We start from the raw sequence: 576,716 nt of genomic DNA, 5'->3' as shown, positions 1-576,716 counted from the left end.
ACTTAAATAGGGGAAAAGACACGGTTAATAGCGATTTGGAAGAGGTAGGAATGTTCCTGGCTGAGGAGGACTTTTCTAATTCCTTCTTTTCTAGTCAACAAGTTTGGTTTCAACAGATAGAGTGGGAATTCAAACAAACTACCTTGTACAGCAATGCCATCCTGAAGTTAGTAAAAGATATTGCAGAGTTATATTCACTTTCCGCTCATGACTTGGACTTTATTCACTTTCCATTTGAACGTTGCACAAATATTGTGGAAATAGGCGTGCAATCGCGTTTAGGGGTGAATGCCTTTTTAGTGGCTTGAGACAATCTTCTGGCTAAAGGTTACAAGGTGGCTACAAAAAAACAATGTTTAGACGCGCTGAAATTGTTAAAAGTGGGGACAGCGTGAAGAAATATAGTAACATGGCAATCCCCACGGACAATGGGCCTCATTATAGATGTTCTAGATGTGCATTTTGTGAGCTCTTTAACCCTGAGTGTCGTTGTCTGTCCTACTGCGCAACTTGATTGCTGCTCGCTATCTTGTTTGCCTACTCTCGCCAGTGTCTCCCCCTCTCCTTCCACCCCCTCCTCTTCCACCTACTCTATGGTGCTCTCTGTCTCTCCTATCTTTTCTAACTGCTTCTCCATTGACTATCCTGCTCTCCTCACTAAATCTGGTAGGAAAAAGTTTAGAAAGGACATCCTGGTCTCCAACCCAGGCCTCCCTATCGCTGACACCTATGCCAGTGCCTCCTCCAAGGAAACTCTCACTACCATCCTCTTTGTCGTGCCTTCACCTGACTTATGGACCCTTCATATGGTCTCTGTGCTCTCTCCTTTCTCCTCTTCTCCCATTAATGGTGGCACCCTTTGGGACACCCTCCTGGCCTCCTTCCATTCCTCTAAGGTCATCATTAATGTTTACTCTAATGGGACCGTCTTGCTCCAAGGCCCTCAGGCCAACCTTCATCTCTTTGATAGACGCTTCTCGCGCCTCATCAACTTCCTTTCCATCAACCTTGCCTTCCCCCTCCCTCTCTGCCCCCTCTCGCGCTCCTTCTACACCTCCGCAGAGCGTACATCGGATCTGTACCCCTCCCCGGAAGTCCTTCAAGGATGGCAACCTTCTCCACATTGCCACTCTTAACTCTTGCTCTGCTGTCAAACATTCCTCTGATATCTGCCGCCTTCTTGAAGAACTTGACCTCGATGTCCTCGGTCTCTGTGAGACATGGTTCATGGCCAGCTCTGTCACCAGCTTTGACACGCTCCTACCTGACGGCTACAAGATCCTCTCCGCGCCCAGGTCCAACCGCTCTGGTGGGGGTGTAGCCCTTATATTCCCTGAGTGGATTGCTGCCTCTGTCACTCCTACGCAGACCTACTCCTCTTTTGAATGCCTTGTCTGCAGGCTCTCTCTCTCCCCTAGCCATTCCCTTACTGTGGCTACTATCTATCGACCACCTGGTCAGATTTCTTCCTTTCTCTTTAAGTGGGCGGACCTCTCCTCCTCACTCCTGGCCTCAATCACTCAACTCCTCCTTCTTGGACACTTCAACATCCACCTGGATGCCTCCTGTCCCCCCTCTGGACTCTTTCGCGACCTCTGCGACTCTCTCTCACTCACCATTCTCCCCTCTGGCCCAACTCATTCTGCAGGGCACGCTCTCGATGTTCTGATCTCCTCAGACCTTTCCCTCTCTGTCCCTCTCTTCACTCCTCTCTCCTGGAGTGATCAGTTTCTCCTATCCTCCCACCTCACCCTCCCTACCCCTCAGGCCAAGCCACTCACTGCCATCCACCTTCTCGGTCATCTGACCCATGAAGCGCGTGTCAGTTGAGGCTTTTGCCGCCACCTTCTCACCTCCTCCTCCCCCTTTGGCTGACTCTCACCCTTACACAGCCCTCTCCAGGCTCCACTTTTCTATAACTGATAATCTTGATATCCATGCCCCTATCATGCGAATCCGCCTGAAGCCCAAAGCCAAGTGTAACTCCTGGTATGACTCAGACCTCGTCACCCTAAAACGCAAGTGCAGGGTGGCCGAGAGGAAATGGCGTGCTTCATGTTCATCCTCTGACAAACTGGCCTGCCGCCTGCTGAAAAGGCAATACCGGCTCTCCGTCCTCACCAAGAAGAGAACTCATATCCAAGCCTGCATCTCTGCGGCATCTAACAACTCCACTGAACTCTTTAAAATCTGCAAGGAACTGGCCAATCCTGCCGCAGTCTCTACCTCTCCTGTCCCTTCCCAGGCCCTCTGCACAGCAATGGCTTCTCACTTCATTTAAAAAACTCAGGACATCCTGTCCTCACTCTCCTCCTATCGCCTCCCTCCCACTATTCCCTGCTTTTCCTCTGGCCCTTCTGCAGCCAACCCCTCCCTCCTTCTCTGCCTTTCCCCTTTTCTCTGCAGACAAGGTTTCTAGACAAGTCTGATCTTTGAAAGACTCATTGAAACAGGTTCACCCCTGTTCCTCCAAAACTATCAAGGACCACATCGACTCCCTGGCTCCTGCCCTGCCGGATTTCTACAATCACTCCTCTGCCACTGGAGTCTTCCCATCCCCCCTGAAGCACTCCCTTGTGCACCCTCTTCTTAATAAACCCTCTGCTGACCCCTCCTGCCCAGCTAACTATCGCCCAATCTCCATCACTCCCTTCCTGGGCAAGCTCCTGGAGAAACTGGCCATCTCCCAGTTTAATCTCCACACTGAATCTGTTGGCTGTCTTCAAGACCATCAGTCTGGCTTTAGAGCTGCCGGAAGCACGAAAACAGCTCTTCTGAACATCCGTGAAGACCTCCTCTCTAACCTTGACTCGAACACCCCTTGCGTCCTCATCTTGCTTGATCTCTCTTCTGCCTTTGACACTGTCAACCATGCCATCCTGCTGAACTGTCCCCGTGATAACTTGGGTATCACTGGTCAGGCTCTGGCTTGGCTGTCTTCTTTCCTCTCTGACCGACCCTCCCAGGTCCAACTTGGGTCCTTCCTCTCCGCTATCTTTTTCTCTACCTGTGTTGTCCTCCAGGGGTCTAACCTCTCGCCCTGGCTGTTCAACCAATACCTGGCACTCCTTGCCCATCTCATCGCCGCTCTCTGCCCCAACTTTCAGTGCTATGAGGATGACACCCAGCTAATTTTCAGGCTACCCTCGGCCTCCTCCTCTCCCTCCCTTATCTCTGACTGTCTGCTATCCAGGAGTGGTGTGTCGCCAATTACCTCTGCCTCAATGCCAGTAAGACTGAGATTCTCCTCATCAGCACACCCGCTCACTCCTTACCTGTTGCTCTCTGGCAGGCCTTTCTTGGCCCTCTTCCTGCTCCCACCTGCAAGGCTCAAAACCTCAAGGTAATCTTCAACTCTACTCTCTCCTTCTCCCCTCACATGTCTGACGTCTCTAAGAAGTCACACTACCAGCTGCACCTCCTGAGAGGTATTCTTCCTTTCCTCTCCTTCCCCCAGAAGCTCATTGTCTCCAGAGCTCTGGTTCTCTCTAGGCTGGACTATTGCAACAGCCTCTTTCTAAATTTGCCTGCTTCTACTCTCCGCCCTCTGCAACTTATCCGGAACAGGACTGCGAGACTTGTCCTTGGCCTTAAACCCAGGGATCGTATCTCTCCAGGACTGAAATCTCTGCACTGGCTCCCAGTGGCTGCAAGGATTAAGTTCAAAACCCTCTGCATCGTCCACAAGGCCTCCTGGGGCTTGGGACCTCAATACCTTCAGCTCTCTCTTCCTAAATACCTTCCTTCTCGAGCTCTTCACTCATCCGCCTCCAACTCCCTCAGGGTCAGTTGTTTCTCCAAGCAACGAGTTGCTGTTAGATCTCTTGCCTCCTTGCCTCAGCTGGTGCCTCCCTCTGGAACAGCCTCCCTTAAACTTGAGGAGAACCATCTCCGGTTCCGGAAGCACCTCAAAACCTTTCTCTTTGCTTCTGCTTTCACTCCTCCTCTCCTCTGCTGATCCCCTAACTGGAACTAGAACTGCACTTGCTACCTTGACACCATCTTATCTCAGCACCACCTGCACTGCCCACCTGGCAACCCCTGAACTTGTGGACTGTTTCTGTATCCCTACAGTCCCCCTCTCAGCCCGTGACACCTGTTGTCTGCACATATCCATGCACTTGCCTCATTCTGGCTGCTACTTACTTATTGTTCTTATCTTTGCCATGTACTGCACTGTGCCTGCCCCTCTTCCCACGCACTTGTGCTATCTGAATGACACCTGACCTAGTAGGATTGTTGTCCGTCCTCCCTTTGTTCCCCTTCCTTGCCTCGTCGCGCCTTGAAACACTTGTGTATAGGCGCGTTATAAATGCCATATCATATCATATCATATCATATCATATCATATCATATCATATCATATCATATCATTACAAGCATGCCAGTCCTGAAACAACAGTGCCAGTAAGCTTACTGGCACCATTGATTCTGGACTAGCATACTACAGGTCTGCCTGCCGGAGCCGGCGCTGCCGTGCCCGGCAGGTCTGACCCTGCCAGACACAGAGGCCACGGGAGGCAGACCGTCATTGAAGCACCAGCACCGTCAATAACAGTGTCAGTCCTTCCGTGTTCCCCATTCCAATAGAGTCCTGGGGAATTATTATTTACTGGCGCGCGACTTTCTGGACCGCCGGGTTATAATATCCCAGTGCTACTTGCAAGTTAGGTGCCAGTAAATATTTACAGGTCCGGCGGCAACCCACCAGTAATACCGGCACGGTTACCACCGGACCCGTAATGAGGCCCTACGTCTTAGAAAGGCAGGTTAAAACTCAGACAAAAATGTTAACAATGTATGGTCAATACTTCCGGAAATCTTAACTTAAGTTTTTCAGAAGATAGAGGCAAAAAATCAAATCTGTTACTTTAGCAAATGATAACATAAATGTTCTTAGTTGGACACCAAAGGCTTCAGAAGCTTTACCAATGGGGCCACCACGAAAGACATCTCAGATAACTTTGACATAATATTATTACAGGAGACATGGCTGCTAGATAAACTGAGCCTAGATGGGTATAATATACTTGAACAATTGGCAACCGGCAATGACTTGGGCTGGCCCTCTGGAAGCCTTATCATTGGCACCAAAAATGCAAAAATGTAAAAAATAAGTAGCCTAAATAGCAATCAGTGTGGCATCCTAGCGGCCAAATTACATTCTCGCTCGGAAGGTGCTCTGAGATGTCTGGTGGTAGTAAAGTTATATTATAATTTGGCACAGTGTGTGCTGGGCATGTTTCTGAGCCAGATTTCCAAAATCCTTGTAGAAGGCCTGGTAAATGTAGAAATGTCACATATATTAATAGCCAGAGATTTAAATTCCAATGTGTTACCTACATTGAGGTCTCATAATAAAAACTCCCTCATATCTGAGAATGGGAAAAAATTGCTCCAATTTCTGTTAGATTGGGACCTTCTTTTTTGCAATGGAAGTGTAGAGGGAGATTTAACTCCGGCGGTCACATGGAGGAATGGGAATCTGAGTTCCACACTTGATAACAGAATAGTCTCTAGAGACATCTTTGAGAAATGTGACAAAATGATTGTAAAAGCAACGAACAAAGGAGACCATGGGATGCTTACACTTGGTTTTATGTTCTCAGATGAGGCACCAAAGCCCAAATATCCCTGTAGCTTAGAAGTGAATCAAGGTGGGAACAGATTGGTGAGGTTTAAATGGAGTGGTCCCAAACAGAATGGTAATCTAAGAGGAAAAGTGCGGACCCTAACTGAAGAACAGTTAGCTCGAGAATGCAAGCCAGACCACTTTAAATCTTTCATATGGGAACTGGACAAGCCCCTGACTGGGACAGTTCCCCGCTCCAAAACTCACAAATATGACATCAACCATGAAATAATGGCCTGTAAAGAGCTCTTCGAAATAATTTCAGACTAATTAAAAAATCCCATCTATTGAGTAATGAAATAATTAAGGAAATAAAAGAATGATGCAGGAATTTAAAAACTGCAATAGAGCCAACAGATGTAGAAAATTGCAAAGGTAGGAAAAAGCTATGTTGAATAGACTGATAACAAAAAGTTCCTGTAATTTCTGGGCACTGGTAAATAAGAAGAAAAATCCCCAGTTACAGACCCAAAGTATTAATATCTCAGGGGAGGTCTGTATAGAGCTTTTTGGCTCCCTGTTCAGAAAAACTGGAATGAAATTACAGCAAATCTCGAAGAAATTCCATGGCCATTTAAGATACCAACAGAAACTGTGGGGCTTCTGATAAAAAAGTCCTCCTCTTCGTGATCTCCGGGCCCAAATGGTTTATCAAATCAAATATTGAAGTCAGATGTGGGTATTTGGACTGATGTCTTACATGCACTTTTTGAAAACATCATAACCATGAGGAAAAGTCCCAATAGCTGGAAGACCACCGTTATTGTACCTATACATAAGAAGGGCAATCAGACTGATCTGACCAACTATTGTCCTATTGCCCTTCTAGACGCAGATAGTAAGATCTTTGTGGGGACAGTGCTCTTAGAATTGGAGAGCTGTGCCAAGAACAATGACATCTTGGATAGACGCCAGATAGAATTCAGGAAAGGCATGTCCACCCGTGTTAATGGCTTTATTGTCAATATGCTTAGAGAGAACGCATAGGAAGTGGGAAAGCGCCCGCTGTAAATGGTGATGGTGGATCTCTCAAAAGCTTTTGGCAGCATAAATAGGTCTCGCTTATGGACAAAACTAAGATCTTGGGGCATCCCTTCGGGGCTCCTAGCAGCGATAATTCTCCTGAATGAGAATACATCTATCCAGGTTAAGCTGGATGCTGAGGGCCACCTATCCACCATGAGTAGTACAGAAAGGGGTGTAAAACAGGGCTGCATCCTACCACCCTTTCTTTTCAACCTTTAGCTGGCAGACCTGAACAGGTTCCTGAAGAAATATGCCTTAGCAAGTCCTAAAATTGGTGGGTAAATAAATCTCCTGCTTGGTATATGCCGACGACATCATCTTGCTGGATTTAACTCCTAGAGGAATACAGCTACTGTTGTCGGCCATATGCTCCTATGCAGAGGGTAATGAGCTACTGATCCACCCTGGGAAAACCCTGATAATTACATTTTCTAATCAAACCAAAAAAAAGGGTAATCGCAGTTGTTCAGTGCAAACACAAAATATAGCATTGAGTAAGGATTGCACCTACGTATTTCGGCCAGCACAAAGAAGAAAATGGTGAAAGAAGGTCTAAAAGCTAAATCCGATCAACGTTATCGCAAATGAAAATGATCAAGAGTTCTTATTGTAAATTCTCGATCTTGCCACTGATTAAGTACTATAAAGGCAAAGTGATACCATTATTGTTATACGACATGGACATTTAGCTACAGATCTGGGGATTGAACTGGGAATGGATAGAGGGTAGAATGTGGAAAAAGGTGTTAAACCTTATGCCGTCACTCCCGATTGCGGCTCTGCGATATGAACTGTGCTTGACTTCATTAAAGGCCCACATGCATTGGAGATTATTGCAGATATATCGGAGTATTAAATACCCACTGAAAAGTACACTGTTTGAAGAGATATCTAAGGACGAACTAAACCATTCAAACAACTATTTGAAGACTTTGTCAAAGATTATTAAGGGCATATTGGCAGGGACCTCCAAAACAATGACATACCTAATGGAGGATCCTGTCAAAATGAAGAGTGATGAAGTCTGTGGGTTGAAGCTCCACAGAAGTCACGCTTTCCTAGTAAACCTAAAGGAATCATCCCGGCCTACTTAGTGAAGTTCCCTGACGTTAGTGGATGAGATACACTACTAAGATTCTGTTTGAATCTACTGTTGATGGGAGAAAAAATAACCAGCAGATTTAAGCAAAAAGATCCAAATGACATGTGGAATGTTTGGGGTTAGAGACTTGATGATGTGCTCTTTTGCTCGTTTTGTAAACAGTAAAAAGTAGCTGGATACAGAAGAATTCTGGCAGAGACTTTCCTAGGCAACGAGACTGCCTTGTCAATAGAAGCCCTGAGAGTGCTAAGAATGCTGAGACATGCTACTTAATGGGAGCATGGGCAATAATGGGGGCAATAATGTAAACCCGAGGATTGGTGGGAAAGACATTTAATGCAAAGCATGTTTAAATTTTAGATAAGATGAAATGTATTTATGCTGTTTGTAAAATGTTGATTTGGTCACGTGAAAAGTCAATTTTGGCTGTAACACATTAAATAAAAAAATAAATAAAAAATAATTGCAACTTTCATGATTAGTGTAACGCACATTTGAAACCATGCACTATGCACACTATGTCCATCCACTGTTAAGGCACCTAAACTCCAAAAATCCAATTATCACTAATGAAATCACACAATCTGCATATTTATGAGCACAATATGTAGGTTCAAAATTCAGCAAGCTAATAGCATTCCCACAGCAAATCTGGCCAGCAAACACTGATATGCACTGCCACAGCAGTTATCTGGTGAGTAGGCGTTGGTCTAGGTGAAGTGCCAGGGTAGTTTGCAAAGGACGTTCTATGATCTCCCCTCCGAAACCCCTTCGCTCTGCTCTTTCAACCCTATTTCGAGCACGGAATTCGTCAGTTTTAGGTGATTTTTCCGCTTTTTGAAGGCCACATATAAAAAAGACTGACTTTCATTGGTTAATTTTGTGCGGCCCTCAAAATGCTGTTTTAATTCAAAGGGCTTTAACCCCCAATCTCCCTTATCCTCTTAGCTACGTGCTCCCCTAACCCTACCCCCCCCCCCACACACACACACACCCACCACTCACCTGACACTCCCGCGACTCCTCCCCTGGGCCTCGCTGTGCCTGTCAGCCCCTGCACACACTCATGTGCGGTCACAGAGCGGTCTTACTAAATCGATCCTTTTTTTCGGGTAAAAATAAAACTATTATTTCACTTAATAGCGCGGGATCACGAGTTGGGCGCACTTTGAAGTCCCCATTCCCCATTGAGCCCATTCGGGAATGCCCCATTCCCCATTGGGCTCAATGGGGAAATTTCGCACTCATACCGCCGGCGGATTTCCCGCTGGCGGTATGAGCGCGAATTCTCGGCGGATTTCACACCAGCTCAGAGCTGGGTTGAAATCCGCCGAGGCCCTGATTCGGCGGACCCTTAAATCCGGCGGTAATAGTGCTACCGCCGGATTTAAGGGTTACCGCCAAGGTCGTGATGAGGCCCAATGTGTTAATTCACAATAATTTTGATTTATATAATTATGGAATTGCTTACCCTATATGAAGTGATCAATTTGAATCAATTGGTGAAAACAAGCATTTCTGTCAATTATTCGGATAACATATACTGAACAGTTTTGTAAATAGTTCACTATTTTATTCATATATATTACAATCACAATATCACTAAAGCTTTGTTCAATTAGACAGTCTTTTGTAATAGTCCATAATTTTTGCAATATTCTATTCATATTGTAATATGCAGATATTTTTCTCTGTATATGATTATGTTGACTATTCAGATGATAACTGAACGCGTTTCGGGAAACACTTTCCCTTCTTCAGGAGTAGATACGTGACTTTTCATAATTTACATCAGTTGCATATATTCTAAAATTCCTCATGGGCATCCATGGAAAATAACATAGAACATATCAAGAATCAATATTTTTCAAAAATATTGTAGGGAAGTCAGTATTACAAATTGTTTTTCTCCACCAGTTCCACAATGCCATACTTTGCATCAGTGCCCCGAGGTTAGGATATGTCAGCTTCCATTTGCAATCCCCATTCGTTCTCATGTCAACTTGCGCAGCAGCCCTGGGCATCATGGCCCTTATTACAGAAGGCTTAGAGATTGCAGTTACATGATATACAGCATTTGGTTAGCATTTCCGGAATACAGACGGGGTGCAGGTTCCTTGGTTACAACCTCAATCTGTCACTCAATGACCTCAAAGACAGTTCAGCAAAAGTGCTTACGCAAGCTCTTACTGAGCTCAGATTCCACCCAAAAAGTCTTACACCGACACACTGCAAAAGGCGCACCCTTGATTGGGTTGTAGACCACAACTGCGACGTAGATATCAGCTCTGATACCCCCATTCCATTATCCGACCATCATCTCATCCACTTCTTCATCCCCTCCTGCTCTGCCACATCTGAAAATCCTCACCCCATCCCCCCTGCACTAGCCAGAAGTGCACGGAACCTCACAAAGGAAAAGATCCTCCCATATCTAGAAATACCTACACTTCACCTCCCCACCTCCTCAGACCCATCAGTACTTGCTGAAACCTTCAATTCCATAATGGTAACTGCTATAGATGCCATAGCACCACTACAAAACAAAAAAGCTAAAAAAACTAAACACAACAACTCCTGGTTCACTGCTGAAATTAAGGAACTCCGTACATTAAAGCCAAAGGCACTGAGTAAATGGCAAGGCTCCCCAGGTCAAGCCACACTCTCTGCATACAAATCCTCAGCTGCCAGCTACAAAAAAGCTATAGTTAAAGCCAAATCCTCTTCCTACAATAACAGAATCACTAACGCTACGTCTGCATCCAAAGAACTCTTTGCCAGCTTCAGGGAACTATCTACCCCAGCCACCAAACCACAAGAAATCATTAAAGATAAAGATTGGTGCACCAGTGTGCAAGCAGCCTTAATAAATAAAATTGATCGCCTACAAGAAAAGATTAGCAAACATCACAAAAACCTCTCCAAACACATCAACCCAGCCTCTCTCTCACTCTGACACTAAGACCAGTACACCCAAAATAAAACCATTCTCCCTTAGAGAAGTCACTATACCTGAAGTAATAGATATAGTCAAAAAAATCAAACCCTCTAACTGCAAATGGGACACATGTCCGGCCAAACTAGTCAAAGACTGCGCCGAAACCCTAGCCCCATTTCTCAAAACCTTTATCAATGCCTTCTTTAACTCCAACATTGTCCCTGACAGCTTAAAAGAAGCATGGGTACGCCCACTTTTGAAGAAACCTTCACTAGATCAAGAATCAGCCAATAAATACAGACCTATTACTACTGTACCATTCTTGTTCAAAATTCTGGACAAGGTGGCCTATACCCAAATCCAGCAATTTTTAGAAGATAATAACATTCTTGGGAAAAGGCAATCCGGTTTCCGTCCTGGTCATGGGACAGAATCGTCTCTCCTTGACCTACAAATACAATCAGGGATATTATGGACAAAGGCAAACCGTCACTCCTCCTCCTGCTTGACTTATCTGCTGGATTCGATCTCGTTAACCATGACATTCTCGGCATGCAACTAAAAAACGCATCACACTTCTCTCCACAAGCAGCAGCCTCAGCGGAAGACTCATGGGAGTATTTTCTGAAACGGCATGTGCCCCACCAACCACCATACATTGTGGAGTTCCTAAAGGCTCCTGCACTGCTCTCACCCTTTACAACATTTTCACCCTCCCACTGTTCAATGATCTCGATCGTCATGACGTAGCCTACACCAACTATGACGACGACCCGCAAGTCTTAATCCCTCTCACTGACAACTATGATCAGGATGCTGCAGCCCTTAACAACATATACGCTGCCATCCAAACCTGGATGGCAGCCAATGGACCCGGCCTCAATGGGGATAAGACAGAGATCCTGGTGGTTGGAACGAAAGAAACACTCAACAAACTCTCACCACAATACACCACCTTTACCGTAGACAACACCATCATCAAAGTATCCTCAGCAGTAAAAACAATAGGGGTGTACATCGACTCCACCCTCTCCATGACCCGCCAGGCCAGTGCCATAGCCTCCTCCGCAGCACTCACTACTAAAATCATTAATGCAGTCAAACCATTCTTATCTACACAAAACTGCCTTTCCATTGCCAGAGCTACAGTCGGCACTAAACTTGACTATTGCAACGCACTATTCCTCGGCACATCTGCAAAATACATCCACAAGCTACAAATAACTCAAAATAATGCCCTGAGAGCTGCCTTGAGCATTCCCAAAAGGGAACACATATCCCAAGCCAGAAAAGAAGCCCACTGGCTACCTGTCAAAGAGCGTATTCTCCTTAAAACATTGGCAATCACACACAAGTGCCTCTCTCTCAATGCCCCACCATACCTCTCTGAAAGAATCACCCCATGTACATCAGCTAGAAGCAAGAGAATCCATCGCACTAACCAGATCTTCATTCCCACTTTCAAAAGAGCTACAGCAGGAGGCGCCAGCTTCCAACACCTTGCACCCAAGAACTGGAACGCCCTCCCCATTGCGCTCAAAAATGAAAAATCATAAACGGTATGCCGCAAAATGTTGAAAACAAAACTGTTCAACTAAGTTTACCGCACGGCTACTGCCAGAGTCATAATGAGGCCCCATGTCTTTTCCATGACATGTTTATGCTGGTAGGGGAACATTTTCCTATTGTCTTACTTTAAACTACAAACACACATGCAAAGATGTTTTGGTGTCAGTGTTTAAAAATCCTGTTTTTCGTGTGAAAGGGACCTTTGAATTTCCCCTGCCTTTGTGAATTAAAATGCTGCTTTTACTTTGGTAATGACAGGTATGCCTTTTTCACAACGCCTTTCAGGTCCGTTAGTTTGGGGCCTTTGATTACACCTTAACTCCTATCCAATGGATTCAACGTTTTGCCACTAGACCTACACCCAACCAACCTTGCTCTACCAATTTAAGGAACTACAGGCTTGGATCCAGACTGAACAAAATTTACCCTAATGACAAACTCAATCTAAAAATAAATCTTTCTAAGAAGAGCTTTAAACCTAAGACTAACCAAGCTAACAATACATTTACTGGGCAGAAAACTTCATCTCTTGTCCCAAACTATCTAGACAACAAATCTCCACAGATCAAAGGTGCTCTTATCAATGTGAGATCTATGGTAGCCCATGCATTAGACATAGCAGACCTGATCATCGCTAAACAACTTGACTTTTTTGCAATAACAAAGACGCTGCTCCCTACAACTGTAGGACCTTCCCCCTCCCTTGCTATTCCAGACAACTACACTATTCTGAGGCTAGACAGAGAAACTTCCAGGGGTGGTGGCATTGCCTTCATTGCCAAATCCAATTTGAGACTAAGAGTCCTAACACATCCTCCTCTCACTTCATGTGAACTCTTGACAATTAAACTGCCTCTTTCAAAGTCACGCACCGTAACCATGCACTTTTTATACAGGCCACCTGGCCCCATTGGATCATTCCAGGAAGACATTACAGCATTACTCACAACCAACACTAAACCCATATCTCAGAATTTTAGTACTCAGAGACTTTAATCTGGGTCTCAATGACCCGAATGATCAACATGCCTTGACACTTGCTAATACAATAGCGGAACTAGGCTTTATTCAAAGGGTCAACATGCCTACTCACTCTAAAGGTAGAACCTTAGACTGGGTGGCTGACCCCAATTGTGAGACCTCGATAATTTCCATTGAACCTTACGCCTGGACAGACCACCACTTACTAGCCTTCATGATCCAAGACAGCCCACTACCTATCAGGACAAACCTGTTGGCGCCTCCACTTCTTACCAGAAGAAAACGTAATATAACAGTGGATAATGTACTGCCATTCATCCACCCTATTATGAATCCTATGCTTACCAGCTCAGACCCGGCAGTTCTAGTAGACTCATACAACTCTACAATCACCCAAGCCAAAGAAAATATTGCACCTCTAAAAATGTGCAAAAGCAAACCTAGAGCTCACCTCAACTTTTGGTTTACCCCTAATCTCAAAACCTTACGGACTGAAAAAAGGAAAGTTAAATCCCTCTGGAAAAATCACCCGACACTCTTAAACAAAGATAATCTCCTGAAAATTACAGCTAAATACAAATCGGAGATACTCCAAACTAAATGTGATACATACAATGATAGGATTAACAAAGCTAGCTCATGTACAAGAGAACTCTTTAGTATCGTAAGAGAATTGGAATCCCCTATTCCGCCAATTGATATGTGTATCAAGGATAAGACCTGGTGAACAAATATTCAAAATGCATTTTCCAACAAAATATCTCTTCTACAAGATAAAATAGAAGCGAAAAAACAAATCCTTCCTTATCCCTGTACTCTACAGAGATCCCAATCAGACTTTACTAAACCCTCTAAGCGATTCAAATTTTCCCAAATTTCTATCCAGGAAGTGGAGGACATTATAGCCTCGCTTAAACCTTCCAAATGTCCGGGAGATATCTGCCCTGCATCAATAATCAAAGAAGCAGTAAGTAACCTAGCCCATTTCATCAACACACTAATCAATTCTTCATCTAAAACATGCATTGTCCCTACCAACCTCAAGGATGTCTGGGTCCTCCCGCTTTTAAAGAAACCATCACTTGACCCAAACATCCCGACTAATTACAGACCATTAACAACGGTCCCTTTCCTGTTCAAAATCATTGACGAGGCAGCTTACCTCCAGATACAGACCTACCTAGATATCAACAATCTTGAGGGGCTCCGGCAGTCTGGCTTCAGACCTTGGCATGGAACGGAAACCGCCTTGATTAATCTGAAAAACCAAATAGATGAGTTAAAGGACAAAGGGAAACTAGCTCTCCTCCTATTACTAGATCTCTCGCCTTTGATTTGGTGGACCATAAAGTGCTTTGTAAACACTTGTCTACAGCCGCTCACTTCTCCACGGAAGCGACGGCCTGGATTCAATCCTTTCTGGAGAATCGGTCTATGAGAGTCTTCTCACCCTCTGCTTCAGCGCAACCTGCTCCTATTACATGTGGAGTACCACAAGGCTCGTGCGTATCACCCACATTGTACAATATTTTTACGAAGCCTCTCTTCGATGACCTAGATAATCTGGGTGTCACCTACACTAACTATGCAGATGACACCCAGATTCTCATGCCTATGTCGGGCGATTATGACACTGACTTAGCCTTGGTGAATAAAATCTATCTCATTATTCAGGCCTGGATGGCCTCTTGCGGCCTCTGTCTCAATGATGAAAAGACAGAGCTCCTGCTCTTGGGAGCACCCGCCAGACAGAACAACCTAAGTAACCAGTTTCAATATTTCAACATTGATTGTATTGATATTAAAGTGGCTAAGGAGGTAAAAATGCTGGGCTTCTACCTAGACTCAGCCTTGAATCTGCACAGGCAAGTCAATGCCACAGCCTCAGTGCCAGCATATACCTACAAGTTAATCCACGCCTGCAAACCATTCTTATTGACAGCCAGCTGCATTACCCTAGCGAGAGTGCTAATTCTCTCGAAACTAGACTACTGTAATGCCCTCTATCTTGGCCCAAGTAAACATAATGTTAATGAACTTCAAATCCTACAGAATAATGCTCTGAGGACTGCACTAAGTATTCCAAGAAGACATCACATTTCGGAGGCCAGATGCAACAGTAATTGTCTCTCAGTTGAGGATAGAATACAGTTTAAAGCGGTATCTCTTACCCACAAATGCCTAACCAACTGGGTCCCGAAATACCTAATGGACACATTTACTAAAAATACATCGACACGCCCTACCAGGACCTTGCACTAATTTTTCCTAAAAGTCCCTACATAGAAGCTCAAGAAAGCAGGGGGAAGTAGCTTTCCTGTAATGGCAGCTCAGTTGTGGAATTTCCTGCCCACATCCCAAAGAGCTGACCCGTCGTTCTTCAGCTTTAGAAAAAAACGAAAAGCTGGCTCCTTGCTCGAGATCTATGACTGGCACCAGACTGTCACTAATGCTCTTATTCAGATCACTAGCTGTATGTATATCTTTGTAAATTTATTTTGTATATGTGTGATGCATAACAATGCTAATTTCACTATATAAACTTGCTTATATATCTCTGAGTTATAACAATGTTAAAATCAATATGTAAATAATGCAAAGACTGTCCTGTAACCGTAACTGTTCCATCATGTATTTGTTCATATATGACTTGCAACATTTGATTTCTAAGTAACCTGTAACGCGCCCAGATACCCCCGGATGTGGAGCGCTATATAAATAAATAAACAAACAAACAAACCCGACATAGCCTAGCTGCTCCCATGCACCAATAATTTGACGGCGCCACCCCAGACCACGCTACAATCTTAATGCCCGAGACATAATAACACTTATGCTCCTACGCTATGACTGGGCTCACTCATTGTCCTCTACCAGCCATGCACCACACTCTAAGACCAGGGGATGTTTATCTCTATCTGGCTGGAAACTTAACACCCTTGACTCCAAACGTGATTCCTAAAAGTACTTATGTTCTTCGCCACAACTGAGCTTAATCATTTTCTTCCTCCAAATATGCATTGCGTTATCAGTCCAGGAGATGTCAACCTCTGTTTATCTTACCTATTTGTGAATTAATGCGTAGAACTGCAAACCCGGAGTCCAATAGCATAGATGTTTCAACCTTTAAGACTGGGCCAGATTTTGTTATCCACCTAGTACACAAGGTGGTCTCTGATAAATTCATGCTACCCTCATCTGCCTGGGAATTGATGCCATGGACTCCTTCTCTGGGGAGCAGTATCAATTATGCTTTGGTTGGACTTGCTCTTTTGTCTCTCGCAGACATGCACCAAGTTTTCAAATCAGATGAGCTCTCTAGCACTCTTAGCTCTTGCATGGGACAATGATGCGGTATCATTTCACAATTCAAACCATAAACTACGTCAGGAATACTCATGCACTTGCTATCAACAATTACCCGGCACATGGAAAATGGACCCACTAGCACTTACAATCCAGCTTCAGAAATGGACTGACTAGCACTTACAATCCAGCTTCAGAAATGGACTGACTCTGTTCCACCTCAAGGGAATACACCCTGAATCAGCCAAGGAATCTGGCATGGAAAGCTCCTGCAAGTGACATCGAGGTGCTGCTGCATGTCATCAATACTGTAACTGCACACCAGATCAGGAACACTCTGAGCCCCACTGCATGCAACAATGCTAGTAAGACACACCACTATTATCACGGCCTAATCTGTTGCTGGACCTCGTACCAGTCTTCATATCTAGGATGCACTCGTATGTCCGATAGAACAGAACAGAAGTAAATGCAGACTGGGAAGGTGTCATCCTATAAGCAACTGCAGTCTCAATGAGACACAGGGATAACCATAGTCGCTGATGCTGGACCGTGGGTCCACTGAACACCAGTCATCGGATCAAGTTAGTACTCGTGAGTCTGCTTGAACTGAACTGGATGCAACTGCACAACGAGAAGGTATCATCCAATAAACAATGACAGACTCAACGAGACACAGGGATGATCATATACCTGCAATTCACTTCGCCCAATAATGATTAAGAATAGGGCAACTCAACACCGATGACACTGTCAAGCAGGGAAAGACAACCTCAAGCCTAGTAATTATAACAAACTCTACACTAGACAGATAATTTCTTTCGGAGAATTAATGTTCCAAACCTCTAGAATAGATAGGGTCAGCTCAGCAGGCACTGGAAGGTAATCAGGAATAGGGATCTCCCACCAATCCGCACGGACATTCACACATACCGATATACTCACTCTCTCCTCTACACCAACAAACACTAGAATGCAGCTATACCCCTCAATCAATTTCGGCCTAGCTGCACACATACCTATATACCGCTATGAACACCTCAACAGTTTTTAGAATGCAGCTATACCCCACGAAAAAATCAGTCTAGTTGCGCACATAGGGCTCGATTCATGGAAAAGTGCACATTCATCCCGCAAAGGCCGCTAGCTGAGAACAACACCGTGCAAGCCTGCGTGCAGAATAAATTCTGTGCAATATGCTTATTCATGCCATTGTTTGCGCAAAGTAACCGTATACGCAAGTCGCGGTCGAATGCCCTCCACATGCGCCCACACAAAGCAAAAACAGCCAGAACAGCTACCTTTGCATGCTCCCCCGGGCACAAATACATACACCCTTCAAACAGTGCGTGGGGTCCCCAGCAAGCAGGCCTGCATCTCTGGGACCCTCTGCGGGGTCCCCTGTAACTGTTAGCGGCACCCTGATAAAATGCATACAATTTATCGTAACTCAGGTAAAAGTCAGAAAATCTGTATGCAAACCCCCGTAAACTCTTCCTGTACCCCGCTACACTGCGTATGCACACCCCTAAGTCAGATCGGATCCACGGCTGCGTACACACACCCCTAAATCTGACCCCAGTCTTACACCTCTGCTGTGAATCCTATGCCAAGTGTCTGTACGCCTGCCTTCGGGTGGCGGATAGTATGAGGGCTTTGTGTGGCCATTTCCATGATGAGAGGTTGCGCACTCGGGTCCATGAATACGTATCGTTCCACGCAATAGTGGGAGTGCGATGGACTGCCGGCGGGCCATCCCACGTAACGCCCACTTTTTCCCTTGTTCTTCCTCATTTTCCATGTTGCGCCCCCTACCCTGCCCTCTGTGCAAAACACGCCCATGCTCTGCGTGGTGTCTCGCGCAAGGCACTCTGCCTCTCGCAGTCACATGCAGAACCTGCACGAAGTTCTCGCAAAGTACAAAAAAGTGCTGTGCAGTTGATTCCACGAATCGACAAACAGGATTTCTCATGCAGTTTGGAACGCAAAGTCCCGATTTTCCACGCAGATAATTCCATGAATCGGGCCCATAATCTCTAACACAAGCTCCACCACCCCCAGAATGCAGACTCCAAGGTCAACAGTCTTGCTGCACACATTCTGCTGACCTCACACAAGCACTGCACCGCGCCTAGCATTAGAATGTAGCTACACACCACGTACACCGCACTGGCTTCACACATACTGAGTGCACCCAAGCACTATTCACTGCCCTACTCTCTCCACTGACCTGGACTACGGTCCCTGAGGGCGTTCAACCCACAGCGGTTTGAGATCATACCAATGGTATATAGGCGCAATACAAATGCACAATAACATAACATATTGCAACCCCCCCTTAGGGCACGAGCTTCCCTACTAAATCACTCTCCCATCTTATGGGCACCTGCGTTTCATTAACTCCATCCACTCTCAGGGCACCCGCATTCCTGCTGAACCAGCCTCCTGTAAGGCCCCAAGTTTCCTGCTGATTCAACCCTACCAGCAATCAATGCTGCATACAAGCTCATGCTTCTGTGAGGGTTCACATGCAGCTCTCAGCACATACCAAATAGCTATATCTGTTGACTGTGTGGGTGGCAATGTATGTTGGAAGGGTACTTGTGTGCAAGATCATGACATCATGAAATGAACCTGCAAAACGTGCACAGCAGTGTGTGATGATCTAGTCAGTATCACAGGTCCTCTGCAAAGTGAGGGTGTGATTGAGTTACTTTCTTTTCTTTCGTTTCAACACTGTCTCTTTAAGTCTTTGCTATTTCTCTTTTCTCTTCTCGGTTTTCTGTTTCTTTACAACACTTTTCTTTTACTCAGCCACCTTCTTTCTTTTCCTTCCAATTGATGACTGGACACTGAGTTTCTAACGGTTGCGTGTGATTTCACAGTGTCACTTGGTATTGGCAGTACAGTTTCCCCTCATAAACATAGCTTTTTTTAAACCTCTGTTTATCTGCATAGTTTTTAAAAGAAACTCCGTTCCTCTTCCAGTTAGCCTCTTTCTGCTGGTTGTAGCCAAATAGGGGACTCTCTTTCACTTTATCAGTATGGCCACTCATACCTTACTAGTGACGCCTCCGGTCACCTAGCCTGCTTCGGTGCTCCGTAAACACTCGGAGCGCTCTCTTCCTTTCCTTCGTAACAGCAGCTTTCCTTGAGTCAGTGTATCGCTGACACTGCCTATTTACGTCCCTCCTCCTCACCTCGTATGCGATCCGCCTTGGGAAGGCTCCAGCTGGAAGCCAGCTGATCGCGACGAAAATCTCCTCCCTGAGTCGGAGGAAAGCGAGACATGCCTCCATCTCCGAATGCCTCCTTAGCGGGGCCCATACTCCTTTAGCCGCGGGGCTCTTTAATTAAAACATTTTATGCCGGCAAACGGTCGCCCTTTCAACACGAATCAGAGCTTTCCACAGCGCAACAGCGTCTTCCTCTCAGGAACACGAACGAAAGTTTTCACAGCGCAACGGCGCAACCAGATCATGAACATATAACATTAAAACTCTCACTCTCGTAACTTATCTTTTCAGTATGCCCAGATGTAACTGTCACTCTCCGTCTTGCTCTGTCCCTCGCTGGTCACCTGGCAACCAAAATAAAGCAGCTGTCATAATAGAAAAAAAGCACCTTCTGAAGTGCTTCTCATATTGTAAATATAAGCATAACATGGAATTAAAGCATTTGTTTCCACATTTATGATTATTTAAGAGTTATTAACCAAGACTTTATCACATACCCCCTCTACTGTGCCCTTACGTTCGGAAAGGGTTTCAGCCCTGGATAAATAATCAGCCTGAGTTAGTAAACGGCCTGGTTAATGGATGGTTTTCAAAGAGAAGGGCTGGAGAGAAAGAAACCACCTTAGGACCCTTTGATTTGTGTCTTTGTTTCGGGCAAGCCAAACTAGGGGAGCATGATCTGTTATTAAAGTAAACTCTCACCCAAGCAGGTAATATCTCAAAGCTTCAATTGCCCACTTAACCGCTAGACATTCTATAGTGGGATATTGTAACTCGTGTGGAAGTAGTTTTCTGCACATAAATATAATTAGTCTTTCCTTCTCCCCCTGGCTTTGGAACAAGACAGCACCAAGGCCTGTGCCAGAAGCGTCTGTATGTAGGGAAAATTGAGCCTCATAGTCTGGGCAATGTAAAATGGCCTTATCTGTTAGAGCTTCTTTTAGAGAGTTGAATGCCTTTTCCATCTCCTCTGTTCGCCAATCCCTTTTAGAAGGAGAAGTCTTCTTCAGCAAATCTGTTAATGGTGTAGCCAACGTAGAGAAATGCGGAATAAACCTCCAGTAGTAACCTACAAACCCCAAAAATGCTCTTACTTGTCTGGCATTTTCTGGGAATTTCAATTGCTTAATTGCTTTTAATTTCTCCTCTTGCGGTTTGACGATTCCTTGACCCACATAATATCCCAAATATTTGGTATGGAAGTTCGCAATATGTGTTTTTTGGGATTCACATGTAGCCCGGCTTGCTTAAGTGTTTTAAGTATAGCCTCTAAGTGAGACAGGTGTTCCGGCCAGGACTAACTGAAAACTATGATGTCGTCCAGGTATGCGCCAACATACTCTTCGTGGCCTTGAATAATATAGTTCATCAACCTTTGGAAAGTAGCTGGGGCTCCATGCAGTCCGAATGGTAACACTCTAAACTGATAACGTCCTGTCGGAGTGGCAAATGCAGTTTTTTCCTTATCGGGAGGAAACAAGGGTATTTGCCAGTACCCTTTTGTCAGGTCTATTGTTGTCAGAACCTCGCTTTTCCTAGATTATTTAGAAGATCCTCAATTCTCGGCATTGGATACACATCAAATTTAGATATCTCGTTCAACTTGCGGAAATCCATGCAGAATCTGACACTACCATCTGGTGTTGGTACCAAAACCACAGGTGAACACCAATCTCTATGTGATGGTTCAATTACGCCTAGGTCCAACATCTCCTGAACCTCTTGATTAATGGCTTTGATTTTCATTTCTGGGATTCTGTATGGCCTTAGCCTTACCGTGGATCCAGGTTTCGTGGTAATATAGTGACAAGTCAGGTTATTTTTTGCGGGTAAGGAGGAAAACCCTTCAGCAAACGTACCCAACAGCGATGAAAGATCTGCTTTCTGAGATGGAGACAGATCCTGATAAATGTTCAGACTTTCTATCCCCAACTTCTCCTCTGTTTGGGGAAAAGGTTCTTCCTTCAACTCTTCATGACTTATCATAGCGACTGTCTGAACCGGAGGTACCCATTTTTTAAGGAGATTTACATGGTATGTCTGAAGAGAAACTCTGCTTTCAGGTTGTCTCACTTTATATATCAGAGGACCCAATACTTCCTCGATTTTGTATGGTCCCCTCCATGCTGCCAACATTTTATTTTCAGACGTTGGTAATAATACCAAGACTTTGTCCCCCACTTTAAAACTTCTGAGACAAGCGTTTTGATTATAGTATTTCTCTTGTTTCTCCTTTGCTTGAAGCAGGTTATCCCTAGAGATGGCCTGCAGCTTCTCTATCCTTTCTTGTAACTGGGAGGCATACTCAGTAAGTGATAACTCCCTTGACAGCTGTTCTTCCCAGTTTTCCTTTAAAATATCTAACAGAGACCGTACCGGCCTTCCAAAAAGAAGCTCAAAAGGTGAAAAACCTGTCGATGATTGAGGGGTGTTCCGTAAGGTCATAAGTATACAATGGAGTACTCTGTCCCAGTCTCTATTCTCAGGTGTGGTAGTCTTCCTCAGCATTTGTTTAATGGTCTGGTTATACCTTTCCACTAAACCATCTGTTTGAGGGTGGTACACAGCCGTTATAAGATGGTCAATTTTTAGAGTTTTGCATACTTGTTTAAGGACATTGGACATGAAGATTGATCCACGGTCTGTTAGGATTTCCATAGGTATCCCGACTCAACCCATGAAAAGAATCAGGGCATCACAAATTTGTTGTGTGTTGGTTGCTTTTAAAGGAAAAGCTTCAGGATAACGTGTTGCATAATCTACGATTACAAGAATATATTTGTGTCCTCTTCTAGATGGTTCTAAGGGTCCTACAATATCAATGCCTATCCTAATAAAAGGTTCCAACACCAACAGCATAGTCTGTAAAGGAGCTTTCTTCACATTAGCTCTGTTCTTTTTTTGACACTCTTCACAGGATTGACAAAACTTAACTATCTGACTATAGACTCCTGGCCAACAGAACCGTGACAACATTTTCTGAGATGTTTTTTCGGTTCCTAAGTGACCCTCCCCAACTTCTAAATGAGCGACTTCCAATACTGTTTTGGAATATTTACTCGGAAGCAACAATTGTTTCAGTTCCTCATTATCTCGTGACTTGGTCAGGTGATAATAGAGTCCATTTGTTTGATGAAACGAGGACCTTGTCCAGTTGGGGTTTCCAAGGCTCGTTCCCTGGCATATTGCAGCAGAGGATCCAATTCCTGGGCTGAACGAAAACTGTCTCCTTCCTCTTCTAACCTCGAATCCACAGCTACAGGGAGAACATTCTTCGCTTTCCACTCTCGTTTAAGGAATCTCCTAAGCTTTTTACTCTTTCGGCAGTTTCATAGAGGGACTGATGATTTCTTGGTCATGAAACGGGGCCGTTTCTAACCAGCTCTTCTCTATTTCGTTGACTAATTTTGAAAAAATAGGTACGTCTGATCTCACCAGTAAAGGTTTGGGTAACTTGGGTAATATAGCCACTCTTACTCCCATGGTCTTCCCAGCCAACTTAATCTGTATATTTTTCGAAGGGTATGATTTTATGTCCCCTTGTACACATCTAATTGGTATTTTCCCTGAAGAATTATAACCTTCACCTACCAGGTCTGAGGTTTCAGCTGTTTGTAGACTCCCTGAGTCTATTAAGGCCTGGATTGGTTTCCCATCTACTTCTGCATCACAAGTATATATATATACTGCGGTTGATTTCCTCCAGGTTGTTCTGGGTGTTCACTGTCCTTCAGTGACTCAAAAACTCCTACATCCATCGGTTCAGACTTCACTTCCTTTGGACAGAATCTGGCTAGGTGTCCCCATTCGCCGCAGTCGAAGCATTGAGGACCTCTGGTTGCAGTTGGGGCTTGTCTGTAGTTGATAGGGCCTTCACTACTAGGTCTGGATCGTATATTTTCGGATTCTGATTTTCTTAACATGGAACCTTGTCTGAGGCAAAGGTTTGTTCAAGCTGACATTGGGTCTATGGGGATTCATATAGGTTAGCATCTTGCCCTGACTGGCTTTCTGATAAGCTGAGGCGATGTCAACAGCCTCAGCTAACGAGGGTCGGTGATGTTGTTTGACCCATCATTGCACGGGTCCGGGAAACGCTTCAACAAATTGTTCCAAAACTATTTTCTCTGTTATTTCTTGAGGAGAGGAGGTGGCAGATTGCAACCATTTTTCGGCAAGCTCCTTCACCTATAGAAAAGTTGTCTTGGAGTTTCTTCACCGGTCAGCTTCAGCTCTCGGAACTTGATTCTATAAGTCTCTTCATCGTGCCCTACTCTTTCTAAAACAACCTTCTTCATATCACCGTAGTTTGTGTCACCAGTTGGGTTTGCTGCTTGATAAGCGCATTGCATTTCCCCGGTCATTAATGGGCCGATATAGTGGCACCACCTTTCTGTTGGCCATTGGGCATTCCTGGCCACTCGCTCAAAATTCACGAAGAAACGTGCAGGATCTTACCCGGCTGTATACTTTTGTAATATTGAGGTTGGTACTTGGGAATGATTTCTTAGACTCGTGACTTCCAGCAGTTGAGCTTGTTGTACCTGTAGGGCTTGTTGAAAAGCCAGTCTATCTGCTTGAGCCTGTTGGCTCTGGGGTTGTAGAGCTTGCTGCAGGAGTGGTGAACCCTCACTTAGTGTTTTCATAAGTTCTTCCATGGCATACTTTGTATTCCACCTCTGACATCAAAATTGTAGCAGAGTTGCTTCTCTGATAGAGTAAGGACACAGAGCCAGAGAGTAGTTTTCATGTGATTTTTTCTACCCAACAGTTTTCTTTATTAACAGTAATTTTTCTTTCTTTCTTTTAGGGAAAAAGGATACGTCTTTGCTGCAGATCCTTCAGAAAGCTTCTCTACCAGACTTCTTTTGCAGAGAGGCTGTACAGGTAAGAGGTCTTGAAGCATCTCACTGTCTCTTTCCTCATTCTTTACACTTTCTGTATCTGTCTGTTTTAACAGGATTCATTGAGTTACTTTATTTTCTTTCATTTCAACACTGTCTCTTTAAGTCTATGCTATTTCTCTTATCTTTTCTCGGTTTTCTGTTTCTTTACAACACTTTTCTTTTACTCAGCCACCTTCTTTCTTTTCCTTCCAATTGATGACTGACACTGCCTCTTTACGTCCCTGCTCCCCACCTCGTATGCGATCCGCCTTGGGAAGGCTCCATCTGGAAGCCAGCTGATCACGAAGAAAATCTCCTCCCTGAGTCGGAGGAAAGGGAGACACAGCTCTGTCTCCGAACGCCTCCTTACCGGGGCCCATACTCATTCAGCCGCAGGGCTCTTTAATTAAAACATTTCATGCCGGCGAACGGTCGCCCTTTCAACATGAATCAGAGATTTCCACAGAGTAATGGCGCCTTCCTCTCAGGAACACGAACAAAAGTTTTCACAGCGCAATGGTGCAACCAGATCATGGACATATAACATTAAAACTCTCTGGCCCTCATTACGACCCTGGCGGAGAGGGTTTACGCCAGCGTAAATCATGGCGTACCCTTCCGCCTTACTACGAGATTCCGTAGCGCCATGGAGCCTTTTTCGCCAGCTTTTTCCGGGCGGAAAAATCCATGGCGCTACTGGACCTTGTTGTTAATTACGCCACCGTAATTTACGGTGGTGTAATTAACGCCTTCCCCACTCCCATTATACCCTATGGGGCAAAAATGGGAATGGGGAAGGGCAAAATGGGGATTGGGGATTTACCGCCCCGCCAAGGTCGGAATGGGGCGGTAAATCCGCCAACCCCCATGGCGGTGCTGGCAGCTTTGCGCCATGGTCCATGGTGCAAATTGCACCATGGATCTCTGCCAGGGTCGTAATGAGGGCCTCTCTCTGTAACTTATCTTTTCAGTATGCCCAGACATAACTGTCACTCTCCGTCTCCCTCTGTCCCTCGCTGGTCACCTGGCAACCAAAATAAAGCAGCTGTCATATTAGAAAAAAGCACCTCCTGTAGTGCTTCTCATATTGTAAATATAAGCAAAACATGGAATTAAAGCATTCGTTTCCACATTTATGATTATTTAAGAGTTATTAACCAAGACTTTATCACAGGTGGTACTGTACATCTGAATCAGCCAGTATGTGCCAGATGTGTTGCATATAATTCCGAGGGAAGTCCGGCACTATCTTCCAAATACCGGATTTAATCCATTCACTTGTTCATCTCTGGTATTGTTCAAATCTGAATTTGTGGGGCACAAAAACATGCATTATTATTCTGAAATACTGCATGTTTTACTGTGACCGAATAACTCTCAATAAGGCCTTACTTATTGCATTGGGCTAGTAAAAGATTTGACCGATGCTTCTTTGACAATGCTTTTCAAAATGCACCATTCGCCAAAAGGTTCCCGAAACTGCACCCTTGTGTATCTTCTCAATCAATTTGTTTCAAAAAGTAGAAAACTACAATTCGTGATTTGGAGCCCTCTTTTTGTATCCCAGAGTAGTTTTCGTCCCAGTCCTCACCATACAAAACTATTATAGGGTGGCAATAGCTGGCCTATAGTTAAGGTGAGTCGGATACCCATAGGAACCCCATAAAATTCTATTGTTAATAACTTCGAGTAATGTATTTGACAGAAATTTCGAAAGTAATTAGGGACTCACGGGCCTCCCCGGACTGCAAAATTTTGTAAAGATACATTAAAAAATAGGAAAGTTTTTAAGATGACTAAAATAAATGTTTTTCCAAAGTTGCAGCCTACTTCTCATTAATTCTCCAATAGATAAAGAAGGTCAATATTTGTCAAAGAGTTCCGCCCAAACCACTGGATGGATTTGGACCAGGTCCAAAACAACTTGGGAACAAAGCGTTAACTCGCGATCCATGCTTGGTTTGGGGTTATTCCGTGCAGTAGTTATTTAAATATTTGACGGAGAAGGGGGTGCCCCCTTCTCACAAATAGCTATATCTCAAGGATTTATCCAAAAATTGGTGTTTTTAGAAATTAAACATCCGCCATCTTGTTTTTCTATTGATGTAAGAGATATTTAAGGTTACAGCTGAGGATATGGGATAATGAAATACAGGAAAAACGCCATTGGCAGGTCAAGAAAACATGCAAATGCCATCAGGCAAGAGGTGGGCGGGGGGGTGGCTAGAGGTCACCAAGTGAAATTTGGGAGTTGGAGGGGGTCTAGGCATGGAGTTTGCAACACAAACCTTTCTGTAGCCTCGGCAATAGCCACAAATAGCCAACATCTCAAAGCAAACTGCATCACAAAAACAGTATGTGTTGTGGGGGGAATGGGAGAGGGGCAGGAGAGGTGAGGAGGCCATCTGGGGAGTAGAGGGGGCTCACTTGTTGAGGGCCAGAAAGCATTTTCTTTGCTGTTTTTCTGATATTGGCTGCTATATCCGAGGCTATAAAGGACTACGGATAGCCGAGGGTATGTGTAGTTCAGTACCCGCGGTTACATTTTTTTTGTTTTTTCTTTATAAAGATATTTTCAAAGCTATAGTGACATTGGGGGTGAAAAATCACTGGATTGCCATTCAGGTCTCTGATCTTTGCAGTAACCAGGACAGACCCTGCTTAGCTACACCTGCGTATCTTCAAAGTTAGGAAGGGGCCATGTTCCTCAGGCCATGTTGCCTGATAAATGAGCCAAAGTTACAAGACCACTTAGAGAAATGGGCCAGCCCTTTTCTTGCTTTGAAGCTCAGCAAGGTCAGTCCAGGTTACTGCATGAATGAGTGACCGAAGGGGCTTCCGAATTATTCTTTTTTTAAAACCGTGCAACTGTCAGTCCTTGAAAGTTTTGCACTCAGAGACCATTTTTTGCCTTTTGCTGAATTGCATTCTGGTATTTGTAGATGCCCAATCGATAAGTTAAAAAAATAGATATTTTTACAACAACAGTGGGTTTCCCATCTCTGCAGTAACTGGGGATTAACCTTTCTTAGTTTCAAATCGAGGAAGGGGTACCAGCCCCCTAAGGCCATGTTGCCTAATAAATTAGCCCACCTGACTAGAGAAACATGGCCTAAAGGGGCAGAATACTTCCTACCATTTATTTGCATTTTGCTGAATTGTATTTTGGTATTTGTAGTCTAACATTCAAGATGTGTGGAATAATGACACAATTGTACACTTTTTGCCTAACATAGTTCTATAAGGATTTATATATTTGAGTGACACTATGGGATGTGTAATTTTCAAGTTAGCTTTATAAAGCACAGTATTGTTGAAAGCCAGACATTGGGGGTGAGGAGGGGAAATGTGAGAGGGAAAGTAAGTCATGAGTATTTGCCCACAATGTTGCAACAGAGTTTCCAATCCTGGACACTGGTGCAGTTATTTTTCCCTGATTGTGTCTGCTTTTCAGCGCACCAGTAAAGGACACATGTGGTGGACAGCGTAAATTTTTTCAGAGGGCGGAGGCAACTCCTTGGGTTTTTTGAGGTTGGCAAGCCTGCTCAGGTATTTGGATAACAGGATTTTACTCAGGTTGTCATGTTCCCAGTGCAGACGCTTACCCACAAGACCACAAGCCATTGATTCATATTGGGATTTTATTTGCCATGGAATATTTCACTACAGATTGCTGGGTTTAAAGGGTGAGCAACATTTATGCTTTGCCAGAATATTTATTGGAAAATGTCCTCTCTCAGGATTTTTTTAGCAGTCCAATGCTATTTTGTCTTGTGCACTTTCGTCTGAGTAGTAAGTCTATTGAACTACATTTGCATATTTCAATTTAAGATATATGTTCACTTACTGTGTATATATTCATGGGTACCAGTTTTTGATTTTCACTAGGGGGCAAAAGTACCTGCGCATATGTTATTCATGCAGCTGGTCATTTCTTTCCCTTTTACGTGCTGCTTAAATGCGGTTAGTTGGGGTTGTGCGATGTATCACCACAGTCACCAAGAGACCGGCCATAACACAAGGGGCTTGTAGCACACTGCTTAACCACAGTGTGTGATCCTCTGCAAATAATTTAATCACCCAGGACATTAACTAAAAACATTGGGAGTTCCCAAAGCCTGCGATATTTTATACATAATTTAAAAAAAAATGATATTTTTACAGCTACAGTGACATCAGTGGTGAAAAATCACTGGTGACCCGGGTCTTCCATTCATGCAGTAAACAGGACCGACCCTGCTTAGCTTCAAAGTGGGGAAAATGCCAGCCCCCTCAGACCATGTTGCCTAATAAGTGAAGCAAAGCTACATACCACTTAGAGCAACATGGCCTGAAGGGGCTGTCCCCTTTCTCACTTTGATGTTAAGCAGGGTTGGTCCTGGTTATTACATGGATGGGAGACAGTCCACAGGCTGGGGGCCTGTGTTTTCTTTGTTTTAAATATCTCATAACACACTAAGAAATCACATGGCATCTGCTTTTTTTTTAAAAAAAAAACGTGCTACTGCCAGTCCTTGGAAGTATTGCACTCAGAGACAATTTTAGTGCCTTTTGCTGAATTGCAGTCTGGTATTTGTAGTCTGCCAGTCAAGAGGGAGGGGGAATAATGGCACAATTGTACATGTTTTGCCTAACATAGTTCAATAAGGATGTATTTATTTGAGTGACACTATGGAATGTGTACTTTCAAGTTATCTTTATAAAGCAGAGAATTGTTGAAAGCCATACATGAGGGTATGGAGGGTAAATGATGAGAGGACAAGTAAGTCATTATTATTTGTCCATGATGTGGCAAGAGAGTTTGTAATCCTGGACACTGGTGCAGTTAGTCTCCCCTGATTGGGCTGCTTTTCATGGCACAACTAAAAGACACATGTGGGTGAAGAGTATTTGGCTACCAGGATTGTACTATGGTTGTCATATTCCCAGTGGAGACGCTTACCCACAAGACCACACGCACTTGTTTCGTATTGGGATTTTGTTTACCAGGGAGTAATTTATGACAGATTGCTTGGTTTAAAAGGTCAGCATATTTATTGGAACATTTCCTCTCTCAGGTTATTTTTCTGGTGTTCATTATTTTTTTTTAAAGTCCAATGGTATTTTGTCTCGCTTACTTTCTTCTAAGGGGAAGGTCAAATGAACTACATTTGTATATTTCACTTTAAGATATATGTTCACTTACTGTATGTATATTAATGGGGGCCAGCTTTTGATTTTCGCTATGGGTGCAGAATGTACCTGAGCACATGTTATTCTTGCATCCAGTCATTTTTTTCCTGTTTCCGTGCTGCTTAAATGTGGTTAGTTGGGGTTGTGCCATGTATCACAACAGTCACCAATAGACTGGCCATAAAACAAGGGGCTTGGAGCACGCTGCTTAACCAAAGTGTGTGGTCCATGGAAAATAATGTAATCTCACTGCACTTTGCCTAAAAACATTGTGAGTTCTCAAAGCCGGCAATCTTTTATACATAACAATGCCACTGTCCAAACAGGACAAAATCAGTTTGTGATTGATGAACGTCTTTGAGCGATAGGTTGCGTGTGTTTTAAAATACAGAGTGGCCATGCTGTTAGTGTTTTAAAATGGACAGTGCCATGCCTACTGACCATGGACGAAGACCATGCTAGTGGTCTTGAAGCGTTCTAAAAATCTATGGAGTAACAAAACCCTTGAAATTCACAGAAAAACCTTAGTTGCAGGGACGTTAAGGTGAGCAATACATTGTAACAAAATCTTTGAAATTCAAGGAAAAATCTTTAGTTACAGGGATGTTAAGGTGAGAACTTAATGCAACAAAACCCCCAAAATTCATCTGAAGACACTAACTTTGCACCCCCTGTTGCGCAGCCTATGACCACAATGATGACATCGCAGATCACATCACTGATGACATCACTAATGACATGTTGTTTGAGAACACTGATGACATTACACATCACATCACTGAGGCCGTCACTGGTGACAACACTAATTATATTATATATAACTGATCATCAATAATGGAATTAGACATAACATCATTTATAAGTTAGCTCATGAAAACTTTGATTACCTTAATTAGAGTTTAGGCTGTGGAATTGGCCATGACAAAGGCTGGGGTCACTGGCCAGCACCAAAGGCCATAGCTAGTTGTTGGTTTGTGTTAAAAAATACCAATGTGCATGGTTAAAACCATGCCTAGTAGCCCAACACCGTTTTAAAATATGCAGTGGGCAATGTTGAAAGCTGTATTTAGTGGCCATGGCCAAAGGCCATACCTAGTGCCCAATAATATGTTAGAATATTCAGTTTGCACAGCCAAATGCTGTGCCACTGGCTAGAATTGTGTTGAAGACCATGCCTAGTGGCTGGTTAGTGTATATAATATACAGTGGGCACGGCCGAAAGCCATAGCTAGTGGCTGGTTAGTGTTGTATAACACACAGTCGGCACGGACAAAGGCCATCACTAATTGCATTTTATTATTTTAAAATATTGAGTGGAAATGGCCAAAGATGGACAAACTGCTCAAGGTCAAAGGCCATGGCTAGTGGCTCATTTATATGTTAGAATATATAGTGGGCACAGCCAAAGATTGTGGCCACTGGCCAGTATTGTGCTAAAGTCCATGGCTAGTGACTGACCAGTGTGTATAATATACAGTGGACACGGTTGATAGCTGTAGCCACTGTTAAAGGCCAAAATCTATGGTTGATAGCATGTGTTTTAAAATATTATGTGCCAATGAGTGAAGGTTGTGACCACTGTCCATAGCTGAAGGCCATGACTAGTACCCATTCATATGTTAAAATATATTCGGCATGCACTCTGACCATGGGTGAAGGCCATGCTTAATGCCAGTTACTGTTGTAATGTAATTAGTGATGCCATCGTTGTGGTCATAGGCTGCGCAACAGGGGGTGCGAAGTCAAGGTGGCTTTAGCTGAATTTTATGGGTTTTGTTGTTCTCACCTTAACGTCCCTGCAACTGAAGTTTTTTCCTTGAATATAAATATACATATGCAAGAAACAGTACATGTTATGTACGTAGCACGTACCACACCGAGTGCGCATGCGCGGCCTCACAAGCCGGCGCATGCGCGGTTGAAAATAAAGGCGGCGCCCGGCAGTTGGAGCCGGAGCGCCGGAGCAATCAGACGTCTCCGGGTCTGTTCCTGCGCGGCGTTGCAGCGCGCAGGGCCCATACGCCGGAGGGGCCCGCCTGACATCTGCGGCCCCCCCGCCATCACCACACTGGCGACGAGGTGGAGCCACGGCCCACTCCCGTGCCCGGCTGCAACGCGGTGAGAAAGTCCGCTGCGTCACAGACTGACGACGCACCGGCGGCCATTTTTTTTTTTTTTTTTCTCTTCCTCTTCGACCCGCGATCGTGGTTGCGGCCCAACAGGGTGCTCGTGCGCCACTCGCCGACGGCGTCGGCAGAGGGAATAAAAAAAAAAAAAGGAAAAAACACAGTGAATTTTTGGAACGCCCACAGTCTTGCTGGTGCAAGGCTGTGGCACATAAGAAGAAAGAAGTGGATTTTGCTCCCACCACTACCACAAGGCCGCATCTACCACCTGTGAGTACCCAGCAGTAGAAATGGGTGACGGCGCAGACGATGAGGGCGCAGCAGCCCCGATTCCCCGCAGAGCCCGCAGCTCCCTGGCCCCCATGCCTGAGTTTGATGCCACTGGACCCCCTTCCAAGCTAGGACCGAAGTGGCTGTTGTGGGTCAAAAGACTGGACATGTTCTTTAGGGCAGCTGGAGTCAACGACGATGATGAAAAGATTGCGACCATGATCTATTCTGCAGGCGCTGAAGTCCACAAGATCTACGACTCCCTGACCATCCCCGTAATCACTTACGACGCTGTCAAGCAGGCACTCAAGGACCACTTCTTACCCATGGCCAATGTGGACTTTGACAGATTCGTCATGGGCGCTGAAAAACAGTTAGATGATGAGTCCCTAGACAAATTCTGCGCCCGCCTGAGACACCTGGCGACCTCGTGCAGATGGGCCGACGAAGAGGAGATGGTCCGCAACCAACTACTGCAGGGGTGCAGCTCCAGTAAACTTCGGAGGCAAGTGTTGAGGGAGCCTGGCCTAACCCTCCAGCAAATTCTGGACCTGGGCAGAGCCCATGAACTGGCAGAGGCCAGAGGCGCGAAAATGGACGCTGCCTCGCGACCAGGACAAAACGAAGACGCTTTTGCAGTAGGACGGTCGGCTGCGAATAGGTCGAGATGGGCGCCGAGAAAACCCGACACTGCGTCCACGCCAAGCACCGCCACATCGTGCTCGAACTGTGGGTACGACCTCCCCCACAGCGGTGACTGCCCAGCCAAGTCAAGAACATGCGCCCGGTGCGGCATACCGGGTCACTTTGCCAGAACGTGCCGTGCGGCTACCCCTGTCACAACGGCGAGAGGACCGGAGAGAGTGGGGCGAAGCAGTTCCCGCAGAGTGAGGGGCATCTCCTCCATTGATCAAGGCCTGCAGGACCTAGACCTCGCAGAAGAAGAAGAGGAGGAGGAGGAAGAAGTCTTCTTCATCTCCAGCATCGCGAGATGCTCCAGCACGAGACGCCAACCCAAGTGCACCGTCGACATCAAGGGCACTCCCACCCCCATCCTCATCGATACCGGAGCTTCAGTCTGCGTGCTGGCCACCAAACACTACGTAGCCCTGCCAGGCCCACCAGAACTGTCGACATCAACAGCGAGGATATATGCGTTTGGTGGCGACACCCCCTTACCCATCCAAGGTGCATTTGTCGCCCCAGTATCTCATGGACAGAACTCCATCAAGGCAAGATTCTTCGTCACCGACGTCAGCCCCCACTCGCTGCTGAGCTGTGCTGCGTCAGAAGCGCTTGACATCGTGCATTTCACATTTGGGGTATACCATGCAGATCTAAAGAGCCTGCTACACAAGTTCGCGAGTCTCTTCGAGGGCATCGGCAAACTGAATGCAGACCCCATTCGCCTGCACATCGACAAATCCGTAAGGCCGACTGCCCTCAAACACCGCAGAATTCCATTCCACCTGAGGGCACAAGTAGAAGCAGAACTGCAACAGCTAATGGACCGAGGTATCATTGAACGGGTAGAAGGGCCCACCCCGTGGGTTTCGCCCATCGTAGTGGCCCCGAAGCCGAAGCAACCAGGGGCTGTGCGCATCTGCGTAGACATGAGGCTACCTAATGCTGCCATTAAAAGAGAGCGCCACCTCACGCCCACCCTGGACGATATCGTCGGCGAACTCCAAGGCGCCAAGGTCTTCTCCAAACTAGACCTCAGATCCGGCTATCATCAACTAGAACTGCACCCCGAGTCGAGGTACATTACTACGTTCACGACGCACGAAGGCTTGTACCAATACAAGAGACTCAACTTCGGGATCTCATCCGCGGCTGAGGTCTTCCAGAACGCCATAAGAGGAGCGCTGTCCGGCCTGAGGGGTGTCATTAACATGTCCGATGACATTCTGGTCTTCGCCAAGTCAGAGAGCGAACACCTTAAAAGGCTAGAACGCACGTTTGAGAGACTCCAGGCGGTAGGTCTTACACTACACCAAGAAAAATGCGAATTCCTGAAAGATCGGCTGGAATTCTTTGGGTTCACCTTCCATGCGAACGGCATCTCACCCGATCCCGGCAAGGTAAAAGACATAAGAGATGCGCCTCCGCCCACATCTCCTGCAGAAGTTCGGAGCTTCCTGGGGATGGTCAATTACTGCGGCAGATTCATCAAAGACCTAGCCTCCCTATCGGAACCATTGAGGGCACTCACCAGAAATGACGTACCATGGCAATGGACAGCGGCAGAACAAAGATCATTCAACGCCATCAAAGAGGCCCTGTCGGAGCAGGAGACGATGGCCTACTTCCACCCCAGCCGAGAATCAGAGATCGTAGTTGACGCCAGCCCCGTTGGACTAGGGGCAGTCCTCTTGCAGGCCGATGAACTGGGAGCGATGAGACCCATTGCCTACGCTAGCAAGGCCCTCACCGACACGGAAAGGCGCTACTCGCAAATCGAGAGAGAGGCCCTTGCCATCCTGTGGGGATGCAAACACTTCAGGATATATATCCTCGGCAAACCCGTCGTCGTGGTCACTGACCATAAACCCCTGATTCCAATACTGTCCGGCACTTCCTCAAAGCCGCCTCCCCGGATTGAAAGATGGATGCTATCACTCATCGAATACAGCGTCAAGCTGGTGTACCGCCCAGGCACCCACAACCCCGCAGATTACCTGTCTCGCCACCCCGGCACGAGGGACGCCCAGAATCCGGTAGAATTATCCGACGCGGGGGACGCTGTGCACCTCGTCGTGGAATCAGCCCTGCCAGTGGCCCTGTCGAGGGAGAACATCGCAGATGACTCAAACTCTGACGAGGCATTCTTGCGAGTAAAAAGAGCGGTTGCCACAGGAGAATGGCGAGACGTCCTCCTGAACAACGCCAGAAGAAACCCAGAGACGCAGAGAGACCTGCAACTGTTGTGGAAGGCTCGACACGAGCTCTCGGTGTCCACGGACGGCCTGCTACTGCGGGGAAATCAGATCGTGATCCCCAGGTCCCTGGTCACGAGGGTTCTCCAACTAGCCCACACAGGACACCAAGGCATGGCTAAAATGAAAGCGCGCCTGAGGCTGAAAGTCTGGTTCCCCGACCTGGAACACCGGGTGACTGAGTTCGTAAAGGCCTGCATCCCGTGCCAAGCCGCGAGTCCGGCAGAAAAGGGCCCGCCCATCCAAGCCATGCTACGGAGCGACGTGCCGTGGGGTACCGTCCACGCAGACTTCGGCTCGACCGGCAGAGGCCTACACTTCGTAGTGGTTACGGACCAGTGGTCAAGGTATCCGGAGGTGGAACTAGTAGAATCCACCGCCAGCGATCACACCATCCTGGCCATGGACAAAATTTTCGCCACCCACGGCTTCCCGCTCGAGATCTGTTCGGACAACGGCGCTCCGTTCCAAGGGCAGCGTTTTGCCAGATACTGCGCAGAACGAGGCATCAAGCACCGTAAAGTGACCCCATTGTGGCCAAGAGCCAATGGAGAGGTTGAACGTTTCATGCGGACACTCAACAAAATCTTTCGCATCTCCGTCAATGGAGGGGAAGACCTGCGCCATAATCTGATCGAATTCCTCCGTGAGTACAGGTCCACCCCACATCAGTCCACCGGGATCGCACCCGCCGAAGCACTATTCAAGCGCATACCCAGAGGGTTGATACCAGAAGCGGGAGAGCAACGCCCAGGGGTGATTGATGACACACAAGTGGCGGCGGACAGGGCCGCGAGGAACGAGAAGGAGACAATGAGGCGGAGGCTGCCGGAAAAAGAGATAGCGGTAGGAGACACCGTCCTAGTCCGGAACAGGAAACCAGAGGGGAAACTCTCAATGACATATGAAACACACCCGATGGGAGTTACCCACGTCAAGGGGTCCATGGTCACGGCGGCGAACGCGCGCGGGACAGTGACCAGAAACGTGTCTTTCTTCAAACGCATAGGACCTGCAACCTCTGAAGAAGAACCGGATCCTGGCCAAAGGCAGGCGGCGGAAGAACCACCGGAGAACGTCGACACGCCCAGAGGCCCTGCGGAGCCAGAGAATGTCGAAAGAGGACCGCCCAGGTACCCCCGCAGAGAGGGGCGACGCCCTCCACAAAGGTTCCAAGACTTTATTATGGACTCAGCGACCTGAGCAACGAAAGTCTGTTAAGTATATAATGTTTGAGCCACGTTGGCCCCATGTTTAATGTTTTGTTGTTTAAGGGGAAAAAGGAGGGATGTTATGTACGTAGCACGTACCACACCGAGTGCGCATGCGCGGCCTCACAAGCCGGCGCATGCGCGGTTGAAAATAAAGGCGGCGCCCGGCAGTTGGAGCCGGAGCGCCGGAGCAATCAGACGTCTCCGGGTCTGTTCCTGCGCGGCGTTGCAGCGCGCAGGGCCCATACGCCGGAGGGGCCCGCCTGACATCTGCGGCCCCCCCCCCATCACCACAGTACATATATGCAAGGTTTGCAGCTTTCAAAGGTGCTTCGTTTCTTAAGTAACGTCTCCTTCCCCGCAAAACCTGTTACATTTTAGCTAGTGATCAGTTAATCTTTACTCACAGGTGTTGGTGACCAGAGTCCAGAGCTGTTAACGTGTCAAATATCAAAAACAGCCTTCTCAGCAGGCACGTGGCTGTTAATTAACTATCACAATCTATCAATGAACATTTAGGGCCTGAGTCACAACACATTTTTTACATGGTAAAGTCCCATTGAAAATTGTTTTGTAAATCAGCTTCTTAATCTCTTAATTAACACGTAATCTAATAATCAGTTATTTGCGCGCCCGGGTCATTTGTGAACTACTAAACTCCTCTGGACTACACTGCCACATTTTGTGGAAGCTTTCCTGATTTTGTTGAGCTTTTTCTAAATTGTTGGATTTGCCACTTTTTCTGTGATTATACACCAACTGTTTCCTACAAACCTCTGCGGACTGTGAGAGCCTTGTCTAGAAGTATAACCTTTGTCTGAGGTTGCAATAACGTTATATCCGCCCCCAGCACGAACCGCCGTCAGTGTCATCACGTGAGCGCCTTCTAGAAATGCCATTCCCTAACTTCCTCATAGACGGTGGCCAAATGAACCGCTCTTAAGTACAGATTTCACGCTTAGTATCTTGGCTTGACGATTCCTATACTTAACGGGGGGGGGGTGCTTCTGCCGAGGTTTTGTTGGGCAGAGTCAGAGGCTGGATTGGTAATTAGCAGGGGCAGGTATTTTGCTCTTTGCCCACAAAACATAGAAAAAACGACCCGAAAAGGTGAATTTGATGAGTTAGGTATATGGAGGGTGGGTGGAGGTAAAGGTAATATTCAAAGGGCAATGGGGCAGTCAACAAAAAAGCAAAGAGGTGTTGCTTTAAACAGATCAATTTCCGTTAGAAGTTTTGAGCCAGCATGTATTTGTGGATAACACACATAGGTGTGAGTTAATGACTTCTGTACGCAGAACAAATGGGAGTAGTGGGTAAAGCGCCTCAGCTCTCAAATTGCTCCAAAACAAGAGGGATCCCCATCATAAAGGTGAAACAGGCACAGTTAAGAGTTATAACTCCTTCGCCTTTTGTGGTAATGCGGGCTGAGGGAAGTCTCTACTCTCAAGAAGATGTGTATGCGATCCACTAGCACTCCAAACAGCAATAGTATAACAGTCCAAACTAAAAGGAATGCCCAATCAAGGTTCTATAAAAAATATACAAATATTATTCAAACACACGATCTGTAATAATGACTAAGCAGAACAACACTTCCCAAAACCCACCACTGAGGAAAGAACACAGATTATACAAAGATAGCGAGATGCAGCACTCTGGGTAACGAATTACGGGTGAGAGGTAACTAAAAACCTTAACATTCTTTAAAAGGATATATTATTGTGCAGAAATGGTGCAAAGGTATGGGTCAATAGTACGGCGGTTTTACAGGTTCGAACCAGGCTTACAGCTGTTGTGCCAACCGCTCGGACCACTTTTTGGTGCAGCGAGTCGTGCTGGTCCAAACGCAAGCTTGCCTTGAGCCAGTTCCAATGCAGTGGCACTGAGTGGTTCTAAGGTGGCGTTTGAGCGAGATAGGTTAGATTATTCACCAGTATCAGTTAGAAGGTGAGCTGGCTCGAGGGTTAGGGTCACAGTATGACTCTCCAGCGGTTCTAGTTGAGGTCCAGCGATGACTCAGAGCTGTGATTCTGATGTTCGGGTGTGTGGTTTGATAAAGCAGCGATTCGATGTTGAGCCAGTTTGAGTCGTTCAGTAACTGCTGGTTTGTCTCGATGAGTGACACTCTAGAGATTCAAGTCAATCTTTGGTGATTAGCAGTTCATTTGAGCTGCGCAGGTGATCGGTTCTGCAAGGTTCAATTCGGCATCAAGCTGGTTCAAAGTTGCAAGCACGCTGGTTCAAAGGGGTTCGTCAAGTGCCAAAGGCAGCACAGATGGGTCCTGTGTTTTGAATGCTGGAAACCCAGTTCAAAGGCAGATCAAGCAGTCTGAGGTGGTGAAAAACATCGACCCTGGATGTCTTGGCTTTCAGGATGATGTAAGACCCAATCGAGAGGTTCAGAGTCAAGATAAGTCCTTACTCTCATGCTCCCAATACAGCGGAGGCTGCCATACACCTGCAGGGATCCTTCCATGCAGAGCAGTCCTAAATACCAGTGTAACTGGCAGAGAGGCAGGTCTTGCTCCAGCAGATCATCACCCCAAATCTGCTCTGAGGATGGTTAGGGAGAAGATTTTACCTCTGCCGTCGACTGTCAGTCTTCACCTCTGGCAGATGGCTTTGGAAAGTCAACTATCCCAACAGATGTCCAATTAATTAGTCCTCAAGTATTTGTTCAAGTGTGAATCAAAGAAGCTGAGACCACTTCTTTTAAAGGAAAACGTGCATAGGTGATTGGATAAAAGCAAGCCTGCTTTAAGGGCCCAGTCCCTGTTCTTGAGACAAGTGGTCTTTGCCTTCTGACATTAAACCCAAAGTGCTCTGTGTTAAAGAAAGTGGAGGGGGCAGGAAGGAAGAGAGATAAGGAGAAAAACAAGATGGTGGAATCTTCCTCCAGCTGGTATGAGCTCCCCCTGTCTATACTAACTCCATCGTGAATCTGAAAGGTCAAATCTAGAACAATAAATCAACATTTCATTTATAAAAAGTACAAAAATAGATTCATTTTATTTTTTCATTAATAGCCATCAATAATGCATCATCAAAGCAAACAAGAACTACTAAAACAATACATCAAGAAAAAGAAGGCAAGCAGTCCGATCTGATTACAATTATCTACATGAAACTATCTAGTAGCACCAAAATCTATATAAACACAATTAGAGAGAGCTGTGCAAATTATTTTAGCACAGAAAGTGAACACAAATTTGATAATGAATTTAGCCTGGTTGAACCACTAACGTAACCAATTGGAGACTGTAAAGGACCGGAGGGGGGTGTCTGTAATTCTGATCTCTATATGGTAGAGGAGAGGCACAGAGGACCCCAGCCAAGATTTTCTATTATTGGTACGTGGTCAAGCAATCAAGGCTTAGCTTCTCAAGAGGTGATGCAGGCTGGTTCTTAAGTACAGTGTAGTCCCCAAGCCCCCGCAAAGGAATGTCCACACACTGTATTAGTTAAAACAAAGTCTTTATATAATTAATATTCAAGGTTATGTACAATATCACGATAACTCACTTTGTACTCGGTTATCTATAAGGGCAAATATACAGTTCTACGTGGTACCACAATTACTATTAGATCTCTTTGTGTGCATCAACTGTACAGTTAAATGGCACACAAATCAGTTTGTAACGGAAACCAATAATAGATATAAGAGGAAAGCAGTTGGTTATAACAAGTGGCAGAATACTGGCCCAATACCTAGACACAGTTCTGTGTGGAGATCCCCCCACCTGGGCAACCTGTAGAATAAAGATGTATCACAAGCCCAGTCGATATATTGTTCACAAGAGACTTTCCAATAGTTCTGCAACCCCAACGTACCTGGCATTGTAGTGTTCCTCGTCAGGGAATTGATGGCCCTTCTTGAGTGCCCTCCCTTTAAGGCAGTAGTCACGGGTCGTCGAACGTCTGACGGAGAACAGGGTGAACTACGACGGGGAAGTGGCAGCTTCTTTCCTAGCGGTGCTCCTCGACGGGGAAGCGTAAACGTCCTGCAAGGAAGAGGCGTGCGGGACACCTCAGTGTCGATAGTTCAGGACCACAAAGAGTTTAAAGAACTGTGGCCCAGCAAGGGCGTTGAGTCATCGGCGTCTCTGTGGTCTTTGGGTGGCGGGAAACCCACCGACGGATGCTCCTCGGCGCGTCGATGGCCTGGCCTTCTCGGGCGGGATAAGGCGAGAGGCGGTGCGGACAAGCGCGTCTGTGAATTGAAAGTTCTTAGGCAACGGGAGCACGGCGGCTCCTGTCGGCAACAGCGGTCGTCGACAGTGGCGGAAAACAGTCCGGGCACTTCTCTTTGTGATTCTGCGGCAGTCCCCGTCTCCAGTCAGCAGCCTGTCGTAGGTCTGTCTACCAGGGAGCTTTGGCAAAGATCAGCTGGTGCACGATGGTCCCTCGTAGCTCGGGAAGAGGGCGCGTTACCAGGTCGTCTCTGGGTCAGTCCTTGGAGACACAGCAGCTTTCAGATTGATGAAGAAGGGCAACAGCAATTCTTCTCTTTCAGCAGGGCTTCAAGGTCAAGCTTCAGTTTCACTCCAGTTACTCTTCATAGTTTGGTCTTCAGCTTCTGAACACAATTCCTAGCAGTGAGAGGTCCCTAGATATACTGTTGATCTCCCATTCATTCTGCTGGGTCACAATCAAGCATCCAATCATTGCGAAGGGCATTCATGCAGGCAGGCAGCCAATCAGGTGCATAGTGCATTCAGGCCATTCACTTCTCTCCAGACATTCACAACAAGTTATGTGTATTGGGACAAGTACCCAGCCATTCAACACTCCACACTGCATTCATACCAGTTTTGGGCAGGGCTGTCTCAGTCATTGTGCCAAACACCAGATACTAGACATCCACAACACAGAATGCGTATTTGTCACACACTTCATTCACCCAGGTCCCACCCACAGGGCGTACCCAAAACATACAGTCATTGGGAAGGCTTCAGCCAGTCTGGTCAGCACTTCCCCACACTACCATATATGGAACTTCCACCCAACAGCCAGTCAGGGTGAAGGGACAGAGTCAGGGCTTCCCAGGACTTCAGGAAGATCAAGGTAACAGGCGATGGAGGGCAGGAGGCCACGGGGGGCATCTTGTCTCCACCAGGAATCTACCGATTCCAATGACAGGGTCTGGGCATCCCAAAATGGAGGCCGCTCAGGGCACCAGTCAATTCAGCATGGAGCTGCCACCAGCCCGTACCCTGCTCTGTGGGCCACACACAGTTGCCCAAAAACATACACTAGGGGCAGAGGGTTGTGCCCCCACCCATGGGTGCCATAAGGGTATACCATGGGTCTTTTCAGCAAAAACCAAAAGAGAGAGCTGCACCGCCAAGAGTCCCACATGAACTCCTGCATGGAAAACATGACAGAACACACGATAAAAGGCAGTAAAGGACAAGGATACAGAGTCCCTGTCCCTCCGATGCATTTCCAGCATCACAGAGACAAAACTATTTTTTTCAATGGGTTGTTACTGTCTTCCGGCTACTTCAAAATGCACCGACAGGTTTCAATGTTTATCATATTAGTTGTAACGTCTTCATCAGGGAAAATAAAGAATATTTTTTGCAACGAAAGAAACCTAAAAAATCATATATACAAAATATCAGAAGTCCATATTTGGCAAATGATGCACCAGAGGTATTCTGCTGAACATACATAATACTTACAAACCATGCACCACATTTAACTTTCAGGGATGGTAATTAGAGAGTGAGGAACCAATCGCGGATTATGGGTTCCTGCTGCAAGAACATTATTTTAGAAAATGGGGGGCCATTAGGTGGGACTACACTAGAGGCAAGAGCACCTTTAACGCACCCTGTGAAAAAGAATAAAAAGAGTGACACCCTCAATAAATAAATGTGCCCTAATACCATAAATACACTACATGCTGTCTAACCGTGGCAACGCGTGACACTGTACCATGACCAAAGTAACAACCTTGCTCCACTGTGGCATGCATTAAGGCTACAAACCCTAAATTAGGTGGATACAGGGGCATGGGGGGTGTTTTGGGGAGCTAACAAATGACCTCTTCCGTGTAACATGTGCCGATAGGCAACCGGTCGGGGTCTACCAAGGGTTACACACCGATGAGCCAAAGACTCACTGCACCCAGGAGAAAGACATCAACAGCTTGAAGAAACATCTTCAAGGAAAGAACAAATAAATAAAAACAAAAAGTGGTGGACTGTTCGAGTCAAAACAGCAGGTCTGTAACTGTCACCAGATGGAGAAGTGACTGTAAACTAGTGTATGGGCGCCATAGCCAGTATGTGCTCACAAGGAAAGCACAACCAATGTGCTAGATGAAGTGGTGGGTGGGTGAGAAGTTTGCTGCACCTACTTGTAGTGGACCCAATGGCCCCACCTTCAAATGACCAATCCTCCTTGGGCTGAGCAGTCCGCTAAATGGATTGAGAAGGGCCAACATTATACTGGAGCTGGTGGTCACGTAGTGATCATGAAAGAAGTGCAAAAATGCACGGCAGATCTAAGCAAGTTACACCTTGTTAGGGAATACCTCCGTCCCCTTCCTTTGTCAGTAGCATCGAAGGCCCTACTGTTATGCAGCGCCCTAGTGTGAGGCTAGTCCTTTTGGGATGGGTGTGCTCTTTGATTGCTGTTTTCCTCTCCAGCTCCTGCTGGGAGGCTGGCTCACTGGAGAGAGGTGTTACCAAACTTCACAAAGGATAAAAGGAGAGGCATAGCCATCCAGTCTCCTGCCTGGTCACTTGGCGTACCTAGGCTGTCTGACTAAAATACACATAATCCTTCCACATCCAGGATGAGCTCACAGGGCTGACACATGACACATGTGTGACATACATTTGATGTGGCTTGGATAATTATGAGAGATACTAGCCACCATACCTTGACATCAGAAATGGCTTACATTTAAAGTTTACAACTTCCAACAAGATAGCAACTCTCATGGTTATGTGATTTTAGGAACAGGTGTGCATAGGGTAAATGCAGCCATGTGCTGTTATGACTTGGAAGTCACTGCAGCTGTCAGATGGGCACCTGTGCCGCTTGAACCTGATCTGCGCCCCTGGAGAGCAGGCATTGAAGATCAGACTACTGATTAATCGGGGCACATGTGTGCACTATTTTGGCCTAGAGTTTATGCAAGGGCGATCTGAATAGCAGATTTCCCTCCCTGAGATGGAGTTAACATTTTGATTTTATTAATTTAATGAAAATGTAATAAAAAGCCAGGGCTTCTACACTATCACCAGTTGGTAATCCACCACAAGGTCACATTATTTCAATTTCAAATGTGTGAACTAACAATTGTACTGACCCAATATTAAAGACACTTCACAGTACTACAGTACTGTGAGCAGGCAGACCCCAGTGGCCTGCCTTAGTCCTCATTAGATGTAGAGTTGCCACCTGGTTTCCATTTTTGGTACGGCTGTCAACAGTGTACAAATTGACCAACCCTTGTAAATTGTAATTGTAAATTGTAATTGTAAATTGTGATTGTTTATTTGTAAAGCGCTTATACACAGGTGAAGTGCTTCAAAGAGCTTCAAGGTGGGAAGGGAACAAGGGAATACAGTAGTCATTCTAAGGCCTTGAAGTTTCCGAATGATCTGACATAAATAACTAGCATACTAGGCCTGAGGCATTTCTACTAGTGCAAGTGTGTGACAGGAGGGGAGGAGAGAAGGCAGGAGGAGGAGGAAGGGGCATACAACCAAAAACTGCCATACTAGGCCTAACGACTTGTCAGAAAGTCTATGTGCATGACAAGATTGGGTAGAGATGGATGGAGGAGGAGGGGGAAGGGACATGCAGAACAAAGAACTATCATATTAGGCCTGGCGACAATCAGATTTAATTGATGATTTGTCAAACTCTAATGCACCTATGCACAAGTGTTTCAGGCGCAACCAGGCTAAGTGGGGAGAACAAGGGGAGGACAGGACAAACAATCTTGCAAGGCTGAGTGCCTTCAAGGTCCTGCAAGTACGCAGACAGGAAGTATGAGGGAGGGGGGAAGGGGAACAGCTGTGCCCAGTCCATCAGGAGCATGGATTAAGTGCAGAGAGGTTGCCCCTCTCATGGAACGTATTCCAAGTGCAGAAGCGCCAGGCAATGTGCAGAGGCCCGGAGGCAAGTGTAGGACTGGCGGGGGAACCTGGGACCTGTGAGGCTCTGGAGGTGCACCAGGCGACCAGTCAGCGACTGAGCAGAGTTGGGGAGGATAAAGGAGGAGGGAGACAGGAGAGAAGAGAATGGAGGTAAGCAGGGGAGAGCGAGAGAGAAAGAGGAGGAGAAGAGGAAGGTCTTGAGGAGTTTCCAGAACTTGAGGCGATACGGCTCAAGACAGAGAGAGAGGCAGGGAGGCTGTTCCAGGGGGAGGCACCTGCAGAGGATAAGGATCTACCCCCAAATCTCTGTTTGGAGAAAAGCTTCACCCGCAGAGAGTTGGAGGAGGCTGAGCGGAGGGCTCTAGAAGGAGAGTATTTAGGAAGAGAGCATTGTAGATAGTGCAGCCCCGGTCCCAGAAGGCCTTGTGGACTATGCAGAGGGACATGAACTTGATCCTTGCAGCCACTGGGAGCCAGTGGAGGAATTTCCGAGCCAGAGAGATGCCGTCCCTGGGTTTGAGGCCAAGGACAATTTCCGCGGTTCTGTTCTGGATAAGTTGAAGCGGTCGGAGAGTAGAAGTGGGAAGATTGAGAAAGAGACTGTTGCAGTAGTCCAGTCTAGAGAGAACCACTGCCCTGGAGACGTTGAGCCTCTGGGGGAAAGTGAGAAAAGGAAGAATACCTTTGAGGAGGTGCAGTTGGTACTAGGTCTTTCTAGAGATGTCTCAGATGTGAGAAGAGAAGGACAGAGTGGAGTCAAAGATGACGCCTAGATTTTTTGCCTCACTCGTGGGTAAGGGCGCAGGACCCAGGGAAGCCGACCAGAGTGAAAGTGGGAAAGCTGGAGCAGGGGTTCCAATGAGGACGAGCTCTGTCTTACTGGCCTTAAGGCAGAGATCATTTGCAGCACACCAGGACTGAATTGCGGATAGTCAGGGATGAGTGAGGAAGAGGCCAAGGGTAGCCTGAAAGAGAGCTGTGTGTCATTCGAAATAAATAAATTAAAAAAAAAAAATAATAAGTTGGAGGTGAAGGCAGAGATCCTGTGGGCCAAAGGGGCCATATAGACATTGAAGAACCAGGAGGATAGATTAGTTCCGTGTGGAACACCACAAGTAGAGAGAATGATAGCAGAGAGAAAGGACCCAAGTTCCACCTGGGAGGGACGATCAGAGAGAAAGGACGCTAGCCACACCAGGGCCTGCTTTGTGATGCCCAGGGTATCACACAGGCGGGAGATCAGTATATTGTGGTTTACAGTATCGAAAGCAGAAGAGAGGTCAAGAAGGATGAGTTAGTGTCAGGATTTGAGACCATGATACCAAAGCTCTGCTCCTTGCATATGGTAAAATAACCAGGATAGATCCTCTGCGAAGATGTTTAGGGCAAAATCTGCAGGCAAAATCTCTGTTCCAGTCCTGAACTAAGAGGTTTTCCTTTTCATATGTCTTTCAGTGTAGGGATATATACAACAGTGACCTAGCAAGAAGCTGATACACCACTGATCATTTTCAAGATATTGATGACTTGAGAGCAATAACAGCAAATCCACTAGCTCGACCAAATAGTAGTGCTGAAGTACCCTAACACTGATGAGTACCAAATGCTATCAGGTTCTTGCTGTGGCTCCTACAGAAATAATACTTCAAACTGTTCAACAACTTCATCAGAAATCTGAAATCCTCTTGGATTTTGCTTTGCACTCTGAAGTATGATGCCATTGACCTTTTCATGCCAAAATCTAGGCTAGACCTCTCTCACTCAACAAGTTAACACTGCTACTCTAAAATGAATTGCTGTAACCATTTTAAATGATACGTTCAAGTAGACCTGCATTTACTACTACTGCTTCTGTGTCATCTTTAATACATTTCAGGTGAGCATTTACTTACAGCATCCCACACTAACTACGCAGCTATGCCTTTAGAAGACCTTACAGGGTTGACAGTGGGCACAACATGTGCTAAATAGTTCCAGGCCAATGAAGGCCCTTCACACATTACATTATACAGAGTGTTCATGTTGTTGCTTCACTAACCTAGAACACATTTTTGCCCCAGGAATGGGGTCAGAGGCTGGTAGATTAGGGAATCACCAGATGACCACGAATAGAATGTGGCAACCTTAGAACATTGCCACTTTCACACATCATGATTAGGGACCCATAGACCAACACTTCTGCAGTAGTCAGATGGCACTCAGATATGTCTAGATGTCTCAACCTACAAACCTTCTTGAAGCACAAACCATCATGGTTTGGGTACATACATTAGGCACTAACAACGAGAAAAATAACCAGAAATCAGCTTGAGCCTCACATATTCAAGTCAACACAGGCAGGCAAAAGTGCAAATTTGTTATTTCTCCATCACCCAAAAAGGGTGGACCGTAATAACTTAGAGGCCATAAAGAGAGGGAATTCTGGATTAGCCATGCAAGCATCTTGGGGCCGGGAGAAGCTGAAGGCAGGCCTATCTTCACAAAGAAAATGGGTGGGGCAAGGGAATAGCCCGCAGATACATTCGAGGAGTCAGTTATTGTGCCAGAGGTAAGGACCAGTAGGAACATAGGGCCTCATTACGAATAAGGTGAACATTTTGAGGTAAATCCTCCAGAAAATAGCCCTGAGGAATTACTGTTACCGCCACTTGGTAAGGTGAAATCTCTGCCTGATTACAAGTGGCGGTGTAATTCCCCATTTATTTTGGGTCCATTGGACCCAATGGGGCTTTTTTTGACAAATTACCGTGGCAGAATTACTGCTCTGGTAATTCTGCCAATTTTGCTGATTTTTTTCGGCTTTGAGTGAGAAGAGTTACCTCCAGAGTTTTGCTGGAGGTAAATCCACTCAAAACCAAAACTCCTAATTTGGCGTAGTGATAAAATTGGTACCGCCAATTTTATCACTAAGCCAAATTATGAGTTTTACCACTTACCGTCTAACTCGTACTGAGGCTCATAGTCTTAAACAGCAGAAAGAGAAGGGAGAACCAGAAATGCATAAACTTAAGGGAGGAATGGACATGGAGAATTTAAAATGAAAAAAATGGGAAATTGTGATGGGTGAGGAAGGGAAGATCAAACAGTTCAGAGGGGAAAGAGAAGGTTGGAAAGAAAGAAGAAATATGATATGGGACTTTGCTGCTCTTGATGCAAGAGAGTTCATGAAGGATGAGACAAGGAAAGGGAAAAGAGGATACAACATTCAGGAAGGGGTAGGGTAATTGATAATTAGACAGGTGGGAAGGCAGGGATATCTTGTGCTCTTAAAGACAATCATTAGACAACCATCTACACTTTGGGATTCTTGAATTTGGTGAAGTTGCTATTCAAGCAAGTCTGCATATAGGATATTGTGGTGATCCAGCTTTACACTACTTCCAGTTGCATTCAATTTGGAAGATATAGGCATCATTACAAGTACGGTGGTAATGGTAAAATGTGTCAGTAACAGAATTACCACCACTTTTACCATTCGGCCCCAGCCCCCCCCCAATTTTGAGTGGAACAATTTTAGAGGCAATTCCTCTAACACTTATTCCTCTAGAAGAAATACCCAGAGAGGAATTACCTCCAATTGGTACCCGGCGAGGGTCAATGAGCTTGTTACAAGCAAGCTCATTGGCCCTCACCTGGGTCTTACCTCACTGAGAAGGCTCTGAAGCCTCTGCTTCACCATCACGGCTCCGGGGTTCCTCTCCTTGGGAAATATTGCCTAAATAATGATGGTAATTCAACTAGAGGAATTATCGCCGAAGGGACTACCTCCAAAATAGTAGATGTCAAATCCACCTAATAACATGTAAAAAAACGGGTAGAAAATCCTCAGAAAGATGGGTGACTTAACCTCCACCTTGGAGGTGGAGATGAATGCATCCAAGTAAACAAAATGAACCCACTGGTGCACCCACTCACCTCCAGAACGGTATGTAGGATCCAGATTCCCCCAACACACTTTCAAGGAACATGCAACGTCTGGCAGTTGCAAACATTGACATTCAAAATCTCTTTCTGTTCATCGACCTGCAGAGGTTTTCATAGCAGAAGCGTAAAAGGCCCCCACCAGGGCAAAGGCAGGGGAGACATGTGGTGAGGAGGCTACCCATTCCCCGAGTCTGGCAAGCTCCCTCTGCACTGATAGATAGTAAATTACACTAGGACCTCAAACGGGAGACCATAACAGAACTCCTAACCCTGATCCAGCTAGACACCCAGAGAGGGATAAATATAACATCTATATCACCACTGCTCAAGCAGGTAGCTGCTCCACACTGGTGTGCCATGGACACATTTCAGTACACTGTTGGCATGCAGCATGGCATATTGCAGCCAACATTTTCAAAAGTCCTGGGACAGGTGGTTGATGCACCTTTGAAGCTTTCACACAATCACATCTTCCTGCCCACCAACCCGGCTGACATGTATGGCACAGGGGCACGCTTCTATGCCACAGCCCACTCCCCAATAGCCTCCTTTAAAATGTAATAGCCGCTTCAGAGTGCACACATGTGGCTTTGGTGCTTTACCCAGGCATTGACCAGGTTTACTACTACAAGAAATAGTACTATTCAAATTATTTACAGATGACATTAAACACAGCCCTGGCTATGGGCCACTGCTCTGCCCGTTTCTCAAGTCCAGCTCATGATGGTATTGTGTCACCAAACAGTACCCTGCCAGGTTACATGGACAACTGCAAAGGACAGTGTGACTTTATGTTGGGTACATACCCAAACTGGCAATGAAGCAATCATGGTGAGGTAAAACTTGGAAGGGAAGGTGAACAGAGAGGAGGGGGAGGTCAGCATTGCAACATATATGTCATGCATGCACACCCACAACTTAGTCCTGTGCATGATTCACATGGCCACAAGACCATCCCACTTAACACCCCAGACACTCCCATCCTTCCAAGCTTGACCATTGCTGCAATGACTTCTATTCCCAGTTACACATTGTGCGTGAATGAACTACAGGTTCCAGTATGAACGTGACAATAGACTATGTACACCCCCCTAGTTCATAGTATGGGATTTGTGAATGTCATGGTGCACATGTATGCAGAGAACTATTCACCCCATTCCTAACATTTAACAAGTCCTATGTGCCATTTATAAAGGTAGTAAAACCCTCCATCATTCCTGGCTCAACAACAATGTAAGCACAGCATACTCAGCTGGGGCAGGCAAGCAAAAGGGCATGTGCTACATGGGATTGTAAGTGATTTTAACCCAGCACTCCACCTAAGTCAATGCCTAGCGTGTGATGTACAGCGGGAACCTTAATTATTTATTTATGTCTATAAGTTCTTTTATTTCTGAATGATATACCCTTATATCACGACCCTCTCTTTGAACCCCCCCCGTCACACTGAACCAGAAAGCAGGCTGTTTTGCAAAGTTAAAATTATTTATTTTAGGTATTTGCACAATATATATAATCACACTACTTTAATGGTTCTACAATGATCACCAATGGGGTGATGTCACAATACATCTCTTTAATCACACAGATTAATGATACGAAAAATAATGCAGCATAGAAATAATACTTTTGTGTGGGTTCAATCAAAATGCAAGTGATCACTCTTTCCCCCTGCACACTACTCAATCCCCCCCAATATGCAGTATAAAGAGATGGAAGGTGAGAAAACAGGTTTCAGGAATACACACTCAACAAATACAGTATCAATCCCAATTTCCCCAGCAAACACAGAGAAAAACAGGAATGATTGCAACTTGTCAAAATGGTTTTGAATGTGGCTTTAAATGAATGGGAAAAACTCTGCAAATTGATTTAATTCACTAAAATTGATTCAATACTAGTTGGAGCCACTTTGTATAGTTTCAGATAAACACTATCAATGATTATTGAGTAACTAGAAGGTTGAAAACTTAATTCTGAGGTCGGATGCAATGTACAGCTGTTTCACACGTGATAGATTTGAGCCAAACGAAAAATTTGTGGCAAACTTTTCTGTGCGCGTTAAGCACGATTGCGGAAGAACTATAAAGAGTCGGAATGTGGTTTTAGGTTCTTTGGAAATCTGAGTATGTTAGCTTCAAGTGGACACTTACATCTCATTTCTAGCATAAACGGTGAAGAAGTTATGAAGGTTTTTGTGGAGGTCAGTTCTTTCAGAAAGAGTCAAATTTGTAAAACAAGGTTACGCTTTTTTCAATAATTACAAACAAGGTTTCTTACGCTAGGGAGACTATGAAGCCACAAACTACACGACAGCACAGCCACCAGTCCAGCGACGCCTCTGGCTGGTTTTTGCCCACCGAGACGCTTGTCTTTCTTCAGCAAATATATTAGCGCAAAGATGATTTTAACACTACTATTACCAAATGACTATAGGGGGGAGAGAAAGATTCAGGTAAAACCAAAAATGTTCTACAATGCAGTTCTGGATATAAGAGAGTGGGTTTGGATAGGATTACTTATGGATAATACATATGCTAGAGACAATCCTATGCTATGGATACTCACTACCACTGTTTGGATTGGACCCATCAGGGATCTGGTCAAAGATTTCTGGACTGGAATTCTGCTAGCACAACGGACTGGACTCAAGGCGCTCTGGTTCTGCACTCATCACGGCACTCTGGACACTGCACGGCGAAATTGGACTGGATCTGACGGGTTGGTTCTGGTTTACAGCTATCTGGTCACAGCTCTGCTCTACTGGGTCGGATCCCTGGATTCTGGCAAGAATTCTTAGCAGGAAAGCAGCACAGCTCAGCCAGGCTGTTCTTTTTGTTGTTCCCCTTGGAGGTCTGGGGTAAAATCTGGTTTCAGGATTTTAAAAGGCCAAGCTGAGAAGGGTTCAGCTTTGGAAATGGGCCTTTCTGCTTTCAAAGTTCTGGAGTCTGAAGATGGATTTCTCTTGCAAAGTGCTTCGCCGGCAATCAAATGGTGGGTGAATGTGTCCCTCTAGGTCCTAAGCTACCTCTATTTATGTATTTTCTAAAAGGGTGGGTATGCTGACTTCTACTAGGCACATCCCTAGGGATTTTATGGGTTAGGGTCTTTCCTCTCCCCTGATTTGAGAAGAAAACTGGTGTCATGATGACATTGTATTTTACGATCCAGGGAGAACCTCCCCTTTGTTTCTGCACATGAAATCTATTTTTCATACAAGACATATTTACAATTTTACAAACTTGCTAGCAACAGCATATTGATATCACAGATTTGGTGGAGCAAGTATTCATCCCAGCCCCGTCTCGGTGAGAGCTTGGGTCTAGATTTGGCAGTTTTTTGCACTTTTGGTCCAGTACCCAATGTCAGATTTGTCCACATTTTTATACATATGTGCGCATGACATCTGGGCATAATCATGTGAAGTTTCATGTTTCTGGCATCACCACAATTGCTACAAAACCACAAATTTTGTAGTCATGTCCCTGAACATTGCACAGAGTTCTGAGTAGTTAAGTTTTAAACTATGACCATAATTTTCGTATTAACAATACTGTCATTTTACACATTTTGACAATTTTGCACAGTCCTCTGTCAGTCCTTTTCAAAAATATACTTTCTTGTGCTTTAAGAATACACATAACTGTCTGTCCCGCCTCCAAAGTATTGGTGGGTCAAGAGCAATCCCTGCCTCTTTCCCCTTTGGCAGGAGTTTCTGTTGACAGTTGCATCTGCATATCTTTTCGATCAAGGGAGTCTTTTGTCTCTCCCCAGAGCAGCAGAGCAAAATCCCCTCCCCTCTTCATCAACACCTGACTGGAAGTTCCTGGCCTTTGATAAGCGCGATTGCGGAAGAACTATAAGGAGTTGGAATGCGGTTTTAGGTTCGTTGGAGAAGGGTGGTGTGTTTCCCAGTGGGGGAAGCTTCTTTGAAGTTTTGCTGAATCAGGTTACTTTAAAGTAAATTGTTACATTGTTCTTTGTTGAAATTAAAGTTACAATTTTTAAAACAGCCAAACATATCTCCAATTCTAGTCTTTTTAAACATAGAAATTAAATAGTGGCAACCTATATTGCTTTTGATAGCAAGTCACTTCATTTCAACCATTTGATTTTACTGTACAAGTTTAAGCTTCCAGTGTAATTAAATGACAGCTTTCATACAGGCGGCCAGCGGTACTGCGCCCATATCTGACAGATTTTCCCAGGCAAGCACCTTTTTTAATGTGGATATTCTTGTGATGAAATCTGCTTCTCCTGACATGGTGTGCGTATTGTGGTTTCTTTAAATAAATTGATGGGTAACACCCAGCAAGGATGTTGGATCTTTTCTGATGCTTGGAATCATTATTTTGTAATTTCAGCAACCAAGGAAAAACAGATTTCAGAGCACCTCTGGGTTTCCTTGCAAGGAAGCACTGCCTTTCATGTGGTTTCCCTTTTCACTCTGTGGGCAGCCCAATGACAGATTTCAGTAGTGTGGTCTCTTGTTCCACTAATGACACAGGCAAAGTAGATTGGCAGCCAACTTTCTGGTTTCACAGCGCAATTTTCATAGGTTTAGCGCGCATAGGGCTTCTCGCGGCCCTTTTGCTGTTTCTGGTGCCACCAGCACACAGTGATGTCGCAGGGTAGGCTAGTGTGTCAATGCATCCCACAAGCATGTTGTAGCAGGGGAAATGATGCCTAATGCAGGGTTCTTTATATCAAAGTAAAGAATTTAGACAACTAATTAGCTTGAAAGGAATGGACAAATCAGGTTTCATTTATTGGACTTACAAGCCAAAAACAGGCAGTATCCCATCATAGCCCAATTACCCAAGCCAACCTAGCCTCCTTCAGAACAATAGGCTCATATATAATCAATCTATGTCCGCCCTTTATTTCCAGTCTCTCATGTGTGCTCATGTGTTGTGCTCCTTGTGGATCAATTAACTCCATCTGAAAACTTCCGGCCTCCACCTTCTCAGGTGATGGGCGTTGGCCCAATGTCCTCTGAAATAGTTCCACTAGGGAAGAATACTTCCTTTTAGTAACGGGCATAATAAAGCCAGGTCCAAAGATGGCAGCTCAATTGCCTTCACCCAAGTGTCTCAGACAGTCCTGATCTTACCACTCAGTACATCACGTGCATCATTTTAGGACTCTCTGGAGGAATCATTGTCTTCAGCCAGATGAGGGGATACCCTAACAAATGTCCACTGCAAGTTGAAGGAAAATAACAAAACCTATGGCTCATATAAGTACTAGACATAGTGCATGTATCAAATACCTCGGCCATCGATACATATTAGATATTTTCATTATCCCACATCTTCATTTACTCACACTTACAAGCGGCTTAGACCATGTGATGTCACATACGTACAATCCCATCATTGGCAGGGGGGTTGCCACTGCCACCATACCCCCATTGTGCACTTATTGTACAACTAAATGTACCCTTTCTTTCACTGCCCCTTTCTTCTTTCCCATTTCACCTGTTTTTCCTTTGCACAGGGAATTGTCCTCACTATTCCTCACTCTTGGGTTCATCAGCTCTTCCTTTGCGCCAGCTAACCATCTACCACTCATCAAGCTAGCATTTATTAGTACATTATTTAATACAATATGAACAGAATTCAACAGCATCTTTATAGTGCCTAAATGACTCCCAATTCTTGCTATAGCACCTGTGTTTCCTGCTGAACTTCGAGCTGTGCAAATGAGGCACATGTATCAGGGGTCAGACAAAGGGGAAGTGAGTTGGAAGGTCGAGTTTTTATCACTACACATTCTTTTCAGGGACAGCACCACCTGCATCACAATACTACCCCTGCCAGAATGAGAACGTATGCATTAAGGCACACAGTGGTGGTAATGTAAGGGTGTTCAGACTCTTCTTGATTTACTACACATTAGACATCTCCTCGAGTACAAATGGTAGCAATGCGATGTGCAACTTCAAAGGCATGCTTCCCTCATTATTTATTTATTGATTAACCTTTATAAAGCACACAACAGCACAAGGGCATTGTGGCGCTGTTACAAGACAACATGTTTAGTTAGAAAATACATTCTTAGTTACAAACATAATGCAAGCTATGGGAGGGAGGCAGTGGAGAGAATTACTTACATGATTTACAGTCTCCAAGACATGCAAGATCTTAGTAATATATGTCATTTCCCTAATCACTTTGTCTACCTTTTCAAGTCTCTCAAACCTGTGTAGAACTAGTTTAGGCCAACCCTTCAAAAATTTAAAACTGTTGAAATGTTTCACCTCCCAGATGTCATGAGGAGTCACTGATTCTCAGTTGAACCGTGTCCATGGACCAGACAGTATTCATCTCGCCAGCGCCCACAATCCTTTGATCGGATCTTGTGCAGTGAAAGAGCACTCTTTTCACTCACAGTACTAGTCCATATGCTTCCAAATGTTCCTCCAGGCCCATAGATACTCTGATATTCTCAAATCACTTTTCAGCAGTTTTGGTCGGCTGTCATATAAGATGTCTTCTCGGATGGTGAGCAGTTGCAAATTCAGGTAATCTTGCATGTCTTCACGTGCCAAGCCCCACTCAGGATTCTTGCCTGCTTCAATCACTCCGTTCATATAGCATTACAGGGCATCTTGTGTTAGTTGGCTGAGGGTGCCGATGATGTGCATCTCTCTGACATGTGCCCTACTGCTTGAGAGCTGTGCCCCAGATATTGGCCAGTGGCCTGTTCTAGTAGGTTACTAGGCCATCCAAATGTTACCCTTTGTAGATACCCAACATGCCCCTGGACCTTCACCACTGAGTTGGAAGTAAGAAGAACCAGGAATGGCCCCTTCCATGTGGCATGCTGGAGGAAGGAGTCGGACAAAGGGATGGCATGTTATGAACGCTTCTTTATTAAACAATAAACAAAAAGGCCTAACTCTCCGTATTCTAAAGGTTATTATCTACCTAACTAAGGAAAGCTCAGGTACTCGTCTTCACAGTGGTTGTCCAAATGAAAGCGGCCTGTCCTCTGTCCAAAACTACCTAAATCTAGCCCTACAATTATATACATAAACAACACCAGGAGAATAACTCCTTTCTCCAGGTTCACTCGTGCCCACCTGATTGTGTTGACAAAGTCTTAACTAAGAGATCATGTTCCACAAAGATATAGAATAACAGGAGGTGACTCCCTCCTCCTGGTCCAATAGAAAAAGTGTCTTGACAATATCTTTGGCAACCAATGCCTTCGTGTCTGAATCAACACAACTGTTTTGGGAACCCAGAAGAATGACTCCTTGTTCCTGGTACACTTGGCCTTTGATGACAATATTTCTTAACAGTTTTTATTAGGCCTTGTACTTATCTTAAGGCTTTCTCCAGAGTTAATTAGGTGTTCCTGCTTCACTTTGTTTACTGTTACAATAAGTATTGTTGTGAGGGAGTCTACTCCAGAGTTCTTGGTTATCATTTTCAGAATCACTGAGACAAGGGAGATTAATCCTGAGGGTTTGGTAGACTTTGTACCAACTACTGAGGCAAGTGAGATCACTCCTGAGGCGTTGGTCAGCTTGCAACTATTAATTAGGCAAGGGAGACCACTCCTGATGCTTATTCCATTTTGCTTCCTCTTATGATAAGTTCTGCAACAAGGGAGATCATTACCAATGTTTTGGTCAGCTTTTCAACAATTACTGATACACGGGAGATCACTCCTGATGCTTTAGCCAACTTTACATTCTGATTCTGAAAGTGTACGATGTACAATCAAAGGCAGTGATTAATTATGGTGCCTCGTTATAGGGTTATGCGAATATGTCTCAGCTGTAGATAATGGAGAAAATATTCTTCAAAACGGTATTGGGCCTCCAGAGATCGGCTCCTATTTTCCACTCCATGTGGAAGAGGGTATCGGATTTTTGCAAGATGAATGGCATCTGGCTCCATGAGTCACTGATTCCCAGTTGCACTCTGTCCATATACCAGGTAGTATTCATCTCGCCAGTGCCCACAATCCTTTGATTCGATCTTGTGCAGTGAAAGAGCACTCTTTTGACTCACAGTAATAGTCCATATGCTTCCAAAAGCTCCTCCAGGCCCATAGATACTCTGGTATTCTCGAATCACTTTTCAGCAGTTTTGGTCGGCTGTCATGTAGGACATCTTTCCGGATGGTGAGCAGTTCGAATTCAGGTAATCTTGCATTTCTTCACATGCCAAGCCCCACTCAGGATTCTTGCCTGCTTCAATCACTCGGTTCATATAGCATTACAAGGCATCTTGTGTTAGTTGGCTGAGGGTGCCAATGATGTGCATTTCTCTGCCATGTGCCCTACTGCTTGAGAGCTGTGCCCCAGATATTGGCCAGTGGCATGTTCTAGTCGGTTACTAGGCCATCCAAATGTTACCCTTTGTAGATACCTAACATGCCCCTGGACCTTCACCAGTGAGTTGGAAGTAAGACGAACCAGGAATGGCCCCTTCCATGTGGCTTGCTGGAAGAAGGAGTCGGACAAAGGGATGGCAGGCTATGCACGCTTCTTTATTAAACTATTAACAAAAAGGCATAACTATCCCTATTCTAAAGGGTATTCCCTACCTAACTAAGGAAAACTCGGGTACTCGTCTTCACAGTGGTTGTCCAAATCAAACCGTCCTGTCCCCTGTCAAAACGACCTAACTCTAGCCCTAACAATATATACACAAACAACACCAGGAGAATAACTCCATTCTCCTGGTTCACTGGTGTCCAGTGCAGTGGATGTGTTTTTCATCTGGCTTATTATAGCTTCGTGGCACTTCATTTTAGCGTGGGCCTCTGAGCTCTGAGTTAGGCCCTCTGGATTTTCCCAGAAAGTAGCCATATCCAGAGCCTCCAGGCCTAAATGGATAAATTGAAACCATGCCAGAGAGCCGGATCCTTTTTTGTGGGCAAACAAGTAATTTATTCTCTGGATTTAGTAAGCTCTGGAGTACTCCACAGCCTGATCCAGTACACTTTTTAATTCCATTAGCAGTACATGCTATCGGCATGCGCCAAGATATGAAAGGCCCTACTGGCCACTCTCGCATAGTCTGCATTACAGTTCGCAAGGGCCTTATACAACCAGTTAATATAGAAAGTAAAGAGGACCCCATAACGCATGCAAGCATGGGTGTCCCTGTGCACAGCCTGAAGCAGAGCCAAAATCTCCACAGGACAATCCATGGACCGAGCACCATCCAGAACTTCTTGCTGTTTACCTTATCAAAGGCAGTGCTCGTGTCCATAAATGCCAGGAAAATAGGTACACCCCTGATCTACAATAATTACACCACAAGCAAGTAGAGATTAAGGGCTTGTTTCCCAGTGCCCATGTCAGGTCTAAAACCAAACTGGATATCTGAGAGTATGGCGTTCATGGAATCCATTCTTCCAAGTGACCCAACAATACTCTTCCAAAGATCTTACACATGCTATCCAGTAGGGGTATTAGTATACATGTGAGTGGGCTTGCTGGATCTCCCTCTTTAAAAATGGGGAATATAGTAGCCAGTTTCCATGAAAGCGGTATCTCACCAGACTCTAATATGGCATTGAAACTGATTGTTAGCATTGGGCCCCATATATCCGGTAGCTCTTGAAAAACATCTGCAGGGACTGCATCCGCCCCCGGTGCACGATTATGTGCTTGATTAGAAACAGCTGCAACAACCTCCTCCATGGAGAATTTCAGGGGCGAAACAGAACCTTTTAAAGCTGAGGACTTCATGGGTCCCTGGTATGAATTAGCAAAGTGGTCAACCCACGCCTTTGCTCTCACATACCTCTCCGTGCATTTCCGTTTATGGATTGGTCAGTTAGCCACAAACTCCCAAAATGTCTTGAAATCAATGGAGGATGCTGCCTCCACAAGCTCTACCCAGGCCTGTTTTTCGAGGTACTTTTTGCGTTTCTCTACTGCTGCCCGATAGGCATCTCTAGCCTGGATAATGTCCTGTTTGATCTAGCAGGGGTTCTTAAAACTTTGATAAGTATCCTCTTAGACACTCTACACTGCGTTAAATGAGCCTCTTACTTGCGGCTTTATTTCTCGAAAATCTTGCTGAAAATTATCCGACATTGACCCCATTAATTCAGCAAATCTTTTAGCCTTAGACGTGGCGGTCATGGTTTAATCGAGAATAGACAACAAATCCTGATGGAGTTTGGAGGGGTCAAACTTCACCCATTTAATTCTTCTTTTACAATGCGGATTAACATCTGCAAAGTCTAGATGATTTATAACAATTGGGACTAGCAAATTACGCTGCCACAGGAAACTAAGACAAATGGCGTGATGATTCCCTACCACCTTAAATTCATGAATCATATGCCATTGTCTAATTGGCACACACAAATAATTGATGGTTGATGAGTCTTTATGATTCACGAAGGTCAGAAGGCCAGGTACATCTGGCGATACTCGTCTATTCAATGATCGGTTTCCATGTGATAATGTCGCCTCGAAAGTGTCGGCATCTAGGCGTCTTTTTTTTCCCGACCCCTAAAATACTTTCCCCAAATATTGTAGAAGGAGTATAATTTTATATTATAAACTTCAATCCTAGAATATTTGGGGAAAGTGTTTGACTTTAATTAGGGTGTATCCCAGGTGACTTTATCACTGAACACCAATGATCACAATCCCCACTCTATGAGCCAAGAACAAATTTGCAACTTTTAGCACAATACGTGTGTCCCGCATCTCTGGGTTCGGAATCCGTAATGCAAGATCTTCTGAATCACTGTTAAGACCCTCAGGAACCCATTACCCAACTTTGCATTAAAGTCTCCCCCAACAAAAGCATGGTATTGGAATTGAGCTGATGTAACACTTTTCCGTCGCAAAAAATCTTTAAATACATAGAGTGTGTTTTGTTCTGAATTATGGGGGCTGTTATAAAAATGTAGGTTATCACCCATGCTCAAATAAAGTCTGATCAGTTGAGGATCATTTCAGAGAGTATTAATAGCCTTAATCTTACAATCCAAAGACGTCTTAATCATGGTTAATATGCCCCCAAAAGAACGCCCTCTCATATTCTTAGAGGCTGGTATTGAATAGGATAAAAAGCCATCCAAAAAAGATCTTCTATTGCCCATGTTTCCTATAACAGGATCACATCATGTTGTTTGAAAAAATGCACTATGTCTCAGACCATACATTTCGACTCAACCTCCACACTATTTCAAGAAAGGAAGCTTGTGATTTCTACATTATGTGACGTGTCCTGTTTTCCACCGAAACCTATCCCAACGCTGAAAGGAACCGTAAATTCAGAGCTGGTCCAGGGGGCAAAGATTTCTCCAATCTGGCTCTTCTATGGTCGATAAAACCACGAACAGAATAGTTATTTATTGTTATTTTTGCATTTGTAAGGCGCTTATACAACAAGTAACCTGTGTTTCAAAGCACCCACAGGACAACAGGAAGGGGACTTGGGAATGAAGAACAAATACAACAATGAAAGTTAGAGGCAGACCTACTTGGCCTTTTGAGCATTCAGAACGTGCATGTGCAGAGAGAGAGAGAGAGAAGGAATGAGGGAGTGGGGGGAAGTGCTATGGAGTGAGCAGCTGTAAGTGCTTAGGTGGTGGGTCAGCCGCCAATAAATACGTGCAGGCCTGCGGTGCCATAGGCCAGTGGGTGCCAAGGCAAAGTTCTGGGAGGGAGGGAAGGCTGTAGGTGATTGGGTGTGGAAGCCAGGACATGGGCGGACCCATAAGGGCTCTGGTGACCAATCTCAGCAACTGTGGAATTAACAGAGGAAGGAGGAAGGGAAGTAGTAGTTGAAAAGGAAAGTCTTGAGGAGCGTCTTGAATTTGAGGAGATCTGGCTGAAGTCAAAGAGGAAGGGAGAGGCTATTCCATAGGAGGGAGTCTACTGAGGAAAGTGATCGGCTACCGGCTCACTGTGTAGAGAGTTGGTGCTGGAGGAACGTAAAGATCTGGAGGGAGAGTATTTAGTGAGAGCAAGCCTTGTGGATGATGCAGAGGGATTTCAATTTGATCCTTGCAGCAGCCGGGAGCCAGTGGAGAGTTTGCAGGGCTGGAGAGATGCAGTCCCTGGGCTTGAGGCCAAGGATAAGTCTTGCACCCCTATTCTGGATTACCTGAAGGGATCGTAGAGAAGAAGAGTGTAGATTAAGGAAAAGGCTATTTCAGTAGTCTAGCCTACAGAGAACCAAAGCTCTAGAGACATTGAGCTTCTGGGGAAAAGTGAGGAAACGAAGAATTCCTTTGAGGAGATGGAGTTGAAAGTGGGACTTCTTGGCAAGGTCCTGAATGTGAGGGATGACGGAAAGAGAGGAGTCAAATATGACTCCAAGGTTTCTGGCTTCAGATGAAGGAGAAGGGGGAGAGCCCATAGAAAATGGCTAGAGTGAGGGACAGAAAGAAGGAGCAGGAGTCCCAATAGGAAGGATCTCAGTCCTGCTGGCATTGAGGCAGAGATAATTGGAGGTAAACCAGGACTGGATGGCAGATAGGCAGCCAGGAATGATGCAGGAAGTAAGAAAAGGATCAGTGGGAAGTTTGAAAAAGAGTTGTGAGTCATCTGCATAACATTGGAAGTTTGAGGAGAAGGTCAAAATGAGGTGTGCAAGCAGAGCAAGGTAGTTGTTAAACATCTAGGGAGAGGGGTTGGAGCCCTGGGGTATGCAGTAGGTGGAGATAGAGGTGTGGGAGGTGAAAGAGCCCAGTATAACCTGGGACGGATGGTCACTGAGGAAGGGGGTCAGCCAGTCCAATGCCCGCTGCGAGATACCTAGGGTATTGTGGAGTTGTTTCATGAGGATGAAATGGTTGACTGTACCAAATGCAGAGGAGAGATCAAGTAGAATGAGAACAGCAGGACAGTTGTAATTGAGAGATGCAAGCGGTTCCTCAGAGGTGTTCACAGGAGCAGTTTCTGTGCCTCTGGATGCTCGGAATCCAGATTGATGGTCGTGGAGGCAACCAACTAGTTCAGTGTGCTGGATCATTTGTGGGAAGACCAGCTTATCTGGCAGTTTTGCAACAAAGAGGGTGATAGATATGGGGTGGTAGTTGGCTGCGCAAGATGGTCTGCAGAAGGTTTGGTCTGAAGGCGGCACACAAGGGAGTGCTTGAGGGAGGAGGGGAAAGATCCAGTAGCAAAAGAGTGGTTGCAGAAATCAGCGAGTGCATGGGCAAGGGAGCCAATGTTGTCCTTGATGGTTCTGGAGGAGCCGGGGGAAACCTGTTTGGAGGAGACCTTCATGGAGCTGACATCTCTGGTAACCTCATCAGGTGTGATAGGAGACAAGAAGGAGAGAAAGGCAAAGGGGGGACGGTAGGCCGTAGGAGGCAAAGGGGTTGGTGAAGGGGAGTGGTTGAGGGACGCAAGGGTGCTCAGGATGTCCTCAGTATTTGCAGTGAAGTGTGTGGCCAATTCGTTGCAACATCCCTCGGAGGGAAGAGGTGAGGAAAAGACTGCGGAGGGGTTGGCTAGTTCCCTGCAGTTCAGCAGTGTTGTTGGATGCACTAGAGATGCGGATCTGGATGTGGGCCCTTTTCTTGGTGCAGATGGAGAGTCTATATTGCCTTTGGAGCAGGAAACAGGCCAGTTTGTCAGAGGTGAGCCTGAGGTCTGCCACTTCCGTTCTACAGCTCTGCACTTGCGTTTCAGGGTTGTAAATTCGGAGTCGTACCAGATGTTATGCTTAGAGGCATGTATAAGGCAGATCCTTATGACAGGGGCAAGAATTTCAAGAATTTCAAGAGTATTGGTAATGGCAAGATGGCGGTTGCTGAGAGCAGAGTTTGAGGTAGAGTCTGTTGAAGGGAGAGAGGGGGGATGAAGGTAGATGTGAAGGCAGCATCTGACACTTATTTCATCAGACGATGTTCGTGAACGATGTTGGTGTTGCTGGGGGAGGTGTGGTCAGATGGCCGCGAGGACACAGGTGAGAGGAGAGCAGAGAGTGGTCTGACCAGGAAAGTGGGGTGGTCAGTGGGGAGGAGAGTGAAATATTGGTGTGGATGAAGGCATCAAGTGTGTGGCCAGCCGAGTGGGTAGGATCAGAAGGGAGAATAGAGAGGGAGGGTGAGGTGCAGAGGTCATGGAAGAGAGTGGATTCCGTGATTGAGGAGTCAAGGTGGAGGTTAAAATCGCCCATGAGAAGGAGTTTAGTGGTGGTAGTGAGGAGAGAGGAGGAGCAATCAGACCTTTCAGAGAGGAACAGGGAGGTAGATGGCAGCAATGGTCAGTGAGGAGGTGAGTGAGATGACTAACTTGCAAACCAGGCTCTCAAAGGAAGAGTAAAACTAGTTAGGTATGAGGGAAGAAGGGACCCACTCAGGGAAGATAAGAGCAACCCCACTGCCAGGACACGGTTAGGGCGAGGCTTGGAGATGATCTTATAGCCATCAGGAAGAAGGGAGTCAAAGGCAGTGACTGAGCTGGCCTTGAACCACGTCTCAGTAAGAGCAAGAATATCGGGGCCAAGGTCTTCAAGAAGGAGGCAGATGTCGGCAGAGTGTTTTATGGCAGAACAAGCATTAAGTGTGGCTAGATGCAGGAGATCTATGCCTTTGAAGGGGGGACAGAGACAGGAAGAAGGAGTAGCAGCAGTGGGGAGTAAGTTGATGAGGGATGGCAGGCGCTGGTCAAAGAGGAGGAGGTTGGGATGAGGACCCTGAACCAAGATAGTGCCAGTGTGATAGACATTAATGATATACTTGGATAATGCAAAGCCCACCAAGAGGGCTTTCCATTTAGTACCACCATTAATGGGTAAGGATGTGAAAGGAGAACGAGTAGAGGTAAGATGAGGAATCCATATATCTGGAGAGGGGACAGAGAAGAAGAGATCAGTAAAGATCTGTCTGGAAGTTACGCTGACATAGGTGTCTGTCATAGGTAGGCCAGGGTTAACGGTCAGGATATCTTTTTAAAGCTTTTTTCTTCCAAACTTTGAGAGAGAGGGAGGATAGGTGATAGTATAGCAGTTAGAGATAGGGGAGATGGTGAGTGCCATAGTGATGGAGGAAGGAGGACGAGAGAGGAGGTGCTGCGCAGCACAGTACCAGCACAGACTCACCAGGCGGCCTACTAGCCAAGGGAAGCACAAAACAGATGCATTGGAATAGCAATCAAAGCACACAAAACATATGTAGGACACCTACATTCGATTTCTGATGTAAGGCACCCGTAACACATAAAACAAAAACGGCAGCACAGATGTACGGGCACCTAAATTCGATTTCGATGCAAGGAACTCTAAACACACAAAAACGAAAATGGCAGCACAGATGTAAAACCACCTAAATTCGATTTTGATTCCAGGCACTCTAAACACACAAAACGAGAATGGCAGCCCAGATGTAAGGGCACCTAAATTCTATTTTGATGTAAGCCACTCTAAACACACAGAACGAAAATGGCTGGATAGGTGGAGGGTGCATTTGATTAAACGTTTTGGCTAGGCAAGGTATTCAGAGGCATGTGATACAGGTGTTGATGACTGGTGCTAAGTGGGAGCAGGAGGGAGAGGTTCATGAAGGAACATGCCAAGAAGTGAGAGTGGTGTAGGCACACCTTGGATCAACAGTTGTTATGGATTAGTGGGGAGGCAGTTCCAATGCTCATCCATCATTCACTGGTATTTGCAGGGTGCGTTGAGTTGTGGGGCCCCAAGTTTGTATGGTAAAATCTGTCCACCTGGGGTTGCTCTGTGCTTTGTGGGGGAAAAAAGGAGAGGGCCCTCCAAACCTGCCTAGGCCCAGACAGGGGCCTTAGTTTTGGGCTTTGGTTGGGGGCCGGCGTTTGCCTCTGGCTCCCAAGATTGGTGGTTTTGCGGTAACAGGCAGCCAATCACAGCTGCAAGATGGGATGTGTGCAAACTGAATCGCTCTGTGCACACAAGGCCACCATTGATGAGAGAACGAAAGACCCATGCAGAGTCGCCGGCGAAGATGTAAAGCAGGGGCCTGGGCTGCTCTTAGTTGAAGCACATACAAAAAAGTACCACAAACATGTAAAAAATTGGTCCTTGTATGATCCGCTTGATGTCAGAAACAAAAACAGGTAGACAAAACCCAGGCAGCCGTACCTGGCCGGAGGAGTGAGGTGATTTGGTTCTGGTCAGGAGCCATTACTCCCCACATCCCCCATGTAGAGGGAGGAAAATTGATTTGACACCCTGCTCATGCCCCCATTAGGAGGATAAAAGAAAGTAAGAGGGACAAACCTACTGTTGTATGGTTGACCATTACAAACAAATCCTCTAGTCAAATTAGAATTAGATAGCTACCTCAGCAGAGATGGGTTTACACAAGTGAATACCACACAATCTCCCTTGACAGTTTTAGGAGTATGGTACATCCAGCCCACTTTCCTGACTGTTAAAATAGCTTGGGGTCTTTCTTAAGGCAAATCAAATGTGGGTCCACGCAATGACTTACTTTGTTTATCAGAGAGACATAAGACTCCCTCCTCTTACTTGGCAGTACAGGGATATCAATTATTACCCCAAATAGTGGGGCCAAGAAGGAGGGGGCGATCAAATGCCTTAATCTCTTCTATCATGGTTGGAACTTTGCTCAGGCCTTTTCATATAGTTAACCTATGAGGACAACTATTCACCTTAACACAAAGTGATTGCTTATCAGCAGCTTTCCTTGTGTCATCGGAGATGGGTATGCTATGGACACGCTCTAATTAGTTACAGTTGCTCTAGGATACCCTAAGGATTGCACATTTAACTCTAAAAGCCCTTTCTTTATTTCTCGAAGAGTCATCCATAATCGTTAGAGTGAATTCATGATCGATTGCTTAAAAGAGTGTATAAAATCTCTTATGGGGTGTTGCATCTTATCCAATACCTCCTCTAAATATTTTACATCACTTCCCAACAATGTTATACTATCCCCAGATAGTGATTCACGGGTCAGTAACGCTTGCTCCTTCTCCTGTTGCTCCCGTTGCTGTGTCAAAATGTTGATCTTAACTTTATTAGCCAAATTGTCCATAATAGCTGAATTCACAAGAGATGTTGCGTGTGAGGCCTGCAGTGCAGATAATGCAAAAGACTCAGAAGGAACCGCATTCTCCATTCCATGAGTAGCAGCAACAACAGATCTCTTGGTAACCAATGTACGCACTTCGATTTTACCAGCCATCTGTTGCAGATAAGAACTGAGCAGGGATTGTGAACTGCCCTTCTTTTTCCCCAACAGCATTTTTAGACTTTTTTGCATGTCTGTTATCAGATTGGAAAGTATAATTAGGGATGCCTGATTAAGTCTTGATCCTGCGGGCTCTCATAACATTTCATACAAAAATTGATCAAGACTAGTTTATACAGACCAGAACATTGAGAATAAACAATACATTGATTTATTAATTGCAATTTAATTCATATATTAACATTTTACAACACGGTATAACAATATATTGATGAAGAACATACATGTAATGAAACGATTATTATGTTTCCCTCCTTTAATTTATATCTTACATTCATACACATTCATTGCAACTAACTTGAATCTCATATCATATCGACTTTTTTCATGCTATTCTTAGCTTCAATTAATTACTGTTGACCAACTGTGGATCTTTCTGTCGACACGTGTTTCAAGCGCAGTTCGTAGGCAGAATATTCTTGCCAAATCCTGCCTCTGCCATCTTCAGGACAAGGTGGACTCTAAATGAATGTCCTTAAAAAAACGGTGCTGGAAAAAGCCTTTTAGTTGCTTGCATCCACAATTTTATTTTATTCTGGCCAATATTGGCTAGCACTGGGGGTGAGTTTTCTCCAAATATTTTTTGTGTACAATTTCCAGGGCTGCCCCGAGTAAAACTGTTCATACTTCAAGTGAATTTTATCTTATTAGGAGCTGGCAAAAGTAAACTGTTTCTTTTTGGTAGACCTTAGTTGAGGTCTAATGCATCTATTGAAGAGCTGGGGAATGCCCAATATTTGTTCCGATTGCCCAGTATTCACAGAATATGTAACGTGATGGCCGCTCTGTGTGCATGGCGTGCTGGCGTGCTGGCTTCCGCACGTATGCCTCCATTCAGATTGGTCTTCCTTTGCCTTTCGCTTTGCCATATTATTTTCCTTTTCAAAATATACCAGTCAAGGCAACATAAATTAAACTTCAAGAATGCACAGATTTAAAAACAATATAGATACTGTACTAAGCAAAATGAGAGTCAGTTAGAGCAAGCCTTGTTAAAACCGAAAATCACATTTCCAAATAGCCCTTGACACCCCAAATCCCAGAAATGTGTAAAATATGCAAATATATATAAAATCAATAAAAAGTAAATCCAATCCAATATAATCAGTCTTGTCCTGCACCCCAGTACACAGCAGTACACAGCTGGCAGCCCACACAGGTAACTGTTAGGCTCTCACGCATACGTACGCATTCATACGCTATTACGAGACGGAGCCTTGTCTGCTGTGAACTTTCTTTATCCACTGCCCTTCTTCCCCTTGGCCCCTCCCTTTCCGCCCTCTTCCCGCTTCCACATGAGTGTTCTCTTAAAGGGGCTGTGTCCCTCGTAGTCATGTACAACACCTCCCCATTCTTAACATGGAAGTCCAGTTACATCTGTTCGATGAGTCTCACTGGTCTTTTTATTGTTCTGAGGGGCCTCCCTGGAGACTCCCTGCTCTCACCAGTAGTTTCCACTAGTGGTTCTATTTCGTCTTCTGCACTTAGACCTCCAGCTACCATCTCTTGTGTCTCTGGCTCTTCTAGATATAACCTCTTGAAGAATGAGGAGTTCCGGGTAATGTCCCCTGGCTCTCCGGTCGCCGTGGCCATGGGTCCTTTGATGGCTGTGATGACTCGAGGCTCTGGGCTGTAGCGCGTGTCTGTCTTTTTGCATTGAGTTTGTCGTACTAGGCTGGTTTGCCCTACCTCTAGTTGGTGTTCCTTTGCTCTCCTCTTTGTGTCGGCCCACTGTTTGGCTTTTCTATTCTTTTCGGCGTCCCGTTCTCTGATGGTCGTGTCCTCTTCTGGTGTGTAATCTTCCCACCGGGGTATGCGTGTTCGAGGTTGGTATCTTACCATGTGTTCGGCCGGTGGCTTTCCTGTCACGTCATGCTGAGTGTTTTGGTAGCTTCTGAGCATGCTGCAGATGGCTTGCTCGTGGGGTGTCTGTTCTGCCGTAGCTTTCTGTCTGGTCAATTTAATGGTGGCCATGAACCGTTCCAACATCCCGTTGGCTTGGGGCCAGAGTGGTGTAATATTCTGGTGGTGGAATCCTAAGTGGTCCGCAAGCCTTGCAAATTCTCGTCCTTGAAACGGAGATTCGGTATCTGTCTTGACAATGTTTGGGATTTTGGGATGCCGCACTCACTGAATAGTTCATCTACAATGGGTACTGTTTCCGTGAAGGACGTTGTGGGTATTTGCTTGATGAATGGCAATCTTGAGTATTCATCTATTATGACTAGTAGGTATCCCCCTTCTTCCAGGGATCCGTAGAAATCCATCGCAACTCTTTGCCAGGGCCCTGTTGGAAGTGTGGTTAGTTGGAGGGGGTTCGGGGTTGGCCCATTTGCTGCAAGTTGGCAGGGTCTGCCGTGCATCAGCATGTCTTCAACTATCACGTCCATGTAAGGAAACCAGACGTAGTTTCTGAGAATTCGTTTTGTGTTGTCAATCCCCTTGTGGCCCTCATGGGCTAGTGTTACCAGGGTCTTCCTTAGATCTCTCTGGGCCACTAATCTGTTTCCGCACAGTAATATCCCTTGGTCTGTGGCTATTAGTTCTTCGTGCACCTTGGCTAGCCGATCGAGCTCCTTCTTGTCTGCTCCCTCCCCTCCGTTACCTCGTACTTGGCGGTCTCTCCATTTGTTGGAGCGGGTGAGGGAGATGGCAGCTTTGATCGTTGGGTCGACCTTTCTTCTTTCCTCAAATGTTGCAGTTGAGATCATCGGTGGCATGGCATTTGAGGACAGGTAGGAGATGTAGTCAGCAGCCTCATGGGCTAGGGTGTCGTCCTTGTTCATGATGGGGTGCCTGGACAGGTAGTCTGCTGGGTTGGCTTCTCCCCCGGGTTTGTGGATAATGACATAGCCATACTCTTGTAGTCTTATTCCCCAGCGCTCTATTCGGGGTGGCATTTTGGTTTTGGGGTTGCCAAATATTGAGAGCAGTGCTTGATGGTCTGTCACAAGGGTAAACTTTCGGCCAATGATAAAGTGGTGATATTTCTCGCAGTCCCAAACTGCGGCTAAGCTTTCTCTCTCCGCTTGCGAGTAGGCCCTCTCAGTGTGTGATAGAGCGCGCCTGGCGTATGCCACCACTGCATGCCGGGCATTGTCTTTGGCGTCGGTCTGGGCCAGGATGGCACCGAGTCCCACTGGACTGGCATCTACCATAATGATGGTATGCCACTCTGGATGAAAATACGCCAGCTGACGGTTGTTGGTGAGGCTTTCTTTAATGGTTGTGAATGCTGTTTTGCATGGTGCATCCCAGACAAAAGGTTGGTCCTTCTTCAGGAGGGTGCGGAGCGGGTCGCTGATTGTGGCATAGTTTGGGAGGTAGCGTGTGCAAAATCCGGCCATTCCTAAAAAGGAGCGCAGTTTCGCCGCTGTCGTGGGGGCTTGGAGGTCGGTGATAGCCTTTATCTTGTCCGGGTTGGCATTTATTCCATTTTTGGAGAAGATGTGCCCGAAGAATTTGAGGCTGGTCTTATTGATGTCACATTTGAGTTCATTTAGAGTCAATCCTGCTTCTTGGAGGGTCTTGCAGACAGTTATTAGGGCATTGTCATGCTATTCTTGATCCTTTCCAAAGATCAGAATGTCGTCACTATAGTTTAAGGCATTCATTCAGATGCTATCAGGCCTCTTATTGTCTCCTGAAAAATCTCTGCAGCAGATGATATGCCACAGTTTAGTCTCTTATACCTAAATAGTCCGTCATGGGTTGCGAAGGTGGTTATAGGTCTCGACTCTGGATCCAGGACAAGCTGATGGTAGCCCTGATTGAGATCTAGTTTTGAGAAGTACCTCGCTTGATTTAACCTGATCAGCATGTCTTCCAGGCTTGGGCCTGGGTGCCTCTTCTTCTGGATAGCGGTGTTTGGGATGCGCATATCGACACATATGCGTAGGCGCCCATTGTCTTTGGGCACTATCACTATTGGGGATACCCATGGCGTTGGCCCTTCAACCTTCTCTATAATGTCATTGAGGAGGAGGAGCTGAATCTCCTTTGATACTTGTTCCTGAAGGTGGAAACCCACTTTGCAGGGGTGTTGTGGTACCGGCGTGATGTTGTGGTTGATGTGTAGTTCTATGGGTGAGTTCTTGAGCATTCCCACTCCCTCAAATAGTTTAGGGAACTGATGTTTGAGGTCTTCTTTTGCGAGAGGTCGGCCGGTTATTGCCATGATGCTTTCTTGTGTTAAGGGGTGTCCCTTTATTATTTCTGATCGGTCATAATGTATGTCAATCAGTGTCAGGGCACTGGCTGTATGATAGCTGAGGAGACAGCAACCTATGGATGGGCTCTTGATGACGTGTATCATGGATGTCACTGTGCGGTTGCGGTGTGTGAGGTCACATTGAAATTGTCCTCTTGATGTCATGGGTATAGCTGCTCCCCATTGGAAAATGGGTGTTCTGGATTCTCGAAGGGGGTACGGAGGGGCGAAGTCACGGTATAGGTCTTCATTCATGACGTTTACTATTGCACCCGTGTCAACCACAAAGTTGTTCTTGGTTTTCCCCATCTGAATCATCACTTTGGGAGCTGAGGCGTCTTCAACGTCGACGCTGAGGAGCCGGACGTATTCCCTATCGTAGCCGTCTTGCAAGCAATAAGCTTGTTCGTCTTCCCCTAGTTGGTGTCTTGGTGGGAGTTGGTGTATGGGTCCTAGTCTTGTTCATGCGATGGCAAGGGGTCTCTCCTGTATGTTGCTCTGTGTTCTGGTACTTGTACTAGCTCTCGTTGGCGAATGTCATATAGTTCATGATCTCTCCTGTCTGGTTCAATCTGGAGACCTTCTAGTGCCCTCACAGTGTTCGGGCGTTGATAGGAGTTCATGGGGTATGTTGCATTTCTTTCAGCGGGGCGTTGTTGTTGGTCCATGTGGGTCTCTGCTGCGCGGTTGGCAGTTTGTTGGCGAGTCGAGCTTCCCTCAGGGAGTTGTTCGTTGCACGTCACTTGGAAGTGGTTTTCCACTCCGCATCTTAGGCAGCGCTGGCCGATGGCAGGGCACGGTCCTCTGTGTGGGTATTCGAACCCACAGCGGTAGCATTGGCGGTCATCCTGGGACCGTTGAGCAGAATGTTTGGGAGTCATTCTGTTTTGCGAAGTCGGATATCGGGTTTAGGGGCTCACTGCTGCGATGGTGTCTCCTCTTTTGGGGTTTTCAAGAGCAGCGGCTTGGACATCCACTCTTTCGTACACCCTGGCCAAATCCAAAACCTCTTTTAGGGATAGAGGCTTTTTTACGAGGTGCTTCCTAAACATGGAAGATATGCATCCTTCTATTATGCGTAACCTTATTGCTTCGTCATCATTAAAGTTGGCAAAGTCGCACTTAGTTATCTTTCTTTGCAGTCAAATGACAAATTCCCCTATGGACTCATGAGGTAGTTGGCCACATTGATTGAACGTGTATCGCTCATAGTCATGGTTGGGTGAAATGACAAGTTTCTCGTTGATGGCCTCTAGGAGTTTTGCATACGTGGTACGATCCTGTGGGGGAATCATGCATTTGATGTTTTTAATTTCTGTTCCTGCCACATTGGCGAAAATGCTTGAGTATGTTGGGTGGTTCTTGTGTGCCGATGGCACCTACGAAGTACTCAAATTCTTCCACCCACTCTTCCCATCGCTGACCCTGATCGTGGTGTGGGTTCAGTGTGAATGGCGCAGGTCTCCTCATTAAGCTAGCATGAGAGGAGGGTGCTCCTGGTAATGGTGGCTGGGCATTGGGGTCTGCTGCGTCCGGAGCTGACATGATGGCGCCGCTGGGTGTACTTTAGTGGCTTAGGTGGCAGGTGGGCGCCGGTCCTAGCTGTGTCTTGAGGCACTGTGGTCACTTGTTTAGTGTGCCAGAATGTGACCTTTCCTTCTGGGAAGCTTCAACCATCTGGTTTAGTAGGGTGGGTCAGCCGTGCAGTTTGTCTTGGCCTTTGTTGTGCTCATGTGGGGCTGTTGGGCCTTGGGGTTTGGCTTTTATTGGTAGTGTTCTGCCAATGTTTATTGTGCACCTCTTTTTTTTTTGTGGTCACAGGGCGGGAGACGCAGGGTTAATCTTGCTAGGCCAATTTTTCTGTTTCCTTTGGAATGTCACAATGTGGGAGACACAGGGTTTCCCTTGGTCGCGGCTCCTTTCACTCCCTGCCCCCATCAGAGCTCCTTGCTTGAAGCGTTGCGACCGCAGCGGTCGGTCAATTTCCTTCATCCTCTGCGGGTGGGCGGGATGGAGCGGCACTTCAGGTCGCTGCTCTGTCATAGGGCACACGGGCCTCAACACACTTGCAGGGCACGAAGGCCCCTCCTGGAGTGCTAGGCGCCCGGGCCCTCGGGCAGGGCACACTGGCCTCTGCTGAATATCGGGGCCACCTGAACTGCTGGGCACACGGGCCCTCCGGCAGGGCACATGGGCCTTTGCTCAATATCAGGGCACACAGGCCCACCTGAACTGCAGCAGGGCACACAGGCCCCTCCTGAATATCAGGGCGCACAGGCCCTCCTGAACTGCTGGACTCACGGCCCTCCGCTGCCGCTGCTACACAAAGGTTCGTTTCGGCCTTGTCGCCAGTGTTAGGCTCTCAAGCATACGTACGCATTCATATGCAATTACGAGACAGAGGGCCTCATTACGACCCCAGCGTTAAGGGTTTAACGGCGCCGTAAAAGGTGTCGATGATGTTAAGCCCTTAACGCCTGATTACGAGGTCCCTTTGCGGGACCCGACCTTAACGGCTGGTTTTACCAGTCGTTAAAGTAGGGTGCCGCAAAGGGACCTTGGTGCTAAGTACAGTGCCGCAATTTGCGGCACCGTACTTAGCGCCTTCCCCATTCCCATTGAGCCCTATGGGGCAAAAATGGGAATGGGGAAGGGCCCATGGTGAATGGGGAATTACCGCCCGCCAACCTTGGAATGGGGCGGTAATTCCGCCATTCACCATGGCGGACCTCGGCATGGACCATGGTGCTAATAGCACCATGGTTTAGCACCGGGGTCGTAATGAGGCCCAGAGCCTTGTCTGCTGTGAACTTTCTTTATTCACTCCTACACAGTAACTGCCCTTCTTCCCCTTGGCCCCTCCCTTTCCGCCCTCTTCCCGCTTCCACGTGAGTGTTCTCTTAAAAGGGCTGTGTCCCTCGTAGTCACGTACAACAGTAAATCCAAGGTTAGAAAAATGACCACAAAAGTTACAGGTATAACATGGTCAAATCCAGGAGCCGGAGTTAGGGCTTGAGGGATACCTTAGTCTGACTCCCCTCCGCCTTTCAGCACTGCCTCCTCCTACTCCTCGGCAATGTTACCGTGACCCACCGATATCTAGTGCACCACAGAACCCACAAGCATTGAGGCCGAAGTATTATGCACAGATCACTACAATAAGGATAAGGAAATAGACAGTGAAGCCAGATAAAAGGTCACATTTTCGGGGGTCAATTTCTGGTGAGCTCCTAGTGTGCCAGGTCCATCTATGGCTCAATAAGACACCTTTGCAGCAGTATTTTCCAAAACTAATTGGAGCTTCAATCCCCCACGCACATATACTTGCACAGTCAGATTCATGAGCGCCACCTGGTAAACCACAAGGGGGACTCAAAAACAACACTGAAGAGGCACGGGAGGGGGCTAGGGATGTGAATGCTGTGAGCTGAATTCCTGTCCCGGCCACTGCACTCATTTGGAAGGGGCCAGTGGTCCTGTCTCTACCTAAAGTACCGCTTAGTGAACCAGGCCGCTCCACTCCAAGAAATGAATGTTGCAGAGTCCAATCCCGTCCAAGTCTCCCCATCTGCAAACTCAGCCAAGGAAGCCGTGGCCACAACACCACAGCCCAGCAGTTCCAGACTGCTCAGACTGATTTTCCCCACTCTTTGCCACAGCTGCGTTCCAGGCAGGGGGTTCTTATGATGCAGACCAGGTGAAACAGCCAGCAAATGGCAAAGCCACTCCTCCTCTGGAAAAACGGCAGTCTTTCCTGCTCAGGCTGCTCTTACCCTGCGAATAACTGACACAATGGAGATCACTTCCGATGTACTTCTCATCAACAATGTCACTCTTGCCACCAACCACTGTGATGAGGGGGATTACTCCAGATTATTTGATCATCTTTACAATAATTACTGAGACAAGGGAGATCACTGTGGTTCTTGTTACCCCTTTCTCCGAGGACCACGTTGCTGGTTCTGCCTGGGAAATTGGGGCCACTTTTCTGCATTTGTTGTTCATTGCAGCTCTTTCCTTGCTTCACTCGACCCCTCTTTGGTTCTGCAGGGTCTCCGGTTCATCGGTATTTGCATTGTTAAGGGACCTACCGGTCCACCTCGCTGAGGTTACGCTATGGTTAAATGGATTATTACTTATGCATTGCTCGGGCCCCCTTCTAGCTCCCAAGGCTTCCTCCAGCCTTTCAGCCACATCCTATCGACCAAGGAGGACCTGCTTCTCTGTCTGGCATCTTGGAAGCCAGGTTTGAATTTACAGGGCAGGTGCTTCTTCACACTGACTTCTCTCTGGTTTCCCTGGTTCCCTTTCGGGCAGTCCTTTGTTTTTATGGTCGGTAGATGGGACCTCCCCATCGCAATGCCATAGTCCCTTGTCTGTATTGATGATGCACTCTTCAGGCTTCCTTGGCACAGTTCTTTATATAAATAGGCTCACGTTATGTACACAATCACAATAACACACGTTGTGCTCAAGTTAATCTTAAATTGTAAATATATACAGTTTCTATGTGATACCACAATTACTTCTTAGATTCCATTAAAATGCATCAACTGTACTCAGTTCCAATGACATACAAATAAGTTAATAATGTGAACCAACAATAGACATAGGAGGAAAGCAGGTTGGTTAAACAATAGGCAGAATACTGGGCCCCTACCACTAGGCAGAGTTCTGTATGAGGATCCCCCACCTGGGCAACCTATAAATAAAGATATGAAACAAGCCCAGTCCATATAGTGTCTATAAGAGTCTTATTTCCTTGTATAACCGTTCTATCACCCCAATGTACCTGGTTTAGCAGAGTTCAACATCGGGTTGTAGACAGATCCTTCTTGAGTGACTCCCTTTAAGGCAGGAGCCACGGATCGTTGAGATCCCTCGGAGAAAGGTGAACAAAGGCGTCGAGGCAGCAGCTTTGGTCCTGGCGGTGCTAGTCGACGATGGTTCGTGGATGTCCTGCGAAGATGAGGCATGCGGTGCACCTCTACGACGATAGTTAGTTGCCGCAAAGAGTTACTGAAGAACTTTGGCCCAGCAAGGGTGTCGGTTCATTGGCATCTTTGTGGGCTTTGTGTGGTGGGAAACCCACCAGCAGATTCTCCTCAGTTCGTCAGCGGCCTTGACCTTCTCCGGCAGGACAAATCGGTCATCGGTGATGAGCGAGGGAATCCTTGTTTCAAAGTGTTCTTAGGCAATGGAGCATTGCGGCTCCGGTCGTCTGCAGCACAGCTTCAAGCTGTCCGTGCTTCTAGGCAACACGGCTTCGATGGGTCTCCAGTGGTTACGGTAGTCCGCCGAACCCTGAGTGACGACGGTGGACGGATGTCAGGGCGCTTCTCTTCGGATATCTCAGCGGTCCCCGTCTCCGGTCGACAGTCTTTCAAAGGCTGGCTTCCAGGGCACTTTGGGGAAGGTTAGCGATCTGCACGATGTTCTCTCGTAGCTCGGGAAGAGGTCTAGCCAGGTCCTCTCTGGGATCAGTCCGCAGCAAACTCGACAGCTTTCGGATAGGTTCGAACCAAATTCTGCAGCAAGACTTTTTCAAGCTGGGCTTCAAGGATAAGCACTGTTAAGAAAGATTTCTATTTCATGTGTAATTTTCCCTCCAGTTGTGTACCCCCCAACTTTTTGCTGATGTTTAACACCATACTCTGACTTTACCAGAGGAGGCGAGCCTTCTGCTGCACTCCTCAGGGATTTTCACTCACTTTTTATGGGGAAACTGACATTCCCATAAAACAGTCAGTACTGGGAGACTTTGTTTCCCTTAGTCCTTTCCAATATTGCAACTTTTCTGCCACATGTAACAAGTGTACAATGTACATTCCAATACAGTGCACTTGGGTCTATTAGTCATTTCCAAAGGCCCTAGATACTCTCGAAGGATTTTTTAGTCAAAGTGCAGATGTGCCTTGGGCAGAGCTGGTGGCAGCTTATCATTTTGTATATTTTTAACCCTTTCCTGCCAGGTAAACCCTGATTACTGCATTTGGCACGAATAGGTAGCCTGGCTCCAAAATGGCTATGCAACAATGTTCTTTGTCCTGTCCTTTGGCCATCTTGACCCCTTCACCTTCCCCAGGTCGAGCCAACCCGGGTCAGTCCTTATTTGGGCATGCATTTTCCAGCAAAGCGCCAAGCTTTCGCGGGCTTCTGCATGCCTTGTGTGTATGCCTCCAGGATGTGGGCTGGGATGTCTGTTCCCAATACACATCCTAGGTGCCAGAGAGTCTGGAGTGTTGTGAATGCCTGGGACCACTACGGTCCGTGATTGGTCCATGTATGGTATGCCTGTATGTGAGCAGATCTCCCTTTGGGTCCTCTTCGTTTTGGCGCGAAGGAGATTCTGGATAAGAGAAGGCCCCAAACACCCATACCATGTCGATCTCTGGAGTTCTCACTGAACGAAGGATAGGATCCAAGTATCCTGAAACTAAGAAGCTGAGTCAAGGAACCGCTGGTGACTCGCTGGAAGGTTTGGCACCCTGAGCCTGCTGTCATCCCGTGTGACCCCTCTGCATCTGGTCATCCTAGAAGCTCTGCGAAGACGCTTTGACCCATTGGAATAGTGGGACCAACTATTCTCGGCACCTTCATCAAACCCTGCAAGTAAGCTCTCTTGGAAGTGTCCCTGGGCCAACCAGTAGGCTGACCAGTTTACGCAGACTCTTTGCCCTGATACCCCCTCTGTTTTGAGGAGGCCCTCAAAACTTGGTTCGTTGCTAGCTCTGTGTTCACGGCACTCTCACACCGAATTTCACACACTTCGCGTTCCCAGGTCTGGAGTAAAGTGAGTGCGCCCAAACTGGAGTATACGCAGTTACCGTGTCGCTTAGCCGTGGTGATGAACTTTGCAGTTGCACTGCATTTGTGCTCCTTTTGCCCATAAAGCCTGCTGCAGTGAAACTGGCCTGATCCATCCACCAGGAGCGGAGAAATCGCCACTGTCCCGCCACTGTTGGGAATCATCGCTGTATCTTTGTTGCGGAAAGCCGCAGAGGCGCCAAATTGCTGCACTTGAGCCAGCAACCGAAGTGGACTCTGCCGAAGTTTGGTCTGGAGTGCACTGGGGGTTGGTGAGTAATCACAACCCTAACCGGTGGCCCCTAGTGCCTCCATCCATTTTTACACACAACTGGCCCCTGGGGGCCCCTCTCCTTTCCACTGCTAGTGCGAACTAGCAAACTATTCCGAACTCTTGGAATTGACTCTCCCCTCAAGTGGCGACCATCCTTGAATAGCGGGAACCTATTCTTCATCGCCTCACCCACCTTCCTGAGCTGCTAAAGACCCATGAAGAGACCCCATTTTGCCCATTTGAACTACCATGTGCGCTAGCATTGCATATACATTTGAGCAATAGACTCCGCTCTTCTTAGGGATTGGACCGCCTCTTAATTAGGAGTGTGTTGGATGCAGAAGGGACTAAAGACTATTTGCACTGCTTGTTTCCTTCCCCTTTTAGGTTGGGGACCCATTTTTTACATTAACCCTTTAGACCCCATTGGTCTTGAATATATGTATTTAGATAGGATTGCGTTGGCTTAATAGTATTACCGTGATTTGATTTGTGTGTTGAAACTCAAAGGGCTTGAAATAAATGTATTTGTATTTTTAATACATCTTCACCTAACTGGGAGTGATTTGTAAGTGTCCTTTACTCTGTGTGCTCATTGAGCTCTTTCAGTCACCCTCACCCCTCCTGAGACCTAGCCTTGACCGCCGCCAAGCTACTTTGATTGCTCTGGCTTGTCCAGAAGGTTACCCTGTTCCAAGAAACTAGGCTGGCCTCCTGAACCTCTGCCCACCAGGTCAGAGTTCAGAAATCCATCTTAACAAGCATCAAGTATCAACTTCAGCTTCTGAACAATTTCCATCAGTCAGAGGTCCCCAGATATACTGTTTGGCCTCTCATTCACTTTGCTGGGTCACACACAGGCAACCAATCATTCAGAAGGGCATTCAGGCAGGCAGCCAGCCAGCCAATCAGGCTCAGAGTGCATTCAGGCCATTCACTTTCCTCCAGACACTCATAACAAGGAATGTGTATTGGGACAAGTACCCAGCCATTCAGCACTCCACACTGCATTCATACCAGTTTCGGGCAGGGCTGTCTCAGTCTTTGTGTCACATACCAGAAACCAGACACCCATAACAAGAAGTGCATATTGGTCACACACTCCATTCACCCAGGTCCCACCCCAAGGGTGTACCCACAACATACAGTCACTGGGAATGTGAAAACATAAAAATTGATATGAGGCTGGGAATCCCAAAGGAAACACACCAACACAGGTTACAAAGGACATACAGGTGCTTTATTTAAAAGCTACAACAGTTACCAAAAAGTCAATTGACAAACGGATAGCTATTCGGCTCTCAGAGTAAGGTAACGAACTTCAACGAGGGTTCGATGCATTAGTAGAGAGACCGTACATTGGAATACTTGGGCTTTTATATCCTTTATCCAGCCCTTGGCCAACCCCCTCGCGGGTTAACCATTCTTGGGACCAGGCCTAGGGTTCCTTGCCAGGTCAATCCTATAATGAATGCATTTTGATCAGTTCCGCTGATACAGTTGTTCATTTACACATAGGTCAGTGATAGGACAAGGTCTTAGTTCGCGACCCCGACAAGTGGCCTGCAGGCATATTAATTATTCGTGTGTGCGGATGTCACACCGCCCAGAATCTCACTCAGAATGTCATTCGGCCTCCATTTTGATGTTCAGGGTGACTTCCACTTTACAAGAGAACCTAAAATGGCGGCAAAATCCAAGATGGCGACTTACAAAACTTTTCGTTAAGGTCAAGACCTTGCCGCAGAGTCTATTTACATGATATTTTAGACAACTTGGCGTAGGCCAATACACATTCAAATAATGCGATAGGAGGCATAATATCATTTCAATTCCAACAGACCCTCCTTTTGGCCTATGCCAAGTGCTAATATCATTTCTAATACTTTTGCAAATAACTCCATGTGCTGTCATCCATACATCCCAAATCATTGTCTGTAATATCTATAGCCATTAGGTCGTTCATCAGAACCTCTTGTAACACAAACTCTTTGGATGCTGTATCTGGGGCATATATTCTATGCCCTATTGTGCTCACTGCTCGGGCACAACATCCCCCTAGCATTCCACATATACTTGGAAGACATTGAAAACAGCAACAAAGAAATAGCAGGATCCCTAAAATAACCAGAATAACAGAAAGCACCTTCCAACCCCAAGATCGTAAAGAATCCCAGAACCAGGTGCTAAGATTCCAATCTCCTACAGGGATATGTACTTCAGAACTAAGAATATGCAAGTTCTGTATTGCTTTAAAAATTGTCGGCGAGGAATCTGGTACGAAAACACAGCAAGCAGACCCCACCAATTTGCATACTCCACCTCGTTCTGCCAAAATGACATCTAATGCCATCCGATTTTGGAGTGCTACCAATCTTATTGCTTTTTGTTCTAGTGGCATATTGTAGAGTATGTCCGTGGTCCGATTGATCGTTCTCTCCAGTACCCTTGCTAATCCCCTAATGTTCTCAGAGTTTGTTATTTGTCCTCAAAAGGGCACAACTGATTTTGCTATATCTCCCAATACTTGCCCAGGGGTATCTCCGTTCTTGTCCCGCCGTGGGCGAGCCTTAGAAACCTCCAATGTACTAGCTACAAATACCCCGGGTAACAGGATTCCTAAATAACAGATTCCCTGCCAATCCTTAGGCAACCAGGAAAATGCTAAACTACCAGAAACAAAATAAACAGGCCCCCCTACATACAGAGGCCTGTTTTCTCCAGTCAGATTTACAATGTTCATACAACCTTCAAAATCTCCCATTGGCCGAGTGCCGTTTCTTTGTACACAAAAGGGGACCGAGTCAGGGCTATGATTTATAGAGTAAGAAGGAGGCACGGCGTCCTTATTGCCTATCAGAGCCATTTTAAAGAAATTAAAGTTTGAAAAGGAAGAGACAGTTTATCAGACGGCCTAATAGAAGCGACATTAGTTTTACTTCTATTTGCAAAAAGCGAGCATCCCAGGGGAGTTAATTCACGTTTCTCAAAATCATTCAAATTAGTTCCATCAAAGTTCCCTGAGATGCTATCATTCCAACGGCCAAAGAATAGTGCTCTAAGAGAGGCATAGCAAGCAGTCGTTAAAGGTAAAGGGTGAATATACCATCCTAGTCCCTTGTTCCCATGTTGCGGTAAATTAGTGCAAATCCAACAATTACTCTTATTAAAAATGGCATGCGTTGCATTCATTACTATCATTAGAGTGTTATTATGATACTTTTGTCTACGTTGGGAGTCTCTGGGGGACAGAGTATGAAGGTGTACAGAGGGAGTCAAAGCAGTTGGTACAATCTCGGTCGGTAGTAAAGGTTTTAGAGGATAGATTTCTTCAAAGTACCGAAGTCCTACAGCAGTAACTGAAAAAATAACAATTATCATTATCAAAACACAGCAGTACGTTTTCGGGGCCCAGGCACATTGTTCATTTTCCAAGTTGGTCACCCCCTTATTCACAAGTCCAGTGCGGGGAGCAGCAGTGGAGGTGGCAGGCATTGTAGTTCCTCAATCGACGACCCCAATGTTCGTTGCTGGCGACGCTACGGTCGCGCGATTTCTTAGTCCTTCTCAACCCTAGCCAGCAGAATCCCTTTTTTGTTCAACAGAAACTTTCTTATACAAGAGAAAACTTCCAATCACTTCCCTTTCCCAAATGCACGGAAAACCTGTGCCGCAGTTCAATTTTCTTCGTCGAAGGTTGTACCTGGTGGTACCCAAGATTGTTTGATCCAAAAATAAGGTGTCGTCACTTCCTGGGGGAAGCGACGTGTCGGAGGCGACGGAAGTCGCAGAGCTTGAAACAGTGTTTTCTGGAAGTGATTTTTTAAGAGAGTGCGGAGACGAAATGGACTGTTCCTCAAGGTCCACGGGCTCAGAGAAATTCTCCGACGCACTCACAGCGCTGTTTGCTACTCCAAGATCAGAGACTGTAGCATCAGCGAGGGGTTCTGCTTCTTCTGTAAAGTGTGGCGTCGGGTGAGGAAGTTTCTTGACATGCGTCGCGTGGATCCAGTGTTTCTTCCCAGCCACCCGCACTGCTGTCTGGGTGACCAACAGCACCTGGTAGGGTCCCTTCCAACGAGGAGCGAGACAGGAAGACCTTTCGTAGACCTTCACTAGGACCGAACTTGCAGGCTGTATATCGTGTCCTGGGCCCGTGAACCGTACAGGTAAAGCCGAATACACCTGGTGATAAATGAAATACAGGTTTTTAGTTAACTGGTTACAGTAGTCTACAAGCAATACATTTTCCACCTCTCTCAGGGCTTTAGGTTTTGGGAGACCCCAAATGTTAGCAGGTCTCCCCATCACTACCTCAAATGGAGAAAGCCCAGTCTTAGTTTGAGGTGTGGTACGCATAGCCAATAATACAATAGGTAAGGCATCTGGCCATTTCAGTTTGGTATCGGCACATGTTTTTGCAAGCTTATTCTTTAAGATACCATTGTGTCTTTCTACCAACCCAGCACTCTGAGGATGTCTAGCTGAGTGAAATCGTTTCTCAATATGTAAAGCTGTGCATATCTGCAAAATTACTGCTGCAACAAAATGAGGACCATTGTCCGACCAAATTACCCTTGGGAGCCCAAATCGAGGAAAGAATTCTTTTACCATAATCTTTGCAGTGGTTATGGCGGTAGCATCTTTAACGGGGAAAGCCTCAACCCATTTACTGAAGGCACAAATAATTACAAGAACATATTTCAGATTGTTACACCGTTCCATCTCAATAAAATCAAAGTGAATGATCTCGAAGGGAACAGAAGGGGGCCCAAAGCTTCCCCTTGGAGTTACTGTCCCCTTACCCACATTGTGCTGTAAGCAGATCATGCAATTTCGAACATGGTGTTTTGCAGTCTCCGGAATCTTATCATTCACCCAAACTTGTTCTAACATTTTCCTGATCTGCTGAGCACACACATGTGTAGGACCGTGTGCCATCGTAACCATTGCCAGTACATATGAATCAGGGAGCAACCATTTTCCTTCAGATGTATCCACCCAACACCCATCATCATCTAGTTTCCCCATTCCTTCGGCCCACCTTTTAGATTCTTGTACTGCGTGGGAAAAAAAAAAAAAAAGATTCTTGTACTGTGGCATCAGTTTGAATATCTCGCACAGACCCAATACCTTCATATATAAGCATCTTTCATTTCCCTCAAAGCATAAATGTCCGTGCTAAGGTCTGTGGCCGTTTGCCTGGCTATCAGGTCTGCAAAAGTGTTCCCTTTTCCACATCATCTATGACCTTACGATGTGCTGCACATTTCATGATCGCTAACTACCTAGGGAGTGAGAGTGCCGAGAGCAATTGCACTATCAAGGGGCCATGCTGAATCTTGGTCCCATGTGAGGTCAGGAACCCTCTTTCCGACCAGAGCCTCCCAAAGTTGTGAGCCACCCCAAAGGCGTACTGGCTATCAGTATATATATTTACTATATGCCCTTCGGAGAGTTCACAAGCTCGGGTCAATGTTATAATCTCTGCGGCCTGCGAGGAGTAATGCGAAATTCTCTTAGTTTCAACAACTTTAGTCAATGTAGTAACTGCGTAAGCAGCTGTAGATGTACCATCTGAGAGTTTGAAGCAGGAGCCATCACAAAACAGATCCCCTTCTGCATTGTCCAAAGGAGTATCTATAAGATCTATCCTGCCCTTCGTTTCTTGTTCAGTGGTATACAGGCAGTCGTGTAATTCTTCGTCACCGCAAACAGTATTTTGCGGGAAAGGTAAAAGTTCAGCCGGATTAAGAACACAACACCTCTTAATTTGATTGTGCGGGGCAAACAGAATTAATTCATACCTTGTTAACCGTGCAGAGGTGAGGTGTTGCGTTTGGGTTTTGTTCAATAGGATATCTACAGAGTGAGGTACCATCAAAATCAAATCATGGCCTAGGACCATTCCCTCACTCTGTTTTACAGACGCGGCAGCAGCAGCGACAGCTCACAAACATCTTGGCAAAGCGCATGCGACAGGATCAAGGGCGGAGGAGTAGTAGCCGCACGGCCTATTCTTCCCTCCGTGTTCCTGTGTTAACACAGCCAAAGCACATCCATCACATTCATGCACAAACAACACAAAGGCCTTGTCATAATTTGGAGTACCCAGAACCGGTGCAGAGCATAACGCGGTTTTGAGAAGCTCAAATGATCGTTGATGTTCCGATTTCCATAGCAGTGGCAGAGAAATGCCCTTCTTCGTCAAAGCCAACATCGGTTTTATCACTAGCGAAAAGTTCGGGATCCACAACCTACAGTAAGAAGCCATACCTATTAAGGCTCTGACATCCTTCTGTGTATTTGGAACAGACATGCCAGAAATGTGTTTTATTCTTTCAGGTGTCAATCTTCTCCCCTCCTTTGACAGGAGGTAGCCTAAATAGGTGACCTCCTGACAACAATATTGAAATTCTATTAGCGAAGCTTTATGACCATTTTTAGCTAGATGAACAAGCAACAGTACAGTGCCTTCTTTACAAGCACTTTCAGAGTCTGCAGCCAAAAGCAAATCATCGACATATTGAAGCAGTGTACAAGTAGGTGGCAATTCAAGGGTGTCGAGCTGCTCTTTCAAAGCTCTACTATAAATGCTTGGACTTTCAGTATACCCTTGAGGTGCCCTAGTAAATGTAAATGAGCGTCCCCCCAAGGTGAACGCAAACAAATATCTACTTTCCTTATGTATAGGGATGCTAAAGAAAGCATTTTTTAAATCCACAATGCTGAAGTGCGTAGCCGTAGCAGGGATCATTGTCAATATCGTCGTCACATCAGGCACGGTTGGAAATTGTGGGGTGACAACTCTGTTAATAGCACGAAGATCAATTATGAACCGGTATGGGATTGCATTGTTGCCTTTCTTATATACAGGCAAGATCGGACTGTTACACAAACTACCTGTAATCTCCTCTATCACCCCACGATGCACAAAATCGGAGACAATGCATTTCAAAGCACGCTCGCCCTCAACTGATATTTTATACTGCGGAATGCGTGGTTGTTTCACTCCATGTTTCAAAACTATTTTAACAGGCTCAATCTGTAGTACCCCGACATCATTGTCGTCAACCGCCCATAAACATTCCGGGACAATGCTAAACTCGGGAGGTAAAGGTCGAATCAGAAACTGAGAATTAGGAAGTTGCTGTGGTGAAACCGTCAGCCGTACTCCATCAGAGGAACAATGAATTACTGCATTCAATTTCTTTAACAAATTCAACCCCAGCAAATTCTCTCCACAGTTCGAAGTCAGAAGAAAAGGGCAATGGTCCGTAAAGGGACCCAAAGAAACAGACACCAGTGAAGAAACCGGACAAACAATTGGTATACCAGAAAACCCTACGGAAACATTGGTTTGCCCTGACAGTGGAATGTTTGGAACCCGAGAATGATCAATAGAGCACTTCTGTGCTCCAGTGTCTATCAAAAACTGGTGTTTCCTATTCCCTACTAATAATTCAACGTAGGGGCCTTTCTGATTAACGGGAATAGGTGAAGGTTCCAAACCCTGCTTCGAGCAGACTTAATGAAATAGAGTATCGTCAGAAGGAAGCTCTTCAGAAAGGTAGGCAGCAGAAGGGTGATCAAATATGTTCCTCGAGTCCACACTCGAGGTCTGATTTTCCCGTGAAAAAAGTTGCTGAGGATCTTGCAAAAACTGACCTCTATCAGGGCCCCCTGCTCCAGGGCGGCCCCTAGGTCGTCTACCCATACTCCCAAACGCACTGTTTGACCTTTGTTGAAGGACGGGGCACTGTGCTCGCCAATGACCTTCCTGGCGGCAATAAGCACATTGATTAATATTCACAGAACCCAAAGGAGCATTTCCTTTTGGGAGATACTGACCTCTAGTCTGTGTCGTGCCTCCTCTGGGGTTTCTAACAATTTGTTGTAATAATACTTTGGTTTTCAAATCTCCTTTCCTCTTTTCTATTTTGTCCTTCTCATTATTAACACGGTTCTCATAATACTGAGCCATGTGCAAAACCTCAGATTGAGATTTTGCCTGCCAAGCGCTCTCAGAGGACATAATCTGTGACTGGATGTCGGGCAACAATCCATGTACAAATTTGTCCACAAACAACCTTTTCCCAGACTCTGTACCCAAATCCTGCCCACTGAAGTCAGAAAATACCTGCTCGAATCTGTTAAAGAACTCGGTGGCGCCTTCAGTTTTCCCTTGGACACAGGCCGTAAGCTTGTCCCAAATAATTCTTTTCTCTGGAAATATAGTTTTTAATTTTGCGACAATTCTATCAGTCAAAGTAAGTATTACCTGTGGTGGTTTCTCACCTGCTGGTCTTTCCCCATCAATCCTAATCATATTAGCCCACGTATCTCCCAACCCTGGCACATCGTCTATTGTCCGAACCTGCTTCCATACATCTACGGGTAGGAGTACAGGGAATAGCAAGTCAATATCACTTAAAGTGAACACAGAGGACTGCAAGACGGACTCTATTTCTTTGTAAAACCCCGTCTGGTTTTTTCTGATATCGGGAACTGATTGTCTAATAGTGTTCACTTCCTGTCGTGAAAACGGGACGTGAACGAATTGCGATACATAATGTGCTGGGATATCCACAGCGGGGGCACCAGTCCCAGCGTTGGCGGGAATCTCAACTTTTGGGACAAAGGTCTGAGGAACCTCTCTCATAGGCAACTGAGATATAGGTACCTTCGGCCGCTTACTAAGCAACAGAGCCAGGTCGAGCGCTAAGGCAGCCGAAGAAGTGTCGGGCGAAAAAGCCCTTCTACAAATCCCCAACAATTCTATGGGGCAACTAACTTTCTTTCTTACACATTCTTCTTGCAGGTACTGTACCATTACCTGAATTACCTTTCTTTGCATTTCTACTGTATACTGACTATACGTGTCATACACTTCATCTGGCGGAATCGATGAATCCGAGATCCATCGAATCGCATCTTTGGTACAAATTCGTACTTCCTCAGGTGCCGATCTACGACACGGAAGGAACCGTTTCTGTACATACATACTATCGTCTTCGTCATCCTCATCTTGTGACTTTTCAAAGTCCTTCCTGTACTCAAACAATTTTTCAACATTACCATATACTTTCTGCTCTGTGTCCCTCGAAAGTGCCAAAGCATTTAGATCTCTCACCCCTTGTGGAAGATCCGAATTTTGTAATCTACCCCACATCACACATAAATGAGTCCCCAAACCTTCGATAAAAACATTTTTCTCGGGAAAACTGTTCAAATTAGATAATGTGGAAAAAACATTAACTTGATCACCTTTCTCCATACAGTGCTTAGCCCATGCAAACAATTCCTGTTTCTTATCTGCAGAAACAGTATTACGAGTGACGATCTTTGATCCTGCACCTTGATCAACTTTTGTCAATACGGGACCACTCGGGAGTGGAGGTGCAGGTAAATTTAATAAAGGTGCAACTATCGGCGCAGAAGGAAGGGGCGGTGCGATAGGTGGAGGAACAACGACTAGAGGAATAGGAACAATAGGTTGTACAGGGGGAGCAGGAATAACAGCAGGAACAACAGCAGGAATGGGCAGAGCGCCCAAGAAAGGATTCTACGGAGGTGGTGCAGAGGCACCAGGCCTGCGTTCGTTTAACAATTTTTCAATAAATTCTTCGGAAACATGGAAATCTTTAGAGGGGTAAATTTTCTGGATTCCAAGTGAAAAAGCCCTATCCATATTTTTAACTGATTCTGAATGTTTTTCTTTATCATATAACAACGCTTTTTTCGGCATTTGTTTTATGACGGCGTGCATGTTTATCCCTACTTTTAAGCTGCTGTAACGCTTCTTTTTTCCAATTCTGTAAAATATCAAAGGCTGCAGGTCTAGCCTTCTTTTTCAGCAAGACCGATTCTAGGTATTCAGTACGGGAGATCTCAAAACTGCCATCGATTGGCCACTGAAATTCGGAGGCATGTCTGGTCTGTCTGTGCCAAATATCATTATATACTATACTACCAATGCCATACTTACAGTACATAGTACATGCCGGCGACCCCTCCTGTGGTGCCGGGCGGCTAAATTCCAAAGATTGTCGATCGCTGCGGAACAGAGCCCTAAAGCAGCTAGACAATTTCCCAGGCATTTCACAAAAAATTGGTGTTACCTGGTCAATAATTGTGTCTGCAGATACAATACGCCAAATTCAAATTGTCAGGGTTAAATTAAGAGCCGGGTCACGACTGCTCCTGACCAAACCTAAGGAGGACCGTACGGTTTATCAAAGAACTTACCTAACGAATTTTACCTTGTGTTTGGTGGTTTCGACAAATCTGCCCGCCTCAAAAATGGACCCTCGTCAAGATGCCGTGTCAGACCACTCGACTATCGTCCAGGGATCGGATCGTGCAGCGCTGCCGAGGTATCGCGTCTCGTTCGGTCGGACCCGCAGAATCACACCGTCCGATCCCGGTTCGATAGTCTGCGTCAACCTTCAATGATCCGGCATCAATCTTGAGGGTCCCTATTCGGGTGCCAACTGTGAAAACATAAAAATTGATATGAGGCTGGGAAGCCCAAAGGAAACACACCAACACAGGTTACAAAGGACATACAGGTGCTTTATTTAAAAGCTACAACAGTTACCAAAAAGTCAATTGACAAACGGATAGCTATTCGGCTCTCAGAGTAAGGTAATGAACTTCAACGAGGGTTCGATGCATTAGTAGAGAGACCCTACATTGGAATACTTGGGCTTTTATATCCTTTATCCAGCCCTTGGCCAACCCCCTCGCGGGTTAACCATTCTTGGGACCAGGCCTAGGGTTCCTTGCCAGGTCAATCCTATAATGTATGCATTTTGATCAGTTCCGCTGATACAGTTGTTCATTTACACATAAGTCAGTGATAGGACAAGGTCTTAGTTTGCGACCCCGACAAGTGGCCCGCAGGCATATTAATTATTCGTGTGAGCGGAGGTCACAACGGCCAGAATCTCACTCAGAATGTCATTGGGCCTCCATTTTGATGTTCAGGGTGACTTCCACTTTACAAGAGAACCTAAAATGGCGGCTAAATCCAAGATGGCGACTTACATAACTTTTCGTTAAGGTCAAGACCTTGCCGCGGAGTCTATTTACATGATATTTTAGACAACTTGGCGTAGGCCAATACACATTCAAATACTGCGATAGGAGGCATAATATCATTTCTCCAGCCAGTCTGGCCTGGACATCCCCACAATAACATACATGGAACTTCTAGCCAACAGCCAGTCAGGGGGAAGGGACAGAGTCAGGACTTCCCAGGGCTTTGTGAAAACAAGGTAACAGGCAATGGGAAGCAAGCTGCCACAGGGGCCATCTTGTCTCCTATCAGGAATCAACAGATTCCAATGGCAGGGCCTGGGTATCCCAAAATGTAGGATACTCAGAGTGCCTGTCAAATTCAGAATGGAGCTGCCACCAGCCCATACCCTGCTATGTGGGCCACACACAGGTGCCCAATAAAATACACTAGGAGTACAGGGTTGTACCCCCACCCATGGGTGCCATAAGGGTATCCAAAGGGTCTGGACACCAAACCAAAAGGAGGAAGAGCTGCACTGCCAGGAGTCCCACATGGACTCCTGTGCAGAAAATAACACAGAACAAACATGGAAAAAGGACTACAGAACAAGGGCAGGGCTGCCCTGTCCCTCCAATGCATTTCGAGCATCACAGTCACCAACCCTAGACTCCAGGTTAGGGCGGTCTAATCTCCCACGAGATTGACACCCTCATCCAGACGGTCAACATACTTTCTGGAAAGGCCATCTGCATTATCGTGACTCTTCCCCGGTCTATGCTCAATGGTGAAGTCTAGCCCTTGCAGGCTAATGGACCACCTGAGCAGTTTCGGGTTTTCACCCTTCATCTGCATAAGCCACTTCAAGGGCTTATGGTCTGTTTGGACCTTGAAGGTAGACCCTATAAACTAGGGCCTAAAATGCCTAAGGCTCCAAACTATACTGAAACATTCCTTTTCAACAGTAGCCCGCCTAAGACATCTACCCTAGAGTTGTCTACTGATGAATATGATTGGATGTTCCCTCCCTTTGTCATCTAACTGGGACAAGACAGCTCCAATTCCGGTGTTGCAGGCATCAGCTTGAACAATAAAGGGTTTGCTTTAATCAGGTGCACACAACACAGGTGCCCTACACAGACTTTCCTTCGAGCCAACAAAGGCCTTATGACAGTCTTCTGTCCAATCAACCTTCCTTGGTTGTTTGGGCAAAGTCAGAGCTGTCAAATGGGCAGCTATGGTCCAATAGTCCGCCATGAAGTTGCAATAATACAGAGTGAGGCCCAAAAAGGCTCTCACCTGGGTTTGAGTAGTGGGAGTCTCCCAGTCATGCACATCCTGTACCTTACTGGGAAGAGGTAGGATTTGACCCCCTCCTACCTCATGACCAAGATAAGTGACTTTCCCCTGAGCTATCTGGCACTTGGTGGGTTTGATATTGAGGTTAGCCCTTTTCCAGGCCTGCAACACCTTATCTAAATTAGTCAAATGATCTTCCCAGGTGGAACTGTAGACAGCAGTATCGTCTAAGTAGGCCACACAAAAGGCCTCCAGCCCACTGAGTGAATGGTTGACTAATCTTTGGAAGGTGGCAGGTGCGTTTTTCAAGCCAAAAGGCATTACTCTAAACTGATAGAGACCCTCAAGTGTCGAGAACGCAGTCTTTTCATTGGCATGGTCTGTCAGAGCCATTTGCCAATAGCCTGAGGTAAGGTCAAAGGTTCTCACAAATTTGGCAGCGCCTATGATGTGAACGAGCTCATCAGCCCTGGGCAATGGGTGCGCATTAGTTTTGGTAATGGCATTGACCCCTCTGTAGTCCACACAGAATCGCCAATCCTTGGTACCTGCCTGGGAACTTGCCTTGGGGAAAAGGACCACTGTACTGGACCAGGGACTGGTTGAGGGTTCAATCACACCCAGATCCAACATCTTGGTGACCTCAGCCTGGATGTGGTTCTTAACAGTGTCTGACATCCTGTAGCATCTGCTTTTGACAGGTACGCTGCCACCCGTGTCAATTTCGTGCCTGCACCATGGGGTGAGGCCTGGTGTCAGCGAGAGCAGAGGCGCATACTGCTGGAGCAAAGCCCTGCAGGCCTTCTGCTGCTCTCGAGTCAGATCTGGAGATAGATGCACGCCCTCCACTGAGTCATCCTGAGGGTTGCTATCCAGCAAATCAGCAAGGGGCTCACTCTGATCCTTGTCTTACTCTGACGCTAGCAAGAGGCATGAGACTTCTGCTTGCCTATGGAAAGGCTTAAGCCTGTTGACGTGGAATGCCTGAAGGGCTACCTCAGGGACTCCCATGTCAACCAGATAATTGACTTTGCCCATCTTGGAGATGATCCTGAAGGGTCCAGTCCACTTATCTGCCAAAGCTCTAGACTTGGTATGCTCCAGCACAAGGATCTCCTGTCCTGGAGTCCAATCAACTTTTGATGCTTTAAGGTCATGCCTGTATTTGTTCAATTCCTGGCTGGCCTTAAGATTCGCTGTCGCTTGGCCCATCATCTGTGTCATCCTGGGTCTGAGGCCTAACACATAGTCCCCCACTTGCTTGCCAGGATCTGGAGGGATGGCTTCCAAACTTTCTCTGATCAAGGCAAGGGGCTCCCTCACGGGATGTCCAAAGCGTAACTCAAAGGGGCTGAAAACAACACCCTCTTGAGGTACCTCTCTGTAAGCAAACAGCAGGAATGGCAGGAGGAGATCCCATTTCCTCCTTAGGGGCTTTTCCAAAGCACCCAGCATGCCCTTGAACGTTTTGTTAAATCTCTCAACCAGACCATTGGTCTGGGGTGGTAAGAGGTGGAGAACTTGTAGGTTCGACATGAAATTGGATCCTCTGTCAGAGACAACCTCCTTGGGGAATCCAACTCTGGTGAAAATGCCCAGGAGAGCCCTGGCAACCATCTTGGCAGTAACAGTCCGAAGGCGTATAGTCTCTGGTGGCGTGATCAACCAAAGACCAGGGTGAACCGATGTCCACCTGAAGTGGCGAAGTCAAGGGCACCGACAATGTCGATGCCCACCCTCTCAAACGGTGTGACAACCACTGGCAATGGCTGCAGTGGGGCAACCACAGCACAGAAACGGCACTCCTCGACTTAAAAATCCAGATGGATACCATCAGAGACTCAGGAAAACTCTGCATCCTCCTCCTACTCGATCTCTCCGCAGCGTTTGATTTAGTAGACCATAATAAACTGTGCGCCACACTAGCGAAAGACTTCAACTTCTCCACCGAAGGTACTACCTGGATCAAATCTTTTCTTGCTGACCGCACCTCCAGGGTCGCCATAGGTAAAGAAGCCGCCAACCCCATCATAGTACCCATTGGTGTCCCCCAAGGTTCCTGTCTCGCACCAACATTATACAATGCATACACTAAACTCCTCTTCTCAGCGCTAGACGACATGGCTGTCATCTACACCAACTTTGCAGACGACACCCAGATCCTCATCCCTTTATCGGGAGACTACACTCAAGACACCGACACTATCAACAAAATATATGCCATAATCCAAAATTGGATGGCACTAAATAGCCTCTGCCTCAATGATGAGAAGACTGAGGTTCTCATTGTGGGCTCCCAATCCAAAATAGAAGCATTACATGCTGATTACTCATCCATCAACATCGATGGTACAAACATATCAGTACTCAAACAAGTAAAAACACTAGGTGTCTACCTAGATGCCAATCTCACCATGACCAAGCACATCAACGCCCTCTCTTCCTCTACCTCCTACACCTCAAAACTTATTGCTCTCAGTCGCCAATTCTTGACACCCACCAACTGTATCATGCTGGCAAGAGCTTTAATCTTATCCAGGCTCGATTACTGCAACGTACTCTACCTGGGTACCTCTAAAGCCAATCTAAACAAACTACAGCTTATTCAAAATAAAGCCCTTCGAGCGGCCCTTGGATTAAGGAAGTCAGATCACATCTCAAATATTAGAAGAAACCATCACTGGCTCCCCATCAAAGCCAGGGTCACATTTAAAGCCCTGTGCGTCACATTCAAATGCATCCACTCTTGTGTCCCCATATACCTCAACCACGCCATCACCAAAAAAGTATCAAAGAGGCCCCTCAGATCTAACAGTCAACTACTCCTAGCCATCCCCCGTTACAAGACAACCAAGGCAGGAGGCAGTAGTTTCCAATACCTCGCACCCACATATTGGAACACTCTTCCCCACCCCATCAAAAATGAGCAAACGTTCTCAGGCTTCAAGAAATCCCTGAAGACATGGCTATTTAACCAAGACTAATATCCCCTTCCATGCTTCAGGAAATATCACTGTACTGAAGCCCTGCATTAAATGTCTTTGTGTATGATTATCTTGTATTCACATGCACTGCGCCCGATTGGCAATCTCTAAGAAATGTTTTAACCAAGCTGTCTGTAACATCGCCGTGGTACCCAAGGGTTTGGGCGAGTAATAAATGCAATAAATAAATAAATAAATAAATAATTGACAATGCCTTCAGTCTTGCCAGACAACTGACAAGTTGGGCAGGTCCTGCAGTGGGACTCCACTTCTAATCCCATCCGGGCCAGTTGAAATGGGCAGAGACCATCTGCTTAGTCTTCTTGGTACCAAGATGACCAGCTAAGGGCACCTCATGCACCAGCTGCAGTAGGAAGGGCCTGTAAACCTGGGGTACCACCAACTTCTTGAGGGCACCAGGTTCAGGCTTAGTGGGCTCACTACAAGGGAACTCACCCTCCCAGTAAATTCGGAAAGACCTAGGCACTTCTCCTTGTGCCTGGGCCAGGGCCTGTTTCTTCAGCCCTCGAGAGAGTGACACTCTCTCTGTCCCCTACAGAAGTTGCCCCTAGAGCGCCCCCCTTCAGCCAGCAGTCATTGAAGGTCAGGGTGATCCTCTGGGTTGAGCACCTCTCCCGCAGGAGGGTATTCTGCCTCTTCTCCCTCAGGAGTTGAGTTTGGGTTCACCACTGGACCCAGCCGGTCTGGAGCATGAATCCCATTGGGTGCTGCAGAAGAAGCAGGAAGAGAAGGGGTCCTCTTTGCATATGTGGCCTTCTTACTCTTCCGTCTTCTTGACCTGGGTTTCCCCGTCGGCTTGGGTACCAGACTTTCAGCCGGACCTGGTGCGACCTGTGATCGGGTGACTGCCACAACAGTCATGGGTGGACCATCCACGATCATCCCCAATTCAACCAAATCATTGCCTAACAAAATGTTAGCAGCTACCTTGTCCTGAGCCAGGACAGGAAGCTTTGCTGTCTTGTCTCCAATCGTAATGTTGACTAAGGCTACAGGCGATAATTTGGGAGGCCCACCAGTTAACCTGGTGGTTCTCAGAGGAGCACCTACATAGTTGTCATGGTTCAGTGTTGCCCCAAGGCAACAGTAGGAACTATGGCACGGTATGGGGGACGGGACCAGGTCACCAACTATCTCAAGCATGGAAAAGGGCCCACCTGGACCCAGTCCTGGCGCCTTTCGCGCCAGGCTCATGAGAAATGCTCAGGTGCTTAGTGTAGTTCTTCCTAGATGATTCAACATGGCTGGAAAAAGCCAGGACCAAAACCTCTGCTTGCGGCCCAGTGTTTAGGGTGTGGTTGTATCCTTGGGCGGGGCTTGATATCAAGGGTTGTATCCTTGATACTGGCTGATATTAGATCTCAGATTGAGAATTCGATAAAGAACTATCTTGAGCTGCAACAATCAATGAAAAGCACATTACAGCCAAAAAACAATCGGCTGACTGTGCCAATACCTGCTATAAGCTCTATTAATGTGAACTCTCAATCTTTACAACAAGATCAAGCCACTCAAGAATTCCAACAAGTCCGAGCAACTCAACAGTCTCAACTCGCCTTGTATCACCAAGCAGTGCAGCAGTTGTTACCAAGCTCTATCCAAAATTCCAATTTAAAGCTTGACACACCTGATGAGGGAAGAAACCATCTTCATTTGCAAGAGTTCATTACTCAACAGGAGATGACTGCCAAGTCTAACAGTCATCATCTCCAAGGTAATTGTGAAAGACAACATCTTGACATATGCAAGAAACAGCATTCAAAAGCAGCTAATATTGACATGCAAATAGCGAAAGCAATTGAAAATTACTTTAGTTTGAATATGAAGCAACCATCACTGCCTAATAAATCAGCAATAGAAGTGGACCGAGATTTTGCAATAACTAAACAGCAAGAATCTGGAAAAAGACAGGAACCGGCTATTCAGAAAAAGAATAGTGTCATGAGTGGGATAGGAACTAAGGTAATAAATAAACAAAAATGGAATAATCATCATAGACTGATCCTCAAATGTCGACCTGCTCCATATCCGGACTATGTACTCAATCGAACGAGTATTCTAGCAATCTGTGAAGATATCGATGCCCTTCATGACATCACCTCAATTGATATCTCTCAAGTCGAATTTCTCAAAGATCATGATCACTCTATGGTGAGACTTTGGCTTCCTTCAAACCTGACAAGAAATGCATTATGGCAAGCCCGAATGGAACTATTTGCCTTGGGATTTGTGTTAGCCAGAGATCCCATGTGTTTAGACGCAAAAGGGAACATAACCCTAGAATCAAATAATAACTATATGGAACAACATGACCAGGAAAACTTTATCAATTCTACAGACAACACTAACATAAATTCAGCCAGAATCTCTCAAGCTTCGACCTATGAGGAAGAAGCAAAATCATAACAAAGAAATGAATCAAGTACAGTATCCTTAATCAGCTAGAATACATGTGGCCACAGCCATCTACTAGGCCACAGTGCAGATGTCTTACTACCTCATGACATTATATTGCTGCAAGAAACATGGCTAACCAAAAAACCTACGTGGGAGGAGCATACTGTTGTATTAAATCCAGCCATCTTAAGGAAGTCCGGAAGACCATCTTCAGGGCTAATGATAATCATTAAGAACGATAAGAACTGGAGTCTATGTGACTGGGACTCCCCAAATCCCTATCTGCAATTGGTCAGATTGAATATGGGAGGTAGTGTTATTGCATTACTCAACATCTATCGGAATCCGAAAGGCATTGGGGATGATGATTTCTTTTTGGAGCTGGAACTCCTTTTGAACTTAATCTCAGACGCATCCAATATCACCTCAATTATCGTAGCCTGAGATTTAAATTTGCAGCTTCTACCTAATCACAACTTGAAATACAACCTCACTTGTGTAAGATTGAAGACCCTAATGAAAACCCGGAAACTGGTCATGTGCAATGGTTCAATATCTGGCGACACAGTCCCCAATATTACCTGGAGTAGAGGAACAGCGTCCTCTATAATTAATTATGTTTTTTTGGACTCACTTACCTTCTATAAGGCGGTTACTTTTCAAATTCTGCCGCAAACAAGCAGTGATCATAATGTCCTTAACTTAAAATGGAATGTCAAAATGGATGTGCAAAATGTCAACCAAAAATTTGATCATATAGTGTCAACCAACAATGCCCGTTCAAGGCTGGTTTGGAATGGGAAGAACTTGGCTGAATACTGTACAACAATTGAAGCGAACATACATAGTGATTACACAGCACATCTTCATCTGTTTGAAGTTGTTTACAAGAATCGCAAACTTGACTTTGTAAAACATAAGCACCAAAGCGACCTGATAGTACAACAACAAAAAAACAACTTTAAGGAAAAATAGAAAGGCAATTCTACTTTCTAACTGTGTTGATAAATACCAGAAGGTAAAGTCACTCAATTGCCAGTATACTAATTGGCTGAAAGGGCATCGCAGTGTCATGTACCAAAAAGATGGGGAATCTATGTTGCATAACAGTATGAATAAAAACACTGGTCAAATGTGGGCTCTGCTCAATGACGCCTTGAATTCCACACAAAAGGCAGCTCAAATAAATGGAGTGAGTGAAAATCAATGGATCAATCACTTCACTAACATGTATCAGAAAGAACTGTGTCAACCAAGTAATGTCGTTAGACAGAACTCCAACTATGTTGGGCTTAAAATTGAAGAAGAGGATGTACTCTTCTACATAAAAAAGCTCTCAAATTCACGTGCACCTGGGCCGGATGGTATGAGCAACTTTATGTTCAAACAAGCTCCGACACAATGGGCCAAGGTCTTGACGTTAATCTTCAATCAAATCATCAATAATGTCACCATTCCAGCTTCATGGAAAACGGCCATTATCATACCAATCTTCAAAAAAGGAGACCGCTCACTACCAAAGAACTATAGGCCCATCTCACTACTAAATGCCTCGGGCAAGTGATTTTCAAAATTAATCTTAAGAGACTTTAACAAATGGACACTTGCGGCAGATGTTAGAGATCCCTTTCAAACCGGATTTGTAGCCGGTATGGGAACTTCCATTAACCTGCTCACGTTAACAGCCATCATTGAGCACCACAAAGTAATCAAACGACCACTATATTTCATCTATATAGATCTACGAGCCGCGTTTGATTCTGTGTCACGTGAGTTACTAGTTCAAAAGCTAACTCAATTAGGAAGTCCAAGTTACATTATACATCTTATAGAAGATTTGCACACAAATAACTCAAATCCCCACACATGAGGGAAAATTATCTCAACCTATTAAAACATTGCGAGGAGTGAGACAAGGGTGCACCCTAGCATCAGATCTTTTCAATTTTTTTATTTCTGATGTGGGTGAGTCCTTTAAAAATATTCTCATTGATCCACCAAAATTAAACAACAAGGCCATCCCCTTCCTGATGTATGCGGATGATTTGGTGATTATGTCTAAAACACCGAAGGGACTCCAAAAGTCGCTGGATGCAATTATCAATTACACTAATGCTAACCATCTAAGCATTAATCGTGAGAAAACAAAGGTGATGATTTTCAATGCCAATCGCAAATATCTAGAGCAACGATCAATTGGAACATCGAGGGAGAAAATCTCCAAATAGTAAGCCATTACACCTATTTGGGTGCCCAAATATTCTCAAAAGATCAAGCCATGATATACAAACAACAACAACAAGACAAGGTGACCACTTTTATTCAGCAATCCAAAATAATTCTAAGGAAATACGGAAAGTTCACACTGGCCCCGGCTTTATCGTTCTATAATCAAAAAGTTTCACCAATTTTGTTATATTCATCAGAATCGAGACCGGTCATGACTGACAAATTTTGGAACTCCTTGAAATCAAAGTATTGGCGCAGTGTTCTCCAGCTGCGATCATCAACGCCACTAGTCATCATTAGACATGAATTGGGCCTCATTTCCTTACACTCCAGATATATATGGCTAATAATAGCGTTGTTCCGGAAATGCTTATTGGCGTGGAAAGCTACAACAGTCTTGGGAATACTGTCTAATTACATCTTTGGCTCTAAAGACAGCTTTATAAAAAAATGGCGAAACTTAGTTATTGATACGTTGGCTTTGATTGATGTTTCTCTCTCTAGCTTACTTCAAAACCCAGATCACATCAAAACAAGACTATTTGGAATGGATTGGAATAACATCAGGGTCAAATGCACAAAGTATTGTGATCATGATCCTACAACCTTCACATTCAAGAAGCACTCGTTTCCAGAATGCTATCTGATAAAATCTCCATCTATCAAATATCGTAATGAGCTATTACGGCTAAGACTCAATCTATGGCCGACGAGACAGGTGTTGGCCCGTCGCAATCTTATCAACAAAGAGCAAGCGTTCTGTAGATTTTGTCAACACCAAGACACCAGTGAAACATTGAGACATGTACTTACCGAATGTGAACTCCTTGTACATTCTCGTGTCAAATACTTTAAACACCTAACTGAACCATTTGGGGTTATAACATCTGACGCACTATGGAGAACTATATATTCTGGGATTTCAACAGCTGTGTCAATTGGGGCATTAGCTTTTCTAAAGGAACTGAAGCTTGAACAAATCCAAGCAGAATAACAGTATGATTATCATAGCACTGAACAAAAAAAGTGTTTCCAGAATAATGTTTGACCCCTCATCAAAAGATATATATAATTTTGTTCTCTCCAGCACCCCGTGCGACACATTGATCTGCTTCCTAGCAGCAGCACGCGCTCACCGCATTCTGAATCCAAGACTCATCTACATAACTCCAGGCCAGCTCACGCTTACCTGCAACGCCTGCTCTGCCACCGCTTACCTGGACCAGCTCAACCTTATCTGCAATGCCTGCTCCGTCTCTGCTTACCTGGACCAGCTCATGCATACCTGCAGTGCCTGCTCCATCACCGCTTACCTGGACCAGCTCACACTTACCTTCAAGGAAGGTCCCCGACCGCCACTCGCAGCGGGAGTCATACCAGCGTCGCATTGTTCCATAACGTGCGGTTCGGCTCAGTACAGTGGCTACGCACCCGGCATCTGAAAAAAGGACAGAAAAATAAGGTCTGTTAACATAAGAGCAGCCCCACCTTAATTTACCAGAAAACGCTTGTGCAAGGAAAAAATTACGTACTTACCTAACATTGAAGCCCCGACCTCCATCGGTGCACTTCACACGTGTTGTTGTCAGATCTGCACACAGCCCAGCAACTAAACAAACTATCGAGGGAAAGAAGAAGTTTAAAAGACATTAGTAATATAAAGACAACGAAGGACTTCAAGAGAAAGACTTGCAAGTTAACAACACTTGGAAAGGAACGTACGAGCGTCCAAGGGAAAGGGAAAGGCAACACAGGAAAGACAATGAAGGATGTAAAGAGAAAAGCTTTACAAGAAGAAGACAGACACACGCGAGGAGTCACAGCAGGTCTGGGCACCTCATATTGTACAGAGGACCACTGAAGTAACTGGACATTTAGCACCTCTGCTGAAGCAAGCAGGATGGACAGTTCGCCAACATTATAAAGAAGGCACACCTTCATCTGCCATGCTTCCATAAGCAGCACAAGTGAATTCCCGAACAAACCAGAAGAAGCCCGCCCTCCTGAAAGAATCAGTGCCCCCGCGGAGACAAGGTGAGAAGGGTGCCGTGCACCACAATCATGCATGCCCCAGTGTCTCTCTAACCAGTAGAAGGCTGGCCATTCAAGAGGACCATTTTCAAAAACCTATGGGTGTTCTGTGGGGTTGTAGCCAGTACTTCTGCGTACTGGTCCCAGGCCCCAAGGGATACTAGGGAAATCTCTTCAGGAGCACCGAATGAGATCCCTGTAGAGGAGGGGAGGACCGTGGCCTCCACCTCAGGCATGGGGTAAGGGTCGGTCAGGCTGACAGCCTCGACTCCAAGTGCCTTACCTTTACACCTGGGGTCATCCTTCTTGGTATCCAGAGCCCCACAGTCCCAACAAGTGCCAGGAATGAGGGGTGCGGCACTGGAACCACTGGGAGCCTACTTTGCAGTAGGTGGACAGCTATTCTTACTCCCACCCTCTAGGACATATCCCCACTAGATTTTTGGGTCTTAGGAGAGGAGGGTTTTGTTTTACTTGACTGTGAATGCTTCTGGGACTCCTCAGCCTTCTGAGAGGTCCCCTTTTCTTTGTCCTTGTCCTTCCCACTGGAGTCCTTAGGGGACACCCAGTGGGAGACCCACTTGTCAACCAGCCTGGCCAGCGTAAAGGTATGTAAAATGTTCTGGTCAGCAACATACTGACACAGCTCTGGTGAACAGGCTTCAGAAAAATGCTCAAAAAACAATTCAGCAAAGGTTTTCACCTTGTAACCATCAATCCACCCATCATGTTCATATGTGCAGCACTCGGCCAGTCAACCCAAGACACATTCTCTCTTTTCTTAAACTGAACCTTTTAGGGTATTGGGTAGGTGTCTTGCCAAACTTGGCAATCAAAGCAGATTTCATGCACTCATAGTGACCTCTTTCTTCCACACTCAGCTTCAGAATACAGTCATAACCTGTCTGAGGCACTCTGCTTAACAAATACTTGGCCCAAACTTTGTCAACATCATGGATTCCACGAGCCATCTCAGGCGCTTTAATCCATTGGAGGATATCAGAACCCTCCACATACACACCGACCAAATCTTTCATAAACTTGGTGGCAGGGGACCTGACATTCCAACTGGTTTCGCTGAAATCTCCACTGTAGCTTTCTCTAGCTGGATTTTCTGACATTCAGTGTCCTTGTTGTTTTTGTTTTACTTTTATTTATAGGCAGATATTTACAGCATACACAGTCAGTGATACTTTATCATACAGTTAGATAGACACAGTTCTCATTTCACAGTGGCAGATAATATCTTTAAATACTTTTAAAGTACATTGTACATGGCACAGAGGTACATGATTCCCTAGCATTTCAGGTTACCCCTATGGATCCCCTGGTGAGAGTGGTCCTGAGTCACTTTCGGATTGCCTGATGAGGTAGCTACAGAATACAGTCCATATGTTTTTGGGGCAAGAATGTGTAGGGAGGGAGTTGATGTACTCCTCTTCACAGATCTGAGTCCAGGAAAGTGGGAGGGGAAGAGCGTTTTCAACACTGTAGCACACATTTCATAGCCACCATACAGCTTACATTCAGAAACTTAACATTGTCTTGGCACTGTCACTGCTCCACACACACTCCACAGAAACAGCATTCAAAAGCAGCTAATATTGACATGCAAATAGCGAAAGTAATTGAAAATTACTTTAGTTTGAATATGAAGCAACCATCACTGCCTAATAAATCAGCAATAGAAGTGGACCGAGATCTTGCAATAACTAAACAGCAAGAATCTGGAAAAAGACAGGAACCGGCTATTCAGAAAAAGAATAGTGTCATGAGTGGGATAGGAACTAAGGTAATAAATAAACAAAAATGGAATAATCATCATAGACTGATCCTCAAATGTCGACCTGCTCCATATCCGGACTATGTACTCAATCGAACGAGTAGTCTAGCAATCTGTGAAGATATCGATGCCCTTCATGACATCACCTCAATTGATATCTCTCAAGTCGAATTTCTCAAAGATCATGATCACTCTATGGTGAGACTTTGGCTTCCTTCAAACCTGACAAGAAATGCGTTATGGCAAGCCCAAATGGAACTATTTGCCTTGGGATTTGTGTTAGCCAGAGATCCCATGTGTTTAGATGCAAAAGGGAACATACCCCAAGAATAAAAAAATAACTATATGGAACAACATGACCAGGAAAACTTTATCCATTCTACAGACAACACTAACATAAATTCAGCCAGAATCTCTCAAGCTTCGACCTATGAGGAAGAAGCAAAATCATAACAAAGAAATGAATCAAGTACAGTATCCTTAATCAGCTGGAATACATGTGGCCACAGCCATCTACTAGGCCACAGTGCAGATGTCTTACTACCTCATGACATTATATTGCTGCAAGAAACATGGCTAACCAAAAAACCTACGTGGGAGGAGCATACTGTTGTATTAAATCCAGCCATCTTAAGGAAGTCCGGAAGACCATCTTCAGGGCTAATGATAATCATTAAGAACCATAAGAACTGGAGTCTATGTGACTGGGCCTCCCCAAATCCCTATCTGCAATTGGTCAGATTGAATATGGGAGGTAGTGTTATTGCATTACTCAACATCTATCGGAATCCGAAAGGCATTGGGGATGATGATTTCTTTTTGGAGCTGGAACTCCTTTTGAACTTAATCTCAGACACATCCAATATCACCTCAATTATCGTAGCCTGAGATTTAAATTTGCAGCTTCTACCTAATCACAACTTGAAATACAACCTCACTTGTGTAAGATTGAAGACCCTAATGAAAACTCGGAAACTGGTCATGTGCAATGGTTCAATATCTGGCGACACAGTCCCCAATATTACCTGGAGTAGAGGAACAGCGTCCTCTATAATTGATTATGTTTTTTTGGACTCACTTACCTTCTATAAGGCGGTTACTTTTCAAATTCTGCCGCAAACAAGCAGTGATCATAATGTCCTTAACTTAAAATGGAATGTCAAAATGGATGTGCAAAATGTCAACCAAAAATTTGATCATATAGTGTCAACCAACAATGCCCGTTCAAGGCTGGTTTGGAATGGGAAGAACTTGGCTGAATACTGTACAACAATTGAAGCGAACATACATAGTGATTACACAGCACATCTTCATCTGTTTGAAGTTGTTTACAAGAATCGCAAACTTGACTTTGTAAAACATAAGCACCAAAGCGACCTGATAGTACAACAACAAAAAAACAACTTTAAGGAAAAATAGAAAGGCAATTCTACTTTCTAACTGTGTTGATAAATACCAGAAGGTAAAGTCACTCAATTGCCAGTATACTAATTGGCTGAAAGGGCATCGCAGTGTCATGTGCCAAAAAGATGGGGAATCCATGTTGCATAACAGTATGAATAAAAACACTGGTCAAATGTGGGCTCTGCTCAATGACGCCTTGAATTCCACACAAAAGGCAGCTCAAATAAATGGAGTGAGCGAAAATCAATGGATCAATCACTTCACTAACATGTATCAGAAAGAACTGTGTCAACCAAGTAATGTCGTTAGACAGAACTCCAACTATGTTGGGCTTAAAATTGAAGAAGAGGATATACTCTTCTACATAAAAAAGCTCTCGAATTCACGTGCACATGGGCCGGATGGTATGAGCAACTTTATGTTCAAACAAGCTCCGACACAATGGGCCAAGGTCTTGACGTTAATCTTCAATCAAATCATCAATAATGTCACCATTCCAGCTTCATGAAAAACGGCCATTATCATACCAATCTTCAAAAAAGGAGACCGCTCACTACCAAAGAACTATAGGCCCATCTCACTACTAGATGCCTCGGGCAAGTTATTTTCAAAATTAATCTTAAGAGACTTTAACAAATGGACACTTGCGGCAGATGTTAGAGATCCCTTTCAAACCGGATTTGTAGCCGGTATGGGAACTTCCATTAACCTGCTCACGTTAACAGCCATCATTGAGCACCACAAAGTAATCAAACGACCACTATATTTCATCTATATAGATCTACGAGCCGCGTTTGATTCTGTGTCACGTGAGTTACTAGTTCAAAAGCTAACTCAATTAGGATGTCCAAGTTACATTATACATCTTATAGAAGATTTGCACACAAATAACTCAAATCCCCACACATGAGGGAAAATTATCTCAACCTATTAAAACATTGCGAGGAGTGAGACAAGGGTGCACCCTAGCATCAGATCTTTTCATTTTTTTTTATTTCTGATGTGGGTGAGTCCTTTAAAAATATTCTCATTGATCCACCAAAATTAAACAACAAGGCCATCCCCTTCCTGATGTATGCGGATGATTTGGTGATTATGTCTAAAACACCGAAGGGCCTCCAAAAGTCGCTGGATGCAATTATCGATTACACTAATGCTAACCATCTAAGCATTAATAGTGAGAAAACAAAGGTGATGATTTTCAATGCCAATCGCAAATATCTAGAGCAACGATCAATTGGAACATCGAGGGAGAAAATCTCCAAATAGTAAGCCATTACACCTATTTGGGTGCCCAAATATTCTCAAAAGATCAAGCCATGATATACAAACAACAACAACAAGACAAGGTGACCACTTTTATTCAGCAATCCAAAATAATTCTAAGGAAATACGGAAAGTTCACACTGGCCCCGGCTTTATCGTTCTATAATCAAAAAGTTTCACCAATTTTGTTATATTCATCAGAATCGGGACCGGTCATGACTGACAAATTTTGGAACTCCTTGGAATCAAAGTATTGGCGCAGTGTTCTCCAGCTGCGATCATCAACGCCACTAGTCATCATTAGACATGAATTGGGCCTCATTTCCTTACACTCCAGATATATATGGCTAATAATAGCGTTGTTCCGGAAATGCTTATTGGCGTGGAAAGCTACAACGTTCTTGGGAATACTGTCTAATTACATCTTTGGCTCTAAAGACAGCTTTATAAAAAAATGGCGAAACTTAGTTATTGATACGTTGGCTTTGATTGATGTTTCTCTCTCTAGCTTACTTCAAAACCCAGATCACATCAAAACAAGACTATTTGGAATGGATTGGAATAACATCAGGGTCAAATGCACAAAGTATTGTGATCATGATCCTACAACCTTCACATTCAAGAAGCACTCGTTTCCAGAATGCTATCTGATAAAATCTCCATCTATCAAATATCGTAATGAGCTATTACGGCTAAGACTCAATCTATGGCCGACGAGACAGGTGTTGGCCCGTCGCAATCTTATCAACAAAGAGCAAGCGTTCTGTAGATTTTGTCAACACCAAGACACCAGTGAAACATTGAGACATGTACTTACCGAATGTGAACTCCTTGTACATTCTCGTGTCAAATACTTTAAACACCTAACTGAACCATTTGGGGTTATAACATCTGACGCACTATGGAGAACTATATATTCTGGGATTTCAACAGCTGTGTCAATTGGGGCATTAGCTTTTCTAAAGGAACTGAAGCTTGAACAAATCCAAGCAGAATAACAGTATGATTATCATAGCACTGAACAAAAAAAGTGTTTCCAGAATAATGGTTGACCCCTCATCAAAAAGATATATATAATTTTGTTCTCTCCAGCACCCCGTGCGACACATTGATCTGCTTCCTAGCAGCAGCACGCGCTCACCGCATTCTGAATCCAAGACTCATCTACATAACTCCAGGCCAGCTCACGCTTACCTGCAACGCCTGCTCTGCCACCGCTTACCTGGACCAGCTCAACCTTATCTGCAATGCCTGCTCCGTCTCCGCTTACCTGGACCAGCTCATGCATACCTGCAGTGCCTGCTCCATCACCGCTTACCTGGACCAGCTCACACTTACCTTCAAGGAAGGTCCCCGACCGCCACTCGCAGCGGGAGTCATACCAGCGTTGCATTGTTCCATAACGTGCGGTTCGGCTCAGTACAGTGGCTACGCACCCGGCATCTGAAAAAAGGACAGAAAAATAAGGTCTGTTAACATAAGAGCAGCCCCACCTTAATTTACCTGAAAACGCTTGTGCAAGGAAAAAATTACGTACTTACCTAACATTGAAGCCCCGACCTCCATCGGTGCACTTCACACGTGTTGTTGTCAGATCTGCACACAGCCCAGCAACTAAACAAACTATCGAGGGAAAGAAGAAGTTTAAAAGACATTAGTAATATAAAGACAACGAAGGACTTCAAGAGAAAGACTTGCAAGTTAACAACACTTGGAAAGGAACGTACGAGCGTCCAAGGGAAAGGGAAAGGCAACACAGGAAAGACAATGAAGGATGTAAAGAGAAAAGCTTTACAAGAAGAAGACAGACACACGCGAGGAGTCACAGCAGGTCTGGGCACCTCATATTGTACAGAGGACCACTGAAGTAACTCGACATTTAGCACCTCTGCTGAAGCAAGCAGGATGGACAGTTCGCCAACATTATAAAGAAGGCACACCTTCATCTGCCATGCTTCCATAAGCAGCACAAGTGAATTCCCGAACAAACCAGAAGAAGCCCGCCCTCCTGAAAGAATCAGTGCCCCCGCGGAGACAAGGTGAGAAGGGTGCCGTGCACCACAATCATGCATGCCCCAGTGTCTCTCTAACCAGTAGAAGGCTGGCCATTCAAGAGGACCATTTTCAAAAACCTATGGGTGTTCTGTGGGATTGTAGCCAGTACTTCTGCGTACTGGTCCCAGGCCCCAAGGGATACTAGGGAAATCTCTTCAGGAGCACCGAATGTGATCCCTGTAGAGGAGGGGAGGACCGTGGCCTCCACCTCAGGCATGGGGTAAGGGTCGGTCAGGCTGACAGCCTCGACTCCAAGTGCCTTACCTTTACACCTGGGGTCATCCTTCTTGGTATCCAGAGCCCCACAGTCCCAACAAGTGCCAGGAATGAGGGGTACGGCACTGGAACCACTGGGAGCCTACTTTGCAGTAGGTGGACAGCTATTCTTACTCCCACCCTCTAGGACATATCCCCACTAGATTTTTGGGTCTTAGGAGAGGAGGGTTTTGTTTTACTTGACCCTGAATGCTTCTGGGACTCCTCAGCCTTCTGAGAGGTCCCCTTTTCTTTGTCCTTGTCCTTCCCACTGGAGTCCTTAGGGGACACCCAGTGGGAGACCCACTTGTCAACCAGCCTGGCCAGCGTAAAGGTATGTAAAATGTTCTGGTCAGCAACATACTGACACAGCTCTGGTGAACAGGCTTCAGAAAAATGCTCAAAAAACAATTCAGCAAAGGTTTTCACCTTGTAACCATCAATCCACCCATCATGTTCATATGTGCAGCACTCGGCCAGTCAACCCAAGACACATTCTCTCTTTTCTTAAACTGAACCTTTTAGGGTATTGGGTAGGTGTCTTGCCAAACTTGGCAATCAAAGCAGATTTCATGCACTCATAGTGACCTCTTTCTTCCACACTCAGCTTCAGAATACAGTCATAACCTGTCTGAGGCACTCTGCTTAACAAACACTTGGCCCAAACTCTTTTGTCAACATCATGGATTCCACGAGCCATCTCAGGCGCTTTAATCCATTGGAGGATATCAGAACCCTCCACATACACACCGACCAAATCTTTCATAAACTTGGTGGCAGGGGACCTGACATTCCAACTGGTTTCGCTGAAATCTCCACTGTAGCTTTCTCTAGCTGGATTTTCTGACATTCAGTGTCCTTGTTGTTTTTGTTTTACTTTTATTTATAGGCAGACATTTACAGCATACACAGTCAGTGATACTTTATCATACAGTTAGATAGACACAGTTCTCATTTCACAGTGGCAGATAATATCTTTAAATACTTTTAAAGTACATTGTACATGGCACAGAGGTACATGATTCCCTAGCATTTCAGGTTACCCCTATGTATCCCCTGGTGAGAGTGGTCCTGAGTCACTTTCGGATTGCCTGATGAGGTAGCTACAGAATACAGTCCATATGTTTTTGGGGCAAGAATGTGTAGGGAGGGAGTTGATGTACTCCTCTTCACAGATCTGAGTCCAGGAAAGTGGGAGGGGAAGAGCGTTTTCAACACTGTAGCACACATTTCATAGCCACCATACAGCTTACATTCAGAAACTTAACATTGTCTTGGCACTGTCACTGCTCCACACTCCAAACAACACACCGATCAGGTCTTGGTTCACCTTGGTGCCCACGATTTCAGAAAGAGCCCGCAGGACCTCATCTCAGAATACATTGAGTTCGGCACATGTCCAAAACATGTGCATGTGGTCAGCACCCTCAGTGTGACACCTTGCACAGGCGTGTACCCGGTTTCGGGTGAACTTAGTAATTTTATGTGGGGTATAGTATAATCTATTCAGTAGTTTGTATTGCATGCCGCGAAACCTAAAGTTGAGGGAACGTCTACGTGTGCGGGAGCACAGTTTCTTCCATGTGTCATCTGAGATCTCGATGGCAAGTTCATCAGCCCATTCATTGTACTTTAGAAGGCTGGTCTGGGGACTTCGCTATCAGTATTGTATATAGAGAGGAGACCACCCCACAGGCACCGGTCGAATTAGCTATATAGCATATTTCAAGTGTTTCAGGGGGTTCGTCCGGGTAGGATGGCCACATGGCACGGACAGCAGCCCGGAGTCAATAGTATTGCAACATCCCCAATGCCGATCCAGACTGGCCAGGTCGCCATGTTTGTGGAGTAATGAACTTCCCCTCGGGGAATAGATCAGTCAATGCTCGATATCCCAGTGTTAGCCAGAGCTGAGACAGGAGCTTGTTGTGTGTGGGTTCGAGCCCGGGAAATCCCCAGATGGGAAGCCATTTGTAGTAGGGGCGCTGTTCCGAAACCAGGCGTAGTAGCTGACTCCATGCCAGCAATGTGGTTGTGAACGGGTCAGAAGGAGAGTCAGCCTCGCAGTTGCGATGGAGAATTAGTGACATAATGTTTACTTAGGCCGCTGCAAGCCTTTCTAGTTTAACATGAGGAGGAGCAGTTAGACTCGGGTAGCAGTATGCTGCGTATTGGGCTTGTGCCGCTATCCAATATAGTGTCCGGTTGGGGGCAGTAAAGCCCCCTCTCTCATATGGTAGAGTCATGTGTATCCACTTTTTTACAGACCGCACCGGCATGCCACAGGAATTGTGTGCACAATTTGTGTAATCTGTCGAAGTATTGTTTCCCTGGCCAGACCGGTACATTCGCAAAAATATAGAGAAGTTTAGGGACTAGGAACATCTTAACCAATGAAAGTTTCCCCGCCAGCGAAAGCGGGAGGGAGCGCCATCTCATTATTTTGGATTCAGTATATTGTGCAGTAGCAGTGTCATTTTCAGTTAGCAAGGCCAATTTGGATAAGGACACCTGGACCCCTAAGTACCTGATTCTTCCCGGGGACCAGCGGAGAGGGTACTTGCCTTGGGCTATTGGGTCATGGTCGTGAGCGGGAATATCTCATATTTGGAGTAGTTAATTGTGAAGCCGGAGAAGGTGCATATTCGCATTACATCCCGCAAAAATGGGGTCCAGATGAGTAGCAGGCCTCCTGACGTACAGCAGTACACCGTCTGCATAGAATGATATTCTCTCAGGGGTATCTTTTAGGCGTATTCCCTTACGGGCATGTTGCGCTCAAATATAGTCCGCCATTGGTTCAATGACCAACGCAAAAAGGATCGGGGAAAACGGACAGCCCTGTCGGGTACCCCTGAGTAGTGCGAAAGGTGTAGATGTTAGGGAGTTGACCAAGACCCTAGCTGTGGGGCATGTGTACAGTAATTAGATGTACCCGATCATATTGGGGCCCACCTCCATTCTCTCCAGGACTTCCCACATATACCGCCTTGAGACCATGTTGAAGGCCTTCAGAGCATCCAGTGTGACCACCACGGCCTCTATATTTTGATCAATCCTAGACATAAAATTAAAGAGCCGTCTGATATTGAGCGCTGTTGACCGCTTGGCGAATATCTTTGTGTTTATATTCATAAGCGACAGAGGCCTGTAGGATCCACATTCGTCGCTAGGCTTGCAAGGCTTAAGAAGAATAGTTATAATCGCTTCCCGTAGTGAAGGGGGAGAGTGGATTCCCAAAGTGATTCGGACCTGACCTCCAGCAATTTAGGCGCAAGGAGTGCTATATGTTCCTGAAAAAATTCCATCTGGGGGGCCTTACCCTTCGGCAAATCTGTAATGGTCCTGACAATTTCGTCTAGTGTGACCACGGTATCAAGCTGATCTTTGGTTGATTGGGAGATGCACATCATAGGGACCTGGTCAAGAAACTCACATGTTTCCTGTATGTCGTGTTCCTGGTGTGGTCTGTACAGGTCAGCATAGAACTGTGTGAAAACATCTAGTATTTGCTGGTCCGTGCTTTGTTGGACACCCTGTGCATCCTTGATACTTTCAATCTGGGACTGGCCCCCTTTTGCACAGACCAATCTAGCCAGTGTTCACCCCGGCCTTTCGCCTTCCCCATATTTCATATCTGCCCGAGGGCGAGTAAAGTAGCGTATCTCTCGCAAGGTGTCATGACCCTTGCCCCTGGCCCTCACTGGCAAGTCATCCTTCCAGTTAGGGCCAGGTCAAAGGCCTTAAAACCTCATCCAAGACTCTCTTTGGTGCCAGGCTCATAACCATCATGAAGACCAACATTAGAATGGGACTATTTCCTTGGGACTATTTAACTTGAGGGGGTTCAGCCAACATGGAGGCACAGACATAGCTCAGTTACAAGGAACTGAGCTATGCGGTCTAGTCTTTTGGGTGTGGAAGGCCTGGGACTATTTTACCTGGACTACTTTACCTGAGACTATTTAAACCACACCCAAACAGCAGAACATGCTTTGCATTATTCTGCTGTGAGCAGCGTAACGCTCACCGTGTCCAGTTCTTTGATGCCAGTTTATCTGAAACCAAGGAACTGCAGAGAGAGAAAGAACACTACGAAACTTACCTGGAACAGTATCCTGTCTTCAATCCATCGCTGACTTCAGTTCCACTCACCTGAAGGTACGAACTCCATCATCCGGCACCACATGCATCCTGGAATACCATAACCTGGAAAGAGGAGAAAGGAAGACAGCACTAGCAAGCGTTTACTCACGTTTCCTCCCGAATGAAGATAGCCACACAATTCCTACCTGGGTAGTCATCTCCTGGTCAGTATTATTGCTGGAACATTATGGCGCTCGGCGAGGAACTTCGCAACCTGCAAGGAGAGAAAAGACACAGGTTAGCAATATAAAAGGCGAAACAGCACCACGCATCGTGCATTACTCACCGGACAGCATCACGCACACCGTGCTTTCGCCTACCGGCCCATGCTAATCTTCATACTGCATGACAACACCAAAATACCTTTCCATACCTAAAAGGAAAGAAGCAAGACATTATTATTCTAACTAAGAGGAACATAATAACTGCATATAAAGACAGTAAAGCAGTAAACCTACGGAGTCGCAGCAGGCCTGGATTCCCACAGGGGGGCTTGCACCAGTGAAAGAACTTGGTCGCTACTCGCCCCCACATCTACGCGCCCCTGCCACGAGGAGCAGGACGGAGAATCCACCTTTTACAATATTAAGACCCATCTTTAACCAGAGGCATTACCAAGGGACCCGGAGAGGGTTCGATACCAGGTGAGCGTAACACAAGGCGTGTGATTAAAAAACCTCCAGTTCCTCCCTTATCTGCGCTAGCTCGGCAGGAGTTGCTGCCGTTGCGCATTCCCGTTCCAAATCTTAAAGTTTGGTCTCAGATCGGTGCAGTTCATTCCTTATTGCTTTTAGCATTCCTGCCTCCCTGGAGATGGACATGCCCCTTATATACACCTTGAAGGCCTCCCAGCGCACACCCATTGTCGTGTCCTGTTGTGTGTTGTATTTAATGAAGGTCTCTATATCTGAGAGGATCTCAGCTCTGAACACTATATCCAACAGGGCCCCCGACTTGAAGCGCCAGGCAGTACGGGAAGGTGGAGATGATCCCAATACTGCGGGCAATGTAACTAGGGCATGGTCCGACAATGTGCGGATGAGTATCTGAGCGTCTTCGACTTTGCCAATTAATTTGCCCGATGTTAAGAATAGGTAAATTCTGGATGAGCTATCATGCACCGATAAGTAATATGTGTATTCTCGCTCATGGGGGTTAAGGGGCTTCAGGTGTCACGCATGCCAAGTGCTACCATGTGTATTTGTAGCCTCTGAGATGCACGTGAGAGGGTCCTGGGCGCAGCTCCAGTTCTATCGTGGCCAGTGTCTAATATCAGATTCATGTCACCCCCCCAAATTATCTGTACCCCAACGTATCCCATGAGGATGGAGGCAATGGTATTGAAAAACTCGGAGGTGTCCACATTAGACCCATACGTGTTCACAACCAAGTATTCTCTGTTTGCTATTGTACAGTGTAGGATAACATATCTCCCCTCAGGGTCTATATAGCTCTTTTTCAGTAGAAATTTGACCGTCGTGTGGATTAATGTCAAGACTCCTCTTGCCTGCGTGGAGTAGGTTGTATAGAATCTGTTCGATCACCAGGATGGTGCAAGGGCCAAAGCAAGGCGACCTCGGGCGTGGACTTCCTGCAACATAAGTATCTTTACCCCATGCCTCTGGGCGTATGCAGTGATTTTATGGGCCTTTGTGAAATTGCCTATCCCATGGACATTCCATTACATTTATCGTATAGCTATGTCATCACTTCAGGGGACATCCCAGCAATCGCGCCTCTGTGTATCCAGCACTGTGCCAACAACGCTACCATATTGCTCACCTGATAAGTGCTATGCCGCGCCACCTCTGCCGTTTTTAACATAACATTCCCCAACATGTCCACCCCCCTCCCTCACTGCCCACTCCCAACAAGCAGTGTAACTACCCCCCCCCTAATCCAGGTACCTGTGGACCGCCCCCAACTTAGCCCACTTGTATCAAGGGCACAACAGGGGCACGCGTGCCACAGAACCTCCAGGGCAACCATTGCAGCCATAGTGGGGTGCGCTAATGCTGCGCGGCCATCTCTACAGGATGTATGTGACACTGGAACCACCACCCAGTGTCACATACATTGGACAGTAACATTTTCAGATTACTCTATTAACTCATGAGAAGAAGAATAGTAGAGCTCAGAGGTGGAACCATTAAGCAGATCACGCTCCCATTCAGTCATCACAAACATTGCAATATATGATGGGCAACAATGGCAACGTGTGCCTCCGACCACACATGGCCAGGAGCATTATAGAAACCACTAACAAGACATTACAGTGTGGGTGTTGACCTTCTCCCAGTCCCTTAATGCGCCATACAGTAGATGGACAATGATTGCTTATGCCGCTATCTACACATGAGCTGCAGGATAAAGGGGCTCAAGAGTAGGGCACATTGGAGAGGACGTCCCTTCCATTCAGTCATTGTCCATCAAATCATCTGCAGGGTTGTTCAGTGGGACGTGCGCTTCAATGAATTTCACTGCTTCATCCGGAACCGTGAAGAAGTAGAGCTATTCTCTAAAAGTGAACTTGAGGAGTGCGGGAAATAGTATTGCATAGGGGATGTTCTGTTCCCTGAGCATTTTCTTTACTCCAGTAAATTGGCGTCTCTCCTGTTGCACTGCCACAGAAAAATCAGGGAAGATTCTAATGGTTTGCGAGCGCAACCTGAGTTCCCCCTTCTCCCTCGCGAGGCGGAGTACTTGATCTCTGTCCCTGTAGCTTAAGATTTTTGCAATTATGGGTCTTGGGAAATCTCCAGGTTTAGGGCACAGATGTAGATCGTGGTGAGCTTGCTCGACAGTGAAGAAGGGAGACAGTCCAGTATTGTCTAGCAGCTCTTTAAGCAAATTTTCCATTGTTACCTCCATTCTTACTTTAAGTGCGTTCTCAGGCACACCAATTATTCGAATGTTGTTTCTACGCGACCTAGACTCCAAATCATTGCATTTTGCTTTGACAAATTTCAAGTCCCTGGTGAGGGAGGCCACCGTATCCTGAAGCGTGTGTATTCCATCTTCATTTGCACCAATTCTGGTTTCGGCTTCCAACATTCTGTTGCCTGCGTGGTCTAATTGCGATTTGAGGGATGCCACATTTGCATTGATGTCGTCTAACTTTTCGTGGAAGGATGCAAAGTTTTTTGCCATAGATTCCATCATAGTGGTTAGGTCTGGGCCAGGTACGTCTGGGGGCAATGACACGTCCTCTTGGCTGGTCGAGGATTGCCCCTGATCGTGCCTACGTGGCGCTTTGGCAAATTTGTCCATGGCGCTGACCTTGTAAGCGCCGCGGGATCTATTTGACATTGTTTAGGCAGGCAGGCGTTTCTCCAAGCTGGACATGTAGTATCTGAGCTAGGTTGGCTCCCGCTGCTACGGTGGTCGGTCACTGTTGTAGGCCAAGGGAAGCACAGGGTGTAACGGTGGGAGTGGGCCCCCCGGCACAGCCCAGGTAACCCAGACGCAGCCCCTGGGCCACAGACACCCTGAGATGGTCAAACTCTGGGGGCACTGCACAGGGCCCACACCGGATGTTCAAGTTTGGGCTGAGAGCTGGTCTGGTGAGTGGTCAGGAGCGCAGAGTTAGGTAAGTGGTATTAGGTCAGATGCCAGCCTCACAACAGCAATATTTCGCCCCCGTCCGGGCCCATATGATCGGTAACTGTGAGGACGTTCAAGTGGCGGGTCGACCAAGCATTAGCACACTTACAGCAGGGATCGGGTCTCTGGAGGCCGAAGAGGAAATGAGGCCAGCACCATACATGTGCCAAAGGGGTGCACTCAGTGGGGCAGCGTGTGAAGTTCAGAGCCGAGAAGTGGGATCTTAATTGCTGAGGTGGTGAGGCGCCTAGTGTCGGCCTTCCCCACATTGCACGGTTTGTACCGCCACTGTAGGCTCCGGGGAGGAGGTGAAGTCACAGGAGTGAATCCGGCGTGGAGCAGTGCCACAAGCTAGCTCTGGCAGTATCCAGGCTCCCACCAGCTAAAGTTGTGCCCTCTCAAGTATCAGTGGTGCGGTTGCAGAATGAGGGTGGACCCGGAGGCCAGGCAGCAGGCAGCAGGAAGGGTGGCAGTATTTAGCCCCGGAGTCCAAGGTGACATTGTCCATGAGAGCTTTAGCGTAAACCAGCAGCCCGGTCTCCTGCCCCTTGTGTTTGCTGGGGGGCAGTTCAGATGAGGTGATTAGGGCAACAAGCAGGCACTAGAGGGGCTGGCATATACATGGACTATCTCAGTGCGGTGCTATTTCAGGGCAGAGGGGGACGCCCATGCCAACAGTAGAAGACACTGGGAGCACACAATTGGGCCCCTGCGGTGCAGGGCAATCCCCATCCCAAAGTCAGGCCCAGGAGGGTCAGTGGGGCAGCCCCCCCTGGCACACCTACTTGATGTTGATGAGTTTCACCGGTGATGGATCCCAGCAAGGGCGGCGACTGCCACCGCCAGCTCCACTGGGGATCCGCGCCTCACCCGGCAATGCCGCAGCCCGGCCGGTGCCCGCTAGTGTGGTGAGGGCCGCTGGGGAAAGGATCAGCCCCTGGGGGGACTGAAGGCACACGCAGTGGCGCACATGTAAAGCAGGTCCAGCCGTGCTGATCCACCAATCAAGCAATCAAGACTTAAGCTCTTAGGAGGTGATGAAGGCTGGCTCTTAAGTACAGTGTAGTCCCCAATCACCCACAAAGGAATGTCCATACACTATGTTACTTAACACACAGTTATTTATACAAAATAGGCTCAAGTTATGTACACAATCACAAAAACACACTTTGTGCTCAAGTTAATCTAAAATGGTAAATATATACAGTTTCTATGTGGTACCACAATTACTTTTTAGATTCCATTAAAATGCATCAACTGTACTCAGTTCCAATGACATACAAGTCAGTTAATAATGTGAACCAACAATAGACAATGGAGGAAAGCAGGTTTATTAAACAATAGGCAGACTACTGGCCCCTACCACTAGGCACAGTTCTGTATGAGGATCCCCCCACCTGGGCAACCTGTAAATAAAGATATAAAACAAGCCCAGTCCATATGTTGTCTATAAGAGTCTTATTTCCTTCTATAACTGTTCTACCACCCCAATGTACCTGGTTTAGTAGGTATCCTTCTTGAGTGACTCCCTTTAAGGCAGGAGCCATGGATCGTCGAGATCCCTCGAAGAAAAGATGAACGAAGGTGTCGATGCATCAGTTTCGGTCCTGGCGGTGCTCGTCGACGATGGATCATGGATGTCCTGCAAAGATGAGGCGTGCAGTGCACCTCGACGATGATAGTTCATTGCCACCAAGAGTTACTGAAGAACTGTCATGACCGCAGCCTCCAAGGAGTCAGGTTTAGCCCAACTGCCTCGGAAGCTGGGTCGCAACTTCATTTCCAGGCACCCATCGGCTCCCATAGGGGCCTTATGGACCTTGTCCTGGCGCCAGTGGCGCCAGGCTCATAAGGGGACCCAGTCCCGGCACAGGACGTGCCGGGCTCATGATGTAAGGAATGGTGCTTGGGTGGACCTACCTGCTGCAGACCATGCTGCTCACTCACCTGCAGGATGAAAGCCGCATCCATCCATGGCTGGAACTACTTTACCTTCTGGGTGTGGCCAGCACCACTCTCTGGGACTGGATACTGGAACTATTCTGGAAGCTGGGACTTCTTACCTGGGCGAGGCTGCTGTGGAAGGAGACACCTAAGCACTCCAGTAAGCTATTTAAACCACGCCCGATCAGAGCAACGTGCTTCGCGTTATTCTGCAATAGCAGCACAACGCTCACCGTGTCAGCTCCAGAGAATCTTCAACTTCTGCATCTGGGGAGGAGAAATCCGCAATCTTACCTTCTGAAATACCATCTTCGTCTTCAGCAGCATCTGAAAAGGGAAAAGAACACCAGGTTAGCACGAGATAAATACCAGCGCAGCACTTACCCAGTCCATCGGTGCATCTCAAGCCACGGGCTGCAGCTTTCCATTTTTTCCGGCACCCTGTGGAAGCAAAGACACTGGTTAGTAAACCTCCGTGAAACTTTCCTTACCTGCGCTGCAATCTTCTCGCCTCCGCCGACGCTGCTACTCGCATCTGCAAAACAAAAGGACATCATTAAGAAATACAAAACTCCATCTATACGCACGTGTTTTGGGCAGCGCTCATCTTTCTCACTCCTCGGCGCATTCCTCGACATCCATTTTTCTACCCAGCTGCTTCTGCGACCTGAAAAAGGAAAAGAGACATTAAGAAGTGCTTTTAACTTCGAATTGACATTTTCTACTTACTTGCCTGCAATACCTTCGCCATTCCATCGCTCTCCGAACCTCCATATTCAAGCAACCGCCGTTCGTGCTGCTAACAACGGCCTAGCTCCAAATCTTCATCCTCTGCAACCAAGAGGCTGGACAGTTAACCAGTGAAGTAACTGGCTTCGGCGCCCCTGCACAGACGCAGGATGGAGAGCTCTGCTTTCACCTACATAAGGTGAGCACATTTAGCCTACAAACTACTTGGGAGTACCAGGAAGGGGAGGCAGCTTACCCAGTCAGGCTTATATATCCATATTAACCCCTTGCTCTCATAATTGCAGACACCTCACCCTTCAGATCAAGATCTCAGTGAGGAAAGGGCCTTTCCAGGGTGGCATTCGAGGCCTGCGCGTGACCCTAGAAGACTCCGAGAACCCCCAGCCCAGACCTGCGCCTCCGAGGGATTCAGGTGAGCATTACAGAACGCGAAGCCTACCGCAATTTTCCCACCCAGGCGCAATGGAAACCTCGGACACAGATCAACTGGCTCAATTGCTTGGGGAACTAAGGGCAGAAGTACACGCATCTCGCCAAGAAACAAACGCTTTACGAAGGGAGCTGATCATTGCCAAGGAACGGACGGATGATCTGGCCAGACAGTTGCTACAGGCTCAAGCGGGACAGACGTCACTGCCTCCCTATGGAGGGGGCGGCACTCCTACAACCTCAAGTTATCCGGTGCAAATTAATCTGCCAGGGAATGTGCCTTTGGCCTCGCCCGAACGTTTTTCCGGTGATCCAAAGCGATATGCAGTATTCATCAATCAATGCCGCTTGCACTTTCTGTGTAGACCCGCCGCATTCCCAACGGACCAAGCCAAGGTAGCGTTTGTACTTTCCTATCTTAGCGGTAGTGCTGCAGATTGGTCCATTCCTCTCGTGACACAGGATGACCCGCTCCTCTATAACTTTCAAGACTTTCAGACCAGTATGGAAAAGTTGTTCGCAAGACATTCACAGGGGCAGGCCTTGGACAATGAACTCCTGTCACTCAGACAAGGTAATCAGGATCTCCTGGCTTACATAGCGTCCTTTAATAGACTGGTGGTTGAGACCAGGTGGCCTGAAGATAAGAGAATCACGCTCTTCTACAGAGGTCTACGTGGGGAACTTAAAGACGTTTTAGCACAGGTGGTTAATCCGCCGCAAGACTGTTCAGATTATATCGACCTAGTAGTCCAATTAGATCATCGGCTACAGAACAGGAAGACCAATCGATCCAGATTTGAAACCCGGGTACTTTCAAGACCTCAGAGCTCCGCTAAAGGGAATTACTCCGTGGAACCAATGCAAATAGGAGTAGTAAAAGGACCATTAACTCAGAAAGAACGGGAAAGAAGAAGGCAATTACAGCTGTGCCTATACTGTGGGAATTCTGGACATTTCCTTCGTGATTGCTCAGTGAAACCGGTCAAGAAGACCGTAGGAGTTTCTGATAAAAATGCTGAGAAACTGGAATCGGGAAACGACCTTGCCCGACAAGCGTAGAGGTCCGCTTGCCGAGCGTTAAAACCAGTTCCTTGACCTCGCATTTGGTAATGCCTATGGTCCTCATAAATCCCAATAGACCAGATCGCATGCATGCTATCAAAGTATACATTGATAGCGGAGCAATCGGTAATTATGTGGACCAAGACTTGGCTACCAGGATGGATCTTCCCCTACGTCCCAAGATGGTAAAGGACGTAATCACTACAGTGGATGGTACTGAAATAGCTTCCGGACCAGTTTCTCATACCACCATGGAGGTAACGTTGTTATGTCAAGACGGACATCGGGAGAAGATCGTTTTTAATGTAATCAAGGCCCCGCAGTTTCAGGTGATTCTGGGAATGCCTTGGTTGGAAAAGCACAATCCTCAGATAGACTGGCGAGCCAAGGTAATTCGGTTTCCAGAATGCGCTTCAACCTGTTATCCTCAGCCCGAAATCAAGCTAGCAGCCATCACTTCCGAGGACCCCCGATTACCTCTGGAATACCAAGAGTTCAGCGACGTCTTTCAGAAAGATCAAGCCAACACCCTGCCTCCGCATCGGTCATACGACTGCCAGATAGACCTAATACCTGGGTCCACCCCTCCGTGCAGTAGAATATATGCCCTCACTGAACCAGAAAACCTTCATCTCAGGCAATACTTGGACCAGTACTTGGCTAACGGATTCATCCGCCCCTCGAAATCCCCGGCTTCCTCAGCTTTGTTCTTCGTCCCGAAAAAGGAAGGTGACCTAAGAACTTGTATCGATTATCGCGCCCTGAACCAGATTGCAGTCAAAAACCGATACCCGTTGCCCTTGATTCCTGAATTATTGGACCAGGTAAAAGGCGCCTGCATATACACAAAGTTAGACCTCAGAGGAGCTTACCATTTGGTACGCATTAAGGAGGGCGACGAATGGAAGACGGCCTTTCGCACTAAATATGGATTATTTGAGTATCAAGTAATGCCCTTCGGACTATGTAACGCACCGGCCGCTTTCCAGTTTTTCATGAATGATGTCCTCAGAGAACTTATTGATGTGTGCGTAGTCGTTTATATTGACGACATCCTGGTATACTCAGCCTCAGAAACTGATCATCGTAGACACGTCACAGCGGTTTTACAGAGACTTCGCCAACACTGCTTGTTTGCTAAACTGGAGAAGTGCACCTTTCACGCAAAGGAAGTGGAATTTTTAGGGTTCATCTTATCACCCAACGGAGTTCACATGGACTCAAGAAAAGTGGATGCTATCACCAAATGGCCTTCCCCAACTTCCGTGAAAGGTGTACAGAGCATGCTGGGCTTTGCTAATTTTTACCGAAGGTTCATTCCTGAATTCTCTCGGGTAGTCCAACCTATCACGGCTCTTCTAAAAAAGAATAAAAAATTCGAGTGGACTCCAGAAGCCGAACAAGCCTTCCAAGAATTAAAAGCCAAATTTATCTCTGCTCCAGTCTTAAGGCATCCCCGTCCAGAACTTCCCTACATCGTCGAGACAGACGCTTCCAGTCTTGCAATGGGGGCGGTGCTGTCACAAAGAGACCCCGAAACGCACCAGTTACACCCTGTAGCCTTTTGGTCTCGCAAATTTTCGGCTCCTGAGATCAACTACACAATTACTGACAAAGAACTCTTGGCAATTAAGTCCGCCTTTAAGGCCTGGCGGCATTATCTTTTGGGAGCCCGGCACACAGTAACTGTAATCACGGATCACCGTAACCTCCAGTACCTGAAGTCAGCTAAAGCTCAATCTTCGAGGCAGCTACGCTGGGCTTTATTCTTCGCAGAATTGGATTTTGTAATCACATATCGACCAGGCGTTAGGAACGGAAAAGCAGACGCCCTTTCCCGGATAGGGGTAGACGAACTTACAGCTAATCCGGAGCCGGTGCCAATAATTCCTGAACAAAAGATACTAGGAGCAATCAACACACTATCCCTCGAAGAGATTAAAGCAAGGGTCAATCAACTCATAACTCCCGAAGATTCATCGAATTGGCAATTGAAAGGAAAGGATTTTACAATAGATCAGAACCTATTGTATTTCCAAGGAAGACTATTCTTACCCTGCGCTGACTTACAAAAACAGGTCATCGCCTGCTACCATGATTCTCTAATGGAAGGACATCCTGGAGTTGCCAAAACCTCAGAGAAAATTAAAAGGCATTTTTGGTGGCCATCTTGGAGGAAAGATGTTAAAGAGTTTGTGGCTTCTTGTGGTATCTGCGCACAAAACAAGAGTCAGAAGGAAAAACCAGCAGGATTACTACGTCCAATAGACATTCCACCAGGCCCTTGGCACACGCTCTCGATGGATTTTATCACGGATTTACCCCATTGCTCCGGATACAACACAATTCTAGTGATCATGGCTCATTTTATCCCACTGAAGGGTTTACCTACAGCTTCCATTCTAGCCCGAGAATTTCTTGAAAACATTGTCCGGTTGCACGGTTTCCCTTCAGTACTAATCTCTGACCGAGGGAGCCAATTTATTTCCCATTTTTGGCGGAGTTGTTGTCGTTTAGCACAAATTGATGTACGACTTTCCACCAGCCATCACCCTCAAACCGACGGGCAGACTGAGAGAACTAACCAAACTTTAGAACAATATCTGCGCTGCATGTTGCATCAATCCGAGGGTACTTGGAAGGATGTCCTTTGGATTGCTGAATACGCTTACAATAATTCAATCCATTCTGGGACGGGAAAAACCCCTTTTTTCCTGCTGTATGGAAGTCATCCTCGAACCTCAAATCTGGACCCAGCTCAAGCTCTCGGAACACCTGCTGTTGACCATCTGCATTCGACGATAACTCAAGCATTTAAAGAAGCCACAGCTCATCTTCAACGAGCTAAAGAATCATACAAAAAAGGAGCAGACCAACATCGAAAAGAGGCTCCTCAATATCAAAAAGGAGATCAAGTCTGGCTGTCCACTAAACATTTATCTTTAAAAGGGCCACGCACCTTCAACCCAAGATATTTAGGACCCTACTCGATCACGGCCGTGATTAACCCAGTGGCTGTCAAACTAGAATTACCTACTCGAATGAAGATACATCCTGTCTTCCATGTTTCTCTCCTGAAACCTGTGCAACCCGGAACCCGTTTGACTAAACCTCCTGAGCCAATCCAAGTTGACGGAGAATCCGAATTTGAAATTCGAGACATCTTGGACTCCAAAATTTCCAAATCAAAACTATACTACCTGATTGATTGGAAGGGATATGGACCCCAGGAGAGATCTTGGGAGCCCTCAGAATATGTACATGCACCTCGTCTAGTCTGAAAATTTCATCGGGCTTTTCCCAACAAGCCAAAACCTCCGGAAAAGACAAGCTTGGGAGGGGCCTTGAGGGGGAGTGCTGTCATGACCCCAGCCTCCAAGGAGTCAGGTTTAGCCCAGCTGCCTCGGAAGCTGGGTCACAACTTCATTTCCAGGCACCCATCGGCTCCCATAGGGGCCTTATGGACCTTGTCCTGGCGCCAGTGGCGCCAGGCTCATAAGGGGACCCAGTCCCGGCACAGGACGTGCCGGGCTCATGATGTAAGGAATGGTGCTTGGGTGGACCTACCTGCTGCAGACCATGCTGCTCACTCACCTGCAGGATGAAAGCCGCATCCATCCATGGCTGGAACTACTTTACCTTCTGGGTGTGGCCAGCACCACTCTCTGGGACTGGATACTGGAGCTATTCTGGAAGCTGGGACTTCTTACCTGGGCGAGGCTGCTGTGGAAGGAGACACCTAAGCACTCCAGTAAGCTATTTAAACCACGCCCGATCAGAGCAACCTGCTTTGCGTTATTCTGCAATAGCAGCACGACGCTCACCGTGTCAGCTCCAGAGAATCTTCAACTTCTGCATCTGGGGAAGAGAAATCCGCAATCTTACCTTCTGAAATACCATCTTCGTCTTCAGCAGCATCTGAAAAGGGAAAAGAACACCAGGTTAGCACGAGATAAATACCAGCGCAGCACTTACCCAGTCCATCGGTGCATCTCAAGCCACGGGCTGCAGCTTTCCATTTTTTCCGCCACCCTGTGGAAGCAAAGACATTGGTTAGTAAACCTCCGTGAAACTTTCCTTACCTGCGCTGCATTCTTCTCGCCTCCGCCGACGCTGCTACTCGCATCTGCAAAACAAAAGGACATCATTAAGAAATACAAAACTCCATCTATACGCACGTGTTTTGGGCAGCGCTCATCTTTCTCACTCCTCTGCGCATTCCTCGACATCCATTTTTCTACCCAGCTGCTTCTGCGACCTGAAAAAGGAAAAGAGACATTAAGAAGTGCTTTTAACTTCGAATTGACATTTTCTACTTACTTGCCTGCAATACCTTCGCCATTCCATCGCTCTCCGAACCTCCATATTCAAGCAACCGCCGTTCGTGCTGCTAACAACGGCCTAGCTCCAAATCTTCATCCTCTGCAACCAAGAGGCTGGACAATTAACCAGTGAAGTAACTGGCTTCGGCGCCCCTGCACAGACGCAGGATGGAGAGCTCCGCTTTCACCTACATAAGGTGACCACATTTAGCCTACGAACTACTTGGGAGTACCAGGAAGGGGAGGCAGCTTACCCAGTCAGGCTTATATATCCATATTAACCCCTTGCTCTCATAATTGCAGACACCTCACCCTTCAGATCAAGATCTCAGTGAGGAAAGGGCCTTTCCAGGGTGGCATTCGAGGCCTGCGCGTGACCCTAGAAGACTCCGAGAACCCCCAGCCCAGACCTGCGCCTCCGAGGGATTCAGGTGAGCGTTACAAGAACTTTGGGCCAGCAAGGGCGTCGGGTTGTCGGCGTCTTTGTGGTCTTCGGGTGGTCGGGAAACCCACCGGCGGATTCTCCTCGGTTCCTCAGCGGTCTTGACTTTCTCCGGCGGGACAAAGCGGTCATCGATGATGAGCGAGGAAGTCCTTGTTTTAAAGTGTTCTTAGGCAATGGAGCATTGAAGCTCCGGTCGTCTGCGGCACGGCATCAAGCTGTCCCCGCTTCTGGGCAACATGGCTTTGATGGGCCTCCAGCGGTTACCGCAGTCCTCCGAACCCTGGGTGACAATGGTGGACAGATGTCCGGGCGCTTCTCTTCGGATTCTTCGGCAGTCCCCGTTTCAGGCCAACAGTCTTTCGAAGACTGGCTTCCAGGGCGCTTCAGCGAAGGTTAGCGGTCTGCACAATGTTCTCTCATAGCTTGGGAAGAGGTCTCCCAGCCAGGTCCTCTCTTGGGTCAGTCCTCGACAAACTCGACAGCTTTCGGATCGGGTCAAAGCAAATGCAGCAGCAAGTCTTCTCTTTCCAGCTGGGCTTCAAGGATAAGCAACAAGTATGATCTTCAGCTTCTGAACAATTTCCATCAGTGAGAGGTCCCCCGATGTACTGTTTGGTCTCTCATTCACTCTGCTGCATCACACTCAGGCAACCAATCATTCAGAAGGGCATTCAGTCAGACAATCAGGCTCACAGTGCATTCAGACCATTCACTTCCCTCCAGACACTCACAACAAGAAATGTGTATTGGGACACATACCCAGCCATTCAGCACTCCACACTGCATTCATACCAGTTTCGGGCAGGGCTGTCAGTCTTTGTGTCACATACCAGAAACCAGATACCCATAACAAGAAGTGCATATTGGTCACACACTCCATTCATCCAGGTCCCACCCCAAGGGTGTACCCACAACATAGAGTCAATGGGAAGGCTCCAGCCAGTCTGGCCAGGACTTCCCCACAACAGCATATATGGAACTTCCACCCAACAGCCAGTCAGGGGGGAGGGATAGGGTCAGGGCTTCCTAGGACTTTGGGAAATCAAGGTAACAGGCAATAGAAAGCAAGAGGCCACAGGAGCCATCTTGTCTCCTATCAGGAATCAACTGATTCCAATGGCAGGGCCTGGGTATCCCAAAATGGAGGATACTCAGAGCACCTGTCAAATTTATCATGTAGCCGCCACCAGCCCATACCCTGCTCTGTGGGCCACACACAGGTGCCCAAAAACATACACTAGCGGTACATGGTTTTACCCCCACCCATGGGTGCCATAAGGGTATCCCAAGGGTCTGGACACCAAACTAAAAAGAGGAAAGACTGCACTGCTAGCAGTCCCACATGGACTCCTGTGCAGAAAATAACACAGAACACACATGAAAAAGGACTAGAGAACAAGGACAGGGAGGCCCTGTCCCTCCAATGCATTCCAGCATCACAGTCGCCCCCTCCTCCCAGACTGAGGTTAGGGTGGTCCAATCTCCCACGAGATTGACACCCTCATCCAGGCAGTCAACATACCTTCTGGAAAGGCCATCTGAATTATCGTGACTCTTCCCTGGTCTATGCTCAATGGTGAAGTGTAGCCCTTGTAGGCTAATGGACCACCTGAGCAGTTTCGGGTTTTCACCCTTCATCTGCATAAGCCACTTCAAGGGCTTATGGTCTGTTTGGACCTTGAAGGTAACACCATAAGGTAGGGCCTAAAATGCCCAAGGCTCCAAACTTTACTGAAACATTCCTTTTCAACAGTAGCCCACCGAAGTTATCTACCCTAGAGTTGTCTACTGATGAATATGGTCAGATGTACCCTCCCTTTGTCATCTAACTGGGACAAGACAGCTCCAATGCCGGTGTTGCAGCCTTGAAACACTTGTGTATAGGCGCGTTACAAATGCCATATCATATCAGTTTGAACGATAAAGGGTTTGCTGTAATCAGGCACACCCAACACAGGTGCCCTACACAGACTTTCCTTCAAGCCAACAAAGGCTTTCTGACAGTCATCCATCCAATTAACCTTCCTTGGTTGTTTGGGCAAAGTCAGAGCTGTCAGAGGGGCATGGACTGTACACCAAACCAAAAAGAGGAAGAGCTGCACTGCCAGGAATCATGTGCAGAAAATAACACAGAACACACATGAAAAAGGACTACAGAATATGGACAGGGAGGTTTTCCAATGCACTTCCAGCATCACAGGCCCCCATCTTCATCTAAAGGAAACCTGGACAGGCAATCTATGTTCACTTGTTCCGACCATTTCATATGCTCAATGGAAAAACAATATGGTTGGAGATCTAAAAACCAAGGCATATTGTAGGAATTTGTGTCTTTTCGCAATCCGATAAATTATGAGTCAAACTTTCTGACCAGTAAGGTAATATTTCAAATCAGAAACAGCCCACTTAATGGCTACGGCCTCCAACTCAATAGTAGCATAGTTGGTCTCCCCAAGGAAAAGTTCCTGCTGATATACAGGACGGGGTGCTCTATTCCTTCATGTTTTTGTGACAAAACCACCCCAAGACCTACTTGGACGCATCAGTCTACGGAATAAACTCCTTTTTAAAATCAGGAACTTTAAGGGCAGGCTCACTGCAAAGTATATGTTTCAGCATAATTAAACTATCCTGATCTTTTTTTCCCCATTTTAATTCCTGCAGTTCAGCATTTTTAAGTTTATCAGTGAGATTGGCAGTGATGGTAGAATATTTTGTGATAAACAGGCAGCACTATCCAACAAGCCAGAGAAATGCTCTAAGTTCCCTTTTTGTTTTTGGAGGAGATGTTTGCTGAATGGCTCTAGCCATTTCCAATTGAGGCTGTACCAAGCTGTTCCCTACAAAGAACCCCAGGCACTTAATAGTGGCTTCTGCAAGAATGCATTTCCTGTGATTTGCCATCAGTCCTGCCTTCCTTGGGGCCCTTACTAAGTTTGACTGTGGATTACGATATCATCTAAATACGTGCCGCAAAAATGAGAAAAGGGTTGCAATACTTTATCCATCAGTTTTTGAAAAGTCGTTCCTTAAATTGGCACAATCCTCGAGGAGTAGAGAAGGCTGTCTTTTCCTTGTCCAAGTCTTACAAAGGGAACTGCCAATAGCCCTTGGTTAGATCGATTGTGGAGATGTATTTAGTTAGTCCCAGTTTGTTAATTAGATCGTCAATCCTAGGCATAGGATAATTGTCAAACATGGAGATGGCTTTCAGCTTATGAAAGTCAATACAAAACCTCCCAATCTTGGGGATGCAGAAGGGTCTTAAATGTACAACCTTTCTGGGTGGAGTTTGAATATGGTGAAAAAAAACCTTTAACAAAATCTTACTGTCTGCCCACTGTTGTGATGTTAAATCAGACGAGACTGAAGTTGACTCTGAGCATTTGTCTACAAGTAGTGTGGCCATAGTTATGGAAGTGTTTTCTATCAGATCTACTCTCCTCACCTTTAGGAGATTTATGTGGTAGATTTGTGTTTTTAATTTCTGTTCAGGCTGTGAGATGAGATAATTACATTGCCCTTTTCTTTCCAATACATCATATGGCCTGAACCATTTTGAAGGAATTTTCTGCTGGAAAGTTGGTGATAAAACTAGGACTTTCTGTCCCACAGAAAAGGATCAGTGGACATCCTTCTGATCATGATGGGTTTTTGGTTTTTCTTGCACCTGTCCTAGAAGTTTCATAACTATTTCACGGGTGATAGTCATATGTTCCTTGAGACGCTAAGCTGTCTGTGGCATAGGGAGAACTGCCCCTTCTCTGTCCCCCCAAGTCTCATGGAGCAAATCTAAAATGCCCCTTGGCTCTTATCTATAGAACATTTCAAAAGGGGGGAACCCTAAAGAGCCCTGGGGGACTTTCTTATGGAAAACAACACCCAAGGGATCATAATGTCCCAGTTATGTTTATCTGCCTCAACCAGCATTTTAAGAATAGGGTTGGGGGTTTGGTTCACCCTTTTTACCAGGCCGTCCATATACAGATGGAAGTATGCAAGGTCTAAATTTGCAAAACTTATTTTATTTCAGCCATTAGTTTTGACCTGAAGGTACTACCTGGATCCGTTAGAATTTCCAGGGGAAACCTAATTCTAGACAAAAAATGATCAGATGTTTTATGATCAGTTGTGTGGTGTTATTCCTGAGGGGAAAAGTTTCCGGATATCGAGTCACATAATCGAGTATAACAAGGACATATTTGTTCCCTAACTTCGATGGCTCAAGGGGACCTATTATGCCAGTCCCGATTCTTGAAAAAGGCACCTCAATAACAGGTAATGGTGGTAAAGGGGCAGGAGGGACCATAGTGGGACTAGTCTTCTGGCAAAGGGCACATGTGGCTACAAAATACTTCACACCAGCATGGAGTCCTGGTTAGTAACATTTTGGGATAACCTGCCCCTGAGTCTCCGCAACCCCTTGATGTCCTGCATTAAGGTGGGAGTGGGCTATTGCCAAAATTACTCTCCCACGGCTGTGGGGAATTACCAACTGGGTCCTGGTTATTCCCTCAGGGGTCAAATCTCCTCTGTACAGGAGCCCACACTTTGAAAAAAAGAAGGGACCTCTTTGTGCTCTACCTTCAACCTCTGGGCGACTTTCAGCAAAGCTTCTGCCAAGACTGGGCCATTATGTTGGGCAAATATAAGGTCTGGCATAAGCTCCATCACTTCAGAGGGAGGTTTTAATTTTTCTGTGCTCATTAGGTCTGCTTTCCTGAAAACCTTCATCACCTCTGGTTATAAGATCATGCTCTTGGACCTCTACTGTAAGGGAAAGACTGCAGTCTCTAGAACCCCCTGAGCAATCTTCTCCCCAACCTTAAAGTGATAGACATGCTTCCCATGGTTATGCAATAGAACCTTGATGTCACCCTGGTAGTCTGGGTCTGCTATTCCATGACATCTAGGCCATATTTCCATGCTAGTCTAGTCTTGGAAAAGAGGTGGATATAGATTCCTTCTGGAGGTGACACTATCAGGTGAGTAGGAACAAGTTCTCGCTTAACCAACGGCAAACATGATCTTCCTACCGCTACAAGGGTCGAATCGAATAGACTCTCGTGTGCAACTGTAGGATCTGAGGCATTAGCATTAAGTTTACTAAATTCAAAGGTCAGCCGATTTGTATCAGTCGGCCCTGATCCCACTTCTTACACCATATGTGGCGTGCTGGAGGAAGGAGTCAGACAAAGGGGTGGCATGGTATGTACGCTTTTTTATTAAACAATAAACAAAAAGGCCTAACTCTCCCTATCCTAAAAGATATTTCCTACCTAACTAAGGAGAACCCGGTTGCTCGTCGTCAGGGTGGTTGTCCAAATGAAAACGCGCTGTCCTCTGTGCAAAACTATCTAACTCTAGCCCTACAACTATATACCTCCTCCTCGTAATAGTTCCTTATTCAATTCGCTTGGATCCCCAATCATCATCAAACAAGTCCATCATTAACCTTGCAACCTTCATCCTCGACACAGTCCTTCTTTACCCTTGCAGCCATCATCCTTGTCACCGTCCCTCATTAAAACAGCATCTCTCATCCTAGTCACATCCCCTCATTAATCTTGCAGCCATCTTCCTCTCCACAGTCCCTCAATACCCACCAAACACCCATCCTCGTCTTAGGCCCTCATTTGCCCCGCAACTCTCATCTTCATAACAGTCTCTCATCACCCTGTATCCCACATCCTTGTAACCGTCCCAGATTACCCCTGCATCCCTCAGCTTTGTCAAAGTCACTGATTACCATTTTGGCATGCATCCTTATCCTGGTTCCTAAATATCATAACAGAGCAAATATTCACCCAGTGTCTTGTTACCATTACTGCTCATTACCTCGTCCCCATCCATCATTACCACTAACAGGTGCATCCTGTTCCCAGTCCCCCATTTCCACATGCATCCTCATACCAACCCCTCATTACTATGCAAGTTCTTGTCACAGTCTGTCACGACTAGACCCATCCTCTTATGGTCTCTTATGACCACACCTATCCTCACCTCTGACCCTCATTATCATTACCATGTGCATCCTTATGCCAGTCCCTCATTACTGCACAAATTATCACCCCGGTCCCTTGTTACTACTGCATACTCATCCTGGTCTCTCATTACCAAGAACATCCAGATCGCAATCCCTCATTACCATTACTGTGTGCATCAACATCATGCTCCCTCATTACCATTACCACATGGATCCTTGTTTAGGTTGTCCCTCATTGTTATTACTGCTTGCATTCCCATTATTCCAATTCCTCATTACTATTACTGGGCTCATCCTCGTCCCTCATTACCTGTACCACACACATCCTCATTCTGTTCCCTCCTTACCCTACACATCCCCATCCCTCATTACCATGGGACCATCATTCTCATCAGTCCCTCATTACTCCTGCGCCCCTCATTATCATCACAGTCATTCATTATCACTTCACCTCCCATCCTTTTCACAGTCCATCATTACTACTTCTTCATCCTTGGTCACTGTCCCTCATTATGATTGCATCCCTCATTATCATCACAATGCCTAATTATCACTGCACACCTCATCCTAGTAACAGTCCCTCAATAGGTAGCATCCATCATTCTCTTCAGTCTCATATTACCACTGTATCCCTAATCTTCACCACAGTCCAACTTTACCAGCACAACACCAAGATCATCAAATTCCCTCATTACTCACTCATCACAGTCTCTCATTACCCCTGCCCCCCCTCCTCTTCACAGTCCATACATATCCTTACACCAACATCCCTCCACCTCATCACATTTAGCTGAACACATACCAGGTATGGCAATGCAGGAACATGGAACACATTATACTACTCAGAGGCTATATGTTTTTATTAATTTATTTATTGGCTATTTATAAGGCGTTTATACAGCAAGACAGTGTTTCAAAGTGCCACATGGCAAAATGTAAGGGAACAAGGGAGCACACAAACAATGAAATTGTTAATGAATTAACAGAAACAAAAGCGGTCCGACTAGGCCGTGTGACATTCAGAATGTGCAAGTGCAGTGAAAAGAAAAAGGAAAAAATGGCATACAATAAAGTAACAGAGGTGTTTGTTGGGTAGGCAAAAGGTAAGTGCATGGGCAGAGATGTCCCAGTTGAAGAAGAAGGGCTAGCACCCAACAGGTAACTGCAGGGTGGAGGCAAACTGCCCAAAAGGTGGGTGTGGGCACAGAGGGCAGAGCGGAGGGCGGGGGGGTTCTGGTGCCAATTGGGCAGAAGGACAGGACCCTATTGGACTCTTGAGGGAGCAGGCCGCCATTCTCAGTGACAGAGGGGATGGCTAGCATGGGAGGGGGAGACAGAAAGAGAAGGAGAAAATAAAGGTCTTGAGTTGTTTGTAGTAGGAGGGAGCCAGCCGAGGTAAGAGATCTGCCCCCAGCCGTCTGCTTAGGAAATGGTGGAGCAGGATGATCAAAAGGATCTGGAAGCAGAGTATTTAGTGAGAGAGAGAACTGCAGGTAGCGTGGTCCCAAGCCCCAGATAGCCTTGTGGATGATGCATAGGGTCTTGAATTTGATCCTTGCAGCAACCGGAAGCCAGTGGAGAGATTTTAGGCCAAGGATAAGTCTTGCAGCCCTATTCTGGATTAGTTGAAGAGGACGGAGTGAAGAAAGAGGCAGGTTGAGGAAGAGGCAGTTAAAGTAATCGAGCCTGGAGAGGACCAGAGCTCTAGAGACATTGAGGTTCTGGGGCAAGGTGAGTAAAGGGAGAATGCCTCTAAGTAAGTGAAGTTGAAAGTGGGCTTCTTGGCAAGGTCCAAGATGCGAGACGTAAAGGAGAGATAGGATTTAAAGATGACCCCAAGGTTTCTGGCCTCAGTTGAAGGAGAGGAGGGCAAGCCCACAGAGGGCCTATAGAGGGCAGCCAGAGTGCAGGATGGAAAACGGGGAGCAGGTGTCCTGATAGGAAGAATCTCTGTCTTACTGGCATTAGACAGAGATCCTTGGAGGTGCACCAAGACTGACTAGCAGACAGGCAGTCAGGGATGATAGAGGAGGAAGGATAAGGGGAAGAGGGGTGCTTGAAGAAGAGTTGTGTGTCACCTGCGTAAAATTGGAAATGAGGAGAGCAGGCAGCGATCAGTTGAGCAAGAGGTGCAAGGTAGATGTTGAAAATCCAACACGAGAGGTTAGAACCCTGGGGGACACCACATTTAGAGAGAGTGGTGGTGGTGGAGAAGAAGGAGCCCAGGAGCACTTGGGAAGGGCAGTCAGTGAGGAAGGAGGTCAACCAATCCAGTGCCCGGTCTGAGATACCAAGAGTATCTTGGAGCCACTTTATGAGGATAGAATGGTTGACCGAGTCAAAGGCAGAAGAGAGGTCAAGGAGAATGAGAAAAGCAGGAGAGTTAGGGTTAAGATTTGCGAGCTATTCTTTAATGGGTGTTCTGGACAGCAGTTTCTGTGCCTATGGATGTTCAGAATCCAGAATGATGGTCATGCAAACAATCAATTAGCTCAGTGCATTGGGTCAGTTGGGGGAAGACCAACTTCTTCAGGAGTTTCCCAAGGAAGGCTGTAGCAGCACTAGGGCGGTAGTAGGCTGGACATGAGGGGGTCGCCTGAAGTTTTTCTTTAGGAGGGGCACAAAGGAGTGCTTGAGAGAAGAAGGGAAAGAACCAGATGTTAAGGAGTGGTTGCAGAAGTCAGCAAGAGCCGGAGCAAGGGAAGATGTTGTCCTTAATGGCTCTGGAAGAACAGGGAGAACCCTGTTTGGATGAATGAAACCTTCATAGAGCGGACTACTCTAGAAATCAAAGGAGGAGAGAGTGGATGGGTTAGAAGAGAGGCTAGGGGAGACAGGAGGAGTGGAGGAATGGGAAGAAGAGAGAGAGGTCAGAATGTCCTGAGTTTTAGAGGTAAAATGGGTGGCCAGTGCAGTAAAGAGGGCATGAGAAGGAAGAGGCAAGGTGGAGATACAGGCCTGAAAGTGAGTTCTCTTTTTGGAATGGATAGAGAGACGATATTGTCTTTGGAGTAGGCGGCAGGCCAGTTTGTCAGAGGATGAGCCTGAGGTCTGCCACTTCAATTCAGCACCTCTGCACTTGCGTTTCAGAGTGGCTAGATCATAGTCATACCTGCTGTTACGCTTAGAGGCAGGTTTCATGACAGGGGCAATAATGCCAAGAGTGTTAATGATAGCAAGATGAAGATTGGCAAGGACAGAGTCAGAGGGAGAGTCAAGAGGAGGGGAAGGCGGAGGGATGAAGGTTTAGGCATGCGCAGCAGACTGCAAAGTAGGCTGGCAGTGCTGGTGGTGGCTCAGTCAGTGGGCTGAGAGGTCCCAGATGAGAAGAAAGGAGAATTTGGTCAGAACAGGAGGGAGGGGTAGTGAGAGGGTTGGAGAGCGGGTGATCAGCAGGGATGAAGGCATCAAGAGTGTGTCCGGCAGAGTGTGAAGAGCTGGAAGGGAGAATAGTGCGGGAGAGAGAGGTACAGCGATGACAAAAGAGTGAAGAGGCTGTGACAGTGGAGTCAAGGTGGATGTTGAAGTCTTCAAGGAGGAGGAGTTTAGAGGTCGAAGTCAGAATAGAGGAGGTAATGTCAGCCCATTCTGAAAGGAAGGCAGCCACAGTGCCATGGGGCCTGTAGATGGTGGCTAGGGTGAGAGAGAGTCAAGAGTCACCAAGCTTGCAGACACCCACTCACGGAAGTTCAGGTCTACTCCACTACCAGGATGGTTGGGCCGAGGCTTGGAGAGGATCTTGTAGCCATCAGGGAGGAAGGAGTCAAAAGCAGTGGCAGAGCTGGCATTGAACCACGTCTCGGTGAGAGCGAGGACGTTGAGATCAAAGTCTTCAAGGAGGTGGCAGATGCCAGAGGAATGTTTGACAGCAGATTGAGCGTTTAAAGTGGCTAAGTGTAGCCGATAACAACCTTTGAAGGTTTTATGAGGAGGGGTACTGGGGGATGCTTCACCCATCGGAGGTAGTGAAGGAGGTGTAGAGAGAGAGGAAGAGGGAGCAGCAGGAGAAGGTATGAAGTTGATGAGGGCCGGCAGGCACTGATCAAAGAGAAAAAGATTGGGTTGAGGACCCTGGGCCATGATAGTGCCCTTCTGATAGATGTTAATGATGCACCTAGAGTACTTCCCATTTAGTGTTGCCATTAATGCGGGAAGAGGAAAAAGGGGAGAGGGGAGAGATCAGATGGGAGGTCCATAGGTCTGGAGAGGGGACATAGAAGAGGATATCAGCGATAGTCTGTCTGGAAGTAGCACTGACATAAGTGTCAGCAATAGGTAGGCCAGCATTAGAGGCCAAGAGATCTTTAAAAAACTTTTTTCTTCCAGACTTCGTGAGAGAGGAGGGATAGATGATAGAGTAACCATTAGAATAGATGGGAGGGTTAGAGAGTGCCATTGAGGTGGAGGAAAAGAAGGAAAGTTGGACAGGCTGCACAATGCACAGGCAAACTCACCAGGCAGCCTACCAGCCAAGGGAGGCAGAAGGATGCTCAAATGTAAGGCACACCTTAGAGACATAGCATGCAGCAGATCAGCAAGGCAATGCAAGAGAAGGCATCTACATTTGAGCAACACGCCCACATGTGAGAGGCAGCATTTGGCTGGACATGCAAGGTGGCTCATAGACAGCAGATAGAAAAAGCATGTAAAGGCAGTTTCAGTAGTAAATTACAGAGCAGGAGAGTTAGAAGAGAGCATGGCTTTGGTGTTTTTTTTTCTGATGAGGGATAGCATGGCTCAGGCGGTCGCCAGAGAGGGGTAGGGAAGCAGTCAATCAAGTCCTGCAAGGATGGGTGCCATGTGGTGGAGGGCTGCAACGGAGGCACACATTTGTGAAGAGAAACGCTGCATGCAAGTAAAGTCAGGGGTGCAGGCAAAAGTACACGGCTAGTGGGCTTTTTCTGGCAGGGCCAGGTGACCCCATATAGGTGCTGATGAATAGCAGGCAGCCAGAGCAGTAATGAGGAGTTCTTTAAGTTAATCAGCAATGCTGTGCTAAAAGAGATCAGGGAGACAAAGATGTCAAAATATTTTTCCATTTGTCCTCATTTTGATCAGTGTGCTTTCATTTTGAGATATGCCAAAGAAGATGGGTAGCATGTTGGACACTTTCTGCAATTCATCCTAAATCCCTGCCACAAATCAGAACAACTGGAGGAAGCAGTCTTGACCACTCTTAAATTGTATGATCTGGATCTTAATAACTGTCATGGCCAGCAATATGTCATTGCAAACAGCATGTCTGGTCCTTACAGTAGATTGCAAGCAAGAATTAGGGACGTAAACCATCGTCCATCCTCAGCACATTCACTGGACTTGGTTGGAAGGTATGCCACTGATTTCTGAAGCTGGACTACTTCTTTCATCACTCTCCTACTGTATCTGTATGTGTTTTCCTCTGCATTCAATCACAGATGGGAGATTTTGCAAACCCTCTTATCTTTGTTTTTCCGCATTCAGTTGCATTAAAGAGACTTTCTGACATACGCTGGTCTGTCTCTGAAGATGCCTGCCAGAATTCACACAACACTTAGAAGCAAATAATCCAAGCTCTGACATCAATTAAGCAACGTTCTACTACTGAAGCATCAATTGCATGCAAGGAAGCTGCAAGTCTTCAGCACAAACGTGGACACTAGGAGACTGCAACCATGGGCACTGTGTGGGGATGCATCATGGTAATATGTAATGTTATTAAAAAAACTCGAAGTCATTGACATTGATTGTGATACTGTGGGAGAACTGTATGGATCACTGATCTAGTTTGTGAAGCATGTTAGAGAGCTGTTTCCAAACCATGAGTATAAAGCTTTTAAATTTGTGAAGGATTACAAACTGAAGTTTAAGAGGAAAAGCAAGGATGTATGTAATGTAACAAGTTACTAAATGCCAGTAAGTCCCAAGAATATTGCAGCAGAGAAGATTCTGCTAAGAAAAATGATCCTAATGGAAATTCCCATGCACCTAGGATATTGATCTGTGACAGTCTGATTTGTGAAATGGGGAGAAGAAAAGCTGTATATCTTTCCTTCGATCTAAAAATGTAAGTTCCTTGTCACTTTAACAACGTTTGGGCCATACATATTTGCAGAATATGCTGAGAACCTGTAGAAGTGCTACTGCAATGATGTGGAGAAAGTTTTGTGTTGTTGTTGAAGAATGCCTCCATTTTCAAGCAGACCTAAGCTCTGCTGCAGAAAATAACGTACACAATATTTAAAACAATGTGGGCCTTGTCATTAGGACATTCTTGAGCACACCATTAACTAATTGATGAGCTCGGTAATATTTTGTGACCTTAAAAAGTGTAAACAATAACTAGAAATCAAGAAAGGAAGAAGAGCGACTGAATGCACTGGCAGTCTTAGCTATTGAATCAGATCTGAGTGAACGGAGGATAGCACAGGGGTAACGCGCTGTTATTGGAAGCAAGACCACACAGAGCAATAGAGGTTCGAATACCGGATCTGTGCTTAGAAAGCGGACTTAGCTACAGTATTAGGTGCATTATAAAAAACAATTAAATAAATAAATAAAACTTCCAATATCTTTGGATTGTGATGTTCATGATGACCTTTTCAACCATTTTGTCACGCAGAAAGCACATTGAAAACCACTTATTTAAAAACATGCTTAAAACCGGTTCATAACATACATGATGTAATCTTTGTTTATAATGTTTTACTATTGATTTCATTCCAGCAACTGCAGCGACTATGGAGCCGTTACTGCAGCATTCTGGGGGCCTGAATCTCAAGTGGGTGGTAAGTGCCGAAAACGTTGTTAAAAGTGTTAACAACCTTTTCGGTACTTATGACCTATTCTGGAGGTGGCGCATGCTTCCGAAATCGGTATGAATGCGCCACTTTCGGATGGGTGGGAAACCAATCTGGCAACCGCAACATTCGTTACCTGCCACTTAAGACAGGTATTCTTGTGGCACTCCTCCACTTTTAAATGTGCACTAAAGTGGCGCACATATATGGTACCATTTTGGAGCTGGTATTGTGGAGGAGTGCCACAGGAAGCCGGTCGCAGTGTAGGTGGGTGGGCACACCAGTAAAGTAAGCAGCTTCAACGTTGTATCCTGTGTCAGGGCAGATTACAAGGTTGAAGCTGCTCTTAGGGTGAGCATAGTTGTTTAATTATTCCACTAGCTTCTTTAAATAGCATAGTGGGAAGTGGAATGAGCTTGGGCCGTATGGATTCTTCACTTGCTTATAGATTATGTACACACTGGAACATTACTTTCTGTGAGGTGGTGGAGTATTCACCGGCAAGAACAGGACTGGTGCAGGAGATGATACAACCGTGTTCTCGGCAGCGCTTTCGTAAAATAACAATTATGTCGTTATTTTACAAAAGTGCTGCCGAGATTTCTGCCTTGCGCCTGTTGTGCCCTAAAACAGGCGCACTGACCACGGTGCACAGTCGTGCACTACAAGGACCCCCAGGCACCCTTGAGAATAGTGGTGGAGCCTGGACATCCTGATTTGGCGCAGTGATGATTTGGCACAGTGATGATTTGGCGCAGTGATTCATTCTCTTTAGCACGCTCACTGCGCCAACCTGATAATCGGGCCCCGTGTTGGAAAGGAGAAATTAAAGCTGCGCGAATGCCTTTAAGTTAAAAAATAGGTAGTGTGATGCCACCTTGGCTCGGCCCATGTTAGATTGCATTTAACAGGGGACAAGCTACGTTAGTTTACTTATTTATAATATTTGAAATTTGATAGTTTGCTCCCAACAACTTCCATGAAAAGCATTGAGTTTCATGATGTAAGTATGGATCAACTGGTTAATAATTCTACATGTGAAAGGACATATGAACATTGAAGCCGTGGCGCTACTGATGGGGGTTACCTATTTTCTCATTCAACTAAATTGTATGTCTACAATTCTAGTGTGTTTGACTGACCTCCAAAGTGGTTTCCCCTCAAAATCTGGGTTATTACACATTTTACAGGGAACTGAAGGAATTCAACAATACAAAAGATAACATTTACAAAGTTCAGTGGTGCGAAATGCCCAAAAAGCAAAGGGAATAAAGGTTATTTTCCACCCCAACTTAATATTTCTATTTCTATATCTGTAAGAATAGCCGGGGTTAGGTGGTGGAGTTTGGCGAAGGGGGCAGAATCTGGAAAAAGGGTTGGATTAAAGTGCGGCTGAGTGGATCTAGGGCAATAGAAAGCCTAATAACACCACTGAGCACACGCATACGCACGTGGACACTGCAATGAATCAAATACAGGGCATTAGTTCAGTATTGCGCACTATAAAAAGCCAGTGCAATAAATAGAAGGAAAAAACATGTTTTTAAAAGGAATGTACATTTACTAAAGTGAGGTAACATCTAAGGAAATGTAAAGAAAAGAAAAGTCATAAATGTACCAATATACACAATATAACAAAATATTTACAATAATCTCAAACGTGGTTATTTTAGGAATAACATTGCAGGGAGTGATGTATTGGGTATATCATGTTGTAACATAAGGGGAAAGGGTGTTTGCCCCCCCCCCCCCAAGCCCCATTTGGATTGCCTCCAGCTGCTCCCAGGACCCGCAATGCAGTAGTGGGTGGAAGCCACGCCCCTCCCTTTACAACTGGCCCAGACCTTCCCCGCAGGGGGAAGCCCGCGGGCAAAGGGCACGGGTGTTTGGCTCGGGCAGAGTGTTCGGCGAGCGAGGGGGAGGCGGTCGCATGGAATGCACAAGTTGCAGGAGCACAAGATGCCAAAGAGGGGCAGCTGAAGAGTGGCAGTGCAGTGAAAAGTAGTGAGGCACAAGGTGCACTGTGTCTGTGGAGTACTAAACAAACTTCTCCCTCCTAGTTATATTTACACCAACATGCAAGAAACAGAGACACCAAGATGGACCACCCTTGCTAGGCGCAGGCACAGATGCTGTCAAGAAGCACGGGGGAGGCGTACATCCTGATTAAGGAGATGCATCGATTCCTTGGTACTAGTGAGGATATCTAGGTGGCCAATGTTCTGGAAACCAAGTATGGGAAACACCAGTACACGGGTAGAAGCAGAGGGCTGCACACTAGCAACAACGAGCATCAGGACAATTGGGAGGGAACAAATCCGGTGAACATTGCCATAGCAGACACTAAAAAGATTGAGGGTCTGCCCCAGGGTCTGACTAATGCCTCAATATGCCACTACCTGGTGCAAAGGGTTTGGAGGGTGGGAAGGGAGCAACTCCAGCTTTTTCAAACATGAATGCTATGGCTACCGCTAAGCAGCAAGCAACAAACATCACCATCCTGGAAAGTCCTGCAATTGGGACTGGCATGGGCACCATGCAATTAATGCCCGATTTCAAGGGAGAGCTGGCAGGCCAAAAATGTAGTACCAATGAACTATTAAATTGGTGACTGGGGAATGGGGGTGCTGGCCAGGACGAGCTCTAAAAGAGACATCGAGGACGGGGAGACTTCTATTCCACAGACTCACAACATGACTTTAAAATGCTGGCACCACTCCCAGGCCAAAATAGCTCTGTAGCATCCATGGGACCAATGAAAGTTAAGACTGCTGAAACCAACGAATGCGCTCCCTCGATCATCAGCTCTATCCAGATGCCCACTCCCATGACCCCAGCCACAAACGAAGATGAGAGTAACCTGGGTAAGTGCGATGGGACTGGCCCATCATTGAGCCCTTTGCTGAGCCCTAATCCCGCTGTTGTGCCCACCCAGATAGCTTTGACAGACCTCCCATTTAATGACACCACCGACCCTGCTGCTAACAGGGCACCCATCACCACCGAATGTAAATGTAAATGCTGCCTTATTATGTCCAAATTAGCGGACTTGAAGAGGCTGGAGAGGGGGAGGCATGGGGGGGCCACCATCTGAACTGATAAACCTCAAGGGGCCCTCAATCAAAGGAGATAGACCATCGCAACCCCGTTTTCATCACAAACACGAGGAGTCACCCCAACATAGCTCTGGCAAATCTATTCTGAGCCCCCTGCCTTTGACCCAGGAGCAGGGTCCTGTTATAATGTTGGTACAGAGGAGCAGCCGAATCCACTGATAATAAGAAGCTGTTAAAGCTGCCGTTTGACAAAACGGAAATTAAAGGGAAAAGGGGCGAAGAAGGAAAGAGGATCGGAGAGCGAGTGCGCTGAAAGGGAGCAAGGGGTGAAGAAGGGGATGAGCTACAGCAAGCGCCAGAGCAGGTGTGCAGAAGGCAAACCCAGGAACAAAGAGAAGAAGAGAATAGAGCAAGTGCTCAGAGGGCAAACCCAGAAATAGGGGAGGGCAACCAATGTGAGATGGCGATGTCCAGTGGGTGTGAACTATCCATGTTCATGGCAAACCCAGGACCAGTCAGGATCAAGTGGGCACAGTGGAAAAAGGGTTTTTTACACTACCTCAAAGCGGCAGGTGGAAATTCATTTTCTAATGACAGGAAAGTTGCCCTATTGATGCACCACTTAGGGTATGAGGGGCAGAGAATATTTGAGACACTGCCGCAGGTTTCGAATGATGGTGATGGGGATGTCATGAATGAGCTTGAGAGCGCATTTGCTAGGTTAGACTTGCACTTTAACCCTAAAACTAGCACAATATTGGAGCATTTTAATTTTTGCATGAGAGTGCAAGAGCCTGATTGATTGATTGTTTATTTGTATAGCGTCTATACACAATGTGTTTCAAAGCACTTCAAGGAGGGAGGGAACATGGGAGAATACAAGTACATTCTTACAATTCCTTGAAACAGTACAGAATGTGAAAAATAATGATCAAATCATAACAGTTAGTACAAGTGCAAGGAACAAAAAGGGAGAGGGAGGAAGGAGGGAGACAAAACTAGCAGTAACATTACTATGCCGGAGAGGAGAGAAGGGGTGAGGAGAGGAACAAACAAGTGACTATCAATTGAAGGTCTACGACTGTTCAAGATAATGCTGGGGCGGGAGGGGGAGGAGAGAACAGAAGGGAACAAGGGGGGACAGACAAGATGTTATCAGTAGTCAAGGGACCGATGATAAGAGTAAGTGCTTAGAAACGGTTTTGAGGTGTAGGGGGGCAGGGAGGGGAGGGAAAGACGGCTGCAAAGACAGGCAGCTACGAATTACTATGCCTGACGGCAATTGGGGTAGTGCCGGAAAATGGCAGACAGAGGTATGGAGGGGAGAGAAGGGTGGTGGAGATGGAAGAGAGAAAGGAGGGGGGGTGTGGCATGGGGCGTAGAAGCAGGAAGGGGAGAGGAGGATGGAAGAGAGACAATGCCAGGGGGCAGAGGGAAAGTAAGAGGGGGCAGAAGAGGGGGGTGGGATTGGTAAAAGGAGGGAAGGGGGGACATGAAGACAATGGCGGGGGCAGGGGAGACATGGGGACATTGGCGGGGTAGGGGAGACATGGGGACACTGGCGGGAGCAGGGGAGACATGAGGACACTGGCGGGGGCAGGGGAGACATGAGGACACTGGCGGGGGCAGGGGAGATATGGGGACACAGCCTGGAGAATCAGTAGAGGAGTATGTCACGGCTCTTTGACAATTGGCGCTGTTGTGCACATTTCAAGATTCTTATGATGAAACACCTTTATGTGCCCCTGAAGTCTTGATCTATAACCCCGGCTAACACATCAATTCCAAATCTCCATGCCAACCCCGATGTGGGATCTAAACTGATCTATGTATGTGAGGGGGGAATCAAGACCAGATCAGTAGGTGTTTGTCTTCTTTCACCTGGGGGAATGATTTCTTCCCTACTGCCACAGATATCAAACCCGATAGAGCCTTCTGTGGCTACTGAGGGGTCTGAGCTTTGGGACTTAACTTCCCAAACTTGTATCAGTTGAATACATGGGCGCACCCGTGTAAGCCCCGTTAAGTCCTGCTTTGCCGTGGACTCTGCTTCCAGGGCTCCTCCTGTGGATCCTTGGATTTCTTTGCTGTTTTAACTTCAAGCCCCAGCAGGCTCTACTGCATTAAGGGCTGGGTGGAGCTATATAAGCTCAGGGGCGCGCGCACTGCGCGCGTGCACCCGTGTAAGCCCCGTTAAGTCCCGCTTTGCCGTGGACTCTGCTTCCAGCGCTCCTCCTGTGGATCCTTGGATTTCTTTGCTGTTTTAACTTCAAGCCCCAGCAGGTGAAAACAAAGGGAGAACTATTGACTGTGTGAAGGAATAATAGCTACGAAACTACGAAACAGATTTTAATATATTTTTCCTTTGTTTAGGCTCTACTGCATTAAGGGCTGGGCGGAGCTATATAAGCTCAGGGGCGCGCGCACCGCGCGTGCACCCGTGTAAGTCCCGTTAAGTCCCGCTTTGCTGCTTCGCCGCGGTGACGCGGTTATCGTGGGAGAGCTAGGTTTTAAGCACTTTGTGATTAAATATCAACATGGTATTTTAAAGTTTAATGTACTATAAATATTGTGGAGTCCAAAGAGAGGCACTATAGTGAAGCAAGAAAGTGCCAACTATGTTCACACTTAGATATGGCATGCCATGTGTGGAACGAGTGCGTACCTTATTGGAGTCCACTTCAAGAGACAGCCCAGCACTTACCCCAAAAACGATGCGTCCTTTTGTTAAAAGTGCGCCTTTGGATAGGCGAATAAAGAAGAAAAGATTACGACTTGATTTTGTCGTAGGTGACCTGAGAGACTATGGGTTTGACGTTGGATGCTCTCCACGTTCTGTGGCTCGAATTACTGAACTTAATAATCTAAGAATATAAAATGTAGAGGCGCAGCCCTTCCATAACGAACAAGAGGGTTCTCCTGTCCAGCAAACTGTTTTGAGCCCACGGTTGGCTCAGGTCACAAATTGTGGTAATGAGGTGGCAGAGCAGCCTTGTAACATTTCTCTGTCGGACTCAATGATGTTGCTGAATGCACGTTCAGGGGTTGTTAGTTTAGCACCCCTGTCTTAGCGGAAGCAAGATGTTGATGTTGTTGAAGATAACGCAATTATAGAGCTGGACTCTTGTTTTGTGGCCAAAGAAGACGAATCCGATCTCTCCAAGTCCCCAGTTTTATTTAAAACTGGAGATATTTCCGAATCGGAAAGCTCCATCTCATTTATTCCGCCGACCCCGAGGAGACCAAATAGAGACAGCTCAGCTGTAAGCCCGGCTCTTGTGACAAAAAAAGTAGCTCCTGTAACATTAGAAGCAATGAATATGGCTTTGATGTCCCTTGCCAAATTATTTGAAGTTTTAGACTCAAAGATTAACTCAATACAAAACAATGTTGAAATTATCTCGAGATCACAGAAGGCTTTTGGTTTATCTTTGGCCCAGAAACAAGAGTATGATGTCGATCAGGTAGAACTCTTTTCTAAACAATTAGGTGAGCTGTTGTCATCATGTAATAACATTGATGACCAATTGGACAGGAAGCTGAGTTCAATTATAGTCGAGAAAAATATGCAAAAGTCTAAGATTGCGGTGCCTTTTGTTGAGGGTATTATAAGAGAAATAACAGCAGAGGAGGTGGGGAAGGTACCTGTGGTGTCACAGCCAAGCCCTTGTGTGAGAACAGCCAAAGCGGTTGTTGAGGATGTGAGGGGTGAAGGTTCTGTGAAGATGACTAAATTGGCACCTGTATCTGACCAGTTAGTGTTGAGCGAAGAGGAACCTGAGGTCCCTAGTGCTGATGGCTCAAAAATAAGAGACGAGCAGCAGTTAAAAGGGGCATACACAATATTTGCTAAAAATTCTAAAGGTTTGTGCCACCAATTGAAGGAAAGTGTGAAGAAATCAAAAAATCAGAAATCTAGGACAATACCTTCGAGTGGGAAAACAAAACAATTTTTTAAATCCTTGTCTAAATCAGATAGGTGCTCATTGATAGCTTCTAATGCAATCTCAAAAAAATATCAGAACTTATCACAAGAGCGACAAAGATTGAAGAGTGGGGGTGCGGACCCCCACTATGTGGTTCCCCCTCATGCTCCTCTAGACGAGTTGGTGCAAATTGCGGAGGATCTTGAGAGCAAATCTATAAATGTGACGGCTCAGAATTCAGTTTCAACGGCCTCGAAGAATAAGCAAGTGAAGGTTGATGGAGTATCTAACTCAATAATTAACACCCAGGATCTTAGAAAGGCAGTGGATGAGTATATGACCCAATTTCATTCTAAGCCATCTCTGACTTATCCACTGACCCGGGTCGTTATCCTAGCAGTGAAAAAGCCTGAATTAGAGGCTGATGGGAATATAAACACTGGGAGGGCCTCTGATAATCAACTAATAATACCCTCCCGAAATGATTTACCAGTAACAGATCCAACATCTGATGTCCAAGACAGTCTACAAAGTAATATTTTAATTACAATTAAAGACTGTCTAGTTGCTCTGACTTCAGAACAAAAAACTCTTAAATCATCTCTGAAAGCAATGAGCAGTAGTCAATCTGATCTGGTAAAATCTTTCGATGGAAGAAACACTCCTAAGAATGTTTCGTTTAAATCTCCAGTTGAATAGGCCAAACGCTGTCTGCATATAGAAACATCTAGTAATCAGAGTCGCCCTGGATCCAAGGTAATATCTAAGAGCAAAATGCCCCCCCAGTTATTTGCTTTGTTTCTTAGCTGTCGTGGGGGCTCCTTCCCAAAGTACACCATGAATAGACGAAGCATAATGCAAATATTCTCGGATGTTCCGAGTTTAGAGGACATCTCTTCTGGGGATGTAGTACAAGTAGAGTTTCCTGATGACAATGATCCAACGGTGTCCTGTTTGTGGATAGGATCTCGCATCATTTATAACATCATTTGGTCTGCTAGATCTGACCTTTTTGATCTGGGCTTTAATTTGATTCCAACCACAAAAGAGCCCCTGGTTGCTGAGATTGCTTTCAAATCTACTAGTCAGGTGACTAGTGATGATGGCAATTCAGTTAGGGGATGTAGTTGTGGGAAAGCATAACTAAGAACAGATGAATTTGTTGCGCGAACCCAGAAATTTGTAGTCACGAGCTGGAACACCAGGGGACATAAACACCTGCTAAATAATGTAGGTGGTTGCTTGGAAGAGTGCGATTTAGTTCTTATGCAGGAAACTTGGCTAACTGTCCCACTATCGTGGGACAACGATTATGTCCATTTGGTCCCAGCTATCAAGGGACAAAAAGGTAGACCTATGTCAGGGTTGACAATTATCTCTAAAATGACCACGATAAGTACAATTTCAGATGGGCCTAACCCAAATCCTTATTTGCAATGTTCAATAATAATGTTCCATAAACTGAAATTCTTAGTTATAAATGTATATTGGAACCCAATTGCAATTCTAACTTCCACTTTTTTTAATGATTTGAATGCACTGATGGAAGATACTATAACCACTACAGAGATTGCGCATGTAATATTAGCTGGGGACCTGAATTTACATTTGTTGGCACCAACTAAGAAAAGAAATATGGATCGGGTCTCCCAATGGATGGTGTTTATTGACACCTGGGATTTAATAATGTTAAATGGAGCAGTCGACACTGACAATCCGCCATCTTATACTTGGACTTGTGGGGCCCAAAATGCTACAATTGATTATATGTATGTTGATAGAAGGTTATTTGAGAAAATATCCGAGTTTAAGGTAATTCCAACCACAGCAAGTGATCATTGGATGCTGAGGGCTGAGTTTTTAATCCAGGTTAAGATTGAACCTCGATACTGTCAGTATCAACTGAATGGTCTGGTTATAAATCCCCAACGGAACAGGCTACAATGGTCAAGTGATGCACTACACGCTTTTGCGTCCAGTGTAACAAATGACCATCACTGCCTGCTGAGAGGCATGGACTCACCCAATTATCATGATAAAATGCATCTTTATGCCTCTGTTTCGTCTCCAGGTATTAAAAAGGGTAATAGGTGTCATACTCATGTATTTGATCAGGGCATCAGAGAGAGAAAAGTGCATTACCGAAAACAGAAAAGGCAGATAGCCCTTTTACCGGTACATTATCGAGAGTCTGCGTTACGCAAATTGAAGACTAACTATAGGAATTGGGTCCGGGGCAATAAGGCAGCTATGTTTCAACATGATGGTGAAAAGTGGTTACAGGTGGCTAAAACTAAAAATACATCGCAAATTTGGAAGTTGTTAAATAATGGAGTAGTTGGTACTCAATTAATAGTTCAACTTAACGGTGTGTCGGAGAAGAAGTGGGTGACTTATTTCTCTGACATATACGATCTTCCAAATAAAAAAATCTCACAACCAAATTTGGAATTAATTAATCCATCTTTTCAGATTAATTTCGATCGAGAAGATGTGTTATTTTATATAAACAAAGCGAGCTCATCAAGAGCCTCAGGGCCAGATGGTCTGTCAAATTTTGTATTAAAACAGAATCCGGATTTATGGGCATCTATTTTGTATGATGTCTTTCAAGCCGTGCAAATTAAACAAGCAGTTCCTCCATCATGGTGTAAGGCCATTACGGTACCAGTCTATAAGAAGGGAGATCGAGCGAACCCTGTGAGTTACCGTCCGATTTCTCTTCTTGACGCCCCGGGTAAGATCTTTAGTAGAATTATTTTGAGAGATCTCAACAACTGGGTGTCAGAAGAGAATCGGCGAGATCCATTTCAAACTGGATTTGTGGCAGGTCTTGGCACCAGTATTAACATAACGACTCTTAATGCAATCAAAGAGCTGTATGCAACAAGAAATCAACCAATTTATTTAGCTTATGTTGATTTTCGAGTAGCGTTTGACTCCTATTTGAGAAATTGTTAAAATTTGGGTGTCCACCTTCGCTTGTATATTTAATATATTTACTCCACTCTAATACCTCAATGAAGGTTAAATTGAACCTAGAAGGGCTACTATCTGAAGAGATTTTAACCCATCGAGGCCTGAAACAAGGATGTATTCTTGCCGCCACACTGTTTAATTTGTTTATACTTGATTTAGGCAATGAATTCAGTAATGTAGTGAACGATGCTCCTAAACTTGGGAACCAGATTATTGCATGGCTTTTGTATGCGGACGATTTAGTTCTCGTCTCGCAAACGCCGAGTGGCCTACAAAACATGCTTGATAAATTGGATCAGTATGTCACCAGGAATAATCTTATTTTAAACCTGGAGAAAACACAAGTGATGGAATTGGGGAGATATAAGTCAAGACTAAGGAAACAGTATTGTTGGTTTCTGAATAAACAAAAGTTGAACGTAGTGAATGAATATAAATACCTGGGTGTTCTATTCAGTAATTCTCCCACAAACATGCCTCAAAGAGACAGTCTAAAGGGTAAACTGTCCACATTAATATCTCAAGCGAGAATTTTGCAACATAAGTATGGTTAGTTTTCATGTAAGCATATTCTTATCTTTTACCAGCAAAAGGTACTTCCCATTATTACTTATGGGTGTGAGGCTTGGTTGCCTTTGGAGGCTTGTTATTGGAATAAACTCGAGGCAAAATTCTGGAAGAAAGTTTTGAATCTTCCAAACTCTAGTCCAACAGCACTGCTCCGCTTTGAGTTGGGAATTCTATCAGTAAACATACATGCATCGTGGAAGAGATGCTGTTTATTTAGGAAATGTGTGTTGGGCCTGGCGAGTAATGGTATACTTAAGATTCTGGCAGATTATCTACTACGCTCCGTACATTTATTTCCATCCAGTTGGAGAGCGGCTGTCATGTCTGATTTGACGGAAGCAAACATCTCATTAGATATTTTATTAACCAATCCTATTAAAGCCAAAACTAAAATATACCAACTTGATTGGCATATAACCCAACAGGATTGTTTAAAATTAAAAGATTTTGATAGAGCTCTGTTTGGGCATAAAAAATTCCGCCAAACCGCTGATTATTTACTAAAATGTCCCTCTCATAAACTCAGAAATCAAATACTGAGGTTCCGCCTGAATTTATGGCCGACCAAACAAATTTTGGTAAGGAGGGGCATCATTAAGCTAGATGCTTCATTTTGTCGATTCTGTAATGATGGACTAGCTAAAGAAAGTTTGAAACATTTATTAATAGAATGCGTGGCTTTAAAAATGCAGAGGAAAGACATTATTGATAAATTAACAAGGCACCACTGCATAAGACGTTCAAATGATGAACTATGGAATTAGCTATTTGCGACCCCAAAGATCACAGTAAGAATAGCCACTATTGAATTCCTAAATAAGCTTCTATGTCCAATATGTCCAAGTAAGCAACTGGTTTGATAAATGGAAGAATTGGTACAGAACAGGGTATTCTTAATACATTGATAATGCGTTCATATCTGTGTCTATTGTGGTGCTTTTTAACTTTCAATTTTTAATTTTTGATTTGTAAGATCAATTATGTTAATTACATGTGATACTGTATGATGTTTTATTTGTTTATTTGATATATTCTATTTTTATTGTATGTGTCCTTGTATAAAATTAATTTTGTTTGAAAGGTTAATTTAATTAGCCAACCAAAATAAATAAAAAAAAAAAGTATCAGTTGAATCACATCCCACCACTGACACCATTTGTGAAGGCATCATGAAGTAGACACAGACAACTGAAGTCAAACTTTGGGATATAAACTTTTATTACATAAAATGAGGAGGGAAAAGGCCTATCTTGCCCTATGCTAAATTAGGATTTCTCTATCTGAATGAAACTAATGACAGTCTGTGTCAGGAAGTCCAAAGCAAATGTCTATCTGTGTCTAAAGCCTATACTTGCCCTTACATCTAATTGTACGCAATGGGTAGGGATGTCAGCATCAAATGGAAAGTGTCCACAATAACAGTTCAGAGCTTCTTCCAGTTCTAAGGTGGAAAATGGATTTCCTTCCCCATGTTTCAAATAGATCACTTTGCAAAAGGGGGTTCCCTTCTCCAAGCTTTCAATTCTTCCAATGTCTCAAAGTAACACAATTCCTTGATATACTCAATGTTCCAAAATAACACATCTAGAGATTCAATGTTCCAAAATAACACAGTCCTTGGGGCCCACCCCAGTTCCTTGAGTTTGGTTCCTTGTCAGCAATTTATAAAGTTCAGCTCATCAATCTCAGTTCACAGAAGCTTACTTTTTTCAATCAGAACGTGGATTTTACTTAGGTGGGTGTATTCGGTCTGAGCGCAGTTGTCGGACCACACAGTCCACCTATTACAGGTCATGCAACCGACATACCATACTTGGATCTATTTCATGGATATCTTGCCACAGTTTCAGCTTTACCACAGGGCTTCACTCAGTGTCCTTTCAGGTGCCATTGAAGCTTTATTATCACTGGCTTTGTCAACATTCATTCGGTTAGTGGCTTTCATTTACAACACCAACCTGTGCTTCCCAGTACACTCTCCTGCTAGGAAACACAGTTTCTTTTATAGATGCTTTGGCCCGAGCTTCCCAGTTCACTCTCCTGCTAAGAAATGCATTATTTGTTTTCGCTTTCTTGATCAAAGCATCTGGCTCCCCTTTGCCAGGTTTCTCTTGCCTACAGCTCTAGCTACTATTATGTTGTTCCCTTGTCTATCTATTCTTGGGTCTCAGCAATGCTTGTTTAATTGGCTCTTGGCAATGCTTCCTTAATTGACTCTTGACATCATGTTCATTCTTGGTCTCCTTATATTCAGTTCACATATTCAAAATCAAATGTCTCGGGAGCCTTAACCGTCCATCCACTGTGTTCAGGCCCTCTTTTCACCAAAGCGGACTGGTTTTCTCACAGTCCTGTTTCCAGTTTTTGTGTATTTCTGGAGCCCAGTCTCTGCTCACGGTATGCTCACGCTAGTTCCTTCTGGCATGCAGCCTCCCCTGCGGCTTCCCCGCTTCCCTACTGCTTACTTCAGAGCTCTGGTAGTCTACAGTGAGTGTCTGAGCATTCGGGAGCCTCTCCACTGCTTTCGGCATCTTTACTCCGTGCTGCACGGCTTCCTCAGCTCCACCTCAGACTACCAACAAGCCCCTCTCACTCACTGCACTGGATCACCTCCTGATACCTCCCAGGGTCTCGGGAAGGTGCTGTCCTGCTGCCACAACTCTTGCATTGGAGCTCACCTTCGCACTCCCTGTGTCTCGCCTCAAACCTCTCAGTTGACTTTCGTTTAAAGTTCCCGGGTACATGATAATGAGTCCAACAACTACACCGCTCACTCATGTTTCTTCTTCCAGTCTGTCTTCTGTGTTAATGGTGGCCTCCTCGTCTCAGTACTTAAGTGGTGTGTGTTGGAAGAGGGTTTTATGGAAATATAGGAAATGGATTGGTAGTATCCAACAACGGCCTGGGGGATATTTGCCTCCTCACTCAAGGGAAATTGGGGATACCGTGTCTCACTCAAGGGTGCTTCACCCCGCCTCCCCAAGTATCCACCACCCAGGTGATCCTCCCTCAAATATCCTCTCCCAGGGTCAGGATCCAAGAGCAATGGCCTTTCCCTGGCCACTTGGGAGGAGGACAAGTTGGGGAAAGAAGTGAGGATGCCCTCAGATTCCTCACAGGCCCTGGCGTCTTCGCTCCCATTTGCTTTTGGATTCTGCCGCCAAGCATAGAATACCAAACTACTCCACTTGCTACTACTGCTGTCTCCTTCTCCTTCACTTATGGCCTGCATCTGAGGGGGCTTTTTATGCCTTCCAGTCCTCCTCAGGTGTGGCTCATTCCTCCTGCTTGACTGCAACCTGCAGTCTTGTGCCTCTGCAGTCCTCTTCCTTGTCCCAGTACTCTGGGAATTATGGGACTTGAATTCCCTAACATCAAATTGGGTTTTGGTTACAGTTTCCACTTTACAATTGTCCATCAAAAGGTTAGGGTCTTGGGGAAAATTGAATAAGAGGGTGTCCCACTCCTCCAGACCTGGTTCCCCCATGTGATCCTCCCGCATAACACCACACCGAGGATCAGGATCAGAAAGCGTCTGTCTTTCCCTGGCCACATCTCTGATTCATCACATTAGCTGTTAGGACCCCTCAGACATTACTGGCAACAGACATTTGGACACCAGACTACTTTTCCAAGATTTCAGCCCCTCCACACATGAGATGGTTGCCTGAAATCGGTGAAACATCAATGTGCTCATAGAAGGACCAGATTAAGCTCCTTTTAAGCATCTCAACGGGAGGAACAAAACTCAAAGGCAAAACCCATGTTTCAAGGTCCTAGGACACACCGTTTCTGATATGTTTGCACAGTGACATGCTGCAATGCACTGGACCACTCTGATACATTTGAATTTTTGTGCAATTTCCATTTTTATTTCTTTCCAGATGCTTCCCAAAAGCAAAAATCTTTAGGACAAATGAATCCAAAATCAAAGAAAGTGGGACTATCAAGGGCCTATCTACAGAACTTGTGCAAAGTACAGATACTGTCTGCTAGTCATTTATATTAGTGAAGACCATGTCAGCTGGTCATTAAGTCCTGTCTCATGAGCGTTGAAAAAAAGGATCAATTTCTGCTCTATCCTGCTCAATATATTTTCTACTTCATGGGTGTAGTTCCAACACTTAACAACATCTATTACCATCCAAGTAAATATGTCTGATTTCTTCTGTTGGATTTTCTTGCAATTTATGATAATGAGATTAATTATCTAGCAGGTGTTTGACAATATTTTAATATTGTTCAGTAGAAAGAATCACTTTTTAACATACAAAACAGACGTTGCTTTTTAAACACGCAAATTTGAAAATCACCCTGAATTTTTTGCAAATTTGAAAAACTAAGAATGTAGTTTATGCTGAAGTGTTCATGTAACAAAATCTACATTGGGAAAGCAAGCAGGGTCTTCAAGTTAGGTTCAATGAACACAGGTCTAAAGGGAGGCTGAAGACTCTCAAAGATAACCAATAGTACACCACGAAATGGAAAAATGTAATCCTGCAGACCTGATTACCTGGACGATAATAGAAGTTGTTAAGAGTTTGGTCTTCACTAATATAGCCATTTCTAAGATTTCACACCGCTGGTTCATTATGTGTCACATAAAGTCCATATATACAAACACACTATACATACAAGATGTTTATAGGTTGTCGATTGATTGTATCTCCTTTCTGTTCTAATTGTCTTTTTAACATTATTGATGCCTGTGTAAAGATGGCTGTACATTTTCTGCATTTTTTCCACAAAAATGGGATTCCATGTCTGTTTACATCACATGACAGAATCAATGTATATGTTGTACTTTAATAAGTAATCCCCATATAAAGAAATTGCACTACTAGATTACAATTTATGACACAAAATTGAAAATGTATATGTATCATGCAAATGTATATATAACTACATTATGAATATATAGACATGTATGTTATGTGACTGACCACATCAAGTGACCGTCTGTGGCAGTAAACCTAGTTTGCATCCTTAGTTGAATTCATTATGAAATATACAGAGCCGTCAGTGTTACACTAGCACACAATATATAGAACATTAAGAGTAGAATATAAAGGCAACATGTATACATTTGATTGATTTATAACATGATCAATCCGAAATGGCCGACGCTTTTTAGATCATGTGAGAAGGGTAAAAGCATGTAATAATGGCTTTGTGTGGTCTAATGTAAAATGGACAACTCGTTTCTAGACCATGTGACAAGAACAAAAGTCTTGCAGTAATGCCTTTGCCCCATTTACCAAGCAGAAGCCAAGATCTAGACACTTAAGAAGACGTTTCCATGAGTACATTTTGCATTGTCTTTAATATCATTAGCCATATGTAACAGCTCCTTTGACTACTTTCTAATAAGTAGTGCATATTACCTTTTAGGTATATGCTGTGAACATGTAAGAGCACTTTGACCACTTTCTAATATTCAGTGCGCATTATCCTTTAGGTATAGGCTATGAACATGGTCAGCACAGCAGTTCTTTTTGGAGACATCTATGGAGGAATATTAGAACGGATACTTCCTGAACAAATGATATGGTAGATTTATATTTTTTCTTTTAATTGCTTCAAACTTTATTTAATTTGGTGCGTAATATACCCCCTCTTTTAAATAATTCCCAGTAACCCATGAAATGTTCATATTTGTTTTAGGTTTTGGACGAAGTAAACTGAAAGCAAATAAAACTAGCCTTTGAACAAAGAAAATAGAACACTTGTAAAAATAGGTATTTTTCACCCCAAAGCCCTGATCTATTTACTATTCAATTTATTTGCTATTCAAATATTTTCCACCTATTTTTAACTTCTCTTTTCTCCAAATAGTGATACAATGGTACGGACCAAGTACTATAGTCCCCGAAGAAGACCACATTCAAGCAAATTAATTTGCATATCAAGGTCAAAACATGCATTGTCATGTCAGACAGAACACTAATTGAAGGACAGAACAATTGATAAACCTCTTGAAGGTCCCAATTAAATTTTGAAGTGAAATTACCCTCCTGAATACAACATTAGTTGCTTAACAAATTCTCATAAATTTATGACTCAGCTCTTAGTTGTTTTTTCCAAAATGTTATTAATGTTTGTAAATGTTGTCTGTTGTATATAATTTATGATTTACTTTTATGTCCTTCTTATTTTAATTATGGCAAACGTATTGTCTATGTACTAGCTCTTTCTGTGTTAAATAATTTCACTGATGGTTTATTTTACATGGATTTGGTTTCACAAATATATCACTGCAACGGTGTGCAATTTATGTGTGCTTTTTTTTGCTATATATTATGAATGATTAGAGAAAGATACTAGGAACCCAGTTTTGTGACAGATATAGGCCCTCACTATAGGTTTGCCAGAATTCTGCCAATAATTCAGACAGGATACTGGAAAACCTGCTTTACCGTCTCTGCCGCCTGATATCCTGGTATTACCGGGATATTGCAGGCGGCGGAGTACCAGTAACTTCCTATTCCCATGGAGTCCCATAGGGCTCCGCAGTATGGCATAGCTGGAATAACCGGCACTAGTTGTACCGGTGCCAGTGATTTCGGCAATTATTTGCTGTTAGGGGCCTGATCTACTGGCAGCTCAAGCCTGCTGGGAGATCTGTGACATCCACCTGCAAACTTTAAGTGTGCCGGTCTGGAAAAAATGCCAGAACCGGAACTACTGCCCTTTATTCTGGGATTTTTTCCGAAACACCTCTCTTGTAATGAGGAGCAGAGAATCAGATGGGGGCTGGTCTCCCTGGCTTATCCTTTCAGGATGTCATCCAGTGGCACCAAGGGCACTCATGTTGTCGATTACCACAATGAATATTACAAGAGCAGATTTCACTGCACCTAGCTTGCTGAGGCAGTATGAGTATCCAAAGACATGCCCCTTCAAAAGAATCCAGCTCCATGTCTCCTGCAAAGTGAATGTCGGCAGTCCCAAAGAGGTTGCTAAGCTTCTTGTTCTTTTTTAGGTGGCCTCCTCTTTCTTAGTGTAGAAAAGGTTTGGAAAGCCAGGAGGCACTGCTTCCAAGCCAGCACCTCCACTCATTAGCACAAACTCCGAAAGACTCCTTGGTGGGGCTGTGCCCTGAATGAATGCTATCTCCTCAGCATTCTATGTTCAGTATACATTCAGGAGGATACACAAGGATCGGTCACCCCCTCCCGGATCATCCCAGTTAGGTATGGTCTCATCAATCCCTGATGGAGCTCTGTCACTGCCGTCCCACAATCTGGCAGCATGCAAAGCCAGAGTCACCATTGCTTATATATTTCCTTAGCTCCACAGTGGCTCAGTTCCCTCACCAGATTTTGGAGGCATCACAAGTCCTCCAGTTTTCAGATGGGCCATATAAAGGAGCAATGTACTCTCACTTACCTAGCTGTCTAACTGGCACCTACTTCTTCCCCACGAATGACGCTCACAATCTTGAGAACCACAAGGCAGTGTAGGGGATTATTCCATGGTCTCAAATGATGAAAGTAGGACAGAATAGCTGCCATAATCAGCACTGGATGGGAGAGAAGAGGTTGCCAAAGAGTGGCATCATCAAGAGCATTGTTCAGCTCAGCACTCAGAAGCTTTTTCCAGAATCAAACGTGGCTAGGCAAAGAGCTCACAGGACTTGTGTCCTCACCATTCAGCTTCCAGCCTGTTCTTCACATTATTAATGATGTTTCCCACCTGAGTCTTATCACCCAGACTCAGGGAATGTTGGGGGCACTTAAAGGACCATTGTCCCTGAATTATGATAACTCCAGAACTTCATTATGGACGTGGATTGACCTGATCCCAAGATGACATGTCCTGTGATATTTCTGCTACATTTCCAAGAAGTATGTTGTTGTTTGAGGAAAACAGTCTATATGCTGCCCAGCCTCTGACAAAACACCCACATCAGTGCTGCCATGTTGAGGTCCAAGAGAGGGGGACTGTTGTATTGTACTGGCTTTGGGTGCAGCTGCTGGGTTACGCCGGAACCCACCAGTGGAATGTAGCAGCACAGTCCAGAACAGAATGTTATGCTATGGTAGGAAAAACAGTTGGTGAAGACTAGGCGGTGGCTGACAGTACTGGGGATTTGCTGGATGGACCTATCTGAATAAAGCACCATTGTGAACTGCTTCTCGAGTGTGGTGTCCCCGTCCTTATATTGGCAATGAGAAGAAACTTTCAAGGCGCAAACCCCCAGCAAATCCCTGAACGTACCGTGGCCTGAGGAGCAGCGACAGTGTCCAGCTCTAACCCTAAACTACTGGGAGGGTGAGCAGCCACCGCGCAATCGGCCGTTGGCGTGCAAAGAGGGATGGATGAGAGCTGAAGACGTGATGAATGCGTGCGAAGACTAACAAATGTCAGCAAAGATCTGAATGCTGGTGGAGGACAGCAGCGTCCAAGAACTGAGCTGCTAGGAGAGAACAGTGGGCAAGTAAGTTCTGCTGCTAACCTCCGGTGCTGGTGCTGGTGCCGTAGAGAAGGCACGGCATCCCCCCTTCTATGTCATCTGCAGACAGCACCCGACTAGAGGAGTGGGTCACATTAGAGCGCATGCTCTCCCCTAAAGGAACGGACCCAACACGTCAGGCACGGCCACAAATGTGTGCACGATGCAGCAGATGTAGCACCCGGCAGTGCATAGGGAGGCGTGACTGCATTTCTCATTGGCTGCAACTGTAGCGCAAAGGCACACCAGAGGAACAGTCCCCAAATCACAGGGTCGTTCAGAAGAAGCTCACACTTGGTTGCTGTGAGGGATAGGCCCACGCCGCAGCAAACAAACACCTTTGTACTAACGAAGGGCCGTAGGAAGTGAGGGACTACAAGCCATGTTGACAGTGAGTGGATCAGGTGAGGAGATTGGTGAAGCGCATTGGCACTGGATTGCATGCTGTAAAGGGGAAGGTGACTCCGCTGCCCACAACTAGTTAGGTTTTTCAGCTACAATGGCAATGCCTGGTGTTCCTGCCCCCCCGCCCCCCGCGTTCATGCCAACGCCTGCCTTACCCCCGCCCCCAGGATCACATGGGCCCCGGGAAGAAGGTTTTTCTTCACTATGTCAGAGCAGCTTGCGGAAATACCATTTCTACTGACCGCAAGGTGTCACTTCTAATGCACTTTCTGGGGTATGAAGGGCAGTGAGTATATGAAACATTGACTGAATTGCCTGAACTGGAAGAAGGAGGTGCTTCCAATGAATTTGATGCAGCATTCCACAAGCTGGATTTACATTTTAACCTTAAAACCAGCACCATCCTCGAAAGGTACAATTTTGAAGTGGGGGTGCAGGGAGAAGGATCCAAGCTAGTGATACCATCCAGTTTAGTGAATAGTGTAATTGATGTTGCACATGCATGACATCACGGTATGGCCAAGACAAACGAACATCTTTTGGGAACAGAAAGTGGATGAATACATCAAGTGATTCAGTTTGTGCCAAGCTGCTTCACGAAAATAGACACTTCTGCCAGTCGAAAGCCCAGTGAGATGTTCAAGCCCATGGGATGCCGTCAATGTTGATTTTTGCATGGATTTAAACGATCACACTTGGTAGTAGTGATGGGCAAATTCTCCCATTATCTACAAGTAGAGTGTGTCCCCCTCAGTCTCAGCACATACCATAATTCCATTCTTAAAAAAACAGTTACATTTCATAATTTCTCAATGTCGTTGCCCTCTGACAGTGATCCGCTTTTGATTGCAAAGAATTCCAAGACTTTCTGAATTCAGCGGGAATCAATCACAAGACATTTACTCAGGATGCAGCTGCATGTGGCCTTACAGACTTTCTTATTGGTTTACAGCGGCCAAGGCATTCTGGGATGAAAAGAGTGAGTTCCCCCATACCTGCGCCTATGTCCAGAAAACTCCTGATAGATTATAAAGACGCAAGGAGAAACACTAAAGTGCGCCGAAATGAGAAAGTGTAAGAAGGAGCCTAAAACAAAGTCACTTGCTGGAGGACAAAAAGTTTTAATCCAGAATATTGCACATCAACATCAGTCACATCTGTCTTTCAGAACTGATCCATGGGTCATAAAGGATATCAAAGGGTCTATTGCCACTGCTTGCAAAGGGTTCAAGATTGTAATAAAGAATACCTTTTGTTTCAAGAACATACCACCCACGACTGACCAGTCATCAGAAGCATTTGTTATGAAGGAGAAGCACTTGAAACAGAAGAGAAGGAAGAACCCATTTCAGTACCAGATCAGAGCGATGAAATTCAAGCAGAACTGTCCCCACTGCCATGCTCAGAGGAAGGGCAAACATTCACTTTGACATCCAGGAGGCGCTATGGCCAAGAGGTACCACAATGAACTTGCCAGCCAATTAAGTACAAGAAGTGGGTCAATAGCTGTTGGAAATGTTGGGAGCGATGTTGTGTTTGAGTTAGAAAAAAGGACTTAGCGCTTTGTGCTGGAACACAGTACAGGAGCCACACAAGCCAGGAAAGGGTTTGGGATTACCAAGGCCGCTATTGTGGGTCTCGGACACAATATGCAGTACCAAAACAGCAGCACCAGGGAGCCTAAGAGTCCAAAGGTTTTTTATTGAGTTAGCATTGGGGATATTTCGGTCCTAATGATATATATGCCTCCACTTAGGCAAGCATTAGGAGGTGCAGACGATAATTGGGATGCATAAGGAGAAGAAGGATGTTTTGTAAATGGGCATGTATGTGCCAAAGGGTGCTTTGTAGGCTTGACGTGGGTGCATGACAGTGCATGTGGACAAGGTGCAGGTGATATGCTTGGCACCTGATAGTGGCTAATCATGGCTCTCAAGTACACCTCTATTGGAGATAATGCTCCTCAATATACCATGATGTAAATTCCAGGCAGCCAGTTACAAATTGTTTTTACTGGATCCATTTGGTGGCATGTGGGCCTTTGGTCATCTTCACTTCCATGGGAACACAACAGGCCTCAATAAAAGTACAGAGGTGTGGTGGGGGAGGTAAAGTGGTAGTAATTCCGTTACTGCCACTTTACTGTTGCATTACTGCACCACTGCACTACACGTTCTGGCAGTGAGGTGAACTATTTACCTCCAGCAAAAACCTTGAGGCAAATCCACCTTACAACAACACTTCCCAATTTTAACATGCAGGATTACCTCTGGCAGTAATCCACGAAAAATCCCCAAGGGGTCCTATGGACTCCCAAAATGGGACCTAACACCACTGGGCTACCCCACTTGTAATCCCGTCGTAGGTCCTCTGTACCAAGCGGTGGTATTTACTGTAAATCGGGAAATGTATCGCTAATTTACCACCAAACCTGTGATGAGTCCCAAAGATTTGATTGCAATTCTACTTAGGAACTGGTTGTTGCTGATTAATGATGTCGATTGTTGTGCAGTTATTGGTATGTCTATGCAAGCGGTAGCCTGTCGCTTTATTATTGGTGTGAACATGGCCTTGTTTTCTTTTATTTGCTGTCAGAATAACAAACAAAATTTGTTTTTCCCCATCCATAAACTCAAAGAGGAGTTCTCGCATCTTCTGCTGGTGGCTCTGCACTGCTGCCTGGTGGGCATACAAAATAGTGAGGGGCAAATAACTAGTGCTACTGGTTCATCCCTCTATTTATTTGTGCAGCTCTTCAAAAGAACGATAAATCAAAATATTTGCGGCTGGAAGAAGCCCCAGGGTGAAAATAGCTATCATCCTTCCCTGCCCTAACTCACCTCGGGCTGGTGGGTCCTTGCCAGCCCTGTATTCCCCAGGACCTGATGGTGATTGCTATAAAAACCTCTTTGACAACCCAGTGAGAAAAGCTCCCTCAAAATATTTTACTTTTAAGAAAATGGAAATAAAAATTAAAATGTTAACAATTCAGTGAGTAGGTCGGGTCAGCTGATTGAGTGGACTGTGTGGTGGCTGTGTTATAAATTCAATGGCAGCAGATTAGGCCTATATTCCACAAACAAATTATTTAACTTCACACCAATAATGAGCCCTCTCTTAGGTCGACCCACATGGCCCCTTCGGGCTTTACGCATGATGCTGCTATAACCATCCAATACAATCTTGGACATCAGCCAAGTCTCCTGGAGTGCCATCATATCATGACTACCAAGTGGATGCACCCCTTCCTTTATTAGGGCACAATGAGAATGACCTCTTGTATTCCATGAGAGCAGTCTGGCGCCTTCTTGCGCCAGGCTACGAATTCCTACTTCCAGTAGGCTGAAACGCGGATGCTTATCCAATCCCTGGAGATTTTGGACCTATTTTTAGGATTCTCATTTCCAAACTCAGTGTCATTATATACCTGCCTCCCATTTGAACAACAGATGACTAAAATTATTAGAGGGGTGAAATTGGGATATCAAGGGCTTAGAGTACCGTATTCAATAGCATATCCGATTTTTAAAAGGTTAGTTGCATACAAGATAATCAGATCAGTAGAATGCTGTGAAACAAAAGGAATTCATGACCAATGTCAACACTGGTCTCCTAAAATAATTCAACACAATCTATGTGTTTGGTAGATATAACCCTGAGTTGAGATATTGTGAGCAATAGATTTAATACAAAAGATTGATTTCGAGGCACGCTTTCATAGCAGAACAGATCCGTTAATGACAAGATTAAAGGGCCAAAAGGCCTAGTGATCTCAGGACTCATTCCCTTTCTTGCTTGAATATCAGTCAGTGTCGTATCCTTTTCCTCAGTATGCTCGTGTAGACTAGCAATCTCCTGCATGCTATCATCATCGCAAGAGTGAATTATACTAGCAGATGGGGCCGGCAATTGCAGAGAAGCAAGTTTGAGATTGTCCGGAGTAGCGTACCCATTTTTACCTGGGGCAATTGTGGAACAAGGGTTCCCTAACCATTTGTCTAATGTGGTAATCGTTGCTTTATTTTATTTTTTGCTCTATTTTTCCGTCTTTTTTTACATTTCCTGCTTTTCAAATATATCCGATGTTTCATGTACAGAGTACTGTTCTGGTGCACCGTCAATTGAGCGGAGACCTTTCCTGATGTTTGCTGGAGCGCAACCATTTCTTTCTTGTTTCTGTTTTCCTCTTTTTTAAGTTTCTTGTGACCACATGTTTTTTGTTGTTGCCACGTTTAAGGACTAAAATGGAGGCTTTCGTTGGTTGAGACGCCTCATTCAGACCAGCAGGTGATAAAGACGTCTTGCTCACATAACGCTGTTTTGTGAGATGGGGTACTGCTGGATGTATCACGCTGCAAAATGGTTTCCCGTTCCACACTTCTTTCAGTTCAAATTTAGTTAAAACGTTTCAGTTTTGAGTTATGCAGGGCATAAACTATCTGACTTCAGGCTCTTCCATTAATTCTGTCTCCTCACTCCAGTGAAGTCTTACTTGTGTTGGGTGTCTACCCCAGAGGTGATGAGACAGAGAGCAGCTGATACAAGGAATTTCATGTTGGTGATCAATTTCTTCAGAGAAGGGTTTCACCTATTCTTCCAGTAACCAACTGAGCTTGCTCGAGATGATTTCACTTAGTATGTCATTGTGATGACACTACCTCTCTTCCAGATTATATCTCAATTTTAAGAATTTGAAGATGAGAATACTTCCACCATATCAGATCTTGCACAATTTCAGGATTCTTCCTTTCTCTCTGGGGCTTGCCCAAACACCTGGTGCTTTGGAGGCACCAGAAACTCAGCCGCTTCTTGCAAGGCAAGTGAATTTGAAGCAGAGGTGTGACCAGGTGCACAAGCTTAGCAGCTTCTTGGTGCAGTAGGAGGCAGATGTTTTTACGTTGGGATATGGGGAATAAATGGCAGAAAAATTGATAGTTGGTGGCTTACAGCAGAGGCAAGGGCGATATGGTGGAGGGATGGATAGCAGATGGCTTTAAGCAGGAGGAAGGGGAGGTGAGAAGCCAGCATCAAAACAAGGATGTGTTGCCAAGGGCTCCAGAGCACCATATTGCTAGAATAGGGAATATTTAAATTAAAGTAATTTGAAGCTTGGCTTTGTCCCCCAACTTCCCGAGGCGTGTAGGATGAATGAAGGTAAGTGAACTTGAAACAGAGGTGTGATGGGTGCAATTTGCATTTTAAGAATTTGAAGTGGACCATGCTTCCAGCTGAGCATATGGCCCTTTGGGTACTGTGCATGCAAAGAATGGGGATGCAGAAGAACTCCAACACCAAATAATCAAACCAACTCAGGAAGATTGTAAAGTTTGCTGTTTTATTAAGTATAATCTAAAACAGGGAGTCACAACAGACATCAACAGACTTCGCTGAAGGTCTCACTGAATTTCGCATTAAAACAACCTTATATACAAAAAATACATCAGATGTGATGTCATACTACGTGGTAAATGAGAAAAACGTATGAGGGATCGTGATATGTTCAAGGGGAAAATCTAAGTATACTTTTTATACAGGCTGGGATTGTGATTGGATATCTACTGTCAGGTGGACAATTTATGCCTACCTCTAAAACATGTAATCTTCAACACTATTAAGTGCACAGTATATCATTGGTCTTCAAACTATAAGGGCCTTTGTTATACAGCCCTCTATAATTGGTTGGCATGCTCGTGCCATGTCTGGAACATTCGGTTCACTTAGCAGCACGTAAGCTCAGACTCAGGTGCCAGGAGGTTGACTTGACTTTACCTCCTCACCTAATTAGCCCATCATCTCTCATCACCCATGCCTTCTGACATGCAGATTGTCTTTGAATCCTGGCCTTGCAAAGTATTCTTATCTTGGGAAATATAAGGGAGTACAGGCTTTCCCTATTGTTGTTCTAGAACTCCATGCTCAACTCTATTTCCATCCTTGGCTCACGCGACAGGAGACCACCATTTGGTCCATTTTGCAGCATTTAAATGTCTTAAATGAATAAAACTTAGCACGCTTCGTGTTCTTTCTTTGCTCCTTAACAAGGGATGATTCAACTTCTCACATTCACTGCCTTCAAGAATAGAAAACCAACCTTGGCTGCCTCAACTTTGACATCAGGCCAGACAGCCTCGCCATTCATTTCCACAATCTCAGCTTATTCTTGCTGCAGCACAGTTCTCTGCCTTTCCTCTCCATGTGTCCAGGCTTACTAAATTCATGACACCGATGTCCAGCTGCTATACACTGGTGGCTTCGCCCTCAGTCTATTCACACAGACATAGCCAGCTTCTATGATCACTTAATCTACTTGTGTTACAGCATCTGCACAGTTATTGAACGGCTTGTATTTTCTGCAGTGCTTTGCACACGTGCAATCTTCTTTTCGGAGATGAAAGTTTCTTTGATTCTTAACTTCATCATCACTTTCTGTAAGATTCATGCATTGTCCTCACCCAGTATCCTCAGGGCGTCACGCTCATCTCTTGTGATGTCACTGGCTTCTCTTTCACTCTTTCACTCTTTTTCGTATTGCTTCAGGGAGCTCCTCCCTCAGATTATCGTCTCTTCGGGGATGCATTTGATAAGGTTGGGTATCTTCTTTCAAATATTCGCTGTGGTATGGTCAAAACAGCTGGTATTAAGCATGGCATAATCTCAAGCTTCCAACATACAGGAGGTAGGGGGGAGGGATTTCCTGCAGAGTCATGTAACTGCTCCTCTTCATTGCCCCCTCTGGTCGAGTCCTCGACCGCTGCCTCAATTGTCTCCACATCTTGATATTTTCTCTAGAAAAAGTGCTTCTTTGGAGTCGGGATCTTCCTCACACCCCTCAGGGTGCCGGCTGATTTGACATGCTCATCTACACTCCAGGTCATGTAGTTGCACTGTCCATTTGGATTACAATAGACCCATTGTCCCACGTACGTCTTATGATTCTCGGATACAGGAACTTTGTTCCTTCAGGTGCTACAATGCTGGCTTCTATGTATTTTCTGACATCTTCATCAGTCAACTCCTTGGGTCCAAACCAGATTTGAAATCGATCATGATCTTCATTCTCACTACTTTCTTTGCCATCTTCTTGCATTGGGCAATTATTATCTTGATCACACAGAAACCATACATCACCATGACCAATATTGCTCCAAGAAACTTAAAGATGTTTGCCATCCATTGTGGAATTCATGAGAATATGGACGCAAACCAACTGTCATCTATAATGTCCTCTGTCTCGTATTGCATCTTGTTATGCAGGATTGTTAGCAACGTTATGGCCTCTGTCAAGGTCCCATTCTTGTTATCGTGGGAAGGTGTGAACGTGCAACAAAGGCCCGATTTTGACGCAAACTCCTCCTTCCATCACTGTGATCATGTTAATGACATATCTGTTCTGCAGGGTCATTAGTTGTATGGCCCTCAGCTCTTCCTTTATAGCATTGAATCCCTTTATCCCATTGGCCATCATCTGGATCCCAGGCATGAATATAGTCGTAAATATTGAAGCAGTCTTGCTGAACAACCTGTGCTCATAAGGAATGGAGTCAAACACTTCTATTGACTTGGCTGAGAAGTAGTTCCCTCTTCTGGTTCGACTGAGAAATTAAAGCGATCTTCTTTTTCTCAAATGGGCATCTACTTGTGGATGTTCTCCAATGTTCAGGTCACTCTTCGGAATCACTAATGCTGGAACATGGATGAGCACCAAGGAACACGTTCCTCCTCAATCCTTGGGCAGCTTCATGTAGGCCCTAGGCCCACAAGCCCAATATCGATCCATCAGAACGGTGGCCCCTGATCCCATTCTGGAAATGACAACAGAAGTTTTGCAGCCTTTGTTAACTCCCACATGCTTCTTTCCTTCTCTTCGGAAGTACAATGTTGCATTTGCCAATGGGATCACAACCATTGGACCTGATTAATCTTCTACCCATGTCAGCAGTTTGGCATGCTTAGCCCATGACCTCAAAAACCCATCATTTACTCTCTGTACCTCTATATATACTCTGGCTTCACTTGATGAGCTGCACAGGACACCAGTCGTTCTTCCCATCCCTTTTGGACTTCACTCATCCATAGACTAAGAGTTGAGTTTGTTCCCAACATCCAGATGATGAAGCACCTCTTCTTGTCCTGCTGCGGGATACACAAGCATCTTGCTCTTCGATCCAGGTTCCTTTTCCATCTGTGTAGTCTTGATACAATCATCCTGGAATGGAAACAACCATTCTGATCTCCATCGTAAAGTGGCCAACTTCCTTGAAATTGTCCTCTTGTCAAACATGCTGAAAGATGAACGAGGCACCTGGCATCGTGTTCTGGGACATCTCTGGAAATTAAAGTTTGCACTTTATTTATGGCATGGGGGATGAGAGTGCAGACGTACCAACTCTCCTTACAGGTTCTCTCTCCCACCTTTCTCAAGTGCTGATACCACATGTTATTACCCAAATCTGCTGCATTGTCTAGATAGGTATTTAGGTATTTATCCCCTCATATCTTATGTCTCCCAAATGCAAAGGTTGTGTAATAATCATGAAGCAAGTCAAAATCAGTTCTCAGAGTGGGGAGAACCATAGGGGCCTCTGCCTCAGCGGGAGTACTAACAAGATAGAGACTGTGAAAGATGAGGCATAGAAAGACAAAGAGAGCAATTGTACGGGCATATATTATGCACAAAAACATTGGCATCCACTTTTCGCTCCATCCTGGTACTTTTTGCACTTGTTCATTCTCTAGAACTGCGCCAGCTTCTAAATTTCTCATCTTTAGTACAATAATCACATTTATTTACACCTGCAACTGTAAAATTTGCTCGATTATTGCAATGAAAAGCCTTCTTATCATTGGGCCATTTTTAGAATTCCTGTAAATAAGTGCAAATATCAAAGTCTCTTCTGACAAGAGCAGGATAAGCTTGAAGTGTAAACACAAAAACAGCAATCACAAGCCTATAGACATCATTGTTAGTAAGTACCTAATGGTTAACTACTTAAAACAGGTATTTGCAACAAAATGAATCTGGATATTGATATTGTTTCCAGTTTCTGATCAATAACTTGGATGCCGATAGAAGTTGAGTTGAGTTGGTTGTTGAATTGTCTTGATGTGTGTTTTGAGACCAATCCCTCTTGCACTTGACTTGATCTGAAATGTGAGAGATGCTAGAGGTCATACTTGTCAAATAGTCATGCAATTCATCACCTAAAGTTTTAGCTACACTCTCGGCATCACATCTACTCCTATATGGAGGTGTAAGAGGCGTTCTGATATGCCACCCTGTAACTAGCTTGTGAGGGGTGAGGTGATGGTCAGATCCTGGCTGATTCCGAGGGCATATAATGCTAAAGGCAGACAATTTAGCCATCCCTTCTTCAAAGTCAATTTAATCTTGGAAATCCTTTCTTTATGGAGGCCGTTGAGTCTCTCACATGCCCCATTCGATTATGTGTGATAAGCAGAAGAAAACGTGTATTTTATATTCAATAGAAGCCCTATTTGTTCAAATAGCTAATTAACAAAATGCGGCCCATTGTTGGATTTAAGCACTTCACACACACACCCCATCTCGGGAAAACTTTGTGCACTTAAACTTCGCTGCGCAAGCGGCATCAGGATGTATACATCGATTTGCCTCGATCCACCTAGAAAGGGGACACACCACAACTAATATATACCTATGTTCATCACACACCTGTGGCATAGCGACATAATTGATATGTAAATGCTGAAACAGACCATTCGGTCGAGGTATTACCCCTCTAATTGTTCTCAGTGTATGCCTAGCAGTAAACATTTGACACACAATGCAGTGAACCATAAATGGTGCAACATGCTCCAACAAATTCGGAATTAACCAGTCTTCTGCAATTGTAGCAGCAAGACTCTCCATAGTTACATGCACGAGGTAAGGCAGCTGTTCAAGCGTGACCTTCAATAACGTTACTGGCATCACCGGCTTTCCAGTGCTGTCTTGTCGCCATAATTCTTCTCTAGGGGTTAACAAACTGCCCCTTCACTTCCATAATTCCTGCTTTCCCTGCGGTGCACTTCCTTGAATCTCCATTAATTGGGTTATCAACAATTTATTAAACCATTCTTGCACTAACATAGTTGTAACTACTTTTTCTTTAATACTCTCAGTATCAAAACTTGAAATATTTGGGGAATATGCACCCTGTTTGGCTTCTTTGTCTGCAGCTTCATTCCTGCAAGAGATAGAATCTGTTCGCTTAATATGTGCTGTGCATTTAACGACCACTATGACCACTGTGAGCTGTATTGCCATAATAATCCTTTCCAATAATGATGCGTGCTGCACTGGAGTGCCGTCCGCATGGAGGTAGTCCTTCCTTTTCCAACGAGCTAACTCTGCATGTATGGTTGATGTCACATAGGCAGAGTCACTGTGCACCGTCACTTCCTGCCCTTCGTGTTTCTCGAGCGTGACAATAAGCACCACTAATTCTGCTGCTTATGCTGAAAAGTGAGATGGTAGTTTTGCACTTGCTGAAACTTAAAATTCTCTATTTAATCTGTGTCTTCCTATCGCTGTGCCTGGATTCCTTTCCCCACTAGTCTGATCAATTTTCGAAGAACCATCAATAAAGAGAATTTCTCCTTCCGCCAAAGCATTCTTCTTCACTCGAGGTATATCATCATAAAATTCAACATAATTAGCACAGTTATGCACATGATTGCTTTCTTCTATTGGCTCAGCTATAAACGTGGCAGGATTCACTATTTTATATCTCACAATCTTAATTTTTGGGTTCGAAATCATTACCTCATAAACTGAAGCTCTTTGGGATGTCAATGTGCCTTTGGGTTTCTCTAAAATGGCAAACAGAGCATGCTGCACGAATAGGGTCATAGAGCAACCCATCACAATACTTGTAGACTTCTTAATTGCAAACGCGGTGGCTGCCAATGACTGTTCGCTAGGGAAGTGTCCTCTCATAATTGGGTCTAAAATCCCACTGTAATACGCTAAAGGCTTGTACCCCAATGTAGTTCTCTGCATAAGCACTGCTGTTATGACTGTCCCATTTGTGTGTAAAAATAAATAAAATTCCTCCACATAATTGGGAATTCCTAAAATGGGCTGTACAAATTGCTTTATTCAACTCCTCAAAACCTTCCTCCATTTTGTCAGTCCATTCTATTTTTACTTTATCTGCTTCCTTTCAAGCTTGCAGAAGGCGTCTTGTGTATGTAATCAAACAACCAGGCTCTAACATTGTTGCATAACCCCAAAAACTGTTGCATTTGTTTCACTGTATTTGGCTTTGAGGTTTTCATAATAGCCTCAGCTCTTTCAGGTGTCACCTTCTTTCCTTCATGTGAAATCAGCTGCCCTATGTATAACACCTCTTCTTGGCAGTATTGTAACTTCTCCTTGTCTACTTTATATTATTTGTCTGCTAGAATAGTCATCAACTGAATAGAATCTTGTCTACACTCATCTTCCGTGGTGCTACAAATTAAAATGTCATCGACGTATTGTATCACTGCACTCTTGAGATCAATATTGCCTAAACCCATCTGAAGGACTCTGTTAAAGATTGATGGGGAAAGTACGTTTCAGTCGAGTTTGGTGGAACGTCAAGGAAGTTAAGTCTTGTGAGTCTGTATGCAATGGGATCAAGAAAAACACATTTTTCAAATCGATCACCATGAAATATCGAGCTTCTACCAGGATACTACATAGTATCGTTGCAGGATTAGGAACTAAAGGAAACTGCATCTAGAATCTGATTAATTGGTCTCATATCTTGTATAAATCTCCACGACCCTCCTTTAGATTTTATGATCTGATACACCGCTGTGTTACACAATGATTCTTATGGCACTAGAATTCCTTGTTTCATCAGTGCCGAAATGGTCTGAAATATACCTTCATCAGCCTCTCGAGACATGGGGTACTGTTTTGCTCGAGGTAAAATTGCTCCTGGCTTCAGCTTTATTTTAATTTCCCCTATTCCCTTTAATAAACCTACGTCATAAGGGCCTGTGGTTCAAAGGACGCTTGGCATCTTCTCCAAGTCTTCCTGAAAAAATGCTGGACATTGCCGCATTATCGCCATTCGCTGGGGTCCTCCCTCTTTTCTATCCTTATCCAATATGTGATGCTCATAAAGAACACCACTTCATCGTCTGTTTGGTCTTCCCTGAACATGTCGTCATCGGTGATGTCAGTTAGTCTGTACCCTTCCTCGAGAGCTATTACTGTCATCCATGGTCTACCCTCATCATCTACTCCTTCGAGCATTGCCATTTCCCTTCATACTATGGCTGGTTCTAACTCTGTAGGGATCATCTGTCCCCCCTCTTCGTTCATAGGTATTTGTGGTCTAAACAAAAACTCAACAGGTATCCTCACAATTTTTCCCACTAAACCAGGTAGCCATGTCAGTAGAATTCTCACTCCATATAGAAACATCTTTAGACCTACTGGAACACCTTGCAAAGCCACTTGCCCTGTGAACGTCAGTATACATTTGCTCACATTTAAATAGTGTATTCCTGGAGTGGAACACACTATTCCTTGATCAGTGAATGAAATCGTCATGTTTAGTTTTGTCATCAAATCTCTTCCCAAAATATTAACCGGTGTCTGTCATGAATATAACAAAGAACAGACATGTCGTAGTCTCCTATAGAGATTGGTAATTCATTAGTAAAAGGAACTCAACTTGAAGCTCCAGAGAACCCTTGAACATTCATGGCAATTCCTCACATTGGATATTTTTACTCTCGTATATATGAACGAGTAGCTCCAGTGTTAACAAGAAAAGAAAAGGATTTGCCTCCTATCGTCACAGAGACCCTTGGTTCCTCCTCTTGGGGGTCTGGTGTTACAGAGAGTACTAAACACATCAAGTCACCCTGTGAGCTGCCCTATTGTGGGTGCAGGCTCTTCCCCGTCCCTGTGAAAGGATTCCCTCCTATCACAGTGACACCTCTCATTCTGGGTATCAGCACTTGTCCTGTGTTAGGATACTGCTGTGTCTGCAAAGAGCCTTGTTGTGACAGCCCTTGTGTTGGATTCATTTGCACTTGCTCTTGTTGCTGTACCTGCTGTACTCACAGCACTTGTGTCTGATAAACTGTGCAATCTTGGGCATACCCTTCCCTAGTTTGTATACTATATGGTAGAGTATAAGCTGCCCACCCACTTGAAAATTGGCCATTTTGTACATTCCTTTGGCTTCCACATACGTGTGCAATATGCCCTGTCATCCCACAAGTCCAACATACTGGTGGTGCTTGTCTAACAAGTTCCCCTTGGTTATATCCTCCCTGGGTACTCTGATTCTCATTCTGTGTATTCTGAAACCCGCGTTGATTATTTTGGAATCCATCTCCTCTTCCTCTATATCCCATACCTCTGTCTCGTGGCACAAACCCATATCCACCTTAGTCCATCGGGCACTGATTACTCACCTGCGATGCACCCATTGCTTTCTGCGTTCCTAATACTTCTCCACCTGTCAATAGCACTCCTTATATAGCAAATTTTGACAATTCTTTCTGAACTAACTTGGCTTCCTCGATTTTCCTAGTCTCATCTTTCTTCTTATTTTTCTCTTATAGTAACCGACAATGGTGTACTATCGTCAGCTGTATCTCAGCCCAAGGCTTTTCTTCCATCCCCACTTGTTTCTTCATCTGTCTCTGCACTGGCTCAGGCAACCCCTGATATAAAATGTGGTAAAATAATACCAACTTTTTTCCCACGGCTCACACGTTTCAAGTTGCCATGTCTCCTGACTATCATGAATGGAAGCAATAGGGTCTTCATCTTTCTTCATCTGATGTGTCATAATTGCACCCATATATAATGCTTCATGGTACTGTACCCTGAGAGCCCTCCACATGTCTGCTCTCCAATTATTAAACAGTCCACCGTCATGCGCTGTGTTCTGTGCAGTCATACTTGAATATCCTGCTCTCCTCCATATGTGATCAGCCCTTTCCCCAAGAATAGTTGCCAGGAGACCCTTTATGTCCCCTATGGCCAGCGTGTTTCCTCCTGTCATTTTTTTTCTAATTAATATATCCATTTCCCAGCTCCCAAAGTCAAACTCAGGAGCTTACACCTTAAATTATCCTTGTCCATCTGTGGCCATGGGATATACTTTGGTATTCCTCCCCCTTTTTCCAATATGGAAAACTGCATAAACCCTGCCCTACACTCGGATCCTACTATTGGTCTATGCATGACAGGGACGATCGCCCCTGTCTGTCTCCTTGTGGGTAACAACATTAATCTGCTCACATGTGGCAGCGATTCTCCCTTCTCACTATACGATCATCCTCGGGGACACTCTGTGTATGCTATGGGATCTGGCGTCCTCTCCTTAGGTTGTTCCAGAACCAACAATCTCACTTCTTTATCAATTTGCAGGCTTCCTTCAGGGGCGCACACACTCTCTCCTCCTACCTCGAGGGCAGACTCTCTTTTCTCATCTGACATGTCTAGTCCCATAAGTAGTGTGACTATCATCCCCTTCACCTTTGTCTAGGTTCAGTCTGGTTAAGGACAATGCTCTACGTCCATGAACAGAATTTCATCTTCGCTGCAGGATTGAAATGCTAGGGATTGTTCCCTCTTCCCTCGAGTTTCATACTTGCTGCCTTCCTTTAATTCTTGATAGGCCTTATCGATCCTGTCTCCGATGCTCACTGCATCAAGGGTTTCTTCTTCCAATAATACTCTAGATGCCATTGGCATTGCTTCCTTTGTCAGAGGAATCTCTTCTATTCTGTCCTATCATATTTCTGGGCTTGGCCCTACTGGTTCCGTACGAATAAAACTGGTATCAAAACCCAGCTGTCTTCTTCTTCATTCGATTTCTTCATCTAGTTGTCTTTGCTTTCTCGCATCCCTTCTAATTCTTTCTTCCTCTTGCCTTCGTCCTTCTCTCCTTACTCCTTCCCTTCTTTCCTCCTCTTCCCTTCATCTCTGTAATCTTTTATCCCTTAGCGCTTCCTCCACTTCTCTCTTCCTTTCTCTTCTATCCCTATCTTCTATTGCTCTGTGCCTATTGTCATACTTTCTTTGTTCTTCTGCCTGTTCTTCTTTTTTCTCTTGCTCCTCCTGATATATCTGTTCTTCTCACTCCCTGCTCTTTCTTCTCTGCTTGTCTTCTTTCAATCTCTTGTCTTGTTCTTCATCTTTTCCTTCTTGTTCGTCCTTATCTTATCTTTGCCTAACTTCCTTGATACTTTTCCCACCTATGTTAAGTAATATCTGTCCTCTCATCCATTTGTCCTGCATGAGCGCTATCTTGTCAGCTTTATCCTTCTCTCCTTTCCATCTGTTGATATCTTTGTCTATTTCTGTCGACAGATTCAACCGCTCACTCCTTTCTTCTTTGTCTTGTATGATCTTATAGATCTCTTTTTTTCTCTTACTCTTCTCTGGACTATCATTGCTATTGTATGCTGGGGGTTCAAATATCAGATTACTGTACCCTGTCACCACTTTCAACTCCTTTAAAGGATACAACCCTACTTCTTCCATATTAGCACCTTTTGCTTCAGGCGAGGTAAGTGAAGCTGAAGGCTCAACACCTTCCTCCTTAAACCGACAAAGCATCCACTCCTCAGGTGGCGGATCTTCCCTCTCTTCCTGGTACATTCTCCAGAGATTTAGAAACGCTAATATTTTCTCTGATGTCTTCCCCGTGTACGCAGCGTGAAAATATGTGGTCATGTGTTGCAATACCGCTTTTGACAATGATCCCCCTTGTGGCCACGGCATGAACATTTTATCTGCCGTGCCTTTCACCCATTCCACACTATACTGTTTGAGCTTGAGCATGTGCTTTGACAATGTTTTACATAAGTACATCAGAGGAGTATCTCCCATAATGACAAGTCTCAATTGACTGTCAATACTTACCAGACTAATGAAATAACCTTTATACTTTGCTTAAATCACCACTTTCTCAATGCCTTTAAAACAACAAATATGAGCGTACACCATCAATCGCCGCTCAAGCCTCTAATTTCTTAACTAACCATCTCTACCTTTTGATTGGTACCAATCACTTCGCTAGGTTTAATCACTATTGCTCCTTAACTTTTTCGATTACTTCACAACTTCTATCGCTCTTCGATATTTTTACTCAACAAACAACATACAGAGTAGTCGATTTTACACATTAATAAACACATGATCATCTTTTTCTCTCTCCCCTTTACCATTATACCCTATACAGGGTTTGAGAGGTCACCTTACGTAAACCTGTTTACCCATTATATATTTCTGTTCTACCTCCATTGGGATTTGAAACGTCTCCTTCTGAAACTCCCTTGAGCCTCATTTTTCTTCACTCAATATTTCCCATGGCTTATCACAATCCCATTCCCTTCATTTGCCATTCCCTTTAGTCTACTCACCATTCATTCATTAATTGATTCGAGGCCTTCGGTATCGACTCCTCCTCCAATCTGAACACTTCGCCTTCCATCCGCAGAGTGCCCGTGGAAACCGGGCAGGGATTTCGTCAAAGGGAGACCTGCCCACCATCTTGGTTCTTCTTGCAAGTTTATTTCTATCGGCCGCTCTCCACAGTAAACCCTGCAATCTTCTGGCTAATGGCAGAGGATGCCCGATCGTCCGAAACTCTGTAGACAAATTAGTTTGGATCTTTTCCAACCATCCGCACCACTACCACATGAGCATATAGCCCTTTGGGTACCATGCATGCAATGGATGGGGATACAGAATAACTGGCACCAAATGATTGAACCAACTCAGGAAGATGGCAAAGTTTGCTGTTTTATTAACAATCATCTAAACAGGGAGTTACAACGGACATCAACGGACATTCACTCAAGCTCTCAGTGAATTTCACATAAAAACAACCTTATATACAAAAAATACATCATACGTGGCGAATGAGAAAAACCTATGAGGGATTGTGATACGTTCAAGGGGAACATCTAAGTATACTTTCCATACAGGCTGGGATTGTGATTGGATATCTACTGTCAGGTGGACAAATTATGCCTAGTACATGGTATATCATTGGTCTTCAAATGATAAGGCCCTTCATTATACAGCCTTCTATAATTGGTTGGCATGCTCGTGCCATGTCTGGAACATTCGGTACACTTCGCAGCACATACGCTCTGACCAGGTGCCAGGAGGTGGACTTGACTTTACCTCACCACCCAATTAGCCCATCATCTCTCATCATCCATGCCTTCTGCCATGCAGATTGTCTTTAAACGTGCCCTTGCAAAGTATTATTGTCTCTGGGAATATAGGCGAGTACAGGCTGCCACTATCATTGTTCTAGAACTCCATGCTCAACTCTATTTCCATCCTTGGCTCACGTGACAGGAGACCACCATTTGGTCCATTTTGCAGCATTTAAATGTCTTAAATGAATAAAACTTGCCACGCCTGGTGTTCTTTCTTTACACCTCAACAAGGGATAATTCAGCTTCTCACGTTCACTGCCTTCAGGAATAGATAACCGACCTTGGCTGCCACAGCTTTGACACCAGGCCAGACAGACTCGCCATTCATTTCCACAATGTCAGTTTATTCTTGCTGCGACACAGTTCTCTGCCTTTTCTTCTCCGTGTGTCTGGGCTTATTAAATTCATGACACTGATGTCCAGCTTCTATACAGTGGCGGCTTTGCTCGCAGTCTATTCACTACATATAGTCAACTTCTATGATCACTTAGTCTACTTGTGTTACAGCATCTGTGCAGTTATTGAACGGCTTTCATTTTCTGCATGTGTGCATCCATAGACGCTCATTTACATACTTGTATGTTTTGCCTATATTTTGGTTGGTTCTTGATGTTCTATTTCACCAAAGGTTACTGTGGCACCCATCAACAGCAGTTTATTTTATCACACTCTCCCTCTGGGGGTGGGGGTGGGCAATATGTTGGACATATAAGTAGCATGTTCACTTACTAGGAATTATTTGACTCCTTACTCTTCTTACCATTTGCTCTCTTAAGCCTTAAGCTGCAATAGTTCCATTTGCCCTTTCCCTGAGAAGGCCTATAACATAAACCAGGACCTTAGCTGTGCCCCCTAGCTTCCAGGTCTACAGGGTATTATGCAAATTGAGGAATAAAGAGCGCACAGGCTAAGGCTTGGCAAGCACTCTGATAGACTGGCCTGGACTCTCATGACAGCCTTACACATAAGGTTTGCACAGCTGCTTTACTTGTTAATTATTTACTGATGCAAAGGGCCTCATGAATCCACCCATCCAACGATCCACCTTGCACACTGGGATTTATTGGTCTCACTCCTTTCCCAAATGGCAAGGGTCTACCAAGTTTTTAATATCTTGTGGTGGCTTGCTCCATAGTTGTGGTCCTTGAGTGATTGGTATTTTATCTTTTTGTCAGCTTTAATACGGAGCGTGGCTGTCCCCCCACTATGATTTACTTCTGGGCAATCCTCACCCCTCACACTGTAGCTTGAAACCACTATATTCTGCTTCCAGATGATCACTCCCACACTGTACTTTACATCTGCTGCATGTTTCTTCTAGATGAGGCCTCCCCACACATCCGCCAGAATGCCGCCCAACAGAACTACCGTTACTGCCACTTGGTTCGGCAGAATTACTGGGGCATTTTTGGCGGAATTGCCGCTGCAGTAATTCTGACGATTTTGCTGAATGTTGGCAGAAAGTGGGAGGATTTACCTCTAGCATGATGCTGGAGGTAAATCCCCCACACCAGGGCCATACTCGTACTATGGCGGTGCAGGAAAAGTGGTGGTAATTCCATTACTGCCCATTTCCTCCGCACCACAATACTTACAATGAGCCCCAATATATTGTGCATCCGATGTAATCTGCTTATAGATGGCCAGTCCTGATTGTTTGACCCTTAATTGGATTCTGTCAGTGTGGTCTTGAGCCTTGGGCTGCTCAGCAATGCAAGCCGCATGTGCTAATGGCGCCAGTGCTTATAGAATATTCTCTAGGAGATCTGCTCCAATATGTTTGCACAGTACAGCAGTGGGGGTGTATTTATAACTGGGCCGCCAGATTGCCACCGCAGTGGCATGTTTATTCACAATTACTTTACTGTTTGTCATTATTTGAATGCAAGCACATTGCATTTCTGTGAGTCAGCCTGCTCCACAACAACACCCTGACACCCTTTCTGCCCTCGGGCCGAGCAGAGCACAGGCAGCAGCAAACACACAGGCAGGCTATCTCTGCCCACAGAGGGAATACACTCTCATATCGAAATTCTTTGCTCTCCAAACTTATATACATATGGCACAAAACCCAGTGTGCGTTATGTAGTCATCTTCTACCACTGACCTACTTGTCAGATATAAAGATCTGTGATCATTCTTATGTTCCCAAAATGATAACTTGTTATGCAAAGCAGGCAGAACCCTCATTGTGTTTATATTTGCCTCCCTTCATTCCCATTTCGATTCTTTCAGAGGTCTATGGCTGCCCAAAAGGAGCAAGTGTAAAATAGATTGTTCATCAGTTAAAATGGCCACGGGAAAATCTAAATGACAAGTGTATCTAGAATTCTGCTTGTTATATGATGCGAAAAGCCACAGGATGGTGAAAAAAGCATGACCAATGTACACATCTTGTTTCACAGCAGTGAAGAAGAATGTTATGAAGTGTCCCGTCAAGCTATAATTTCAGCTATGTTTAGTTATGGCTACTAGTTGGCACGTAAGTGCCACTTACAAGATGGAACTATTGCATTGACGTACAGCTTGGAGGGTGATAACATGTGAGGAGGGACACGCAGCTTGCGTGTGTTGTTTGGTTACTTACCCACTCATTGGCTGCCTATGTCCATACCAACCGCTACAGCCATTCCCGCCAACTACCTGCCCCTCCGGCTAAACACAGCTTCCTGGGATCTCTTTGAGTTAGCTCTATCAAGCAGTAACTTCAAACGTTTGCTTGCCATTGGTATTTCTAAGCAGCAGGCTGCGATTTAATGACTTAATTCCAGCTCCAAATGTGCTACTGCTGTAATAAAAAGGTCTTAAACCAGTGTGTCTTTAGTCATGTAATTTATATCTGCTCCTTGCACTGACGTCGTGCTAAAACAAGCATTGACAAAGCCAACAGTTTTGGCTTATTTATAGGTATTAGAAAGGCATTTGCCAGTCAGTGCTATCATATCACCACGTAATCACATAATTTTTGTTTATTTATCAGATCGACTTTGCGTCATAGATAAAAACGCAGAACTATGCTGTCTCATAATTCATACAAAACAAGATAATACATTAAATCACATACAATATTTCGGTTACATGTGATTTTACCGAATTAAATAACACAGAATAAATTTTTTCGAACCTTAAATAACAAAAAATAAGACCTTTTTTATTTTTTATTTGGGCTTCAGCCCCAAAAATCCCATTCCCCTATGCTTTTTAACCCACAAAACCCCCCTCACCACCTGTTTTAACCCCTATATATATATTTAAATAAGAATTCGATATTTTTCCTTATTTAAGTTTCGTTATTAAAGTTATTCTATGTTTTTAATTCGGTAAAATCACTGCATACCCAATATTTCCCAAGAGCACAGACATCCTCCATAACATCAAAGGAAGCTAACATTTGGCCAGTGAATAACTTCAAGTTGTTAGCTTCAGGAATTTGGATCTTCTTAGCCAGGCTCTATAAAGATACTTGTCTGCAAGACAAGTGGTTGCCAGATCATCTGTTAAAGCACAAAAAAGCATAGCTTGCTCAGGCCGTCTAATGCCAGAGGTAACACATCTAGGCTTCAAATAAAGTCGCCTGTGATCAAGATAAAGGGGGCCAATTTTGCATTCTCTTTCAGACTTACAATAAAAACATCTGTCACAGATGCTATTATCCCAGATGTGTAGACATACAGCTAGAGGCAAGATACCAAGTCTAAATTTCATAGAAGTCTCAGCAATTATGGATTTAGGATATCCAGATACTTCTTATCCCCAACATTGATTTTTTATTCCAGTAGGAATAGGGATTCCGTCCATGATATCATATGATGATATAATATGGCATTTATAACACGCCTATACACAAGTGTTTCAAGTGTTCATTGCAGTTTAATGGTTAACATCCCATCCTCATACTGATGGCATTTGAACTTGATTAAGGTTTTAGCGGTCATATCAATGCTATCTGGATTGAACCAGAGTTCTGGGTACCCCAAGGCGGTCGTGAGTTTTCCAATGCGAGTAAACCATGATATACTTGTCCCTCCCTCTTGATACTTTATTTTATCAATGTGGGTGTACTCTACATACTAACACTGTACAGCAATGGTTTGATTGCTACTAATTGGCCAATGCTGTGCAGGTTAAGCTCTGTTTATAGTGGGATTGTTCGGAGTGGGGAGGGGGAGCCCCAGAATATTCTTTAAAAACATTCTCTTTCATAACTAAGTTTTTAATGTCCATTTAGCCCCACAATTCACCTCCATACATGGCTGCATGCCGGGCTTGTAACTGATAGGCTTCAATGGACACTTTCCCCCTCCGTAATCTCTGGAGAAATTAGCAATGGTCCCACTATATCTTTTAGTTTCGACAAAAACTCCTAAAATGTACTAGGCATGACACAATCAAATGCAGTTCTATGTCAATAAATATCACAAAGAGGTTCATTTTCCTGACAACCACATATTTGTCAATAAGGAGGTACAGCCTAAGGCACTGATCAATGGTGCTTACTCCATGCTGGAAGCCTGCCCGAAGATGGTTCATAGGCTTTTCACCCACAATCCATTCTTCCAGATTGTAAAACACAGCTTTGGCAAACAGTTTGCCTCCTGAGTCCAGTGGAGAAACAGGGGGAAAGTTCGCTGGATCCGACAACCCCCTTTTTTTGTATATGTGCACAATCTCTGCACTCGTCCAAGACCTGGGAATGATGTTAGTTAGCGTGATGGTATTAAAAAGCTTGCTCACATAAGATGTCCATATACAAGGTTCTGATTTGAATAGATCCATAGGGATCTTATCTGGACCGGGGGCCTTATTTGCGTTCCATCATTTTCCAGCTGTTGCTAGAGGCGTAGCCAGGATTGACTGACAAGTGGGGCTTGAAGCTAATGTAGTTGGGCCCACCGAAGTGACATTTATACCAGTAAACTCCCACACAGCGCTGCTGAGTGTGCTTTTGCAGATTTTGGGTGAGCCTTGTCTGCTCAGGCCCTATCCTGTCTATGCCTCTGGCTGTTGCCCTATTATGACCAGGTAGCACAATTATAGCAGTGCCTGGAAAATGCCTATCCCATGCCTACACAAAAGTCAAAACTTTTAGCTTTGTCAATGCTTGTAACAGAAGCTGTCCAGTGCTAAGCAATATACAGTTGATTACACCGTTGATAAAGGGAGCGATAATGCTGCTAAAGAATTGGTCTTTGGTAGGATTGAACAAAGAATGATATTCAATACCAAAAGTCATGTGCACAGACACAATGAGTGCATACACTGGGAAATGTCAACAGTTTCCTCTGGTCCCCCAACTTGATCGAGAGATATTTTTATAGATGCAACAGACTAGCAACATAAAGGAGCTACCAATTGCGCACTTGGGCACCATTATTTTTATTGTAATGTAACAAATCATTGTTTCTACAATTTTCTATCATTTTTAAAAAAAACATCTGGTATCAGCAGCACTTTTTCTGCATTTCATTACCATTGTTCCATCGACCACAATTATAAGGTCAATTAAGCTTAACCAGGAGCTATGGGCCCAAGTTAATGGCCATACGCAGGATGCAACAGTTAGATATCCCCCATCCACTTCCTCCTTCTGAGCTTGAGAGATAAGTACACTCATGTGGGTTCAATAGGTACTCCCAGGTGGAGGCGACAGGTATAAAATGTTCCAGAGTCCTTCTTCAATTTATACCTAGAAGTTATCCCAGAATAATATTTAAAAAATCTCATCACAGTCTGGAAAAACTGACAGGTGCCAGCAGGAGGACTTCCTAAAAGAAGCAGGTAAGCACTTTGGGGAGGTAGACACAGGGTTGGTGGTGACCTTGAAGGTTTTACAAAAGCAGCTGTTTGGTAAAAGCATACTCACTGACATCCTGAAAAGAGCTATAAGCCTGGATAGGAGATGCAAGGGCAGATCCAGATCAAGATCCCCAGTGCACAAGGGAAGGAGTGGCTATGAGAGACCAATCTCCTCTCGCTAAAGATTTTCCAGCAGAAGGGTTCACCGCTCATACAGCAGAGAACACACTTATGCTTCCTCCACTTCAGCTGCAACCCCGGCAGCACCTTCACTGATCGTTACTCTCACTGACAAACAAGCAGTAAAGGAAGATACAAATAATCCACTGTAAACAGAATCATCGATAGGTGTTTACTGAGTGCCCACCAATCAAATGTATTCATTACCCTTTTGGTTGGGGCACAACCAGGTGTTCTGCCTAATACCATTCAACAAGAAACACACTGGGAGAAGTTGGGGGAGTACCTACAGTGACAGAGCATTGAAAGGGCCTCCCTTCTCATTGATGAAGACTGCTACGGGAGCTATGCACCAACATGAAGGAAGATGTTCTCCAGCTGCCAATCATATAACATTCTCATGCAAGAATGACAAGGCCCAGAGAAGGCAGTGGCCCTCAAGTACATGACCAAATTGTTACCTATCAGAGGCTTCGAGGAGCTCCTGGAAACCTGTAAAGCTGGATTGCATCCTGCCAACATTCTCAAGGAAGATGGCAGCTGCATCATAGAACATTTCTCCAGCAAACAATGTGGACTAAGGGGTGGGGACAGCTCTAGAAAGAGCTTATGGCTCTTCCAACTTCCTTATTCAGGAAGGTGCCTTCATGGCCTATATGGCCCAATCTCTCCTGAGGGATTTTGAGCCATGTTTTGAGAAATTGGCGAATTGTGGGGGCATTCCGATCCAACACCAAGTTACAGAGACACAAGAGAAGGATTGCATGACAAGAGAAAGATTGTTTGCAGGTTTGCGGACGAATTGTGATTCAAGTCGGTTGGTCGATTTGCTGCGCGAGGAGCATGTGCCTCCAGATATGTGGAGTTTAGGCGCCAGGTATGCTGGTGTGCTACTGGTGACTTCTTTGTAGAGGATACATGCAGTCTTGAACAGTATCCTGGCCTGAAGAGGAAGCTAATGGAGCTTCCATAGGAAGGAGGTGATTCCGTCAAATTCTGTGCACCCGTAATAAAGACATCCTGCAGTGTGGTGGACTGCTTTGAGGTTAGCCAAGTGAGCAGCTGGGAGCCCCATCAGGCGAGCATTTCCCCCATCAATGTGCGAGACCACGAGGGCCTGCATTACAGGCTTGAAGTCCTGCAGCGGAATAAAGGATTTGACTTTGCAAATGGTGGAGATTCGGAGCCAGGCTGTTTGGGTCTTCTTGGCTATGTGTTTGTAGAAGGACAGGCTGCTGTCGATGGTGAAGCCTAAGGGCCTCATCACGAGTTTGGCAGAGCAGTAAAAATGTGGCGGTAATGCTATTACCATGACATTACCACTCCACCCAATCCCAAGTTTGACCGGAAAGTTGCTGATTTACCTCCAGCTTTAAGCTGGAGGTAAATCTTGACACATTCTGCACATTTGTGGTGCTATTACCGTGGCACTATTCCCGCCAGTGGTAATAGCGCTGAACCTACCCCATAGAGTCCTATGGACTCTTAAAAAATGGGGAGTAACAGCATTGCCACAACTCATGATCCAGTGCTAATAGCGCCAGACCGAGTTGCAGTAACGCTATTTGCGTTGGGTGGTATCCCGGTGGATTTACTGCAGGGATACTGCCTAACTCCTGATAAGGCCCTAAGGATTTTGCTGAGTCTGAGAGTTGTGATTCAAATCCTTCTAGGCACATATCATTGATCCATTGTTGAACAACTTGTTGTTTAGCGGGCCGACCGATGAGGACAGATTCAGTCTTGGATGGGTTTTTCCCAACCCTTTTCATCAGTGGAGAAATGAATTACTCCCATATCATTTAATTTAATTTTATTTTATTATTTAAAGCATGAACTTAGCTCGAGTGTGCGTAGCCATGGTTTGGGCTGGCATCTTTTAACAGTTGCGCAGTACTTTGAGTTGAGGTCTGAGGGCGTCAGTATGCGCATCCACTGGAATTAGTCCTTGGTCAGGTGTGGTTGAAAAAAGCAGTGTTTTGAGAAATTGGGGAATTGTGGGGGCATTCCGATTTGACACCTAGTTACAGAGAGACAAGAGAAGGATTGCATGACAAGAGAAGTATTGTTTGCAGGTTTGCAGACAAATTTTGATTCAAGTCGGTTGGTCGATTTGCTGCACGAGGAGCGTGTGCCACCAGATATGTGGAGCTTAGGCGCCAGTTATGCTGGTGTGCTACTGGTGACTTCTTTATAGAGGATACATGCAGTCTTAAACAGTATCCTGGCCTGAAGAGGAAGCCAATGTAGCTTGCATAGGACAGAGTTGATTCCGTCAAATTTCCATGCACCCGTAATGTTTTACATATGAATTAATCTAAAAAAAAAAGATTATTTTAACTGTGAGAATTTAATTTGTTCTAGATATAGATACAGGCTCTATCCAGAAATCACCCTGATCATTGTGTTTGTGTATATGCATTGGGAAAAAATACAGTATTATTATGTTAGCCTCATGAATATTAGCAGGAAGGAGATCTGGCCATTAAAACCCCTGCTCCCTCCCTGCCTGGAGGATATGATGATCATTAGGAATTAATTTGTGAGTGTCAGGTATATTTTATCAATAGTGTCAATTGATTCCAAATGCCGCCATGAAATAGCTGTGGAGCCAAGTAAAGATCCAAAAGGATCTCTCAGAGGAAACCATTTTTCAAGAGGAGATTGACCACCACTTTCCCTTGTAATAGGCCATTGTAAGAACCCTAGACAGGCCGAATAGCTGCCCACTAATCACATTTCCTTGCTATAATCTTTGGTAAGGTCCTGAATGGAACCAACAGGCTCTGACCACCATTAAGTTCAGAAGGAGAGGAACCAATGACGTTTTGGCTAATGTGATAACAAGTAACCAATGCTGAGGAACCCTGGACCAACTGAAGGACTTTGGCAACAGAGGAATTGAGCTGGAAGATTCTGACAAGCTAATCTGCCAGGACAAAGACAACAAATACACCACCCATTCTCCCTGTTTGAAGAAATGGCGCAGACATTGGGAGATACCTAATAATCCAAAAGCCAATAGATGTAGGTAAAGGAACTGTAAACTTGTTCATAGTATAAAAAATGCAGGTTGAAATATCTATTCCTGAGGGAGCCGAAAACTGCTTCGTGATCTACCACATCATTATTCCCCCTTTGTATGTGGCTTTTCTTCAGGGTTTTTTTTTGTTATCTCCCAGGGCTATGAGTCAATTCTAGGACTTGGTATGTCTGAGGTATGTCTGTGGTAATCTTCAGATGCAAGATGAAGTTGAGATAATGCCTGTTTTAACTATTGGAGAAGCTGGAATCAAAAGGGGTCTCGTTGACTACTGCCAACTCCTTCCTGGTGGAGAAGAAAATTATTTCCACTGGATCCCACCTTGTTTGATGAAATACCAGCTCTGGGAATGGACCCATAGGATCCCACAGGAAACTGTTGTAATTATAACTGGCAAAGTTCAGAGCAAAGGATGCGTCAGATGTTCCTGTAAAAGACACAATTAACGGCCCTTCCTCTGGTCCACAGCCACTTGTATTATCACCTACTAGGACTGAGAGAACTGAGTCCAGTGTCTGCAGTTATTAGCCAGCAGAAGGTGTAGATACAAACCTATCCATGATACCATGAGAACCCAATCGGCCTATAGATCCTGAAGTAGAATTATATAAGATATCATGACATAGTCCATCTTTTCTAGCTTATCTATGAGCATTCTAAAACTCACAACCCTGTCTTGAGGGAGCATGACCATTCCCAAGATTACCTTCATGTATTTCAAGTCCAGAGATGGACTGAACTGAGATTTTAGGTTGAACAAAAGAGACATGTTCTATCTTATCTGGTGAATCGGTCACTGATGGTTGACAACCCATGGAATAGGATCTTATCAACTTGTTATTGATTAATGATATAGATTGACTTACCTCAGGTTGTAGAGCTGTGATGACAGAAGCAAATATGTATGTATATGGACTTTTAGGGCCGTCTAGAATCTTCATACGTGAACAATATAGGACTGACAATATAGGATGATGCAGTCAACCAAAGTTATTACAGACCGGCTCATTTTGCTGAACTTTTTGGTTGAACAAAAGGCACATGTTCTATCTCAACTGGTGAATCCGTCACTCGTGGTCGACTATCCATGAAATATGCTTGTCAACTAGTCACTGAGGAATGCTATATATTGACTTACCTCTAGTTGTAGAGCTCTGATGACAGGAGCACATATTTATGTGGACACCTCAGGGCTATCTAGAGTCTGCATGGGTGGTCTCTGGACTGACAATATAGGATGATACTGCCAACCAAAGTTATTGAAGATAGGCTCATTTTAAGAGAATGTAGAATACACATCGTGGAGTTCCAAAAACAACAGGAACAGCACCTTGAAATCCCCAGGATGACTTTGTAGGGAATCCAGCTGATTGAGCACTAACATGCTGAGGAGTCTCAGGTTTTAGAAAGTCTGTTTTGCACAAGTGCTATTATGGAATAGGTCAGATTCTCTGTGCACCCTGTAAAGACTGGAGGGGGTGTCTGTACTTCTGCTCTCTATATGGTAGAGGAGAGGCACAGATGACCCCAGCCATGATTCTCTATTATTGGTAACGTAGTCGAGCAATCAAGGCCTAGCTTCTCAGGAGGTGATGCAGGCTGGTTCTTAAGTACAGTCTAGTCCCCAAGCCCCCACAAAGGAATGTCCACACACTGCATTAGTTAAACCACAGTCTTTATATAATTAATATTCAAGGTTATATAAAATCACAATAACTCACTTTGTGCTTAGTTAATCTATAATGGCAAATATATACAGTTCTAAAGTGGTACCACAATTATTATCAGATCTCATTAAAGTGCATCAACTGTACTCTGATTAAATGTCACACAGATCACTTAATAAAGTCAACTAACAATAGACATAGGAGGAAAGCAGTTGGTTAGAACAATTGATATGATATGATATGATATTTTATTTGTATCGCGCTCGTACACAAGCGTTTCAGAGCGCGACTAGGCAAGGGAGGGGAACAAGGAAGAACACAGCACAACATAAAAACGATCTTACTAGGCCCAGTGACATTGAGAATGCGCAAGTGCATGGAAAAGGAAAAAGGTACAGCGGACAGAGGGTGGCCAGGTGCACAGTGCCAAGAGAGCAGATCAGCAGGGGAGAAGGGGAGCGAAGGCAGAAGCAAAGAGGAAGGTTTTGAGGTGCTTCCGGAACCGGAGATGGTTCTCCTCAAGTTTTAGACTGGCAGGGAGGCTGTTCCAGAGGGAGGCCCCAGCCAAAGATAGAGATCTACCCCCAGCTCGTTTCTTTGAAAAACGACTGACCCTGAGGGAGTTAGAGGTAGAGGAGCAAGAGGTATTTGCGGAGAGATAGCTGAAGGTATTTTGGACCCAGGCCCCAGGAAGCCTTGTGGACAATGCAGAGGGTTTTGAATTTAATCCTTGCATCCACTGGGAGCCAATGGAGAGATTTCAAAGCTGGAGAGATACGATCCCAGGGCTTGAGGCCAAGGACAAGTCTTGCAGTCCTGTTCTGGATAAGTTGTAGAGGGCGGAGAGTAGAGGCAGGTAGATTTAGAAAGAGGCTGTTACAATAGTCCAAGCTAGAGAGAACCAGATCTTGGGATACCATGAGCTTCTGGGGGAAGGAGAGGAAAGGCAGAATACCTCTGAGGAGGTGCAGTCGGAAGTTTGACTTTTTAGAGACATCAGAGATATGGGCCGAGAAGGAAAGTGTGGAGTCAAAGATGACGCCAATGTTCTTAGCCTCGCAGGTAGGGGTAGGAATACTGGCAGAATACTGGCCTCTACCGTTAAACACAGTTCTGTGTGGAGATCCCCCCACCTGGGCAACCTGTAAAGTAGAGATATATCACAAGCCCAGTCCATAGATTGTTCTAGAAGTCTTATTTCCTTCTACAATAGTTCTACAACCCCAATGTACCTGGAATAGCAGAGTTCATTGTTGGGCCGTCGACGGATCCTTCTTGAGCGGCTCCCTTTAAGGCAGGAGCCACGGATCGTCGAGATCCCACGAGGAAAAGGGTTTAACGACGACGGAGAGGTGGCAGCTTCATTCCTGGCGGTGCTTGTCGACGACGGAGCGTTGGCGTCCTGCAAGGAAGAGGCGTGCGGGGCACCTCGGTGATGATATTTCAAGACCGCAAAGAGTTTTGAAGAACTGTGGCCCAGCAAGGGCATTGAGTCGTCTGCGTCTCTGTGGTCATTAGGTGGCGGGAAACCCACCGGCGGATGCTCCTCAGCGTGTCGGCGGCCTTGACTTTCTCCGGCGGGACAAATTAGTCAACGGCGCAGGTGAGAGCGTCCTTGGCTCAATTGTTACTTAGGCAAAGGGAGCACGGCGGCTCTGGTCGGCGATAGCGGTCGGCGACGTTGATGGACAACAGTCTCTGGGCGCTTCTCCTGGCGATTCCGCGGTGGTCCCCCTCTCTGGTCGGCAGCCTGTCGTAGGTCTGTCCACCAGGTAGAGCTGGCAAAGATTAGCAGTGCACGATGGTCCCTCGTAGCTCGGGAAGAGGGCGCCTAACCAGGTCCTCTCTAGGTCAGTCCTTGGAGAAACTGCAGCTTTCAGATTGGTGAAGTAGAGCAGCAGCAAGACTTCTCTTCCAGCAGGGCTTCAAGGTTAAGCTTCAGTTTTAACTCCAGTTTCTCTTCAGCTTCTGAACACGAATTCTAGCAGTGAGAGGCCCCCAAAAATACTAGTTGATCTCCCATTCATTCTGCTGGGTGACACTCAGGCAACCAATCGGTGAGAAGGGCATTCATGCAGGCAGGCATCCAATCAGGTGCATAGTGCATTCAGGTCATTCACTTCTCTCCAGACACTCACAACAAGTTATGTGTATTGGGACAAGTACCCAGCCATTCAAAACTCCACACTGCATTCCTACCAGTTTTGGGCAGGGCTGTCTCAGTCATTGTGTCAAACACCAGAAACTAGACATCCACAACAAGAAGTACATATTGGTCACCGACTCCATTCACCCAGGTCCCACCCACAGGGTGTACCCACAACATACAGTCACTGGGAAGGCTCCAGCCAGTCTGGCCTGGACTTCACAACAACACCATATATGGAACTTCCACCCAACAGCCAGTCAGGGGGAAGGGACAGAGTCAGGGCTTCCCAGGACTTTGGGAAAACAAGGTAACAGGCAATAGAAAGCAAGAGACCACAGGGGCCATCTTGTTTCCTATCAGGAATCAACTGATTCCAATGGCAGGGCCTGGGTTTCCCAAAATGAAGGATATTCAGAGCACCTGTCAAATTCAGCATGGAGCTGCCACCAGCCCATACCCTGCTCTGTGGGCCACACACAGGTGCCCAAAAACATACACTAGGGGCACAGGGTTGTACCCCCACCTATGGGTGCCATAAGGGTATCCCATGGGTCTGTATACCAAAGCAAAAACAGGAAGAGCTGCACTGCCAGGAGTCCCACATGGACTCCTGGGCAGAAAACAATACAGAACACAAATGAAAAAGGACTACAGGACAAGGACAGGGGGGCCCTGTCCCTCCAATGCATTTCCAGATCACACACCCCTTTTGCAGCTGCCTAGATCACGGAGTTCTCTGTTGTAGTGCCCTCCTATCTACATGTCTGGAAACTTGTGAGGTCTGCCGGGATGCAGTAGACAATAAGGTTTTGATATTTTAGCCAGAAGTTGGACATGACTCCATTCCTGGCTTCAGAAAAAACCTTATCCGGGAAGAGATGGAAGCTCTTCCACTTATCGGCCTGTTTGTCTTATTTATTTTCCATTTACTACAGTGCACAAAACCCTCGGGTATCTAGGCAGTAGTTACATTGAGGGAAAAAAGAAGAAGGGTGATGTGGTGGGGAAAATGCATTAGCAAGAATGATGAGTCTTGGGAGGAGTGGAGTTAGTTGAAAAGCCATTTCTTTATGTTTTTGCGGAAGGTCCAGTAGGCCATTTCTTTTCTGAGTGCTGGACGGAGATTGTTTCAAAAATTTGGCGGCCACGACCAGGAAGCTTTTAACCCCAACCGAGAGATGATTGAAGTTGAGGATCTTGAGGAAGTGAGAGTTTGCAGATCGAAGAGTTCGGGTGGGGGAGTATTTCTTCACGCAACGTGAGAGGTGGGTCGGGGCTGTGTTGGAGAGACATCGGTGGACCAGGGACAGTGTTTTGAATGTAATCCTTTCTTGGATGGGCCGTTAGTGTGCATCTCTCCTGGCTTCCGAAATGTGGTCAGATTTGGAGAGACCAATGGCCGCTCGGAGAGCATTGCTCTGAATCATTTGAAGTTTGTTCAGGTTGCGCTCGGAAGTGCCGGTAAATAAGGTGTTACAGTAGTCGAGCTTGGCTCCTGTGATGGCTCTTGCAATGGAGAGGCGTTTGGGTGTGGAGAGGTAGGGCTTGCTAGCATGTAGTAGTTTGGCTGTGTAGGCCGCTGGTGAGGTGATCGAGTTCACTTGTTGGGAAAGGTCAAGTTTAGAATCCAGGTAAACTGCAAGGGTTTTGGCTGCAGCAGAGGTGGAGATTCGGTCTTCGTCGATGGCAAACTCCTTGTAGGCTGGGTCAATGTTACGTAGCGTGGGGTGGGAGCCGACTGTTATGAAGGTTAAAACACATGATGACAAAAATGTATATTTTTGGTGTATATAGTTATGAGATAAGGTACTAGGGGCTGTGTTGTATGTTCCATGAAAGAACTGGGCTGATTTACCATGTTTGGTTCTGCGGAGAACGTTAGGTTTTGAAGGGAAGGACGGTTGTGGTGAAAGGAAAGGCTTGGGGCTGCTGGAGTTAGTACTTAAATAAAGAACTGAGAACTTAGCGTGTCCGGAGGATCATTAGAGCGTAATACTGATGATGAGGATTTCGGATTTATCGTCATTGAGGCAAAGTAGGTGAGATGTCGTTCTTAACAGCTAGACCTCTAGGCAAAGGCCAACAACAAGTCCCTTCCAATATGTATTTTTATGGCATTGATATATTTGTTTTCTCTCTCCGTGACAGAGTGAATCATAAAGAAGTTCTGCCTGCCAGCAAATGCTGTGTCCATTTTAATGGCCAATGCCTGAACCACATCTTCGGGACATATAGAGAAAAACTCCAGATGCCTTTTGCCTGGCTCCTAGGAAGGAATCCCAATCCTCACCCAGATCAACAGCCCTAAATATGTTCTTGACTCGGAGGTATAGGAGAGTAAGAACCTGCCTTCATAGACAGGTGAGCCCGGTAGAGTGAACCTGAGCCATATGCACTTACCTACCCTTATATATGAATCAGAACATACCAACATTCTCAGCCTCTCTCTATATTCTAAGACCATTCATCGGGTCCTGAGGAGTCCATGGTAATAGGTCTTGCACTGCCACTTTTTCCCGAGGATCTTCCCTTTGTGGATTCATGTACCATCTGGGCATAGACTATTAACCAGTTCATGGTGCTCACTAAATCAATGTTAAAAAAGAAGAGTAGCTGAGTAGAGCCTCTGGGTTTTGAGCTTGTGATCTTACAGGTTGTTTGTCCATGAAATAACCTAGTAATAAATACTGAAATAGAAATGACCGAATATGTTGGGGTCGAAAAACGAAAATGACTTCTGTGTTTTTGCCCTTTTTTTAAAAACAAAGAATGCGGGAGGAGACCCCCACAACCCTACCCCTCTTCCCCCTACCTTAACTTATACCCTTACCCCACCCCCACCTATTATTTAATTAAAACGTTCAAAAATCTCTACAAAATTTGGCCCAAAAAATGTGGTAATTTATACTTTGGTCATTTTGCATTAGGTCATTACTACACATGGGTGTAATTTTTGGGGGGATATGGGGTGTTTGTCCCCCCCAACTTTCATGGCATGACGGGGGTGTTTTGTCCCCATTCATTTGCCTGGGGCACCTTTTCTTCAGATGTCATTTCCCCCCCAACATTTTCAGCAAAGTTACTCCACTGTTTCTACGAATCACTTACAGATTATACCTGAATCAACATATTGAAGCCTTTGTCCAGAGAGCTATTTTATGCCCTTTTTTAATTTGAGAAGAGATCAGTATCCTAAGGAGAGTTAATCACCAGTCGCACAATTTCTCTTTCCCTGAACAGACATCTGGTGTTTTTTTTTATCAACGATGGGACTTTCAGTGTCACAGTGTCCCACTGCATCACTGACTGAAGACCACATATGCCTTATGTCAGTCCATTCAAGTGTACACGCTTCCCTGCATTGGTCTCGGAGAGACAGTCTAATCCCAAGCCAACATGGCTGCTCTTTTTTCTTTACACTGTGCATTTCCTGTGCGCATCCACCGCTGGGCTAGTCTGCTCTCCCAGGCATTCTGAGGAGGATATCTGCCACACTCCTGTGAGTGCCCGTACCAGTTCGGTATAATGCTCAAAGCTCTCTTATACTGCTTATCTTAGCAGCAGTGGCAGCTGTTCAGACCATGACAATGGGGCCCATTACGAGTGAGAATGCCGGAAAAAATGCCAGTAATACCGGCTCTGGCATTTTTACCCGACCAACTCACTCCGAATCTGCCAGTAGAGGCAGTGAACTACCGGCAGGCCTGACCTGCCGGGAGTTCAGGCCCCTACCGACAGAGAAATAACTGAATCACCGGCACTGTTCACAACGGTACCAGTGATTCAGTAGCTCCCATTCCATGGAGTCCTACTGGACTCCATGGGAAATTTACCGCCGTTGCCGGCCCTTGTAATATCCTGGTAATATCGGGATATTGGGTGCCAGTAATGGTAAGGCGAGTTTGCCGGTAAAGGCAAACTCGTAATGAGGCTCAATGTGCAGGGAAACCTGACTGATAGCATGTTTTCCTCTTGGGCATGTATCTGCTAGCTGCAGAACAAACTGTTGATGCATTCTTTTAACCCCTTCAGCCCCCTGACTGCATCACCCTGCAGGCTACCAGAGAGGATAGTCCCACCTTCCAGCATGACCCTAGCCATGCAGGGGTCCATGATGGAGGGAAGCCTTGTCAGTGCTCTGAGGAGATGCTGCCAGGCTTCTGGAATTTGCCTCTATCAGGACACAGAGATCCAAGTTGAAAAGTTGTGTGTAGCCCAAAAAATGTCTGCCTCTCTGGACATTTGGTCTGTATTCCCCCTTGTCAGCTTCACCCCGAGACCACCAGGGATGCTCCCAACTTCTAGCAAGACTATAGCCCCAGAAGGACTACGGGAGCCGTCTACAAGTGTCTCCTTAAGCTCTTCTCGAAGGAGAAGCCACAGACCTGGTGCATGCGGCCTTTCCGGTTCCTGTCTTCAAGACAGGATATTTTTCTATGAAGGAAATGTTGAGATGGGGGGTATTTATGCCACCAATGGCTGAAAAGGGGCGGGACAAATACAAGTTGGAAAATAGTTACTGTGCTCGAGGTGGACACCTCAAAAATAAGCACCGGAACGAGCAGGAGGGACATGGTGGTAATCATTGTGTATAATATTAAAACATGACCTTGCAATTGTGCTCATCGTGTTCTTGATGAAATTACACTTCAAAATGTGCCTTGTTGAAGCAAAGTGCCTATACATCACGCCGAAAACAGTTACACAGCAATTGCATGGGCGCTATCTCTGTTTTTCACTGGGCCTTCTGTAAAAACAAGGGGGGCGGCAGCGCAGGGCTTTCTAAATCCGTTGGAAACTTGCCTTCCGCTGTAAATAACTTACAGGAGATGCGGCTTGCCAGTGATGGTGTTGGCTGAGGGGCCTGCAGTTAATAATTAAGCCACTTTGCCGGGCCTTCCACTTGTTCTGCTGATGCTGTAGTCCCGGGTCGCTGCCAGTTGAAGACGGCACTGCATTGGGGATTTTCTTCGTTTTATGCAAAGCGTTTCTCACTGAGCCATGATGCTGCGAGCTCTGCTCCTGCTCGCCTTCTCTCTGGCACGCATCGCCCAGGCCCAGCTCTGCTACCCAAGTAAGCCTATGCGTCGTCGCTCTCCAGGCACCCCAGCGTGGCTCACGTTATTTTTGAGAGTATGATGGATGAATGAGAGTGAAAGGAAAAACAACGCCTCGGTGTTCTGTCTAGAGCCATACTAACTAATGTATACACTGAGGGAGCGTGTCGAACATGTTCTTTTTCCTATTAATCATCCACTCATCTTCATCTCACATTTAACGTCTGTGTCCGTCCGTCCGTCCGTCCGTCCGTCCGTCCGTCCTTCCTTCCTTCCTTCCTTCCTTCCTTCCTTCCTTCCTTCCTTCCTTCCTTCCTTCCTTCCTTCCTTCCTTCCTTCCTTCCTTCCTTCCTTCCTTCCTTCCTCCCTCCCTCCCTCCCTCCCTCCCTCCCTTCCTTCCTTCCTTCCTTCCTTCCTTCCTTCCTTCCCTCCCTCCGTCCTTCCTTCCCTCCTTCCCTCCCTCCCTCCCTCCCTCCCTCCCTCCCTCCCTCCCTCCTTCCTTCCTTCCTTCCTTCCTTCCTTCCTTCCTTCCTTCCTTCCTTCCTTCCTTCCTTCCTTCCTTCCTTCCTTCCTTCCTTCCTTCCTTCCTTCCTTCCTTCCTTCCTTCCTTCCTTCCTTCCTTCCTTCCTTCGAAACCCGTCTTTAAAATTCCACTGTTCCCACATGTGCAGTGTCTCTGTAGGATAGAAAATGACGTTCTTCAAATTCTCATTTTTTTGCAGAAGCTCCGAATGCTCAGCTGGTGCGGATTAGCCTAAAGGCTGCACTGGGGGATAAAGCAGTAAGTACAATGGCCTCATGGGCTAGTTTCCCTTTTCCCACGGATGTTTGGTGCTGTGTAGGACTGTAAGGCTTGAGGCACTGTTGTGACATGCTATGCAAGGTGTGAACAGTGTGCTGTTTGCTCCTGTCCTAGGTTCCTGTCCCATGTTCAAATAACCTATCAATCAATTTTCCCATCACATAGCTGATTCAGTCGTTAGGCCTCAATTGTACCATGCCCCACCACAGAAAAAGCCCTGGGGGTCATTCCGAGGTTGCCCGTCCAGAAATAACAGTACCGGTAAGCTTGCCAGTACCGTTGTTTCCAGACCGGCAAACTATGAGTTCTGCGAGCGGGTGCCTTTCAGGTCGGCAACCGCGCGCAGACCTTGTTGGATGCATGAATGGTGCCGGTGCATCCGTCCTCCCGATTCCCATTGAGTCCAATGGGACTGAAATGGGAATGGGGAGTAATATTTTCCAGCCACCTTGCCGGGCACCGGGAAAAAAATGACTCCGGCGGCAGCCCTGCCGTTTTTACCAGCATGGCTACCACCAATGACCCCCACTGGGCACATTACACCCTCTTCAAGAAGCTAGGGCAGTGCCAAGTGTACTTTGAAAAGGTGGGGGTTTTCTTGGGGAAAGGTCCATGTAATATCAAATTCAACCGCAAAAATTAGTTTTTGAGGTGCCACACGAGAATACACAAGTACATTCAGTCTTAAATATTACACACATTGATGAATTAGTGTCACGTGAATTGTAAGTCTACTGGAAACCACGACTCAGTGAGGTGATTGTCAGTTATTTCAAGTGGGCTAATGACAGTCTTTGAAGAGAGATGAAAGTTGTGCACCTTTCAGTGTTTTGGTTTATAAATTACATGTTCCTAAGTGATGTTTTGTAACACCCTATACACCATTCAAATTCCATAATCGTAATGCAGCTGGTAGGTTCAAGAGTGCATTGGAATTCCTCTAAAAATCGTGTTTTTTTATTTAATTGACTGTGTACTTTTTTTGGTTGAAAAATGTAGCGAAGAGTACAGTTATTTGTTTCACTTCGTTCATGTGTTACGGTAGTTTACATACATCAGACAGAGACTGCCCCTACCGTTTCCACCGCCACAAGCGGTGGAAAGAGTGATAAATCCCCATTCCATGGAGTCGCATAGAACTAGTAATACCGGTGTTGGTCATTCCGGCATTTAATTGCTGGCCGGGGCCTGATTTACCGGCAGGTCAGGCCTGATGGCAAGTCAATGCCCCACCGGCAAACTTGTGTTTCCCCGGTCTGTAAAAATTGCTGGTGCCGGAATTACTGGCAATTATACCACCAATTTTTACAGACTGTGGAACATGTAATGACCCCCCAAAGTTTACGTGTATACCCACATATATACAGGTCTACGCTGCCAAATTTTCCTCATTTGCATGGCGGAATGCAAAAGAGTAGGGCAAAAAGGCAGCAAACACGCTTGTACGCTGCCCGTTTGCACTCCGCTGTGCAAATTGACACATGTCAGGCAGCGTTTACAATGGATTCCTATGGCGTCTGCAAGCCTCCGGACACCATAGGAATTCCCAGGATTTGTACCGGCATTAAAATCCAAGACAGCCTAAACACTGGAGTATTTGTATGGTAGAGAAGAAGGGAGCGGCGGAATATTCTGCCTCTCCTCTCCGCCAAACAAATTACTGAAAATGAGACATGACGGAAATGGAATGCGTAACATTCTTACACAAGTCTTTCACATATTGTATTTCTGTTATGGCTCATTTAAAATGATCTCCGCTGTGTTCCATTTTAATTTCCTGGAGAATTTATGGTATACTTAACAGTGCTAACTAGTGGTGTATTGACTGGTTTCTTGGTAAATGTGATTGATGATGTTTTACTAACATTGTCATTGGTCTGTTTGTTTAACCATTGTGTTTGATGGATTGTTACATTGCTGACTCTGAACTCTAAAACACTGTTGTGTTGTTCATGCACTGGATCTGGTGTCAGTGTCAAAGCCCCAATTGCCAACAAATCGTTAACATCTGCCTACTGCAGCAAATACTTACCCAGGACTTTTGACACTATGCAAACTTTTATAGTCAAATGACCAGTGTCCACAAATCTCTAGTCCTGCGATACAAACGGGTATTTGTGAAAATATGTAAACAAATTGTCAAGTGGCAAAATGTCATGGCAACAAAGTGTTATGGGGAAAGATGAAGGATCGAGTGTATGTTGGGGGTAAGGAGAATGCCCCCAGGCACAGAACGGCTGGTTCATAAAGGCAGTGGGTGAGGTGGGGGCGCAGTGGGGGCGGATCTCCGGTGGATGGGGTTCGGAGGAGTAGTATCAGGTCTTTCCTGACTCAGCAGTTTTAATTCATATGTTGACTACATGTTTAAAACATATTAAATGTTAAATCTGGTTAGTAGGTATTGTTGCAGCCAGCCCTATTTGTTGAACATTTTCATAGTTTACATTTGGAGGACATTAATAACACAAATCGACACTAAGAGCATTGTATCAATTATTCCTAAACTTAAATCATATAGACCAGAATGCGTCTTGGCCTCATTTTAAACTTAGAAGCACACTGACGTTTTTCGCCAATATTGTAGTAAACTGTCTACTTCCCCTCAATGCCTGACATCACCAGTACTTTATGTATTTCCATTCAGTTTTTCCATATTAGCAATCCTGGATGGCAATGGAACCTCCATGTCCATGAGGCATCAAAATGTGTCCCTTTTCACATCTCTTCTGATCACTTCCCTTATTCCTCATCCATTACATGAAAGAACCAGCTCTGCATTTATCTTTCTTTTCAGCTTTTACAATACAAATTTCGTTTTGGATTTCTTTAGCGTCTTTAGTTTAGCCCCTTTGCTTGCCAAGCTACTGCATTACAATTTGTTAGACGCTGCTGGCATGGTATAGAGTGAACCAAATGTCAAACCGGGGCACTCTTTCATGTTTTGCTTTAATTGTGTCCATCTAGAGAAAAAAAAAGTGATTCATGCGAAGCTTTGAATTGATCATAATCACTAGCATTGCTCTGGACAGCTTCCAGAGCATAATTTTTAGGTCTGCTCGAAATAAGCATTAGCTCTCTGCCAGAGGCTTGAAGATACATATTACAGAAGGACTTTGTGGCAGATAGCACCTCCATGATGCAGAACGAGTCAGAGGCGTTGCTAGGGGGCAGGGGAGAGGGGGCTGAGGGTGCTATAGCCCCGGGACGTTTGGTTGTAGCCCCGGATAGAAGTGCAGGGTGTACAGCCAAAAAGGCTAGCTAGCCCCGAGTCCCAACAGTCTCGACATTAGCCTAGCCCCAGGTGTTTTCTAGATGTAGCAACACCCCTGGAACGAGTACTTCCTGCTTAAAGCTATTTACAGAAACATCCCTTTTGTAGTAGGATTGAGCTGACCTGCTTTAGTTTGGGAGAAATTTGTGAATACATTTGTAAAATCATGTTTTGTTTTCCGGCTGCTTTGTTCGTTGATGTGTGTTTTACTTTTGCGTTGCATTACATTTGTGTTTGCTCTCCAACTGCTTGATGATGCAGAACGAGTGCATCATGATGAAAGCTCCGAACATGGGGAAAGTACAGAAAAGAGAAGGTGGACTGCAATTGTGCTTTGCTGTCCAGTGCTCTTGACCCTTTTTTTATTTCCACTTCGTTTCCCCACGTAGACACACGAGCTCAGTGGTGCGATAAACACGCGGCTGCAATTTGTTTGCCACCACTTTTTTGGTTGTATTGGCATTACCACCATTTATATTTAAAGTGGAGGATTTACCTCCAGCATAAAACTGGAGTTAAATCCTCACATAATAATCCAAAATCCCCATGGAGCGCTACAGACTCAAAAATGGGGATAACTCCACTCTTTCACCACTTGTAATCCTGTGGTAAACACATAAAACAAAGCGGCAGTAACAGTAAACGATTTGGGTTGTGACTTGGCAGATTTACTGCTGATTAACTGCCAAAATCGTAATGAGGGTTTGTATTCTGCGAGCTTTCCCTCTACCAACATAGTGGGCCTCGTTACAACTCTGGCGGTAGCCATGCTCTTATTAAGGGTACGGCTGCCGCCGGAGTTGCATTTTTTCCGGCACCCGCGAATGGGCAAGAACCGGCTCATGCCGAGCTTGGCGGACCCAGCAATTGCCCATTTGCGGGTGCCGGTATCAAGGGCGTCCCGATCCCCATTCTGCCACATAGGGCTGAATGGGGATGGGGACGTCGGATGCACCGGCACGTTCAGAGTTGTGCCGGTGCATCCGACGTGCTCTGCTCGTGGGTGCCGTAACACCCGCCAGGAAAAACCTGGCGGGTGAAACGGCACCCGCGAGCAGAGCACATAGTATGGCGGTCCGGGAACTACGGTACCGGCATGCTTACCGGTACCGTAGTTCCCGGATCGCCAGGGGCGTAATGAGGCCCAGTGAGTTTAAATGCTCTCACTTTGAGCAAGCAGGAAGGAGAGCTGAAACAAATCCTTTGAATCATCTTTTAAGTAGTGCTGCATATAATGTGTTCATTTGGCAGCCTTCCACTGTACAATTTCACATTGTTTAAACAGAAGACCTACCTTTGTTTTGCGTGTCACGCTTGCATGTTTAAAGTCTATTTATAAATGATGGATGGCGAGGCGTGCACAGGGTTACCATGCCCCACTTTGGAGGACCACAATGCTGGTACTCTCCCCTCCCCCAAGAACTGGGTAAGAGCTGTATTTTGGAGGGGTGTTGGTTCCTGGCCACCTGAAATGACTGAACTTTGTTATCACTACATGTACCAGAATCCTTTGAGACTGAAATCAAGAACTAGTTAGCAGCACCTGTAAAGGTTACAGCCTCCCTGAAGAATGTTTGAGACAGGAAAGTACTAGGAGGAGAAAATCAACAGAAGAATTGGAGCTGCAACACCTGGGATTCAACCCTGTTATTAATGCATCATGGGATTCAACCCTATTACTACTGCATGTTGTTGGGATTTAACCCAGTTACCATTTGCATTAAGAATTTTTGACTGGGAACTAGAGTGCGCGCCTGACCTACTTTTTTCTATTTAAAAATGATTGTTGACACTTTGGGCCTCATTACGAGTCTGGCAGTATTCCGGCAGTAAATCTGCAGAAATACTGCCAAAGTCAATTACTGTTACTGCCACTTAGTCCCGTGCAGATACCGCTGGAATACAAGTGGTGGTAATTCTCAATGTTTGCAGTCCATTGGACTCCCTGGGGATTTTGGGCGGATTTACCGCTGGCAGAATTACCACATGGCAAATCTGCTGATTTTGGGAGGTAAAGTGGAGGATTTACCTCCATCATCCTGGAGCTAAATCCATCACTTTTCTTCCAAAAATCGGCAGATTTAAAGCGCAGTCATTCCACCGGTAGTAAATCCACGAAAAATAAATATATGTCAGTGCGGCAAAAGTGGCAGTAACAGAATTTGCACCACCTTTTTCCCACACCGCCAAACTTGTAATTAGGCCCAAATGTTGATATATGCAGTGGTCCAGTAGGTGGGTGTTATGCTCCATAATGATTCCAAAGACAGCATAAGGAAACTGCTATTATGCACCAGCAGGAAGCCATAAACAAACAATGAAAGAAAAAAACACAAACCGTTACAGGGACTTATTTCACCAAGATCCATGTCTGCCCATTGCATCTACTTTCCTTCTAAGATTCTAATTATAAAATGGAGATTGTTCACCTGAAACTCGTCAATCAATGAAAGGCTGAGTCACATTTCAATAGAGGGGACTCACAAAAATGCCTCTGAAATGGAGGGCCTCTGCTAACTCCAGATACAAACTCACCCATCCATCCACTCACCCATCTGTAAACCATACGCAATCTCCCCTATATACTCCCAGTAATTCATCCAAACAAATACAAAAACTACAGTCATCAGTCCAGCCAGCCAGCTGATGGAAAAAGCAAACACAAAAACTCAACCATCCACAATCCATTACCACTTTAAGTTATTACCAAAAAAGCCATACGTATTTTTTTTTTAATGCTTGTTATCCTGCCTGTGCCATGCAGAAAGGGACTATTCTTATGCAAATCATCTTTGTCCTGCCACCAATAGCAACAGTCCAGCTCGAACTGGTAGGCCACTTTCCTTCTGCACAGGATTACAAGTAGCCCCAGACATTTTAGCGCCTTGATGGGTGTCTTCAGTGAGCTGCAGCTTGAATACCTAGTGCGATGAATCACAGGGATTCGTCCATTCTCCCCTCTGGGGGACCCCCCTTGTGAGGCTAGGGAGGTGAGCCCACTCTGAAAGACCCTCCCCAGAGGTCGAGGAAAGTGGGACCTCAGTTTCGAAGAGAGCAAGAAGCAGTACCAGAGCGACAGCCGAGCCCCACAACTCTTCCCCACACCACAAGAGGTACTGGGGAATCATTATTTACATGAAACATTGTGTCCTAATTTTTAGAACAAAACTATACCCAGAAAGCTAAATAGTTGGAACTGTGAAAATCAAACGGAACACATAATAAATAATCCGGTAAAGAAAGACTGGGAGGATATGAAAAGAGAAACCTGCCCCAGTACAGAGATCAAAATATTGTGGAAGGGCCCAGATAAGAAGGGAAGTGAACAACAAGTGATAAGTGAGACATTTAAACAACCCAGGTGGGGAACTAATTGAGACTGGGAACAGAAACCCTGGAAAGAAGGGCATGAACCCTATATACGCAAAGTTGAAGTGTGTGAGAAGGAAAAACCTAAAACATATAACGAGAAAGGAAAGATAAGGCTCACAATTGACGAAGATAGAAGAACCCTAAGTCCCAGAGAAAGTACAATTAACAAAGAAAGCCTAGATGTAAATAGAAGTAAAGATACTTTGCAAAAGCATAAACAGAAAGATTGTGAAGAAAGTGTATGCGATACTAAGAAGAGGAGAAATGATTGTAAAGAAAATTACTACCAAGAGAGGACCATAGAAAGGTCAAGAACTAAAAGTTGTCTTTAAGAACTACAAGACCTAATAAGAAAGACTACCAGAATGGAATATACTAAAAAATATATAGTGTGTGTGTCTTGTGTGTATTGCAGTTGTGCAGTCGGCAGAGAGCCCTGCTGGTGAGCTGAACTGGAGCTGGAGTTTTTTCTCTATGGCCATCATTACCAACAGCTGACTATTCAAGTAGCCATGCTCAGCACAGAGTGCATGTGGGTGTGTGTGTTGTGGGCATTACAGTTGGGCAGTCGGCAGAGAGACTTGCTGGTGAGCTGTACTGGAGATGGAGCCTTTTCTCTGAGGCCATCATTACAAACAGCTGACTATTCAAGTAGCCATACTCAGTGTGGAGAGCGCACGGGCATGTGCGTTGTGTGTATTGCAGTTGGGCAGTGTCCCGGTGAAGGTGTCTGGTGTTCGGCAATTGAGGAGAGAAATAAAGGGGTATGCATTTCCTTTGCCTTAGTGACTCTGGGCCTATGTACAATCTAAGGAGTAAGACCCTCACACACAATATCATGGGTGATAATCAATTGGCCTGGCCCTACAAATTCCTGTGAAGCTTCCGTTAGCCCGTTTCACCGGTGGACATTGTAGAGGGACAGGCCGGTACTCAGTTGCCTCCTATGGTTGCAGAGAAGCCTCCTAAATAGGGAAAGATTACAGCCTTTTTCAACTCGGCTGCAGCGAGCGGTGCAGGAACCAATGGGCTGGGTGGGCAGTCCTATGAGATGGTGTTTGTCTGTTCCAGATGAGGAGTTGCTGAACATTCACAAATAATTGGGGCCAGTTCAGGTGCTCGATACTGGTCTGAGCTTGGGAATTCTGCCAGAGCCCAATCAGAATGTACGATCAAACTATGACTTATTTTCGGTCACGCCCCCAATTCTTTCTGAAGTTCCATCACAGGTCTCTGATACCTGAATTTCATCTTATACCTCGACGCCTGGTCATGGTCCACCCAGGCGGCTGTCAAACATCATTAGGAACATGGACACGAATATCACTGGGGGGCTCCGCACAGCAGGGTGTCCTGCAAGAAATTAATTGGGTGCTGTATATTTTGGTGTCATTATACAAAGGACTAAACCGAAGATACACTCAACCATCTTGGAGTCTTTGCTTTTTAAATTTGAAAATATTGGCTTGAAGGTGCGGGTCGAAGAATTTTTACAATATAAGAACCCTCGTGGCATTCCTGAAAATGTATGCAATATACCTCTCAGAGATCAGGGGGCAATGCTTACACACTCGCCTCAGGTGGAAAGGGTACCAGGCAATTGTGCCTGGTTGAATAATGAAGTGAGACTGCCCGATGATGGTTTGAATTTTAAATTTGAATTTTGAGGAATTTATATTGCATGCACAACTAACTGAATCGTATCCTGACGCAGGTGAAACATTTAACTAGTACACAATAGAGAATCAGTCGGATAATTCTAACCAGCAACAAAAATTACCAATAAGGGACAGAGAGGGAAAAATACCTATTTAAATAGGTAGGTCTTTAGGCCTGCTCTAAAGGTTGGTAATGAGTTTACCCTTCTTAATTTCAAAGGCAAGCTGTTCCATAATCTGGGACCAACGACTGAAAAACTGCGATCACCTCTTGTTACATTATTCAACCTTGGAACAGTAAGCAGGTATTGATCTGCTGATCTTAAGGCCCAAGTAGTGTAGTACCTCTTTCATTTATTTGCTAAGTGGATTGGTGCCAATCCATTTAAACATTTAAATATTGGGTTTGACCCAAGAGCAACCGGAAGAGAAGGTGGTAGAGGGCTGCATTCAAGAAGGTGGATTAGTAAGTTGTGATTCCTATGTACATAGCCCAGAGGTGCGGAAGGTTGCCAATTTGGATGGTGGTGGTCCATCGGAGTGTCCTAGTGAGAAGCAGAAATTGAAAGCAACACAACAGAAAACATCTAAAAACATTCCCCTGAGAATGAATGCAAATCAATCATCAAAGAAATTCATAAGGACATTAATGAGGCAGCCCACAATCAAGGCTGCATTGTGGAAAACACAGGTAACACTGCAACCCAGTACTAGAGATCAAGGGACTATCTACAAGGTTAATATCTTTGAGTCTCCTACAACTGCCATTTTAGGGGCATCTCAAGAGCAAGCTCAGCTTGGGGCAATGAATAAACCAAACAAACTGTGTGTCTCTACGACAATTCAGACGGATGCCTGGTGGGAGGCTAAATCCCACAGAAAATGTTTGGGGCCTCTGTGTGAATCTTTGGCCACTCAATCGGAAAGGAGGTCTCCGTCAATCCTATGTCGGTCCTCTGGGAAAAATTCTCCTTTATCTGAAAGTTTATTGACCTAGATGGAGGAACAAGGCCATGGCAAGTATGGCCACTTGATGACGAATTGCCAGGTTGTTCGGGTCTCCAGTATGGAGGGATGCTAAAAAAGCAAATCAACAAGTTTATAGTGTCCCAAAAGGATCCGGTCTATGAGAAGGAATGCCAAACGAATTGAGCCACTAGGGGTCCTAATTACACCTCTGTGATGTCCAGATTGAGGGCCAACAACTATAAGGGCTCAGGATGTACATAAAGGGTTTTGGTGAAGAGTTTTCTCCCGGAGAATTTACATGTGACAAAGAATTGTCTGAACATCTTGAAATTACTGGGTGAAGTTCCAAACCTAAGAGCCATATCCACCAGGGACATAGGAAGGGTCGATTTTGTTGACTTGCACCGGACTGACCGTGCAGTGATTGATATTGGGTCAAAAGTGGTTGTGAAAATGATCATGCAGGAGCAGCAATCTTTAAGACAGCTGGGGTTTGATTTAACACCATATATCTCAGGGAGCAAGACCAGAGACATGCAAGGTATTCAATCATTTGAGTCATGGTCCCTTAAAGATATTGTGATCCCGGTTGATGTGGCCGTGCCCAGGTCAAGGGAGTTGCAGTTTAGTTCAAGGAAGCCAGCTGCAGGGACAGAGGCCAGGGGTGAAGTGACAGACTGGTCCTGGCTAGAGGGAGCCCTCCAACACCCAGTACAGCCTATTTTCCCGAGGGACAAGGGTCATCTTTAGGCAAGATGACTGTGTACCAACTATCTCCTGGAACTCTAGAAGGAGCTCAAAGCTCTTTTCAAATCCTGCTCTTGGATCCTTTTTGAAGCAACATGACTTGTCCTTATTGTAGGAAACCTGGCTCTTGGACTGCCCCTGTTTGGAAGGTTACGTTACATATTTCCAGTCTGCTATTAAGGGTACATTGGGGAGGCATCCAGGAGGGCTTATGACCCTAGTTAAATTATGTGACAGCTGTGAGGCAGGCATGGTATCAAGAGATAGACACAGATACAAGGATTCAAGTCCAACAATTTTATTTAGGAGACATGGGTGTGGAAAATGCCTAACCTGCCCTATTCCTACATGGGAGTAGTATCGACCATTAAACAAAAAACTACTAATAGTCCAAAGTGCGTCAGTCCAAATTGTCTGTCCAAATAAAGAAACTGTCTGTGTCAAACCTATGCTTGCCATCACTCTCTATAACAACAATGTGTTAGGGATTTTGGATGAAGAAAAGGGAATGTGTCAAGATAGCATTGGAGTGTTTAAGCACACACTACGCCAAGTTTAAACCACTTAGGATCTTTCAACAGTTCCTTTTGTTCAAATAGTTCATAGCAAGACTTCCTCTTATCTTCTGTATTCAAAACAAAAATCACAGTTCATGTAGGTCTTGCAGGTTTCCTTTACCTGGTTCTGGACCTTGCCGATATATCACAGTTCTGTAACAATCTTTAGCACTTTCTCTCTCTCAGGTTTCTCTCACCTGACTTTGGATCTGTATAACACAACACAGTTCAAATTCAACAATATCTTCCAAGATCTTCTCAGGCTTCCGTTGCCTGCTTCTGTATCTGAATAATGTAACACAGTTCTGATTCAACAATATCTTCAAGTAACTTCTCCACTTTGATTTATGTCAGGGATTTTCAAAACCGTGTAGATTGTTCATGTCCCTATGCATGACGACTCTGACTCTGGTAAATGTATTTCTTTCACTTCATTCAGTATTTTTCACCAGTGCCCTCAGCACCCTTCTCCGTACTTTTCATCAAATAATCAGTTCTGTTTCAAACAAGCCTTCTTGGGATCTTTATCACGTTCCTGTACATTATGGCTTCCCTTTATTTTCTCTTTCAAACACTTTTCAACCGTTATACAATTTCCCTTTACTTTGGGAGTTCCTTTAAAGTTCATAGAGACTTTCGACAACGTGTTCTCCCTCACACAAGACCACTCTTTTAATTTGTTTCTTTCACAGTTCAGAACAATCGAAACATTCTTCTGACACGTCTAAATTCCTTACGTGTAAACTTGCTTGCAATTTAGTAATTATTCTGCTTGAAGTTTTCTCTCAATGCGTCTATCTTTGGAACGTGTATCCTTGCTGGCAACTTAGTTATCACTTGTGCTTTTATAAACTGGGCCTTCCTTTCATTTAGACTCACCAGTTGTAATTCCTTTAGCGCGTCCTTCACAGTTCGTCTCTCTGAGGTCAGGGTCTCTCCCTTCTTCCCCTTGGACACTCCCAGGCGGCTTCTCTGGCCTGATGGATTAACAAGATCTTGGCACTTGGAAGAAAGGGCTGACCTGTCTCCTCGGTTCCCCTGAATGAATTATTTTGACTCCTTGGTGACACGGCTCACTCACCACGCTTTCCTTTGCCTCATCTTCTCAGTGTCTCAGCATTCTGCTCTCTCCAGCCTAGTTCTCATCAGTTCTCGTTCAGCTGCTCTTCCCATATGTCTGCCAATTCACTCTCCCTCTCGTTCATCTTGCTGTTTCTGGTTCCACCTTTTACACCTGACTTTCCTCGTAATAGATTTCAGGTGTTCAAGATCATGCTTCAATGCCTGACTTTGCCTGGCCTCATTAATGGGACACGGCCATTGAGTATCGCTGTAGGAAATCTTCATAGCTCTTTTTGCCTCTTCCTCATCACATTGTTTATGCAGACATGTAGGGAATAGGGATTATGGGAGTTGTACTTTGTTCTAAACATACAAGGGAATTTCTGCCAATTATTCTTAGAAGAAAGGTGATCATTAATTTGTGATTTAGAGTTGGCTTTTTTCTATCTTCGTCCTATTCCTATGGGGATTTCTAGGATAGTTAGGATAACGTGTTTCTATTCTGGTTTTACCTTTTTACTTTTCAGAAAAGTAAAACCAAGAGTGAAAAGTTTGGTTTCTACAGCATCTTAATAAATCTGAGGGAGGGAAGGATAATGTTCTATTTAGGTAAAGAAAGGGAGAGTTGTCCGTTTCATAATTCAGTTTTCTTATTTTCCTCCTTCGTCCCCTTTTTTGAAGATGTAGTTGATGTTTTCTTGGGTCTCAAGCATTGGATTTCAGTTTACCCTACAAAGGCTCTGGGTATATCCCACTCATCTTAATAGATGGAATGATGCCATTTCTTTCCTAAGGGTCTCTCTTCCCTATTTCCCAAGGATCTCTGGGGCTACATGAGAGAAAACCCCTAGGTTTCTCACACAGCATAGAGGTCATCCATTCAGTGAACGTGTGTAGAGGAATGTTGGCTACTCAGTTATCAATGGGTTTACATAGTAAAATAATGAATGACTTAATCCTTAATATTCTATTGACATCTGGGAATTCTGAGTTTGGAGCATTTCCTCAACACACTTATCCTTTCTGTGGGTGACTGGCATGGGAGGGTGCCCAATGGGCATATCCTTGTGGCTAGGGACTTGAATGCCTCATGTGGTGAGGTGGAACTGTCATGTGATTTTATCCCTGCACTACAGACTAACAGTTTGAAGCTGAGGTCTGGTTGGAGTTGGCTGAGTTGTTTGACAGGTATGTGCCTAGTAAAACTGAATGGGGCAGTGACAGGTGACATTCCTGGTAGAACAACTTGGCACAGAGACAATTCATCTTCAACTATAGATTATGTATTTGTAGCTGTCTGGCTGTTGGATAGACACATGGGTTTTGCAGTCACATAAGCATACCTGAGTGACCACAGTTTCTTCGGTTTAATATTCCTCATTGAGGTAATTAAAGCTGAAAGGTGTGGTTTAAAAATGTTAATGGAAATTCCTCCAAAAAATTTTATTTCTTGGAATGAGAAGAAAGCACTTCGGGTAAGCACGGCAATACAATCCTGTCTAAATAACACTACTCTCCATTAGAAATTCCATACATTTAGTGGAGACAATTTGACTGGTTTCCTGGATGAAATGCTGAAACCAGTCTTAACTGTAAGCAGGAAGAGAGCCCCTGGACTGGGTGAGAAAGCGCTTCATGTTTATGATCCTTTGGTAGTGTCACGGCTCGCTCCCTTCGCTCCCGTTCCCGTCACTTAGGGGTATGTTTTGGGGTGTATTCCCTACTGGACATTTCCTCCGAACCTTATGCTACAGTGCTGTGATGAATTGGGAGCGCTAAAACCTTATTTTCCAAGTTACTTCCCTTCCGGATCCATTCCAGGTTTTTGGCAGCCAGCATGCTACTTTAATCTAATGACTATGCTTCCCAGAATGCCTGGCTCACTGCTTCATCTCCTCCCTTGCAGGACAAGGTTGGGTGGAGGATAGGCAACACCTGTGGCTGCAGGTGCAGCAGGCGGCACACCCCAGGGGTGTGGTCGTTAAGCAGCTTTAAAAGCCTCAGTTTGCTTCAGTCCAGCGCTGGTCATTGTTGCAGTGTTCCTGTTGTGACTGGTCCCTTGTTCCTTGTTCCTAGCTTTTGTGCCTAGTTCCTAGTTCCCGTTTCTTGTTCCTCTGCCCTGGGTTTCGGATTTATGTGCTTAATTGATTTCTGCTTTCTGGATTTCCCTTTCTGTCTTCCTCTGTCTGCAGGCAGCCTTTCTCTGTGCTTTACCCTTTGATGCTGCCCAATTTGCCTGTGTTCTCTGTTTCTTTGATGCTGTCCTTTGCTACTGAAAAACTTGATGCATTAGTCTTTCCCTTTATAGATTTAGCTTCCTGTGTTTTCTCCTTGGATGGGTGGGAAAGGTTTCCTTTTGTGATATAATTTTCCCCGCTCCTGATCCTTACTTTCTATTGGGATCCATTCCATGTTTTCCATTACACTTCTGCATTTATTTCCCATTGATTATTAGGTGTGGGGTGCTGTTGTAACTAGTCCCTGTGTGAATGCCTTTTGTTTTCCTCACTATTCTATAATCACAATTCCTACTTGCCCCTTGACTTGGGTCTTATGTATTTAGTTATCCTCCACCCATTGCTGTTATAGCCTTCTGGGTCCCTGTTTGATCAACTGGGTTCGTGGGTTTACTGACATTCAAGTGGTCTTTCCGGTCCTCGTGAGTACTGTTTCTAAGTTCCTTATTCAGTATCATCCAGAGTGTCAGCTCACAGATCCTGTCCTTGCTTGCCCTCTACGTGGGCTTAGCGCTGTCAGTATCTGTAATAGCATAGTGGGTAAGGAGTTTGCCGACTTTCCTTTCAGTCATAAGGAGGTTCTAAGTGCTTACCCCACATCCCTTTTCATATATTGGTATTATTGTTTCATTCTATTTGCACTCCTGGGTTTTAGTATACACGAGTCTTGGGTGTTGTATGCATGTTGTTAGATTCAAAGTTGTTCACTGTGCGATTCCGTGCACATTTCCCTTGCCATATTCATTGCCTTCTTCCTTTCTTAACAGAATGACCAGCCGTTATTCCCGTTTGAATATGGCCAGTTTAAGAAAGAAAGGCAGCAAGGCCACTAACAAGTTTGTACAGAAAGCTTCCCTTACATTTACCTGTGACAATCAAATCACTGATCCTGACTTAAATGAACTCCTTGTCACGAATGGGTATTTACGTGCAAAGTATTTCTCCCACAGGATGGCCCATCGTACATTGTCTGATCCTAGTTCTGTTTTTAATTTTGACCCAGATTCTATGTCCGCACAAGCCTTAGCAGCGGAAAACAACACACTGCTAGATTTATTACACACGAGTACCTCTGTTGTTGAACCCCATGATTCCGGTTGTGCTTTATCTCAGATTGAACAGTTTCATGATTCAAACATAAAGAATGGAGGAGTTCCTTGCATATCTTCTGTTTTCAGCCCTCAGTCTACAGCTTACTCCTCTGCACAAGTACTTACTGTAGTCCCTAATGCCAAGAGGTCTGATGTCAATAGTCTGCTTAAGGGAAACACAGACCAAGTCGGTAAGAGAGAGTATAGATCACAAAACCTGCAAGCAGTAAATGACAATGTACAATCAGTGCACATCCGGATGGCTAGGGCAGGATCCAGCCCTGATGCCACCATGCCTTCCCCTGTGCCTACTGATAGGGATGTACAGTTAAGGCGGGGCATGCTAAAAGCTGAACTTGAGGAGTTAAAACAAGAATACATTACTTTACAAGAGGAGAATAAAACCTTACAGTCTTTTCTGAATGCACCTCAAACTTTATCCGTTGATGAAGTGAATACTGTTCAGTCCCTGAGTGCGGAGATTTTTGTAGGTCATGATACTTGTCAATATGTAAAATCTATTGGGAGTGAAAGTCCTTTTTCTAGCACAGCACTTATTCAGGGCACAGGTTCTGACAATTGTTCTACCGTTTGTCAGGAATTGCTGTTAGCTGAAGATTTACAAGCCAATCCTTTACCTAAGATTCCCTGTGTAGCAGTTTGTCATAATTCTGAGCTTGAACACATACATGCTTCTGATTTCCAAACACAATCCACAATGGTGGCATACACAGAATCAGTCGCTACGGTAGGCTTAGGTTCTGTCCTTGATCTAGCTGCTGAGACTGAAGTAGACATTCAAGCTGATGTGGAAAACGATGCTACCTCTGTGTTCGCTCCTCCTTCTGCCAATTTTTGTCACAACGAACAGTCAAAGACAGTACAGAATTCTTGTTTTGATGGACTCATTCCACAGTATACTGAACCAAAGACCCGGCAGGCGATTCCTGAACTGTTGATTGTTAATATGCCACTTTCAGAAGCTAAGACAGAGGAATGGACATTTGACGAAATCCTGATTAAAAGAGACTTTACTATGGTGATTCCTCTGGTTGATTTTTACTTCTACAAAGGAAGAGACTCTGTGTCATCCACTAAGGAGAGGGACGGCATGGGTACAGCTCAGTCTTTGGTTACTGGTGCCAAGGAGTCAACCGCCCCAAAGGTGCTTTCCATTCCTGAGCCACAAATGTGTCTGTCGACTTCTGGGACTTCAGTCTGTCCTCCTACAACCATTGACTCTTCGATTATCCAGTCCATGGCTCTGCAGTCATCGTTGACACACGTATCTTCAATCAATGAACAATTGCTATGTCTGCCAGTCACTCAAGAGCCTTCACCATGTACGTGGTCAGAGCCAAAGACCTTGACAAGTTTGTCTTCAGCTAACGGGACGGCTCCAGCTTGCATGCCCTCAGCCTCAGAATTTCCTCTGGCATGCCTGTTTTCGGCTACAGTGACTCATCCAGCGGATTATCCTTCAGCCATGGAGCCTCCGGTAGCATATCTTGAGTGCATGTCTTCAGTCCCAGAGCCTACTGCTAGTTTGGCTTCAGTTCATGAGAGACCTGTATCCTGCTCAGCCTCGCTGCCAATATCGGAGGTGCACCTGTGTACTCTGTCTGATCATGTTGCATATTCTTCTACTTCAGAGTTACCGCCTGAATCCCAACCATTTATTACGGATGAACGTCCAGTCTGCCCTTCTTATGCTTCAGGGGGATCACCAGAATGCCTGCCTTTTACACAAGTTGATTCTCGCAACTGCTTGACTGTAGCATCAGCGCCTCCCGAATATGCAACATCTGAGTCTGAGACTTCTGCCAGCTCTCTCTTCAGAAACATCAAGCTGGATCACGACTCGGGAGGGCCTTACATAAGAGGCCGTTGGACTTGCCTGGAGTGTTACGAGAGGGAGACGGATACCATCCGCCATGGCCCAGTCACCGAACAAGTAGCCGACCAGGATAGCGGGCTGGACGGTTCGCATTTCGGGGCCGGTTTGGATCAGCCGCTTGACAGCTTTCTTGTTGCTGGATCCCACATGAGCCTGAGGGAGGGGACAGGCACAGCCCCCCAGCTGCAGCACCAGTCGGGTGCAAGTAGCCAAAGGAAGGGTATGACTGCTGCAGTTCAAGATGTGCCTGTTATTGCTCCTGCTGCGAGTGTGCCTGATGTACCAAGTACTGCGTCTATCACTCCTACTGGTATGCCAAACGTCCCTGCGGTTGTATCCCACATGCAACAAGGTGGCTACATGACTGACACCAGGAGTGCCAGCCTCGTACAACCCATTGGACTTCCAGGCCCCCAAGGCGTGGAACAGATGCAGTCGAACCTTGGTCACCCTCAACCACAGGCCTTTACCCATATGGATGGCGGGAGAAGATCCGAACCTCTACCTCGGCCGCCACCTTCTTTTTCTGAACATGAACATTTCCTGAAACCTGCTATTTCCTCACCTACGGTGTGTCCGCTCTCGGCAGGGAGGCTACCAGAGCATCTACCATTGTCTAAAGCATGTTGCACCAGCCTGCCTCCCTCCTCAATGATGTATGAGTGTTCGCGCCCAGTGTTTGAGCTTCCTGGACCTTCCAACTCTGCTTCGGGTCCTGCAAGTCCTTCATGCCTTTCTTCGGCCCATGAGTCTCTTCCTCACAGAAAACCTGCCTATGGCTCTTCTAGACTGCGGCCTGATTCTATTCATTCCAGTCCCTCTGCTTTTGCCCGTGGGTCATCGTTTCCGTCAGTGCCACCTCCGAAGACAAAGCGCTCCTGTCATGGAAGGAAGATGTTTTGTGCGGGTGACGGTCGCCTGGAGTCGGCCGTGGGAGGGGGTATACTGTCACGGCTCGCTCCCTTTGCTCCCGTTCCCATCACTTGGGGGCATGTTTTGGGGTGTATTCCCTACTGGACATTTCCTCTGAACCTTATGCTACAGTGCTGTGATGAATTGGGAGCGCTAAAACCTTATTTTCCAAGTTACTTCCCTTCCGGATCCATTCCAGGTTTTTGGCAGCCAGCATGCTAATTTAATCTCATGACTATGCTTCCCAGAATGCCTGGCTCACTGCTTCACCTCCTGCCTTGCAGGACAAGGTTGGGTGGAGGATAGGCAACACCTGTGGCTGCAGGTGCAGCAGGCGGCACACCCCAGGGGTGTGGTCGTTAAGCAGCTTTAAAAGCCTCAGTTTGCTTCAGTCCAGCGCTGGTCATTGTTGCAGTGTTCCTGTTGTGACTGGTCCCTTGTTCCTTGTTCCTAGCTTTTGTGCCTAGTTCCTAGTTCCCGTTTCTTGTTCCTCTGCCCTGGATTTCGGATTTATGTACTTAATTGATTTCTGCTTTCTGGATTTCCCTTTCTGTCTTCCTCTGTCTGCAGGCAGCCTTTCTCTGTGCTTTACCCTTTGATGCTGCCCAATTTGCCTGTGTTCTCTGTTTCTTTGATGCTGTCCTTTGCTACTGAAAAACTTGATGCATTAGTCTTTCCCTTTATAGATTTAGCTTCCTGTGTTTTCTCCTTGGATGGGTGGGAAAGGTTTCCTTGTGTGATATAATTTTCCCCGCGCCTGATCCTTACTTTCTATTGGGATCCATTCCATGTTTTCCATTACACTTCTGCATTTATTTCCCATTGATTATTAGGTGTGGGGTGCTGTTGTAACTAGTCCCTGTGTGAATGCCTTTTGTTTTCCTCACTATTCTATAATCACAATTCCTACTTGCCCCTTGACTTGGGTCTAATGTATTTAGTTATCCTCCACCCATTGCTGTTATAGCCTTTTGGGTCCCTGTTTGATCAACTGGGTTCGTGGGTTTACTGACATTCAAGTGGTCTTTCCGGTCCTCGTGAGTACTGTTTCTAAGTTCCTTATTCAGTATCATCCAGAGTGTCAGCTCACAGATCCTGTCCTTGCTTGCCCTCTACGTGGGCTTAGCGCTGTCAGTATCTGTAATAGCATAGTGGGTAAGGAGTTTGCCGACTTTCCTTTCAGTCATAAGGAGGTTCTAAGTGCTTACCCCCATCCCTTTTCATATATTGGTATTATTGTTTAATTCTATTTGCACTCCTGGGTTTTAGTATACACGAGTCTTGGGTATTGTATGCACGTTGTTAGATTCAAAGTTGTTCACTGTGCGATTCCGTGCACATTTCCCTTGCCATATTCATTGCCTTCTTCCTTTCTTAACAGGTAGCCGAGCAGAAGAGAATGTTGAGAGCGGAATTTCCTAGGTTAAGGGAAGGGGTAGAGTTAGACCATGGGGGAGTCCTGAGTAAGATCAAAAAGGCAAGAAAGCATCTGAGAAGTAATCATGCACAAATGCTCCAGAAAGATGCAAAGGACATGTTAAGGGTTTTAAATAATAAAAAACTCCTCTGTCGTCAGGAAATTATTGAATGGTCCCTTTACAGCCTGATGCCCAAATTAATGTGGTTTCTGAAGAGGAATGGTGTAGAGTTTTTGAAGTACTGTATGCAGTGGGGCCTAATCCTGTGCCAGTAGATACGTCGGGTGCAGTGATAGATAATTGGAAACTTGTGGTAGACTGAGAGTCCATCGAAGATATCTTTGGTAGGATCACCAAATCACATGCCCCTGGTCCAAACAAATTGTTGGACTATCTGTGCATAAGTAATCTGGGACTCTGGGCAACTACCTTGACCATTGTAAAGACCGGAGGGGGGTCTGCACTTCCGCTCTCTATATGGGAGAGGGGAGGCACAGAGACCCCTGCCAAGATTCTCTATTACGGTAGCAATGGACGAGCAATTAAGGCCTAGCTTCTCAGGAGGTGATGCGAGCTGGTTCTTAAGTACAGTGTAGTCCCCAAGCCCCCACGAAGGAATGTCCACACACTGTATCGGTTAAAACACAGTCTTTATATAATTAATATTCAAAGTCATATACACGATCACGATAACTCACTTTGTACTCCGAAAATCAACAATGGTAAATATGTACAATTCTAAAGTGGTACCACTAACGTTATTAGATCTTATTAAAGTGCATACGGTCAGAATGACACACAGATCATAATAAAGAGGAAACCAGCAGTAGAGAGAGGAAAGAAAGCAAGATGGTTGAACAATAGGCAGAGTACTGGCCCCGTTACCTAGACACAGTTATGTGTGCAGATCCCTGTAGAAGAAAGATACATGCCCAGTCCATATATTGTTCACCCTTAGACTTCCCAATAGTTCTGCAACCCCAAAGTACCTTGGTGTTATAGCGTTCCGGCTTGGGGAAATTGACAACCCTTCTTGAGTGTCCTCCCTTTCAGGCAGGAGTCACGGGTTGTCGAACGTCCGACGGAGAACAGGTCGAGCTACGACGGTGAAGTGGCCGTGTCGTTCCTAGCGGTGCTCGTTGATGGGGAAGTGTAAACGTCCTGCAAGGAAGAGGCGTGTGGGGCACCTCGGTGTCGAGAGTTCTGGACTGCAAAGAGTTGAAGAACTGTGCCCCAGCAAGGGCGTCGAGTCGTCGGCGTCTCTGTGGTCTTTGGGTGGCGGGAAACCCACCGGTGGATGCTCCTCTGCGTGTCGACGGTCAGGCCTTCTCCAGCAGGATACACCGGCGATGATGCGAACGAGAGCGTCCTTGGATCAATGAAGTTTCTTAGGCAACGGGAGCATGGCGGCTCCAGTCGGCGACGGCGGTCGACGACAGTGATGGATAACAGTTCGGAGTTCCGCAGCAGTCCCCGTATCGGGTCGGCAGCCTGTCGAAGGTCTGTCTACCAGGGAGATTAGGCAAAGATCAGCTGTGCACGATGGTCCCTCGTAGCTCGGGAAGAGGGCGCCTTACCAGGTCCTCTCTGGGTCAGTTCTTGAAGCACAGCAGCTTTCAGATTGCGAAGGAAAGCAACAGCAATTCTTCTCGTCCAGCAGGGCTCAAGGTTAAGCTTCACTCCAGTTACTCGTCGTAGTGGACTTCAGCTTCTGAACACGATTCCTAGCAGTGAGAGGTCCCCAGATATACTGTCAATCTCCCATTCATTCCGCTGGGTCATACTCAAGCATCCAATCACGACTACGGGCATTCATGCAGGCAGGCAGCCAATCAGGCACACAAGGTATGCAGGCCATTCACTTCTCACCAGACACTCACAACAAGTTATGTGTATTGGGACAAGTACCGAGCCATTCAACACTCCAAGCTGCATTCATACCGGTTTCGGGCAGGGCTGTCTCAACCATTGTGTCAAACACCAGATACTAGACAGTCACAACATAGAATGTATATTCATCACACACTCCATTCACCCAGGTCCCACCCACAGGCGTACCCACAACATACGGTCATTGAGAAGGCTCCAGCCAGTCTGGTCGGCACTTCCCCACACTACCATGTACGGAACTTCCACCCCACAGCCATTCAGGGGGAAGGGACAGAGGCAGGGCTTCCTGGGACTTCAGGAAGATCAGGGTAACAGGTGATGGAAGGCAAGAGGCCAGGGGGGCCATTTTGCCTCCCCCAGGAATCTACTGATTCCAATGACAGGGCCTTGGCATCCCAAAATGGAGGACGCTCAGGGCACCAGTCATTTCAGCACAGAGCTGCCACCAGCCCGTACCCTGCTCTGTGGGTCACACATAGGTGCCCAAAGACATACACTAGGGGCACAGGGTTGTACCCCTACCCATGGGTGCCATAAGGGTATGCCTTGGGTCTGTTCACCAAACCAAAAGAGAGGGCGCTGCACCGTCAGGAGTCCCACATGAACTCCTGCACGGAAAACACGACCGAACACACGATAAAAAGCAGTAAAGGACAAGGATACGGAGGCCCTTTCCCTCTGATGCATTTCCAGCATCACAACCATTCACTTGGGGCAGGTAGCAGATTCTTTAGACTTCAAGAAAGGTTCCCATTCTGATGCTAAAAACTACTGATCCATCTCCATACTAGATACCAACAGCAATGTTTTTTCATCATTGTTTCTTAGGCATCTAGAAGCTTGGGAGTGAGAGGTCCGTTGCCTTAAGAAATGGCAAATGGGGTTTAGAAGGAACTATAGTACATCTTTAAATGGATTCATGCTTAAATGCATTCAAGGTTTAGTGTGGTCTAAGCACTATGAGTCGGTCTTTATGGATGCTTTTGACCTTTCCATAGCCTTCGATGCAGTGGATAGGGGGGCCCTGTGGAGTAATTTGCGGTGTTGGGGGCTTCCAGATGGGTTGCTACATTCAATTATGGGTCTGTATGAGCACTCAGATATCCAGGTTAGACTGGATTGTGAGGACACCCTCTCCCGGAAAGTCAAGACGAGTGTTGGAGTAAAGCAGGGGTGTGTTCTGGCCCTCTGTATTTTCAACCTATATGTATCGGATATTGGAGAGGCTCTGGAACCTGCTGCATTTGCTTCCCCAAAAGTGGATCACTTGAAATGTGTATGGTTGGCTTCTGCGGACGACTTCTGATTGTTTGATTGTGCCTAAAATGGGTTATAGAATTTTATTAATGCTTTTGTTGGTTATGTGTCATCTAATTCTCTAAAAATTAACCCTCAGAAAACCATAGTGATGCAATGCACCTGTAAAAAGTAATTAATGAACTACAAATGGTCAATATTGTCAGAATCCTTAGAAAGGGTAGAAAGTTTTGTCTATCTGGGATTCCCAATTTTAGCCAAGCCGTACCGTAATGTCTGCAGCTTAAAGAATGGTTTGTGTGTAGGGAGGGTGCACTAATAAACCAACTAGGCAGGTTGATGCTAGGTACGGGATGTTTTCGGTAATCCCCTTAATTAGATTCTATGTGGGTAAAATCTTACTTAAAATCCTGTACGGCATTGAAATACAGGCATTGTGGGCCTTGGACTTTCTTCCATTATTGGAGGGTTCTTTATGGTGGAAATTCCTGAAGTCGCCCAGTAATGTGCCACTAGAGGCAATCAGATACAAACTGGGGATTGAGTCCTTAGTGTGTATGGCCCAGTGGAAAATTCTGTCTTTTTACAGGAGGTTGATCCTACCCCAACCTAATTTATTATACACTGTTTTGCACATAATTATGGATAGTGATAGGGTAGTTTATGGTTAATTTGTAAATCTTGTGTCAAAAGGTACTGTCTAAGCTGGGTTTTCTGGAGTTTGATTTAAAGAATAACCCAAACAATATTAAATGTGCATTGTATACAGTGGACTGAATCGAAATAATTGAAGGTATGCACGGTTATTAGTCAAGGAATCAACTTTGTTTCGATCATAAAACGATGGGCTCAGTGGCACCCTACCTTTTAACACACCCAAGCAGAACTTCTCATAAACTATTTTTAAGATTTAGGTGGAACCTCCATTTGACCAAGGAAGTACACGTTAAATATGTTTTTTTGGAGTGTGGTAAGGCAGGGTGCAGATTTTGCAAAAAGAACAGGGAACTTTGAAACACCACACACAATTAGGACTACAAGTGACAGTACAAATTCATCTTTGGTACAAGCCTGTACTACACAGTTAAAGTGGTAGTGATGGCTGAGCAGCCAGACTTATCTCAAAAGTAAGTGAGCAGGATCAGATAGTTAGACAAAGGACAGCAATTACTATGATTCAGGCAAACACTGACTCAAGGTTTTCAAGTAAAAGAATATACATGTATTTCACTCTTCAGTTGTATAACCTTTCACTATTATGAGCAAGTTAAAAATCACATTCTTAATACACCACACCACTTCCCTTAAATTCCAGACAAGCTAAGCTCACAAAATGAAGTGGGAGCAAAATGTCACTTCAGCAATTTAAAAGGGAGGGAAAGACAAAGTTATTAGAAATTAAATCAAACCAACAGGTAAGTACTCGGGGCAATTGAACAAGAGGAACTACAGAGATAGAATCAGGTAGAAAAGGCTTAGTGCCAAAGTCAATGGGTCAAAAGTCTTTTGCTCAAGATCACACAGTTCAGGGTAGTTCGCGGTAAATTTTGTGGCTTGGTTTCCAGACGAGGTTGGTTGATACAAAAGTTAGTTCAAAGAGAAGAGAAGGACAAGCCCTCGGATTGGAGAAAGATTTCAATCACTTTCACCGCGGTTGAACGAAACGAGCAACGGGATTTACACAGTGCCTCAAAAGAGAGGAAGCTGTAGCTGAGGCGGACGTTCCTGGTAGTTCCTGCAGGCTCACGGTTCCTGAAGCAACTGTCGGACTGACAAGAAGTAGGAAGACTGGAGGGTCCTGCACTACCCAGGGAAGAAACCAGCAGCAGCGCAAAGCAACAAATAAAAGGTGTGCTCCTTAAAACCCAAGCAGGGTCCGGCCTTCCTGGCTATCCGGCCCACTGTAGCTCTGTACAGTGAATTTGACCAGAGGAGGGGTCCTGGCTTGCAGTTTGGGCGAACTGATTGGTCCCACCGGCTCGAGGGAAGAAGTTTCCCAGAGGATCTTCTCTGCCATTGGATTCTGAAGATTCGGACCTGCAGCAGGGCTTCACCGAGTGGTTCAGTCATTGTAGGGGTCCTCTTCCATCAGCTCCTCCTAGGTTCTTTCGTTCCAGTGGCAACTCTGCCTTTCCAGTCCCAGAGACCTGCTTTTTATGCAGTTTTCCCCCATTCACACAGCCTGGCTGTCAATCACACAGCAGGGTGGCTGTCCTGGCAAGGACTGTCCCCTCAGCCAATCAAACAGGAGTGTGACTTGGATTACCAAGGGAACTCATGGCAGGGGTCTGAAGATCCCTCCCTCACATCCTGCCTACCTAGACTTTCAGGCGCCTTAAGGAGGGCTTCTGTGCAGAAGCCCGTGAAAAGACAGCGAACAAAGGAATCAGCCCCAGTTTGGCATGCAGAGAAAAACACGAGAAAGACTTTAACAAAAAGAAATGGCGATTAAACCCAGCCGGAGCCAAAATAAAATGTATTTGGTCAAGCGGGTATATGTTCGATGCTAATATAATAGCCCGAAACAATACCATGATTATATAAGATAACCGTGGTAGAAAAGTTAGGGTAGTTACCACTGCCACCAGCCAAGTCTTAATGTAAAGGGAGCAAAACAATGCTCCAAAAGACACAGACAAAAAGGGATAAGAATTAACCCTTTCCAATACTCCATGTAAGATGGGGTGTACTGGGTCTTTGGTTTAAAGTGAGTAAAGTAAAATTCATGGCAACTTTACCTTTCTGGGGGGCAGTAGTGAGCCCCAGAAAATGGAGTCAGTTGGAAGTCTCAAAGACAACCCTGTGTCACTGCATTGAGGGTGCTGTGTAACACACATGAAAAATATGAGGCCATGGAGTAGGTGAGGCTCCAGTGCTCAAGATCACACAAAAGTGAAAACACACACAGAAAAACACATGTAAGAGTGGGGAAAAGGTTCACACTCTTACCAGGTGAAAAAAATAAATCCTAGAAATCCAGAAAAGCTGCTGAGGGGCTCATTAGGTAAGGGAAATCGGCCATTTGTGAGAATTCACCCTAACACTCGCTCCCCCCACCCCCACAGACTAAGGGACAGGAGGATTTAATCCACTCCTGGATGAATCTCTACCTCTAGTCGGTTAAAAGCATCCTACAGAGACCATCAGCATTTTGTTGGTGACATCCTGCTCTGTGCTCAATGGTGAAATCAAACCCTTGCAGGCAAATTGACCATCTTGGAGGTTTTGGGTTCTCCCCTTTCATTTGCATTAACTATCTCAAGAGTTGGTGGTCTGTCTGAATCTCGAAGGTAGATCCATACAAGTATGGTCTAAACCTCTTCAGAGACCACACAATGGCAACACATTCACGCTCTATGGTTGCCCACCTTGTTTCTGGTTCCTTTAGTTTCCTACTGATGAAGCAAATGGGGTGCTCCCTACCTTTCTCATCCAGTTGACTAAGGACTGAACCTATACCTATAATGGAGGCATCTGTCTGGACAATGAAGGGCTTGTGATAATCAGGAGCTCTTAGGACTGGAGCTTGACAAAGGGCTTTCTTCAGGTTTTCAAAGGCTTGATTGCACTCCTCATTCCATCTAATCTTTTTAGGGAATTTTGGAGAGGAGATCACATTCAAGGGAGAAGCTATGAACCCATAGTTCTCTATGAAATTCCTGTAGTACCCAGTGAGACCTAGGAAATCTCCCACTTGGGTTTGATTAGTAGGGGTGGCCCAGTTTTACACAGCTTGTACATTACTGGGCAATGGCCTTATCTCACCACCTCCTACCTCATGACCAAGGTAGACCACTTTACTCTGACCAATTTGACATTTTCATGCCTTTATGGTCAGATGGGCCTGCTCAAGAGCCTGCAAGACATATCCCAGGTGGTGAATATGTTCTTTCCATGTAGGGCTGAACACTGCAAGACCATCCAAGTATGATATACAGAAGTCCTCCATCCCATTCAGAACTTGATTAACCATCCTTTGAAATGTAGCAGGTGTATTCTTTAGTCCAAAAGGCATAACTGTGAGGCCTGCTGGGATGGAAAATGCAGTTTTCTCCTTGGCATGGTATGTCAGGGCTATTTACCAATACCCTGACATTAGATCACATGTACTGAGGTACTTGGCTGAACCAAGTCTATCCACCAGTTCATCTGTCCATGGCAAAGGATGGGCATCAGTCTTGGTGACTGCATTTAGAGCTCGATAGTCCACACATAATCTCAACTCCTTGGATCCTGCCTTTGGTACTAGTACAACTGGACTAGACCATGGACTTGTAGACGGCTCTATAACCCTGAGATCAAGCATCTTGTTGACCTCTCCTTTGATGTGGGATCTTACATGTTCTGACATTCTGTAACGTCTGCTTTTCACAGGTAAACAGTCACCAGTGAGAATATCATGCTGGCCCCAAGGGGTCAAGCCTGGTGATAGTGAAAACAGGGAGGCAAACAGATTCAACAGAACTTTGCACTCCTCCTGTTGTTCAGAAGTCAGCTGAGAAGAGAGATTAACTCCTTCTACTTGTTCATCTAAAGGTTGGCCTCTGAGGAGGTCAGGTAGAGGTTCACTCTCCTCTTCCTCTTGAGCTGAAGCTAGAAACAAAGCTCTCACTACTGGTCTCGAGACATAAGCCTTTAAACGGCTGGTGTGAAAGACTCTGGGAGCCTCTTTAGGTGTGCCTAAATCCACCAAATAGTTCACCTCTCCAAGATTGCCCACAACCTTGAAGGGTCCTATCCATTTGTCCTGCAAGGCCCTCTGCCTTGTTGGCACCATAACTAGTACAAGCTGATCTTGAGTAAACTCAACCATGCTGGCCTTCTGGTCATGCCAGTGTTTGACCAGAGCCTGACCTGCTTTCAAGTTATCACTTGCTTCTGCCATCATGTGTGACATTCTCTTCCAGAGACCTATCACATAGTCAGTCACTCTGACTGGCTTGGGGGAAGGAACACTCTCCAACCCCTCCTTGATCAGGGCCAATGGACCTCTGATTGGATGGCCATAGAGAAGTTCAAAGGGACTGTAACCAACTCCCTCCTGTGGGCTTCTCTATATCCAGAGAGAAGGCATGGCAGTAGAAGGTCTCACTTTTTCTTAAGGGGTTCCTTTAACCAACCTATCATGCTCTTCATAATACGATTAAACCTCTCTACCAGTCCATTTTTTTTGTGGATGGTAGGCTGTAGAGAACTTGTAAGTGACACCACAGTTTTTCCACATGGCTTGCATGTAGTGGGACATAAAATTGGATCCCCTGTCGGATAACACTTCCTTAGGAAACACTACTCTGGTAAAAATACCAAGTAGAGCCTTAGCCACAGCCTGAGTCATAACAGTTTTCATAGGTATGGCTTCTGGGTATCTTGTAGCATGGTCTACTACAACCAGGATAAACCTGTTCCCTGAAGAAGTGGGAGGGTCAAGGGGACCGACAATGTCAATGCCCACCCTCTCAAAAGGAACTCCCACCACTGGGAGAGGCACCAGGGGTACCACATTCTTGGGTACACTCTTGTCAGAGGTTTGGCAAGTGTGACAGCTCCTACAGAATTTGTCAACTTCTGCACCCACCTTAGGCCAGTAGAAGTAGAGAGAGAAAGCCTTTCCTTGGACTTTTTGAAACTCAAGTGACCAGCCAAAGATATCTCATGGGCTAACTGTAGGAAGTGGAGTCTGTTGCCAACGGGCAATACAATTCTTTTGCAGTCCCCGGGGATAGACTCAGTCGGTTCATTGTAGAAGAGGCCATCTTCCCAGCTTAAACTGTGCTTGCCAACTTCTTGCCCATCAAGTTGGTTAGCAGCCTGTTGTCGAAGACCTTCGAGAGTAGGACACTCTCTCTGTCCTTTGCTAAAGTTTGCCCTGTTGGGTCCACCTCCTGCCAGTAAAGACTGCAGCTCAGGATGGTCAACAGGGTTAAGATCTCCAACTAAGACAGTGTCTTCTCCCAGATCTGATTCTTCAGATACTGACTCAACCACACAAGGTTGTACCTCACACTCTGCCTCAGCAGGTGGAGTAGTCACAGGTGTGACCTTGGAAAATCTTGGGGATGTCCTTGTTGGTAGCACAGGGGTGCTGTCTGACTTTTTCCTGGAGGTCTTGGGTTTTCCCTTTGCCTCTGTTTTCTTAGAAATGGCAGTGAGCAACTCCTGTGGAGTGGGAGTGATAGTTTCCTCTATCAGCTCCTCTGGAGAGCCTCTCAAGGTTCTCTGCCTTGCAGACCTAGTCAGCTCCTGTTTCCTTTTAGTGGGAGGCCTGGGGTGATTGACACAACTCCAAGAGTTTTAAGGTCATTACTCAACAGGACTCTCACAGGCACTTCACTCTGCACACTAACCGGTATTTTGACAGTCATATCATTACACTGGATGAGAGCTGGTAACTGGGGAAGCATTTGCACAGGGACTCCAGCTAACTTTGTGAGGCGTTTGGGTGCCTTAGCAACATACTCCACCTTGAAAAATGATTCATCCACCACAGTCATGCTGGATCCAGTGTCTCTGATGGCAGGGGTTTCCTTACCGTTCACAAGAACACTATCTTTATAATACTCTTTAGTATTATCTGGGATGTAATTATGGACATCTAAATGATGTTGTTCCCACACGTAAAGAAACACTAGCTGAGACTCTCATGGGTTCATCAGCCAGTAGGTGAAAGTTTCCACTTGCTGTAGGTACTCCTTCCTCTGGGGAGAAGGCTAAGGAGACATTGTGGACCTCTGAAGGTGTACCCTTGCATATAGGATACCCTTTCACATGGTAAATTGACCCACAAACATAACATTTCCCAAATGTTTTGATGAACGTGGGTTTGTTCTGACCTCCATCTGGTTTGGGTCCAGATGGTGCACTAGCCTGATTTGGTTTCCCTTGTGGTTTACCCTTATGTTGTTGTTTGTGGCCCTCTTTTGGATTGGAGGTATTAGAATTCTATTTGTTATCTTTCTTTGGCTGTTTCCCCTCATCCTTTTTCTGAGTAGCCCAACAATCCTTGCGAGTAGCCCTATTGGCAACCCACAAGTCAGCAGCCTTAGCTAGCTTCTTTGGATCTATCTCCCTAGAAGCAGCCAAGTGCTGTCTGAGCTCATGAGAGCAGCCATCAAAAATAGACTCCAACATAACAAGATTTCTCATTCCCTCATAAGTGTTTACTCTGTAACCCTTAATCCAACCATCAAAGTTTTTCAAACATTCACATATCCAGGTAGCCCAAGGGGTACCATCATGCTTTTTGAGGGTCCTAAACATCTTAAGGTACTGGGAAGGGGTCTTCCCGAATCTAGCAATTAAAGCTAGCTTCACACACTCATAATGCATCCTATCCACCTCCCCCACCTCCATCACAACATCAGATGCAACAGTGGGTAGCCTAGAGAAGAGCCAGTGAAGCAATTGATTCCCTGTAAGACCTTGAATACCATGGTTATATTCAAACATTGCCAATCAATCCAAAATATCAAGCTTAACCTCATACATACCCACAATTTATTTAGGCATACAGGGTCTCTTAGGACTGGAAGACCTAGAAGACTCTGCGAGAGAAGCATTTTCAAGAGACAATCTTTTCATTTCTACTTCATGATTCAACTCCATTTCTCTGAGTTTAAGTTCTTGGTGTTTTTGTTCAGTTTGAGCATTTAAACGTTTGAATTTCAGTTCATGCCTCATTTTCTCTAGAGCAATGAATTCAGGACTGAGTGTAGGACCTGTGGGGTCCCAGTGGACAAGGGCCGAGGTTGCTGAGCAGGCAAGGGGGCAGAGAGGCTTACATTCATAGACACATCTACCTCTTCCAACTCATCATTGACAGACATATTATCATCCTCAATACTTTCCACATTTGCTAGAGAGTCAGGCACTTCAGACCCACTCCCCAGACTTTGGTTCTTTAACAACTTTTCAACTAATTCAATCTTTTTGCATTTGGCAGAGAGTTTCCTTTCTTTACACATGTTTCTTAAATAATCAGCAGTGTAACTCAGGAGGGTCTCCTGGCTGTGGCTTTGCATATCAGACATGATTAATATTGCTTTTTAGTGATTTTAGCCTTGTGGTTAGTTGATCCAAGGTAATAGCAGCACTCTAAGTGTAATTACTATACTTTGATCCTCACCGCTGTACACCAGTGTTAGGCAGAATTATATGAAGTACCCTTTGGGAACACCACACACAATTAGGGCTACAAGTGACAGTACAAATTCACCTTTGGTACAAGCTTGTACTACACAGTTAAAGTGGTAGCGATGGCTGAGCAGCCAGATTTATCTCAAGAGTAAGTGAGCAGTATCAGATAGTTACACAAATGACAGCAATTACTATGATTCAGGCAAACACTGACTCAAGGTTTTCAAGTAAAAGAATATACATTTATTTCACTCTTCAGTTGTATAACATGTCACTATTATAAGCAAGTTATAAATCACACTCTTAATACACCACACCACTTCCCTTAAATTCCAGACAAGTTAAGCTCACAAAATTAAGTGGGAGCAAAATGGCACACCAGCAATTTGAAAGGAAGGGAAAGACAGTTATTAGAAATTAAATCAAACCAACAGGTAAGTACTCAGGGAAATTGAACAAGAGGAACTACAGAGATAGAATCAGGTAGAAAAGGCTTAGGGCCAAAGTCAATGGGTCAAAAGTCTTTTGCTCAAGATCACACAGTTCAGGGTAGTTCACGGTAAAGTTTGTGGCACGGTTTCCGGATGAGGTTGGTTGATACAAACGTTAGTTCAAAGAGAAGAGAAGGACAAGCCCTCAGATTGGAAAAAGATTTCAAACACGTTCACCGCGGTTGAATGAAACGAGCAACCGGATTTGCACAGTACCTTAAAACAGAGATGAAGCAGTAGTTGAGGCGGACGTTCCTGGTAGTTCCTGCAGGCTCACGGTTCCTGAAGTGACTGTTGGACTGCCAAGAAGTAGAAAGACTGGAGGGTCCTGCACTACCCAGGGAAGAAACCAGCAGCAGAGCAAAGCAACGAATAAAAGGTGCGCTCCTTAAAACCCAAGCAGGGTGCGACCTTCGTGGCTATCTGGCCCACTGTTGCTCTGTACAGCAAATTCGACCAGAGGAGGGGTCCTGACTTGCAGTTTGGGCAAACTGATTGGTCCCACCAGCTCAAGGGAAGAAGTTTCCTGGAGGATCTTCTCTGTCGTCGGATTCTGAAGATTCGGACCTGCAGCAGGGCTTCACCGGGTGGTTCAGTCGTTGTAGGGGCCCTCCTCCATCAGCTCCTCATAGGTTCTTTCGTTCCAGTGGCAACTCTACTTTTCCAGTCCCAGACACCTGCTTTTTATGCAGTTTCCTCCCATTCATACAGCCTGGCTGTCAATCATACAACAGGGTGGCTGTCCTGGCAAGTCCCCTTAGCCAAACAGGAGTGCAACTTGGGTTACCAAGGGAACCCATGGCAGGGGTCCAAAGATCCCTCCCTCACATCCTGTAGACTTTCAGGCGCCTTAAGGAGGGCTTATGTGCAGAAGCCAGCGAAAGAATGTGTACAAAGGAATCATCCCCGGTTTGGGGTGCAGAGAAAAACACGAGAAAGACTTTAACAAAAAGAAATGGCGAATAAACCCAGCCGGAGCCAAAATAAAATGTATTTGGTCAAGCGGGTTTATGTTCGAGGTTAATATAATAGCCTGAAACAATACCATGGTTTATAAGATAAAAGAAAAGTTAGGGTAGTTACTACTGCCACCAGCCAAGTCTTAAAGTAAAGGGAGCGAAACAATGCTCCGAGAGACACAGACAAAAAGGCATAAGAATTAACCCTTTCCAATACTCCATGTAAGATCTGGGTCTGTGGTTTAAAGTGACTAAAGTAAATTTAATGGCAACTTTACCTTTTCTGGGGGACAGTAGTCAGCCCCAGAAAATGGAGTTGGTGGGAAGTCTCAAAGACAACCTTGTGTCACTGCACTGAGGGTGCTTTGTAACACACATGAAAAATATGAGGCCATGGAGTAGGTGAGGTTCCAGTGCCCAAGATCACACACAAAGTGAAAACACACACAGCAAAACACATCTACGAGTCGCAAAAAGGTTCACACTCTTACCAGGTGAAAAAAAAAATTCTTGAAATCCAGCAAAGCTGCTGAGGGACTCACTAGGTATTGGAAATCAGCCGTTTATGAGAATTCTCCCTAACAAACACCTTTAATGTAGTTTCCTGATTTACACAGAAAACTCATCATGTTGTTCAAGAAATGTGTGCATTCTGGTGTTTCTGTTGATTGTGAGGTCTTTTGGGTTACTTGCCTGATGAAGGCTTCCACTTCGATAGTTTTAGCAGTGATTGATTTTATAAACTGTCTGAAGCTGGGTGAATAAGCGCATCATTTGTTTTTTTAAATCTTTTTATTACAATTGTGTGAATTAATGCTATGTGTGTGTTCATTGTTTTTTTATCTTATTGTTTTATTCTCTTTTTTGTTTATTGTATATTTCAAAGGTTATGTTTTAACCATATGATAATACAAACATTAAAAAATAGATAAAAAATAGTATAACAGGAAACTTGAATAAAGAATAGACCAAGGGAAGAAGAGACATTTGCGTAGCCTATTGTACTTTAGTTGTATTTGGTAGCAGGGTCAGATAGGGTTAGCTTGGACAGATGACAAAGTTACTTTGGACTTCCTGACATCTGACAAGCACCTTTAGTTTCTTTAGATAGGTACGGTATTCCCTTTAGTCAAAGGGAGAGACAGGTCATACTATTTTAGTTTATTAAAGAGAATGCAAGAACGTCCTCAAAGTGTCGGACTCATTCTTATGACCCACCAGATATGGTGTCAGAGTGGGATGTAAAACAACTGATAGAAGTTGGGGACCTCTGCTGTTTACTAAAGCAAGCTCGGAAGCCAGAGCCACTACGGTCGCCACAGGAGAGTCCATAGGCTTTGATTTATAAAGCACTGAAGAAATAGTCATACCTCCAAAAGAAGAGACGATTGATACCCACAGGACTCACTCTTGCCCCACCCCGAGGCACATATATGAGGCTAGCCTCGAAGTCAGGATTAGCCTGGCAATTTTGCTTAGATGTTATGGCCTGAGTCATAGACCCAGACTTTAGGGGAGACATCAAAATCCTGCTCCAAAATCACTGTAATAATCCCTATAGTTTTAAAAAAAGGCGAGAAAATTTCCCAAGGACTTCTAGAAAAAACTTGTTTCCAGTTCGGCAAGAAACAAAAGAGTTAGGAAAAATTTAAACACGTTGAAAGGGTTTTGGAGAAGCTGACATTCACTCAGTAGAACCCTCTCAGGGGAAATAGAGGAAGTCGCCCCGCTACAAGACCTAGCCTTTGCCCAACAGAATGATCCAGCTCTTACTGAAGCCTTCGGTAGGGTAACTACTGAGGAAGTTGTACGTAGTCAAGCAGAACCTTTCTTCTACCTCAAGAAGGGTTTGTTATACAGAGGAGAGTTGACCAAAGATGGATCGTTCAGAACACAGTTGGTGGTTCCCCGAAGTCATAGAAGTGTCATTTTAGAATTAGCACATGCCCACTTGACCGCCACCCATCAGGGGATAGATAAAACACAGAGTCAAGTTATTCCCCGGTTTTACTGGCCAGTAGTTTTTGCAGATGTTAAAAACTATGCATTGATGTGTTACATCTGCCAAAAATCAGCCACCGATTCCACACCAATAGCATCTTTACAACCACTATCAATTATTGAGGTTCCTTTCTCAAGGATACAAATGGACATAATTAGCCTGCTGGAAACCTCCAAGTTGGGCAAACACTACATTCTAGTAATTGTGGACTATGCCACTCAATATCAGATGGCATTGCCACTTCATAACAACACTAGCCAACAGATATTGAAACATCTGCTGCCCTTTTTGTCCAGGGTTGGGATTCAAAAGGAGATCCGTTACGTATCAAGGTACCACCTTCATGTCTCTCTAATGAAAGAGGTAAAGGAGTTATGTAACATCAAAACACTCCAAACCTCCGTCTAGCACCAGCAGACTTATGGGTTGGTACAGCGATGTCTCAGACCCTAAAGAAAATCCTACAAAAGTTGGTAGAAACTGACGGGAAACTTTGGGATATAATGATACCCTGGGCCCTGTTTGCAGTCCGAAAGACCCCTCAGACTTCCCTGGGATATTCCCCCTTTAAGTTATGTCATGGGAGGGAACCACAGGATGTTGTGGATATGTTAAAGGAAACCTTGGAAGAGAGACAGGCGGCCATATTACCCATATCACAAACCACTAAATCAGGCCTAAGAACATCAAAAGGCAATATATAATAAGCATGCCATGACCCGGTCCTTTTCTATCAGTCAGTTAGTTCTAGTGCTCCTTCCAGCATCTGACAATAAGATTATTTCCACACGGCACGCACCATATACAGTATTAGGAAAAAAAGGCCCCCTAAACTATTTGATTTCTTAACCTAATAGATGTCCGTAAACACAATTCTATCATGTTAACTTACTGAATGAGTGGAAGACAGATCCCAGTGAAACAGCTATGGTCACTATGGCCGCCTTCCTTGTTGACCCTGTAATGGAAACTCAATTAATTTCCCTGAGATGCCACTATCTCACCAGGAAGATCTGCGCGACATACTGGCTCAATTCCCCAAAGTGTTTTTTCGCAAAACAACCCATACAGTCTCTAACTTATTCCATTATATCCATAGACCACCAGGAAGAACTATCAATTTAAAGCCTTATAGGATCACTGGGTTAGAAGAAAAGTAATTGAGCAACCATTCAAGGAGATGGTTAATGTGGATGTTATCAAGCCCTCTAAAGCCCTTGTTCCACCACTATTGTCTTAGTTTTCTAAACCTGATAACTCATGGCGATTCTGCATAGATTTCAGAAGGTTGAACTCCATTTCCAGTTTTGACGATTATCCAGTGCCCCATATTGATGATTTAATGGAGATGTTAGGGACAGCCAAATACATTTCTACTCTAGATTTAGCAAAATGGTAGTGGGAGGTTCCTTTAATTCAGGCAGATAGGTAGAAGACTGACTTTTCAACAACACAAGTCCTCTTCCAGTTCAAAGTCTTATTCCTTGGACTACACAGAGCCCTGCTTCTTTTCAACACCTCCTGGACAGAGTATTTAGTCCATAGACTGCTTTCTGGTATAGGTATAGTGTTGCTAGTGAGAGTCTATGGCGATTAGCGCCCCACAAGAATTCTCGGAGCAGCACTTTTAAGGTGCAACAAAAGGACGCCTTAACGTAGTAGTGCACACTGCCGAAGAAGTACAGGAATCTTGGGAGGATTATCATTTTAGTGATGGCTACCCTCCCCAACAGTGATAGCGGTAGCTTGGACCAGAAATTCATGTATTTCTTCAACCCTTGCACCACCTTTGCCGTGTTATGTTTGTGCATTTGTTCCGGTGTATGTCTGATGCTTACCCCCAGGTATTTAAACAAGTCCACCTCCCATTTGAACCGAATAATCAAACTTGGAGAGCCTCTCCCATGTTTCCTGGCAGTTCTCCCGCAACTGCGCTAGCTCAGTCTCCTCCTCCCTTGTCCCCCGTGTGTCTGACTCCTTGTGTTTTATCTCTTCTTCCACTTTCTCCAGTTCGGCTCTTAGTGTTTTCCATATGCCTCCCACTCCTGCAACGGCCTCACCCTTCACCACTAATTTCATTGCCTCCCAAACTGTACCCCATCTTTCAACGCTACCTACGTTTTTGTCCACATATTCCTCAAGTTTGTCTCGCAGCCCTTCTGTGAAGGCTTGATCTGTTAGGGCGTCTGGTGCCATGCACCACAGTGGTATGGGCGGTCTAGGCCCCCGTGTTTTCCAAGCCAACAGTGGGGAGTGGTCCGATATTGATCTACTTAGGTTCTGTGCCGATTCTATTTGTGTTTGATAGCCTTTGGCCACAAAAAGGTAGTCAATTCTCGTGTGTAGGGAGTGTGGTGATGAGAAGTATGAGTAGCCCTTGTCTGTGGGATGTGACTCCCTCCACACATCTTCTAGGTCGAGGGCTTTTACTAGTGTGTTTAGTGCCCCTGTTGCAGCATTGTTTCTGGTTGCTGTCGGCTTAGACCTATCCAGCTCCCAATCTCTAACACAGTTGAGGTCAGCCCCCCATATAAAAAAGCTATCTCAACATTGGGCTAGTTTGGCCCCCAGTGTATCTAGGTGTTTCAGGATCCCAAGATTGGTGAAATACGAGTTTGTTATACAGACTTCCACCAGCTCGATGCATCCCCTTACTATTAGGTACCGACCTTCCAGGTCTGCCTCCCAGCTCAGTAGTTTGAATGGAATTGCCGGACATATCCAAATAAGCATCCCTCTAGTGTATTTTGAGTAGAGCCACCGTGGCATTGCCCATCCCAGTGTTCCGTTACTGCGGCCATAGTCTGCTGCGTCAGGTGGGTCTCCTGCAGCAGTGCAATAGCCACCCTTTTCCTGTTGATGAAAGAATTCACCCGATTCCTAGGCATATATGTTCCCAGGCCCCAGACATTCCATGCCAGTACTCTAATCTCATTGGCCATATCAGTATGCGGGTTCCACGCCCCCAGTTCTCCTATCCCCAGGTCTCCAATTTCTGCACTGGGCCTTCCCAGTTGCTTGATACCCCGAGCAGCCCCCGCCCTCATCCAATCATGCAGAACCGCATTCACACATATTCTGGCACATACCTCGCTCCGTGTGGAATTCAAACCATTACAAACTCCGAACCAAACCAAAACTAGAAAAGTGCACTCAGCTGCGACTCTCCGGTCGTGGCGCTCGAGCGCATCCGCATCTGCTTGGCCCATCCGGGTTTCAGCGTGCGGGCTGTGTTGCGTTAGCAACTGGCCGACATCTGGTAGCCTGTGGGGTGTGTCTGTTCGCTCTGTTCGAGGTTCCTACCTCGCTCCTGCCATTTAACAAGACAAAGTACTCCATTGTTCCATGTTGTACACATGCAGATTTGCCGGTGTCATGTTCCTCCTGCACCCCCTTCCGTTACCGGATCGGCTGCTCCTCATGACCTCCCCTCCTGCCCGTCATCCAAGTTATTATTTTCTAGCCGCATTGTGGCTGCTGCCGGTGTTTCCATAGAAACAGCTCGTCCTTTGCAGAGCACCTTGAGCCTGGACAGGTACATCAACATGTATTTAAGGTTTAATTTTCTGAGTTTAAGTTTAATTGGCACAAATGAGTTCCTTGCCCTTTGCACTGCAGGTGTGTAGTCCGGGTAAATGGCTACATTGGCATTGTCTCGACGAATCTCCCCACCTTCTCTGGAGAATTTCAAAATGATCTCCCGGTCACGACAGTTCAGTATCTTTGCAATCATGGAGTGAGGGTGTGAGCCTGGCGGCGGTCTCTTTTGCAGGGATCTATGTGCCCTCTCAACCCCAAGTCCCTTTGGTAGTTCTTCTGCCCCAATTTCCTGTAGTATCAGGTTTTTCACAAAGGCCGTCGGGTTGGATCCTTCCATCCATTCCCGGGACTCCCAGCAGGTGTACGTTTTGCATCGGGCGTGTCCTTCTGCATCCTCTGCCCGGGCTTCTAGTGCCACATTCTTCTTTTCCAGCTCGGTCAGCCGCCTACCTAGTTCTTTAGCGGTTTCTGTCATTTCTTTTAGCTCTGTTTAAGACGTTGTGACCCTTTCTGTGAGGTTACGAACATCTTGCCTCATCAATTGCACATCAGATTTAACCTCCTCTATTTTTGTGTCGATGAAGCATCTCAGGGCTGCAATTGCTTCAAGTAATTGGTCCACTTTAGTGTCTGTTTCTTTGTCCGGCTGAGCTGATTGTGCTTCTGGGGCACTATTTGGTTGCCCTTTCTCTTTGGCGGCATTAAAGGAATCCATGATCATTGGGTCCTTTCCGTTTTTTGTTGAGAGCATATCTCCACTGGTGCCTGGGTTTGCGGTGAGTGTAGTGCTGATGGTGGGCGTACCTCTTACTTTGTGTTATTGTTCGACTTGCGCGGGGTCCCTCTGATCTACTTAGTGCCTTGTCACCTGGTTTCTTTATTAGAGCTTCCTCAGGCCTGTGTTCCCTGTTACTAGCTGCAGGTTGTGGATGCTCGGCTCTTTCGTGTAGGGTCACAGAATTTTGTTTTGTCGTTGTGTGTGTCCCATGCAGCATGTTATTGTTGTTGCTCTTTGTTTTTTGTTGGGGGGTTGTTTTCGCCAGTGCTTGGTTCTCCAGTGGGTGCAGTCCACGTGGCGTGCCTCCCACTGATTGTGCAGTGCCTCTCCCGTGTGGGGGTCCCTCAGAACTGACCGATGCCTAGCCACTGGGCTTCTAGTTTGCATGCCCTTTAGTTATGTTCCCTTATTTTCGGGCTCACTCTGTTCGGGTTCGATCCTTGTATACTGGGTTAGATCTTCCTCAATGTTATCCTTGTGTTGCATTACAGATGCTTCAGCGTGGGGGGTCGCAGTTTCCCTTCTCCTGGGCTCGATTTGAGTTCTCCTTTTGTTCAATGCCTCAAGTCTGGGCCGTGGCCTTGGGGTGATGTTCCAATCATTGTATGTGGCTGCAGCTGCGCTCGAGTCCCGTCTGTTTTCCCTGCCCTTGGTTCGCTGACCCGGTCCCCGGTGTCAGCTTGGGTCACTTGCTGTTTGCTAGTTCCCACCAGCTGCGGCGAGCTTACTGATTACCTGGCGGAGCGGCCCGGCCCTATGTTCTCGGGCCCCAGTTGATATAGCATGTGGGGAAACCTTCTCTGCAGCCGGTTGTCGCAGCCTGCGTTCCGCATATGTCAGGGCCCCCTTCAGGCCTCTTCGGTGCCACTCAGATGTTTCCGGGTTTGCTCTCCCGCCGCCTTGCCTATTGTCTTGTCCGAGTTCCCTTGGTGTTTCCTGGTCTCAAGCTCCCACTTCGCTGGGTGCTCGTTTCGCGCTCAGTTGTGCGGCAGCCTTACCAGTTCATGGTCGACGCTTCAGCTGACCCAACTTATGGGTACCTTCTCAGCTGCCTCTTGTTTTTGAGCTGCTAGGTGCCTCTGCATGCTCACCTCCAGTGCGATGGCCCCTTGTGGGTCCCTGCCGCTCCTGGTCTGTGTTGTCAGGCCTGGTCTAACGTCACCTCGTTTGTCATGTGCTCTGTTTTCTCCCGATGGTCTTTTCCTCAGTGCTCCTTCTTCGCCGGTTGCCCACTCCCTGTGTTGGCATCCACTAACTGCTGCTTTCCGGTGTGATTGTAGTTCGTTGGGGCTGCTTAACAGTCTGTGTTGCAGCCCTCACCTTCCAGCCTTTCAATTACTTGGGCGTAGTTACAGGTCTGCACGCCCGCCTTCCCACTACGCCTTTGCTGCCTCGCCGTCTGGGTCCGATCCGTGGGTCGCCGGGTGCTTGGCTACCTCATTTCTTCCTGTATGCAGGGCCATGCCTCCAGTTGCAGCCGGTCCACAGAGCTGGGGTGCCCTCCTTTGTCTCTCGTCTCCTCTTCCTCCAGCCACTCTTTCCCCCTCACCTCCGGAACGCTGCGTCTTGCATCTTAGGGTCGTGGGGGCTCACTTCGCTGCCGTCTTCCACCGCAGCTGTCTTCTGTTTTTTAGCCATGTTTTGCTCGGAGGTCAGGCAAACGGTTGCGGTATCAGTGGGTGTACTTGTAGTTGCTTTGTTCTTCATATTTCTATGTGTTTTTGCAGGATCATGATGGATCTCGGCAGGAGCGCCGTTCGAACGCAGCCTCACACCATGAGCTCAGGCCACGCCCCCCTAGTGGCTAAAGCCTGACTCGGCCTGGCCAACTGTGAAGCGTTCTTTGGAGTGCTCCAACCTGTGTCAATGAACTGCTGCCCTTCGACCGCAGAGAGCACCCGAATTCGACCCTGCTTGATACCTGTTTGCTGCCAGGGCCTCCATGATCCTACATGCCCGAATGAGCCTGATCCGCTCGCAACACTGTTGGAACCTGGGTCTGATGCGTCAGCCCAACAACAACTGAATCCAGGCACTGTGACACTAGACTGCCCCCTGGAATTACACTCAGAGTGCTACTTTCTCCAGTCTGTTGCACCTTCTCTGTTCTTTCCTTTGGAGTGGGTTTTTGTATACTATTCTCTTTTAGCGCTACTTGCAGATAGTATGAGCCCCCAAATGCACACGTCTTGCTCGTTCGGGCTCCCTGGTCGCACTGCCGGTGGCCGGGAACGCCCACTTTATTTATTATGCATGCGGTGGCGTGCAACGTCACGCCGCCGCGTGCACGTCCCTTAAGGGTACAGCGCCACACTCCTCCTTTTCCATGAGGACAAACAACAAAACATTCTTAGTCTCAAACAACATCAGTGACATCCCCCAACTCAATTGCAAATCTCCCCCTCCCTGGATCCCCTTAACTAACAAATATAGCCCACGGTCCAGTTATGAGACATGTCCCAGCACGTACTCGCTGAGGTAAGCGGGTTTCCCTTGCCCAGCCCTCTGGGGGTACCTCCCGCTCACCTCCGGCGTGGGTAGTCCATCCAACGTCACTCCCCGGGCTGGGGATGATGGCATGGGGAGATGGCCTCCGCCCTCATCCTGTACTTCCATCCGGTCCAGTTCAAGGGGAAGCTCAGTCCGGGGTCCCCTAGCTTCTTAAAGAAACTCACGTTCCGGGTGACGGCCGACCTCCCGTCCGAGTCCGTCACCATGGACTCCTTGATAGCCACCACATCCAGTGGCTCAGGTTCATACGGGAGAGAGAGCTTTCCATTGGGTTGTCTATTCCTTATGAGCACCTTGTCTCCCGGTTCCAGCCATTGCGGGCAGAGTCCCCTCCTCACGTTCTCTTGTTCCGTTCGCAACTGGCGGTCCACTCCACCTGCTGATCATTGATCACACCGTGCCTGTCAGTCCAGTATCCAGGCTTCTGCCACGCCGGTCTCGAATCCAGAGCTCCTAGATCGAAGGGAAATAAGAAGAAAAGGTTAGAGCAAGAACATTACCTTCATTCTTCATCTGATCCCCGATCCTTCGCGCATCCGAACAAGGAAAAAGACTTTATTTTTATGCGCGTTGCACCGCCAGCTGCAGCGCCACGCTATACTTACCAGTCTTCACAGCACCTCCTTGACCCGGCGCTGCTCCATCATTCATCACCGAACTCCTGGCACCTAAGGGGACGAAGAAAGACAATAAGGTGAGCCGAGAAAACCAACAAAGACAATTTCTATTATCACTATAGATTTACTGAGTTACCGCCGGAGATATTATTCTTCTACACGCCACATCATCATACGCTGCACCTGTAAGGAGAGAGAAAGCAACAGGTTAAGCACTCGCATTTTCTACCGGACAGTGTTGGGTAACACAGACTCCTACCTAAACGCAATCAGCTGCTACGGGACAACCTCCTCTCGAATCAAGCTGCAAGACAAAGGAAGGAATCGGACAAGAGTGAATAACAGATATTTTGAACTCTTAAGAACCAAATACTTACGGCTCCTCGCCACTTACCTCGGAGTCAATATTCATCTGGAACTCACCCAATTCCTTCGGACCAGTGAAGTAACTGGTTATCTACACGTCCCTGCACTCCAGTCCTGCTTCATGTGATCAACATACTCAGACAGTAATACTGCAGAATGATACTTGTTGCATCGTTGTGGCCATGACAAATGTGGTACCCTGACCTGCTGCGCCGGTCAGTGGCTCCGTCCAACAAGCTACCCCTGCTGACGGACCTTGTCGCCAGTGAGGGGTGGGGTGATTCTGATTCTTCCAGGATCCCTGTTGCATCGCGTGCTTAAGTATCTGGAAACACTCATCCTGGGCTGCCTGCACCTCCAGGTCTTCACGGGGCATAGTATTGGGGGTGGCTGCCTCAACCACCATGCGGATGTGGTCATCTGCTTCTTCCGCACACCTGTCCTGCTCCTCACCCTCATCTGTGCCGGGATGCCTGGAAAAGTCGTCCGCCGCGTTGTTCACCCCAGGCCTGTACACCAGAGCAACACTGTATTCAAGGAGGGCAAGCATCCACCGTTCAAACCTCACCGGTGGCTTAGACTAGGACCCTGCCAGTATGGGCAGCATGGGTTTGTGGTCTGTCATGACCGTCACCAGACAGCCTAGGATGTAGAGTCGGAAATGGTGGCACCCCATAGGATTGCCAGGGGCTCGCGCTCTATTTGCGAGTACTGCTGTTCGGTGTCCGACAGTGTCTTGCTGGCATAGGCCACGGGGCGAACACCACCATCTCGACCCACCTGTGTCAATACCGCCCCCAGGCCAAATGGACTGGCGTCCTCGACGATTTCCGAAGTGAGGGTAGGGTTGAAGAACGTCATCATGTCCTCAGCTGTGAGGGCACTCTTAATGTCCTTAAACTCCGCCTGTTTGAGAGGGCCCCAGTGCCAGCTTGTTTCCTTCTTTTTGAGGGCCCTCAGGGGTTCCGATCTGCATGCCAGCTTCTGTATGAAACGCCCACAGTACGGTACCATACTGAGGAAACTCCTCACATCGGACACAGACTCCAGTGGTTAGGCCTTCTTGATGTCCTGCACTTTCCTCGGATCCGGTGAAACACCCCCTTCCTTGAACACAAAGCCAAAGAATTCGATGGATGGGCGCAAAAACTCACACTTCTCCCTATTAGCGTGAGGCCAAGTGATTGCAGTCTCTCGAATGTCCTGGCCAGCTTGCGCAGAAGATCGACCTTAGTCTTGGCGAACACCAGGATATCATCACTGATGTTTAAGACTCCATCCAGGTCAGCGAGGGCGCCTCTGATGATGTTCTGAAACACCTCTGCTGTGGATGATACTCCAAAACGGAGCCTCTTGTATCTATAGAGTCCACGGTGAGTGGTGAACTTTGTTATATATCTTGACTCATGGTGGAGGACAACTTGGTGATAGCCGGCCCGTAGGTCCAACTTGGAGAAGAAGCAAGCCCCTCGTACCTCCGCGATGATGTCATCAATGGTTGTGGTCAGATGTCTCTCCCTTTTGATGGATTTGTTGGGCAGTCTCATATCGACGCATATACGGACGGCGTTGGGTTGCTTGGGCTTCCTAGCCACCACGATTGGTGAAAGCCATGGTGTGGAACCCTCCACTTTCTCGATGATGTCAAGACTCATGAGATTGTCCAGTTCTTTGTTCACCTGCTCCCAGAGGTGGAACGGCACCCTCCGATGTTGCAGTGCTATGGGCTGCACAGATTCGTCAATGTGCAGCCTCACAGGGTCCTCGATCATTTGACCAATCCGTTGGAACAGTGCAGAATGTTTGTCCAGCAGATCATGTATATCCTCCATATATACGGAGTAGGCAAAACTGATGATACCTAAGGCATCTGCCGGAGCACAACTCAGGAGGGTATTTGTGCTCACCAGTGTAACATAGAAACAGGCCAGGATCTTCGAGCCGTCATGCTCCACTTTTGCCACAAACACACTGTCCAGGGGAATTGGTTCCAGCCCACCGAACGCAAAGATGCGGCCTTCGGACTGCCCAGTTTGGGTGGCGTTTCCATTGCATCATAGTGCCCGTGGGCCATCACGTTGACCGACGCCCCCGTGTCCACGAGCACCGGGACCGGCGACTTGTTCACCTCCACCACACACCTTGGTTGACATCTGTTCTTTGCCATGAGAGCCCCCACACTGGAGACAAAGAAGATGTTCTCCTCCTCTTCCTCATCCTCTTCCGCTGGGACACCCTCTTCACCCTGGTCCACCTGAGCCACGTTCGGGGGGCGATTTGGATGTAGAAACCCCGACCGAACTGGGTCCCTGGGCACTGGCAGGGCTGCCTTACAGACACGGGCATAGATATCCGCCAGTCCACACTGCCCGCAAGTTCTCCACGCTGCTAGGCACTCAGCAGGGTGAGGCAAGTCATAACCACATTTCTGGCAGGATCCGCCAGCTCTCCCGCCTCTATCACGAAAGCTGGTACCTGGTCTTCTGACACCTCTGCCACCCCGCCACATGGCACATACCTCTTCAGTCTTTACAGGGCGTGATCCAGCCTCCATCTTGGACGCCCTGGCCTCCGACACCTCATGGCAGAGCCCCAGTTCAAGAATTCGGGCGAGTGTAGTGCCTGGTTCCCTCAGCACCTGCCGTCTCAGTTTTCCTGACGAGCAGGCCTGAATAAGCATTATCCTGATCATGTCCTCTGCATCACCCCAGGCACATACCAAGGAGAGGCGCCCGAGACGGCCATAGAAGGTGTCTAGCGTCTCGTCATCCTTCTGCCGCGCTGATAGCATCAGAAACCTTTCATAATCGGCATTGGCCAGAGGCAGAAAATGTTCTTGAAGGGCAGTCTTTGCCGCTGCATATGAGGCGTTAGCTGTGTGGAGGGACTCAAAGATTTCTTGTATAGCTGGTCCAGCCGCATACAGCAAGGTCACCACTTTGCTGTCATCATCGGTTTCCATCATAGCCCTGAAGTACATGCCTAAATGGTCCACCCATCGCTTCCACCTGGGCCCTATGCTGGAACGGTGACCTGAGACGTTGAACTCTGGAATGGGCTGTAGCGCCGCAGGGGCCCGTATCTGCGCCATGACTGGAAGGGCTGCCTGCATGATTGGTTGTACCACAGGCTGAGCTTGAAGCTGTGGCTGGGCCTGAAGCTGTGGTGGGCTTGAGGCGGTGGCTGGGCTTGAAGCTGTGGCTGGGCCTGAAGTTGTGGTTGGGCCTGAAGCTGTGGCTGGAATTGAGGCGGTGGCTGGGCCTGAAGCTGTGGCTGGACTAGAGGCTGCCCACCATCCTGCTCGTCAGAGTCACTCATGGGCTAGAGCGCACAGGCACCGCCGGAGTCAAACTGGGGGCCGCAACTCACCCCACCATAGTCCAAACCTGATGATGATGATGATGATACAGATGATGGGCAGCAGACAAAGTCCAGATCACCAATGTGGCCTCCCCACACCTTTAGCATCTGGGCATGATGATGAAGGTGAAGATGAAGATGGCAATCCTCAGCTGTGTACTGCTGTGCCACAGCATGGGTGTTCCAAACATTGCGCTAGGGAGGTACTAGGGTAGAGCAGGTCTTGGCACCTCACCCCTTTTCTCTCCTCGCTCGACATAATTTGCCCAAAAATCAGTAAAAATACATATTCTGGGCCTGAGTGGACAGAACACACAGCCCGCTATCATAATTTCCAAAAATTGACTTTGGATGTCAATCACGGGCCAAAACGGAGCCCCGCGAACATCCCCTGCGTGATCCCAAAATGGCCACCGCTGCGTGAGGCCGGCCCGGGCACGGAACGAACACTGAGCGTCATCTGCTCCGAAAATATTCAAAAATTGGTAGTGTCATCACCGCCGGGCCCGGGCCTCGTCGCCACTGTTGGGAGTCTGTGGATGATCCCCACTTAGCGATCCCCGTGAGCCCTCAAACGCACACAGACTGACCCGGACATGTCTTGCTCGTTCGGGCTCCCCGGTCGCACTGCCGGCGGCCCGCAACACCCACTTTATTTATGATGCACCCGGCGGCATGCAAAGTCACGCGGCCGCCTGCACGTCCCTTAAGGGGACAGCGCCACAGTGTTTATATTTTGATAGAAACTTGATTGAACATTCCTGTTACTTTGGACTGTGATACTGTGTTGTTTGGGTCACTACTAATTCACCTTCACACCCTTCGTAAGAGTATAGCCTTCCCTCGGCCCGTGAGTTAGCACAAAAGGCAAAGGTGGTATATCTCTTGAAAGTCCCTGTTTTTCCTTTATGGAGGGCTTAGTGGGCCATTTTACCTATACTCATCCTTGTACTCCTGCGAGGCAGAATACAATTTGTCACACATATTCAGCAGATTTTAAAGTGTTGATTAACATGGTTTCCACTTTCAAAAACTCCGTAATGAAGGGCCAAATCCGTAAACTACCCAGAGTGAAAGGCAACTATATCAAGGATGAAATCAACAGTTGTGATTGACCACGTTTTCCAAGCTCATCCACCAGCGCGTGGGTGGCTTGAACATCATCCATTTCTGCAAAAGACTTACTTGTAACTTGGATTTGGTGCTGGATGTTTTTTCTTTTTCTTTTCGTCTTTTGTAAAAATTATAATACAATTAACACAAAGAAAAAAAAAGACTTAAACAGCTTTTTCTAGGAGCAGCAGCAAGTAATGCTTTCTGGCTCCAGCTGATAGAAGAAATCATACGTGGGTACCCAATAATTTAAGCACTAAGCACAGATGCTGGTTTCATTTTTTACTATTCTTGTCATGAACCCTACGTTCAGTCCAATTTCTTTGCGTACATATTAAGACTAAATGGAGGAAAACGTCCTGCTTTGGAGAAAGTTCAATTGCAAAACACAGCAGTGGGTGTTCAAGATTGCACATACAATGAACAATGAACCCTAATTAAAGATAAAATTCACTTCAAGTACTAGTTACTTCTCATGCAATAAAAATACATTTGATTTTTTTGTTCTATATTTTGATATACGTATTTCTTTTTGCAAAATTATTTAGCATTTACATATGTTTCTGTGCTTCCATATGGAAGGAATCATACTTTTACAACTTTATTATTAGAAGCAGAGAATGCACAATGAAGTAGTGCACATAAGTGGCAAGTAGACGCTGGTCTTGGGCAGTAGAGAAGCTCGAAAGTCTGCCTAGAAGAAATATCGAACTATTTCTTATCCATCAGTTGTACCGCTGTAATCCTTTAACTACTAAATACTGTTATCCAAAGTGCCACCGTGATTGACTTTTAAACACAGCAAACTCCTGATTAGCATGTTTGCCATTTATTAACCTATAATCGATCAAAGACTAAGTGGTTGTCTGACAGGTGCAAGCAAAAAGCAAACAGTGCTTAATCAATGTAGGTATCCCGCCAGCACAATGAAGTACAGGCGTCTGTTTCAAGATCTGGAGCAGCTTTTCTGGTGATATAATGGTCCAGGGATAACAAGCGCTGACAACGCCAATAGTTTTGGCTTTTGTTTAAGTGTCTGCTGGGGATTCCGCATGTGCCAGTTAATGCCATAATCTATTCACATCAATTGCTAGGTACTTTGAAGCTGAGGTGGGAAGTGAAAAATGCCTTTATAGCTATACCATGGGCCTCATTACTACCCTGGCGGTACGGGGTAAACGGCGCCGTAAAAGGTGCCGGTGCCGTTTACCCCGTACCGCCTCATTACGAGGTCCCCTCGCGGGACCCAGGAAGCAACGCCTGGTCAGACCAGGCGTGCTTACCGGGTCCCGCGAGGGGAAGAGGGAGCAAACAACGTGCCAATTCGTAATCGCCCGTTGTTTGCTCCCTCTCCCATTCCCATTCAGCCCTATGGGGCTGAAATGGGAATGGGGAAGGACCGGGTCCGGGTCCTTGGAGGGAGGAATTACCGGGCCTTCCGAACTCTGAATGGCCCGGCAATTCCTCATTCTGAGGACCCGGACCCGGATGCGATTTCGGCGGCAGCCATGCCACCAATAGCGGCATGGCTACCGCCGAGGTCGTAATGAGGCCCTATGCCTTTACCCGTTGTGTTGCAAAGGCACGCCCTGCTCTACCCCTGTCTCATGGAGCATGCATTCTACAGCCTTCAATGCACTGGTAGAAGTGTACCAAAAAAAGTAGTGGAACTGTGGTCTGGGCAAGGGAGAGGGTAGGTGGAAGCATAGTGCAACATGTGACAAGTTGTTGCGGTCGGGGCATTCCAATAGTCTAAGTGACTAGTAACTAAGGCTCCTATCACAACTTTACAATTGCACAAGGGCATGAATGGACACATCCTCTTTATAGAATGGTGAATATGGCAATAAAAAGTAGAGGAATGGTAAACAGAAAAAAATAAAAGTAGTGGGACGCCGCTCCCGAGCGTTTCCGCTCACTTCGATCACTGCTTCAGTGTTGGTTTATTGAATTTGGCAACGCAGTGCTTAGCATGAAGAAGGACACCCACAGCAGTAAACGTTTGGTGGCATCTAGATATTGACTGACAGGTAAGGTCTTGTCTTCCCTCCTGACCTGCTAGAATGTTAGCGCTGTCCAGAGAAGGTGTTCCAGTAGCAGGGATGAATCTGACTATGGAAGCAGCAATGCTGTGCATGGATAGGATTCTCAATAAATCGTCCTCCATTTCTACCATGCACCCAAATGGAAAGGTGTTACAACAGCACATTTTGGAAAAAATCCTGAAGAGTCTGAACTGTGACACGTGAAGTTAAATAATAACATTGATAGCATGCGACATACGCACAATTGTGGTTATGTGTATTGGTTGCTTACGCAAATGCTCTAGGTTCTTCTGACATGTGTCAGCACTGGTGGCACCTTATCACAATGTTTCCTTCTGGTGTGGTTTCGGGCCCACCACACCGAATTGTCTCTTGGTGGCTATAATAAGTGTCATTTGCCTTTTTACATGGATCTCGCATGTACATATTTAGGTGAATTTTAAAATGTGCACTTTTAAGTCACACCCATGGCATCTGTATTTAACTTCCAACCCCCCCCCCCGCTCCTGCGCCGCAGGGCCTTTTCAATCATTATTAGCCCAAAGGGCTGCACCGACAGACTCAGCTGACACATCTCTAGGTGCACATTCTAAATGCCTCTTTAAAACAAATGACAAACAGCAGCACAGCAGCACAGCAGCACAGTGTGATGATGAGAAGAGCTAGAAAGATCTTGTCAGGAATGGAACAAAACAAAAAAAACAGGTGTCATACTGCTCTGACCTCATTGCTGTCGTGTAGAAGGTGGGTGGACACAGGCTTCGAGCCCACAGCATCGGAGCAGCAGACAAACATAACTTGTTTCCTATCTTGTCAGAAAATCTGATTTTACTCTTCACTTCTTGACCTCACTAAATTGCCACCAATGATTTCAAGCTACTTACTGTCTGGTGTGCTGGCCCGGAGGCATCTGAAACCACTCTGAAACCCCTCCTCGGCCTAACATAGTCAAGAAGACAGGCTAAGTCTTCCCACTTGTATCTCTGACTTTTCGCTGGGGCTGGCTGTTTTTGCACTGGCAGCATACATGGCACCCTGCCTGTGTGGGCAAAATTGTTACAAATGAGTCAATGTAGCTGGCGTGCCCCTCTCCTTGGGAGCTGTGAGGAATTCGACCATCCGCACAGGGAGGGCATGCTCGACAGGGCTTTTTCGAAATTTTGTAACAAAAATGAATGATGGTAAACCTCTGGGAAATGTTTGGGGCCAATCCGCACACACCCCAATGCTCGCCGCACAATAAACACATAGTCCTGTGTACTCTGGGTGGGCACAGCCTACAGGTGCAGTCCTCCCTGTCACATTTAGTTGGAATATGACAGCCATGGGTACATCAAAGCATCTCAGGAAGGGGGGAAGGCAACACCTTCCTTGTGCCATGCCCAGCCTAATTAAATATCAAAGGCTCCATGGATCTGCTCTGCTCATTGTCAGCTCTGTGTGGTCGCAGCGCATACTGATGGGAATTAATTGTGGCAGGTCTGGGAGGGGCCTGGTCACAGAACTAACAAAGGGCAGGAAACCCAACACCTCTTTGGATATGTATATGGGTCAACTTGAATCCAGCTCCCAACCTTCAGCATCAAAGGCAGTGACCTGTCATGTCTGGGCCATCTTTTTTACAGTTGTCATCCTCACAGGGGGACCCCATTCAGAGTAGGAGTATGTGATTTGATGGAGATAGAAAGTCTGTTCTCACCACAAACTTCAAGGGAGAACTTGTGCTTTAATCAGGAACCACAGAGAGCCCAGTTAACCATAGACTCTTTCATCCACAACAGACAGGAAGATGTGTGGGACTTAGTAGTACATTTTTTCACCCCTTTACCTTACCTGTTGCAAAGCACTGTGGTTATGACCTCACGCGTAATGGAAGATTGTTGGCGGGGACCCAGGATTGGTTTCTTACGGTAGGCTTAGCCTACACTAATCACTGGGGCCCATTAGGCTTTAAAAGAGGGCTGAGCCCTCTCTTAACAGATCATCCGATGACTTTGAAAGGAGTAAGATGGGGGACTCATTTGGACCCTGCTGAAGGTGCAGTTTACCTTACAGCTTCCACCAGTGAAGGAAGGCCAGGGTTTCCATGGGGGAAGCAAGATCCCTCCCCTAAACATCTCCCAGGGAAAAGAGAGAGATATCGTAATCAGAAGACCCGACCAGCAGCTCCAGATCCGCTACCCAGCCAGCACACAGCGTGCCCTGCTAGTTTCTGCCAGCAAGCTTCCTAAGTGGGAAGTGCCAGAGTGTCTCTGAACAAAGGAGAAGGCTGTTGCCTGCAAACATTCTCTTCAGCTTTGGGCTGTCCACCTTTTTTTTTTTTCCCCTCTTGGGCTGTCCACCTAAAACAAAGACAGGAGCCCAGCGAAGAAGCTAGGATGAGTGCATCGACAAGCATCAACCAGCGTCCACCTTAAAGGACATTTTCTATTTTCTAGACAGTCGAGCCTTGCGAGCTGCAACGGACTGCACCGCTGTCTGTTGTTACACTGCAGTTGCTCACTCCGTCAGAGACTCCCGACCAGTGTTTTCCAGACCCACTATCCAGCACTGAGACAAGGATTCCTGACCCCAAGCTGCCATGTAGGCCAGCCTGCAGCCATCTGTCCAGCCTCGCTTTCCGAACTGCCTGTCGCCTGATACCCACAGCTGTCTCCCATCTTGAACTCTGTCACAGGAGCTGCAAAGCGTCCTCAAACCAACTCAACCCCGTCGAGCATCAAGAACATTCAAAGCACCAGGTACATTGTGGTTCTGTCCCCCTTGTCCTTCTCTGAAGGCTTGTAGTGAATTTAAGACCCATTGCCCCCTTTGTGCTGAAACCAAGTATTCTTGAACTATTGAGATTAATTACTTTACAGACTACCCTCCTGTCAGTATCCAGTATCCTTTTCCTTCTTGTTAACTGTCTGTCCTCTGCATTCCTTTACAGGGTGGGTTGTATTTTGTAGAGTGCTAGAACTGTCTGTTGTGATAATAATAAAGTAGATATTTGTATACAGTGTTGACTGGACAGTCCCTTTTATCATTGAGTAATAATTGTATTTTCGCTGTGTTGCAATTAACCAACACCAACAATCCATAACCTTGCAGAGATAAGCCTGACATTCCATCCACGTTACCAAAATTGGACAAGGAGGTTTATAATTGACTTGTGTTTCCAATCTGTTCAGATTCCTTCTGGTGTACTAGAGGTGTGGGGTTGATTGATGGTTTAGAAACCGATATTCATCCCTGGACCACTGGTGCCCCGGAAGTTGATTCGTCACAGGAGCAGCCTTCTTGCCCATTTCGTAGGCTGGCTCCAGTGAGTCTGTCTTTACTGAGTTTCACTTACAAAGTTGAATGCAAGGGTCCTTCACCCACTTGCGCACATGCACATTAATTATTGGTGTGTCTTGGGCCTCAAGAGCCCATTTAACCTGGCGACTATAAGGACACATGTTTCTTAAAGGTCATGTATTGACTACATCCTGACGTCATTTAATTCCGGCTGACATTTTAATGAGGGTTTGGAAACTGCAAAGCTGTCCATTTAAAGTAAATAAGAGTTCATCAACATGGGGATATTGGATATATAATGTGTGCCCTCAAAGAACTACTGCCCAATCCAGCTCACAATTTCCAAAATATGGATATCTCCTTGCACAGACCGTGACATTTTTGCAAGTTGCCCCAGCATGCATTCTGTGCAAGAACACCATTTTGGAATTAGTATCTTTCTGTGATACTAAGTGCAGCAGATGTATTCTGGGAATGCAGAGACACTGTAGCAAAGTCCCCCTTCTCTCTTGCTCAGCACTGATGCTATCCTGGCAAACTTCTTTCTACGTCTTTTCCTGCTGTTGTCCCATCAAGAGAGAGCGCAAGTGCAGTCACTGGTGATATACAAAAAAGATCTAAACCCGAGTTGTTTAATTTAGAGGTCGCCTGCCATCAATACAGTCTTTCAGGACAAGATGATTTTGCAAAACGTTCTCCAAGCAGCAGCTGCACTAAAGGTATGAAACGCGTGAGTGTTGATAGGTCTGGAAAAGATCAGGGGCTAAGCTAATGTCGGGACTGGCGAAATTCGGGGCTAGCTATACTCTTTGGTTGTAGTACCTGAGCTTCTATCCGGGGTTAAAACCAAAAGACCCGGGGCTATAGCCCTCTCGGCCCCCCCTTAGCAACGCCTCTGAAACAGATGCACATTTCAAACATTACGTTAAATGTAGAGCTTATATAATGGGATTACTTTCTTACTGATCACACAGATAAGTGCAAGGCTGATGTCCCCCATTTTGGCACCTGTCGCATTCCTGTATTGTCATATGCAGGCGACACACTTGTGTTGGCTAGAAACCCCGTCACCTCAGCAAACATTGCTTAACACTTAAACTATGTTCATGAGTCTTGATTCGTCAATCAAGGTTTCCAAGTCTCCAGACCTCATCTGCACAGCAAGTGATAGACCAAGAAAGATAATAATAATTTAGCATGTATATAGCGCTACGAACCGTCAGCCATCTGAGCGCTGCTTATTATTACCCACAGTGTGTGGGGCTCATTTATCAATCTTGGAAGGATGAAAGGCTGAGTTTGGCACTGCCGGGATTCCAACCTGCGTCATCAGGCTCTGCACAGATGTCAAAGCGAGCGCTCTATCGGACCAGCGAAAAGAGAATCGCCCTCTTTTTGGGTAGAGGACAAAGATCTTCAAATTGTGGACTCCTATGACTATTTGAGGGTGACCTTTTTATCTGCTTTAGTGGGTGGGCACACATGGATAAATAGGCATCCCGGATGTCAATCAGGGGCATAAAGAGGTGTTGCAACATGTACAAAGCCGAACCGGTTATTATTATCCTTCATGTGTAGAAGGCCAAACCGACAGCAACTGCTCTATATTAAGGCAGCATTTGGGGCTATGGAATTATTTAATGTTTAATCACATTAGAAAATGCTTATTTCAAATTTATATTGAGGGTTACCACAATCTTTGCCCAACCATGCCATGCGTAAGGAATTGTAGGTCCCTTTTGTAGACAATGATCTGGGAATCGAACTGCTGGGTTTATGGCAAAGAGTTTTCTTAAATGATACAGCGATTTTGACCAAAAGAGATCTTGGCACATTTCATGGCCAGCAAAAAATACACAATGAAAATACAGAACTCACGAAAGGATGGCCACCGGAATAATCACAGACCTGTGAGGTAGACGACATAGCAGACGACATTTAGAAAGAGAGCTTGCAGGAATGATAAAACCTGCAAACAGGTTTCATGCAATCTTGCAGGATGGCCAGTTGCCAGGCTACCTGACTTGGCCAAAAAAAGAGTACATGAGAATTCTACCATTGCCAGAGCCAGGCTTAACACCATATGGCTAAATGGGGTTACTGCAAAGTGGACGGGCAACTCAATTACACATTCAAATGGCTGCCTATGTAATGGAGAACCAAAAGCAACGTCAGCACTTCTTAATCCCAGTTATGAATCATATGGAATGTAGTCAGTGCAAACCAGATCTTTTTTTCATGTTAAAGGTAGAGACACCTGTAGTATCCTGGTCTGTATTGAGATTGTTAAAAACATCTTTAAGAATGAGAGAAAGCATTTTAGCTGACCTATTCATTTTATGCTGCTTCTATGATATCAATTGTTTATTATAAATAGGAGTCTGTAATCGTTTGTGCTGACATTGTTTCTATGAAATTAGTATTCGTTGATTGGTGGCATGTTTAGGTGGAAATGTGTTTTGAACTGTAAAGTTTAATGGAATATTTATGTTCCTAATAAACATATTTACTACTACAATGTTCACAATGTAATGTACAAAAACGTGTGTGGAATGTAATCTACTGACCTCAATTTTTGTTTTTGTACAAGCAACTATACTTACAGGCAGCGAGCAAACAGCTTTAATAGATGACAAGTTCATTAGCGACACCCATCAGTAATAAACACGTGTCTGCAAAAATATAGAAATGCTCCTGCCACTGTCCGAAGTAGAAACATTCCAATCTTTATTTCATACGGCTAATTTCTTTCAGCAGGATGACCGAGCTGGCATGAATGGCGATATTGCTTTTGGGTTTAGCTTTGTTTGTAGAGCTCAAGACATGATGTTCCTAATCTGGCACCATGGTTACTGCTTTTAACCTGTATTGATAAATATATAAATAAATAAATAAATAAATAAATAAATAAATAACCAGCAGCTCTTTCAGAACGTGTTTTCTTTCTCTCTTGGCGCTGGTACTGCACCAGCGTCACGAGGGCACTGCCCGGGACAGCGGAGGGGGGTGAGGGAGGGGTAGCAGATGCTCCCTATGGCCACCCCCACAGGACTCCCCTGTTTCCAACAGATGCCATGGTGCTTATCCTATCTGATATGTTTGTATTCATGGTAATGCTTTGCCAGGCAGAATTTTCAATTTAAATGTTTTGTACTGAACACATGTTGGATGGCTACTTCCAAAAGATGTTATAGTTGGGCCGAGGTAAAGGGTGGAAAAGAGGCATACATCATATCCCTTGTCATTCTGGAGATCATCAACCAGATTGTGTCTGTGCGTTTCTCTGTATAAATCAAGGATGATTATAAGTTTCAGAATGTTATGAAAAATTATGGACTGGACCATTAGCTCATGAATGATAAGTGGCAAATTGACCTGTGTTTGCCCCACTGCTCTCCCCAAATGATTGTTCACTGAGAAGTGTTTGGTATTAAAAACTGATTTAAGAACACCCCTTGTATTTTATACCTATCATCCTCAAAATGCCCCTGATTGCTCAAAATGTCCCCATAGGTGCTATTGAATTGTAGAAAATGCTTTCTCTACTTCACCCATGACTCCTCCAAATTGGAATTTCTACCTGTGCTCCCAGAGCTCCCTTGTCAGCTATTGGGCAACTCCTTGCACCCAGAACCTCAGCAACAATAACATCCATGTCTCTGTGTGTTTCAAATCACGGTGACAAAATGTCTGTGGAGTCCATCTAAACATTATTATTATTTTTTGTTTTACAATGTATGTAGTCATCAGGTGCAGTGAGGGATGGTAACGCAAATTCTAAAATCTCACAGTGAGAAAGAGACAGGGATTCCAACTATGTGGCGAGAGGAGGCTGGCCAGCCCAGTTGTGTAGCAGCAGAATCAGTGCATAGAAGGGCTGTGCAGACTTCGTTATCCGGTTACATGCCAGAGAATTAATAATCTATGAAGCGAGGCCTGTGACAGAACCTGTGCTTCATGTTGAATACACAGTTGAGTAATATTAGAGCAGATGTGTTGACACACCCTGCCAGATGGAAACTGACCTGAGAATATTGTTGGATAGAGAATCATGTAACCCGGGCGAGATGCCATTCACCATGGGACCGAGTCTAGAAGTGTGCTACCACCAGCAAGAAAGAGACAAAGGGTGGGCAACTGGGGGGAAGGCGTACCAAAGGCTGTTCCCCTGAGAATCAAGGAAAGAGCTCACAACTGAAAACCAAGGTCAGAGTTAAAAGTGGTACAGGAGAGCCAGTGCAAGCCAACGTGTAGCACTGCTTAATAGGGGTTGGACACCCGAACCCCACTGGTGAAACAGAATCCAATGTGTTGCTGTGAAATTGTGAGTGAATCGCTGATGGGAAAGTGAATCTTAAAGTCCAGAATTACCTGAATCATTAGTCATTGATTGAAACGCTGTCAACTGGAGAAGTGACTCAGAAAGTTTAGAAGGAAAATAATCATTATTCATTATCAGTACCATTGCATGCTTGGAAATTTTGGCCTTAGCCCAGAGCAACATTAAGCATGGTTCATCGTGAGAAGTGCTTCCTGCTGGGAAAGTGGTCATTACAGTATAGAGGGAGATAAGCGTCGGTAACTATCCGAAACATTGCTTGCTAGGTAAGTGAGTCTTGTAGGCCAGAGCAAAGAGAAACTGTGCTCATTGCATCCTGAAAAAGTGAGTCTGAAATCCAGAAGAAGAGAACTGCTTGGCGCACTACTTGCTGAGGATAATAGTCAAACATACCAGAGTGAACTGAATGGTTATTTAGTCTCTAAAATGCTGCATGGTGGGAAAGTGAACATTAATGCCCATTAATGCCCAGTGCAAATGAACGGCTACTTGAAACACTGCAGGCAGAGAAAGTGAGTTTATAATGAATCATTGTTCATTGCTAGAAACATTGCAACAGTGGAAATGATTCTAAAAGCTCAGAGTTGACAAAACAAAGGACCCGATTCACAGAAAAGTGTGCAATCATCCTGCAAAGGCCGCTCACCAAGAACGGCTTTCCGCGGACCTGCGCAGAAAGATTTCTGCATGCTCAGCATATTCATGGATTCATCGCCGCAAAGTAAACCCGTTCTCAAACAATGGCCGGAACGCCCCTGACACGCCCTCCGCAAGCAATTCTTGCTACTGATGCCTACCTTTGCCCGCTCCTCAACTGCAAACTCATGCACTCCCGGTAATCCTGCGTGGGGTACCACCGCAACAGAGCCAGCACCCCAGCGACACTGCGTGGAGTCCCCCATATCTGAGGTTTAAGCACCTGTTGCAGATATTTATGTACACCAATATGGCTGTAAATTCAATACCATTATTATATCTTAATGGATTAAATCAGCATCTGTAGAGACCTTTATTCAACTCTCCCACACGTTTGGTTTTATGCTGTGTTAACAAATAAAATGCATATATACGTATATACTGGAGGGCTATTTCCCTTCTCTATGCGGCACTGGGAAAAGACAGCAAGAACCAACAAAGTGTGTCCCCACAGGTAGCAATCTAAGGGTCTTGCGGTACATAAATTACCTGCACAAACCTCATTTTCTCTGAACAACAATAAAGAGGGGGGCGCAAAAAATGCGAGATCAAAGATCGCTCCTAACTGGGTGTGTTAATCAATATTCCCAGATGGTGTCCTAGTGTTCTCTAAATATTCAAAATAACATCACATGTGTATATTAAACCAAAATGTATCACATTGTCTGGATCATTGCACTCAATTTTGTTTCTTGCCTAAAGATAAGGCCTGACCAGAAAAAACTCCAAAGCACTTGTCATTTGCTACAAAACATAAATCAATCTTTTATACAAAACCTCAGCAACATTTTACAAGATATGTAAAAATTTTCTTTTAAAACAAGCTCAATTTAAAGCATTTTACATAGAGCAACAAGACAAGAATCATCTAAATTGAACATAAACCATACATGACAATAGTGATTAAGTGTCAACCAACAAAACAGAAAAAACAGTAAATGAAAAACAAAAACAGTAAAAAGAAAAAAAGACTTTCCATTAAGCATACCGTTTCACTAACAATCATATAAGTTGGATTCGTCTCCTACGGTGAAGAATATTGTTAAATAGCTCAATTTTAACCCAACTTCAGTTTCACAAGTCCAAAAGTGTATGTTTCAAAATTTCAAAAAAATATGACATTGTTATTTATTGTAGAATTTGGGTTCCGTGGCTAGTGTAAACTGGTTCATATATAAGCACTAGCCCACTGTTTCTTACAAGTCTGCTAGGGTCTACGTATAAAGCCTGTCCTTGCATTCACAGGCATATGGCCCACAACTTGGTGCTAAAAAAGTCAACCAGGCGTGGTCTAATACGTTTGGGCGTGTTGATCTTAAACAAACCGCCTTCCTCAGGACCGGAGGTCAGATATGTAAGAGTAGTGCCCCTAAAAGGAAGAAAAAAGAATGAATCATAAAATAAAAAAACATACAAGGGGCAAATCATATGAAAGAAGAACAATAGAGAAGTCTCTAGTTCTCCAAGTTGCTCCCAACACCACTGACTAATTAAAAGTAAAAATAGCGGATAGAAGGAGCTAGAAACTAGAATAAAGACACCAAATGCAAATGTGTGAGAAACCAATATCCAAAAGAGTAAAAGTGCTTCCATGATCCACAGTGAAAGATATGCGGTAGTGTGTAAAAAATATGGATAACCGCACTGTGGACTTATCAGAGAGTCATGCCAAACATACAAGGAGAATCACCTTAGAAGCTTCAAGCAGGAAGAACAAAAAATGGCATAAAGGCCATCCAAAGAAAATTGTATAATCATTAGATGGTAAAGGGTGTATGTCAGGCTCGGTGAGTGTCTCTCCCTTCTCCTCACCTGATTCTTCAGAAGTAAGATCCTGAAGGGCCGCTTCAGTACCTTTCCGATCCTTTTTCTTCTTCTGGGGTTTCTTAAACTTGAGTTTCTGTCCTTTTTTCTCGTGCAAATAAGGTCTAGCCCCTCCGGAGGCCACTTTGGCAGAGGTGAGACTCTACCTATGGGGAACCCCAGGGGGCCAGCCTTGCTCCCAGGGAAAAAGCCAAAAGGCAGAAAAAACCCTGGTATGATGGTGGAATTCAAAGAAGGTGCGATTTCCAAAGTCCAAAGATACAGCAACAGGCAATCCGGACTGAATGAACTGATGTTTTCTTGGATAAGGAAGGCCTTGTGAAGATGTATTACCAAAGCAGTACAGAAGGGTAGAAGCAGAAAAAAGAAGAACTGAATAACAGTTAAAGAAAGCAATAAGAACTGGCAGAAAGGAACACTGTGAGGACACGATTAAAAAGAAGGAGGGTGTCTCACAAAGAAGGGCAGGTCAGAATTAGAGGTAGTTCCGAATATGCAGGGAACACCCGTGGAACTGAAGGATATGGTAATGGTTCCACGGTGTCAGAACGGTAAGGTTGGAACGGACAGGCGCCTTGAAAAAAGAAGATAAGAAAAAAGTATAGGCGGAAAGGAAAGTAATGCTGCGCACGCCCGAGGCGGATGAAGCAGCGAAGGCAGACGGCAAGCGCCGCAAAGAAAGAGAATGCTGCTCGCGCTCAAGTTGGACGAAGCAGCAAAGGTAGACGGCACGTGCCACAAAGAAAAAAAAAGCAACAAACGTTCCCCGCGGACGAAGGCAGAGAGCCGGATTGGCGAAAGCCGTAGGGGAACGTAAACAAATGTCTGAGGCGGACAAAAAATTAACAGAAAGCCAAGGACAGCGAACCATAGAGAAAGTAAAATATAAGGGCAAAAGATAGGTTGAGGACAATGAAACACATAGAAATTAGCGGACCCCAGACGAAACTAGGAAAGCAAGGGCAATAACAGGTTTGACAAGGGAAAGCGCATAAGGCAAAGCCACAGGAGTGAAGAGCGTAGTAAAAAGTCGAATACACAGATACAACGCGTCGGCAGGGTGGGCGGAGCCGGAATTTATAGGACAGGACGCCATGTTTAATGGGGACTAGAACATTAACTTGCATAAGTCAATGCCTCCAAACGTTCCATAGTTTCCATTGCCAGTTCCTGACAGTGTAGTAGTGAGCATGCTACCTACTTACCCCATCTTCCCTGACATATAGTATGTTAAGAAACATGCCGGTGTAGAGCAACCTAAATAATTGCCCAGATCAGGAGAGACATAATTACCTGAACTAGGGCTAAATATAGGGCAAAGAACTGTAGTTTCAGCCAGATCCCATCATAGACTGCGCTGGGAAGTAAACATGCCAAATGTCACAGTGGTGAGACTGCAAAGAATGCAACAGTAACTAGAGAAAACATGATAAGTATACACATGAGCCAGAATGCCTGGAAGAACAAAATGAAGCAGTGTGTACAAAATCCTAAATGTAAATATTTTCTATATACATTTTAGGCTAGCTGTACCTTATACTGCAGTCGTGAAAAACACTGTGTATGAATTCCTGACGCTGTATGTCATTTCCACCAGCTGATTGTAATGCACGTTCCCAAGCGTAAGTTTCTACAATGAAGAAATGCGTAGAACAGTATACCGGTAAGCTCACAGAGGCTCCAGTGAACTCTCCTGATGTCTGTGAACCGCAAGGATAAGGCTTACCTTGTTGAAAAGCGTGACCAGTGAGTAGCTGTGCTCCCAGTAGAGAATCCAAGTCACGTTGGAGACACGATTTTGGAGGCGCAGCTTACAAAGAAGTAAAGCGCGCAATTGGATGTGTAGCGGACATACATGGAATAGCATCCTGCGTTTGTGTTAAGCACATCTCGCACACAGCCTCCTGTGGCTATTGAGAACAGCCTGAATCAAAGGCGGACAAGACTCGTGACCCTGCCAGTTTTGTAGGGAGTCTGTCAGTGCTAAACTGGTGACTAGATGTTAGGGAGAATTCTCTGTTTAGGCTGAATTTCCTAACCTAGTGAGTCCCCCAGCGGCTTTGCTGGATTTCTGGAGTTTGTTTTTTCCATCCTGCCAAGAGTGAGACTCTTTTCCTCCCACTCTTGGACATGAATGTGTGTAATTCCTTTGAATGTCAATGTGTTCTATGGGCTATGGGGTCTTTTACTCCATAGGGTCTCATATGTTTTTCTATGTGTGTTACACCGCACCCTACGTGCCGTAACACTGGGGCGTCCTAGCGGACCTCCACCATAGACTCCATACCCGGGGACTGACTACTGTCTCCCCGGGCATGTAAAGTCACCATCGGCTTTACTAGACCTAAATTTACTAACAGAACTAGTACAAACCATCTTATTGTGGACATGCTAGTAGGGGTAATTCTATTACTCCTGGGTCTGTTACTCGAGGGGGCACTGTCCCGTCCCCCCTCGTGGAGTTTTGGCTGGTGGCAGTGGAAACTACTTGTTATGTTCGACCCCGAACATAACCCTATGGGATTTGTCCCACTGTATAGAGACCCTCCAAAGTGGTGCCATTCTGTCTGGGTTACCACAGGGGTGTGGGGGGGGGGGTTTAGGCACCCTGGACCGAGTTGCCTTGCCAACTCCGGTCGCACTCTGGAGTGATTGGCCCAAGTGGTGAGCCTCCCTGCTCACCACTTAGCGAGTGTTGATTGACAGCTAGGCTGAATGAATGGGGGTTTTCTGCATAAAAGCAGGGCTTTTGGGACTGGATCTTCAGAAGTTGCCACAGGACCTAAGAATCCGACGAGGGTAACGCTGAGCCGACCTGCAACGACGACACCTCCTGTGGAGCCCTGCTGAACCGACTCACCACTTCCCGACGACAGAGGAGATCTCCCTGCCAGAGAGTCTCTTCCCCTGACTGGTGGGAACAACCAGTCCCCTTTGCTTTTTCTTCGCCTCAGGACGCGGTGGTTGAATTGCCCGTGCAGAGCACCCCGGCAACCGGATAGCCACTACCCCTGTACCGCGACCAAAAGGTGGTGCCTTGTGACGGAGCACTCCTCGGCTGGTCTCTTCCCTGGTGGTGCACCGGACTTCACTTTTCTTCGACGACGAGATCATCTCTACTCTTGGCAAAGACCCGACATGCATCCACCACCAGGAACAACTGCCCCCGCCGGAGCTGTCTCTCCACAAACAAGGTACCGTGTCCGCCTGGCTTCCCTTTCGATCGGTTTGAGTGAGGTGTCTTAATCCTCGCCTTTCCGTTGGGTCGCCTCCAAGCTTTCTCTAGCGTGTTGTTCTGAACTGGTTCAATCTTCCGATAACAATTTGCTACAAGGACTCGAACGCATTTCCACTAGAGACTTTTTGGGACATATCGCCTTGCCTCTCTCCGAGTGGGCCTGGCCTCTGAACTTTATGATCTATTGTGGTTCTTGCCTTCTTGCCTTGCATTTTACCCGTGAAGTATTGAACTGTGTTGATTTCGTAACCTGCCTATTTTTCTCTCCCGTCCTAACTAATATTAGAGTGCCATCTAGGTTGAGGCATACACCTCTGTCTGTAAATAAGTGATGCCGGTAGAACCTAGACTTGTCGAAATATTGTTAGAGGGTTTGATCGTTTCTTCTTCGTAGAGTAATTGTATTTGAAGTGTTTGCCGTGATAGTGCCATAGTGTTTTCTATAGATGTTCCGTTATAAATAGATACCTTAATATCTTTACACTGGAGCCTTGTTGCGTGTTTGCTTGTCTTACTGTGAAGAATTGTCCTATATTGTATACTCCACATACTGCTTAACTCTTCTTGAGAGAAGTCTGACTGCTCAGCCACAGCTACCAAGTGAATCTGTGTGGTACAGACTGCTACCAAGTGGGTTTACTGCCAAACACCTGTAGTCCTAAATCTTTTGCAGTGGTCCCAGAGGGAACTGCACAGGTTTCCGCCTAACACTAGAGACTGTAAATAGTAATTAAAAGCACGACCCCGAACATGTTGGGGTGAATGTGTACATATATGTGTCATTCTACTCACTGATTGGTTGTAGTCCCACCTTGTTTATAGTCCCAACCTGGTGTGGATAATATTGTAGCACTGGGATCTGCAATTAAACAGTGCTCAGTCAAGCAACCTATGCCATCACCAGTATTGCAACACTATTGGCTAGATGATGAATAGTAGGTTCACGGCCCATAGAGTGTGTTGGAATGAAGATGCCATATATGGGACCAATGGAAAAAAAGGACGAACCGCCCTTGTGTGGCTGCTAAAGGACAAAACCACAATGCACTGTTAAGGTACTATACCGGCCCTCGCATAGGAGTGTACGCTCAGCTCTCTATAAAAAATGGAGAAATAGTGGGCTGAGTCTATGATGAATTCTAGTTGTTAATGCTGCTAGGAAAGCAGGCTCGCTCACAAGGTGTGGCGGCTGGGGCTTCAATATTGCATGTCCAAAAGAGAGTCAAAGTGGGATTCTTGTTATGAATCCCTAAACTCACGACTGTAGTTGGTAGGCCGGAAATTCTTCATTAAGGCCTCTTAGTCTGTCAAGTTTTCTCAGACGGTGGATCCATCGGGACTCTTTATTGTTTAATGGTTCAAATAAGATGCATACAAGAAGCCCTACAACACCTTTCACACCCACAGAGACCATCAGTTTGGATGTGTGACAGGGTCGCTGACTGGAGGGGCAGTGTTGAGTTAGCAGCTTGCAGCAGCATCCTGCGTCTGGCCTGGTTACTTGTGACCAAGGAGGTCCTTGCAGAAGAAGGAAGTGATGCAGCCAACAAATTCAAGAGATTCAGAAGCCCCATCATAGCTCAGGGTTTTACTGCAACTTCTACGGTATTATATGTGCACATAGATTTCTGTTTAGGGCCCATCATACTTCAGTGTCGCTTTCAAACTACAATCACTCCTGCAATCTTCATGATGTCAACTCAGTAGAAACTCACATGTGAGCAACTGCATGCAGTAGAAACTGTGTGAAACTGGTCAACCTAATGGTGACTGACCTCAGATGAAAACTATGAGACAACAGAGGCTGAATACAGCAAGGAAGAGACGTCCCAAGTGGTTCCATTTCAGAATCTACTGAAACAGCGGATGCTCTGGGATTTGAAGACATTAGAAAAAATGATTGGCTATCGGGACTAAATGGTAAGTATCCCCTTAAAAAAAAAATTAGACATTAAATGAAAAAGGGATGTTATGGCTGCTATTCAAAATAAAAAGAAACAATACACATTTAGAAGTTAATGCTTCTGAGCAACCATAACTGTGCTACCACCATTGCACAGCAACCATGACTCTACCACTGCCATGCACAGCTCATGAAGTTCCTCTGTGTTGATTCGGGTGGGGACAATTACTTTTCATTTTAACTTGTACACTTGTTGGGGGTATTTTTTTTAATGTTCCCTCATTCTAAAGTTGATCTAACCCCAACCAGTTTGAATTAGTCATAGTTTTCATTAGTACTTGTATCATTGGTCAGGTTCTATGCACAGCGGATTTACATGTGTGTTGTTTGTGTTGGTGGTCATGAGCGGTGCAAGCCTGTGGGCCAGTTGGGGTTGTTTCACAAGAGCAGTAGCAGAGTTGGGGTTGCTTTAGAAACCGCAAAATGGAATCTTTGCTGCTTTGTTGTTTTATGTTGTACCCATAATGCACTTTGAGGGCAAACTTAACCATAAATATTGTACATGAATTATTTTTTTGTTTTCCATGCTATATATAGTATCATACTGACAGTGCCCATGGGCATGACCTGCAGTCATGCCGTATGGGCAGTCTGCCTTTCGCCGTACAGTGACACCCAGAGCAAAGTGGTGGGACTATTAGGCATGGCCTGTGACATACTCGGTGACTACTTTGACCTGGGCAGTGCTGAAAGGCCACCTTACAATTTCCATTGGTCATGGCTTATTGCCAAGCCTTCAGCTTGTACTTTGCCATGCATATTTCACGATAAATGTACACATTTTCCATTTAAAGCATTTCTTTATTCATTAGATGTGCTTTTCCCAGGCATGGTTTATAGCTTTACAATATTTTTAAAAGGGTGTATTATTTGGATGACCGTAGCTTCATATATGTGTAATATCTTGTAATATCTTGGGAATGGACTGCGGTTTCATATTGTTTGCTACTGAACGCATCAGTAGTTTGTTATGGTCCAAATGTTCACAACACTAAAGGCACATTTATATTGGAATAGTTCTTCTATAAATAAGTGCATGATAAGTCTAAGACACATTTTGTTGTTAAGGTCACTGGTCTTTTGATTTACACTGTTAAATTTAACAGACTTCGTAAAATATGCGTCTGCAACACTCACATACATGTAGAGAAAATTGATTAATTTCTAAGGTATACGTTTGTATTTGTTTGTCATATTGAGAAATATGTTTATAGATTTTTTTGTGTACTTTGTCCTCAACATCATCCGCCTTATTCGACATAAAGCCATCAAAGCACACAAAAACATGGATTCAATACACGAAAGATATTTACAATCAGTTCCCAACTGCACGCAGCAAGTTAAAAGAGTGTCCTTTACAAGATGAAAAACATAGCAATTAAAGACGATTGAATTCCACCAGAATGACAAAAATATCTAAAATGAAAAGCTTTTCGAAAGAAAGAAAAAAGATAGTTAAAAGCAAAGTAAAAACATACACACAGTATTCGCACAATGATCACTTAGTCATCAATCTGATTCAACTCCTGAGGGAGAGCTACTTGCGTCTAAAAACATGGTCATCATCAGCCAAGCACGGCAGAGATATTTTGTTACAAAATGGACAACAGTAAGGTCACTAGCATTCTTGCAGAAGACCATCGCATCTTCTGCCTGGTGAATGTTTGCTATGCTGAAGGATGGACATAGATATTTTGATCTCAGGTCCATATAGCCTGGACAGAATTGCCTAAAGTGAATTGGCGACTCTTCATGAGCCACATAAACTGGGCAGGCTGGTACGTTTGCATGGCTCCAGTTCTTTGTAAAGCCCGCAACCTTCAGAGTATTAAACCTAAGTTCTGTATAAAGCACCTGTGCATTGCGTGGTCTAATCATGGTAAGATAAGTTTCATGACCAAAATCTTGCTTTGTTCTACTATACACATGACCTGAGCTGAGCTCGAGGCACGCTTCTCCATAGATGACCTAGAGACCAGGATGCCTGCTTGCTTCACCTTCTTACTCAATCCTTTATCAGTGATCTGAGAGCTCTCCCAAAAATCTAACAGGTTGAATTTAGTTAACCAGTGCTTCACATGCCTGACCAGGACAACAATCAACAACCCTCAAGATCCAATATGTGTCTAAAAGCAGTCCTATACCTGGACACAGGCCCGGCTCCAGCAGGGGGGCCAGAGGGGCCAGGCCCCCCAAGGCCACCCACTGGCCCCCCCTAGAAAGGAGGCCATGCAGACCTGAGGAAGCGGGTGGGTGACTGGATGGATTTCACTCGAAACATGCAGCAGCAACCTCAGAGACATCATTCGGAGAGGCTGAACTGCAGGAAAAGACATCCACTGGTGCACGAACATCCAGGAAGCACTCCTAGGCAAAATTGCAACGCTACAAGCCAAAATCCTGACAAAGAAAGAAAGCCTCACCCTCTCCGATAACATCACCCCCTCTACACATACCCATACCACCCCCCAAAATGATGACAATAACCTCTTTGAGTTTTCCACCATAACCATTAAAGAGGTTGAAGAAATAATCCACTCTCTTAAACCGTCCAAATGCCAAGGCGACACTTGCCCAGCCCCTATCATTAAAGATGCAGCCAAACAACTTGCTCCCTTCATCACCTCCCTCATCAACTCATCTTTCACCTCCAACATAGTGCCCAACAACCTCAAGGACTCCTGGGTTCTTCCTTTACTTAAGAAGCCCACCCTTGACCCTAATGTCCCCACCAACTACAGACCCATAACGACTGTACCCTTCCTACTAAAAATCCTCGACAGAGCTGCCTATCTCCAGATACAGAACCACCTTGAGAAAAATAACTTACTGGGACTCAGACAATCAGGATTCCGCCCCAAACACGGCACTGAGACCGCCCTGATCGACCTCAAGACACAGATGGACAACATTAAAGACAATGGTAAACTAGCCCTCCTTCTCCTCCTTGACTTATCGGCCGCCTTCGACCTGGTCAACCACGACATCCTCTGCAAACATCTATCCTCAGCAGCCAAATTTTCAGACAACGCCAACGCATGGATCCATTCCTTCCTTAACAACAGATCCATGAGAGTCTTCGCACCCACAGCCTCTGCCATCCCAGCCCCAGTCACTTGCGGTGTCCCCCAGGGCTCCTGTGTCTCCCCCACTCTATACAATGTATTCACAAAACCCCTCTTTGACATACTGGACCACTTGGGTGTCATCTACATCAACTACGCAGATGACACCCAAATACTGATCCCTTTAACAGGCGACTATTCCACCGACCTCACTGCTCTCAACAACATTTATTCCATTATCCAAGAATGGATGGCCAAGCATGGCCTATGCCTCAATGACGATAAGACCGAGCTTCTTCTCCTAGGTTCCCAACCCAGACTTAATAAACTTGACAAACTCTATCAAGCATTCACTATAGACGGCAATAACATCATTGTCTCTAACAGCGTCAAAACCCTAGGAATCTACCTCGACTCCTCCCTCACACTGACAAGACAGATCAACTCCATCTCATCAGCCTCTGCTTACACCTGTAAACTCATCAATGCCAGCAGACCTTACCTCTCACCATCCAACTGCATCACCTTAGCCAGAGCGCTAGTCCTTTCCAAAGTTGACTACTGCAATGCGCTATACTTGGGAACCAGTCAGAAAAACATCAACAAACTACAAGTCATACAAAACAACGCCTTGCGAGCAGCCCTGAACATACCCAAACATGAACACATCTCGGACGCCAGACGCTCCTGCCATTGGCTATCCATACCACAAAGAATTGAACATAAAACCATCTCACTCACACACAAATGCCTAGCTAACCAAGCACCCAGATACCTATCCGACAACCTCAAGCACCACACCCCAGCGCGCCCTACCAGATCAGCTCAAACACACTGCTTAAATATCCCAAGATTTAAGCTACAAAAAGCAGGTGGCTCCAGCTTCCCCGTGCTTGCCTCCAAACTTTGGAATTCACTTCCACTCGAGCTGAGATCAGAACCGTCCTTTCACAGATTCAGACACAACACCAAAACTTGGCTTCTATCCAAAGAAACGCAAAATGCCTAGCCCTACCTCACTAGCATGCACCAAGACTGTAAATTTGTAAATATGTAATCGATTTGTACATTTCTGTTGCATTACTCTTGTTGTATTCATCTCAAGCGCCTGGATGCCCTAGGGCCAGGCGGCGCTATACAAATAATAAACTAAACTAAACTAAACTAAACTAAACTAAACTAGGAGGCTTGGCCAGACAATGATGTATTCCCCACAGCCATCAAAGCACAAATGGCCAGGAAGATGGGGGGGGGCATTCACACGTTTAAGTGAGGTAGCACACTAATTCAAGCAGGCTGCCTACAACTATGTTCTCAAACCTAGAATCACAATTTTTGTTTCTGTAATTTAAAGTATGTTTATTTTTTTGTGGGAATATAGCGGCTTTTCATATCATGCTAAATATAATGGTTAACTATATCAAACAATACATGACAGGTAATTTTGCTGGAACATAGCTTTCTGCAGAAGGTGCATCAACTGACTGAGGGCCATAACAAATTACATTCAAAGTATATATTGTGCTGCATTAACTTCTTGATTATCATTGAAACGATAAGGTTGGTATAAGGATAGTAGTAACATAAAGGTAATTCTGGGGGGGAGAGTGTAGTAAAATTAAAAAGCGATATATGCAAGGCTTTGAATTAAATATTACTACTAACGTTGCTCTGTGCAACATTCCATGCCATAATTCTGTAGTATGTGCATTACAGAATGCGACAAGCTATTAGGAAATGACTATTGGTGCTGCCACCAAAGGATGCAGTTCAATCTCAATTGCTAGGCCATGTTGCCACTGCACTGGAACACAAGCAACCACATGCATTTTTAGGCCCTGTGGTCTAGCAGTTTAGGAAGGCCTTCTCACATTAGTGACAGGGTCAAGACTGATTTGCAACACTGGTATGCCTGGCTGGCCAGAGCAAAGCCGGTGGTTATAATTAATTCAGAGGTTTCTGACTATTAGGTACCAGCAGAACTCATGCAGTGGGACACAGAGAGGATGAAGATAAAATGCGAAGAGAAAGCCACATCCTATGGGTGTTTTTGGTCATTTACAACCCACAATAAGCATGGGACCGATGACTAGCCATGGCTATGTTAATGCCTAAATGTGTTATGCGCAATACTGCCCTTAATTCAATATCAATTGAAACTCACTAATTTTTATTGTTCATTGAGAAATATAATACATTTAAATCCAAAGTGTAGTTGCTTAAATGATATGATATGATAGGATATGACATGATAGGCTATTTATAACGCACTTAATACCCCGACGTTTCTAAGCGCGGACCCGGGGATCGAACCTGTGTTGCTATGTGCCGTCTTGCTTCCAAGGTGAGCACGTTGCCATTAGCTATCCTCCCGAGACTATATTCCATGTACAAATATGAATTGTTTTTGGCCCTATTGATAAACTAGAAGATCCTTGAAAAAAGTTACTTTATGATCTTTGATTGATTCTATTGTTAGTCATCACAGAGAATCCTCAAGTTTTTATTTATAATTTCTTCTTGTTTGTTTTTTAACTATGACATCCATATAAATAATTGTCTAATAGTGCTTAGATAGTACTTCAGTTTTCACAGGGAATCCTCAGAATTACTCAAATGTTTGTTTTTAAAACTTAATGATCATTTTGTTTGTTTTCACAAAGAATTCTCAAAATCTCTCAAATCCTTTAAATCATCTACACATGTTTCAGCACCATAAGGGTGCATCAGGAGAGTATGTGTGACTTTTATGTTATAACTTTGAGTTTTCTTGTTTGGTGAATTGATGCCTAATAGGGAACATACATTTCATACTTAATGATAAAGCAACTACATTCAAATATTTAAATACTTCAAATTTTGTAAAGGTTCAAAAATGGAAAAGAAGGTTGACTAACCTTTGATTTACTTTTTTAGTTAACAATGTTTATTTTCCTTGTTTTAAGGTGTTTCATTTCACTGAAAATGGGGTTTCTGCAAGGAGGTGTTGTGTATCTAGTGAAAATGTAAGGTGGAATCAAGTCAGTATTATAGTATTTCTTGTGCCTCTCTTTAGTAGTTCAGTTGTATATCACTTTTGATAATTTCTAATTATAATGAATAGTGTGATACATAAAGATGTTTTACCTTATTCAGTAAAATGATGGAGTTTCAGATTGTCTCTTTGGGCACAGCAGATTGGCACTTATTTCGCGTTACTCAAGGATGCCAGGATATTATTAGAGAAGGTTGGCGGCCATTATATAGCATGTGCCACTTTATGTCCAATACGTGCATTGCTTAGTCTTACGCGATGACATCATCCTTACCAATGTAATTCTTAATTGCTATAAAGTAATTGCTTACGTCATTTAATGTCACACAATAGTGATATAATATGTCAATTTGTTTCTGGTTAATATTTGTAAAAACAGTTTGTTGGTATATATTGGTATTGTTGATTACTTTTTTGCCATTCTTTTATTTGGCATGATAATCATAAATTGATGCTATGATTACATATGATGCAACGGTGACGGATGCAGAGAGATGATCTCCTTTAAATAAAGACAATGTATGTATGCTTTGTATGATATACAATATAATACAATACATTTATGGTGCACAGTATAAAAAATGTGTTAAATAGGAATAATTATATTAGTTATGCAATATTAATGATTGCCTTAAAGTTTATCAATTTCTCCCATAATGCTTTTCGAAGAAAAAACACTTTTCTTATAGAAATACAAAATTCTTGATCTTTATTTAAATGCAATCTGAAGCCATGCCTTTATCCCTTTTGTTGATCCATGTAGCTTCTTGGTGGCATAATTTCAGTTCCTGTTGCCTGGCTGGTTATTTTACTTCCTGTATTCCTGTACATTTGTGTATGTTTTTCCAGCCAGTGTGTGGCCAATAAGTATTTTGTGTCTTTATTCTTGGTTGCTCTTATGCGTTCTTGTACTCTTGGTTTTAGATTCAGAATAGTAGTACCAATGTACTATTTCTTGCATACACACGTTGGCATAAATCACATATTTGGTGTTACAATTAATAAAATCCTATATTTCGTACAAATTCCCTTAGTCCCTGAGTTTCTCTGTTGTATCTATTTAGTATGTGTTACTTTATGACTTTGTTTCCACTTCTTCTTTTGAAATGCAAAGAAAAAAATAACATTTTCTGAGATTGCTACTTTAGGGGTCACGGGAAACAGTTTGTTTTTGGTTGTAAGTTTGTCCCCCAAGTTATCTTAGGGGTTGCAAATGAATTTACTTTGTCCTTATTTCAGTGAGGGACATGTTTTCCATATCTTTTTATTCTATTTTATTGTCTAAAGCACAGACCTAGCTCAAGAGCAGTGTGGCGCTGTACCGAGTGTGGGCGAGCATTTGGTCTGGCATCTTTTAACACTAGCATAGTACTGTGAGTTGATGTCCGTGCGTCAGTATGTGCATCGATTAGGATTCGTCCTTGGTCAGGTGTTTTTGAAAAAGCCATCTTTTGAGACATTTGCAAAATTGGAGAATTGTGTAGGCATTCTGAGCTGATACCGGGATCGAGTTTCACAGAGTGGGTCGGTGACAAGTGAAGGAGCGTTTTCAGGTTCTTTCTTTCTGGACAAGTTGTGACTCAAGCCGCTTGGCCTATTTGCTTGCTGTGCCACCAAATATGTGGAGCAGAGCCACCAGATTTGCTGGTGTGCTACTCATGATTACTTTGTAAATGCTATATGCACTCTTGGACAGCATCCTGGCCTGGAGAAGAAGCTAATGTAGCTTGTGTGGGATGGGGGTGATTTGGTCAAATTTGTGTGCATCCATAATAGGATATGCTTCAGTGTTGTACACTGCTTTTAGGGGAGCCAAGTGAGCAGCTGGGAGCCCCTTCAGGAGGGAATTTTCTGCATCGATGCGCAAGACCACAAGAGTCAGCGGTACAGTCTGGAAGTTCTGCTGTGGGATGAAGGGTTTGATTATACAAAGGGTGGAGATTTGGAGCAAAGATGTTTGGGCCTTCGTGGCTATGTGTTTCTGGATGGTCAGACTCCTGTGAATGGTTACGCTTAAGGATTTTGCTGAATCCAAGAGCTGCAGATAAAACCCCTTTTGGCACATATCATTAAGCCATTGTTGGACAAGTTGTTGTTTAGCGGCTGAACCGATGAGGATGAATTCCGTTTTGGATGGGTTTAGTTTGAGGCAGGCAGTCAACATCCAGGAATGGATAATGAACAGGTAATTGTGGAGACGACTGATGTCCTGTGGGCTTTTTACTGTCATGTACAACTGAGTATCATCTGCGTATTGGTGGGTGGCTATATTGGGATCTTTCAGGAGAGTGCCCAAAGGCTCCATGCAAAGGTTAAAATACATCTCCAATACATTTAAAGTTTTCTATCATGATAGCAAAGAAAATCCATTCATTGCTTGCTCATCATATCCCCCTGGAAAGGTGCAACATGTGAAGTAGCAGCAGACTGCCCAAAGATTGACACGCAGATGTGCCAACCCCATATGTGAACTGTTTGAAAGTATTTAATATTTCATGCTCTTGCTGCCTTTAGCCCCAGGCTAGACAGTGCATCTCAAATCTCTGTCAATTGTATTCACGCACATGTCTTTTGTGGACAACCCCAGAAGATTCCATTTACTATTTTCACATTGCCACTCATGTGGAAGTACTGATTTTACGATCAATTCTCTTTTTTTATTGTCCTTTCTTTTAGTATGCATGGGACCAGACAGAAGAATATTTATTTCAATCAATGGTTGCCTTTGCCATGAGAAGTTCTCTACATGATGAAGCATTCAAGTGAGTGAAACCTAATAGCTCATGTTTCATGTGACGATGATGACTAGCTATTGGGCCAATGGGACCACCCGCATTATGGGCTCATACTGATTTTACATCATCTTGTATATGTTTTTTTATACTTAATACATGTGAAATCAATTGTATCACCAATTCCCTATAAAAAATTAGAGTTCTGGATCAGAGCGGAATAATTCATTTAGTAATTTGATCACGTTTCTATTGGTCATATAGGTTTATGTTTGAAAAATACGGATATTATTTTCATTTTTTCTTGCTTTTTTTGTACTTTTGCTCCTCCCTTTGAATTGTTTGCATTGTATGGTATCATAATGCTTTTCATTTCAAATCTATATTTGTTTTTTTTACTCCTTTTTTTTAAACTCTTTTTGGTGTCAAGTTGGTTCTATGTGCTTATGCTGTTGGCAGCCGCAGCATTCCCATTTTATTTACGCAAACTGCCTCTACCTTCCCCCAACCACGACTATGCAGTCTCATGTCAAACATATTTTAGAGTTATTGTGATCATTTATTGCTCACCATCATTTAAAGAATTACTAGAAATGTACCACAGAATATACCAATTTATAGAAATTTGTCATCCGCAATCGCTACCGCGGGTGGCGGCTCCTTCCACGTTGGAGGCTGCAAACCGGCAGGTAGGGCGGTTTAGTCCCTTCTTTGTGTCTGGTATCGATTCATTGGCCAATCGCAGCACTGCCGGAAGTTTATCTGCCCCTCAAGCCCGGCAGTCGCTGCGTTTCAACCCTTTGCTGGTCCTCAGTCTAGCGGCTCTGGTTCTTGCGCTCCCCCAGCTGTGCCCTCTGCTCGCCTCGGCGTGCGGCGGGTTATCTCTGCTTGCTCGTCCCTTATCCTTGGGAAAGAGTTTCTTCTCCTTCTCTGTCGGCCGGTTCGTTTTGTCAGCGGCGGCCTTTCCTCTTCCAGTCTCTTCCTTGCCGATCCCTCGGCACTTCTTCGCTTCCTCCTCCTAGTCTCGCTGCTCCGGCGGCGGGCGTTTTTTCTCCTCTTTGCCGCTCTTTTCACTCGCGGTTCTCCAGTTTTCCCTTTTCTTCTTTCTGTTGTATTCTCTCCTGTAAGTTCTCTCTTTCTTACCGCCCCTGCATTTCCCTTGGGCCGGTTGTTGCATTGGCATCCTTCACCTCGAATTGTGTAGCATTGGACTTACTTCCTGTGTTCAACCCTGTGGATCTCGTATCTGCTTCCAGTCCTACTGTTTACAAGATTGGATCTTCACCTACCTCATTGCCAGAAGTATCCTAAGGGTTTTTCCCACGTGTGGGTTTTTTCCCTTTTGTCTGGCCTGTTCCCGGAAAAGGGGCCCCAGGACGGCTGTCTATTCAGCAGTCACTGTGGCTTCTCACCGAGACAGGCAAGTGCTACCTAAAAAAGAACGGGACTACCTGAGCCGGCGGAATCTACGGAACTCAGGTCACTCTGAAGACTCAGGTGAGGAGAGTGTGGAGGGACGGGAAGACGAAGGGGTTCGACAGCTTATGCAGTCACAAATTTTCGGGGGATAGAAGAGCTGTGTGAAAAGAGTGAAGTGCTGTGCCTATACAAAGCAAGCACTAAGTGTCCAGTAAATGTAATAAATAACATCAATCATTTACATTAAACAGTTTACAAACATGGATGTGTCTAAATTGATTACACCTGACTTAATGATTGTCAGTTCAAGATGCTATATCTATAAAGTGTCTACATGCATGTTTCAACCCCTTATAGTATTTTTTTTGTGGGGGTCTTCAGCAGAAGACAGTATCCCCCATGAATCTGTAGACTTGTAATTGCTGCAAAACCTGTTTTTAGACTACACTTAATTTAATGCATATAAACTTAAATTGCATAAAATGCTAAATCAGCCCTTACATTGTGAGAGTTCTTTAATCTTAAAGTATTAACATGTTTCATCCATTTTCAGATCGCTTTCATAGTGCTCTCTGTAAGTTTTGCTTGCCCGTTATGGCATTTTTTCGAATTGAATCTGGTGTTTAAATACAAAATGCTTTCTATATATTTCATGTAAGACCATTGAAACATCATGACACTACTTACAAACCTTTAAAGGAGTAATTTGTAGTATTTAATGTATCTGCACACGTGAACCTCATTTCAAATCGTAGTCTTAAGGGAGCGGCCTCTGTTAATTTTCAAAACACTGCGATTAGGGCGAATGGAAATCTTCGTTCTGCACTGTGTTTATGGCATCGCGTACAGAACATCATTACGTCTTAACCAATCGAGTTGCAGTTCGAAATAAAATGACTAGAACGTTAAACCCTTACCACGAATAGTTCTGTATGCCATCTTTAGCTATTACAGTTGGCAGAAGAAATGCCACCTAGTATTTCTATTGAACGTGCAACTAATTCAAATGAGAATAACTCATTTGAATCTGGTGATCTGTATTCATCACTTTTTGGTCGGTTTAATAATTACTTCACATATATTCCAGAATCAAATATACTTCACTCTGGCGACGTTCATAGTCTTATTTTAATTCTTGTACTTTGAGTCCATTGCTGCATGCACGTTTAATAACAGAACATAGTAGGTGTAATTTGTCATTTTATCCAAATGTAAGAAGGAGGCAGGCCATATCTTTTGGAACAGGACATCTATACAGACGTTGTTCTGCCTACAGTAATAGTTAGAAATGGCGAGCATACAGAGCTATTCTTCATACGTGAAAAACGTTCTTGTCATTTTATCTCGAACTGCAATTGTTACCTTGTTTGAGGCGGATAAAGGACGACACAGAGACAACTCGCTAGAGTGGACCACTTTACTTTATTCCAATCTACAAATGAACTTCCCTTCCATCACCTCCCCTTCTCGCTTCTCCCACATTTTGGCCAATGTGGTACAAGGCACATTGTCCTGCAGCCGGTAAAACCATCCCCCAATAGTTTTCTAGGGTCGATCTCACCACCCTTCTGTGAGTGATTGGGGTTTCTTGACCATTCTCTGGGGTGATCACAATCATTGCTGGGTGGCTCTCCGTCTGGTTCCTGTGGCTGTGCCAGTGTTCTCCTCCAACTGGTGGTTGGTGGCCTCCAGGATTTATCCGGCCTGTCATTTCTTTCCACCTCGTATTCTGCGCGGTTCTGGGTTCCTCACTGCCTTTCATTAGGCGATTGAATTGTGACACATTCATGGTTAGATCTTGATCCTCATTGCCTGCTGTTATCATGGACCCTTTGATCGCCACCATTTTGAAGGAATGTGCCTTATATCGAGGGTCTATTTGTTTTTTTTACCTGTTGTCTCACGAGGACCCCCTCGACTAGTCCTAGTTCTTTCAGTCTGGCCCCTCTCTTGCGATCAACCTCTTCTTTGGCTTGTTGCTACGTTTCTGTGTCCCTTCTTATATCTCAAGGTCGGTGTCACCCCGATTGGGCGGCATGTTGACAAGTCTGGTCCTCAGCTATCTGGCCATCATTATCTCGGAAGGTGCTTTCCCTTTGGCTTCATGGACTGTGTTTCTATAGTCTCTTAAGATGCCCCGCAGGGTCAGGTGAGGAGAGGTGCCCTCTATTTGCACTTTCTGAACCATTCGTTTCATGGAGGACATAAACCTTTCGGCCATTCCAGTTGCCTGGGCACACCTGGGTGTTATCTTTTGATGCTTGAAACCCGTGTGACTGGCAAGCATCGTGAATTTGTGACTGTTAAACAGAGGCCTGTTGTCTGTTTTTATTGTGTTTGGGATTTCCCCACTCATGGAGTACTTCATCGTTGATAGTGCCCACCTGGGGCAACGCCGTTGTTGATGTTTTCTTTATTAAGCGGAACCGTGATAATGAGTCTATCAAAATGAGTAGATAGTCACCTGTTTCCATCGACCCATAAAAGTCAATTACTCCTCTGTCCCATGGTCTTTCTGAGATTTGTGTATGTTGTATCAGCAATTGGGGTTCGGCTTGTGTGGTGCACTGGCACGGTAGGCACTGTTGCACCATGTCTTTCACTAGCGTGTCCATGTATGGGAACCACACATGTCACTGTAGCTCTTTCTTTGTGTTCTCAGCGCTCCTGTGGCCCTTGTGTGCAGTGTGTATGACTGATCATCTCAGCATGGGTGGTATTACTAGCCGGCATCCTCTGAGCAGGATTTCATTGCACATCTCTGCTAGCTCTCTGTGTACCTTTGCTAATCAGTCCAACTCCGTCCGATTTGCATCTGGGTGTGTTTTGATCTGTCTCCAGTAGTCTATCCATTTGTTTTTGTTTGTGAGTCGATGGCTAGGGCCATGGATGGGTCTTTTGTTGACTCTCGGACCACTGTCTCCAGGGTGAGCGCGGGTGGTAGCACATTTATTGTGACATAGTTGATGTGTTCTAGATCGCCCTCTCTTGTTGTCTGGTTCCATCTCAGGTGTCATGAAATGTAGTCTGCTGGGTTATTACTACCACCCCCCGGCCCCCGCCCCGGGTATGTGGATGATGGTGTATTCATAGTCCTGTAGGCAGATTCCTCACCTTTCAATCCTGGGTGGTATTTTGGTGATGCTTTTGGGGTAATTGTCTTTGCAACAAGATGGCTCCAAGGCCCACCGGGCTTGCATCACCAACGATTTTTGTGTCCCGCTTGGGGTCAAAGTAGGTTAATCGTTTTACTTCTGTTAGTGCTTTCTTGATTCCATTGAATTCCTCTTGACACTAGTCTGTCTATTCAAAGGTAGAGTCTTTCTGTAGGAATCATTGCAGGGACTCTGTTTGGGAGGCATAATGCAGAAGGTATCTGGCGCAGTAATCAGCCACGCTGTCTGTCTGCCACCTGTGTGGGGGCCTCTAGGTTAGTGATAGTACTGACTTTGTCAGGGTCGGGGGCTATACCTGCGTCCATGAAAATATGTCCAAAGAATCTCTGATTCCTCTTGTTGATTTTGCATTTGGCCAGGTTGAGAGTTAGGACCGTCCTCTTCAGTGTCGCGCATGTGTCCAGTAGAGGTTGATCATGGGCCTCCTGTGATGTCCCATAGACAAGGATTTTGTCACTGTAGTTTAGTACTGACTTGATGGGGAGAATCAGTTGGCGTATGGCCTCCTGAAATAGCGGCGGAGGAGATGCCGAAATTCATTCATCGATATGTGAAGATGCCCTTGTGTGTCGAGAAGGATATGATGACCCTGCAGTGCAACTCCAACTGATTGTACACTTGGTTGAGGTCAAGTTTCGAGAATGTGTTGGCTTTGTTTAATTGCACAATCATGTCCTCAATGCTGGGACCAGGGTGTCGGTTTCTCTGGATGGCGGTGTTTGCGACCCTCATTTCGATGCATAATAGGATTTTGCCCCCATTCTTCGGGACCACTACCAATGGTGTGATCCATGGAGTGGGCCAGTGGCACGTTCAATGTTGTTGTTTTGTAGTAACTGCTTCAATTCTTGAGATACTGCTTCCTGGAGGTGGAATCCTAATCTCCGCGGGTGTTGAGGGACAGGTAAGACTGAGCTATCAATGTGTAGTTTGACGACAACTCCTTTCAGTTTTTACAGTCCATCTAATAGTTTTGGGATCTGTGCCTACATAGATTCCTTGAAGAGGGGTGTTGTATGCATCCTGCAGATGTATTCTCGATTGATTTTTGTATGACAACGTGCATGTACATTTGCCGACAGATTGTAGTGGTTGAGTGGCGCCCCATTGGGAGATTCTTACCATTGATCTGGATAGTGTGTGTTTCTTGGCCATTTGTAGGAATTCTTGGTCGCACATAATATGTACTGTTGCACCTATGTCTATTAGGAAGCAGTGAATTTTGTTTCCTATTTTAATGGATTCTCTTGGTGCTTCCTCCCCTTCCCTGCTGTTCTGAATCAGATGTACATATGCATCGTGCTACTCTTGGTCAAATTCAGTCAGGTATTGCGGCATTGGTCCGTTGCGCTCATAGCATATCCTTAGGGCGGGTATGGTGGGTCATTGTACTCATCCCCATATTGTGAGTATTGCGAGTATTGGTCATCTGTTTGGCTGCATCCTTCATCCTGTATCTCTTCAACCACCCTCACAAAGTTCCGTGGTCCTGGCATGTATCCTTGTTATGGTCTTCCTCTATTCTGTAGATGAGGGTAGGTTATGTTTCCTTGTCTCCAGGTGTTTATGGGGCTTGTTCTTGGCATTGGGAATGGTCTCCCTTCTCAGCAGATGGTCTGGAAGTGGAATTGTCTGCCGCAATTGGAGCATTGATCCGTAAGTGCTGGGCATGTCCCTGAGTGTGGGAAGGCTAGACCACACATGTAGCATAGTCTCAGAGTCCTGCTCTGTTGTCGGTAGGGTGGCGGAAAGGTAAGTTGTGCTTGGTCTCCTGTCTTTTGTGCTAGTATTGTGGCTAGCAGTTCACCCCTATCTGGCTTCTTGCTAGGGATGTTTTCTTTGGACGCTGCTTGGGCATCAACCCTCTCATAAATTCTTGCCATCTCTATAACTTTATCTATGGGAAGGTTTTTTTCTGTATTCCTGACGTTGGAGGAGATACACCCTTCAATCAATCGGAGTCGGATGGCCTCATCGTCCGAGAATTGAGAGAATTGGCAGTGTACTCATTTTTGGCATAGCTGTGTTATGAATTTGTTAATGATCTCTTGTGACTGCTGTGTGCATTGGTTAAACACATATCATTCATAGACTCTGTTGGCTTGGACTATGGGTTTCCTGTTTAGTGTGTCAATTAAAGTCTCATATGTGTTTCTTTCTTCCAGGGGGATTGTTTTTATAATGGCCTTGATCTCTTTCCCTGCTAAATTTGTGATGATATAGGGTAATGCAGGTGATTTGTCATCCCCCACTGCTTTGACGAAATACTGAAAGTCTTCCACCCACTCTAACCACCTGGGACATTTGTCAGCTTGAGGCATCAAAGTGAATGGGAGCAGCCTCTGCAGAAAGGCTACTCTGGTCATGCATGACATAGCAGTTTGTTGTGCATCAGCGTCTTGTGCTTCCTGATTCAGTAACTGTTATTGTGGATCCGGTGACTGGCAGCTGTCCCCGAGTCGTATTAGGTCAATTATAATCAGTTGCGCCTATATAAGTTATAAGAGGCGCTCCTTGTAACTTTTATTTCTTCTGTTAGAGCTGGAGATTCGGGCAAATTCGCCCGTGAACGCTGAGGGCAGTAGCTGTACTCGCCTGCACGTGTAGGGCCAGAACGGCAGAGTCACTGGAAGTACAGGAGCAAAAACAAGGAGCCGGCAGGCGGGGTCACCTGTAGTGTCTGCAGCTGACAGGATTACTTTGCACTCATTGGCATGTGAAGCAGCGGGATCGCGAGAGTGTTAGAGGAGCAGGAGCGAGCAGGCGGGCGGAATCGCCTGCAGCTATTGTAGGCGGATGGGTCAGCTCCGACGGGGTGAGCCTCCATGTCAATTCCTGGGATGGTGGGTCGTAATATGGCCTCGACTCCAGTTGTTACCTTCTTTGAGGCGGATAAGGGATGACACAGAGACAATTCTCTAGGGTGGACATCTTTACTTTATTCCAATCTACAACTGAATTGCCCTTGCATCACGTCCCCTTCTCGCTCCTCCCCCATTACCGCCCACGTGTTAATGCACACGTGGGCCCTTCTTAAAGGTGCATTGTCCTGCAGCCGGTAACAGCAATATTTCTTCAAAAACATTTTAACCTGAAATCAAGCACATTTTTACTTAATTTGTTTTCAGAAAAAACACATGCAGTGCATTACCTTTATAGCTCATTGTTTTGTCCTGTTCTTTTTCCATGGAAAAGTTCCACACAAATATATGTGTATAAATGAAAACTAAAGAAAATGAATAACCTGGTACCCTTTGTCCATGGACCTCCTTCTGTTACTAACTCATGTTAACCTAGCAACCTATCCTATCAGAACCCAAACATTTCAGCACGCTGTACTGAAAGGGGTACTTAACCAGCCAGTAATGGCCCTTTGGCTCAAGTTAGATATGGGCTCTGAGCCATTATTGGCTGGTGTAGTCCCCTCGAGGTACCTATAGCTAATAGCACCCCATGCATGCATTTTTAGGAGAATTTATCTTTGGATGCATCATGCACTGATTCCTTTAAAAACATTTCAAAGGTGGCCACAATGGCCATGAAACCCAAGGTAAATGGAGGCCAGGAGAATGGCAGATGGACACTGGTGTGTGAGGGGGTTAGGGGAGCAAGTTTTGCGGTAGGGTGCAACGCGGCCGCCAGTGCAGCTAGAAAAAAAATAGTGACATGGGGGAAGAGTTGCCGGTGGTCTGCCTGCAGCATGGGCTTTGCCATATAGTAAACCCTGAATTCCAAACCACCTAATTGGCTGAAATGTCGCCCCTGTTTGCTAATGGCAATGCCAATAGATATGTCTTCATGATTACAGTAAACATGTTTTCCTTGTGCATAAGCAGATGAGTGTGTATCACTTGTGCAAGGTCAGGCGTGGAAAGAGGGACAGCGGACTTCTTATGAGAGCAATATTTGTTAGGTACTGAGTTAAGTTCACAGAGTAACTCAAGCGCTGCTATACATTATTTTTCATTTGTAGTTCCTAAATTGGATCAAAAGCGGAGGGAGATAGCTACGTCATTGTCAGATTGCTCTGTGTACATTTGTTATGTCTAATAAGGTTACTTTGTCTTAACGCTCCCCTGTGTTTTTGAAACTTTTTATCCACTGGAAGTGCAATTTACAAATTAACAACAACACTAAACATCTTTCCTTAGACTTCCAAATTCTTTGCTGCTTATAAGTGCTGAGCAATCACATTCATCATCAGTTTCCCATATGGAGGCACAGTTACCATGCACACCGTATTGGCAGGCTGAAGCAATGTCTGAGCAAAATGTCTTCCAATTGGGATTGCACTATTACATTTCTGCATTTTACAGTACCTTATAAAGAGACGCCAATCCAGTTTTTCAATCCCATGTCATTTAGGGAAAGGTTAAACAAAAGAGAAAAAGATATTACGAAATAACTTATGCTTTCTGAAATAGGACACATCTATTAAAATAAAAATTAAACCTGATGATCATGCCTCGGTCAGAGCATTTGATTAAAAACTATCTGTCCCTGGCCACGGATTGCTGTGGCTCAGTCTGGTTAAATGGAAAATAAAGAAAAGAGAAAGTGCACGTTTGTAATATTTTTAGTATCACAATGCTTGTGGGTAGTTTTTAATGGCTCTGGCGGTTCTCTAAGTTGAGGCAGTTTAATTTTCCCGGCGCGCAACACATTCCTTTAGTTTCTCCATCAAATTTAAGAGCCTTCCAATAAGGACACACTTCAGTCATGGTGCTGATGAGAACATGCCGGCTCAAACTATAATCATCAGCTGGGTTGTACCGGAATGCCAGTCGATCATAATCGTGTGATTGCTGAGTACGGAGACGTGTTTGACACTGATCTGCTCAGCCACTCTAAGCCTGTCGCATTTGAAGGAGATCTGAAGCTGCAGAACGCGATCGCCGTGCTCACAACCGTGCATCCTAAAGTCTGGCTGCATGTCGCTCTGCCCCTTCCTCGGCACATATTTGAGCCATCGTGTGTTGCTTTTACGTCCAACAGATTGCGCTGTTTTTCAGAAAAAGCATGTTTTTACCTGTCACAGGTGTGACATCTATGTATAGTAGGTATATAAAAACACCCACCTATTCGAATGCAACGTTGTGTCCAAATTTCAAAGCAATCGGTGAAGAACTTTCAGAGATTTAAGGTTTTGAATAAACAAACATTTACATTTTTATTTATATAGGTGTCTGGCAAGAAATCTGAAAAATAACAGTTTGTGTAACAGGCATCGATCGGGATGCCTTTACATAGTCTTTCATAGTTAGTTGTGGTATGATTTCCCGTTATATCCAAATACCCTACGATTGAAAAAAAAACACTATTAATTGGGGGAGGGGGTGATACCTTTATGTGATAAAGTATGACAACGTACCAACCATTATCTGAAGCAAATGACAAAGAACAAAACATACAAATGGATAGAAGGTTTCAATTCTAACACTCAGTAAATAATCTGATTAATGCTGTTATCAAGTACCGAAGGTTGACCTCAGCACTTCTTAGAACAACTCATTCTAGGTCTAATGGAAGATTCACAGTCTTCACCCAATTTCCTGATAGGCTAGTTGGTCTAGTGCTGGGTTTGCAACCTTTGGCTGTCCAGGTGTTTTGGAATACGATTTCGATGATCCCTCACCTTTAACTATGCTGCGTACGGGTGATGGGAATTGTAGTCCAAAACAACTGGAGTGCCAAAGGTTGCAGACCTCAAGTCTGGTGTAATAATATCAGTAGGCCTAAACAAATTCAAAATACTCAACCTTTGTGGACATGTTAGTTGGTTGCCATCTACTTAGAAAAAAAAGTAGGACAGGATTCCACATTTTTACAAAGGCTGCATAGATCATCAAGAGAACAAAGGTTATCTGTTCCACCGCTATTATTTCCTAAGTACATGAGACCCATTGCATACACAAAGCTGGAGCAGTCCTTTTCCAGCCTGCAGCTATGCTAAATTAAAGAGAACTTTTCACTGTGTGTTGATCAGCTCTTCTAGACAAGGATCTTAAATCACTAGCAACAGCAACTTAGGGAATGAAGGAACATGGATCCGAAGGATTCTATTTATTATACTTAAGATAACTTTACAATATGATTGGAGGTTATTGCACCCCCCCCCCCCACAACACATAAAACTCATCCGCCTTTTCCCTGTATTCTCTCCAGCACATAGCAGAGTTGCCGGGGTATATCTGTCTATTTTGTATCTTTGTGAGCTGCCAATAGAATAGAGTAATTGTAGGGGGTGCAGGGGTGTCCGCCGCAACACCCCGCTCACTATCACTATACTGCAAAGTATAGTGAGCAGGGCGTTGCAGGGGACACCCCGCAGCCCCCGTTTCTTTTTTTGTTGCGGGTGTGCTGCGGTGGTGTCCCCCCCAACACCCCGCTCACTATACCACACAGTATAGTGATAGTGAGCGGGGTGTTGCGGCGGACACCCCTGCACCCCCTACAATTTTCTTAATTGTTTTTTTACTTACCTGCAATACTACCACCAAAGAGTCAAACTTGTGGTGTTCAAACCTTTGGTGGTAGCATTTTTAGAACTTTTCGTCCTTGCGACCATTTATAGTCAGTCAAAAAGTACAATTCCATAAAAATTACAGAGCTTTAAAAAAAAATGCATCACTACTGCAAGCTTTAGTGTCACAGAGTTACCATTCAACATATTCCTTCACAAATTCTCGGTGTCAACATATGCTAGATTGTAAACACATTTTTCAAAATATGAAACATGCCAGGGTTGCAACACAGGACATATTAAAAGCAAGTGGTATACATTTTCTTTTATCTGTAGGTTTTTGCAAAATCTACAAAATGCCATCACTGGAGGAAAGTGGTTCCTACTACATATAATCTCATTCGTTAAAAGCACATTTTGCGTAAAACGCCTACAATTATTTCTGAAGGAACATTCTAGAAACCTCCTCCAATATCCTCCCATGATCTCTGCCTTTTTATGACCAATAATTAGATGGGTATACAGAGGGGAATTTACCAGCCTTTCTCTTGTGGAGATCCAATCTCTCAGTCGGATAGTTTCCTTCGCTTTATCAGGATTACAGAGTAACATATCCACCATTACATCAATTTCTAACAATAACTTTGTACAATGGTCCCCAAATTCCCTCCGCGGATTTACTTGTTTTTTTCCCTGATTCTCCGAAATCTGCATAGAGCAGATGAGGCGGGTGTGAGGGGTCAATATTGAGAGGTGGACAACTCCTTGTAGTGTTCTCAGTATTTGCCATTTTATTAATAAAAGAAAATACAAAGACAACCCAACTAAGCCTACTCTACCACTGAGTTCCCTACCGAGTTTAGGTTCTAAGGGACAATCTCCTTGCATACACAGAACTGGCCCTCACACTAAACAGCAAAACATTCAACATGAATCATAAACAACATAAATAAATGATTACCAAATAAGCAGTGATTGGATAACTTCCACTTGATCTGGGTAGATCCCTTTCCCAAGAATGTCCAGAGTCAATCTCTCCCAAAGAAAAGACAAGTCTTGAATCATTTCTTAAAAGTTCCAAAAGGAAACAAAAGTTCACCCAAACAAAAATCTGGTGTTAACAGTTCTTTCTCGGTTTGTTGAAAACTTCCATTTCCAATTTCCACAAAGAAAAGAGCACCAATGGTCATCCTGGACAACCTCCTTCCAGGATATGCTTGACAAAGTTCAAACAAAAGTTCCACTTCTGCTTCCATAACTGTCCTCTGCAGCGACTTTTATATAACTTGCCAGAATGTTTCTTCTAAGGGGGTTGCTTTCCTCATGCCAACTCCCTTCTGCTTATGGTACTGTGAAAGCAGGCTCCTTTGCTTCAGAGTGTAGTACTACTTCGACCACCTTCAATATAATATTCTCTGACAATTTCATAGACAACCATAGTTCTTTGAATTCTGCTGCAACTTAGTATTTTAAGAATTTATCAGGTAACTTACAGACAAGACTCTTCAACCTCCACAGGTAGTCAAAATACTCTTCCTTCCTATGCAACAAAAAAGGGGCAGCCTGTTCTGTCTTTCATCTAACACTACAATCTGCATTGGCTTCTAAACTGCTTCTTTCTCCCAACTTCAACAGTCTATGCTCTACAGATAATGGATTCATTTTTTAACAAGCACCCAGCTCCCTTTTGCAGCTTTATGTACACCTTCTTGCTCCCAGCATTACCCCAAAGCTGTATTGACACTCTTCCAGCCTGGGATAATTTTATCACATTTGTATCAGAGGACACTGGATTTGTAACAACATTGACAACTTCAAAATATAGGTGGTTTGTTCTTAATAGGGCTGGTTTTACGTTAGAAAGGATTTTGCCTACTGGTTTGGGCAATGATTGTTCTTGTTGCTACTTCAGCAACTTCTACAATTAAAAAGTACTTTGTTCTAGATGTTACACGATTAAGGCTTCTTAAGGGAAACAGAATTAGGTACACGTGACCACTCTTTGATGGAGACTTCCACTTCAAAGGACATTACAAAGAATTGCGTTTCTTTTATTCTCATTGAATATTGCTTTAACATTGATCGGAATCGCAACCATTCATAAGCAACCTTTATTTGATGCAGTGTTCCTGTAACAATTCAGGAAAGTTGGCTCCTACTCTTCGACTGACTACCCATAATGTTCTCCCTCTTAATTGGAGACACGTAACTACTCCGGTATACTTATTTGATGTAACAATGGAAAATAAAAGGTTTGTTTTACACGCAAGCACTTTGACTTGTGTAGAGAAGGAGCCAAGTACCCCCACCTCAAGCATCTCGCCCATATTGCCCATATGTTGGGAACCAGAGTGTGAAGTACGTGCGGTACCGGTGAAAATACTGATACCAAGCAGAATCATGGAGGCAAGGTTCCCACTGAGAAAACCATACCTGCATACAAGAGAGTATGATGGCCATTTGAATGAAATCCCGGAAAAAACAGGACCAATGAATGACGAAAACAAATGGTGGCATACATAGAAGAGATGCAGAGACTAGAGAATGTGGATATTCTATAAGGCATCAAGAAAGTATCAAAGATAAGTGGCATTTTGGGATCAAGATGAAGAAACTTATGCTACAGAAATGATGAAGATATCAAGCTGTTTTACACATGTACAGATGCAAAGAAACGCAAGAAAATGAAGTATTCTTGAGGCTTGCTAAAAAGTGAATAGATTACGGCTTGCGCCAACAGATACATATATATAAGTGAGTAAAGAATGGATGTTTCCACTACATGTTATACCAGAGCTGGGATAAAGAAGGAAGGCCTTGTTTCCAGTGTGTCACAGTTAGAAAACAAGTGAATTACAAAGTGAATCTCAGAAAGGCGAGACTGGATGAGCCAAGAAGCCAAGGTCTTATCAGGCTGGAGTGAGCAGACATTGCATACCAATCGTGTAAAAGAACAAAGCTCCTGTTCAGGAGGCATGAACAAAACAAGGAGGACGTCAGAGGTCTATTAGAAAATAGTATTTTAAATACAATAGAGCTCGATTTTGTGGTTTTCAGTCACGTGGAAGGATGAAGTTGGACGAACATGATGATCACACCTACGCATGAGGGCAGAGCGTGCCTTCACTACCCTGAATTCTCCAGAGCAAAGAACACTCCCAAGGACAAGTTCAAAGCCCTAATTGACAGCAGACCACTGAGGTGAGGATGGATGAATATGCTAATTGGTGGGAAGCTATGGTCAAAGACTAGCTCACCAGCACCTGCAAGCCCTGCCTGCCTGCGTGCTGCTAGACGTAGGTGGAAAAGTACTTACGGAGGTTAGAGTACCAACCAATGGTAGAGGACTGCATGATTAAGTGTCCTATAGTTTGTCTAGCCAATGGGATGTCGTGTATTTAGTGACATTCGTAGTGACCTGTTTTAGGGGGGGCTTAATTGCCCCACCTGATGTTAAGAGACAAATCAATTTCTTTCACTCCCTTAGACCCTATCACACTTGCCATTAGGTTTTTGTAGTTTGCCACGTAGGTTGACATCATCTATGATCATTTTCTGCTATAAAAGAATGCTTTTTTTAAAATGCATTGAGAGTTCTTACGCTGAGACATCCGTTGATGTTGGTTGTACTCCCTGTTTTAGATAATTGATATTAAAACGTTATCCTTTTGTCAACTATCTGAGTCGTTTTGATTATTGATGTTTGAGTAACTTCTGCATCCCCATCTATCTCAAGGGTATTACTACCTCATCTTAAAGTGCTGGAAGACCCCAGTTCACGTGGTATGATATGATATGATATGATATGGTATTTGTAACGCGCCTATACACAAGTGTTTCAAGGCGCGACGAGGCAGGGAGTGAGGGAAACAGGGGGAAGACAGACAAACGATCCTACTAGGCCAGGTGTCATTCAGATCGCGCAAGTGCAGAGGTAAGGGGAAAAGGAGTAAGTGCAGGGGGAGGAGGTGGGGGGGGAAAGTGCAGTACAAGGTAAGTAGCGTAATAAAATAATAAATAATAAAGGGCCAGCTGGTGGCAAGTGCGAGTTAAGTGCAGAGCAAGTGCTGGGAAGGGGGCTGTAGGGATGCGGTGACAGTCCCACAGTGCAGGGGGAGCCAGGGAGGCAGTGCAAGTGGAGAGTGGCTGGGCCCTGGACCGAGGTCATAGAGTGGCCCAGATGCAGGTTTAGTGCAGACTTCAGTGGGGAGTTTAGCAGGTTTAGCAGGGGAGAGGGAGAGAGAAGGCAGAAGCGAAGAGGAAGGTTTTGAGGTGCTTCCGGAACCGGAGATGGTTCTCCTCAAGTTTCAGGGAGGCAGGAAGGCTGTTCCAGAGGGAGGCCCCTGCTGCGGAGAGGGATCTACCCCCAGCTCGTTGCTTCGAGAAGCGGCTGACCATGAGGGAGTTGGAGACGGATGAGCGAAGGGCTCGTGAAGGCAGATATTTAGGAAGAGAGAGTTGAAGGTATTTTGGCCCCATGCCCCAGAAGGCCTTGTGAACAATGCAGAGGGTTTTGAACTTAATCCTCGCAGCCACTGGGAGCCAGTGAAGAGATTTCAGTCCTGGAGAGATACGGTCCCTGGGCTTGAGGCCAAGGACAAGTCTCGCAGTTCTGTTCTGGATAAGTTGAAGAGGGCGGAGAGTGGAGGCAGGCAGATTAAGATAGAGGCTGTTACAGTAGTCCAGCCTTGAGAGAACCAGGGCTCGGGAGACAGTGAGCTTCTGGGGGAAGGAGAGGAAGGGAAGAATACCTCTGAGGAGGTGCAGCTGGTAGTGTGACTTCTTAGAGACGTCAGATATATGAGGAGAGAAGGAGAGTGTGGAGTCGAAGATGACCCCGAGGTTTTTAGCTTTGCAGGTAGGGGCAGGAAGGGGGCCAAGGGAGGCCGGCCAGAGAGCTGCAGGAAAGGAGGGAGTGGGTGTGCCGATGAGTAGAATCTCAGTCTTACTGGCATTAAGGCAGAGGTCATTGGCGGCACACCATTCCTGGATAGCAGACAGACAGTCGGAGATGAGGGAAGGAGAGGAGGAGGCCGAGGGTAGCCTGAAAATGAGCTGGGTATCGTCCGCATAGCACTGAAAGTGGGGGCAGAGAGCGGCGATGCGGTGGGCAAGGAGTGCCAGATACTGATTGAAAAGCCAGGGAGAGAGGTTGGATCCCTGGGGGACACCGCAGGTGGAGAAAAAGATGTCAGAGAGGAAGGAGCCCATTTGGACCTGGGAGGGTCGACTGGTAAGGAAAGAGGTCAGCCATGCCAGAGCCTGACCAGTGATACCCAGGTTATCACGGAGACGGTTGAGCAGGATGGCATGGTTGACAGTGTCAAAGGCAGAGGAGAGATCGAGCAGAATGAGAACACAGGGAGTGTTGGAATCGAGGTTCAGGAGCAAGTCCTCACGGATGTTCAGGAGAGCAGTTTCCGTGCTTCTGGCCGCTCTGAAGCCGGATTGATGGTCATGAAGATTACCAACATATTCAGCATGGAGGTTAAGCTGGGAGATGGCCAGTTTCTCCAGGAGCTTGCCCAGGAAGGGAGTAATGGAGATTGGGCGATAGTTGGCCGGGCAGGAGGGGTCGGAAGAGGGTTTCTTGAGGAGGGGGTGCACAAGGGAGTGCTTGAGTGGGGATGGGAAGACTCCAGAGGCGAATGAGTGGTTGCAAAAGTCAGCTAGGGCAGGAGCCAGGGAGTCGATGTGGTCCTTGATGGTTTTGGAGGAACAGGGGTGAACCTGTTTAGACGAGGTTTTCATAGATCGGACTTGTCTGGAAACCTCATCAGCAGAAAAAGGTGGAAAAGCAGAGAAGGAGGGCGGAGGGGCGGCTGCGAGAGAGCAAGAGGAAGAGCAGGGAAGAGAGGGAGGGAGGAGAGAGGGGGAGAGAGAGGACAGGATGTCCTGAGTTTTTGAGATGAAGTGCGAGGCCAGTGCAGTGCAGAGGGCCTGGGAGGGGACAGGAGAGGTAGAGACTGCAGCAGGGTTGGCCAGCTCCTTGCAGATTTTAAAGAGTTCGGCCGAGTTGTTAGATGCCTCAGAGATGCGGGCTTGGATAAGGGCTCTCTTCTTGGTGAGAACGGAGAGCCGGTATTGCCTTTGGAGCAGGCGGCAGGCCAGTTTGTCAGAGGATGAGCATGAAGCACGCCATTTCCTCTCTGCCACCCTGCACTTGCGTTTTAGGGTGACGAGATCCGAGTCATACCAGGAGTTACATTTGGCTTTGGGCTTCAGGCGGATTCTCATGACGGGGGCAAGGATATCGAGAGTATCAGATATAGAGGAATAGAGCATGGAGAGGGCTGTGTCAGGGTGGGAGTCAGCCGAGGGGGGAGAAGGGGCTGAGAAGGTAGCAGAGAAAGCCTCAGCTGACACGCGCTTCATGGGTCGGATGACCGAGAAGGTGGGTGGCAGTGTAGAGGGTGGCTTTGCCTGTGGGGTAGGGAGGGAGAGGTGGGAGGATAGGAGAAAGTGATCGCTCCAAGAGAGAGGAGTGGAGAGAGGGAGGGAGAGGGGAAGGTCAGAAGAGATCAGAGCATCAAGAGTGTGCCCTGCAGAGTGAGTAGGCCCAGACGGGAGAATAGAGAGTGAGAGAGAGTTGCAGAGTTCGCGGAAGAGACCAGTGGGGGGACAGGAGGCATCGAGGTGGATGTTGAAGTCACCGAGAAAGAGGAGTTGGGTGGTTGAGGACAGGAGTGAGGAGGAGAGGTCAGCCCACTCAGAGAGGAAGGAGGAAATTTGTCCAGGTGGCCGATAGATAGTAGCCACGGTAAGGGAATGGCTAGGAGAGAGAGAAAGTCGGCAGACAAGACATTCAAAAGAGGAGTAGGTCTGCGTAGGAGTGACAGTGGCAGGAATCCACTCTGGGAAGATAAGGGCAACACCACCCCCTGAACGGTTTGGCCTGGGCACGGAGAGGATCTTGTAGCCGTCAGGTAGGAGTGTGTCGAAGCTGGTGGCAGAGCTGGCAGTGAACCAAGTCTCAGTGAGACCGAGGACGTCGAGGTCCAGTTCCTCAAGAAGGCGACAGATATCAGAGGAGTGCTTGATGGCAGAGCGAGAGTTTAGAGTGGCAATGTGGAGAAGGTTGCCATCCTTGAAAAACTTCCGGGGAGGGGTACAGATCAGAGGTACGCCCTGCGGAGGTGTTAGAGAAGGAGTAGAAGAGGGAGCAAGAGAAGGGGCAGGGAGGGAGGGGAGAGGCAGGGTAGCCGAGGACAGAGGAGGGGGGACAGCGGGAGCGGAGAGGAAGTTGATGAGGCATGGGAAGCGTCTATCGAAGAGGTGAAGGTTGGCCTGAGGGCCTTGGACCAAGACGGTCCCGTTAGCATAGACATTAATGATGGCTTTAGAGGAGTGGAAAGGGGCCAAGAGGACATCCCAACGGGTGCCACCATTAATGGGAGAGGTGGAGAAAGGAGAGAGCACAGCGACCATGTGAAGGGTCCATAGGTCAGGTGAAGGCACGAAAAAGAGAATGTCAGTGAGAGTTTCCTTGGAGCAGGCGCTCGTGTAGGTGTCAGCGATAGGGAGGCCTGGGTTGGAGACCAGGATGTCCTTTTTAAACTTTTTCCTACCGGATTTAGTGAGGAGAGCAGGATAGTCAATGGAGAAGCAGTTAGAATAGATAGGCGAGATAGAGAGCACCATGGAGTAGGAGGGGAGGCGGACGACACGAGTATGTGGACAGGAAGTGAGTGGAGGGCACTAGTTTACCACAATGCAGAGCAAACAGTAATGCGTAGTAGGTCAGGGCCACCTAAGTTTGAGAATCCTGCGAGGGGAGAAAAACACCCTAGTTTACCACAATGCAGAGCAAACAGTAATGTGTAGTAGGTCAGGGCCACCTAAGTTTGAGAATCCTGCGAGGGGAGAAAAACACCCTAGTTTACCACAATGCAGAGCAAACAGTAATGTGTAGTAGGTCAGGGCCACCTAAGTTTGAGAATCCTGCGAGGGGAGAAAAACACCCTAGTTTACCACAATGCAGAGCAAACAGTAATGTGTAGTAGGTCAGGGCCACCTAAGTTTGAGAATCCTGCGAGGGGAGAAAAACACCCTAGTTTACCACAATGCAGAGCAAACAGTAATGTGTAGTAGGTCAGGGCCACCTAAGTTTGAGAATCCTGCGAGGGGAGAAGAACACCCTGGTTTACCAAACAATTGGAATAGGGGGGGCGAGGCATCATGTGGATGAGGTGAGCAAGGTGAGGAGGGGGGGGCCAGAGAGCAGAGGAGCTGGCGCCTGGCGTCCCCTGCGGACACCTGCTGACACACAGGGAGCCGCAGTCGTAGGAGCCGCCCTTTGCCTAAGGGGCCCTTGGCCTAGGGGGCTGCCGGGCAGGGGGGCTGCCCAGAGGGGGTGGGATATAAAGCGGGGGAGAGGAAGGGGAGGGGGGGTGTGGGCGGGAAGGGAGAGGGGAGAAGGAGGACCAGGAAGTGAGGGGGAGGGAGGGGGCAGCACACAGACGCGCACGGAGCGCTAACAGTAAGGAAAACAAAAACGCTTCAAAAAAAATATAAATATATCTGGAGGCTTAACTGGAGCCCAACGGGGCTCGGGAGGCAGCCTCAGCAGCAGGCCACACGGGGCTACGGCGACCGCTCCAAACCCGCTCAGGCTCAACAATGAAGCGAGCGTGGTGAGCGGTCGAGCCGTAGTCCCGGAGCGGCTGCAAGGACAGCCAATCACAGGGGGGGGTGGGCGGGAAGGGAGGCGGGAATGGAGAGGGGAGAAGGAGGACCAGGAAGTGAGGGGGAGGGAGGGGGCAGGGGGCAGCACACAGACGCGCACGGAGCGCTAACAGCAAGGAAAACAAAAACGCTTCAAAAAAAAAAAAAATATATAAATATATCTGGAGGCTTAACTGGAGCCCAACGGGGCTCGGGAGGCAGCCTCAGCAGCAGGCCACACGGGGCTACGGCGACCGCTCCAAACCCGCTCAGGCTCAACAATGAAGCGAGCGTGGTGAGCGGTCGAGCCGTAGTCCCGGAGCGGCTGCAAGGACAGCCAATCACAGGGGGGGGTGGGCGGGAAGGGAGGCGGGAATGGAGAGGGGAGAAGGAGGACCAGGAAGTGAGGGGGAGGGAGGGGGCAGGGGGCAGCACACAGACGCGCACGGAGCGCTAACAGTAAGGAAAACAAAAACGCTTCAAAAAAATATAAATATATCTGGAGGCTTAACTGGAGCCCAACGGGGCTCGGGAGGCAGCCTCAGCAGCAGGCCACACGGGAGGTAGCGGAGGATCGTTAGATATCCATTGAGATAAGTAAGCTTTGGGGTCCCGGAAATATCGCACAACCTCTGCCATTCGGCTGAAAGGACGTGAAGCTCCTTGTAGATAGCAGACATTTGTGTGACACAAGTCTTGTGCAAGCTAGGTTAGACGGGTCCCTTGTTTTCAGGCAGAAACCCCTCCCGGTGTCTACAGGAAGTTGAACGGATGGAAAGTGGAAGAGGCTACTGAGGAGGCATACGATCCCGAGAGTCGGGAGATGAAAAATCAAATGGTGAGTAAAACTGAGTGAGGTGGCAAAAGCGTGAATGGGAAGTGGTTGAAGAAAGTGATAAGGGAAAATGAGTAACGGAGGGAGGTTAAGATAAAGTAATTTGAGAATGATAAGTGTTGAATATTTAGTAAAATGACTTCAGGAGAGGCCAAGAAATTAAGAGGTATCGTGAGGAGAGGCCACGATAAAGAGTACACCCTAGGTTACCTGCGTTTTAAAGATTGGAACAGAAGAATTCGCACCTAGAGCCCTATTTACGGGTGACGTAGGAAATAAACTTGCTTAAAGACAGTTTGAAGAGGTCAGTTCACATCCCATCGGGATATTTTTAAAGGGTAGGACAACCTTAGAGAGAAGACTGAGATATATGTGGCCGGTTGAGTATGTTCGTTTTATGTGAATTCTATATGGTGAAAAAACAACAGAGGAATTGATAGACGTGAAAAAGAAAACACGAGAATTGTGAATTAATTATTTATTTGTTGGTATTGAACTAATCGTGTTTAGTGAATACATAGATTAAGGTAAAAACGTGATATCAAAGGTTTGGAGCCTGCAACATTTGGTGCACGCTCATATTGTGTTATATTTCGGAAATGTACTTTTGAATTTTGCAAAGTGTAAACGTGAGTATTGACAGTCAAGAGTGACGTGTCAAAATGGAAGATACTACTCCGCTTATACACCTCTGTAAGCAGCTACCAAAGCACGCACCCAAGCTTAGACAGTACAGTGTAGAGTGGGTTAGGGGTACCGTAGACAAAATGTTCATGCCATGGCCGCCAGGGGATCACTATCAAAGGCAGTTCTGCAGCATATGGTGACATATTTGCATGCTGCATATACAGGAAAAAAGTTAGAAAAGTGACTAGCGATCTTAGAACTCTGGAAGATGTACCAAGAGGAAAGAGAGCAGCCGCCTCCTATAGATTGGCTACTTAATGTATGCAAAGAGGAGGGTGAGGAGCCTTCTGCTCCACCCGCCATGCCTGAAGCAGGCAGCGATACTAAGAAAGAGGATGGGCTGTACCCATTAAGGGAGCTCAAGGCAGCTACAGGGTATAGTAACCAGGCATATGAGTTGCCTGAGCAAAGAAGTGACGAAGGCCCAGAGAAAAATACTGAGTGAGTTGTAATCTCTAAGGTCCCAAGGGACATGGAGAGAAGTGAACGACCAAGTACATCTCTAGATATAGGACTAGAAATAAAGTGATGGAACGAGAGGAAGATAAGACTGATGAGTTAGCGCTGTTACAGAACGAATGGATGGTTGGTCAGATTTCGCTCAAACTTGATGGTAAGAGCATCAAGGATGTAATGCAAAGGGAAGATCGAGATGAGCAAGACAAAAAAGATAAAGAAAGAGAAGAAAGATTGAAAGACGATAGGATAAAAAGAAAGGATAGACAGAGACAGGAACATCGGTATCAAGAGGAGCAACTGAGAAAGCCAGAAAGAGCAGAGAAGCAGAGAAAGTATGACAACAGACAGAGGGTAATCAAAGAACAAAGAAGAGTAGAAAGGAAAAGAATGGAGGAAGAAGAACAGAAATTTAGGGATAAAAATGCAAAGACGTAGAGATGAGGAAATACAAAGCGCAAATGAAAGAAGGGATATGAAGAGAAAAGAAGCAGAAAGGGTAAGAGAGTAAGCAATAAAGCGAAGAGAATTTGATGATGAGTTAGAACAAAAGAGAAGGCAGAGAGCACGCAATATTGATAGTGTAGAAAAGGAAGTAATGGATCCTAATCCAGTAGTGTCATGGGAAGACATAGAAACGTTCTTCCCAGCACATGAGCCAATAGCAGGCCTGTCCAGAGCAAATCTGGAGGATGGGCTTGACTCTAGAGGTATTGGGGACGCCATCGATAAAATCTATCATGATGTGAGTACTAAGAAAGTGCTGCAAGGGAAGGGTAAAAATGATCAACTCGAGAGTACGCTGCTGTGCGACAAAGAAGGAGCCTCATGTAGTTTTGAGCCAAAGGAGCTGTCTTTAGATAGACTGACTCTGAATAGAGACGAAGAGGAGAGAAGTCACACGAGTTGGGGACAGCATATGTCAGACGAGGACAGAGCAACCTTCCATGGGGAAGAGGAAGGTGATGCATGTGGCCGTGAAGGGTGTTTTTCAATGGATAAGGAAGTTAGACGGTTGGATTTAGACCTACCCAAACCTCAGACGTCAGAATCATTGACGCAGCTAGATCGACCTAAAGAGTGATCCTATGGTAGGAGGGGGGACTCACCACCACATGTGATCAGGCTAAGGTCACTGCCAGGTAGAAGGCTGAGTGGAACCATTGTTCCTGCTATGGATAGATAGACAATGGGTGATGAATGCAAGTTTGGGAATTCACAGTTTCCTTTGTTAGAAAAGGGAGGAGCAAGGCCACAGTATATACCTTGGCCACAGATGAATAAGGACAATTTAAGTTGCAAACTCCTGAGTTTAACTTCAGCCGCTGGGAAATGGATACATGAGTTACAGAAAATGACAGGAGGAAACACATTAGCTATAGGGGACATTACCAGTCTCCTAATTGACATCCTTGGGGAAAGGGATGATGACATTTGGTCAAGAGCTGGGTATTATAGAGTTACCACAGTGAACACTGCTCACGATGGAGCACCGTTCAATAACTGTAGGGCGGCAGTCTAGAAAGCGCTTAGAGTACTGTATCCGGACACGTCAGGTATGGGAGCTATAATGGCAAAAAAGATGTAGGAAAGCGACAATCCACTTATTTAGATTAAACATTTCCAAGAGCAGTGGGCCTTGGAGACACAGGAAGCTTGGGGAAAATCTATACCTGTATTTTATCATATATTGTGCCAAGACTGCCAGACGTAGTACAGAAGCAGCTTAAGAAATTGGTGGGCATGGAAGCGAAGCCATGGTAAGAAATACAGCTGACCATTTTGCATTATTTCAGGCTTTTGCAAGAGAAGAATCAAAACAATACTAGGAAAGGTGAAGAGGCAAAGTTAGTGCAGAAAAAACTATCCAAGTACTCTATTGAAGGGGCAATGTGGATTAGTGAAGATGGGTCGGGTTCACAGCAAGCATCAGGCATCCCGCAGGTGAATAACCAACGGCAGTTTGACCAAAATAATAGTGGAGTTGAACCATGGGGAAGGGGAGGCTTTCGAGGTAGGGGCTTCCAGAATAATCAGGGAAGCTTTCAGAATAATCAGAGAAACTTCCAGAACAATCAAAGTGGGTTTCAGAATGTGCAGAACAATAATCAAGGCATGTAGCATGGGCAAATTAAAAGACCTCTGCTTATATGCTTGACATGTGGTATGACAGGGTATTTTTCTCGCACTTGTAGATGTCAAGGATTTGTGCACAATGGGCAATTCTCAACAGGGGGAGTACAAACCTGTTTGCACATTCACAGCAGAATGGAGATGGGTTTGCTCAGAATCAAACAGTGCAGCAGACACAAGCGCAGAGAGTGCAGCAAGATTTTCAAACACAGCAGGCAACGATGAATACACCACAAGGGCCATCACAGCAGTCACCTATGCAGATACAGCAGAGCACAAACACTGGATAATTAATGACTCCTAGAATAGAGGGGTGTCACTATTGATGGAGGAAATCCTTTTACTGATACAGGGATGAGAATGTACCCACAATAGGACAGCTCACTGGGAGACTTGATGTGTTCGAGACTATCTATTACACCTGATCCTCAAGAGGAATTGAGGGTTGAAGTTAATATAGGGGACAAATCTTTTTAGTTTTAATAGACACGGGTGTCCTATGCTCATGTATATGAGAGGGGTCATTTTCCTTGCGAACAATCTTTGGCAGCTGCCACACTCGCCATTAAGAAGGATGCTAGCATAGTGATGGGGTGTTCCATAACTTTATTTATTGAGCATGCATTATTCACTATTTTGGAGAAACCTAAGGGTACGTTGACTTCTCAAAGGACTTCTGCCTATGAGGTAGTCATATTGAATCCAGCGATTAAAATGGTCTGATGCAGAATAGTGAATCCTATGTTTGTAGCAAAACCAATGGCAGAAGAGGATCATGCGCATGGTTGCTTGAACTATGAGGAATTCTGTGATGAACTCCCGAGGGTGAAGGAAAATGCATTGCCATCTGGGGAAATTCTCTTTATTGACGGTTCTTCGAGAATCAATCAAAATGATGGACAGAGATATACAGGTGCCTCTGTGGTGAAGCACACAGCCAATGGAGAATTTGAAGTACTGATAAGTGCAGACTACCGTCTCACTTTTTGGCACAGTATGCTGAATTATTGGTGCTGATTATCATGCTCGAGAGCCATGCAGACCAGGAAGTAACAATGTACAGTGACTCTGCCTGTGTGATGTCGGCAGTGCACGCAGGGCTAAGTGCGTTGGAAAAGCAGGGGCTACCTCCGAGTGGACCGCACCCCAGTGCAATACGCAGCCTTATTGGACGTGCTTATTAGAGCACTACAACTCCCAGAAGCCATCACAGTCGTTAAGTGCGCAGCACACACTAAAAAGGGCAGCCTTTATCTCATGTTGAAATCAAAAAGCAGACGAGGAAGAGAAGCAAATTGCTTGTTCAGAAGTTATTATGTTATTTGACATGCCTGATGTTAATGAAAGCATGGTGGTGATGATGAGTGTGTCTGAGTGTTATAATAATTTGTCTAGGGCTCAGCTAGCAGATATGCAAGGGGAAGCGCCCCAAGATGAAAAAGACATGTGGATGCGGAAAGGGTGTTCTTGTCACGGCCCTCAGCCCTGATCCCCACTGGCACGCCCATTGGCCAGGTGGAATCAGACTTCGGATCGCAAATAAGGCCTGGAATCCACTTCACAGGCCCTCATGGGGCCAATCCTGGTACCCTTGGCGCCAGGCTCATAAATAGGGAAAGACATCGGTTAAGGGAACTACTTTATTCAGGCTTTCAGCCAACATGGAGGCATCCACATAGCTTGATTCCTAGAACCAAGCTATGCGGTATAGTGTTTTGGGTGTGGTGGCCTAGGGACTACTTTCCCTGGACTACTTTGCAGAGACTATTTAAACCACACCCGAACAAGACAACCCACTTTGCGTTACTTTGCTACTAGCAACATGACGCTCACCGTGTCCAGCTTCTCACGAGCCTGACAAGATCAGGACCTGCAGAAAACAACAAAGAACATCGTTAGCAGCAAATCTTACCTGCAATCTCCATCCTTCACTATTCATAGTTCCTGGGCAGCTTCGTGTGGATGGTTCGCCACCCGGATCGAAGGACCTGAGAAAGGAAGAAAGACATCTTTAAAGAAGGTAGTAGAGACATTTCAACCACAAATTACTTAGAGACTTACCTGGCTGGTGGTTGTTCGACGGGTGTAGCTCTGGAACTCCATCCACACTGGGAGCACACCGCGACCTGCGAAAAAGAGAAAACACAGGTCAGTGAAGACAAGACTTCGCCGCGCTGTGCAAAGTGCCTACTTACCGCATCACAGCGCTATTGTGCGCCATCATTTACTGGCGAGAACCTGCCTACCCAGTTCGCCAAGCAGACGCCGCGCGCACCTAAGGGAGAAAAAAAGAGACATTATCAAACAGAGAAAAGGCATGCAAGAATGACAACTCCATAAACCGCAATAAGAACTACCTGAAAGACATTACTTGGGCCGCTGTCAGTGAAGTAACTGGACCGCACGCGCCCACGAAAGACAACATGCCCCTGCCCAGAAAGCAGGCGGAGAGCCCACCAACTTCAATAACAAGGTGAGAAGAGAACCCGAAGGGGCTGAGATTACAGGGAGGTGGGAAGGCTTACCTTGGCTGTCTAGTCCTAAACATAGCCTTCATTTCCAGGCAGAATTCCACCGAGAACCGAACCAGAGAATCATTGAAAAGGGCACCAACGACCAACTGGCTGGGTGGCGTCCCTGTGGATACCAGGTGAGTGTAACAGTTCTTTAAACCCCATCTGAAGCATTGTGGCGACAAGACAGCACTGGTAAACCGGTGATGCCTGTAGCCGTATTAAGGGGGGAATTGGAACAGCTACACTACCCTGCACACGTTATTAAAGAGAGCCTCGCCACAACAACTGCAGAGTATTGGTTTGTTCCGAATATAGTAGAACACGATTGCATTTTATGTAGTAAATTGTATTGTATGTCAAATATTTACTGCTGGGCACAAATTTCATACAATTAGAGGAGTTATTCCGAGACCTAATGGTCCCTTTCAGCATTTACATATCGACTATGTCGACATGCTGCAAGTATTTAATAGATATAGATATATGATAGTGGTAGTATGTCCCTTTTCGAGGTGGAGTGAAGCTGGACCATGTATACATCCAGACGCCACTTGTGCAGCCAAATGTTTAGTACGAGAAGTGGTTCCTAGATGGGGAATATGTGAAGTATTGAGATCAGATAATGGCCCTCATTTTATTAATGAAGTCTTTGAGCAAAAAAGTTTGTTGCTTGGTATAAAGCAAAAGTTTTCACTGGCGTATCACCTGCAAGTGAACAGTGTCTGTAAGAGACTCAATGGCTTGCTTAAAGAGAAAATAGCCAAATTGATATTAAGCCTGAAGAAAGGATGGTTGCACTGCCTACCACTGGAATTGTGTGCGTTGAGAAATCAGCCAGGTTCAGACCACTATCTTACCCCCACAAGATAGTGATAGTGAGGTGAATGAGAACACCTCTCACCCCTTCATCTAGAAATAGAAGTGATGCCGGCCGACAGAAGAATTGTTAGGAAAGGAGTTACGTGATTATCTTACATGCATGACCTCAAGAAGCTCTGTCTTTTTAGATCAGCTCAAGCGGAAGGGGTGTGCGGCAACTCGGAACACAGAAGGAAATGTTACAGTCACTAAAAAGGAGTTAAGGGAAGCTATTTGTTCTTGAGCCACATGAATTTGTTGACATTGGACTGAGACATGCTTAAGTCTCGATCATAAAGGAGAGTATGCCAGATTTGGAGTTCCTTTTTGATGTCTGAAAGAGGGAGCAGTTCCCTGATTCCTTTCTCACTTAACTTCTTTTTGGAGGGGCCTTTGGTGGTGCCCAATGACAACGTTTCATGGATCGTTCTTGCAGTTTTCCTGTTCATTTTGCGTGCTTACCCTGTGCTTTTGGGGAGAACTACTAGTGTTCATCTATTCTTGCAAGATCCTAAGAATGGTCTAATTGGGAGGAGATTGCTTGCAGCTATCATTGAACAAATACTTCAGCTTCCTGATTTCAGTGGGGAAAACACAAATGCCCCTATCACCAGAGAATGCGCATAGACTGGTCAGTTTGGTGTTTTACTACCTAATTGAGGAATGGCCGCATCTTGTTGAGAGACAAACTGATGTCCGAACCTTTCTGAGAGATCCAAGAAACAATGCAGCACTCAATGAGATATATCATAGTACAAGTGAACGGGTACTCTGAGAGAAAACTGAGAGTTGAATGAGACTTTCAAGGGAGAAGATCCAAAAGACTACTGGTTGAGGAACTTTGTTTTATGCTGCCAGAGAATCTTCATGTCATCTGGTCAGAGGCCAATTTGTGGTTTCCACTGGGAATTTGTGTTCATCATCGTATAGCCAGCTGCAGCTGATCGAGAGGAACTTTTGGATCTGAGACAGTAGCTTCCAGAAGTAGTGCACAACATTGCCCCATTAAAGATTGTTTTTTCTTCCTTAAAAAGTAAAATGGGCAGCATCAATAGTTACTTTGTCATGGCATATCACGAGAGACGTCCTCGTTGTGCAAAAAGTTATTGCTGCAAGTGGTCCTTTCTATGTATTCTGTACTTTTGCATTTTGTTCACAGTGACACTGCTCTCATTTACAGTATGCACTGCTTATCATATAGACGCAAGTGGAGGAAAGATTCCTGTGTATCCTCCTGTACAAGAGAAGGCTACAGATGTGGCAACTAATAGGCAGCCGAAACCCTATGTGATTGTTCCAACTCTAAAGATACACACAAGAACACCTGGTCCTATGATGAATAAGCCTGAGTTACATTTTAGAGGGAGATCACGTATGGAGATTATGCAAGATATTTTTATGCCTAAATATTATGTTATGCCTATCTCAAATGGGCAACTGAATGGACAGATCCAGATGAAGATGATTATATCCAAGATACGAAGACAAGGAATGGGAAGTATACAAAGAATCTTGTGATCAGATATGAAAAACCTGGAGTGAAAGTAGCTGAAATCAGACGAGAAGTAAACTAAAGACTGGAGAGTCAAGGAAAATCTGCAGAAGAAATTTGTAGATGGAAGAACAGGGGTCAAATGCAGATCTGGGGATTGGTGCTATCACCAGATGGCTGGGAAGAAGGAGAGGTTATTTTAAGAGCCTGGGTGATCATTGGTTGTTACTAGCCAGTCCTTGACATTATGCAAAATGGATGTAAGCCATTATGGCCACGACTTGCTAAACTACTGACCCGGGCCAAAGACAGAGGAGGACCCTTGTAGATAGTGCCTTTTGGAGAGTGCATTACTGTGCTTCAGAAACAATGGCACAAGAAAAGTTGGAGAGAATCAGAACTGTGGTCGAATCTTTGATGTACCAGGAATGAAACCTGGAACAGCAGTGATCATGGATTACTATTGGGCATGCAGATCCAGAGTTTATATGAGGCTACCCAAGTATTGTGGAGGATGATGCTCACTGGTGAATGTTCATGTTCCAGCATTTGTGATTCCTAAAAGTGATTTGAACATTAACAGTTTCTCGAAAGCAGATGCTCACCTGAGGAAGAAGAGATCTGTGGAGCTGATTAGTCAAATAAAGAGGGAGAACTATTTATCTGCCAAGTCAATATAAGCCTTTGGCTCCATCCCGTATGAGCACAGACTGTTCAGTCAGAGTTTGTCAGTATTCATGTTGATCTTCATGCTGAGAATCCAGGTTGAAGCAAATACCAAATGGCTGCAGATTACCAGATGGGAATTGCTGCAGACGACCAACACAACCGTAAAGGGATTTAATGTTATCAGAGAAGAGATGAGAGCCATAAGGCTAATGACTCTTCAGAATAGGTACGTCTTGGACATGATCACAGCTATGGATGGAGGTGTTTGTGCAGAAATCGGAGAATAATTTTTATAAAATTCATACCTTCTCAGGATGACGAGGATGACACCTTGACAGAGGCCATAGAGATGCTAATGAAGCGACACGTCCAGATGATAGACGAAGTAGAAGACATTGCTGATGACAGTTGGTTTGGACCACTCTTTTCTTGGGTTCCACAATGGATAGCAGACATGTTCAAATTTCTTGGAGCTCTGATTGTGTTGGTGTTGCTTAGATTCTGTGTGATCAAGATAATAATCTCAGAATGCAAAAAGAAAGGAAAGAAAGCCATAGGGATGAAAATAATGATCGATGTTGACTCAGGATGGAAGGCCAGAAACTTAACATATGAAGAAATAAGAGACTTTGTGAAGGCTAGTATCCATGCACCTGAGGGAACACAATTCCTATATCCAAAGAACCATAAGAAGTAAGTGGGAAGATGGATCTATTGCAGTCCAAGTGAACCGTACATGCTCATGACTTGAAACAAGGATGAGCATGTGAAATCATCTGGATGCCTGAAGAGAGTCATGAAGATATGGATCCCAAAGAAGCATTTCTTCAGTCAAGGATGTCTAGATGTGAATGATGATGGGAGAGTGGTCGATGAATCGCCTAGAGGGGGGAGTGTAGAGAAGTAGCCAAGTACCCCACCTCAAGCATCTCGCCCATATTGCCTGTATGTTGGGAAATAGAGTGTGAAGTACGTGCGCTACCAGTGAAAATACTGATACCGAGGAGAATCCTGGAGGCAAGGTTCCCACTGAGAAAACCATACCTGTATACAAGTCAGTATGATGGCCATTTTAATGAAATTCCGGAGGAAACAGGACCAATGAATGACAAAAACAAATGGTGACGTCATACAGAGTCCAGCTAAGGTACATAGAAGAGATGCATAGACTAGAGAATGCGGATATTCTATAAGGCATCAAGAAAGTATCGAAGATAAGTGGCATCTTGGGATCAAGATGAAGAAATTTATGCTACAGAAATGATGAAGATGTCAAGCTGTTTTACATGTGTACAGATGCAAAGAAACGCAGGCAAATTAAGTATTCTTGAGGCTAGCTAAGTAGTGAAAAGATTACGGCGTGCACCAACATATACATATTACATGGACGCGATAGCGTCCATGTAGTTATGGTTAAGTTTGTGTTTCCATAGGAAGAGCACTTTTTGGGTGGCTTATAACTTGGCTCTCTCTGGACAAATCCTCACCAAACTTTGCAAAAGAAGTATATGGCCCACTCTGAATTCATTTGCAAAGTTTGGAGAGGTTTGGTCCAGGGGGGGCAAAGTTATAGGGGGGTCCCAAAACTTTTGATTTTTCCCATAGACATAATGGGAAAAAATGTGTGCACGCCTACAGCCCAAACCGCTGGACGGATTTACACCAAATTTGTGGCAGGAGCGGCGGCTTGGTCCCGAAAGCGTGCTTTTGCAAATTTGGGGTAAATCCGTCCAGTAGTTTTTTTTATATGACCAAAATGTAAGGCAAAAAAATTAGTGATATCTCCGTTCGCTGCGCGGACGGACTTCCCGGTTCGCTCCGCGGACAGTGCCCTTATTGGCCGAACGGCTTGCGCGATGTCCGCGGACATCCGACGTGTTCGCTGATTGGACGGCGTGGGGCGTGGAGCGCGTCAGATTTTTGGTGGCGCCCAACATCGTGCATTCAAGGACGACCGCGGACAGCGAGGTGAAACTTGGTTTAAAAATTGTATTTAGTGGAGTGTGTTGGTGTGTAAGAGTGTTTGGGGAGGGTGGGGGAGCATGAGATAGGTGCAATGTTGTATTTTTTTTATGTGCTAGACGCTTTTGTTGTGTTCGATTTGTCTGTGGACAACACAGCTGTTCTGAAATGTTCGTAAATAAACAGAATGGATTCGGTGTCAAGTTGAAAGTGTTCTAAGAACACTCGTGGGGTCCTGGAATGTTCGCAGGAGGTGTCCTGAAGACGTTGTCTGTATTGTTCATTGGCAAGCTAAAAGTGTTCTAAGAACACTCTCGGTGTCCTGAAATGTTCGTACATAAAGAAAATGGGGGTGTCCTGAGGACGCTGTCCGTATCGTCCTCTGGCAAGTTGAATGTGTTCTAGGAACTTCCTTGTGTCCGCGGACATTGAAATGGTTGCAATGCTTGAATCTATGGGTGTGATATGCTGCAGTGGTTGTGTCCAGGGTATAGAATGTTGGGTGCATGGCCATTTGGCAGCCACCGCAGCATATCACACTCATATGCCATGCACCCAAGAGTCTTTGCCCTGGCCACAAGCACCGCAGCATATCATATCACACTCTTAGTGGCTTATACTTTGGGTCAAAAACAAATTTATAAGGAACAATGTTATAAGCCAGTATGGGTGTGATATGTTGCGATGGTTGTATTTATCATGTTATACTTACTATTTGGTTTAGTAACGGGAGTCCATGTCATTTCTGTGATAAAAGAAAATTGCATGTTAGTATTAGTATTTTATAAAGACTTATTACATTGTACAATCAACATTTTCTTCTTTTTATTGATCCTCATATTTAGTAGATGGCAAACCAGAGTACTGTGCAATTTGCTCAGTTTCTGTGTTTGTTGCTAAAATCATTGTGTCTGTGGGAGAAAAAAAATCCATGTTGGATTAAAAAAAAAACGTTTTCTGTTATGCTACAGTTTATTTGTTTGTTTGTTTTCAGTGTTTACTTGTTGTTTCTGGCTAATGCTTTATACATTGGATTGTTCCAGTTTTTGGGAGCAGTAAGATATTAGGAATTTGTTTGGATATTGTAAAATTTTGGAGCAGTTAGATACCAGTAGGCATATTCTAACTGTTTATTTTTTTATATAATTTCGTGGTATTGATTTATCGGTTTGGATATTTCTAAATTTTGGTACAGTTAGATACCAATTGGCGTATTCTAACTGTCTATTTGTTTCTCTATTTGAGTGGTATTAATTTATCTGATTAGCTGTTGTAGCATCTTTGGGCAGTTAGATAGCTTTTGGAATATTGTGACAGTTTATATTTTTTTACTACAAGTGGACTTAAGGTTTAAGTACAGTTTAGTTATCAAATTTTGGTTTTAAGAACATTAAATAAGCGTTTGTAAGATTTGCTGGTAATCTCTGCTTTAGAGTAATGGTACTATCATTACATTCAAACCATCCACATTTCTTTTTTATATATGCAGTGTAGTGCCCTGAATTGGTTATAGCTCCTGCGTGGTAGATTATACCTATTGTTGTGAAGGTTTTCCTACCAAGTGATATTTGATCATGTGTGAATCCAGCCAGCTTGCAGTTGTTTTTGATACCATCTGCATTGTAACGTAGAAGCTTTAGTATTACGTATTTACTATGTGTTTGTATTACTAACGTGGAGCGATTATCTGAATTGCAGGTCGAACATAATCTACCATGGTTTGCATTTTGTACAAGTTGCTGAAATGGAACGGATTCACAATTAGGTATTGATATATACACAAAGCGTTCATTGGGGATTTGTTCTTGTGTCACATTGTTGCAGAGAGTGCATGTATGTTTCCACATGTATGAAATCTGGAAGATTTCATTTATAGATATGTTTTTGTTTTCCAGTACTAATAGTAAGTACATTAGAAATTCTTGTGGATCTTCCTGTGAGTTTATAGTGAATTTCACCATTCCAGCACAGTAGTCCAATTGTTGTCTTATTCCATGAACACTATACGGGTTGTCAGGATTGTTTGTTGTGTTTCTGTGAAGTACTAACATTTGCAAACACAATGGGTCTGTACTGTGTAAGTAAATGTTGTCAACAATTGGTGGTAATTGAAATAGAATATTAGTTGCTACATTTGCGTAGCAACTTACACCAACTATATTTGAGAGGACCAGGTAGTTCTGCATCTGACTGTTTTTTTTGGAGTTTGTCTTCCTTCTTTTGAGAAGTACCTGGTTTACTTTCCCTAATTGATTCTTTTTTGCTTGTGGTACTTGATGAAGTATTACTTTCTTTTACTCTCTTTGGAGGATTTGCAGTGACATCCTGTTGCATTTCTGTCTGATTTATTTTTCTTTTATAACGTTTTACTTTTTGTGGAACAGAATATGTATTTAGATGGGGGGTGTATAGTGAGCGAAGTCTATTGTATTCTAAAATGCAAGGAATATCAGCGTTTATTTTACTTGCATCAAAGTTGATTAGAAATAGACCCTCAAGTGTACGTAAACGTGATAGTGCTATGTAGCTCATGCCTTCTTTAAAGACTGTGTTACCAATTTCTATCATTGCTTTGTCCAGGGTAAGACCTTGTGATTTATGAATGGTGACTGCATATGCAAGAGTTAGAGAAAATTGTTCTCTGCGTACATACATGTCTTTGAAGAGAAGGAATCGAGCTGTTGAGCATCCTATTCTTTTTACTTCTGAAAGTTTGTCAAAGAGAATATTGACAAACTGAATTTTGTTGTCACGTGGGTATGTTTGAAAGCCAACAACTGTACCCAGTGCTCCATTAACTAGTCCTTGGTCCACGTCAAGGTTACGTTTCAGCATTACTCTGCAGTTTAAGGATAATTTTAATATCTTTTCCAAGCCTGCTGTGTTTGAGATTGATTTTTCTAAACTATTTAGTCTTGTTGTGGCTTAGTCACACATGGGTAGTGTCATTCCATGTACATCTATTTGTCTGTGGCGCTAATTTCCATTATTGGTTGCATTTCTTTACTTAACATTATTCCATTGAATTTGAAACAGCTTGCAAGAGTTGGCATTAAGGCCATACAATTGACAGTTTTGTGGACTAATTGTTCCATAACATCTGTAGCACATGCATTATCACCATAAAGTGCATGAATGTGCCGGGTTTTCAATATTGCTTCTGCTTCTTTAGAAAGTATACCAACTCTGATACTTTTTAAGATGTTGGCATAAGTGAGATCTGCAGATTGGCACATGTTTTCTGTTAATTCTCTGTATTGGAAATGTTGCCAAAGGTTGACATTTCCAATGCTGCCAACAGTTTTACGGCAGAGTTTGTGTCTTAATGTTTTAAAAATAGGCTCACCCTTTACTGGTGTCAATTGAAGAAGATCGCCGAAAACAATAATGTGTTTTCCTGCAAAGAGCATTTCATAGTTTGTTTTGAGTACTTCTTGTAATCTGAGGTGAATCAAAGCCAACATTAGGTTGGACACCATGCTCACTTCATCTATTAGTGGCATTTTCATTTGTTTCAATACTCTGCGTAGTTCCATTGCAGCTTCTGCAGAAAGTTTGTAATAATCTAATTTGTTTTGGTGTTCTACTGGCAGGAGTAGTAATCGGTGTAAAGTGACACCACCTATGTTGTAGGCAGCTAAACCTGTGGGGGCAGTGACAACAGCTGACAGTTTGTTGTTTTTCAATTGTTGAAGGAACATACTGATGATTTTGATTAGGAATGTTTTGCCAGAACCAGCTTCACCACTGACATACAATAGTATAGGTTTGTAATTTTGACAGGTGCATTCTTTGTTTTCATGTTGTACACCATGTGCAATTTCTTTTGTTACTTCTTGAAAAATGCTACGTTGCTCATTGTTTAGCTTTGATTGTAGTATAGTTAAGTCTTCTTTATCTTCATACTGACACATGGTGTTTTCTACTTCTATCATGGCTAATTCTGCCTCATTTGTTATTAGTGGGTCTCCCAGTGGTTCTTGGCTTCCTATGACAGAAGGTTGACTACTGTCAGGAGTGTCCTTATCTAGTTGGGCCTGGAGTTCTTCTTCGTGTTGCTGTTCATTGTGCAACATGTTTTAGTACTGTGCAAAGTTTACATCAGTTATACTGCTTTCATTTGCTTTGAAAGTGTCTAAATATGAATCATAGTTATCTAGTATTTCTTCTTCTTTTCTCCATGGTTTAAAGAGTTGTAGCAGGGACATGTGATATACTTCTTTATGTTGAGGAGTCTTTAATGACAATTTGATATGATTAATTAAATTTGGTTTGGTGAGTTTTACTAAGCTGCCTTCACAGTTTGTCACTTTGTATTTAAGGTTTTGTTCATCAGGTTTTATATTATTTTTGTATGTGTAGTTTTGGGCTATGTGGTATAGACACATGGTTTCCAAAGTGGTACTCCTGTTTGGGTAGTATATGTCCAATAAATTGTTTTTTAAAATGTCTTGGCTGTAGGGATCATGTTTGGCTATTGTTTCTATATCTTTGTATGATTTTAGAACACTTTTTCTAGATTTAGCTGGACCAAGACTTAGCTATACTACATTTTCAGATTTACCATACAATGCAGTACCAGTTAATCGATCAGCTGCTTCATAGGATCCACATTCTCTATGGGACAGCATTTTTATGCCCAAGCTATATAATTTCTGAGACACTGTTTTATCTGATGACAGGTCAATCCAGAGGTCTTGGAGCTCTGTCTTTTCTGATTTGGTTAAGTATGCTGTGACATATCGTGCAACTGCAGTAGAATTGTCTGCAATGTACTGCACATCTATGTTTGCATTCCATAGGTGGGCAATGATTGCATTGTAATCATTGATATATTTTTCTTCTTCTTTTCTTTTTATGCAATATGTATTTTTAGGTGACTTACCTTTAACACTATGTCTAACTGAAGACATGAGGTTGTTCACTTGACCTGTATTTGTATCTGGTCTAGGGAAACCAAATCAGCATTTGGTGTAGTATTTCCCTTTGTTTTTGTGTTTGCGACGACAGTATTTGCCACATTTGTGTCTTTGGAATTGTAAAATTTTTGCATGAAGATCACTATTTGTGGATTCTGATGGAATTTCACAAGTGACATATTTTTCAATAAACTGTAAAACAGTGGCATCACTGTCTTGACCAAATTTAGGAGCATTTTTAATCCATAAAAGCATGTGGACATGTGGTGCTCCTCTGGCTTGGTATTCTTTTCTCCAAAAGAAGTGTTGCACTTCTCCAAGGGGAGGAACAGTTTTATTACAAATAAAATGTAGCATAGCAATGAAGCGATGGTGAAAATATCTTGAAACATTAACAGGATCCTGAGAACAAAGTTCTCCAGGTGTCAGTATACCTATGTTTGTTTTGTTTTCGTTTGATATGCGTAGGAAAGCATGTAAATCTTCCCATGCATATTCTGCACAACTTAATGTAACAAACCAAGTGGGTGGGCCAAGGTTTCTGATCATACAACGTACATCTCCATGACGTCGAAACCAGTACTCTTTAGTACTACACATATTTGCTAATAGATTTGTAAGATTTGCTTGTAAAACCACATCTTTTTGTTGAACTTTTTGTAATAATTGTGTAGCTGTCATATTTTGAAAGTGTGATCCTGATTTTAATATGTGTGCAACTCCGTAACATAAGGTTGCTAGTTCACTTTCAAAGAGTAGGTGGAATATGTATTCCACTTTTGTCGAAATCTGGGATCTTCAGAATACATTCGTAATGAGCGATATTCTGATGCTGATATTTGAATAGGTCTATCATCGTATCTTCCTCCTTTGCCAGTAGGAAAGAGTAGAGGAAATGCACGTGCTTCTATACTTTTTTCCCATATGCTGATTGGTGATCCTTTTGTTTGACACATTTGGTACGTTTCCAGTGCATCTTCTATGGTGTCATTAGAGTGCAATGGATGAATTGTATAATGGTCTAAAGTGTTTGATATTGTAGCAGGATCTAGGAGCTCAAATTGACCAGCTTCTTGTGTCTCTTGAATTATTTCAGTTGTATCTTTCAAGTTTTCTTCAATATTAATGTCTTTTTAATATTCATTATTCTCTTTAAGATATTGCAGGGCTTCTCTAACTTTATGTAAATCTACCAGTTGTTGTCAATTTTTTTGTCTTTTGTAGGTACTCCATTTACCAAGATAATTAAAGATTGCTGCATTGGACGCTGCACTCCTAGAGTGTGCACATTTTGTTTTAGATCTAATGGTAAATACACTACTTTTCCACGAATACCTTTCACTAATTCATAGGGAGGTAATTTAGCAGTTTTTGGTTAAAGGCGTATTATTGCTTGAAATGGGTGCACTGTTTGAATTATGATGCTCTTATATAAATTACGTTGTTGAAGGGGTTTTGGTAGTGGATATAATTCCAAGTTATTTGTGATAGCACGTGAAGGAGTTTGGTTGTTGTCAAGTTTTGTAGTGCAGTAACTGCAAAGTATTATGGGGTCAGTTATTTCGTATTTGTTTTCTGCTGTAAGGTAGAGAGCTAATTCAAACCATTTAGAATCTTCATTGTCTTCTATTTTGTATGATAGGTCTACAGTTTTTGTGTTACTTTTATAAAAAAGTTCTGTGGCAACATACACACACGTGGTTTGGTACTTCAGCTGACGTACTTTCAAATTTTAGTATTTCTTTTTTTGTATGTGTGTAGTGAAAGGTTGCCATGTGCAGAATTGTTATGAAGTTGGTTTACAGCTAATTCATCTTGTAAGTGGGTTTCACTTCCAAAATATTTTGTCTGGATATAGTCGATTTCTTCTAGTAGGTCTTTTGCTGTACCATGTAGAAGTATGTTATTTAAATTGGCTAGTGCTAAAGCAGGACGTTTAGCATAGTACAGTTTATAAACTAGATTTCTTATACTTGCATGATGTGTTGATATCCCTTTGATATCATGGAAGGTTGTTTTGCAAGTAGGTCCTGTAATGCTGGCCAATGAATGTCCTTGTAGTCCTGTGTACTTGCGTACTGGACAAGCATCCATTTTTTGCAGTAGTTTTGATTTTGTCTTTGCTTTTCACATATTGATTGAGGAATTGGCGTAAAGACTTGAACATTTTTTTGGGAATGTTGCGCATTGACGTGCATGGCCATTTGTACACCAGATGTTCTGATTCAGTTGAATGGAGGGGTTAATCTACGTTTTCAAGGCATATTTTTGTAAGGGGTACTTCTTGTTCCATTATGGTATTATTAACTTTTTCATAACCTCGACCACTGCTATGTATGGCAATTGTATTTGTTTGCTTTTGTTTGTACGCTTCTTCATTAAAGTATGGTTCTGTGCTTGTAGTGTGACTCCATTCACCTCCACAGATATTTAAGAAGTTATTTCTGTTGACATTTCGTTTATTGAGAAGTCTTTTTTGTAATTTAGTTATTAGTTTTGTTAGTGGTTTCATTCTGCTTAACACTAAAATAAATAACTTTCTTTTGAGAAGAATTGCACTGTTTATCAACGCTTCTAAGATTACTTTCCTACGATAGGTTTGAAGTGTTGAACCTGGTTTCTCTTCTGTTTTTATAAGATTTTGAAGGACTTTGTGATGGAACATTTTAGCTAAAATACTTTTCTTGGTATGCTTACTTTGTACTATATCAAGATTTATAGAAGTTTTATTTGTAGTGATAGTTGATTTTCTGTTAATTGTTTTTTGGGTTGTTCTACTTTGTGATAGAGGAGGCAACGTTTTTGTACTAGAAACTTCCTCTGTTTCACTACATGACTGTATTAGCTGTTGTGTTTCATAGATGGATGTTTATGTTGGAAACTTTTCTTTTCATTTGCCCTTCTTCTGTGTTCCTTTCTACGGAGTTGCTTTTTGGTAGGCATTCTTTAGGGTCTGTTGAAAAAAATACAGAAGGTATGGGTTGGGGTCTTCTGCAATGCATGTGTGTTGTGTGCATGAGTGTTTGAGTAAGATGATAAAGATGTATATAATGGTGTGTGATTGTGCATTGGGAAATACAACTACTAGGGATGGATATTCTTAAATTAATGTGTTACTAAACTGGGGTTCAGATGACAGAAAAAAGTAAGCCAGTGGTGTGGAGAAGTATAAATAGTATATCTAAAGCTATACAATTAAAACAGTCGTTTGTTCTACAACATCTAAATTCTAGCGGCTGAGTTGGGTAATTTGTGTGTCGAAAAATAGGAATTTGTGGGCCATTCTGCCAGTAAATCACTGATTAAGACGGGGGGATTTTTGGTCAGAATGGTGCAGAATCTCTATTTTTAGGCACGGAAATAGCATGAATTAACCTTACAGTGTGTTTGAGTAATAATTCAAATATTATGGTAACATTCTACTTACTTTTTTTCTAAAATGAGCAGTTTGCTTCTTAGTTGTTCTTTGTACTTCAAATTTGGCTGCTTCTTTTCAGGAGAATGGTTTTCACTGCAATTGTAAAAGAAAGAAATTAGTAATTTGGTTTGAATATAGCACTGTTTTTAATTTAGACATAGATATTTTAAATTGAAATGCTCAGTGCCTTCCTCAAAACCATTAAAACTATCTTATGACCAACTGTAGGAAAGAAAATATCTTTGCTATGGCTTGTGAAATTCATAATGTACCACTGTATACCACTATTCCTGTAACTAGGCTTTTCCACGTAATCGTGAGTCAATGTCATAGCCTGCTTTTCCATGTAATAGTGAGTCAATGTCATAGCCTGCTTGTCCTATATAAATGTAAGTAATTATATAAATTAAAAAAATTAAAACCAATTATGTGTTTGTACAAATATTATTGTTTGAGATTTGATCATAGAGTGTGCATGTAATTTTGTTTGATTATATGTAGTCTATATATTTTATTTCAAAAATGTTAGTTTAACATTATTTGCGTGTGTGTGTGTATGAAGAAATTAAACGGTATAATGGTTTGTAAATCACCGTTCATTTTAGGACAATGAAAAAATGATCGCAGATTCATTTTACAGATTATACAAGGTAAAAATCGGTTAGAAAATGTGTTCATGTACTGTATAGAAAATATGCATACCTGTAGTTTGTGTTCATGCATATGGATATGGATGAAGCTGCAAGTAGAAATCTTGTAGACTTGTATAGTATTTCGTGTAGATTGTGCTTGCCAATGGTATGAGACTTGTACTCCGAGAGATTCACCGTACATTTGCAGTGCTGATCTATGATGATGTAGTTACATGTAGAGGTCTTGGATTTGATTGGTGGATGGTCATGTGATTTCTTAGCTACATCCAATGAGGGAATGGCACAGAGAGTGAAGTGGAGATGGTAGAAGGGCTGTCCATGTTACGATATGTTCGCGGACATGGCGGTAGTTCTAGGACACCGTGTATTACATCCGGGGAATTTGGGGTGGGCAGGCATGCAAATGAGATTGAATGTAGCAAGGGATTGGTCAGTAAAGTTTAGTGAGTGTGTTGTGCTAGGAGAGGTTTTCTCAGATATTCTTTTTGCTGAGAGAAGAACAGATAGCTATGGCTGAGTGTTTCAAAAAACAGATTGTGTGGATTTTGGGAGACTCGTGGATACATTGGTTGAAGGTGCAGGCAGAAAGCTGTGGAGTATCTATAAATCTTGGACTCCCACATGTGGAAGTGCACTGGCATGGAGTGTGTGGAATGAAGTGGTTGGACTTGCTACCTCTCTGTGCAACTTTGAAGATAGAGGAACATCCAGACATAATTGTAATTCATTGTGGAGGGAACAGTTTAGGGCATGTGTCTGGAATTTCTTTGCAATTTGCAATGAAAGAAGGACTTCAGAAGATCATGGACATGTTTCCAAACTCCAAAGTAATTTTTTCACGGATTGCGCAGAGACAAATGTGGCTTCGTTCTTTCTCATTTGGTCCACAAATAGAGAAAGCAAGGCGTAATGTTAATAAGGCTGTTTGTGCCTTCCTAAGAGATTTTGGCATGTCCTCTTTTCACAATGAAAATATTATGTTTTGTAGTACATACATTTTTCGCAGAGATGAAGTCCATCTTACTTATGCTGGCAATCAGATTTTTCTGAGAAATGTACAAAATGCATTGCAACCTTTTTTAGAAATACAGCATCCATTTTGAAGTAGGTGTTAAGTATTTAGAATTTTTGACATACAAACACCTCTCAAAGGCTCTTTTCAGAGCCACCACTTCCTCCCAGAGAAAAATGCAATGGTTAAAATAGGGTAGCACCCCAATTGTTTTGTTTGCGAATTGTCCGCTGACTTTCAAGAAATACAAAGGGCTCTGCTTTATTTATCTTCACTTCTGTTTTTTAACTGTGAAAGGCGGCTCTGAAAAGATTCTTATTTTTTTTATTTTTGTTATTTTGTATTTTTTTGGTTTTTTATACAAGACACACTAGGAGAGGAGGGGAAAGGAGGGTAAAGGGGGGACATCAACCACAGGGATAAGAAAGGGCGAGCTGAGAGAGGAAGATGTAGAGTGGGTTTTATTTGGGTAGTGAGCAGGTCTTCTCGTGCTGTGAGATGATAGACTCAAAAGCACTCCAAAGTCGCTCTCCTCTGCAGAGTACTGTGTGCCCCTATGGGGCAAAAATGGTAATGGGGAAGGGCAAATGGTGAATGGGAAATTACCGCCCCACTCACCTTGGAATGGGGCGGTAATTCCGCCATCCACCATGGCGGAATCCGGCATGGACCATGGTGCTAATAGCACCATGTTCCACCGCCTGAGTTGTAATGAGGGCCAATGAGAATAAGCTCTAGGGCGTGGTCTTTTATAGGGGTTCTTGTACGCGGTTCGCGGACATGCGCACCGTTCACAAGACAGATTGAACACCAAAAAAGGTTCATAAAGTCACAAAACTATGTGGAAATTTAGGATTAGTATGTGGGATTTGTGGTATGGTGAGTTTTTAATGAGAAATATTGTGGATTACTTGGAAATGTACTTTTAAACTGTTCGGGACACGAACAGTGTCCGCATTCAGAACACGCGATCAGCGTGGGCGCGGTCACATGATTGCTTCGTGAGCATGTTCGTTAAGGAAGCGGCCGTCCGCAGGACACCCAATGTACGGACATTGTTTTGCACATGCGCGTTGATGTTCTACGGACAGTGTTCGGGTCCTGAACTAATTAAAAGTGCGTCACACGTAAAACGAACAGTTACGGACAGCCGTTTGTTCTTAGCACAGTTTAACTTACTTGCGAACAATACGGACAGACATAGCGTCCCCAGCACACCACTATTTTTGTTTATTTCAAAATAATTCAGGACACCACGAGTTTTCTTAGAACAGTTTCAACTTGCTAGCGACCACTACAAACAGGCATAGTGTTCTTAAGGACACCTCCATTTTCGTTTATTTACAAACATTTCAGGACACTACGAGTGTTCTTAGAACAGTTTCAACTTGCATGAGAACATTACGGACAGATATAGTGTCCTCAGGACACTTACATTTTTTTTGAACATTTCCGAACAACCGCGCTGTCCGTGGACACCTAAATTGGTTTTAACAAAAAGAACTGAAACTAATTACAACACAATATAAAAAAGTAACTTTATTTGACATATATTAACAATTTATGACTGAGAAGGTGGGGCAGAAACGGAAACAAAAACAGGAGAATTAGGGATTTCAACATAATTGAGATCAGGTGAAGAAGGGATGGAAATGTCATCAAAACGTTTTGGTCCCTGGAGAGGGTTTGGGGTTAAATGAGTGGGATTATGGTGAGGGGGGACAAGTACTGGTGGGACAATGGTATCTTGTTAGTTTTAAGTGATCTTCCACAAAGTTTTTTAAATTGGTAAAATTTGCCATAAGTTGATCCATTTTTTCGCTTATGTGTTCCAGAGTGTTATCCACCGCTTCTTTTTCTGTAGTAGTTTCAATTTTTGTATGGTCTGTACAAAAAAAATGTATATGTTAAATGAGAAACCCTTGTACAGACTTTTCATGAAAGGTAAATGCACATGTGATGTCATCAGTGATGTAATCAATGACATTTGTGATGTCATCTTCGATGTCCTGGGTGTTAGTCTTAGCAGTGCACGGTGTTGGCGCGAGTTATGGTTGCTTAGCTTACCATAACTGGCGAATTTCAGGGGTTTTTCGGTTTTACTTGGAACCATAATGTCCCTTTAACAAAGTTTTTTTACTGAATCTGATAGGTTTTTAGTAGCGCAACTTAACCATAACGTCCCTTTAACAAAGTTTTTTTACTGAATATATATATATATATATATATATATATATATATATATATATATATATATATATATATACGTGTGTAAAAAATGGATGTTTCCACTATGTGTTATAGCAGAGCTGGGTTAAAGAAGGTCTTGTTTCCAGTGTGTCGCAGTTAGAAAAAAAGTGAATTACAAAGTGAATCTCAGAAAGGCAAGACTGGATGAGCCAAGAAGCCAAGGTCTTATACGGCAGGAGTGAGCAGACATTGGATACAAATAGTGTGAAAGAACGAAGCTCCTGTTCAAGAGGCATGAATAAAACAAGGAAGACATCGGAGGTCTATTAGAACATAGTATTTTAAATACAATAGAGCTTGATTTTGTTATCTTCAGTCATGTGGAAGGATGAAGATGGACGAACATGATGATCACACCTACGCATGAGGGAAGACCGTGACTTCACTCCCCTGAATTCTCCAGAGCAAAAAACACTCCCAAGGACAAGTTCAAAGCCCTAATTGACAGCAGACCTTGCACGTGATGATGGATGAATATGCTAATTGGTGGGAAGCTATGGTCAAAGACTAGCTCACCAGCACCTGGAAGCCCTGCCTGCGTGCTGCTAGATGTAGGTGGAAAGGTACTGACAAAGGTTAAAGTGCCAACCAATGGTAGAGGACTGCATGATTAAGGGTCCTATAGTTTGTGTAGCCAATGGGACCTTGTGTATTTAGTGACGTTCATAGTGACCTGTTTTAGGGGAGGGCTTAGTTGCCCGACCTGATGTTAAGAGATGGATCACTTTCTTTCACTGCCTTAGACGAGTATGGAATGTATACTTAGATATTCCCTTAGACCCTATCACACTTGCCATGATGTTTTTATAGTTTGCCACGTAGGTTGGCGTCACCAATGATGATTCTTTGCTATAAAAGTATGCTTTTTTTAAGATGCATTGAGAGTTCTTATGCTGAGACGTCCGTTGATGTCCGTTGTACTCCCTGCTTTAGATGATTGATATTAAAACAGTTATTCTTTAGCCATATACCTGAGTCGTTTCGATTATTGATGTTTGAGTAACTTTTGCATCCCCACCTATCTCAAGGGTATTGCTACCTCATTTTAAAGGGCTGGAAGTCCCCAGTTCACTTGAGGTAAAAATGCGTGTGATACATTTCCTTTGTTATAATGATTTCCCATGGCAACAAACAATGTTTACTCACTTCTACTGTCACCTGAGTTAAATTATAGCTGGTTACAGTTACTGACAAGGAATTCTCAGTGAATTGGAGTACTGAGCGTTACTTACTGGCTCTAAAACACTGCAGTTGGGGTCAGCTTCCACTTCCCAACTTTTCTACCTGCTACTACTTCTTACAGGCCCCCTCGGGACCCACACCCCTGTGCACAATGGGTGTCCTTGATGCGGCCTCAGCCACAGAGAGTCTTCTTTTCTCCTACTTCCCTCAGCTTCCTTCTGCACATGGGTCTCAGGTATCTGCACTACCTTAGCTCTGCCACCACGGCTGTTGGGTGTACTTGGGGAAACCATTAACTTCTTCCAGTCTCTTGCAATGCATCCACAGCCAGACAGGATGTGTGAGCACACAACCAACTCAGAACCTACAGATGAAATCTGCTCCTCTCTTATTCCAGCGTCCCTTACGTGGTAACACTTCCTTGTGAACCACCAGCCGTGTGCTCTTCTCCTGCCACTACTGCCAACCTTTCAGCTCCAGCTCTTTCCTGCAGCCTTCTAAGCCTTTCAGGTGAGGCAATTGACTTCAGGTGCAAGCCCTTAGTGTTATTTGCCTGACCCTGACAAAGACTCTTAGGCCTACTTGCCTGTCCTTTCTCTCTGCATGCATCCTCAGCCCTCTTCTTTGTCACAGTCAATGAGGAATTCTCGGACACGCAATTCAATTTTACGGAAAATAGTTTTTTCCACTTCTTTAACTTGCCCAAAGGCCATCAGAAGGGAGGGGTTACGGGGAAAGTTAAAAAGGGGTTCTTCCCAGTCTTCCTGGTCTGATTCCCCCCATGTGATCCTCCTGCTGTACACCACCCCCAGGGTTGGGATCACAGAATGCCTGCCTTCCCTTGACCACATGACTAGGGTCCCATACCAGGTTCCTGGGGAAAATCCCCTCGGATTCTCCACACAGGGAACTTAAAAACGTATAGTATAAGGTTAACTCTTTCCACCAGACTCTGCTCCTCAAAGACTGCAAACCCAATTCATGGCAGATGACTGCTATGGAAACACTTTGTGGAATAGAATACAGGATCATTGCCAAATAATGGCTTCAAAGCAGTCAAGTTCATGCAGTAGCCATATTGGTAAAATCTCGAGAGCATACGTACAATTCGGAACCACCTTACCGTTGAAAAATTTTAAAAAATGGTAGCATAGATAATTTGCCAAATTTTGCATCCACTTTAGCCATCTATGTGGCGAGCATCACTGCTTTCTGAGGGATGTGCTAAAATTGGGTACCCTAAATACAACATGTTTTTTTAAACGTCAGGCTGTTTTCCTTCACATACCAGATCAAATTATTTCTCTTTTCCCTTTTCTAAAATGTCATGACCACTGTTTTATTCGGGTATATCCTTAGTTTTTTTTCCTCAATAAATACAACAAGGCATTCATTAATCTTTCGAAAGCTTATCAGTGTACAACAAAACAGGATAAAATCGTTTTTTCTGTCATTTTACCGAAGCTGTTTTTACCAAGGTAAATTTTACCAAACATAAAAAAATACTGATTTCTTTTTTAACTGGGGGGTTCTTCCCCAAGCCAACGTTCACTTATGTTTTAAACCCCACCCCAACTTCCTCTCCACCCCTTTTAATCCCTTGCCCACCTGCCCCATACATAATTCAATTTTGGTATTTTTTCGGTAAAATGTACCTCAGTAAAATAAATTCGGTAAAATGTCTGGCTACCCTTAAAATCATCAGTTTATGCCAACCAAGGCATACGCAACTCATCTATTTTAGAAGCCATGAATGAGGCCTTTAAGAGAGATTCACCAATATCTGCCATATACATATTAAAAAGAAAGGGGGACAGAATTCACCCCGGTCGGAGACCATTCCTTGTAGCAATTGGTTTGGACATTGCTCCCTGATCATTAAGCCTATTTTGCACCGATATTCCCTTATGCATATGTATCAGGATTTTTAATAGGACCATCGGTAGACTCCATTTATTTAGTTTGGCCCACAGCAAGCTGTGGTCAACCAGATCAACCGCCATAGATAGGTCGATTGACACACCGTAAATAGGGCTTGCCTGGTCTCTCCAGGCTAGTTTTTGCATGCTCGACATTAGGTAGCCCCCACAGTCTGTTCCCATCTGCCCTCTAAATCCAGCTTGGAATTTGTCCAAGATACCCTTCTCTGAGAGCCATTCCTCTATTTTCTCCAGGATCAAGGCAACACATATCTTACAGTCCGTATCTATTGGGGTGATGGGTCTGATAAGTTGACATTTTATCCCCCTTTCTATAGATGGGTATGACTAAATCTGGGGTAGTCATAGTGCCTACAAGAGCTTTAAACAAAAAACCAACATGATATTGGCCCAAATCACTGGCGCATGTTTGAATATTTTATTTGAGAGATGATTACGTCCCCCCACATGAGAGAAGCTTCCTTTAACAATCATTCTCTCAATATCTTCAGCTGAGAATTGAAGGTACCATTTACCAGGAACCAAGCTTTCCCATCCAACTTCCACCCCTCCTGTTTCCCATACAGCTGGCAAGAATGCCTCGCCCACACATCCTCTGATATGGGATTTGATTGCACTCCTATCTAGTTCAACTCCACAGCATTGACCAAGGACCAAAAATATGCCTCCTTTCTCCCAGCCATTATAGCCAACATGGCTTCACCATCTTGTTGGTATAACTGGTTCCGGCAGGCTATAAAGTAGTAATTTTGTTTTTGTGTTTCTTTCTTGATAGACAAAATCGTATCCTCCTTCTTTATATTGGAGTTTTTTATCCATTGTATCACCTTCCAACTTGCTGCTTTGAGGACCTGGACATAGGAATCAAACCTATAGGCATGAGAGTCCCCCGCACCTCTGGATGCAAAACCTTTGTTTTAATGAGGCAATGATCAACTGAATGGGAAAATGTATAGCCCCAGCCAAATATTATCCCATCTTGGACTCGTAGGCGCATTGTGCAAAGTTATGCACCATAATCATGTTGAATCCACTTATATTTGCATTGTGCCATTTTAGGTTATTTAGACAGGCATTTACTTCCAGGGAATTCATGCAACTCCTGGGGTTTCAGTCCAGATTTCCCCTAAATACAGCTGCCAGCATACCATGGTCACTTTTGTCATTGACAATGATCTTAAAATCCACAGAGCGATCTAACAGCATTGTACTTATAAAGACATAGGGCCTCATTCCAAGTCTGGCAGAACCCTGCCGGTACTACCAGCGGGTTACTGCCAGACTCTGAATCATTTACCGGCGCCTGACCTCCTGGTGCCACCAGGTCATTCCGAGTCCGGCAGGTGCGAAGTCAGCCACCAGTAATTTTATTAATCCCCATTCCCATAGAGTCCAGTGGGGACAAAGAAGCACCGGCACCGTTAACAACGATGCCGGTGCTCTTGTGACAAGTCTGCCTACCGTGGCCGCTGCGCCCGGCAGGGTCAGACCTGTTGGGCACAGCGGCTCCAGCAGGCAGACTTGTAGTTGCCTTAATGGAAACAAGTGTGCTGGTGAGCTTACTGGCACCCTTGTTTCTGGACTGGCAAACTTATAATGAGGCCCATAGTCAATTACTGAAGAGGAATTTCCCCTGTGCCATGTTGGTTGGACATGCCAGTTTTACGTCCAACAGTTTGTTCAACATACTTAGGCCACAATCCTCCATCATCCTACGCCATTGGGCACCCTGAATGGTTTTCCTTCTCACATCTTTCCTACCAATAACCCCTTCCTAATCTGGACAGACTTGGAACCATCTCCACAGTCTGCATTTAGGGCCCCGGCCACAATCACCTGACTCCCTGGGAAGGATATAAACCATTCCTCATAAATAGCATACAGCACATCTAAGGTCTCCAAAATAACCCTATTAGTGGGAATCCAATATATATTCACCAATAGTAAATGCATAAGTACACCTTGCACTACTTTCTTTATCCCTGCTGCCAGCACCCCTTTTAGCACATTTACTTCCTTGATGATTTGAAGCCTGTATCACTACATACTGCAACCATCAATCCCCCAGAGGGGCGTCCCTTCTTTCCTTGGCTGGCAGGCTGAAACAATATCACAGACCCATCCAAAATGGGATGGTACATTAGCCAGACTTCTTGAAGGAAGATAATTGCAAAAGACCTTGAAAAGGTACACAGGTTACAGTCTGTCAATAAAGCAGAAACACGCCTTGTGTTCCATGTTATGGATGTGCGATTCTGCTTAATACTAAAGTTGCTGTTTCAATTCGTTTAGCTCAGGAATAGATTCCCTCAGAGCAAGAGCCAGCCATCTCCAACCACTGCCCTCTACTTGATTTGCTGCCCTCACCACCGCAGGACCCTCTTGCACACCCACCTTACCGAAACTAGAACTTTCAATTTCTCTACCAAACCCTGTTCCCTCCTGTTTGTCCAACACATTCCCCTCCTCCATGGGCAAAAGGTCATAACCCAACTTACGAAGGCAAGGTGCCTCCTTCAACAGCACATCACATATACCATTACTTACAGAATCTCTAACGTAACACAATCCAACCTAGAGGAATTCACAAACTGAACAAATTAAATGTCCTTAGTGGTGATTCGTCAGAGTACTGGTACTTCATTAAAGAGTAAGTGTCCCCGGCCTCCTCTATCAAACATATATTTCAACAGGAGATTTTGCACCCCACTGCCAAATTTTGCAGACCACTCTCACAAATTCTTCATAGGTACCCCCCACCAACCATGAGGTTATAGCTGGTATAGTGTCTATAAGAGCCAGAGATGTCTCACTTTGTCCATTTAATAGTCGTATTTGACACTAGCCATCACATCCGACCCTTGGATTCACCCTTTCTTGAAAAGCATTTTCAAACTGTACCACCACACCCCTATCAACCTGTATGTTGGTCCCCTTGATAGAGGTACCAATTACAGGCAGGGGTTTCTCGCTCAATGCAATTAAAGGTTGTGTTTGGCACTGCACATAGTGCCTCACGCCTAAATTCACCATTTCTTGGGAGGCCTTTGCAACTCCTCCCCTCGACATGTCATATTGAATCAAAGCATTAGTCTGGCTTTCCTTGGGCCCCTCGTAGTCTAGGCATGCAAGTCCGATGAAGATTTAAACATATCAAATAGAGGGCCCCTTCATTGCTGTCCATTTGAATTTGGATTAAACCTCAGTCTGTGCTTGATGCCTTTATGTTTCATTGCCAAAGAAAAACCTATACACGAGGGCTCAAAACTCTGATTTCCTTGTTTTGACCCTTCCTCCTCTAAGCCCACTGTTATAATTGAGACATTTTCCTCCGACATTAACATACTATTCTTGATAGGATTGCACAGTGTTACATGGCCATTATACTCTAGGGTCAAGGGTTGTCTATTGCAAGGTTTTATTACATGAGTGTCCATTATTATGGGTAAGGCGACCTTAAATAAGAACTTTCTTGATGATTTCACCATCTGTTTTTGGTTCTTCTTATTAGAATTTGTATTCATCTTTTTGTTGGTGTGGGCCCAGGTCTCACCAATTCCTTGTCCATTTCCTTTGACTTCTCTGTTGTTCTAGGCCGCTCCTTACACATTAGGATACTTTCCATATCCTTCCCATCTTCCCCTAAAGGAGGCGCCCCTACAGGCATAGCATCTTCCCTCTTATCTGAGTCCAAGTCCATTCTTCCCTCGTTTTCCTGTATGGTCTTCTTTGCTGCTTTTTCTAAGGTAACCATGCACAAGGAAATATTACTCTGATAGCCAGATTGCTCTCCGAGTTTCCCACACATGTTTTCACATAGTTTTTCTAGTGAAGAAATAAACAGATGTAAATCAACCCATGAAGGTAGCCCATTAAATGTCTGCTCTTGGGCTCAGAAAGCTCCCGCCCACTCCCTTGTTCGCTTTGAATATACTCAGAAACCTCCAACAGTGAGTTATCACGCTCTGGCCAAATTTGAGGAGTATTTGAAAGGGAAGGTCTCAGAGCTGATTGGGCCTTTCCCACCTTCTTGGATCCCACTATCTGATTTTCAGTAGTCTATGGCAAAGTGCCTAAATCCACCCCCCCCACCACCTCCACGTCCCCTGGGGGAGAACGGTACATCAGTGCTTTTGAATCTAACGATTGTGGGGAAATGATTGTTCATTTCCCCATTTTTCCCTTTTCTACTCCACTTCCCCTCTAGGGCTTGAGTAGTTTCTTTCACTGGGGGCGGGGAGAGGTAAGGCCATGGCCAGGCTGAGACTGTCTCTTCTTTGTGTAAATACCAATGGGGCAACAGCCATATCCGGGTGAGATGAACCTGCCATATCTTTTTTCCTTGGGTTATACATCAAGCCTCTAGAAACCGTACTATTTATAATATCTCTCTCTGGGCACCAGTTTTGCACTTTTTCCACTCTTTCTCCCTACACAGGAGCTTTCAATAATCCACAGCTCTGACACTGCATGCTGCGACACCTGCTTCCGGCAGCCAATGAACCTCACAAGCCCCTCAGGCAGCCCTGGCATTTCTCACACCGATTGCTGTGGACGAAGAAAAGGCGTGTCTTCACTTATACAAACACCCCCCAGCCTTGTAGGGAGGCACTGACTAAAATTTAAATGGTCAAAATCCCCAATTTAGTCAAATTCTCTCAAGCTCCATGGCAGTGCAGCATTAAATGTCACTAAGGAAGAAACAAATTCATCTCAAGTCTGTTTCTAAATAAAAACTCAAAGTAATATTTCTCAAGTCTCCAAGAGCGGCATGGAATCTAAAAAAATAAGAAGGAGGTACCTGTAGAGTCAGGAATCCAGTTTCAGCTCAAGCCTCCGGGCCCCAGCTCCCTCACTGGCCACTAACTGCCCTCTGCAGTCACTTATCAGCCACTTCATGGCCGCACTCACGTGAAAACGCTGGTTTTTAAAGGTGTGGGGTAAGGGAAGGGGTGGGTCACAACCCAGCTCATCTTACCAAAGGTAATACACTGCAGAATCCCCTGACTACTGACTGCGGTCACTTATCAGCCACTTCAAGGAGAATCAGCAAAATGAATAACATGTATACGTGCCTTTTTCTAATGTGATTGGCTAATGGTTCCAATAAGCGTAAAGCATTTGTTTTTTCGTTATTAGTTTATTTGTGTACACTTTCTGCACTTTTCCTTGAAATGTTTTTCACCAAATCTTTATTTTTTTTATATATGTTAAGTTTGGGGGTGTAGGCGACGTGAGCTCTTGGCGTGGGTTTGGGTGTAGGAGGATTAAAGGGCTAGAAGTGTGGGCCAGGGGGTGTTTGGGGTGGGATCTCCCATTTAAGAAATAAATACATTCAGTGAAAAACATATTAAGGAAAAGGTTGCACGAAGTAACTGGGAAAGCCTAGAGTTACACCCATTGATCAATATCCTGGATGTTGGATGTTCATAGCAGACTTTGTTCATCTATTGGAATGTAGTCTGAAAGCCCATGACTAGTAAAGTTTTAAATAAATAGGACCAATCAACATGATCAAACACCTTTTTGGTATCTAATGATAAAATGAACACTGATATTTTTAATTAAATGGAGAGTTTCACAACTATTATCGAATGTTTGGTATCGATGTATAAAGTCACTTAGACCTAAATCTGTAAATTGTGACATAAAGGGCCCAATTCATAGATTCTGGCGTGGCGCAAAACAGCATTTCTGTACACCGCGTATTCATGGATTTCCTGAGCCATTACCAGCTGTGGCACAGTGAACATCCAGCAGCACCAGTTACAACCCCAACACCGCCCCTTGTGCAGGAAAAAGCCATTGAAATCTCCAATATGGCGCAAGGCCCCGCGCTATCCTTGGCCCAGTACACAGCTCCCCCTCCATCGTAATCGCATGAAAAATCAGAGCATACCCTGCTCGCAGCAGTCAAACCACGTGAAAATTGCCTTGTGTACACCCGTGAAATCCCATACCCCGCTCGCGTCGGTCAAATCAAGTGAAAAGGGCCTTGTGTACCCCTGTGAAATCGCGTACCCCGCTCGTGCCAGTCAAATCGCGTGAAAAGTGGCTCACATACCCCTGCGAAATCGCATACCCCGCTTGCACCAGCCAAATTGCATGGAAAGGGCTGTGTGGGTGTTGGGTGGGTCCCCTGTGGTGTGGGCTGCCTGCAGGGCATGTACACTGGTGCTGGAGGGTCACCTGTAGTGTGGGCTGCCTGCGGGACATGGTCATGGGTGTTGGGGGCTCCTCTGTGGTGTGGGCTAACTGCGGGGCATGGTCACAGTTGTTGGGGGTCCCCTGTGGTATGGGCTGCCTGCAGGGCATGGTCATGGGTGTTAGGGGCTCTGCTGTGGTGTGACCAGCCTGCAGGGTATGGTCACGGTGCTGGGCGGTCCCCTGTGGTGTGGGTTTCCTGTGGAGCATGGTCTCGGGTGATGGGCTTCCTGCAGGGCATGGATATGAGTGCTGGGGGGTCCCCTGTGGTGTAGGCTGCCTGCGGGGCATGGACACGGGTGCTGAGGGTTCCCCTGTGGTGTGGGCTGCCTGCGGGGTATGGCCAATGGTGTTGGGGAGTCCCCTTTGGTGTGGGCTGCCTGCGGGGCATGGTCACGGGTGTTGGGGGCTCCCCTGTGGTGTGGGCTGCCTGTGGGGCATGGCCATGGGTGATGGGGGTACACCCAACAACCAAATCACGTGAAAAGGCCCTTGCATGCTTGTGCCAGCTAATTCACATGAAAAGTCCAGCTAAATCGCGTGAAAAGAATTCCAAAATAATTATTTTGCAAAAAATGTACGTCCTTGGAATTCTTCACAATCTTATAAAGACAGCTAAAGAGTCATGATCTACTGTTAGAAACTACCGCAGAAGAGTAATCCTTGAAGCTCTAATTGACAGTGGATTCCTACTTAAGAGAATGTTGTGTATATTGATTTTAAACAGAATGAAACCACTAACTAAATGAATCAATACATTACAAAAAGTACCTTCCAAACTTCTGTGAAGGTGAATGGATTCAAACTAGCAGCACAAAACCATATTTCAATGAAGAGGCTTATAAACAAGAACAAACAGAAAAAATCCAATAGGCAGTGATGGCCGAGGGTATGAAATGGTAAAAGACACCATTATGGCAAAAGAATCCTTTATAGAAAAAAACATTCAACCAAATGTTCCTTTTGCCCAAACAAACTGTCGAGTGTACAAATAGACATGCAGCTCAATATGTAACATACGCCAACAATCCTTCAAATCATTATGACAATCCCTCAATCACTATGTGAAACTAAAAGATAAAAGTAGAATGAAAATGTTACAAACCATAGACTCCTGCCCAGTGCGCAGCCACACTGGACTTCTAGGACATTCATTAGCCTGTATTTCAGCAACTGCTTGCAAAAGCACCTTCCACCACATCAAAATGTTAGCAGTATACCATTCCGCAATATGATATCTTGTGCATAGACTGCACTATGTAAAACGTCCTGCTCTAGAACTCCAAAATGTAAATAACATTATCCTACATGGAACAGCCAAAGAGCTCCTTCTAGGAAAAGAGTACATTCAATGTTAATATTTTGGAACTGAAGTTCACTTAGAAAATTCACTAACTTCAGAAAACATTAGCGAAAACTTCACAAACACCAACATCATAACAAACACATACAAAAAAGAAATAGCTAAGTTTCAAAACAAATCTGCTGAAACACCAGAGTATGTGCATGATGTCACAGAACGTTTTATAAAAAGAGTACAAAAATAGGGTTCCATGTGATAATGTTGCTGCAAAAAGGCTGTGTGGCAAAGAAGTCGCTGCAAAAAGGCCTGTGGTTTGCGGCAACATTATCACATTATAACTCTGAACCTGCAGGGGACATCCTAGCAACCCTGGTTTTTACATTTTTTAATTTTGTTTCCCTCAAGGTGAGTGGGGGACAGCCCTGCTCCCCTCACAAATGGTCACCATAATGTTGCCACAGCCTTGCCCCAGTGACTTTATGTATGGCAACCATTTGTGTGGGGGTAATATTACCGGATACCAAAAATAGTAGATATGGCCTACAAAATAGAGGACACTTATGAATCTTAATGGTTCCAATTAGCTTTATATTTAACAACAGAAAATAAATACAACATAACTAACCCCTCAATAGTTTGCACATACTGTAATACAAAGCTTGACAATAACCAAATGCCATCACGTGCTATCACTAATAAATTAGAAATATTCCCACTTGCAAAGGCGTTCCAACAACTTAACTTGTATGAGAGCATTTGAATCCAAACAGTACACCCATTTCAAGCTATAATACACCTTCATCCGAAAACAGTCAAATAGTCTCCATCTGAGTTACTCAAAGGCATTCGTGCCAAAGTAGTATATTTGCCATTATATCTTAAAGAAAATATAGAAACTCTTGGAGTACAATGGCCAATAGATCAATCTTTGATTGTATGATTAAATGGTGTACCAACTAAAGACCAAACAATTTGGCAACAACTGGTTGACTTAAACAAAGTTAGACAAGCCTGACAATATCTCAAAGAAAACAATGAATACTACAAAGATATAAACACAGAGGAAAACATAAGAGAAACCACCCAAATAATTCAAGTTCAACACCAACTGGCCAATTTGAACATGTAGATCCTGTTACTGCAGCCAACATTTTAGACCAGTGTACAATTCACCCACTACACTCCAAAAACACCATAGAAGATGCATTAGAAACATATCAAATACGTCAAGCCAAAGGATACCCAATGAGCATATGGGAGAAAAGTGTAGAATCACGTTCTTTTCCTCTACTCTTTCCTACCAGAAAAGGAGGAAGATATGATGAAAGATCCAAACAAATTACTGCATCAGAATATCACTCTTTACGAATGTATGCTGAAGACCCCAGATTTAGACAAATTGTCCACCTCCTGTTTGAAAGTGAAGTAGCAACTTTATGTTATGGAGTTGCACATGCATTAAAAACAGGCTCTAATTTTTTCAACATTTCTGCTACCCAACTGCTTCAAAAGATAAAAGACAAAGATGAGGTTTTGCAGTCAATTATCACAAATCTCTTGTCAAACATGCCTGGTACAAAATAATACTGGTTCAGATGTCACGCTGATGCACGTTGTATGCTAAGGAACCTAGGCCCACCCACATAGTGTGTTACTTTAAGTTGTGCAGAATATACATGGGATGACTTGCGCGACTTCTAACATACTACAAACCAACATAAAGAGGGAATATATATAAAAACACCAGAAGAACTCTGTTCTCTTGCCCCAGTCAAGGTATCAAGGTACTTTCATCATCTCTTCATTTCCATGCTGTACTTCATATGCAAAAAAACTACCCCTCCGATCGGAGAAGTGGAACACTTCTTTCGGAGAAAAGAATATCAATCCAGAGGAGCACCACACATCCACATGCTTTTGTGGATAAAAGATGCTCCTTAATTTGGCCATGATAGTGATGCCACTGTTTTACAGTTTATTGAAGAATACATTACCCGCAACATCCATTTAGAAACCACAGATAGTGACCAACTTACACAACTCTTAGGCTTCCAAAAACATAAGTGTGGCAAATACTGCCGATGTAGATATTAAAACAAAGGTTAATACTATACTAAATGTCGCTTTGTTTCCATACACCAGTTTGCGCACAAGAACAAGTGAATAGCTTGATGTCTTCTGTTGGACACCATGTAAAAGGCAAATTCCCTAAAAACACATACAACATTAAAAGAGTTACATGTGATTTTAACGAATCACAAAACAACAAATTAATTTTTAACAACCCCAAAATGCCTATAACAAAATTGTGTTTCATTGTTCTTTGGGGGGTTACCCCCAAGCGCCCTGTTTTTGTTTTCATTAATACTTTTCCCCACCCCCAAAACTACTATTCCCATTCCCAACCACATTGACATAGTTTTAACAAGTTTGTCGTTATTTATTTTTAGGTGTTTTGGGTTCATTAAAAATTCAATTTGTTATATTCGTTAACATCACTGCATACCCATTAAAAGGGATGAAACATCCAAGTATGATTACAATGCAATCATTGCACTCCTATGGAATGCAAATATAGACATACAATACATTGCAGACAATTGCACTGCAGTTGCAAGATATGGCACAGCCTATCTCACCAAAGCTGAGCAAACAGAGATAAAAGACCCCTGGGATGACATATCATCTGACAAAACACTGTCATAAAAATTATACAGCTTTGATATAAAAATGCTCTCTCATAGAGAATGTGGTTGCTACAAAGCTGCAGACTGTTTAACAGATACATTGTTATATGGAAAATCTGTACACATTGTCTGGCTAATCCTTGGTCCAGCTTCATCCTGAAGAAGAGTAATAAAATCCTACCAAGAGATAGAAACAATAGCCACAAATGATCCCAACAGCTACCATATTTTTAAAAAACAATTTAATTGACACATGCTACCCAAACAGAAGTACTGCTTTGGAAAACATGTGCCTGTATGACATAGCCCAAAACTTCTCCTACAAAAACAATGTCACACCAGATGAGACAACTGGCAAATTATTTAGTCTCCACTTTTGAAGGAAACCTAGTAAAACTTATCAAACCCAGCCTAATTAATCATATAAAGTTATTATTTAAATCTCTGCAAAATAGAGAACTTTATTACGTGGCCCTACTGCAACTTTTTAAACTGTGAAGAAAAGAAGAAGAATTATTAGGTGTCCATGACTCATTTGAAGCTGCATTCAATGCAAATGAAAGCAGTATAACAAATGTCAATTTCAAACAATACAAACAAATGTTGGACAATGAACACCAACAAGAGGAAGAAATTCAAACTCTAGTAGATACAGATACTGATTGTGCAGTCAACCTTCTCTTGCAGGAAGCCAAGAACCACTTGGAAAGCCACTCATTATAAGTGGAGCATACATAGCCATGACTGAGGTAGAAAATACCATGTATCAATCTAAACAATCTGACGAAGACTTGTCAGTGCTCAAATCACAGCTAGATGATGAACAACCCACCATTTACCTAGAAGTCACTGAAGAAAATGAACATGGTTTTAAACATGAAACTAAAACTTGTAGCTGCAAAAATGATAAACCTCTGCTCCTGTATGTAAGTGGTGACACTGGTTCTGCTAAAATGCTCTTAATTAACATAATCACCACATTTCTGCAAAACTTAACAAACAACAACCTTTCATCTGTTGTAACAGACCCCACAGGTGTAACAGCCTACCGTGTAAGGGGTATAACTGTACACCGACTACTGCTCCTCCCAGTAGAACACCAGAACAAATTCTGAAACAAATGAAAGTGCTCCTGATAGATGAAGCAAGCATGGTTTCCAACCTCATGTTGGCTTTAATTCATATCAGAATGCAAGATGTCCTAAAAACCGACTATGAAAAGCTGTCTGGAGGAAAACACATCATTGTTTTCAGACTCAACCTATTTTCAAAACATTAAGACACAATCAATGTCATAACACACTTGGCAGCACTTGAAATGTAAATCTCTGGCAACATTTTTGCTACAGAGAAGTAACCCAACATATGCACCAGTTTGCATATCTAACCTATGATAACATTTTTTTAAAAAATAGAACTGGTCTGCATACAAAAGATGCAAAATCCATCTTAAATAGTAGACTAATCCATGAGCTATATGGGCAAAATACATCTGCTACTGATGTCATGGAACAATTAAATCAACAAAATATGAAATGCATGTCCTTAATGCAAACCCTTACAAGCTATAGTCAATGCAATGATACAATGGTGATAATTGAAATACAACCCATACTGTATATCAGCTCCATAGACACACTAGAAGTGCATGGCATGACAGCAGCAGCACAACTAAATAGCTTAGAAAAAATGTATCTCCAACACAGCTGGATTAGAAAAAGTATTAACTCAGTGTCTAAACTATGGTGTAATTCTAAAATGTAACCTTGACATAGAACAAGGTTTAGTCAATGGAGCAATTGGCACAGTTGGTACAGTTGTTGGCTGGCTTCCAAACATATCCACATGACAACAACTTAATGTTTGTCAATATCCACTTTGCCAAACTTGCAGAAGTTAAAGAAAATAGGCTGCACAATAGCACATTTCCTTCTTTTGAAAGATATGTGCAAGGCACAATTCTCTCTATCTCTGGCATATGGTGTCACTATTCACAAATTACAAGGTCCAACCCTAGATCATGAATTGACTGACACTGGCAGCACCGTCTTTAAAGAAATTATGAGTTACGTAGCACTTTTGCATCTGCATACACTCAATGGTCTATTCTTAGTTAACTTTGACGCAAACAAAGTCAACGCTGACATTCCTTGCATCCTAGAATACAACAGGCTACGTGCACTATACACCCCCATCTAGATATGCACCCTGTACCTCAAAGAATAAAACCTTTAAAAAGAAAACAAATAAAAACAGAATCTATGCCATATCCCCCAGCAATACTGCTAAAGAAACAAAGAGCAACTGCTGCTTCATCAATAATACAACCACAAAACTGTCAAAAAACACTCCGAAATTTTTTGTCAGCATTTGTGCACTGTTTTAGCACTTCATGATACTTTTCACTTTTGCTGTCAGCATCTATGAAATTGAGGCAGCATTGAATTCACAACCAGAGAGAAATATAGCCATAAACCCTATGAAAAATAGGTATAATATGAGCGTTTGGCTAGTTATGATGAAGGCAATTCAGTACCCACTTTTTTAGGGTCATTCACATATGAAAACTCTCTCCATATACAGATTATATTGTTGATTCATGCAGTATCAAATTGGAATGTTTTTAGAACTTTCATACCTTCGTATACATTTTATGATCAATACTTTGTCTATTTTTATGCAACTGTGTTTATCATATTAATAAAATATGAGTATATAATTACTACTACTGACCAAGCCTATCCTCTCTTCCACCCACCAGAGTCGATTGCATTTACATTCTAATTGGCAATTTTTTCTGTGTGACCATTTTCTTTGGTTTCCTAGTCAAAAAACAACTGCACGTCCATCAGAAGACAAAGAGACACATGTCTCTTCTCAAAAAACAAATGTAGGCCCATCAAAGGATACAGAGGCACAACTCTCTATTCAATTTAAATTCAGCAACACAACTGGAGTATATTGCTATGCAAATGAAGCAAGCAATCTTCTCTTCCAATTGCCACCAATTGTTCACAACATTTACTTAAATGGCTCAGACCATTTGTGTTTGCAAATGCTCGTCCTTCACAGGAATGCCACAAATAATCCTGACAGCACTTACAGTGTCTCAGGTATAAAGCAAGAATTGGACTACTGTAAAAGAATGCAAGAATGGTAAAATGCGCCCTGAGGCCTTTGGACGAGTTGGCACACTGAAAATTAAAATAAATAAATAAACACACAGGAAGATCCACAAGAATTTCTAATGTACTTACTACAAGTAATAGAAACCAAAAATATCCCTACCAATGAAATCTTACATATTTCATGCAGGTGGAACATACATGCACTCTCTGTAACCATGTTTCACAAGAGCGCATCCCTAATGAACGATTTGTGTATGTATCCATAGCAAATTTTGAATCCATTCCATTTCACCAGCTTCTGCAGAATGCAAATCATAGCATATTATGCCATTTTTGCAATTCAAACGTTACAGCATATAAATAAGCTCACATGGTCAATATGTGATACTAGTGCTTCTAAGGTGCAATGCAGGTGGTACCAAAAACAACTGTAAGCTTACAAGCTTCACACACAGCCAAGTATCTCTTGGCAACAAAACCTTCACAACAGTGGGCATAATCTACCACACTGTTGCCACAGCCACTTCAGGCCACTAGACTGCATATGTCAAAAAAATAAGCTGTTGGTTTGAATGTAGCAACACTTCCGTTACTCCAAAACATAGGTTACCAGAAAAATCTAACAAATGCCTACTTAATATTCATTCAACCCAAATTTAGGCACTAAAGTAAAGCACAATAAACAGTTAGAATACGCCAACGGATATCTAACTACATCAATAAAACTACAATAGTACTTTTAAAACCCAAGGCAGTTAGAATACACCAACGGGTATCTAACTACTTCAAAAATACCCTTCATTGCAATACACTTCAAATATACCATCACAGTTCTTGTTACTGCAATACTTCTTGTAAAATCCAATATAATTATAATACACCAATGTTACCACCAAATCTAATAAATGCCTACTTAATATTACTTCACCCCAAATTTAGTCACTAAAGTATATTACAATAAAGCATTAAAATACACCAACTGGAATCTAACTACATCAAAAATACTATAACAGTACTTTTAAAATCCAAGACAATTAGAATACGCTAAGGGGTATCTTCATTAAAAACACCCTTCATTATAATACACTTCAAATATGCCATCACAGTTATTGTTACTGCAAAACCTCTTGTAAATGCCATGCTACCACACACAACTATTCTGTAACGTACATTTTTAAAATTATGTAAATTGGTTGTTTTTTTTTATCCAGTATGGATTTATTTCCCAATCGCCCAATGATTATTTCATGTCAATACAACAACAGCGTAGCAAACACTCATTTTGTATAAACATAGTACATAGAATATACTATTTATGAGGGTCATAAAAGTAAATTTATATGTGAAATTGTATGCAATTGAAGGTTTTACATAATCTTCCTGAACAAATTATACTGTTTTACTTCACAGAACAAGAACCAGAGATTCCAGTTTTAGTACCTTATCAAATGGAGTAAAGATACCCAGTATGATCCTATTTGTTATCTTCACAAACAAACAAATACATATTCCATAAGCACTATCCTCAATTGTACTACAATCATAAATACCATATACACTTCAATCATATCATTCCGCCATATAACAAATTCTGTTTACTCCCTCTAGAGTACCTATAATTAATATAGACATATTACTATAGTGTGTGTGGCCAGTGCCCACAAGAATCTGCCCACTGGACACAACCACCACAATATAAGTATGTACAATACACCTTCAAAAAACAAAAGTCACCCAGAGCCACCTGCATTCCAAATGATGTCCGTGGACAGTAATATTGACCATGGACTCTGCGGCACCTGCACACCTTTATTCCACCTATACAAATATCTCCATATCAACTTTATTCCACTCCCCCACCCTTTCGAGGCCCCTTTCGGCCACCAAATAAACCCAAATGTGTTTTCTGACTTTTTTCTCACCACGCTCTTCACGGACTGTATAATCGACCGTGGACTCGGCAGCACTTGGCACGCTTTTATTCACCTATAAAACCAGCTCCATATCAACATTTGTCCACTCCCCCGCCCTTTCCAGGCCCTCTTTCTGCCACAAACTAACCCTAAATATATTTTCCAGAGTTTTTCCTCACTGTACTGTACATGGACTACAGCTCCAACATGGCGACCATTTAAGAAATCTGAAGCAGCCCATGTTTTTTCAAACAACCAATCAGCGTGCGTTGTTGATGTCCGTGGACACCAACCTCCCCCTGATTGGTCCAGCAGTGTCCACAAACCCATAATCAGGAAATTAGTCCACAGACCGGAACAAGATGTCACTAATTTTGTTTTACCTACTTTTTGGCAATTTTTATAAAAACTACTGGACGGATTTACACCAAATTTACAAGTTTGGTGAAAATCCATCCAGCGGGTTGGGCTGTAGGTGCGAGCAAAACATGTTTTCATTGCTTCTATGAGGATTTAAAAAATGTTGGCACCTACCTATAACTTTGCCCCCCTGAATGAAACCACACCAAACTAATTCTGAGGGGACCATATGCTTTTTTTGCAAAGTTTGGTGAGGATTCGACCATGGGGTGCAGGGGGGTGGAAATGTTATAGGCCACCCATACAGTGCTCTTTCTATGAGTTGAGCAACTTCACCATAACTACAGGGCAGCTACCGCAGGCCCTGTTATATACTTTAGAACTTTAATTAAAGTATATCAAGTAGATATATACATATATCCATATAAAACCTTGATTGGGCACACCCTTGCTTTTGGGCTGTGATACTTTGCTGTTTGGATCACTACTGAATCACATTCACACCCCTCTTAAGAGTATAGCCTTCTCTCGTCCCACGTTACCACAGAAAGCGAAGGAGGAATATCTCTTGACTGTGCCTGTTTTACCTTTATGATTGGGATCACTGTTGGTTTGTAGAAGTGTCAGGGGTAAGTAGGTGTTTTATTCACTAAATCCCCCTATAATCCTGCAGATCACAAGTCATTTTGTCACAATTCAACATAAAGTTAAATAGTTAATAACATCAATTTGCAGCCAACACATGTGCCACACTAGCAGGTATTTTACCTAAGGCTGACATAACAATGTAAAAAAGACAAAGGAAACATCAAGATAAACAAAAAAATCAGTTATATCATATATTACACATGATATGATATGATATGGCATTTGTAAAGCGCCTATACACAAGTGTTTCAAGTGATCATTTGCTTATACATATTATTGAACTGGGAAGCTTAAGTCCATTCACACACCTCAACCAATTTTAGCAACTAAATTAAAATAATAATGATTCAACACCTGGCCATATCATTGAAAAGTAAATTCTTAACTGCTGTGCTCCCGCATTCAATTAGAGTTTCAGTGTACATCTTTTCTATTAATTTCCTATTTCTCTGTATTCTTTCCATAATAAATCGGATAGCGTAACCTACTGTCCACTAGATACTTGACTGAAAGGAGCAGCTGAATAACATTTTTTTTTTGCTGAATGTTGTTGAACACTTTCTATTAAAAAAATGTAAATGGAATACGAAAAATAGAACCAGCATCATGCATGTTATCCTATATATTGAGCTGTGTATTTTTAGAAAAAAGAGAAAAAGATGGTCTCATTTTGGCTGTGTCACACTGCTGTAGAAAAGCAAACTCCTACCTTATGACATCTTTGTAGTAAATGTTGGTCAGCTCATAAAGGCGTGATCATGGATAATAATGGTCTACCGCAATTAGTGCATGGGATAAAGAGGAAGGTTTTAAAATGGTATCCGAAATCGACATAAAATAAAAATGTCTATACATTGTTGCATCCTTGTTTGTAGTATTATTACCTATCACTTACTTACAAATACAAATAAACGGAGTATTACTAGTGTTTAGGGTGGACACCATTTTAAAGTTGTGTCTGTTGAAATCTACAGGGGGCGACGTATGCTTTGGTTAGTGGCCAAACTGAAGGTATGCACAGAGAAATCAAGATGGAGCCTAAATTAGAAGCAAACACAGAATAGATAGTATGTCCCGTTTAATTCTCATTTTTTATAATTATGTTCTGCACTTTGGCAAAAGTCCTTCATAGGTGTACATAAATAAGAAATACATGCTGTGTGTATTATGCAGATCATTCATCCTGTATTTATATGCCATTTTGGCTCATTTTTCAAACTGTCTTTGGTAAGCGCCCAATAGTATATGATTCAGTGCTGTGAGTGTGAATTGTATGATTCATTCTTATATAAGCAAATTGTCAAGCATCTGCATTTTGGCCAGGATACCCCTGTTTAGTCTAAAATGTAAAAATGCCAATTGATTTCTTTAGAATAACAGCAGCCTTGCTAGGTTTTTGAAGACATATATAGTGATGAAATTGTAATGGCCCGTTTACTTTTTTGTCTATAGTGTTTCCAACGTGCAGCTATGCAATATCACCCCAAGAGTCTCATTTTGGTTTGTGGTCACAAATTCTTCTGATGGCTCAGTTGTGCCCGATTACAAGGTAGAACGTGCAATAAGGTAATCATTTTTATATCTGTTTTTCTCCCGAAAGTATATTTTCCTGATTGTGTATAATACAAGTGTTACATAGGGCATCATGGTGACATAGAAGTGCATAGAGGAAGCACAGTCTAGCCTTGGGAGCTCCTCTACATACAATATTTGTTATCTCTAGTTCTTACGCCTCCATTATCAATCCGTTAGAAGACTGGAAGCAGGGGTCAAGTCCTAAAAATTAAAGTGGGGGGACTCATCAACAAACGCAATCGGATGTGACGTTGTCAGAAATTAGCATATCAAGGTGAAATATGCGCATTTCATTAAATTGGCTTTGCATAACCACCCAAATTAAACAGGACGAATGGCATTTGCCTTTCATAAAATCAACACACACACAAAACCAAGACAGGATATTTTCTTCTAATAGTGATTTTGAAAATGTTAAAAGGTGTGCATGTTTTAAACTCCAAGAACCAATACAAATGTTTTCCCTGGGACTTGCAGTACCAAAATGGGATATTTCACCTTTAGTTGTTTGTTATTTTTGATCAGGTTATATAGTGCAGTGGTGAAGTGTCTGCCCTACAAACCTGACGACTGCGATTTGATCGCTGAGATCTTTATAAATTCAAAGAGGACATCCATGTTTCTCTTTTAGCTGAGGGGGACTGAGTCCCCCTTCTGAATAAAGTGGGGGGACTCCGTCCAGCCACGTGTACCCTCGACTTGAGCCCTGACTGGAAGACTGTTGAGAGTTCAAAGGTTGGACAAAGGGTGTGAACACTGCCCATACTTCCTTTCCAAGTCATAGGACCTTTTCCTCCTATTGACAGAGGAAGTGTACATCGGGTGAAGACCAATAGTGGTCTCGCCCAGTACAAGGCGAGTACCTGGTGGTGCAGGCAGGCCCTAAACTGCTTTCCCAGGTGCTGTGCCTTCACCTGGGGGATTTTAGCACTACCACTATATGTGAGTGCTCCACTTCCTTTGCTACAGCCGTGTTCCCATCTCTCCACTTCAAAGAGAGATTGGAGCCATTGATTGCACCCTGCCACAGACACTGGAATAGCCAGACTCCGCTGTCATTACCCTTGCTCTTCAAGAGAAGTTGGTATTAGTTAACAGTGGTTTGGAAGGGAGATGGTGGCGTTTAGGTTATGAGACTGCACTTCAGATGGGCTGCACTGGGCACATGAAAATGTTATTGGACATAGTAGGCTGCATTAGTTATACTAAACTGTGATAGTTGTGTATGCTTGCATAATGCTATCCCTGAATACATGATGGTGTGGTTTTGTGCACATGAGGATGTGCCATATGCTGGCGTAGCTGGGAATCCGATCTTCCTTGGATACATCACTCTCTGCTAGCAAATGTCCTTGCAAAACGCAGTAAGGGTATGTCTCCTGCTGTTCATAATGTATACCACTGAACATTCCTTACACCAATTCAAACAGTTATTACTACGTTGTTCAGTGACACATTCTGTCAATTTATATACAATTCTTACATGCTGTCATACTGCCTTAACTAAAAGATCCAATATCACAACCCAAATTCAAAAGTACACTAGCAGCACTTTCCCTCCTGTGTGCATTCACAGTTGCACCACAAAAACAGATAAATGACAAACAATGTGACACATTTTTGAGGAACAACACTTTAGTACTTTATCCAGCAAGTGTTCTTTTTAAATTTTCCAACAATGCATAAAGCAAAACAATTTACACTGATAACTCTCAGTTGTGAAAGAGAGAATGGTAGTACAAAAAAGCATTAGTACCCGGCGAGGGACAATCAGATTGTAACACACAATCTGATTTGCCCTTGCAGGTTGTTACAAGAACAAGAAAGACTTTCCTGATTATGAGGGACACGAGCACGCATCGCTCAAATTGCTTCCTTTTTCTTTGACTGGCTGCCATGGAAAGGGGGAAGGGACTACTCTCCTCATTCCATGGTGGCCATTTTGCTTGTTTATCTTTTTTCCTTCATTTTTCAATGACCACCATGGAAAGGAGAAGGGACGAGTGTAGTCCCTTCTCCCTATGGCCATTTATTTTGCTTTTTATTTTACAACATGCCAGTATACTAATAGCAATAGATCCCTCAGAGGGGTCGCTCTGGCTTACAACTGTTGTCCCGGGGGCATTGCCTGACAAGTAGTGCCCTCTTCTCAGGTTGTATTGCTTTGATATAAAACAAGTACATACCTTAATACGATTAACAGCTTTGTGCTTGAAGCATTGGGACATGTTTAGAAAGCACCAGCAAAGTTATGAAGGGCTTAAAAAGGCTTAAAAAAACCTTCCAGCTGGAATGTGAAAGAACAATAAGTCATTTGAGCCAATTCACACAGGCCACACTACCACCCAGTAGCTATCACTGGAAGCTAACCTCTAGTTACGAGCTACATGGGCAAAACATTGTGGGTATGCAAATGAGTTTACATTTTCTTGCATATGGACTAAGTTGCATACCCACAATGCTTTTCACGACTGTCTCAGAACTGTCCGTGAACTTCCAGTGATGTCTACTGGGTGGTGCTGTAGCAGGTGGGATTTAGCTCAAATGACTTATTATTATTTCATATTTCAGGTGGATGGTTTCTTTTCAAGTCTTTTTAAACCACCCTTAACTTTGCTGGTGTTTGATAAGCATGCCCCAGTGGTCCAGCCACAGAGATGTCAGACTACTGTACTGATAACTCCTAGTAAGGGTGAACGTAGGCACTTAGCTGTCTTCAGCTTTGACAGCTGTTTGTATAGGGTTGATTATGATATATATAAAATTGCACTGCTCTCTAAGAAAAAAAATAGTTTTTGGAGTAAAATGTTTACATTTGGGCTAACCTGCATACTCACAATGCTCTGCTCATGTGCTTTGAACTGGAGGGGAACTTCTGGTGATGGTTAGTGTGTGGCACTGTGGCATGTGTTTTTTGAGAGAAATGACTTACTCGTCATTGCACTGAATATTTAAAAAAATTAACAGGCTATCAACCATAGATTTGGGCATTTACCAGTGGATACAGCGTTGCACCATGTCCACTGTATATTATATACACTGATCAGGCACTAGCCATGGACTTTTGCACAATACTGGCCAGTAGCCACAATCTTTGGCTGTGCCCACTATATATTCTAACATATAAATGGGCCACTAGCCATGGCCTTTGACCTTGAGCAGTTTGAACATCTTCTGGCCATGTCCACTGTGTATTTTAAAATAATAAAGTGCAGTAAGCGATGACCGTCAGCCGTGCCCAATGTGTATTATACAACACTAACCAGCCACTAGCCATGGTCTTCAACACAGTACTAGTCAGTGGCCACGGCCTTTCACTGTGCCAACTGTATATTCTAACATATTAATGGGCACTAGCTATGGCCTTTAGCCATGGCCACTGACTACAGCTTTCAACGTTGCCCACTGTATATTTTAAAACAGTGATCGGCTATTAAGCATGGATTTTAACCATGCACATTGGCATTTCTGAACCAACCACTAGCTATGGACTTTGCTGCTGGTCAGCAATCCCGAGCCATGACCAAGTCTATGGCCTAAATTGTTAGTAAGGTAATCAACATTTTCATGAGATAACTTACAAATGATGTTATGTCTAATTCCATTATTGATCTAATCAGTTATTAACAAGGTAATTAGTGTTGTCACCAGTGATGGCATCAGTGATGTGATTTGTAATGTCATCAGTGTTCTCATACAACATGTAATTAGTAGTGATGCCATCAGTGATGTGATCTGTGATGTCATGATTGTGGTCATCGGCTGCTCAACAGGGGGTGAAAAGTTAAGGTGGCTTTAGGTGAATTTCAGGGGTTTTGTTGCGTTAAGTTCTCACCTCAACATCCCTGCAACTAGATTATTCCTCGAATTTCAAAGGTTTTGTTACAATGCAATGCTCACTTTTCTTGAATCTTCTGTTTTTTTTACCCATTTCAGTCCTGGTTTTGCCATGGCTGGGGTGCTGAATTGGTTCTTGTCTCGGTGGTGGACGATTTGGCATGCCTTGTTGACCAGGGGGGAGTGGGTGCACTGATTCTTTTAGATCTATAAGCTGCTTTTGATACTGTTGACCACTCCACTTTGATCACTCGGCCAGCCGGCGCAGGCCTATCCGGCCAAGTGCTTGCCTGGTTCTCGTCTTTTCTTTTTGGGCGCTCTCAATCTATTTCCCTTCCTCCTTTCTGCTCTAAACCGGTGCCTCTGACTTGCGGAGTTCAACATACACATTCAGCCACTTATCAGACTCATCCAATGCCACGGCTTTCTATGCTACTCATATGCAGATGATACGCAGATTATTCAGCACCTTGACCTTCTTTTGTCTGAAACAGCTGGTCATTTTAGGGATTGCCTTGAGGCCGTGGGGGCGGGGGGTGAATTTCAGACAATTGGCTTACGTTGAATGTGGAGAAACAGAGGTGCTGGTAGTGGGCTCTCCTTCTTCGTCACCTTCTTGGACTTCTGATTTCTGGCCACCCACCCTAGGGCTCTGTCGTTTCCGGTAACTATGGTAAAAGATCTGGGTGTTAGAATGTTGGCCTCTCTATCAATGAAGGATCAGGTATCCTCTATCTGTCAAACTGGACACTTTAAGCTAAAGACTCTGCGTAAGACTCTTCCTTTTATTCCTTCTCATTTTCATGCACCCGTGGTATCTGCACTAGTCATGAGTGGTGTCAACTACTGTAACTCTCTTTACCTCGCCCAGCCAGCATATCTTATTCCACGCCTTCAACTGTTTCAGACTATGGCAGTGAGGGCGGTGTTGCATCCCCCATTTGGCTTCCACATGTCACCCCTTCATCACCAGCTGCACTAACAAATCTTATTCAACTCTCTATGCATTGTTCATTGAGCTTTCTTCAAAATTGGAGCTGAATATCTTCAGGCCAAATTCCACCCCTATGGTCCCCCTAGAGTGCTTCGTTTTCAAACATCCCTGACCATACAGGTCCCAGTTGTTAAACGATCCCGGGTGGGCGGGCAAGCTTTTGCAGTGGCAACTGCTAAAGCTTGGAATTCCTTCCTCTCATGTTACGAGCTACCCACACCCACTTATCATTCCGTCGGTTGCTGAAGACCTATCTGTTTGTATTCTTGTTTTCCTGCCTCCGGATTCTATCTGTTGTTTTTTTTCAGTGCCAAGACACCTTCGGGTGGATGCTGCACTTTACAAATTCATATAACATAACATAAGATAACATAAGATAACATAAGATAACATAACATAACATAACGTCTCTGCAACTAACGTTTTTTTCCTGGAATTTCAAGGGTTTTGTTAGTCCATAGATTTTTAGAATGCTTCCAGACCACTAGCATGGTCTTCGGCCATCATAAGTGGGCACAGCCTTTGGCCATGGCAACTGTCCATTTTAAAATGCTAGCAGACCACTGGCCATGGCCTTCGGATTGTAGGCTTTGGGAACTCACAATATTTTTAGGCAATGCGCAGTGAGATTACATTATTTGACATGAACCACACACTTTGGTAAGCAGATTGCTCCAAGCAGTACCCCCCTTTTCAGTGCCGTAATTTTGCTGCACGCGGATTTGGCACATTCATTCCGCAGCAGTGCCTTTTTCAGTGCGAAATTCATTCCGCCACCGTTATTTTGGCGTGAGGGATGTTTGGATGTGGCTAACATTGCAGCCATGTCTAAACACTCTCAAGACAAATAAGATCACAGAACTGCACTGCAACAAACCTTGCCACCTCCCAATTGCATTGCTTTTCTTTTAATTAAACTGAATTAGTTCAATAGAAAAACAACAACATACAGCTTTGAAACCTAGTCTGTCAGAGTTAAAGAACAGAACAAGCATTTAACCACTAGGCCACAATGGCTTGGTGCATCATGGTATATAAACAAAGTAGGCTGTGGTAGTGAGACTGAAAAACCAAACTAATAATACACTAATTAGCAAAAATGTATATTTTATTTTTACAATAGTTTACAAACACTAAATTCCTTTGTCTTACTCGCGTCCACTCTGCCTCACAACGCCATGTGTTCTAATAACCAGCACTTCCTGTTTTTCCTCCTAGTGGTAAGGAGTGTTTTTGAGTAAACTGAGGTGCCCAGTGATCTCGAACATTTTGAAACAATTTCCATTGGACCAGCTACATCTCCACCACTGGGATAGTAAAAGACAGGAATGAAATATCATCACTCCTGATGTTTGTCCTGAAGAAGGTCTATGTAGTGTTCGGACATAGTTGTGAGCCAAGATTCGACTGAAACATATGTAGACAAAGGAAGTCTATATGAGAACATCATTGGACTAGTGGAAAGAACTAAAAAGTGGTCTGCATACAATACATTTTAAAAATTGGGTGTGAATAGTGATGGGGCGAGACCATATGAATATTGTCTAGCCATATCACTGCATTGAGTGGCGTGAAAGTTTACATATGATGGTATGAATGTGGATGTGAGGTGAAAGGAATTTTCACAAGACAACGAAACCTTGTACGGGATTTGAGTATTTGATTTTAGTGTTTGAAAACTATTGTAAAAATAAAATATACATTTTTGCTAATTAGTGTTTTATTAGTTTGGTTTTTCAGCCTCACCATAGATGTTATTTACCTGAAGGGCCATTTGGTATAACAGGTTCCCTTTTTGTTAAAGAATTTTGGTGCATCATGGGGCATACATTTCATACGTAGCCTATATTTTAATATATTCAATGGTGAAAGGCTTGGTATGAAACTTGTGAGAATCCTAACAATAACATCATTGTAGCATAATGTTTAAGTGGTGCGTCTCAACTTCCTGCAGGCCAGGGTTCTCCGATGGCAGCGTTCAGCCGAAATGTGATTTTCTAAATTTCATTTTTTCTGTTTTATAATGTTGCCCGGAGACGGTGTAGTCCTCTTTTTGAGTATATGTGTGGTGTGAGGGTGTGCATGTCATCTGAGAGGGTGTGCATGCAACTTGTGTGTGTTTGATGTGAGCGTGTGTGTTTGTACATGGTGTGGAGGTGTGTGTGAGGGATTGTGAGTGCAGTGTGCATTTGCTCGGTGAAGGCGAGTGTTAGTGTGTGCACCCGTGTGTGTATATGAGCATTGTGACACTTCGAGTGTGAGTTTTCTGTGTCAGTGTGTGTGTGTGTGCGTTTGTGTGTGTGTGCATGTCTCCATGTAATTCGGAAGATGCCCATCCAGTTCTTGTTTTTTTGTTGCATTTTGGGACTTGTAGTTTTGTTTTGTCCATCAAATATCCTGTACTACAAGTCCCAAAATGCAAAGTAAAAAGGAAATCAGAATGATCATTTTCCAAATAACAAGGAGGTGTGGCATACAACAATATATACAAGACATGCAATTTGGCTATATTCATGATTTCCCCTGCACCTCTATTTGTTTGGGTTGAATGGCAGTAGGGGATCTGTAAGTTGTTGAAGGAGAAGGTATGTAGTGTAGAATCAGAGGAGGGGAAAACAAGTAAAATATGTTTTTTTCAGCTGGGGAAAGTGAGAATAAGAGGCTGGAGAGCAGTGGTGTCTACTTGCCCCTGCCGTTTTCAAAATCTAAAAGTAGCGCAATATATTAAGGGAATAACGGGACTGTGTGGCAAGCCCCTCACTTGAACTGCAAAGAAAGTCTTGTTTGCGCTGGCTCATGTGCAATGGAAGACGTGCAACTATTATCAACCCATTGGTAGTGCAGCTCAAAAGACCTTCTTAAAATCATGCAGTGATTGGGTGGACGTTTCCATGAAGTAGGCCACATGGATTAAAGGCATGCCTGTTAAGACTACATAGTCCAGAATAAAGAGTGTTTACCAAAATATACTGTTTTAAATTTAAAAAAATGTCTTAAGCCCTGGTCTGCCAGAGCTCAAGGACCAGCATTCAACCACTATGCCACTATGGCTGTGTACTTTTTGGTGCATACATTTCATACTTAGCCTACAATTTAATAGGTCCAATTGTAAAAGACTAAGGGCCTCATTAGAGGTAGGCGGTAGCCATGGTGCTATTAGCACCATGGCTACCCCCTTACCGCATTCCGGGTCCGGGTTGGCAAAATAGGGACTTACCGGTTCATTCCAACCTTGGAAGACCCGGTAAATCTCCATTCCGAGAACCATTCCCCATTCCCATTCGAGCCCCCATAGGGCTCAATGGAAATGGGGATGGGGCTAATAACGGGCCCGCTAATAGCGGGCCCGTTATTATCCCCCTGGTCCCTTAGCGGCTCCCGCTAAGGCCGCCTGCTAAAACCAGGTGCCCATAGCGGGACCCGCTAAGGGACTTTGGAATAGGTCGGTAAGGGTTTACTGGCACCGGTCTCCTTACCGGTGCCCGTTAACCCTTACCGCCCACCTCGTAATGAGGCCCAAAGTATGAAACTTGTGAGAATTCAAAAAATAATATCATTGTAGCATAATGGTTAAGTGTTGCATCTCAAACTCCTGCATGCCAGGGTTCTTGAAGGCAGTGTTCAGCACAAAGTGTGTTTTTATTTAATGTTTTCAGTTTTATAATGTTGCCCAGAGACAGTGTAATACATGTTCCATTTTGTTTTATAGTGTTCCAGTAAATAAATGTGTTTCATGTTTAATATGTGTTCAAATCTGCAATGACGGTGTAATACATGTCCCATTCTGTTTTATAATGTTGCAGTAAATAAATGTTTTTCACACTTAATCCATGTTACAAAATTCAAAGCGCCTGCAGGTTCATGCCAATTGCGACCTCTCGTGCCAAAACATCCTTGCGCGGAGACGTACAAAATGCAAAGTGCCTGCAGGTAATGCCACGCCAATTGTGACCTCTCGCGCCAAAACATCCTTGTGCCAACAGCTCCCTGCGCCCAACTGGCTGCGTCTAACTGGGCGTGCCCAAATGGGACCTGGAGCTAAATGGTTGCGCCATAATGATGTGCGCCTAACTGGACACGCTGATATTTTCACTCCCGTGCTCCAAACCTCTTGTTTTAAACCTGGTCTCTTGGTGACTGTTGGGATACATCACACAACCTCAACTAACCACATTTAAGCAGCACAGAAATGGTAAAAAAAAATGACCGGCTGCAAAAATAACATATGCTCAGGTACTTTTGCCCAATAGTGAAAATCAAAAGTTGGCACCCATGAATATATGCACAGTAAGTGAACCTTCAGGCTACCCTCGGCCTCCTCCTCTCCTTCCCTCATCTCCGACTGCCATCCTGCTCAACCGTCTCCGTGATAACCTGGGTATCACTGGTCAGGCTCTGGCATGGCTGACCTCTTTCCTCTCCGGTCGACCCTCCCAGGTCCAAATGGGCTCCTTCCTCTCTGACATCTTTTTCTCCACCTGTGGTGTCCCCCAGGGATCCAACCTCTCTCCCTGGCTTTTCAACCAGTATCTGGCACTCCTTGCCCACCGCATCGCCGCCCTCTGCCCCCACTTCCAGTGCTATGCGGACGATACCCAGCTCATTTTCAGGCTACCCTCGGCCTCCTCCTCTCCTTCCCTCATCTCCGACTGTCTGTCTGCTATCCAGGAATGGTGTGCCGCCAATGACCTCTGCCTTAACGCCAGTAAGACTGAGATTCTACTCATCGGCGCACCCACTCCCTCCTTCCCTGCAACTCTCTGGCCGGCCTCCCTTGGCCCCCTTCCTGCCCCTACCTGCAAGGCTAAAAACCTCGGGGTCATCTTCGACTCCACACTCTCCTTCTCTCCTCATATATCTGATGTCTCTAAGAAATCACACTACCAGCTGCACCTCCTCAGAGGTATTCTTCCCTTCCTCTCCTTCCCCCAGAAGCTCACTGTCTCCCGAGCCCTGGTTCTCTCAAGGCTGGACTACTGTAACAGCCTCTATCTTAATCTCCCTGCCTCCACTCTCCGCCCTCTGCAACTTATCCAGAACAGAACTGCGAGACTTGTCCTTGGCCTCAAGCCCAGGGACCGTATCTCTCCAGGACTGAAATCTCTTCACTGGCTCCCAGTGGCTGCGAGGATTAAGTTCAAAACCCTCTGCATTGTCCACAAGGCCTTCTGGGGCCTGGGGCCTAAATACCTTCAACTCTCTCTTCCTAAATATCTTCCTTCACGAGCCCTTCGCTCATCCATCTCTAACTCCCTCATGGTCAGCCGCTTCTCGAAGCAACGTGCTGGGGGTAGATCTCTCTCCGCAGCAGGGGCCTCCCTCTGGAACAGCCTGCCTGCCTCCCTGAAACTTGAGGAGAACCATCTCCGGTTCCGGAAGCACCTCAAAACCTTCCTCTTCGCTTCTGCCTTCTCTCTCCCTCTCCCCTGCTAAACCTGCTTAACTCCCCACTGAATTCTGCACTTAACCTGCATCTGGGCCACTCTCAGCGACCTCGGTCCAGGGCCCAGCCACTCTCCACTTGCACTGCCCCCCTGGCTCCCCCTGCACTGTGGGACTGTCACTGTATCCCTACAGCCCCCTACCCAGCACTTGCTCTGCACTTACCTCGCACTTGCCACCAGCTGGCCCTTTTTATTTATTATTTATCATTTATTATTTTATTACGCCACTTACCTTGTACTGCACTTTTCCCCCCACCTCCTCCCCCTGCACTTTCTCCTTTTCCCCTTACCTCTGCACTTGCGCGATCTGAATGACACCTGGCCTAGTAGGATCGCTTGTCCGTCTTCCCCTTGTTTCCCTCCCTCCCTGCCTCGTCGCGCCTTGAAACACTTGTGTATAGGCGCGTTACAAATACCATATCATATCATATCATATCATAACCTGTATCTTAAAGTGAAGTATACAAATGTATTTCAATAGACCTACTGCTTAGACGAAAGTGAGCCAGCCAAAATAGCATTGCACTTTAAAAAAAAGTAATGAACACCAGAAATATAACCTGAGAGAGGAAATGTTCCAATAAATATGCTGGCAAATTATAAAAGGGGCTCACCTTTTAAATACAGCAATCTGTTAAGAAATATTCCCTGGAAAAGTAAATCCGAATAAGAAACAAGTGCTTGTGGTCTTGTGTAAAATGCTGGTAGCCAAATACTTGTCAACCTCAAAAAAACCCATGTGTTGCGTCTGCCCTCTGAAAAAAGTTATGCTTTCCAACCACATGTCCTCTACTGGTGCCCTGAAAAGCAGCCAAAATTAGAGGAAAATAAATGCACCAGTCTCCAGGATTGCAAACTCTCTTGCCACATCGTGGGCAAATACTAATGACTTTCTTGCCCTCTCATAATTTCCCCTCCTCACCCCCATGTCTTGCTTTCACAACACTCTGCCTTATAAAGCTAACTTGAAAATGACACATACCATAGTGTCACTAAAATATAAATCCTTATAGAACTATGTTAGGCAAAAAGTGTACAATTGTGGGATTATTCCCCTCATCCTGACTGTGAGACTACAACTACCGGAATGCAATTCAGCAAAAGGCAAAAAACTTGTCTATAAGTGCAAAACTTTCAAGGTATGACAGTCGGTGTGTTATGAGATATTTAAAACTAAGAAAACACACATCATTCGTGACTGTGGTCTGTCTCTCATCCATGCAGTAACCAGGGCCAACCCTGCTTTGTTTCAGTATCCAGCCCCCTTAGGCCATGTTTCCCTAAGTGGTCTTGTAAGGTGGACTCATTTATTAGGCAATATGGCCTTATGGGGCTGACTACTTCCTTGCTTTGAAGCTAAGCAGAGTTTGTCTCAGTTACTGCCGGGATGGGAAACCCACTGTTGCTGTACCAATATCTATTTTTATTATTAATGACTGTGAGACTACAAATATCAGAATGTAATTCAGCAAAAGGCAAAAAATGGTCTCTGAGTGCAAAACTTTCAAGGAATGACAGGACAGTAGCATGGTTTTAAAAAAAATAATAATTTGGATGCCCATACGGTCGCCCATCCATGCAGCAACGGAGACAACACTGCTTAGCTTCAAAGCAGGACTGACCCTTCTTAGCTTCAAAACAAGAAAAGGGCAGGCCCATTTCTCTAAGTGGTCTTGTAACTTTGGTTTATTTATCGGGCAACTTGGCCTGAGGAGGCTGTCCCCTTCTTCACTTTGAAGTTAAGCATAGTCTGTCCTGGTTACTGCATGTACGGGAGACCTGGAGTTGATATGATTTGATAGGATAGGATAACATGTGATGTGGCATTTATAACGCACTTGTACACAAGTGTTTCTAGGCATCGCATGGCATGACATGACATGGAGGGGGAAACAAACAAACAGAGGACAAAACAACAATCTTGCTAGGCTTGTGTCATTCAGATTGTGCAAGTGTGGGGAAGAGGGAAGAGAGAAGAAGGAAGAGGGAAGGGGAGAAGTGCAGACAACTCAGTAAGTGCAGCCATTGAATTACTCATAAGTGCAAGAGAAGGGACTGTACGGTTGCAGGTACAGACCCTTAAGTGCTGAGGGAGCCGGGAGGCAGTGCGAAGTCAGCTGGACATGCAGGAGCCTGGGCCCGAGTTCAGAGGGTATCCAGGTGACCAGTGCACGGAGCAGTCAGGTACGTCAGCAGGGGAGAGGAAGAGAGAAAGCGGAACTGAAAATGAAGGTTTTTAGTTGCTTCCGGGATCCAGAGGTTGTTCTGCTCAAGTTTGAGAGAGGCAGGGAGGCTGTTTCAGAGAGAGGCCCCAACTGAGGAGAGAGGTCTACCCCCAATTCTCTGCTTGGAGAAGCGTCTGACCCTCAGAGAGTTGGAGGTGGATGAGTGGAGATCTGGAGAAGGAAGATGTTTAGGTAGAGAAAGTTGGAGGTAGAGCGGTCCCAGGCCCCAGAAAGCCTTGTGGACGATGCAGAGGGTCTTGAAGTTGATCCGTGCAGCCACTGGGAGACAGTGAACAGATTTCAGAGCTGGGAAGATATGATCCCTGGGCATGAGTCCAAGGACAAGTCTTCCAGTCCTGTTCTGGATAAATTGTAAAGGGTGAAGAGTAGAGGCAGGCAGAATTAGACAGAAGCTGTTGCAATAGTCCAGCCTAGAGAGGGCCAGAGCTATGGAGACATTGAGCTTCTGGGGAAAGTGAAAAGTGAAAAAAGGATTAGTACCTCTGAGGAGGTGCAGCTGATAGTTTGACTTCTTAGAGACGTGTGAGGAGAGGGTGGAGTCGAAGACGAGAATTACACCAAGGTTCTTAGCCTCGCAGGAAGAGGGGCCAGTGTAACGCTCACCTGAATCCCTCGGAGGCGCGGATCTGGTCTGGACCTTCTCCGAACCCTTCTGAGTCACTCGCAGGTCTTTGGCACCACCCTGGAAGGGCCCCCTCCTTACTGTGATCTTAATCTGGAGAGTGAGATGTCTGTGGGCAGAGAAGAAACTGGGGTTAGCGTCTGCCTGACAGGGTTTCAGCCCTTTCCCCTTACTGACTCTCCTACAACTCCCCTAGGCCGGACGTGCTCACCTTATGTAAGAAAAGGCGGCGCTCTCCATCCTGCGTCTGTGCAGGGGCGCTGTAGCCAGTTACTTCACTGGATGATAGCTCAGCCCTTTATTGCTGTGGTAGAGTCCAGTAGGCACGCACGTCGTTAGCTGCACGAAAGGTGAGTGCCTTATATGAGTCTTTTAAATTGTCCTTTCAAAATGTTGCCTCCTTACAGGTCCGGTATGCTGATCCGGTAAGTGGAGAAGTTCGGAGTTTAGCAAGTAAGTAAAAGGTTCATCTGAATAGAAATGCACTTTTCAAGTGTCTTTTCCCTTTTCCTTTTACAGGTCGAGGTGTAATCGGCAATTAAGACTGATGCCAAAAGATTGTGCCGGAGGATGAACAGGTAACACCAATTAAGGCACGTGGTTTGAAATTGAATCCTGAGCTCTAATAATGTCCTTCTTGTTTTTTGCAGGTGCGGACAAATGGCGCTGAACGGAGCTCGCGGCGATCGAGACACAGGTAAGAAGATGTTGCGGAGTTATTGCTAACCTGTATTCTTTGTCATTGCAGATGCTGGAGAACGAAGAATCGCGGCCCGAGGCGTTGGAATGCGCCGGAAGATGGTAAGAGCAACTCTGGTATTTTCTCCCGCTATTCTAATGTTCTTGTTTTTCCTTTCAGATGTCGCGGAAGGCTGGAGCTGGAGTTCAGGAAGGTAAGTTGAAGGTTTTCCTGTTTTCAGATGCAGAAGAAAAAAGATCAGCTGGAGCCGACACGGTGAGCGTCCTGCTGCTATTGCAGAATAACGCGAAGCACGTGAAACCAATCGGGTGTGGTTTAAATAGCCTTCAGTAGTGCTTAGGCGTCTCCTTCCACAGCTTTCAGAGGTAAGAAAAGAGTTCCAGTCTTGGGAGTGGTGCTGGCCCCACCCAGCAGTTAAAGTAGTCCCAGCAGGATTGGATGAAGAGTTCATCCTGCAGGTAGGAAGGCAGCATGGTCTGCAGGAGGTAAGTCCACCCAAGCACCAATCCTTTTTATATGAGCCCGGCGCTTCCAGCGCCGGGACTGGGTCCCTTTATGAGCATGAGCCTGGCGCCGCTGGCGCCAGGACAAGGTCCAAAAGGCCCCTACGGGGGCCGGCTTGTGCCTGGAATAAGGATCATGACCCTGCTTCCAAGGATGTTGGGCTAGGTCTGACACCTTGGAGGCAGTGGTCATGACAGCACCCCCCCTCAAGGCCCCTCCCAAATTGGTCTTCCCCGGAGGCTTTGGTTTGTTGGGGAAGGTCCGATGAAACCTCCTGATTAGACGAGAAGCATGGACATTTTCTGAAGGTTCCCAAGATCTCTCCTGGGGCCCATACCCTTTCCAATCAATCACGTAATACAGTTTTGACTTGAAAAACTTAGAATCCAAGATGTTCCGAACCTCGTATTCGTTTTCTCCGTCTACTTGGATTGGCTCTGGAGGTTTAGTCAGGCGGGTTCCGGGTTGCATAGGTTTCAGGAGTGAAACATGGAAAACAGGATGTATTTTTACTCGAGTGGGCAATTCTAATTTAACCGCCACAGGATTTATCACAGCCGTGATCGTGTAGGGTCCCAAGTACTTTGGATTGAAGGTGCGTGGTCCTTTTAGAGACAGATGTTTAGTAGACAGCCAGACTTGGTCTCCTACTTGGTACTGAGGGGCCTCTTTTCGATGCTGATCAGCACCTTTCTTATAAGATTCTTTGGCTCGTTGAAGGTGTGCGACGGCTTCCTTAAATGTTTGAGTTATGGTTGCATGAAGATGGTCGACAGCGGGTGTTCCGAGATCTTGAGGCGGATCTAAATTAGAGGTCCGAGGGTGAACCCCATACATCAGGAAGAAAGGGGTTTTACCTGTTCCGGTATGTATTGAGTTGTTGTACGCATATTCAGCAATCCAAAGAATGTCCCTCCAAGTACCCTCTGATTGTTGTAACATGCAACGAAGATACTGTTCCAGAGTTTGGTTGGTCCTCTCAGTCTGCCCGTCAGTTTGAGGGTGGTGACTGGTAGAGAGTCGCACGTCAATTTGTGCAAGACGACAACAACTCCTCCAGAAATGGGAAATGAATTGGCTCCCTCGATCAGAGATTAGGACTGAAGGGAACCCGTGCAAGCGAACAATGTTTTCAAGGAATTCTCGGGCTAGAATGGAAGCTGTGGGTAATCCTTTTAATGGAACAAAATGAGCCATCTTTGAAAAAAGATCAACAATTACCAGAATTGTGTTATATCCGGAACAGGGGGGTAAATCTGTGATAAAATCCATTGAGAGGGTGTGCCACGGGCATGGTGGAATGTCTATCGGATGTAGTAGCCCGGCGGGTCTTTCCCTCTGGCTCTTGTTTTGTGCACAGATGCCGCATGAGGCCACAAAGTCTTTGATATCCTTTCTCCAGGATGGCCACCAGAAATGTCTTTTAATTTTTTCGGAGGTTTTGGCTACACCCGGATGTCCCTCTATGAAGGAATCATGATAGCAGGTGATGACCTGTTTCTGTAAGTCATCACACGGTAAATAAAGTCTGCCTTGGAAGTATAATAGATCTTGATCTATCGTAAAATTCTTTCCTTTCTGCAGCCAAGTCAAGGAATCTTCGGGAGTTATTATTTGCTTGATCTTCTCTTTTATGTCGTCAAGAGACATTGTGTTGATGACTCCCAAAATCTTTTGTTCGGGGATTATGGGTACTGGTTCTGGATTAGCTGCGAGTTCGTTAACGCCTATTCGTGAAAGGGCATCCGCTTTTCCGTTTTTGACGCCCGGCCGAAACGTAATCACAAAATCAAATTCCGCGAAAAATAAAGCCCAACGGAGTTGTCTTGAAGATTGGGCCTTGGCTGACTTCAAATATTGTAGGTTACGATGATCAGTAATTACAGTGACAGTGTGCCGGGCTCCTAGGAGATAATGCCGCCAGGCCTTAAAGGCGGACTTGATTGCCAGAAGTTCCTTGTCCGTGATTGTGTAGTTGATTTCCGGGGCCGAAAATTTACGGGACCAAAACGCCACAGGGTGCAATTGGTGTGTTTCAGGATCTCTTTGTGATAAAACCGCCCCCATTGCAAGGCTAGATGCGTCGGTCTCGACAATATAAGGAAGTTCTGGACGAGGATGTTTCAGGACTGGAGCAGAAATAAATTTGGCTTTCAAATCCTGGAAGGCTTGTTCGGCCTCTGGAGTCCACTCGAATTTTTTGTTCTTTTTTAAAAGAGCCGTGATAGGTTGGACTATTCGAGAGAATTCGGGGATAAACCGTCGGTAGAAATTAGCGAAGCCCAACATGCTCTGTACTCCTTTTACCGAAGTCGGAGACGGCCATTTGGTGATAGTATCCACTTTTCTTGTGTCCATGTGAACACCATTGGGTGACAAAATGAACCCCAAAAATTCGACTTCCTTCACATGAAAGGTACACTTTTCCAACTTAGCAAATAAACGATGGTGGCGAAGCCTCTGCAAAACTGCGGTGACATGTCGTCGGTGTTCAGCTTCTGAGGAGGAGTATACCAGGATGTCATCAATGTAGACGACTACACAAACATCAATAAGCTCTCGGAGAACGTCATTCATAAAGAACTGGAAGGCGGCCGGTGCATTACATAGTCCAAAAGGCATTACTTGATACTCGAACAATCCGTACTTTGTGCGAAAGGCCGTCTTCCATTCGTCACCCTCCCTGATTCGTACCAAGTGGTAAGCTCCTCTGAGATCTAGTTTTGTGTAAATGCAGGCGCCTTTTACTTGGTCCAATAGTTCGGGAATCAGAGGCAGCGGGTACCTGTTTTTGACTGTAATCTGGTTCAGGGCGCGGTAATCTATACACGTTCTCAGGTCACCTTCCTTTTTTGGGACGAAGAACAAAGCTGAAGAGGCTGGAGATTTGGAGGGACGAATAAATCCGTTAGCCAGGTACTGGTCTAAGTATTGTCTGAGGTGGAGATTTTCTGGCTCAGTAAGAGCATATATTCTACTGCACGGTGGAGTGGATCCGGGTATCAGGTCTATCTGGCAGTCGTATGATCTGTGCGGGGGAAAGGTGTTGGCCTGATCTTTCTGGAAGACATCACTAAACTCTTGGTATTCAGGAGGCAATTGGAGGTTCTCGGAAGCGGTGGCTGCCAGCCTGATGTCGGGCCGAGAATAACAAGTTTGGGCACACTCTGGAAACCGGATTACCTTGGCTCGCCAGTCGATCTGAGGATTGTGTTTTTCCAACCAAGGAACTCCTAGAATCACTTGAAACTGCGGGGCCTTGATCACATCAAACACAATTCCTTCCCGATGTCCGTCCTGGCAGAGCAGCGTCACTTCCACGGTGGTGTGAGAGACTGGTCCGGAAACTATTTCTGTGCCATCCACGGTAGTGATTACATCTTTTACCAATTTAGGACATAAAGGAAGATTCATCCTAGCTGCCATATCTTGATCCACGTAATTACCGATTGATCCGCTATCAATGAACGCTTTAATAGCATGCATACGATTTGGTTGGTCGGGGCTTATGAGGACCATGGGCAGTACGAAATGCGAGGTCAAGGGACTGGCTTTTACGCTCGGCAAGCGGACCTCTACGCTTACCGGGCGAGGTCGTTTCCCGATTCTTGTTGTTTTGCATCCTTATCGGAAGCTCCCAAGGCTTTCTTGACCGGTTTCACTGGACAATCTCGAAGGAAGTGTCCAGACTTCCCACAGTAGAGGCACAGCTGTAACTGTCTTCGCCTTTCTCGTTCCTTTTGAGTTAAAGGTCCTTTCACGATGCCTATCTGCATGGGTTCCACGGAATCATTACCTTTCGCAGGGTTTTGAGTCTTTGGGAACGTCCTGGTTTCAAATCTGGAGCGATCGGCCTTTCTGTTCTGTAGTTGATGATCTAATTGAACTACTAGGTCGATATAATCGGAGCACTCTTGCGGAGGATTTACCACCTGTGCTAAGACATCTTTAAGTTCTCCACGTAGCCCCCTGTGGAAAAGCGTGATCCTCTTGTCTTCTGGCCACCTGGTTTCAACCACCAGTCTGTTAAAAGACGCTATGTACGCCAGGAGATCTTGGTTACCTTGTCTTAGCGATAGGAGTTCATTGTCCAAGGCCTGCCCTTGTGAGTGTCGTGCGAACAACTTTTCCATACTGGCCTGAAAGTCTTGGAAGTTTTGGAGGATCGGATCATCCTGTGTCACTAAAGGAATGGACCAGTCAGCCGCGTTGCCACTAAGATAGGAAAGTACAAACGCTACTTTAGCTTGGTCAGTTGGGAATGCAGCGGGTCTACACAAGAAGTGCAAACGACATTGGTTGATGAATACTGCGTAACGTTTAGGATCACCTGAGAAACGTTCTGGTGGAGCCAGGGGCACATTCCCTGGCAGATTAATCTGCACCGGATTACTTGAGGTTGTAAGTGGATAACTCCCTCCCGAGGTAGGCAAAGGTGCTTGCCCAGCTTGAATTTGTAGCAATTGCCTGGCCAGGTCGTCCGCTCGTTCTTTGGAAACGATCAATTCCCTTCGTAAGGCAATTGTTTCTTGACGAGATGCATGTACCTCGGCCCTCAGCTCCCCAAGCAATTGAGCCAATTGGTCTGTATCCGAGGTTTCCATTGCGCCTGGGTGGGATATTTGTGGTAGGCTTCGCGTTCTGTAACGCTCACCTGAATCCCTCGGAGGCGCGGATCTGGTCTGGACCTTCTCCGAACCCTTCTGAGTCACTCGCAGGTCTTTGGCACCACCCTGGAAGGGCCCCCTCCTTACTGTGATCTTAATCTGGAGAGTGAGATGTCTGTGGGCAGAGAAGAAACTGGGGTTAGCGTCTGCCTGACAGGGTTTCAGCCCTTTCCCCTTACTGACTCTCCTACAACTCCCCTAGGCCGGACGTGCTCACCTTATGTAAGAAAAGGCGGCGCTCTCCATCCTGCGTCTGTGCAGGGGCGCTGTAGCCAGTTACTTCACTGGATGATAGCTCAGCCCTTTATTGCTGTGGTAGATTCCAGTAGGCACGCACGTCGTTAGCTGCACGAATGGTGAGTGCCTTATATGAGTCTTTTAAATTGTCCTTTCAAAATGTTGCCTCCTTACAGGTCCGGTATGCTGATCCGGTAAGTGGAGAAGTTCGGAGTTTAGCAAGTAAGTAAAAGGTTCATCTGAATTGAAATGCACTTTTCAAATGTCTTTTCCCTTTTCCTTTTACAGGTCGAGGTGTAATCGGCAATTAAGACTGATGCCAAAAGATTGTGCCGGAGGATGAACAGGTAACACCAATTAAGGCACGTGGTTTGAAATTGAATCCTGAGCTCTAATAATGTCCTTCTTGTTTTTTGCAGGTGCGGACAAATGGCGCTGAACGGAGCTCGCGGCGATCGAGACACAGATAAGAAGATGTTGCGGAGTTATTGCTAACCTGTATTCTTTGTCATTGCAGATGCTGGAGAACGAAGAATCGCGGCCCGAGGCTTTGGAATGCGCCGGAAGATGGTAAGAGCAACTCTGGTATTTTCTCCCGCTATTCTAATGTTCTTGTTTTTCCTTTCAGATGTCGCGGAAGGCTGGAGCTGGAGTTCAGGAAGGTAAGTTGAAGATTTTCCTGTTTTCAGATGCAGAAGAAAAAAGATCAGCTGGAGCCGACACGGTGAGCGTCCTGCTGCTATTGCAGAATAACGCGAAGCACGTGAAACCAATCGGGTGTGGTTTAAATAGCCTTCAGTAGTGCTTAGGCGTCTCCTTCCACAGCTTTCAGAGGTAAGAAAAGAGTTCCAGTCTTGGGAGTGGTGCTGGCCCCACCCAGCAGTTAAAGTAGTCCCAGCAGGATTGGATGAAGAGTTCATCCTGCAGGTAGGAAGGCAGCATGGTCTGCAGGAGGTAAGTCCACCCAAGCACCAATCCTTTTTATATGAGCCCGGCGCTTCCAGCGCCGGGACTGGGTCCCTTTATGAGCATGAGCCTGGCGCCGCTGGCGCCAGGACAAGGTCCAAAAGGCCCCTACGGGGGCCGGCTTGTGCCTGGAATAAGGATCATGACCCTGCTTCCAAGGATGTTGGGCTAGGTCTGACACCTTGGAGGCAGTGGTCATGACAGCCAGAGAAAGGAAAGGAGGGAGCGGGTGTCCCATTAAGGAGAATCTCAGTCTTTACTGCCATTAAGGCAGAGATAATTGGTGGCACACCATTCCTGAATTGTGGCCAGCCTGTCTGGTACGAGAGAAGGAGAAGAGGTGGCTGAGAGGAGCCTGAAAGAGAGCTGGGTGTCATCCACATAACACTGAAAATTGGAACAGAAAGTAGTAATGCAGTGGGCAAGAGGTGCCAAGTAGTGGTTGAAAAGCCAGGCAGAGAGGTTAGACCCCAGGGAAACACAACAAGTAGAGAGATAGAAGAGAGGAAAGACCCCAGTTGGACCTGAGAGCGTCGGTCGGTGGGATAGGTCAACCAGGCCAGGGCCTGATCAGAGACCCAGGTTGTCACAGAGGCGATTGAGCAGGCTGGAATGGTTGACCATGTCAAAAGCAGAGGATATATCAAGGAGAATGCAGGCAGAAGGGAGATTAGAGTCAAGATTGGAGAGCAGGTCTTTATGGGTGTTCAGTAGAACAGTTTCTCTGCTTCTGGCACTGAAGCCAGACTGGTGGCCGTGAAGACAACCAACAGATTCAGTATGTAGATTAAGCTGAGAGATGGACAACTTTTCCAGGAGATTGTCCAGGAAAGGAGTGATGGAGATCGGGCGATAGCCAGAGAGGCAGGATCGGCCGACGGTTTCTTTAGAAGGGGCTGGACAAGAGAGTGCTTGAACGGGGAGGGAAAAGTTGCAGTGGCAAAGGAGTGATTAGAGAAATCAGACAAGGCTGGAGCAAGGGTGTTGATGTGGTCCTTGATGGTTCTGGATGAGCAGGGGTTAACCTGCTTTGACAAGACTTTCATAGATCAGACTTGTCTAGAAACAGCATCCAGGGTGAAGAGGGGAAAGGAGGAGAAATGAAGAGGAGAGACGGGCCAGGACTGGTAGAGGAGGAAGAAGAGGAGGTAGTGAAAGAGAGGGTGGGCATGATGTCCTGAGTTTTAGTGGTAAAATGAGAAGCCAAGGCTGTGCAGAGGGCCTGGAAGGGAATAGGAGAGGTAGAGACTGCTGCAGGATTGGCCAGCTTCTTGCAGATTTTGAAAAAGTTTGTCTGGGTTGTTAGATGCTGCAGAGACGCAGGCTTGGGTGTACGCTCTCTTCTTAAAGAGGACAGACAGTCTGTACTGCCTTTGGAGCAGGCAGCAGGCCATGTTGTCAGGCGGTGCATATGATGCCTTCCACTTCCTCTCTGTCACCCTACACTTGCGTTTAAGGGTGCAGAGGTCGGATTCGTACCAAGAGTTGCACTTGGATTTGGGCTTCAAGCGGATCCACATGACAGGGGCAAGGACATCCAGAGTGTTAGAGATAGAGCGATGAAGGTTAGAGAGTGCTGTGTCAGGGTGTGAGTCAGCCAAAGGTGCAGTATGAGGAGAGAAAGTAGCTGCGAAAGCCTCAACTGACACACGCTTCATGGGTCGGATGACAGAGAAGGTAGGTGGCAGTGCTGGAGTTGGCTTGGCCTGAGTGATGGGAGCAATGGGTCACTTGACTCATTTATTTCCCTTTGGACCCATAAACACAGGGGCCCTGGCTGGACTCAGTCCTGGCGCCTTTGGCGCCAGCTTCATATAGAGATGCGAGTAGGAACACTTTATTTCAGTGCAGGAGTGCTTTTACTTTATTTCAGTTCTGGAGTGCTTTTATTTTACAAGAACTTTCCAGGAGCTGATACGTCCTTATGAGCTGACTCGTTGGGTGTGGCTCCCTAGGCCAGGTCTTCATGTGCTGACTCATCGGGTGTGGCAGGGTGTGGTAGGCTGTCTGAACCTGGTGGGCGTGGCTTCAGAAGCTCAGCTATATAAGCTGCTCCCTCATTAAGGCCGGTGCTTCGCGTTACTGTGCACTCTCGTGCAACGTGATGCTCACCGCTGCTTGGACTGGTTTACTTACCTTTGAAACCAGGCGTTCTCCTGCATACTCACCTACAGGAAATCGGTGTTCCATTGCTTCATCCGCAGACTCATCTCCTGACATCCAGTGATCTTGATCCCGACGCCGCAGCACTGCGCTCCGCATCCACGAACTCAGACCCTGTGAAGAAGAAGAAAGACAAGGTTAGAACATCCGTCCTAGGGCTGTGCCACATTTGAACCCCGTGCGCCCCCTAGTTAACAACTTACCAGCTACTGTACCACTACAGCTTCGTTCCTCGTTCCATCCGGCTGTTGCCTCAAGATCCGCAGCTTCTGCATGGCCGGCAACATCACCGGCAAGGGAAGAAAGCAAAAGATCAAACATCAAAAGTGGAAAGGACAACAATACAAGACAACAAACTTTACAATACAACAAAAATGGACGAGGAAAGACAAAGGCAAACAGGAACACTTACCAAGTATGGTGGCTAAGTCGTAGCAGGACTGGACTACCACGTGCAAGGGACCAGTGAAGGAACAGCTGGCATACTCACACCCCCTTTTCTCCACGCAGGACCAGTCCCGAGCCGCATCACCTATTACCACCAGTCACCACATAAGCGCAGAGCGCGAAGTCGGACCCAAGCGACCTCACCCCGGGAGGGCTGCAACCGTGCCCCAATGCCTCCGCAGGGACCGGGTGAGCGTAACACTGAGGGGTAGAGTGAGAGAGGTGGGAGGAAAGGAGAGAGTGATCACTTCAAGGGAGAGGAGTAGTTAGAGGGTTAGCGAAGGGGTGGCCTGAGGAGATCAGAACATCCAGCGCGTGCCCTGCAGAGTCAGTCAGGCCAGAGGGAAGAATGGAGAGAGAGAGATAGAGAGAGAGAGAGAGAGAGAGATCGAGAGAGAGAGAGAGAGAGAGAGAGAGAGAGAGAGAGAGAGAGAATCACAGAGGTTGTGAAAGAGTCCGGAAGAAGGGCTGTTGGCATCCAGATGGATGTTCAGGCCTCAGAGGAAGAGAAGTTGAGAGGTAGAGGCAAGGGCACTGGTGTAACGGGGGCCCCAGCATCCCCTGCAGTGTGAGGGTCCCTGCCACCACATGTCATGGGAGAGGGGCCTCCTTAGACTTTTGTAGTCACTCTGCCTTCATAAAGAAATTATTAATGTTACAGCGTAACAGAAATAATGTATTTAGGATGGCAGAGTGACTACAAAAATAAACCTTTTCTTTTTGAAGTCCGAGTGCACCCCCACGCCCCATAACATGGAAGCCTCTAAGCTGGAGGCCTCCATGTCATGGGGTGGGGAAGCTGTATGACTTCTAAAAGAAATAGTTTCTTTTTGAAGTCACTGTGCCTTTATAAAGACATCATTTCCATTATGGTTAGGTCCTTAATGGAAATAGTTTCTTTATGAAGTTGGAGTGACTTCAAAAAGAAACCATTTATTTTTTAATAGGGCTCCCCTCAACCCATGATGTGTGCGTGTGAGTGTATGGTGAAAGGGTGCACACTTAAATGTATAGGTGTCTGCCTGTGTGAGTGTTAGGTGAAAGGGTGCACAATTAAATGTATGGGTGGCTAGGTGTGCGTGTCGAGTGTATGGTGAAAGGGTGCACACTTAAATGTATAGGTGGCTGCCTGTGTGAGTGTTAGGTGAAAGGGTGCACAATTAAATGTATGGGTGGCTAGGTGTGCGTGTCGAGTGTATGGTGAAAGGGTGCACACTTAAATGTATAGGTGGCTGCCTGTGTGAGTGTATGGTGTCAAGGGGGTGCTGAAGCCCAGCCATCTCAAGGGTGTTGTGCCACTACTTGTGTTTAATCCTTTGGTAATTTATTGGTAATCGTCATTACCTATAATCCTATTCTTCCTCGTCCCAGTACTTGTGTATGCAGCACTTTGACTCATACACAAGTACTGGGATGAGGTAGAGGGACATGGATGTAATGCCTCGCTTAGTTACCTCTAATCTTCATTACTCCTAGTCCCACTATTCCTCATTGCACGACTTGCCTATGAGGCAAGGAGCTTCATACGTAAGCACTGGAACAAGCAAACAGAATGTGGAGGTAATTCTGGGCTGAGAAGCTGTTTTTGGGTGTTGTGGTAGGGGTTGGGAGAGAGAGGGGATGTGTGGGGGATGGGAATTGTGCAATAAAACGTAATGGTCATCCATGTCCAGACTAAGCAGGCTATGTGGTATTAGTGGCTAGAGAGGCATTTTGGTGCAGCCAGTCTAGTAATTTCTTAGCTTGGCATGACTTTTTTTTAACTGGGTGTCTCTAACAAAGCAGTCCTGCTAAGTGTAATTATCTGGCTAGACTGGCATTTGCATGCTGCCAGTCTATCCGTTTATTACTGCATCATTGTATATTTTTCTGGCCATCTGTGATAAAATGATAAGTGTTATTGCTTTGACTGGCATTTTGGTGCAACCAGTCTAGGTATGTCTAAATGTGGATTGGTATGCTTTACTGTAGTAGACTGGTCTCCATTGTGCAGCCGCTTGGGCATGTTTTCACTGTGGCATTGCATTTTTAATAGCAAAGTATTACATTAATTAAAGCATTAATGTTCTTGTGCACTGTTGGTGACTTGCATGTATTGGATTTTTAGATTGGTGTAACCCTACAAAACAATGCAAACGCTCTGGCCTTTTAGCCAATTTTTCTTGGAAAGTTTGATATGTAATGCATATTGCCCATGCTTGGTAATTTAGGCCGGTGCAGAGTGTGGTGTGAACCGTGATTTGTTTCCGATTTGGGCATGGGGGCCTCAGCATGGCTTGCAAAAGGACCCCCAAATTTTGTGTTACGCCAATGGGCAAGGAGGGAAGACCAGAGGTCATCCCACTCATAAAGGAAGAGGGTGACCTGGCCATGCGGCCTGTAGATAGTAGCCACAGTGGGAGAGAGGCCAGGAGAGAGATAGAGAACCTGCAGACTAGCCATTCAAAGGAGGAGTAGTCCTGCATTGGAATGATAGAAGCAGGGATCGACTCTGGGAATATCAAGACTACACGCTCACTGGGATGGTTGGTTCTGGGATCGGAGACGATCTTGTAGCCAACGGGAAGGAGAGTGTCAAAACTCATGACAGAGCTGGCCGTGAACCAAGTCTCAGTGAGGTAGAGTACATCCAACTCAAGCTCTTCCAGGAGACAGCAGATGTCATAAGAATGTTTGATAGCTGAACGAGAGTTGAAAGTAGCGATGTGGAGCAGGTTGCCACATTTGAAGGACTTCCGGGGAGGGGTACAGGCCAGAGATATGCCCTGCGGAAGGGTTGAGTGTGCCCGAGGATGGGCAGAGGTGGAAAGAAGAGAAGGCAGGCTAGTCAGAGAGGAAGAAGAGAGTGCCAGAGGGGTGGCGGAGGAGGGAGGCAACAGGGTGGCCGCAGAGGCAAAAACATTAATGATGGTCTTAGAAGAGTGGAATAGGGCAGGAGGGCCTCCCACTGGGTACCACCATGAATGGTAGAAGGAGAGAGAACAGAGACCATATGGGGGGTCCATAGGCTTGGAGAGGGAACGACAAAGAGTATGTCGGCATGGGTCTGTCTGGAGGAAGCACTGGTGTAGGTATCAGCGATAGGGAGGCCTGGGTGTGGACCAGGATGTCCCTTTTGAGCTTCTTCCTGCCAGATATAGGGATAGGATAGGCAATAGAAAAGCAGTTAGAGTAGATAGGTGAGACAGAGAGCGCCATAGGGGATACAGGGAGGAAAGGGGGAGGATAGGGGAGCGCAAGCAGGGGAGGTGTGGGGGATCACACAGGGGGGCAGTCAGGAGGTAGGCACAAGGGGGGATACGAAAGGGAGGGGAGCACAACAAAGAACGAAAACAACAGACCTATAAATCAGATGCAATACAGAACCAACAGCAAAGCACAGAGCTCAACAGGGAAACCTGGAAGTAAAGAATGCAGATGTAATACAGAACCAAAAGCAATGAACAGAGCCCACAGGGGACCTAGAGTTAAAGAATGCAGATGCAATACAGAAACAAAAGTTAAACGCAGAGCACAACAGGTAACCTAAAATGGAAGAATGCAGGCAATGCAATGTAGTGCCACAAACCTTGGAGAACAATACAATATCAGAACCGTGGAGATCAACACAAAGTTAATATATCAACAAGGCACAGAACACAACAGAAACCTAGAAGAAAGAAACTGTGGAGCACAACACAGTGTCAAAAACAGTACTCAATAGATTGAGGAAGGGAAGAGCTAAGAGGAGAGAGGAAGGCAGGGACCACACGCGGGTGGAGCGGAATAGGATGCGGGGACCTACAATGCAACGGACTGCCCTCGGCTAGAGAAGCAAAGGAGCGCATGCAAGTGAACAGGATGCGGGGACCCATGATGCCAGGGCGGGCACGCCGCTGGAAAAACAAGGGAGCACACGCAAGCAAACAGGATGCAAGGACTTACGATGTGAGGGAGCGCACGTGGCTGGTGAAGAAGGGAGCACACATGGCCAAGTTGGAAGGGAGCACATGCACGCGAACAGGATACTGGAACCTATGATGCGTGGGAGGGAACGCAGACTAGGTTGCGAGGGAGCACTTGTAAGAAAGGGAGATGCAAGCACGTGGGGGTAGGGGGTGAGTGGGTTGGTTGCAGGGGACAGGGCGTATGCAAGAAGGAGAGGAGGCACAAGGTAAGGGGGGCTGCAGGCAGTAGGGTGCGATCATCCACGCTCACAATCTGTACCGCTACCCATCACTGCCAAACACATGCGTCGCTCAACACTGCAGCCTTGTCCTGGAAGGGCTTTGCCGCAGAGAGTCCAAGTCGGTTCTTATAGACACAGAAGCATGGACGTAGCAAAGCACGCTACGTATAATTGGGCGGCGTCTCATGCGCACCTGCATCACTCAACACCGTAGCCTTGTCATGTGAGGACTTTCCTGTAGAGGGTCCGAGCCTCGATTCTTATAGGCATGGAAGAGTGGACGTAGCGAGGCGTGCTACGTATAATCAGACAGCATCTCCTGCGCACCTCTTTTGCTCAACACTGCGGCCTTGTCCTGCGAGGGCTTTGCCTCAGAGGGTCCGAGCCTCGGTTTTTATAGGCACGGAAGCGTGGACATAGCAAAGCGTGCTACGTATAATTGGGCAGCGACTCCTGTGCACCTGCGTCACTCAACACGGCAGCCTTGTCCTGTGAGGGCTTTGAGCGGGGATTGCAATCGTGTCATGGCCAAGTGCCCCCCTCATCTGTGCAGCTCCCCCCACTGCCCAGATGGCCTCCTCACCTCCACTACTCTCTACCTTCCCCCCACGCTGTGTCTGTGAGGCAGTTTGCTTTGATGTCGGCTATTCAAAGCTACAGAAAGCTTTGTGTTGCAAACTCAGTCCCTAGACCCCCTCCAACTCCCAAATTTCACTTTGTGCCATCCAGCCCCCCACCCCCACCTCTAGCATGATGCATTTGCATGTTTTTTGACCTGCAAATAGCTTTTTTCCTGTGTTTTATTTTACTACATCCTCGGCTATAAGCTCGAATATCTCTCGCATCGAGAGAAAAACAAGATGGTGTTTGTTTCATTTCTTAAAACCCCCAGTTTCAGTTAAATCCCTAAGATATAGCTATCTATTTTTGAGAAGTGGTTCCCCCTTCTCCGTCAAATATTTAAATGCCTACTGCACGCAAAACCCCCAAACCATGCATCGCGATTCAACGCTTCATGCCCAAGTTGTTTCGGACCTGGTCCAAATCCATCCAGCAGTTTGAGCTGTGCGCTTTGGCAAACATTGACCTTGTTTGTCTATGGGGAAATTAATTGGAAGTAGGCCACACTTTTGGAAAAACAAAGTTTGTTGTCTTCTTAACGGCCTTTTTATTTTTGAACAAATCTTTACGAAATGTTGTAGTCTGGGGGGGTGCCGCGAGTCCTTAATTGCTTCTGGAATTTCAAATCCGTTACTCGAATCAAAAGTTAGTAACAATAGAATTTTGAGGGGTTCCTATGGGAGTCTGACTCACCTTAACTATAGGGCTATACATATAGGGCTATATATATATTCAGTGAAAAAACATTAATTCAGGGACAGTTAATGTGAATATGTTCAGTGCAACAAAACCTGTGAAACTCAGTGAAATAACTTTAGTTGAAGCACCATTAAGGTGAAACAATCAGGTGAAATGCAACCCTTGAAATTCAGTGGAAATAACTTTCGTTGAAGTGACTACAAGGGGCTGATTTAAATGCTACAAAACCCCTGAAACTCGGCAGATGTTGGAAGCTATGCCACCTTAACTATGAGGCCCCCATTGCGCATTCGCCAAATACACTGATGACATCAAAAATGACATCACTTAGGACATGTCAGATGCCATCAGTGATGACATCATATGAGAAATCAGATAGGACACAACTTATGGCCTCCTCACTGACCTTACTGGTATCTACCAGGCAATGGGAAACATTTAGACTATGGGGGTCATTACAAGGTTGACGGTAAGGGGTTAACGGCACCGGTAAAGGTGCCGGTGCCGTTAACCCCTTACCGCTGCATTACGAGGTCCTTTAGTGAGTCCCGCTAAAGGCGGCTGGTTTTACCAGCCACCCTTAGTGGGAGGCGCTAAAGGACCAGCATGCCAACAACGGGCCCGTTATTAACGGGCCCGTTGTTAGCATGGTCCCCATTCCCATTGAGCCCTATGGGGGCTCGAATGGGAATGGGGATGGGTTCCCTGAATGGGGAAATACCGGGTTCTCCAAGGTTGGAATGGCCTGGTAATTCCCCATTCAGGGAACCCGGACCCGGTATGCGGTAAGGGGGTAGCCATGGCTAACTCCAACCTCGTAATGACCTCCTATATCTGAAGATATATCACTAGTTTGCGACGTGTGAGCTGCTTGGTTCTGTAAGATTTTAAGTCATGACGTTAAGTGGGTTCCACAACCTTATATTTCCAACAAAGGCCCGCAGAGATTGACCCTTAAAGTGATTAAGGACTTGTGGGCCCCCCCAGAGTGTGCCCTTCGCGACCCCTTCTTTAGTCAATTTTTGCTTGATTCCTCACTTTTACATACTTTTCCTCTCCTTCCTCACTCTTCCAGTCTTGCTGTCCCTCATTCACTCCCCACCTGTCGTTTTTCTCCTCCTTTTTCCCTCCCAAACCCTCCTCCTGCTCCCAGGGATTGTGTTACGCTCACCTGGCTCCCACAGGGGCGTCAGTCTGAACTGGACAGCTGCGGTCTCCACCAATGTGACGCGTAGGGCCGAGATGATGGACTGGACTGGCCCACCTAGCTTTGTTTGCTTGGCCTGTAGGAATATTCTTCTGCAAATGGAGAAAGGGAATTAACCACACGTGGAGTTGAGCGTAAATTCCCCCCACCCACACTGTTCTCCCCACAGATCACCTTTGATGTCCCCTCTATAGTCTCACCTGATGGTTTGAAAAGATGAGCTTTTCATCCTGCATTGAGCGCAGGGGCACGTTGATAACCAGTTGCTTCACTGGCTCGAAGGAATTGGTGAGTTCCAGAACAATATTGACTCCCAAAAAATATGTAGTTCGTAAGAGTTCACATGTCTGACTTTCACTCTTGTCCGATTCCTTGCAGTTTGCAGCTTGACCCCAGCGAAGAGTTCCTCGTGGTAGCTGACGAAGTTCAGGTAAGGATTTGGCTTATCCTACACAGTTCAATAAAATAAGGCCAGAATGTAAGCTGCTTGTTCCCTTATTCAGGTGTGGTGAGAAAATATGAAGTTCAGTGAATTATGCCTCCGGCGGTAAAATTAGGTAAGTCTATTGCGGTGAGAAGAGTTCCCCCTATTTGTCCCGTTGTCTCACCTTGTCGTCCTTTTGTTCCCCCTAGGGGCCAGGGTGCGGCGAGGATGCAATGGAGGCTGTGCCGACCCGTGAAGAGGAATAGTACCCCCAGTGGTAATCAGGTAAGTCTATGGGGGTAGTTACTATTGCCTCTGTTTATTTCCTTGGCTCATCTTTGCTGTTCTTGTGTTCCCCTTAGGTGCCAGAATGCGGCGGGAACGTGCAGAAGGATGCAGTGGATCGTGAGGATGCTGCAAAGGCCAGTGAGTTCAGCGCGGCGCAGCAGCAGGCGAGGCGGCGCCCGTAAATGCTTCTTTCTTCCAGCTCGAAGGTGCGGTGGATCCGGAATTCAGGCAAGGATCAAAGGTTTGCTCTTATTCTACCCTTTCTCCTTCTGTTCCTCCCTTTTTCTAGGAGCTGCAGACTCGAGGCGGGCGTGACAGAAGACTGGATGCAGACTTGCAGACACGGTGAGCGTTATGCTGCTGGATGCAGAATAACGCGAAGCGTGTGCTGCTCATCGGGCGTGGTTTAAATAGCCTCCAAAGTAGTCCCAAGTAAGTATTCTTCCCCAGCCCCACCTGAGTAAAAAAATAGTCCCTAGGTAAAATAGTCCCTTCCAAGCCTCATTTGGCTTGGAGCTCTGCAGCATGGTGTGCACCAGGTAAGCTTGCAGCATGGTCTGCATTAGGTTCTACTCTATGAGCCTGGCACCTCTGGCGCCAGGACTGACTCTCCATATGAGCCTGGCTCCATAGGCGCCAGGACCGCACCCGAACAGCCCCTAGCAGGGGCTTTTGGGCTTGCTCAAAATAACTTGATGCCTGCTTCCGGGGTTGCTGGACCTGGTCTGGTTTCTCGGGGGTAGGCATCATGACAGATTGGCCCAAGAATTGTGGTCATCACCTGACCACCATGCACACAAGTGCTGGAGAGTGCATCTCCATTGTGATCTTGTCTCTGGGCCATTTCCAATCAAGGCCTCCAGAGAGTGACCCAAGCAGTGAGAGTGCCTTTCCCCTGACCTGACCCCCTCTTTGGTCTATTTCAGCTTGCTTCCTAATTTTTCCTCTCCTTCCTCATTCTTCCAGTCTTCCCGTCCCTCATCCCCTCCCCACCTGTAGTTTTTCTCCTCCTTTTGCCCTCCCATTCCCTCCTCCCACTCCCACGGATTGGCCCAATAATCATGGTCATGTGATCACTTGATATCTTCTTCACAGGCCCTCCCAGGGCAGCTATTCCTGAGCAGCTGTCCATGGGCAGCTCCGCCTTGGGAAGCTCCCATCCCTGTTTGCACCTGGTCACCAATGGATGTCAGACAGAACATCCTGTAGCTATAACTCTATAAGGTTGTATGGGCGGTGATCACAGTCATTACTGTGCTGCAGTAAAACCCTGCCAAATTTACATTACTACCGTTCGTTCCTAGCACAATGTTGGCCTACGCTGTACACTCACTTGTTAGTCTATGTGTTGAACTCTAAAGGATCCAGAGGGTAGGCAGAGCATGAAACTTGGAAGTATAGAGAAGCTGCACTTAAATGGATTTTTGGGGTAGGTAATGTATTGTATTTAGATGGATTTTGTGAGTGGGAAATGTGTTGCACTTAGATTTAGTTGGATTTTCGCACTGGAGGTATTTGTGAGGGTGGGCAATGTGCTGTACCACACCATTAGAATGTTCTGCTCTTAGATGATTTATAAGTGCAGCCAAGGGTTTTGCTCTGTGAATATCCATCAGGGTAGCCAACATGTTACACTTAGAAGACTTGTGCCGCTGGCCAATGTGCTGCATTTGTAATTATTCAGGAGGGAGACCTGGGTGTTGCTCTCAGAGGATTTTGTGAAGTAGCCATTGTACTGCACATATTATAGCCTTTCCATCAGAGGATCTCTGTGGTAGCCATTGTAGAGCAGTTGGAAGGGTTGTGAAGTTGACCAGGGTTCTATACTTATGGAGGGTGACCAAGTTACTAATTCTAGGCTATTGTAGAATGTGTTCCATCACATTGAATGCAGGTGTTGGCAGAATGCTGCCTTTATGGTTATTTGGGGTCTTGAATGTAGCCTCTTAATTGGTATTGTGTGGTTTCATCAATACCATTATTTTTACAAAGGAATTTTCAACTAAATAATTACTTTGAAAAACGAATCGAAACATATATGTGGGGATAAGGGGTTAAAATGGGTGGGGATGTTGTTGGCGTAGGGGTTATAGTATTGAGAAGGTGGTGCTTAGGAGGGGACCCCCTCACGTTTAAAAAGAAAAGTCAATGAGTTTTTTCAATGTAATCTTTTCATAGAAAATAACTTCTAAATAAATGGTGTCAGCAAAGGGACATGGAACCCACTTAATGATAGCTGTAAGGCATGCAGAATATATACACCATCTTTTCTCTCCATCGACACTGTTGTGCTGGGTGCTGCATTCCATGCTGTACATCAAAGGTAGGCCTGTAAGACTTTCAATCTCAACTTTTCTATCTTTGCCTGCACCTGCCTAAATTGTGGCTTTCAATTTGAGCACATTTGTGAATTTTATTTTGGAAGTGCTAAATTCTTTGTGCTGCTTGCACTGCCCACTGATGTGTTCATTTTTACATTCTGCACCTGCAAATTGAAGATTTACGAGTTGCACATTGCCTTTGATGATTTATCTTCCACTGTCTGCCTGCAATCTGCCTACTTCTATGATGGCTTCCCCAATTTCTCCACCTGGTGGCTTCTCTGTTTGCCTGAGTCCTGGTCCCTTGTGGTTGGGCACAGCCCAATCAAAGTCGCCGGGAGGTAGGAGCCGACACCAGCAACCAAGGCCCACAACAAAGGCCCCTGTCTGCTCCATGTCTGCTATCAGAGCACTATGTGGGGTCCTTCTGCACCCCACAGCACCTGAACTTCCATGATGCTGATGCCTCACTCTGCAAGGAATCTGAACTACCTTGCCATTGAAACCACCTTATCTATGGGTTAGTTCCCTCCTCTGGACTCCCTTCTTCCCTCTTTTGACTTTTACTGTCTTTCTCTGCTTGCTTCTCCCATGCTTACTTACTGAATTTGCATTGCATATTTTCACACCCTCTGCAAACATCTGAACCTAAATTGTACTTTCCAAAGCCTGCTGCGTTTTGCATTTTGCTAAGATTTCAAATCCTGCTGTGTTTTGCATTTGGATAAAAGTCACATCCTGCTGTGTTTTGCATTTTGCTAAGATTTGAAATCCTGTTGTGTTTTGCATTTTGCTAAGATTTTAAATCCTGCTGTGTTTTGCAGTTGGATAAAAGTCACATCCTGCTGTGTTTTGCATTAGGGGAAAAGTCACATCCTGCTGTGTTTTGTGTTTTGCATTTTGCTAAGATTTCAAATCCTGCTGTGTTTTGCATTTTTCTAAGATTTCAAATCCTGCTGTGTTTTGCATTTGGGTAAACATCACATCCTGCTATGTTTTGAATTTTGCTAAGATTTCAAATCCTGCTGTGTTTTGCATTTTGCTAAGATTTCAAATCCTTCTGTGTTTTGCATTTCTGTCTCACTACCACACCCATGGCACTTTCTGTTTCTCCTATCTTCTCCAACTGCTTCTCCATTGACTATCCCTCCCTTCTCACTATGTCTGGTAGGAAGAAGTTCAAAAAAGATATCTTGGCCTCCAACCCTGGTCTATCTATCACTGACACCTATTCCAGCCCTTCCTCCAGACAGACCCTCACCGACATCCTCTTTGTCGTTCCTTCGCCATATCTATGGACTCTTCATATGATCTCTGTGCTCTGTCCTGCCTCCTCCTCTCCCATTAATGGTGGCACCTTCTGGGAAGCTCTCATGGCTCCCTTTGACTCTTCTAAAGTCATCATTAATGTCTACCTTAATGGCACCGTCATGGTTCAAGGCCCTCAGGCCAATCTCCTCCTCTTTGATAGGTGTTTCCCTTGCCTCATCAACCTCCTTCCATCGCCTACTGTCCTCTCCTCCCCCCCTTGGCTACCTTGCCCTCTCCTCCCTCCTCTTCTGCCCCACCTCGGGCTCCTTCTCCACCTCTGCAGGACGTACCTATGATTTGTACCCCTCCCTACAAGCCCTTTAAGGCTGGCAACCTTCTTCATCTTGGCACTCTCAACTCTCGCTCTGCTGTCAAACACTCCTCTGACATCTGCCATGCCTTTGTTCTCGTCCTCAATGTCCTTGGTCTTACCAAGACATGGTTCATGGCCAGTTCTGTCATGAGCTTTGACACTCTCCTCCCTGATGGCTACAAGATCCTCTCTGCAACCAGATCCACCCGGTACAGAAGGGGTGTAGCCTTGATCTTTCCTGAGTGGATTCCTGATTCTATCGTTCCTACACAGACATACCCCTCTTTCGAATGCCTTTTCTGCAGGCTCTCTCTCTCTCCCAGTTGCTCTCTCACCATGGCTACTATCTACCGGCCTCCTGGTCAGATCACCTCATTTCTCTCTGAGTGGGCGGACCTCTGCTCCTCCTCCCTCCTGGCCTCAACCATTCAACTCCTCCTTCTTGGTGACCTCGATAGCCATCTAGATTCTCCTTCTTCCTCCTCGGTACTCTTCCATGATCTCTGTTATTTCCTCTCCCTTTCTATCCTCCCCTCTGGCCTTACTCACTCTGCAGGACATAAACTTGATGTCTTGATCTTCTCTTACCTCATCCTCTCCATCCCTCTGACCACCCCCTCACTTGTAGCAGTCACTCCCTCCTCTCCTCTCATCTCTCCCTCTCTTCCCCCCAAGCCAAGCCTACCCCAACACTGCCACCTACCTTCTCAGACATCTGGCCCCTGAAGCGTGTGTCAGTTGAGGCTTTCACCGTCACCTTCTCTCTCCCCACTCCACCTATGGCTGACTCACATCCTGACACAGCTCTGTCTATGCTTGACTCTTCTAATTTCCAATACTCTTGATGCTCTTGCCCCTGTCATGAGGATCCGTTTGATGCCCAAAGCCAAGTGCAACTCTTGGTATGACTCTGACCTTGCTACACTTAAACGCAGTGTAGGATGGCTGAAAGGAAATCGAGGGCTTCTTGTTCATCCTCTGACAAACTGGCCTGTCTCCTGCTCCAAAGGCAATACCGACTCTCTGCCCACACTAAGAAGAGAGACCACATTCAAGCCCTTGTCTCTCCAGCATCTAATAACTCGGCCAAACTCTTTAAAATCTACAAGGAGCTGGCCAACCCTGCTGCAGTCTCTTCCTCTCCTGTCGCTTCACAGGGCCTTTGCATGGTCATTGTCTCTCACTTCATCTCTAAAGCCCAGGATATCCTGTCCACCCTCTCGTCCCCTACCCATCTCCTCCCTTCTCCTCCCTTGATGTCTGGCCCTCCTACAGCCACCCCCACCTCCTCCTTCTCCCCTGACAAGGTCTCTAGAAATGTCTGATCCATGAAAGTCTCGTCAAAACAGGTCCATCCCTTTTCTTCCAAAACCATCAAGGACCACATTGATACCCTCGCTCTTGCCCTGGCTGATTTCTGCAACCACTCCTTTGCCTCAGGAGCCTTCCCCTTCCTCTGAAGCACTCTCCTGTGCACCCTCTTCTCAAGAAACCCACAGCTGACCCTTCTTGCCCTGCTAACTATCACACAATCTCCATCACTCCCTTTCTGGGCAAACTCCTGGAAAAGCAGGCCATCTCTCAACTCAACCTTCACTATGATTCTGTTGGTTGTCTTCATGACCACCAACCTAGCTCTAGAGCTGCCAGAGGCACAGAAACTGCTCTCCTGAACATCCGTGAAGATCTGCTCTCCAACCTTGATTCTAACATCCCCTTTGTTCTTATCCTACTCACGTCCAACTTGGGTCCTTCCTTTCATTTATCTTCCTTCTTACCTGCAGTGTTCCCCAGATGTCTAACCTCTCACCCTGGCTCTTCATCCAATACATGGCAACTCTCACCCACTGCATTGCCATTTTCTGCTCCAACTTTCAGTGTTACGCAGATGACACTCAACTCATTTTCAGGCTCCCCTCAGCCACTTCCTGTCCTCTCATCTCTGAGTGCCTATCTGCCATTCAGGAGTGATGTGCTGCCAATGATTTCTGCATGAATGCCAGCAAGACAGAGACCCTCCTCAACTGCACTCCTTCACCCTTCTTTCCTGTTACTCTCTGGCTGACCTCCCTTGCCCTCCTCCTGCTCCCACCTGTGAGGCTAAGAACCTTCGGGCCATCTTTGACTCCACGCTCTCTTTCTCTGCCCACATCTCTGATGTCTCCAAAAAGTCTAACTTTCTATTGTTCCTCCTCAGAGGTATTCTGCCTTTCCTCTCCTAACCCCAGAAGCTCTCTGTCTCATGAGCCCTGGTTTTCTCTAGGTTGGATTATTGTAACAGCCTCTATCTAAATCTACCTGCTTCTACTCTCCGCCCTTTGCAACTTATCCAGAACAGGACTGCAAGACTTGTCCATGACCTCAATCCCTGGTATCATATCTCTCCAGCCCTGAAATATCTTCATTGGCTCCCAGTGGTTGCACGGATTCAATTCAAACCCCTTTGCATTGTCCACAAGGCTTTCTGGGGCCTGGGTCCAAAATACCTTCAGCTGTCCCTCCATAAATACCTTCCCCCCGAGCTCTTTGCTCCTCTACCACCAACTCCCTCAGGGTCAGTCCTTTTTAAAGAAACCAGCTCGGGGTAGATCTCTGTCTTCGTGTCTTTGGCTGGGGCCTCCCTCTGGAACAGCCTGCCTGCCACTCTGAAACTTGAGGAGAACCATCTCCGGTTCCAGAAGCACCTTAAGACCTTCCTCTTTGCTTCGGCATTCGCTCCTCCTCTCCACGGTTGATCTTCTCTGTCTCGGCACCCTGCACCTGGTTTACCCTCTGACTTTCGGGCCCAGGTACCTACTCAACTTGCCACCCACCCGCACTGCCTCCTGGCAGTCCCTTACACTAGGGTCTGTATCTGTAACCATACAGCGCCCCCTTTTTTCTGCACTTATACGACACACCCTGTCTGTTACCTTATGTTAAGACTAGAGGGGGGTGTCTGTACTCCTACTCTCTATATGATAGAGGAGAGGCACAGAGGACCCCAGCCAAGATTCTCTATTACGGTAGCTATGGTCGAGCAATCAAGGCCTAGCTTCTCAGGAGGTGATGCAGGCTGGTTCTTAAGTACAGTGTAGTCCCCAAGCCCCCAAAAAGGAATGTCCACACACTGTATTAGTGAAAACACAGTCTTTATATAATTAAGGTTCAAGGTTATATACACAATCACAATAACTCACTTTGTGCTCAGTTAATCTACAATGGAAAATATATACACAGTTCTACATGGTACCACAATTACTATGAAATTTCATTAAAGTGCATCAACTGTACTTAGTTTAAATATCACACAAATCAAGTAATCGGGAGAACCAACAATAGACATAGGAGGAAAGCAGTTGGTTAGAACAATTGGCAGAGTCTTGGGCCCCTACCACCAGGCACTGTTCTGTATGAGGATCCCCCCACCTGGGCAACCTGTAAATAAAGATATGATACAAGCCCAGTCCATATATTGTTCACAAGAGTCTTATTTCCTTCTGAAATAGTTCTTCAACACCAATGTACCTGGAATAGCAGAGTTTGACGTCGGGTAGTCGACGGATCCATTTTGAGTGGCTCCCTTTAAGGCAGGAGCCATGGATCATTGAGATCCCTCGAAGAAATGTTGGACAACGGCATTGATGCAGCAGCTTCGGTCTTGCCGGTTCTTGTCGACGATCTGTTGTGGATGTCCTGCAAAGAGGAGACGTGCGGGGCACCTTGATGATGATAGTTCGTTACCGCAAAGAGTCTATGAAGAAATTTGGCCCAGCAAGGGCATTGAGTCGTCCGGCGTCTATGCGGTCTTCGGGTGGCGGGAAACCCACCAGCAGATACTCCTCGGCGCGTCGGCGACCTTGACTCTCTCCGGCAGGACAAAATGGTCGGCAGTGCAGCAAGAGCATCCTTGTATTCAAATGTCTTAATCAATGGAGCGTTGCAGCTCCGGTCATCGTCGGCTCGGCATCAAGAGGTTCCCTCTTCTCGCAACACAGCTTTGACAGGCCTCCAGCTAACCTTCTTCTTCGGGCTTGGTGGTCGAGATCAAGCATCAGTTTCGACTTCAGCTTCTGAACAAATTCTAGCAGTGAGAGGCCCCCAGATATACTGTTCTGTCTCTCATTCATTCTGCTGGGTCACTCTCAGGCAACCAATCACTCAGAAGGGCATTCAGCAGTCAGGCAGCCAATCAGACTTACAGTGCATTCAGTGCATTCAGGCCATCCTCCTCCCTCGCAGACACTCACAACAAGGAATGTGTATTGGGACAAGTACCTAGCCATTCAGCACTACACACTGCATTCATACCAGTTTCGGGCAGGGCTATCTCAGTCATTGTGTCACATACCAGCAACTAGACACCCATAACAAGAAGTGCATATTGGTCACCCACTCCATCCACCCAGGTCCCACCCCAAGGGTGTACCCACAACATACAGTCACTGGGAAGGCTCCAGCCAGTCTGGACTGGAATTCCCCACAACACCATATATGGAACTTCCACCCAACACCAGTCAGGGGGAAGGGACAGAGGCAGGGCTTCCCAGGACTTTGGGAAAAACAAGGTAACAAGCACTAAAAAGCAAGAGGCCACAGGGGTCATCTTGTTTCCTATCAGGAATCAACTGATTCCAATGGGAGGGCCTGGGTATCCCCAAAATGGAGGATACTCAGAGCACCTGTCATATTCAGCATGGAGCTGCCACCAGCCCATACCCTGCTCTGTGGGCCACACACAGGTACCCAAAAACATACACTAGGGGCACAGGGTTATACCCCCACCCTTGGGTGCCATAAGGGTATCCCAAGGGTCTGTACATCTAACCAAAAATAGGAAGAGCTGCACTGCCAGGAGTCCCACTTGGACTCCTGGGAAGAAAACAATACAGAACACATATGAAAAAGGACTACAAGACAAGGGCAGGGAGGCCCTGCCACTCCAATGCATTTCCAGCATCACACCTTATACCTAGCACTTTCCACATGGGGCTGAACTATCATTGTTTGTTGCCTTTTACTGTTTATGTAGTTATTTATTATTTATATGCATTCCTTTGCTCAACACTTTCCACTTCTCCCCCCCCTCCCATGCACTTTTCACTTTCCCTCTCCCATGCACTTGCGCGTTCTGAATGTCACTGGGCCTAGTAAGATCGTTGTTTTTTACTCCCTTCTTCCCCTCCCTTGCCTTGTCGCTCTCTGAAGCACATGTGTATGAGCGCGATACAAATACAAAAATCTATATCAATACCATAACTTAACAACCCAGATGTTTCAGAATCTGCTGAATGTGCCATTTCTAGGCTTTCATCTGATTATAAACAGATCATCTTGTCCTATCACACTCTACGCTTTTGGAGTTAGCCAAAGTCACGGTTACACTCCTGCACGCATCTGCTTTCACATACAACTCGAATGACACTTTGCACAGCACTTCTGTCATAAGAATGTAGGTACCTTTCACGACAAAAATTCGAACTGTAGCTACACATATAATTGACTATCCTCTTACACACACCCTCCAGCTTATTTCCCTAGTGCACCTCTTACCACCTATACACACACAAACTTAGAAATTAGCAGCTAGCAGGCACTCGGCCAAGCCCTCATAACCTTTAATGGCCATTATGCACACACGGATACTAGCACCTCCTAAGTTTCCCATACTTTGGACTTAGGTCCCTCCGAGGGCTTTCAGCCTACAGCGCATTGGGACCATATCCAAGGTGAAAGGTGCTATACAAATGATGAAATGAAATAAGAGAGTTACAGTCGTCCAGATTGGACCCAATTATGGCTCTCGCAAAATGTGGCGCTTGCAAAATGTCCAAGAAAGTGAGAAAGAGATGGTTGAATTGGCTTTTCTAGACCACAATATGCATCAAGCGAATCTGTGCAGACATGTCCAGAGCTGGATCCAACAGCACACCTAATGTTTTTATTCTCTTCAAAAGAGGTGGGCTAAAATTCTCTAGAGTGAAGAAAAAAGGAGTTCTGTGAGGTTTTTGACGTGCTGGCGACCATCGGTTTGTTTTCTAACACAATAATGGTCCATCCATTTTATTATAAAAGCCTTCATTTTGTTTGCTGTTGAATCGGGAGAAAGTTTTAGAAAAAATGGTGATTTCTCAACACATCACAATGGAACCATACACTGAGCTTTTCTAGGAAATCAGGCAGGGTTCAACATTCTTTTAAAAAAAGGAGAGACAAGATTGGCCTGCGGGCGTCCCACAAAGAACACGACGTTCACGGTCTATGATGATTTAATGAAGTACTCAATGATAGATTGGAGAGATAATAAGAAAACCTTAGTAAAGTTGGGACTGATGCCCTGGCAATAGAAGGCAGTCTATTCAGAATGATTATGTAGTCCTGGGTATCAAATGCTGATGAGAGATCTGACATGACACATTTGGAGACATATTACACACGTGTGGGCCAAAGGGTAACATATTTTCCCATGCCAGTTGCTTGACCGTCCCAACCCACTGAGGTAAAAGAGTGCCTCATTGCAATAGATTTGCTGCCATTCTGAGAAATCAGGACATCAATACAGTTAGGTACTGCGTCAAATAACATGTACAGTGCAAAATATATAAACATGGCATTCAATAATTTCAGCCATGCACATTGAAGTAAATAGTCCCGGTCTACACTTCTCATTGGAGGCCTCAAACGTAGTGTGCCAGGCAGTTCACTGTTGCCCAATTAACTCTGATGTCGTGATAAAGATTCAAGGAAACAGTGGCATACTGGCACAAACCACATGCAGCATCAACCCCAGCATTTGAAGATAGGGGGATGGAAGAATGTGGTAGTATCTGTGTGAAAGCATGAAATGTTGCCAACAGAGCTGTGTGTGATTTGGAACAGAAGGTTACCTGCCAATAAATGGATCAACCCTATAATTACCAACACTCAGCAAGAGGGGGTGTCTGGGAGAGATCTACGGAAAGGTGATTTCTATTGGTAGGTCCTTCACCTCATTACAGTAATCAAGGATATGTAGAAAGGCATGAGATCATTGTACAAAGTACAGGGTGTCAACAATATATGTCACTGCGACAATATAGAGATAGTGCTTCATAAGAACTCACCTGCGGCTATCTCTAAGGAGTTGGGGATATCAACTCTCGGATCACTTCATTGTTTCTTTTAGAGCATGAGGCTATGAGTCATTACAAGAGAAACATATAATTACATGCACACCCTCTTTACCAAATCAATTTTCATTATTCAGCAATTTGAGCCAGATAATAAACAAACAGTAAACCAAACAATAAAACATAGTTAAAACAACATCATCAAATCATACATTATGGTAAAACCACGTAGCCATTAAGTAAAATCTCCCCATCCTACCTCGGTATCCTGCACTTCCTTGGCCTCCATGCCCTACTCCAATACTGCAAGGATGCATACAGTGCAGCGTAGCTAGAGCCTGAGAGCAGGTAATGTAAGGTGTCTTGACCCCACCTCATCCCGGGCTCTCCCAGCACCAGGGCAACCCAGAATGCCGTGAGGGGCAAAAGAACGTATAGTGCACAATAGTCTCTACTCCTCCAAACCCACACCCCCACAAGTTATCCAGCAATTCCAGGCCACTCCCAGCCCCACCTAGTTATTCAGGAATATTAGTCACATGGTGCGTGGGTAAACAAGAACCTGCACTTGAAGTTGTGGACCCAAAAGAGGTACAGGTCCATTCTTTCCGAGAAATTGAGCCCCAAATAATTTACACATGTTGGGTGCCCCCAGGCCTCTTTGACCCATTACTCATTCCTGTTTTTCCAGTATTTGTCCTTCAGGATAGAAGCATCCTCCTTCCTAATTACCTTAGGTTTCGTCCACAAATCTTCCAGAGCCCGTCTCATGAATTGCCCTTTTACATATTATAGTGGTTGCATTAAGCTGCCACAATCCAATTTCCTAGTTCCAAGAATTACTTCCCTGTATAGCGAAGCTTTAGAAATGACCCAAATCCTGTGCCACATTAAAGGTGCTCTTATTAGCGTAATCCTATCCACTCTAGGGTGGATACCCAACTGTGTCCATGTACACAACATGGCGGTACCATTGTGAACCCCAAGAAGGATTCTGTGTAACTTGTTCTTCTCCCTAACCAGCTCACAGGGCACCCCAATCCCAACTCTTTTCCCCCGTATAGACCAGCGGGAATGATCGTGACATTATAAATGGCCTCTATTTTCCACAGTAAGGGACTACCGACCTTCTCACAAGTCAAAATATACCATTAGCTGGTGGTGCTGCTGCTACAGGGACTTGCATTCCTTGACTCCGAACCTGTTTGAAGAAAAAGGTTTGGCAATTGGCATTTATTCTAAATAATCGATTTTCACAAGATTCGACAAGATGCCCCACATTGCGAAAAAGCCCTGCTTGTTAGCTCTTTTACGAGCCTGTGGGATCCTTTATGTGGATTCATTGAGGACAGGCTGTGTGTCCAGTCTAAAAGAATCCAGTTCAGCAAGTAATCTGTGGAGGCTAGAATCCCTCCTGCCAATTAGCTGGGATCATCTGTACACCGATTTTCGGTACCTCAGTCCACACCTCCTTCGAAGGCCCCTATTAGGGTGTTGATGTTAAGATTAAAAAGGAGGGGAGGAGAATGCACCCATGCCTAACTCTTCTTATAATATTAAGGGGGGGTCTTAATTCTCTGTTTCTCCCATAGCACACAGAGATGGGGTTATCCCTATATACATCTCTCAGTAATCTGACAAGGGGGGTATCAGCCCCATTCTTCTTCAGTGTTATCCACAATCTCTGGCTTTTTGCAGTATCGAAGGCCAGCTTCAAGTCGATAAAGGGCTAAATACAGACATGCTCTTTTTGCATCTATGTGCTTTGCCTGTATTAGGTGCAGCAAAAGACAATCATTACACGTTGTGCGGTAACCATGGCGCTATCAGCGCCATGGTTGCCACCGGTATTTTAACGTGTCCGCCTTGGTGGATAGCGGAATTACCGGCCTACTCCAAGGTGAGCGGTACCGTAATTAGCACCGAGCGGTACCGTAATTAGCACCGAGGTCCCTTTGCGGCACCCTACTTTAACGGCTGGTAAAACCAGCCGTTAAGGTCGGGTCCCGCAAAGGGAACTCGTAGTAAGGCGGTAAGAGTTTGCCGTACTGGTGCCCTTACCGGTACCGGTAAACCCTTACCGCCTACCGTGTAATGCGGCCCAATGTTCGACCCTCCCAGTGGCTTCCTTAAAACCTGCGTGCCATTATTTATCAACTGTAGCACTATCTTTCTGCACTGAACACTAATGAGACAACTCCATATTAAGCATCCACATCAGCATTATTATTTAATTATGTAATAGGGAAGTCACTATGTTTGCGATACATTTATCAGAACATATTCTGCCTGTTTTCCATAGACATTTCTGGCACTAAGGTTCAAAATGTTTCTCTGGGGATTCCTGGCTCCAAATGCATATTGATATGATATGATGTGGCATTTATAACACGCCTGTACACAATTGTTTCTAGGTGTGACAAGACAAGGAGGGGGAAACAAAGGGAGGACAAAATAACGATCTTACTAGGTCTTGTATCTTTCAGATTGCACAAGTGCAGGGAGGAGGGAAGATGAGAAGTGCCGGGGGGGTGGGGAAGTGCACTTAACTCACAAGTGCAGCCAGCGGGTGGCTCATAGGTGCAGGGAGAAGGGACTGTAGGGTTGCATATACAGACCCTTAAGTGCTTGGGAGCCCGGAGGCAGTGCGAGGGCAACTGGACATGCAGAAGCCTGGGCCAGAGTTCAAAGGATGACCAGTGTGCGGAGCAGTCAGGTGCATCAGCAGGGGAGAGAAAGAGAGAAAGTGGAAGCAAAAAGTGCTGTCCTGAGTTGCTTCCGGAACCGGAAGTGGTTTTGTTCAAGTTTCAGAAAGTCAGAGAGGCTGTTCCAGAGGGAGCTCCCAGCCGAGGAGATAGATCTGCCCCCAACTCTCGGCTTGTGGAAGCACCTGACCCTCAGAGAGTTGGAGGTGGATGAGCAGAGAGCGCGAGAAAGAAGATGTTTTGGAAGAGAAAGTTGGAGGTAGAGAAGTCCCAGTTCCCAGAAAGCCTTGTGGACGATGTGGAGGGTCTTGAAGTTCATCCTTGCAGCTACAGGAAGCCAATGAAGAGATCTCAGAGCTGGAGGGATACAATCCCTGGGCTTGAGGCCAAGAACAAGTCATGCAGTCCTGATCTGGATAAGTTGTAAAGGTCAAAGAGTAGAGGCAGGGAGATTTAGAAAGTGGCTGTTGCAATAGTCCAACCTAGAGAGGACCAGAGCTCTGGAGACAGTGAGCTTCTGGGGGAAAGTGAGCAAAGGAAGAATACCTCTGAGGAGGTGCAGATGATAGTTTGACTTCTTAGTGATGTAAGAGATGAGAGGAGAGAAGGAGAGGGTGGAGTCGAAGATGGAGTCGAAGATGAGAGCAAGGTTCTTAGCCGCACAACAAGGAGCTGGAAGAGGGCCCAGAATGGGCGGCCAGAGAGAGAGAGGAAAGGAGGGAGCGGTTTTCCAATGAGGAGGATCTCAGTCTTACTGGCATTAAGGCAGAGATCATTGGCGGCACCCCATTCCTGAATTGCGGCCAGCCAGTCTGGTATGAGAGAAAAAGCAGAGGTGGCTGAGGGGAGCCTGAAAGAGAGCTGAGTGTCATCCGCATAACATTGAAAATTGGAGCATGCGGTGGGCAAGAGCTGCCATGTAGTGGTTGAAGAGCCAGGGAGAGGGGTTAAACCCATGGGGAACATCACAAGTAGAGAGAGAGGTAGAAGAGAGGAAATACGACAGTTGGACCTGAGAAGGAAATGGGGAAATGGTAAGCAAGAAATGGCAAAGCAGAAGAAGTTTGGAGAGCAAAACAGACTTGTGGTGCATAGCTAGTGGCAAATAGACACTAAACCGCATGCAAAGTATGCAATTGATTTAACTAAAATCTTGACTTGTTTTAAGTTCTTCCAGCCTGCAATTTTGCTTATTCCAACATGACATGCAAATGTGGTCCAGAAACCTTCAACCTGCTTTTTCAACCCCAGATAGATTATTTCAGTTCACTGCTTTACCATTTAGACTACACCGGGCACCGGCAACATTTCAAAGGGTAATGGATCAGGGGTTTGCCCATATTGTCGAAAACGTTTGGGAGCATGACTGCATGATATTGTCATCTATGGTGCCACCTGGTCTGAGCACCTTTCCGATCTAACAGATGTCTGTGACTGACTATGTTAAGCCCACTTAACAGCCAATCGTTCCAAGTGTCACCTTGCCCAACCTTCGGTAAAATACCTAGGATTTCAGGTTGCAGCTGGATATTTACTACCACAACATATGAAGTTCAAGGCAATATACAATGCCCCTCGACTGTTAACCAAGCGGGATGTAGAAGCCTTTCTACGGCTCATAGGTTTTTACTGAAGTTTTATCCCTAACCTCTTGGATAAAGCATCCCCCATGTCATTCGCTGGGATTCAAAGACCCAAACCACCTGGGAAAGCCTAAAGTAGGCCCTGTGTAACAGCCCCTTTTGATCATGCCTTATTTTGACCAAGAATCCATCCTCCAAACATAATTTGTTTATTTATAAATTTTTTGGAAATTTGTATGGTGTCTACACACAAGTGTTTCCATGCGCCACAAGACAAGATGGGCGGGGGGACATGGGAACAAAAGTAGAAAAACACAAACTGTTATATTGGCCTTGTGACAATCCTACTGTGCAAGTGCATGCCAACGTGGTAAGTGCGGGGTGAGGGGGTAGAGGGAGAAGTGTAGGAGTTGCCTAGCAGCAGATGCCTGAGGAGTTGCCTAAAAATGGGTCATGAATTGAAACATCCTGCATCCGACACAGACTGGCTTTAGACCAAGGTCCAGTACTACCCACAACCTCAGGAGTATTGATACATTTATGCATGAGGCCGCAGTGAGGGGAAGCTTGATCTTATATCTTATATATGTAGCCTTCAGCGCGGCCTTTGATTTGGTCAACCAGGCCTTGTTGTGGCAAAAACTGACAACCCTGGGATGCCCTGACCGGATTTCGTTCTTCCTGGTCACACTACATTCAAATACTGGAGCGCAAGTCAGACTAGGTCAGGCCGGTACATTAACACCTAGGATAAGCAGCAACAGGGGGGTAGAGCAGGGTTGTAACCTGCCCCCCCTTTGTACCTGTTCCTATCAGACCTCTCACAAGCTGTAATCTCTGGGAGGGGCTGCTCGATCAAGATTGGAGATACCCGTATATCCAGCATCTTGTATGCTGATGACCTGGTCGTGATGGACCGAACAATAGCTGGCGTCAGGAGTAAATTTAAGGCCTTGATCGAATATGTGCACAAAAATGATCTTGCCATCAAGATGAAGAAGGCCCAAATGATGGTAATTTTAGGAGGGAAATGACATTGGGTAAAACTAGAGTCAGATCTGGGTCCCATTGAGTATGTGCAGACCTACACCTACTTGGGTGTGGAGCTGGCAGCCACAGGTCGTTATGATAACATCACTGACCAAAAAAAGTCCAAAGCCCGACAACTGACGTATGCTATTGGCCAGTTCACAAAATGTACAGCAGGTTTCTCAATTGAAGGCACTATCAAACTCTTTAAACCAAGTTTTGTCCCAACAATGTTATGCGGCCTAGTGGCACAAGCTATGGGTAGCCTTGACAGGCTAGCTGCCCTGAAAGGGCTGTTCTGGAGGCATATACTAGCCTTACCCTCATCTACCCCTATTGCCTATCTGAGGATTGATTTGGGGCTGATCTTGTTGCGATTTCTGGTAATGATATGCAAAGGTCTGTATATAAAATCAAGATCTAAACCTAAATGCCCCCTATTAGAAATACTGGGACAGTGTACGGAAACCATACGATGTAATAAAAGTAGAAACTGAGACTACCAAACACTTAACGATGAGTATTTCCTTTCCATTGACTGGAAGCCTGATTGTGAACACGATACAAGCTTCACTGCGCTGAAAACCATATATATGAGGAAAATGGCCACTCTTGATTGGAAAGGTAACCATAACCATCTGGAAAAACTGAAAAACTACCCAAGTGTGATGGGGTCATACATAGCTTTCTGCAACCCCAGCGCTACCTATTAAAATGCCCCAGTATATGAGTTTGTAGCTTTATACTACTACGACTACTCTCCTTGCCATGAGGGGCACTTACCTACATATCCCAAGAGCAATGGGAGTCTGCCGCATATGTAAAGGCCTGACCAAATTGGAGACACCCCCGTCATGTTTTCACATTGTGAGAAATTGGGATCGAACTATATCTGCATGCTGGGACAGTTTGCTAGTATGTTGCTTTTAAAACACACCATTTCTGGCATTGTTGTCTGAATAAAGACTCAGACGTCGTCCATATAGCATTGTTTTGACTATGGTTACATATCAAATCATATCTTCCCAACTAATGTTGATCTGTTCATGGCAATAGACTTGGTTTAGGACAGGCCAGGAACGTACATTGGCAGTATAATCCATCTCCTAATATAGTGAAGAATGGCTCACAACACAGTGAAAGGGAAACATTAACCTACGACTAATCATAAGGACATGAAAAGAATGAAAAGAAATGAAATGTATGACTCAATATGATATGGAACTTAAATGGAATTAAATGATTGCATGATGATGATTGCATGATGATGATTGCGTGATATAATGATGATAATGATTATAATGTTGATGTTATTTTACCTGATGTTATTGGCTTCGGGAGGATACCTGATAATATTGGTTCCAGGAGGATAGCTAAGGGGCAATGCACTCGTCTTGGAAGCAAGACAACACAGAGCAACCCAGGTTTGATTCCCTGGTCCGTGCTTAGAAACCTCTGGGTATTAAGCGCGTTTTAAATAACCCATTGCAATTACAACATTGCAATTCTACTCCATTTTATCTACTTGTATTCTCATTTATTTTATTGGAATCATTGCTGTTGGTATTGCAACCGATTAAATTGCACAATATTGTTTTGCTTTATTTTATTGTATTGCCCTATTGCCCCGTACATTGGGTTGTATCAAATATATAATGTATTTGTAAAAGTTGATTTATGAACTAAAAACAAATAAATACATTAAATTAAATTCGGAGTTGCCTAGCAGCAGTCCCCTCCCAAACCAGTGAGGTTAAAGAAAACCCTATCCTGTTTGTAAGTGAAACTTATTTCCCAGAGAAAAGAATTATCCTATAGTGGTTCTCAAATGTCTATAGTCTACAATACTACTTGGTTGGCCAGAAATTCAAGATGGTCACAGACTATGTGGTCTTGTTTCGGATGGCTGAGAACAAGGATACAAACCCCCAAAACCCTACTCTATTAAAGTCGAACATAGAGCTTGCATGAAGCAACACAATGTTGACGTCCTGTCCAAGGGTGGAGTTATGTAACAAGGCCGGTGGGAAGGCTCTGACAGGCTAGGGAGTGGGGATATCAAGTCCTAATTCCCTTCTGGGTGTCGGCATGCTTGACCATGGACCCTCTCCCTCCGTACCTGGTGCGATGGTGGAGTGGCGGCCAGCTCCACCATAGGACGCCAGAGGGGCTGAGCGAACCTGCCTGGCACTGCAACAGGTTGTGAAGTACTGAATCAGAGAGAAGAGCGGGGCAGAGCCAGAAGCAGGACGACCACCAGGCAGCAACTTCAAAAGAACAGCACCAGTTGGAGCCCATGCATAGTGACGAAAACCACCCACTAGCCCACCAGGGATGTTTACATCAACATAGAGGCCTGCAAACAGGCCACAAAGCACGGCAAGACACAGGGACCACAAAATGGAAGGGCTTAAAGCCCTTATTATGCATCTCATGCCTTTCCCCTGTGACATGCCTCAAACTAAGGTAAGTATTTGGGAGACAGAGCAGTCCAATCCTGGGAGGGTGTTTGATATTTAAAGGGTAATGTGGGAACAGTCTAGTGTGGGTTGCAGTTGGTGAGGATATACAGTCTAGGAAGACGTCAGAGAGCCCAGAGGAGGAGAGTGCAGAAGGAGTGTGATGAATATTGGACAGAGGGGTCTGTGGAGTGTTTGTGTGTGCATGTAAGGAGCGAGTGTAGTAGCAGTAAACTAGGAGTAGACCGGAGGTAGGGGTAGTTGTATGATGAGGCAGTGGTAGTAGTAGTGGGAATGGGGGAGTAGTAGTGGGAGTAATAAGTGGTCGTTGTGAGTATTAGTGGTAGTAGCACTAGTAAAGTGTGGTAGTGAGTGTGGTGAGAGAGGGGAGTAGTAGTGAAAGAGTGGTAGTATTAGTAGGGAGGTAGTGATAACAAGAAGGTGTAGTAGTAGGAAGGTGGGAGGAGAAGGTAACACCGGAAGGAGTAGTAAAGTGGTAGTTAGAGCTAGTGGTAATCAGCCAATAGAGGACTGGATGATATAACCAATGGAGTAACCCAGGCCAAAGCTTTGCCTGTTTTGTTGGACAACATTAACACTATCTTGTTCCGTTCAAAGGCAAAGACGCTACTCTGACATGAAAAGTGAACAACAAAGGAGTAAAAAAATACACATAAATGCCTTGGGGAAGCATCAAATTTACTGCAGGCCAACAGTCCTGTATGAAAATCTGTAGACTGAAGATCCTGGACTGCCATCATTTGTCGTAAGGTGGCGTTTTAGCCTTCAAGTTATGTAAATCTACTGATAATCCTTGAACAGCAGTAATGATGTCCTGTAATTGAGCCATCTCAACAGTAATTTGTTGGTGTTGCAAACTCGCACAGAGCTCACCTTGGCTATTACTGGCGTGTTCTGTTGGTTGTTTCTTTTGTTTCCTTTTTGTGTCTTTCAGCGTTCGTTGAGTAAATAGGGCCTAACCCTACCTGCTGCCACAGTGTCGCCTGAGGATTACTACTGAAGTAGACAGGGGGAACAGACACCAATGGGGGAAAAAGCCAAGTAGGCGGGAGACCACCAGGGCGTACAGACAGCATGGCTGGTTAAACTGCCATCTCCTTTACCCATCTAACGATGACTGCGAAAATGGACCTCTGCTGACCTTTCATTTGATTTTTGGGGATCAGAACCATGTGCCTTTAGTGCCCAGGAGTTATTGAGCCCTCCCTGGACTCTGTACGTGGATTGTAGACAGAGTTCTGGCCCTTTGTTTATGGGGAGCGGCCTCTGTATGCAACATTGGGCTGTGAAGCTGAAATGCATTCATGATGTAGCTTTGCCGAAAATGCCTGGTGGCGGATGAGAATGATGTGCAGCCTTCACACAGGAGAGTGTGTTAGTTTTTGTTGCTGTTGGATTATCCCGGTGTGGGCTTTTGCTGCGCGCCAGTTTTTTTTATAGCTCCTGCATGCTGGTAACTTGTAAGCATATGATGCACACCCGGGGAGGGACAAACGCCTCTTCATGTGATTTCGCTTGCATTTGCAGTCATCAGAATATTAAAGGGGCTTGCAAGCGGTCGGTCCTTCCTGTATACTGATTGTCAGCCTGTTTATTGAAACTGGCAAAAGGCCCGGATTATTAAAAAGCTCAGATCATTAGTTCTGTGGTTCCATGGACAAACTTCTATGTTTATTTTGGAAAAGTATGATCTTAGTGGGTTGGATTGTGTATGTTTGTGCTTCCATGTGGCACCGAGAAATGACACCTAAATCGAGGTGTGGCGACATACTAGGTCCGCTAATAGTTACGCTGGCGAGGCTTGCCCCACACCGTGCTAATTTGATTGTTCTTCAAGCTTTTGCAAGGGCTTCCACAACTATGGGGGCCCCCCAGGAATAAGAAGGGGTCGACTAAGGCAGATATCCAGCTTTTGTTGGTCAAAATTCAATCCATGTGGAGTGAGTTTCAAGCCTCAGTTACACAATTGAAAGGGAGAGTTGGTAAATTGGAGAACAAAATGGAGGCCCTTGAAAACAACCTTTCTAAAAACAGGACTTCAAGATCAGGAATCCAGGGTGATGGATTTGGCTACTAAAAACCATGACCTTGAGAACAGGGAGCGGAGATATAATCTGCAGATATTGGGTTTAAAAGAACATCAAGGTGAATCAGCGTTATCATTGCAACACTCTACCCGACAGCTGTTGGTTTTTCTATTTGAGGGGTCAGACCTGCGTGACTTTTTTTTTTATACGGTGCATAGGGGAACGGGGTCCCCCAGAAAGACCACGTTCAGCGCTTGTCAAATGCCATTATTTTGCTCTGAAAATGATGATACTTCATCCCCTCCCTTCCTTATCTATGTCTTAGCTCTTGTATTATCTGAAATGTCGTCAGGCCACGTACGATAGTTAATTTCACATCCTTACTGTTCATGGCCTGTAAGAATGTCATTGTATTTTCCCTTGTTCCTTCCCTTGCCTTGAAGCGCTTTGAAACACATTGTAAATAGGAGCTATATAAATAAACTATCATATGATATCATACTGAAGGATGCCACCAGTTGACACAATGGCTTAGAAATAATGGCATGCCCTACAGGTGAGGATGTCCCTTTTCCCTTAACTTTGAAAAAAGGAAAATGTTCCCATCACGAGCATGGTAGAGATGGAATATGCTTTTGCAGCTTTCAGAATGAGGGTAAGGCTGCAAGTCCTACTAGGACATTGAAGGGTCCATCCACATCTGCCGGCACTCTAAGGCCTCCGCTGTAAAGAGGAAGGCGAAGGGATTCCAGGAAATTCTGGAAGCTGAACACGCCTTGAGGGTTATATGTTATTGATGTTGATTTTTTATTTGGGGTTTACCTGATGACCATCGAGGTTGGGGCTGGGTTTTGGGTGCTGGTTATGACAGTGCGATTAAGGCATAGTACCGTATCCCAGAAGACGTTTTCTGGCTCTTACTATTTTGTTTGTCACATTCCTTGGACGCAGAGTCCAGCAAGGGTCCTGCTTTATTTTAGTTTGTTATAAGCATTTGCATCATCCCTTGATCGTGGAAGGGGCCTGTTTGGGTGCCTCTAGTTTCATATGGCTATCTCTGTTTTGGGAGGGATTCTGTGGTTTTGGGGAATGGGGGCAGGGGTGTTAAGGGGATGGGAGGGAAAGCCGAAAATGGAACCAGCAGAAATTAACCTGCTCACTGGGACATGGATAGTATAGCTCAGTGGCAACGCGTTTGTCTTGGAAACAAGATGACGCCGAGCAACACAGGTTTGAATTTGGGGTCTCGTTAAGAAGCCTCTTCCCTATTAAGCGTGTTATGAAAAAATGATTATAATATTGTTGATGACAGATTATATTGTTGTAGCCGAGTGCCAATCTAGAATGTTCTGGTTACGACAAGCGCTTGCCGTGGTTCTCCTGTAGTTCATCTATTCTTGAGTACTCATGGCAGGTGAAACATTGTTGAGGGTAGGGTCTCTGAATATTAAGGGATTAATATCCCCTCAAAAATGGGCAATGCTGGGGAGGGAGTTTCAACAGTCCGCAGTTGATATATTATTTGTTCAGGAAACAACATTTTAAAAGAATGACGAGTTCTGCATCAGGGCTAATGGGTTTGGGGAATTTGTTTGGGGATCTGGCCCATAATGAAAGGCTAGTGTGGGGATATTGATTAAAAAATCGCTTTGTTTCCAAATATCGCACACCAAGGAGGGGCTAAGGGGTCATTTCTTGGCAGTCAGGGGGAAGCTAAACGCTGTTGAGGTGACGCTTTGTGTACACTATGTGCCCAACCAACAGCAGGTGTCATTTTGTGATGATTTGTTTTCCTTGTTGGAGCGGTGGAGTAGGGCGATTATGATTTGTGGAGGTGATTTTAATGCTCTAGCGAACTCTTCGAAGGATTAGTTTTCCTTGAGGGAGGCAGCTACTAAGCCGGTCCAGGTAGTTGGGAGGGCATTGGGAGATCTTTCTGTCAGTCATAGCTTTATTCAGCTTTAAGCCATAAAAGTTTTCAACAACAGATACAAAACATCACAAATAAAATAATACAGTAATTGGCACTGTCTCATCATATTAAATCACATTAAGTTAAGTATTATGGCCCTGTGGTCAGAATACGTCTCAAAGGAGGCTTAGTGCATTGCAAGATCTTCTCATCATGCAACCAAGCATGGACACCAAGCTTTAGTGTCCATTTGTTTGTAAAAGTGGGGACAAGGAGAATTAATCTGCACCCTTCTCCCCAATGGGGCAGCATTTGCTTTTATGAGCACTGGACGCCATGACAGATTTCCAAATAGGTGAGCACTGAGTTCTATTGTTGTGTTCTTCTTTAGCTGGCATCTCCTGTCAAGGACCAATGTATTCCTGGCCATGCCTGGATCCCCAAAGACAATTCGGATTGAGTCAAGGGCAGAACCCCACTGTTGGCTGATCCTGGTACAGCTTACAATTTGGTCCCTAAGCATTTAATTATTAGTATGTCCCTGGTTTCATACTGGTTGGAGGACAGCTTGTGGACCCTGTGTAAAAACATTGACCCCCTTCTCCAGGACGTCATCTCACTGCTTAGATTAACAAGGGTCGAAGGATGAGTCATGGCTCTTCCGGAGTGCTTCCTTACCAGAGTAAGTGTTGACCCTGGACACTGTACCTGCATTTGGTTTTGATTTTAGGGATGCACAGTGTACTGTACTTGTCGGGAGCACAGTTTCTCAGGTCTTTAGTGGGCTGTATCTCTTTAACCTCTTGGGTACGTCTAGACTTGGTACTGGCTTGGTTCTCGCTTCTACAATCCTCTCCACCCTGAGATGAACTGGTATTGTCAGGGCAGTTGTCAGGTAGGCTTAGACCAGATGTCATCAGAGTGTTATTTGGCCTTGTTTCGCTCACTTGGTTAGTCCATGCCCCTCACCCCCGCCACTCCCTTCCCAACTGCCTCGATCAGAGTTAAAATTATCTTTTTTATTGTGAGAGGTTCAGTTATGACAGTGCTGCAAGAGCACTGCTTATTGGCCAGACGTCCCCTCACCAGTCTGAACATGACCGGTTTTGGCACCTTACATGCTGGAGGATAAGAGACCAGGTGACCCACTACCCGACATGGCTTGGCAAGACACCCTTTTTGCTCCTGAGGGCATAGCCTGCAGCCTCTCTGCCACGCTGTACCTCTTGCGAGCCTTACCAGCCTGGCAGTCTGCTCCCTCCACTGGTGACCCACTACTGGGGCCATGAGGATCAAAGGTTAACTTAGTGGACATAACAGACTTGATAGTACTGTCCACCTGTAGTGACATTGTGTCCCCACACTCCCCGCTTGGCCCAGTGAGTCCGGGGCTGGGCACATACGAAGAATATTTTGTCCAACGTTGAGTGGGGAGCAAAGATGCTGTAACTGCGGGATTGACAAGGGCCCAGGGGCAGTATGGGGTGCAGTGGGAGGAGGGAAGAAGAGATCAATTTCATGGTTTCAGCTACCACCATAGCCAAGTTCAGATGTGGACCGCTAGTTGGGAGCGAACTGCTATGAAGCCCCCCAGCTTGCAGTCTGTCAGCTCGAGGCTTAAGGCAGTTATCAAAGGGCCAATGACCCGGTGGGCTCACACAGTCCATTACTTCATTTGAAGAGCTGGCAATAGTGACACTTTCTATAGGAGGTTTTTGGATAGTCACTGTGGATTTTTCCCAAGAATCCAAGCTAGCCGGAGCGTTGGGTACTTCGAAAGAGCACAGGAACTGATTAATCTCACCAATCAGGGTGTGAGCTTCCTCTGGGGATCAGGCAGGTCAAGTTATGCATCTGCACTAGCACAGGTTCTCTAAGTTTGCAAATTTAGCGCCTCAGCCTCACTCAGTGCTTCATTGCCTTTCAGGCAAGGGGTTTCTGGCATGGTGGCTCCTTCCTGTATGCGGCCCTGCTTACACCAACTCCCTGCGATGCTAACTCCTGTGCCCTTTTGTTAAGCGTCATTTTACAGACACGTTTTGGTTACTACGCCCAGACCTCAGGGCTCATACTTTTTACTCAGCACAACACAAGACCTACACACGACTTGAATATGTACTTGTGGACTCTAACAAGGCACATGACATCATAAGGTAATTCATTAGGGTAGTAGCATGGACAGCTATGGTGACTATGGGCCTTAGTTACTGACTATTCGCAGATAAATGTTGGTCATGTCACGATACCTTCTTTAAAGTTCCAGTGTTTTGTGATAAGGTTCAAGATGACATTTTTAACTATTTTTAAATTGATGACACAGAGGAGGCCAGTGAGTGTGTGACTTGGAAAGCAGCGAAAGCCACCTTTCGATGGCTGATTATTGCAGAAGGGTCTGCGAAGAAGAGAGCTAGGGCTTTGTGGATATACAATTGAGGGAACAAATGAGATCGAGGGAAGATGCATTGTACAGTGCCTTGTCTGATCAAGAGGACAACTGAAAAACCATTGCTGACCTTAGGCAGGAATTGAACGATCTTTGGAGGGGTGCAGCTTTCCAACTTAGGTGCCTAAAGCAAAACATTTTTGAGAATGGGGACACAGCTCACATGCTCTTGGCGGCAAGACTTAGTAAGCAAAGTGCAGAGAGGTCGCTCATAGAGTTAAGAAATTTCCAGGGTGAGATGTTGATGACTCCAGATAGCATAGTTCAGAGGTTGGCCCAATATTACAGTTCACTTTATACTAGTGAAGCAACCACCCCGCCCATTTTATAGAGAGTTATCTTAAAGATGCAAGCCTTCCCAGAATGGGTCCAGACGATTTGGCTTCTTTGATCCCTTGATAGAACCCAGGTGATTTTACAGGCAATTGCGAAGATGAAGTTGGGTTTGGCCCTGGGTCCTGATGGCTATACTAGAGCCTTTTATTTGAGGTTTGGCCCACCGTTAGCTACTTTCCTTACTTCACTTTTAAATAGTATATTAGATGTGGAATCGGACCCTCATTCTTTTTCCCCGGCCAGGATTTTAGTGATTCCTGAAAGAAGGCAAATACAGGCTTGATTGCAGCTCTTACTGCCCTATATCGCTCTTAAATGTTGATGTAAAGATTTTTTCCAGTGTGATAGTGGAGCTCATAGGACGGGTTGATGCCCACTCTGGTGCATAGTCACCAGGTGGGTTTTGTGCGAGGGAGGCAAAGAGCAGAAATGTTTGAAAAAGGTTCAATTTAATAGTTTCTATTGACCCTTCAGACGAGGACCCAATTTTATTTTCACTTGATGCAGAAAAGGCCTTCGACCATATCAAACAGCCTTTTCTTAGGGCAGTGTTTGGCAAGATGGGATTTCACTGCCATTGGTGCGTGGGTGTTATAGCCTTATACAGGATTCAGAGATGGTGAATGGTTTATCTTCTGGTCTTTTTCTCTTTCAGAGGGGCACTAGACAAGGTTGGCCCCTCTCCCTGCTGCTCTTTGTCTTGACCCTGGAACCACTTTTGATCTAATTCGAAGAGATGAGGCAATTTGTGGTTTGATATGACTGGAGGGAATATAAATCATTACTTTTCATGGATGATGTACTGGTGTACGTCACCAAGCCAGAGACTTCTCTGCCAGGGCTGATTGTGGCATTAGAGGCTTATGGCACTTGTTCAGGATTTCAATTAAATTATGGGAAATCAGAAGTCTTGCCTTTAATGGACCCCAAACCTGAGCTATCTAAATGGATTGCCCAGAATGGTATTCACACACAAACAGAAGTATTGCACTATCTTGGGGTTACCCTCTATAAGGATATGGCAAAGTTGTATAACGCTAACTATCTCCCATTATGTCAGATTTAGCGAGATGGAAAAATGTGGTCCACTCTTGAATGTGTCGTCTTACCACAGTTAAAATAATCATCCTCCCATGTTTACTGTTCTTGTTTCAAGCTTTACCGATTGAACTCCCTCAGACTTTATTAAAGAAGCAAAAGGAGCTCTCAAGAGTTTTTTATGGAAAGCAGAAAAGTCACATGTAGCCTATGGCACACTGACCCAACCAACAGAGAGAGGTGAGGTAGGCTTTACAGATTTGTGGGAGTATTATATGGCGGCACAATTAAGGGTCCTACTGGACTATCTTCAGGGCAGCAGAGATAAACAATGGGTTACCCTTGAGACTTACTTGGTGGCCCCGATAACAGTACGGGAATGTTTGTGGGACGAGAGTCAGGATGCACCTGGTATATTATTATTATTATTATTATTATTAATTATTATTATTAGCCACCTTGTGCGTGTTATGGAGGAAAGCCACATTTCTGCAGGATATAGCGACGTGGCCTTCCCCCTGGGTTGTCTTTGGGCTCCCCTGTTAACGGATAAGACCCACGAGCCATTCCGATTTCAGTCGTGTTATTAATTGTTCTTTTATAAGATGCTTAATATTTTTGATACGAGCAGGACGCGTCTGGGAGGATGGCTCGTTTCTCACTAACCCTGTTCTGGATGAGATACTGGGTGTGGACCCGATGTCGAATTTGATGTATTTGCAATTGAAGAGTATCCTCACCGACAATTCTTGGAATACCATTTAGGGTCACCCTTTAACAACTTTTGAGCAGGTGATTGATTCTCATTTGCGTACTAGGGACCTGATAAAGAAGCTTTATACTGCCTTGCTAGTAGCCAATGACAAAATGTTCCAAAGGGTCTGACAACACTGGCACGTGATATTCCTTTTATAGAGGGTAGAGATCCTTGGCCATTTACGTGTCTATTTAAATTATATTGTAATATAAGATTCATGGGTACTGATTGTTGCAATGTTGGCAGTTCTCATTGGATAGGCTCTCCAAGATGTTGCCGGGATCTTTCCCTCTGTGTTGGATAGGATGTGGTAACGTTGGCACTTACTGGCACATCTGGGGGACTGTCTGGCAATTCAGACCTTTTCAAAGGAGTTGATTCTTGGGTGAAAGCAGTGGATGGTATTGAGAGGCCTTTGGCTTGTGTGTTGCTTCTTTTTGGGATGAATGATGGTGGCGAGACTTATACTAGAATGACACACATGGTGGTCTGGCCAATCTACTCTTAGCGGCTAGGGCATGTATGACATAATATTGGAAGTGGCCTAATCCTCCCACACATAGGGAATGGCTCTGTAAAGGCAATGACATTTATAACATGGAGAGCCTCACATCACCCTTATCTAAGTCACAAAAAGATATGGAAATGGAGAGGCTCCCCTTTTTGACTTATGAGTAACGTTAATCATTGGATTCATCAGGATCCCCTCAAGACCAAGTATAGTGCTAGACTACGCATAGTGCTTACAGGTTCTTTTTCTAGGGCTGTTAGGGGTGTCTTGTTGACTTTCCTTGTTCGTTGTGCTGATTATATGCAATTATGGGACATTTCATGACCCTGTATGATAATATGATGTTTGAATAATAACCAATATATATAATATGAAAATAGAACTATAAGGGCAGGTCAGTGAAAAAAAAAACTGTTTACACATTTTAATAATACAATCACATATATAAAACCAATATAAAATAAGATACAATCAGAATATAATTTTCTAATATAGAGCCAATTCATAGGCTACACCTATATTTGGAGCAAAGACAGAAGGCAAAAAAATCATACATCATGTTTCACAATCATTAAACACTTTTACAATAGATGTCTCTATTCTCTGTTATTCCACAGAGGTAACTCATCTCGACATGTTTGAATAATAACCAAACAATCAGTGTGACTTGATGTTAGCCGAGAGAGTAATGTTTCTGTTTTAGTTTTGAATATCACGGTTTCCTTTGTGTGGCTCATTCCCTTGAGTGACAGGGGTGAAGAGGGAGGGCTCTGGGTGGGAAGGGGGGCAGCGGAAAGGGGAGAATTATAAAACACTAGTAGTGACTCAATGTTAGCACTTACCTCATTGTTTCAAATTTGATTACTCATATTTTTCTTTTGTTTTATCTTCCTGGGTAAGAGGTGTGGCATTATTGGGGTATAGGTGAAATTTGAATTTATATCTGAAATTGTATTGTACAACTGTACCCCATTATTATGTGTTGCTGGGACAAGTCTCTGGCCCTGAATGGCTGTAGTTGCAATTTGATGTCACCTACTGTAAACCTTTTGAATAAATCTTAAAAAATAAAAAAAGACAAGGAGGCAAAAAAAACACAGAAGTGATGGACGATGGAATCTGACCAGAAGCATTCCACTGGTAGCAATTTTGGAAGAAAATCCAATGTAGAACTGAATGGCAAGGAGAGGAATGAAAGCAGCAATCATGGAGGAAGAAACACAAGGGGGATACTTTGCAGAGAGAGAAAGACAAATGAGGAGAACACCACAACAGGTCAGAACAGGAAGCAGCCAGAGAATGCCAGGGCAGAGGGAGGCAAGAAGGGAACAACAGTGTCTTACGCATGCAGAGCCAAAGGGTTGCAATGCTCGAGGCCGGTGATCTATGCCGAATAAAAAGACCGGATGACATTTTGGAAAAACTAGACCGCTGCTGGAATTACTGGTCTAGCATGATGGCACATTACGTTCTAACATCATCTCCAACGCGACCACGGCGCTGTGACAAAGACCCTTAGAAAATTAGTCTAGCCGCTGGAGTTGTTATTTGTGGTGGACCCCACAACAGTATGTGATTTATATAATGGAAACCTAGCTAGAAAGCAATGGAGTGTTGTACAATAAAGGTCTATGTTCCTCATTTGTCAGTCAAGTTTTCCGTGAAGACCAGGATCTTCAGATCTTTTCTGAACCATAGGAAAAAGAGAGTCAGCCTGATGCTAGCAGAAAGGGTTTTCTAGAGCACGGGGGTATAACAGGTCAATGCTTGTTTTCTGGTCTTCTCCCTCTAATCTTGGTGATTGTGTTCTGTTGACCCCCTAAGATTGTTATCCTTCCAGCTTGTATGATGGTGTCTTGGACTTTAAAGCTTTGTAAGTGAAGAAGCATGTTCTGAAGGTGATGGGAGGTGAGAGGGATAACCAGTGTGGTGCCATGAGAGCAGGGATGATGTGGTCAAATGTCTTCAGTCCTGTGATGTGGACGGGTGCAGAGTAGTGGTTGGGACACCTGCCAGGATGGTGTTGCCACCATCCAGGTGGGACAGCACCAGGGCGAGGACAATGAACTGAAGTCTGAGGTGGGATCAAAGTTTGATTTGGTGCAGGAGTGAGAGCTGGCACCTTGATATTTGTGTCTTCTTGACAATGTGGGCTTTGACAGAGAGATGACAATCGAGGACTTTGCACTAGGGGCAAGATGATGGGGAGAGCCATAGAGAGCCATCTGTGTCAGTTAGGTTTGAACTTGGGTGTGTTTGGTTGTGCCTTCAAAGAGTATGAATGCTGTTTTGGTAGGGTTGAGATTCAGCTAGGCACTGCCCATTCAGATCTGAATGTTGGTGATGTAGTGTTTCAATTGGTGAATGCTGTCAAGGCAGTTGACCTTCACATGAAGCTGTCTGTCATCAACAATTGTTGTGCTTAATTTGGCCAAGCGTCTCTGGTAGTTCCATGTAGAGTTTGTATATAAGAAGGATGGTGTTTTGTGGGATACCTTATGTCAGTGGGCATTGTTGGGATCTGCATGTGGCTATTCTAGTTATTAGGTGCCTATTGGTGAGATAGGAGTCACACCACCAACGTGGACTGCGGCATTGAATCCCATGCCAGAGGAAAGGATCTTGACAATACCTTTGTGGCTGACTATATCAAATGCGGCAGATAGGTCGAACAGGACCAGAAGGCATTCCATGATGAGTAGTGTGATGACCTGGATGTTCATTATCTTGGTGCTGCATTTTTTTCAGAAGCCAGACTAGTGTTCTTGTAGTATATTGTGTTGGGCAATCTTCTTTTGTAGTTGGAACAATAAGGGTAAATGGATGATGGAGAGGTAGTTTGCTAGGTTGTCCAGATCAAGAATGGGCTTCTAACATAGGGACGGGATCTGTTTTTTTTCAGTGTGCTGGGAAGAATCATTGTATGAGTGAGGCCTTGATAGTGTGGAGAATGGGAGTGAGAGCCTTTCTTGTGATATTCTTCAGGATGAATGTCCGGAAGACATCGCCTTTGTGTAGGTGATCTTGAATGATGCGAAGATGTTTGTGTGTTCTTATAGTGTTAGGTCTTGAATTCTGACCATCCTAGGACATGGCTTGGTGGCATGGCCTGGGTGCCTATGATGAGTAGGGTGTCATCAATGTGGTGATGGATATTGTCAAATTTGTCTAAATAGCATGTTGATTGTTATGCATCTTTCCATGGGCACAGGTAATGCGGAGTGATGCTGTGTGTAACACCCTTGAAGAGGCTTCTGCTCTTGTTGGAGTCTTCTGCTATGGATTTTATGTAGTATGTGCTTTGGCTGAGTTAGTGAGGGTCCTGTGATTTCATTGTGGAATTTAAGAAACTTAAAGCTAGCCAAATTGTCATCAGGGCATTAGAGTATTAAGGAATGAGTTATGTTTTATGGACTTTGCGCCCAAAAAGAAACATATTTGTATTTGTATTTGTTTTATTTGTATAGCGCAGACCAGGCCCATGGGCAACCGGGCGCATATATTAGTAGAGCATTACATTACAGGTAGTGGAGCATTACATTACATTACAGTAGTAGACATAGCAACAAGAAGTCCATTTACAATGCAGGTAGTGTAATATTACAAACAATAGTGGACGAGTCATCATAGCAGTCCCAGCAGATTATACCCAGAGTATACAGAGGACATTACAACATCAAGCAGTAATCAGGGCGGAGCAGAACAGAGCTAGGACCCCGACGGCCTGTTCAAATAGACGAGCAGTTGTTAGTGGGAAGTTGCTAGCCAGAGCTTGGCTTTACGTTTGAATTGGTTGAAGGAGGGTAGTGTTCTGATCATGAGTGGTACAGTGTTCCAGAGCTTGGCTGCCAGGACAGGGAAGCTAGCGCCACCGGCAGAATGAAGCTTGAATCTAGGGATTGCAAGACCTTATTGTTAAATATTATTGTTTGTTTGTCTGCCAATTAGAAAATCTCTGTACAAGCACTGGAGCATGCTAGCAACTGTAGATTAGAATGGGGTTACAGGTAAATTGAGAGGAATTATGTAAGAAGCTCCTAGCGTTAAAGTGTAGAAAGAGGAGTAGGGGTGAGCAGAGCCGTTATACCATTCTAAGTGATTTCTGCGTTGGTGAGTTTTCAAAGCTAAGGTTTTAGATTCTTCTAGAAAGATAAATGTGTAACAAATGTCTTAGTTTTGGAAGGAAAGGCCAAGCATTCCTGCATGGTACCTTGGTATTTTTCCCTCTCTCTTGTTTACATGGAATATTGGTGTGCGTGTGTCCTGTCATGTGCGAGATGAGCATAGTTGAATTTTCCAGTGAAGACAGTCTGTTAACATCTACCTACTTCGATGGTGGAGGTATTGGTGGACTGTCTAGCTCTATAGTTGTTACTTGAAACTTATGATAAGATAAAATAAGCTTCCACATACATTTGTACTTCTGGCCGATGTCTGCTTGTTCTGAAAAGTGCAGCATTGCATTGGCAATAAGTCGGTCTGGGAGGCTGCCCATGAAGCAGTGCTGTGTTCGGGGACCATTGAGGTTTTGGTGTGCCAACAGTTTTCGGTGTGTTGGTATGATTGCTGTGTCTGTTATTGTCGTATTGCGTGTTTGGAGGTTGGAACACATGGTAGGTGTTGCGTGCTGTGATGAATCCTTGAGTCCTCACGAAATCCCTACCTAGATTCTCATCTCAAGTGGCCGGGGAAAGGCAGATGCATCCTGACCCTGGGGGCGGTGTTAGCAGGGAGGTTCACCTGGGAGGAGAAGGGCCCCGAGCAGTAGGAGGACATTGTGGGATGAGGTGCAGTATTTGTCTTCCTCAAGGAAGGGAATATTATTAATGCCAGCACATTTCAAAGAGAGCTATTATTCCCTAAAGTTAATTGTCAGAGTGTGAGTGAAGACAATCATATCTGATCATGTATTATGAGTAAGAAAACCTCTTGTAAAAATTCAAACAATCTTAGAAATAGGAAACTCAATGAGTCCGAGGGAAATCATGTCAAGAAGTCTTTAAAGGCTGCCTATTTAATTTCTAAAATACCTCATTCCCCTGTAAAACCAAATATATCTTTTAATTCTTATGGTACTCCTTTAAGGAATATATATGGAGAGGAAAAGACTTGGTAATGAAAACACTATTGAGAAAACTAATTTTAATGTTGTGGACTTCAAGTCCCAGAATTCCAAAAGTACTGGGATGAAGTAGAAGGCTGCAGAAGCACAGGGTTGCAAAGTTAAGCCCATACCTGAAAGTGGCTGAGAGGCATAAAAGGCCCCCTCAGGTGCAGGCCATAAGACCAGGATGGAGGAAGGAGCAGCAGCCAAGGTAGCAGCAGGAGGGCAGTATTAGTAGTGGTTGGAGGCGTTTTGAACTCTCTACAAAGCAGCAGAGGAAGAAATCATGGACAAGCCAGGATGCCGGGACCACAGCGGCAAGAGAAGTACATTCCTGTCCTATGAGGGGCACAGCAGAAAGAGCACCTTTTTTTACAACTTTTCCCATTGTGGATCGTTCAGCGGTGGCAGGCGAGCACGGGATCGCTGTGAGAGCTTTGAGAGCTCTGGAAGACAGAGACGCGAGCCATGGGAAACCATGTAAGAGAGGTTGCCAGGCCATGCAGAAGCCATGAAGCAGAAGAGCTGGAGACAGTGAAGCTTACGGATGCGCTCGCCAGACCCTTTGAGTTCACTGTTGTACTGTGACCCCAGAGCACTCCGTGCCTGCCCGCTGGCCGTGTCCAGACCCCCTTTTGAATACCGAAATGACATAAAAGAAGTTAACAATTATGACACATACCAAGTTGATTTGAATCGAAGTAGTTGTCACAGTAAGAACTAACACATCCAAACTGAAGGCTCTGACTGTCATATATTGGGTTACAATGGAAGTCAAGCACACAGAGGGCAATACACCAAAAAGAGAATGCAAAACCATTATTTCCAAAGCCAATAGAGACTCATATTAAGGCAATTAATAAACAACCAGCGTTGCCCAAGCCAAAAGAAGATAATTGAGCGTTGAAATGTTTTTTGAAGAGTACTACCCATGTGTGGAGTTTGCTAAAATGGTTTTAACATACATTACCAACGCCAAAGAAGTATGACAGAGCAAAACAGTTATTATCAGCATTTGGTTAATAATACAGAGGTGGAACAAGAGTGTCAGGAGGGCTGCCCTTCTGACAAAAGAGGTTCAGGAGGAGGAGGAGAGCATTGCCTGTCTTGTGTGTGGCAAACAAATAGGTGTAGCGCATAGCACCAGTGTGATTCTTGTTTCCCTTAAAGAAGTAAATAAACCTAATTGTGTATGAAGCAGATGACATTGCTAATACTTTTGAGGTTGACCCTTACCACAGAAGTACTTGGAAGTGATAATTTGGTCTGGCAGGGGAGTATACCAAACCATAGAACGTTGTAACAATTGGTTCTGTGCGGGAAGGAGAGTGTCCCCGAACAGAGATATGCATTAGTTGTCTTGACTGGCAGAAGAGGATAGCAGGTGCAAGAACTTTTGTAACAATTGCTGTTCTGACAAGGGAGTACACCAGAACAGAGAGTGGTAGTAGTGGTGAAACTGGGATGAGAGTAAACCTTGTGAATGTTGTTGAAGTATTGTGGTGGGGTACACATTATGACGAAGTATTTGAAGAATCATTGTAATGTTTTGGTGAAGTAGTACTGAAACTAAAAGTGGTGCCAAAATATCCTGACAATAACATTTATCTTGAAACAAAAGAAGCTTTGATATATTAATTGTTGATGCCAAGAAGCTATCTCAAAACCTTGGCTACAAGTGAAAAGGGGAAAGCTTTGTCAAAGAATTGTGACTCCTCTTTGGAATACATGTTGGAACACTGTGTTGCCAAGTTGGATTAAAAGAGAACTGAAGTGGACCTTTTTGTTATGAGACCGGATTTCCTGATCCTCTTTGAACAGTTAATCAAAAGCCTGCTTGAATCTGGGGAAGGGGAGTTCGCCCAGGTTATAAGAAGAAGCAGCTATTGTGATGTGAATTATATTGCTATATTTGTTGTTGTTGAATTGCCATACGTTTCCTTATTAATATAGTGTGTATATAAGTGTGAGGGACAGAAACCTTTTGTTAGAGTGTTTCCTTTAGTTTAATTTATGCAGGGAAATCCTCGTCAAGGTAGGGCTAGTGAGGCATGTATCCAACCTTTTGAGTTAATAAAATGGCATCTTTTGAAAAACCTTCAAAAAAGTTGTCCACCTCACATTTCCGACCCCTCACAGTGCCTATTGTCTGTGTTGTGTGTCTATTGTTGACATGGCTGTTATATTGCATTGCATGTAAATGGGTGGATGTGACCCATGGCAGTTGTCCCATGCCTGCATTGCCTGGTGTTTATTTGTGGTTGCTATGTCCATTATGTTTGCGTTACACATTTGAATGTGGTAGGGACGCATTGTAATTGGTGCATGTACACAGCACATGGTGTGTGTATGATAGATACATCTGCAATGTTGCATTGCATGTTTGTTGGAGGTTGTGATGTATTGCACTTATATGTGCCCTCAGTGTGTGGTGTGTAGGTGTTGCAACTTGATTGTGGAGAGTGACAGAGGTGAGTGGGGAGTTGTGTGGCATGTTGTCACTCCCTTTTGTTTGGGATAATTATTTTTTGGGTGAGAGAGAAGATGTGTGTATCTTGCTATTTCTCCCTCCCATTTACCTGAAATGTTGGTATGTGTGCAATGGCATGCATAACAAGGAGGTGAGTGGAAATATGGTGAGTGAGCCCACTACAATATCCCTTTGAAGATAGTCGTGATCTACCTACCCGGATGATCGAAGTACTGGTGGGTTGTCTACCTTCATACTTCTCATAGGAAGAATTAAATGCGTACATACCCTTGTACATCTGGCTGACATATTCTTTTTATATTTTTGTATTAATTATTTATTGGCTAAATTGATGTTTACCTTATCAATATCTCATTCGTGATTTCCATTACAACCTTTAAAATTAAATAAAGAAATCAGTTCATAATATATATCAGCATTAAAAGGGAAGACAAATGAATCAATTCATAAACATACCTCTCTATTTACAAAATGTTAAAATTCATAGGGCCTCATCACGAGTCTGGCAGTGCGGCAGTAGCGCTATTACCGCTGCATTTAAGGGTCCGCCAGATCATGGCCATGGCGGATTTCCCCCCAGTTCTGAGCTGGGGGTAAATCTGCTGCAAATTTGCCAATTTTCGGCACTATTACCACTGGCGGGAAATCCACCAGTGGTAATAGCGCAAATATTCCCCTTTGGGCCCAATGGGGAATGAGGAATTCCCAAATGGGTCCAACGTGGAATGGGCACTAACTGTTCCGCCAAACCCGTGATCCGGCGCTAATAGCACCGGGGGTTTGGCGGGTGGGCTAATAGCACTGGCGGTAATAGCGCCGCCGTTACCGCCGAACTCGTGATGAGGCCCATTGTGTCTTAAGTAAAATGGGAGTGAGCCAGATTCAACAGTATTAGCATTTCATTTGGCTTCATCCTGCCAACCCAATGAATTCACAAAACCCACAGTTTCAAATGTTAGTGATACCCAAACCCCTTTCAAACGTTCCAGAAAGAATCCTTGTCCAACATTTGGACCGCACCCACAAATTTTACAAAGTGTACTCCACGATTATGTTTTAAATTTGGACAGTGCATAATTTGGAGTTTCAAAGTCTCCATTGATCCATCCTTGCCCCAGAAGAAAATGAAGATGTCCTTGGTCAGGCAGTTTGTATCTTCCTAAAATGTCTCTTCTCTTAATTAGGTGCCAAGGGAACCTGACAAAATCCTGTCTAACATTTTGACAGGGAAACAATTTCCAGTGCAGGGCCAGGTCGACTATATCCTTATGTTCATGTGTTAAGTGTGACATTCTCTTCTTTTTATGGAAGATGCCTGTGATTATACACCATTCATAAAGCTGTATTACTTTCTTTGTTTTGTTTGGAAAGCTTATCAACACCTTCCTTGTTGGACTGGCTTCCCCCATAAAAGAGTCACAGAGCATTCCAATATCCCTCACAGTCCTATCCTCGCATCCCTTCAAAATTAAACCCAAATATAAGTAAAGAGAATGTACACACAGGGACAACATTTTCTTCAAGAATGACAGTTGTCTCCACTTAACCATGGTCTTAATACTGCACGGCCCAAATCAAACAAAAAAGCAAAAATTGGGACCGAATTTGTTAATCCCAGCAACCTTCTCCACAATCTGCTTTCCATTCTGGCCAAATAATCAGGAACCCAACTTGGATAAATCTCTGTTCCACAGGTCAGTTTAGGTAGTACAGTACTGATGTGATATTTTACAAGAGGAATAATTGTAAACTTACGGTATGCGTTTTCAATGAAAAAGCATTTGGGAGATAATAAAGTTAGTTTTATCATGAAAATAACTTCCGTTTGTAAGGAGAACCTAAAATATAAAAGTCCAGATAGATAAGGGAGCCGATTCATGGAATTAATGTGTGCTGAAAATTTCAGCGCAAGCCTGGGAAAGCGTGGCCACACGAAGGCAGGCGGTAGCGTCCCTGCGCATGAAAAAAATGTGCGCTAACAAAAATCATGTACATACAGCTATGATGAATGTCCCATACTGTGTCCCTCTAGGACAAATGACGTGCAAAAGGGTACGCGACAAACACAGACACCCGCTGTGTGAAAAATAGCGTGTGCGTGTATTTCGGGGGTGCGCGGGAAGTTTCACACGCGATAGGGCTTGGGCGAGTGGGGTACGTGTATAACTGGGGTTCGCGTGGAGTTTCATATGCGATTGGATCCGGGTACGTGTATGTCTGGGGTGCGCGGGAAGTTTCACACGTGAAAGGGCCTGTGCGAGTGGGGTACGTGTATTTCTGGGGTGCGTGGGAAGTTTCACACGCGAAAGGGCCTGTGCGAGTGGGGTACGTGTATTTCTGGGGTATGCGTGGAGTTACACATGCGTTAGGCCCTGTGGGAGTGGGGTACGTGTATTCCTGGGGTTCGGGGAAGTCTCACACGCAATTTCAGCAGGGTACGTGTATTTCGGGGGTGCCGGGGAGTCCTACATGTGAATTGGCAGTGTGGGTCCTCCCAGGTGTTCCCTCTACACCCTCCACGGCCCCTGCAGGCGGCCCACACCACAGGGGACTACCCTGCACACCTGGTCATGTCCCGCAGGCAGCCCATCCACCATGGGCATGCCCCCGAGCCAAGCCACATGTCACCTTGCACTACTGATCACCAAGCATGACCCCTGCACCCCCACCCCCAGCAGTGCAGGCCACCTGCCAGCAGGCCCCCACACATGTCCCCCAGCACCCCCACCCCCCAGCAGTGCATGGCACCTGCTAGCAGGCCCCCACTCATGTGCCACACATGTCCCCCTGCACCCCCACCCCCCAGCAGTGCAGGGCACCTGCCAGCAGGCCCCCACACATGTCCCCCAGCACCCCCACCCCCCAGCAGTCAGGGGCACCTGCCAGCAGGCCCCCACACATGTCCCCCAGCACCCCCACCCCCCAGCAGTGCAGGGCACCTGCCAGCAGGCCCCACTCATGTCCCACTCATGTCCCCCAGCACCCCCACCCCCAGCAGTGCAGGGCACCTGCCAGCAGGCCCCCACTCATGTCCCACACATGTCCCCCTGCACCACCACCCCCCAGCAGTCAGGGGCACCTGCCAGCAGGACCCCACACATGTCCCTCTGCACCCCACCCCCCAGCAGTGCAGGGCACCTGCCAGCAGGCCCCCACTCATGTCCCACTGATGTCCCCCAGCACCCCCACCCCCCAGCAGTCAGGGGCCCCTGCCAGCAGGCCCCCACTCATGTCCCCCTGCACCCCAACCCCCCAGCAGTCAGGGGCACCTGCCAGCAGGCCCCCACACATGTCCCCCTGCACCCCCACCACCCAGCAGTCAGGGGCACCTGCCAGCAGGCCCCCACTCATGTCCCACACATGTCCCTCAGCACCCCCACCCCCAGCAGTCAGGGGCACCTGCCAGCAGGCCCCCACACATGTCCCACTCATGTCCCCCTGCACCCCCACCCCCCAGCAGTCAGGGGCACCTGCCAGCAGGCCCCCACACATGTCCCCCAGCACCCCCACCCCCCAGCAGTGCAGGGCACCTGCCAGCAGGCCCCCACTCATGTCCCACTCATGTCCCCCAGCACCCCCACCCCCCAGCAGTGCAGGGCACCTGCCAGCAGGCCCCCACTCATGTCCCACACATGTCCCCCTGAACCCCCTCCCCCCAGCAGGGCAGGGCACCTGCCAGCAGGCCCCCACACATGTCCTCCAGCACCCCCACCCTCCAGCAGTCAGGGGCACCTGCCAGCAGGCCCCCACACATGTCCCCCCCGACATGTCATCACACTCCAGACCCAGGCCCCTAATGGCCACCCAAATCCCACCCCAGTCCAAACACCCCACATTGAATTCCCAAAGTCATGATAGAAAATACATAACCAGCATGGCCATGAATCAATGTCCCTCAGACCCACGCAATGGTGACACATGACTGTGAAAAGATCAACATTGTGACATGCACAAAACAAATGATATAAGACCACATCAGTAAAGTATATAATAAATGTGTATTCAATAATAAACCAAATGAATAAAAAAAAATCACACAATAATGGAAAAATTTAAGAAAAAGCTGCATGTCCGAAATATTCAAAAAAAATGTGTGAAACCAGAATCCAAATCAATCCAAAAGCAAATGGGTCCAAAGAGTCTTTCCGTCCAACCAAATCCAAAGTGTAAAAATAAGACAACTATATACAAAGTACAAATCCAGGGTCCATGAGACCAACCATTGAAAGGAAACCTACAAAAACCCTACCTAATGAACAACTATATACAAAAAGGTGGGGCATTGTCCAAGTGCCCCAAATGAAATGAAAACCAATAGGAAACCTAACACTAATTAACTATATACAATGGCAGGGGGCTAGTCCGACGGCTCACTTCCTGATTTCCAGGGCCAGGGCATCATCGAACTCCTGCTCGATGTCCCGGAGGTGGTCCTCTTCTAAGGCCCTGAGGGTTCGCAGGGACGATGACATCTGGACCTCCAGGTCCCTGGGAATTGCCTCGAGGCACTCGGCCCGCCACAGAGCCCTTTGCATGGAGTTCTCCGCCCTGACCATCGTGAGCCGTGCCTCTTCCGCCGCATCTATAGCATGGCCTAACCGCTGCCACACAGAAGACACTTCCCGTCCTCCTGCCCTCTGGCCGATGCCTACCCCTCCGATGTCGAAGGCCCCGAGCCATCATGGCTCCCACCTTGTTGCTGCTGCTGCTCTGCCTGTGCCCGTGCCCTGGCTCCTGCTGCCTGCACATCCTCCTCCGGCTGGGGTGCAGTTGTTGAGGTGGCCACCCCCGCTGGACGTCCGACTCCCGACTGTGGCAGGGATGTGTCCTCCACCAGCCTGGCCGCATGGTCAGAGGCAGCTCCACAGGGTACCCAGGTGATACATGGGTGGGAAGATGGCACGGAGGACGACTGGCGCATAGGGGGTTCAGGTGAGGAGGGGGTCGAAGCAAGGTTCAGCAAACGGAGGAATCCGGCCTGGGTGACCTGTCCCAGTAGGCTGAGGTGGTCAACGAGCCATTCGTGATGACGTGCAGTCTCCCCATGAAAAGACTGCAGGTTACCTCGCATGTCCCGTTGACACAACGCCACCCCACCCAGGACAGGCTCAGCCAGGCCTTGCGTCTCCGGCTGGTGGTGTGATCCCCGCCGCTGTGCTCCACAGCACCCTCTCCGCCCTCTTCATCAGTTGACACTGCAGACAAGGAGAGATAGGAGACAGGCATCAGGACACTGTACAATGGACTGATACACACATGCCAGTTGCACATGAGTGGCAGTGTCAAACTTCAGACATGGCATCGCAATCCTTAACACACATGGCATGTCAACTCACACACCTGAGCAATTCCACAGCCATATGGCAACAGCCAGCACCATCCATACACATACAACAGCATGAGCAGCCAAAGGTGATCCAGACATCACATGAAACACAGGGAGTGCACTAGACATGCAGACACGCCACCACACTTACATGCATGTGTACACCTCCACCAACTGTCGCAGTGATGTGAGTGGCATCCATTTCACATCTGGCAATCAGTCTTCTACATATCAGTGTCCCAAGCATCCATGTTGCATCACTGTTGCACCCTTGTGAAATACACACACATGCACATGTACACGGTGCAGATACATGCAGCTGAAACCGACATCCATGTGTGACACTACAACCATACCAACTTACATACACAGTCATTCAAGCATGTGTGCTCACACATCTGCATTTGGCATGCAAGCTTACACACACATGCACCATCCATGTGTCTCACACATGTGAGGACTCGCATGTGTTAGCCTCACGGCCCTGTACATACACATCCATACATGGCCCTACAAAACCACATGTGCAACCTGCACACTACTGGCACACCACCAAACGCACAGCTTACAATCAGTATGCATGTACACTTACCGCTCGACTCCAGACGGGTCTGCCTCTCAAGGACCTGGACGTGGAGCGCTGGGGATATGCGTTCCAGGACCCTCATTTGATTTTCCGACAGGTGGCCCCGGCGCCCCTTAGCATCCGCTGCCTTCAAGAGGCGCCGGGCCTTGTTGAGGGTCCTGGACCTGAAGTCCTCCCAGCGCTTCTTGACATGTTGAAATCTTCAGACTGCCACCCCTTCCGTATTGATGGCAGTCACGATGTCCGTCCAGATCCTGGTCCATCCTTCCTTGTCGGCACGCGAACTTCCGAAGAGGGCATCATACTGCCCCAGGACTTGCTCCACCAGGACACCAACTTCGGTGGCAGTGAAGCTGGTGGCCCTCTGCCTCTCTGGCTGGGGGTTGCCACTGGTCTCAGATGGTGGTGTGCCCGACATGGCAACCCCAGAGGCAGGTGTGGGTGGGCAACTGGGTCCTGGGGCTGGGCTGTGGAGCGATGGTATCCCAGTCGGGAGTCTTCAGTTCCAGCAGGGGTGGTCACAGCAACTGCACCCCTGCAGATGGCTGATGTGCAGGCAGCAAATAGCAGGGCACCCGGGCAGCAGGCAGGCAGGCCGCAGCAGATGGCAGGTGGGAGCGTGCTTGGGGCTCTTGGGGGCAGGAAAATGGCCTTCAGGGCAGGAGTGTGGTCTTCCGTGCATTTTTGCGTGGCCAGCTTGATACAGAGTGATTTTGCACGTGAAAAAATTGCACGTCAGCGTGTAATTCGAGGAAAGGCCCTTAGCGCGTCAGCGCGTCAGCGCACGCACAAGATTCCATTGGACCAAAGGCCCTTAGCGCGTAAGCGCATCTGTGACGTATCGCACACGGGCGTTGCCCTGGCAGGGCTTGAAGATCCCACGTGGATTTCCATTGCTCTGTACGTGCTTTTCGTGGGGTACGGTGCATGTGTTTTCCAGGCGTTGGGGTTCACACGCTATTACTTCACAGAGGGTGGGTGTTGGCTACGCATTCTTCTACACGCAAGGCAGACTGTGAGTGGTAGCCCACTTGCCCAGGCCCAATCACGTGTAAAACTTCCCGCGCACCCCAGAAATACACGTACCCCGCTCGCCCAAGGCCTATTGCGTGTGAACCGACAAGAAGTACAGATTTCACCCACTCGCTCTCCACGAAAAGCACGTACAAGAAAATGGCGTCCTACACGTACCTTTTAAACCGGCCCACACGTACACTTCACTTACGGGTTCAGCCAATTACACGCGATGCCACTCGGATGTGCAGTTTTTCCACGTTTGCTCTGTCATCACGTGCTATGAGGGAAATTCCCGCGCGCGTAATGTAATTTACGCGCTTACGCGCTAAGGGCCTTTGGTCCAATAGAATCACGTGCGTGTGCTGACGCACTTATGCGCCAAGGCCCTTTCCTCGAATTACACGCTGACGTGCAATTTTTCACGTGCCAAATCACTCTGTATCAAGCTGGCCACGCGAAAACACATGGAAGACCATGCTCCTGCCCTGAAGGCCATTTTCCTGCCCCAAGAGCCCCGAGTACGCTCCCACCTGCCATCTGCTGCTGCCTGACTGCCTGCTGCCCACATGCCCTGCTATTTGGTGCCTGCACATCAGCCATCTGCAGGGGTCCAGTTGCTGTGTCCACCCCTGCTGGAACAGAAGACTCCCGACTGGGATACCATTGCTCCACAGCCCAGCCCCAGGACCCAGTTGCCCACCCATGCCTGCCTCGGGGGTCGCCATGTCGGGGCAAACACCATCTGAGACCACTGGCGACCCCCAGCCATAGGGGCAGAGGGCCACCAGCTTCAGTCAGAAGGAAGTTGGTGTCCTGGTGGAGCATGTCCTGGGGCATTATGATGCCCTCTTCGGAACATCACGCGCCAAAAAGGAAGGACGGGATAGGATCTGGGACGACTTTGTGGTTGCCATCACTGCGGAGCGGGTGGCAACCCGCAACATCAAACAAGTCAAGAAGCGCTGGAAGGACTTGAGGTCCAGGACCCTCAACAAGGCCCGGCGCCTCGTGGAGGGGGTCTGGGGCAGCATGAGGCCTTCGCTGCTACCTTCTCGCCCCCTCCTCCCCCCCGGCTGACTCCCACCCTGACACAGCCCTCTCCATGCTCTATTCCTCTATATCTGATACTCTCGATATCCTTGCCCCCGTCATGAGAATCCGCCTGAAGCCCAAAGCCAAATGTAACTCCTGGTATGACTCGGATCTCGTCACCCTAAAACGCAAGTGCAGGGTGGCAGAGAGGAAATGGCGTGCTTCATGTTCATCCTCTGACAAACTGGCCTGCCGCCTGCTCCAAAGGCAATACCGGCTCTCCGTTCTCACCAAGAAGAGAGCCCTTATCCAAGCCCGCATCTCTGAGGCATCTAACAACTCGGCCGAACTCTTTAAAATCTGCAAGGAGCTGGCCAACCCTGCTGCAGTCTCTACCTCTCCTGTCCCCTCCCAGGCCCTCTGCACTGCACTGGCCTCGCACTTCATCTCAAAAACTCAGGACATCCTGTCCTCGCTCTCCTCCGCTCTCCTCCCTCCCTCTCTTCCCGGCTCTTCCTCTTGCTCTCTTGCAGCCGCCCCTCCGCCCTCCTTCTCTGCTTTTCCACCTTTTTCTGCTGATGAGGTTTCCAGACAAGTCCGATCTATGAAAGCCTCGTCTAAACAGGTTCACCCCTGTTCCTCCAAAACCATCAAGGACCACATCGACTCCCTGGCTCCTGCCCTGGCTGACTTTTGCAACCACTCATTCGCCTCTGGAGTCTTCCCATCCCCCCTCAAGCACTCCCTTGTGCACCCCCTCCTCAAGAAACCCTCTTCCGACCCCTCCTGCCCGGCCAACTATCGCCCAATCTCCATTACTCCCTTCCTGGGCAAACTCCTGGAGAAACTGGCCATCTCCCAGCTTAACCTCCATGCTGAATCTGTTGGTAATCTTCATGACCATCAATCCGGCTTCAGAGCGGCCAGAAGCACGGAAACTGCTCTCCTGAACATCCGTGAGGACCTGCTCCTGAACCTCGATTCCAACACTCCCTGCGTTCTCATTCTGCTCGATCTCTCCTCTGCCTTTGACACTGTCAACCATGCCATCCTGCTCAACCGTCTCCGTGATAACCTGGGTATCACTGGTCAGGCTCTGGCATGGCTGACCTCTTTCCTTTCCGGTCGACCCTCCCAGGTCCAAATGGGCTCCTTCCTCTCTGACATCTTTTTCTCCACCTGTGGTGTCCCCCAGGGATCCAACCTCTCTCCCTGGCTTTTCAACCAATATCTGGCACTCCTTGCCCACCGCATCGCCGCTCTCTGCCCCCACTTCCAGTGCTATGCGGATGATACCCAGCTCATTTTCAGGCTACCCTTGGCCTCCTCCTCTCCTTCCCTCATCTCCGACTGTCTGTCTGCTATCCAGGAATGGTGTGCCGCCAATGACCTCTGCCTTAACGCCAGTAAGACTGAGATTCTACTCATCGGCACACCCACTCCCTCCTTCCCTGCAGCTCTCTGGCCGGCCTCCCTTGGCCCCCTTCCCGCCCCTACCTGCAAGGCTAAAAACCTCGGGGTCATCTTCGACTCCACACTCTCCTTCTCTCCTCATATATCTGACGTCTCTAAGAAGTCACACTACCAGCTGCACCTCCTCAGAGGTATTCTTCCCTTCCTCTCCTTCCCCCAGAAGCTCACTGTCTCCCGAGCCCTGGTTCTCTCTAGGCTGGACTACTGTAACAGCCTCTATCTTAATCTGCCTGCCTCCACTCTCCGCCCTCTGCAACTTATCCAGAACAGAACTGCGAGACTTGTCCTTGGCCTCAAGCCCAGGGACCGTATCTCTCCAGGACTGAAATCTCTTCACTGGCTCCCAGTGGCTGCGAGGATTAAGTTCAAAACCCTCTGCATTGTCCACAAGGCCTTCTGGGGCCTGGGGCCTAAATACCTTCAACTCTCTCTTCCTAAATATCTTCCTTCACGAGCCCTTCGCTCATCCGTCTCCAACTCCCTCATGGTCAGCCGCTTCTCGAAGCAACGAGCTGGGGGTAGAACTCTCTCCGCAGCAGGGGCCTCCCTCTGGAACAGCCTTCCTGCCTCCCTGAAACTTGAGGAGAACCATCTCCGGTTCCGGAAGTACCTCAAAACCTTCCTCTTCGCTTCTGCCTTCTCTCTCCCTCTCCCCTGCTAAACCTGCTTAACTCCCCACTGAATTCTGCACTAAACCTGCATCTGGGCCACTCTCAGCGACCTCGGTCCAGGGCCCAGCCACTCTCCACTTGCACTGCCTCCCTGGCTCCCCCTGCACTGTGGGACTGTCACTGTATCCCTACAGCCCCCCTTCCCAGCACTTGCTCTGCACTTACCTCGCACTTGCCACCAGCGGGCCCTTTTTATTTATTATTTATTATTTATTATTTATTATTTTATTACGCTACTTACCTTGTACTGCACTTCCCCCCCACCTCCTCTCCTTGCACTTTCTCCTTTTCCCCTTACCTCTGCACTTGCGCGATCTGAATGACACCTGGCCTAGTAGGATCGTTTGTCTGTCTTCCCCTTGTTTCCCTCCCTCCCTGCCTCGTCGCGCCTTGAAACACTTGTGTATAGGCGCGTTACAAATACCATATCATATCATATCATATCCAGATGAGGGTCCTGGAACGTGTAGGCCCAGCGCTCCACGCCCAGATCCTTCGGAGGCAGACCCGTCCGGAGTTTAGCAGTAAGTGGCCAAGCATTGCTGTGTGAGACACGGCATGTTGCAGGGTGCTGGTTGTCTGATACTTGCCTGTATGTGTGACATAGGCCATGTACGTATGTGTGTGTGCAGGGACATCATGGTCATGCATGTGAGACCAGTAATGTGTGAACCACATGGTTGGTGCATGTGTTACAATGCAACATGCGGAGCAGCATGGGAAATGCACACATTAATGCATGCCTGTCTCTGTTATTGGACATGGATGTGGTGTGAGAGATGGGTGCTGATGTCATGGACATGTATGGTGTCCATGTCTGTGTGTCTGACTTGCGTGTCTGTGACTTGGAAATGCCATGGATGCATGACACATGTCTGTGACAATGTTCAGATTCACTGATGCAGCCCACTCATCCTTGTATCCACTGTGTCTGGGGTGTACGAGGCCAGATGGATGAAACTAGGGTGAAGTGTGTGCATGTGATAGGCATGACCCATGATGCATGTGAGTTTCAAACCAGCATTGTATGTTTCAAGAGTCCCTTGGACATGTATGCTAATGTTCATAGCATGTGCCATGCCTGTTCCTGCATGTGTTTTGCCTGCACTGACTCATGTGTTGTGGAGGGACATGATGATAGTGATGTTTGACAATGCCACTCATCTGCTATTGCTTCCGGTCTAGGGGACCATTGTACAGTACCCTGATGCTTGTGTTCTATGTCTCCCACTACACAGCTGCAAGTGTTGAAGGGGGTGGAGACAGCGCTGTGGAGCAAAGCAGGCGGGGATGCCCCCACCGGCCGGCGACGCAAGGCCCAGTCACCCTCCCAGAATGTACCATCATCTGGGAGTAAGGGGACTGGTGCTGCGTCTGCCACTACGGCTGCAGCGGAAGGGGTGGGTGAACCCGCACAGGGGCTTGCAATGGCGGAAGACGGTGTGGAGCCATCCAGGGTGGTGGTTTCCACAGAGGAGGAGGAGGCCGCTACTGAGCCGCACATGGGGTCTGGTGGGGGTGGTACCACTGGTGCAAGTGGTGCAGTCCAGGGCCAGGGGCAGGAGGCAGCACAGGTCACCGCGGAGGGGCCTGTGCATGTCGCTGTCCCTGACCCTGTGACTGCACCACGATGCACCAGCCGGCATGCCCCATCCCAGGCCTGTCCGCAGGTAGGGGGGATGTCCATGTCATCTGACACTCCTCTACATGCGGACGAGGGGACCCCTGGCCGTATGGAGAAGGACCTGATTGGTGTCGCGTTGCTCACGCATGACATTCGTGATGATGTGCGTGCGTCCCGGGGGGAGCACGCACGTCATCACGAAGAGCAGCGTGCCAACGTGGCCCAGTTGGGAGTGTCCATAGTCGGGGGTTTGGTACATGTGTCGGCCACTCAGGCGGCCCTCTCCTCCTCTGTGGAGACTATGCGCCAGTCGTTCTCCATGTCGTCTTCCAGGCCTAGATGCCACCAAGGCCCCCTGTGGACCTGCCCTGACCAACGCAACCAGCTCGGTGGGGATCCCATCCCTGCCACAGTCGGGAGTCAGAGGTCCAGCAGGGGTGGACACCACAGCAACTGGACCCCAGCAGATGGAGGATGTGCCGGCATCATCGAGCAGGGCACGTGCACGACGGCGTCGGTGGATTCCATCAGCCTGGATGCCGTCGTGCTGGCAGAGGCAGTTGCATCGGAGGCAGCCGCAGGCTCAACGTGGGAGGCATCATGGCTCGGGGCAATCTACATCAGAGGGGCAGCCATCGGCCGGAGGGCAGGAGGACCCTGGAATGGGAGTGTCTTCTGTGTGGCATCGGTTGCGCCAGCAGATAGGTGCGGAGCGGCAGCGGGCGGAGGAGGCATGGCTCACGATGTTCAGGGCGGAGAACTCCAAGCGCAGGGCACTGAGGTGGGCTGAGTGCCTCGAGGGAATTCGCAGGGAGTTGGAGGTGGACATGGCATTATCCCTGCGAGACCTCGGGGCCAGAGAACAGGCCCGCCTCCAAGACATTGAACAGGAGTTCGATGATGCCCTGGCCCATGACATGAACAAGTGAGCCGTTGGACTTGCCCGCCACCATTGTATATAGTTCATTAGTGTTAAGTTTCATTTTTTTTTTCTTTCATTTGGGGTGCATGGACTATGCCCCACATTTTTGTATATAGTTAGTAATTAGGTAGGTTTCATTGTAGGTATGTCGTTGGTCTCATGGACCCTGGATTTGCTATTTGTACATAGTTTTACACTGGATTTTTCTCCTTCATCTTTATTTTTCTTCACCATGGAGCAATGGATATTACGCTTTTCTTTCCCTTTGGATTTGCTTTGTTGGACAGTGACTTTGGACACATTTTCATTTGGATTAATTTGGATTCTCATTTTTTTATTTATAATTTTTTGGGACATGCTGCATTTTCATTATTATTGGCATTATTGTGCATTTTTATTTCATTCCCTTCATTTTGACTTGATTACATTTTTGTTTCTTACTTCAATGTGTGGTCTTCTCTCATTGGTTTCATGCATGTCACAATGTGGGTTTTCTCAGTCATGTCTTGCCATTGTGTGGGTCGGACAGACTTGTACTCATGCGCATATTGCTTATTTGTGATCTATCATGTAATGGGGATTTCAATTTGGAGTGGATGTAAAGCTTGGTTGGGTGTTTGGACTGGGGTGCTGTGGGGTGGGATTTGTGTGGCCATAAGAGCCAGGGATCTGGATTGTGATGATGTGTTGGCTGGGGGACATGTGCCTGGGCCTGCTGGCAGGTGCCCGTCAATGATGGGGGGGTGGGGGTGCAGGGGGACATGTGTGGGGCCTGCTGGCAGGTGCCCTGCACTGCTGGGGGGTAGTGGTGCAGGGGGACATGTGTGGGACATGAGTGGTGGCCTGCTGACAGGTGCCCCTGACTGCTGGGGGGTGGGGGTGCAGGGGAACATGTGTGGGACATGTGTGGGGGCCTGCTGGCAGGTGCCCCTGACTGCTGGGGGGTGGGGTGCTGGGGGACATGTGTGGGACATGAGTGTGGGCCTGCTGGCAGGTGCCCCTGACTGCTGGGGGGTGGGGGTGCTGGGGGACATGTGTGGGACATGAGTGGGGGCCTGTTGACAGGTGCCCCTGACTGCTGGGGGGTGGGGGTGCAGGGGGACATGTGTGGGGGCCTGCTGGCAGGTGCCCCTGACTGCTGGGGGGTGGGGGTGCTGGGGGACATGTGTGGGACATGAGTGGGGGCCTGCTGGCAGGTGCCCTGCACTGCTGGGGGTGGAGGTGCAGGGGGACATATGTGGGACATGAGTAGGGGCCTGCGGGCAGGTGCCCTTGACTGCTGGGGGGTGGGGGTGCAGGGGGACATGTGTGGGACATGTGTGGGGGCCTGCTGGCAGGTGCCCCTGACTGCTGGGGGATGGGGGTGCAGGGGCACATGTGTGGGACATGTTTGGGGGCCTGCTGGCAGGTGCCCCTGACTGCTGGGGGGTGGGGGTGCTGGGGGACATGTGTGGGGGCCTGCTGGCAGGTGCCCTGCAATGCTGGGGGTGGGGGTGCAGGGGGACATGTGTGGGACATGAGTGGGGGCCTGCTGGCAGGTGTCATGCACTGCTGGGGGGTGGGGGTGCTGGGGGACATGTGTGGGGGCCTGCTGGCAGGTGCCCTGCACTGCTGGGGGTGGGGGTGCAGGGGGACATGTGTGGGACATGTGTGGGGGCCTGCTGGCAGGTGCCCCTGACTGCTGGGGGGTGGGGGTGCTGAGGGACATGTGTGGGAGCCTGCTGGCAGGTGCCCCTGACTGCTGGGGGACATGTGTGGAGGCCTGCTGGCAGGTGCCCTGCACTGCTGGGGAGTGGGGGTGCTGGGAGACATGAGTTGGTGATCATATTGCAACGTGACATGTGGCTTGGCTGGGGGGCATGCCCATGGTGGATGGGCTGCCTGCAGGACATGACCAGGGGTGCAGGGTCGTCCCCTGTGGTGTGGGGCACCTGCAGGGGCCGTGGAGGGGGTAGAGGGGACACCTGGGAGGACCCACATTGCCAATTCACGTGTAGGACTCCCTGCGTACCCCCGAAATATGCGTTCCCCGCTCTGACAGCAAAATCGCGTGTGAAACTTCATGCGCAGCCTGGTAATACACGTACCCTACTCCAATCGCGTGGGAAACTTCCCACGCACCCCTGAAATACACGTACCCAGGCCAATTGCTTGTGAAACTTCCCGCGCACCCCTGAAATACACGTACCCAGGCCAATCGCGTGTGAAACTTCCCGCACACCCCTGAAATACACGTACCCAGGCCAATCGCATGAGAAACTTCCCGCGCACCCCTGAAATACACGTACCCAGCCCAATCGCGTGTGAAACTTCCCGCGCACCCCTGAAATACACGTACCAAGCCCAATCGCGTGTGAAACTTCCCGCGCACCCCTGAAATACACGTACCCAGGCCAATCGCGTGTGGAACTTCCTGCGCACCCCTGAAATACACGTACCCAGGCCAATCGCGTGTGAAACTTCCCGCGCACCCCTGAAATACACGTACACAGCCCAATCACCTGTGAAACTTCCCGCGCACCCCTTCAATACACGTACCCAGGCCAATCACGTGTGAAACTTCCCGCGCACCCCGGAAATATGCGTACCCATCCCAATCGCGTGTGAAACTTCCCACGCACCCCTTTAATACACTACCAAGCCCAATCGTGTGTGAATCTTCCCGCGCACCCCCAAAATACACGTACCCAGGCCAATTCTGTGTGAAACTTCCCGCGCACCCCTGAAATACATGTACCCAGGCCAATCGCGTGTGAAACTTCCTGCGCACCCCTGAAATAAACGTACCCAGGCCAATCGCGTGTGAAACTTCCGGCGCACCCCTGAAATACACGTACCCAGGCCAATCGCGTGTGAAACTTCCCGCGCACCCCCGTAATACACGTACCCCACTCGCACAGGCCCTTTCACGTGTGAAAGTTCCTGCGAACCCCGTAATACACGTACCCTGCTGAAATCGCGTGCGAAACATTCCGCGAACCCCAGTAATACACGTACCCCACTCGCACAGGCCCTTTCGCGTGTGAAACTTCACACGCACCCCAGTTATACACGTTCCCCGCTTGGCGTTTGCTGTTTGGCAGCCCTGTAAACCGGTCCAGGGTTAGCGCAGCCCTTTGTGCTGAATTGGGAATTTTGATGGCTTTTCCTTGCGCAAGGGCGTTCTTGGGGGCGTAACTGGCGCTGCTGCAGGGTCACTGCGCCACGGCTGGTTTTGGAGGCTAAAATCCATGAATACGCTGTGCACGGAAATCGATTTTAGCGCACGCGGCTGGTGCAGACATTGGCACGTGCACACTGTGCGCCAGCCGCGTGTGCCGCTTTTGTGCGAAGTTCTATGAATTATCCTGAAGATCTGAAACATTTTCCAATTTAGTTCCATTTAGCACCCATTTTCCCTTTGTTACATTTCTAGTTGCTGATATATTCAGTTTTTGATTTTTTAAACGTTGTGTGTGGCATACTGTAAAATGACGGTTAGCAAACGCTGAAAACCAACCATGGTACGATCCAGCAGCAGGAAGTCCTCTGCATAGGCTTACCACCAAATTTGTAGCAAGCTTATATTGGTTGAAATGAATGCCAGGTGTTCAATAGATTCTCCCATGCCTGAGACGTATAGGTTAAATAAAAAGGAGGCTAAAATGCACCTCTGCCTTAGTACGTTCTTGGCTGGTATTTCTTTAGTCATTTACCCCATTTGTTTAATGTAACTCGTACCACTGTGGAGGTATGGAGCCCAATTAGGAGCTTCAAAAGACCAGATGGAATGTCCCAAGCATCCAATTTTGACAATAGAAACGTTCTAGTTACCAAGTCGAATGCCTAGCTATGGTCTATTGTTGTGACACAAATGGATGTCTAACTGCCATCTAGTACTAAATGCTGACAATGTTTCAGAATACACCAGTTCAGAGTTGTTCCATGGCCCTCTCTGAATCCTGTTTGCCATTTGCTGAGACACCCAGCCGTTACCGCCCAATGCTTGAGTTGTTTTAGAAGCATTGCAGCATATATCTTGACATGACGCGAAGCCCACTGCAATTTACTTTATAGTTGCAGTGCCATTAATGTTTTCCGATAGCACCACCTGAGCACAGCGGACACGAGGATCAAAGGACCCAAAAGGAAAGATAAATGTAAACTGCCACTGCAAGAGACGATGATTTCACCATGCGATAGACACAGTAATGGCACTGCAACTGCAAAGTAAATTGCTGTGGGCTTCGCGCCACAATTGAAGCAGAAGAACTCAGGCAAAGAAGAAAATGGAATACTGCTGCAGTTTATGAAAAGGAAAATAACACCCAATGATTGGGATGAATCTATGACCAAATAAAGGAAAGGCATTATACAATCACACGTGTGTCAGGCAATAATAAGAAGCCGAGTCCTCATCAAGAAACTGTAAATGAAGTCAAGATGCCCAAATCCAACTTGTCTGTGAATGAAAAGATGGTGTAAAACATAATTTCAAAATAAGGGGTTCTTGTGACACAATCACAAAATTTGAAAGAAATTGCTTTGTCCTGAAGATGGCTACAACAACAGAAAAAGGCACTAGGTATAGTACCTCATATATCTCTAAACAGCCGAAACATATGTCGACAATACCAAAGGCTATAACACCATGCCTAATTGATGGAGATTAGAACTCCGAATCTCCCTAGTAAATAACGTGACCAAATAGCAACCTTATCGCAATAGAGAGAATAAGAAATTAGTATCATTTGCACAGTTTGTGTTCCGATTGGCAATCTTGAAGAAGGATAATGGAGTTTGCGGAGGACCCTAGGATCACGCAGTATCCCCACTTCTTTGAAACAAACCTTTATGATAAAATCCTGTGTGTGAAATGTATAATTTTTATGAGTTTGTGGTAACTGTATATATTCGCAGTTGTTTGACTGCATTTCTTTTTAAAAAGAAAAGAGATTTATTGCAAATTTAAATTTGAATAAACTTTGTTTTATACTGCAAGGGTGTGGAGTAAGTTCAAATTACCTGTCTAAAGAAATGTGTAAGTTTTCAGGCATCAGTTGGTGCACGTTCCTTAATAAGTTGTATGGAGGGAGGGGTAATTGCCTTCATAGCTTTTATCTTATGTAGAAACGTAGGAGGCACTGTGGAATCTGTCTCGTTTCTGACCTATTCAATGTCAGAATAAATTGGGCGGGAATGCAGAGAATTTCCATATGTGTAATCACCCTGATTCTTCGACATTCGCACACATAAACTGGAATACACTCTCTCTCTCTCTTCGTTCCATTACTGTCTATTCAACTTTTCCGGTCTCTCTACGATCTCACCTTCTCTTATCTGGTTAAGAAGGATTTTTACAATTGCTGAAATATTCTGTGTTTTAAATATTGATTTCATTATTTGTACAGTTTTCTGTTCTTATGCACAGCGCGTTGGCGTAAGGCGCTATATAAAATAAAATACAAAAATACAATTGATAAAGTATATTTACAGGCGAAAGTGTAGAGCTAGTGTGATACAATGCTTGATTAAGAATTTGGCAGTGTGGTAAGAAAATAGGGTAATTAATGTTGTTACCTCCACTTTTACAGCAATGTGAACTTCAAAGTTTCACACCTGAAACTCCTTGAGACCACTTGTCAGGGGAGTTGCTAGGTCTGGAAAAGACCCGGGGCTACGCTGATGTCGGAACTGTTGGGACTGGGGGCTAGCTAGTCTTTTGGCTGTAGCTCCTGAGATTCTATCCGGGGCTACAACCAAAAGATCAGGGGCTATAGCCCCCTTAGTCCCCCCTAGCAACGCCCCTGCCACTTGTGATGCCAAAACCTTCACCACCCAAAAATGCTTTGCTTGGTGTGACATTACCATATGCACTAATACTACGTGCAGCTATATGGCAGGTCCCCATAGAGTTTTATGGGACTCAAAAAGGGGAATAACTTAAGGGTCCGCATGACTCTAAATCATGGAGACCCTTCCATTTACTGCATGTTTACTGCATGAGGTAACGGTAAAAGAGTTTGGTGGTATTACCGAGATAATAAACCCAAGCTCTTAACCAGGCCCAGAATTGTCCTTCACCCTAAACTTTATTCTTTTGGACAGGGATACAACTCTATTTGTTGAATTGGGATGCACTAAAAGCAAAACCTAATTTTGGTATGCATTGCATCAATTAACCAATACGTCAATAAAATAGCAAATCAAAATGTGTTTTTTGCCCGAAATGTTGATAAACAGATTGATTTCTAATGAAACCTAAAAGAGAGCTCCAAGAGCACAAATAGACTAGTTGTGTCATAAAACAGTGCCTCATTGTTTCATGTATGCTTTCATACTTCTAGAGAAAAGAGGACCAGGATTAACAGTGCGTTTTTGCTGAATGACAATACACTGGAATTTGTGCAGATCCCTGCGACCCTGGTTGCACCGACGGAATCCTCAGTCACCGTCTGGCTGATCGTGTTTGGCGTCATCTTGAGCATCGTTGTGGCTGGAATCATCTTCCTGGTTGTGTCAGGAATCAGAAAAGGCAGAGCGTAAGTGGTTATGCTGCTTTTTAAAAACGAAAATGTACCAACCAGAGTAGATCTGACATATGGCAAGATGGCTTAATGGCCATTTATATTGTTTACACATGTGTTGTCTTCAAATCTTCCAACGTATTAAGGAGCTAATTTTCTTGAAATGAGTAATTTGGTGGCGGATAGCCATTACGTGTTGACATACACGTAGACGGCTCCCCACCACCAACTTTCCATCATTTGCACAGCGAAGTGCAAAAGTGCAGGTCAATAGGCGGCGTACACGTGTGTAGGTTGCCTTTTGCCCTGCACTTTTACACTCCGCTGTGCAAAGTGAGTAAACGCTGCGTGGCTTTCGTGCATGTCGGGCAGGTTTTAATTTCAATAGTGAATACTGCTTACCATGCATGCATGCATGCATGGTAAGCAGAGTTCACAATTATAATTAAACCCTGCCAGCCACACAAACAAATCTGGCAGGCTTTAATTGTAATTGTCAATGCTGCCTGCCATATGAGCATGGCAGGCAGCATACACAATGGGTCCCTATGGGGTCTGGCTGCTTTATGCTGGTGCATTAAGCAGGCAGACCCCACAGGGATCTCCAGGATTTGCACAGGCATGAAAATCCACACCAGCACAGATAGTGGAGCATTTGTATGGCAGATGCGAAGGGAGGCAGCCCCTCCTCTTTGCCATACAAATGATTGAAAATGTGGCGTAGCGTGAAATGAAGGCGTTAAAACCTTGCTCAAGGGGTTTTATGCCATTCCATTCACGTTACTGCTCATAGGAGCATGAGCTACAAACTGTCATCACGGTTTGTACTGATAGAGATAAGACCGTGATTAAAATGACCAATAAGTTAAGGAAAGTCATGATTATTAAACTCTGAAAAAGAGAGCTCTTGGCTCTGATTTAAGGAATGGTGAAAACCCACTTGGATAAATTGGGCCAACAACAACCATTTTTATGGGTCATTATGGGTTTTGCAACATTTCTGCATTATTGATTACTCTTCCCACAACATATTTTCCTCTCCCTCTGTGCACCTGGCTGGCTGTAGTAACAAGGTGCAGGCTACATTCTATGACTTAAGTGGAAGTAAGCGAAAACATGAAACTAACAGAGACTTTTCCGAGTGCCTTAAAGGCGCCTGCAGTGGTAGCACGTGTCACATGAACTGAAAATGTTGTTTGTATACATCGTCTCTACAGAAGAAAGAAAAGAAGATTTGGCCATAACTCTGGATTAAACTATGGGCCAGGAGCTCTGTGAGGACAATGGCATCACACACCACTCCCTGAAGACACTGACCACATCAGCAAACGATAAAAACCTAGCAAAAGTGCAGTGAGAGCAGTAACTGAGCACTGAGAATTAGTAGAAAAGTGTTTTAACCTCAAGGTTTCTTTAATTCAAGGAAATAACCACGAATAAAGAACCACATATTGTCTTGGTAAGCTAAAGAGGCTAAAACACTAGCTTCAAGATCACTAGATCAAGTAGCACTTGAAAGTAGAAGAATTGATTGGGGAAGTCATTTCAGGACTGCACTACAGTACTTTAATAGAGTGAAAATGGACATGACAAAGTTGAGACAGTTTCTTAATGTACATTTCTTAAATAAGTTGAAACCCACACCTTTTAGAAAAATGTAGAGATATTAGTCAGACCTTGTAAAGATAGGTATATTATTGTAGAACAGGAAAGACAGAATACTGTACTGAAAGAACTGTAAATGGAAGCCTTTGTAATGAAGACCATGGGATGCGTGAGAGCAAGGAGATAAGCAGTGCAGCTTCAATTTAAGGTGGAGGGAATAATATGAAAAGAAGCACAGGATATAAAGAAGGAGATTGAATGTGCTGAAAACATAAAGGAAATATCAGCAACATCAAGACCTATTCCCTCCTCAATAGAAGTACAACATTATAGTTGTATTATAGTGATATTAGCAGCCGGAGTGCCAGAGAAATTGCGCGCAGAGCGTATGCAACTTAGTGAAGTAAGCCCTCCCGGGCCATATAGGAATGTTGCAAAAGGTGTATAAGAGCTTGGGGAGCAAGATCATTTTAATAAGGGATAGACGACCAGCGACGGACAATGGGAGAGTGCGCCATCGTGAAATTTTTATCTCAACTGTTCGTGCTACAGCTGAGTAGTTATCGGCAAGCAGGGTGGGCTTAGTGAGGGACATCTGCACCCCAAGGTATCTCACACTGTGAAAACAAAGAAATTGATATGAGGCTGGGAAGCCCAAAAGAAACACACCAACACAGGTTACAAAGGACATAGAAGTGCTTTATTTAAAAGCTACAACAGTTACCAAAAGTCAATTGACAAACGGATAGCTATTCGGCTCTCAGAGTAACGTAACGAACTTCAACAAAGGTTCGATGCATTAGTAGAGAGACCGTACATTGGAATACTGGGGCTTTTATATCCTTTATCCAGCCCTCGCGGGTTAACCATTCTTGGGACCAGGCCTAGGGTTCCTTGCCAGGTCAATCCCATAATGTATGCCTTTTGATTAGTTCCGCTGATACAGTTGTTCATTTACACATAGGTCAGGGATAGGACAAGGTCTCAGTTCGCGACCCCGACAAGTGGCCTACAGGCATATTAATTATTCGTGTGTGCGGAGGTCACAACGGCCAGAATCTCACTCAGAATGTTATTCGGCCTCCATTTTGATGTTCAGGGTGACTTCTACTTTACAAGAGAACCTAAAATGGCGGCTAAATCCAAGATGGCGATTTACACAATTTTTCGTTAAGGTCAAGACCTTGCCGCAGAGTCTATTTACATGATATTTTAGACAACTTGGCGTAGGCCAATACACATTCAAATACTGCGATAGGAGGCATAATATAATTTCAATTCCAACAGACCCTCCTTTTGGCCTATGCCAAGTGCTAATATCATTTCTAATACTTTTGCAAATAACTCCATGTGCTGTCATCCATACATCCCGAATCATTGTCTGTAATATCTATAGCCATTAGGTCGTTCATCAGAACTTCTTGTAACACAAACTCTTTGGATGCTGTATCTGGGGCATATATTCTATGCCCTATTGTGCTCACTGCTTGGGCACAACATCCCCCTAGCATTCCACATATACTCGGAAGACATTGAAAACAGCAACAAAGGAATAGCAGGATCCCCAAAATAACTAAAATAACAGAAAGCACCTTCCAACCCCAAGATCGTAAAGAATCCCAGAACCAGGTGCTAAGATTCCAATCTCCTACAGGGATATGTACTTCAGAACTAAGAATATGCAAGTTCTGTATTGCTTTAAAAATTGTCGGCGAGGAATCTGGTACGAAAACACAGCAAGCGGACCCCACCAAGTTGCATACTCCACCTCGTTCTGCCAAAATGACATCTAATGCCATCCGATTTTGGAGTGCTACCAATCTTATTGCTTTTTGTTCTAATGTCATATTGTAGAGTATGTCCGTGGTTCGGTTGATCATTCTCTCCAGTACCCTTGCTAATCCCCTAATGCTCTCAGAGTTTGTTATTTGTCCCCAAAAGGGCACAACTGATTTTGCTATATCTCCCAATACTTGCCCAGGGGTATCTCCGTTCTTGTCCCGCCGTGGGCGAGCCTTAGAAACCTCCAACGTACTAGCTACAAATACCCCGGGTAACAGAATTCCTAAATAACAGGTTCCCTGCCAATCCTTGGGCAACCAGGGAAATGCTAAACTACCACAAACAAAGTAAACAGGCCCCCCTACATACAGAGGCCTGTTTTCTCCAGTCAAATTTACAATGTTCATACAACCTTCAAAATCTCCCATTGGCCGAGTGCCGTTTCTTTGTACACAAAAGGGGACTGAGTCAGGGCTATGATTTATAGAGTAGGAAGGAGGCACAGGGTCCTTATTGCCTATTGGAGCCATTTTAAAGGAAATTAAAGTTTGAAAAGGAAGAGACAGTTTATCAGACGGCCTAATAGAAGCGACTTCAGGTCTACTTCTATTTGCAAAAAGCGAGCATCCCAGGGGAGTTAATTCACGTTTCTCGAAATCATTCAAATAAGTTCCATCAAAGTTCCCTGAGATGCTATCATTCCAACGGCCAAAGGATAGTGCTCTAAGAGAGGCATAGCAAGCAGTCGTTAAAGGTAAAGGGTGAATATACCATCCTAGTCCCTTGTTCCCATGTTGCGGTAAATGAGTGCAAATCCAACAATTACTCTTATTAAAAATGGCATGCGTTGCATTCATTACTATCATTAGAGGGTTATTATGATACTTTTGTCTATGTTGGGAGTATCTAGGGGACAGAGTGTGAAGGTGTACAGAGGGAGTCAAAGCAGTTGGTACAATCTCGGTCGGTAGTAAAGGTTTTAGAGGATAGATTTCTTCAAAGTACCAAAGTCCCACAGCAGTAATTACAAAAATAACAATTATCGTTATCAAAACACAGCAGTACGTTTTCGGGGCCCAGGCACATTGTCCATTGTCCAAGTTGGTCACCCCCTTATTCACAAGTCCAGTGCGGGGAGCAGCAGTGGAGGTGGCAGGCATTGTAGTTCCTCAATCGACGACCCCAATGTTCGTTGCTGGCGACGCTACGGTCACGCGATTTCTTAGTCCTTCCCAACCCTAGCCAGCAGAATCCCTTTTTGTTGAACAGAAACTTTCTTATACAAGAGAACACTTCCAATCACTTCCCTTTCCCAAATGCACGGAAAACCCATGCTGTAGTTCTATTTTCTTCGTCGAAGGTTGTACCCAAGATTGTTTGATCCGAAAATAAGGTGTCGTCACTTCCTGAGGGAAGCGACGTGTCGGAGGCGACGGAAGTCGCAGAGCTTGAAACAGTGTTTTCCGGAAGTGATTTTTCAAGAGAGTGCGGAGATGAAATGGACTGTTACCCAAGCTCCACGGGCTCAGAGAGATTCTCCGACGCACTCACAGCGCTGTTTGCTACTCCAAGATCAGAGACTGTAGCATCAGCGAGGGGTTCTGCTTCTTCTGTAACGTGTGGCGTCGGGTGAGGAAGTTTTATTGACATGCGTCGCGTGGATCCAGTGTTTCTTCCCCGCCACCCGCACTGCTGTCCGGGTGACCAACAGCACCTGGTAGGGTCCCTTCCAACGAGGAGCGAGACAGGAAGACCTTTCGTAGGCCTTCACTAGGACCCAACTTCCAGGCTGTATATCGTGTCCTGGGCCCGTGAACCATACAGGTAAAGCTGAGTGCACCTGGTGATAAGTGAAATACAGGTTTTTAGTTAACTGGTTACAGTAGTCTACAAGCAATACATTTTCCACCTCCCTCAGGGCTCTAGGTTTTGGGAGACCCCAAATGTTAGCAGGTCTCCCCATCACTACCTCAAATGGAGAAAGCCCAGTCTTAGTTTGAGGTGTGGTACGCATAGCCAATAATACAATAGGTAGGGCATCTGGCCATTTCAGTTTGGTATCGGCACATGTTTTGGCAAGCTTATTCTTTAAGATACCATTATGTCTTTCCACCAACCCAGCACTTTGAGGATTTCTAGCTGAGTGAAATCGTTTCTCAATACGTAAAGCTGTGCATATCTGCAAAATTACTGCTGCAACAAAATGAGGACCGTTATCCGACCAAATTACCCTTCGGAGCCCAAATCGAGGAAAGAATTCTTTTACCATAATCTTTGCAGTGGTCTTGGCGGTAGCATCTTTAACGGGGAAAGCCTCGACCCATTTACTGAAGGCACAAATAATTACAAGAACATATTTCAGATTGTTACATCGTTGCATCTCAATAAAATCAAAGTGAATGACCTCGAAGGGATCAGAAGGGGGCCCAAAGCTTCCCCTTGGAGTTACTGTCCCCATACCCACATTGTGCTGTAAGCAGATCATGCAATTTCAAACATGTCTTTTTGCAGTCTCCAAAATCTTGTTATTCACCCAAACTTGTTCTAACATTTTCGTGATCTGCTGAGCACACACATGTGTAGGACCGTGTGCCATCGTAACCATTGCCAGTACATATGAATCAGGGAGCAACCATTTTCCTTCAGATGTATCCACCCAACACCCATCATCATCTAGTTTCCCCATTCCTTCGGCCCACCTTTTAGATTCTTCTGCTGTGGCATCAGTTTGAATATCTCGCACAGACCCAATACCTTCATCCATTATATAAGCATCTTTTATTTCCCTCAAAGCATACATGTCCGTGCTAAGGTCTGTGGCCGTTTGCCTGGCTATCAGGTCCGCAAAAGCGCTCCCTTTTCCCACATCATCTATGACCTTACGATGGGCTGCACACTTCATGATCGTTAACTGCCTAGGGAGTGAGAGTGCCGAGAGCAATTGCACTATAAAGGGGCCATGCTGAATCTTGGTCCCATGTGAGGTCAGGAACCCTCTTTCCGACCAGAGCCTCCCAAAGTTGTGAGCCACCCCAAAGGCGTACTGGCTATCGGTGTATATATTTACTATACGCCCTTCGGAGAGTTCACAAGCTCGGGTCAATGCTATAATCTCTGCGGCCTGCGCAAAGTTATGCGAAATTCTCTTAGTTTCAACAACTTTACTCAATGTAGTAACTGCGTAAGCAGCTGTAGATGTACCATCTGAGAGTTTGAAGCAGGAGCCATCACAAAACAGCTCCCCTTCTGCATTGTCCAAAGGAGTATCTATAAGATCTATCCTGCCCTTGGTTTCTTGCTCAGTGGTATACAGGCAGTCGTGTAATTCTTTGCCACCGCAAACAGTGTTTTGCGGGAAAGGTAAGAGTTCAGCTGGATTAAGAACACAACACCTCTTAATTTGAATGTGTGGGGCAAACAGAATTAGTTCATACCTTGTTAACCATGCAGAGGTGAGGTGTTGCGTTTGGGTTTTGTTCAATAGGATATCTACAGAGTGAGGTACCATCAAAATCAAATCATGGCCTAGGACCATTCCCTAACTCTGTTTTACAGACGCGGCAGCAGCAGCGACAGCTCGCAAACATCTTGGCAAAGCGCATGCGACAGGATCAAGGGCGGAGGAGTAGTAGCCGCACGGCCTATTCTTCCCTCCGTGTTCCTGTGTTAACACAGCCAAAGCACATCCATCACATTCATGCACAAACAACACAAAGGCCTTGTCATAATTTGGAGTACCCAGAACCGGTGCAGAGCATAACGCGGTTTTGAGAAGCTCAAATGATCGTTGATGTTCCGATTTCCATGGCAGTGGCAGAGAAATGCCCTTCTTCGTCAAAGCCAACATCGGTTTCATCACTAGCGAAAAGTTCGGGATCCACAACCTACAGTAAGAAGCCATACCTATTAAGGCTCTGACTTCCTTCTGTGTATTTGGAACAGACATGCCAGAAATGTGTTTTATTCTTTCAGGTGTCAACCTTCTCCCCTTCTTTGACAGGAGGTACCCTAAATAGGTGACCTCCTGACAACAATATTGAAATTTTTTGAGCGAAGCTTTATGACCATTTTTGGCTAGATGAACAAGCAACAGTATAGTGCCTTCTTTACAAGCACTTTCAGAATCTGCAGCCAAAAGCAAATCATCGACATATTGAAGCAGTGTACAAGTAGGTGGCAATTCAAGGGTGTCGAGCTGCTCTTTCAAAGATCTACTATAAATGCTTGGACTTTCAGTATACCCTTGAGGTGCCCTAGTAAATGTAAATGAGCGCCCCCCCAAGGTGAACGCAAACAAATATCTACTTTCTTTATGTATAGGGATGCTAAAGAAAGCGTTTTTTAAATCCACAACGCTGAAGTGCGTAGCCGTAGCAGGGATCATTGTCAATATCGTCGTCACATCAGGCAAAATTGGAAATTGTGGGGCGACAACTCTGTTAATAGCACGAAGATCAATTTTGAACCGGTATGGGATTGCATTGTCGCCTTTCTTATATACAGGCAAGATCGGACTGTTACACAAACTACCTGTAATCTCCTCAATCACCCCACGAGGCACAAAATCAGAGACAATGCATTTTAAAGCACGCTCGCCCTCAACTGATATCTTATACTGCGGAATGCGTGGTAGTTTAACTCCATGTTTCAAAACTACCTTAACAGGCTCAATCTGTAGTACCCCGACATCATTGTCGTCAACCGCCCATAAACATTCCGGGACAATGTTAAACTCAGGAGGTAAAGGTCGAATCAGAAACTGAGAATTAGGAAGTTGCTGTGGTGAAACCGTCAGCCGTACTCCATCAGAGGAACAATGAATTACTGCATTCAATTTCTTTAACAAATTCAACCCCAGCAAATTCTCTCCACAGTTCGAAGTCAGAAGAAAAGGGCAATGGTCCGTGAAGGGTCCCAAAGAAACAGACACCGGTGAAGAAACCGGACAAACAATTGGTATACCAGAAAACCCTACGGAAACATTGGTTTGCCCTGACAGTGGAATGTTTGGAACCCGACAATGATCAATGGAGCACTTCTGTGCTCTAGTGTCTATCAAAAACTGGTGTTTCCTATTCCCTACTAATAATTCAACGTAGGGGCCTTTCTGATTAACGGGAATAGGTAAAGGTTCCAAACCCTGCTTCGGGCAGTCCTAATGAAATAGAGTATCGTCAGAAGGAAGCACTTCAGAAAGGTAGGCAGCAGAAGAGTGATCAAATATGTTCCTCGAGTCCACACTCGAGGTCTGATTTTCCCGTGAAAGAGGTTGCTGAGGATCTTGCAAAAACTGACCTCTATCAGGGCCCCCTGCTCCAGGGCGGCCCCTGGGTCGTCTACCCATACTCCCAAACGCACTGTTTGACCTTTGTCGAAGGACGGGGCACTGTGCTCGCCAATGACCTTCCTGGTGGCAATAAGCACATTGATTAATATTCACAGAACCCAAAGGAGCATTTCCTTTTGGGACATACTGACCTCTGGTCTGTATCGTGCCTCCCCTGGGGTTTCTAACAATTTGTTGTAATAATACTTTGGTTTTCAAATCTCCTTTCCTCTTTTCTATTTTCTCCTTCTCATTATTAACACGGTTCTCATAATACTGAGCCATGTGCAAAACCTCAGATTGAGATTTTGCCTGCCAAGCACTCTCAGAGGACATAATCTGTGACTGGATGTCGGCCAACAATCCACGCACAAATTTGTCCACAAACAACCTTTTCCCAGACTCTGTACCCAAATCCTGCCCACTGAAGTCGGAAAATACCTGCTCGAATCTATTAAAGAATTCGGTGGCGCCTTCAGTTTTCCCTTGAACACAGGCCGTAAGCTTGTCCCAAATAATTCTTTTCTCTGGAATTATAGTTTTTAATTTTGCGACAATTCTATCAGGCAAAGTAAGTATTACCTGTGGTGGTTTCTCACCTGCTGGTCTTTCCCCATCAATCCTAATCATATTAGCCCACGTATCTCCCAACCCTGGCACATCGTCTATTGTCCGAACCTGCATCCATACATCTACGAGTAGGAGTACAGGGAATAGCAAGTCAATATCACTTAAGGTGAACACAGAGGACTGTAAGACGGACTCTATCTCTTTGTAAAACCCCGTCGGGTTTTTCCTGATATCGGGAACTGATTGTCTAATAGTGTTCACTTCCTGTCGTGAAAACGGGACGTGAACGAATTGCGATACATAATGTGCAGGGATATCTACAGCGGGTGCACCAGTCCCAGCGTTGGCGGGAATCTCAACCTTTGGGACAAAGGTCGGAGGAACCTCTCTCATAGGCAACTGAGATATAGGTACCTCCGGCCGCTTACCAAGCAACAGAGCCAGGTCGAGCGCTAAGGCAGCCGAAGAAGTGTCGGGCGAAAAAGCCCTTTTACAAATCCCCAACAATTCTATGGGGCAACTAACCTTCTTTCTTACACATTCTTCTTGCAGGTACTGTACCATTACATGAATTACCTTTCTTTGCATTTCTACTGTATACTGACTATACGTGTCATATACTTCATCTGGCGGAATCGATGAATCCGAGATCCATCGAATCGCATCTTTGGTACAAATTCGTACTTCCTCAGGTGCCGATCTACGACACGGAAGAAACCGTTTCTGTACATACATACTGTCGTCTTCGTCATCCTCATCTCGTACTTTCTCAAAGTCCCTCCTATACTCAAACAATCTTTCAACATGACCATATACTTTCTGCTCTGTGTCCCTCGAAAGTGCCAAAGCATTTGGATCTCTCACCCCTTGTGGAAGATCTGAATTCTGTAATCTACCCCACATCACACATAAATGAGTCCCCAAGCCTTCGATAAAAACATTTTTCTCGGGAAAACTGTTCAAATTAGATAATGTAGAAAAAAACATTAATTTGATCACCTTTCTCCATACAGTGCTTAGCCCATGCAAACAATTCCTGTTTCTTATCTGCAGAAACAGTATTACGAGTGACTATCTTTGATCCTGCACCTTGATCAACTTCAGTCAATACGGGACCACTCGGGAGCGGAGGTGCAGGTAAATTTAATAAAGGTGCAACTATCGGCGCAGAAGGAAGGGGCGGTGCGATAGGTGGAGGAACAGCAACTAGAGGACTAGGAACAATAGGTTGTACAGGGGGAACAGGAATAACAGCAGGAACAACAGCAGGAATGGGCAGAGCGCCCAAGAAAGGATCATACGGAGGCGGCGCAGAGGCACCAGGCCTGCATTCGTTTAACAATTTTTCAATAAATTCTTCGGAAACATGAAAATCTTTAGAGGGGTACATTTTCTGGATTCCAAGTGAAAAAGCCCTATCCATATTTTTGACTGATTCTGAATGTTTTTCTTTATCATATAACAACGCTTTTTCAGCATTTGTTTTATTGATGGCGTGCATGTTTATCCCTACTTTTAAGCTGCTGTAACGCTTCTTTTTTCCAATTCTGTAAAACATCAAAGGCTGCAGCTCTAGCCTTCTTTTTTAGCAAGACCGATTCTAGGTATTCAATACGGGAGATCTCAAAACTGCCATTGATTGGCCACTGAAATTCGGAGGCATGTCTGGTCTGTCTGTGCCAAATATCATTAAATACTATACTACCAATGCCATACTTACAGTACATAGTACATGCCGGCAACCCCTCCTGTGGTGCCGGGCGGCTAAATTCCAAAGATTGTCGATCGCTGCGGACCAGAGCCCTAAAGCAGCTAGACAATTTCCCAGGCATTTCACAAAAAATTGGTGTTACCTGGTCAATAATTGTGTCTGCAGATACAATACGCCAAATTCAAATTGTCAGGGTTAAATTAAGAGCCGGGTCACGACTGCACCTGACCAAACCTAAGGAGGACCGTACGGTTTATCAAAGAACTTACCTAATGAATTTTACCTTGTGTTTGGTGGTTTCGAAAAATCTGCCCGCCTCAAAAATGGACCCTCGTCAAGATGCCGTGTCAGACCACACGACTATCGTCCAAGAATCGGATCGTGCAGTGCTGCCGAGGTATCGCGTCTCGTTCGGTCGGGCCCGCAGAATCACACCGTCCGATCCCGGTTCGATAGTCTGCGTCAACCTTCAATGATCCGGCATCAATCTTGAGGGTCCCTATTCGGGCGCCAACTGTGAAAACAAAGAAATTGATATGAGGCTGGGAAGCCCAAAATAAACACACCAACACAGGTTACAAAGGACATACAAGTGCTTTATTTAAAAGCTACAACAGTTACCAAAAGTCAATTGACAAACGGATAGCTATTTGGCTCTCAGAGTAACGTAACGAACTTCAACGAAGGTTCGATGCATTAGTAGAGAGACCGTAAATTGGAATACTTGTGCTTTTATATCCTTTATCCAGCCCTTGGCCAACCCCCTCGCGGGTTGACCATTCTTGGGACCAGGCCTAGGGTTCCTTGCCAGGTCAATCCCATAATGTATGCATTTTGATTAGTTCCGCTGATACAGTTGTTCATTTACACATAGGTCAGGGATAGGACAAGGTCTCAGTTCGCGACCCCGACAAGTGGCCTACAGGCATATTAATTATTTGTGTGTGCAGAGGTCACAACGGCCAGAATCTTACTCAGAATGTTATTCGGCCTCCATTTTGATGTTCAGGGTGACTTCCACTTTACAAGAGAACCTAAAATGGCGGCTAAATCCAAGATGGCGATTTACACAATTTTTCGTTAAGGTCAAGACCTTGCCGCGGAGTCTATTTACATGATATTTTAGACAACTTGGCGTAGGCCAATACACATTCAAATACTGCGATAGGAGGCATAATATAATTTCAATTCCAACAACACCCTCAGGGGCCCAGTGCAGGGGATACTCGTTGGTGGGCTGCAGGGTAGCTTTAGTGAGTGGGAAGATCTTCGATTTGGAATAGTTAATCGTAAATCCGGAGTAGGTGCCGATCCGGGTGATGTCTCTCAGTATGGGATCCAGATGGGTTGTGGGATCTCTGACGTATAATAGGACATCGTCAGCATATAGGGATATTATTTCAGGATTGTCAACCAATCGTACTCCTTTACGCGCGTGCCGTGCTCGGATAAATTCCGTCATCGGTTCTATCACCAATGCGAAAAGGATCGGGGAGAAGGGGCAGCCCTGTCTGGTGCCTCTGAATAGAGTGAACATCTTGGATGTTAGTGAGTTGACTCGTAGCCGCGCAACAGGGGAAGTGTACAATAGTTTAATGAACCCTATCATGTTAGGGCCGATGCCCATTGTTTCAAGGACCAGCCACATATATTTCTAAGAGACCATATCGAAGGCCTTCTGAGTGTCCAGTGTAACCGCTACGGCCTGGACGTCCTGGTCTATACGGGACATGACATTGAATAGTCTCCTGATGTTATGGGAGGTGGACCTGCCGGGGACAAAGCCTGCTTGGTCCTCTTGTACCAAGTGCATCATGATGGGCAGAAAGCGGTTAGCAATGATCTTAGCAAAGATCTTTGTGTCTAGGTTTATGAGGGAGAGAGGTCTATAAGACCCGCACTCGTCCTCAGGTTTACCTGGTTTGAGCAGTACCGTGATGGCCGCTTCCCGCAAGGAAGGGGGAAGGATAGCAGCTCGGAGTGCCTCATTCCAAACCTCCAACAGCCGGGGGGGGCCAGAATAGCCACGTGCTCTCGATAGAAGTCCGCCGTGAGGCCGTCCGGTCCCGGCGCCTTGCCTATGGGCAAGTCTGAGATAGCCGATACTATCTCGTCTAGCATGAACGGGGTATCCAGCTGGTCTCGGGTCTGTGGGGAAATTTCCGTGGTGGGGATCTGGTCTAGGAGTTCTCGCATATGTTGTTCAGTGTGCTCTACGGGCTGGGAATAAAGGGATCTATAGAACTCGGTAAATATATCAAGTATTCGATGGTCCGCCCATTGAGCGTCACCGTTCTGATCTTTTATGGAAGTGATCTGCGTGCGGCCCAGTTCCCCCCTCACAAATGTCGCAAGCGTCTTGCCGGGTCTGTCCCCCTCTCCATATTTCCTAGCGGCCTGCGGGCGGCTGAAATAATGAACTTCGCTGGTCGCTAACGTGTTAAACACCTGGAGCTCGTCAGAGATTTGGGCCAGAGTGGTGGGGTCAGACCCGGAGGAGCAACATTGCTCCAACCTTTTCAGTTTGGCCTCAGATCGCCCAAGGGCGGCTCTAATAGCTTTCAGCACCCCTGCCTCTCGGGAGATAGACATGCCCCTAATGTAAGCCTTAAAAGCCTCCCATCTGACCGCGGCGGTCGTGTCTTAAAGAGAGTTAAGCTCAAAGAAGGACTCAATGTCCGCTAGAATCTCAGATTTAAACACAATGGGCCTCATTACGAGTCCGGCGTTAACCGAGGCGGTAAAACCGCCTGGTTAACGCCGGACTCGTATTACCATTCCGCCTCCGTGACTCCCGGAATTACCGGGGCATCACAACCCCGGTTTTCCGGGAATCACGGAGGCGGAATGGTGTAAATCCCCATTCCCATTGAGTCCTATGGGACTCAATGGGAATCGGGATCATGGAAACACCGGCAGCATCTTGTAATGCTGCCGGTGTTTCCTCGTCCGCCTGCAGGCGGGCGGTGTTAAACCCGCCAGGTCAGACCTGGCGGGAACATCACCTCCCGCCTGCAGGGGTCGGGATCAGGCGGTCCGAAAACAACGGTGGCGGCGGGTTTACCGCCACCGTTATTTCCGGACCGCCACGATCGTAATGAGGCCCAATGTCTTTTGGAGCTTTGGACTTAAAGCACCAGGTGCAGAGTGTTGGGATGGGAATTCCCAGCCCCAAGGACAGTATGATTGGAGAATGATCCGAGAATGTGCGGGGCAAAATGCGTGTATCCTCCACCCTACCCATGACCTCCCTCGAGACCAAAAATAGATCCATCCTGGACGAACTATCATGTACAGAAGAGTAATAAGTGTAGTCTCGCTGCTGGGGGTGAAGTGTTCTCCAGGCATCACAAATGTTGAGCGACTGCATGTGGCCATGCAGCCTGCGCGCCGCGCTAGACAGAGCTCTGGTTGTAGTGGCAGTTCTGTCCAGGGCAGTGTCCAGTATAAGGTTCAGGCCCCCCCCCCATATGATCTGCACCCCCACGAAGCCCAGCAGTATGGTAGTTACAGTGTCAAAGAATTCCGGAGAGTCTACATTGGGACAGTAAGTGTTAACCAGCAAGTACTCTTTATTGACCAGTGTGCAGCGATTGTGAGAACGGCCCTAGATTGCGTGGAGTAAGAAGTAAAGAACCTGGCAGAACCCCATGATGGGGCAACAGCCCTCGGAATGAGGCCATCGGAGTGTGTCTCTGGTAAAAGCAATATCTTGCAATTGTGTCTGTTAGCATATGCAACGATCTTGCGGGCTTTAGTGTGGTTGCTCAGCCCCTGAATGTTCCAGGACATTATGACTGTAGCCATTTCAGAGGTAGGTATCTACAGACACAGTACCCATAAATCAGTGAACATCCCAGCTCCCGTGATGGTATGAGCTCCCAGAGTTGGAACAGCAAGTGGGCATGGGGCCCTTCAGCATGCGCGCCACAAAACCTTGTGTGCCTTTTTGCAAAACAACCCCTTAACCCACCCCCCCACCCTCACCACTAACCATGGATCAGCAGTGCAAAGATCACCCACCCCTAACAATGCACAGTTGGGCCGTCCCGAACCTGGCCCAATCTGCCCGAGGACCAACTGGGGCCAACACACACCAAAAAATTGAGAAAAAACAGTGCAATCGCAATGGGGTGCGCCGTTGCCATGCACCAGCATGCTTGGAGCCAAATGGCTCAGTTGCAAAACGAGCAGTGGTGGCGGACTCGCGGCGCAGGCCCCGCCCGCTAAGCGGGTAATCGGGGACCGCACACGAGCCCCTGCGGTTCCGAAATAGACCAAAACAGTTTCGACAGTCAAATATGGTACATCCCCGCATCTCAAATGCGGGGAACAGGGTATATAACTGAGAGATTAAGGACCTGAACAATAGGAGGACAGAAATTGAGGTAGGACAACAGAACAATGTGAGACCAGCTCTGTGGAGTGCGTAGTAAGGATATGTGCACAAACGCTGCAGCACGCAAGGACTGCAGGGGCAGAGCGTCACAGTAAACAGAGCAGCCTTACCAGTACCACAGTGCAGATTGAGTAAACAAGTTCAATAAGTGTCCACAGTCGGTGCCATTCACAGTTGATTAGCGTCCACACATCCTTCACCAGGGCCCTGAAGCGGTATTTGCATTTCGATGAATTTCACCGCCTCGTCTGGGACTGTGAAAAAGTACAATTTGCCATTATGAGTGAGCTTAAGACGAGCCGGGAATAAGATGGCATACGGTACATTGCGTTCCCTGAGCATTTTCTTGATGCCAAGAAATTGGCGTCTCTCCTGCTGCACCGCCACGGAAAAGTCTGGAAAGATCCTGATGACATGAGACTCCAGTCCCAGCTCCCCTTTCTCCCGCGACAGGCGAAGAATGAGGTCCCTGTCACGATAATTAAGAATCTTGGCTATAATGGGTCTGGGGATGTCGCCAGGTCGGGGTCGCGGCGCAAGGGCCCAGTGAGCCCGCTCCACCGTGAAATAAGGGGAAAGGTCTTTGTCCCCCAGCAAGTCCTTGATTAGTTGTTCGACTGCATCTTCCATGCGCCCCTTCAGGGCAGTTTCAGGGACCCAAATGATGCGAAGATTGTTTCTGCGGGAGCGGGACTCCAATTCATCGCATTTTGCTTTAACACTCTTCATGTCGCGCGATAAGGTGGCCACTGTGTCCTGAAGTACGTGTATCGCATCTTCATTAGTGGAGATCCGGTTTTCCGCCTCAGTAATTCTCGATCCAGCCTGATCTACCCGGGTCTTGAGTGAGGCGACATTCGCATTGATATCGTCAAGCTTCTCATGAAAGGAGGCTAAGTTCTTGGCCATCGATTCCATCATGGCAGTGAGGTCCGGCGCCGCCACCCCCGGATTAGGGTCGTTGTCAAGTTCTTCCTGCGGAGGCGACGTGTGTCCCACCTCCGGTCGAGGGACCGTCTTAGCAGATCCTTTGGAGCGACTCGACATGGCCGGAACCAGAGGGCACGACAAAGCTCGGTCGATGAAGCCAGTGAGTCGGGTATTGAAGAGATCCCGTGAGGGCACGACAGCAGTCCCCGCCGGCTCGTGCCAGGCAGCCCAGCCCATGCCTCCCCCCCCCGCGGTCGCAGATGGGGCACCGGCGCGCCTCGGTCGTCAGCGGCCTAGGCCCCTAGCGGAAAGGACCGTCCGACGGACCAGGGCAGGAGCGAGCCGGCCCACGAGTGTAGTGTGTGCCCCAAGGTGCCAGGGGCAGAGCAGTCAGCAGCGAGTCCAGCGGGAGGCACCCGGTCAGGTCATGGTGAGAGCAGGGCCCAGTGTAGGCCCAATGGCGGTGAGGCACGGCGGGCCAAGGATCTGCAGTTACGAGAGTTCGATTTCTCCCAGAACTCGACGTGCGGATAGAGCTCGATGGCCACAGTAAAGCGATCGTAGCAGGTACACAGGATCCAAGGCAGAACCGCAGAGGTCAACGGATAAGAGGCGGCTAGGCACGGAGCTCTTACGCTAGGCAGCCATCTTGCAGGCTGCTCAACAGCGCCCCCCAGAGTATAGAAAGTAAGAGTGTGTAATAAATTTGCTGGAAGCAGCTATGTACCTGTATTAGGATAAGATATTTTTCAAAATTAACCAGCGTGTGGGAGCCACTCTACTGACTATGAACATGGTTTAAGTAACCTGTTCTATGGATTCTTCCACTCGGGATGGGCAACAACCACGTTTTAACTCCCTGCACCCCTCACCCACAAGGGTAGCCAGCACTGACATGCTAAGCAGTTCTCCTCTGAACAAGAGTACCATCAGTAACCCAAGACCCATGTTTCAGCCTTGTTGGGCCTCTTCGGTGAGGTGAAGCTGAGTCTCTCTAAGTCACAGTGAGCATGAGGTCCACGTCTGGATTACCCTTGGCTAATTAGGGTGAAACTCCAACTTTTTCTAAATGAACAAGTGTGTGAGAGTCACTCTACTGAGAATGAACATTGTTCAAATAGCCCAATCTATGGAATGGCACTCCAAGATCACATGTGTTGACCACGTAATAAAACCAAGCCCATATAATTCTAATAAATATTATGCAGTCCAGGCATAAAGAAAATATATCAAAGCAAGAAAATAGATTAATATGCAGGTAGATTCTGATTGGACCTGACACCTCTCAAATAACTGATGGTAAATATGGGAACTGCACCCCTTTACTGAATTGTTGATCTACAGCAGTGGTATTCAAACCTTTTCATACCAAACCTCCCCACCCCGCTGGCCCCTTGAGTAAAAACATTGTTTCTGGTCCCCCCACCTAGGGGATGGCTCCCTCTAGGGCTCCCAAATTAAGTCCTGGGCAGCCTAAGCTCTTTAAAATATAAGCAGGTTGTCTACTGTTTATATTTTCTATTCAAAGCAGACACTTTATTCTATTAATAATATTAATCTTAATCCCTTTTATAAAAAGGGCGTGCCGCCCTGGATATCCTGCGCCCCCCCCTTAGGGGGTCAGCCTCCGAGTTTGAAGACCCCTCCCAGTTTGTAGACCACTGATGTAGAAGATGGCTCAAACCTTTTTTGTAGAAGAGGGCTCAAACCTTTTTTACAATGCCCTTAGAAGCTCAAGGTATCATGTCATTCTCAAATGAAGCATGTGTTTAGTTTAGCAGACACCGTATTGGAGAATAATGACAGAGTCGTGAACTGGATGAAGTTTATGCTGAAACACATCTTTTAATTTGTATCTTTTTTGTTGTTATTTCCATTATCCAGGATCACACCGACATTGTTCCACATCCTGATCTGATTTTTACTGAATTGCATGATTTCCATACATTTTCTAATGTATGCTTCAGCAGCCATCTGCTTCACTACTATTTTATTATTCTCCCATTGCATTTGCTGTGGCGGCGTTACTGTTTCTGCTAAACTAAACACATACCATAAAGGATTGCACTTCCTAGTTCACACTCTCATTAATACACTGTTTGTCCTCCGAACAGTTCCTTGATCTGATGTTATTCATTTAGGTTTGGACACTAGGATTTTGCACAGATAGCTCCATCATCGTGTATAGGCAATGACATGGATTTACTGTAGCTAATTACGGAGAGTTTCTTGCAGTCTAACATTGGTATGTGATCCTGTATGGCCTATTCTAATGGCCCCTCAATGGTCTCTGCCTACTGTGTCAGTGCAGGTAACTTCTTCTGTCCAAACCTTCCTAAGTGGAAAGATCACTCTGCTCCTGTAATCCCTCCTAATTTCATAATTGGGTCACACTTTCCAGGAAAACCTGATAACCCCTATGCTGCTTTGTCTAATAGTTTATTTTTTCCTAGATAGAGGTTTATAGGGCAACACCATATGGGCACATTATTGTGAGGGCATCTTCATTGTCATATCATCATGAATAATGTTTTGTAGATTATAGGGTTCCATCCTAATTACCATGCTCTTTCAAAAATGACAACACAGTCAATTGTCATCTTTTCGTAACCTCACCTGCCATGCCTATGAACTAAAGCCCATATTGCCATGGAAATTGCATACTTAGTGATCCACTCTTTCACTCTCACATATCTCTTTGAATGCCGGGTGATCTCTGCACTCGGGTTTGTGTGTCTGGATGGTTCACTATCTATTCCTCATCATCGGTTCTCCAGCTTGTTTGGCCTCTGGGGGGATCTTACTAGGGCAAGCGTGCCACTACCACTCTCCTGATTCTAAGAGCAGGTTTCAAGGTTTCTTCCTAAAATGTTTCTATCAAGCTGGTGTCACTGATTTCCTTATATAAGACAACCCTTGCATTTTAAAAGATCCTATACCTCCTGTTTTCAATCTCATCTGAGAATTCTCCATTAATAAAGGCCAAAGTGGAAAAACCCATTAAAATGGTACTTGGCTATACTGTTTAAGCCAGTCAGAAGACAAACATCTAGGAAGAAGGGGAGGTTGGAGGAGAACAAGGTTTCTGTGATGCCTAAATTATGTATGTTTAGGTCTTCAATTACTTTCCACCCTTCACGTATTTGGTTATAGTTTGTTTCCCTGTGTGAGAGAGTGTATGCCAAATGTGGGACCCTTGCTCGTTGCACCAAAGGGAACCAAGCTGAACTTCACTGATGAGGCCCAACAAGGCCGAAACATGTCTGAGGTTGCTTGTATTTCGATACAGAGGGGACTGAGCTGGGCTGCTACCATCATTGATGACAGTACCTGACTGATTTGCATATGTCTGGACCCCTTTTGCAATGGCGCAGATGGGCTAAAAAACTGTGGTGTGCAAGGTTTCCCAGAGCAATTCAAGTGGTTCAGATTCATTCAAAACCATGCACCAATCACTTTTTTGGTTAAAGTAGGTCTTCAAGTACATCATGCGTATTTCCTGCGTGCTTAGCCGCAGATCTGATGTTCAGTGTGCCTATGTTGAGGATGTTTTTGGTTTTGTTGATTTTCCCATGCGAGGAATCAAAATTGGAGGGCTAACTTCCAGTAAATTAGTAGGGGAGAGCCATATCTGGTCACAGGTTGAGTCGCAAAGAGCTATTTGTTATCACTGCCTACCCAGGAGACAGAGGTGTGCATGAGAGACCGCATGCGAGGAGCAATAAGCATTAGTAGTGTGATAATTAACCTCCTCAACCGGAATGGGAATGACCTGTCATTGCCATTAGTAGAGATATGGGTGGATAATGCAAAAGCCGCAGAAGGGACCCCAGTAAACATTAAACGTGGGAAGGTGCTTTGGATGCCCCTGAAACATGATGGTACCATTAGTATAGAAATTAAACACCAGTTTAGCCTCTGAATGTAACCAGTATGCCATTTTCCATGTGGTCCTTCATTCATCGGGGTAGCAAGTGGGGGGTGCGATAAGCATAGAAGAGGGTTTATGCTATTTATTGTCCTGTGTAAGTGCCTGAAATTGGGTTGTGTCAATTGTATTTAGAAGACACTGTTTTCCTTTTGTCTAGCATTGTTCGTTGTGCGCTAACTTGGGAAGGTGAAACAATGGTAATGTGGTAGCAAGTACTCTGAATTTACTATACTACAGTACACTGGCCTACCTGTGAAGCAGTTATCTTACTGCCACGGAGTTTGCAAGCAGCACAGAAGCCTAAGTGTGCACACAGCCTAACAGATGACACTGAAATAGCATAGGGTAAAATAATCACTGATACCGATGGTTTAGCAATCCATGATATTGCAAGTAACATAACACTGTAAAAGATTACTACTAGTAACAAATGATAGGTACCCTGCAGGCTATGCTTCAAAAGTTTGTACACATAGGCTACTACATTGCCAACGGTGTTAAAAGGCAGGGTAGTAATTTGCAAAAGGTGTAACATGCAGGGAGGTACATTGCCAAAGGTGTTAAACAGTGGGGTAGTATGTATTATTTAAAGATAGTGCAGGAGTACTTAACTGCTAAGATGTTACACATAATGCATTATATTGAGAAGAAAGAACAGCAGGTAGGTTTACAGAAAGACAGGGATCTGAGCTGCCTAGAAGTTTCAAACAAGTACACTGAATGTGCACACCATATTATATACATCACCATACTGCTGAGCGAGAGCACAACCAGTGATAGTTAACAGGGAACACGTAGGGCTTGACTGCTCACACTATTAACTTTAAATTCTTAGAACTGGAGGAGAGCTTTAGACAGATGCACTAAGTGCTATATTCTCTGAACGCCAATAAGCAATGCACGCATTACAAGTAGCACACAACCTGACAAGAAGAACACTCCCATGTGCACATCTTGATTGATCTACCAAGAGTTTTTTTAAGTAAATACTGAACCAAGGTTATTCTACATTATGCAGTATACTGGACACAGGTTACATCTAGGAGGAATTCACTAGGACACAGAATTAGGGTTGCCCAATTCCAGGCCTCGAGGGCCAGATCCATGTCGGGATTTCAGGATACCCCTCATTAAAATTCCTGAGATAAATTTGCATACAATTATTCTAAATGTATGCACTTTTTCCTCATGAATATTAATGAGGGATATCCTGAAAACCCATCACGATCCGAGCCCCCAAGGCCTGCAGTTGGAGAACCCTGCGAGTAGGTGAGGTGAGTTTTCTTGATGTTTTTGTGTATACTCAGAGAGGGCAACGGGAGGTTGAGACGCAAGAGTTAGGCGAAGGAGGCAGGCTAGAGGACAGGAGGGCATTGCAGGGTCCTACCCAGAAAAAGGTCCATAAGGTGTAACGTTGTTAAATTGAGCAGATTAGCCATTGATTGAAGGGTGCCAGGCAGATGTCTGAAACAACCACACAAGATTGGCAGAGGTTGGTGGAAGGATCCCGGCTTCAGGGCAGGAAATAAGATAAAGGGGTGGTGAAATAGCTCACACGTGGCTGCTGCAGGGAGACACGTGTGAGTGGAACCTTGTGAAATAGAAAAGGACACTGGTCTGGAAACGTGATCAGGGATCGCCAGAGTGGGGGAAATAAGGGGAAAGGTTGAAAACCATTAAACAAAGGTGTAATGTGGATAATAGTAGGCAAATAGAATTGTAAAGGAGGCAAGACGTAAGGGCAGCAGTAGACAGGAGCCAAGCAACTCTGATGTATAGAAAAGAAGAAGGGACTTGCAGAATATATACCACATCGGCCAGAGAAGAGCATGGGGCAGAGTGGAGGGGAGCGCCAGCCAGTAGAATTTGAGGCATGTGGACTGGAGGATCACATGATCAGCACAGAACCAATTGTCCCTCCGGCGTGTGAAAGGGTAGGGTTGGTGCAGGAATCATTCAGGTCTTAACAAAATGATGACTGCACTGTACAAACTGTGGGATTATTTTGTTTACTGTGGTTTTCTCTTGAGAACTGGGAGGAACAGATCTTTGAGGGAGAAACTGGAAGAACATTTGAGAGGAGAATCTTACTTTTGCCAAGTTGACTTGCCTGAAGCCACGTGTTCCCAGGAGAAACACAGCATGACACACCACACACAAAGGACAGACAATGGCTACTTTTGTCCTCACAGTAGATTCGGAAACAATAGCTCACGAAGGGCAGAGGGAACGATATGCAACGTGTCTTGTACTACGCAAATGGCCAGTGGCTTTGTACAAACATCTGTGGCGATAGATGCTATGAAAAAAACAAATCAATATGTGCTGCAAGCAGAATTTTCCTTTTACGTAGCAATGTTTTATCACCAAACTGAATACAGTGAATCAGAATATCAATTTATTTTCTCAAAAACTCTTTATTGAATTTGTTGCTTCACAAACATTAGTAGAGTATAAGAAAGCAACTCAGATCCAAATTAAATCAACATCATATATAAAAAGCATATTAGGCACTTACCAATAATTCCCCTCTTACCCCTTCCCACCCTTCACTGGGTTCCTACTCTCATATTGCCTTTTCTTAACATGTATGTAATGAACAATATCATGTCTGGTATCACTTCTCTTCTCTCATCCATCTACTTTTCAGGCACTCTAGCATGTGGGTTGATCATGTGGGGATCGCTCTTCCGGCTCCCCCATTAGGGAGATCAGCTAACCTACCCCTGTTGGGTTAGAGGGCATATCAAACATATGTAGGGCTCTCAGTTTCTGTCGACGTGTGACTTTTATATAGTGTTCTGCTCTTATCAAGCATTTTTAGTAGTGTGGACGTTAACACCTATCTCGGTTCATACTTATATAATCACAAGTGGGTATGCCATTACAATTTGCAAAAAGTATCAGGTACAAATAAGACAATGTAATTAGTAGGTCTTCAAAAAAGTGGAGTTTAATTTTCATAACCAAAGTCCAGCCGACACATGTTTCAACCACTGGTCTTTCCCAAGGCAGGTATTGGTGTAAAAATCAATTTTCAAACATGTCATAAACACATGAAATCGATTACAAAGATTGCTGTATACATACCAAGGTCACATAAGGGCCCCGAATGCTAGAAATGTCCACCATATTACAGCTTTTCAAGCATCGCACGTATTATTCTACGAGGTATCAGAGGGAGGTTTGTTATTAAAACATTCTTCAAACTTCTGTGCTATTTCTCGCTTAGCCACTGGGTCCCTCAGCAGATCTCTAGGTAGCATCCATACTCACAGACTTTGGTGGTAGTTTCCCACATCAACATGTAAATCAACAGAAATGTGTTCTGATATAGTAATGTCTCCTATCGCAGGGTCCCCTAATGAGTCCATAGTGTGTGTGAGGCAAAGATGTAGTCTATCCGATTGTCAACTCTATGTGTGAGTGTAAACAAGGTATATTCTTTCTGTGTCTTATGTGCTTAACGCCATGTGTCCATTAACCCCAGGTTTGCAATCTCCTGCTTTAGCTGTTCAGATGCCTCAACTGCCCTCCTTCTGAATGGTCTATGTCCCTGTCCATGAGTATGTTAGGTCCCCGCCCAGTATATATTTATTTTATTTTTTACATTTATAAAGCACACTAACAGCCCAGAGGCATTGAGGCGCTGTTGCATGATATTGACTTAGTTACATGGACCATGTAATGCTATGAACGTGCCTACCTGCTGTAATGTATTCCTGTACCAAGTGAGCATACTGTAACATTGCCACGATGCCCCTGGGCTGATGTGCACTATATACATTCAAATAAATAAAATGATTTGCTCCAGGTTACATTGAGCATAGCCTAATGAAATTACGGTGTACATTTAGAGACAGTATGATGTCTCATTGTGCTAAATCAGAGATGATTGTTATTAGTTCCAACATAAAGTTATTCTGTATTACTTTGGGGACCTAAACAGATACTTGTGAACATATGCTAGCTTCCACTATGGCTCTAACTGCCACATATGTACTGTGAGGGCATCTTGGAGTAAGACACAGGCAGCAGATAACAAAATTCAAAGTAAACACTTTTATTAACTTAAATGTCAGGATGGAAAAACACATACCTTGCCCATACTGTGGTGGGATTTCCCTACCAAACCAAAACTAAGGATAGTAAAAAGTCCACAAGTTCAATTTAGGAATCTGTCTGTGTCCAAAACCTATGCTTGCCCTCACAACTAATCTTATACAACATGTAGGTATGTGTCATGATGCGTACCCCCGGAGCATCAGGCCAGGCCCAGCACCCCCGGAAGCAGGCATCATGCCCTCGGGTAAAAGCCCAGCGGCCCCTTATAGGGACTCTTTGGACTCAGTCCTGGCGCCTTTGGCGCCAGGCTCATGTTGGACATCAGTCCTGGCGCCATATGCGCCAGGCTCATAAAGGGAGGTGTTTTGTGCACTTACCTGATGCAGACCATGCTGCACGCTTCAGGCCTCCCTGAGACCTGAAAGGGACTATTTTTTCATAGGGACTATTTTTTCACTCGGGCGTGGCCAGGGAAGGATACATACCTAGTTGGGGAAGGATACATACCTGGGACTTCTTTGGAGGCTATTTAAGCCACGCCCAGACAGCAGCTCATGCTTCGCGTTGTTCTCCTTCCTGCAGCTTAACGCTCACCGTGTCTGCAAAACCCATATGTCCCTTGTATAATGTTGCCGCCCCTGCTGTCTTGTTTCGAGCCGAGCCTAGGAACTGAACAGTAAAGTCTGTATTTTTCTGCATGACTTTATCTTTCCTAACAAGATGAGTTTCCGGAATCAGTGCTATGTTAGCCTCCAATTCTCCAAGCAGGAGGGGTAGGCAGCTTCTTTTATTTGGAAGATATAGCCCTCTAAAATTAAGGGACACAATTCTTACAATGGTGGTGTGGTGCAGAGCATTGCTTTTTTTAACTGATTATTTTTCTTAAAGACATTGGGCCTCATTACGACCCTGGCGGTGACGGTATGAACGGTGCCGGTTAGGCACCAGCACCGTCCATACGTCCCGGGCCGCCACATTACGAGTTCTGCTTTGGGGTTCCTGACAGCCCACCAGGTCTTACCTGGCGGGTTGGGCGGCACCCGCAAGCATAACTCGTAATTGCGCCGGCACCGTTATCAACGGTGCCAGCGCGTCCATACTCTCCACCTCCATTCTGCACTATGGGGCAGAATGGGTATCGGGAGCCCGGCAATACCGCCACCCGTGAATGGGCAATTACCGGCCCATTCATCTAGCAATGGGCCTGTTATTGCCCAAACGCAGGAGGCGCTACCGGTAGCGAGCATGGCGGTAGCTGTGCCTGCCATACAGGCACGGCTACTGCCATGCTCGTAATGAGGCCATTGTGCTTGAAACCATTATTTATTCCATAAAATAAGTCTTATTAAAAATTGCAAATTCTTTAATCATGTCATATGTAAAAAAAGATCTTTTAACATTGCAGTCAATAAGAGCATTAACAAGCGTCAACTCAAGTGCCAATCTTTCTTACTGCATGTATCATGAAATGAAGGATCTCATTATGATCATGGCACGAGCAAAGATAAATGGCATTAACTGATTTACCACCATTTTTACCACACTGTCATAAAGGTGCAAATCAGACGGATTGCCACCATCATTTGACTGGAGATATTTTTTCAAGAAAATTTGATTTATCACCTACGGAATTAGCACCAGCGGAAAGTCTTCAATTTCCAGTAGAGTGCTTTGTGACCCCATAATGAGGAATAACCACAATCTGTAATTTCCCTGATTTACTGCAATTCAAAGTTGCCGAAAACAACAAGCACGTTTGAGAGAATCACCACCGAAGAACACATTTCTCCTGATTCTTCTCCTTGTCACAGTTGTTACTTTCTGAAGGAATTCTGCTTACAGATACTCAATGTCTACTGTAGCCAAATTCAAAAACAAAAGTCCATCCCTTTAGCTAACCCCTGGTGCATAAAGTATCTGCCAAATCTCCTCCTGTGTTTACTGTGTCGCGAGAGACACTCCCATTTGGCCAATGTAGAGACTGGTACTTCTGTCAGTGAGCATCTGCAATAGACCTGCATATTTAAGTGCAGGAATAGCCGAGTTGGCATGCTCAGCTCAAGGATATGTTCCCATGCCATGTTGTTGTGGGCCACAGTGCCTCTGTCCCAAAGTGGGTGGGCTTTTGGCCAAAAGCCACATTGTTGTGATCCCCAAGGCTGTATTATGGCACAGTCCACTCTGGGGTGATGGAGGTGCTTCTAGGCAATGCCACTATGTGCCAACTCTAAAGTCTATTATTCACATCACACAATGCCCAGTTTATTAAATTAGGCCAAAGAGTCAATGGTTGACGGGCTGAGGGAGAACCAGCCTTTCCAACTACAGAAACCCGGGGTGGATACCCTAGGATGTACTACTGAAAGATCAAAGAAATATCGAGGCTTAGTACCACAAATGAAATACGCCAATCACAGGTTGAAAAGATACAAGTATCTTTTATTACTGTACAGTCAAAGCAAAACAGATACCTATCTGGCTCCCAACACCTTACAGTGTGTACCAGCAGACACAGTGAGGGGTGAAAGTGCTGGACATCTAAACACCTTTCTGTTTTGCCAAAGTCACCCCGAGTGGGACGGGTATTCCCAGACGTGGGTCCCGAGTCTGCCGGGCCTAAAGAACCAAGCTACTCCTCACTGATGACGCCCAACAAGGCTGAAACATGTCTGGGGATGCTTGTGGTCTCGTGCAGAAGGGATGTGACCTAGCAGTTCGGGTTGGACTGCCCCTTTTGGGGTAGGACCAAACCTGATTTGCATATGGTTTTTCCCCTTCTTTAATGGCTTGGCAGGCTGAAAAACGATGGTCTGGAGGGTTGCCCAGAGGTTTGCCCGTGGTTATGATTCATTCAAAACCTTCCAGCCATCACCTTTCTGATTTGCCGGACATCTGAACACAGACATATTTATACCAATTTTGAAACATTGTCCAGCCTCTCTCCAAGCTAATAATTCACATGCTAGAGTTCATGCCCAGTTCAAATGTCAAATATTACAATATTGTACAAGTTTGCATGTCCATGAAGTTACAATGGTGCTGTTGGTTCAATGATCCACGGTAAGCCTTGTTCCAAGAATCGCTACAATGCAATTTGGCCAGACCACACAATCTGAGTTTACTTTCCATTGTCTTATTGTTTATAATATAAGGATGAGGCTTGTGAGCGCAGACAACGTTTGGATTGCAGTTCACATGAGTCACAAGGTTTCTTTGCATTCGTCAAACAGTCTGCTCTCGGTCAGCCTAAACATTAACAGAACTCGACGGTCGTTCAGCTTGGCTGCAAGTTGAAAACACAGTCCACCATTTTAGAACACAGAAACAAGTGTTGAAATCAAAATGGCGGACGATTCTTAAAATGGTGGCGACATCGATCAAAAAGCGGAACATTATGAACGCGGTTTTCTGTGTAATGCAAATGAGCTTAGGTCAATATTCATAACAAGGCGGTATTATGTGATTATGTTTTAACAAAGCCTCCTTTTGGCCTAAGCCAAGAGCATTACTCAAACATTCGCCTTACTCAAAACCCCATGCCTCAATGGCTGTACATCCTGAATCACATTCTTCAGAAACATTGATCGCCATGAGTTCCTTGACAGTGATATCCTTCATTACAAAAGCGCTAAGAGTTTCCTTGGGCACATGTACCTTTGGTCCTAATGTACCTATAATTTGCGCACAACATCCATCCTAACATCGAACATATGGCAGGAAGACATTGCACAGAACAACAAAACACTAGAACACCAAGAACTACCACTAGGACTGCAAAGAGCTTCCAACACCATGAACATAGAAAGTCCCAGAACCAAGCACTAAGATCCGAGTTTCCCTCGGGGACATGTACTTCCGTACTCAAGGTATTCAGATTTTGTACTGCCTTGAATATAGTAGGGTAGGAGTTTGGTACGGAAACACAGCAAGCAGATCCCACCAATTTACATAGCCCACCACGCTCGGCTAGGATGACGTCTAACACCATCCTATTCTGAAGGGCCCCTAATCTGATTGCTTTTTGTTACAGCGTCATGTTGTATAGTATATCGTTGGTTCTGTTGATGGTTTTCTCCAATACTCTCGCTAGTTTCGTAATATCCTCAGAGTTCATTATCTGTCCCCAAAATCGTAAAAGGATTTTGCTTCATCACCCATAACCTGTGAAGGAGTATCACCATTCTTGTCCCGCCTTGGAAGAGCTTTAGAGACCTCAGAGGTACTAGCTACATATACCCCTGGTAACAGATACCCAAGTAGCAAGTACCCTGCCAATCTCTAGGTAGCCAAGTATAAGCTTAATTGCCACAGACAAAATAAACGGGATCACCTACATACAAAGGTCTGTCCTCACTAGTTAGGTTTGCAATGTTGGTACCCCTTGGCTTAGAACCATGCCTTTGTATACAGAAGCAAACAGAGTTGGGGCTATGATTGATAGTGTAGGAAGGAGCCATATTGAGAGAAATCAATGATTGAAAAGGTCTGGAAACTCTATCGGAAGGCCTAATAGAAGCAATATTGAGTTTGCTCCTATTTGCAAAAAGGGAACATCCCAACGGTGTCAGGACTCGTCTTTCAAATTCATTCTGATTAGTCCCATCGAAGTTCCCAGAAATACTGTCATTCCAGCCACCAAAGAATAGTTCCCTTAGTGAGACGTAGCATGCAATAGTCAAAGGAAGAGGATGAATATACCAGCCCAACCCTTTTTCCCCATGCTGTGGCAAATGTGAACACACCCAGCAATTTGTTCTGTTTAGAAAGGCATGGGTGGCATTCATGATTAATAGGAGAGTGTTATTGTGGTAACTCTGTATGTGTTGGTAATCCCTAGGAGGTAGAGTGTGCAGATGCACAAAAGTTGAAGACATAGTGGGAACAATTTCAGTTGGTAACAAAGTCTCAAGTGGACGCACCCCCTCTAAATACCACAACCCAAGAGAAAATACAACTGTTAGACCAATTAACACTATAACAAGAAAACAATGAGTCTTCAAAGACCATGATCTTTGATGAACAGATTCTTTGTCAGCCACACGAAAAATAGCTTGCTCCGTACGAGTAGAGTTAGGAAAGGACATTGTTCCTCAGAGTCCGTTTAGAAAGTCTCTCCATCAGTCTCTTTCAGTTCATTCGCCGGTGGCCTCCTGACCACATAGCTTATCTTGCTTGAAGGTAATTTTGCCGGTCCCTGCCTCTTATTTACGTTTCAGTGAGAGAGTGGCAAGGGAATAGCTCAACTGTGGTTTCTTAAGTGCACAGGCAATGCTATGCTGTAAGTCTAGTACCACAGATGCAGATCATACCTCAAGACTCCAGGTACGGCGTGATCTGTGAATAAAGTTATGTCGCTTCCTGATGGAAGTGGTGAAACAGATGCAAGATTGCTCGATGATGCAGAAAGATCCGAGGAAGAACTAAAAGGCAAAGCAACTGTCTCCCAGGCCCCACGGGCTCAGGAAAAATCTCTGGGACACCCTTGGTGTCGATCAGAACGGACTTGTTATGCGGAACAGAGCAAACAGTCTCGTTCTCTTCTCCTTCATTGTGTGGAAAAGGTATCCTCTTGACGTGCGTCGCGTGTATTCAATGTTTCTTGCCCTCTACTCGTACAGCGGTCTGTGTGGCCAACAAAACCTGAAATGGTACTCTGCAGCGCGGTGCGAGACAGGATGCTCTTTCAAATACTTTAGTGAGCACCTAGTCGTCGGGTAGAAGACGATGATCTGGCCCCTCGTATTTTACTGGGAAGGCTTCTCGCACCTGTTGATAAATCAAATACAAGTTTTGAGTTAACTGGTCACAGTATTCAGAAAGGTGCAAATGCTCCACGGCTTTCATTCACTTGGGCTTGGACAAATTCCAAATATTAGCTGGCCTTCCCATAACTATTTCATAGGGGGAGAGCCAGTTTTCGTTTGTGGGGTCATGTCCGCATGAACAATAGAGCTATTAGTAAGGCATCTGGCCATTTCAAATTGCTATTGGCGCAGACCTTCGCCATCTTATTCTTTAAGATACCATTATGGCGTTCTACAAGTCCTGCACTCTGAGCGTGTCTGGCCAAATGGAACCGTTTATCGATCTGTAATCCCGCGCATATTTGCAGGATAACAGTAGCGATAAAATGTGGACCATTATCCGACCAAATGACCCTCGGCAACCCAAACCTAGGAAAATATTCCTTAAGCATGCTTTTTGCCATCGTTATTGCTGTAGCATCTTTAACAGGGAATGCTTCGACCCATTTGCTAAAGGCACAAATTACAACCAAAATGTATTTGTAGTTTTGGCAGCGCTCCATTTTGATGAAGTCATAATGTATCACCTCAAAGGGCACAGAGGGGGGACCAAAACTACCCCTGTCATGATCCATTGATCACGCCCCTTTTGGTCCTCCTGGTCCTTGGCACATAGAGGGTTACTTGCTGTAGTACACCCAACATGGCCGAACTCACAGAACGCGGTCTATCGACCTTTACGTCCATGCAGCACGTTCCATAAAGGAACCACGCCCGCGCGGCTCCGCGCGTCTCAACGCTATCGTTAGCTGAGGCTAGACGTGCGTCGCAGTTTGTGCTCCTGGAACTGAGTTGCTATTCAAATTCCCGGACCCATTCCTTCTCCTTCTCCTTCCTCCCCCTTGTACCTGTATTCCATCCACGTTCAGCGCAGACTGCTCTCGTGTGCGGCCTTCCTTCCTGGTCTTCCTGGAGTTCCGTGGTCCCGGACAAAGAAGCTGAACGAATCATGGAATCCGACGACGGCCGAGCGGGCCTATACAAGACCCGAATGGCACGGAAGAAAACCCCGGCGAAGGATCCCGCAAGGCAGCAAAAACAGGTGAGAAAAAAGGAAACCTGTGACAGATTGAGATGCCACCTAATTGAATTCCACACAGACATGTAAGCGGCCATCCAGGACCTTATGCGTGGCATGCAAGAGTTGACGACCGGGGTGCAAAATTTAAAGGCAGAGAATGCCACCTTAAAGCAATTGGCATTGTCCCGTGAATCTGCTACGAAAGAGAGTGTAATCCTGGGCGGCGTTGTTGATGAATATGATGGTTCCGCAAAGAGCCTTCGTGGATTCCGTGACTCATGTTTGGTCCACTTTACTTTTAAGCCTTATTATTTTTCTACGCCCAGGGCTAAGGTGGGCTTTATTATTTTGCATCTTTCCGGCAATGCCTTGACCTGTCCCACCCCACTGGTTAACTCTGGGGATTCTCTCCTGGATGATTACGATGGCTTCATACAGGCCCTTAAGACCATGTTTGACCACCCAGAGCAGGTCTACAGTGCCCAGGAACGTCTACTCGACTTTCAACAAGGTTCCCAGGATATGCTCACGTACGTCACACGCTTCAAACAGTTGGCTAAAGAAGCAGATTGGTCCTCTGAAGCTTGTTTTACCCTATTTCGAAGAGGGCTAAACAAAGACATCAAGGATGAACTAGCCAGAGTGGCGCGCCCAAGTTCTTATCAGGCCGAGATGGATCTTGCTCTGCAGATTGACTTTCGCATTCAGGAGAGAAAGGCAGAGAAAAAGAAAAGCAAGCTACCACTCCAGAAGAGCCCCATTGGAATAACCTCGAGTCCTGGAGGTATTTCCACTTCGAGTAACGAGCCTGAACCTATGCAGCTAGAGGCATTCCGTGGACCCATATCCTCCCAAGAAAGAATGCGTAGGATCCATACCGGGTTGTGTATGTATTGTGCATCAGACAAACATTTAGTAAGAGAGTGCCCAATAGCCCCTCCACGGCGCTCGGGAAACGCCAGCTCCCGATCCTAGATGGAGCACAGGTTCGGGAGAGAGATGTCTGCTCCACATCAATTCCATCCTTGAACTCTCCTGGACAAAATTCTTTGGTGATCTTACAGGCCTTTTTATCGCCATCCAAGAAGGAAACGTATCCCATCCTAGCACTGGTGGACTGCGGAGCTATGGGTATTTTGATAGACCAAGAATGGGTTCTTAAACACCATATTGCTTACGAATCCCAGTCTATTATGCAACCTGTAGAAGCAATTGATGGAAGGCCCCTTTCTTCAGTACCCATAACCCTTCAGACCAAGGTCGTCGAATTTGCCATAAACCACCATCAAGAAAGGATCAAATTTGACATCATCAAGTCGGCCCATTACCCAATGGTATTGGGAATGCCCTGGCTTCAAAAACACAATCCGTACATCAATTGGACAGCGGGTTCCTTGTTCCTGGGCTCAGAATTTTTGTATGTCACACTTCATAATGTCAGGCCTCGCTCCGACACCATCAGAAGGACCTCCTACGAATCACCAAGGTACAATCTCAGTCTCAAACATTATCCGGATCCCGGAGATATACCAGGAATATTCTGATGTTTTCTCTTCTGCCATTGTCCAGGCGTTACCTCCCCATAGACCAGAAGACTGTGCTATAGAAACTGACCATTCTGCTGTGATTCCCTTTGGAAGGATGTTCATCTTGTCCGAACCTGAAAAGAAAGCCCTTCGAGAATACCTGGATACTAATCTTGCAAATGGCACCATACGACCCTATATAAATCCCCAGCAGGGGCCTCACTGTTTTTTGTTCCCAAGAAAGATACCAAGGAACTCAGACCTTGTCTGGATTATCGAGGTCTAAATCAATGCACCCTTAAGGATCGCTATCCGTTACCCTTGATCTCAGACATTCTGGAGGCAGTAAGGGGCGCAGTTGTTTTCACCAAGTTGGATCTCAGGGGTGCCTACCATCTGATTCATATTAGGGCAGGAGACGAGTGGAAAAGCACCTTTAGAACACCCTTCGGTCATTATGAATACTTGGTCATGCCCTTTGGACTTGCTAATGCCCCGGCGGTATTCCAACGCTTCATGGATAGGGTGTTCTCAGACATGCAGTTTCTTTTTGTGATTGTCTATTTGGATGACATCCTAATATTTTCGAAGGACATTTCCAAGCACGAAGAACATGTAAAAGGCAGTGTTACAACGACTACGCGAAAACAAACTCCTGGCAAAGCCAGAGAAATGCATCTTCCATGCTTCTACTATACACTACCTAGGATTTGTCCTGAGTCCAGAAGGCATCGGAATGGATCAATCCAAGGTTGGGGTTATATTATCCTGGCCAAGTCCCACCTCTGTGAAACAAATCCAGTCTTTCCTGGGCTTGGCTAATTTCTACAGGAAATTCATACCTTCCTTTTCCAAGATAGTCCAACCAATCATTGCCCTGTTAAAGAAAGACATTCCCTTCCTTTGGACCACAGCTCAAGAGGAAGCCTTCCAACGGTTGAAGACTGAGTTTACACAAGCCCCCATCCTGGCTCAACTTGATGTCAACCAATCATTCATAGTGGAGACAGGTGCCTCCAGCTACGCTATTGGAGCCGTTCTCAAACAGCTATTCGGAGCATAGGTAACAGGAGCACCCTATTGCTTACCTTTCACGGATATTAACTCCCAGTGAAACCCTTTACTCAGTCTTGGAAAAGGAACTGCTAGCCATCTGTCAAGCCTTCACCGAGTGGCGTCATCTTCTCCTCGGAGCAAAACATCCTGTCCAGGTCCGCACGGACCATCGAAACCTACAAGTACTGCAGGTCTTGGAATGTAGGAATAGCCGTCAAGCTCGGTGGGCCTTCTTCTTTGCACAATATCAGTTCCAGATTCACCACGTTCCCGGAACACAAAATCTAATAGCTGACGCCCTCTCTCGACATCCAGACTACGAACCTCCAGGAGATCGGGCATATCCCAAGATGTTTCCTCACACAATATTTATAGCTCAAGCAAACAATCTCCTGGAAGATATTTGCATACAAACTCAGACTTCGGAACTCTGGAAGGGTCTTTCAAAAAGAAATCAATGGGATCTGAGCACCAAGGACGGATACTTGTTTAAAAATAACAACCTGGTCATTCCCACACAGAAACTACAACAAAAGATTATAAACCTCTGCCATGATACCCTTCACTCCGGTCATCGTGGCATTTCCAATGCCCTCCGTCTAATACAAAGCCAATTCTGGTGGCTCAGAATGAAGGCTGACGTTCAACTGTACGTTCAATCTTGTTCCGTCTGTAATCAAAGCAAACATGACAACCAGAAACCAGCAGGACTCTTATTACAGCCTACTCCACCAACAAGACCTTGGGAAGCCATCGCTACAGACTTTATTGTAGAATTACCGCCATCTAGAGGGTACACCACTATCATGGTCACTATTGACTTGTTCACTCATATGGCTTATTTTACACCTCTGTATAAGTTACCATCCTCGTCAGAACTTGCTGAAATCTTCCTGGAACACATCTTCCGACTGCATGGACTTCCTTCCAAGATCATATCGGACACAGGACCACAGTATATCTCTCAATTTTGGAAGCACCTCTGCAGGATACTAGGAATCCAACGAGCCCTCTCCTCAGGATATCATCCCTAACCAATGGAGTCACAGAACGAGTAAATCAAACCCTTGAACAATACCTTAGTTGTTTATCTACTAAGGTCCAGGAGGATTGGTCGCCTCTAATACCAGTGGCAGAATTCGCCTACAACAATTCAGACCATTCGGCTGTTAAAACCAGCCCTCTTTTTTGCAGCCATGTATTCCACCCTACGATATTACCTTCAGTCCTTCCGCATCCTACTCCAGTTCCAACAGTTGACTCCTGGATCGAAACACTCATCAATATACAGAGAGAAGCCAAGGAACATCTAAAAAGGGCACAGATCCAAACTAAGTACTATGCAGCTTCGAGGAGAAGTCCAGGGCCTTCTTACACCATTGGGGATAAAGTATGGTTCTCTTCGAAGCTACAGCCCCGACATCTCAGACCGAATAAGTTGGCTCCTCGATATTATGGCCTTTTTCCTATAAAAGAAGTCATTAACTCTGTGGCCTTTCGACTTAAACTACCAGACTCCTGGAAGAAAATCCATCCAGTTTTTCACAAATCTCTATTGAAGCCTTACATCTAAACCACCCGGACTAACCTTAGACCCAGTCCTGTGATTGTCAATGACCAGTGAGAATATGAAGTTTCTCGAATATGTGACTCCAGATATAGGCGAGGACAACTTCAATACCTGGTGGAATGGAAGGGCTACCCACCCAGTGAACGCACCTGGAAACCCGTCTCAAACCTGAACTCCCCCAGATTACTCAGAAGGTTCCATCTAATATATCCAGGCAAACCCGGTGGAACGAGTTTTAGAAGGGGGCATGCTGTCATGATCCATCAATCATGCCCCTTTTGGTCCTCCTGGTCCTTGGCATGTCAGGGGTTACTTGCTGTAGTACACCCAACATGGCCGAACTCACAGAACGCGGTCTATCGACCTTTACGTCCATGCAGCACGTTCCATAAATGAACCACGCCCCCGCAGCTCCGCGCGTCTCAACGCTATCGTTAGCTGAGGCTAGACGTGCGTCGCAGTTCGTGCTCCTGGAACTGAGTTGCTACTCGAATTCTCAGACCCATTCCTTCTCCTTCTCCTTCCTCCCCCTTGTACCTGTATTCCATCCGCGTTCCGCTCAGACGGCTCTCGTGTGCGGCCTTCCTTCCTGGTCTTCCTGGAGTTCTGTGGTCCCGGACAAAGAAGCTGAACGAATCCTGGAATCCGATGACAGCCGAGCGGGCCTATACAAGACCCGAACGGCACGGAAGAAAACCCCAGCGAAGGTGAGAAAAAAGGAAACCTGTGACAACCCCTCTGTGTTGATATACCTTTCCCCACATTATGCTGTAACGATTCCATGCAATTTTTGACCAAACGCTCAGCAGTCTTTGAGATGTTTCCATTTACCTAGACAGATTTTTTCTAGCACATGTATGAGTAGAACCATGAGCCATTGTAACCATAGCAGTAACATATGTATTGGGTAGCATCCATCTTTTCTTGGCATTATCTGTCCAATAACCTTCATCGTCTAAACGTGCTAAACTCTCAGCCCATTGCTTAAGCTCTTCTGAAGTGGCATCAGCTTGAATGTTTTTTCTAATAAAATCAATTCCTTCATCTACTATACAAGTGTTGGTGACTTCTTTTGTTACATACATTCAGAATACAAATCGGTGGCAGTCTGCTTGGCTATCCTGTCAGCAAAAGCCTTTCCTTTCCCCACATCATCTGTTACTTTCTGGTGTGCTGCGCACTTCATTATTGCTAGTTGAGTAGGAGGCGCAGCCGAACTATCAATGTGCCATGTTGAATCTTAGTTCCATGTGAGGTCAAGAAACCTCTTTCTGCCCATAATCTACCGAAGTTGTGAACCACCCCAAAGGTATACTGGCTGTCTCTAAATATATTTACTGTAAGCCCTTTGGAAAGTTCACAAGCTCGAGTCAGTGCAATAATCTCTGTGGCCTGCGCAGAGCCTTGTGAAATTCTCTTGGTTTCCTCATTAGCGCTTAATCTAGTGATGGCATAAGCCGCAGTGGATGTACCATCCGGAAGTTTGAAGCAGGAGCCATCGCAAAACAGCTCCCCTTGTGGATTTTTCAATGGTGTGTCATTTAAATCGATTCAGCATTTGGTTTCTTGTTCTGTGGTATAGAGGCAATCATGTGACATCTTGTCACTGCAAGCAATGTCTTGTGGAAGAGGCAATAGTTCGGCCAGATTTAATACGCAACATCTCTTAATTTGGATATGCGGTGCAAATAGAGTCATCTTGTATCTTGTTAATCGTGCTGAGGTAAGATGTTGCATTTGCGTTCTGTTCAATAGAACATCTACAGAGTGGGGTACCATCACGGTTAAAGAGTGACCTAAAACCATGCCCTCACTTTGCTTAACAGATGCAGTGGCAGCAGAAACAGCTCTCAGGCATCTCAGCAAAGCGCATGCAACAGGATCAAGTGTGGAGGAAAAATAACTGCACGCTCTATTCTTCCCCCGTGTTCCTGCGTTAACACAGCCAAAGCACATCCATCACATTCATGCACATACAAGACAAAAGCCTTGTCATAATTTGGTGTGCCCAAAACTGGTGCTGAACACAACGCAGCCTTGAGCAGATCAAAAGCTTTGTGGCAATCCAAGTTCCACAGTAATGGCAAAGAAATGCCCTGCTTTGTCAATGCCAACATTGGCTTTATCATTAATGAGAAGTTAGGGATCCACTGTCTACAGTATGAAGCCATGCCTATCAAGGCTCTGACCTCTTTCTGTGTATTTGGGATAGACATGCTAGAGATGCTTTTTATCCGTTCAGGTGTCAGTCTCCTTCCCTCCTTTGACAGGAGATAGCCTAAATAGGTGACCTTCTGTCGACAATATTGAAAGGTTTTCAATGAAGCCTTATGCCCATGCTCTGCTAGGTGAATAAGCAGCAACACGGTGCCCTCCTTGCAAGCAACTTCTGAGTCTGCAGCTAAAAGAAGATCATCAACATAATGCAACAATGTACAAGTGGAAGGCAGCTCAAGTGCATCAAGCTGCTCCTTCAAAGCTCTACTGTAAATACTCGGACTCTCAGTGTACCCTTGCGGCACACGAGTGAATGTAAATGAGCATCACTCTAGGGTGAACGCGAACAAGTATCGACTGTCAATGTGTACAGGAATGCTAAAGAAGGCATTCTTAAGATCAACAACACTGAAATGAGTAGCAGAAGCTGGAATCATCGTTAATATTGTAGTCACTTCAGGCAAACTTGGAAATTGTGGAGCAACAATCTTGTTGATAGCACATAAATCAATAATGAACTGGAAAGGAATCACATTATCCCTTTCTTATACACCGTTAACATCGGGCTATTGCAAACATTTCCTGCAATGTCCTCAATCACACCTCGATGTACAAAATCAGAAACTATACTTTTTAAAGCTTGCTCACCGTCAACTGAAATCTTATATTGTGGAATACTTGGCAACTTAACGCCTGGTTTCAAGACAATCTTAACAGGTTTAACTTGCAAAATGCCAACATCATTATCGTCAACTGCCCATAATCATGCCAGAACTTTATCCAATTCAGTCGGTAAAGGCCAAGTCAAGAATTGTGAAGCAGAAGATTGCTGAGGTGAAACCGTCAAATGTACTCCATCCGGAGAACAATGAATTACAGCATTTAATTCTTTCAACAGATTCAACCCCAACAAATTCTTGCCACAATTCGTCATCAAAAGAAATGGACATTGATCCGTGAATGGCGCCAGGGAAATCGGTACCAGCTGAGAAACCGGACTAACCACTGGCGTGCCAGAAAACCCTACAGAAATATTATTCTACCCTGACAGTGGAATATCTGGAACCTGTGAAGGATCTATGGAACACTTCTGTGCTCCAGTATCTATCAAAAATAGATGCTTCCTATTCCCCACCTTCATTTCTATGTAGGGCCCCTTCTGATCGACGGGAATAGGCACCGGTTCCAGACTTTGCTTCGGGCTGTCCTAACGGAACAATATATCATCAAATACGAGATCCTCAGAAAGATGGGCAGTCGGAGGATTATCAAAAATATTCCTATTATCAACACTATGTTGCTGACTATCTTGCGAGAATGACTGTGGCTTCTGAGCGAACTGACTTCTACCAGGATCCCATACCCCTAGGCAGCTTCTGGATTGTCTACCCATGGTACCATATGTGTTATTCGATGTCTGCTGAAGGATCAGGCATTTTACTCGCCAATGACCTTTTTGTCTACAATAAGCACATTGGTTCATGTGTACAGGACCCATCTGCACATCACTCTGTGGAGCAAACTGGCACCTAAACTGTGTACTTCCACCTGTAGTCCCTCTTACTATCTGCTGCAACAATACTTTGGTTTTCAAGTCTCCCTTCTTCTTTTCCATTCTCTCTTTTTCAGTGTTGACTCTATTTTCATAATACTGAGCCATATGCAATACTTCGGACTGCGATTTAGCTTGCCAGGCACTTTCGGAAGGCATAATTTGTGATTCGATACCAGGCAACAATCCACGCACAAATTTATCCACAAACAGCCTTTTTCCTGACTCGGTGCTTAAATCCTGACCACTAAAATCTGAAAATACTTGTTCAAACTGATAAAAGAAATTGATAGCACCTTCATATTTCCCATGGGTGCAAGCAGTAAGCTTGTCCCAAACTATTCTTCTCTCTGGAACTAGAGTCTTCAGTTTTGTTACTATTCTGTCTGGCAGTGTCAGTATCACCTGTGGTGGTTTCTCACCAGCTTTCCTTTCTCCATCTATCCGTACCAAGTTAACCCATGTGTCACCCAACTCTGCCTGATCATCTACAGTTCTAATCTGTTTCCATAAATCAGCAGGTAGGATCACAGGGAACAACAAGTCCATATCACCCAGAGTGAAAACTGACAAATGCAAAACAGATTCTATTTCTTTGTAAAGCCCTGTTGGATTTTTCCTAATATCTGGAATCCACTGTCTAATGGTATTCACTTCCTGTCTAGAAAATGGAACATGAACAAACTGTGAAACATAATGAGCTTCACATGGTAGCGGCTGCTGCGCCTGTTGCAACATTAGCTGGAATCTCTACTTTAGGAACAAATGTCGGAGGAACCTCCCTCATTGGCGATTGATAAGTAGGCAATTCTGAACGTTCATTGAGCAACAAGGCTAAATCAAGAGACAAAGCAGTCGAAGCAGTATCAGGTGAAAATGCTCTCTTACAAATGAACATAAAATCTGTTGAACAACAAACCTTTTTCTTCATACACTCATCCTGCAAGTACTCTACCATTACCTGTAACACTTTCCTTTGCATAGCCGAGTATACTGACTAAACGTGTCATATACTTCCATGGGAGATATCGAAACATCCGAAATCCATCTAAGCGCATCCCTTGTGCAAATACACGTCGCTTCACTCATTGGTTTACAAGAGGGGAGAAATTGCTTCTGCACATACGAAGCATCCAATCTATTGCCATCCATATCATCATTCTGTAACCAATCTAACTCCCTCTTAAACTCAAAAATCCTCTCAACATGCTCATGTACTTTCTCCGCAGTGCCCCTTGAGTAAGCTAAGACATTCAAATCCTTCAACCCTTGTGGGACATCCATGTCTGTCAAATCGTTCCACATTTCAACCAAGTGCATTCCCATCCCCTCTATAAAAATATTCTGTTCGGGAATACTTTCTTGGTCAGAAATTGTAGCTAAAACAGCTGATTTTTCACCTTTTTCTATACATTTCTTAGCCCATGCATACAATTCTCTTTTTCTAGCTTTTGAAACTGTACTTCGAGTCACTACCTTTGAAACGGCAGTCACTCCTTCAATTGTTTCAAGTGGAGCAGAACCACTTTGAAAACAAAATTCAGACAAATCTTGTACAACAGGTAGAGGAGACACTACCGCTGGCGGTAAAGACTGAGTTAAGGGAACAACAACTGGCGTTAAGGGCAGAGATGCAGAAGGAGGAGCAATAACAGGAAGAGGAGCAACAACTGGCGGAGGAGCTACAACAGGAGGAACAGGAATAACAGCAGGAGGAGGTGCAACAGCGGGGAGAGGTAAAACAGCAGGGAGAGGCACATAGGGAGGAGGTGCAGTAGCTACAGTCCTACGCACATTTAAAAGCTTATTAATTAGTTTGTCTGAGGCATGGAAATCCTTAGACGGATATATTTTCTGTACACCAAGTTGGAAAGCCCTAGCCATATTTCTAACAGACTCTGACTGTTTCTTTGGTCATACAATAATGCTTTCTCTGAATTAGACATGTGACAACGTGCATGTTTCTCTTTACTCTTAAATTGCTGCATAGCTTCCTTTTTCCAATTCTGAATGACATCAAATGCTGCAGCCTAGCCTTTTTCTTTAACAATATAGACTACAAATACTCTATGCGAGCAATCTCAAAACTACCATGAACTGGTCACTGAAATTCAGAAGCATGTCTAGTTTGTCTGTGCCAAATATCGTTGAATACTATACTACCAATGGCGCACTTACATACATAGTACACGCCGGCGACCCCTCCTGTGGCGCCAGTCGGCCAATTTCCAAAGATTGTCTGTCTCTGCGGAATAAACCCCTGAAACAGCAGACAATTTCCCAGACATATCAGATCACTTGTTACCTGGCATCATTTGAACTCGCAAGTACAAATCTGCAACCAAATATCAGGATACTTAGGAATCGGGTCACGACTAACCTGATTACAAAAGACTGAGGATGTCCGATCGGATTACAAAGGACAACCCTCATGGTTGGCGATTTCGGCAAAACAGCCTGCCTCGATATGGGGACCCTCATCAAGATGCCCTCTTCAACCGCGTGGTCACCGTTCAGGGATCGGAAGGTGCAGAATTGTTGTGGTGTCATGTCTCATACAAAGGGGCCCCCTTTTTCTCACTCTGCGATCCAGGTGCGATAGCCGCGTCTTCTCTTCAGCGAGGTGATATCAATCTTGAGGGTCCCTATTCGGGCGCCATCTGAAAGACCAAAGAAATATCGAGGCTTAGTACCACAAATGAAATACACCAATCACGGGTTGAAAAGATACAAGTATCTTTTATTACTGTACAGTCAAAGCAAAACAGATAACTATCTGGCTCCTAACACCTCAGGGTGTGTACCAGCATACACAGTGAGGGGTGAGAATGCTGAACATCTAAACACAGACATATTTATACAATTTTTGAAACATTGTCCAGCCTCTCTCCAAGCTAATAATTCACATGCTAGAGTTCGTGCCCAGTTCACATGTCAAATATTACAATATTGTACAAGGAATTGAACAAGTTTGCATGTCCATGAAGTTACAATGGTGCTGTTGGGTCTCTGATCCATGGTAAGCCTTGTTCCAAGAATCGCTACAATGAAATTCTGCCAGACCACACGATCTGAGTTTACTTTCCATTGCGTCATGGTTTATATAATGATGAGGCTTGTGAGCGCAGACAACACTTGGATTGCAGTTCACATGAGCCACAAGGTTTCTTTGCATTGGTCAAACAGTCTGCTCTCGGTCAAAGGTCGTTCAGCTTGGCTGCAAGTTGAAAACACAGTCCACCATTTTAGAACACAGAAACAAGAGGTGAAATCAAAACGGCAGACAATTCTTAAAATGGCGGAACATTATGAACACGGTTTTCTGTGTAATGCGAATGAGCTCAGGTCAATATTCATAACAAGGCAGTATTATGCGATTATGTTTTAATACTACGAGGACCATCCCTTGGGCTAGGAGATTCTAAGAGCACAGAGGAGAATTATGTTTTTTAGGATCCTGATTAGAATGAGGATGCTTCTATATTTCTGTGAATGCATACAATCGATGATTTAAAACTTGTACTTGATCATGTGTTTTGGCATGTTGAATTCCCTTCTTCTGTCAGTTCGCTGAGAAACATTTATATGGCAATTCAGTAAGGATGGAGTGTTCCCTGCTTTTCTCTAGAGACCACAAACAAATTTGATAAATGAAATAAAGTATAAATATAAACAATTATTGCTCAGACATTTCAATAGATGTTACCCACTATAGACATTTGATTAAAAATACCATGATACCACTCAGGTGGATCACAAATATGTCAGAAAACTGAAAAGGAAATATTTCATAACAATTTAATTATTTAGACTGAGCCATTTCTAAGCTAATCACACCTGCTATCTGCTGGCTGACTTTCAGGCATTTTATGTTGCCTAACAAAATGTAGTTGGTTGATCAGATCTCTTATAGATTATGGAACGCCAAGTGTATATGCTTTCAGACATCAATTACTTCTTTATGTGTGGAGTCACATCTGTAGAATTTCTACAGTAGTGGACAGATATAATGTAGAGCTATGCAGTTGTAAACAGGATGATGTGCATAAGGCTTTCATGATCAAGCTTCCTTTTCTAGGTCTTAGTATACTTGGTGCTCAAATGGATTACTTCCTCTTTGAAAAGTCTTTCCAATCAGAAGCAAGTCCTGTCCTTTTAGAGTAGAGAGAAAACGTTCACTCTTCAATCATCCTCCTGCAGTTTTAACCTAAGGCTTCCTTTGCCAGCAGGCACGGCTCTTCTCCAGGACATTTAAGAGTAAGTCTGTCTAGAGGTTATCTGTCCTTACCATCTCTAACTTCCACAACTCCTTCCAAGGCTTAACAAGAGAATTGGCCCATGGGATGTCGGATCCAGACTGATTCCTAAAAATGCCATAGCTGGATTTCACAAATTCCTGTGTCCGAGAGGTTGTTAGAACAAATATTGAGGTAGTTGGAATTATGACAGTTCAAAGAATCATGCCGTTGTTAGAAAAAATACATAACATTTTGTTAATCAAACACAGTATTAAAACACGGTATAAAACATCAATTGTTACAATTAAATTGACTTAAAAAACTATTAAAAATAGTGTGTGACCAAAAAGGATACCTGTGTGAAAATCTCTTGACATTAGAATGTATTAGTTGAGAGGGCAGAGAGTATCTCTAATTCCTGTTAAGGATTTCAATACACTTTTCACATCTAGCCCTTATATATACTTATAAAGGGTTTATCTCAACATGTTTCTGTTCAGGGTCTATAAATGCTGAACATTCTTCAGGAGGTATACTTGTAGTCACTGTTCTATTCTGGGGTTTCAATTAGTTCTCACCTTGCTTGTCTATGATTGAGCTGAATGTCTTTAAACTGTCAATATAAAAACAATGTATTAGCTATTAATGCTTATTTACCTTGTACGTCTATTACAACCCTTAACACATAATACAGGATATCATTACCTGGATAGGTCTGTGGGAGCGGATTCTAGAAGATGGGGTGGACTTGTAATTTATCGACTCCTCCAATGGCATCTAGATGAAAGCGCAAATTAATATGCTTTAGCCGCATCATGGCCCAGTGCATCTCTTTTCTCTCTCTTCCTTAACATAGTACATTTTTATCAGGTATTTATATTAAATAACCAATCACTCAACTGATTGAGCGGTTTATTCAGGGCTTCAACCAGGACTGTGCTGTCTTGAGCTCTAGGTTATCTCCTTGGAGCCGTTGGTTTGGAAATTAACTTCAGTGTTCAGTACATGGTTTATTTTGTCCAGTTGGTCCATTTCTGCTCTAAAAGGAGTAGATTTAGGTGTTAGTCCATTCTCTATTATGCATATATGTGCCTAAAGGAGTGTACGCATGTTATTCATAGTTAGCAATGTTACCGGGATAGCTTTACATAGTATCCACCCTTAACCTGGTGATTCTGTGCTTTGGTTTAGGTTTTCAATTTGCTTTTTTTTATTTGCAATTTATTGCCGATCACACAAGATTTTGAATGTTCATACTCCCCAACTGGTCCATCTGGACCAGTTGGGGAGTATGGACTTTCAAAATCTTGTGTGATCGACAATAAATTGTGTTATCAATGCTGTCAGTGATTTGTTACTGAATAGCAATAGACAAACATTTACTTAAGTTGAACAAACTCTGTTTAAATTGAAACCACACTGATTGTTGATAACTATCATCCTCACTAACAGTGAGGCAACTGATTCTCAATCTAACTAAACCACATTGAGATGATTGTCCCGTTAAGAGTGCATTTGGGCCTGCTGTGTATCGATACATAGTTCTGTTTGTGTTTCATCCCATCCAGGTCTCAGGGGGATTTATCCCTAACATCACTAAATTGCATTGGGCAAATTCCACTCAGTTTTGGACCTGAAGATAACAAATTGCTTAATTTGGTACTGTCCTTTTGGGATGAAAAAGTTGCTAGCCCATTCTGTCCAGGTCAGTTTGGTCCTGCAACATCATGGCTCTTCTATAAACTACCAGAGCCCACACCTGTCTCTATCCATGAGTTCCGATTCATAGGGATTCTATTTCAAAAAGATTTGGGTATAGATCTGTTTACAGAGGGGAAGATAAGATTCTTCATTGTTGTCTGAGGCAGATTATGCAGAAAGATTTTGCCACGGTTCAGCCTTGGCTTCAAGTGCAGTGAAATATTGCAGCCTTAAGCTATGCTACAGTTCCTTGACCCCAGCTCTACGTAAAGCCATATAATTTCTCTAAGAATAGATTACATACAAATACACATTACCATCAAGCATGCATTCCCTGCTACAGAATCAAATAGGTGTAGCAAAGATAATATTAACTGATTCACCAATATTACAAAACACCCTGCTAAATATTAAACTTAAACTGAGTTAATTTGCAATGTAATATTACATAATACATGTTTTACGTAATACATTAGAACACTATTGTGTCTTTTCTATGCTTAATGTAAGAACCTTAAACTATGTACTAATCAACATGTAGTAGAGAAACACAAATTTAAGGCATCATAGAAAAGTCTACCATTATTGTTTCTTATGATTAAAATCAACCACATCATATGTATATCATGGTATATGGGTCAAGAGAAAAGGAAATTATAGTGTTTCCTCATAGCCTGTTTCACATACACAAATTGTCGATAAATTGTTTGGCTCAGTGGCAGAAGCATCTTCTGGTGGCGGGGGCAAGCATCCCATAAGGACGCACTGTCATTTTAAACGATTTAAGATCAATTTTGGCTGGTGAATATTTTCAGTGGTGGTTCAAAAATATGTTTTCAATTAGTGAGAGTGACCAAGTGTTGCGAATACGCACAAAATAATGTAGGACATTTCAAAGGAGTGGTTTAGTTCTCCCCAAGACATTTTGTTGAAATAATGGTTTGAAATGAAACATTTTACAGCCCATTTACTTCAGAAAAATGAGATTAAAAATTCACATAATGTACTATTTGTTCCTCAGTGTAACATTTGAAAATATGCACTAGATACTAGGTCACCATTAGTGCCCAGGAGTATTGTACAGCATTTTCACAATGCCTGTGTTCAAAACATATGCCACTGCAAATCACTTTCATGATGCTGCACTCATAATACATGGCAGCATTGGCACTGTAAATAACTTGAATGAAGTTGTGTCCACAAAATATGCCCACATTTCCATTGTATCTCCATTTCATGAAGCTGCACACAGAACATATGGAAGCATGGACCTGTAAATCAGTTTCAAGAGGATGTGCTCACCTTTACCCATACATTACTTTCATTATGCTATGACCACAATATATGTCAAAGATTATCTGGGTAAATCACTTTCATGAACTGTGCACACAATATATGAATTCATTGCCTCATTAATTCACTTTGATTATGATTCATGCACTATATATGCCTGAAATGGCACAGTAAGTCACTTTCAAGAAGCAGTGTTCCCAACATATCCCACTGCACCCACACTTTACACCACATTGCCACTGTAAATGACTTTAATGAACCTGAATCCCACATTGTATGTAAGCATCGCCAGGGTAAATCACCTCCATGAAGCTGCACTTACAGTGCAAATGCCAGCATTACGGGAGTAAACCACTTTTATTAAGTCATAGCGACAATATGTGCCAGACTTTCCTCTGTAAATCACTTTTAGGAATCTGCACTACCCAATATATGCTACCAATGATTTACTACCCAATATATGCTACCAATGATTTGTACAGAACTTTGAAAATGTTAGGTCTAGAATATATGTAAGCATTGTCACTGTATTTTACATTCATGATGTTGGTGTGGCCCCTTTTCCCACCAAACAAAACACAAACATCATTCTGACTTACACACTCACTCACTCACTCACTCACTCACTCACTCACTCACTCACTCACTCACTCACTCACTCACTCACTCACTCACTCACTCACTCACTCACTCACTCACTCACTCACTCACTCACTCACTCACATAGAACCATGCAGACACACACATACTCACATAGAACCATTCATACACACACGCACACACACACACATATATTCACTGAAAAAAAATTAAAGTTTATTAAAGGTGCTGCATCGCAACAAAACCTCTGAAATTCAGCACATTTGGGAAGTCATGACCGCCTTAACTCGGCACTCTCCCATTAATGTCCCCCATAATGCCATGTTCCCCATAATGCCATTTTGTCTGTCATTGTGAATCCAGTTTCTTATAATATATATATGTTCATGGGCCTTGAAACAGGAACGCGCTGAGTTAAGCCAGTCATGACTTCCCAAATGCGTTGAATTTCAGGGGTTATTTGCGATAAATTTGGGCACCTTAACTAAACTTTAACTAAAGTTTTTTCAGTGAATTTAAGGGTTTTGTTATAGCACCATTTTTTCCCGTGGCTCTGACCTCTGACCTTTGGCCATGCCCACTGTATATCTTATAAAATTAACAATCCACTAGCCATGACCTTAGGACATGCCCACTATATATTTTAAAACACTGAGAGGGTAATTCATAGAAATCAGCGCAAGAGTGGCACACGCAGCTGGCGCACAGAGGGAACATGCGCTAGTCTGCGCCAGCGGTGTGCGCCAAAACCCATTTCAGCGCACAGCGTATTCATGGATACTTACATCCACAACTAGCCGTGGCGCAGAGTGGCGCAGCGACCCTGCAGCAGCGCCAGTTATGCCCCCTGTGCGCCAAAAACATTGCACAAATCCCCTACATGGCGCAAAGGCCAGTGGACCAGCATACAGCCCCCACACCACGAAAATGTGTGGAAAACTCCCTGCGCACCCCTCGGAATATGCGTACCCCGCTCGCACTATGAAAACGCGTGTGAAAGTCCACACGCACCCCCGGAAAACACATACCCCGCTCGTGCCAGCGAAATCGCGTGTGAAAGACCACGTGTACCCCCGGAATACACGTACCCTGCTCGCACCCCAAAAATCGCGTGTGAAAGTCCATGCGCACCACTGGAGTACGCTTACCCCGCTCGTGCTAGCGAAAACGCGTGTGAAAGTTCACGTGCACCCCCGGAATACGCGTACCCCACTTGCGCTAGATAAAACACATGTAAAACTCCCTGCGCACCCTGGAAATACACATACAGCAGCGAAATCGCATCACCATGCCCATGCATACAAGCACAACAGAGCCACACAGTGGCAACATATGACTGAGGCAATGTACAGTGAGACATGCACAAAACCAAGGATAGTAGACAAAACCAATCATGAAGTTAAAATAAATGTATTGAAAACATAATGAAATTAATTAATTAAAATAACACTTGCAAATTAATAAATAATGAAAGCTATTACCAAAGAAAAGAAAATCCAATAAAAAATAAAAATCCACGGCATGAATAAAGAAAAGTGGTCCATCGCCAATGTCAATATGAATCAAATAATCAAAAAAAAAGAAAACCATTGATCCATGTGAATTGTAAAAAAAGAAAGTATGTACAAGTCTTCCACTATATACAATCCAAGTCCAAAGGGTCCAGGATCCCAAAACAAAAGGAAACCTACAAAAAAGTCCTATGAATAAAAAACTATGTACATAAAGTGGAGCAAAGTCCATTAACTCAAAAAAAAGAAAAAACAAAGGAAACCTAACCCTAAAGAACTATGTACAGAGGCGGCGGGCAAGTCCAACGGCTCACTTGTTGATGTTCTGGGTCAGGGCATCATCGAACTCTACGTCGATGTTCCAGAGGCGGGCCTCTTCCCTGGCCTCGAGGTCTTGCAGGGATGCAGCCATGGCCTCCTCCAACTCCCTCCGAGTTGCCTCGAGGCACTCAGCCCGCCTCAACGCCCTCTGCATGGAGTTCTCCGCCCTGAGCATAGTAAGCCATGCCTGCTCCACCCGTCGCCACTCCACATCTATTTGTTGGCCCAACCGCTGCCACACGGAAAACACTCTCAATCCAGGGTCCTCCTACCCTCTGGCCGATGCCTGCCCCTGTGATGTTGTTGGCCCTGAGCCATCATCGCTCCCACCATGAGCCTGCTGCTGCCGTGCATGTGCCCTGCTTGTAGATGCCTGCACGTCCTCCTCTTGCTGGGATCCAATTGGTGGGGTGGCCACCCCTGCTGGACCTCTGACTCCCGACTGTGATAGGGATGTGTCCTCCACCAGCCTGGCCACTGGGTCAGGGGCAGCTCCACAGGGTGCCCAGGTGATACTTGGGCAGGAAGATGGCACGGAGGACGACTGGCGCATAGGGGGTTCAGTTGAGGAGGGGGTCGCTAGAAGATCCAGCACACAGAGGAACCCAGCACCAGTGACCTGTCCTAGTAGGCTGACGTGGTCAATGAGGTATTCGAAATGACGTGCATTGTCCACACGAGAACTCTGCACGTCATCCCGAATACCACGTTGACGCATCGCCACCCCAGCTAGGACATGCTCAATCCGTTCATGGATTGACACGTCCGCAGGGAGAAGAAGGCCAGTTGTTGTTCGCGCATCTCCTCCCTAAAAATGGGTCTGGACGAAGGCATCCCTGTTGGTGCGGGATGATGCAGTCACAGGATCAGGGACAGGATTACACACAGGAACCTGTGTGGCAGCCTGTGCTGCCTCCCGTCCCTGCCCTTGGACTGCACCACTAGCACCAGTGGAATCCCCCCTCCAGGCCCCGTGCGTGGGCCTTCCATGGCCTCCTCCTCAACCAAACCCCCCACCAACCTATATGACTCTGTGCCATCTTCCTCCATAGGCCACTGTGGGGGCTCAGCTGCCCCTACTGCTGCCAAGAAGTCCACCTCCAACCTCCGCCTCTTGGACTTTCCCACGGCAGCTGCAGCCATGGACACGGCACCAGACTTCTCACTCCCGGAAGAGATGGCAACGTGGGAGGAGAGCTGGGCCTTGCGTCTCCGGCTGGCGGTGGGATCCCTGCCTCTGTGCTTCACAGCACCGTCTCCACCTTCTTCATCAGTCGACGCTGCAGACACGGAGAGACAGAACACAGGCATCAGGACACTGTACAATGGTCGGATACACACGTGAAAGTTGTACATGAGTGGCAGTGTCAAACTTCACAGATGGCATCACCCTCCCCAACACTCATATCATATGAACCCACACACATGCACAAAAGGACAGGAAGCATGAAGCAGGCAGCAGCATCCATACACACACACCAGCATGAACATCCGAAGCTTGGTATGAAGTCACAAGCAACATGGGGAGTGCCGAACACATGCACACACGCCAACAGACAGACATGCATCTGTACATCTACACCACCTGTCACAGTGTAATCATCGGCAACTATGTCACATCTGCCAATCGGGTTCCTACATGTCTGTGTCACATGCATCCATGGTGTATCACTGTCGCACACATGTGAAACACACACACGCACATGTATGCCGTGGAACCAGCATCCATGTGTCACACCCCAACCACGCCATAGTATATACCCAGAAATACTAACATGTGTGCATCTCCACATGCAGTTGTGCATCATGCTTTGGAACACATACATATATAAAAGGGAAACCCCCTTATTAAGTACTTTGTATATACAAAGGTGTATCAAAATCAAATTTTAGAGAACAACAAAGTAAACACCACCCACACATACAGACAAACCCACACTCCTTAACGGAACTCCAAGAAATGTATCAAATTTTATTCAATATTATGAAAATTATATAAAAAGTCAGAAAATATTTGTTAAAAGAGAGAGCAAGGCCAAAGTGCACATGACAATAATTGATTTTACAATATTCCTTTACAATTATTCAATACCAATGTCAAAATGACTTCGGAAAAAACCACCTGAAAATTTACAATAACATACAAGTGAGACAATTATCCCTCGCCGGGTTTCAAATCGATAAAGAAAACACACATATAACTAGTACTAATCATTACTAGTATTTTGCCTCGACATGTTTCAGTTCTACAGATTTAATACAAAACTTTCTTCAGGAGGAACAAAGCTTTATTTGTCACTTCGACCTTGACAAAACTTCTAAGAACACTAAAAAAATGTGGTCTTGATACTGTTTTTCACAGGTGGGTGTGCTCAAGGCTCTGTGGTTAAGTCCTCAAACATATACTGGAATTTCGAAATATGCCAGTCCCACGAGGTCCCGAACTTATTTAGGGAGGGTAATCATAAGCATGTTGCTGCAACCTCCTGGTTTCTTCCTAAACTCGGATAAAATCAAAAGAGGCACAGGGCCTCCAAAGGGCGGTATAGTACTGCTTCGCTGAAAAACAGGGGGAGGATTTTCACATTAGTTAATCCTCATCCATATGGGCGCAGTGCATATCTCTCTGCCCATTCAAGTCTCACGTTCGAACTAGCCGTTTCGAACGTCCGCGGTAAATGACGTGTTTGCAGTTGAAACACCATTGATGTGCATCACACATGACAGTACTCACATGCAGCACGGTCATGTCCCTGCACAAATACACATCCATACATGGACATTTTCAGACATATGTTCAAGCTGCACACTCCTGGCACACCTCAACATGCACTGCGTCCAATGAGTACGCATGGATACTTACCGCTCGACTCCGGACCGGTATCCCTCTTGAGGACCTGGCGGTGAATCGCTGGGTTAATGCATTCCAGGACCCTCATGTTGTTGGTGGTAAGGTGGACCCGGAGCCTCACTGCATCCACTGCTTCCAAGAGGCACCAGGCCTTCATGAGGGTCCTGGACCTGAAGTCCTCCCAGCGCTTACAGACATGTTGTATGTCGTGGGTTGCCACCCCCTGCACGTTGATGGCAACCACGATGTCCAGCCAGATCCTCTCCCGTCCATTCTTGTTGGCGCGTCTTCTTCCGTAGAGGGCATCATAATGCACCAGGACTTGCTCCACCAGGATGCCAACCTCTCCTGCTGTGAAGCTGGCAGCCCACTGCCTCTCTGGCTGGGAATTGCCAGTGGTGTCTGATGGTGTTTCCCCCGAAATGGCAACCCCCGAGGCAGGTGTGGGTGGGCAACTGGGTCCTGGTGCTGGGCTACGGAGCGATGGAACTTCAGTCAGGGGTCTTCTGTTCCAGCAGGGGTGGTCACAGCAACTGGACCCCTGCAGATGGCTTACGTGCACCAAATGGCAGGGCATGTGGCCAGCAGGCAGGCATCAGCAGATGGCTGGTAGGAGTCTGCTCGAGACTCTGGGGGGCAGGAAAAAGGCCTTCTGGGCAGGAGCATGGTCTTCCGTGTGTTGTCCCGTGGCCAGCTTGATACGGAGTGATTTGGCATGTGAAAAAACAGCACGTCAGCATGTAATTCTGGGAAAGGCCCTTAGCGCGTAAGCACGTATGTGACATAACATGCATGGCGTTTCCCTCAGCACGGGTGCATCCGCATGTGCAAAACAATCACGTCCGTGTTTGAGTGCGTGTAATTCGAGGAAAGGGCATTAGCGCGTAAGTGACGTTATGCACGCGGGTGTTGCCTTCAGCATAGGTTAAAGGTAAGCGCGGACCAGCAGACCACTGTATGTGCTGTTCGTGGGGACTGATGCGTGTGTTTACTCTGCTGGAATCACACGTGATTACTTCACAGCTCTGAAGTCTGTACCTCTTCTTTTGGTGGGGTGTTGCCTACGTGCACAAGCGCATGTGTTTTTGATTTTTTTTTTCATGCAAGGCAGGCGGTGAGTGGCATATGTTATTTTTCCCACTGTGGTTACCCCTGTGCGTCGCGTACAATTTTTGAGGTCAAAGTATCCCGTGTGTTGCATGCGTATGTGTTTTTTGTGCCCCTGGGTGCCACACCGTACTGCTGGAGGTAAAATCCACATGCGTGGGCTACCGGGGTCGTGTGCACATTTTTTTTTTTTCATTTTCAATTTCTTGTTCTTATATTTTGTCAATTCTTGGATTTATTTTTAAAAAAATATTTTTTGTTGGGGGTGACTGAGTATTGCATGACCCATCATTTTTCCCGAGGGGTCACAGACAGCCTTGCAGGAGCACTGGGGTACCTATTCCATCAAGTACCCTGCCCTTTATAGCCAATTGCGCAGGACAATTGTTGAGTGAACCTCCAATAGCCTATTTTCCATCGGTGCCATGGTTGGGAGACCACCAAAGGCTAAGGGCGGCAAAGCTGGGTGTCCTCCCAGGGCTGGGCGTGGTCGGGTGACGTGGGTGCAGAGACCAGGGAGGACGGGGAGTCCAGGGTGGCTACAGGGGGGAAGAGGCAGGGGTGCCCCTCTGGGGCGGGATGCCCAGCCACGTGCTGGTGCACACATGCCCCCACCCCCTGTGGCTCCTGGTGATGCAGCTGTTGCATCACAACCTGGTGCCCATATCACCCAACAACAATTTACATCTGCTGTCACGGGCCCACCGGTGGTGGTAGCTGCAGATGCAGCTGTGGGCACCTCCACCCGGGCTCTGGGTCAGGCAGCGCATGTTGTATTGCGTGACGAGATCTCCTAGGACGATTTCCATCTTGTCCAGAGGTTGGGGTCACGTGTGCCCACTGTAGCTGTGACTGTGGCACATGTATCTGGGGCAGTTATGACATCTGCTGCCCCAAGCAGCCGGGTGGTGGTAACTGAATGTGCAGATGCTGCCAACACCACCCTGGCAGTGAGCCAGACCCAAACCAGACCTCCTGTCCTCATACCGACACCCACTGCCTTGGTCCAGCGCCACTGCCTCCACCGATCAGGGCCACATTGCCCACTCAGGGTCAGTACCACCGGCCAAAAGGAGGAAGTGTGCTCCTGCAGAAGAGGCTGGGACCCCAGACACGGCTCCGGCCTCCGGCACGTCAAGGAAGAAGCCTTTCTGCAAGCAGGAACTGAACTTCCTTGTGGACTACGTGTCGGAACACCAACGCAATATGCTTGTGTGCCCAGTGCCATACAACGCATCAGCAGTGTTGGGTCCACTGGCAGCATGTTGCAGATGGTGTGACAGCCATGGGATTCCAGGTGCGCATGGCTCAGGACTGCTACAAGCGTTGGAATGACCTCCGACGCAGTGCAAAACAAAAGCTTGCCTCCAATTATTCCATGTCTCTGGTGACTGGTGGTGGGCCACCACCAGAGGAGGATGAACTCACTCAGCATGAGGCGATCGCTTCAGAGTTGATCCCAGAAGAACAAATCCATGGACTGGGAGAGAGGATGGATTATGATGCATCATCTGGTGAGTATTGATGCGTGTGACTCAATGACATGTGTGTTTGGCATGTGTGTCCCTCCCAGCTACAACTTGTATCCTTCCTTTATTCAATCTCCCTCTCTACATGTGTTGTGCACCAGGTGTCTGACCTCTCGGCCTGACTATAAAAACAGCACTTGGCAGCTCTCGCCTTCTGCATTTTCATTTTCTGCTACCACTTCCAGTGCTATGCTTATGACAACCAACTCATTTCCAGGCTGGGCCCTTGGGCAACTCTTCTCCCTCCCTTATTTCTGATGGCCTCATTGCCATTTGCAATTGGTGTGCTGCAAACAATCTCTGTCTAAATGCCAGCAAGACTGACATCCTCCTCATTGGTACACCTTCGCCATCCTTTCCCCTCACTCTCTGGCCAGCCACACTTGGCCTCCTCTTACCTCCACCTGCAAGGCCAACAACCTCGGGGTCACCTTTGACTCAACACATTCCTTTCCACACACGTTTCTGACGTATTTTGAGATAGATTGACTTCTTCACATCCTCAGGGGTACTGTGCCCTTCCTGTCGTTCAACTACATGCTCAATGTCTCTCGTGCTAGGTTTTACTTAAGGTTGGAGTACTGTGACAGGCTATTCAAATATTTCATCTGCCTCCACAATCCACATTCTACCACTAATCCAATACTGGGCTGCGAGACTTGCCTTGGCCTCATGCCTTTGGATCCTACCTTTCCAGCTCTGTAATCCCTTCATTGCCTATCAGTGGATGCAAGGATGATACTTCAGACCCTCTGCATTGTGCACAATGATTTTTTGGGACTGGGTGTGAAATAGCTGCAACAATCCCCCTGTAAATTCTTCCACTCTTGAGACCTTTGCTCCTCCACCTCACACTCCCTCCAGGTCAATTGTTAATTGAATAGATTAGCTGGGGGCAGATCTGTGTGTACGGCTGTGTACTCCCTTTGGAACAGCCAACTGGGCATGTAGAAACTTGAGGAGAAACATCTCTGCTTCCGGTAGCAACTCAAGACCTTCATATTTGCTCCTGCATTGGCCTATATTCTCCCCAGCTGAACAGTTTCCTCTGTCTATACTGTGCCCCTGCACACACTCTGTCCTTCGGGCCCAGGTACCTGCTCACCCTGCCTCCCGCCTGCACTGCCTCCATGCCTCCAATTGCAATGGGTCCTGTGCGTGTACCCATAAAGTCCCCCACTCTTCTTCTGCACTCATCAGATTTGCCCTATACAAATTGTCTTGAACTTGCCACTTTGTGGCTGCACTGCCACCTTTTGAATGCCTATTCTATCATTGTACTTCATTTTCCTTCTTTGGTCTCCTCCTTTTGGCACGTTCCCTTTCTCCCCCTTCCAGGGTATTCAGCTCTTTATCCCTTCTCCATGAAGTTGCGTGTTCATAATGTCACTGTGCCCAGTATGATAGTTGTTTTGAATTCCTTTTCTCCCTTGTCCCACTCCCTTAGCTTGTTTGCGCTCTGAGCCCCTTGTGTACGAGTGCAATCTTGATTAGATGTCATATCATGTCATTTACATCCTTTGTCCTTGGTGCAGTGTGTCTCACTCTGACTGTGCTGATGGCAGTGCCCCCCCATGCACATGTGTGCACAATCATGTTCCACGTGCATTCCATGAATGCCCCTAGGTGTCCTTGACCACCTGCTCATTGTAGTACGTGTCCAGAATTATCCAGTTGTCATCCCATTTGGACAGACATGTCATGCTCACTGTAGGTCTGTGTGGCATCACGCACGACTTCAGGCTGTCCACATCTGTATCATGCACATGGATCCCCCTGTTACAGGCCCACTGCCTCTTTTCAACTGGTGTTGTCTTCTACATGCATGGGTGTACTATTGATGGTTCCTCATCTGTCCTCCATTATGTCCACTTCTCATCGGATGTATTGACATTTGAATGACGAAATGCAATAGACGCATGCCTACACTGTCTGGCAATGCACAGTTATGTGTGGAACATGTCATTGACATGCAGTGCCTCCCTGCTATTGCCCAGAGGGTGGGTGTTTCACAGAAACCATGCTACATGGTGCATGCCATTTGCACATGATGGCTGCAATTGTGGTTACACTGCCGTCATGTTTGCAGATTGTCATCACTACGTACGTGTTGATGTTGTAAGTTGCACCGCACACACCCACTCCTGTGCCAAGTTAAGCCCTTCAACATGCAAACACAATGTTGGTGTGTGATGTTGAACTGACATGTATGTACCCATGTCCCTCCTTTCACTGTATGGAAAGGCACTGCGTAGGTGCCTCCTGTGACACATGTACTGTGCATAGTTGATGGTAGTTGAGTGCTGCACATGAACATGCATGTTACATGTATCATGGTGTGTTAGGTTTGATTTCTAGCTGTGGCTATTTGTGTGTTCACACATGCTTATGATAGGTGCCATCTCTTTGATGCCATTTCTCATTTCGGCATTGGATATGTGCCTGCTAGAGGCTGTGTGTGATGCAGGTGACGTGCAACATGCAATACATGTGTTGCCTTCACATTTTGCACACATCATTTTCTGCTTTTGGGATAGCCTTGCATTGCAATGCCACTGGATGCATGTTGGGGTTTGAATTGCCTTTGACATGGCTGTTTCATAATTTGGCTGTCAATGTTGTGAACTGTTTGTGTGTGGTATGTGCTACTGACATGCATGTTTCTTTTCTTCATGTTGCAGGTGATGATGCACTGGCAGCAGAGGATAAAGATGTCATCCCAGACAAGGTGGTCAGTTCACATGACCAATTAGGCACCAGTTGCGGTCGTGGGGTGGCAGCCCACGAGAATCCACAGGTTCTCCAGGCCATCATGTCCAGAGATGACTCTGAGTCAAGCTCTGATGTATCCTCTGACCACTATGTTGAGCCGGATCTGCATCATGACGTGTCGTCGCCAGTAAGTGATCCTGTGTTGGATGATCTTCTGTCCGCGACACCTGCAGTAGGGGTCCAGGCAGGGTTGGAATGTCCTCCTGTGGTGGTTACGGGTGCACGGTCACACTCAACAACAGTTGGCCATGTTCCTGGGGCATCAGGTCGATGGAGGTATGCAGTCCTGCAGCCGCGGGCGGCACCAACCCATCAAGGACCACGGCTCCTTGGGCCCAGTAGGTGTGGTGTCCGGCAACGTGGTGGCCGTGTGCCACCGGGGTCAACTGACTGGGAGCGTTCCATGATTGCCATAGCACAGCAACAGGGGGGAGCAGTTGAGATGGTTGCTCAAGGTATGGAAAGTGTGGCCCATTCCATCCTCCCCTCTGTAAGGCAAATGGTGCTCCAGCAGTGGGCTACGCAGTCCACGTGCCGCTCACTCAGGCTGGGCATGGTGGCATCTGACAGGGTGCGCCGGGCTGAAATGGTGGCTCTGCGCCAAGCACTTAATGCTCAAGCAGAGGCACACCGTGAGGCCTGAGGGTGGAACACCAATCCCTCAGATCTACTCTGACTGCATGATGGGCGAGAGTAGGCGGGCATAAGACAGGATGGTATAGCTTGAAAGAAACATCTTAGCTGAACTCCATGCAAGCCGGGGGTCGCTCCGTTTGTCGTGTGAGGCCATGCAGGCAGAACTCTGTCTCACACATCATCCCTTGCAGGAGGAAGCACGTGTGACATGTGAGGTAATGCATGCTGACCGCAGTCTCATTGCCAGCCAGGACCTGGCTAACCAGACCCACATGCTTGCTGCCATTGAGGGGCAAGGCATGTCTAGGCATGGTGAGTCAACTGGGCCACGTCCTCCTCCCACATAGGTCGGGCCGTGCAGGCGCTGAGCCCAGTGAGTTTTAAAAAAAAAATCTCAACATCTACACATGTGGGTGTTCAGGTGCACCCTGTATCTCCCCCCATCTGGGTCCCCCCCCCCCGGGTCATATATGGGCATTTTTTTTTCCTGCAATTTTTTTTTTTTTCCAGCAGTTTGTTTTTTCTGCAAAACGTTTTTTTTCATCAAAATTTTATAGTTTCTGTTAAGTTTGTTTTTTTGTAAGTTTTCTTTTCTCTGATTTTTTTATTTTAGTAAAAAAATGTTTAACTATTAATATTTTTTAATTTGTTTTTTTAATTATTCATTTGATTTTTTGTTTTTAAATTATTATTTATTTAGATTTTACTTTTCTGCAGATTTTTTATTTATTGCATTGCTTTTGTCTATTGTGCATGCATGTGACATTGTGGTGCTTTGTGGCATTGGAAGGCATCCACTGTGTGTTCCAGCTGGGCCCATTCAGGCTTGTCTTGTGTATGTGTTTTGCTTGGGGTCCTGACACTTATGCTACTCCTGCTTCCCCTTTCCATGGGCTCGCAAGGATGTATCGGTGTAACAGCATATCACACATGGGGATTGGGCTTCCATCATATCTGTGGCTAGCCTGCAGTCCTACTTGTGTGTACAACCATAGTGGGTATTCCGGATGGTTTCTCAAATGCATGTCTGCACTTCACTTTGGTGAGTATTATGTTGACTGTGCATTTCATCATGTTGCTTATGAAAGTTGTTATGTATTGACTGTCTATGTTCATGCACTTCCTGCTGTAGGTGGTACCATGCACCCTTTGGCTGTGTACAACACACTGATGGTGGGAGGGGTCCATGTGCTGACAATATTGAATTGGGACACTTTCCCCACAGTGATTTTTATATGCCACATGAAGGCTGCACGCAGAGTTACCCATGTCACCACGCATTTCAATGACCACCCATTACTTGCTTGCACCACTTTGGCCATCTTGCAGCCCTGGCTGGTGTTTTGATGTGCCATTTGTGGTATGACCGCATTGCTCTTGATTTTATTGTCATGTTTGTGTCCTGGACCTGCTCCCCCCTCCCATTGGTTGCACTTGGCTCTTATGACAATCCGGCCAACCAGGATGCTGGAGCCTGCCTCCACTACCAAAAGCCCACAATGGAGGCCCTGTCTAGTCCTGTCCACTAGTCTTCTGGGTCACTTGATTGCCCCCCTGTCTCCCCTGCCCCTGCCAGTCTACCTCTGTCCCCCCCCCTTCATCATCACATCCCCTACACTTCTGCACCGTCTGGATTCCCTCTGCCCCCTGTGTGTTCTTTCTTTCCCCATCTCCCGCTTTATGCATTTTGACCGTAGCCCCCTCCTCCCTTCCTCCCTTCTCTCCCCCCTCTCCCTCTACACCACCCTTTTACCCTCCTCCTTGGCCTCTGTCATTTTCCACCACTACCCCAATTGCCATCAGCCATTGTGATACGTAGCCGCTTGTTCTTTTTAGACATTTGCCCTTCTGCCTCCGTCCTTCCGCCCCCAACCTTCACCTTTTTTAGTATTATTTTGCCACTTACTTTTATCATTAGTCCCTCCACCACTGATTACAGGTCAGATGTTCCCCCATTCCCTTCTGTGTTTCTTCTCCCCCTCCCCAGCACTATCTAGATTGTCGACCTACCACAGTTTGTCACTTGTTTTGTTACTCTCCTCACCTCTTCCCTCCTCTTCCCTCACTCACCTCCTTATGTGACTCCTGCACTGCAACTATTGCCGTCAGGCATAGCAATGTTGATGCTAGTTTTGTTATCCAACATTCCCTCCCTAGACTCTCCCTTATTGTTCCAGGCATTTGTCATATCCACTTTGATTTGATAGTTCATTTTCACATTGTGGACTGTTTGAAGGACATGTAGGAATGTACTGTTCTTCTCCCTTGTTACCTTCCTAGTTGATGCGCTTTGATGAACTTTGTGTGTAGGTCGTATTATGAATTTCTATGATTCAGTGTTGGGTCACTGTCTGCCATTGTCGATGTGGGGTTCTCTGTACCTGATAGGTTCTGCTGGCCAATGGCTGATGCAATGTTGTGCTTTAATTGGAGGTGTCAGGGGATGGGTGTGGTTTAACACACAGGGTGGTCCTTGAGTGCAATGTTCAAATGTGCTGTGTATGGGACACTGGGACTCACTTCATTTCACATGCATGTATTCGATGCATGCCCCTACTGACAAATACACTTAGGCAATGTCCCCCCCCAACTACACCATGGACCCACGTGCACCCAGATTGCCTTCTCAGGCATGCTGTGTCACGACAATCCATGTTCCCTTCCGAGTCATTGATCATGTACATGGATGACAGGGTACTATTTGGTTGAATGCCCTTTTTTAAATGATGCTGAAGGGGTTTCCCCAATGCAATGCACACTCACTGTGCTGTCCAGTGAGCGTGTTTGAAATGCCAATTTTCAATTTGTCCAATGGGCATGGCAACAGGTATTCTGACTTTTGCTGCTTGCACCACTGGTGGCATGCATTTGTGGCACCGTTTTCATGGTGTGAGTTGGTCACTCATTTCTTCAGATTCCATGTCAGGTGTAATTGGCTGGTGCCTATTCACATTTCAATTGTGGCACTTCATGACTATTGTGCCATGAGTTGTGCATATGGTTTGATGTTTTACCGTTACATACCATGGTATGGTGTGGCAGACATGGTTCAGGGGTGTTAGGAGGGTTTGGGTGGCATACCAGTACTTTCATGCCCTGTTTAGCAAGGGGGGAGGAGAAAGCACCTTGCATGTGTTCCCTTTGGTCACATGGGATTGGTTGTGTTTAATTAGCTAGGGATGCACACAATGTGGCACTTCCGTGGACACATTCTCAGGGTGGTAAGGTAGTGACAGTTAACTGTCCCTTTCTCATCATCCATTGTGACCTGGTATGTGCCAGGCCTGTGTGCACTCCGCAGGGGTTGGAGTTTAGGTGGAAAATGTGGCCACAAACTGGTTATGGCTGCCTCGCCACAAGCCCTTTCCCCTCCCATGCGCAGCGGCTGTGCATGTGGTTGGGGATGGGGATGTGGGGGTACCACCATGTCCACTGGTACGCCATGCCGTGATGCAACGTTGTGCAGGACACATGCTGCCACAATGATCCTGCCCACTACTGGGGGTGCATATAGAAGCTGTCCACCAGAGTGGTCAAGGGAGCGAAAACGTGACTTGAGCACTCCGAATTTGCGATCCACTATGGCCCTGGTTGCAATATGGGCTGCGTTGTATCTTACCTGGGGTGGTGGGTGGGTTTCCGTATTGGCGTCATCATGTAGGTGCTCAGAGGGTAGGCACTGTACCCTGGTAAGGTGATAATGGTTATCATTATTTGGGCTTGTGTATTTGTCTGTGTGTGACATGCATGCATGTGCACAGGCATTTGTACTCACCTAGGAGCCATGTGTTGCCATGCTTCCCAGCTTCCAGGGCCCGGCGACAGTTTGCATAGACAAAGGTGCTGATTCCCTTGGCATCGCATACCTCCTGCACGTTGATGGAATGCCAGTGCTTGCGGTTTCGATAGATGTGCTCAGTGGCCCTAGGTGGACGTAGGGCCACATGGTTGAAATCTATTGCACCGAGGGCCTTCCATGAATCGCATGCATGCAATTTGCACGTGTGCGCTGGCTTTTTCACGCTTGCACCAGCTTGCGCCACTGATTTCGGCGCACATTTATTTCATGAATTACCCCCTAAGAAAACACTAGCTTGGCCTTTGGCCATGGCCAATGACCACATCCTTCGGCAGCATCCACTGTATATTTTACAACATTACCAGGCCACTAGTCATGGCCTTAAGCTGTGCCCACTAGATATTTTACAAGAGGTTTTGTTATACCATAGTTCTTGAGGCCCGAACGAGAGAGAGGATAGGAAGAAAGTACTCAGAGGGAAAGAGGAAGTGAGTTCCAGTGAAGGGGGGCCAAGAGAGAAAAGGAAGGAAATCAAGATTAGGCACAACGATGGTGGGGAACTGATAGAAGGAATTGGGATTGGGAAAGGAGAGAACATGCAGGGGAATAATAAGAGATCAAGGAAGAGAAGTAAGGGGGCAAAATTATGGAGGGACTTGAAGACAAGGCAGAGGAAGTTCAACTTAAGACGAGAATGAAAAGTCAACCAATGAAGAGAAGAAAGAGCTGGAGAGATAGTGTTGCAGGGGTGATTGAAAAGAGAAGACAAATAGAGGAGTTATAAAAAGATTTAAGAGGGTTTAGACAAGAGAAAGGAAGTCTGAAGAGAAAAGATTTGAAAAAAAGAGACAATATTAGGAGTTTAGAAGCATGGAAAGTGAGAAAAGGGCAGGTTTACGAATGTGGAACAGGTGGAACCTGCAAGAGAGAGGGGAAATGTGGGAGGGAGAAGGAAAGAAAGGAATCAAGGTATAAGCCTAGACTGCAGGCTAAAAGAGGGATGGGGAACAAGGATGGAGGAAAGGAAATGGCAGCCGGGGACAGTGGGGAAGCAATGTTTGAGGCAGGAAAGAAAAGAAACCTCAGTCTTAGGGGAGTTAAGAACGTGGTAGTGGTCTGACATCCAAGAATGGACAGCAGGAAGGCAAGAGGTCATAGTAGCATAGATAGATGGGGAGAATATAGAGAAATATAGAAACTGCTGAGTATCATCAGAGTAGAGATGGTGACACAGCCCAAAGGAAGAGATGATAGAGGGAAGAGGACAGATATGGAGGGAGAAAAGAAGTGGGCCAGGACAGAGCCTCGAGTGATGCCACAGCAGAGGGGGAGAGTAGGAGAAGGTTTGCCAGCCAGGAAACTGAATAAGTGTGATCAAACGGTGTCTAGTCAAATGATCGACAGACAAATGGTCGACAGACAAATGGTCGACACAATTTGGTCGAGAGGACAAATGGTCGAATTTTTTTTTGTTATATATATTTTTTTAGGTTTTTGTTTAGGGAAAAAAGGGGTTTTTAGCAAAAAAAAAGGGGGTTGAGGATTCCCCCCCAAAAAAAAAAGAATTTTGAAAAATCAAAATAAATAATTTCGATCATTTGACCTGTCGACCTTTTGGTGTCGACCATTTGTCCTACATCCTGATCAAACAGGTAGGACTGTATCCAGCGCAGAACAGGCCCAGAAATTCAAAGAGAGGAAAGAGAAGAAAGAAGAAGAGAGTGATCAACAGTGTCAAAGACGGCTGACAAGTCAAGAAAAATCAAGAGAAGAATGTATTGCATAGCGTATAGAAAGGAGTGACTCGCAGACACAGATGTGGCAGTCTCTGTGGAATGGCAGGGGCAGGAACTAGATTGAAAGCAGGGAAGAATGGAGTTAGAAGTGATTAAAAAAGGAAAGTTGGGAATACATAAGGCATTCCAGAAGTTTAAATAGATAAGGGAGGAGTGCTATCGGAAAGAAATTAGAAGGGCGCAAAGGGACAAGAGACGTTTTTTTGTGGATAGGGAGAATGGTGGCACTCTTGAAAGAAGATGAAAAGGTTTAGGTTAGCAGTTAAACATTAAACATAGCCACAAGATAAGGCAATAGAGGAGGGTAGATTTTAGGGATAAGGGAGGAAGTAATAGGATCAGAAGTTGCCGAGGTAGGATGGGCATTAGAGAGAGAAAGGGCAGTGTCAGCATCAGAGATAGTATGGAATGAGGACATAGAAGCGGAAGGTGAGGGAAGAGGATGGGTTGAGATAGAAGAAAGAGATGAAAGGGTTATTGCAGAGTGCAAGAGAGAGACCTTGGAGGAGAAATAGGAGGCCAGGTCCATGGCCGAAAGAGGTGAGACAAGTGTTGGGTCATGAGGAGGTGGGGAGAGAATGCAAGCTCAAGTCTGAAAGAGATGGGGAAGGTGGAAAGAGTAGGAGGTAAGTATACTATAATTGTTTTGAATAAAGGAGAGCATTGTCGAACGAGGAGTGAATAGCAGAGAGAATAGAAGAGTCTAACTCAGAGTAGGATTTACACCAGCGACGCTTGGTGCAGCGGACAGAACGCTGCAAAGAGAAAAGCTGTTGTGTAAGCCATGACTGAGGGGGTTTGCAACTAGGAGAGAATGCAGAAGCAAGGTAAAGTGAGTCAAGAGTAGACAATAAGACTTGGGAATGAGAGGAAGCTGCATTGTCAGCCGAAAAAGAGGCAAAGACAGTGTGAGAAGGATGAAGAGGGAAACAAGAGGAAATTAAAAAATTGTATTAAAAGAGTTAAGGTTCCGACAATAGTCAGTATAGGGAGGGGAAGAGGGGGAAGGGCCAGGCGGATGGTATGGAGGAGGAATCATACACAGGGAAAGAAGATAATAGTCAGAAGAGTAGATAGTAGACGCCTGAGACAGAGGTAGTAGATAGAACCCAGCAGAAAATAAGATCAAGGTGGGAACAAGAGATGTGAGAGGGTGAGTAGCAATAGGAGAGAGATGATAGGAATCAATAATAAGAAGCAAAGCAGGTGAAGAGTGAGTAGAAGAAAGATGAAGGTTAAAGTCACCCAGGAGGATTAAGGGATTGGTGGACAGAAGGAGAGATGAGAGAAGAGCATTAGGGTCATCACAGAAAGAGCTGACTTGGCCAGGAGGATGGTAGAATACAAGAAAAGCTAGAGGATAGCGTCACAGAAATGAGGTATAGTGATACTTTATTGAGGGAAAGAGGGGAAGAGATGGAAGAACAGGAGCAGTAGTAAAGGAAGAATGAAAGAGTATACCAACCACACCTCCGCGACCTGAGGGTATTCACGTCTCCATGACATGAATTTTGTTTAAAGTTCCAGAACTCCTTTTTTCAAATAAAAGACAAGACATTAGCACCATGATATGGTATGATATGATATGATTTGGCATTTATAACATGCATGTACACAAGTGTGTGTTTCGAGGCACAACACGCCAAGAAGGCGGAAACAAGGGAGGACAAAATAACAATCTTACTAGGCCTTGTGTCACTCAGATCATGCAAGTGCAGGCAAGGGGAGAAGTGCAAGGGGGGAGGGGAAGTGGAAGGGGGAAGTCCAGTTAACTCACAAGGGCAGTCAGCGGGTGGCTCATAAGTGCAGAGAGAAGGGACTGTAGGTTTGCAGATACAGACCCCTGAGTGCTGGGGAGCTCTGAGGCACTTCAAGGGCAACTGGACATGCAGGAGCCTGGGCCCCAATTCAGAGGGTGACCAGGTGACCAGTGCGTGGAGCAGTCAGGTGCATAAGCAGGGGAGAGGAATTGATAAAGCAGAAGCTTCTGGAACCAGAGGTGGTTCGGCTCAAGTTTGAGAGAGGCAGGGAGGCTGTTCCAGAGGGAGGCCCCAGCTGAGGAGATGGATCTGCCCCCAACTCTCTAATTGGAGAAGCGTCTTACCCTCAGAAAGTTGGAGGTGGATGAGCGCAGAGCTCGAGAAGGAAGATGTTTTGTAAGAGAAAGTTGGAGGTAGAGCGAGCCTTGTGGACGATGCAGAAGGTCTTGAACTTGATCTTTGCAGCCACGGGGAGCCAGTCAAGAGATTTCAGAGCTGGATAGATATGATCCCTGGGCTTGAGCCAAGGGCAAGTCTCGCAGTCATGTTCTGGATACGTTGTAAAGGTCGAAAAGTAGAGGCAAGAAGATTTAGAAAGAAGCTGTTGCAATAGTCCAGCTTAGAGAAGACCAAAGCTCTGGAGACAGTGAGCTTTTGAGGGAAAGTGAGAAAAGGAAGAATACCTTTGAGGAGATACAGCTGATAGTTTGACTTCTTAGAGACATCAGAGATGTGAGGAGAGAAGGAGAGGGTGGAGTTGAAGATGACACCAAGGTTCTTAGCTTCACAGGAAGGAGGGGGAAGAGGGCCCAGAGTGTACGGCCAGAGCGAGAGAGGAAAGGAGGGAGGATCTGTCTTACTGGCATTAAGGCAGAGATCATTGGTGTCACCATTCATGAATTGCGGCCAGACAGTCTGGTATGAGAGAAGAAGCAGAGGTGGCTGAGGGGAGCCTGATAGAGAGCTGAGTGTCATCCGCATAAGATTGAACAATGGAGCAAAAAGTGGCGATGCTGTGGGCAAGAGGTGCCAGGTAGTGGTTGAAGAGCCACGGAGAGAGGTTAGACCCCTGGGGAACACCACAAGTAGAGAGAGAAATAGATGAGAGGAAAGAACCCAGATGGACCTGAGAGGGCCGGGTGGTGAGAAAGGAGGTCAACCAGGCCAGGGCCTGATCAGTCATACCAAGGTTGTCCCGGAGACGATTGAGCAGGATGACATGGTTGACCATGTCAAAAGCAGAGGATAGATTAAGGATAATGAGGACAGAAGGGAGATTAGAGTTAGGATTGGAGAGCAAGTCTTCACGGGTGTTCAGGAGACCAGTTTCCATACTTCTGGCAGCTCTGAAGCCAGACTGGTGGTCATGGAGGCAACCAACAGATTCAGTATGTAGATTAAGCTGGGAGATGGCCAGCTTTTCCAAGAGTTTGCCCAGAAAAGGAGTGATGGAGGACAGATGATAGTAAGCCAGAGAGTAAGGATTGACCAAGGGCTTATTTAGAAGGGGGTGCACAAGAGAGTGCTTAAGTGTGGAGGGGAAAGTTCTGGTGGAAAGGAGTGATTGCCGAAATCGGCCAAATCTGGTGCAAAGGGTGTCAATGTGGTGCTTGAAAGTTCTGGATGAGCAGGGGAGAACCTGCTTTGATGGGACTTTCAAAGATTAGAGTTGTCTAGAAACATTGTGTGGGGTGAAAAGGGGAAAGAAGGAGTTAGGAGGAGGAGAGACGGCCTTAACCATGGAACTTGCTTTATCTAGACAAAGTATGTCATTTTCAATTTTTTGGTAAACCACTTCCTTTGGCTTACAGGCAGACACAGAATAATAAAGTATGTAGTGCTTTATACCTTTCTTTCGCAGAGATTCCCAATTCATTTGCCCTTTTCAGGATTTAGGTAGCCTCATAGTGGATTTGCAAAATGTATTCTTCATAAAAACAAATTCAATACATCTGTGGCGACCCACCAGTTTGGCATGGTACTCCACACATAATTGCCCTTTTGTCCTGTAAACCTCAGCTATAGGAGAAATATTCCAGCTTCATATTTCATTAAAAAACATGCATGAGAACTTGTGTACTGAGTTAGAACAACATTTAATTTCCTAATATGGTCTCATCAGCCCATCTGTTATCTATAGTCGAACCCGAATAATTAAATGTATCAAGGTTTTCAATGTTTTTCACCAAGTAGTAGAAGTATTGAACTGATTCTTTCCTCATGCTCAAGTTCAAACTTGTACTTTTATCTTGACTGACTATCCGTCTTGATCTAGTGCAGTCGGAATCCAATGAAGTTACCAATTTCCTTTGTCTAACATCTGTTCTGGCCATAGTTGTGCTTATATTACCCACGGTGGGCAGTCAGCAGTGGTTTCCAACAGACTTTGAATTAGGACATTAACGCTCAGTTTAAAAAGGGATGGAGCCAAAATACAGCCACAGTGATCACCTTCATTTGACACAAAATGATTTAGCTCTGAAATGATATAATCCAGATTCTTATACTGTAGTGCTTTTAGTTAATGTACTGCTGATTTCCATGACTCCCCGTTTTTTGTACTTGTCATTAAATGGACTCCCTTTGCCAAACCATTGAGTTGTTCTTATTAATTGGTGTTGGAGCAATAAATCTGCACTGAATCCATCTCACGGTGCAGCTATCTCATCTTAAAGTACTCCGGAGCAAACTCCGACTCTATGGGCCGGCCGGGGGTCTCCCCAGTACACTTCGTAGCAGAGATCGGATGGTTATCGACTATCGATTATTGATTAAAGTAAGACACCTATTGACCGTCGACATAAAGTAACTCTAGGTCTTTGGCAACATCACAAGTCATTTGCCATTTGGCTGAGTAGACCGTGGAGCTACCCGTAGACAGTGGCAGATTAAAGAGAGACTGCAGCCAGGGCCTGTAGGGACCTGTGTTCCCCACACTTCGCTTCCCATTCCTACAGGCAGCTGAGTGGGCAAAAAAAACGAAGAAGGCGATAACGAAGGCGGTGATGCCGAGGGTCCAGAGAGGAACAATGTGATCGGTGAGTGGAACAAAAAATGGAATGTTTTGGCAAATAGTGCATGCTTTAGAACAAGTAAAGGGAAAAGGGAGGGAGGCGGAAGAAAATAAAACATAGTCAGAAGTAGAGTAAAATGTATATTTGTAAGGGGATAGTGACTCAAGAATGATAAAGTACACCAGGGTTGCCGGGGAGGACACACAAGAAGAGAGAAGATACCAGGGAAGACACTCGAGAAGTAAGAGGATTCGCCTTCTTCCTACGCTTTAATATAGCAGCTAGAAGAAACGTGTACCCACAGTCCCACATAATGGGGAACGAATAGACTACCACAACGTTTAAAGACGTTGTGAAAGGGGTACGTTTACACTCCACGAAGGGGTAATGATTAGAGGCAGAGATATATGTTTCCAGCTGGTGTCCGTCTAGTCTGTTGAGTGTCTGACTTACATGTTTCCTGTTTGCGATGTCATACATATTGAACATTTTTCCTTGAGAAAAAGGATCCAGATTTTGTGCGATTTTACAGCTGAGATAAAATCGCGTATGAATTGATGTTTTTGAGCAAATTATAAGATATACAAATTTTGTGAAAGTTTGCATTGGAGCTTGCAGTGTTTGGTGCTCGCTCATATTTTTGGAAATGTTCAAGTCACACGAAAACATTGACAAGTGTTATATAAGAGGAAAGGGAACAGATTTAAGCATGGAAGACATGACTCCATTGGCACACTTGTGCAAGCAGTTGCCAAAGCACCCACCCAAGCTAAAGAAATATAGTACCGAGTGGGTTAAAGGTACTGCCCACAAGATGTTTATGCCATGGCCACAAAATGGGTCTTTATATAAAGCCATCTTACAACATATGACGACATATTTACATGCCACATATACAGGCAAGAAGTTAGAAACATGCCTTGCTGTTCTCGAGTTGTGGAAAATGTATGAACAGGGAAAGGAGGAAGAGCCGCCAACAGATTGGATACTTAATGTATGCTCAGAGGGGGGTGATACGCCTACCGTGCCACTTGCCCCACCTGAAACGAAAGTTGAAGAAAGTAAGGACGAGGGGTTATACCCACTAAGAGAGCTCAAAGCAGCCACAGGGTATAGTAACCCCTCATATGAGTCACCTACACATAGTAGTGATGAAATTCAAGGGAAAGATAAGGGCAAGAATATTACCTCCGCAATCCTAAGGGACAGGGAGAGACAAGATGACAAATGAGATCAGGCACAGACAAGTGCATCTCTAGACAAAGAGAGAGAAGCGAAGCGATGGAAGGGAAGCGAATATACAACTGATGAGATAGCATTCGCAATAGTCAAATGGATGGGAGGGCAAATTTTACTGAAACTCGATGGCAAAGGCATTGATGATGCGAAACAAAAGGAGACATCAGACGAGGCACAGAAAAAGGGGAAGGAGAAGGAGTTAAGAAATGAAAGGACAAGAAAGAAAGGCGAGAACAGCTATATTGCGAAGAGCAAGAAAGACAGCTCGATCACAACCCAAGGGCAGTCAATGATCAAGACAGAAACAGCAAAGGTTAGAAGAAGAGCAAAGGATACGTGACAAAAGAATAAAAAGACAAAGAGATGAGGAAATTCGAAGGGCAGAGGAATGAAGAATTGACAAGAGAAAGGAAGAAGATAGGGTCAGAGAAGAGGCGAGGAAGCACAAAGAATTCAATGATGACATTGAACGAAAGCGAAGACAGAGAGCACCCGATCTTGAATAGCTGGGGATAGAGACTAAAAAACCTGATCCAGTAGTAGATTGGGAAGACATAGAAGAATTTTTTCCTGAGTAAGACTCAGTACCAGGCACGTCTAGGGCAAATATTGAGGATGACTTCGACACCAGAATCATCGGAGAAATTATTGATAGGATATATGATGAAATGGGGCTAGAACAAATACCCCAAGGGGAGAGGGAAGACGAGTGCCTGGAAAGCACTCAGCTGTACGACACTGAGGACATCTCCCGAGGTAGTAGGAATAGAGAGCTATCTCTGGATACATTTGAAATAAGCAGGAAGAAAGAGAACACGAAAAGTTGCACTAGTTGGGGACAGACAATGTCTAACTCCCAAAAGGAGGAGCATGAAGAAAGTGAGGAAGAGGGAAGGAGCAAAAGACGACTCCCGAGGGAGAAAGGAATAAGGTGGTCAGACAATGGCGAAACTGCACCAAGAGCATCAGAGTCCGCCATGCAGCCTGACCGATATGAAGAAGTATCTCACGGTCAGAGCGGGGTGTCTTCGCCGACTTTTGTCGACAGACTAAGGGCATTGCCAGGTAGACAGCGATGTGGGAATATTACTCCTGCAATAGACAGAATAACAATGAGAGAAGAGAGAGAGGGCTACACATTCCAATTTCCATTACTGGAGAAGGGGAGAGTAAAACCACAATATCTTCCATGGCCACACATGGATCGAGAAAACTTGAAAAACAAGCTTCCAATACTGACATCGGGAGCCAGAAAATGGATACACAAGCTAGAAAAAATGACAGGAGGGAACACGTTAGCTATTGGGGATATTAAAGGTCTCCTAATTGCCACAGTCAGGGAGAGAGAAGATGAGAGGGCATGAGCAGGCTACCCTGGTGTAACCACAATTAATACCTCGCATGACAGAGCTCGATTTGACAATTGTAGAGCCGCAGTATGGAAAGCGCTATGAGTGCTATACCCAGATACTTCCGATATGGGAGCTATAATGACGTGAAAAATGAAGGAATCTGAAGATTCGTTAATTTACATACAGAATTTTCAAGACGCATGGGTGCTCAAGACTCATGAATGTTCGACGAAATCTATACCTGCATTTTACCATATATTGTGCCGAGGACTCCCAGAACCGGTACAGAAACAGCTCAAGAAATTGGTGGGAATTGAAGCCAAACCCTGGGCAGAAATACAGTTGACCATTGCACAATATTGTAGACTGCTGCAGGAAAAGAATCGCAAAAAGGAAGCAACTCGAAAGGGTGAGGAAGCAAAATTGGTGCAAAGGAGCCATGATAACTAGCACAGCTGAATCAAGCATGCAGCAGGTGGTTAACCCACAACAGAACAATCAGGGCAATACAAGGTTTTATCCCAGGGGAAGAAGATTTAGGTGAAGAAGATGGCAGAGCAATCAGAGAGGTTTCCAAAATAATCAAGGAGGTTTTCAAAATATGCAAAATGGTAATCCAGATATGTCAAACGGGCAAATAATCCGACCACTGCCAGTATGTTGGCTCTGTGGAATGACAGGGCACTTGGCGCGCACATGCAGAAACCAAGGCATGATACAGAATGGCCAAGGGACAGGAGTAGGCATGGTTAATCCACCTTCAGTTTTACAGCAGGGTGTTGCACAAAATCACATTGTGCAACGACAAGCGCCAGGAGCGCAACACGGTGCACAACTTCAGAGTATGGGGAACTTTCCACAAGGACAATTCCAACAGGCACCGAATCAACTGTTACAGACAATAAGCACAGGGCAGACCACAAACTCTGGAATGGGAGATGGGAGGTAACAATGGAAATGGGGGAAATTCACCAGCACACAGTGGGACGAATTTGTATATGAACTAGGACAGCTCTCTGGGAACCCTGATGTGTTCTATCCTATCAGTGACACCAGATCCTCACAGGGAACCTAGGGTGGATGTCATTATTGGGGACAAAGAATATTCCTTCTTAGTTGACACAGGTGAAACACGCTCGTGTATTCGTGAAGGCAAGTTTTCCTTGTCCGGCGAGGCCATAAATACTTAGTTTCACAGGAGCGACAAGTCGTGTCCCCTTTACAAACGCACTTCCAGTCTCTATAGGAGAGTGTGAGATGAACGTGCCTTTATTATATTCACGTCAGACCCCAGTAAACATTTTGGGGAGCGACTTAATGACGAAGTTAAACATGACAATATCGTTCATGGAGGAGGGTATAGTATGTTCAACTCCAGGAATGCACTATTCGTATGTATGCGAAATGATTAGGGCATAGTCAGGACACATAGCCATGAGGGCCATACCACTAGAGCCAGAAATGTTCACGTATGGTATGCGTGTGCTTATGACAGGATTACCAGGCCTTCAGATAAAATCATGAGAACCCCTGATGAGTTCTTATTCAGACCCAGAATACCGATGCATGAGGAGGAGGGACAAGTATTTCCCTTGATGATACACACAGCTGTAATACGAGGGAAAGTGGTCTTGGTTGACGGTTATGATGACAAGGGCAGACAATGGTGCGTGATAATCGCTATTAAAGAAGGATATCGAGTGACTGACGTCACCGATGACAATCTGTTTGAAGAACCAACAGATATGGGAGAGACAATGGTAGAAGTGACTCTCACCTTTTGGGTTAAAATGATTAAAAGAGACGTACCCCAGAGAATGATGTTGGCACTAAATCGTTCTGAATATTTTGATGATGACATGGCCCAGGTGCCTGTCTCGGTATGGACTACAGGACCCTATGATGTAGGCCTCTTGAAGGGAGTTGGAGAAGTAAGAATCAAATTGAAACCAGGAGCTATTTTACCAAAGGCACGACAATATCCCATGTCCAGAGAGGCAGATGAGGGGATTTTTAAGACAATTTCTGCCATGATGGACCAAGGCATCTTAGTGATGTCAGAGTGACCATGTAATACGTCAGTGTACCCTATGAAAAAAGGAAAGGGGGTTCTTGGAGGCTAGAGCAAGACCTGTGGCCAATAAATGACATTGTTGAGGCCGTGTTCCCTCTAGTCCCTAACCCGTCTACAATCCTATGTAATATACCTTTTGAGGCAAAATATTTCACAGTGATTGACTTGAAAAATGCATTTTTCTCAATCCCGCTGCACCAGGACTCACAAGATCTGATGTCATTTACATTCAGACAGATGCGTCTGAAAAGCACAAGGCTGCCACAGGGGTACTGTGAGTCTCCTTCTATTTTCAACAGTCCTGCAGATGGACTTTAGCAACATTGCAGTAGAAAGTATTGTCCTGCAATATGTGGATGACATCCTAATTTGCAGCACAACAGAAGAGCAATGCAGACACGATTCTATTAAGCTATTGACTATACTGGCTGAGAAAGGATATAAAGTTGACAAGGAAAAGTTACAGCATTGTCAACAAGAAGTGCTGTATATAGGCCAATTGATCTCACATGAGGGAAGGTGACCCCAGAAAGGGCTGAAGCCATATTGAACACGGCTAAGCCACACACGATAAAGCAGATGCACAGCTTTTTAGGCCTATGCAATTATGTCAGGGCATGGGTTTTCAACTACAGCTCTTACACTAAGCCTTATCTTCAGGCCCTAAAGAAGGCCCAAGTGACAAAAGAAAAGATTGAATGGTCTGAGACCATGGAGAAAGGGTTTGCTGAACTCAAAAGAGCCATTTGCACAGCATCAGTTTTAGGGATCCGCAATTATGCAGAGGAATTTTACCTGTTTTCACACACAAATGGCAGCGTCATGACAGCGGTGCTCGTTCAAAGAACGTTGTTGGGGTACAAGCCCCTAGTATATTATAGTGGGAATTTGGATCCAGTAAAGAGAGGTCATTTCCCCTGCAAACAAAGTTTACATGCTGCAGCATTCGCCATAGAGAAGGCTACAACCATTGTGATGGGATGTTCGATGACGTTGTACTTCGAGCACTCACTATTTGCCATTCTAGAGAAACCAAAGGGCACATTAACATCTCAGGGAGCTTCTGCTTATAAAGTGATCATGTCAAATCCATCGATCAAGATGGTTCGATGTAAGATAGTCAACCCACCTATGTTCATAGCAGAACCAGTCACTGAAGGAGAACCGATACATGACTGTGCAAATTGTGAAGAATTATATGATGAAATCCCCAGGGTGAAAGAAAATGCCTTGGAAGGAGGAGAGATCATCTTTATTGACAGGTCTTTGAGGATCGACCAAAGTGATGGGCAAAGATACACAGGCTTTGCTCTGGTGAAGCACATAGCAAATGGGGAATTTCGAGTGCTTCGTAGTGCACAAATACCATCTCATTATTCAGCACTAATACTTGCCATTGGGAATCACGCAGACCAGGAAGTAACGGTATACAGTGACTCCGCTTATGTGACGCTGACAGTGCACGCAGGCTTAGTGCGCTGGAAAAGGAGGAGCAACTTCCGAGCGGACGGCACGCCAGTGCAGCATGCAGCCTTATGGGACAGGCTGATCAAGGCACTACAGCTCCCAGTGGGAATAGCGGTCGTGAAATTCCCCGCCCACACGAAAGGGACAGATTTGATCTCACACAGATATTACACAGCAGACACGGAGGCTAAGCGTATGGCATCCAAAAGTGAGACGATCATGGAGAAAGAAGTCATCCATATCAATGAAAGGATGATGGTGGCACAAACTACACCTGTTAATTATTATTGCGATTTGGGGCAAACACAGCTAATAGAACTCCAACGGGAGGCACTCTGACATCATCAGGAAGAGAAGAACCTGTGGAAACGTCAGGTGTGTTCTTTAAACCCCTCTGACAGCTTGTGTTGACAAGACAGCACTGGTAAACCAGTGATGCCTGTAGCCCTATTAAAAATAGCGTTGGAGCAAATACATTACCCAGCCCACATGACAACAGCGACTCTAGCAGCAACGCTCGTGGAAGATTGGTTCATACTGAATTTAACCGAACATGTTGCATTCTTCATAGTGAACTGTAGAATTTTCCAGCAATTTACAGCAGGGCACACATTAAAAGTAATAGAGGAGTCATCCCCAGGCCAAATGCATGTCGATTACATCAACATGATTCAAGTATGTAATGGGTACGGGTATTTAATTGTTGTGGTGTGTCCATTCTCTAGGTGGATTGAGGCAGGTCCATGCACACACTCAGACTCTACCTGTGCGGCCACATTTTTTGTGAGGGAAGTGTTCCCCAGGTGGGGGGTTTGCGAAGTCATGAGATCAGATAATGACCCTCATTTTGTCAATGCTGTATTTGAGCAGATTAGCTTGCTGCTTGGTATAAGCACAAGTTCTCGTAGGTGTATCATCCACAAGGTAATGGAATCTGTGAGAAGCTCAACGGCTTGTTAAAGGAAAAAATAGCCAAGTTGAAACTTACTCTAAAGAAGGGATGGTTGCATTGCCTTTCACTGGCACTGTATGCCCTTTGGAAACAACCAGGCTCCGACCATCATCTTACGCCACACGAGATAGCCACAGGAAGAAGAATGAGAATACCCTTGACACCCCGAGACAGGGCTAGATGTGATGTCAACAGGAAAGGTTTTAGGGTCTGAAATGCAAAACTATCTGAACTGCATGACATCTTGCCTTACTCTAATTTCAGACCAGCTGCAGCGATGATGAAAAGGGTGCAGCGCAGCACAGAACGCAGAAGGAGACACTACAAAGTTTCAACTGACCTTTTACAGTGGAGGACTGCACTCTGTCCGCTGTGAAATTACAAGGCAGGAGAGCGTGGATTTTTTTCAGCGATATAAAACCCTACATCGGAGAAGGCCCCCTGTTTGCACCCCAATGAGAGGAATCGATGAGCGACGGGGAAGAACCACAGCACATGCAGACGAGATCCATGACGCAGAAGAAGGACGCATGACGAGCCAGACAAAGACAAAGAACTTTTTGCAAATTGTGGCTTAAATTGAACACTTCCGCCAAGCAAAAAGGGGATAAGGACATAAAAACAGACACTCTCTGCATGCTAGTTGCAGGGTGAAGACAAAAATTGCATGCATAAGCCACAATACAGTCAGATGACTTTGAACTCTGAACTAAGGCACACAAAAGCCTTAAAAAATAAAGGAAAACATGAGAAGTTTTGATCAAGGACACATAAACTGGAAGAAAAACCAGTATCCTGACTCTTTTCGTACGATAACACTGTTCAGAATCACTTATGGTGTCCCACAGTAGCGACATCACAAAGGATGTGGTCACCTATTTCAACCTAGTGCTATCATCATAGCCGTCATTGGTAGGGAGGCTCAGCAGTGTCACTGACTTTCTACAAGATCCTGAAAACGAAAAGATAATTAGACAACTGCTCACTGTCATTGCCGGACAATTTATCCTACTCCCTGAGTACAGTGAGAAGTAATCAAATGATCCCAACACAGGCAGAAATAGAAGAGCTCATCAACACACTGTTCTTTTGCATAATCGAAGATTGTCCAACTCTCATTGGGAGGACAACAGACACACTCACATTTCTTTGAGATCCAGCAAATACAGAACAATTGAACCATCTCTTAAATAAGATAATCATTCTGGTTGCACTACATGCGACAGGACAGTGCAGACATTGTTTGCATCAGGGAAGAACATATAATCCTGAACCTCAACAAAGACAGGACAGATGTCCCTGTCACCAGAAGACAGCAGGTCGGCACACAACGTACTTTTTCGCCTAGTTACTGACTTTCCAGAGCTAGTGGGGAGACCAATCGATGTTGACATCCTCACTTTCATCAGAGATCCAACTAATGTTGCACAGATGGAAATGCTCCTACATCGAATCATACTTCAACTGGATCTTTCTAACCATCATAAGAGCTTTCTGAGGAGATTCTAAAAAACATTGGCCAAGGGACAGATCAAGGAAGCAGCGTCAAGAGCCTCATTTATTGATTGATTGATTGATTTATTTATTTATATAGCGCTTTATACCAAGACGCTGTACAGTGGAACAACAAAATACAAAATAACAACAACATTTAACAATGAGAGCGAAATGTACATCATGAATCATTCAACAAAACAGTGCAAAGAGCAATTAACTTAGGTGGGGGGTGGAAAGGGGAGAGGGAAGAGGTGGGGGGGAGTAGGAGATGGACAGGGCGAGGGAGAATGGAAGGGGAAAAGAGAGGAGTAGGAGAGGGGAGAGAGGAATCAGATGAGGGTAAGAAGAGAGGGGGTGGGGGAAGTGAAGAGGGCAGAGGAGAAGTTTTCAAGGAGGAGAATGGAGGAGGAGGGATTTGAGGGAAGTGCAAAATGAGGTGAAGGTTGTGGTAGAGCGGATTGTAAAAGGGAGCGAGTTCCAATGCAGGGGTGCAAGCATTTGGAATGAGCGTAAACGGGAGCAAGCGCAAGGGGAAGGAGGAACAGTGAGAAGGAAATGGTCAGCGGAGCGAAGGGAGCGGGAGGGGGAGTAGAAGGAGAGGAGGGAGGAGCGATAAGGAGGAGCAAGACCATGGAGAGATTTGAAGAAAAGGCAGAGAAAGTTGAACTTTAGTTGTGAGTGGAAAGGTAGCCAGCCAAGGTGAGAGAGCGAGGAAGAGATGGAGTCACGGGCGGTAAGGAGACAAAGGGTACGGACAGCATCTTCAAAGGCATCATCCGTACAAAGGGTACGGATACTCATCTGCATTTGATATTTTCTGTAATCACTCTTCATATCTGACCAACATACACCATGTCCTCTGGATTGAAGCAAATAAGGGGGGTGGATTGGGAGCACACCTATTTTGAATATGCACATTAAAGGGGACTCACTGAAGTGTTATTTGTTTTGATTATTCCCATAGCCTAGCAAAGGAACTGGATCCTGAATTAATAGACAAACCATCACCCGCAAGAGGGGGGACACTTGTGAAGTATCGGACACACTAAAAACTCAGAACTCAAAAGACAATACTGGTTAAGGAAATACTAACATTGACATTTGGCGAATGATCAAGATGGGGTTCCAGAGCAGCAACCTGGTCCTCCCACAAGAAGAGAGGAAACCCTGATTCTCTGGAAGAAAATTCTGCTGCCTGACTTACAGGGTCATAATGTATCTATGCATCATATTCATCATTATTTTATTGTCATTAACGATCAGAACTGCACTCTTTATTGGTGCACAAAGCGCTCAAATTCAGTGCACCCACCTAATGATGTACGCATAAGACCCACAAAAACACCCAGACCTTATATTGCAATTCCAGTCCCTAGAAAATCTGATGGCGGAGTGAATGAACTTGAAATGAATGTGGTTAGCAGTGATACACACGCTCTTGTGGTAACAAATGGAAAGAAAAGCCAGAGACAGGGTCGGCAAGGGATGAATGAAGTAACATCACTGACAACTACACGCACTCAGACACTGAATGCACACGAGACAGGCCTAGTGTCAATGACTACAGAACCACAAACACAAACAGCCGAGAAGGAGAGACTGCCCACCATAAGAAACTCCACAGCAGACGTTTTGAGAAAACAAGAGTTAAGAGGAAAACCAACAGAAACCGTCATACCAGAAACTCTTAAGAAAACAAGAGCCAACTCGGAGAAACTCTCTACATGGACACAACAGATAGTAGACTCATTGTTTCCATACATAGCCAGAGCAAGGAAGCTGCAAGAGGAACTGAAGAAACCGCAGAAACTGTATGACAAAGCATATATGTCCCAACCAAAGGAACAGGCACCAGTTCCACAGCACATCCATACACCAGACAAATGCCGGAATGGATACGAACATTTATAACCCAACAGTGAAAGGTGCATGAAGAGAGAGAAAGAGCTGCCAGAATTCGATCTACCCAAATGGCGCAGATGAGAAGGCCTGCACCATGGACCAGGATACCTGAGAATCCTCCAGCAAGAAAAAGCCATACAGATGCCTTCAGGGATGTAGTCATAGCCAACTACAGGAAAACACTAAGAATCAAGAGAAGCATGAATGGGGATGACAATGAACTAAACGATTACCTGGACAGCACAGCACATCTGGGAAACAACATTTGGTATCAGCACATGAAAGAAGTTGGAAGACAAAGTTCAGAAGAGGAATGCTTTGTGTGTACACTCCTACAATACATCATGGAGAAGTCCAAGATCTTCGTGGCTGTAGAAATTGATGTCCAGACAGCACACTATATTTCACACGTGGCAATGTGTAAGACCAGAGGCCAGTTCATGGGAAGTGATGCCTCTCTGAAATGGGCAACTGAAGCAACGGATCCAAATGAAGAGGATTATGTCCAGGACATAAAGACAAGAAACAATCAAAAGACGAAACACATTGTGATAAGATATGAGAAGCCTGGAGTTAAAGGAGCAGAGATTAGGAGAGAAGCAAATCAGAAGCTAAATGTCCAAGGAAAAACTCTTGAAAAAGCTTGGAGATGGAAGAATCGAGGCCAATTGCAAATTTGGGGAACAGTGCTTTCACCAGACGGATGGGAGATAGGAGCAGTGATATGCTGAGCATGGATGGTCTTCGGTCACTACGGGCCAACCATCAACATAGTACGAAACGGATGCAAGCCATTACGGCCGAAACTTGCAAAACTACTGACATGGGTCGAAGACAGAGGAGGACCCCTGCAGATAGTGCCAATAGAAAGCCCAAAATTGTGTTTCAGGAACAATGGCACAAGAAAGATGGGAGTGAATCAGAACTGTGGACGAGTTTTTGACGCTCCAGAAATGGTACATGTAACTGCAGTGATTATGGACCATTATTGGGCGTGTGGATCCAAAGCATATATCAGACTGCCAAGAGACTGGGGAGGCATATGCACGATAGTGAACGTCCACGTTCCAGCATTGGTAATCCCAAAAAGTGACCTGAATATTGACAGTTTCCAGAAAGCAGATTCTCACCTGAGGAAGAAGAGATCTGTGGAACTGACAACCCGAATGAAGAGAGGATTACTTCTCTGCCAAATCAGAAGAAGCCTTTCATGCAATCCTATACTAACATAGGCTGTTTAGCCTCAACTCATCAGTGTTTGCAACGATTTTCATGCCAAGATTTCAGTTTGGAGCAAATACTAAATGGTTGCAGATAACCAGATGGGACTTACTACAGACCATTAACACGACCATAAAAGGATTTAATGCGATTAAAGAATAATTAAGAGCCATCCGACTGATGACTCTCCAGAACAGATATGTGCTTGACATGCTCGCAGCTATGGATGGAGGAGTTTGTGCAACAATAGGAGACTCATGTGTCACGTTCATACCATCACACGATGAGGAGAATGGAACCTTAACTGAAGCTATAGGTATGCTGAGAAAATTACAGAACCAAATGATTGATGAAACTGACGAAGTTGATGATCACAGTTGGTTTGAATCACTCTTCTCATGGGGCCCACAATGGATGGCAGGCATATGTAAGTTCCTGGGAGCCCTGCAAGTAATAATATTACTAGTATTTTGTGTTATTAAGATAATAATATCACAATGCCAGAAGTCTGCGAAGAAACTATAGGGATGAAGATCATGATTGATGTCGAGCCAGGATGGAAGCCCAAAGATCTGACTGATGAAGAAATAAGAGACTTTGTGAAGGCCAGCAGGCACGCGCCAGAAGTTACAAGGTTCTCTATCCCAAGAAGAACAGAAATGATGTGGGAAGATGGGTTTACTGCAGCCCAAATGGACATTGTCAACTAATGACATGGAATAAAGATGAACATTTAAGAACAGCAGGAAGCCTGAAAGGAGTAATAAAAATATGGACTTCAAAGAGACACTTCTTCAAACCTTCATGTGTAGACCCAGAAGATGAAGAAGGAATGAACCCAAGAGAAGACGTGAAGGAGAATACAGAAGGACAGAACAAAATGGATCTAGAGAAGGAAGTGGAAGTGGTCGATGAATCACCCAGAGGGGGGAGTGTAGGGGAGGTCCCAAATAAAGCCTGCACTCCAATCATCCATTTTGAAGTACCAGGAACATTTACACCGAGATATGTGACATATGATGAGCAAACCAGCAGAGAGCCGCAGTAGGGCTCTGCCCAGTACCCATCAGAAGAACAGCACCTATTGACGTACCTATACCAAGAACACCATGAACAGTAAGGTATCCATTAAGAAAACCCTACCAGCAAATGAGACGAAATGAGGATTGCTTAAGTACCGTCGCAGAAGAAACCAAAATGGCCTTAATGGAAGACGAATGGTGACGTCACAAGGGCCCGGACTGACTTGCAGATAGAAGAAATTACAACCAGAGAATGACGCAGAGAGACGGAATACTATGAATAAAGATATTGTGAACATAGAATGAAGGGACGATGTCAAAATGCAAGAAGCTTAAGCTGTAAGCAGGATGAAGATATTCAACCCGCTAACGCCTGTACATATGCTTGAAATGCAAGAAAACTAAGAAACCAGTGTGGCTTGCTATGCTTAGTAGAAGAATAGAGCGGCAAGCACCATTATACATAATGTACCTCAAAACAAGGCACAGTATTATAAGTGCAAATCCACTTTGCACTAAAAGCAGAATCAATTTAGGTTACTAGAGGCCAAACAAGACAAGATTCGTATTCCAGCAAACGAGAAGAGACAGTTGAATCGAAACTCAGCAGATGCAACTCGTGCCAGGAGAGCCAATGTCATACTAATAAAGGAACGAACAGTAGCTTCACATAATTGAAACTTAAGAACAGAATATCCTGCTTCTGAAAGGCCAAAGATAAGGAGGCATGGGCAGGTGGCAAGTTGAATGAGAATCAAATATAGAAATTGCAAGAAACTAGACACATTCATGGTGTCTGCATCATGTGACCAGCCGAGCGAGTAGCAGCACGCATTCACACCTACGCCTGGCATCGGCCCAAGCAAGAGATATCAGAACTTTTCCAGATAGAAGATGCAGTTTCGAGGCCAACCACAGTGAGATAATTGACACATAGTTGTTGTAGCCATGATTGATTGTAACCTTAAGTGGAGGAAAGCCGGGTAGCTGAGGGGGGCACCCTGCACCTGGCTGACCGTTCTGCATGCTGCTAAGCGAAGTGGAGGAATATGCACGGGGTTGATGCCAACCCAATCACAATGGACCAAATAATCTAGGGTCCTATAGTTAGTAAAACCAATGAGACGTTGAACTTTTTGTGACGACGACAATAGCTATTTTGAAGGAAGGGCTTAGATGCCCACCTGACAGTGTTTATCCAATCCCCTCACCCTGTTACCATATACAGATATAGCACCTATATTAAAGTTATCTTTTCCGAAACAATAGAAATGCTTATTAACTTTTCAGTATTACACGTCAATTATGATGAGTTTTGACTATAAATGTTATTCTTTGCATGAAGTTTGTTGTAGGTGAAGAGAGACGGACGATCGCATCACTGCTGATTTCCATGACTCCCCATTTTTGTACTTGTCATTAAACGGACTCCCTTTGCCAAACCATTGAGTTGTCCTTATTAATTGGTGTTGGAGTAATAAATCCGCACCCCAATCCATCTCAAGGTGCAGCTATCTCGTCTTAAAGTACTCCCGAGCAAACCCTGACTCTATGGGCCGGCCGGGGGTCTCCCCAGTACAGGGTATACTGGCTGCCCATGAAATGCCAGTCTAGCCAAGTGGTAAAACTTAACTATCATAGATATCCAGGAAAAAAATGTCATGCCGGTCTAACCACATTAAAACAGATCATCATCTCTTATCAACTGCTAATAGAAAGGATGATTATTTTACTGGGCATCTATGATGGATTCCCAGTAAAATATATGCTGTTGCTGCAACACCACCCACTCCCCAGCCTAGCCCAAACACACATGCACGCACACATTCACACAACCTATTCACTCACTCATTCCATTCGCACACAGCATTCACTCACTCATTCACACATGCACCCATATACTCATAAACTCACGGATTCACTTACATGTAATATGTACAAAAATGGAAATCTTAGCTGCGCGCAGCCTGGACCAATCCTCACACAACTCCACTGTGGCCTCCAAAAAGCCCTCAGGTTCTGACACAGAACAAACAGGAACCAGGAAGCAGAGTCCCAGTTCATGCACATGCACGCAGAAGCCAAAGTGCTACTGATGCATCGTCCTGGCCATTTGAATGTGTTGAGTGATGCATTAGAACTCCCTTGCACATACAACCATGCAGTACCCCAGCCTGCATCCTCAATGAGCTATTCAAAGCTGGGGGAGCAAAATGTCCCTGGCTTTGCATGGCCCATTGAACATGCACGGAACGGGTATGAACTGTCAAAGGAAAACAGCGTTTACCCTTATGGTATGATATGGCATTTGTAATGCGCCTATACACAAGTGTTTCAGTTCATGCCTAGCCCAGGCATGTTCCCTCAGCTGCAACAGGCAGCCTGGGGAGGGCTCTTGGGCTGGCGAGGCTCCACTATGAGGGGCGAGGGCTCAGACATGTTGATACTACCTCACCCATTAAGGAAGAACCGCCCCTGTTTAAATCACACACATATGATTTAAAGTGCCCATCACAGGGATAGACATGCACAACCTATCTATGCCAGTAATGGTCACTATAAAAAAACATGCATGCATGATGGCTCAAGTACTTCATGCATATGATTTAAAGTGACCATTACTGGCATAGATAGGTTGTGGAAGCAGCTTAATGCATTCGGTTTAAAGTGACCATTAGTGACATAGATAGGAAAGCTATGTATCTATGCCAGTAATGGTCACTTGAGCAGTCTCTGCAAGGTATTTACAGTAACCAGCTATACCTGGTTGGTCACTGTAAATCCCTTGCAGATAGGATATACATGCACACACATGCCTACATACACTCTTATACTAATAAAAACATGCATACATACATACATGCACAACTACTCAGTCAACTAGTCCTGCACACAGACACAGTGTATTACATTCAAACATTACATTCAAACACACATACATACACAGTCATACATATATTACATATATTTATAACAATGCATACATACATACATTCATTACAATACATTCATTCATACATTACAATACATGCATTCATTACAATGCATGATACATACATACAATATATGATACATACATACATTACAATAATGCATATACTACAATAGCACATACAATGCAATCGATACATGCAAACATACACTACACTTACCATAGGCCTCCTGGCTAAGGCAGGGGCACAACGAGGAAGCAGCTTGCTGAGCATGGGCGATGGCACACCCTGGAAGGACTTGAATCCATGTGCATGCCACTGTCACGTGGACTGGATAACAGCAACTTGGTTGCTGTGGCAACTTTGTGAGTGGCATGCTGCACCACACACAATCGCGCGCAACTCACAGTTTTTTTTAATTTTCACGCCTGGCTGGCGCTCACTGTCCAGCCAGTGCTGATATTAATTTTTTATTTTTTTTAAATATGGACATATGAGGCTGCACATCACCTAATTCAATGGCCTGTCACCTTTGTATCTCCTGATGTTTGGACTACATCTCCTATGAGGCTTTTATAGCATAGTCAGTTGTTACGGGTCATGGGAGCTATAGACCAAAACATCTGATTAACCCCTGGCTGCAGACCCCTGATGGTAAAGATGTCATGCATATGAGGAAATAAGTGGGGTTTCCTTGGTATTTGAGGCTGTATTTGGAATATGACGGCAACAGCTAGGCATGAGGCTGTACATTACATATAGTGATATCCCATTTGCATGAGGCATTCATTCTGATTTCTGGGTAAATTGAGACTACATCACCCATGGTAAAGATAACATGCATATATGGAACTATGTGGTGTGTATGGATCATTTGAGGCTGAGCTTGGCACATGATGGAATTGACTACATTTGAGGCTGCACATGTGGTATCTTATACCATGCATAAAATCATTGTATAACGTTACTGGGGCAGTTGAGGCTGCACTTCCTATATGATGGCAGCAATTAAACATGTTCATCTCTCCCTTACATATGATGACCATACCAGGTGTATGTGACATTAACTGACATTGGGTAGCAAAACAAGGGGGGTTCTGGGAGTGCGTCTACCAGCACGAACACGGCCCATTGACCTGTTCTTGGGTGGATGGCCCCCAGGAGAGTCTCAAGCAAGTCTTTAGCTCACTGTCGCTTTAACAGAGGAGAAATATGCAGGTGCAGTCCTGCACTGACATTCTAGGCAATTCTCCTCTGAAACAGAGTACCAACAGCAACCCCAGACACTTGTTTCTGCGCAGTCGGGCCTCAGTGAACAGTGAGCAAGGGGTCCACGTCTGTATTCCCCTAATAACTTAGGGTGAAACCCAAAGTTACTAAATATGAAAATCAAGGGTGGTTCTGTGAGTCCCTCTACGAGCACGAACACAACCCATTGACCTGTTCTTGAGTGGATGGCCCCCGGAGAGTCTCAACCAAGTCTTTACCTCACTGCCCCTTTCACAGAGGACAAATATCTCTGCATATCAGTCTTGGTCCTGCCTAGTTGCAGTCCAGCACCGAAATGCTAGGCAATTCTCCTCTTAACAAGAGTACCAACTGCAACCCCAGACACGTGTTTCAGCCTAGTTGGGCCTCATCAGTGAGGTGGAGCTGTGCCTCTCTAAGAACAGTGAGCAAGGGGTCCACGTCTGGATTCCCCTGGTAACTTAGGGTGAAACCCAAAGTTACTTAATATACAAAACAAGGGGTGTTCTGGGAGCCTTGGCTATTTAACTTAAGCACGCATGAAAACATATCCAAATGGACATTAACTGTAGGTTTGTGATGATCAGTGGTCTAAGTGTATGAAAAGAAGTAGTAGAACTATCTTCCCTGCTGGCCTGCCCCTCTCCCCACAAATCCCATCGCCACACACCCTCCCAAGCACAATTCAAACCCCCAAACACACCTGGGAATGTTCAGTGTACTGCACTGAAGTGCAAGTTTAAACTTCTTCCTACACTTTTATTTTAAAAGTAAACCGTTCCGGACCAGTTTCTTTTTAAAATAAAAGTATAGAAACAGTAAAAGAAAATGTAAAAAGTAGCACAGCTCCCAACGGCTCCCGCCCACTTCGATCACTGGAAATAAGCTGATGATTCCATGCAGCTCCACTGACCCCTTCGTTAGAGTGGCATTGTTCCAGGTCACCTGAGGCTGGACAGAAAACAAATGGGGGAAAAATACCTGAATGCTATAATGCCCTGTAGAGGATTGTATCTCAAAAATACTCAGTACGCTGCATCGTCATTGGTAATGTACACATTGCCCCTGAGTCATAATGTTAACTCACAACACCAATTGACCTTTGGGTTTCTTGCCCTTTCCTTCAATATAAGCCATTTTATTAGGCTACCATAAAACGCTGTAAAAGAAAGTAATGTGCAAGACTTTGAGCCAGACCCAGCAGTCCCACTAATACAAGTTCCAAAATAATGACTGGTGATTGGTGTATGTGCTTACCCTTTGCTTCCATGACTCAGCATGACAGCACTCTGTAAGCACACTTAGGGCATGCATTTAATTCATTCAAGAGCACAGGCAATTAACTATGGGCTTAATTTTCAAGAAATATCACATGATATATAGATGAGTATACAATTCATGGGCACATCACATTAAGGGGCTAGTTTTGGAAGTCCCCTTGGCACTAAAACAGGTGTACAAACCGTGCAGATAAAACGTTATGAATGGTGTGACACCTATTTTAGCCCTCCTCTGCATTATGTCTCAATTTGTTGGTGAGGCGGCATGGACAAAAAGGCACGTGTCTGCCAGCACCATCTGTGGTGCCTACCAAATATACATGCTTTTCTGCCCGAATCATATTTTAATGCTGGTAGAAAAGCATTGATTTCCTATGTAATACCCCTTCCCCTTTGCCTATTGCATGCGCATAGCTGGCACATTCTATAGGGATCCATTGTAAATGACTCACACTGTGCATGCAGTTACATTTGTTTGCACCACAACGTGCAATTAATGAAGGCAAACCCAGGTCCACCTGGATTTGCATTCATTTTTTGCACTTGGTAGTTCCCTCTGTGCAATGTACATTTTTAAACAAAATGACCTTCCAAGTGTTGGAATTGCAATGCCCAATGCATTACATCATTGTTATTGTTATTGTTATTTTGCATTTATATAGCGCCTTATATACCATTGCTATGGTCTGAAGGCGCTGGTAGGTTGAACGCCCTTGGGAACCGAAGTTCGAGTCAGTAGAGAGAGAGCAGAGAGAGTCCAATGGTGCGTGTGCGCACCAGGTATGTGTGCAGCTGGTGCGGAGTTCGTGTGGTAGCTGCTTCTTAGCGGTAGGTGTGGTGGTGGAGAGATCAGGAGTATGTGTTCGCTCTGGCGGGATTTATCCCGACCGAGAGTGGTTGCGTTAGGCCTGAGGAGAAACGCCTAGCTGGGGGTGTGGAGCCAGCAGTGTTTACTTAGAGTGATGGGGGGAGAGCGGGAGATGTTGATATGAGAACAGTTATACCGAATGGTGTCATAGTATCCCTGTGTTCTATTTGAGTGGTGGTGTAAATAAGAGAGTAAGCGTGGGGTGTGGTATGATGTATGCTTGTTCAAATGTTCCATGCATTCCAAAACATATTATGTATGTCACGCAATTCTATGCTATCAGGTTCGATTTGTGGATTTTATTCATTTCAGGCGTTCAAGATTGTCCTACACACATCAGTCTGCTTGACATACTTACACTCTCAAGTGCGCCTTGCGTGAACTGGTCTATCTCTCATTCTCCAGTGTGCCGCGGCGCGTGCTCTCGTGGATTCCACATGCGTGCGCTATGCATTCTTGTCCTGCCGCGCGTGCACTCCAGTCTACCACGCGCATGTACTCCCGTCTGCCTATGCACTCATCCGCACTGTATACTCGTCCGATCTGTATACTCCTCTGTTCTGTACGCTCCTCCGCTCTGTACCTTCATCCGGTCTACACACTCATCTGGTATACATATTCATCCTATACACACACTCATCCGCCCAACATACTCGTCCGCTCTATGTGTTGTTCATCCGTTCAACATACTCATCCATTCAATGTACTCATCCGCTCTACATACCCATCTGCTCCAAACACTCGTTCGTTCCATGCGGAGGTCCGCTCCACACACTTATCTGCTCCATACGCTCGTCCGCTCCATACACTCATCTGCTTCACACATTCATCTGTATCACATACACTCATTAGCTCTATATATGCTCATCTGCTCCATATACACTCATCCGTTCAACACCCTCGTCCGCTCCACATATATTCGTCTACTCGCTACACTCAGGCGCTCCCCCCACACTCAGCCGCTCCCCCCACTCGCCCGCTCTCCACAGTCATCCGCTCCCCACCCTCATCCGCTCCCCACCCTCGTCCGTTCCCCACACTTGTCCGCTCTCCACACTCGTCCGCTCTCCACACTCGTCCGCTCTTCACACTCAAACGCACTCCACACTCAAACGCACTCCACCCTCAAACGCACTCCTCCCTCAAACGCACTCCGCCCTCAAACACACTCCACCCTCGAACGCACTCCACACTCAAACGCACTCCACACTCAAACGCACTCCACACTCAAACGCATTCCACACTCAAACGCACTCCACACTCAAATGCACTCCACACTCAAACGCACTCCACACTCAAAACGCACTCCACACTCGTCCGCACTCCACACTCGTCCACACTCGTCCGCATTCCACACTCACCCGCACTCCACACTCGTACGCACTCCACACTCGTACGCACTCCACATTAGTACGCACTCCACACTCGTACACACTCCACACTCGTACGTACTCCACACTCGCACGCACTCCACACTGGTACATACTCCACACTTGTATGCACTGCATACTCGTCTGCTCTCCACACTCATCCGCTCTCCACGCTCATCCTTTCTACATGTTCGTTCGCTCTTACACGTTCGTCTGGTCAAGACGTTCATATGGTTGATACGTTCGTGCGTTCAGTGTAGTCATCAGTTCTACGCCCTTCTGCGTTGTAATTTCTTCTCTGTGTTTACGTATTCATCAACTCTGCACGTACTCAACAACTCCACACGCTGGTCTGCTCTACACACACCAACCACTCTACACACTTATTGGCTTTAGTAAGTTCATCTATTCCATCCGATCATGAAGGAAAAGGTTGCTGGAGCATTTTTTGGTGTGATATAGTAATTTTTATTTTGGCATTTGTATAGCGCACAAAACCCTGAGGTATCTAGGTGCTTTAACTTAAGGACATGGTTACAGTACAGTTACAGTAAGTGCTTCAGGTTACAACAGTTTAAGGATGTTGATGGGAAAATACATAGTGTCAGCCAAGAGTTACACGGCGGCAGCTACACACAGATGCAGAGGTCACATTCAGAAGGCAATAACATGATGTCAGCCGCATGTTGCACGGCGGCGACTACACACAAATGCAGAGATCAAAATCAGTAGGCAAAAACATGGTGCTAGATGCATGTTGCACGGTGGCGACTACACACAAATGCAGAAGTCAAATCAGTAGGCAAAAACATGGTGCCAGCTGCATGTTGCATGGTGGCAGCTACACGCAGATGCAGAGGATGAAATCAGAAGGCAAGAACATGGTGCCAGCCGCATGTTGCACAGTGGCAAGTACACATAAATGCAGTGGTCAAAATCAGTGAGCAAAAACATGGTGCTAGCCACATATTGCACGGCGGCAGCAACACGCAGATGCAGAGGAGGAAATCAGAAGGCAAGAACATGGTACCAGCCATATGTTGCACGGCGGCAAGTACACATAAATGTAGTGGTCAAAATCAGTGGGCAAAAACATGGTGCCAACCGCATGTTGCACGGTGGCAATTACACACAGATGAAAAGGTCAAAATTGATGGGCAAATATGCCCGTCACGAGTTACACAGCGGCAACTGCATACGGCAACTGCATACAAATGCAGTGTTAAACTCAGAACGCAAATGGTGCGTGGCGACAACTCCACATAGATGCATATTCAAAATCGACAGGCAGCAGCATGATGATCACCCCAAGAGGCAGGGTGGAACATTCAGATGCAAGGTTCATAACAAAAGGCACACGCAGGGTGCCAGCCAAATGTAACAGTGCAGCAGTTACAAGCAGTTGCATAGTCGAGTCAATGGCGGCACATGGACCCGGGCGCAGATGACCAACAGGTGGGGAAGGGGCAGTCACTCCAGCTCACAGGCGACCAAAGGGGGGGAGGCAGTCACTCCAGCACACAGGTGACCAAAAGGGGGGCAGTCACTCTAGCACACAGGTGACCAAAAGGGGGGTGAGGCAGTGACTCCAGCACACAGGTGACCGGGGGGGCAGTCACTCCAGCACACACGTGACCATAGGGGGGGTGGAGGCAGTCACTCCAGCACACAGGCGACCAAAGGGGGTGGAGGTAGTCGCTCCAGCACACAGGCGATCAAAGGGGGGGCAGTCACTCCAGCACACAGGCGACCAAAGGTGGGATGGGGTGGCAATGCAGCGTTCCGTGGTGGACAGGGCTAGACAGGGCCTTCGTCATGGGCCTTGTTTGGATGGGCCGGCTCCCGCCTCCCGGTTGCAGAGATTGGTTTTACCAAGCCATGAGCAACCAATAGGGAGGGAAGCAGGCAAGACCAGGAAGACAATCAGATAGAAAAACCAAGGCAGCCATGATGGAAAAGCGAATTAGAATAGTGCAAAGGCTGCGGGAAAGCTGGCAAACATTGTTAAAATGCCCAAAGGGGCAACCAAAGTCCATGAAACAAAGTTCGACGGCGAGCGCTTTCGGGATGCCATATTTAGAAAGCTTCACTTCAATTTTTGTGCATTTTCTGCAAAAGTCACCGCACAACACAAGCAACCAGCTGCAGCAACCTGGCTTACCCTAGAAGTCCCGAGAGCAACGTGGGGCAGGAAGAATCAGACAGCCTCATTGGGTATCAACAGTGGGTTGGAGCATTGCTCACTAGGCACAGCAAGCTTGGTAACCACATCTGGGCACACCCATTCCTCTTGTGTTGACTAATGGAATGCTCAAGAGTAATGGTTGAAAAGTTTTGAATGAATCAGAAAACCACGCGAGAAAATTCTGTGGAACCATGCCGACTGTTGTTTTCAGTCTGCATACCATTACAGAAGCACAATTGCCATACGGGAGGCTAGGCCCCACCAGAAAAGAGTCAGAGGAGCCCGGAATGCTACGTCACGCCCCATAAGGACGAGACCACAAGATACACCAGTGGGCCTCTCGGCATAGCAAGTTCGGGAACCACATTTTGTGGGAGGGGATTGACTAATGCAACACTGAAGCGTGATAGCTGGATGGTTTTGAAAGAATCAAAAGCCACTTGAAAAGCTGTGGGCAAACATGGCAGAGCTGAATGCAGCCGGAGAAGGATTTAGTATTGAACTGAAGACAAGACACACTGTGTTTTCCCAATGCTGTGGAGTGGAACATGGGGCAAGAAGTGCTAATTTGTAAGGCAATTACCCAGTCAGGTTGGGAAGAGGTGGACCTGGTCCCTGTCTTTAAGAAAGGGGATAGAGGTGGTCAGGCCAATTACAGACCAATATCTTAACCAGACACCCCAGTGAAGACCTTACGGTACATTCTATGGAGCAGGACACAGTCATGGACCATTAAAATATTCTAGCGACAATCCAGACAGGATTTAGATCAATGTTTTAGTGGCCAGTTGTTCATCAACAATGGTGTTACTCTTAAAAACTACTTTTTATGACATTTTTCGATCTTAGGGCCGCTATTCGTTTGGTTGATGGGCTCTGGTCTAGGATTCCCTTGTCAAGGAGGGCCTTGCTCCCCAACTCGTAGGTTTCTAGAATATCTTACATGAAAGTAATGATGTGCGAATTAGGTTGCATTCAGGAGGGCCAGACTCTGGGGCATTTCACTAGAGTGAGGGGTTTGCACTATGGGTGTGTCTGGGTTCTCACTCTAGTAAATAGTGTTTTAAATGATTTGGGTAGGTGTTTAAATGTTCTTGGGGTCAGGGTGCCCAAAATGGGTAATACTCCAGTACCTGCGTTATTATGCGCAGATTATACAATGCTCGTGGCTAGGGCTGAAACTACCATGTATAAGTTGCTGGAAGGCTTTTATTTTTATTGAAAAGAGACCAATGTGTCTATAAAGCCCTATGCTAAGCTACAGGAAAATGAAGCACACATTTATGCTTAATGGTGAGCCGCTTGAAATGGTAATTTCATGCGCACATTTGAGCATTCGATTTTTGTATTTCACGTATTTCTTTAAGTAAGTCCTCAGGAGAAATAATAATGTTTAATCAGTGCTTTGGGAGTTGAGCAGTGTCACCTCCGACAGGTGGTGCAGAAGGCAGAGGTAGTTGTTGTCAGTGCATAGCTAGAGCAAAGCTTGTCCCAGGCCACGCATCATTCGAAATCAAAGACACTAGGGTCAAGGTCACCGACAAAGTTAAGACTCTCGCATTTACTTACAAGCATCACTTGGAGCTGATGCTCAGGTGGCTTACTTGAAACGTAATTGTCAATACCATCAGAGACTCTTAAAACAAATCCGACCACTATTAAGTCTACAAAACAGCGCAATCATTGCTAGAGCAACGATTCTGTCAAGACTCGATTATGGAAACGCGTTGATGTTGGGGGCCAGTAGCACATGGAGTAAACAATGCCAAAACATTCAGAACAACGCAGTTAGGACCATCTCGGGAAAATCAAGAAGAGAACACATTACTGGAGACAGAAGATCCCTTCACTGGCTAGCCCTAGAAGACTGTATCACTTTCAAAGCTTGACCCTTGTTGACCACTGCATCTTTGGATCTGCTCCCATATACCTGAACGGTCTTGGCAGAGCTTTCCCTTTCAAAGCAGCCACCAAGTGGAACTACCTTCCAAATAACCTAAGATTAGAGTCCAACTATCAACAGTTCAGAAAAAAGCTGAAAACGTTATTGTTTAAATAATAACCTGCCATCCTAACTACCCTTCTTCACCATAGTGACTCCTGTCCTGTTCCTGTGTTCGTCCGTGTCTCTGTGTGATGCGCCCTGATGCCTGCGGGCTACGGGGCAATAGAAATAAATAAATAAAACAATAAATAGTATGTAAGGGATCTCTGCTATAAATTGAATATATTGGAACACCTTTGACACATAGTTTTCAGGTGGAGCAGGGTACCAATGCGTCCTCTGTACTGTGAGGCGGGGAATAAGCGAATTTGCAGCTCTGAAGTTTCTATTGTTCTGGCTTTGGGCATGGACCAACCATTTTGGCAAGCTCTTCAGAGAGCATGTATTGGAGTTAAGCTCAATGGATGGGGGGCACAGACCGACCCTACCTTGGTTTATGCACCGCAGAGTTCAGTTTAAGTCCTACGATCTAGAGTTTATGTGGGATTCCCCAGAATTGTTATGAGGAAGGGATGTGGGACATAAAAAATTGTCCAATGGGAACAGATAATTGAGGTTTTTCTGGATATCCCAGGAGGTTCTACAAATGAAATGTATTTTATCTTTTTGAGTGTAAATAAAAGTTTGACACCGTGTTAGTCCATTTTTAAAGTTACACGAGATGCAGGCATTGATATCTTTTATTGGACTAACTGAAGATACTATGGAGAGATGGAACAACACATTAGCTTTCGAAGTCCCACAGACTTCTTCATCAGATGGTGCAGAATGAAATGATTAGTAAAGAAAAAAAAGTCACTACACAGTTAATTTTCAAAACGAAAAAAATAATTCTTAAACTTCATCAGCTGAAGGAACAGTGTGCATGGAATGTTGGTCTGGAATTGTTGTCTTATCTGAAAGACCATAAAACTCTTGTAATAAAAAAATACAAAAAACGTTTTGAAATGTAACTGTTAAGTTGGGCCCAAACAGTTTTAGTTTTAGGGGTGTTTATCTAAATGGCGTATTGAAGTGAAGGTTTGAAAAGAACATGATTGGAAAACAAGGTTGGTATTGCATTCGCCTTACAGAGAGTCTAAGAACATAGCTTGCAGCTTCTCTGTAGTGTGAGGACGTTGTAGTTATTTCAATTCAGCTGCTAGGGTTTCATTGTTGTAACATTTCTGGCTGATAGTTGCATTTAAAAACAAAACAAACAAAAGCAATTATTTTCACATGTTACTGTTCGGTTAGGCAGTCTTAACATTGGCTCTTGTAATTTCCTAAAAAGACTGGTGTTATTTAAAAGGTGTATTGACTTGAGATGTTTAAAAAAAATGATTGGAAAAGAAGATCAGTGCTCCATTGTCCTCACAGAGTCTAAACATATGTTTTGCAGTTTCTATATAGTGCCAGGATATTGTAGTGGTTTCAGAGGAGCTGCTAAGGTCTCCTGGCTTTACAGTGTGGCACTACAAAATATGATCTCATGGTTTAACAGGTGCAGTCTCCAATGCTGCCTCAGTATGCATCAAGTTCACAATGGTGTCTTAGCTAGCACACAGTATGGCAAATGCAAAATGTGTTACCCATTTGTGAACAGTGCCATGTCTGCTGTTATCTCAGTGTGTCTAACCCCAAGTGGGTGCCACCATTTGATATTAAATGTCCTAGATTTACATTGTCTGTGTCCTGTGCGCTCACTCGTTAGTGGTACTGAATAATGGTGTCGAAGAGCTGTTGGTGAAAGATGGTACTGGACGGTGGTCTTCTGACTTTTTTGATGTAATTAAATTGCTGCACCCTCTGCTCAAAGCTTGCCATAGTGTGTCATAAAACCTGTCTCTATGTTCAGACCTCTGTCTTTTAAGTTAAGCATCTTATCTTCAGGTACTTGAGTGCCCACATCCTTCTGCGTGGTATTTGAGAGGTCACCTTTTAAAACTATCATTGATGGATCCTGCAATGTGAGCCCATTCTGTGTGAAATATTGGCCAACTGCTGTTTCTGTTTTGTGGTCCGAGATGGTGTGTCGATGTAGGTTCATCCTTTCATGCAATTCCTTGCAGGTCTCAACTACATATTTTCCTGGTGTGCATTTTTGCATTGGGTGAGGCATACAACATTGAATGATCTGCAGTTGTATGTCCCTTGAATATGTATTGTTTGGTTCTTCAGGTTTGTTTTGCCAGATCCAGTGCATATGTGTTGTCAAGTTCTGCATCTTTTGACATTGAATGGGTACATGCCAGGTCTTTTTTATTTGTGATCTAATGTAAACATACTCCTGTTCAGAGACTATGCTAGGTTTCGCAGTTGCTTGAATGCAATTAGGGGAGGTTGTTCAAAGATGTATCTCAGCTCATCATCCCTGATAAATGTTGTCTGTAGGTCCTTAACAATTCTAATCAGTTGTGCCAGTGCTGGAAGGTAGGTGACAACCAAAGGTATTAATTATGTATCGCTGTTGTCTCTGTATTGTAGCTGGTTATCTCTGGGTATTTTCAGTTCAAATACCCTATCTATTTGTCTGGCTGAATGACCCTTTAGCAAGAAGGATGTGCAGAGTGTGGCAAGTTCGTTGTCCCTTGTCTTTCTGTTGGAGCATATGCATTGGTATTGGATGGCCTGCCTAAAGATAACTGATAGTTTTGTGTGGGTTGTGTGAAAACTTGCCTTGTGTAAGTATTTAATCCAGTTGGTGGGGTTCTTGTATACAGCTGCTATTAGGTGGCTATTCCATCCAAAATAAATTATTGTATCCAGGGAATGTATGGTCCTCTTGGAATACTCTATAGTGAAGCTGATGCATCAGTGGAAGCCATTTAGTGATTCATGGAATTGCTTATGAAAGTATTCACCTTTTGTGCAAATCAAATCAAGAAGATGTTATCAATGTAACTCAGGAATGTGGTTGCAAGGATTGTTGTTGAAAGAATTCTTGTTAGAGGTGCACCATAAAGAGGTTAGCATACTGCAGTGTCATTTGTGTGCCCCTGGCCATTCTGGTCTTTTGTAGAAAGTATCTTCCATTGAAGCAGAAATTGTTATGTGTGAGCAAGAATCTCATTCGATCTGTGATAGCTGTGGTTGGATTAAGATTGCTGGATAACTGGAGCCTAAAGCCACACTATATTCTATAGCCAAATGATCCTGGTAGGTGCCCAATATTCTACCAGCTCTGAGTCCCAAAGTATTTCTCGTGGCTATTGGGAGACCACCTGATGGCCAACCCATGGCATACATATAAAACAGGGCAAAGAAAAAAAAAACACTTTAAATAAACCTTACTCCACGGTCAGGGGTAGACCTAATTATATAAATACACAAAGGAGAAAGGTACAATACAATTCAAGCACCACATATCATTGGTCCAAAAACAACGGTAAGTTCATTTCAAACAGAACAACCTGAAAAAATGGATGTCCCGTATAAACTCAGTGTAATTCTAGACATCAATTCAATTTATTCAATACATAGTTTTCTTTATATATAAAAAAATATTTTCATCATAAAAAGAATCCATAAAATTCACTAAGGAAACTCCTTGAACACACTTCAGATGAAGGAAATCACCTGTTTAAATCACAAATACATCACATAAGACAAATCACAACATGTAAACAAGACCATACATAATAAAATACATTTTTCAACATGTGTCTTGGAAAGTAGACTCCCAACATGTTCCTGTTCACAATGTCGTAAATGGCAGAACATTCATCGTAGGAATTATTAGTTGGGGAAGAGGATTCCTTCAATACCAATAGTTCAAGGATCAAAACACCTCAAAATGAAGGGATGTTTCAAAAGAACCTAAAAACAAATAAAAAACCTATGTTAGTGTCCATGAGATCTATCTTCAAAACAGAAACAGCTACCCTATACCTCAATGATTTCAGATAGGACAGCTACAAAACCGAATGTCACATACACCGATTAAAGAACCTAAAAAGACTGTTTACATCTAAATGGTTATTAAGTCTCCTGCAGCTATCTTCTTTCCATAGATTGCTTCATGCTTGCCAAATCAAGCAATTCCTGTAACACCATGCTTATAAATAGCATCAGAAACCCAACATGTGTCTGCACAAAACAAAACACAACACACACAACCTCTGTTATGCCAGTGGAATTAAACAGCTAGTATGACTATTTCTATTGATGTTGCGTTCCAAAATAAATGTAAAGTGCGTGGGTGAATCGTTATTTATAACCACATTTTTGATGTTCAGTAATGCCGGCCAACGATTTCAGATGGATCGAAAAATGCCAATAGGTAAAGGGTCACTTTAAAGACATGATAAATGCACAAGTATGACACTTTCCTACAGAAGGCACTGTAGTAACAACTCGCAACGAAAGACACCATTCTAGCTCTATATTTCCCAAAAGTAAAAACACAGCCAATTCTAAACACCGTATAAACATTCACACTATCACCATTGGACTAGTTGCATTGCCAAGGTGACAAAAGTATACCTGAGTCGATAATCCACAACGAACCGCATTGACGTTGTGTCGGAAAAACTCCAGCGATGCGATTCCTGAAAGATATATTACTTCAAAAAACAATGGACTCTCACGTCCGGCAACCAACCTCAATGTGTAGGGCGCCATGTTTGACTATGCGAGAGCCGCACAACTCTAATGGTAAAAAAAGTGCAATTAACCCGGAACTTACACCATGCAGATATGCTGATAGACGATTACTCTGTTCCAAAACAAAAATCACGGTGTAGCGCGTAGTGTTACACTCACGACTGTCAATAAGATGCAATTTCAAATGTCACGAATAGCAATAAACAACAGACTCACGCTCATGGCGGGCATACCGATTAAACATTAGCAACAGACCACATTACTAATATGATGCTAAAAATGCTGAATACTTCACAGTACGTTATAATGGAAGCTAATTATTTCATAAACCATAAATTAATTCCTTGATGTTGAACCAATCCACGTCTCATTAGTTGGGCAGGAAGAACTGTCCATAGTGATACCCAAATTGCTAACATGAACACATTGCTTGTTTAATGTAGCCGAAAGTACTTTCACAATAACATATATTGCTTCTCTTTTCTCTTATTGCAATAAATACAAAACCTAGAGAAAACCAACATTTGAAATCAAGATAGTCAAAGGCGGTAGTACATACATCATAATTTCACATGATGCCAATCAATTCCTTCATTCAAACCGCTAATATGACTTTGAATTTTGAAAATCATTTTTTGCTCAAAATGTTCCAATTTGCGGTCCGTGTCATTCTTATTTGAACCTGTAACCTTTTTCAAAATGGTCCATTTAAAGCTTTCATGGCTGTGTCCATTCTCTACAAAATGTTTGACCATCAGGCTGTTTCTCTTTAGCCTGATAAATTGTCCAAATGGTAGGTTAGATTTTATGTGCTTGGCATAGTGACTCGAATAATCTAAAAGAGCATTCTTGTCAGTGCTTTTGCTATATGGTTTTACTTTCAGCACCCCCAAACTGTGGAAAATAGTAATGTCAAGAATATTAATTTGCTCCTTTCCTATATCCTTGGTGAATTTAAGATATCTGTTCTGAGTGTTGAGCCAATCTACAAATGTAGCCGCTTCTTCTTTTGAGCCATCCCAAATTATGAAACCATCATCTATATACCTCAACCATTTTTGTAGATGGATTCTGAAGGGATTGTTTTCAGAGTAAATCACAAATGATGAAAACATCATCTATATACCTCAACCATTTTCGTAGATGGATTCTAAAGGGATTGTTTTCAGAGTAAATCACAGTTTTTTTCAAAAACTTCAACGTATAGGTTAGCTCCATTTGGGGCCATTGCTGCCCCCATTGCTGTACCTTCCACTTGTTGGTAAAATCTCCCTTGGAACTGAAAGAAATTCTTGGTTAGTGCAAATTCAGTGCACCACATGATAAAGGCACTACTGACGGGATGCCCATCATCTCTGTTGCGTAGAATTTCCTCAACCACTTCTAAAGTGGCTAAAGTGGCTCTTTGTGGAATTACTGTGTAGAGGGATTGTATATCAAGGCCAATTAATAAATTGAGACCAGGAGTAAACTCCAGATTCTCAATTTTATTTATGGCATCTGGGGTATCTCTAAGGTAGCTGGACATTTTCAGAACAAAGGGTCTCAAGTAAAAATCTGCATATTTGGACAAAGGTTCAAGAATAGAACTAACCCGTGAAACTATTGGTCGACCCGGTGGATTGACTAAACTTTTGTGTATTTTAGGTAGTATATAAAACACCGGGATTCTTCCCTGTTCTCTTATGAGGTACTCAGACTCCTGTTGACTGATCATTTTAGCCTCAAGAGCCCTGGACACTTTGGGCCTCATTACGAGTCCGGCGGTAACCGAGGCAGTAAAACCACCTGGTTACGCCGGACTCGTATTACCATTCCGCCTCCATGATTCCCAGAATTACCAGGGCATTACAACCCCGGTGTCCCGGGAATTCCGGAGGGGGAATGGTGTAAATCCCCATTCCCATTGAGTCCTATGGGACTCAATGGGAATGAGGATCATGGAAACACCGGCACCATCTCATAATGGTGCCAGTGTTTCCTTGTCCGGCTGCAGGCGGGCGGTGGTAAATCCTCCAGGTCAGACCTGGCAGGAAAGTCACCTCCCGCCTTCAGGACTCGGGATCGGGCGGTCCGGAATTAACAGTGGTGGCGGGTTTACCGCCACTGTTATTTCCGGACCGCCCGACCTGTAATGAGGCCCTTTGTCCTTAATGATACCCATGGCACCTTTTATAGCAGGTTGGTGAAAAACCTGGAAGCCATCTAGGTAGATTTGGTTCGAAAGCCATGTTTCTTGGATTATGATATGATACTGACTGAGGCTTATACAAAGGTTTGTATTTATACACATCTGCCTATGCCCTCTCGAATTCCAAGAGACCCCTTTCAAATACTGATCTTCGTTGAAGGTCATTAGTAACGTTGCATTTCTGCTTCTTGGAGTTCATTAGTGCTAGTGGGAGTCAAGACAACTTCACACTTTTCTCCATATTGTTATTACACATATTAACTGTTTGACAGTTGTTATTTGCCCCCACTGAATTTGGGCAAGGAATTCATAGTTTCTCCTATCCTTTGATTTTCATAGTCCTTTTTACATGATGTAAGGGGGACATGGGCTTTGTAACGTTTACCTGTACTCTGCGGGGACACACACACTCTCAATCTACTTATCTGATATTTATTCTCAGCGAGCAATGATTCTAATCTCCTGCTACATAGCTTGTCTCCCCCTAAAGATCACACAGAAACGATTCTTAGGCTATTTCAAAACCAAATTCCCAAATATTAGCTAAGAATTCCCCTGAAACTAATTGCCTCATGTTTTTCTGGGGGAAGCTCTTCATCCTGCTTCTGAGCAGGAGCTCTAGTTCTGAAGAGGGTTTCTTGCTGGTGAATGACCTTTTAACTAAGGATTGTGGGGGAACTTCTCTCTATGACATTCATGAGTCTAGAATGAATTTAGGAGGAGCGCAAAACTACAGTGAAAACAATTCCACACTGAGAAACAGCGAGGAGTTGACTTCTGTACAACATAAGCATAGGCAAGCTTTTCCCCAGAAAACTGTGAATGACATGAAAAGGCAATGGAAGAATTCACATGGGTATTGGCAATCAACATCAAATGCGTCACAGAGGAAACTTAACAGCTTTAGCAAGCGTGACTAGAATGTGTCATTCTCCTCAGAGACATTCTCAACAGTGAAAATCAGAATTCCCACAAAAGATGCATGCCTTCACAAAAGGATTGCGTGTCTACTGACAAGTGTACACAATGAAATCTGCGTGAATATGAGCGTGCAGCAGGAACTCGGTAAAAATGTCAAAAGCGCGCATACAGCAGTAAAGGCTGACGTGAATCAAAATGCTACCACTGCACTCGGCGCGATGTATGGCCACATTCCTCAACCAAACAGAGCACGGAATGCATATCAAAAGGAAGACGCTAACACGCACAGCAAAACAACAGGAAATAACAGGCTCTAACCTTTTCACTAAACCATTTCCCCAGCTGCCTAAACAATGTACCTCAGCAAGCAGATAAATCATGAACACAATACAATGCAATGGTACTTGCGGTAACAGGCTGGAACAGCCGGGGTGAATGGAGGAATAAACCCCTCGACATGACAGGAAGAGAGGCGAGGTTCTGGAAGGGATTTTCAGGGCGGGTTAAAGAGGGAGAGGAAGGGGCTCTGAAACTAGGAGGATTCATGAGGGAAAGTCTAAAAATAACACTCGGAATAACTAAGACTTAAAGTTTCTCTGTGACAGGACTTGGGTAAGCGTCACTCTGCGATGCAGAAGATGATGCGAAGCGCGGATCGCTCGAGGGGAGGGGCTTATGTAGCTACAGAGTCTGAACTCCTAGACAGCACTGCAATCTTCATGAGGCTAACTTGGCAGCCATGTTGTGTTTCTTTTTTGAAGTAACCTGTTAGCCTTAAGAGATAAACTGCATAGCTTGCCACCAACTAGGAGTTCTAAAAAGATGACCTGACCTAATTAAGAACTTTTTTAGGTATCTTTTTGGTGATCATGACAGGCTTCCGCCACAAACCTTTTGAAAAGAGACTCAATATCAAAGCCCATGGATCTAAGACTTTCTGCGTCAGAGAGCAGTCTGTCCATGATAACCCTGAAGGGTATTTCTAAATAGAACAGGTCCACACAATGCTCCTCAGGAAATTCAACCATTACAACATCCTGCAAAGGTAATAAAGCTCAATTTTGGAATATATTGGAATAGCAGCAAGATGTCCGATCGATTGAGCAGGGGCTTATTATGATCCTGTAATATGTATGTCACAATAAATCTAGGAACTGCAGACTTATTAACTGCGCTGGGCCAATTTACAGGGGTCAGGGAACGTATCAAGCTGACCTCTCCCCTAATCAGGATATTTAAAGACTCATAGAGGAGATGGTGTCGCTCATTTAGTGACTCCTCTTTAATTAGATCCTCCAAAATCTGCAATTTCAACAACTGGGTCAGTAGGGCTGATTTATTTGTTTGTTGCAACACCCTATTAGTGAGATTTCCTGTAGTCCCTACTGAATTTATGATTTCAACCATCTTAGTAGTTGTAGAGGACCTCTCATCTAATACTACACCATCATGATCTTCATTCGGTTGCTCAGGCTCAGCCAGCCGACCACCATTTATAATGGATGGTTTCATTGAGGTATTTGCTTGAGCCACAGAGTCTGCAATATACTCCCTCACTGGTACCGCTTGCCTTTTGTTTTTGCCTGTCCTCTTGGCCTTAGTAATCTGCTTCTGAGGTTGTGGGATATATGAGGTGAGCCTACCCCATTCTTCATCCAACATCAAAGTTATCAAGAATTGTTGAGAAAATGTTTTGTTAGGGTTAGCCTTCCTTTTTTGATTTTTAGTTTTTTCCCTCCTTGGATGGCTTTAGTCTTGGGATTGGAAGCCTGCGATGGTACTGATACAACTGGAATAAGATCACAAAAGTCCTCTTTAGTTTTTCCTGTATTTTCCACTTCAACCACCAAGTCCACCCCGCTCTTTTGTAAGTCACACTTTTCTCCCCGAGAAGCATTAGATGTAGATGGAATTGTTATAATATTTTCACCATCCGCAATTTGACTATCACTATTGCCGCTCACAGAGGTCCAAAGGTCTTGTTCAAAAACAAGCCTGTCTGGGCTTGCCTGTATAGTGGAAAGACTTTGAGTGTTTTGCTTTGCCTCAAGTCTAACATTATAATTAAGGGTGTACCGAATAGTGAAATTACTATTCAGCCGAATACCAAATAGTTAGCCAAAGTATTTGGCCGAAGCCGAATAGCGAGCTGAATAATTGTTTTTTAAATACATTTTCGAGCACATGGGAAATATTGCTTCGCAAGATGGTAAACGGCATGTGAATGCACGCATCATTGATGCACACACTCAGATGCCCTTTTCAGCCCCATTTGAGCGTAAACACGGAAACGCATTCCCCTTCATTTGTATGGACCATTTTTGACGCTGTTGTGTATTTTACTTTTTAAGTGTGAGAGCAGAGGTTTGAAATGCTGCTGTCACACTGGCATTTCTATCCCATCTCTCAAACAGGGCTAGAAGTGCAGCTAGGGGGTCATCACTGTGAAATGCAAGCAGGTGCAGCAAGAAAAGAAAGCAGGTGTAGCAAAAAAAGCAAGCCGATGTAGCAGCAAGAAAAGCAAACAGGTGTAGCAGCAAGGAAAGTTAGCCAAGGTGTCGAGGAAAGAAAGCAAGGGTAGCAAGGAAAGCAAGCAAGGGTAGTGTGGAAAGCGAGCAAGGGTAGCAATTAAATCAAGCAAGGGTAGAGACGAAAGCAAGCGTGGGTAGGGAATGAAGTGAGAGTAGAGACCAAGGGAAGGAAGCAAGGGTAGTGACAAAAGCAAGAGAAGCAAAAACAGAAATTTAGGAAAATGAGGTAACCACGGTAAGAAGCTAGGAAGGAAAGTGAGGAAAGCAAACAAGAAAAGGGAGAAAAGCAAGCAAGAGGACCGAGGAAAGCAAACAAGGGAAGCTAACAAGGGAATCGAGGTAGGCAAGCAATGGAAGGGGACATGGCCTTTGGAGTGGAATGAGGGGAGAGGAAAAAGGGAGACAGGAGGGGTAGAAAGGGGAGGAAGGAAAAATGCAGAACCCTTTGCATGACACTGAGGATGTCAGCCTAACCTATTTTAATCTGCATTCTTGCCCATGTGTGCCTGAGAAAAATGCCATGCTAAATTTATACTATTACCACTGTGTAAATCTCCAAATAAAAGCTATTTAGAGAAGTACTATAAAACAAAGGCCCTCAGCATTTGATTCGTATTCCTTTCTCATTAACTGGAACTATTTCAATTTAATCTGCAAGATTTTCTAAAAAACAGAGGTGCATATTTTTAAACGGCGTGTCCGTGCCTAATTTAAATCAATTTGGGCAACCAACGGGGCGGCGGGAGGTGAGAAATGCGGCTGAGAAGAATCCAGCACCCAGCATCTCCCAGATGTAGCCGATCCATTGCCCATTTTTCGCCAGTCTTTGAATGCAGCAGAGGCAGAAAAAAAACACCCAGTCTGAACAGCCCAAGCATTTCTCTTTCGTTTCATGGCCCTCCCACGAATCGCCGATTTGAAGGTGGACACTTACCTGATGCCGCCTCAATGACTGTCTTTCCTCCAGCATCATTGTCTGGTCATCTTCTTCCGGTCTTGGTGCCTTGGTGCAGTGTTCCAATGCTTCAGGGTATTTTTCCTTGTGCTGCCTGCAGCCAGTAAGATAAAAGATTACTGGTTGCTGCTGCTTTTCCACTGTTCTACTTTCTAGGATTGGCTATCGTCTCTCATACTGAGTGAAGATTGCTAATCATAGAAAGAGGACTTTTTTTTAAAAATCATTTTTTTTTTTACTTCAGCTTCAAGTAAGTATTCCAAGAAACATTCGGCCGAAGCCAAATATTTGATTTTTAGCTGAAATTCCACTGAATACTTACTCGAAGCCAAAGTTCAGTACATCCCTAATTATAATATAAATTCATGATTGAGGTCAGGAACAGGTTGAGAGTTTAAATAGAAGCTGTACCCAAATTTGTGATTTCTTCTGATAGCAGGTCTCCAGTAGAGGCTCGCCTAGAATCAGGAAGTGGCAAAATAGAGTCATATCCAAAAGATAATCCCCCAAACATCTGCTAGGATAGCAGGAGTACTCAAGGGTGAGAAATAAGACTGGCCGGTAGCTAGAAGGCCTCCCTCCCCCTCCTATTGTCATGAATGGCCGGGTTCGACCCTTCTGGACTTCATGGTCCTTGATGCATCATTGCATTAACTCTGCAACCCATCCAAAATGGCCACCGACACAGAACTGCGGCGGTCTAGCCTTTGCGTGCACTCGCCAGCTTCCTAGAAAACCGGCACGCCCCCGCGGCTGCGCGCATCTCAACTCTACCCATACGAGTTTCTAGATGTGTTCGAGTTCGCTCTCTGTGTATCGTGCATTTTATCTTCCTTCACTCCTGGAACCCCCCCTTCTATTCCTTACTTTCGTTATCTTCCTTCCAGGATTAATTGCCATTGTTCCTGGATATTCGAAAACTACCGGCTTGGCAGCCGGATTCCACGCTGGAACCCCAAGACTCGCGTTCCAGCTTATACAAGTCACCGTCGGTGAAAAAGAAAGAAGCCACGTCCCGGAAGAGCGCCAACAAGGATAAAAAGGTGAGAAAGAAGGGAGCTTCTGACAGATTGAGACGACCAGAACCTGTTACGGAAACTGATATGGAAGTGGCAGTCCAAGACCTCATGCGAGGTATGCAAGAATTAACTACTGAGGTTCAAGATCTCAAAGCCAAACATGCAGCTTTAAAACAGCTGGTCCTATACCGAGATTGGCGGTGTTGTGGACAAGTATGATGGATTTTATAGGTCCCTACGTTCCTTCCTTGATTCATGCTTAGTGCATTTCACTTTCAAACCCTATTATTTTTCAACACCACGAGAAAAGGTTGGATTCATGATATCCCACTTAACCGGTAATGCATTAACCTGGGCTACTCCCTTGGTTAATTCTAGAGATCAGCTTTTGGATGACTACGAACGATTTGTGGATGCCCTGAAGGCCATGCTCGATCGACCTGAGCTCGTCTAGAGCGCACAAGAAAGACTTCTTGAATTTAAACAAGGGAGCCAGGACATGCTCTGTTATGTCACTCGCTTGAAGCAGCTAGTCAAAGAAGCAGATTGGTCACAAGAAGCCAGTTTCACTCTCTACAGAAGAGGTTTAAACAATGAGGTTAAGGATGAGCTAGCCAGAGTGGCTCGTCCAGCAATCTTTCAGGCCCTTATGGATCTTTCCTTGCAGATAGATTTCAGGATCCAGGAGAGAAAGGCCGAGAAAAGAAGGGTGAAAACCTCCCCAAAGACAGCTGCTGAATTCTTAACTACCAAAGAGACTGTTGCTCCACGAACCCCTGATCTGGAACCCATGCAAGTAGGTGCATTAGGGGACCTATTTCTCCACAAGAAAGGCTCTGCAGAATCGATACTGGTCTCTGCATGTACTGTGCCTCTGACAAACATTTGGTTAGAGAATGTCCTATAGCACCACCCCGGCGTTCGGGAAACGCCAGCGCCCAATCCTAAACAGAGCACAGCTTCGGGAGAGAGATGCCTGCTCCCCATCCATTCCTTCCTTGAATACTCCTGGACAGAGCACCTTAGTACTTCTACAAACTGTATTGACATCTACTGAGAATTAATCCTTTCCCATCCTGGCTCTCGTGGACTGCGGTGCCACAGGGATTTTCATTGATCATGAATGTGCCACCGCTCATGGGATTCCGAGAGAGCTCAAAGAAGTGATACAACCTGTGGAGGGAATCGACGGAAGACCTTTGTCTTCAGGTCCTATTACTCAGCAAACAAAGGAACTACAGTTATCAATAAACAACCCCCAGGAAAGAATACGGTTTGACATCATAAAGGCTGCCCACTATCCCATGGTACTAGGCATGCCATGGTTACAGAAGCACAACCCTTACATCAATTGTACAGCAGGTTCCTTGTTCCTTGGCTCTGAGTTTTGTATGTCTCACTGTTTATGTCAGGGCACATCCCGGATTCCTCTAGTAAACTCTCAAAACCACAAACCATCCTCCTTAAGCGTGTCCAACATTAACCAGGTACCGGAAACTTACCAGGCATTTTCTGATGTGTTTTCAAGAGACATTGTCCAGGCTCTTCCGCCCCACAGACCTGAGGATTGCGCCATTGAAACGGACTCTTCCGCTGTGATTCCATTTGGGAGAATGTTTATATTATCTGAGCCTGAAAAGAAGGCCTTACGTGAGTACCTGGATACCAATTTAGCAAATGGAACCATCCGGGCTTCAAAGTCTCCCGCAGGCACGTCCTTGTTTTTTGTTCCCAAGAAAAACACAAGGGAGGTACAACCTTGTTTGGATTACTGTGGTCTTAATCAATGTACCCTCAAGGACCGTTATCCATTACCACTCATTTCAGATATTCTGGAGGCCGTTCGAGGAGCTGTTATATTCACCAAACTCGACCTTAGGGGTGCTTACCATCTTATTAGAATTAAGGAGGGTGATGAATGGAAAATGGCCTTTAGAACTCCCTTTGGCCACTTTGAGTATTTGGTCATGCCCTTCGGTCTTGCCAACGCTCCTGCGGTATTCCAATGATTCATGGACAGAGTGTTCTCGGATATGTTGTTCCTTTTTGTTATCGTATACTTGGATGACACATTGATTTATTCAAAAGACCCTCAGATTCATGAAGAGCATGTCATGGCAGTTCTACATCGATTGCGAGAAAACAAACTCCTGGCCAAACCTGAGAAATGTTTATTCCATACTCAAATCGTTCACTACCTGGGGTTTGTGCTCAGTCCTAAAGGGATTGGAATGGACCCTGGCAAGATAGATTCCATACTTTCGTGGCCGGCGCCTACCACTGTGAAGCAGATACAATCCTTCTTGGGACTTGCAAACTTTTACAGAAAATGTATTCCTACAATTTCTTCAATTGTACAACACATCGTGGCTCTTTTAAAGAAGGATACGCCGTTTGTTTGGTCTACAGAACAAGAGAAGGCCTTCCAACATCTAAAAAGAAAGTTCACTGAAGGTCCTATCCTAGCCCAACCCGACATAGATCGAATCTTCTTGGTGGAAACCGATGCTTCTGACTATGCTATTGGGGCAGTCCTAAAACAAGAATTTGAGGACAAGATGGAACATCCAATTGCCTACCTATCCCGTACTTTGACCCCAAGTGAATGCCATTACTCGGTCCTGGAGAAGGCGCTTTTGGCCATCCGACAAGCATTCACTGATTGGCGTCATTTGCTCCTGGGAGCTAAATATCCAGTGCAAGTACGAACAGATCATCGGAACTTACAAGTATTACAATCCCTGGAGTGCAGTAATAGTCGTCAGGCCTGTTGGGCATTCTTTTTTGCGCTGTACCAGTTTCAGATCAACCACCTTCCCGGAATCAATAACGTCATTGCTGACGCCTTGTCCAGACGTCCTGACTACGAATCTGTGGAGGCCAGGGCATTTTCCAAGATGTTTCCAAGAACTGTGTTTGTGGCACAAGCAAATTGCCTCCTGGAAGACATCCATGCCCATACTCCTTCCTCAGATCGCTGGAAGAAATACATCCAGAATAATCCTTGGAACTTGGATACAAAGGATGGTTATCTGTTCAAGGATCAATGTCTGGTCATTCCTACACAAGAACTGAGAAATAAAATCATGAATCTGTGTCATGATACCTTTCATTTAGGTCATCGAGGCATCAAAACTACCCTTCAGCTCATACAGAGACAATTTAATTTTGGTGGCCAAGAATGACCACTGATATAAAGGACTACATTCAATCCTGTGCTGTGTGCAATCAAAACACGACAATAGAAAACCTGCCGGTCTTCTGCATCAACCTACATTACCAACACGCCCTTGGGAATTCATCGCTACAGATTTTATTGTGGAATTACCACCATCCCGGGGATATACAACCATAATGGTTACAATTGACTTGTTTACCCATACAGCTCATTTCACACCACTGTTCAAATTGACCTCTTCACTTGAACTTGCCGGGATATTTATTGAAAACATATTCAGACTCCATGGATTACCATCCAAGATCATTTCCGACAGAGGTCCCCAGTACATATCCCAGTTCTGGAAACACCTCTGTCAAATACTAGGTATTCAGCGAGCATTGTCTTCAGGATATCATCCTCAAACCAACGGGATCACAGAAAGAACAAACCAGACTTTAGAACAATAACTCTGCTGTTTTGCTAGCAAGGTCCAGGATGATTGGTCACTGTTGATTCCGGTAGCTGAGTTCGCCTACAACAATTCAGACCATTCGGCCATCAAGACAAGTCCTTTTTTCTGCAGTCAAGGATTCCATCCTTCGGTTTTACCATCAATTCTGCCACATCCTAGCCAGGTACCTGCAGTTGATGCCTGGATTGAAAAGTTGGTGAATGTTCACAAGGATGCTAAAGAAAATTTGGAAAAGGCCAGGATGGCTGTTAAACGATATGCAGATGCAAAGCGAAGACCTAGCCCTTCTTATTCAATAGGGGACAAAGTCTGGCTGTCCTCCAGACTCCTTCCTCGACATCTACGGCCTAACAAACTGGCTCCTAAGTATTACAGACCCTTTACCATCAAAGAAATCATTAACCCAGTGGCATATCGACTTCAGCTTCCAGACTCTTGGAAAATAATTCATCCGGTCTTTCACACCTCCTTATTGAAGCCATTTGTACAATCCAAGCAGACAGTTCCAAGACCTAATCCTGTGCTCATCAACAATCAGGTCGAATTTGAGGTCTCCAGGATATGTGATTCCAGGTATAGACGAGGTGAAGGGTTATCCCCCTAGTGAGCGTACGTGGGAACCAGTTTCTAACATGAATGCTCTTTGTCTACTGCAAAGGTTTCATCGAATACACCCAGGCAAACCAGGTGGGTCCGGGCACAGGAGGCGGCATGCTGTCATGAATGGCCAGGTTTGACCCTTCTGGACTTCATGGTCCTTGATGCACCACGGCATTAACTTTGCAACCCATCCAAAATGGTTGGTGTCACAGAACTGCGGCGGTCTAGCCTTTGCGTGCACTCGCCAGCTTCCTAGAAAACCGGCACGCCACCGCGGCTCTGCGTGTCTCAACTCTACCCCTACGAGTTTCTAGACGGGTTCGAGTTTGCTCTCTGTGTATCGTGCATTCTATCTTCCTTCACTTCTGGAACATCCCCCCGTTCTATTCCTTACCTTCGTTATCTTCCTTCCTGGATTAATTGCCATTGTTCCTGGATATTCGAACGCTACCGGCTTGGCAGCCGGCTTCCATGCTGGAACCCGAAGACTTGCGTTCCAGCTTATACAAGTCACGGTCGGTGAAAAAGAAAGAAGCCATGTCCCGGAAGGACGCCATCAAGGATAAAAAGGTGAGAAAGAAGGGAGCTTCTGACACCTATGGAGGGATTGCTCTCATATTGTTTGGGTTTTTATCCAGATCTGGATAAGCCTCTATAATGGACGTGCTTACTATGTCCACAGGGAGTTCATTGGGTTCTTTTATGGACTAATGCAGTGAGACAAGAGTGGTTAGGGAGCTAGCCACTTGAATGTTATTGTTAAAATGTCTGTAATCCTTTTCCTACGGATATTCCCATTTTTGCTGAAGCAGTGTTCAGATGTTCCTTGGACCAAACAAAGTGTGGTAACTGCTTGCGCGTCCTTAGTCTTGTTTTTACTTCTCAAGTTATACATTATAGGACTCTTGTTTGCAAGATTTAATGTAATAGCCCCTCACCTCACCAACAAGTGTGCCATCACTACACTCCTCCTGCCTGCAGTCTCCTTATGGCGCTCAGGACCTTGCCGCTGTCTATGAAGAGAAGTGGTGTAGTGCACAAAGCACTCCCTCCAGCAACTCGCTCTCAGTGCTAAAGGGCTGCTGTGATCTGCACCCGACCTCTATGCACTCCACTTATGGTGCTCTGCGCCTTGCTGGTATCTATGAAGGGAAGAGGTGTAGCGCATACTGCACTCCCTCCAGCAACTTGCTCTTAATGCTAATAGGTTGCCGTCAACTGCACTCGTACTCCATGCACTTCTTTGTCTGCTTCGAAAAAACTGCATGTACATTTACTCGAACAACTAAATAAATTACCGCTCATGCCTGTGTAACTGCAGCTTTCATGTAGGAGCAGCTTAGTTTCCTTAGGGTTTGGCCTGACTTCATGGCAAACATACACAGAACAATAAATAGGTCCCAGACAGATAATGCAATCTGTACACTTTATACGTACAATGACAGACTCTAATTTTGTTTCATTCTCTGGTCATAGTGTTTGTTTCCCCCATAGTAGATGTTACATATATGTGCATCAGAGTTGTACGCACTGATGCTCTAAGTATATTCTCTACCCAGAGTGTCTATTAATTCTTGCATACTTAGCCCGTGGCTTCATGTTTAACATTAATCAAGGTACTGCTAGGCTTCGATTTATAATTCTACTGGCCAGGTCTACCAGATTAAGAATACTCTACTTCTATAGTCCATGCTGCAGCCATTACCTATGTTAATGTAGTTTTAGATTGCTATATTATCAATAGAACTCCAGTAGACAGTTTCTGTTTGAATACATGGTGGTTAACATAACTGGCAAATGTCTTTGGTTTTTCAAAGTTTAGCTGCAATCATACCATCCCTTTAACAGTTTTTTGTTTGAATTTCAAAAGTCTTTATTAGCGCAATTTAATCATACCACCCCTTTAAAAGGGCAACTAATCAATGACATTTGTGATGTCATCTTTGATGTCCTGGGTGTTGGTCTTAGCAGTTCACGGTGGTGGCACGAGTTATGGTTGCTTAGCTTACCATAACTGGCGAATTTCAGGTTTTTTTTGGTTTTACTTGGAACCATAATGGCACTTCAGTATTATGGCACGTTTGTAAAGTTTGTTTAGTGAATTTCATAGGTTTTCAGTAGCGCAAATTAACCATAATGTCCCCTTAACAAAGTTTTTTTTAGTGAATTGTACGGGTTTTTAGTAGGACAATGTAAGTATAAGGTCTTGTTAAGAAGAAAATTGTGTACTGCATGTCACAGATTTTCAGGAGACCCACGTAGCCATAACGTCCCTTTAGCAAGGGTCGTTTGCTAAACAGTATACACCTTGCGAAAAATGCCACATCAAGGTATGCTGGCATACTGCACTGTGACATGTGCCAGAATCAGTAGACACTTAAGTGTTTGATCTATGACTCGTGGGCAGTGTGGAAATACATTTTATAATCATGTAGGAATGTCCACCTCCAACATTTGCCGTACACAACGCCAACATGTATTGGTATGCAGCGATTAGCAATGCACTACACATTATATATCGGTAGCAAAAGTTGTACTTATCTGAAGAACACATCAGCTAAAGGCGTCCTTCCTCCCTAAGAAACAGCAGCAGTGGTGTGATGTGAAAGCATAAGAAACAGTGGCGCTACCTTGCACATAACAAACGGATAAAAGTTGTCACTGTACATCTACCAACCCATATTACCGTTTGTTGCCTTTTTGCTGATTGCCGTTCACAAATTGCCTTATTACATGCCGTGCCAAAAAAGAAAGGCATCCGTAAAGTAAGGAAATAATGCGTTAATAACAGCCTTTCATAGTGTAAGGAAAAAAAAATGTGCATACACTCCAAGTACTGCATATTTCTCAGTAAAGTACATAGGCTAAATAATCTTTGCCAGTAATAGTCTAAATTAGCAAACCAGTAGCATGTGCTACTGAAAAGTATGCTTACTTGTTGTAATCCGGGGTGGGTTTTGCCAGTTTGGATTACAAAACAAATTCCTCTTTCAAGATGTCCGCCATAGAAAGGGAAGGCGGTTATTGCATACATAGGCCCTCTTCCCTTTCCATGGTAGGCTTCACAAAGCACAAGTACGTGACGTGACGCAACACTTGTAAATAAACATACAGCGATGTACAACCTAATAACTTACATTTGGAAATAATACAGTGGAAGGTAAAAGAAAACGTGAACATAATAAAGTTTGCAAAGTAGGTTTATTTAACAACAAACTGGCGAGCCCATCGGAGTAAGCCCATTTTCAGTACGCTCATAACAATGCTTGTAATGGCGGCATAGGAAATGATGAAGAAGAGGAACACGTTTTTCTGACATACAAAATTATTTAAGTCTTCGTTGAAGCAGTCGCTTTGTTTCCACAGTTATTTCCCAGAAGTCATCATGACCTGGAGCCTACACCACCATAAATTAAGTGACGTTGCTCCGAATAGCGAGTTCAGCGTACGGGCAAATCGGGTTTACAGTCTCATTCCACATAATTATTATGGACAGGCAACCGCTCACCAGCAGTTGCATTTGTCGTCCGAAGAAGCCCTCACTTGGCATTTGAAAACCATGGCAGACACAGTATGGCATGATATACCTATGCGGGGAAAGGTACAGAAAGTACGTTTCAATAACCAACCTATTCCAAAAAGTTTGAAAAAAGACACAGAAAATGTGCAAAGTACAACACAAAGTTACATGTTCAAACATGACATGTTAGTAAAATGTTACTAATTTCCAGGAGAACCTATAGTAGCAGGCTACAAACGGCGACATTTTGCATGCGACGTAAGTAGGGTCGCCAACTCTTTGATAGTCTGTCATGAGACGCTTGCCCACAAGGCGGTCATGATGTCACATCATTCACTTGGCCCGCCCCTTTTTAAATGTAATTTTTTGTAATGGCTCTTAATTCCTGGCTTAATTGAAGTGCAAATGGTTTGTCCTTCGGAGGTAATGATCATGTTTTTTAACTGCAAACATGTCCATCACGACCCCAGGAACAAAGCATTACCATTTCAATGAAGACAGGCGTCACAGCGTTGCAGTTCCAACTGTAGGTTCAAAAGGAGCCAAGGCTGCAGAGTCGGCGGAGAAAAAAAGCAGCAGTCGGCTGAGCCGTGCTGTGTACATGGCCCCTTCAGTTTGCAGAGTGGCTGTGCGGGAGGCAGGTTGGTCCGACGCAAGTCGGGACAACCTGCGTCCCGCACAGCCACTCTGCAAAGCGTAAAATGAAGCACCTAATTGCAGGAGAATCCCCCAAAATCTGGGACAGTTGGCCACCCGAGCCGTAAGAGTAAAAAAAATACCACCTACACAGGAAGAGGATAAATGGTTTATGAAATTAAATATAAAGGACACTTAAAAAAAAATTATGTCTCCTGATTTCAAACAATATCAAAAAAACATGCAAAGTTATACCTAAAGCTATGTGGACAAAGTTACCGTTTCAAATAAAAAATATTAATGCTAAAAAAGGCTGAGTGCACTCATAAGCTACAAACGTGCAACCACGGCACTCTGCAACGTTACAGGAAAAATGTAACAGTGCATAAAGGTAATACAGCAATTACATTAGCACAATTAGATGTGCGGTAATGCTACAATCAAGCGCGGTTCACTGTACAGTGGGCAAAAATAAACTTACATAATATTTACTGCCTCCATTCTGTTTGTGCAAGTTACACGCCAATGTATTCGCAGAGAAGAGTCTTCGTATACTGATATTGCAAGTCCCTTACAAACTTTTTAAAACATAACCTTATCAATTGCTATTTATTTCATCCCTTTCATTCCGTGAATTGCTAGTAATTTTCCCTTTCAGTCAAGTTCAAAAAATAATTGCCCCTTATACATTCACTCGGATGCATGGGCGTATTGAGCGGTCAACCTAAAAAGCAACTCATGTGGCCTTCACTGAGAAACCAAATACATTCTTTCTTTGAAGCAACATTTTGCAATCCAATTATGTGAACTGCTACTCCCATACACCTCCAGAAGCGCTGTTTCCTGCAAACACTGCAGATGGTGGCCTTAGTTTTGTAAACTTACGATGCCAGTCTGACCGCAATTTAATTTAAAAACATTGTACAGTGAGCAGAAACTTCCATTTAAATGTATCACGTTGGTGACAAGAAAATTGCACTTTTCAGTTTGTGCTTCCACATCCCATTCTGGCCCCCTCAAATGTCTCCTTCTGAAATACTATTACATGAGTGTGACAAGTCCAATGCTGTCTTCTTTTGGATGAGTTTCTAGTGATATGCCTGTACACTAAAACATGAATAAAAGATAGGGGGGGCCACAGATGAAAGCTGACGTATTTCACACTGTTCTACAAGCAATCAAAGAAAGAGGCACATGTTTGCAGTCACAAACTTTTTCCCCCCAATCACTTTAAGGTGAAAAAAGACGTTTTGAGAACCCCTGCCCCTTAAAACTTTCACCCCCCTGCACCAAACATCAACAAATTTTCCAAAGAAAGTCAGAGTGTTAGATTATTTTTTGTTGCTGCAAACTTTGGTAATGAACCGTCCAAGGGTACCACAGGTATAAGGCTGCCAAAAAGTGTTCTTCCTATGGAAACAGCAACTGCACCATAACAACACAGCCACTAAAGTGCTTGTCTAATATGCTGCAGTGGTTGTGGGCTGCACCTACACATTTGGATATGTGCGCACAAACATTTGAATGTATACGTGTACATTGCCTTATAACTGCACTGCTGATAAGGTTGTTTCTGGGTCCTTGGCCTTCGGCCATGCATCCAACACTGTACACCCTCCCCAGAACCATCTAACATGCTAACCTATACTACGGGTGCATGCATTGCTGTAATATGATGTGGTGGTTCTGGACAGGGCCTTGGGTTTTAGAAGTATTGTTTATCGGCTACAGCTTGCAGCCATGCAGCCAAAACTCTACATCCTGCCCACAACCACCTCAGTGATGTACAGTGGTAGGGATGTATTGATAGGAGTGGTATGCTTCACCTGATCTCGCCAGAGACTGCATGCCTAGCTGTATGTCCATAGATATTGCAATGTGTTCGTGTGCACTGGCTTATACCTCCAGCCCTTATAACTTTGTTTTTGGGTTCATGGCCTTCAGCCAAGCACCCAACACAGCACACACTCCCCACAACCATGTAATCCATAATCAATACTACAGGTGTATCTATGGTTGTGACATGCTGCGGTGGTTGTGGCCAGGGCCTACAGTTTTGGAAGTATGGACTTCGGCCTACGGCCTACGGCCATGCATCCAAGACTCTAGGCCCTGCCCACAACCACCGCAGCATGTCACAACCATGGTGCCGTACTAATCAATAAGAGACCCACAGGAAAATATAATGTAATAACGACTTGTACTCAATGTCAATGGTCACTAACACTACGCGTATCCTTCGATCATTTTCAAGGTGCCTGCACAAAGCACATACTGAAATACTACGCTTATTACACCCCTCATTTTCTGGACGTACAAATATCCTGAACAATGCGGCAATGGAGAATACATCACTACCAGTTGCCGCCCAAACAAGCACAGTATTTCGTCCATCTCTTACTCTCTAAACCTCCCCAATCACTATAGAAGATCAAAATATTGTCCCAAACACCATTTCGCATGGCCAATACATCATTAACACCTACCGCCCAAACAAGTACAGTATTTAACCCATCTCTTACTCTGTAATCCTCCCCACGCACTGTAGCTGAGCAAAACACTTTCCAAAACAGCATTTCACCTCTGGTAGCGACCGCGCTGTCTTCGGATCCAAGATGTCGGGCGCATCCACACATTCTGATGCACATCACGGCCCGCTGAAGCCAATCAATGAAATTTGTGATGTCATCTTTGATGTCCTGGGTGTTAGTCTTAGCAATGCACGTAGATGGCGCGAGTTATGGTTGCTTAGCTTACTATAATGGGGGAATGTGCAGTGGTGTTTGGTTGCACTATGAAGTATAACATTTCTTGAGTGAAATCTTTTTACTGATTGTACATATATATGTATGGCAGGGAAGGAATAGAAAGGAGCTAAACAAGTGATGTTGTCATTGATGTCATCATTGACATTTGAGATGACATCTTTCATGGTCTGGGTGTTAGTGTTAGCAGTGCACATGGGCGGTGGCAGGGTGGGGGCTCAGGGTACCATAACTGGTGAATTTCAGGGGTTTTTAGGTTGTAATTTGAAGCATAAAGGGGAGGAGGGTAGATTTTTTTTAGTGAAGTGTACAGGTTTTTGTTAGGGCAACTTAACCATAACGTCCCCTCAACAAAGTTGTTTTTGTAGTGAATTTCACTGGTTTTTGGGAGGGCAACTTAACCGTAATGTCCCCGTAACAAGGTTTTTTTTTTAGGGAATTGATTAGGTTTTTGAAAGGTGGAACTCAAGCATGAATTTGTGGCAACGAAGTTGGTGAGCAGAATATGCACTGTCATCATGTGATTTTGAGAGATATGTAGCATAAGCCATGTAATTGCCACAGATTTAACATAGAACATTCAGAACCCCCTCCCTATTGACTTTAGAAAGGGATGGACTGAGCGCCTGTTTGCGGACGGGGGTGGACAGGATCAACATGACCCAAAGAGGTGGGGGGTATCTGAAAATGTACTATTGTCTTACACAAAAAGTGGAAAACGGTGAAGAAGGGCATAAATATATTGTAAGTACTAATAAGTAAATATGGAAACCGGAAGGTGGGAAATGGAAATGACACATTTAATAACCATGTAGAATGAAGAGAATGGTACCAAAAAAAAGAAAGGATGGCGCCACTGTAATTACTTCACAGAAACTCGGCAGCCTGGAAGGATAGTGGATGGACAAAGGGAGATTACAGCAAAAGAGTGAGTGCAGGTCATTTTTTTAAAGTGGGTGTGCTTTTTTTTGGTATGTGGTGAAGAAATAATAATTTATTTCTGTTGTTTTGACTCAGAAATGGCTAGTACTTTGGAGTGGCTGGAGGAATATTTCCCGCATGGGGAAATGTCTGAAGACAGTGACAACAATGGTACATATTGGTCTGCATATGGAGACTAGTGACCAGTATTCTATAGGCATTTGACTTGAGGTGTTTTTTTTCAACAGACCAGGAAAAAGAAGAGGAAAGGGCAACAGAAGAGGTAGAAGACAGAATAAAAAGTATAGAGTCGAAAATTGATGTTTTGAACGACAATTTTCAAAGTTTATGGGAGTTTGTGGAGGATGTCGTGAGAGGGAAAGTTCGGTACCATTGCCCCACCGGCACCTGCCCTGCTTCTCCATTCCCTAGTGACCCATCCCCAAACCTGCAACAGGAAAATAGACGTTTCGACGAAGTATCCATCGCTTCTTCCCCTCACAAATCTTCCCCTCAGAACCAGCCTGTGTTAAATCCAAATCCCCCCATATTTGTTTCAGTGTCCGCTTCCCCTGCTGTTTCTTTAGAGTGATGTGTGTTTTTGTGTGTATAGTAAATGGTTTTGTACAGTAGTTGTAGAGATAGAGTATGTGTTGTAAAATTTATTTTAAAAAGACGTAAAATGTTCGCGAACAGCGCGCCTGTTCGACCTATCCACAAGCAATGGAGTGTGGGTACTGTCTAATGCCAAGTAAGACGGATGTGATGTGTGACTGCAACATCTTTTCACAAGGTGCGTACATAAACAGAAAGGGGTGTCCAAACGATATACTCTCTCTGCTTACCATTTGGGAACAAGATAATACATGGTCGTAGAACGCACAAGATGGCCGGAATGGGTGTAAATGAGTAGACAGGGAGTGTGTGAAGGACAGTATAGCGGTTCGTATTGGGCGCAGTCAAAATGGTGCCGTCCGTAGAACAGGCACGGTGGGCGGCAAGGTTGTAGGCAAACAAAATGGAGTTGTCTTAAGGACAGTGGAACTGTCCGTACAGTGAACATAGCATGCGAGCACATGCGCAGTATAAAGGAAAGGATTGCCAACATTGCGCCAGTTCCTAACTGACCGTCTCACTTGTGTCGCACTTTCAAGTACTTTGAGAACACGAACACTGTTCGTAGGACACTTGGGCGCATGAGCATGTGTGATTCTTTGCATTTGCTGTCCAGGGGACTTTCATGAAGGGGGCGGATGTGTTGAGGATGTCATCTTGTGACCGCACCTACGCTGAGCGTGGGGACTAGTTTCCATGGTTTGTATGCTTTCGCAAACACTAAAAATGAACTTTTAGACACAAGGCAAAGTATTGTGGAGTAGAAAAATGTAATTTCACACATCCCAAACAATAGGCCACCTCAGGAGATGCGGTGTAAACGTGAGTGAACCACTTTGTAAGGATGAAGACGGTCATGAGGCACACCCCTGCACCCTTTCAAAAGGCCACACCCTTTTGGAGCGCATCTTCATTGTCCTTCTAGCTATAGCAGATAGAGGTGCATTGCCTTTACTGTTGTAGTGACAAAAAGGAAACAAATTAGTATGGCTTCCATGGCTGCTGTTGGGTTATTAGCCTCTGTACCTCCCCCAAACCCACCACCATCACCACCTCACCAAGGGCCTGCAGAGAGATATTTGGGTGAGGATGTAGAGATTGAGGAGGAAGAGGAGGCAGAGAATGAAGTGGAGGAATTGCGCACTAGGAGCACTCGGCGGGAGTTGTGGGTGTGGCAGTTGTTTTCCGTTTATGGCAACGTACCAAAAGCACGTGGGAACCTGGTTAAGTGTAACCAGTGCAATGTGGTGTTGAGTCGCGGGAGATGTGGAGCATACAGTTTTGGTACGACAACCATGAAGCGCCACCTCACTTCGTTCCACACTGCGGACATTCGCAAAGGGGTGCCATGTGAAGAGCGTAGTCGTTTGAGTTCCTCCACAGCATCCTTGGAATCCGATCCTCCCACCACAAGAGACATTCCTGTGGGGGAGCGCCTCCCTCCAGCTGCTTCACAAACCATTCGCAATGCTGTGGACCCTTACCTTTCGAAGGTGACAGTAGTGTGCACATATTGTGACGCAGTACTCTGCAGGGGGGAGAGTCTTCAAAGTGCTTTTGAGGCTGCAGTCAGCGAGCACCAGATGATTTGCTTGTTTCCTAAATAAAGATCACCCTTAATATTTCTCTGTTCAGTTGCCCTTTCTTATCTCCGTGGCTGGTGTCCCTTCCTTACCCTCCTCTCGCCTCTTCTCCTATTGTGTGGAGTGCTCTTAATCAATGAACGTAAAAACAGCAACAATGACAGAAAAGGCTCTTTTCAGAGCCGCCTTTCTCAGTGTAACAAAGAACTATGAAGAGAAGGCCGAAGAGCCCGGCGGAGTTCAACAAATGTTCGCATACAGTCGTAGAGGGCAAAAAGGGAGTAAGTGGCGGCTCTGAAAAGAGCCTTTTGGTGGGGTGTTGTGTGGGTTGAAAAGCAGTGGATTGGGTGAAACGGATTGTCAGATAGGTTAGTGTGATTGTAAAAGAGGGCGCAATGCATTTTGTATATTGTGAAGAAACATCTGATTGCCTGCATGTGTGAGGTGGACTCCATCTGTGCGGAAAATGAAATTGCTACGAAACAAAATGTTTTCATTATGGAAAGAGGACATACCAACATCTCGTAAAAAGGCACACACAGCCTTATTCACATTGCGTCCCACTTTCTCCATTTGTGGACCAAATGCAGAAGAACGCAACCATATTTGTCTTGGGCAATACAGGAAAACAGTATTTGACAATTTGGAAACATGTCCATGAGCTTCGCGAGTCCTTCCTTCATGGCAAATTGTAAAGAAATTCCAGATACATGGCCTAAACTGTTTCTGCCACAATGAATGATGAAACTGTTTCCGCCACAATGAATGATGAGTATGTCTGGAGGACGCTCTCTGTAAAGTAACACAAAGAGGTACCAAGTCCAGCCATCTCATGCCGCGAACGCCATGCCAGTGCACTTTCGCATGTGGAAATCCGAGATTTGTAGATAAACTGCAGCTTTTGGCATGCACCTTCAACCAGTGGATCCATGAGTCTCCCACAATCCAGACAATCTGTTTTTGAGCACAGAAAGCCATGGCTGTTTGGTGTCCTGTGAGGAAAAAGACGGTTTTACCAAAGTACGTTGGGCTGAATACACCTACTGAACTTTGTGGACCAATCCCTAGCTCTGCTCATTCTCATTTACATACGGCTCCACCCTTCAATCCCCGGTAGTGATATGTGCTGGCAGTTAACTACCGCCATGTTCGCGGACATGTAGAGGAACAGAGCGTGAAGACAGTATATTAAAGTACTAGTCCCTTTTTTCCCCTTTAAGGTAGGCTCTGAGAAGAGCCGTTTTTAAAAAAAAGTTGGCCACATATCGTACAGACATGTGGAATTTTATGCATTTTATTGTAGTTTTTGTCCTTGCTTTGCTCTTGCAAACATTACAGAACGTTCTCTAAAGCAAGCCTTATGTTCCAAAAGAACATTGCATTTCCCAAAGAGGATAGTGCAACGCCATCTCCTTCAAAGTAATGCACATTGCTGGGAGCAATGTTATCGTGGCTACAAAAAAACATACCAACTCGCAGCATGTATGCATGCATGCCGCGATTGATGATGCACCTCCCGATGCTTTGATCTGGACAGAAAACAGAAGTGTTGGTCCATTGTAGTCTGGGGAGTAAAGCAGAAAAAATAACTTTGGATGTTGGGAAGATGGCCATGATTGCTTCAACCAACTGTGCCAAATCTGCCAACAAAGTACGCAAAGTCAGGTATCCCAAGTGGCAAGCACCGTAGTGCAAAATTACCACATGAGCAGTAGTCATTGTACACATATCTCTGCAAACTTGGCATCAGTGTCAGCGCTCCAGAACACCTCCGCTCCGCACACATCGAAACGGTGTGCTACATGCCTACTCTCGGCATAGTGTTGTAAGCCTTGCACAAAATGTCTCCGAGCAGCAAAACCCCGACCCTCTGCACCTCTGCCATTTTCAGTGTGCGCACCGTCTTTCCACACAAAAGACTAATGTGAACATCTGATTGGCTGATGGCTACAGTCATGTTTCCATGCAGGATTAGCTGTAGAAACCCGTATGTGACACGCCCTACCAGCGGACAAGCGTTGCCTCCGTGCAGCATGTAACTGTTACCCAGTCCTTCCACCCTTTCTACAGCGGTACCAAAGCAAGTCCATCATTGGACACAACTAAGCGGGCGCACAATACAATCAGCCACCAATCACATTGAACCTCGGCAATTTTAACTCCGTCATCAACATTGAGCACTTCAACATTACTGTCGAGGATTCTTAATGGAAAGCGCATACCATTGCAAAGCACCTACTTCAAAAACTACTGTGCAAGGATTGCGAATTTCTACGTACAGCTCCATGCATAACCACATGCATCAGAATAGAGTACAGGTATGTTCATTCTAATCAGAGTACATGTGGAAGCCTTAAAGATAGTTATTTTGAAGGACTTTGAAGTACCATATTGAAATTAGTATAGAAAGAGTGCGCAGAGAGAAGTGAAATGTGCACGTGGATTGGGTTGAAACATGAAAAGTTGATTCCTATGATGAAATAAGTACAAGTGAAGGCTGCAGTATCATGATGGCCGCAAACACACAAAGTAATTGATATCATTTTTTTAATTTACAGTGAAGACTACTCTCCTGAGAATCAACAACATCTGCACTGCAGACGACATATCCGAAGAAACCTTGTCATTTTTCACAAAAACGTAAGTACAATACAACCTTCATATTGTAACTTCTCCTTAAAGAGGCTGCATGGGTTATTTGTTTATTTTGGGCAGCAAAGGAAGCAGGCATTTGTAAACCATTCTGCCTACAAATATCCATTTATAGGACAAAGATTAACAGGTGGAATGGTTGACAAATGGCAGTGTGTTTGGTACTGAAATGAGATAGGAAATCCGTAGAAGGTTTGAATGTGAAAATAAGTGGCGGTAGCAAGTTTTTGCCATTTTGGTTTTAATAATAGTTCTCGGCACAAGTACAGCACTGTGTACTCTCATCTGAAGTACATTGTACTACTATTGAAACAGTTATGTACACTTACCAAATGATAGTTAGAGGTCATGGTGTGTTTACACACCGTGCCAAACAGTTTCCCCATCACACTTGTGCACACATGCACACAGCACACAGCACACATACATTGGACAACAGCCCAAAGAATATATTTTTTTCTCAACAGACACCAAAGAATGCCTACCAAAAAGCAGCTCCGTAGAAAGGAACGCAGAATTAGAGCAAATAAAAATAAACGTACCCAATGTAAGCATCCACCTGTTGTAGAGTTAGGGGAGAATCTTGGTACAAACCACCTAATGCAATTGGGTAACATAATAAAAGAAGTCTCAACTGCCGAAACTGTACGTCCTCCATCAAAAAGTATCTCAAAACACAGAAATGATGTCAAAGAAACAGCTGCAGTACAGCTAACAATGTTCCTAATAATCCTGATAGTGTAAGAAGAACCCATAGTAAAAAAATTATTTTAGCAAAAATGTTTCGCCACAGAGTCCTTCAGAATCTACTAAGAAGAGAACCAAAGTCATCCTCACCCCTTAAAACGTACCGTTGAAAGTTAATTGTGCAAGCACTCGTGGACAGTGCAATGCTTCTCAAAAGGAAGTTGTTCATATTAGTGTTAAAAAGGATGTAAGCACTAACAAAAGTAAGTACCAAACAACAAATGAAACTCAGCAATAAACGGAATGTGAACAAAAATTATTTTTTACATGTTTGTGGTGGTGAATGGAGTCACACAACAACCACAGAGCCATATTTCAATGAAGAAGCATACATACAAAATCAAACAAACACAATTGCCATCCATAGCAGTGGACGTGGGTATGAGAAAATCAATACTACCATCATGGAACAAGAAACACTGCTTACAAAACTGTCTTCTGAAAACTCAGAATTACCTCTCGATTCAGCAGAATTACACTGTCCAGTATACAAATGGCCGTACACATGTGTGCCATTCCAAATAAAGCTTTAAAATCTTTACGTGTGTTACTCAATCAATACGTAATAGGTAAAGACAAAAGTAAAATCAACATTCTGCCAAATATGGATATTTGTGTAGTGCGAAAACACACAGGACTAAAAGGACATTCACTAGCCTGCATTTCTGGGCCTATTTGCAAAAGTACCTCCCATGATATCAAAAGAATATCAGTACATCATTCTAAAGTAAGAAATTTAGTCTATAAAATATATTGTGCAAAAAGCCCAGCTTCAGAATTAGGCAACTTAAATACCACTCTTCTGCATGGTACACCCAAATACTTACAAGAAGAAATGGACCGTATTCAGAAAAAGTATTTTGGAAGTGAGAGCCACGTAGAAAATGCAACAGTTTTAGAGCATAGTAGCGACAATTCTGCACATAGCAACCTTCTATTACACACATACAGAAAAGAAATACTAAAATTTAAAAGGTCTTCGGCTGAAGTACCAAACCATGTGTGTGTATGTTGCCGCAGAACGTTTTACAAAAGGAACACAAAAAATGTGGACATAACATACAAAATAGAAAACAATGAAGACTCTAAATGGTTTGAATTAGCTTTGTACCTTTTAGCTGAAAGCAAATATGAAGTAACTGAACGTGTAATATGTTGCACTTACTGTACTGCAAAATTAGACAACAACCACACTCCTTCACGTGCAATTACAAATAATTTGGAATTGTTTCCATTACCAAAAATCCTGCAACAGCTCAATTTGTATGAGAGCATAATAATTCAAACAGTTCACCCATTTCAAGCAATTATTCGCCTTCATCCAAAAACAGCAAATTTACCTCCCTCTGAATTGGTGAAAGGCATTTGTGGCAAAGTTGTTTACTTGCCATTAGATCTAACGGAAGATGTGCACACTCTAGGAGTGGAACTATCAATAGAGCATTCTTTAATAGTCTTGGTAAATGGAGTACCAACAAAGGACAAAAAAATTTGGCAACAATTAGTAGACTTACACAAAGTTACACAAGCATTGCAATATCTGAAAGACAACAATGAGTACTACAAGGAAATAAATATTGATGAAAGCTGAAGACAAACAACAGAAATAATTCAAGAGCCATCAGAAACTGGACAATTCGAACTTCTGGATCTAGCTACAGTATCCACTTTCTTAGACCATTACACAATTCATCCATTGCATTCCAATTAAAGTATAGATGATGCACTAGAAACTTACCAAATGCGACAAACCAAAGGGTCACCAATGAGTATTTGGGAAAAAAGTATAGAAGCACGTGCTTTTCCACTGCTATTTCCTACTGACAAAGGTGGGAGGTACAATGATAGACCCACTCAGATTGGGGCATCAGAATAACGCTCATTAAGAATGTATTCCCAAGATCCCAGATTTAGACAAAATGTGGAATACATATTCCACCTACTCTACGAAAGTGAATTAACAACAACACTATGTTATGGAGCACACATTCTTAAATCTGGAACGCACTTTCAAAATATGTCAGCTACGCAATTAATACAAAAAGTACAAGAAAAAGATGAGGTTTTACAATCAAGTATAACAAATGTGTTTGCAAACATGCGCAGTACAAAGAAATACTGGTTTAGACGGCACGGAGACGTGCGTTGCATGATCAGAAACCTTGGACCACCAACTTGGTTTGTTACGCTAAGTTGTGCAGAATACGCATGGGAAGATTTGCATGAGTTTCTACGTATAGCAAACAGTAACAAAAACAACATAGATATGTTAACACCTGGAGAACTTTGCTCTCTAGATCCAGTTAATGTCTCAAGATATTTCCATCATCGTTTCATTGCAATGCTACGCTTTAATTGCAATAAAAGTGTTCCTCCCCTTGGAGAAGTGCAACACTTCTTTTGGAGAAAAGAATATCAAGCGAGAGGAGCGCCACATATTCACATACTGTTATGGATCAAAGGTGCTCCAAAATTTGGGCACGACAGTGATAGCACTGTTTTGCAGTTTATTCAAAAATATGTCACATGTGAAATCCCTTCACAACAGAGTCATATTGAGCTGCATGGGCAGATTTTACAATTTCAAAGACACAAATGCGGAAAATATTGTCACCGTAAATACAAAAACAAAGATAAATACTTCACCAAATGCTGCTTTGGTTTCCCCAGACCAGTTACAGAAACAGGTGAAGTAAACAACTTCATGTCTTCAGTTCGACATAGTGTTAAAGGTAAATCACCTAAAAACACGTATTGCATAAAAAGAAGGGAAGAATCCAAATATATCAATGATTATAATGCCCTATTATGGAATGCAAACATAGATGTGCAGTACATAATAAATAATGTAAAACCTGATGAAAGTAAACGTAGATATAGAGTGACCGATTGTGAAGGGAGCTTAGTGAAACTTAACAAACAAAGCTTAATTAATCATGTGAAGTTGTCATTAAAAACTCTTCAACAGAAAGAACTATATTACATGTCTCTTTTGCAACTTTATAAACCATGGAGAAAAGAGGAAGACATACTAGGTAATTATGAGTGCTATGAAGATGCTTTCAAAGCAAATGAAAGCACTATCACCAATGTTAACTTCACGCAGTACAAAACAATGTTACACAATGAGCAGCAACAAGAAGAAGAAATTCAGGCCCAACTAGATAAAGACTCTTCCGACAGTAGTCAACCTTCTGTAACAGGAAGTCAAGAGCCATTAGGACAACCACTGATAGCAAATGAGGTTGAAGTTGCTATGGCAGAAGAAGAAAACACCATGTATCAGTATCAAGAAGATGCAGAGGTCTTAACTGTGCAACAAGGAAAACTTAACAGCGATCAGCGCACCATTTTTGAAGAGGTAACAAAACAAATTGTGCATGGGGTACAGCACGAAAATAAAGAATGTACCTGCCAAAATTACAAACCTATACTGCTGTATGTCAGTGGTGAAGCTGGATCAGGGAAAACATTCTTAATCAAAATGATTAGCAAGTTCCTGCAGCAAATGACAAACAACAAGCTGTCAGCTGTTGTAACAGCCCCCACAGCTTTAGCTGCCTACAACATAGGTGAAAGTTTTTTTCACTGAATTTCATAGGTTTTTAGTAGCGCAACTTAACCATAATGTCCCTTTAAGAAAGTTTTTTCACTGAATTTCATAGTTTTTTAGTAGCAAAACTTAACAATAATGACTTTGACTTTATATACATGTCATATGGAACTGACTAGATCTCTTCTTATGAACGTGATGTCCGCGAACTTATTTAATGTTCGCGGACATGTTCGGAGAACAGTACCACTACCTAAAAACTGTGGGGGGGTGGTGGGGGTGGTGGGGGTGGTGGGGTATGTTTGATTGTTATATCATAATATAGGAACATTTAACAAATTCAAAAAGCAGCACACAAACACATTATATATAGTAATACATAAGAAATGTAACCCATATATGTAACACACTAACCATTCATTTAAATACAATGTGTTCTGAAATGGAATATACCACAAGAACATAAATTGGCTTCTAACATAATTACCTCACAGACACAACAGAACTGAGAACAAAACCAGACCCACTGAATACATAGGACTTATCTTACCAGAAATAGTAAGTGTACTTCATTTTACTCATATATTTATAAACTTTCTGTATTAGATTAAAAAATATATTATCTTTTTTTTTTTCTCACAGAAATGTCTAGTACTCTGGAATGGCTAGAGGACAATTTCCCACATGAAGAAATGTCACAAGATAGTGAAACTAATGGTAAACACTTTATAATATAAACCATTTAAATATTATTATTTTGTATACATTTAACATATATATATATTTTTTTGTACAGAGCATAACAAAATAGAAACTACCTCTGAAGAAGCTGTTATGGAAAACACGCTTGACAACATAAAAGAAAAAATTGATTTATTGTTGACCAATTTTAATAATTTGAAAACTTTTGTTGAAGATCATTTTAAAACAAAAACGTCATACCATTGCCCCACATGTACTTGTCCCTCCTCACCATATCCCAGTCAATTATCCCCAAACCCTCTCCATAATCCAAAACGTTTTGATGAGATTTCCATCCCTTCTTCACCTAATACCAATCATGTTGAAACCCCAAATTCTCCTGTTTTTGTTTCTGTTTCTGCCTCACCTTCTCTGTCATAAATTATTAATATATGTTAAATAAAGTTTAATTTTTATATTGTATTATGAATAGTTTCCGTTTTTTTTAATTAAAAACAATAAAAGTGTCCGCGGACAGTGCGAGTGTTCTGAAATGTTCGTACATAAACGAAAATGGAGGTGTCCTGAAGAACACCACACCTGTTCGTACTGTTCGCTAGCAAGTTGGAACTGTTCTAAGAACACACGTGGTGTCCTGAAATGTTTGTAAAGAAACAAAAATTAAAGTGTTCTAAAGAACACTATATCTGTCCGTAATGTTCGCTATGAACTTAAAACTGTCCTAAGAACACAATTGCTGTCCTGAAATGTTCGTAAATAAACGAAAATGATGTGTCCTGAACAACAGTACAACTGTTCGTAGTGTTCGCTAGCAACATGAAACTGTACTAAGAACACACGCGGTGTCCTGAATTGTTCGTAAACAAACAAACATTAAAGTGTCCTAAAGAACACTATACCTGTCCGGTACTGTTCGCTAGCAAGTTCAAACTGTTCTAAGAACGCTATTGGTTTCCTGAAATGTTCGTACATAAACAAAAATGGAGGTGTCCTGAAGAACACTATACCTGTGCGTAGTGTGTCAAGTATCGGCAGAGATCATCTGTGTTGGGACGCCGTAGTTATCCGGCTTCCACGAGAACTAATACTTGTGGCTCTCGTATTCGTCAACGAACGGTGGTTACGGTCCCTTTAAGATCTCGTCTGCCGGGATCTTGGAAGTTGGCATGGAGACGATGGCGTCCTCTCACGTCTGTCACTTTTCCCTCTACACGTTAAGTTTACGTATAGTGATCATGTGACTGTTATATAAGCCACGCCTGTTCGTTTTGCCGGCGCTTCTGAATCTTGTATTCTAGCGGCTTGCTTTCTCTTGTATTCCAGCTTCTTGTCCCCCCTTGCCTTGTCTTCCTACTGTTCGACCTCGGATCGTCCACGGACCTGCTTTGGTTACTCCTTTGTACTTTTGCTGCCAGACCTGCTCTTCGACCTCGGATCACCCACGGACCTGCTTTGGTTACTCCTTTGTACTTTTGCTGCCAGACCTGCTCTTCGACCTCGGATCGCCCACGGACCTGCTTTGGTTACTCCTTTGTACTTTTGCTGCCAGACCTGCTCTTCGACCTCGGATCGCCCACGGTCCTACCCTGTTAGGATTGTCCACCTTCATTGGAACTCGTCACCTTTGGTACACGGACTAGAGACTGCCTTATTGTACCTTTTAGGCGTCCTCGTGCCGTCGGGTTAGGTTTTGCTCTTCGGACAGTCAGCTTGGATTTTCTCCTGCTTCTTGCTTTGCCTTCATTTCTGGATCTTGGGTTGGCCTCTACCTTCCTTCCTATTCCTTCCTTGGGAATATTCGGAGAATCGGAGATTCTGAAGAACTACACAGGTTAGTGGTGGATTCTATTCTGATTTCTGCGTTTATTTTGCATACATCGCATCTTTGTGATATCTGCTCGCAGTGCAGTTGTCTGGGGGTCTTGCCTGTTCACCTTGAGAAGACATCCCGTTCCAGTATCCTGTTTCATCGGGTTCTGGATTCTTCGTTGACATTCCATCTTTCCGCCAATCAACTGTTCTGTTTGTTTGATTGTACTGACTAGTTCGGTAGATTGGCGAGAAGAACTCCTCGGCTACACTACGAGGGCAAGAGCGCTACTGACATATTCAGAAGCCTTCTATATAAATGGATGCCAACGAGTCTTTTTCGGCCATAATGCAATTGGTGGCGGATTTACGCAGTGAAATGGCTCATGCCCATGCTGCCACCGAAAGGCGCATTGATGAGCTACAGGTCGGTTTTCAGCCCACCGGTGCTGGGGCGCCTTCACCCGCTGTGGCCTCGGGTTCTGGGCTATCTCGCGCCCGTTCTGATACGGGGCCAGTGTACATGACTGCTCAGTTTCCCTTGGCTCCACCAGAGCGGTTTCTAGGTGACCCTAAGACCTATCGAACCTTCCTTAACCAGTGTAGGTTGCATTTCCTATGTAGGCCAGCACAGTTTCCGGATCCAACCACTAAAGCAGCCTTCCTTTTGTCACACTTGGGTGGTACAGCGGCGGCATGGGCCAATCCACTATTGGAAGAGGGCAGTCACCTCTTGTACGATTGTGACGCCTTGATTGAGGCTATGAGTCGGGTTTTTGATACACGCTATGCTACGCAAGCCACCGACTTACAGTTATTGGCCTTACAGCAGGGAACTTCTACCCTTTTGGCTTACTTAGCCAAGTTTAATCAATTGGTTGCCGAAACTAACTGGCCACAGGAGAAGAAGGCCTCCTTATTTTACAAAGGGTTGTCTGACTCCCTCAAAGATACTCTATCTACGGTACCGGTAATCCCTACAGCATTCTCTGAGTTGGTTGATTTGGTACTTCAAATTGACTCTAGGCAAGCAGAGAGAAGGGGGGAACGGCGACCGCTTCCTCCTCTTACGACCGCCACGTCAAGTCCTGCCACCGGGTCCTCAGAACCAATGCAAATCGGAGCATTGCGGGGACCGTTGTCAGCAGAAACCAGGGAACACAGAAGAAAGAACGGCCTTTGTTTCTATTGTGGGTCATCAGATCATTTACTACGATCATGTACTAAGAAACCTGGCAAGAAACAGGGAAACGCGAAAGCCCGGCAATAGAAGGGGTTCAGTTGCCGGGTGGTTCTTACAGCAACCCCCTCATGTCTACACCTTATTGTTTATCCGTCACTCTCAATTCCACCTCCCTCGGTAGACGGGTGATTCCAGTTGTCTTGGATTCAGGTGCTACGGGGAACTATATTGATGGTGATTATGCTCGAGAGATGGGTATACAGATCGTTTCCAAAGACTGCCCCGAGGTCGTGAATGCGGTCGATGGCTCAACCCTGGTTTCTGGTCTAGTGACTGAACGTACTGCTACTTTGGTCATGAGGACGGAATGTGGGCATTCTGAAGAGATCACCTTTGACCTGATTGCCGCTCCACAGCTTAAAGTCATCCTGGGACTTCCCTGGTTGAGACTACACAACCCCGTGGTGGATTGGCAGTCGGGGGAAGTGAACTTCCTCTCAGAACATTGTGACCAGTTCTGTTTGACATCAGTTCAGAAAACCCCCAGCCCAAGCCGGGCTCTCATGGACGCCGCCTCTACGATAGGAGCGGTTCTTAACACTCAATTGCCCTCAGAGTATCGAGAATATCGGGATGTCTTTGACGCAGGTGGGGCAGACATCCTTCCACCCCACAGGCCTTTTGATTGTCCTATAGAATTGATTCCTGGGGCCAAGATACCATCTGGCAGGATTTATTCATTAACACCCAAGGAGGATGTCATCCTTAAGGAATACATCGATAAATCTTTAAAGTCCGGCTTCATTCGGCATTCGCGTTCTCCGGCAGCTTCCCCTCTGTTTTTTGTTCCAAAGAAGGAGGGGGACCTTCGCCCCTGTATCGACTATCGGGCCTTGAATGCTGTTACGGTCAGAAACCAATACCCGATTCCTCTGATATCAGTCTTGCTTGATCAGCTCGGCTCAGCCAAGTTCTTCTCCAAGTTAGACTTACGTGGGGCGTACAACCTTGTACGCATACGAGAAGGGGATGAATGGAAGACCGCCTTCAAAACCAAATACGGTCTATACGAATACACGGTAATGCCTTTCGGCCTGAGTAACGCCCCGCCACTTTCCAGTTCTTCATAAATGAAGTCTTTCATGATATGTTGGATCAATTTCTGATCGTTTATCTAGACGACATTTTGATTTACTCCCCCAACCATGAAGCCCATGTTGTTCAGGTCAGTAGAGTCTTACAACGTTTGCGGGACAACCATTTATATGCCAAACTGGAAAAGTGTCTCTTCCATGTACAAGAGGTCGAGTTTCTTGGCTTTAACATCACCAACAAAGGAGTCAAAATGAGCAGATCTAAAGTCTCTGCTATTCTGGATTGGCCGGTTCCCAACAATCTGAAGGCGTTGCAATCCTTTTTAGGTTTTGCGAACTTTTATCGACATTTCGTTCAAGACTTTTCAACCATTGTCTGTCCCATTACGGCTCTGACTAGCTCCAAGAGATCTTTCCGTTGGGATGGGGAGGCTCAACAGGCGTTTGACTCTCTGAAGTCCGCCTTCACCTCGGCACCTGTGCTCCAGCATCCGGACCCAACCCAACCATTCATTGTCGAGGCTGATGCTTCGGATGTGGCCTTGGGGGCTATCCTGTCCCAACCTTGCCCAGACGATGCGGGTTTACATCCAGTAGCATTTCATTCCAGAAAGCTAACACCTTATGAAAGGAATTATACTATCACGGAGCGCGAATTGTTGGCTATCAGGGACGCGTTCTTGGTTTGGAGGCATCATTTGCTGGGTTCTCAAGTGCCTGTTCAGGTGTTCACGGATCATAGGAATCTCTTGGCCCTGCAGTCAGTGAAATGCACCACTGCACGACATGCCCGTTGGCATGAATTCTTTTCAATGTTTGATTTCACTATTTCCTATCGTCCTGGTTCTCAGAATTCTAAAGCGGATGCTCTCTCTCGTCTACATGGACCCGCCAAATCCTCTCACGCCACTGGTGTACCTCTGTTACCCACTCAGGTGGTTTGTGGTTGCTCTTTACGTCCGTCACTTAAGTCCTTTATACAGGAATGGCTTCGAAACGATCCGCCAGAAGTAACCAAATACAAGCTGGAGATCATTAATTCCTTGCCCTATTACCAGGGTAAGATATTCCTGCCTACTCTAGAGACGCGACGTACTGCTATACAATGGTGTCATGACTCCTCTCTGGCTGCTCATCCAGGTATTAGGAAGACGGTTGATCTAATGAAAAGATGGTGTTGGTGGCCATCTTTATTGCAGGATGTTACTGATTATGTAATGACTTGTTCGGTTTGCGCTCAGTGTAAGACATCACATGGCAAACCCGTGGGTTTGCTCCAACCTATGCCTCTTCCAGATCATCCTTGGTCCTCCATTTCCATGGATTTCGTTGTGGAACTACCTCCGGTGGACGGTTTTGATACTATTTGGGTGGTCATCGACTATTTCACCAAAATGGCACTATTCCTACCTTGTCAAGGGATCCCTACTGCTCCTAAACTGGCGGATCTTTTTCTGCGGAACATGTTTAGGTTGTTTGGTCTTCCTTCTATAATCATCTCCGACCGCGGTCCTCAGTTTACTTCACGCTTTTGGAGAGCTTTGTCGGCTGCATTAGGTATTGAAGCTCGGTTTTCGAGTGCTTATCATCCGCAGACGGACGGCCAGACCGAACGTCTGAATGCCACTGTGGAACAATACATAAGGTGTCTCATCTTTCAGCGTCAGGACGATTGGCTTTCGGTACTGTCCATGGCCGAATTTGCCTACAATAATTCGCTCCACACTGCTACACAGGTTTCTCCTTTCTTTGCCCTGTATGGTCAGCATCCGCGTTCCTTGCCTCTCGCACCTGACCTGCCGGCTCACAATCCTGCTGCCCTTGCCTGTGTTAGGGACATTTCCGGCACCCATGTCCAAGTTATGAGACAATTGTTGGAGGCTCAGAACAGGACCAAGTTATATGCAGACCGGCATCGTACCCCTGCTCCGGTGTATCTCCCAGGCATGAACGTCTGGTTGTCTACTCGCAATTTACGCCTGCCTGGTCAGAGGAAGTTGCTCCCACGTTTTGTTGGGCCATATGTTATATCGCATGTCATCAACCCGGCAGTGGTGCGTCTGGTTCTTCCCCAGTCGTGGAAAATACACCCAGTATTCCACGTGTCTTTGATCAAACCGTGCCGTCCTAACACCCGTCTTCCCTCCCATCCTCCGCCTCTCAGGGTTCGGGGTGCGGTGGAATATGAGGTGTCAGCCATCTTGGACACCAAGGTTCGGAACGGTAGAAGACTCTACTATGTTGACTGGAAGGGTTATGGTCCGGAGGATCGCACCTGGGAGCCATGCGAAAACGTACATGCCCCGGCTTTGTTGTCCCGTTTTTGGAGATCTCGGCGTGTGGGGGCCTCTTTGGGGAAGGAAACTGTCAAGTATCGGCAGAGATCATCTGTGTTGGGACGCCGTAGTTATCCGGCTTCCACGAGAACTAATACTTGTGGCTCTCGTATTCGTCAACGAACGGTGGTTACGATCCCTTTAAGATCTCGTCTGCCGGGATCTTGGAAGTTGGCATGGAGACGATGGCGTCCTCTCACGTCTGTCACTTTTCCCTCTACACGTTAAGTTTACGTATAGTGATCATGTGACTGTTATATAAGCCACGCCTGTTCGTTTTGCCGGCGCTTCTGAATCTTGTATTCTAGCGGCTTGCTTTCTCTTGTATTCCAGCTTCTTGTCCCCCCTTGCCTTGTCTTCCTACTGTTCGACCTCGGATCGTCCGCAGACCTGCTTTGGTTACTCCTTTGTAATTTTGCTGCCAGACCTGCTCTTCGACCTCGGATCGCCCACGGACCTGCTTTGGTTACTCCTTTGTACTTTTGCTGCCAGACCTGCTCTTCGACCTCGGATCGCCCACGGACCTGCTTTGGTTACTCCTTTGTACTTTTGCTGCCAGACCTGCTCTTCGACCTCGGATCGCCCACGGTCCTACCCTGTTAGGATTGTCCACCTTCATTGGAACTCGTCACCTTTGGTACACGGACTAGAGACTGCCTAATTGTACCTTTTAGGCGTCCTCGTGCCGTCGGGTTAGGTTTTGCTCTTCGGACAGTCAGCTTGGATTTTCTCCTGCTTCTTGCTTTGCCTTCATTTCTGGATCTTGGGTTGGCCTCTACCTTCCTTCCTATTCCTTCCTTGGGAATATTCGGAGAATCGGAGATTCTGAAGAACTACACAGGTTAGTGGTGGATTCTATTCTGATTTTTGCGTTTATTTTGCATACATCGCATCTTTGTGATATCTGCTCGCAGTGCAGTTGTCTGGGGGTCTTGCCTGTTCACCTTGAGAAGACATCCCGTTCCAGTATCCTGTTTCATCGGGTTCTGGATTCTTCGTTGACATTCCATCTTTCCGCCAATCAACTGTTCTGTTTGTTTGATTGTACTGACTAGTTCGGTAGATTGGCGAGAAGAACTCCTCGGCTACACTACGAGGGCAAGAGCGCTACTGACATAGTGTTCGCTACCCAATTGAAACTGTTCTAAGAACACAATTGGTGTCCTGAAATGTTCGTACATAAACTAAATTACACGTGTCTGAAGAACACTATATCTGTCCTTACTGTTCGCTAACAAGTTTAAACTGTTCTAAGAACACACGCGGTGTCCTGAAATGTTCGTTTCACGTGTGACGCACTTTTAATTACTTCAGAACCCGAAAAGTGTCCGTAGGACATCAATGCGCGTGCGCTAACCAATCTCCGTGCACTTGGTGTCCTGCGGACAGGCGCTTCCTTCGCGGACTAGTTCGCAAACAGATCATATGACCGCGCCCACGCTCATCGTGTGTCCTGAAATGCGGACACTGTTCGTGTCCCCGAACAATTTAAAAGTACATTTTCAGTTAATCCATAATATTTTTCAATAAAATCTCACCATGGCACAAGTCCCACATAGCAATCTTGAGTTTCTATATACCTTTTGAAACTTTCCGATCCTTTTTTTGTGTTCGATCTGTCCGCGGACAGTGCGCATGTCCGCGGACCGCGCACAAGCACCCGTATAAAAGACCACGCCCAAGAGCTTATTCCCATTGTGTTTCTGGCTATTCTTCAGAACACAGTGATTTTTGCTGCCACCTGCAGACTACACCATCATCGAGATGGCATCCTTGGCTGCTGAACTGCCAATTGGTGCTGCTCCTGTTTCAGCACCACCACCACCCCCTCCACCACCACCACCTCCCCAAGGGCCTGAAGAGGGGAACAGGACTGAGGATGTGGAGGAGGAAGAAGAGGATGATGAGAATGAGGTAGAGGAAATCCCTACTACCCGCACTAGGCGTGAGTCTTGGGTGTGGCGGTTATTTACCATTCATGGGAATGGTCCTAAGGCTTGTGCGAACCATGTTACCTGCAATGAGTGCAAAATGATACTCAGTCGCGGGAAGCACGGTAACTACAGCTTTGGGACCACTACTATGAAGCGACACCTGAGGTCATTCCACTCTGGGGCTATTCGCAGGGTTGTACCTTGCGAAGAACGTAGCAGGTTGATTTCCTCTACTTCATCCTCTGTTTCTGATCCTGTCACCACAAGGACCACCTCTGTGGGACAGCGTCTTTCTCAAGCTGCATCAGAGGCCATACAGAATGCTGATGACCCTTACCTTTCGAGGGTCACAGTTGTATGTATGTACTGTGACACAGTACTCTGCAGGGGGGAGCGACTTCGGAGTGCTTTTGAGACTATCGTCTCAGAGCACGAGAAGACCTGCTCACTACCCAAATAAAACCCACTCTACATCTTACTCTCTCAGCTCGCCCTTTCTTATCCCTGTGGTTGTTGTCCCCCCCTTTACACTCCTTTAACCCCCCTCTCCTAGTGTGTCGTGTCTGAAAAACCCAAAAAAATACAAAATTACAAAAATCCCAAAAAAATAAGGCTCTTTTCAGAGCCGCCTTTCCCAGTTAAAAAATAGAAGTGAAAATAAATGAAGCAGGGCTCTTTGTATTTTTTAGAAGTCCGCGGACAGTTCGCGAACATTAAAAAAATTGGGTTGCTATTCCATCACAAACATTGTAATTTTCTCTGGAAAGAAGTGGTGGCTCTGAAAATAGCCTTTGGGTGGTGTTTGTAAGTCAAAAATTGTAAATGCTTAACATCTACTTCAAAATCGTTGTTGTAATTCCAAAAAAGGTCGCAATGCATTTTGTACATTTCTCAGAAAAATCTGATTGCCAAAAAAGTATAGAAGCACGTGCTTTTCCTCTACTCTTTCCTACTGGCAAAGGAGGAAGGTATGATGATAGACCTATTCAAATATCAGCTTCAGAATTCCGCTCATTACGGATGTATTCTGAAGATACCAGATTTAGACAAAATGTGGAATACATATTCCACCTACTCTTTGAAAGTGAAGTAGCAACTTTATGTTACGGAGTTGCACACATATTAAAATCAGGATCACACTTTCAAAATATGACAGCTACACAATTATTAGAGAAAGTGCAACAAAAGGATGAGGTTTTACAATCAAATATTACAAATCTATTAGCAAATATGCGTGGTACTAAAGAGTACTGGTTTCGACGTCATGGAGATGTACGTTGTATGATCAGAAACCTTGGCCCACCCACTTGGTTTGTTACATTAAGTTGTGCAGAATATGCATGGGAAGATTTACATGATTTCCTACGCATATCAAATAAAAACAAAAGAAACATAGATATTCTAACACCTGGAGAAATTTGTTCTTTGGATCCTGTTAATGTTTCAAGATATTTTCAACATCGCTTCATTGCTATGCTACATATTATTTGTAATAAAACTGTTCCTCCCCTTGGAGAAGTGCAACACTTCTTTTGAAGAAAAGAATACCAAGCCAGAGGAGCACCACATATCCACATGCTTTTATGGATTAAAGATGCTCCTAAATTTGGTCAAGACAGTGATGCCACTGTTTTACAGTTTATTGAAAAATATGTCACTTGTGAAATTCCATCAGAAGCCACAAATAGTGATCTTCGTGCACAAATTTTACAATTTCAAAGACACAAATGTGGAAAATATTGTCGTCGCAAATACAAAAACAAAGGCAAATACTACACCAAATGCCGATTTGGTTTCCCTAGACCAGTTACAAATACAGGTCAAGTAAACAACCTCATGTCTTCAGTTAGACATAGTGTTAAAGGTAAGTCACCTAAAAATACATATTACATAAAAAGAAAAGAAGAAGAAAAATATATCAATGATTATAATGCAATCATTGCCCACTTATGTAATGCAAACATAGATGTGCAGTACATTGCAGACAATTATACTGCAGTTGCACGATATGTCACAGCATACTTAACTAAAGCAGAAAAGACAGAGCTCGAAGACCTCTGGAATGACCTGTCATCAGATAAAACCGTATCTCAGAAATTATACAGCTTGGGCATAAAAATGCTCACCCATAGAGAATGTGGATCTTATGAAGCAGCTGATCGTTTAACTGGTACTTCATTGTATGGTAAATCTGAAAATATAGTATGGCTAAGTCTTGGTCCAGCTAAATCTAGAAAAAGAGTTCTAAAATCATATGAAGATATAGAAACAATAGCCAAACATGATCCCAACAGCCAAGACATTTTAAAAAACAATTTATTGGACACATACTACCCAAACAGAAGTAATACTTTGGAAAACATGTGTCTATACCAAATATCCCAAAACTACACATACAAAAATAATATGAAACCTGATGAAAAAAAAGGTAAATATAGAGTGACAGACTGTGAAGGCAGCTTAGTTAAACTCACTAAACCAAATTTAATTAATCATATCAAATTGTCATTGAAGACTCCTCAACATAAAGAAGTATATTACATGTCCCTGCTACAACTCTTCAAACCATGGAGAAAAGAAGAACAATTACTAGATAACTATGACTCATATGAGGATGCTTTCAAAGCAAATGGAAGCACTATAACTGATGTAAACTTTACACAGTACAAAACAATGTTGCACAATGAACAGCAACATGAAGAAGAACTCCAAGCCCAACTAGATAAGGATACTCCTGACAGTAGTCAACCTTCTGTAACAGGAAGCCAAGAACCACTGGGAGAACCACTAATAACAAATGAGGCAGAATTAGCTATGATAGAAGTAGAAAACACCATGTGTCAGTATGAAGATAAGGAAGACTTAACTATACTACAATCAAAACTAAACAATGAGCAAAGTAGCATTTTTCAAGAAGTAACAAAACAAATTGCACATGGTGTAAAACATGAAAATAAAGAATGTTCCTGCCATAATTATAAACCTATACTACTGTACGTCAGTGGTGAAGCTGGTTCTGGCAAAACATTCCTAATCAAAATCATTAGTAAGTTCCTTCAACAATTGACAAACAACAAACTGTCAGCTGTTGTCACTGCCCCCACAGGTTTAGCTGCCTACAACATAGGTGGTGTTACATTACACCGATTACTACTATTACCAGTAGAACACCAGAACAAATTAGACTATTACAAACTTTCTGCAGAAGCTGCAATGGAATTACGCAGAGTATTGAAACAAATGAAAATGCTACAAATAGATGAAGTGAGCATGGTCTCCAACCTGATGTTAGCTTTGATTCACCTCAGATTACAAGAAGTACTCAAAACAGACTATGAAGAGCTCTTTGCAGGAAAACACATTATTGTTTTTGGAGATCTGCTTCAATTAACACCAGTAAAAGGTGAACCTATTTTTAAAACATTAGGGCACAAACTCTGCCGTAAAACTGTTGGCAGCATTGGAAATGTCAACCTTTGGCAGCATTTCCAATACAGAGAATTAACAGAAAACATGTGCCAATCTGCAGATCTCACTTATGCCAACATTTTTAAAAGTTTGAGAGTTGGTATACTTTCTAAAGAAGCAGAAGCAACATTGAAAACCCGGCACATTAATGCACTTTATGGCGATAATGCATGTGCTACAGATGTTATGGAACAATTAGCTCACAAACATGTCAATTGTATGGCCTTAATGACAACTCTTGCAAGCTGTCTCAAATTCAATGAAATAATGTTAAGTAAAGAAATGCAACCAATAATGGAAATTAGCGCCACAGACAAACTAGATGTACATGGTATGACACTACCCATGTGTGACCAAGCCACAACAAGACTAAATAATTTAGAAAAATCAATCTCAAACACAGCAGGCTTAGAAAAGATGTTAAAATTATCCTTAAATTGCAGAGTAATGCTTAAACGTAACCTTGACGTGGACCAAGGACTAGTTAATGGAGCACTGGGTACAGTTGTTGGCTTTCAAACACACCCACGTGACAACAAAATTCAGTTTGTCAATATACTCTTTGACAAACTTTCAGAAGTAAAACGGATAGGACGCTCAACAGCTAGATTCCTTCTCTTCAAAGATATGTATGTACGCAGAGAACAATTTTCTCTAACTCTTGCATACGCAGTCACGATTCATAAATCACAAGGTCTTACCCTAGACAAAGCAATGATAGATATTGGTAACACAGTCTTTAAAGAAGTCATGAGCTACGTAGCACTATCACGCTTACGTACACTTGACGGTCTATTTCTAATCAACTTTGATGCAAGTAAAGTAAACACTGATATTCCTTGCATTTTAGAATATAATATACTTCGCTCACTATACACTCCCCATCTAAACACATATTCTGTTCCACAAAAACTAAAACGTTGTAAAAGAAAACTAAATCAAACAGAAATGCAACAGGACGTCACTGCAAATCCTCCAAAGAGAGTAAAAGAAACTAATACTTCATCAAGTACCACAAACAAAAAAGAATCAATTAGAGAAAGTAAACCAGGTACTTCTTTAAAGAAGGAAGACAAACTCCAAAAAAAGCAGTTAGATACAGAACTACCTGGACCATTTAAATTCTCAAATATGGTTGGTGTAAGTTGCTATGCAAATGTAGCAATGAATATTCTATTTCAATTACCACCAATTGTTGACAACATTTACTTACACAGTACAGACCCATTGTGTTTGCAAATGTTAGTACTTCACAGAAATGCAGCAAACAATCCTGACAACACATATGGTGTTTTTGGAATAAGACGACAAATGGACTACTGTGCTGGAATGGTGAAATTCACTATAAACTCACAGGAAGATCCACAAGAATTTCTAATGTACTTACTACAAGTACTGGAAAACAAAAACATACCTATAAATGAAATCTTTCAGATTTCATACATGTGGAAACATACATGCACTCTCTGCAACAATGTGACACAAGAAGAAATCCCCAATGAACGCTTCATATATATATCAATACCAAATTGTGAATCCCCCTACGAACATTCCAGGACACCTGGAGTGTTCTCAAAAACGTCTTCAGAACACCCCCATCTTGTTTATTTGCAAACATTTCAGGACACCGCGAGTGTTCTGAGGACACATTCAACTTGACAGAGAACAATACGGACAGCGTCCTCAGGACACCCCCTACGAACACTCCCCGGACACCGCGAGTGTTCTTAGAAGTGTCATCAGAACACCCCCATTTTGTTTATTTGCAAACATTTCAGGACACCACGGGTGTTCTTAGAACACATTCAACTTGACAGAGAACAATACGGACAGCGTCCTCAGGACACCCCCTACGAACATTCCAGGACACCGGGAGTGTTCTTAGAAGCGTCTTCAGAACACCACCATCTTGTTTATTTGCGAACATTTCAGGACACCGCGAGTGTTCTTAGGACACATTCAACTTGACAAAGAACAATACGGACAGCGTCCTCAGGACACCCCCTACGAACACTCCCTGGACACCGCGAGTGTTCTTAGAAGCGTCTTCAGAACACCCCCATTTTGTTTATTTGCGAACATTTCAGGACACCGCGAGTGTTCTTAGGACACATTCAACTTGACAGAGAACAATACGGACAGCATCCTCAGGACACCCCCTACGAATACTCCCCGGACACCGCGAGTGTTCTTAGAAGCGTCTTTAGAACACCACCATCTTGTTTATTTGCGAACATTTCAGTACACCGCGAGTGTTCTTAGGACACATTCAACTTGACAGAGAACAATACGGACAGCGTCCTCAGGACACCCCCTACGAACACTCCCCGGACACCGCGGGTGTTCTTAGAAGCGTCTTCAGAACACTCCCATTTTGTTTATTTGCAAACATTTCAGGACACCACGGGTGTTCTTAGAACACATTCAACTTGACAGAGAACAATACGGACAGCGTCCTCAGGACACCCCCTACGAACATTCCAGGACACCGGGAGTGTTCTTAGAAGCGTCTTCAGAACACCACCATCTTGTTTATTTGCGAACATTTCAGGACACCGCGAGTGTTCTTAGGACACATTCAACTTGACAAAGAACAATACGGACAGCGTCCTCAGGACACCCCCTACGAACACTCCCTGGACACCGCGAGTGTTCTTAGAAGCGTCTTCAGAACACCCCCATTTTGTTTATTTGCGAACATTTCAGGACACCGCGAGTGTTCTTAGGACACATTCAACTTGACAGAGAACAATACGGACAGCATCCTCAGGACACCCCCTACGAATACTCCCCGGACACCGCGAGTGTTCTTAGAAGCGTCTTCAGAACACCACCATCTTGTTTATTTGCGAACATTTCAGTACACCGCGAGTGTTCTTAGGACACATTCAACTTGACAGAGAACAATACGGACAGCGTCCTCAGGACACCCCCTACGAACACTCCCCGGACACCGCGGGTGTTCTTAGAAGCGTCTTCAGAACACTCCCATTTTGTTTATTTGCGAACATTTCAGGACACCGCGAGGGTTCTTAGGACACATTCAACTTGACAGAGAACAATACGGACAGCGTCCTCAGGACACCCCCTATGAACACTCCCCGGACACCGCGAGTGTTCTTAGAAGCGTCTTCAGAACACCCCCATTTTGTTTATTTGCGAACATTTCAGGACACCGCGGGTGTTCTTAGAACACATTCAACTTGACAGAGAACAATACGGACAGCGTCCTCAGGACACCCCCTACAAACATTTTAGGACACCGGGAGTGTTCTCAAAAACGTTTTCAGAACACCCCCATTTTGTTTATTTGCGGACATTTCAGGACACCGCGTGTTCTTAGAACACATTCAACTTGACAGAGAACAATACGGACAGCGTCCTCAGGACACCCCCTACGAACACTCCCCGGACACCGCGAGTGTTCTTAGAACAGTTTCACTTTGCTTGCGAACAAAACGGACACATATTGACTCCTTAGAACACCCCCTAGTCAGTTTATTTAGAACATTTCAGAACACCTGTGATGTCCGCAAACAAATCGAACACAAAAAGAACGTCTAATACATAAAAAACACAACTTTCATTCTATATCATACACTCCCACCCTCCCCAAACACTCCTACACACCAACACACTCTACAAAATAGACATTTTGAACAAAGTTTCACCGCGCTGTCCGGGGACGTCCGCGAATCCAAGATGGCGGGCGCTACCGAAAAATCTGACGCGCTTCACACTCCACGCCGTCCAATCAGCGAACATGTTGCATGTCCGCGAACATCACGCAAGACGATTGGCCAATCAGGACACTGTCCACGGAGCGAACAGGGAAGTGTGTCCGCGAACCGAACACAGATATCACAAATTTTTTTTTACCTACTTTTTGGTAATTTTAAAAAAAACTACTGGACGGATTTTCACCAAATTTGCAAAAGCACGCTTTCGGGACCAAGCCGCTGCTCCTGGTCCAAATTTGGTGGAAATCCGTCCAGCGGTTTGGGCTGTAGGCGCGAGCAAACATTTTTTCCCATTCACTCTATGGAGAGTGAGTATAATGTATACAAATATGAGCATATAGAGGGAAGGTAGAGTAATAAAAATAAAACTATGAGAAAGTGCTGATAACCATAATGATTATCTTCATGCACAGAAAGGATTGCTCTCTTTCAAGCCTGTATCTTCCGCTATGTATATGTTTCATATGATGTGAGTGGACCCTAAGTCTACAAATATAGTACCTTTTCAATTTTTACTTCCTGACTGTTACTGAAGAAAACTATGTGGCTTCGATATGTCAGTAAAGGATAAAAAGGGAGAGCCAGCCATATGATGTCATCAGTGATGTCATCAATGACATTTGTGATGTCATCTTTGATGTCCTGGGTGTTAGTGTTAGCAGTACACGGTGGCGCGAGTTATGGTTGCTTATGTTACCATAACTGCTCAATTTCAGGGGTTTTTCGGTTTTACTTTGAACCATAACGTCCCTTTAACAAAGTTTTTTCACTGAATTTCATAGTTTTTAGTAGCGCAACTTAACCATAACGTCCCTTTAACAAAGTTTTTTTTTTACTGAATTTCATAGGTTTTTAGTAGCGCAACTTAACCATAACGTCCCTTTAACAAAGATTTTTCACTGAATTTCATAGGTTTTTAGTAGCACAACTTAACCATAATATCCCTGACTTCATATACATGTAACATAGAACATACTAACCCCCTCGTAGTGATTTTCATGTCCGCGGACTACCACCATGTCCACGGACACATCGAAAATCTGAGCGTGGTGAATGTAAATTTAAATAGTGTGCCCCAATTCCCCTTTGAAGTTGGCTCTGAAAAGAGCCGTTTTTTTTTTTTTTACAGATGCTTGACAGACACCTGTTATTTTGTATTTTTTTTCTTGTTTTTTTTTCTTACTTAACTCCTAAAATCTTCACATAACCTTCTCCAAAGCAACCCTTACATTCCAAAATAGAAAGGCATTTCCCGTAAAAGATAAAGAAATGCCATCTTCTTTAAAATTAACAGCATTACTGGCATCAATATTCTCATTGTTACAGAAGAACATACCAGCTCTAAGCATGAAGGCACACATGCCTCGGTTGATAACACACCTAGCAATATTTTGCTGAGGACAAAAAACTGAACTATTGTCCCATATTGCCCTAGGTAGTAATCCAGAAAAAATTACTTTTGCATTTGGAAGGATCTTCATTACTGCTTGAACCAAGCGTTCCAAATCAGCCAACAAAGTAGGGGCACTGACGTTACCCAAATGGAAAGCACCATAGTGCAAAACTACCACATGCGGACTGTTCATCGTGGCCATATCCTCACAAACTTGTACAATTCCCTGTACATTGCAATCAGGCACACTGCTCCACACCACCTCCACTCCTTTCACATCAAAGTTCTTTGCAACATGCCTGCATTCAGCGTACTGCTGTAAACCATGCACAAACATATTTCCGAGCACCAACACCCTGACTTTCTCCACTTCTGCCATCTTCACCACACACAGTCTCTTTCAACACAAATCCACAACCTCGACATCTCATTGGCTGATCCGTACAGTCTTCTTTCCATGTTGGATTTCCTGGAAAAACCCGGATGTAGCACGCCCTGTCCACGAACAGCCGCGGTGTCCGCGGACGGCGCCCACTTTACTCTCTGAGCCATTCCCTCATTGCATACAGCTAAGCAATCACACAATACGAATAACGTCCTCAGAACAACCCCATTTTGTGAATTTTCGAACATTTCAGGACAATTATTATTTCATTATTCAACATATTAACATTACAAATATTATACTTTCATCTTGTACTCTGCACACAATGCTATGTTTCTCCATTAGCTCAGTATACTAGATAGAATCCCATAATACAATGCTATTTAAATCAATGCATCATTCAAAGCACTAATAACGGTATGATATTTATTGCAATATCCTTGACACTTTTTTCGCAACATTATAATAAAAATCCCTAGTACACAAATTCCATGAAAAGTACATACACATGTGATGTCATCAGTAATTTCATCAATGACATTTGCGATGTCATCTTTGATGTCCTGGGTGTTAGTCTTAGCAGTGCACAGTGGTGGCGCCAGTTATTTTTCATAGTTTACCATAACTTGCGATTTTCAGGGGTCTTTCGGCTGTACTTAGAACCATAACGTCCTTTAAACAAACTTTTTTTAATATCACGCAAACAATATACAAACATGGCGTGCAAAAACCAACTTCTACAGATGTCTTTACACAGAATGTTGCAAAGTAAGAATTTATGCTCGTTCACAGTGAAGGTCAGCTGCTTCCACAACTTCTACAGATGGCTTTACACAGAATGTTGCAAAGTAAGAATTTATGCTCGTTCACAGTGAAGGTCAGCTGCTTCCATTTTTTTCTCGGGCCCCGGAGAGGCTCATGAAGCGGACTATAAGCTTGTATTGTATTTTGACCTTGACAGACAGAGATTGTGATGAAAGACTTCTCTTGAAGGAGTGTTGCTAAAACGTAAGAGAAGATAAAGATGAAATTTCTGAAACGAAACCACTTTTATATATTATATCACTATGCGAAAGATCGTTGGCACACGCGGAGTCGTATTTTGGGACTGCACCACTCGTAGACAATGGAAATTGCAATTGTACAGTAAGTAACCCTTTAGATTATTTTATACCAAATATAATTACAATAGCGTAGCATTAAAGACCGCTCAAGTTGAACTTGTTCGTTGAAAGTGGCATAATGTTTTCTACCGCGCTCTATCACCGCCGAATTGATCCCCTGTCGTTTAGAGGGCTCTGAAAAAGGCAGACGACACAGGGTGGGTTAATAGAAATAATTTAACCGGTCTATAGGCGGTCAAGCACTCTACTCGCTGTGCCACTTCACTGTAGCCTGTCAAGTGGCACAGCGAGTACAGCGCTCGCTTTGACATCCGTGCATCCGTGCACAGCTTGCTAACGCAAGTTTGAATCCCGGCAAGGCCAAACAAAGCCTTTCATCATTCCGTGGTCGATAAATGAGCACCACACACGGTGGTTAATAATAAGCACCGCTTAGATACCTCACGGTTCTTAGCGCTATATGAATGGGAAAATATTATTATTTTATTATTAACATACTCTGTTGCATTCGATAGCAAATAGTTTCACGCCCTAATAAATAAAATGATGATTTTTAATGAAGATCGGCTGGTGAGACTAATTTATGTTTTTTAAAACAGGTATGTGGCTCCATTTTGCCTATGTCACGATTTACAGACTCCAGCGGATGGGGTCTTCAACTGCCAGGTGCAGGTCCAAATATGCAACTTCATGACCCTCACCATTTTATGGGACAATCGCCAATGACCAATATGCCCTTACGCAGTACTAGCGGCTACAAACAACATACCAACCAATAGGGTGGTCTAATGGCTCGTTGTTGGAGCAACCTTCCGATTATCAGAGCGACCATTTACTGCTTTTATCATAAACCAACAGCCTATCTACCGCAAAGGAACAACGCGTGGCTCCAAATAAACTTTTGCTGATCGACAGCAGAGACAATAGCAAATCGCTGAATATTCACTAAACAAAACAATCCTGCTGTTTACTTTTAAACCACAGTTTCATATTCCGAATTGTGGCGCACTGAGTTGTAAGCTGATCTAACACCCTCTGTACCACAAAGGAACATTGCGTGCCTCAACATCAACTTTTGCGGATCGACAACAAAGACAAATGCAAATTGCTGAATATTCTCTAAACATTTGATGTCAAATAAATGTACTTTACAACATTTACAATTTTGCTGTTTGCTTTTAAATCACTGTTTCATATTCCGAATTGTGGCGCGCTGTGTTGTGACATAATATGTGTTGTCTTCCGGGTTCTGTGTAAAGTCACTTAGGACTGCAGAGAACTGGGCGTGTTTGATTACGCACCCTGTAACGTCACGGAGAGAGGCGGGGAATATGAATGCTTTGATAATATCAGGCTTGGGGGCGGGAGATATGATTTAGTGTCGCAAAAGCAAGTCAGCCAGGTCAATAGCGCCAGTCATAGGATTATCACATAATGTCGGCACACACCAGCCGGATTTATCGTTTCTTTAGTGGACAGAAAGTCGGTTGACGCCCCTAGGAAATTGTACAATTAGCGGACAAAAGGAGTGGTCTTAAAACACTTTCACCCTGACAACGAACAATACAAACAACGTTCTCAGAACACCCCCATTTTGTGTAATTGCAACCATTTCGGGACACTGCAAGTGTTCTTAGAAGACATTCAACTAGACAGATTACAATACGGACAGCCTCCTGAGGACACCCCCAGTTTGTGTATTTACGAACAATTAAGTACACCGCGAGTGTTCATAGCTCATTTTTACCTTCCTTGCAAACAAAAATGACACATACTCTGTCCTCTAAACATCCCACCATTTAGTTTATTTACAAAATGTCAGAACAGCCGTGTTCTCCGCGGACAAATCGAACGCAACAAAAACGTCTAGCACATAAAAAAACAAAACATTGAACCTATCTCATACTCCCCCACCCTCCCGAAACACTCTTACACACCAACACACGGCACTAAATACTATTTTTTATCCACGTTTCACTGCGCTGTACGCGGTCGACTGCGAATACAAGATGGCTGGCACCACAGAAAATCTGACACGCTCCACGCCCCTCACCGTCCAATCAGCGAACACGTCGCATGTCCGCGGACATGACGCAAGGCCATGGGTCAATCAGGGTGCTGTCCGTGGAGCGAACAGGGACGTCCGTCCGCGAAGCGAACACAGATATCACTAATTTTTTTGCCTTACATTTTGGCCATTTTTTAAAAAACTACTGGACAGATTTACACCAAATTTACAAAAGCACGCTTTTGGGACCAGGCCGCCGCTCCTGCCGCAAATTTGGTGTAAATCCGTCCAGCGGTTCGGGCTGTAGCCGTGCGCAAAGTTTTTTCCCATTCAGTCTATGGGAAAAAAAAAAGTTTTAGGACCTCCCCTATAACTTTCCCCCCCCTGGACGAATCCTCACCAAACTTTGCAAAAAAATTCAGAGTGACCCAAATACTTTTTTTGCAAAGTTTGGTGAGGATCCATCCAGGGAGAGCGAAGTTATAAGCCGCCCCAAAAGTGCTCTTCCTATGGAAACAGCAACTTAACCATAACTACACATATATACACATATATATATATATATCTACATATATATATATATATATATATATATAATATATATATATATATATATATATATATATATATATATATATATATATATATATATATATATATGTAAAGTGGTCTTATATAGTACCCTTCTGCCATTAAAGTTGGCATCACTGTAGATGGCTCTATATTAAAGGAGGGCAGAGTGTGTTAGTCGGATAGCTGGAAGGTAGATGCAGACATTTTTGGAGTTGATGGATGCAGGTTGAAAGTAGTCGTTACCTGTGTGCTGATATGAAAATCTCTGTGTTGTTTGTGGTTGGTATCGACTGGGTAGCTTAGACCCCGAATTGTGGAGTGCAAAAATTGACATCATAGATTTTGATAGAAGTTGGATAGAGTCTGAATCTGTTAAGTACACTGGACTTTGGAGGTCGGCTAAATGAATATAGGAGGTTTGTTTGTTTGTTTGTTTATTTGATAATGCGCACCAAGCCCTTGGGGAGGGCTTGGTGCGGATGGAAGACTTTAATAATAAAGAGTTAGTTGAGGGATGAGGGCATGTATAGCGGTGAGAGTGTTGTCGCTTCCTAGCTCTTGGTGGTAGATTTCACTTAGATTATGGTGCCCACCACTGTCACGCAGCAACTGGTTTTCAAAAGCTGGTAGTACCAAGCGTTTTGAAAATTGCTTGTCATAAATTAGCTCAAGTTTCTGGTGCAAAGTTTTTAGTCAGTTGCTACTATTTTTCATTTCTTTCAAAGTGGTTGGTTGAAAAGCCAAATCATGTGCTGCTTCCTGAAATTCAGGTGGTTCACTTCTAAGTGGAGAGGCTTGGGTAGGGGGTTCCATATTTCTGTGGCCAGTACTGAAATAGAGGACCCTCCTTGCCATTTCTTGTTGAATTTGGGGACTACTAGTAGTGCATCATTGCTGGTCCTAAGTGTTCTGGATGGAATGTAGTGTTGAAACTTACTTCTGAGGGAGGAAGAGCGACACTGTGATATGAACAATGGGTGATGCACAAGGTTTTGAAATGTTACCTTCATTTGATGGGTAAAAATGGGAAATACGTAATACGAGTGTGACATTTTCAAATCGATTCATTCTGAGAAGTAGTCTTTCTCCTGCATTTTTAACTCTTTGAAGTGTCCTCATTAGGTAATCTAGGAGTCCTCCTTGTTGCCTCCCCAGCTGACCAATAACAGAACCAATCTCTTCCCCACCCCTCACTCCCTCACCACTTTCCTGCTGAACAGGAATGTTATGCTCTGGTCCCGGAGCGGCTCTTGCTCCCGGCCGCCACCACAGAAATGGAAAAGGGACTTAGTCCTTTTTCCCCTATGGGGGCGCCATCTCTTTTTTCTTTTTCTTTTCCTCAGGAGGTGGGTGTCGCTTTCTCCTGAGGGGAAAAAAAACATTTACACCCCAGATAAAACCCAGTGTGCAAATTTCTTTTAGCCCCTCTTTGGGGGGCTGACATGGCTTTGCTTGGGCATACCTAGGCTTGGAATGGGGGCTGGTAAAGGTCATGTTCGCACTCCACAGCGGGTTAAAAGCCATATTCAGTAAAAAAAATAAAAGAACTGAGTACTTAGAAGACCTTGGCAGAGTTGAAATCACTGAACCTTCAAATTTTGTTTTGTGCTCCAAAACTCAGGAAACCGTGGGAGTGAAAAAGCGGCAAGATCCCACAGAGCGACCAGTGAGTTTCATGTATTAAGAAACCCTGTGCACAAATTAATGCAAGGGAATGTAGACAGTGTAGCGGAGTGGTGGCGTGCAGTCGGCACGTTGTCAAAAGTCTCCGAACGAAGGCGGGAAGCCTTAACAAGAAGATGATCGAGTGTAGAATTGAACAATGATCTGAAAGCTAAAGTGTGTTACACATTGTATCAGAGTGACCACATACTAGGAAGGACACGTGTTGGAAGGTCTCTGAACAATGTGCAAACCCTTGCAAACATCAAGGACGGATAATATACAACAGAAAAATGGAGCAAAATGAAATGTGAGCAACATGAAGTGTGAGCAAAATGAAGTGTGAGCAAAACTTGAGCAAAACAAAATGAAGAGAGCTTTGGAAGCTAAGGGCATATAGTTGCACAACCTATTATGTTTGGACCATGCTATATGTCAACTGCGCCTAGACCAGAGGGCCCCAACTAACAATGAAAGTAATCAAGGAGACCAAGAAATCTGCTGTTGACTATTGTGAACTATTCCAAGTGCTTTGAGCTTTGGGAAAGGGAATCCAGAGCTCCTGTCAAGTATAGTGAGACTGGTGTATAGCGTCACAAGAGACTTCGAACTTTGGGAAGAAGAACCCAGAGCCCTGTTGAATACTGGAGAACATTTGTTGAACCTTGTGAAACAAAGTACTTAAAGCTTGGGGGAGGAAGCCCTGACAAAACTTGTTGAACTTTGTGAACTAATATACTTCGAACTTGGGGATGGGAACCAGAGAAGAGCTCCAACAGAATTCTGTTTTCGCATTTTTACTTTTGAGCACTATTTTTGTTGAACAAGAAAATCTCTACACTGTGTTTAGTTTGATGTGAGGGCATGCATAGGTTTTCACACAGACAGACTTTTGGTTTGGACTTACAGACTTAGACTTTCCTTAATTTCATCAGTTGAGGGAAATCCCAAATTAGAGATAGGGCAAGCTAGGCCTTACACCATCCTGACCTTAAATAAAGAAATGTACTGTTTGAAATGTAAACCTTGTCTGTGTCATCTCTTGATACGATGTCTGTCTCACACAGACCACAGTGCAATGCCAATGCTCATGTGCGACGTACTGGGAAATGTAAATGTGTGGGCAGTTTACCCAGATACTTCACCATATCAAAGGGACAATATTTTGAAATGCAAATCCCAACCAAGCCTTGCACATGAATCCACCCTTATGTGCACAAACACAGTTTTCAAATGTTGCATCTCTCTTTCTTGCACGCATGATCTGCTGTGATAATGATAATGATGTGTGCTATTTATATAGCGCTTACGCCAAAGCAGTACCAGTAATGTCACTCATGATGCCATTAATAATGTGATATGTGCTTTCATCAGTGATGTAATTTGTGATGTCATCATGGCGCTTACAGGCTGCACAATGTGGGCCTCATAGTTAAGGTGGTATAGCTTCCAGAACCTGCCGAATTTCAGGGGTTTTGTTGCATTAAATCAGCACCTTAACGTTACCTCAACTAAAGTTTTTTCACTGAATTTCAAGGATTCGGTTGCATCCGATTGTTTCACCTCAACGATGCTTCACCTAAAGTTTTTTTCATTGAATTTCAAGGGTTTTGTTATGCTATACCTCCCAACACCTGTAATTCAGTCTTTCTGTCTGATAAAATATCTGATGTCATATAATTTGCTATCAATATCTGTTCTTGAGCTGTGCAACATCGGGTTTATCAAATATTTTATCTTTTTTTGTGTCCCCTAATTAAAAAGGGATTAGTAATGGTGTACAGTGACGAGAATGTGTGAGGTTGGGTTAGTGGAGGACTGTACAAGGAAGACTCAAGTTGTGCAGTTGGGGACTGTGACGAGAAAGAGTGAGATGGGGTAGTTGGGAACTGTGATGAGGAACAGTGAGGTGCAGTAGTTGGGGACTATGACACGGAAGAGTTGAGGTGGTGGTTGTGAAGGACTGTGATGAGAAGGGTGATGTGGTGGCAGTGGGGAACAGTGACAAGGAAAAGTGAGGTGGTGATAGTGGGAGACTGTGATGAGGAAGAGTGATGTGGTGGTAGTGGGGGCCTGTGAGGAGTAAAAGAGTGATGTGGCATTAGTGGGGGACTGATGAGGAACAATGAAGTTATGAAGTGGGGAACTGTGACGAGGATGAATGAGTTGGGATAGTAGAGAACTGTGACGAGGAAGAGTGAGGTGGAGTTAGTAGGGGACTGTGATGAGGAAGAATGTAGGTGCAGTTAGTGGGTGACTGTGACAAAGAAGAGTGAGCTAGAGTTAGTGGGGGACTATGATGAGGAAGAGTGAAGTGGATTAAGTGGAGGACTGTGATGGGGTAGTTGGGCACTGTGACAAAGAGTGAGGTGGAATAGTGGGAGACTGTGATGAGGAAGAGTGAGGTTGAGTAGTTGGAGACTGTGACAAGGAAGAGTGCAGTGGAATCAGTGGGGGACTGTGACAAAGAAGAGTGAGGTGGAGTTGGTGAGAGTGTCACACTTAGCCTGGAATCTCACCTATTTATCTTTCGAAGTCTTGGTCTGGGGTTTTTCTTTCTTCCGGACGGATCGGGTCTTGTAAAGACACAGTCGCGTGTCCTCTGTCGCCAGTGTGCAGGTGAAATCCCACCGTGGTGAGTATGCGTTCAACTCCAGGAAGGATGAGGAAGAATTCACAGAGTTTCAGGAGGAGGGGAGCCAGGAAGGAACCATGACACATACTAAAGGTGATAAGGGAGTTAAGCGCTACGGGCGGCAAGGCCCTGGGAAGGAGGAGCACTTGTAAATAAGCGAAGGGAGTGAAGGGGGATAGAACACAACCTGGAAGGGAGAAGGCGCTATTAAGCACAAGGGGAAAAAGTACAACCACACAACCACCTGAAGTTCGGAAAGTTGGCATTGAGACGCGCAGCACCGCAGGGGCGTATCTCTTTTCAAGGAACTGGCGAACTCCTGGAAACACTAGAGCGGTAGCGGTGCACTAGCGTTGGCCATGTTGGATTCACTTTGGAAGGGATGTAGCAGTGTTTTATGGACCACGTAGTCCAAATGGGACTGAAACGACGTATTATGACAGAGCGACTATGACAAGGAAGAGTGAGTTGATGGTTTTGTCAGAAGGAAAAGTGAATTGGTGGAAGTGGTGTACTGCGACAAGAAAGAGTGATCTTTGGCAGTGGGTGACAGACTGGGAAGAGTGAGATTGTGATAGTGGTGGACTGTGCAAGGAAGAGTGAGTTGGTGGTAGTGGGGGACTGTGATGAGGAAGAGTGATTTGGTGGTAGTGGGGGACTGTTAAGAGGAATAGTGAGGTGGTCCTAGTGGGGGCTACTGAGATGAGGAAGAGTGACATGGTTGTAGTTGGGAGCTGTGAAGATGAAGAGTGATTTGGTGTCAGTGGGCTACTGTGCCAAGGAAGAGTGACTTGGTGGTAGTGTGGGACTGATGTTAAAGAGTGAGGTGTTGGTAGTGTGGTACTGTGATGAGGAAGAGTAATGTGGTGGTAGTGTGGGACTGATGAGAAAGAGTGAGGTGGTGGTAGTAGTGTACTGAGATGAGGAAGTGTGACATGGTGGTAGTCGAGTACTGTGACGAAGACGAGTGAGGTGGAGTTAGAGAGGGACTGTGATGAGGAAGAGGGGCACAGGGGTATGTAGGTAAGATTGCTACTCAGAACTGCGATGAGGAAGAGGGATGTAGGAGTTCAGGTAGGATTCCTAACTAGGTGCTGTGACGAAGAAGAGCGAGGTATGGTGATGTAGATATTTTCAACCTTGACGTCAGGCATGAGTCGAGATCTTCACTGTTAAGTCACGTGATAAGCTGTGCAATCAAAAAAAATGTACAGTAAGCAGGTGTTTCATTTCACACTTTGTATTGAACTAATCAGGCAATTAAAAGCTTTTTGTTAACACATTTAACACCACAAAAACACTAATTAACCCCACATTTACAGTTCATTTAGGAAGCACACCCTGTGATTTCGTTTTACATTTAAAAACAGATTGCTTCCTTAATTAACTTAAATTACTCCTCTTAACCTAACTAGCAATCAGTAATTGCCCATCTCAAAATATTTTGGCTTTGAAGTATTCAGACTTTTTTGTCGTTCAGGCTGATTCTCGAACTTGGAAAGGGCTAAAAAATAAATAAACAGAACTACACCATCCCTAAGACCCAAATCTTCACAAAGTATCCTTTCTTGCCCTGCTCACATACTCCCTGGCCTCAAAACTGTCCTATTTACACCCCTTATTTCATTTTAGGGCATTTCCAAAAACGATTCCAGAAGATGATTCTCGAATCGGGTAATGGCGGTTTTTAAGAAATGAAAACGCTTGGCACCAGCAATGTATCATGGGAGATTTGATACAGGGGCACACCACTCTCTGCCAAAAAAAAAATAATGACTGCACCGATTCACTCCAAAACAACAATGGATTTCCTTCGAGCGCATTGTGCCTGACTTGCTTCTTATTTAGTTTAAAGGGGTCCAGCAGCTGCGGCTGTGCGCTTGAGCAAAAATGTGACATTTTCCACTTGGGGAAATTAATGGAAAAGTGAAAACCAGACCCTTTTTGACCCTTTATGTCTGATGTATGAGTGAGAATGTAAGTGTGCTGGTGTACCAACCAAGGCAGTTGGAAGATGTAGCCTGGGTGGTGGGAGCCAGTGGGTTTCTCTTGTAATTTAAGGATTTAAGAGTAACAGGAATACAGGACTTATGTGTTAACTTACCTGAAGTTGCTGATAATCCTCCTTTATTACACTGACAACGAGTTGGTCTTCAAGAAGGACTCAGGTGTGCAGAAACAGACCCATCAAGAAAATAGAAAAGTAAGCTGCTGTGAGGGGTGGAGGGGGGGGGGGGGTGCAGGAATCAAGGACCTACAGCCCCTGAATATGAAGTGCTGTCACCCAGGGCAGACAGGAAAAGGGTTTCAGGGGTTTGTTTAAATTACATCTAGGGAGTTTGGGAGGAGGGGCCTGTAGCACAGCTTGAGATTGTTTGGCAATTAAATGGACCTGGAGGAGTGCTGCATAACTGTCCAGACTGCAAACTACTCAGGATATTTTAGGAAATCAGCCAAGGAATGGCGAAACGGTGGAAGAAGGGGGTACAGGCAGATCCTGAGGCCAGGCGCGGAGAGTCCAGGCAGAAAGGCCTGCAGTGGCCGAGCGACTTTTAATGTCCGTCCCAGTGAAGAGCCATCCGAGGGCTTGGTGTAATTGGAAGTCGGCCGGATCCCACCATAACAAGTTTGACTTACAAGATTCAGGAAGGCTCCAGGTGGTAGCCGCCTGGGCAGAATGCCAAATATGAGCCCTAGGTGGCAGTGTTTGGAAGAGAGCATGGAGACTCCTGGCAGCACTGAGGCAGACTGCAAAATGATAACGTTTGTGACTCTCCAATAGGCAGATCCAAGGAAAGTACCCTGGAGTGTTGGTACACTCTCGAAGTCCGCATTCATGCAAACGTTTGTGATGCATCGAAATGGAGAATGAAGTTGAGCAGTTTAAGACTGAGCACCACGGAAAAGGCGGTCTGGTTCATCGAGCAGTAGAGGCCGTTCTTCAATTTGATGATTTGTAGCAAATTGCATCCCAGGAATGGAGGTATTGAGTGGAAATGTATACAGAAAGGGGTCCACAACAGCTTCCCACCTTCACACGTGCTAGGTGTGTTTAATTGCAAAAGCCAAAAACACTATGTCATTGAATATATTTAGACAGAGTGATAGAGATTTACATATTTTAATTAATGTATACACAAACATGCAAAAAATATATTAAAAAGAACATCACATAAAAAACATTGTGAGTTCAACCATTTAGGACTAACATCAATAAGCCCCTGGTTAGGCTGAAAAAAGTCTCCTTATCACAGGATAATTGTGTGGTTAATAGGGACGTGAGGAAAACATTGCAACCAATTCATGTGTCATATTGTTTTTCAATTGTCCTTGACTATGTCCAATTGTATTGAATGGAGACATTGACGGCGTAAAGCCGTTTAAGTGCAAAATCCTTTCTGTAGGAATTAAATGGTAGGTGTGAGAGTGCGCCAAGCAGATGAACTTTAATAATTAAGTACATTCTAATGTATTTATTGATGTTTCTGGAGGATTGCCAAGTTTGCTGCTACTGATGTAGAGAGGACTTTTAGGAGAGTGTAGAGTTACACGAGCACGTGGTATTAATGAAATTTGCAGGAGGCAAGTTGGTGATTCCAAAGATAGTTTCTATATGTGTGGAACTCTCGGGGCGCAGGGTGTGTAAATGTTATCAGGTTGGGGGTGCTATGGGTGTATTGAAGTGTTGACGTTTAAGAAGTTGCTAACTTTAGTGCAGAAGGCGGTTTTGGAGAATGTTTGGTAGGTAGGACGGAAAGGAGTACATATGGACAATTATGAGAATTCCATTTCCACTATAATGCAGTGTATTGTTGCAATAACGTGTATTGTTTGCAGGATTTAGAACTGCTTAAGTGCAGCATGGACTTGCAGAGAACCTCAACAAATGAAAGTTAAATGTTTAGGTAGGAGTTAGTATTTGGAGGATATGCATAGTTTATGGGCCATGTTAGTTTGAACAAAGTGTTGTAATGTAACTATGCGTGATGTTGAAAGTGTTCAAAATATTATGTGTAAAAGGCATGTCTAGGAATACATATGCATGTTACTGCTAAAGTATTAGGAAATCAATTCAGGTTTAGAAAATGTTGTTATAGTTAGCATGTCTATGGTGTATGCCAGCGTGGATTGGAGTTATGGAGTGGATGAGTGGATAGGTATGTGCCATGTTAGCAGTACTGGGAGTCTATGTGTGATGGGCAGCGCTGTGACGACCCTGTTAAATTGGGTTGGTGTTATATTGATGGGCAATGCTGTGATGACCCCATTTATTAGGATGTGGAGTTATATAGGTGGGCAACGTGGCATATGTTTTTGTTTGGTATTTACAGAGCGACCTGTAAAGCTTTCTGGGTTTCACGTGATGTGTACGTGGGATGAGTGATCAGTTGTTTTGGGAGGTGCAACCATTTTAGGGTATGTGATCTAGGACATATGGCCTCCACTTGTGCTAGGTCGCTGCAATGACATCAGTGTTGCCTCATCTCGAGTTCACGGATTTCATAGTTTTGTCATTGTGAGACTCAGAGTTGAATGTATGAGTGTGAATGGTGCCTGGGTGTCTGATAAGGAAAGGAGGCGTGTGGTGATGTGCTTTGCTGGATGGTGAATAGTGTTGGTGTGACGGATAAGGAATGGAGGTGTGTCATGATATGCTTTACTGGATGGAAGCATGCAAGCTAGTGCAATGCATGAGGTCAGAGAGAATGTTGGAAGGGGAGAGTGTTGATGCATGAGTGAGAGAATGGTAGCATGCTGGCGTCCCAACCCAGGCAGTTGGAAGATGTACCTTGGGTGGTGGGAGCCAGTGGGTTCCTCTTATGTCCATGTCCTGTAACTAAGAGGACTTAAGAGTAACAGGAATACATGACTTACATGCTAACTTGGTTTTATGTGATATTTCTGCATATTAAAGGCTGCACACAAAAAAGACCGATTTATTTTGCCCACTTTGTGCTGCCTTCAATATGTGGAAATATGGCACTTCAATGGCCTCAGACCCCTTCAGCACTGGCATTTGTTCTACAAATCGTTGGTTTTAACCCTCCAAACCCCCCTTTCCTCAACCACCATCTCCCTTTCTCTACCCAAAGGCTCCCTCCTCCACCCACCCTCAGCATGGACACACTAACAAAGCCAAACACGCATTCATACAAATGCTCACATTTACCCGCACCCAGCCCCCTTCCTTCCTCACCCCAAACATTGCTCACACACACAAACACACACACAGATGCGCAAAAAACAGACACAGAAAGACTTACCGCGGCGGTCCCAGCGATTTCCCTCTTTCAGCTCTGTCATACCCGTCAGCTCCTGCGATTCACTCTGTGCATCACAGGGGCTGACAGTTGAATTTAGAAAGACCGCTCCGAGCGGTCTCTGAGCAGTCTCCGAGCGGCCTTTCTAAATTGGTGATTTCTGAAATTGATTTGAAATCATTGATTTCGTCATTTGCCACCGATCTCTTACCTGAAGAGGCTGATGATCCTCCTTTATTACATGTAATCAATGTTTTATTTTAAACATTCGGCCCAAAATGTGTTGTAGAAAAGGATCTGTTTAAGTTCACACCTGAGGCTTGATTAATGAAGCACCGGGCTGCACCGGCCTCTGCTCCCACACGCTGCACTGGGCGCAGCCTGGGTTCATGTGTCCCAATGGCCAAAGGAAAGGCTGCTCACAACTGCATCTGCAGTGCTCAGGATAGGAGTGCTCAGGGGTGCAGTGCTTTGGAGTGGTACATCATGAATGAACAGAGTAGTGCGAGCAAGTACTGCTGTCAAATCTTAATAATGGTTTAGGTCTACTTGATCGAACATATTTGACCTTTTCCAATTTGACCTAATTTCTTTGTGTTGTTTTTTGGTCGAAAATGCGGGGGAGAGCCCCTGCAACCGCACCCCCACACTTCTCCCACCTTAACCTATTCCCTTACCCCTCCCCATGGTTTGGTAATAGAGAGCCTGTAGTGGCGATTGGGGTTCCCTCCTTTGCATGTGGAACACCCCCATACAAACGATGAATCTACCTTTGAATGAGTACCAGCAAAGTTACCGGCTCACATTGGTTTTCAAGAAAGTGCTCAGTGCGCCCGGCGCCCCCTGTAGAGCAAATCACCTGGGTGCACATTTGCGAACTGAGGGCCCTGTTCTGATTCCCGTTGAGGGGCTCTTCCTCATATTTATCGTGATATGAACTTCGGACACCTTAAAGAACAAAACAAAAGCACCAGATTTACTTGGGGTTTGTTTTTTTACTTGTGAAGAACTACCGAATAATTCAACACTGGATTTAATTAATGCTCTTTCTTCTCTTTTTTTTTTTAGCAAAAAGAAAGCCCTTGTGGAAAGTGATGTATCCGAGGATGTCGTGGAAATGGGAGAACCAATAGACGGTGGAGCTTCCTGTGAAAGCCTGGACTTTAAGGGTGGTCAGATAAATGGAGTTTATGTGCACGATCGTGATGAAAATACCACTCCACTGTAAAATCTGTCCAGCTCCTCTAAAGACTTCATCCACATTTTAGCGAATTCAAAATGGCGGGAATTCTACCAAAAGGAGTGGAGAATTGAGTGTGTTTATTCTTTGTTAAGAAACCTCTTCCTGGATAAAATGCACACAGTGGTTTCAGTAAATGCAAGCCTGAAAGGCACACGTGCACCCTGCACATCATGAAAATTCAATTGTGCATGCATGGGCTATACAAATAATAACGCTACCATTGCCTAAAACAAAATTACAACAATTAACAGTCTACTTCATGCAACAGTCCCCAACGGGCTTAAACGTGCCTATTCGTCCAGCATGCAGCTTGGGCTCCTTAGGATTTCAGTCCATGTCATTAAGATCATTTCAGCAAGTTTCCAAACTATCCTCGACAGCGTTCTTAATACAAAAAAACTTAAAATTACTTCTTCATTTATATAAAAGCTCCCAGCATCACAAAAAAAAGACAATGATTGGGTGTGTTGATTGAACACACTTATTTTGCTTTTGCATCACTTTACGTGAAGGCCTCCCCTAAGTAATTGAATGGACATTTTATGATTTTTGTTACTATGGTCATCAGTCTTTGAAAAAAACAAAATGTGCCTTTAGCGATGGCCATTTCCAAGAGTAGTGCCTCTGGGATCACACCGTGCCAGGGGGTGGGCATGTTATCCATGTCACGCCTGGACACCTCTCCCACTGGGCCTATGTGAAAATGTGGCCGTTCAGTAAAAAAGTGGAATTAATGATTTTTGTTAATTTTTTTACATCTTGAATCAGTTATCTATAATTAAATAAAAAAAATATATGCTATTGTACTGACCGATAGCATGGCTTCCCCGAAAAATATTATCTATCATTTTGAAAGGCCATGATGTGCATACACTGTCTAACCACCAACCTACGACAATACATGTGCATGTGTCCCTTGATCTTCTCTACGAAACTAATAGCTCGGACACTAGAAGCAAATTACATGCGCTCATATGTCAAAGTAATGGATCCTGTTGTATGCAAATTAAAGGAGCCAAACTGTTAAAGTAATGGGTCTTGCTGTATGAGTCCATGTTTGTGGATTTGGTTTATCGTTCCAGGGGTCTCGATTCAGCGGGTCTTCTTTTTGTGGGGTGCTACCGTCACTGCATTCCACTCACACTGTTCCTACTTGCCCCCTGCTGGCTCGCCCACCTCCTTCTTCCCTTGAAAGTCCTATATATCACTCCTTTTCAATTTTTCCACATCTCCGGCAGCAGTGGTGGACTGGGAACAAAAAGAGGCCCTGGAATTAATGGCCCTATATTACCCTTTTCCAGCAAACCAAACCCTTTTCCTAAGAACATTTGGAAAAAACTATGCAAAAGAGGCCCAGGGTGCAGGAGATCTCCTGGCAACCCCTGCACTTGGGTCTGTGTCTGTAACCCTACAGTCAGCTTACATGCACTTATTTGACACCTGCTGTCTGCACTTTAACCCGCGCACTAGCCACCTGTTGGCTGCACTACTTGTTTTTGCCCCCTTGTACGGGACTCGCCCATCCTCCACTTCCCCCGGCACTTTCCCCTCCCCTCTCCCCTGCACTTGCGCAATCACAATGTCACTAGGCCTAGTAAGATCGTTGCCTGTTGTCCTCCCTCTGTTTCCCCTCCCTTGCCTCATCGCGCCTTGAAACACTTGTTTATAAGCGTGTTATGAATGCCATATCATATCACCCCTGTCTGGCAGTACTTTCAGGTACTTGGGACAGGTCCACTACCCTGCTCACATGGTGGGAGCACTTTCCCCCATTCTTCTGGTCTTTCAACCCTCACAAGGATGCCATTTGCGAATTTTACGGATTCCTATGATTAGAAGTTTGACCCTCTTCGATGAGGGAGATGATTCCTCTTTGCTGCCATTCCATGGTTTGAAGATGATGCTTCTCTTCACTAGATAATGGAAGAGGTTGCGTAAGTCTTGTACATCTTATGGTCAACGTTCATACAGACCCTTTTGAAGCCATGTTTAATAAACATGGGTGCGGTAAGGAAGAGCAGTGACATTTGCGACACAAATCTAGTGTGCTTCAAATAATGTATTTTATTTTTGAGTGTTATAATGCGCTAAATCATGAGGTGGGGGGTTGCTTCAAAGCCCCTGGTAAGAATAAAACCAGACATCGGGTACAAGACAAACGCGTGACATATATGCAAGGAATAGCAAGCATGGTATTAGCTTACACCCCAAGTAATCTGATGCGTTACAGTTGGTATCACAGATCTAAGCTAACATTTGGGTTACTACATAGTATGGCTTTTGCTAAGGGGGCATTGGTTACATACATTGCAGATTATTCACATTCCAACATTCTCAAACCAGGTGGACGTAAGAACCAAGGCAGGCAAAAATGAGGTGATCTGGTATTGGATAAATGTGGCTGGTGGCAGTTATAGGCATAAGGTAGAAGAGCAGTAGAGTCAAGTATTTCTGTCATTAATGTAACTAAGCTAGATTATCTCTTCACTGAGACCCGATTTTCACCATCATTTTAATCTCTTGAGGGTGCATCCTGTTTTCAGGGTTGTAGGGAGGTTGTTCCAGAATTTCTGAACTAATACTGGGAGCAATCTTTCTCTGTGTTTCGTCTTTTCAACCTGCGTGGAGTTAGATTGTTAACCTGTGAGGATCCTGGCTGTCTTGTAGTTAATGCATTTATGTGCAATGATAGGGCCGATTTGTAAAGTAATATTATTGGTTTTGTGTGTATTTTCTTTGTAACAGGGAGCCAGTTGAGGTTTTTCAGGATTGGTGGGATATGGTCCCAGGGCTTGAGTACCAAACTAGGCATAGCTTTTTTCTTTTGAATAAGTTTTGCTTGGTTTTGTTGTTTTTTGTCTGTTCCTAGAAAGAGACTTTTACAATAACCTAGATGAGAGAGGACACTGGGGCTCATTACGAGTTTGCCGGTACACAGTAAAAGTCGTGGTCATTCTGGTTACCAACACTTTTACCGCTCCAGCGAAGTGTGAGTTGGTGGCAATACTGTTGCCAGTGTTACCAGTGCCGGTGTTTCCAGCACCGGAAATACCAGTGCCGACAACGATGCAAACAGTTTTACCGGTATTACCGGCACAATGTTACAACCGACCGATTACGAGTTGGCAAATGGCAGTAACACCGCTGTTTAACACCGGTTATACCCGCTAAATCAATGCAGAGATATCTACACCACAAAGCAGGTGACAAAGGCGCACACGTGATGGTGATGAGGCCACAGGTGCACCCAATTCACCTAGGTGCACCCAATACACATAGGAAGAATACATAAAGGCCACACCTCCCCCAAACACACTTCCCTGCGCCACCATACTGCCATTGATCACAAGTAGCATTGACATGTAGCTGCACCAGGCCAACATGGAGCTGCAGGGGCTGGAGTACCACCAGAGGGGACAAGAGGCATTGAAAAAGAGGAGGAGGATTGTGAGGAGGAGGCGCTATGCAAGGCGTGCACCCATACCCCGTGAAAGGGCTACACCTTGGACCTTCACTGACACGCACATCCTCATCCTGTACTGCCTCAAAAGGGGGACCATTGCAGACCTCCTCAACCAGATACAGGTTGACATAGGGAGCACGATCAGCATCAGGACATCTATACCATCACTGGTAAAGCTGGTGTTGGTCCTGCACTTCCTTGGCACAGGGATGTTCCAGCACACTGTGAGCCAGCTGCATGGCATTTCTCAGCCTGCATTCTCCAAAGTGCTGGGTCAGGTGCTGGATGCACTCCTGCACCATGTGGGACAGCACATTGTACTCCCCAACACCCAGGCAAAGGTGAGCGCCATGAAGGCAAGATTTTATGCTATTGTATGCATGCCCAATGTGGTGGCATCCCTGGATTGCACACATATAGAGATGGTGACACTGCAGGCCTCAGAGGAAGTCTACAGGAACCAAAAGCAGTTCCATTCACTTAATGTCCAGGCCACCTGTGATGACGACCTCATGATCATCCATTGCGGTCCCCGGTTCCGAGTTTCAACCCATGATGCCATGGTCCTGCGGAACAGCACGCTCCCAGGGTACATGGAGGGGCATAGAGGCGAACGGACATGGGCATTGGATTAGTACATGTTCCATCACACTAAACGTGCTGTACAAGTGGCATGCAATTGGGATGGGGGGGCTACCCACACATATAGATTGCATGCACTGACAAGTCCCCATACATGCAGGCCCCGCCCGCACACCCAACACATGATAGGCTGCAACCCAGCGAAGTAGGAAATTACTGACAAAGCAGCATGGAATGGCTGAGACGTGCTTCCCCAACAGGCCAGCCACCCACTGCACTACAGGTACCAGAATGCAACATCACACATCCCAACACATGCATGGTCACCAAGGGTGGGGGGCTGGCCAGTCTACAGGTTTTCCAAAGTATGTCCAGGGGGTGCCCCAAGAGCCATGGAAGGGGTGCAAAGTTGACAGATGCTAACATACCTAATGATAAAGGTTAACATCCATGTAAAGTCAAACCACACATTACAAAATATACACAAGGAGAGTAGTTACTATTACGGCACCCTGAAAGTCTGAACAGCCTGCCCAGCCCGAGGGTGCGAGCTGAGAGGGATGTGGAGCAACCAGGGGTAGGGACCACCACCACCAATTGAGCTCATTGGGTGTCCGTTATATCAAGGGCTGAAGAACACTGCCATAGATGTAATTACATCCTCATAAACTGCAACTGAGGGACATGGCGCTGTCATTTGACATGGCATGTAACCAGGGAAGCATGTATTTGAATCCACCAACTGATCCACACACACACGACCTGCATGTGTCACTTAGTTCCCCATCAGGAACCTAGCATGGGAGCAATGCACAGGCCCAAACCACCCAACATGGCATGCTGCCCTGTCAATCACTGACCATGGAAGCTACGAGTGTCATCTGTGAGCTGTGTGCAAGATGTACTATGACAGACCAAACACCCCCTCCCCTCCCCCTGAGCAGTTGACTCCATATGCAAGGGCCGGAATCTGAAATGATGTAGTGCGATGACACATGCGACATGCATGCAGAGACGGTCTATTGAGATGCTGCTGTTAGAGGCAACACATCCACCGATCACCATGATTGACACCTATATCTATTCTCCTTGCAGGTGATTCTGGATAAACACAGCTTCCATAGCTGATGACTGCTCTGAGGAATCCCTTAATGCCACATGAGGTGGTATACAACCAGGCCCATGTCAGGCCCAGGGCATTAATTGAGCACACCTTTGGCCTGTGGGAGGCTCGCTTACCATGTTTACACTGGACTAGGGGCATGCTCATGTACGGGCCGGAGAAGCTGGGCCTGTTATGTGCGATGTTGCATAACATCTGCATCCGGTACAACACATCCGTGTCCCCAGGTGTGGACATGCCACCTCCTGTTGAGGATGACACAGTGCCTGTGGGTGCTATGCATGCATTCACTAAGCGTGTGGAATCCAGGCTCGGGCGACTGGCTTGCCAGGAAATTATTGAGAACTTCTTCTGATGATGCCACAATATTGCACTCCCCTGGTACATATGTATGTATCTATTGTCTTGTGCACATTACACACTTGTATGCAATAATAAATGTCCTGTCATGGCTTCAAGTGAATATAATTGTCATGATTTCTGCCACTCATGTCCCCAGCCCTCCAAGATGTCAGGCTGGAGCCAGGCCACGATCACCTACATGGCTCTCAAGGGCCTCTCCATCCCTCCAAAGACACACTTGGAGTCAGAGTTGGCGCTTGTGGCACCAGACTCAGTCACTCCCATAGGATAACATTGGGGATTGGACTTGTACTGCATTGATGGGGACAAGATGGATGCCCCCACATATTTCGATTCCCAGAACTGCATGTGCAGTCTAGTCTTTTGGGTGTGGT

General features: G+C 45.1%; 1 protein-coding gene across 2 annotated transcripts; it reads left to right on the top strand.

The window, feature by feature from the left end:
* Positions 1 to 189,513: 189,513 nt before the first annotated feature.
* Positions 189,514 to 571,853, top strand: CLTRN (collectrin, amino acid transport regulator). 2 transcript variants are annotated; one of them, XM_069636785.1, is made up of 6 exons: positions 189,514 to 189,655; positions 190,361 to 190,419; positions 262,811 to 262,896; positions 327,266 to 327,379; positions 412,049 to 412,243; positions 570,637 to 571,853. In XM_069636785.1, exons 1-6 carry the CDS (start codon positions 189,583 to 189,585, stop codon positions 570,794 to 570,796), a joined length of 687 nt encoding a protein of 228 aa, XP_069492886.1. In that variant the 5' UTR covers positions 189,514 to 189,582; the 3' UTR covers positions 570,797 to 571,853. The 2 variants fall into 2 exon arrangements, with proteins under 2 accessions (XP_069492886.1, XP_069492887.1); XM_069636786.1 differs by lacking the exon at positions 327,266 to 327,379 and having other exon boundaries at positions 570,637 to 570,938.
* The last annotated feature ends 4,863 nt before the right edge of the window (positions 571,854 to 576,716 follow it).

The sequence above is a fragment of the Ambystoma mexicanum genome, chromosome 7p, assembly GCF_040938575.1.
Source record: "Ambystoma mexicanum isolate Mex_15411 chromosome 7p, UKY_AmexF1_1, whole genome shotgun sequence".
NCBI lineage: Eukaryota > Metazoa > Chordata > Amphibia > Caudata > Ambystomatidae > Ambystoma > Ambystoma mexicanum.
This window is presented reverse-complemented; position numbering and strand designations above follow the sequence as displayed.

Bases quoted from the DNA above. Each gene is read 5' to 3' on its own strand.
- CLTRN (XM_069636785.1), top strand. From the start codon at position 189,583: ATGATGCTGCGAGCTCTGCTCCTGCTCGCCTTCTCTCTGGCACGCATC. The intron at 327,380-412,048 runs GTAATCATTTTT...TCATACTTCTAG, and splicing joins AAGGTAGAACGTGCAATAAG to AGAAAAGAGGACCAGGATTA. The intron at 412,244-570,636 runs GTAAGTGGTTAT...TTTTTTTTTTAG, and splicing joins GGAATCAGAAAAGGCAGAGC to CAAAAAGAAAGCCCTTGTGG.